Genomic DNA, 546129 nt, shown 5'->3' with positions numbered 1-546129 from the left:
TGGGGTGATGGAGATCACTATTTAAATTGGTGGGGGCGCCTGGGTGGCTCAGTCGGTTAAGCCTAAGACGCCGGCTCAGGTCATGATGTCAGGGTTCCAGGCGTTCGAGCCCCGCGTCAGGCTCCGTGGTGTGAGCACTGAGGCTGCTTCCGATCCCCTGTCTCCTTCTTTCTCGGCCCCTCCCCTGCTCGCATGCGCTCTCTCTCTCGAAAATCAATAAACGTTTAAAAAATACTTTCGAATAGTAAAAGACTTAAAAACAATTTTTTTTTTACATAAGTGGGTGAAGAGTACTAAATGAGAGTGGTGATGAGTAGTGGTCCACACAGATATCGCCCACCGAGCACTTTCTCGTAAGTCTCTAGGGAGTTCAGAAACCCAGTATTGCCTCTCCTGTGGTTTGAAGGAGTTTCAGGCTTTCTTGGCAATAAACGAAGAAACTTTTAGTAGGCAGTCCATATTACACACTGCATGATGTCTGAATTCTCCTATGACATTTATTTAAAGAGCAGACACAGTTTATTTGTAGGAGTGCCAGTTTGGACTGACGGCTTCTTTCTCCACCGAGGAAGAGCAGCCTGGCAAAAGTCACACCCAACTGGTGAGGCTGCTTGTGTAGTGGGGTGCCTGGTATCACACACTTCACTTTGGGGATCTTATTTTATATTGGGTAGAATGTTCTACATCCCGCAGCCTGGCTTCCAGCCGTTTCCGGAAGCAGCCAGGAAGCGGGAGTCTGGAGAGGCAAGGTCTGATACATAGTTGCACAGCAGGGCCTGACTCTCCATAAAAGGCTAAGGCCTTTTCTGCCTCTATCGCAAGAGAAAGGGGAAGAAGGGATTTATTTAGTACCTACTTTGTGCCAGATGCTGTTCGAGGTGTTCTTACATACCTGACAGCATTTAATATGGTCTAGTCTTTAAATGGATTTAGAATATGTTTTAAACATGTATTTCTTTACATACAAAGCTAGATTCTGATCCGCTGTTACTAGAACAGATGCGTGTGTCCTTTTTTGTCACGCTGCTGGAGTTGTCTGGAATCATTTACATCCTCTCCGAGCAAGGACATTTATTGACCAAATATTGACCAAACACACACACGTGGGTACGCACACACACACACACACACACACACACACCAAGAAACAGCACAGGTCAGAGATGTGGTTTATGACCCTGGGACAGTTCTGCCTGTGTACATTAACTGCCCTGAATGAGACTAAATCCAACACTGCAAAAGTATAAAAAGTCCCATTGGACTTATAACATCATATAGACTAAACAAATTAAAACAGGCAACCGAAATCCCACATCAAGCAGTGAGGTTCACGTACAAGCAAGTGGATGGTTTTGGTTACATGCACTCACTGCCTTAATAAATAAATATCTAAAAGCAAGTGGATGGTTTTGGTTACGTGCACTCACTGCCTTAATAAATAAATATCTAACTATAATACAGAGAAGAAAGGCCAGGGGTTTGGACACTGTCAATGCAATGTTATTGTGGCTTCAAAATCCCCAGCCTCTTTGTTTTTACCGCCTAAGTCCCTTCGGATGATCTTACTACAGAATAAATAATTATGATCATGATCAAAGAAGTTAATGGAGCTATAAAGACTTGATTCGCAGTGCCATCTACTGGAAACAAATATTGACTCACTTTCAGATTTTTTATATAGTTTTTTTTGGTTGGTTTTTAATAGAAAGAGTGTTGGGAATAACAGATAGCAGGTAAGAGAAGGATTGGGTCCTTACTTTATTTGATTACCGGTAATGAGCCGGAAGCTCTAGTTTTAAATACACTGAAATATATTCATTTCAAGTCATGTATTCTTTGAACAGCATGTGAAGTACTTAGGTGTTTTCTCTGAAAACTAAAATCTGTCCCATCTTTTAAAAATGAGTCATTACAAGTAGATTTTTTAATAGAGCACATAATTTTTTCTTATCCCTCTGAGATTGATTTTTATACTTATAAACGCCTCTAAAATAGAAACAGTTGGGCGCCTGGGTGGCTCAGTGGGTTGAGCGTCTCACTTCAGCTCAGGTCATGATCTCACAGCTTGTGAGTTCAAGCCCCACGTCGGGCTCTGTGCTGACAGCTTGGAGCCTGGAGCCTGCTTCAGATTCTGTGTCTCCCTCTCTCTCTGCCCCTCCCCCTCTCACGTTCTGTCTCTGTCTCTGTCTTTCAAAGATAAATAAATGTCAAAAAATAAAAATAAAATAAATAAAATAGAAACAGTTGATGAATTCTTGGAGGTTATCATTTTAATTTCATATTTTGTGGGGGGGAGGGGGGACGCGAAGATTTTTCACCATCTCCCGAACCAATTTCTCGAAGAGGGAATTGTTTGAAATGTTAGTGTAGAAGAAAATTAACTAATGATACATAAAAACAAAACTCTGCTTACATTGATTGATTCAACAAATATTTACCGAGTACTTCCTATGTGCCAGGCTCTGTTCTAGCATCTGAAATACCATGAACCCAACAGACATTCCAGGCTCCATGGGGACTTAGTTTTCATCAAAGAGAGCTCAACAGTAAACAAAGAAATACAGAACATGTCGTGTGGGGGTTAGTACAATCAAAAAGAAAAAAGCAGGGGAAGCTATAGAAAGTGACACCAAGGTCAAGTAGGGAGGACACTTTGCATGGGAGGGGTCGAAGGAGCCCTTCTACAATAAGGTGACATTGGAACTTGGGCTTGCACGAGGGGAGTTGAGCACCTCTAGGAAGAGAGAACTGTGAGTACAAAGGCCCCGCTGAGGCTGTCTAGGCTCTATTGCAAAGGAAGAGTAAATTCTGTATCAGTTTGATGATATTCCAGGACACAAGCATAAACCGTTAACTTGTAACGTCTACGTGAAGCAAAGAGCACGAATACTCCCAGAGGAGAAACCACAAGGAAACCACCAGTTCAAATGCTTCCAAATCCCAGTGCTCCCCAAAGGATCAAACCCAACTTCCCTGAGTTCCTTAGATTCTTAGGTTAAATGGAACCGTGCAGGTCCTCTGGTTTGATCCCCCCCACCCTTGCCTGACACCTGCTTACATGGTCCCTAACTAACAGGGATCCCGTCTGTGTTAGGACACCTCACCCTCTGCTCCTTCCAGAGAGGGCCGACTCCGGCCCTTTGCAAGTCTATACTCACACAGAATAAAACTCGTTTCTCTGTTTCCTGTGTCGGGCTGAGCTTGCCCGGCAGCAGAAGAAGCCAGAAGGCTTCCCTCTTCTTCTTTTCTCACTGTGCAAGCGGCCTCTTGAAGCAGGTATTTTGCGTATGTTCTAGGACCTGTGGGCTACACTGACCGCCTTAATGGATATACAGCGAGTGCCGTATCTAGAAAGGAATTCGTTCGTGGTCACGAAAGTGACCTCACTTTCATAAAAACTCCTCAGGCACAGGGTGGTTTCTAAGCCTCGTCCTCACACCAAGGGAACCGCGTATCCCTCTCAAAGTCTTTCAACCAATGGAAATGGAGTGGTGCAGCCAACCGAAAGCCCTCAGTGTCTTAGGGCTCCTTCGACCTCTCATTCCTTACTTGGTTGGCAGTTATGCTGAATCAAAATCGATTGCTCAGGGACAACATAAAGGAAAACAAATCTGGGCCACATAATCAGTTACAAGCTGATCTGAGTAAACAATACAGTGCACTTGCCGAGGGCAAATCCCATCTGGCTGGAGAATGAATACCAACAGCTAACCTTTTCTGAGTACGTGCCCTGTGCCTAACACTGTTCCGGGTGCTGTGCATCTAGTAACTCCTTTAACCCCAAAGAGAATCCATGGGGTGGGCAGGGCTACCCCCACTGTGTGGATGAAGAAACTGAGAACTGGGAACAAGGAGGCAACCAGGTCACAGATAAGCAGCTAGGCAGTGGGGGAGACAGAGTTTGAACTCGGGCAATCTGGCCCCAGAGTCAGCGTTTTCATCTCCAAACTATGCTCCCGCTACTTGTAAGAATAGACGTCCTAGGGGGGCGCCCGGGGGGCTCAGTGGGTGGAGCATCCAACTTCAGCTCAGGTCATGATCTCACAGTCGGTGTGTTCGAGCCCCGCCTCAGGCTGGCTGCTGTCAGCACAGAGCCCGCTTCGGATCCTCTGTCCTCCTCTCTCTCTTTGTCCCTCCCCCAGTTGCACTCTCTCTCAAAAATAAATAATTTTAAAAATTAAAAAAACAATGGCACCAATAGCATGTTCTTAGACACACTGTACTATTTATTTTTTAATTATACTTTTTAAGAGAGAGAGAGAGAGAGAATCTTAAGCAGGCTCCGTCCTCAGTGCAGACCCCGACGCGGGGCTCGTTCTCATGATTGTGAGATAGTGACCTGAGCTGAAATCTACAGTGAGACGCTCAACCAACGAGCCACCCAAGCACGCCTAGACTGTTTTAAATTCACATGAGATGGGCAATCGCAGAATAATACTTTAGCCCCCCGCCAAAAAAAAGTTACAAGGAATGAATACACTTGGATTCAAATCTCAATGCTGCCCCTCAGTAGATTCTTTTTTTTTTTTAATGTTTATTTTTGAGAAAGTGTGGGCGGGGCAGGGGCAGAGAGAGGGGGGACAGAGGATAGAAAATGGGCTCTGCACTGACAGCCAAGAGCCCTATTCGAAGCTGGAAGTCAGGAACCCTGAGATCGCCACCTGAGCCGCTGAATGGATTGTGCCACCCAGGCGCCCCCCTCAGGAGATTCTTGATAAGTCATTGAATTTCTCTGAGCCTCAGATTTACCATCTGTGAAATGGATGTAATAATGTCTTCATTGGATTGAGAGAATTTAGGGAAAAACAATACACCCAGTGGCTGGTACAGAGCTTTCACTTGGGTGTTAACCAAAACAAAACAACACATTTCCTTTAGTCCTCCTTTGTTTAACAATAAACTAAGTGTCCAATTGGGGCGCCTGGGTGGCTCAGTCGGTTGAGCATTAAGCATCCCACTTCAACTCAGGTCATGATCTCACGGTTCGTGAGTTCGAGCTCTGCATCGGACTCTGTGCTGACAGCTCAGAGCCTGGAGCCTGCTTCGGATTCTGTGTCTCCCTCTCTCTCTGCCCCTCCCCTGCTCATGCTCTCTCTCTCTCTCTCTCTTTGTCTCTCTCTCTGTCAAAAATAGATAAAACATTTAAAAATTTTTTTTAATAATAATAAACTAAGTGCCCAATTCTAGCCAAAACTGCGAGTCAAAGAAAATCATAGACACAGGCATGTTACAAGACAGCACTAGAATCCAAATCACTATAAATTGTTGTCTGTTTATTCTAGGTGTGGAGCAAGGCACTATTTGCTTTCACGTTTGTGTTTGTGTCTCACACTGCTTTGGGCTCTTAGGAAGAACAGAGCTACAGAAATTCAATGTATAGCTGGTATTTCCTGAAAGTCTGTTTTTAGTGTCCCTTACACTCATAAAAAGAAAGAAAGAGGGGCACCTGGGTGGCTCAGTCGGTTGAGCATCCAACTTTGGTCATGATCTTGTGGTCATGAGTTCGAGCCCCACGTCAGGCTCTGTGCTGACAGCTCAGAGCCTGGAGCCTGCTTTGGATTCTGTCTCTCTCTCTCTCTCTCTCTCTCTCTCTCTCTCTCTCCCCCCTCCCCCACTCATGCTCTGTCTCTCTCTCTCAAAAATAAAAAGAAACATTGAAAAAAATTTTAATTAAAAAAAGAAAATCTGTAAAGCCAGGAAATTCTTCAAGACCAATTTCTTTTGACCCTGATTCGCATAAATCACGTTGAATGAGCCAATATTTTCTTGTTCAAAAAAAAAAAAAAAACCACCATATTTTTTCCCTTCATTCTACTTGTCAGCTAAAGGAAAGCTTTTGACAAATTTTCAGTCGTGAAAAAAACAGTATCTAAAGATCAGAACCTGAAGCTGACACTTGCCAGCGTAATTTGTACACGGAAGGAGTTCATGGGTGTTTGACGAATTCGGTCTCAGCTTTAGCATTGACCAGGGTGTAAACTATGAAGCGATGGGCCTCCCTTTTCCCTTCTGTAAAATGAGTATGATATTATCATGCGGCCTCTTTTGGAAAGATTGTATGAAAGTCATGACAATTTTGTCATCTATTTAGCTTCTTCAAGAAAAGGTAACAATCAGGATTTTGGTTTTGTTTTTTTTTTAACGTTTATTTTTATTTTTGAGACAGAGAGAGACAGAGCATGAACGGGGGAGGGTCAGAGAGAGAGAGGGAGACACAGAATCTGAAACAGGCTCCAGGCTCTGAGCTGTCAGCACAGAGCCCGACGCAGGGCTCGAACTCACAAACCGCGAGATCATGACCTGAGCCGAAGTCAGACGCTTAACCAACTGAGCCACCCGGGCGCCCCATGGGATTTTGGTTTTTGAAGGCAAAGGTGGTTTATGTAATTTCCGAGTGACCAATGTGTCCCACAAACCCCCTGTTTGCACTCTTGGTGTTTATTTATTTTCTGTTTGTCATTCTGGAGCAGGAGAAGAGATCCTTCTGGGTGGAGATCCCAGCAACAGGCTACCGATACTTTTAATAAGAAAGCTATTTTTATAAACTGAATTTTAGCTGCCCATCTCATTTTTTATAACCATGGGTGGGGGGATGCCGAGGGCTGCAAGGCAGTTTGTCCTTGAATAAAAAACTCTTGAATAAAAAACTCTTTTATAAAACTCTTGAATAAAAAAATTAGTAAAGAAAAATTTTTTAAATATATAAAAAATACATAAAAGGCTATCAGTGATGCGACAGTCAAACAACGGAAGCCTACAAGTGGGACAAGGACCTCAGAATCTTTCTGATCGCCAAGGCTGGGCCAGTGCATGGCCAGCTTCCAAAAACGATACCAATGTGAACCGTTATTTGTAGCATCGTTCTTCTATCTGGAACCTCAGTCCTGGGCTCCTGAGAGACTTCTCGCTCCTGCACTGGCAATTTTGCCTCCAAAGCCATCCTGATGGTGCTGCCTTCAAAAGTATGGTGTTGACCTTCATCGGCACTTTGGACAAGAGCAAATCATCCAGCAGCGTGGGCCTTTTCTTCACCAAAAGTATAAAAAGTAATTTTGTGTTTTCTCTAGAGGAGGGGATGAGAGGTAAACTTCTCGTCTTCATGTTTGTGTTTTTATAGATTCTTTCCCTTTCGCCTGGCATTCGGTGTCATGGCCTCGGGCCAGGAATTTTAATGGTAAAATATGCAATCGTGGTGGGGAGTAGGGAAGGTGAACTTTACCGGCTGTCATGGGAGAAGTACACACATTCATCTATTCTCTTATGAAGAAAAAAAGGTATAGCGTCAGACCACCAGTTTGGGGGTACCCTTAGGGTGCAAATAAATGGCACCAGCACTATTATTCCTAAGCCCCTCTTCCTCCTTCCCTTTTTTTTTTTTTTTTTTTTTTGCAAAAGTAGGAGCGTGTGGAGTTCAGGCATGGGCGAGGTGTGATGGTTAATTTTTTACGTGTCAACTTGGCTGGCCCATGGTGCCCAGATATTTAGTCAGACATCATTCTGGATGTTTCTGTGAAGGTAGTTTTGGCATCAGATTAACATTTACATCGTAAAGTAGATTTTCCTCTGTAATGTGAATTGACTCATCTAATCAGTCAATAGCCTTAGTAGACAAGGGGCTGACCTCTCCCAAGCAAGGAGAATTTTGCAGTGGACAGCCTTTGGATTTAAACTCCAGCTTGGCCCAGGGGGTTCCCTCCTGCCAGTCTACTCTGTAGACTTTGGACTGGCTAGGCGTCCACAATCATGTGAGCCAATTTCTTAAAACACACACACACACACACACACACACACACACACACACACACACACAAAATTGACTCTATTTCCCTGGAGAACCCTATCCATGATTCCGTTTCTCTGGGGAACCCCGACTAATAACAGTTTGTTATCAGGGATACTTTGTAAATGTCACCTGCCTCCGGTTCTTTTGCGGCTATGAACACAGTCCACTGTTCCCGTTTGTACGCACCTATTCTGGGTTCACGCTGCTCTATGCATTGGCCTCCCTCACCACAGAAGGGATATGGGCATCAGACAGAGGTCAGGAGAAGTTGAAACAACGCAATCTCGATGATTTGAGCTTGGTGCTGTTGCCACGGCCACAGTCAGACATCCCACGGCCACGTAATGACCTAGAGTCTTTCAGGGCCAGTTGCCACTCAAGGCGATGACCCCCTGGGGATGGCTTACAGCCTGTGGCCCTGCTGATCCCGCTTTCCTGCTCTGGTGTTTCTTGATCTCATTTTACCACACCACGTTATTTCATTAGTAATCACTAGAGACAGATGGCTATCAAAAACTCACTCTGTATAGTTATAAACTGACACGCTGGTGGCAGCTATAACTTAGCAACAATTTCTGACCCTTCATATTGTACCGAGTATCTTTCAGTTTTGTTTCTGTAAACATAGAGCAGTGCCCTACTCAATTGATAGCCCCACCTTCAAGATGGGTTCTGTGTGTGACCTTCTCCTCCCTCCCTCCCTGGTCCAAGCCACCAGGCTCATCTGCCTCCAGGTGGGCTCACTGCCGTATCCCACACCCCACCCCGCGCTGGGCTCCCCAATTCTCTTCTTACACTCTGCTGTCCGGCCTCTCCACAGAAGCACAAGTGTGAGCTCTTGGTTTTTTAATGTTTATTTATTTTCAAGAGAGAGAGAGAGAGAAAGAGAGACACCATGAGTTAGGGAGGGGCAGAGAGAGCAGGGGACACAGAATCCCAAGCAGGGTCCAGGCTCCGAGCTGTCAGCACAGAGCCCGACGTGGGGCTCGAACTCATGAACCGTGAGATCGTGACCTGAGCCAAAGTCCGATGCTTAACCGACTGAGCCACCCAGATGCCCCACAAGTGTGAGCTCTTAAGGAGTCAATCAAATCACACCATTCCCTGCTTCAAATCCTCCAGTGGATTCCATTCTGACCAGTGAGAATCTGAAGTCCTCACACAGCCCATTTGCTTCCTGTTAGAAATAAGCCCATCAGCCCAATCAAAGGAGGGACTCGGAGACTTGGAGCACAGTGAAACGAGGCTTTAATCAACGTTCTTGCAAGAGCGCGTGTCTGATGGACAGGCACACTCGGGGCAGTTACGGCAGACCATTTATCTCCTAGCACACAAGTCCCTCCCCTGGCTCCTCATTGGCTGATACTACAGAGGTTACAGCCTTACCCAGATGTCGCCTGTGCCCATGCAAGGCAAACAGTAGTCTGATTGGAACAAATGTACCTTCCCTGAGGTGACACAGAGACTTTCAGTCTCTCCTCCCTTTGTTCTTTGGAGCCTGCTCATTGCAAAGCCCACAAAACAGAGAGGGAAGAACCAGGAAGTGAAGTGTCTAAGGGTTTGAGACTCCATTGTCGGGGAGGGGGGATGGGGGTTCATATATTTTCCAATAGGTCGTAAACCTACTGGTGCAGCTTTTATTGGGTATTTCTGAAAATGAATCATCTCCCTACTTCTCACACTTCCTGCGCCCCCTTCCTGGGGGTTTTGAGCTCCCCTTTCCTCCCTTTGCTTTGCTAAGTGTTCGGTCAACTGTTGCTTGAAAAGGCTGCCGAACTCCTTTCTTAGCGTTGGCTTTTTTCTCTGCCTGGAAGACGCTTGCTCAAGTACTGGCTAAGTTGTTCCTTTATTTCTCATGTTTCTGTCTCCTTCCCTGACCACTCTACTATTTACAAACACTCCATCCCCCTGCAGCTCTCTATGCTGCTTTTTTTCTTCATGTTACTCACCATCACCAATATCATATTATTATTTTTTTTTAAAGACAGACAGAGAGCAAATGAACAGAGGAGGGGCAGAGAGAGAGAGAGAGAGAGAGAGAATCTTAAGTAGGCTCCATGGTCAGCATGGATCGTGGCGTGGGGCTCGATCCCAAGACCTTGGGATCGTGACATGAGCCAAAATCAAAAGTCGGACACTCAACTGACTGAGCCACCTGGGTGCCCCCAATACCATATTATTATTTTTAGGAAACTATATTATCCCTGTCGCCCACTATCATAGCATGATGAGAGTAGGGACTTTCTCTTACCCACAGCTGTATCCCCCACTCCTAGAACAGAGCCAGGCACACAGTAGGTGCTTTATAAATATTTGTTGAAGAAAAGATGAAAGAAATGACACAAACACCAAGTCTGTCTCTGAAAAAGGCTGAAATGAATACGTCTTACATAAATTCTAGATTTCACATAATCTGCACTTACAGATCAAGTGAGAATATATTCACGTGGGGCACGTTTTCTGACCACCTGAGTGAGAACGGCAAGGTGCTTGCTGCAGTGCAGGAAGGTTCTTGCACGAGAGACACGGAGAGATTCCTTGCCATTGGGCACTTTGCCTTATGAAAAAGACACCTCCATTATTTTGATCCTTGCCATGGTTCCAAAATAGGATTGGAGGCTGGAGCTGCAAATTATCTTCCTTTCCTCTGTGAAGCTCCCACACCTCCAAGAAAAGAAAAGAAAAGAAAAGAAAAGAAAAGAAAAGGAAAGAAAAAAGAAAAAAAATAAAAGACAGAAAGAAGGATGTTTAAAACATGTTTTGCTAGTAAACTTTTTTTTCTCTCCAATTTAAAGTAGATTGCAGGCATTCCTTAAGCCTAATTTCATTAGTTGCCTTGGTAGTCTGACTACAATGCCAGGTTCCCCATTGCAGAGGGTCCGTTAAAAATAACCCATTAGGATGACTCAAGTACCCAGCACATGGCAGAAACAAGGGTTGCTGTTGGGTATTAGCTCCTGCCCCGTTAACTCTGTCCTCCTAGAAGCTGACCACTGGGCAGCAGGGAATATGTGACCCCCAATTGTTGCACCATTCAGCAAGGCAAGACCCGAGATGAAAGGTTTGCAAACTGCGATCTAGTCTTTAATGGCCCTACATTATCATGATTAGGCTCAAGTGTATAATGCAAATGACTTTGACCCACAATTTAGGTGTAACTTCCACTTCCGGTCAACCGTTCACCTGCTCCTTGATGTGGAATGAGGGAATTAACCTCCTTCAGCCTGAGTGCCCTTGGGTTAAAAGAGAGAGAGAGAGATCTAAAGTTCCCGTTGGGCCTTCTAAATCTACTGTTTTCCATTTCTCTCCTCTACTTAGGTGCGAGTTTTTGCCGTCTGAAGAGTGATTCTTTTATTTATTTATTTTTTTAACATTTTTATTTATTTTTGACAGAGAGAGAGAGAGAGACAGAGCATGAGCAGGGGAGGGGCAGAGAGAGAGGGAGACACAGAATCTGAAGCAGGATCCAGGCTCCGAGCTGTCAGCACAGAGCCCCATGTGGGGCTCAAACTCACAGACCCAGGAGATCGTGACCTGAGCTGAAGTCAGACGCTCAACCGAGTGAGCCCCCCAGGCGCCCCTGAAGAGTGATTCTTGATTCCCTTCAAATTCTATCCCCGTCCCCATGAAGGAAATTATTAACCACAACATTAACATTAACTGCTTGTAAGTCCATTAGCAGAAATAAATCTACTGCTCTTTCAAAGATGAAGCGAGGAATTTCCCTTGAGAAACAGAGACAAAAACAAAATTCTGCCTCTGTTTTTTCAATCTCAACTTTACACACAGATCTTTTGCCCCACAACTGAGCTTCTAAAGGTATATTTTGAGAAAACAAGTACACAAATATGTATATACAAAGACGTTCATCACAGAACTGTTGAAAATACTCATCTGTAGGTGGTCAATTAAACCATGTAAAGTATCAGAAAACAACAGACATTAAAACATATGTTGTAAATTTCTATTTGTTGGCCTGGAAAACGTTTCAAAAACATCATATGTACTATGATCTCATTTTTGTTAAAAAAAAAAAAATACATGTATGTATGCCCAAAGAAGGAATCAAATAATGATACCAAAATGTTTAGTTCACGGGTAGCATCATGCATACTTCTTTTTCCACTTTGTAACTTTCTATATCACGTGATGTATATTACAACATGCATTTAATTCAGAAAAATATTTATTTTTTAAAAGATAACACTAGGGGCGCCAGGGTGGCTTAGTCGGTTAAGCGTCCGACTTCGGCTCAGGTCATGATCTCGTGGTCTGTGAGTTTGAGCCCCGCATCGGGCTCTGTGCTGATGGCTCAGAGCCTGGAGCCTGTTTCAGATTCTGTGTCTCCCTCTCTCTCTGACCCTCCCCCATTCATGCTCTGTCTCTCTCTGTCTCAAAAATAAATAAAAACATTAAAAAAAAATTTTTTTTAAGATAACACTAGCGTATGGTACAAAATTGAAAGGCTACAAAAGAGTCAGCAATAAAAATTAAGGCTCCCTCCCTCCCATGTGCCCTTCCAGAAGGCAATTATTCCTGCCTCTGTCTTCCTCAACCTTCCTGAGATGTCCTATGCTTTTCCGTGTATTATTTTATCATCAGAAAAACAACAGCACTAATTCCATTTTGGAAAAATAATTTTCTTGAGAGTGAAATGAAGTCTTTGGGGGTTAAATAAAATGCAGAAACTAAAGCAGGGATGCAATTACTTGGGTTTTCTTTTTCGTTTCGCAATATAGCCATGGACCGGAAATACTGAACGCTTACCGACTCTGAGTGGGTAACAGGACTTCTTTGTTATATTAGACTTACTTAAGTACTTGTCTTTCTCCCCCATAATCTGTACATTCTCGGAGCACAGAACTGGTGTCATGCAATTTTTGTGTCCTGCACTGTCACCTACATACAATAAAATAAAATAATCTTGGAATCATAATATTTACAAATTACCAGGATTTTAGAAGTTGTAAGGTTTTATTAACACTCGGGATTATCATGCCTGCTAAGTGATAGTTTGTATACAGCAAACAGGAAATATATATCTCCTTAAGAGATAAATAAATGCATATGGTCTGAAACAAGATTTAGCATCATCGATGGTGAGCGGTGATGTCAACAAATACTTATATTGTATTTACTGTGTGCCAAGGACAGTTCTAAATATGTGACAGGCATTAACTCACGTAATCGTCTTAACGATGCTGTGAAGAAGTTCCCCTGTTTTACAGATAAGGAAAAGAAGGCACGCTAACTCACCCAAGATCGTCAGATGGGCTTTGGGGGCAGCGGGGGTGGGTCACTTATGTTAAGAAGCCAGTATTTTTCCACCTAGGCATCTTCACATTTCTTATAGTAGATAGATAGAAATACACCCCGTGCCTTAATAAGACACTTAGCATTGCCGTTTGTTGTTATGTCTAGGATAAATATCTCACCGTCACCGATGGATGGAACTAAGGACTCCGAATCTGGACCCCTTGCTCTAGCATCTAGACCTGTCTCCCTCACCTGGAAACTCTGAGAGATCCCTCATTTGTGGTGGTGGCAGACCACAGTCCAAGGAACTGAAAGGAAATACAGTGAGTATTTGTCATTTAACGGGGTGTTAATTGAGGATTCAAAGAACATTAGAAGTTATCCAAGGTAAGGTGGCTGGAGAGTGAGGTCATTGTATCAATGCCAGGGTCTGTGCTCTTAAATTTGGGGGAATCGAATGTACTCATTTCCTGGCTTTGGTTTTTATTAAACTGACTACATCCAGCCTCTGATAGAGACTCCAAAGAAACAGTTAAAGTGAAAACGAAGCTGTACCTTTCCCAGGGTGCAGAGAGAAGGCAGGATACCAAGTTACTTTCAAGCGCTATGACACCAGAAACAGGAATCTTCGCTCATCGAAAGAAATATCTCAGAGAGAAGAAAAGAAGTGTGTGAATTGTCATCATTATCCAAAACACCGTGCCCAGACCAGTGCCATGGGCATCATTTTGGAGCTGGCAGACTCTCAGGGGCCACCCCAGAAACCTCCCCAAATTCAGATCTCTCGAATTTAACAAGACCCCCAGATGGTTCAAGTGCACATCAGTGTTTGAGAAACACTGACCTAATTCAATCTCATTATTTTACGTATAAAAACGCAGAGTGTTATGAAGGAGCCCAACTCAAATGGCTCAATCTTGATGGAGACGAGGGTCAAACTGGAAAATATGGGGGAGTAACACAAAATTGTTCTACACGTTGAGTTATAAAATGACCACTATGTGTATAAATAATTTCTGTGGTTATGAGTGGGAGTGACAGGTGATGCTGAAATAGGAAGTCATCCAGCTTCTATGTAACCAGTTGAACTCTATAATCAATACACCCCTAGCCACCCTGAGCCCTGAGAAGTCTTACCGTTTATTGGGCAAAATGTATTTCCTTATTGAGGGGAAGTTTCCTAACATCAGTTTTTCCACCCAGTCCACAGGTGCAACTGCAAAAAAAAAAAAAAAAAAAAAAAAAAAAAGAAATCTTTTTAGGCTGACTTGTCTATGATATGGTAATTAGTGCCACATTTAAAATGTAATCCTCTTCTAAAAATACAAACGTCAAATGCAGCATCTTAGCTGTGCACTGTGATTATCCCCATCATCGCAATTTCTCAATTGATTTTCCAAACAGTACCAAATCAGCTCGGGATTTATTAGAAGAATTTTTCTCTCTCTTTTTTTTTTTTTTTTTTTTTGGAGGAGAGAAGCATTTGTATGTTCATTCATGGGAAAGATAAAGCAAGTGTGGATTATTTATTTATTTATTTTTTTTTTAAATTTTTTTTTTCAACGTTTTTTATTTATTTTTGGGACAGAGAGAGACAGAGCATGAACAGGGGAGGGGCAGAGAGAGAGGGAGACACAGAATCGGAAACAGGCTCCAGGCTCCGAGCCATCAGCCCAGAGCCTGACGCGGGGCTCGAACTCACAGACCGCGAGATCGTGACCTGGCTGAAGTCCGACGCTTAACCGACTGCGCCACCCAGGCGCCCCAAGTGTGGATTATTTAAACACGGTTGGTCTCAATTTTAATTTCTTGGGAGGGGTTCATGATTGATTAGTATTTAGAAGCAGATGGAAAATTGAATTAGCTCCCTGATTACTTTAAAATAGTAATAGTGCATGATACATGGCCTTTAAAATGTGACACTTACTAGGTTTTTTTTATGTTTATTTATTTGTTTTAGGTTTTTTAAAATTTATTTTTAATTTTTTTTAATGTTTTACTTTTGAGACAGAGAGAGACAGAGCATGAGTGGGGGAGGGGCAGAGAGAGAGGGAGACACAGAATCCGAAGCAAGCTCCAAGCTCTGAGCTGTCGGCACAGAGCCCGATGCGGGGCTCGAACTCACAGACTGGGAGATCATGACCTGAGCTGAAGTCGGACGCTTAACTGACTGAGCCACCCAGGCGCTCTGACACTTACTAGTTTTTATCAAAGCTGAATTAAATAATCGTAGTTGACATCCATCTGAGTCCGTTCGAGCTGCTATAACAAAATATCACAGTGTGGGTGGCTTAATCATTTGTTTCTCACTGTTCTGGAGGCTGAAGTCCAAGGTCAAGGTGCCCGCAGACCCAGTAGTATCTGATGAGGGCCCTCTTTCTGGTTTGCAGGCCCAGAGAGGGCAGGGAGAGGAGAGCAAGCTAATCCCATTCAAGCAGGTCCACCTTCATGACTTACCACCTCCCAAGAGCCCCCCCGCTTCCGGCACCATCACAGTAGGCTTCCAGTATGACTCCGGGGACACAATCGGTCCACAGAAGCATCCAGTTCATCCAGTTCATGTGCCCCAAATTCATATCCATGCTACATGCAATCATCCTGTTGGATTTGCCCATATCACCTTCAGTAGGTACCAGTTCCTTTCTCAACACATTCCCTTCTGTGCAAAAGATTCAACTGGGGTATTTTAAGCTCTTACTGTGTACCTGGCACTCACATTATCACACTGGCTGATCAGCGTGGGTCTATCTCTTAAATTGGCCATGAGTTTCAAGTTTCTAAAAACGATGATGCTCTTCTGGGATTTATTCCAAAGAAACTTCTTTTTTCTCGTTCCAGTGACTTATTATTTGAGAATTCCTGATTGCCTATGGCAAAAGAGTGATTAGCACTGCTGGGGAAAACGCAAGACAGGAGGCAATCCTTAGGAACTAGGAGGCTCCCTTGCCGATGGATGGGTGTGTGTGTCTCTGCGGGGAGGGTCGTGGGCACCGGCTAGGAAATGACCCTCAAAGCTGCCGTTCGTGTCCCGGAGCCAAACTCTCAAGGTCCTCCTCAGAAAGAGTCTTTGGGCTTCGGTTCCTTGTCCTTGACAAAAAGAAACATGATAGTTCTTAATATTTTGCCAAAGTTTCACACTTTCTGCGCAGAACGGACTTTTTATTTACAAGAATGCCAAGCCACGTTTTGAGCGAGAGCTCACACGCACAAAGCGACGTGAAGGCACGGAGTTCTCCCTAAACCTGAATTCCTTGGACCATGTGTGGAACGTTCCTCTCTCACCGTCCGGCCCAAAGGCAGAGAGGCAAAGCGGGAAGGAAGGAGGGAGAGCTGGACAGAGACACTCAACTTCTTTCTATCCCTCAATCATCTGGCTCTTCAGGTCTGTGCAGGAGGATGGAGAGGCTTCTCTGAATCAATAATGAAGCATCAATTATAGCATGTGGAACAGGCATGAGAGGCCCTGAGGGGTCAGGAAGGGTTTTTGAGGTGATTGCTAGAAACCCCACAGTTAGATTTCGATGCCACCAGTCTCCTGTCATTCAGGCTTCGGGATCCTATTTGATTTAGAGTTTTTACAATAGGAGTCTCGGTAGTCTCGCCGATGACATGGTGTCTAATTCCCTGAAGGCTTCATCAAACTCCTTTTTAATATATCTTTCATCACTGTATTGTAGTCCGTCTGGTGATGTATGTCTTTCTGAAGATAATTACATCCCTCTGGTATTTTTTTATTCTTCAATAACTGCCACGGTGTTTGAAATCTACGGTCTGTTCTCTTTTATGTCACAGGGGAGAACGTTTCCCCTCATGAAGAGCTCTTTCATAAAGAGATCTTAAAGTCCTTTGCAGATGTTAATTAATTCTCTCGCCAGGAAGTTACCTGTGTTCGCATCCTTGGGAAGTTGAGGCAGGAAGGCAAAGCAACATCTCGAAGCGATGCAAAAACACTTGGCACTGGACCTGGAATGATTCTCTGGCAGATATGTTCTCAGCGTTCTCTTCAAATCAAAATCGTATGCTGAACGGGAGCCAAAGAATGAAGATCGAAAAATCAAGTCATGAAGTCCAGAGACCTGCGTCGTCTCACTTCACCGACACACAGACCCCAAGAGCCCCTCATTCTTAATGAAGATTTAGCCCCTCCGACTCACAGTGGAACTCATGTTACCGAGATTTTATTACCACACACATACACACGCCCAGCAGGACTTTTAGTATCCTACTACGAAGTGTTATTTGAAATCGTTAAGACAAAACTGCACCTGTCCAAATAAATCAACCAATACATTTAGCGACTCAGAATCATTGCCTTTTTATCCCTTCTGTACACTCGTTAATTCTTAATATTCTTTCCCGTCATTAGTGTTGAGTTTCCAAGGACTGCTGTCCTCTAAAAATAGCGAGTTAAAATGAAATTGGGGATTTAAGGCGCGATTCCGTCGCCGGATTCATCTCGGGTTGAGCTCTGTCACACGGCTTGTGCTTACAGTGCTGCGGTATGGGTTTCCCGCCTATAAAATGTTTTTACAGCTTTACGCTGTAAAAGTCAATCCAGCTGACAAATCTTGGCTGTTGCCTTTATGTATGTCTGTTTGATTTAACATGCTTCTGATTAACCGTGGGGCTTCCTGATGCTGTCCAAATACGTAACGTACGAAACGCCCGGCTAGCAATGACTTGTTGTTAAAGGAGAGATTAAGTACACAAGCCATTCCTGCTGGTAAAATAATTGATTATGTGGCTGACTATTTAATACTATGTTTAGCCAGAGCTCCCTAGGGACAGTTTATGACATGAGCAGGAACAAAGAGAGGACTGAAAAGACAGAGGTGCCAGCCCTGTGTGAGGGAAGCATTGGAAGACAGGCTGCAGAGATCTGTGTCTGAAAGGAGCAGGACGCTTTCTTTGCTTGTCCAAGTAATCAACGTAGACCCCCGGCTTGCCCGCTGCAAGTTTAGCCACGCTGTATTAACACAGGGAGCGAAATGTTTTGTAAATAACCCTAGCCGTCCTCCAATGAAAAATGCAGTTAAAAAAAAATGGGTTTGATGAACACAGTTGAAAACTCCTGAATGTAGCACACAGGACGTCCCCTCCCCCCCCCCCCACCACCACCGGTTTTAGGTTTTATTTGGCTTCCTGACCCTCCAGTTTGGTTTCCAACATTCCGGGGACACTCGGGGAAACTCTATTAACCGAACCTCCCTGGACTCCCTCAGGAGGAGCATCAGAAAGAGAAATGGACCCACTTTTCCAGGCACGCTTGCTGAGTTAGGCGTAAAATATGTTATGAGGGGACACTGGGCTGGCCGCGACACCGAGTTTCACTTACATCTGCGTGATCTGTGATGGTGCTATAGCTTTTGGAGCACGTGTTTCCATTTTTCGATGAGGAACCATTCGTTTCTTCCGCTAGGCTGGGTTTCGCAAAGAGGAAAGAAGAAAACAAACGTACCCGGTCCAAATCTGTTATGTCCTCCTTTTCTATGAGCGAAAGCTAGGAGTTTCTACAGACATTCTTGAATTCTTTTCTGAACCGTGCAAGGTGGTGATTCTGTGCCTTCTTTTTTTAAATTTTTTTAAACGTTTATTTATTATTGAGAGACAGAGAGAGATAGACCGTGAGCAGGGGAGGGGCAGAGAGAGAGGAAGACACAGAACCCGAGGCAGGCTCCAGGTTCCGAGCTGCCAGGACAGAGCCCGATGCGGGGCTCGAACTCACGAACCGCAAGATCATGACCTGAGCCGAAGTCGGACGCCCAACCGACTGAGCCACCCAGGCGCCCCTTATCTGCCTTTTTATAGTGGAAGAAGCCAAGACTCACAGCCACACTGCTAGAAAAAGGCAGAGTCTCCTTGGTGGCAACACGCAGAGTATTTCTGAGCACGGAAGGTGCCAGCGTGACGGCAGACCGTTCCTGGGTGGGAGGTGAGAGAGAGAGAGGTCCTCCCTCTCCATCACACTGTTCCCTCCACACTCCATTCAGATTCTTATCTAATATTTACTGACAGCACGAATACTACCAGATTCCTCCCATCTTCGGGGGGCAGAGCGGAATAAAAAAGCATCAAGAGAATCCTCTCTACGTAAGGGCCTCAGTAGATCAACTTGAAAACGGAAATGTCGGTGTAAGCATTGGGGAAACAACACTAGTGGACAGAGGGATGGATACGGACGGTTTCTTGCTTTTGGCTATCCAACGCGTAGCTTTATCATTTAAGGATAAATGAAAGTCAAACATTTCCCCCCTGTTCCTTATTGGCGGTGTATTTTGGTCTGTTGTATATTTGCCAATAGAAGTGTTTTCTCCCCGCAATTGTAACTCACAGGAGTTCCTACCCCGAGTGTGATCTCACACCTTTGTGCCCCTGTCTCAGCACCTGCCGTGGCCCCAAGCACATGTGAAGAGTTGATGATGTGGAGGCCCTGGGCCGGAATTATCACGGGAGATTCAACAAGAACATCTTGTCATCTGTGCTCTGCGGGGCATAGCTTTAAAAGCACGAGTTTTGAAAGACTTGAATTTATGTGTCAGTTAAGTAATTCATGGGTCGGACACGTGAATTCAAGGTTCAGATTCTGGCTCCAAACTAGCTGTATTACCTTGAATTTCACCTTTTTTTTTTTCTAATTCCGCTGAACTTCAGTTTCCTCATCTGTAAAATGGGGAGAGTATTTCTCACTTGCCTGGGTTGTGGCGGTGTTTTCCAGGTTGTGATTCCAAGACTGACAAAGTTCACTAGTGGAACCCATAGAGCGTCTCCTGATTGGGAGAAGAAGATACGTCTGGAAGTGTGGGAGGTGAGGAGGAAGTCAGAAGTAAAATTTCGGATGAGGGATAAATGGAGTGGAAAATCTGTGAAGAGCCAGGCATACAGCTGGGAAGACAACAGCAGAGGTGAGATCCACAAGCACAAGGCATGCTCTGAGAGATGAGCGTAGGTAGACAAACAGAACAGAACCGAGGTATGAAATTGCTAGGACTAGTGCAGTGGCTTAAGGGGTTGTCGGCAGTCCAGGCTGTTGGGAGAATTAACCGACGCAATGTGAAGGAATCTGGCTTGGAGCTTTATAGTAGTCTCCCAATCCTTCCATTTTTTTCCTCCCCCTTTCCTTTCCCTGTCCATTTCCTATGGAATAGAGAGGGCCAACTTCTTATAAAGCTGCTAAAAATCTATCTGACCCAACTGCAGTGCTTTCCAATGGTGAGTCATTAAGTCAGTGATATTGCTAAATAGGGATGCTCTAAATTCACACATTGCCAGATGTCCCTTCTGTTCAGAATGATTTGATGTTCATTTGTGCACATTTTGAATTTTTTTCAACTGATCTCTTCCATAACGATCTGTTTCGGGGATAGAAATCAAAGTTCAGTTAATTTTTTGACTCAGGAAACCTACCTGTTAAGGAGATGGAAGTTAACATGATTTTAAATCCCTACCGCATTTTCTGAAACTCAGTTCATACTATGAAAAAGCAGAACTGAGTTGTGTGATTGAAGTTGACCCAAACGGTATATTTTGCCCTATTTCTAGCTTGCGTGCAATCATTCGTATCTATGTCATGCTATTGACCTTCTGTCATTAATTCATCCCCTGTCTTCCCCTAGGACTGAAAGTTACCCAAGACCTGAGAGTCTTTCTCTTAGAAGGTAGCACCCAGTTTCTTTAATTTAATCACCAATAAAGGTTCTCATTGGGATGAGCCTCTCTCGTTACTCAGGCAACGGGACACCCATGGGACAGCTCTACTCCATCACTGGGAAGGTGCTTGGGAACTCACATGGTGGCCAGTAGGCAGTAGAGGGGGGAAGTGACCAGATATTTATAGCACAGGCTCCAATTCCTTCTAAACCCCACACACACCTCCAAGGCATTGGAGACGGATGGCCCTAGGTCCCAGGGCCAGTTCTGAAACACTAGCAATTTATTTTATCTAGCCAGTGTCCCCACTAGTAATGGGGGGGAGGTAATAATGACAACTATTCAGAATTTTGCGAGGATTAATTAAGATAGCACATAAAAGCGCCCATCACATAATAGTTACCCACTAAGTGGTGAGTGCAGACATAATGGTTAATATTTATGGAGCATTTAATATACTCCAGGCACAGCAATAAGTGTTTTTTATGGGCCTTATTTTTTTTTTTTTTTTTTGTTCTTCTCAACAGCCCTAAGAACTAAATGCTATTGTATTCATTTTACTGGCAAGGAGACAGGACTGTGGTGAACCTCCAGGTCCTACCGAGGGTCGCACCGTTGGTGAAAGCCCATGAGGTGTTTCTTTAAATATATCTGGAGTAGACACACAGAAACCGTGCTATTTGTGAGGGGTTTCGAACTTCACAGAGAAAGTCGCCAGATGATTATTATTAATAAGAGGGCAATTTATATTCTGTATGAGCGAAGCAACCTTAACTTGGATTCTAGAAGACAGTGGTGTTCTTCAGAATCTATTTTTCTAGAGCCTATTAATTCCAATTTTCGTCAGTTGCAGCTAAGTATCAAAGTAACGTCATGATGTGCACGGTAGAATTCAACCCTGAGAAAGGTAGAGGTGCTTGGCGGGGTAAATGCCCGGACACGGTTTGGGACTGAAATCTCTATTTGGGTTATGACAGAATCATTGACTGTCGTCCAAAAACAGTCACTACTTGCATACAGCCGTGGAATTCAATCTCAGACTAAATTTCTAGTGTTTCTTCTCAGCTTGTTTCTCGAGAGATTACACTTAACGATGAGACAAACGCGGTGAGTGTTTTTCTGTGTGTATGTTGTTTTGTGTTTTGTTTTTTGTTTTTAAGGAAAAATCTTTTACCCTAACTGAATGGGGCCTGTATCACAGACCAAGAAGGAGACAGCGTGTCGAATGAAAGAGGGAGAACATCCTATGACAAATGTGAAGTTGAATGAGAGCAAAGTGGAATAAATGTGACGAAAAATAGCCTGAGCTGAGGGATTAGGGGAAGAGAGCATCTTCCTCGTCTGGATGTTTGAGGACGTTAAGTATTATCATTAATTGCGTTCCTATAATGTACTGGCTACCAGGGCCTTAATGTCCACTTTAAGCACCATCTCAAGCTAGAGCAATTGAAAGATAATAAGAGGAAAATGAGTAATGAGTCCTTTTTACTGCGCACCATAAATGGCCTCCATTGAAACAGTCTGTGTTTAGACTGGGAATAAAAATGAGTGATGAAGGCAGACATTTAACATGGGAATTGGTTCAAGCAAGGAACACATTTTCTATTAAAAAAAAAAAAACACCTCGCAAATAATTTAGGTTATGGAGAAATTCCTTGCTTGGAAACTTTCTGCTTTGACCGTGTGGTTTTTATAAGCCTAGGTAAGGTGCTTTCATTGTTTCTTTCTTTTTCTTTTTCTTTTTCTTTTTTTTTTTTCTTCTTTTTGTGGCTTGAAACATTGGCAAGGAGTATAACGGTAGCTGAGGAACACAGGACTTTGTTAATTTGTCAGGTCTATAGACCTCTGGGCAAACACAGGAGCATTAGGAAGAATCACATTTGTAAAACACGCGGCATTTCTTACGTATCAGGGACACCACTAAGGTGCATATCTCTTATTCAGATATGCTAACAGTAGCCTTATCAAGACCCCGAAATCATGAATCCCAAAATGTATCAGCTCTTCCTCCTTGTGTGCATTTTTCTTAAAAGAAAATGAATCTGATTTACTGTTTTCTTACCCATCACAGTGTAAGAGTCTGAACCCTGGGATGGCTATTTTTTTTTTTTTTTATAATTTCTGTGTCTCATACCCCAAACACAATCTGTATAGCAGCCAAGCAAGAGGAGAACTTAATCCTCATTTCAGGGATCAGTAAATTAAGGCTTGGAGAAGCCTAATGACTTGTCCACTAATAAGTGATAGAGCCTGGAATTTAAAGCTGAGTTGGGTGACCAGCCTGGAGGCCATGCCTCCCCCCGTAGGGTTCCTCCCTCCATGTCCCCTTGCTGGGAAGTGATCTGTCAGGGGTGTACCGGTGTGGTGTAGAAAGCTCTCCGGCCATAGACGCAATGCACTTCACGTTGGCCTTTGCCACAGGAAAGCAGATGTGATGGCAGGGGGAAAACAGTGATTCCTTACCACCCCCACGTTGCTCCCGCCTTAAGACCATGTAGGCAACGCCCTTGAATCTCCTGTGCTTCTTGGAATATTTAGCAACCGCTGGGGGACAAGACAGGGTGGTTGTAGGAGATTCTGGCCAAAGGTTGCATTATTTTTGAAACCAAAGAAGCAGGTAGCAGATCCTTTAAACCAGTAGTTAAAAAAAAAAAAAAAAAATGGATTCCCACTTCAAAGCAAAAGTCAAAACAAAACAAAACAAAAAACTCCTTTTTTTGGGCACATAAGCACGTTGGAACCCAGAGGAGCCCGAAGTCACTCAAACATCTACACACTGCGTGTGGCTCCCTCACGTGCTGGAAATGCCCCTCCCTCCGGGGATCCCTGTAACGTGCCAAATAGGACTGTGCCGTAACTGGAAATGACATAGGACTGCTTCTGGGAACAATGAAATCATCCGGGACACGCAAAGGCTAACCCTGAAAGGAGATAAGGAAGGGAGTGTCATCAAAGGAATTTAAGAAAACCAGAACCCTCGATTCGGCGGTGCTGGCTCGTTAACTGTCGGGAGGAGAGCCTCGGGACTGTCTGGGGACCGAGTGTCATGAGTGCCACACGTCCGGGAACCACCCTGTGCGGCAGCTGGTTCGATCAGTACCCCGCTTCATGTGCATCTGGTGATTGTGTCGCTCATCGACTTTTGCTCACCAGTCCCCCTGCCCCGGGGAGTGACACCAGCTCCATTTTCTTATTCAGATTTTGTAAAAGAAACATGTTTGGGTTCGCACACACGGGTTTGGTTTTCTACCGGAGGCTCTGCCCAAGGAAGGGTTCCTTGCACTACTGGGTTAAGGGGCAGCCCGGGCTGTGCCCAGACTGGGGAGGTGATGGGGGGGGGGGGACGCCGTGGGCAATTGAGAAGGTCACAGCTGAGCGCATCTGGTGGTGGGGAGCCCGGCCTGAGATTCAAAGCTTGTTGCAGGAAATTCCACAAGTCCAAACGGTGCTATTGGACCAGAGAGGATTTGGTATCATGACACAAGGTGAAGAAAGATATGGGTCTTTTCCTGTGCTCTCGGAGTGAAGTTGAATCATGCTGTGTAGACAGCCGGCTCTGCTGTGGGGCCATCCACTGGCTCTTTGTGCCCACGATTTCAAAGCCCACCATTTATTTTCCCTACGTAGCCGAGGGAGACTCCGGTATTAAAATACCCTGTTCAACAAACAAGTCAGATGACTTCCAGGTAAGATGAATGGAAGGTCCAGGACCTCAGTGGGCTGGTCAAGGTATGTGCAAGCTTCCCCGTCCCGGGCTCCGTCCTCCACGGGCTTGCGAGACTTCCACGGGTCCTGCTCCATGGCCGGAGGAAGAAGGGGTAGAGAAGCGGGGTCCATAATCCGAGGTCCCCTCCATGCCAGAACACGGATCATTTGCTTTAACATTTTGTAAGTGGTTATACAGTTATGTCGCTGAGAATGTACAATTGCTTTCACTGCCAACCTTACTCTAAGCGTTCATACTCCTAACTCGCTCTGAATCTCTCTTTTCACTCCCTTTGTACCCTTATTGTAGTTCATCACCTCGGAGTGGGTTAGGGAGATACTGGGCTATCACAACAGCCTGTGTTTCCGTGCAATGCGGTCACTTTTTTAAGCAGGGAGGAGGGAGTTGCAGACCCGTGACTTAAACTCCAGATTCTCAAGTAGTGGCCTCCAAAACTGTGCATTGCATCACAACCCTGCCTGTAAAAAGGAAATTAATAAGAAAGAATTGAGTCTACACTCTTTATTAAGTGCACGATGATTGTTAGGCATAATTTATAGAATTGTTTATACACTAACATATTATATTTCTACTACTACTAATATGTTACTATTACTAATAAATTAGATACAGTATAAGACAACAAAAGGGGGGAGAAGAATTTAAAGAATGAGAGAAAAATAAATTTAATTGGAAGCTCGGCACACCTGGCTGGCTCAGTCGGTTAAGGGGCTGACTTTGACTCGGGTCATGATCTCGCAGTCTGGGAGTTCAAACCCCGCGTCGGGCTCTGTGCTCACAGCTCAGAGGCTGGATCCTGCTCCGGATTCTGCGTCTCCCTTTCTCTCTGCTCCTACCCCGCTTGCGCTCTCTCTCTCTCTCTCTCTCTCAAAAATAAATAAACGTTAAGAAAAGAAGCTCTCAATTTTCCTCCCATACACCATTAAAAAAACTTTTTTTTAAATGCTTATTTTTATTTTTGAGAGAGAGACAGAGCATGAGCGGAGGAGGGGCAGAGAGAGAGGGAGACACAGAATCCGAAGCAGGCTCCAGGCCCCGAGCTGTCAGCACACAGCCCAACATGGGCTCAAACTCACGAACTGTGAGATCATGGCCTGAAGTCGGACGCTTAACCGACTGAGCCACCCAGACGTCCCCTCCCATACACCATTTTTTAAGAAGATTTTATTTTTTTAAGTCATCGCTACACCCAATGCGGGGCTTGAACTCACAACCCCAAGGTGAAGAGTCCTGTGCTCCATGGACCGAGCCAGCCAGGGGTCCCTCCCACACACCATTATATTGTGTCCACCACCCCATTTTTTGGAAACCATTGATCTAATGAAAAAGAAAGACGATTTGGTAAAACCGTTCCTGGTGAAAAGAATGGCTTTTTTTTTTAAACTGTATTTATTGCAAATAAATATAGGACCCGAGAAAGCATAACTGCTCTCTAAGAAGCCGGCTGCAGCATTTCTGTCCTAAGGTATATGCAGCCGTGCAACGTTGCTACAAGTTGATTTTCTCCAGGAGCCAGAAGTGTCTTAGATTACACAGGCTTTGTCCTCAATGGCTTCCCTGGGATGGGGTTGGGGGCGCAGGTTTAGCCATGTGTCGACCGCGGTGGCCTCGCACCAGCCGTTTCTAAGGAGACTCCGCCAGTGTTTAAACGCAGACCCCCCTTTTCTCCCCGGATCTGTCTCTGCTTAATTGAACTCCCGTTGGCTCTGTTCCAGCACAGGTCTGTTTGACCTACTGATAGATAGTCTTCGGTTTTCTAGTTTTAGAGCTAAATGAGCCCCTGGAATGAGCCATTGTTCATCTTAACTGTGTCCTCGGTGCAGGGACCTGAGCATCAGGCAATCGAGGTGACTACACAGCAAATTGGCAGAGTTCGGCACGTCGGAAACCCAGCTATGGAATGGCTTTTCCCAGAGTCACTGGGGAACCTTGTTTGAAGGTTTAAGAAAAAAACCTGGGGCTTTACTCTAGCTTCCAGCTGAAGTTTGGAAGTTCCAAAGGATGGTGAGAGTAAACTCAACAGGTAAATATTCCTTCACTGGGGTGAATGAGAAAAAAACTCAGCACTAAATAGGTCTACACATCTATCTATCCATAGATAATCTAGGAAACCAGAAACGTGTTTGATGCACGTCTCTGAGCTTATACAGCCCCCGAAATCAAAGTAACCAAGTTTTGAGAGCCAAGGTGTCCACGGATAATCAAAACCTAGCCCCAGATCGATAAGGAGCAAAGTCCACAGACTGGCTTGGGTCTCCCCAGGAAAGTGAATTAACCTCAGGATAGTTACACAAAAACAGAAATTTTAGAAAATATAAATGTGGGGTGTGCTGCCTATGTTTTTTTGGTTTTGCTTTTGTTTTTTAATTTTAGAGGGATAGACCACCTTAGCCGTGAGCCATTTCACAACATTTCACAAATGGAGCCCAGATAGGAAAAGTAACTCACTTCAGGTTCCGTGCTAGTTGGTACTCGAGCAAAGACGACAGAACCCAGGCTCCTGACTCCCTGACCCGTGTGTCCCTGATTTCCAAAATGCTGTTACAGTTCTTACAAGACGAGAAAAGATCCTTTTTCCTTCTGTCACGACAGCTCAGCCCCACCCAAAAGCAAGAGTTCATTTGTGTTTTTTTTTAAAGCCTTGGTGACAGGTAACCCTGACTTCCGGGCAGCAAAGTAAGTCATGATCTGGACACCCAAAGAGGAGGTGTGCTACTTTTATAGGCATTTTGAAGGTGTCAGTAGCTTCTTCAGATTTGCCTATGCCGCACGCGTTGTCAATAAATTCACGTTTTCCTTTGTGCATTCATTCCCCCGTCTGAGAGGCTCTGGTCTGGACTCTGAGAATATTCGAAAGAGAATGTGACGCAGTCTGTGATAGGTCAGTTCGTCAGACACCTTAGTGTGAAATGCCCTGCTTCATAGCATAGGGATAACTTCCTTTACTTTAGCAAAATGTTTTAAAACTCGATGTCTTAAACTTCAAATAATAATATGGTTCACAATGAAACACAAACCTCCTTCCATCCCAGAGGCCCGGTTTCTGTCCTCAACAATTCCTTGCATACCTTCCAGATACCATCTGGAGACACACATCCATGGAGCTCTTTTTTATTTTTTTAATACAGAGGAGGACATATAGATCATATTAATCTGTATCTTTATTTTTATACTTGGCAGGGAACCTGGGCAATCTTTCTGTATCAGTCCATACGTCTCTACTAATTTCCTCCTAGCTGTGGAGTATTCCACGGAGATGATATACTGTAAATTTTTAACCAGCCCCCTATTATGGACATCGATGTTATTTTCTGGGTTTTTTGTTTTCGTTTGGTTTGTTTAGTTTGGTTTTTGCCTTTGCAAACAACGTAGCAATTACACTTTTGGACATGTCCTTATGTGCATTTTCAGCATCCTTTAGACTACTTTTCTAGAACTGAAATCGCTGGGTCGTAGGGTGTCCAATTTCGTTAGATATTAGCAACACTCTGAGGTAACACGAAACAAACACCCCTAAGGATGTGGTGCTAGTTTCCAGCCCCATCCACAGAGTGTGCGAGGCTGGTTTCCCAAGCCCTTGCTAGCATGGAGTTCTGTTAAGATTTGGGACAGAATTCGGGTCTCAGGTCCCACTCGCACTTCTTAATGCTCAGTGAGTGTGGGCATATGTCCAGGTCGATACTCTACGTACGCTGATTTTTATTGTAACTACCCCCCTTTTCCATTTTCTTCTTAAAATTTATCTATTAAAAAAAAACCCTTCATATGTTTTTTTTTGACGCAATCTTTCTCTCATGTGTTCCAAAGATTTCTGTTTGTCGTCTGTCTTTGGTACATCTTACTATACTGAAGTTGAAAAGATCTATAGATCCATCTATAAATAGAGATGTAGATCTCCATATCTACGTCTGTGTGTATATATACATCTGTATATGTTATGCACATGACAGAGAAAGGTAGAGATTAAATCATTTTCCTTCTGACTTCTGAGATTCTAAGGTTTGGCTCTTGCCTTGAAAGCATTTTCTCCACTCCACACTGTGAAATAAATTCGCCCATATATCCCCCTTGTGCTTTCATGGTTTCACTTTCTCAAATTCAAACGTTTGATTCCGACCTCTACTTCAGCTTAGAACGTAGAAGGACATGAAGAACTTCATTCACGTGGAAATAGCAAGAAAAACCCAGACATATAAAAATCACACTTTCCCATGAGGCTAACAAAGACCAGGCACAAAGAAAGTCTTAATGAACTGAATTGCAGAGAAATGAGCCCCAGGCTGGCCAAGGGAGCCAGGACAGCTGTGTTCCTGGGGAAGACTTTCTGGGCTGGTGTGGCAGGGTCCTGGGGGGACCCTGCAGAGAGGAGAAGACATCGCCTGAGCTTTGGGGGTACTGGAGGCTCCAGAACCTACTGTGGACGTGTCCCAGCTGCAAAAATAAATTGGCCCAGCCACTCTCACATTTCTACCCCTGCCCTCACACCCTGGCAAAAAAAAAAAAAAAACCTGGAAAGAACGGGCTAACACGCAGAGCAAGATGGCAGAGACCTCGAGCTTTCCCACAGGGCTCAGTTCCAGGGCTCCCGTGGGATGAATCCAAAAGTAAATGAAAAATATTACAAATGGAAGCCCATCAGCTCGAACGTCAATAATCTCCAAAAGTCAGCAGGAGTGTGGGGGTTTGAAGGACCTCATCCTCATCTAATTAAAACTTCAGCGGAGACCCAGGTCAATCCGACTCTAGAAGGAATCTGAATGGTGAGCCCCTCTCCTTGGTTCATGGAAGAGGACAGCCTACATTGTCTAAGAAATAAAATCAAGACATTATTGCGTGTCTGGCTTCGTTGTCTTTGCAGGTCTTAGATACAATAAGGAAAATCACGAGGCATGCAAACAGACAGAAGACACTGACCAGTAATCAAGAAAAACCAGCCAATACAAGCAGACCTTCAATTAACTCCAGTTATTGGAATTAGCGTCAAGAATTTTATTTCACCTTATTTTTTTAAGATTTTATTTTTATTTATTTTTATTTTTATTGTATTTTTTTTGAGAGAGAGAGTGTGTGTGCACAAATAGGAGACAGGGGCAGAAAGAGAGAGATTCTCAGGCAGGCTCAATGCTCAGCACAGAGCCCAGCTCAGGGCTTGGTACCATGACCCCGGGATCATGACGCAAACCGAAATCAAGAGTTGGCCGCTCAACTGCCACCCAGGAACCCCCTCTAAGCATCAAGAATTTTAAGACAGGGGCACCTGGCTGGTTCAGTCAGTAAAACATTTGACTCTTGATCTCGGGGTTGTGAGTTCAAGCCCCACATTGGGTGTAGAGATTACTTAAAAATAAAATGTTAAAAAAAAGAGTTTAAAAACAATTATTTATTTTAAACATGTAGAGAGAGGTGAATACAGTGGGTAAGAGATAGGGGTGTTTCAGGAGGGAAAAGGAACTCTTACAAAGGACAAAATGAAAATTCCAGGACTGTGAACCGTAATGCCTGAAACAAAATACTCACTAGATGATACCAACAGCGTTTGAATCTTCAACAGAAAGTATTCGTGAACTTGACACAGGTTTATGCAAATTATCTGGCTAAGTCAGAAATTTAAAAAAAAAAAAGAATTTCAGGGCGCCTGGGTGACTCAGTCAGTTAAGTGTCCGACTTTGGCTCAAGTCATGATCTCACGGTCTGTGGGTTCGAGCCCCACATTGGGCTCTGTGCTGAAGAGCCTGGAGCCTGCTTCTGATTCTGTGTCTCCCTCGCTCTCTGCCCCTCCCCCACTCATGCTCTCTCTCTCTCTCTCTCTCTCTCTCTCAGGAATAAATAAACATTAAAAAATATCAAATTAAAAAGAGAGATTTTCAAAACTGGAAGTGTGGACAGCAGGCATGAAGACTGACTTGAGAAAACAATGTGAGCCAGAAGACCGTAAGGAGTAACTTTAAAATGCTAAAAGAAAAAGTGCTACCAACCGCAAATTCTATACACAGTGAAACTATCACAGGCAACAAAGGGGGGACCAGATGGAAAAGAAACAAAGTCACAAGTGTGGCAATCCAAGTGGGGAGTGACAGGTGTCCAATTCTGAGGGCACGCAAAGATGTCTGGTCCCCAGAGTTCTTGTTGTCATTTATGCTGGGACTGTGTCCTAACTGATAAGAAGCCATTGTTCTTCTTTCTCTGGGGTAGTTGATGTCCAGTCACTGATGTATTTCCCCGATTCTTCTTTCTTTCTCTTTCTTTCTTTCTTTCTTTCTTTCTTTCTTTCTTTCTTTCTTTCTTTCTTTCTTCTTTCTTTCTTTCTTTCTTTCTTTCTTTCTTTCTTTCTTCTTTCCTCTCCTCTCCTCCCCTCCTTCCTTCCTTCTTTCTTTCTCTTTCTTTCTTTCTTTCCTTCCTTTCTTTTCCCTTTTTTTCTTCCTTTCTCTCTTTCCTTCCTTCTTCTTCCTTAGGATTAAAGATGGCAAGTCATCATTTAAAGTAAGAGAAAATTTCTATTCCTTGCAACCTGAAAGAGAAAAATTAGTATAATTTCTTGATGAGATGCTTTCTCATCTAAGTTTCTGGTACATTTCACAAATATTTTATATTAAAGCAAAGGGAAGGAGCCAGCAGAGAAAAAAAGAACACAGGGCTGTTTCCAAGGTCCCAGGGTCCCCCCAGGCAATGGTTTCCTTATTATACATGAGGATTAAACGTCTTTCAATTAAAATTATGTAAATTTTCACAACTGCTCTTCAGAGAGAATGCAATACTACCCATGGGTTTACAAAAAAATAAAAACAGAGAACAGAGAACAGAGAAATAAAAACAGAGAACAGCCAGTGCCTGGCTGGCTCTGTCAGTGGAGCGTGCAACTCTTGATCTCGGGGTTGTGAGTTCAAGCCCCATTTGGGGTGTAAAAGAAAATAGAATTTTACTTAAAAATTACTTAAAATGCTTAAAATTACTTAAAAATAAAATCTTTAGGGGCACCTGGGTACTCAGCGGGTTAAGCATCAGACTCTTGGTTTTCGGCTCAGGTCATGATCTCACGGTTCATGAGATCGAGCCCAGCATCGGGCTCTGGGCTGACAGCCCCAGGCCTACTTGGGATTCTCTGTCTCCCTCTCTTTCTGCCTCTCTCTCTCGCTCTGTCCCCCTCACATAAATAAATACACGTTTAAAATGCAATACAATATGATCAAATACAATAAAGAAAATCTTTAAAGAGAGAGAGAACAGATCATTGGCTTTGATGAGACAGTCCAAATTTTTAATGAAAAATAGAGACAAGTGTCGAGGGGAAAGCCTACATCCATCCATCAGGGGAGGAATAGACAAGAATTTTTCACTGGTTTCTGCATTCTAAGCCAAAATGAATTGATGAGAGTCTTTTCTAATTACCATAATTGTAATAAACTCTCCCCTGGTAGTGATCATTTAGCAGTGTGTTTTATCTACAGCTTATATTCAACAAACAGCAGGTTAGCTATTACTGGGAACACTTATTGTAGGAAACGTTACCCACCAGTGCCTCCACCATGGTGAAATGTCATCAGGTATTTTTAGGACAATGTTTCTTTTTAAAATATTGTTTGGACTCCACCCTCTGCCAAGAGCTGGCTCAAAAATGGATGTCCTGCCACCGGCTGTTAAATCTTCATTTCGCATACACTTGGAAGGGCTTCCTAGTACCAACTTAGTAAAGAAATTAGCAGGATTCATAAAATTTGGTTCTGACAAACTACCACCAGTAGTCTTCAGCATTTATCAACGACTCTAGCTCAGAATTCTTCTGAAAAGCCTAAACTGCTCTTTAAGGGGCTTGTGAACTTCACAACAATTTCCAAAGGGAGCTCTGTCCCTAGTACATGATCACTCTAGGTGTGTCATTGTATCAGGAAGGTTCTGACAACAAATGACACAAATCCAATTCACGTGGCTTAAACCATAAGGGTATTCACTGTTCCATGTAACAGCAAGTCCAGGGTCATGGTGGCCCCACTTCTTTGGGTCTGTCTTGGCTCTTCTGCCCCCCACGCTTATGTCTCTCAAGGTTGCAAAGTAGGTGCAGCCTTTCCAGGCATTACATTTGGACACAGCCATGTCTAGAAAAGCCTTGTGACTTGCCAGTGCATAACCCAATCATCAGCAAGGAGAATTGGACTTCTGTAGACAATCTAGAACCTACCATCTGCAGCTATGGATGGGCCAGCCTTGGCTCTCATGCTTGGCTGTGAAGAGGAGAATATATTCCTCAACAAATTCTGAGCTCTGTCAGGAAGGAGGAGGGATGAATGGATGTTAGGTGACTTAGGAAGTTCTGCCCGAGTTAGAGTTTTCACTTGCTGGTATTGTCAGCTTTTAACCACAAATTACAGTCTCCTTAGTTATGGTATTATGAATTTAATTTGTTGTGTATTGTTTTGCTAAGCCTACAATCTTTTTCAACAGTGTTTTGGACTGCAAACTTCCCATATCTCAATTTAAAGACACCTTGGGGACCAAGGTGAACCTTGGGGACCAAGAATGAATTATCCATGGCCCGTTGCCTAAGCAGATAGATCCACAGTCCTCCCCACCATCATCGGTACCCCCAACTGGCTTCTCCAGTGACCATTGCTGTTATCAGAGGTTTGCTTATAAAAAAAGGAAAAAGAAACGATGAGCTACGTGTGTTTATGTGTTTTGTTATTCTGCCAACATGGACTTTGCTCAGAAAGGTTGGGGAGTCTCTGCTTCAGGTAGGAACCCCACGTTAGCCTCTTTCCATTCTTCTGTTCCACAGTAAATAGAAGAAAGGACTCTGTATCTGAGGATCATACATGTTTATCTCAGTCTTAGGGGGTGGGGACCCAAGGTCTCCTCATTAGTCTTCTATCTGGAAACGGCAGAAACAAGATCACCTTCTCCACTTCTTGGATACAGCTCAGGGACTACAAATACAAACTATTCTTGCTGGAGTAATTCCAAGCTAATTACTACCATTAGGCATTAAACGAAAACATTGGCGCTTCAAACGATACATGCTTCAAAGTTCAGGCCCTCATCACCTCGCACTTCAATTATCACAACTGCTTCCTGCTTGATCTCTCTGGCCCCTCCAATTCATCTTACACGCTATTCCCAAGGAAAATTTCAAAAACACAAATCGGATCATGTCCGTTCTCTGCTTAAGGTCCTGACAGTGACATCTCCAAGTGCTTTAGACCATCTGACTGCTAGAACAGGGTGCTGTTGGGTAGGTGGCTCATAACAGAAATTTACTTCTCACAGTTCTAGAGGCTGGAGGCCCAAGATCTAGGAACCAGTAGATTCGGTGTCTCATGAGACCCATCTTCTTGCTGGGTCCTCACATGGTGGAAAGGGTGAGGGAGCCTCTTGGGGTCTCCTGTATAAGGGCACTAATCTATCCATGAGGGCTCACTTCCCAAAGGCCTCACCTCCCAATAGCACCACACTGGGGGTTAGGATTTCAACATATGGATTTGACGGGGGGTGGGGGTGGTAATTGGAGGTAACTGGTATTTGGTAACATTCAGTCCACAGATAGAGATAAATGGGCACACTGACTATTCATGTTCTGGCCTCTCCCTGTCTTTCCAGCTTCGTTTCTTGCCTTATTTCCAGCAAAATTTCACAGGGAACTGGCAGCTGACAGCGGTGTCTAGAACATACCAGATGCTTCCAAAGTGCACGAGTTGCTCTAGAGACCAGGAATGTTCTTTCTCCCTTATCTTCAGTTACATTCCCATTTATGCTTCAAAATGCAATCTAAGCACCACATTCTCTTTTAAAAGAAAAATCTGCCTTTACTTTCCTAGGAAAAACTAGTTATCTATCCTTGGTGCAGTGCTAGTGATGTTTAAGACTGTGGACCTCAGAACCGAACCATCCAGGCTCAGATTCAAAGTTCACCTCCGCTATACGGGCTATGTGGCCTTGTCAAGCAGTGTGCAGAATTGGAGATTTTATCCTACTTATCGGCCATCAACCTTGCCTGTTAGTGTTTCATAGATGCGGGTAGAAGACACGACCCCTGGGTCAGAGACAAAAGCAGTAGATTGAGCTTCATGGTAGCTTGTGTTGATGCCCCATGACCCCCCAGTCTCACGACGGCCATGCAAAGGGCCCACGATGATGTCTGGGTATGCAGCGAGTTGCACTGCAGGAGAGGATCAGTGAGCTTGGGAGAATCACCACTTTTATAATAAGTGGAAGAAAAAAACTTCTCTTATCCAGGAGGAGATGGTACCTTATCTCTCAAGGATTCTTGCTGCAAACACAGCCCTAGGGAATCGGCCCAGGAAAAGAGGGCCTTGAGTTCTTGACCCCTCCAGCAAGATCATTTAGGAGTGCTCAGGGTCCACAGTGGGCCGTCTCTCCCAAAAGCCTTGTACTTGCTACTTGACCTCTTAGTACCTCACTTTTCTTGTCTCAAGTTGGGGAAAGAGTGGTACCTGCATCATAGGGACATTGTAAGGGTTGAAAGACTTACTGCGTGTCCAGCTCTTAGACCAGCTCCCAGCCCAGAAGAAGTGGTCAGTAAGAACTTGTTATCGGTATTAATAAATCTTCAACCTTCCCCCTTCCCACCACCCACATGATTTATTTATGGCTTCATCTCACCTCGCGGTAGGTATTTGCTGACACATTTTCCTTGTTCACTGGTCTAAGTGCTTTTTTGAGCCAATTCATCTTTGGAACCCAGAGGCCAGTCCAGGGTGGGTAATTACTCCATTTGTTGAACAAAGGACTGAATGAATAGTCCTTCTATATATCAAACGCTGTGATCTCTGTAGCGTCCTCTCCATACGTTTGATCAAATTTGAGGACTCTAAACTCTTCAATCCTTTCTGGGGTCAGGGAAGGGGGAGGACATTTGCTCTTTTATTTAACTCTTCTTTTTTTTTAATATATTTATTTTGAGAGAGAGAGAGAGAGAGAGCACACAAGCACCAGTGGGGTGGTGGGGGCAGAGAGAGAGGGAGAGAGGATCCCAAGCAGCCTCCATGCTGTCAGCACAGAGCCTAATGTGGGGATCAAACTCACGAACTGTGGGATCATGACCTGAGCCGCCATCAAGAGTCGGATGCCTAACCGACTGAGCCACCCTGGTGCCCCTCTGTAGCTCCTTTTGCTAACAGAATGACATAGCATGGCAGTTGTGCCACCCACACAAGAAGATTAAATGGTTCCTCCAATCGCTAAATGATGTCCCCCTTTTACTGTTCCCCGGACCCATCTTCTGTTATCCTTACCGAGTTGTAGGAAATCACAGCCAGAGGTATTTCAGTCACTCCTGATGCCAAAGAGAAAGGACAAATCTAGTTTCCATTGTTACTGTTCCAATTCAGAACACAGAACATCTGGGGACAGGGGGGCAGATGGGCCATTGTTTCATCAACCACCACTCAGAGGCCAACCCATGGAAGCTGTTCTTTCGGCGCCGGCTGGGTCCTGACCCAACACCTACCACAGGGTCCGCCTTATGACTGCCACTCGATAAATAAAAGCGTGTGTGAATAAATTAGTAAAGGGAAAAGTCAACCCAAACTCTCTAACACGGTCATATTTTCACACACCTGACAGAAAATCATCACTTAGTATTTTCTTCTGAAATAAAATGTGTTCTCAATGGATGACTGCCCTACAATAATATCGGGTCCTTTTAGTTGAGTTTCCTGAGATTATGGTCCTTCGTGCACAAATTGTTCAGACTGACGAGACTCGCTGGAAAAAGACTTTCCTGCCATTTGGTGCCAGGCACTGTTTTGTTAGCTAAAAAGTGTAGCTTTTTCATCGCTACATGCATTACTGGTCTCTGGTGTATCATAAACAGCAGAAGCCCCTCTCGCCTAGAAACACAAGAACCGAGAAAGGCACAGGGCCCTGCGGGTGAGACCGATTGACGACAGGTCTGAGCTTTCCTTAGGTTTCACAACAGGACCTGTGTTTCTTCCACCAACGTCCACCCAGAACGGGATTTAACCCGCAGCCGCTGCCAGTATTGGCTCACGCCTGACCACACACACCTGCCTGGCGGGCCGGTGATCTGCAGAATAAACGCACTTCTTCTCAGAGGGGAGGCTAAGACTCTAAAAAGACACGATGAATGGAAAAGGTAGTTCAACAAGCCTACAACATTCAAGAGTGGACGTTCTAGTCCCGGTTCTTACTCCACCTGGCCTCGTTATATATTGTGTTCGTCAGGGTTCTCCAAGTAAACAGAACCAGTAAGAGATGATACAGAGATAGAGGTGGGGATTGGGTTGGAGACGGGATAGAAAAAGAGAGGCACTTATCATAAGGGATTGGGTTACAGGATACGGGAGCTGAGAAGTCTCACAGTCTGCCCTCTATGTGAGTCTAAAGGTCTGAAAACAGGAGCACTGATGGTGTAAATCCAAGTCCAAGGGCAGAAGACGGGAGTCCCAGCTCCGCACACAGGCAGGAAACAAACAGGGCAGATTTCCTTCTCCCACCTTTCTGTTCTATTCAGGCTTTGAACAGACTGGATGATGCCCACTCATGCAAGTCCATTGTCACAAATACTAATCTCGTCCAGAAACACTCTCAGAGATACACCCAGAAATAATGTTTCCTCTGGACACCCTGTGGGTCAGTTGAGCTGATACGTAAAATTAACCATCATAGATATGTATGGTTTTTTCCATGTGTATCATGCATGTTAATATATGCATAATGTGCACATATACATATATCTATACAGATATAAAATATATGCATGCATATGTAAAAATAAACATTCTTAAAAAATAAAGAAGCAGCTACTTAGCTTAAGCAATCACAGAATATTATAACTATAAAAGACTTATTAGCTTTCAGATCAAGACACGTGAGTTACATTCAAAATCACATGCCCAGTCTAAAGCACTTGCCACACACCAGACCATGATTTCCCTCTTTTTGAAAAAAAAATTTTTTCAATGGTTATTTCTTTTTGAGAGAGAAAGGAGAGACAGAGCACTAGCAAGAAAGGGGCAGAGAGAGAGGGAGACACAGAATCCGAAGCAGGTTCTAGGCTCTGAGCTGTCAGCACGGAGCCCGACACGGGGCTCGAACTCATAAGCTGTGAGATCATGACCTGAGTGGAAGTTGGAGGCTTAACTGACTGAGCCACCCAGATGCCCCCCGACCATGGTTTCTCTTCTGTGCTCCTCGGTATTAACTTTTCCATGGAACCATTTGCATCTGAAAGGGCCCATATAAAGAACTCAAGTTCATTTTCCAAAAAATAGTCACGTACAGTATCCAGCAAGCACCAGCCATTTAGGGGGGGTGCCTGGGTGGCTCAGTTGGTTAAGCATCTGACTCCCTTTTGTTTCTTTTTTCTTTTCTTTTCTTTTCTTTTCTTTTTTTTTTTTTTTTTGAGTGTCTGACTCTGGATCTCAGCTCAGGCTGTGACCTCACAGTTTGTGGGATCGCGCCCCGCATCGGGCTCCGTGCTGACAGCGTGGAGTCCGCTTGGGATTCTCTTGCTCTCCGTCTCTCCCCTGCTTGGTGCACATGCTGTCTCCCTGTCTCTGTCTCTCAAAATAAATAAATAAACAAAAACAAAAGTACCAGCTATTTAGAGAGCTCACAAGTTCAGCCTTGGAGATGAGAAGCATGTCAAGAAATTGCTAGCTGCTCACCAACCCTGCTGCCCTCTTCTTGGGCCTGTAGGACACGGCATTTCCACGCCTCCTGTGCAGTTAGGTGCAGATCTCATGGCTAAGTTTTGGGAAAGGGCACCGGCCTAAGTGACATCTTCCACCATCGGCTTGGGCCACCCCGCATCATGCAGCGTCTTCCACAGCCTCCGTCTTCCCCGTCTGTGTGGCCGTGGGGGCAGGGGGCTCGGAGACAGGGACCTGCAGAATGGACAGAGATATACCAGGAAAGCTGCCTGACCTGTAACGAAGTATATCTGAGCAAAAAGGGAAAGGGGATACGCCATCGTGGTGTTAGAGCTGTTTGAGACACAAGTGGATCGGATTCTGTCATGACACCACCAGGTCCCCTGGGTCCATCCCAAAGGTCCCCTGCAGCTTCTTACTCAGGGCTCCGGGTCTCTATCAACCTTAGAGCTTTCATGGGCCACGGGGGATCACTTGCCTTCATATGGAGCGGACAGGAAGTGCTCAACAGGAAGTGCTGTTGAGTGTTAATGCCTCAACAGTAAGGGATGGGGGTTGGTGGGTAGACAGCTCTGCCTCCTTCCCTCTCTGGGGGAGGAGCTGTAAGGTACCTCTGCATATCCGGTCAGAGTTCTCATGCAGACGTGAGCCCCGAACTCATAGGTCCTTTCACTGCTGCGGACGTTGTTAGTTTTCCTTCTTTCCACCTTGGTTCTCCGTCCCCTCACTGCGCTCCTGAGATCCCTTCCCGAGTAAACTAGTTCCACTCAAATCATGCCTCAGAGCCCGACTTTGGGGGAAGGCGAAACTAATACAAGGCAGCTAGCGCCAATTTCCTTCGTAGGAAGAACACAGTTGAATGAGTAGAGAATGTGGCAAAAAAGTTCTTAGGATTTGAAAAAATGTATAATTTATTGGCAAGTTGGCTAACACACAGCGTATACAGTGTGCTCTTGGTTTTGGGGGTAGATTCCCATCAGTCCGTGGATACAAACTGATACACTACTCTATTGGGTTTTAGTCTATCCCAAGTACTTGAAACACTAAAATAAAACTATTCCAAGATCGGGAAGAATTCCAATTTACTTAGCACACTCCATGAGAGATCAGAGAGTTTCTTGTTTTTATTTTGTTATCTCTGGAGTCTAGAATGATGCTTGGCACAAAAAGCTTTCAATAAATGTCTACTGGATTAAAAAACGAATAAACAAAGGATGTGACACCCACACTGGATCAGAGCCAGACTGTAGCTAGTATGAAGCAAAGGTCGGTGTTTAATGACAAGTATCTCATGAACATCAGTTTTCTGCGATAAATGTATATGTATCTGATCTATTTTATTCCTTTATTCCTTGTATCAAGACCCTGCTTTTCCATAACAAATCGAATGTTCCAGAAACAGAAGGGAGGTTTCCCATGGGCAAGATGCAACTCATGCCCGGAGTGAGAACAGTCCCTTTTCCACAATATGCCCTCGTAAATCATTCACATATTTCATTTGTCAAGAAAATGGTTGAGAGCATTTCACGATGCTGTAACCTAGATTTTATCCCTGTGGCCAATGTGTGATCTTTCATGATGGGGTCACATGCCTGCCATTCAACAGAGGCCATGGACCCATTGTCAAAAAGCTTATGGCCAAAATGTCACTGACATTTAATACCCCGAAATCTTCAGAGGCACTGAAATCAGGCTTTTCATTGTCTCCCTCAAGTCCAGACAAGATCTTCATGATTTACGTTCATGGTCCTGCCTCTTGAGGGCTTATAGAGAGTTGAGAGCCATTGAAGTAGCTGTCGAGGCATAACTCCATGGCCACTTAAGTGTAGCTGCCACCCTTCTGGTTATTGGTGATCTCAGATGTCACTTGGTTGAGCAACGTTGGAACTGGTCCTCCGAAAGGCACATCGGTTGCGTTGGCGAACTGGCTTCCCAGGTGCAGGGCTCCACGCCAGTCATGCGTTTCAAACCCTCACCTCTCCTCCTGCCGAGGGCAACGTACACCCAGAGTCTTGCCCGGCCCCCATTCCAGCCTTCTTGTGCCACAATGTATCATCCCGTTTTCAGGTGGTGTCTACCATTCCCTTCCCAGAAAAAATTAGCTTCTTGGCATAAATGTAAAGGTGGCAATCCATAGGAACAAGAGAGGGGAATCAGAGGGCCTTGGTCGGAGCGGACATCCATTCAAAGTGAACTAAATGGAACCAAGGAGAATACGCCATTGATTGTGTGTCTTTACAGCTGGCTTTTTACTGTTTCGGGATAAACGAAACCCACTGCCACGACCCTGAAGAAACAAGAGGAAACAGTAATTGCTGTCTTACCTAATCAGGTCAGAACATGTGATGCGCTGGGGCGCCTGGTGGCTCAGTCGGTGAAGCATCTGACTCCGGCTCAGGTCATGATCTCGCGGTCCGTGAGTTCGAGCCCCGAGTTGGGCTCTGTGCTGACAGCTCAGAGCCTGGAGCCCGGTTCAGATTCTGTGTCTCCCTCTCTCTCTGCCCCTCCCCCCGTGGCGCTCTGTCTCTCAAAAATGAATAAATGTTAAAAAAAAATTTTTTTTAAAGAAAATGAGGTGTGCTTAGTAATTAAGCATGTGGAGCTCACTGATAGAATCAGGCAGAATCTTCCATGAGGACTGCTCACCGGCAAGAATTAGAACATAGCACCCCAGCAGCATGGCGGCAGGAGAAGGTGGGAAGGGGCTGATCGCAGAGAAATGCCGGTGGGCTGAGACCCGGCCCAGCAGCGAGGCCTCCTGTGCTCACGAGGAGTGAGTGACCTCGTCCGCAACGTGAAATGGCTCTATTACATAGTGGTTGGACAACCCCCATGTTCTGAAATGGTTTGAGGAGCCTAAACGCAGGAATATATTCGACACAGACATTTAAAGGTAGAGGACAAGTCAATCTTTAATGTCGTCTTTCATCAAAAATGCCTTACATGGGGCCGCCTGGGTTGGCTCAGTCAGTTAAGGGTCCCGATGTCGGTTTGGGCTCAGATCATGATCTCAACACTTTGTGAGATGGGGCTCCGAGACAGGCTCTACACTAACAGCATGGAACCTGCTTGGAATTCTCTCTCTCCCTTTTCTCTGCCCCTCCCCTGCTCACCTACTCTCTCTAAATAAAGAAATAAATAAACAGAAAAATAATACCATTACGTTTACATCACAACTTGGTGTATGTAGCTGACAGAGGTGAAATGCCAGAAATTAATGGTCTCCAGGACAAGAAAAAAAAGAATAGCATTAAAAAAAATTTTTTTTAATATTTATTTATTCTTGAGAGAGAGGGACAGACAGAGCTCGAGTGGGAGAGGGGCAGAGAGTGAGGGAGACGCAGAATCAGAAGCAGGCTCCAGGCTCCGAGCTGTCAGCACAGAGCCCGATGCGGGGCTCGAACCCACGAACCGCGAGATCGTGACCTGAGCCAGAGTCGGATGCTTAACTGACTGAGCCTAAACCTCTTTGCTTAAAAATTACCCAGCAGAAAGAAAGAACTATCTTAAAAGCCCTCTAAGCCCTGGCATAAAGGCAAGAGCACGGGGCTGGGAGGGCAGGAGGCCTGGACGAATCCTTCAACAAATACTGATTCAGGCACCAGGCACCCTGGGCAGCTCCCTGTCATGCAACTAAGGAAAGGAGTTCACAGTTGAGAGTATAGGGCTCATGGGGACACCACCAAAAAATATCCGGTGCCCTGGTAGCTTATGGGCTTAAAGGTTTTCACAGAAATTTCCAGGAAAAGTGACCACCGGGCTGAGGAGGTCAAGTAGAGAGTGTGGTTACTGTCGGGCATTTCCAAGCATTTCCAGGAAAAAATACTGTAAACATACAAAGAAGCCCAGAAGGCCGACAGGACATTCCTCCCAACGCATGTGCTACTTTGCACAGATTTTACCACATTCCTGGGCCCCAATTTTCTCATCTGTCACCTGAGTCAGATGAACAAGACAATCCCTTTTAGATAGGAGCGTATGAGGAATTCTAACAGTGTATGCCTCCCGTTAAAGAATGCGTTCCTTAGAATGGTTTTGCCAGCTTTCATTCCATATATGATCATGTGCAGCATTTCCTTTAAAAACTAAAATTAGAATTAATGAAAGAGAAGGCTTAGGGTGGGAATCAAACGTCTATGTAAACGAGTAAACGATTCTGAAGTGATGTATCGGGGTACAGAGCAGGTTGTTTACATAAGGAAATTACATTTTGAAACCCCTGTGTAACTAGCTATGACCAGGGCAGCCTGCCAAATAACGAGAGTGTTGGTAAAGGGAAAAAAAAAAAAAAAAAAGCTCTGTACAAATTCCAGAGACATCCTGATACAAATTAGACATGTTATACAGTTGACTATCTGTTGGGGTGGATTGCTTTGGAAACTTGGGAAGATACAGCCTTGCCTTGAAAAAATCTTGACAATGTAGCAAAGGGGAGGCACGGCTGGAGCGGAGCCTGAAAGTTGACCCGTTTCTTTTCACCTTCCTTCTGCCTCCTTTCTGCTTGAGAACACCTCCTCCCATGCCCATCGCCAGCCCCTGAGGAGGTGGAGGGAACCGGAGAGAAAGAGTGGGGAAGTGCGGAGAAGGAGGCTTGAGAGGCTGGCGAGGTGGAGGGCGGAAGGGGGAATTGAGTGAAAAGAACAATGTAGAACGGAGAGGAGAGGGTCAAGACTGCCACGGGGACACCAAAACACCGAAGGCAAGACCACAGCCAACGTGGGTTTCGTGGGGTTTGGTTCGCAGATGTTTTTGCCTAAAAATAGAGCAGAAGTATGCGTAGGAGTGCCGGGATGGGGTCAAGGCAAGAACATGGCCAACAAACCTCTCCCTGCAGCTCATCCTCTGGGTCTGAGGACTCTATAGTCCAGAGCCCCGAGTTGTACCAGGTGGCGGTTTTATTATTTATTATTATTTTTATTTATTTACTTTTTTAGTTTTTAACTATTTATTCCTTTTTGAGAGACAGAGACAGAGACAGAGACAGAGACAGAGAGTGAGCCGGGAGGGGCAGAGAGAGAGAAGGGGACACAGAATCCAAAGCAGGCTCCAGGCTCTGAGCTGTCGGCACACAGCCCGACGTGGGGCTCAAACTCATAAACCGTGAGATCATGACCTGAGCCGAAGTCGGACGCTTCACCGATGGAGCCACCCAGGTACCCCTACTTATTATTATGTTTAGAGAGAGTGTGCACAAGTGAGAGAGAGGGAAAGAGAGGGAGAGTCCCAAGCAGACTCCCCACTCAGCACGGAGCCCGATGTGGAGCTCGATCCCACGACCCTGGGATCATGATCCGAGCTGATATCAAGAGTCAGTCACTGAACCCACTGAACCGCCCAGGCGCCCCCCCCTCCCCCAAGCTGGCATTTTTAATTCCTGGGTCTTGCGGGGCCTTTACAGGAAGGTATAACAATAACTGAAAATCCCAGGGTTTCCCTCAGCAGACCCCGTCTGAAAGGCACCTGTGCTGTACTCTTTATCAAACACAGAAATGCACTTCTGTTCCACGAGAGCTCTCTGCAGGGGAGTGGCCAGGGGGGTGGGGGTTGCTGAGCCTAGAACACCCACTTATGGGCACACTTGCTTTCTCAAACAACATCCTCACATCTTCTCGGAAACCTCCTCCTTTTTAATGGGAGTTAAACATGATTTCTTTTCCTCACTTCACCTTGACCCGCAGCAAACATCGTTCAGCACCAGTGGTAAGTTTCAGTAAGGGCACGAAAACCCTCCCAGAAGCTCTTGAATGTGGCCCACGTGTCCTGTTTGACTTCCCGATCATTACTGGGAGGGTGTTTCCTTGCCTGAAGCTCTTTGTCGACTGCGAAGCGGTGAAATCCTTCTCTCAGGCTCTGTTTGCCTTCCGCTCAAACGAGGAGGACCCTCTCTCAGCCCCAGAGCAATGTCACAAAATGGCTCAGGGTGGCGCTCACAGCTTCCGGAGACAAGACGTGCTCTTCTCTTTCTTTTCCCAGTGAACTTGTTCTGTTATTTCACCTTGGAAGCATTCCAACTTGGGGGCTCCTGGGTGGGGCAGTCGGCCGAGCATCCGACTCTTGGTTTCGGCTCAGCTCATGACCTCACGGTTTGAGAGATCGAGCCCCACGTGGGGCTCTGCACTGACAGTGTGGAGCCTGCTTGGGATTCTCTCTCTCTCTCTCTCTGTCTCTCAAAATAAGACAAGGCATTCATTTTTTTTTAAGATCCTGCCTCTTAGGCCTCTGAAGATCTACTACATAGTCCGTAGTTACTCTTGCTACTGAGCTCTAAATGCTACCTTTGAAATGTAGTTAATGGTAGAGGTGAATATATACATGTGCACACACACACGCACACACGTACGGAAAAGTTGTTCTTGCCACTCACCACGCCTGGGTTAGTCTCTCTGAACTTGGGACTGCTAGAAATATTCCTACCCATGCCTCAGGTTACCTAGGGGAAGCAGGCCATCCCTGTGAAGGGTGGTTTCTCCGGGTAAGCCAGGAGCCGTGTGGTCAGGCTGGACTCGAAACTCTTTTAAATATAGCCTGGAGAATTTTACACCTTCATAAACAGACACGAAACTGGGTTTGAAGAACTACCAAGACCAGCTGGCACAAATGTTCTGGTCGTCTCTACAGAGACCCTGAAAGAGGAACAAAAGAGAGAATCCTTCCCGAGGGAGTCCGTGAGCTGCTGGGGAACGTTGGGGGCTTTCCCTGGGCTCTGCAAACACGTCTCCACCTGCAGCCTCTGTTGCCCCTAAAAAAGCCCATCCTCTGGATCCGGTTGTGCCAGCAGCAGCCCTGCAGCGGCAACAGAGAGCCGGCAACACAATTCTGCCTCCGGACGTTTCTCCAAGGCTGATTCACAGGTGGCCAGCAAGCGGGTGACAAGATGCTCAACGAAAGCGGCCGTTAGTGAAAGACGAATCGAACCCCTGGTGAGATGCCGCTTCCGCCCACGAGACTCTGATCAAAGAAACAGAAAGTAACAAGTGTTGGGGCACCTGGGTGCCGGCTCAGTCGGCTGAACGTCCGACTCTCAGTATCAGCGTGGGTCGTGATCTCGCAGTTGCTGGACCCGGCCCCGCTTCGAGCGTGGAGCCTGCTTGGGATTCTCTCTCTCCCTCTGCTCCTCTCTCCACCTCTCTCTGTCTCTCTCTCTCTCAAAAAAAAAAAAAAAAAAGACAATGACAAGTGTTGGCGAGGGTGTGGAGAAATCGGAGCCTTCCCACGCCGCTGGTGGGAATCTGAGCGACACAGCCACCGTGCAGGAAAGTTGGACAGCTCCTCAGAGTTCAACTGATCTAATAATTCTACTCCTACCCCAGAGAACTGAAAACGTGTTCCTACGAAAGCCTGTCCACGCATGTCGACAGCAGCATGATTCATAGCCGGCAAAAAGCCAGAAGAACCCTTCTGTCCGTCGACAATGGACAGATACGCGTGGTACACCCACCGGGGGGGATGTTATTCACCCACGAGGAGAACGGTGTTATTCACACCCATCTGTGTGGCGACACGATGAGCCTTGAAAACTTCGGGCTCGGCCAAAGCAGGCCGGCACAAGAGGCCGCACGCTGTAGGGTTCTATTTCTGCGGCACATCCGGAACAGGCAGCTCCACGGAGGCACATCAGTGGTCGCACGGGGCCGGGGGAGGGAGGAATGGAGACTGACCCCCTTCCCACGGCAGAATCTCTTTTGGAGGGTGACGGACATGTTCTGGTCCGGTGGCTACCGCCATCCCTTTCTTTTTTCCCTAGAGCTGCAGTCTGTGCTCTCTGTCTCCCCGGCAGGTGCGGGGAGCGTCGATCAACAAAGGCTTGGGGTTCTCCTTCTACGCACCTGGCGGAATAAACAACCTTACTCCTTGGACGTGCGTCAGCCAGGGAAACGTGAGTGGAGGTCACACGGTTCCAGCCGGGTGGCTTGTATAAGGAGCTGGCGTGTGAGTCCCCACGTGGCCCCTGGCTCGGCAGCGAGGGTCCACAGAGACTCAGCATCCCTCGCCGTGGGAGCCTGGGCGTCTCAGGACGGTGACGAGGCCATCCTGCGATGGCCACCGACGTGAGCGAGAAGCAGACCCCGGCTGATTTATGCCACTGACGTGGGGGGTACCTGCCCTGCGTGGCCGAGGGTAGTGAGCCCCAATAACCCCCAGGGCAGTCTCCCGAGATCCCAGAGGGACTGATCACTACTTACGGCTGCCCCTTCTTCCTGTGTTCAGAAAATCGTGCCTCAAATTCTTTCAAATACTCTCAGGGCCGGTGACAGCTGACGGGGCCTGGAGCCGAGGGCGTCTGGCATTTGAATGGCCCCTCTTTCCCCCCTCCCCTAGGCTGGACGGGAAGACGTCCGGCTTGCCCGCTACACCGAATGTGCTGTACAACGTACGCGTGGCAAATGGAAGCGGAGGGGGAGGAGGACCCTTTAAATACCGCAGGCTCGCAGGCAGCAAAATACGAGGACCGAAAATCTCAGTCGCAGCCAGACCGAAGCGACGTGTCCTAGTGATGCGTAGCAGAGAACACAGTCATTAACAGGCTGTTCCCTGGCTCCTCTGGGTCTAATTAGCCAAGGGCTCAGCTGGACGCTGAAGGCACTGCGGGAAAAATAACTGCGGACTCCACCTTCGTGGCAACAGGTCGGGAGTGCTGATTTACGGCCCTTGGCAGGAACAGCTGGCCCCGTGCCAGGGGACGTCACCGTGGTGGCCAGGGAGGCCGTCGGCGATCGCCCCCACCCGGCCCACCCCACCCACTGTCAGGACAGCGCTCGGGGTTCCCAACGGCACTGGATTTGAATAGAGTGAGGCAGCCAGAAACCCCAGATCAACGCTAAAGATGAGAAGCGCCTCCTGGGAGCGGCCAGGGCCAGCCCCGAGTTAAATCAACACTCGGCTGTTTGGCTCGGAACCTTCACTCCCCAGTCTCTCGCCTAGTCTAACTTCCTGCCGAGTTGTCTGGTGCCTTCCTGCTGATCCCAGCTGTTTCTTCCTCGAGACAGCCTGGCAACCATTCAAGGCTCTGATTCTTGTCGTCTGAAGGCCACCAGCGTCCCCCCTTCTCCCGGGGCCGCGGAAGGGGACGGACGGGAGAGCGTATCCTGATAAAGGGAATCGCACTTAAGTGCGGATGGAGAATTGCATTTCCCTCCCAGGGAGGCTTGGGTCTGAGATGCTGGCTTCCGGACGCTGTCTGCACGCAGAGAAGTGAATCTTTGATGGCCGTTGATTTTCTAGGCAGATTGGGGTGGAAGTGAACCCTTTAGGCGCGTCTTCCGAATTCACTTTGAGGTAAGTGCTCTTAGAAAGTAAGGCCATTCTTGCTGGCCAACTGGGAAATGTGTTCTTACAGAGCTGGCCTTCAGGGTGGTGTGGTAACCAGGCACCGGAGCAAACAGACAAGGCGGGGTGGCGGGGGGGGGGGGGGGGGAGTTGAGAAAAGCATGTTTTTAAACAATAAACTTAGTTCCTGCGAGATGGAGTCCTGTCCCAACTACCGGGGCCTTTTAAGATTGTCCTTCTCTTTTAAAACTTCTCTGGTGTTTTGGGGGCACCTGGGTGGCTCAGTCGGTTGAGCGTCCGACTTCGGCTCAGGTCGTGATCTCGCGGTTCGTGAGTTCGAGTCCCGCGTCGGGCTCTGTGCCGACAGCTCGGAGCCTGGAGCCTGCTTCGGCTTCTGTGTCTCTCTCTCTCTCTCTGCCCCTAACCCACTCTCATTCTGTCTCTGTCCCTCTCAAATATAAATAAACATTAAAAAAATTAAAATAAAATTTCTCGGTGTTTTTGGATGACTGACTTCCGTAGGTACAGAAGAGCGTAACCCAACGGGAAGGCAACGTGGCACGGCCACCTTGGAAGATGCCAGAGCAGTTTCTTGCAAAACTAAACATACTCTCACCACATGATACAGCAGCGTTGTGCTCCTTGGCATTTATCCGGAGCAGCTGAAAACATACGCCCACACACGGACCTGCGCGTGGGTGTTTAAAACACCTTGATTCACGTTGGCTACAACTCGGCCACAGCCTCGATGTCCTTCGGCGGGGGAGGGGCAAACGCACCATGGTCCACACACACACGATGGGATGTTACAAGGCCCTTGACAGAAATGAGCTCTCGAGCCATGAAAAGACGTAGACGAACCTTAAATGCATTTCACTAAGCGAAAGAAGCCCATCGGAAAAGGCTCTGTGCTCTATGAGTCCAACCCTACGACATTCTGGAAGAGGCGAAACTGGGGACACGGGAAAGAGATCCGTGGTTGCCAGGGGAGAAGGGAGGTTGCGAACAGTAGGCAGAGCACAGAGTATTTTTAGGACAGCGGAGGGACTCCGGGTGCTAGCCCAATGATGGATACGTGTATTCAAGCCCATCGAGTGCACACCACCAAAAGCACCCCCCGGTGTCAGCTGTGGACTCTGGGTGATGATGACGGGTCAATGGGGGTTCACGGATGGTGACAAGTGTCCCACGCTGGTGAAGGATGCTGACAGTGGGGAGGCTGTGCACGTGTGGGGCAGGGGGGTGTGAGAAATCTCTGTACCTTCCACTCAATTTTGCTGTGAAACTAAAGCTGCTCTCAAAAAAGTGCTCTTTAAAAAACAAACATCAAGATTGATCATTTTCCTGTAGCTTAAATACATGGGTAAATGTTCACTGCCTACATCCATCAAGTAGAAACATACCAAATTTCAGCGCAAAAGAACTCTCCTTGGTTGAGACACTCAGAACATTACCAACCATGACACTATTGTCTGACAGGTTATAAATGGTGTCCCATTAATATAGATAATTATCTTTTCACAGGGGTTAATTTAGGATCCTAAGCTCTTTTTTTTTTTCATTTAAAATTGTATGCCCTTATCCTATTTATTTTTCTTTATTAAAATGTAGAGTTTTTCCTCACTACTTACATCATAACTAGCTCATCACAGAGAATCTGGAAAATAGAAATCCTAAAAAAGGAAGTAAAAGTCCTCCATAACTCTACCACCATAATTTTTTCTATGCATATCTATTTTTAAAACTTGGGATCATGCTATATTTAGTGCAACCTTTTTATATTCCATGGGTAGCCGCTTTCCATGTCTGGCTCCCACATGATGCCGCTGACCGTCCCTTCTCCATTTTCATACGTTTGCTTGTTTTGACCTCTCAATATTTTGCCTCTTGACTTTGATCATTGAGGTGGACCTCCACAGAAGAGATTGAGACAATCTATAATGGCATTTTGAATAGCTGAATAGTTTTCTCTGGTACAGATACCTAATTCCATCAGTTAATTCCCTGTTGGTGATACAGTAAGTCTATTTCTTAGCCATTTGAAAGAACACAATAATAAATATCACTGCAGCGAAATCTCTGCAAATATCTCCTCAGGGTAAACTATTAAATGAAGAACTACGGGTTAAGGAAACTAATATCCTTCATGTATTCCATCCCCGGTAATGGTTCCCGTTTTGTGCACCCTTACCAACATTAAAGTGACAATTGACAAAAGAAACCAATCTGCCACTTAAACTAGCTAAAAATACTGCCTCCCCATATTCATTTATATTGTTTTATCACTGGAATGGTACACAGCCCCACATATGTACCACTCAATCACTTATGCTGTGTTATGAAATACTCACATCTTGTACTCGTTTTCTTCTATTTATCTGTTCACTGACGTGCTCTTAATTCGGGAGTGCACTCTTGTTAAAATTAAGGATATTCAACTTTTAATTGTCACATATTTTAAAGTTCTTCCTCCTCATTAACTATTTCCTTTTAATTTTATACATGAGATATTTTGATGTATATTCAACATGCACTTGCATAGTCATGTGTAGTAATATTTAGTCCTTCAATGTCATAACTAGAAAGTAGTTCACCTCCCTAAGATTATATAATTACATATTTTCATTTTTAAGCGGGCGCATTAGAAAACCAGTGAAATACCATAGCACTGAGAGATCAAGCACTTAAATGACAAAAAATGGAGACATAAAGCAACATATACCAAAATAAAGACAAATCCATTACTAAACCATCTCTAAACTTCGGGCACACTGAAAGTTACCGATTATGAACCACTCTTTCTACAGGAAAACAAAGTAGTTCTAACTCAGAATGAATGTATTGTTAAAAGCTTTCCCTCCTGCCTCACATTTGTCTGCATTATTCAAGCCATTAAACATCACCAGGGGAAGACAATAAGACAAGAAAATATTAAGTAATTCGGGTGGCAAAGACTTCTAACTATTTCTCTCTTTGCTGTGGATAAAATTGTACAGAGGCGAGGATGAGAGGAAATTCACTCTGGACCTCCAGATTCATACGACCCCATTCTTTTGTGTGGGAAGTGAGAACATTTATCTGAATGTGAAGTGCTCTCACGTCGTGGATGGTGGAGTTCATCACCGACGAGGTTCCCACTCAGAAACGTCCCTGGAAAGCCTGGAGTGGTCCGCCGCTGAAGTCTGCAGCCCGTAATTCACGTGATTACACTTATTATCATTTTTTTGGTCTTGTGGCTAGAGAGAGCGGGAAAAGCGTGCATGGGAAGGTACGGGAATTATTCCGTGATGAGGTGCAGCACAGAGCAGAGATGTGGGAGGTGAAGGAAGGGAGTAAAAGGGAGGCCGAAACCAACATTATCAAGGGCATGTCGCCAACTAGCTGCTCCGTATCTCAGGTGGGGATCCTTACTCCATTTAATAGATGAAGAAACAGAAGCTCAGAGAGGTCTAGCAACTTCCTGTGGTCACACAGCCAACAGATGAGGAGATGGGATTCAAAAAACGGGATGCTGGAAATAGCAGGGTGACCAAAGACACCAGGAGGGATAGCTCGCGAGACTCACGTCGGTCCCCCAGGGCAGAGGTCAGGAAGAAAAAAGAACTAAGTGCTGAACTCTTTCTACTCAATCACAAAAATTCATGTCTTCGTAAGGAGTGCCTTCATGTGGTGTATAGAAACTCTCTGACAGTTCGACTTAAGGATTTTTCAACTTTATGATGGTGCAAAATGGTAGGTATTCAAGTAGAAACTGTACTTGGAATTTGGAACCTGGGTCTTGTCCCGGGCCAGCAACGCGCGGTCGGATGCCCTCTGGGATGCTGGACGGTGAGCGGCGGCCCCCAGGCAGCCAGCGATCACGAGGGCAGACAGATCCACGGACAACCATTGTGCCCTTCGCTTTCAGGACAGTCCTCAGTACGTGACACGAGACAGTCAACACCTTGTTATCAGACAGGCTTTGTGCGAGATGGTTTTGCCCACCTGGAGGCTGACGGGAGCGTTTTGAACACATTTAAGGTCGGCCCTTTTCAAGCGCTTTCGCTCAGGTGGGTAACTCGAGGTTTCTGCTGGAGTCAGAAGGGCTTGCTAGTTGGTTTTAGGTAAGAATATCTATAACTAGGTTGCAGTTTTATGCCCTGGTTATCTGATAAGACCCAAGCCTAGTCAGGACATTTCCCTACTGGAAATTGGGAGATATGCCTTCTCAATAACAAACGCCTGGAAGGAGGGCCATGCCCTCCACTGTGCATCATCGCGCTCCGTGCAAATGTTCTCTGCAGCGTTTGCTTACTTATTCCCGTTCAGAGCGTTTGCTCCGCTTCTCCCCCCGAATAACAGCGTTTCCAGGAATGCCGAGTGCATCTCTTGGGTTTGGTTTTTTTTTTTTCCCTGTAGACTTCCTCTTGGCAGGATCAGCGGGGTTGCTTTACAAGTGACACGTAGGTGTGCGGCACAAACGAAGGCTCATCGGATGTGAGCACACTCCCTGCGCCTCCCATGTGACCAGCCGTCGCCCTTAATTCTCAGCTAATCGCTTCTGCAAACATGGGTGGTTCCGGCCACTCGGGCTGCGCTCTGATCAAAGCAGCCTCAGCCGGCCTCCTCCTCCGGGGAGAGGGGAAATCGGGCCCTTGGTGTTGCAAATTCGTGCACTCGAAGCAGGACGTCCCCGGTTTAGTTTTTACTAATCCGTATTTGAAACGGGTAAACGGGTCCCCGAGCCTCCATATTAGGCCATCTTCACCGGTTGAAGCCACTCGCCTCTGTTTCACTAGGAGACACAGAACTCCTTCTGTTTGAGTGAAATCTTTACAGGAAAGAGGAAATGCCTGCGATGACGCCCCTCGCCCGTAGTCGGACGCTGGAATGCGGCCGAGTCGAACGGATTCAGCTTCTCCTAACCGGAGCCGCCCCGGAGCAGAAAGTCTTCGGCGTTGCACACTAATTACCTCGTTAATCACTGGCACTCTCCGCGTGTGCGCGTGTGCGCGCGTCCCAGCACAGCATTTTGGAACGGCTGAAACGTTTGCATCTTTGCGTCCTCCTGACGGCACAACGCGTAAAAACCGCGCTGGAGCTCGGAGATAGCACGTTCTCCTCCCCACCCCACCCCCGCCCCCCGCCCCCCGCCAGCTGCCCTACCGCTGCTGGTGGAGACGAATTTGGGGCCCGTCTGCGAGGGCATCTGGGAAAGAGACCAGCGTCCGAATCGGGAGGCCCAGGGAAGATCCCTTCGGCCTCACGGTGGGAATGTCTGATCAGTTGAAGGCCTGGGTAAAATTTAGAGAAAGCTGGAGGAACGTCACGTGTTTTGTCTCGGTCCACCTGCAACATTTATCCCCTCCTGCCTTTGGACACTGGGCAGAGAGAGGGAGACACAGAATCTGAAGCGGGCTCCGGGCTCTGAGCGGTCAGCACTGAGCCCGATGCGGGGCTCGAACTCATGAGCTGTGAGATCATGGCCTGGAGATACTTTTTGTCGTCACAATTTCGAGAGTGCTGCTGGCTCGTAGTTGAGTAGGGACTCAGTGCACAGGACGGCCCCTGACAACAAAGGATCCTGCCCCAAATGCTGATAGTGCCAAGGTAGAGAAGCCTACCCTTGACCATCTGCCAAGTCCAGACCCTCATGTGTCCCTGGGATGTGGTTTTGGCGGGAGCCTTCCCCGCTCTGTGGGCGTGATCGGGTCGGGTGCACAGTAGGGTAGCGGAAAGGTTAAAATATCTGGGCTGTGGTCCTGGCTCTGCTCTGAACCAGTCCTTGTGCAGGAAGAAGCCACTTCCTGTGTCAGGCCTAAGATGTCACTGGAAAACACCTATGTCCCCACAGCGGTTGCCGTTCCAGAGCCTTGAAATGGTTCACATGCTGCCCCTAGAGATGCGAGGACACTTAGGAGCATGCCCAGCCAGGCTTGGCTGAGGGTGGGTGGAGAGGCGTGCTTCTGCCACCTGCTGTCCTCCACTCCCGTGGAGGGGACGTCTGAGCTGTAGCCCAGCCCCTGCGGGCCGGGAGATGGAGACCTGGCCGTCAGCTTCCCCACCCCCCCGGCCCTCGCTGACAGGCTGGGGTACACCCCGAAGACCCCGGGCATTGACACCCATTTCCACGTCCCACAGCCTCCTGATCCCTGATCGCCTATTTTCTGCCATTTGCTTTGTCCCCAAGCTCTTCCCTCAACCTGCAATCCCTCCTTGAATAATCATCATTGACAATATCTGAGGTTCGTTCCAGACCACACATTCGGTGACGGGACGCCCACAATTCCATCTCTTCCCCTTCTAGCTTCGCACTACATCCTCAAAACCACTACGGAAGCCTTTGTACTTACTCCACCGCTGGGGGAAAAAAAAGAAAAAAGAAAAAAGAAAAGAAAGGCTTTCCTGCCCCATCCCGTCCACCTGCTCTGGCCAGATCGCCGAGGACATCTGAACCGCTCGGCATGTCCCCTGTGCCTTTATTTCCCTGCATACCCTCTGGCTAAAAATCTCCTCCTGGGGGACCCTCAGTGAGGTTCTCTGAGAACTACTGTGGAAAAGAAATTTTCTCTGCCAGAAATTTCTTGAGGCCCCGGAATGAGTGTGCTTGGTGCATCCCACACAAGAAATGCTCAACAAATATTCGCCAACTCGATTTGATAATCAGCAGTCCTGACAAATGTCACTGCACCATATTGCTCTGTGTGATCATTGCTTTGTGTCTCGGGAAAGTCAACCGTGCGGCTTTTTTTTTTTTTTTTTTTTTGAGTTTCCCCTCCGTCCGTACGTCACAGAGAGCACGTCTTACTTCTTCTTATCGCTGTTAGTTTCGTATCTTCTCACCAGAAACTCACAGCAGCGGAGGAAAAAGAAAAATCCCGAATGGTTAAAAGGAGATCGAACCCAACAGAAATGTTAGGGCCACAGCTGACCCCAGATGAACGAATTTTAGAGAACACTGCTCTAATTCAGAGCCTTCAGTTATTTTCCTCTCGCGATCACGTATCCCATGAGAGCACTGAGTTAAAAATTAACAAGATCTGGCTCTCCTTTTATCTGTTCTAAAATACGGGGGCAGGGACACATGCGTCCGGAGTCTCAGCCTTTCAGCCCAAAGGAGAATCAGTTTCAGTAAATGACTGTAAATGTGGCAGTTTGTGAACCAGAAGCTGTTAATGTACAAAGCCATACTTTTCCATCAGGTCTATTCTTTTAACTGATAAATCTCCCCGGAGCAGAAGCCACAGCCACAGAATGTCACAACAGGGAGTATGAACACCGAGGGCACTTGTAACTCACAAGTTATGACTCCCTGGCTCCACAGTGATGGCGGCAGCGCGATTTTCATTAATTGCGTGGGGCCCCAGGATGTGTTCTGGTTTTGCAAAGCTCTTTGGCCGGGCCTGCCTTCCTGTTGATCGGCCTCAGGATGCTCTCTCACGGCACATGCGATGCAAAGACGCGAGTGGGTGTCTTCTACAATTCAGAGCCAGAAGAGACTGGAACATTTTTAATTAGACCGAAAATAAAAAGGTAGCAACTCTGGATGATGTCTCGTCCTGTCTCCTTTACTCTCGAAGGCTGCAGTGAAACAGGTTTTCCGGAGAACGGATCCTTGCAAACCCCAAGGAAAGGGTGAATATGAACCCAATTATTTGGTAGTCAACTCTGCCCCTAAAATAAATGAAAACTGCAAAGCTGTCTTTTACCAGATGCCCAGGCAGTGACAGAAAACTGAACGACAAGAGTGTCAGACCTCTTCCCTTGGGGCATGATTTAAACCAAGAAATCTGTCGTTCGGAGGGAAGTAGGGAGACGCTCCAGGGAGAGCTGAAACATGACGGTGAGAGATTTTTGTCTCCCTCTCCGCCCTGTAAAACTAAGTGAAACCGATCCCTGATTGATTATTAAATACTTTGCATGAAATGGCTGGGGGATATTCTGCTCATTAAATCCGTGATGCTCAGCCGAGCTATCTCTGCCGGATTCTGTCGTGGGGGTCGGGGGAGAAGGGCACAGCTGACGAGAAGACAGTAGTGGTAGCAAGTTGACAAAACTCCTGAGGAAGTTAAACACACAAACAAGCAAAAACACAAAACACAAAACACAAACCCTTATGACAGCAGCACCGCAAACTGGATGCCGTCCTTCTTGAGATGAAGGACTCAGGGGGACGAATGTAAATCGTCACCTGTACCAGGGAAGCACTTACTCGCTACGGGACGTGGGACGATCACGTCTAACAGAATCGCTTTCTTTCGGTTTGGAGGGGCACACACACTAAGCAAAATTTCTCATTCACCTCAAATTCATTCCTTAAAGGAGTAATGCCAGTAAAGGCCAGTGTGTTTCTCTTTATTTCCGTCCTGAATTATAATTATTTCTGGCATCATGTTTTGGTGCCTTTTAAAAGCTTGTGTACCCCAGGGCCTCACACCCTGGTATGTAAGAGAAACGAGATTCCTTGGTCGTAGACAGAACCTTTAACGGGACTCAGTGACAGGAGCGCAGGAAGAATCGTCACGCTTTTATTTACGAGATGGGTTTTTTTTTTCCCCCGTTTTCGTGGTTTTTATTTTATCCCCACTTCCCTTGGAATAACATCGTCTTCTATCTATCTGGGAATAAAAGATGATTACCTTTTTGCTCAGAATCCCCTAAACTAATACAGTTATTCCGTTTGTTGCTAAGCAACGGAGCTCGAGTTTCCAGAAGCTCTCACTTCACTGTGAGACCCTTTTCCCTTTTTGATAATTGACCATGGAGAGAGTTTGCTGATGGGAAGGAAGAAGGAGCGCGTAACCAAGAGACTGGAGGAGTAAAAAAATTTAACTGTCCCACGTTCTGTGATCTCAGATGAACAACTTTTGGTATATTCATACAACAGAATACTATTCCGTAAGAAGAAGAAGAAGAAGAGAAGGAGAAGGAGAAGGAGAAGGAGAAGGAGAAGGAGAAGGAGAAGGAGAAGAGGCTACAGATGGACAGGTGCTGAAATGTGCTGGAAAGGAGCTGTCTTGACACGAGAGAGTCTGTATTGTGTATTCCCTTCATTTACATGGAACTCTAGGGGAGACCAATCTAGTCTCCAGTGACAGGAAGTGGGCACTGATCGTCTGGGGCTTCCGGGGGGGATGGTCTCACATGGGCCACGGGGACTTCAAGGGATGCTGGAAATGCCCCTCCCCCCCCCCCCGCCTCTTGATTATGGTAAAAGTTGCACATCAAAATGAAATTTCAATGGGTGAATTTTCTATATGTATATTACACCTCCATGGAGACACCAAAGTGATTAGAGCTAACAGTGCCATCGTAGGTATTAAACACAGACTTAACTCGTGTTAGCTTTAAGACCAGGAATATCTTTTCCTGCTGAGAATCTTTTTTTGTTTGTTTGTTTGTTTCTTTTTTTTTCCCACAGGGGAAGAAAATTTACATCATGTCTATCAATAGAGTGCAACCTCGTTCTCAAAGAACGAGTTTTACTTGGGAGGTGAAACTCGTAAAAACATTTTTCTCCCTTGGCTGCTTTTTCTCCTTTCATTTCGATTTTTATTAAAGCTATACATGCAAATAGTTGAAAGGAGGAGCTTGTTTCTCTTGGAATTAATGTCACATTCCTAGTAAAATGCTTATTATACTGCTGCTTCTTGATTTTTCAGGTTCTGTTGGATTGGCTTCTCACTGTGGAAATTTAGTATTGAGTAGTCTCTCTCTCTCTCTCACACACACACACACACACACACACACACAAACACTTCCATCCGTCATCTTCCCAATGAGGTTATACCATAATTTTGTTTACCTGTGTTTACCTCCTTGTGATCATGGAAACGCCACTCATTGCTAAAGCAAGTAGCAAACTATGATTCCTTTCCCTCGCCTTGCTCACTTTTTTGTTTTCCCAGGAGTTACTCAGAGTGGGAGGTGTTGAGCTGTGTCTGGTTTGCTCCAGTGAGGTCCCATGTTGCCCAGGTCTGTGACACGATGGTCATCCGGGGTCCTCCTTCCTTACCCTCCGTGCTCCCCTTCCCATCTGGATACGCCTGCCTCTTCATGTGGCTTGTGTTGCTCCATTAAGAAAGAATAAATGGCTTCGCTAGAACCATCTTTTAATCTGCCCTCATATACAAATGATTGCTTTCCTGACTATCGATTTCTAGATTGAAATTCATTCCCTTTCGGAAATCTGAAGCTAGTTCTCCCCTTGAATCTCAGTTTCTAGTGTTGTTTCAAGAAGTCTGACACGATGTGCCTATAGGAAACCATCTTCTTTCTGCACAAGGTTCTCTTAGAATCTTCTTTCTGTTGTCCCAGTGTTCTGAAATGTCACAATGACGAGCCCCAGGGGAGGTCCATTTTCACCCATCGTGCTAAGAACTCAACGGTCTCTTTCAATCTGCCAACTCATTTTCATCTGTTCTGGAAAACTCTCTGAATTGTGTCTCTGGGCCCTTCTTTAGTTCCTACCATATGTATGTTTGGACACCCCGGCCTCCTCTTCCAGTTATCTTTCTGTTCCTATTTTCTTTTGCTTTGTGTGTCCTTTCAACTTTGTCCTCTAATCCTTCTCCTGAGTTGTTTCTTGCTGTCATAATGTCTGAGGGTTGTTCCCCAGGGTGTGATATATTATTTTCTTTCTCCCCATGTACTAATAAATATTTCCTAAGTTGTGCTCTCCCTACGAAGGATCCTCTAGGTTTCTGTTTTCTGTATAACTTGGTCTCTGTCTTAGTCTATTTGAGCTGCTATAACAAAAATACCATAGACTGGGTGGCTTATAAACAATACACACTTATTTCTGGTAGTTTTGAAGGCTAGAAGTCCAAGGGCAAAGGGTTAGCAGATTTCCTGTCTGGCAAGAACCCTCTTCCTGGTTCAGAGCTCGCTGTGTCCTCCCATAGAAGAAGGGGGGAGCGGGGACTCTGTGTGGGGCTTGTTGAGTATGGACCTTACTTTCTAGTCTTCCATCGGGTGGGGAAGGAGTAAGTGGGGGGGGGGGTTAGCGTTCCAACTCCTTCTTACAATTTTTTTTTAATGTTTATTATTTTTGAGAGAGAGACAGAGAGCAAGCAGGGGCAGAGAGAGAGGAGACACAGAATCCAAAGCAGGCTCCAGGCTCTGAGCTGCCAGCACAGAGCCCGACGCGGGGCTCGAACTCATAAACGGCGAGATCATGACCTAAGCCGAAGTCGGACACTCAACTGCCTGAGCCCCCCAGGTGCCCCTGGGACCCAACTGCTTCTCAGACTCTCACCTAATCCTTTTGTTTGCAGCCTCACTTTCAGTGCTCTTCTAGAGATAACAGTGCGGATAAAATCCCCCAGTCTTCTGGGTTCTGCTTCTTGGCTTCCCTTATTGCAAGCTTAGATTTCATCCTTCTAGAATCTGTAGCTCCTTCTGCCAAAGAGACGCCTTCTATTTCCATCTTGCAAATTCCCCCCATTATTTCCTCTCCTCTGTTCTCCTTTTCTATGTGCGTTTACTGTTTGTTATCTGCTAACCTCTTCTGGGTTGCTTTGCGAAGTTTTAGGAGAGTGGTCACCTCTGGTAACCACAGGGCTGATCTCTTTTTCTAGGAGTTTTGTGTTGTCTTATTTTAGATTCTATATATAAGTGAGATCATACGGTATTTGTCTTTCCCTGTCTGATTTATTTCACTTGGCATAATTCCTTCAAGGTCCATCTAAGTTGTTGCAAGTGTTAGGATTTCCTCATTTTTTATCGCTGAATAAGATTTCACTGTATATATTTATCACAACTTCTCTGTTTATTCACCCATCGATGCACATTTGGGCTGCTTCCACACCTTGGCTACTGTAGATAATGCTGCTGTGAACATGGGGGAGAGGTGGGCAGATATCTTTTTAAGTTTGGGTTATTGTTTCCTTTGGATATAGTCCCAGAGGTTGAATCACTCGACCGCACGGTAAGTCCATTTATAATTGTTTGAGGATCATCCATACTGTTTTCCATAGTGACGATACCGATTTAAAATAATTTTTTTAATGTTTTTATTTATTTTGAAAGACACGGAGGCAGCATGAGTGGGGGAGGGGCAGAGAGAGAGAGAGAGAGAGAGAGAGAGAATCCCAAGCAGATTCTGCCATGTCAGCATGGAGTCTGATGCAGGGCTCAAATCCATAAAACCATGAGATCGTGACCTGAGGTGAAACTAAGAGTCGGATCCGTAACTGACTGAGCCACCCACGTGCCCCTAAAATAATTTTTAAAAAGACTTTAATTTGGGAGTGCCTGAGTGGCTCGGTTGGTTAAGTGTCAGGCTTCAGCCCAGGTCATGATCTCACAGTTCATGAGTTCAAGCCCCACACTGGGCTCTCTGCTGTCAGCACAGAACCCGCTTTGGATCATCTATCCCCCTGTCTCTCTGCCCCTTCTCTGCTCATGTGCCTCCTCTCTCTCTCTCTCTCTCTCAAAAATAATAAGTTACAAAAATTAAAAACAATAAAAAGCCTTTAATTGTATATTTTGGATCAGTAGCAGAACAAAAGAAGGAGCCAGAAAAATATACACACATAGACAAAGGAAAAAACACACACAGAGGAAAAGAGAAAATGTTGACCAAGTAAGACAAACCGAAAAGGACTCTGAGGGCACCTGGCTGGCTCAGACAGTAGAGCATGGAACTCTTGACCTTAGGGTCATGAGTTTGAGCCTCATGTTGGGTGTAGAGATGACTTTTTAAAAAAGTTAGAAAGAACATGGACTATGATGAAATAAGAGACGGCGGGGTGATGTTGCTGTTGAAACAGGGTCCTAGTTACGTAACGGAGGACGTCAAGAGCAAAGGTCTTCTCCATGAAACTGACTCTAGCTACTGAAGCAAAGCCTGGCGAGACGGGCCCCTGTTACATAACGACTCTGGGCTTCCGCCTTTACTGCAGCTGGGTTCGGCCTGTAGCACATTCACCGTTTGCTCTCTAACATCCCTGCACGCCGTCCAAACAGCTTGAGTATCCAACAACGGAGGGACAATTTTTAAAATGTCACATTTGTGGACTTCAGACGTATATGATCTCTGAACTTCACAACAACCCCGCAAGACAGATGTTTACGTCCTGATCTTGCAAAGACTGAAACAGAGGCTCAAAGAGGCGACGTGATTTCCCCGAGGTCATCGGGCAAATAAAGTCTTTAAATTTAATTCCAAAGGCAATGCTTATTTGCCCGCACATCACGTTGCAAGAGAGGCCAGACGTGCTTTTCGGACATCGTACTCTAGGATGACGTGTTGTTGTTTCTTGGGTTGGTTTAAACTCGACGGATAGGTCTTACTTATTGCTAATGAGGGAAGCAAGAAACCAGCCAGAGACAAGCCTTTCAAGTAGGCGAAGGGGCAGGTCCTGAGAAAGCCAATGAGGGGCGGTCACCGTCAGAAGTTCCAGGTCCCTGAGTTGAAAAGGCAAACACAGATCTACTGGCAGATTGCCCACGCTTCGGTCTGCCCTCAGAGAGGAGGCGGGGTGCGGACGACGGCTCTCAGAAAGAAAACCAATGCACCAACGTTTTCTGAGGACCGTGACCTTTCCCCCCGTCTCACCCACGGTGGCGAAGAGGAAAGATCATTCTGCAGTAGCCTTTTGGCTTTAAAGTTCTTGCCCTGTGGACGGAAGGCAACCCTTCCCAGCAGCCTAAGTGCTCCTCCTTTTATTCCCAATCATGATTGAAAGTAATCTCACCACCATCAGTGTATCGATCACTTCGCGTGGGACTGTAACATGTGCTCTCTGCGCCCAGTTAAACCGCTCATAGGCGCGCGTTTTCCGTTGGGAAAAGGCTCGATGTCATACACATCTTAACAGAAGCCCTGAGCTGCACCTACAGATGGCCCCACAATGGCCTGTGCCTTGCTTTTCTTTCCCTGCCTCTTTATCCTCCCTTTTCCCTTCTTTTTCCTTACTGGGGTGTGCCCAGGGGCTGTCTGGAGTAGCAACGACCCCCCAAATAATCGTTCTGGTGGAGGATCCCAAAACTTGAAAAGGCGGCCAACCTGGATTATCCATGTGCAGAAAGAGAGCATTTCAGCAAAGTCTCAGCAGCCAGATTTTGTCTGAAGCTTGCGTAGTTGAAGGCAGGGGGGTGTTGTCCCGAGAGGAACCCAGGTAGGATTGGATGTCTGCTTTCTGACAACCTGATGGGCTCCCGGAGACAGGAAAAGCTGGAAGGCCCCCTTAGCGCCCCTCCTGAGACACCTTGTGTCCACCTTATCCGTGCTTCACCGGGGACCAGGCACAAGAATGGAGACAAGGGGCCGGTTCTGCTTAGAAACCTCTCCACGACACAGCGCACCAAGGGGCCAGTCCTCGGAGTGAGCCAGGAAAGCGGGGACAGCAGGTGGAAACCCCGAGGGGACTCTGGTCGCTGTCCAGAGTCCAATGCCTCGGTGAACATACCACGGCCAGGTTGGAAAGTTGAAATGTGTAGAGCCAATCCCAATTTGGATCTGTTCTCCTCTGCTTCTCCGAAGGAGAGAGGATGGGAAGCAGGGAAGGAAACAAGGAGGAGGGCACCTGCAAATATTCCTGACACCCCCACCTTCTTGACTGGGTCGTGTGTGCCAAGGAAAAAGACGACAGCCTTTCCAGAGGAATACAGTAAGTGTAGCCCGCGTCCCTAAGAATGAAGTTCGCCAAGGTACTTAACATAGTGCTTGGCACAGGGTACGTGTTCTAGAAGTTTTGTTTTCTTTTTTAAATCTCCATCTCATCTGAGTGTCTAAGACCTGTTGTGCTCTCTTGTAAGAGTGTGTGACTTCCATGGTGTTTCTGTTCCGGGGACAATCCGGGAGAAAGAGCACTGGGGGTGGGGCAGGGGAGTGAGATCAGATTGGGAAGTCAGGGGGCAGCACAGCCCTGGAGACAGAAGGACAAGGGAGAATAGGTGGCCAGTTACTACCCCACACCCATCCATTTCTCCCTTCTTAAGGACCGACCCTCTATTTTTAGCTGGGCACCAAACATTACGTTTCTTGACAGTTTGAAATGGCCACACGACTAAGTAGCCGTCGACAAGATGTAAGTGAAAATGTTGTGTTTTCCTGAAAGGCATAGACCACTGGGAAGAGACCTTGCTGCATTGCTGCCATACTTCTCTCTGCTTCCTTCCTTGGGGATGTGATAGCTGGAGCTGTGGCAGCTGTTTGGGGCCACGAGGTGCCCGTGGAAATGAAAGCCAGGCGTGCCCTGAGTGACGGCCAGGAGCCACGCGGGATCGCCGAGAACAGGAAGAGCCCTGTGTCTCGGCGCCCCACCCCCACCAGCTCTCCAAGTCCCAAGAAGAGGGTCTTGCCCTAGCGCAGGACGCGGCCCTTTGCCCAGGGATGCTCTCCCACCCTCCTCCCTGCAGCAGAGGAGCGGTGAGAGGCCTTCCCTTCTGACCTGCGTGCACTCAGACCTGCGCCCGCTCCGTTCAGGTCGCTCCCTTACGATTTACTCCAGCTGCCCTCTCCCCCGTCTTCTGGTAATATCTCGCCCCACCCACGTCTGCTCTAACAAGGAGGTCTTGTGCTTTGTATCGTAAGTCGCTTTACAGCAACGTTTCTGAAAGAGCGCTTTGAATACTTGCTTGGGTTTTCATCACAGACCCCTTTTCCTAGAAGCCGAGCCGGATTGCAGGCCCCGAGGGGGACCTCCTAACAAGCTCAACATAGCAGATGTAAGGGGCCAGCACTGAACTGTGGGAACGCCCACATACAGGGCTCCTAATCCCTCACCTCCCATTTTCCCCCCGCCCTATATTTCCACTGCCCCTCTACTGACAGAGGACAACGAGGGGGCCCGATAAAATACTGGCACCGTGACACCCAGCTGGGAATGGGAAGGTGGAGGCCGAGTGCTTGGGCTAGACTCCCTCGCGGGACAAGTTTAGGCAATGGTGTGGGGGTTTTAGTCCCTTAGGACCATACCCTGGGAGAGATGGGCAAGATGGGCACAAGATTCAGCTCCTGAATCTGGATGAGAAAATGGGGGGGTGCTATTTATTAAACTCCTGTTGCAAAGACCCCCTGTGCTGGGCGAAAGAAAAGGGGCGGTGGTGTTTCCCATGACCAAGTTACTGGCAGGTTCTGTCTCAGGGGGGGGCGGGGGGGAGGTGATGGGCTGCTGTGCCACAGAATTCTTGAGAGCGAGGTGGGGACCTCAGCCCGGTGTCAGTGGGGGCTGCCAGAGCAACAGAACTAGGGAAACTGGCTCAGAAAGACTGCCCCCCACCCCCACCGCTGCCCCCTTCTGGAAGCAGCTTCCCCGAATGACAACACACTCCATCTCATTAATCCCAATGGGAAATGAGTCCGTCCGTCCCGCTTCCTTTCTACATGCCCAGCACCTAGAACAATGCCTGGAGGGTATCAGGAGCCCCGTAAATATTTGTGGAGCAGATCAGTGAACCCACTCGCCGTGACAGTGCCGATCTGTGACTTCGCAGCAAATCGCGGGGACATCGCAAGCAGTCAGTACAAGGCAGATCGGCCCCGGGAAGCCCTGATACGCAATGAGCAAGGGCCTCCCCGAGCCCTAAGGATTTGGGGAAGGCGAGCGAGTGACAAATCTGTAGTGGAGCCCTGGCCTTTCTGTCCCTCAGCCATAGGTCAGCAAACGTCCTGCGCAGCCGCGACGATGTTCGGAAACCCTGTCCTCTCTTTCCCTCCAAGTTGGCGCCTTGCTCTAGCGAAGCAGATGGGAAGTTGGGACTCCTGGCTTCAAGTCAGAGGGTCGTCTCCTTCTCCTTCTCCTCCCCCTCCTCCCCCTCCCCTCCTTCCCCTTCCCCCTCCCCTCCCCCCTCCCACCCCTCCCTCCCCTTCTTCTTCTTCTTCTTCTTCTCCTTCTTTTCCTTCTCCTTCTTTTTCTTCTTAAGCTTCAGTATTTATGAATCACTGCGAGCCCCAACACAATCCACCAACACAATTCTGTGCATTCGGAGGGGAAATAGTTCCCAGAGAGGTGGGGGAACTGGGCACATGGCTTCTGGAGGACCTTCATCGTAAGCAACTTTGTAAGCAAGGCGTTTCATTTAGAAGTCTAGACTTCCTGGGGCGTCTGGGTGGCTCCGTCGGTTAAGCATCCGACTTCAGCCCAGGTCATGATCTCACAGTTTGTGGGTTCCAGCCCCGCGTCGGGCTCTGTGGTGACAGCTCAGAGCCTGCAGCCTGCTTCGGATTCTGTGTCTCCCTCTGTCTCTGCCCCTCCCCTGCTTGTGCTCTCTCTCTCTCTCAAAAATTAACATTAAAAAAAAAAAAAAGAAGTCTGGACTTCCTTTACTTTGCTGTCATCCACATTTGCCCAGGAGAGCTTGCAGTGATCATTGGGACCCAGTGCGTTCCAGGGTTCTGGGTTATTCTCTCTATCCCAGCTGACATCTGGAATGAATGATGCCAAGCACCAGACCTACAGCTGTTCCAGGGCCAAGAGGGGCCATGCTCCAGGGTGCCTTGGCCTGACCGAGGATCTCGTGTGACATAGCTGTGGCCAGGGGCCTCGGGTCCAGAAGGAGAAAAGAACAAACCCATAAGGCCTGGATGAGTAGACTCTGCACTGAGGATGCATGGATGTCCAAAGTCACCCACAACCCCAAGTTCAAGTTTGACGGTGTTTTGTGTGCATGTGTGTGTGGCTAGCTTGGTCAGATGATTTTCTCTGCCTGCACCCCAGCGATGGGAATAAGGGAGGTGGTAGTTCCTGCTCAATGTAACTCACAAGTTTGTGTAGACATCAAACTACACAATTTGAATGAGCTTCAAAGGAATGAGCTTGAAAGACACCTTGGAAACTCCAAAGTCCAAAATGCAACGCACGATTTCCATTTTCTGGCTTTTTCAGTTTTTCCCCTTCTTAGTCCTTAGCACACATCCTCCTTTCTCTCCTTCTCTCTCTTTGCTGTGCTTACATGGCTTTTTTCACAGCTCTGACACGAGCAAGCTCCTGATATGTTCTGGGTAAAGTTGTTGGCTTTACGTGCCCATTCCCCCAATTTCCTTTTCAAACATCACTTGATTAACCACAATATGCAGCCTCTGCATGGAACTTCTGTGCAAAGAGCAAAGAAGCTGCACTGTCGAGTCCAAAGTCAGGACCCAAAGGCGTTGGGTCAAAGGAGGAACATGGCTTGAGCTTCCCTCAGGGCACAGAATGCCAGTTCCTTTTTCCTTTTCGTTTTTAATGCAACCTTTTTATTTTAGGGAGAGAGAGAGAGGGTGGGAGAGGGCAGAGGGAGAGGCTTCATTTTGGTTAAAAACAGAACAATAGTGTGAGTGGCGTCAGGACTTTATCCAGCCAATCCTTGCGGCACCGTGATTGACTCACCTCTGCAGGGAGGAGGTCAGTTCTCACGCAGCTTTTCCCCCCAGGGTTCACGCGCTCCAGAACAAGAAGGAACAATTACTCCCCCGGTCATTTTTAGCAAGGCTACGTTTCTTATACCCTTTAACACTGAAAAAAAAAAAAAATCCGGCACTAGTATTCTGTTCACAGGAGAGCAAGACAGAAACCAAAAAGTTGAGAGAAGATTAATTACATGTTAAAGTCACCAACGAGGGGTGGCGGGGCCAGAATTGTAACTAGATTCCTGCTTCATTTTATGGGTTTTTTTAATAGTTAATTTATACATGTTTTAAAATGTTTATTTAATTTTGAGAGAGAGGGAAAGAGTGTGAGGGACAGAGGAGCAGCAGAGAGAGAGGGAGAGAGAGTCCCAAGCGGGTTCCGAGCTGTCAGCGCAGAGCCCGACGCAGGGCTCGAACTCACGAACCGTGAGATCATGACCCGAGCCAGAATCAAGCGTCGGATGCTTAACTGGGCCACCCAGACGCCCCTATAGTTAATTCATAAATTTATTTTGGTTTCAAGTACAACAGGAAGAAGTTATGCTGTTCACGGTACAGAAATATTGTAATTTCAAGAGTGTCAGTGCAAAGATCCCCAAGCCTTTTCCCTCTGGCGTCTGCCTAAAGCCAGCTTGGGTTCTTCACACCATCGTTCAAAACGACATGGGAGACGGTTTGAGTTGCTCCAGAGCTAAGCACGGGGATAGCTTGCCTGGTCAACACCCCAGTCCCTGTGTGTCAATTTGATAAAGAAGGTTCCTCAGTAACAGAAAGTCAGCTTTATAAATCGTAAGCTTTGGTGAAGTTGATGGTGATCATATGATCAGAGCAGACTTAAACATCCTGGTTTTCATTTATAAATGCAATTTATAGAAATTCTAAAAAAAATCTATAAAAATTGTAAAAAAAAAAAAAATTGAGACACTAACAGGCAACAAATCCCTTATAATTGCTACAAACCGCAGGTTATGGAAGAGTGGAAAGTTTTACATTTTCTTCCTGCCTTCCTTTTTAAGTCCGTAATTGGCATCACACTTTGTTTGCCAAAAGAGTGCTATTTTCCTCATATTAGGCTTTTTTCCCCTCATGTCACTAAAAACTACATGAAAACATTTTTATGCCTTTCAATATGGTAGAACATGCCATAATTTATTAAACTATTTTCCCTGTCGTTAGTTGGTTACTTAGATTAATTCCTTTAAAAAAAAAAAAAAAAAGGCACAAATAGCCAAATCTATTTTTGCTTAGTACACATTCCCAGAGTAGGATGAATGGGACGGGGAAGGGACAATTTGAACGTTCGCCATGCAATATGTTGTCAGCAAATTGCTTCGCAGACAGGCTGGCACGGTTTGCACTGGGAAGGTGGATATTCTCCTTGTGGGGTGCCAGGGCGTCCCAACAGCTTGGCATGCACCCCTTTGGCTCTCTATGGTGACATTCCTGCCACCTCCTCCACGATCCGGTCCCTTCACCTCGAACATCTGTTTCCTGTCTGAACGGTGACACAGCTGGAGGAAGACGTCCCAGATTGCTTCCAGAAATCCGTGTCCGCTCTGTAGCACAGGCGTGGGCACCCTTGAACGCCGGGCAGCTCCCCACACACCCCCCAGGACCCCACTGTCCACGTGATGTGTCTGTGCTCTGGGATCTGTCTGGCTCCCCCTCCTGTACACCTGGCTCCTGAGCAGGTGGATGGAACCGGGCACATCTCCCAAGAAAGCCAACCCCAAGGACCCTCCTCCTGGCCTCCCCCATGGGCCTCTCGCTCGGCCTCGCCCTGCGGCTGTGACCACAGGGCGTCTGCCTCACCTTACCTTCTCTCCCCGCGGTGGGACTGCCCCGATGTGTACGTAGACAGCTCTTGATTGCCTTCCTGGGGAGACCCCGTACTTTTAAACCCCAAACACCAGGAAAGTGGTCTGTGAGGCCGTTCTGAGTTCCGCCTAGGTTTGGGCTGTAGGCAACCATGTACCCAAGCGGTGGGGGCCATCGGTGAAATCTGCATCAGGATGAGGGCTGGCGGGTGTGGTGTGGGGTTAGGCAGTGTAGGCGGGTTACTCGGAGGGAGTCCCTTTGATCCCGTGATTGCAGATCGGCTGGCAGCACAGGCTGGGACTTGGGCCTTTCGGGATTCCAGCAAAGGAAAGTGTTGGCTAGGAAGCTGGCTCTTTGTCAAGGGTCTTGAATCTAGCAGCCGGTTTGTGATGTGAATGGAGAAATTGATGCTCTGGAAAGTCTGACCGTTAAGGGACCACAGACTCAGGGTCTCTGGGTCAGTTCTGAATTGAGGGGGATGGCTTCCTCCTTGAGAGCCTTCCAGCAAGATCAGGTTGAATGGATCTGATTACACTTGTGAGCCACCTCTTGTTTTCAGTCCTGTGATTTTCTAGGTCAATCATATTACTTCCCAAGTTGTGGAGAAAAGGCAGCTTTAAAAAAAAAAAAAATGGGACGGAATGCCAATGGCTTAATATACACTGTTCTACTGAATCACGATCCTTACGTCCATCTGAAAGTCTCATCTCCGAATAAAAAGTCAGGAAGTGATTTTCATTCTACAATGAACGAATATGTGGCAAATTATTGATCGGATAGAACTTACATCTTTACCAGGTTAACTGTGTCATAACATCCGAAATGGAAGGAAATGGTACAATGACTAGAAATTAACTCTATCCTGTTGCTCCTTCAGGCAGGACGGAAGACAAAGCTGGGTTCCATGGCACTGAAAGCAGGGCCCGGTGAGGAGGGGAGAATGAGGGGCTATAAATACCCGGCTGACAGAACAGCAGATGGCTGGGTTGGAAGTGGATGTCTGCGAGGGGAATGTGCTAAGTGGTGCTAACATATGCTTCCTCAAGGCTCTGACCTGCCTGTTTCTCAAAGGCTTTATTAAATGCTCGGAAAAGTGGATTGGGAAGTCGGTACAGTGAAGGAAAGTTAGAAAAAGAAGAGACAAAAGGAAAAAGAAAACAGAAGAGAATGGAAAGAAAGGAAGAGAAAGGAAGGGAGGGAGGAATGAAGGGGGGAAGGAAGGAGAGGAGGAAGGGAGGAAGGAAAGGAGGAAGGGAGGAAGGGAGGGAAGGAAGGAGGGAAGGAAGGAAAGGAGGAAGGAAGGAAGGGAGGAAGGGAGGAAGGAAAGGAGGAAGGAAGGGAGGAAGGGAGGGAGGGAGGAAGGAAGGAAGGAAGGGAGGGAGGAAGGAAAGGAGGAAGGAAGGGAGGAAGGGAGGGAGGGAGGGAGGAAGGAAGGAAGGAAGGGAGGGAGGAAGGAAAGGAGGAAGGAAGGGAGGAAGGGAGGGAGGGAGGAAGGAAGGAAGGAAGGGAGGGAGGAAGGAAAGGAGAAAGGGAGGGAAGGAAAGGAGGGAAGGAAGGAAGGAAGGAAGGAAGGGAAGAAGGAAGGGAGGAAGGGGGGAAGGAAAGGAGGAAGGGAGGAAGGGAGGGAAGGAAGGAGGAAAGGAAGGAAGGAAAGGAGGAAGGAAGGGAGGAAGGGAGGGAGGGAGGAAGGAAGGAAGGGAGGGAGGAAGGAAAGGAGAAAGGGAGGGAAGGAAAGGAGGGAAGGAAGGAAGGAAGGAATGAAGGAAGGAAGGAAAGGAAGAAGGAAGGGAGGAAGGGGGAAGGAAGGAAAGGAGGAAGGAAGGAAGGGAGGAAGGGAGGAAGGAAAGGAGGAAGGGAGGGAGGAAGGGAGGGAGGGAGGAAGGAAGGAAGGAAGGAGGGAAGGAAGGAAAGGAGGAAGGAAGGAAGGGAGGAAGGGAGGAAGGAAAGGAGGAAGGAAGGGAGGAAGGGAGGGAGGAAGGAAAGGAGAAAGGGAGGGAAGGAAAGGAGGGAAGGAAGGAAGGAAGGAAGGGAAGAAGGAAGGGAGGAAAGGGGGAAGGAAAGGAGGGAAGGAAGGAAGGGAGAGAGGGAAGGGATTCCCGGGCACCTCTCTCTCTTTCCCCATGTGATTGATTTGTATTACAAGTAAGCATTATTTATACAGAAACATATCAAAGCATCCCCTCAAATTTCCTGTCCCCCCTCGTCCGTGGCCACCATCCCCACTGACAGCAGATGACAAAGCCAGGACAGTGGCTAGGCCATAGGCCTGCGGTTTGACCCCACAGGGACTTCCTGTCGACTCTCATCCTGGGAACCATCCCCCCGGGTACCCATGGTGCAGCCCCGTTGGTAAGAAGAACACCACAATTTGGAGCTGTTCATTCAATACAGAAATACATTTCCAAAGTGAGACGGCAGGTGCACTGATGTCGGACGGAGACTCAGGTTTCTGTTTGGCCTGAATCAATATCGTCTTTGACTGAGAAGTCACCGGTTGACCTTCCTGAAGTTTACCCTTGGTTCCCTGTATGCTCAGCCCTCGAAGGAAGGACGCCTCCCTTCCCTGCACCCAGCCTGGGGCTTCCAGCTCCTTATCCCATCGCATCGTTTCCGAACGTCTCGCTGGATCGTGAGCTCTCTGACGGCACGAGTCACGTTTTCTCTTTTAACCTAAATGCTCGACGGCAGCTGACAGAGCAGACCACAGACACTCGTTGCCTGTGGAACCAGAGCCTGCGGTAGACCGAACGCACCCTCTTCTCTCCCCAGTGGGAGAGAGTCTCCAATGGGCTGCGTGGGGCTGTCTGGCCCTGCCGCATACCCGGGGGGGGGGGGGGGGGAGGGCACGTCGCACTGTGAGGCCAGGGCTCCATCTGTCCGTAGACGCAGCTGGAGGGATTCTAACGCATTCACGACACCCATGCGGCATGGATTGGGATTCTCTCTCTCTCTCTCTCTCTCTCTCTTTCTGTCCCTCCCCCACTTGTGCTCACGCACACTCTCTCTCTGTCTCAAAATAAATAAATAAACATTAAAAACAAAGCCAAAGCACAGTGAGAACCACCTCACACCTGTTAGAATGGCTATTATCCAAAAGATAGGAAAGAGCAAGTGTTGGCAAGGCTACGGAGAAAGGGACCCTTTGGGAACCGTTTGGGGGAATGGAAACTGGTGCAGCCAGCATGCAAAACGATACAGCGCTTCCTCAAAAAGTTCAAAACAGAACGACCCCACGACCCAGCAATTTCACTTCTGGGTATCTATCTGAAGAAAACAAAAACACGAACTCAAAAAGATACAGGCACCCCAGTAGCCAAGATACGGGCAGAACAACCTGTGTCGTCGATGGACGAACGGATAAAGAAGAGGTGTATGCGATGGAATATTAGTCACTTGTGAAAAAGAATGAAATCTTGCAACAACGTGGATGGACCTTGAGGGCATTGTGCCAAGTGAATTAAGTCAGAGACAGAAAGATAAACCCATACGATCTCACTTATAGGTGGAAGCTAAAAAAAAAACAATAAAAACCCCAAACAAAAAAACACCAAGCTCATAAATACGCGGAACGGGTTGATGGCTGCCAGAGTGGGGAGAGGGTGGGGGAAATGGGTGAAGGAAACCAAAAGGTATAAACTTCCGGTTATAACATAAACGTCACGGGATGTCATGTACAATACAACATGGCGACCATAGTTACAAACACTGTATCGTATTTTCGAAAGTCGCTAAGAAAATCTTAAAAGCACCACAAGAAAGAAACTCCTCTCAGTATGCATGGGGATGGGGATGATTTTAACCAGACTTATTGAGGTGAGCATTCCAGGATATGTACGAACAGCAAAATCATCATGCTGCGTGTCTGAAACTCATATAGTGTTGTATGTCCATGGTACCTCAATGTTGAAGCGTATTTTTATATATTCCGAAAGCACATCCAGCAATTTTGAAAACGCACAGGTTACCATCTCTCCGGAGGCTGTTTTCCCTTCCTGCACAGCCACCTTCCCCCCGCCCCATTGTTTGTCTGGTGTTAAGTATATCCCGAGATGCTCGATACAATGTCTTGTTTCTTAGGGCAGATAAATGCACCACCTTTTAACAACATGTTGTTATAACCTTTGAGATTTCCAGCTTGGACAACGAGAGTTGTTTTCTCCCCCATGTAGTCAGGCGCTGGATCAATAGAGTTAAAGCATAATGACTCTCCCTGCTTTATTTTAGTAGGTTATCTGATACCATTTGCTTGTTTAGTCTTAGTCAATATAGGTGTCTCCCGGGAGGCAGAGACGCTATCTTTTTAGGAAACCCATTTCTCCACAATCCCAAAGAAAAGGCCAGGCGGGACAAAGGATCCCGACTGGAGCTGGCAGTTTTTCCAGAGGTTCTCAAACGAATAGCTCAGCCTAATTTGTATCATAATAATCTCCTTTGCCTCTGTGAGCTGTGGCCTTGGAGCCCGTCACCCGGGGCTCCCAGCTGCGTGGGCTCTTAGGACTGTGTTTTGTAATAGGGTAGCACGTTCACAATGCTCAACGGAGGCACTGCGGCACATCGCTGACAGCGTGGGGACAGATTTTAAAGCTCGGGAGCAGAAATGAGCACTGTGTTATCAAACAGGAGGGGAAAGAGACGCTCTCCCACAACCCGGGTTGTCTCAGGTTTGTTACATTGTGGGAACACCCTACCTTTCCCCTCCTCGGTCCTGAAGTCCTTCACTCCTTCCTTCTTTCTCTCCCTCCCGATGTCTTCAAGGGCAAATTTGCAGTGATAAGATACATTTTGGAGCTGCCCCATGTGACTGAGAAAAGGAGATTCCACCAGGAATAATTACCCTTGGATCCCGTCTCCTCGGGATTTCAAGCTTAATCCAGTTCTAGAGAACCAGGATTCATGGGCCATTTCTTCTTCCAAATCGGACTTTCACATCCATCACGGCAGTGGTCACCAGGAAACCTGGTCAAATGACTTCTCATCAACGATTAAAAAAAAAAAAATTTTCCAAGAAGTATCAACAGTATTTTTGTATGCCTTACCCTCATGCGTATATGACCATGGTCATTGTCTGGGCTCTCATTCTGTACGTGGGTGACCGAGGCAAAGGGAAATGGCCTCTCTGAAAGCCATAAATGGAGTATCTAGAACGCACTGTTGCTGGACGAGGTCCAATATGGCTGTGACAACAATGTAGAAAGTGGGGCTGCCCTCCATTCGAATCCCAGCCCCGACGGTAAGTAGCTGTGGGACCTTGCGTCCCTCATTCACTGGAAAGGAAGAGGCTGAGTTAGGTGGACAGGGCTTTGAGGTGCTAACATTTCCTGGTTTCTGGTCGCATTTCGCATAGGACAAAGGGCATGCATTTCAACACTCTTAACAATTTGATGGGGAACCTGGGCGGCCTCAGTCAATGAAGCTTCCCACTTCACCTTGGGTCATGATCTCACAGTTCGTGAGTTCGAGCTCCCCATCAGGCTGTCTGCTGTCAGCCCACTTTGGATCCTACCCCCCCCCCCCCACCTCTCCCTCTGCCCTTTCCCTGCTCACGCGTGCACACTTTCTCATGCTCTCTCTCTCTCTCTCTCAAAAATAAATAAACATTAAAAAAATAAACATACTTACAACTGGCAACTTATCTGTGCCATGGAATAAAATACTTTTCTCGTAATATTATAGTTTGCAAAAGGGGAAAACTTCTATCAGGAAAACTACACTGTGTGTGAGTCGCCAGTGAACCTCTGGAGAATTCTACCTGCCAAATCATCATCTTTGGTGGCTTTTCCATGTGGAAAATGTCACCCTCCTTTGTCTCTTGGTGTAAAATGATGGACGAAGAGGGTCGTTTTCTGATGCGTTCTTAGCATTACCACTTCTGGTCTTTCAAGCTGCTTTTTCCTCAAACATTAAGCATAAAAGTGTTAAAGTTGCAACAGCCTCCTTGTCTCTTCGATGTTTACGAGATAGACGTTCTGCTCATTGGTTCCGCCTCACAAATCGGATTGTTTTATCCACTCGAAGATGAGAATTCAGCACCCAGGCCCTAGAATAAATACATTCGAAGAAATTCATTTCGTTTTAAATAAAATCTTACCGCTCCGTAGTTGTCTTCACCTCCTGGTAAATGTCAAACAACAAAATAAAATATGGGTTCCTTTACCACCTTTTTCCTAGATGCTTCTGGGTTAGTGTTTCTTAACTGGGGGTTTATGCATCGATCATGTCCTGAACAGTATGAAATGGTTTTGAGTCCTCGGAATAAAGTTTAGAACACTTCATGCGCATGTCTCCACCTATAACTTTTTTTTTAACTTAGAAATTTCAGGGTTTTCATCCTATTTTTATTTTCTTATTAATTTTTTTTCATATTTATTTATTTTGAGAGAGAGAGTGAGACAGAGCATGAGTGGGGGAGGGGCTGAGAGAGAGAGGGAAACACAGAATCCGAAGCAGGCTCCAGGCTTCGAGCTGTCAGCACAGAGCCCGACACGGGGCTCGAACCCACGAACCGTGAGATCATGACCTGAGCCAGTCAGACGCTTAACCCACTGAGCCACCCAGGTGCCCCTTCATGCTATTTTTAAAGGAGACCATGACTCCCTCCAGGACAGGATCACTGGTCATTGCTGAGGCAGTAATTTATTGCCCTTGACTTTGTGACACTTTTGTTCTTTTTTTTCCACTTCCCTAGCTGACGGTAGCTGGATTACTTGAACTGCACTAAGGTCTTCATTTGAACTAGCGAGTGCCTAGGCTTAAAAAAATACCCACATTTCGGAACAGTCCACTTTGTAGATCAGAATTGCTTCCAGTCTGTGGAGATGGAGAATTCTGTGTACTTGGTACTAAGGATCTCTTTGCGACCCATTTGGCGCAAAGTTAACATACAGCGTTTACGGGTCTTAAGAAAATCATTTTGTAAAATGAATATATACAAGACTGGATATCCTGGGGCCTGCAATCCTTTTAAAACTGCACGTATTGGGGGCAGATGGTTCTGTTCCCCCTTTTTCTCGTGACGAAGCCAGCAAATAAATATGCCACAAACCTTTTTTGCCCTACAATTGAAATTATCAAATCAGACCATTTTAGGACATTATTGACACCCTTCTTTTTCTTTCTTTTTCTCTCTTCCTATCCTGCAGTTTTGAAAGTCGACTGAAGTTAAGTATATAAAATGTCTCCAAAATTCAGCAGAAATTGAGTAAATATAAAAAAAGATTTAATGAATGGAGGAGCCTGGGTGGCTCAGTCGGTTAAGCATCAGACTTTGGCTCAGGTCATGATCCCACGGTTCACATCGGGCTCTGTGCTGCCACCTCGGAGCCTGGAACCTGCCTCGGATTCTGTGTCTCCCTCTCTCTCCGCCCCTCCCCCACTGTGTTCTCATTCTCTCTCTCAAAAATAAATAAACTGAAAAAAAAGATTTAATGAAATAATCTGACCTATATGAAGTGACACAATTTATAATCTATGCCAGGAAGCTTCCTCTTTCTTTTTCCACTATCTACAAAATCAACTGTGTTCTTCTAGCCTAATTAATAGTCATTTTGGACTGTATTCTTAAAAATAGTTTCCAAGTGCATACTGGGACCCACAAAAAACAATCAAGGTCATCCTGCAGAAACTATATTGTGGAAGCCTCAAGGGTACTTAATTCATGTCTTTTCTGGTCACCTCCTGAGCGGCCTACACAGGCGGAAAGACGGGAAATGGCCTGTCCTGTGACCTGTTCACTTGCATTGGTGGTTGGGAATCTCACCGACAGAATAGCGAGGAAGCAACATGTGGACGATACGGTCCAGCTGTAAAGTACACCCTGATTTAATGTACAGGAAGTCGGAAGAGGGCTGAGTTGGAGGCACTGAAGCCGTTGAAGACAGAATTCTAAAAATATACTTGGCAGAGGCCCAGGCGGTGGAGAAAGACTAGAAGTTAGGGCAGCAACATAGGAAAAGCTCTCTTGGAAAGAGTGAGAACCCACAGGAAGGAAGGGACGTTGGGCAGGGGGATAAATCTGGGACAGAGAGAGACAAGGGTCAAGTCCCGTCCTTACTGATACGACCGCTGTTAGAGGCGGGGTGGGTGATGAGGAGGGGCCCTGGATAGAGTAAAAGTCCCTCCAGGGTCAAGCAGTGTCTGAGGCACCAGGGGCACATGGAAGGTTTGGACTGGTACAGTGGTGGAGAGAATGAGAAAGAGGATTAGGTGGTGAGGAAAGGGAGAGGGAACGAGGGAGGGAACAGAAGGGAGTAGCCATATTCCATTGGAAATGCCACTTGTGAGCAAGGCCCGATAGGGCCCACCTGATTTGGTGGCCTTTGTAGGCTCTGAAATGCTCCCGCGGGTGTGGTAGCTTCACGTCACAAGTACAACCCCTCAGAGATGTGGGGATCCTCCTAAACTAATTTCTTTCCTAGGACCCAGGGCTGCTTGACATGGACGGACATCTTCACTCGCCCCTAATCGGGGCATGACCAATAAACATCAATTAAACAGAACTGAATGTCCTCTAACATAGTTTATAAGGATGACCTTAATTTTTTTTTCCCATGTGGATTCCTTAACTTGGACCCTACTCTAAATCATGGAGTCTGTTTAAAAGGTACCCTTGAGGCACCTGGGTAGCTCAGTCGGTTAAGCAACCGACTCTTGATTTCAGCTCAGGTCATGATTTCATGGTTCATGAGACTGAGCCCCGCATCGGGCTCTGTGCTGGTGCATGGAGAGTCTCCGCTGCTTGGGATTCTCTCTTGCCCTTTCTCTCTGCCCCTCTTGTGCTGTCTCTCTCTCTCTCTAAAAAAACAAATAATAGGTAATAAACTTAAAAAAAAAAAGAGTATGGACCAACCACCTCACACCCATTAGGATGGCTATTATACCAACAAAGCAAAACATGGAAGCCACCCAAATGTCCACCAACAGATAAGTGGATGAGAAAAATGTGATATATACATGCAACAGATTGTTATTCAATCTCAAAAAGGAAGGCCGTATTCTGATGCGTGCTACGCCGTGGGTGAGCCTCTAGGACATCACGCAGGGTGAGAGAAGCGACTCGCAAAAATACAAATACACTATGATTCCACTTGTACGAGGAATCTAAAGTAATCACAGTCAAAGCCACAGAAAGGAGAACGCGGGTTGCCAGGGGCTGTGGATGGAGACAAGGGGGACAGAGCTGCAGTTTGGGGGCAATGAAAACGTTCTGGAGATGGATGGTATTGATGGCTGACAAATGATACGAATGTACTTCATGCCACAGAACTGAACGCATAGGAACGGTTAAGATGGTAAGTTTTATGTTACGTGTATTTTACCAGAATAAAAAAAAAAAAAATGGAAACAAACAAACAGAAAAGGATATGGTCCAACATACCTATGTTGTGTGGGGTCCCACCCAGCGGAAGGGCCCCCTCAGCCCTCTCTCCGAGTCTGACTGATGGACCAAGCATCTCAGCAAATGCCCTGTTAAGCACTTAATTATTTCTCTTTGTTACCGGCTTTTAAAAAGATCTTTTAATGCAACAGTTCCACTGTCTCTGATAATTACTCTGTCTCGATAACTCTGTTAAATCTAATGAGGCGTGGCGAGCTCTGCTTAACAAGGCAACACATCATTAGCTTCCTGCCTTTTTGTCATCTTATCTCAATTACTGTACCACCAGGCGACACTAACCTGTCACTTGCCATTAGCCAAACAGTGCAAAGTGACCCACCTCGGGTCAGTTAGTAGTGGTACTTAACAAACTTCCAGGGGCCACTCACAGACCTGCATTTGATCCCGCCCACAGTGCAGGTTGAAATCGGTCTAAATCAGCTTTCCGCTTACCGTTAGATGCAGTCCTCTTGCTTCCTCACCCTCTGCATCCAGGAGGTTCTAATGCTTTGTCTCAGAGAGAGAAGCAGAGACAAACAGTGCAATGAGCCCTGGGTTAGTCAGAAAGTGTCAGGTCGCTCTTGCTGTTCACCTTCTGGGTGGCTTTGGGCAACCCCGTTTGATCTCTCTGCGCCTAATTCTTATCCCCAAACAGCATGCTGATGAGGGTGCTTTGAAAGGTAAACGAGTTCATTGCCGTCTTGGTTACAAAGCCACATTGGCCTGGGGAAGACAAGTGAGAGCGTCCCCTTAAATCTACTTTTGAAATGAGTGACGGTATCAATCAATATGGAGGCAAGTTGCCGCCGAGCCTCTCTTTCCTCAGATCTTCCTTCTTCCCTCCCCACACTCTGTACAAGGGCCACCAGCCTCCCACTGCATCATTTCCAAACCATCTGGGGGATCCTGGAGGTGTATGTCTTTATTCAGCCTCTACCTACAGCCTAGGCAGTGTTCACGATGGCCGGTGAGGTAGACACAGTCTCTGCCTTGGGACGCTCGTCTCCTCGGTAAGTGCGTGCTCTGTGCCAGGGGAACAGCAGCCGTGGCTTCGTGCAAATGCTACAAAGAGCAGAAACCCCGCTACGTCCTACTTCTATCATCCCCCCGCCCAGAGCAGTGCCTGGTCAAGGTCAAAGTTCTAAATCCGGGACACTGGTGGCCTTTGCAGTGAGCTCAGTACAATGAGGAGGTGGAGGACAGTGACGACACAGAGGTACCATTTGGAAGCTGTGTGTGTGGTGTGATGGAAAAGAACAACAGATTTGGTATCGACACACTCAGTCTTTGTTGGCGTTATGCCCTGGACCATTATGAAAAGGGAGATGATAATGCCTCTCAGAGGATCCATGAAGACACAGACTGACGTATCTGACAATTATAGACTAGAAATGACTATTGGGAATATTTTATCGATTGTGGTAATTTCCTCGAGTTGTGGACCACCAAAAATAATCACTGATGATAGAAAGGGATGTTTTTAAGTGAAATATGCTCTATGAGAATAATGAAGGAAACCGTCATTTCAAGAACTCTCTCCCTCCGCCATCTTTTTATGCCCATATTTGCTTTGCTTCCAAGCCCATTCTAAATCTGATTCTACAAACGGACTTCAGAAGCAAGACCCCAGGGAAGGCTCTCCATCTTATTGGGATTACTGATACAATTTTGAAACGAATTTGAAACATACATCTTTAATAGAGGGCTGGTTTTTGCCTGAGCAAGTAGACTTCTTTCATTTTTGGAAGATACAGTGTCAAGTCACTTGTCATTTGTCACGCAATGCTTCCAGGTTGTCATGTGGCGAGTTTGACCCGTTTACAATAAATATAAACAGGCTACATTTTTAATGCCTGCAAGTATGGAAAAACCACAGGACTGTCACCTTCAAAAGTTCCTTCCCTTGCCCAAAGTAGAAGACCACAGGGAGTGGGTAGGAGTGGGCACATGGTACTTTGAAAAATGTCACAGCAGTGGGTGTTCTCGTTGTCGTGAGACCCGCTGGTTCCCGGGATGCTCAGGCGCCTGGAGAAAACCCGCGTCTCTGTTTTCCCCACTCCTGCTTGCTGTGTCTGAGCATTGCTTCCTTCTGGTCTGTCCCAATGCCCTGGGAATTTCTTTTTCCCACAGAGGGAAAAGGTGAGAAGTGTGAGATTCTGGTCCCCACCCCCCCACCCCAACCATGAGTTAGTATGTCCTGTTCCAAAGCAACAAAGTCCCCCTGCTCGCTGCTCACAACCTCACATGGAAACTACAGCTGCAGCTTGGGTCTTGATTTCCTTATTCTTTTGCTCCTTTGTCCCCAGGACACTCGCCCAAAAGAGAGCTGGGCAGGCCAGGAGCTAACCTGAAGGCTGCTGGGTCAGGATGGACCCTAGAATCCCATCTGCCTTAGACCGTGAGCTCCCTGAGGACAGGGACCACAGCTGCCCTGTCCCCCTCTCGTGCACAGTGCTCAGTGCAGGACCTTGCACCAAGTAACACATGGCAGGCGTTTCTTAAGAGAACGAAGGGCTGAAGAATGAATGCCTGCCTCACAGTCCCTCACCTTGACCTTGAGTACCGTTCCCACCCAGAGGTGTAAACTTGGGCCCACCTCTGTACCCACTAGGTCCTCCATTAGGGACTTCTTGAGAACATTGAGTCATGAGTAACCCTCGTTCCCCCCAGGCCACCATGGCACCTTCCACCTGTCCAGCCATTTGTATTCCTTATAAACTTCATACACTCACTCAGTAATCCATTCTTTCCTTCAACACGATTAGCTTTGCACCTCCCATGTGCCAGGCACTATGTTTTTTTTAGCACATAATACAAAGTTCAACAGGAGATAAAAGGTACAGAGACGGCTCCCCCTACTGGTAGCCCTATTTGCTTGTGTTTTATGCATAAACAAACATAAATATACAAATCTTGCTTTGTGTGTTAGGAAGCGCCCTATCTACACACTCTTTTGAATCTGGATCTCTCCGTGTCTACACACAGATATCTTCTTCAATATTTTTTTATAGCTGGGTAGTATTCCATTACTATACATTCTATAGTTGAACTTGTTTTCTACCGCTGGGAGTGCCTTGACTCTAATTTTTTGTTACTGGAGTGTAAACAAAGTCACAGTGAATCTTTTTGTGAACACACTATGGTACGTGAGCAACTGAGTCTGTAAGAATAAAGGCCCCCAAGTATGATTGCTGAGTCCGAGGACAAGTGTGTTTGCGTTGGAGGGGGCCAGAGTCCCTCCAGTAGGAGTTTATATTCTGCACCCCTCCCCACAATGTATAATAAGGTCCCGGCACTGTCACTGGGAGTGGGTACGCAGTGAGGACCAACACAGACAAGAGTTCAGCTCTTATGGAACATGCGCTCCAGTGTGGACAGCCTGACAACCGTCAAGTACAAATACAAAGATAATTTCCATCGAGATGAAATGCAGTGAAGACAGGAAAACCTGACCCTATGGCAGAGGGCTGTGTAGAGTGGTGGCTGGGGGTGAGCCACGCTCCATGAGGCCCCGGGGAAGGAAGGTCTGTCTCTGGAGATGACGTTGATCCAGGCACGAATGCTGAGAAGGAGGCGGCCACGAGGTCGACCATGAGATCATGAACATTCCAGAACATCTGAGGGGACAGCACGGCCATGAAGATTAGGCTCCTCCTGGGGAACAGTCTCTGCCCGTCTCGCCCAGATTGCCCCCCAGAAACAGGCGGATTAACCAGGCACACGGCTTAGTTCTGAGATTCCTGTGACACATTCATCAAGGGCCACTGGATGTAGTTCTCCATATTTCCAACCCGAAGAACATATCAAGGTGGATGAAGTGGGGAAACGGCAAGTTCACTCTGTGGCTTGAAATTGGACCTTTCTGTGGTTCGTACATAAGCTGTTTTTTTCCATCTTGTTATTTAACGTTCCCAGAATCTAGTGGATGTATAGATTTTTTAGCTGTGCTTGTCAAAAACCACATAACCTAAAGTTGACCATTTCAACCATTTTCAAGTGTCGTGTTAGGTTATATTCAGACTATAGCAGAGTCTTCAAGTTTTGAACTAACGAAATAAGAAGAGGCTGTGACAAAGATGGAAAGTAGGTAAAAATAACTAGAAGGTGCAGGGGATTTATGTGTGCACCTGTGATCTCACAGCTCAAGGGAAATCCAAAGAGGGGGCAGTCGCTTGTCATCGAGGATGAAACTGGGGGTCCCCGGAAAGGTCCTTCCTCCGGAAGGTTTGGGATGAAACAACAGGCTTACACCATTCCCACCATCACCCATCTAGGTTCCCATGGCCCCCCATCTAGGTTCCCACCATCCCCCATCTAGGTTCCCACCGCCCCCCCATCTAGGTTCCCACCACCCCCCCATCTAGGTTCCCACCACCCCCCATCTAGGTTCCCACCACCCCCCCCATCTAGGTTCCCACCACCCCCCCATCTAGGTTCCCATGGCTCCCCATCTAGGCTCCCACTACCTCCCCCACCTAGCTTCCCACCATCCCCCATCTAGGTTCCCATGGCCCCCTCATCTAGGATCCTTCCCCCATCTAGGTTCCCACCGCCCCCCCATCTAGGTTCCCACTGCCCCCCCATCTAGGTTCCCATGGCCCCCTATCTAGGCTCCCACCACCCCCCCATCTAGGTTCCCACCACCCCCGCATCTAGGTTCCCACCACCCCCCCCCATCTAGGTTCCCACCATCACCCATCTAGGTTCCCACCACCCCCCCCATCTAGGTTCCCACCATCCCCCATCTAGGTTCCCACCACCCCCCCCCCATCTAGGTTCCCACCATCACCCATCTAGGTTCCCACTGCCCCTCCATCTAGGTTCCCACTGCCCCTCCATCTAGGTTCCCACTGCCCCCCATCTAGGTTCCCACCCCCCCATCTAGGTTCCCACCACCCCCCATCTAGGTTCCCACCGCCCCCCACCCCCATTTAGGTTCCTCCGCCCACATCTAGGTTATACAATTGCTGCCCTTTGTCAAGTCCTACAGGGCCCTTTCAGGCTTGGGAAAGAATCGCACCTTTTACTCGGCTATGGAAAACAATTAATGCCATTAAGTAAATGACTGAATGAAATGAAATCGACTCCAGGCAGGCGGGTCTGTCTCAGGGGCTCCCCTGTCGCCATGTGCCTCCTTGGATAGGCAGCCAGGCAGTCACAGGTCATAACGGCCCCAGGTTCCCGCCGAATCAGGAGGCTACTGACCCCACGGCCGAAGTGTATGCCCCTGTGTGCTCTCCAGCCTCCCGCATCCCCGGTGGCGATTGGAGAGAAGACGAGAATCGGATACTTTATAATTTCATGACAAACGTATTCGTCCAAAGATCTGCTAGAGAGGCATCCCGTCATCCTCGTAACTGGAAGGGCTGTATCCTGAGTCCTCCTTTATGGAGAAAGGATGCGATAAAAAGCAGCCCTACTACAGAGAACTGAAACGGGAAATCTACTGAGACGATCGCAACCCAAAAGTATCCAGGAGCGCGATCCTCCATCCTCGGCCAGGAGAGAGAGAGGACCCACCATCGTCTTTTCCTCGCGGTTTTTCAGTTTGGTTCAGGTGGCCTCACCACCCAAGTCCACTAGGTGGTGCCAGCCGCCCGTTTATCTGCAAGCTGCGCTGCGCAGGGTTGAACCCAGTTTTGAGACTTGAAAGCTAGAGGGCAAGAGTTCCTTAGGAATAACTTAGTTAAGAAAGATAATGAATTAACTAAAGGTCCCTTTGGGCACAGAATGCCCAGCAAGATCCCAGTCTTCGGCCCGCAAGGCTCGGCTTGCCCCCCCCCCCCCCCCCACCCCCAGGAAGGGAGGCACGCGAGCGATTTTGTAACATCCTGGAGGTGGACGGAAGCCATCAAGGAAACAATAGAAGATTCTCGGGAGCACCCTCCGTAAGTTGCAGCAGGCCGTGCCGTTGCCTGGACAGCGCGCGTCTGCTCTGTGTGCTTCGTTCCCCGGCCACCGGCCACCACGACGGGAGGAATCTGGCGCGTCGGGTGTGTCCCCGGGGTGGGCTCGGCTACCCCTGCGGGCCCGGGAAAGCCCGTCGTCTGGAAGTCAGAGAGCCCCTTTGGGAAACATGTGATGTCCCTTTTTGTGACCGGTGCTCCTGTTTCAAGGCCCTCCCCGGGTCTGAGCCCCCGGGGCCGAGGGGCCACCACGAAGCGTGCATTTCCACGTGTGGGGCGGCTTTCGCCACAAGGAGCGCGCGATCCTTTTCCGTGGGTCCCCTGGCCTCGACCCGCGGCCACCTGCACGCTCTCCTTTCCTTTCTCCTGCCTTTGTCTCCTCCCTCTCATCGGGAGCTTGGTTTTTACCCGTTTTGTGACCTCTGGCCAGAACAGTCTGCCGCTTTCTTTCTTTTGCGATTTTCCTTTTTTTTTTTTTTTTTTTTTCCTTTTCAAGGGGTCATCTAAAATATTTTGGGCGGTGGGGAGGCACGGGGACTGATGGTTTCAGATTCACAAAGAATCACTCTCGCCCGTGGGGAGGGGGGGAGGGCTCTGATTTCCAGACCCTTCGCGCCTGTGACCACCTCCCAGCCTGGAAGCGAGGGGGGTCAGGGGGTCACCGCGGCTGGGGAAGGGGTGCCGCTGGCCCCTCGGCCGATGAGATGCAAGGTGACAGCTGTTCCCCGGACCACCCCGCGCGGCACGTCCGCCCGCATTAATGTCAGCATCGCAACGGCTATGCCTCCGGGCCCCTCCGGGAGGCGCCTCTGACACGTTCGGGAGCCGAATTCGGGCGAACGCGCCACCCGCCCCCACTCCTGCGCGGCCTCCGGTCGCGTGGGCCCCGGCTTTCACCTGCTGAGGCCCTTATGACATCTGTCCCACCGTTTGGCAGACGTGGCCTAAGTTTCCCAAAAGCACTCGTTTCGGTTGCTTTCCAAAACTGATTTTACTTTTGGAGTTGAAGGTGGGGGGGGAGCGAGAATGTTCCATAAGGGCAGGATTTCGCAGCCTGAGGAGGGTCCTCGCAGAGTCAGCTGAGTGTGTTCGTGTCATTGAGCCAAAGAGATGATAGAGGGAGACAGAGACAGAGGCAGAGATAGGAGAGACAAGCACAGACACAGAGAGAGACACACAGAGAAACAGAGACAGAGAGACAGAAGTGGAGAGAGAGACAGCAAGAGAGATGGAGACAGAGATAGAGAGACAGAAATGGAGAGAGAGACAGCGAGAGAGACAGAGACAGAGATAGAGAGACAGAAATGGAGAGACAGCGAGAGAGACAGATAGGAAAGAGAGATGGAGAGAGACAGAGAGAGAGACAGAGATGGAGAGAGAGACAGGGACAGAAAGAGAGACACGTGACTGAGAGATGCTGCAGAGCGGAAGAGGGCCAGCCGGGCTTCACACTCCAGTTTATGGCTCATATCTGTAAAGGGAATCCGAAGGCACAATTTTTCAGCTTACTTCGTAGAGAAATCCTTTGTACAGGTGAGCTGCTTGCATATTTTCGGAGAAACGAGCACTAGCTCCCCGGGCGGCCGCAGTGTCCCGGCACCTGCCTCGGGAAGGACGTGTGGGCTCTGCCCAGACCAAGCGGGCAGTGGGAGTGGCCACGGGGTCCGGCTCTGTGAACCGAGCGAGGCAGCAGAGCGAGAATTCTGAGCAGAAGAGCAAATACACATTTATTCTGCCTTTCAGCGCCAGAGGACTTAGGAGACTGTGTGTACCTCCTTTCGAGGCTCTTCTCGAGGTGGGGTCCCGTGTCATCCCGAGAGCACTCTGCCGGCCCGCCGGCCCCGGGAGAACCCGGGGGACCGGACTGACGGAGTTTTGGCCCTTTCGTGGGGAAATTTAAATAGTCAGCTGGAAGTCACATTAGAAGACGCTCTCAGAAATTTCTCCAGAGGTCTTACTTGCATTCAGTGATTTATGCATCCCCGAGGTTTGGATACTTGTCCTGAATAAGCCACTTTAAAAGCAAGAATGATCTGGGGCCCCTGGCTGGCTCAGTAGCTTCGGCATCCGACTTCCGCTCAGGTCGTGATCTCGTGGTTTGTGGGTTCGAGCCCCGCGTGGGGCTCTGCGCTGACAGCTCGGAGCCTGGAGCCCGCTTCGGATTCCGTGTCCCCCTCTCTCTCTGCCCCCACCCCACCCCCGCTCACTCTCTGTCTCTGTCTCTGTCAAAAATAAATAAACATTAAAACATTTTTTAAAGTAAGAATGATTAATTAAAGACCAGCTCCACCTCGTCCTATTTGCTTTTAAAAAAGGATCCCCCCCCCCAACAACAACAGATTTGTTGTTTTATGCATTGGTTTCGATACAATGGGCTCACTTGATTAGAATGGCACATGCTTCACATAATTGTCCTGAAACCGATCAGGCCCCAGGGAGACCCTCAGTGACCGAGGAGGTTACGCAAGTGTCCCCGGGGGAGAAAATGAAGATCGCTTCAAAGGTTTTGGTCTTGTGAATAATAACAATAAGAAAGAAGCCCCCACAGGGTCGTAGGGGACAGGTTCAGGCCTTCTGTCTTTACATCCTCGTCCACGACTTCTTACCTCGGTGAATCTGAACACATTATCTGAAAACATTGTGGTCGAATTCTGATGTTTCTTTTTCCTTCTCTCCTGGCATGTTTTAAGAAACCAAAGGAAGAGAGGGTCTGGCCAGGTTTGGCCACTTTCAATGTGGAACTGAGGACGAAAAGCGTTCCATCCGTTTCCAGAGGATTTTTTTCTCCTAATAGATTATAATCACCTTGCTTTTTGCTCCCGAACATTCCAAATACGAATGCTTCGGGGGGCATTTTTTTCCCCAAGCTTGTCAAATAAGCTCTAACACAAAAGACGTTGTTCTTATTGCTAACTACACGTGAAAATCAAATGAGATAAACCTCATTTTACTTCCCCAGAAAGCACCAAAGTGCAGAAATATTTACTGACTTTAACATCAGCCTATTTGTAAAACGCTGTTGGTTTCGGTCTATCGACGTTGGCCAGATTTCTGGTTTTTCCTCTGGCTTGCTGATTCATCTGAGGGTGTTTCTTAAGCTCTGCACGATTTCCTCATTTTGTGAAAATAAAATGACGTTATTACTTATGAGCGGAGTTATGGTGAAAGCAAATAAAACAGAAATATCGTCTTTTAATTCCTTCTTTGAAGTCGTTGGGACAAACTTCATCACGTAGATGAAGAACCGTAATATGTATTCTATGTCCATCTCGTTCTTTCCTACAAGTTTGCCCATGTGAATGGCCCAGCTGAATGCATCTGCAAATGTGTGATATAGAACAGGACATTGTGGACTCGAAGGGGACAGCATGACGGCGACATTTAAGGAAACGTATTTCTTGGGGGCGCCTGGGTGGCTCAGTCGGTTAAATGTCTGACTCTCGATTTCAGCTCTGGTCATGATCTCACAGTTCGTGAGATCGAGCCCCCCGTCAGCACAGAGCCTGCTTGAGATTCTATCTTTCTTTCTCCCTCTGTCCCTCCCCTGCTCTCTGTCTCTCAAAATAAATACACATTTTTTTAAAAAAGGAAACGTATTTCTTGGTTCTAGACTGACTCAAAACAAGTGATGGGAGCCCTTTTCCTACACTTTGCTGACATCTCCCCATCAGATCTTACTGAACAGGAAGCCCGTTCTCTGTGCACGTACAGCCTCTGTCGCTAAAACATGCCTCTGTCCTTGTAACCAAACTTAATTGAATTTTGCACGTAAATAATATATGTAATGTATTTAACTGTCACTAATTGCAATGCAGCTGCAAACTGGCTCTCATTAGCAATCATCAATGCTAAGTGCATCTATAATTGATTCCTGGTCTTGCCCCCATGGCACTTTTTTAAGCAGGAAAACCTGATGTCATGGTGATAAGCTTTTCCTCTTCTTCGATTCTTATTTATTTGGCGAATAGCTTTTGATATTAACTGAACGCATTGTTAGGAAAACAGCTCAGCCCGTTTTCACTGGATATGCTGCCTTGCGTGTTGCCTTTAATCTGGGAAAGTGGATTGGTCAGTTCCTTGGAAAGCTGTGGAAGAAACGGTGGTTGTCGCAAATGAGACAAGCGTTCAACTCAACGGACATTGATTGGGACCAGCCACTCCCCGCCAGACATTGTGCCGGGTTTAGAACATACAGAAATTAACTGGTCTCTGCTCTGCTTTTGGATTTGAGAAAAAACACAGACATCTGATTCTCCCACCCTATTCCGTGCCAGACCCGCCCCATCCTTCTCTGTTGATTTCTACGTATAATCAATTATACTAGAAATCTGGCCTACGTCGATATGGGAAAAGACTGGATCGTTTAAATAAAATGGGATCGCCATTGAAGAAATGGCTGCCAGTATAAAGCCTTTGAACTTCTTTGAGCCAGGGAAAGGGAAGCCACACTTCCCATGGCAGAGACTCACCCATGGGACTTTTTAACGGGCAAAGCGTATTGAAGCGTGGGTTAGAGGCTCCTGTTTTCTTCCCTCTTTATTTGGTTACCTGGCGAATTTTGTCTTAGATGCCACTGTGGGAATACAACTCGTATGGCCCGGAGTGGAATTAGGATCACGCCACCCCGGTGGGGTTTGGAGAGGATGGTAAGGGGAGATGAAATGCACTTTGGACAGAGTTGGTCTTTGCACCCCAGAAAGAGATAACGGTGTGGAGTTTCTGTTTACTCAGAGCTTCAGCTACATTTGCCTGGCCCTGTGGGCCTTCATAAAGGTTCTTTGTCAGATCACTGCTACTCCAGTGGTCACTTAACAGTAGGAGTCCCGGAGCTAAAATGACCAATGTGCCACATGGGGCAGGGTTCACTTGCAAAGAGCACCCGTCTACACAGAGAAGGATTTATTACAGGGCGATCACTGACTCCCGGGATCATTGGTAAGACTGGAGAAATTGAAGACACTCTAGGTGGGGTTTCCGGGAACTTCTCCCCAGAGTCGCAAGGCAGAATTGGGCCACCAGTCAGCTGTCTTTCTGTCACTGTTCCGGCCGCAGCTCTGGGAGTTCCCAGTTCCGGCCGTATCACACGCGCCAGCACAGAGCACTGCACACACCCTGCCTCTGTCCCCTCCACACCAGTTCAGAATTCAGATCCCAAGCAGTTGTTTCTGTTTGGCCCAGCGTAGGTCTCATTTGGGGCTCTGTATCGTCAGGGCTCTGGAGAGAAAGAGAACCAACAGGATGTGTTTATGTAGAGTAAGGGATTTCTTTTACGACCTCGGCTCGTGGGATCATGAAGACTGGCCAAGTCCCAAATCCACAGAATGGGTTGGCAGAGCGGGAGCCCCAGAAAGGGCCGATGACGCAGATGGGGTCCAGGGGCCATCTGCCGTCAGAATTCCCTTTGGCTCAGAGAAGGGTCAGTCTTTTTTTGTGTTCAGGTCTTCAGCTAACGGGATGAGGCGACCCACATCGTGGAGGGCAATCCCCTTCCCTCACAGTCCGCGGACTCAAATGTCAATCTCATCCACAAACACCCTCATAGACACATCGAGAATAACGTTTGACCGCATACCTGCACACCACCAGGGTGCACCCAAGTGGACACTTAGAATGGACCATCGCACGCCCATTAACAGATGTCTCCCCTCTCTACTCGCTGCAGTGTGGAAGGCGCCCCGGAAGGAGGCTGGAGCGGACCTGTGTGAGCCAGCGGGCAGAAGCTGCTAGATCATCCCTGTGCGGGTCGAATAACTCTTTCCGGTTTACGCACGGAGTCTGGAAAATCCGAGATGCAAGTGTCACTGTCACTGTCCTTGGTTTTAACGGAAGGCGAACAATTCTATTTTAAGTTCGGTCCTAGATGTGGGGACAAAAGCAGCCCCATTAGAAGCATGGCTGTTAAGCTACCAAAACAAAAGCAAGGCCGTGCACCAGCAAAGACAAACTTCCAGAAAAGATTCTCCTAATGCAGTTCGCGGGTGTTCCCCGGGGTTCCCGAAACCAAGGATTTGAAGTTTCCACATTTCCCGTAAATAATGTGGACGTCTCCTCATTTCTGTCCGTTTCCCCAAATTAACATAAAGTGAGCGACGTCCAAGGGTTGTAGCTTCTGTCAACCTTCCCGCCAAATGCCCTTTCTTTGGGAGATCACCTTGGGTCCTCACGCTAGAATGTAGACAGTGAACGCTCAGAGCTTCTGTCCCGAGCATTGACTAGCGCTTCAGACTGAGTGCTTAATTAAAGTTCATGATGTAATACTCATCCACGTTTCCATTTTGAAATGTTTTCATATCTGTTGTATTCTTTGGTCTTCATGACAACCCCTGAGGGGTGTGTGTATGTGTGTGTGTGTGTGTGTTTCAGATGAAAAAACTAGAAGTTCAGGTCCATCACGAGCTCTTGGGAGCACGGTGGTCAGTCCCGGAGGCGGCAAAGCCCATATTCTCCTCACTGCCCCACCCTTATAGCCTTCATCCCGCATTCCTTAATTCCAGCACTATCCATAAGACACCGACTCAGGTAATCTCAGCCCGGGCTCGTGATCTATTTGAGCCTCTTCAAACTCATTGCAAAATCTGCCAAGCGTTAATCTTTTTTTTTTTTTAATGTTTGTTTATTTTTGAGAGAGAGACAGAGCATGAGCGAGGGAGGGACAGAGAGAGAGGGAGACACGGAATCAGAAGCAGGCTCCAGGCTCCGAGGTGTCAGCACAGAGCCCGACTCGGGGCTCGAACTCACGGACTGCGAGCTCCTGAGCGGAGCTGAAGTCGGACGCTCAACCGACTGAGCCCCCCGGGCGCCCCTCCCAAGCTAATCCTAATTCACTCCCACGGAAATGTCTTCTAGGTGTCTATTCAAGTGCGCTCCGATACACTGCTCCTGTTTTAGTATTTCTCCCACGGTCCCACAAGGGGGCAACCACAGTTCTCTGAGTGGACGAAAATTCCAGCACTGTCTCCCTTGTGACAGTTTGTCAAGCATTCTTTATTCATCGCCAGACCAAAAACTCAAGGAAATTTGCTAGAGCTTGCTTGGTAAACATTCTGTTTTAACTCAGTAGTCTGAACTGTTTTCTTATCAGAAGCATGTCCATGCTGTATGGAAGGCTTATTTCCCTCGCCCGCCTCGTTCTTGTCTCTGTGCCATTTTTGCGTGCACCGGTATTTCTTATAATTCGGTCCCTCTGATGTGTATGAGCTCCTCTCCTGCTCTCAGCGTGCCTCCTCAAAGGCCTCGTGGCCTCCTGGGTGCAGCAACCCTGAGAACTAAGGTCGTAATAATGTTAATTTAATGCTGTAAGCTCCTCAGAGAAAGGGACCCTCTTTGTATTCCCCATAAGCGCTGTAAAATGGTGCCATCTTGTGCCTGTGTGATTGGGTAGTTGTCTTCTGCACCAAGCAGGCCCTTGAGCCCTTGTCGAATGTATAGAAGGAATGAATGAATGAATGACAGCTCTACAGGAAGGATGGAACAAGAGGACCAGGGACTCTCGAGGCCAGTGCCCATTTTCCACGAAACGATTGTTCACCCTTGGAAGCCATGTGCGTCTCCTGAAGCCTTGACGTCTCTGTAGATAATAGTCACACACCTCATTGCCTATCTCAAGACCTCAGTGAAGTCTCTTAAAGATGCTGGAGCAGTGGTTTCCAGCCCGCAGTGTGTGTGAATCATCTCTGAAGCTTTCAAAAAAAAAATTCAGATGCCTGGGCCTCACTCCCGGAGATCCTGACCCAGTGAGTCTCTCCTGGGGTGACGTGTAAGCACGTTAAGGGTGTATCTGTGCACCACACGATAAAAATCACCGTCCTAAAGGAGAAGAACAAGGGGTCCAAGCAATTGAAATCTGTAATACCTTGAAAGTAGTTCAATTTTTGTTCTTCCTTGTGGGAAGCTTTCTGCTGAGAAAGAGGAGTCTATTTTTTATTTTATTCCCTATGCGGAGAGTACGTCCACCACACTTACCCTCGGCCAATATTTCCAGTCCCATTCCCTGACTGAGGCTTGGCTAATTTGTAATTGCTTCCCCTGAAATAAGCTGAAACCATGTCCTCTTTGGATATTAAAGCGGACTTCTAGAAAGTTACGGAAGACTGAAGGACATTCCGGTGGGTCCTCCCTAATTCAGAGCAACGCTCGCTAACACCCATTGAATGCCTCCTGTGTATCAGGGCTTGTGCTTCTCACGTGGCATTTTCTCACTTAAGCCACATAACGGTCCAGTTTGGTAGTTTCTAATCTACACCTTAAAGATGAAAAAAGGGAGCGGTCCCCAAGGCTAAGTGACTAGACCAGAGCTAAGGCATCAGGGCTCGGAACATGTTCGACCTCCAGGTTCTCAACCATTAGGACCATTCTAGTTTGTACTGAAAATTGCATTTCAAAAGCGTGCATTTAAGCTTCCTTTAGCTGTCTTTAGAATTTGTTGCCCCTTTTTGTTGTTGTTAAGTCAAGAAGGTGGAATGGCAAAAGGAAGGAATGAAGGGAGGGAGGGAGGAGAGAATTGGGGAAGGGGAAGGAGATGATCTTTTATCGTGTTCTAGGGAGCAGATAACTAGAAACTCAGTAGACCCAGCAGTGAATTGCAAGCTGAAGACCCTTCCAGATGGAAGGGATTCTATTATTTTAGGTGGGGACTGAATACGAACTAATTTACAGTTTCCCCACACAGACCTTATCAGTTCGGAATGCCTCCTTTATGCTTGCCAAAGACCCCAGTTTTGCCCTGAGATTTTACGACTGCCTTACCTAAACGAAAAAAGATCATGAATGTTTACAACTAGTCATGGCATCGACACATCAGAACGATGCAAAAGGCACCCCGAGACCTGAAATTGGAATCTTTTTTTGTTTTTGTTTTTCGGTAAATATAGGTGTGTCTTCCTCCAAAGCCACGTGTAAGACATGGCAACCAGCTTGCTCGAGAGGTTACAAGAGTCACCTCTTGGAAGCCGGCTGACGTGGATGAACCTAGAGGGCATGATGCTAAGTGAAATAAGCCAGCCAGCCAGATGGGCACAAATATCACATGATCTCATTTATATGTGAAATCTACAAACATGTGGAACTCATTAGAATGGTGGTAACCAGAGGCGGAGGGGTGGGGAGAAAGGAGATATTAATCAAAAGGCACAAACTTTCAGTTACCTGCTGAATAAGATCTGGAGGGCGAAGACACAGCACGGTGACCATAGTTAATTGTGTATGGTGTATGTGAAGTCTGCTAAGAGTTGATTCCGAGGCTTTCTTATCCCACATGCATAATTAGTCACCTACACGAGGAGATACAGATGTTAGCTGGAGGGTGGTGACCATTTGACGAGGTATACATCTATCAGAACATCGCGTTGTACGCCTTAAATACGTTTTTTGTCAAAAGGAAATTAAAAAATTGAATTGCAAAGAAGACTTACGTAGATAAGATTCTAACCCTGCCATTTACCTCTCTGAGCCACAGGGACAGGAAGAAAAGTTTAAATAAAGGGATGTGGACCACTCATGCTAATGCAGCCTCAGTGGGAAACATAGCCTGAAAAACAAGTTGATTGGCATCATCAAAACTGAAAAGACAACGTGTATTCAAGCAAAATGTCACTTTACCCTTATTGCCTTCTCAGATGATTTCCTGCTGGAGTTCTGGTACCAAGTAAAGGGTGGATGTGGGGTCTGTTCTATTTATCGATTACCTGTAACAGACCATCCCAAAAGTTAGAGACTTAGAACAATAATAGTATCTATGTTGTTCCTGGTAGCTTGTCTCTGCTCTGCTCTCTGTCCACTGGGGCAGTTCAAAGACTGGATCTGGAATCTTCTGAAAGTTCATTCACGCACATGTCTGCTGATTCACACTGGCGATGGGCTAGAACCTGGGCTGGGCTTTTCTGCTGGAACATCTACATGTGGCTTCCTCACAACATGGCCGCCAAGTTCCAGTGGTGAGTCACGACATGGCAGCCGGGTTCCAACGAAGTCGCCACGTGGCGGCCAAGTTCCAATTGTGAGTGCCCTGAGAGAACCAGACAGAAGCCACATCACTGCTTATGACCTAGCCTCAGAAGTCACGCAGCATCATGTCCTCTGCCCTCTATTCATTGAGGCAGTGGCAAAGGGAGTCCCACCCAAATTCAAGGGAAGGGGAAGACCGTATATCTTGACGGGGGCAGTGGCAACACTCTGGAATAGCATGTGGGACTAGAGGTATCACTGTGTCCATGTTCGGAACTTAAAATCTGCCTTGGAGTCCATTGTGTGGAAGTGCCCAGAGAGCCCCATGGAGGCAGAACCTCCTCTGAAGGTAGATTGCCTCGTCATCGGGATACGGTGTCCCGCTGCCCTCCTCTGCTAAGCTTCTGACTGTTCCAGGAAGGGCTGTCTTCTCAGAGCAGGTGCTGAGCATTTCTCTCTCCTCTTCACTCACTGTCCTACCATCTTTCAAGGCTCGGCCATACCAACTCCCATGCCCTCCCTGGCTTCTCTAGTTCACAATATCCTCTCCATCCTCTGAACTTTCACTCTATACCACTGACCCAGCGCTACATACAATTCCTTCTATTATATTCTTTCTTTCTCGTGTTCGTGTCCGCCTCTTAACCAATAGTAACCCCTTGGCATCTCTTACACTGCCCTCCACAGAGTGGGCGCTCAATACATGGCCTGTGATTACATTACCCGTTCATGGCATCACTGTAAAGTTAGGTCTCCATGGGTTACATATCCACACGGAAGAAAACTGCAACCCCGTGACCTATTTAAAAATGTGACATCTCACTCGACTGCCGGTTTGCCCTTCAAAGACAAGAAAATAAATGTCACATTTGTCTTCCTGTTTTTCCGATCCTCATGCAGTCATGGCTCTGTACCTCCGGGGATGGGAAGAATTGGATCGTTTCATGACTGCCGAGATTTAAGCATAAAAAGCACCGAGGCATGTCGTGGGGGTGGTAGGCAAGACTCCCAGACCAAATTAATACTGGTCAGTTCGGGAAGTAGATGACGGTGAGCGGTGGCATTGACCTGTTTAGAAGAAATTCGAAAGCCTTTCCAACCAACCACCCCCCCTCCCTCGGCTCTACCTAGCAATGCTTGTGCTTTTTTGGAGGCCACGTCCATTGACTTATTGAGGCTCTGTTTTCCTGATTGAGTGAATGTTGTATCGCTTTCCTAACCTGAAAAGCCCAGTGGGGAGAGAAATTGTGTTTGGTTTCCTCTGATCTCTTTGCCTAACAACCCTGCTCTCAGCTGCCTTCCTAAATGTTCCTGGCAGAGCGGAGGGGCAGACCCTCCCTCCCACGCCGAGGACTTGAAGAATGTGCCCTGATTAGAAGGGAGAAACAGACCCTGAGATGTGCCCCTAGAGGTGGGCACCCTGGGTGAGAGAGAAGGAAGAAGGCTGATTTCCTGAGATGAATTATAGCCGTGAATGGGTTGGGGGGGGGGGGGTCATGTCACGTATGCAAGAGTGGAGAATCCAGAACTTAGTTCTTTTTGATTTAGAATGTAATGTGCTGTTTTCGGGGCCCAGCTTTGCCTTTCAAATAGTGTTCCGTCTGTTTACTATTACAGTTTCTCTGTCACAAGGCAGTGAAAGTCTTCTGGAAGAATGTCGGCTTCAGGAGAGATGCACACTTACACCCGGTATCCAAAAGATAACAGATCTTTTTTTCTTTCTCAGTTGACAAGTAATGGCTATCGTTGAGAAAAGTTTTTTTTTTAGCAAGGTGAGCGTCCTTGTCAATTCCTCCGGATTTTTTAGGCAGAGGTTGAAGTTCAAGGAGAAGCCTCACTTTATTTCATTTTTGTTTGCACTTTTGAGGTGAGGCTCCTGGAGGACGGAGGAGGTCTGTGAGGAGAAGATCCCAGGGCGTGTCAGACAACACCTTGCAACACAGAGGGGGTGGGGATGCCTGGGGGTAAGAACTCAAAAGCATCACGTGCGAAGAAGAACAGGATGAAAGTAGGACGGGGTGTGAATCCTCCTTCCGTAAAAACAAAACTGTAGATTTTATTCAGATGAAGGCTGAACCCCCAAAACCAGAGCTGTCTCTCTTCTCCTTGTTTGGGGTGACTGTGCCTCTAGGTCTGGCCCTTGAGATCCGCAGCCCTTTGCTGTCCTGCTGGCCCCGGAGACCAGGGGGAGGGGGAGGGGGCTGTCACGCTGTTGCCGCGGCGACCCGCAGTGTTTCCACAACACGGCCCTCCCTCCCTCCCTCCAGGCAAGCCGCCTTGGACGTCTGCCTGCCTGATGCTAGTCATGGAAAGGGATCCAGGACCCTTTGGGAGTGGCATTCTGGTTTTTGTGTGCGAAAGTTTAACTCTGGCTAGAACCAGGGATGGGCGTGAGCACCGGCTCGAGGTCTAAGGGGGACGGTCCCTGAGGAAGACGTGAAGTTGCTCGGGGAGGGGGGGAGGGTGGCATGCACTCCTTTCTGGGGGGGGGTGTGTGGAAAGGGTGAGCGGCAGGGGGTCTGTGTCCCCGAGACAGAGGCGGCTGCAGGGGGAGGAAGGAGAGAGAGAGAGAGACAGAGAGAGACGAAGGCGGGGAGGAGGCAGAGACCAGGGCACAAGCTGTGGCTGACTTTTGGGGCTTGGAGCTGTCAGCCTTTCTACACGACCGGGTGTGCCGGCGGCCCTCGTCCCCAAGGCCACCCATCTCATGATCTGACGCCTCCCGCCGTCGCCTCACTCCGTCACCCAGAATGACAGAGTGTCCGAACTTTTTCCCTGAGCCTTCCCAGCTGGTGAAGGATGAAATCATCACATACTTCCTTTTCTTCCCTATGAAACAGCAAGTTCCCTGTGGACAGACACGCTTCTTGCCCATGCTTGTAACCCCTAACTAACATGTCCTGTGTGTACGTAATAAGGGGCATTGCAAACAGTTGCTTAAATAGCATACATCAGACATTGTAACGTTCTCAGGAGACAACATTTACCGGAAAGGTACCGGACACGACGCCACGGTGCAAATTTTGGAACCCCTTAATCTCCCAGGAAATTCCGGTGGCTGTGCAGATGATTACCCCCACCCCCCGCCACCCCTGCAAGGTCCCACTCTTCCCATAGAATGCATAAGACAATAATTTTGTAAATCTGTAAGCAATAGTTGCCTCTTTTCTTTTTTTAGACCCGTCTTTTGACGCGTGTTTGCGTGGGGTCCTCCGTTCGCTACAGTCTGGTGAACACATTTTTACTGAAGAAACGCTGTCTTGATTCTCATATACAACTAGCAGCCTTGAAACGTGTGTGTGTGTGTGTGTGTGTGTGTGTGTGTGTGTGAAAGCATATAACGCGGGGTCCACTCTCAACAGACTGTTTGAAGAGTCGAATGAAGTTCTGTGAACGATAGACGCAACGTTGCCCAGCAGAGCTCTGGAACTTACCTGGCGGCACTGAAACGTTATACCCTTTCAGCAGCGGCACCCCATCTCCCTTCCCCCAGTCCCCGCAACCCCCCCATTCTGCTCTCTGCTTTCCTGAGTGTGACTATTTTAGGTTCCCCGTGTAAGTGGAATCATGCCGAATTGGTCGTTCTAGGACTGGCTGATTTTACTTAGTGTAAAATGTGTGAAGTTTCATCCGTGTTGTTGGACGTTACAGGATTCTTTTTCTTTTTTTTTTTTTATTTCTTTTTTTATTCTTTCTTATTTTTGAGAGGGAGACACAGAATCCGAGGCGGGATCCAGGCTCTGAGCTGTCCGTACAGAGCCCGATGCGGGGCTCGAACCCACGGACCGTGAGATGGTGACCCGAGCCGAAGTCATGAGTCAGACGCTTAACCGACGGCCTCCCAGGAGCCCCGGTAGTTCTGTTTTTAATTTGCCGAGGAACCTCAGTACCGTTTTCCACGGAGCCCGCCCCATTTTGTGTTCTCACTCCCAGTGACTGTATTTGCTTTTCGTGTTAGTGGATTGGGTTAGTGGTTTGGTTCTGGCCGTTTACTCGCTCTGATGAAATGCCCTGTATCGAGTGCCCAACATCCGGCAGGCGTTCAGTAAGGCTGGCGCCTGCCTTTCCCGTCGCTGCTGCTAGGGACCTGGCAGCACCCACGGGCAGAGCTTAGAGCCTGGAGCCTCGTGCTGGCTCGGACCCACCACCTTGCGTGGGTGGCCATCGGGGAATCGTGTTAGCGTCCAACATCTGCGAAGAGGCAGCGACGGCTGTTCCGGCATCGGAATAAGACGCTATATTTAAAGCCCTTGCTGATTTCAGAAGAGAAGATGGCTCAAGACCCCAGGTCATTTCTCCACTGTTTTCAACACAAGTCAGGTGTGTCTGCCACAGAGACACTCACAGCAAATCACCAGGGAAACACTTGAGGCAATGAAGACACGAAGGCCGAACCATCGGTGTCGCGATGTGTCAGTGTTTGGCCGTCTGCTCCCTCGGGCACACGCCCAGCTTTTGACCCTGAGTCGTGCGTCCCTTGTGGCAGCCTTCAGAGGGCTTTGTTTCGCGGCCAACTTTCAAGAAGTTGAACCAGAAAGCTTTGCACCCCGCCCTCATTCTTCACTGTCCCTGGGCACGCAGCAGCTAGGCTGGGGGAGACACCTTCCTAGCAGCGGATTTCAACTTGGGTCTTTCTCGGTCTGAGAAAGTTCAAATTCTGCCCTCCTGGTCTCCAGGGGGAGAGAGAAGTATGAGGCAGAGTGGGTGGGGAAGGGACAGGTCAGGACATCCACGACTCGATGTGTGGTCTGAGGACAGCCGCCGGGGCCTCCCCCGGGAGCTTGTTGGGCACGGAGACTCCCAGGTCCAACCTCTTCCCACTCAAAATCAGAACCCACCGTTTCGCAAGGTCTCCGGGCGATCCAAGAGCAACTTTCATGCTTGGGGAGACTGGCTTGGAGAAAAGCCCGAGCAGTGGTGTTCAGAGCTGCGAACGGGAATGCGTCCTTGACCGAGACAGAAAGAGTTACTCACTGTCAGCACCGAGGAAGACAGAAAGTTCCAGAAGGATACAGAAAGCAGGGGGGTAGCTCTAAAGCAGACAGTCTATTGTAGCTGCAGATTTCAGGCAGATTAACGGTCTGAGTAGGCGTGGGGAGGGGAGGCGGGGTGGGCCAGGAAGGCAGGGGTGGGCGGGAGAAAGAGGAGAGAGAGCAAGTTATTTTCTTACGACTTTTAAAGTGATACACACCCAGGATAAAAAGTGTGGACACCACGTAAGAGCACAAAGTAAAAACGGACATTGGAAATGCCTCCCTGGTCACAGACTCTGGAACCAAACTGCTGGGGCTTGAATCCTGACCCTAGCGCTGGCCTGCCGTGCGATCTCGGGCAAATTACTAGCTTCTCTGTGCCTCAGTTTCCCCTGCTGTAAACTGGGGACAAGGGCAGAGATGTTGATGTGTGTGTAAAAATGCCTTCAAACCACATCTGCACACACGTTTTATGCATTGGCTGTTAGGATTCTCACACTTCGATGATATTTCACATTTAAAACTTTGATCCCTTCGGTATTTCAGCATAAGGAGTAAGGAACTAAGGAATTCATTTTTCTTCCAAGCGGTTAGCTAGTTATCCAAACATCGTTTATGGAGCAATGTCTTTTTGCACATGTCTTGTGGGCTGAACTGTGTCTCCACAACAGAGAAGTTGATGTCCTAACCCCAGTCTCTAGGAATGGGAGCTTATTTTGGAGAGAGGGTCACTGGGGGTGCAATTAGTCAAAGTTTTTTATTTATTTGTTGGGGGGGAGAGGCAGAGAGAGAGAGAGAGAGAGAGAGAGAGAGAGAATCCCAAGCAGGCTCCATGCTGTCAGCACAAAGCCCGATATGGGGCTCGAACTCACAAACCGTGAGGTCATGACCTGAGCTGAGACCAAGAGGCAGATGCTTAACTGACTGAGCCCCCCAGGCGCCCCGAAGTTGTAATTAGTTGAGATGAAGTCATGCTGGGGCAGGGTGAACCCCTTAATTCATATGACTGGTGTCCTTATGAGGATGGGAAAGACGGGGACACGGGGGTAATGGGCGGTAGTGGACAGAAGCAGAGACCGGAGTGATGGGGCCACACGCCCAGCAACACTCGGGGCGGCCAGAACCTGGACGGTTCAAGAAAGGACCCTCCCTCGGGGGTTTCAGAAGGAGCAGAGCTCCGCCAGCCTTGTTCGTAGGCGAGCGCCCCTGGGTTAGTGATACGTTTTAATGACCTGTAGATCCAGTTCAGAAGAAAGACATCATCAACCCTCCCATTTTGTTTTCCAAGTTAGAATTTTGGAGACAAAATTTGATATCTTGATACCGGAAGGGCCAAATCAATAACTAGTATGGACCGTGGCAGAAAGTCTCCTAGTTTTCTGAGAGGCTGAGCCACCCCCCGTCAGCCCGGCCGCCCACTCCAGGGCTCCTGACACGGATTCTCTCCACCGTGACCTCGCAAATAGGGAGCTGAGCACCCCCACTGCCGTGCCCCCTCCTATGCTTTGAGGGAGGTTTCTAAAACCTAGTGGGATGCTATTGAGGATTAATAAGCCCTACCGACGGATGGCACTGAAAACTATTCTTGCAAAATACGTCCTCGTTCCTCGGCTTAGGACAATGTTAATTGTGTTACGGACTCTGGGTGAAGCTGGCGAAAGGAAACGCCAATGCCAGGTTCTATTTCACTTGAGGAAAGAAAATCAGATTAAAATAATGAATGACACTCCGAGAACTCCGAGCTTTCCTGGGGGAGCTAATGAGTGTCCGCGGTCTTAGCATGAGACCCCCTCGGTGGCATAAATAGGGATGCGTTTCACAGCAGCCCAGCGTCAGGAAATATGCTTTTAATTATCACTTAAGATGTAACCTGTCAGAGGGATTAGGATCACTTGTATTTAATGAGAATTGATTTTCGGATTGCATTACCCAGAAAGCTGAGGATAATGGAACCCCCCGGTGCCTTCCTGAGACCTTAGTCGCCACATGTTTCTGTGCCCGTGCTGTCCCGCCTCGGCAGGCACCAGATACAGGATCTGCCCGCGTGCGGCCCCAGGCGGAGGCCGACTCATTAGCCCTGGACTGATTTCTGATGAAGGAGACTCCGCAGAGCTGAACCCGGCTCACGAGTTTCTCTGCAAAGTGGGGGAGCCCAGGGAAGATTAATTACTGGGTGAACTGTTCCCTGCGGCCACAGACTGGCCCCATCCCCGCAGGGCTATTGTGAAGAAACCAGGACTGATGGGACAAGCGTCTAGGCAAGCAGTGCCCACCTCTGACTCCACTTGTCCCCCGTTTCCTTTCTGAACGGGCCAAGCCAGGTCCTGGGGAGGCAGGCCAGGCGCGCACAGGCAGAAACGCAGCGAGGAGGGAACGATGTCTCGTTATTCAAATGTTTCCCCCCCGTTGAACTCATTCCCCTATCACAACCCCCTTCCCGTTTTTCTTGCCATACACTTGTGGTCCCGCCACGATGACTGACCTAATAGCTTCTCTTAAGCTGACTCGGTAAACATCTGTTTACCTTGCAAGGAAAACCTGGAACATCTGTGAACAGATTCGGCTCCCTGCTTTGGCAAGAAAACTTCTTTGGTTGTATTTTTTTTTTTAATCGAACTATATTTGACATATAACACTGGGTAAATTGAAGGTGTGCAGCCTGTTGGTTTGAGACATTTCTACGTGGCAATATGATTGCCGGCATAGCGTCAGTGATCACATAATTGCCGTCTCTTTTTTCGCGGTGGGAGTAATTAAAGTTTACAGTTGTCGGTGGATATTGTTGCCTGTTGATGGTCTGGCCTGTGAGTCCTTTGTTCAAATGGATACCCGAGAGGTGTTAAAGGCGTAGTAACATTATCCAGGACCTTTGCTTTTTCCTTGACGGAATCAGAAGGGTTGAAAGAGAATTGGACGGGGAGGAACTTTTTTTCAGTGTGAGATCCCATGTTGATTTTTATGTCTGCAAAAAGCCTAAAAGAATGGTGATGTGTGCCCCTATATTTCGGGAAGTGATATGATCCAGGCATAATTGTGTGGGGACCGTGCTGGCAGATTACGTAGAGGGAGGTCAGGAGAAGGTGGCGGAAAGAGCCAGGAGGCCCCGACGATCAAAGTGCTGCTTCTCTCGTTGCAGAAGAAACGGAGCTCTGAAAAGGAGAATGGTCAGACCTGAAATCAGCCTCACCTCCGTCTCTTGGTCCCTTCATGTCCCTTTTCCCACTCGGTGTGTATTAATTTTCTCCCATGTATCAACACCGTGAGACATGCTGGAGCCATGGAGATAAAGGGATCGCTGTCCTCGAGGGATTGTCTAGCTGGATGGAGACAGAGGGGTATGTGGAGAGCTGGGTGGGGGCGGGGTGTCTTCTGGAAGTCACGCGACTCAGACTCTGGGAGACAGAGAGCAGCAAAGGCAGAAAGTGTTTACTGGGGTACCACCCTGATGGGGTATTCTTTTTTTTTTTAATTTTTTTGTTTTTTAAGATGAAATTTATTGTCAGATTGGTTTCCGTACGACACCCAGTGCTCATCCCAACAGGTGCCTTCCTCGGTGCCCGTCACCCACTTTCCCCTCCCTCCCACCCCCTCTGATGGGAAGTGGAAAGTAATCGCAACCAAATCGACACATGTTGGAAAATAGTACACAGCATCCTAGCCGCTTAGGGCCCCTGACTTTCTGGGCCAAGGGCACTTGTTCCCTAGTTCCTGGTTTTGTCGACGTAGAAGGGGAATACCGGCGCTCAACACCAGGTGGCGCCAGTGATCAAAGTTCCAGAGCCCGGAAGTGGCGATGTCTCCATGAAAAGTTGAGCGCCCAACTCCAGGAACGGTTTTGCTGAATGGCCTGGTGTGATCCCCTTGGGCGTCCCCAGGGTGGGTGTTAGTGGCTCCCACTGGGCTCATTCTGTCCCCCAAGGTGACCTTTCCAAGCCAAGGAGTGGACTGGGCCGTGTCTCCTGAACTTGCCGACCATGGTGTGTGCGAAGGTGGCCACCAGGCTTGTTCTGCTCATGCTAGGCTGGACCACAGTGAGAATTTGGGTGACGTCTCTGGCCGTCCCGTGGGCTGACGGTCAAGAGAGTGGTCAGGTTTGCAACCAGACGGAGGATCGGATCTGGCCAATTCTTGGCTCCCCAGGCACTGATTATAGGGATTCGACCAGTCATTCACACCTGAACCATTTCCTAATCCTCCAGGGGAACAGAAACCAGCCCGTTTTACTCATCTTGAAGCAGTTTCGGCGAAACGCGTCAGGGCGGACAGTGACGATGCAACCTCGGTAGAGTTTCAAGGCTGGGGAATTTCACGGATTTCGAGACCTCTCTGTGCTTCCGTAACCATAATTGAGAATTGCCTGCACTTGATTTCAGTGCACTGGCCCCAAACATCCCTGCCTCATTTGCTGTAAAATTGTGAGCTATCTGCTTACTGTGCGGTTTCCATCACGTTGTCTGATGACAGGAAGCAGTGCGGGGGCGGGGGGGGGGGGGGGGGTGGTTAGCTCCCCAGTCAGAGGCTGTCGCGGTGTCAGTGACGATGACCTCAAGATGGACTCTACTGCCTTGTCCTATGGTGATGTCACCCTCCCCGCTAGCTCCAGAAGGTTCCATCGCACTACATCCCAGCCCCTCAGTGGAAGCTGGTCTTCATGATGCTCACTGTGCCTTTCTTCGTCATCGTAAGTGGGTCCGTCATCGTGAGTGGGTCCCCGTGTTTCTGAGAACAAAATGGAGGAGCACAGCCAGGCACGCGGTCAGTACAGGAAGCTGGCGTCTGAGCCCCTCCGTTCGGGATGGGGTAGAGGCCGACAGAGCCCTGTGTCTCCTTGGCAGAGGAATTTCTCTCGAGGATTGGCGTTTCCCTCAAGGAACCCGTAAGGCAATAAAGCCATCTGACCCTTAAGTGGAGGAAAGAACCCCTGAATGTGTTCAGAGAGTGCAGCACGAGGTCCACACCAGAGGTTTGCTTTGTTTGTTTTCAAAGGATTCTCCCGGGGGCACGGATCTCTCCTGGCTTCCTGGGAACAGCCGGAACCTTTGGCCACTTGAATGCTGTCCCGGCGTTTCCTGTCCTTGAGATCCAGCCTCCAAAGGAAGCAGGCATGATGGCAAGTGGACACTAACATGATTGGCGGCTGTCACTGCCACGGTTCCGTCAAAGGCCAGGAAACGGAAAATAGTCTGTCTTTATTTCAACCCCAAGGGCGTCAGCTATAGCAAGTAGAACGACCCTTCAGCTACTTGGAGCCTTCAGACGTTTTTGGCGTCCTCCGGTCGCTGTGGTTCTCCACCATGCACAACATCCTCGCCTTTCTCCCTGAGCAACTTTAGTCCTAACGATTGAGCCCACATTCTCTCCTCACATTTCCTTAGCCGCTAGAAACTTCTTTCACCGGAGTCACATCGGATGACCAGGAACAAGTGGATGGAACAGTTGAAAGCGAGCTGGGTAGAGGGGAGCGAACTGGAGACACACGGACGAGAAATCATAAACGGGCTCTGCCCTCATTTTCCCCTTCCTTCTCAGACCTTACGATAGACACATGCTTTACCCTCTTTCACAATCCACCGTCAGGATTTTACTCAATAGATCCTGTGTGTGTGTGTGTGTGTGTGTGTGCGCGTGTGTGTGTGTCTGCCCCTCCCCTGCTCACGGTCTGTCTCTCTCTGTCAAAAATAAATAAACATTAAAACTAAATAAAAAATAATTTCAAGAAAGGAAACAATAATCACATAAAACCTTGCCACCCGAAGCTAATCACTATTATTACTGGGGCACATGTCTTTCAGTTCTCTTTTCAATGACTTGTCAATGGCTCTCTTTTCCATGAACGTAGATGAACATTTTCCCGTGTCATTTGGGCTTTGCATAACGAGACGCCCTTGTATGACTGTATCACGATCAACGTCACCAACCCTCTCTGGTTAACACCTGAATCGTTTCTAGTTGGGTTCCATCATCGTCCGTGGATCTCCCGCCTACATCGTGAGGATGTTTACAGACCACCCCCCTTTGACGCAGGTCCCGAGTCGAGGAGTACCGCGGGTTTAAGGTCACGCTTACGGCCAGGTTGCCTTAGCCTGTTGACACCAATATTCCCTCCCACCATCAGTGGACGAGGGCACTGGATTTCCTGGGATGACTCCCAGGAAATTCTCTGTCTCACGGACACGAGTGCAAGGCTTCGCATGGAACGCAGAGTGAGTGAAGACTCACGGGGAGGCAGGAACGCTTGCCCGTAAGAGAAGGACTAGATTCTCCAAAGTTACACGAAGTTTGGGGGTCCTGAGTCCCAGTCCTGCCCCAACCAGCTGCACGACAGGCTTGCACAACTTTCCTTCCCCGGGCCTCGGTTTCCTCTCTCGGCAAGTGGAGCGGTGACTGACGCAGCGGGCGAGCGGCATTGAACATCTCTGACATTCCGCTTCCTGCTCCGGGCCCCCAGCGTGGGGCAGCCGCCGGGGCCGCACTTGGGACTCCGTGTGAGAAGCGGGTCACGAGAAGAGAGCCCCGTTCTCGGCCGAGGCCCGTGTAGAGCGTTCCTCCCCTCGTAACGCACGGGGCCGGAGCTCAACCGCGATAACCAGCTTGGAGGGCTCTGAACACATTTACCGCCACCCCGGCAGTCTCCTTCCAGAGCCCGGGGGACCAAGTGGCCCCCGCGCTTGGGACCTGCCTAAGGTTTTCTGCCTTTGGTGGACGAGACGGGGACCCACGCCTCCTCCTTCCTCCCTGAGTGCTTTCTCCCTGTGGTTGCCGTCGAGTTACACGGATTTAGGAGTGTACAGACTGAGCCATAACCACACAGTCTGGACTGAATTGTGTCCTTCCCAGAATCCATGTGTGGACTCCCTCCTCTCCAGTGTCATGGTATTTGGAGTAAAGAGGGAATTAAGGGTAAATCAGGTGATGAGGCTAGAGCCCTGATCCAAGAGGGTTAGAGGCCTTGTAAGAAAGCTCTCTCTCTCTCTCTCTCTCTCTCTCTCTCTCTCTCTCTCTTTCCTCCATAAGAAGACACAGCGAGAAGGCGGCTGTCCGCCAGCCAGGACATTCTCACCAGGTGGGCAGTTCCAGGGTCAGACTGCCTGCTGGCGGGCAGACCAGGGGCGGCTCGGTCCCGTCGCTGAACCCGGTGTTCTCCTGCCGGAGGCCCGGGCTTTAGGAACAGCGTGTGGGGGCAGAGTGTCTCCCACAGGACTCAGTCCAGGAGCAGAGCATCCAACCCCGTCACCAGCCCTCTCCCTCTCTGGCGGGTGGTCCAGGGAGTCACATGCTTTGCTTGCAGCGGAGGAGGAAGATGGGAACAGGATGAGGCAGCCTCCACACCCACGCCTGGCGCCTTCTCCCAAGTCCCGAGGACCCGACGGCGCCCGGGAGGCCCGGCAGGCCCGGCACCCAGCTGACCGCGCCTTGGATGCACACGGGTGTCTGTTACGTTCTTCAGGAAGGCTGCTTGGGAACAGGTGTCCTCGGTGCCCAGAGGTACTCGTGGTGATTCCAGCCTGACCCTGGAGCCCCCGAGGGTCTGTTCTTCAGGCTGGAAGGTAAAAGAGAGGATTTTTTTTCTTTTTAAATCATGGTAAAAGATACATAACACAATTTTCACCATTTAAACCATATTTTGTCATGCTTTTGATGCGGACTCTTAGCCGATCTTTAATTTAAAATTGTCTGCATCCGGGGCGCCTGAGTGGCTCAGTTGGTTAAGCGACCAGCTGTTGGTTTCGGCTCAGGTCATGAGCTCGTGGTTCGTGGGTTTGAGCCTCACGTCGGGTTTCCCACTGACGGTGCGGAGTTGGCTTGGGATCCTCTCGCTCTCCCTCTCTCTCTGCCCCTCCCTGCTCCCTCTCTCTCAAAATCAATAAATAGAAAAGAGAAACCTCGGAAAAAATTCAAAATTTTTGCATCCATGGTAGTAAATAAGTTTCATCTCTCGTTTTCTCTCACCGTGCAATATGTCGGGTTTTTCTATCAATGTTGTGCTCACATTTTTTGTCCGTTGTGGTAAAAGCACGTAACAGTGTGGGCGAGGATGTGTCCATTCAGGCTCCGTTGTGACAACTGTCCCACTCTGTCGGGGGGCGTTGCCAGTGGGGGGGGGGGGGTTGTGGTGTCAGGACCAGGGCACAGATGGGAGCTCTCTGTGCCTTACTCACAATGTTGTTGTGAACCTAAAATTGCCCCATAAAATAAACTCTAGTTTTTTAAAATAACATGGAATTTACCATCTTAACCACTTCTAAGTGCACAAGTCAGTGGCGTTAAGTTGTGAATTAGGTTTCCTGAAATTTTTCACCTTGCAGATAGGAAACCCTGTCCCCTTCAAACGGCTCCTCCTTGTCCCCTCTCCCCCAGCCTCTGTTAACCCTCACCCTACTTTCTCTATGAGTTTGACGATTTTCAATACCTCGTGTAAGTGGAATCACACGGTCTTTGTCTTTTTTGTGGCTGGTTTGTTTCACTTAGCACGGTGTCCTCGAGGTACATCCTCGTTGGAACATAGGACAGGATTTCCTTCCGTTTTAAGGCTGAATTTTATTCCACTGTATGGACAGGCCACATGTTACCTATCCATTTACCCATCAACGGACACTTTGGTTGCTCTCACCTCTTGGTGTTTGTAAAGATGCTTCTATAAACGTCAGTGTGCAAATGTCTCTTCAAAACCCTGTTGTTGTTTTTTTTAACGTGTACTTATTTATTTTGGGGGAGAAAGTGAGTACAAGGGGGGGAGGGACAGAGAGAGAGGGAGAAAGAGAATCCCGAGCAGGCTCCTCTCTGTCAGTGCAGAGCCCGATGCGGGGCTCGATCCCATGAACCGCAAGATCGTGACCTGAGCTGAAATCGAGAGTCAGAGGCTTAGGGGCGCCTGGGTGGCTCAGTCGGTTAGGTGGCCGAGTTCGGCTCGGGTCATGATCTCACGGTCTGTGAGTTCGAGCCCTGCGTCGGGTTCTGTGCTGACAGCTCGGAGCCTGGAGCCTGCTTCAGATTCTGTGTCTCCCTCTCTCTCTGCCCCTCCCCTGTTCATGCTCTGTCTCTCTCTGTCTCAAAAATAAACGTTAAAAAAAATTTTTTTTAAAAAAGAGTCAGAGGCTTAACCGACTGAGCCACCTAGGCGCCCCTCAAAACCCTGTTTTGACCATTTTTTTTTTTCATACTTGAGTGTTACTGTCTTAGCAAATTTCAATCCCACAATACAGTGTTGCCAATGTACTTACCATGTTACACAGCAGATCCTCAGTCCTGGTTCATCTTATAACCGGAAGCTTGTGCCCTTTGGGTAACGTGTTCCCCTCTCTCCCCCTACGCCCACCTGGCAGCCTCTGGCAGCCACTTTTCTACTCTCTCGTGAGTTCGACTTGTTTGTTTGGTTTTGGTTTGTCTAGACTCCGCATATAAGCGGCACTGTACCGTGTTTTGTCTTGTTCTGTCTGGCTTATTTCACTTAGTAGCAACGCCCTCCAGACTCATCCATGTTGTTGCAAATTGTTTTTCAAAGCTGAGTAATATTCCATTTTCTGTAGCCACTTTTCCACTGAAAGACCCTTCGGTTCGTTCTGTGCCTTGGCTATCGTGAGTACCACGAATGCAGAGAGCAGGTGACTCTTTGAGATCACAGGTTCATTTCCTTCGGACCTAGACCCAGAAGCGGGATTGCTGGACCTCATGGTAGATCTGTCGTTGACCATCTTTTTAAGGCAAGATTCAGTGGCGTCAGGTGCATTCACGTTGCTGTGCGTGGATGCTGAGGACCTTGAGCTTAAGCACACGAATTCAGACTCACCCCAGCCTCCAGGACTAGAAGGGGAAACATGGGGTGCTGTGACTCTCCCTGGGGGAAGAGCTTCTCACCAGCTTGTCTGGGAGGGTTGGGCAAGGGACGCGTTGCCAGGGTGTGTGTGGGGGGGTCCCATCCCCAGCCTCCGGTCACCACTGGAGCTTCTGGTCCAAGTGCTGGTGCACGGGGGCGGGGGGGGGGGTGCTTCCTGCCACCCGCTCCTTCCCTCCTCCTCCCACCCCTGCCCAGGCCTCAGGGCAGGCCCCCCCCCCCCCCCCGGCTGTGTACCTGCCCCTGCAGACCCATTAAGGCACCAGACCTGTACTTGAATGGCCTGACCTGAGCAAAGTTGGCTTCCTGCCTGCCCCTCTGGAAATGCAGAGCGCCCCCACCCTTCACAGCCCCGTCTCCCCGCACCCCTCCCAGCCGCCCTGCACTCTCCGCGGGGTGCTAGAGTTTCCAGGCGGGTGTGGGGAAAGTGCCTCCGGTTTATCAGAGTTCATCTGCCGGTCTAACAGCAGGCGCCAAGCTGCCAGCATCAGTGCGACTCGAATTTCAACCATTTTCTCTGCTCAACACCTCGCTGCCCCCTCCCCACCCACATAATAACTCCATTCTTTTCCAGCCAGCCCGGCCGCAGGGCAGCCCGGGACCTCCCGCGTGGGGACACAGGCTTCACGGAGCCTTCCAGACGGTTCTCCCCTTTTGGCCCGCACATTCTGTAATCCTAGCAGGCCCAGGTAGAGGGGCGCCAGGGCCCAGCGCCCACGGCCCGGGCCTGGCCGTGCTGGCTGTCCGCTCACGGGCGGGTGGCCGGCTCTCAGCTGCCACCGTGACCCTGTGAGCGGGAGAGAAGAGGCCTGCCTCTCCCCGACCCCCCAGGGAGGTCTGGGAGCTGCTCTCCTCTCCCCCTGGAGGAAAGCAATTGAAGAGAGGGAGAGACACCGAAAGCTGGGCCAGGCATTGTACCTGGGCTTAGGCTCCGCTCCCTGGGAGGGGAGTGGGGTCATTTGAGGACCCGCACCAGACGAGTTCGGCTTCAATCACAGCACGGGGCCCTTCGCTCGGCCCGTGGTGTGGCGGCCACCGAGATATGGTAGCCAACGGTCCACGTCAAACAGCTTTTAGGAAGAGAGTCACCTGCGGTTAGCTCTTTTTTTTGAGAGAGAGAGAGAGAGAGACAGATTCTGTATTTTAGCTTTTTTTTAATGTTTTGTTTTGTTTTGTATTTTGAGAGACAGAGTGTGAGCAGGGGGAGGGGCAGAGAGAGAGGGAGACACGGCATCCGAAGCAGGCTCCGGGCTCTGAGCTGTCATCCCAGAGCCCGACGCGGGGCTCGAACCCATGAGCCAGGAGATCACGAGCTGAGCCGAAGTCGGACGCTTCACCGCCTGAGCCCCCCAGGCTCCCACACCTCATTTCACTAGCCGTAAGCCCTGGTGCTCGTGTTCCCACCAGGAAAGTACGCTGCCACCTTGGGACGGCCATTTAGGCTATTTCTTGGTGTCTGTGTGTTTGCGTTTCACGCTAAAAACTTTTTTACCTTTAAAAAGCAGCAAGGAACATCCTGCACACGCGACTTTGCAACCCCACGGGGGCTTCTGAGAGAAGGTCGTGAAAGGAAACCGACATAAAAACCGATGCTGTGATCTGGGGGGGACCCCTAGGCTCCCGACGGTGGTGGCCAAGGTTCGCATCCTTCTTCGTGTCCTTCCCCCTTTGCGTCCAGCAGCTGGGCGGGCGGCCCCCACAGAGGCAGTGGGGGCTAAAGCTCCTTGCAGGTCTCAGGTGTGGGTGAGGCGCCCCAGACGGCGGGAGGGTGGGGAAGCAGGAGCAGGGGACACGGGGCGGGGGGCTGGGGGGGCGGGTTCTTCATGGGGAAAGGAAGGCAGGCGCAACTGTGGAAATTCATGCCGCTCTGGCCCCGGCAGGCTGTCGCTCTGGGTTGTGTCACTGCCCCCACGCCATGACGGAGCACGGGCCCACGAGGTGGGTGTCTCGGGAGACCTTCTCCGGCTACGTTGCCTTTGGGCTGTGGGTTCTTCACGGCCCCTCCCCACCCCCGCGCGGTCCTCCCCGCGGCCCCAGAGCCAAGTGTGTGGCTCCTTCCGGGCGCCCTGACCACGCACAGCTCTGCTCCGGCTCCCTTGCCCCCTTCCCCCCCGCCCCCCGCAGAAACTAGGACGAGACGTGTCACCTGCGCATCGCCGTGGCCGTCTGGCCGTGGAAAAGGGAAGTTCCACGAGCCCCCGCCTCCCCAGCCCCAGTCCCGGCAGGTGCACCCGTGGCTCATTAATCATGGCCACAGCCGCGGTGTCTGGGCCTCTCCAAGCAGGAGTGACGTCGAAAAGCCACCGAGGGTGCGAGAGAGTTCTGTCGCGCTCCATTTCCGCACATTTAATGGCTGTGGGTTGGGACCCCCTTCCCCAGCCGATCCCTACACCCGAGCTCCCCAGACGTGTTTCCTCATCTGAGCTGTTTCTAGGGAGAAGGGAGAAGGAGGGGCTCCGAGCAGTCCCGTGGCCTCCGGCTCAGCACGTCCCAGCTTGGTGCCCGGACCAGGGTCAGAAAGCAGCCCAACATTCACACCGCGGACGTCCGCCTTCAGAGGGAAAAGGCGATGCTGAAGTCACAGCCCCGGGGACACCCCACACCATCCTGTCTTCGCCTTGCCCGGTGACACTCGGCTGAGCCCCACGGGCGGGTGCTGGACGCAGGGTCCATCGATCCCACCAGAGTCGCGGTGGAAGCCACCTTCGTGTTGTCCACAGCATCCCGGCGACACCAGACAAGCAAAGGCACTGTGGCCGGATGAGCCTATGCCCAAAACGCAGCTCTGTAATGAAGGTGAGACACTCCAAGTCCCTGGATTTTAGTTCTTCTGCACAGCTTATTTTCCTTTTCTTCAGTGTTTTTGTTGTTGTTGTTGTTGTTTTATTTATTTTTGAGACAGAGAGAGTGTGGGTGGGAGAGGGGGCAGAGAGAGAGAGGGGGAGACACAGAATCCGAACAGGCCTGAGCTATCAGCACTGAGCCGGATGCAGAGCTCGAACGGAAGAATGGTGAGGTCATGACCTAGGCCAGAGTCAGACACTCAAACAACTGAGCCACCCAGGCGCCCCTCCGCAGTGTTTTTATTAAGAATAAATAAGTTTTGGGCACCCGGGGGGTTCAGTCAGTTGGGCGTCCGACTTCAGCAGGTCATGATCTCATGGTTTGTGGGTTCGAGCCCCGTGTCAGGCTTCCTACTGACAGCTCAGGGCCTGGAGCCTGCTTCGGATTCTGTCTCCCTCTCTCTCTGCCCCTCCCCTGCTTGCGTGCTCTCACTCTCTCTCTCTCAAAAAGAAATGAAAACATTAAAAGATACATATATTGGTTGAGTGAATAAGTGAACGTGTTCGTTTTGAAGCATTTCGTCTTCTGGGAAAGTTGCAGGAACATTTAAGACGTTACGGTCCGTCAGTTATACACCCAGGTTTCTATAATGTTTTTATCACAAGTCCTCAAAGTACCCGATTTCAAGTTTTCCAGGCAGGCAGAGGATGAGGTTAAAAATAAAGAGTCGCCTCCAGATTGCATGGGGGAACTTTCAGTTTCTAGAATATTCCTGGGCTCCAGCCTTCTTCAAAGGCAAATACACTTCACCTCTGAGCCGAGCCTTCAGACTCTGCACTGACTCCCCTGGAAAGGTTTGCTTTTCCTGTAGCGTCCGTGTGAACTCTCGGGTAGGAGCTGGCTTTCGGCAGCTTTCTCTCCCTCCCATTTGTGGGGCTGGACGAGCCCAGCCGTGTGAGGCCGACAGCAGTGGCAGACACACGGCTCATACATCCATTCCTGCTCAGGTGCTGGGACTGGTGTCTTTCCTCCATTCCAAATAGAACTTATCTTTTAAAAGCACACTAGAACGTATTCATAATGTATTTTGTGCTGATGGTGCAATTTCATGGACGTATCCGTGAACTCAGTTGTGTGTGAGATATTCATCTTATATAACCAGAAATTCCCAGTGAGCAAGTCAGGACACTGGGCCCCCCTCCTGCACAAACACAGCTGTTGTTTTGAGAAAATAATACGATTAACAGAGAATTTTCAGGAAGAATGCTGTGTCCGTAAAAATGAATTTTGCCCGGGTGGCTCGGTCGGTTTGGTGTCCAACTTTGGCTCAGGTCACGATCTCGCGGTTTGTGGGTTCGAGCCCCGTGTCGGGCTCTGTGCTGACAGCTCGGAGCCTGGAGCCTGCTTCGGATTCTGTGTCTCCCTCTCTCTCTGCCCCTCTCCTGCTTGTGCTCTATCTCTCTCCCTCTCTCTGCAACCCCCCACTCATGTGCTCTCTCAAAAGTATTTTTAAAACATTTTTTAATTAATTTTAAACTGGCCTCCTATGAGATGCATACACACACACACACACACACACACACACCTTTATTTGCAAAAGTCAAAACAGAAAGGACTGTTGCTAGAACTTCTTCCTTTCTTCCCAGATCCTGAATTCCAAATACTTCTATTCAAGAGACAGACGCTTTGAGGATAGCAAGTTTGCTTTTATTCCTGAGTTTGAGGTGACGCCAGAAAAATGAAAGGAAGCGTCCCCAGACGAGCAGTCAGGACCTTACATTCATTCTCAGGATCTCCCACGCGGAGCCAGAGGCTGATTTGGACGGGGTTCCCGAGGAAGAGCCCACAGGGGATCTAGGGGGAACCTGAAGGCAAGTCCGCACACAGGTTGGTAGGAGGAAAGACATTCAGCTAAAGAAACTAAGAAAAGAAACCAATCGCACAAAAGAAGTGAAGGCTCCAGGATTTCGTGAGAGGGAGAGACTGACACAGCCACACTCAAGAGGCGGGAGTGGGCGGTGGCAATGGTCGCCAGATCTGCCCCCGTAGACGTGCCGAGGACAGAAGCGGACCGTGATGAGTTCAGCACCTAAGAGGAAAAGGAAAAGAAAAGCGAGGTTTCAAACACCGACCACCCCGCAGACACAGCACACGGAAGAGGGGAGGCCAAGAGCCGGGTGGGGACGACAGGGTCAGAGCAGAGGGGACCTCCCGGAGTGGTTTGTGGAATCAAGAGGGCAGAGCTGGGGGGAGCGAGAGTCTGGAGCCTCTAGGAAGAAAGAGACTAACGGAAGCACCTGCCCAGGGGAGTGACAAAGGAGGCAGCCAGCTGCACCGGGAAGGACGGGGCGCGGAGACGAGGGGCTCGGAGACAAGGGGCGCGGAGACGAGGGCCGCGGGGACGGCAGTGCCGCTGTGATGGGGCACGGAGCAAACGGGAGCTCCTGGCAGTTTTCTCAGCACGACAGGGGACAAAAAACTGGGAAGCTGTGGGCGAGGTGGTCTAGGAGGCTGGAGCAGAACGGAGTGAATGCTGGGGCTGGGGGGCGCCAGGGAAAAGAGGTGACCCCAGTTGGCCAAATGCCAGCGGGAGCCCTGGTGGCGGGAGGGGCCCCCGTGCCGCTGTGACTCTGCTGGGCGTCCTCTGCAGCCAGGGCCAGAGATGCCCCAGGACAGCATCGAGGTGGTGAGGGGCCTGGGACCGTATGGAGTGGCACCCACTGGGGCCTCAGTGACCGCTGGATTCGTGGGACAGTGGGCGGGGGGAGAAAGGTGCTTCTGTTTGCAAGATGCTCGCAGCCGCTGGACATTCTAGAAAACTCCGTTGGGTGGCGGCCTCTGTATACTCCCTTCCTCCCGCGGCTTGGCGTTCTCGGCCGTCTCTGGGATGGTTTCCCGGCCTCCTTCCCGCCTCCTCCAGGCGCAGACGCCAGCCTGCGTGGCCCAGCTCTCACAGTACTGCAGGGCTGTTTCCACCCTGGCGCTCCTTCCCTCTCCCGCCCTCAGCCGTCCCCTCCACGGAGGCCTGAACTTGGTCTTCCCCCGAATCCCCGGGTCTGGAACGTTGGATCCCCAAACACAGCGGCGTCATCGAATGAATCGTGCTGCGTTTATTGCTTGGAGGTTCAGGAGGTACCTTCATCTGCCGCAGAAAGATAAAGATCAGAGGGTCTGAGTGCACCCCTTCGTTGTGCGGACGAAGAAGCCGAAGCCCAGAGAGGCCGCCTTTGTTTCCTCTTTCTCACGGCTTCCCAGCGCCGGGTGTCACGTTCTGCTGCTTCCAACCAGGGACTGTTCCCTTCGGCACGTGGCGGAGCGCGGTGGGAATCTGAACAGGTTTGGGCAGGACCACCGGCGCTGGGGGGGGGGGGCCGGGGGGGGGGGGGACAGTGCCAGAACCACAAGCCAGAAAGGCCGCTCGAAGCGCAAAACCGCCCCAGAGGCAAATGGAAGAAGTACCAGCTAGACGCGGCCGTGTGCACACGAGGGACCCGATGGGAAGGTGGCAGACGCCCTGGGATGTCAGAGTCCCAGAGGGATAAGCCGCTTGTCTGTGCGTGTGACGGTTAAATAAACGGTCGGGAATGGTTGCTGCGTGTCTGCCGTTCTGTACAGTAGCTTGTGTCGGTTTAACGTGTCGCTCGCTGCTCCGTTTACGGGTATTTCACGTAATTCAGAGATTTCTACAAGCAAGGGGTGCGGTTGGATTCATCAAGGCTTTTTGTCTACAGCCCTAACTCCACGATCCCTCAAAACATAAACGTAACCACATGCTGTGTCTTTACGTTTCATTCTCCTAGTTTAAACATTTTTTAATGTTTATTTATTTTTGAGAGAGAGCGTGCGCGTGCACACGAGCAGGGGAGGGGCAGAGAGGGAGACGCAGAATCCGACGCAGTCTCCAGGCTCTGAGCCATCAGCACAGAGCCCCACGCGGGGCTCGAACCCACGAACTGTGAGATCACTTAACCGACTGAGCCATCCAGGCGCCCTGGTCTTAATTTTTTATTTTTTTTAAAGTCTCTTGAACGTGAACTATCTCGTGCCCTACTTATTAAACCAACTAAATATTTAAAGTTACGTTTCTAAGTCTTTGCCTAGCCGTGTGACTTTATTTGCTGCTTTTTGTAGCTGGATCACGTTCTAATGGTTCCAAGTTAGTAACTGCACTGTACATATTGTGGGTGGCTGGACGAAGGAGACAGAATTCGCATTTTGGATTCACTGTCTCAGTCGGCTCAGGGTGCTATTCCAAGAATGCCATAGACCGGGGGGGCTTAGACTGGGGGCGCTTAACCAACAGACATTCCTCTCCCACGGCTCTGGAGGCTGGGGGTCCAGGGTCCATGGGCCCGTGGGCGCGGCGTCTGGCGAGAGCCCTGCCCCTCGTTCACAGACAGACGCTGACTTGGGTCTGTCCTCGCGTGGGGGAGAGCAGGAAGACCACCTCGGCGGTGTCTCTTCCTACAGGGGCACTAATCCCATCCGGGGGGCCCCAGCCTCGTGACCTCATCACCCTCCAAAGGCCACCACACTGGGAATTTAGGCTGCGGCATGTGAATTGTGGGGGGAACACAAACATTCACTGCATGCCGTTCACTTCGGCCGAGAGATAAATTTCAAGAAATAAATCCTGTCCCTTAATCCACCTATGAGGACACAAGACACAATCAAAGACTCGGCGTGATGCCTGAAAGAAGCAGGGAGGTGGCCTGTCCCGCGCCCAGCGAGCCACCGCCCGGCTGTGATGGAGTGTCACCGAGGTTTATGCGACCGGCCCCACCCCCTCTAGCCGGAAGTAGTAAATCACCCAAAAGTCCCACGGAAGAAGATAAGGCACCCAGCACGGGTGGGTAGAGAACATTCCGTCCCTTTAATTGGGGAAATGGGACGCTTTTAATCGGGAAACCCTTAGGGAGGGACCCGCTCAGAGGTTTCTCTTCCTCAGATGACGAGGGGATACGGATCCGGGGGCAGGGGGGCCCTGCTAAGACCCCAGTTCGTCAGCCGCTTGGACGTGCTAACACGGCTGTGGTCAGGACACAACTCCTCTGGCTGGAACGTGGTGGCTGATGTCATGTAACTGCTCACTCAGCACCACTCCCCCCATTTATACGGGAAAGAAATGACGGCCCGGACGGTGAGGTCACGGTGAGGTCATGGCAAAGCTAGCAAGTTCAGCCTGGCCCTGTTTTAGGTCTTCCACACGACGTGGGAAAAACCGCGCAGCTGTGCTCTGCCTCAGTTTCCCCACCTGAGAAGCGAATTCCTTTCCTCTGCATTTACTTTTTTTTAAAGGCTTGCGATGCACAGCACACGTGACCCACGGAAAACACTACGTTTTCCAATCAGATTATGAGGTCCTTAGCACAACATGAATGTGGAGATATCTGGAGATATCGCGGTCTCCAGCTAAGAACACTTAATGGTAAATAACTTCCGCAATAAAAAGACGCAGACAACAAAGAGGAGGAAGAAGAAAAGTGGGATTTGTCTGAAGTAAGTAAAAACGTTAAAATAAAACCTCAACCTTGATACTCGAGTATAGGAGAGTGAGAGGTACCTCGCAGGAATACTCGTCTCTGCTCTTAGAAACCAGTAGTAACTGGGGGTCCCCGGGGGGGATTAGTCGGTTGAGCGTCCAACTTCAGCTCAGGTCATGGGCTCCTGCTTCCTGGGTTTGAGGCCCGCATTCGGCTCTGTGCTGACCACTGAGAGCCTGCTTCGGATTCCGTGTCTCCCCCTCTCTCTGACCTTCCGCAACTAGTGCTCTCTCTCTGTCTTTCAAAAATAAATAAATAAATAAATAAATAAATGTTAAAAAAATGTTAAAAAAAAAAAAAAGAAAGAAACCAGTAACCGGGAGTTAACTGGTAACGTGTAATAACAGCCCCTTCTGTAATCTGTTTGGTTATTTTGGTGTTTTGTTTTGTTTTGTTTTGTTTTGTTTTGTTTGAGAAGACTCCATGCCCAGCACGGGGCTCGAACTCACAACCCTGAAATCAAGCATCACGCGCTGCACAACTGAGCCGGCCAGGCGCCACCCCCCCCCCCTCCCGCCCCTCCCCCCACCGCAGCCTGGAGGCCCAAACCCGGTCGGCACCCGGAGGGCTCCCGGGACGTCTGCCCGGCTGGGCGGGGATTACATACCGGGAGGCCCCCGGGGAGCCCGCCCTGCTTTACACCCCTCCTCTTCCTCTGAGCCCCGAAGTACAGACCCGTCTGTCCGCGGCTGGGCTGGTGTCCTCGCACCGCCGGCATGAACTCCGGCAGCGGGTCTGGGAAAACCCGAGAGCTGGGTGGGTTCGCCCTCAGCCCGGATTCCCCCCGATGACGCGACGGGCTTCTCGGACGGGCCCACTCGCTGACCTCTGAGGCCCCCGCCACCGATGCAACCTTTCCCTCGTGGGGTCGGACCGTCTGTCCGGAACAGCCGCAGCGCCCCCCGCGCGCCCACTTCCTGGCTCGGCCTACCCGACACGTGGGCCGGCTGCCCAGACTGCGAGCGCGGCGGCACCTTCGCTGGGAACGTGGGCAGGCCCGTGAGGCCCCGTGCCGGCCCCGCCTCCCATCCCAGTGCCGCGGGGGCCTGGTGGGTCACCTCCCCCCGGACCGCGAGCAAATGAGGCCGGAGTCACGACACAGGTACAGGAGGGCCAAGTGGAACACCGGCCGAGTCTCCAGCTCCGGGACGGGCCAGGAAAACCCAGCCGCGCGGGGCTGTCCTGTTTATTAGCTTTACGGGAACAGCCAGAAACACATCAGCACAGTCGAGCGGCCTACAAAGCCCGCGACAGAAAGATGGTCTCTGGGGTGCAAGTTTCCGATGGTCAACCAAATTTTTTTTTAATGAAAACTCCTTTTCAAGGGCAAGATATCACAGCAGAAGAAACTCCCCTCCCAAGGAAAGCCTGAATTGCTTACAATGATCACACCTACGAGCTATTTGCATGACCCGGGCCCGGGCCCACGGCAGGTCCCCTGAGGCGGAGGGTGGCCACGCACGCGGAGGCCACAGGAGCCCTGCGAGGGGAGATGCCGAAGCGCAAAGCGCAGGCGAAAAGCAGAGTGCCCGAACGTGGCCCTCTCCACCGAGGAAGCGGCTTTGCGGCAACGTTCCTTCACCGGTTCCCTCACGACAGGCCGTGAGAGGGACAAGCCGGCCGGCCTGATGCGCGCGCAGCGGGCCGACGAGGCGGCGTGACCCTTCTCCTCGGTGCCGCCCTCTCTCTCTATCACGGCGGTGGGGGGTGGCGGAGGGGAGGACGCAGAAGGAAAGACCCCTGTCGCCCCAGCGCCCCGACCCTACGCTTCTCTCAGGCCGACCTCGGGCCTACGCGCCAGCAGGGGTGCGTCACGGGTCGCGGTCAACCGTCGGGAGGCCGGGCGCGCGCCGGCCGCAGGAGCCGCGCTGCGGCGTCCCCGCGCGTCCCCGCCATGCACGCCTTCGTTCGGGCCCGGCGTCAGAGCCCCCCGGACGGTCCCAGGCCGAACGCGGTCTCTGAGTCAAACGGGTGCGCGGCCAGGTAGTCCCGGTACTCGCCGTCCAGCAGCCCGGCCGCGTTGCTCCTGGCGAACCAGCAGTCCACCTGCTCCTCCCCGTTGTAGATCCTCCTCTGCTTCCGGACCACCGGGACCTGGTGCCCTCTCACCTTCAGGACCGTCTCCGGCCCGTCGCCCGCCCTCGGGAGCGGAGGCCGGCCCGGGCCCTCGCTGAGCCCGGCGGGCTCCCGCGTGAGCGTGGCGTCCCGGCTCAGGAACTGACCTAGGAGGACACAAGAAAGCGCCGGGTGTGAGTCGAGTGCAGGCTGCCCTGGGCCGAGGAGCGTCAGTCCCGAGGAGCCCACCGGTGGTGGCCGGCCAGCGCTCGGGGGTTACCCGAGGTGGGGGGCGGGGGCGGAGGAGCTCGGAGGCGGGGGGTTTGGCTGACCGCGGTCCGAGGTCGGACCCTCCCGGAAGACTCGCACCTTCTGGTGTCAGCGACGGGGCGCGTGTTGGGAGGGTACGGACGGGGGGGGTGGGGGGGGAGCAGGTGGCATTCAGAGCGGTCACCCCCCCGCCCCCCGTTAACACTGGGAGGCTGCCGGACCACTAGTACAGACGGGGAACCAGAGCTGGAAGGACAGGAGGGGGGGAAGGGCGGGGCGTGGCCTCTCCTCCGGCCACAGGCCCCTCCGGACCACGCGTTCGGTGGGCAGGGGCCGAGGGTGCCGACGGCAGTGTGTTCGGCCTCCTCCGGAAACACTCGGCAGAGTACCGCAGGTCACGTGAGGGCACGGCCGAGGCCAAAGGAATCCCGGCCTGCGCCCCTGGCCGTCAGGCCGCACCCCACCCGTCCAGCTCCAGTGCCAGGAAATCCTGCTTTCTAACCAGGCCCTGGCGGCCGCCGCCCTGCACTTGTGGGCAGAGGGCCCACGTGGGACCGCGCGCGGAAACCAGAGGACGCGGCCTGCCGCCCGGGGCGGGACGGGGGCCTCACGCCCGTGCTGGGCGCGGACTGCCCTCCGCTTGCAACTTCCCGAGTCAGGAGCCAGACCCCGGGAGGATTATCCCCCCAAGTCTCGGCCCGTCCTCCCAGGAGGCCAGTGACAATTAGTTTATGAACCCCTCCCCGTTCTGGAAAGTCGCCAGGAGGCAAGACGTGTGATTTCAGGACTGCGCTTCCAACTCGAGCTAAAGGCACGGGCAACAGGAGCCTCGCTCTGGGAACCTGACGTCTACGCTCGACCCGGCGTGAGGGCGGCCGCCCACCTAACAGTCCGTGGCAGCTGCTGGACAGGCCTCTGCTGCTGGAGATGTAGAAGCCCAGGTGGTCCCGCTGGTAGGGGGCCGGCTTTTTGTAGAGGTGAATGAGGACGACGAAGGCAATGGTGCCCTGGATGGTGACGGTGACGTTGGCGTTGGCGGACACCGACACCTCCAGCCCGCGGCGCCCCACCACCGCGCTCCGGTTGCACGGGAGGACCAGCCTGTCCCCACCGTCCAGGATGACTCTGCTCGGAGTGATCTCCAGATACGACCGCTCGGGCTTGTTGGCGAGGATGGTGATGGTGCGGAAGTAAGTGCGCTGCTTCTTGTGGCCGCCTGGGGGAGCCGGCGCCCCGATCAGCTCCCCGTTCACCGTCACGCCTCGGAGGCAGAGGGGAGAGGACAAGGGTCAGCGGACCAGCCCACCTTCCAGCCACCTGCACGCGAACATCTGATAGAATCTCCTCCCTCCTCTGGCCTTGACTCTGAACCTCCGGCCCCATGAAGTCTGACTCCCGGGTAGGTAGGGGCCGCTCAGTCCTACCGAGCGAATGAGCGAACGCGTGAATGCGTGAAGGCAGGAAGGTATGAACCTACCTCCCCCATCTTTCCCGTATCTTGGGGTGGGGGCAGCAAAGAGGGGGCGTGGGTCAAGATACCACAGAAGGAGGTGTGCATGTCTGTTTGCCTTTGTCACTGGGTCTGGTTGTAGTGACGAAAGTCCTGCATGGCCCTGACGCCCATTTCCTATCCGCTAGTTTCCGCCGATCCTGATGTGGCGATCCCGTGATGTCACGGGCAGTGTGGGAGAATGTGAAGATTAACCTCTTTTCTAGTCCAAAAACTCAGGTTCTGCACCTCCTAGGTGGGTATGCCTGGATAAGTCACTTTAAAAAACAGCCTCGATTATCACATCTATAAAATGGGCACGTAACACAGATCAGAACTGTGGTGAGGATCCCAGGAGGTCGCACACGCATAAGATGTCGACTGCCATCAAGCTGAACTCCATTCTTTTTTTCCTTCATCGTCACTAACACCACGGCGGCTTTCCTAGACTCATGTAGGCCCTAAGGTTCTGCGCTGTCCCAGTGGACAGCTGACAGGAGAAGATTCCACGTGGAGCAGCCAGGCCTGCATGAGATGCTGCCTGGTGAGGGTGTAATTGGCAAGACTCAAAGACTTCTATCTAATGAACTCTTGTCTTGCTCTGCTTTGGGGATAACCTTCCTCTAAATCTTGGCTAGCGGCTCCTTAGACATTCCAGGAGAAAAGTGCCTTCCCTGGGACAAGGGGGAAGGGGGACAGGAGAAATCCCAGCCAGGTACCTCAGCCTCAAGGCTCCAGGCATCACCTTCTGGCGGTTTCCCATCTCAGACACCACGCTGAACACAGGAACGCCAGGAACGTGGGTGGGTACCTCCTAGGAAGGCGGGTACCTCCGGGGAGGACACAGGCAGGCCCCTATCTCACTGCTGAGCCCGAGTGAGGACAAGCTGACATTTAGCTCGAAGGCTAGGAAACCTCGTGAGAGTACAGGGCGGGGAAGGGGCCCCGGGACCGCACGTTATGTAATCACATCGCACGGTCACCCGGCCACGGGACGCTCTGTAACCTAGCCTTCCAGAAACGCATCCTCTCAGAACTGAGAAATGCCACGTAGCCAGCCCTCGGGCACTGTTACCTGCGTGTGACTCGAGAGCCTTTCACACACTGACCTCCTTCACCCAGCCGCTCTACAGACTGAAGGAGATCAGAGCCCTCGTTAGCTCGGTGTTCAGTGCTCACAGAGCTGTGGGCTTCGCATCCGCGTCGCCGAGGAACCGGGAGAGAGGACCGCGGGACTCCAGCCCTCCTGCCGTTCGAGTCCTCGACTGGAAAGTCACGAACTCCACAGGACCCGTTCATTTACAAAACGACTTCAGATCCATTACTGACGACAGCCTGGTGGGGCTGCCCGAGGAAGTACCACTGTCTCCGTGCTACGAGGAGGACGTGTGCCCAAGGCCACGAAAGGAGTCACGTGAGAGCAGCGCTTCCAACCCACGTCGTCGTGACACTGAGCCCCGCACCCAGCCCACTGCCGTCAGCGTGTGGTATGTCCCCTTACACACACACACACACCCTTCGCAAGGACAGAGGGGGCTGTGATACCTACCTTAACCTTGCCCAGAGGTCACAAGGGAGGGAAGAACTTACCAGAATCCGCGTGATCAGAGACGAGCCTCAGGATGTCCCCCGGCTGCCCGTCGATGTTGAAGCAGACGGTGAGATTGCTCAGGGGGAAATCCACGACAAAATGGGGGTCTCCATCCACTGCCAGGCCGGCAAGAAACAGGACAGAGAAAGAAATTTACCGGGTGCTTTCCGCGTGCGAGCAGTCCCCTCTGTTTTCTCCGAAGTCAGTTAGTTAGCCTGTCCCTCATCCTCCGTGTCTGTGTGAGGAAGGGGCCAGGCGGCTGAGGCACCAGGGTTACCACACATGGAGTCTGTGAACCCAGGTCCCCGAAATCCAGACACGAGGCTTTCGCCACACCGCAAAGATCATTTCCTTTCTCTTTGACCGCCTGCCCCGGGAAGAGACGTGGTGACAGCCCTCCCACTCCTGTGACCACAACGCCACGGCACTGGAGACAGCGACGTACACGGTCCCCGAAGGACAGCGGCAACGGCCAAGCCCGGCGCACGGCGGTGACCAGGAAGGGTGCAGGGTCACTGGGGGTGACAGCGGAAACCCCCACTCTGGGGCACGCCGACTTAAACGCTCTCAAATTTTTGCCCACAGATGAGACCACAGAGCGTGGCCGGCCCCTGTTCCTTCCCACTGTCCTCACGGTCACCTCTGCTGAACACGAACAGCCTCGCCTCGTATTGTCCAGACGAAATAGTTCCCGACAGTCCACAGCAATTCTCCTCCCTCATGAGACGGGACAATTAGTTTCCTTCTAACTTTCATGCCGAACACAACGTGTCTGTGAACTCCTCTCCGTTTTACGTGCACGTACCCGCGTGAGCATATGGTCAGTCTTCTCAAGTCACAAGCAAATTCATGTCCTTGGTATAACTGCTGAAAACCCCTTTGTGTCCCCAGGATGACTCACAAAGGCCCATGGAAGAATCTGGCTGATCTCACCGTGCAGTGACCAAAGCATCCTATGACTATATAAACAGATACAAGGTACTGGTCTTTTACAGATGGGGGGACCCGGGACGCCCACAGCAGGTTAACAGTGCTGTGCATACTTGTGGCACTCCCTAGGTCTGAACACAACGATGTGACAGTTCTTAGAGGGTTTCTTGTGCTCAGGCCACATCACTTCTACTCAAATCATCCGGATCGTTCTACAGGGAAAGACGCTCCTTATTCCAAAAAGGAGAGGAGACGTCTGAACGTCATCACTCCACACGGCATCCAAGAGGGAAGTTCCCTCGCACTCCACAGAGCACATGTGTGTTTGGAAGCGTGCGCTCTTATCCGTCGGAGACGGCGCGCACCCCCTCCGCACGGCTAACCTCGGGGACGCTCTCAGCTTTGTGAACCTGCGCGTCCAGCACGATGGCAGCGAGGCGATGACAAAGACTCACCGAGGAAGACGTGTGCCCTTTAAGAATACAGCCCTGTCTTTGTGTTGTCATCCCGTCTGGATTTTTATTATAATCCCAGAGAGCCGGCCAAAGGGCATTTCATGGTATTTTTATTTGTCTTTCCCTTCTAAAGCCAAAGATTAAAATAATAATTAGTAGTAACAAACCCTGTTCGGAACACCAGGAGCTGGAGCCTGAAGACCTTGGAGGTCTGAAACGAGTACCTTTTAACTCAGTAATGACGAACACGCGCCCCACTGTCCGTCCCTCCTGCCCTCAGAGCCGCGGGGCTCCCGGGGCCGTGCTGGCCACGGTGTTCCCGCAATGGTTTAAGGACCACCCTGTTCCTGGAGCTGCCTCACGCTGCTGCCTTTTGCTAACCATCTGCGGGTTGAATAAAGGCCGTGTTCTAGGTGCCGGTACCGTAACTGGCTTTGGGGACGCCCGGTGCCCTGCATGGTACACCCCTCAGCCCCCCAGGGACACACGGCCACGTTCTGTTCTTTACCTGATGTTTTGGAGACTTTAATTCTTGGGTTGTATGGTTTCTTGAGAGCAGGTCCTAGAAATCAGAAGAAAGAGAACCACCTGTGTTATTAAGGAGGACACGGATGAGGGGAGAGAAAGACAAGAAGTTTGGGGTGAGTGAAATATAGCTTTCAAAGGTGTTCGTGGCGATTTAAAGACATCATCTTTTTTTAAAGAGGGAGCTTGGCCTCACGACACGAGTGAGGGCGTAACATGTGGAGGCTTATTTTAATTTTTTTTTCACACTTACTTAGTTTTGAGAGACAAAGAGAGAACATGAGCAGGGGAGCGGCAGAGAGAGAGGGAGACACAGAATCGGAAGCAGCCTCCAGACTCCGAGCTGTCAGCACAGAGCCCGACGCGGGGCTCGGACTCCTGAACCGTGAGATCATGACCTGAGCCGAAGTCGGACGCTTAAACCGACTGAGCCACCCAGATGCCCCTAGGCTTATTTTATTCTTTTGTAAATAGATAATGTTCTATTAAGTTCTACCTAATTCTTATATTAGCTATTCTTCCTAAGACTTCTGCCCATGTAATAGGGGAAAACATTCTATTGTATGTGAGATGCATTTATGGGGTGGAGGGGAGCAGAGTTGTCTAAGGGTACGGAGTCTCAGATCTGCAAGATGAAAAAAAGTTCTGGGGCTACATGAATCTACTTAACATGACTGAACTGTACACTTAAAAATGGTTAAGAGGGTAAATTTCATGTTATTTTTTTGCCACAATTTTAAAAAGCATTTAAATACAAAAGTGTAAAAAAAAAAAAAGACAGTTAAGATCCACATATAATTATAATCTGAACTTTTCCATAAATTTCCAGGTCTACAGACCTCACAGCAGAGGGTGTCTAACATTTGTAGAACGCTTACTATGGACGAAACACTTGTACGTCTTTCCTTGGAAGCCCTTCAGGGAAATCATTAGTGTCTATGTTTTATAGGCCAGGGAACAGAAGCCCAGAGAGGGTCAGAAATCTGCCCGGAGCCACACAGCCAGGTAGGAAGGTCGCTGAGCCGAAACGGCAGTGTCTGGGTCCTGCCCTCACGCTCGCTCTCAACCAGGCCCGGGTGCTTCTCAGAGTTGAGCGCACGAGGGACAGGTGAGGCAGCACTTGTAGGCCCTGGGTTCCTGTCCCCTCCCTCTCTAGGAGATGTGAACTTGGCAGGAATGTAATAATCATGTCGCACATAAACACCATGCTGTTTGCCGCCGAGTGGGATCACTGAGGACGTTCGCGCTCTGTGTGGGCTGAACTACTTTTCCTTTCCTTTTCTTGTGCTTGTCGCTACGAATTTCCCCCAACAAAACGGCACGAGACTAAACTCTGCGCTTTCTGTTTGGGCTGTGAGAGACCAGTCGAGGATGAATTGTCTCGAGAACTGACAACACAGCTCCTCACGTACGCTCTCAGGACAGCAGAAATCACGCATCTGAGAGGAGAGTTCTCTCGCCTTCCACAAAGCCCAGTGCGTGTTCAAAGGAGTTACGTTCTTCCGCTCGGGGCCCGTGTGCTTCCCGTCCGCACGGCTAACCTCTGGGCGCCCACGGCTTGTGAACGTGCACGCCAACACATAAAATGGCATGGTCCCAAAGTACCTAAAAATGTAGCAGGGCAGGGGCACCGGGGTGGGTGGAGTGACCGAGCTGGGGTCACGATCCCAGGGTCGGGGCATCGAGTCCCGCGTCAGGCTCTGCGCTGTGCACGGAGTCTGCTTAAGATTTTTTCTCTCTCCCTCTCTCTGCAACACCTCCCCACTGGCTCTCTGAAAGTAAACTTTTAAAAAACGTAGAGGGGCACTCAAACCGAGTACCGTATCCATTTATCTGTGTGTTCACCACGCTGCCCCGTGCTGCCTCATCCATGGCGGGCCCCCGGTGCGCGAGTTACCAACAGACCGACTTCACCTGGCGGCATTTCTGGGACAAACGCCACCTCTGCTCTGCAGAGACGCACAGGGTGCATCGATACAAACATGAGGGTTTACCACGGCCTGTGCAGACTGGCGGGCAGGCGGGCGTCCGATTCATACAGACTGTGACACGGGAGGGCGAGGCGGACGGCCCAGGTGTGTACGGAGTGTGACACGGGAGGCCCGGGCGGCTGGCCCAGCTGACGCGGCCCACGGAGGGCTGAGCGCGCACGTCGGCTCCCCACGGCCGCCCCTCCAGGCGGGTTACCTGGCTGCGGGCTGGCGCCTCGCAGACTCTGCATCACGGGTTCGGGGCCTGTGGCCGCGGACATGCTCTGTGCGTCCTCCGGCTTGTCCGTCTGCAGCCCCGACCTCTTCAAGTGCATGGACGTGACCGGGGTGAGGAAGCGGGAGGCCACGGCCAGGGCCTGCGCCTTCTGCCTCAGCCGCTCCTTGTCCCGCTCGTCGCTGCTGTGCAGCCAGGCGCTCAGCAGCTCCTTCGTGCTCAGGTAGCTCCAGAGCCGCTGCACGTGGTTGGGGTCCCCGGCGCCACCGCCCTCGGGCCTGGCGCTTCCCGCCACGTCGTTCCCCGCCTCCGGGGGCTCCACCGGGACGTCCGCCTTCAGGACGACAAACTTCTTGCTGTTGCTGGCCGTGACTTCCACGTGCAACCGCTCCACCGTCCTGTGGGCCAGCTTCCCGGCGATGACGATCTCCGAGCCGTTGAAGTAGTTGGGGAACAGGGTCCTGGTGACGCGCTCCACCGCGGCGGGGGGGTAATCGATGCGGATGTCGGACAGCAGAGGGGTCCGGATCTCGTCATAGAACCTGCAGCGGAAGGACAGAGAGAGTCAGGGCCGCCGTGGCAGCACAGGCCCTGCTTGCCAATGGCGGGGGGAGGGATCTGCTTCTCGGGGCCCTCAGTGCAGCCCTCCCCACAGAGCACTTCCGGCAGGAGGCCAGGCAGAAGCTGCTTGAACACCCCTGGTGACGGAGAACTCACTCTCGAAGTGGCTTCCCACCCACTCTCAACTGCCGTGACGAGGCAGAGGAGACCTGGGAGTAGACTGCCGCCTTCCTTCCCGCAGCTTCCACCCGCCGATGCCCGTCCCGCCTTCCTTCCAGTAGCTTCCACCCGCCAATGCCCGTCCCGCCTTCCTTCCCGCAGCTTCCACCCGCGATGCCCATACCACTGCTACAGCAACACCGTGCGTACGATCTGATCTAACTCCCCTTCCGCACTCAGATGCTTGACAAACGGCCGTGAAGTGTGTGACTGCCGTGTGCTCCTGTTCCTGTGCACCTCACCCCTCCCCCGGTTTCAGGACTATCGTCAAGGGGATAGGATTTCAAGAATCCCCAGCTGAGGGACCTTGGGGTAACTTCCCTCTGTACACACCCACGCTTCTCAAAGGGCCTCTTAAAACCCGGTTCCTTAGAACCCGGCACATTTTCTGGATGCACTCTAACCGGCCCGCTCTCCTGGAGAAATCACCTTGACGCTGACACGAGGCTGGCGTGTAACGGATGCCACATTTGCTTGCCTTAGCTTTTCTCCCGGTTGTTACGCGGCTGCTTTTTGCTGAGTAAAGGGACAGTCGAAAACCTCCTCCCAAAGATCTAGAGAGCAGAGGCGGTGGAGGCCATCTTAGCCACTTCCCGGCTGTGTGTCTTGGGACATGTGACTTACCCTCTCTGAACCGCAGTTTCTTCCTCTCCACGGTTGCAACGTTGAAGTAACTGCTTTGGTAGACTACTGCCCCCTCAAGCCCATTCTCCTTTTTTCATAACTGAGTTCTAACCATCCAGCTCTAAAGTACATCTCTCAGCCTCTGCTGTGGCCAAACACGGCCATGTTCTCACCAACGGAACAGGAGGAGGAGCGATCTATACAACTTTTGCAATGCTTGCTTAAAATACAATGGCTTTCTCTCGCTTTCTTTTCTCTCTCCCTCTTTGGGGCTGGAATACAGAAGTGACAGTGACCTCATCTCAGGGTTGCAGCTAAAGACGAACCGAAGGGAAGGACCTGGGGTCTCCGAATGACTTCAGGGAGCAGAGTCCAGTGTCCCAGATATCATAGGAGAGAGCCACCTGCGTGGCTGCTTAGCTTAGACCCTAATACACCTACTCCTTGGCTTTCTGGGAGGATCGCAGGACGTAACGGATGCAGGAAAGCCTGGCACACCGTAAGTCCTCGAGAAATGCTGGGCACTGATACTGTCTTGGTGACAGGGCAGTGCAGCTGATTTGTTGCCACGTGATTGCTTTTGCTTATGAACACGCTATTAAATCTTAGCCCTGGTATACAATGCCCTAGATTCCCCCTCTCTGAATGTAGTTGTGAATAATTTTGAAAATATGGGAAGCAAATCTGTGTTTGTATTTAAATCTTTTGATGGAAACGCCGGTGGGGGGGGGGGAATGGTGACTAGCCCCTTACCAAGAACCCACCTTCACTGCCCACCTTACAGACCTCCAGTTAGACTGATCACTGGTGAACGTTCCTTGAATGTGGCTATCGAACAGCTGTAAATCTACCGAAACCTCACTTTCCTTTGAGCTCCCTGCTATACGTGAAGGCGATCCAAGGATACGATGTGGAACTGAGAGTCAGTACTCTCTCAAATCAACAGCAAAGTCATACCCCGGGTGTGGCCATGTGGCATCTGAGGGAAGGCTCCGGGCGTAATTAGAAGACCTAAGATCTAGTTTTTCCTCCACCTCAAGAAAATAAGCGCATCAGTGGCCAGTCTTCACCAGCTCACAAAAAAGGAGACAGCAGGACCTCTCCTGCTTACGCCACCTGTGAACTCACAGCAAATACACTAGTAAGCGTGCTGGTCCCCTGGCGAGGACACGAGAAAAGGCAAGAACGGAGTCACAACCACGAGAGCGGACTGAACACCTAACGTGCAACAGCCATCCCGCCAACAGTCCGCACGGTTTTCTCACTAAACTCTGTCAGCCGGCCGTACCCCTCATGTCACAGACGAGGAAACGGGGCGCAGACTGGCTCGAATCGTGCCTAGAGTCACAAAGCAGGGCCAGGACCCGAACCCGCATCGACCTGGTTTAAAAACCCCTTCCGACGTCACCCAGTGTGATGGGCTCCAGCCACACGGCCCCGCACCCCCTTCTGAGAGCCTGAGTCTCACTCTCCAGCGCGGACGGACCCGACGAGCTGTGAGCCCGCGTCGTCCTCCTCGAGAACGTGCCGGGTGAGGCCGCAGTTCTCCAGCGACAGTTTCTCCAGCAGCTTGAAGTCCACGTCGTTCCCGATGCCGATGGTAAAGATGCAGATCTGGCCCCGGGCGGCCTCCCTGGTGTTGTTGAGGATCCTGAGGGTGTGGGTCTCCCCGACGGTGGGTTTCCCGTCGGTCAGGAAGATGACGAGGGACACGCTGCGGTCTCCGACGTCGTCCTGAGCCACGTAGTCAGTGAGCAGCCTGATGGCCCTCTGCAGCGCCCCGTTGATGTCCGTGCCTGGGGAACAGCAAAACAGGCCGGCTCAAGCCCTCATGCTGCACACGTGCACGGTCAGGCACGGACACCCCGCCACGTTCAGGCGTTAGCAGGAGTACGTGCGTGGGAGGGGGTCACCCGCACAGGCGGGTGATGTCAGCTTACACAGCCTGTCTGGACACTCGCCAGCGTTTGCCGAATGGATGGAAGCGGCACGGGACTATCCCCCCGTACAGAACTCCCGAACGGATGCTGGAGAAGGCGCCTTGGCTCAAGCCCCTCACTACCTTAGCATCAATGGCTCCCACTCCTTTCCTGGGAAGAGCTCTGTAAAGGGCAACCCCAAAGGGGTCGGGTACAGGAGTTTGGAGGGAGGGCGAGTCCCAGAGGGAAAGAAAGGGCAGCTGGGGAAGGCCTCTGCTGCCTCTCCTTTCTCTGCTTCCCGCCCCTTCGGGTTACCTCTGCCTATCAGAACCCCCACGAGGCAGAGGCTTTAAAGTTTATGCCTCCTGTCCCCACCTCTGCCCCTGCCATTTCCCCTTCACACAGCTTGTCGCCAGCAGCTCCGTCAAAAGCCAGGGACAGTGTCTGCGGCAGGTGCCGGAAAGGTATGCGCTTGGTGGATGGAGAGACGGGTGGTTGGTTGGTGGAGGTGGGCATGGCCCCGAGATGAGCTTTCTGGATTAGCTAAGAATTTCATTCGGTGGCTATTCTACAACCACCCAGAAAGACTGAGTGCGAACACGTATTTCTGCCCCCGACTCCAATGGGGTTGTTTTTCTTTTTTCTTTTTTAAATGTTTATTTATTTTTGAGAGACGGAGACAGAACACAAGCAGGGGAGGGGCCGAGAGGGGGAGACGTAGAATCTAAAGCAGGCTCCAGGAGGGGGCTCGACGGGGGGCTTGAACTCATGAACCATGAGATCACGACCTGAGCCAAAGTCAGATGCTTAACCAACTGAGCCACCGAGGTGCCCCTCAGTGGGTTTTTTTTTCTTAATGACTTCGCTGAGATGAAATTTATGTACCAAAAACCTTACCCGCTTTCGGTACACCATGAATTACTTTCACTAAATGTACAAAGCGGTGTACCCATCATCACCGCAATCAATCACCCTCACCGGAGGGATTTTTAACTACCTGCAAAATGTACCATGTTTCAGTGAACCAGATAATTTCCCCCCATTGCTTCACATTCTCCAGAATTTCTGGCTAAAACAAAAACAAAAACAAAACAAGCAAACAAACAAAAACAATACCCGTCTATGTCCGTGCAAACACACTGATAATTCTAAGATGCACACAGAGTCTGGAGATAAGGGAAAGTTACAGCTGAAATAGTATTTAGCATTTCTTTGGGCTCATTAACGTGCCTTTCTGGAAGCCCAGCCTACTTTCACCTGGCCTCTGGATATATGGCCCTGGAAGAAAAGGCAGGTGTTTATTTTCTCTTTAATCTAGAACCTGGCAATGGTGCCCAACCTTTTATTCCACCTTAAGGCCAAGGAGCCCAGGCAAAGGGATGCACTTAGCTTTTTTAATACCAGCACCAAGCACAGCAGGGCCTGAACCAAACCCATGCTAAGAATGGTGGGGGGGGGGGGCATCTCCTGCACTCTTAAGAACAGGGAGGCTCCCTCCACCGGTAGGGGGGGCCCCACAGAGCTGCCCCAGACCTCCCCCCCTGACAGCCCACCCAGGTCATCAGAGGACACACGTGCACCAGCAAGAGGGACTGACTACTTGGGTGAAATCGGCCACATCTGACACGAAAGAGACCCTCCCGTGTGCCAGCCACTGTTCTCAGCACTTCAAATATTTTAACTGATCTCATCCTGATCACAATCCCATTACTGTCCCCATTTTAGAGGAGGAAACTCAGGTACAGACACATTAAATGGCTCGGACACGGTGGGGCTGGCTTCAGAACCTATGTTCCTGATCCTGACGTCCCCACTTCTTTGAGAGGAACAGATAAATCTTCCGTTCACCTATAGAGGTTGGGGTGATGGCCACATGGAGAAAAAATACAGGAGACCAATAAAGTTTCTGAGGTGTGGACTCCAGAAGGACATAATACGCATCAGCTGTCTCCTAAAGTTTTATCCCCACACCCCCTGCCAACACACACATGCACACACACACACACACACACACCCCATTCTGATAGTGAGTAGTGCCACTGAAATACATTCAATTGAGCAAATACTTGTTGAGCACGAGCTGTATGTCAGGAGCTACGCTGGGAACCAGGGGCCATGCAAAGATGAAGAGTTTCTTCCCTCAAGGATTTGACTTGAGTCTCGTCAACTTCCTGCCGTGTTATTAAATCCGATCTTTTCTCTCTCCCATCAACCCGTCAAGCAGTCCCCATATCACACGGCTGTGGAGGCAGTAGGAAGTCCCACTGCAAAGTCAAAGTCCCATCCAAGCAAGATCAAGTTCCAAACAAAGTTTGTTTGGGGAATCAGAGCTCTGCCTTGGATAGAAAATATCCAAAAGATGAAGATAGAAGATCCGAAAGATGAAGATAGAAAATAATATACATACGAAAGATGAAAAACGTCAGGAGAAAACTGAACTAAGTAGGTTCCCCAATAACCAAAACAGAATTAACCAGGACAATCACCCCAGAAGAAGGTGTCTCTGCAAAGGCCCTTTTCAGAAAGCGGGGGAGGGAGTCGGGATGAGTTTTCATAAACACCCCAACACTGCGCGCCGGTCATGTGCCCCCTGTGTTAGGGACAGACACGCCAGCGAGAGTGAGCCCCAGTCCTGAGCCGAAGGAACGGGCATCGAGCACAGCTGGGTAACGTACTGTCCCGATCCTCCTATCTCCTTAAATCCTGTATGACCGTCTCCGTCCTCCGCACTCTTGCCTGCGCGCCGTGCCCGAGCCCAGTGTGCAAGACTCAGAGCTCGTCACGCTCCGCGTGCACAGCATCTCCCAGGCCGCCTGGGCCCTGTGCTCTTCTCGCTGGCACAGACTGGCCAACGGGGCTGTCCCGCTGACGCTGCTAACGTTCAGGCACACAAAACACGGAACCATTTCTTTGACTCGGATTCCCCACCCGAGAGCAATGCACAAAAACGGCTTCGTTGTTCGGCTCCATGAGATAAACCAGGAAAGGCTCCAAAACCTATCGAGTATTTCCCCCCTAACCTACTTGACCATCTTACTCCGGGCCTGGAAGATGAGAACTTACAGACTTGGTGTTCAGAGAAACGTAAGCTTCTGGGAAAGCGCTCACCTTTATCTCCTTTCCTGTGATCGGCTTTGGCTTTCAAATCCTTGTCTCTTGGCAGAAAATTAGCTACTCACTTATTATCACGTCGAAGCCAGCGTGGAAACAAGGACTCGCATTTACCTCCGCTGGGCGACATGTGGTGGATATACACTTTGCCGTCGCGGACGTTGTCGGGGGTAACTGACACCAGATGGTCTTTCCACACTTTGATGCGGTTGGAAAAGCCGATGATATTGAAATGATCCTGGGGTCGGAGGTCGTGGAGAATCGTGAACAGGGCATCCTTGGTCTGAACAAACACAGAAGCAAAACCAGTCACATCTGATCGCCCGGGTCCTCGCGTCTCCCGGCTCGGAAACCGCACGCCAGGAACAATCCCGGGGTTAAAATTAGGTGCCTAAGATGTGGAGGGACTTGGATAAATGTCAAGCAGCTTGGTCACCTAACTGGGAGAAACTGGCATCAACGTGTCACAATGTTCTACGAGACACAGATGTGTGTTTAACATGTGAAATGTCACACACTGCTGCGAGTCATGGTATGTCAGGCCTCCGTATTTTCACCGCGGCCGTTCTCTTGACCCGGAAGGTTCTTTTCCTCTGTCTTACGCCCATTTGTTACCTGACAGGCTCCTAGTCATTCTTCAAAGCCCAGCTAATGTGCTCTATCCTCCATCTGAAACATTTCCTCCTTCTTCCAAAGAGAACCGATCCTCTCTCTTCTAGGCTAGCGCTGCACTCAAAATACTCGTGGGGTGCGTAATTACCCAGTCGTGATTGTTTGCTTCGTATCTGTGTCCCTTACTGTCTTGTAAGCTCTTGGTAGGGAGGTCCCATTCATCTCCATATCACCCCGTGGGCGGGAGAGTTCCCAACACATGGCGGGGGGGGGGCATAGGTGGAAGTTCAGCAGAGACATGCATGCAGAAACATTTTATGAACCGTAAGACTAAAGGTATATATAGTTAATACCCTAAGAACTTAAAAGAGAATGCAAACATAGGGCCGCAGCGAGGTGAGAGGGCTTCATGGAGGAGGGGCAAGATGAGGGCAAAGGAAGTGGGTGGGCTGGAAGACTAGGAAGGGCATTCTGGAAAGCAGCGAGGACAAGTGAGCTGAATGAGTAAGTGGCAGAGAGAGGGAGAGGTGTGGAATACAAAATACTGTTGCCGATACAAACGAAGTCGGACAGACACCCCCCTTCATCTCTGGGACCCACAGAAAGAGAACACCGAGAAGGATGGGGTGTAGGACACACAGAGCTGACAGTGTTCGAGTAAAAATAAATCAGATAGTTACAATAACCAGATGTGGGTGGAGGGCCCTAAGTGTTGACACGGACGGTGTGAGGCAGGAAGCTGGCAGAGCTCAGACTCCTCACCCTTCCTTCCACGTAGAGCCAACGCCACCCCCAGCGTGCGCATCGGATGGCCCGGCAGTCTAGACCTCCGGGACGTCTGGAGGCCCACAGCTGCGCTGTGACGGGACAGCGGGCACTGTTGTCCCTGAGACAGCCCCGCCGGCCACCCGGCTGGAAGGCAGGCACCTGGACAAACTCGCACGCTCCCCAGAGCACGGAGCCGGCCGGGCGCCACAGGGCGCGGGTGTGGACAAGGGGCAGCTCCTGGGAACACCACGGCTTGTTCAGCAGCCAGCATCCTTAGGGATCCTTAAATAGTGCGCTGGAGACCTTGGCAGGGGCCCGCCCGGCTCCTCTGTGCCAATTCCCCTCCCCCGGCCCCTGATGGATACTCTGCTTTAGGAATAGTCGCTCCAGCCTCTTCCCCAGGTTTCTTGTGACCTTGTAAGGCCACAGCTGCAGCTCGCTTATCCTCACATGCACCCAGGGGAGGCGGGCCGGCGGGCTCGCACGGCCGGACGCCTTTCCAGTTGCCCGGGGACCGGCCGGACGGCCTCCCGCCCCTCGTCCCGGGAGGCCCGGATGGAAGCCGCCACCGTCCTCTGCAGCCAGCTCCTTCCGTTAACTCTTTGCGGCCGCGGCCCCCCTCCCCGTGTGGCCAATGACCCCGGGAGCTCTGCATTCTTGGAGGGCTTGAAAGGCAGGAGGAAGGGGAGCGTCCAGAAAGAAGAGTGAGCGAGAGTGGACTTCAGCTGACATTTCTGCACGCTCTGTTTACGAGCCGAACGTGAACACAAACCTTGTCAGACCTTCCAAGAGTACAGTCCAGAGAACTAAGCACATTCCAGGAAGATCAGAGGAGGCCCAGACCGGCACAGAATGCGCAGTCCAAGCTTGCTTGAAGGCCTGAACTCCCCCGAAGGCAAAGCTGTGTCACGTGAGGGGCTGGCCTAAAACCCTTAAGAGACTGGAAGGTGACAAGGAAGACGAACTGTAGACGCTTCCAGTGCAGGTGGGCAGATGACGACGGTTCCCACCGGCGCCCCGGCGCCCTTGCCAACTAGTGTGACCGACGGGAGAAGACACTGATATCCCAGCCTGCCGTGTTCCTTGGCCTTCTTCCCTGTCCCCAAAGCTCCACTCGGTGCCCTTGTGCCCTAGAGAGAAGCCTGTCTGCTCGAGACCAGTCACTCCAAACACAGCGCTGGGAGTGACGATGCCCTCACTGAACAGGTGACCACGGGACACCATGCAAATGTCTTCCCCGGAGACATTTAAAATAAGCACATACGACGTGTGCACAGAGTTTCTGTGGAGGTTAACACAATCGGTGGCTGGGTCTGGTTAGCGAGGGAGGCTAACTGTCCGACACTGGACAGTTACACTGAGGCTCTGGGGTCCCGAGAACACTTCCGGGAAGCCACCATCGTCCACGTTTACTTTCTGGGACAAGGACAGGGCTTCTCTGCGAAGACGGGTTCAGGTCACTGTATCCAGCCACCAGGTGGTGAGCCTGCTGGGGAGGAATCAGGAAGTCTTGGGGAGAGGGGGCGGTTGGGAAGAGGCAGGAAAACCATACCCCTTGCGGAGGGAAAGAAACATAAGGAACAGCGGGGGATCTGGCTGCGGAAGAAAGCAGAGTTCTTAAAGAGGCCAGCCTGCAGCAGAGACAGCGGGCCAGCTCTGGGGCCGCGAATCAGTTCCTAGAGGCCCCAGCCCACGGACGACAGGCACCCGCACAGTCCCTGCAGACGCCGCTCTGCAAACGTCACCAGAACATTCCAGAGGGCTTTCGGACTGAAGAGAGATGAAAGGTGCACAGATACAACTAATAAAATAAAAGGATGTCTCTCTTACTGTCCAGGCAGTGAAGAAGTACCTTGGCCGGCAAGGTTATTAACGATGGCTTTGTATAATCCTAGCTATCTGGAACCACGATGGATGGGGACTGCTCTCCGCTTGAGCCTGTTTTATGGGGATGAATTCCTCTTCTTACACACTCTCCTTGGGTTAAAAGAAGGAAGACATATTTCCCTTGGAAACAATGCCTTAGAAGTTAATTCCAGCTCTGCCGTAGGGTTACCATTAAGTCTTTTAGTCCCTGTCCTTAAAGTTAAGTACCTTCGGGAACAAGGTGGATATAAATAACTACAAATAAAACTCTCTGCTTCAGATTCTCCATTCATTCAGTGTGGTTGGCTACGGTCCCCCTGTTCTAGTGGATCTTCAGGAAGGAAGCGATGACGGTACCCTCTGATGGCGTCTGTCGAACGGGCAGGACTGGGTCCCTGGAGTTCGAGCACGCCGCCCCTCGGGAGGGGAGTGTCCAGGAGGCAGCTCTGCCCTGTGCACGTCAGGCCCTGTATTAAGCCAGGGCCAGCGATGGGAACGTCCTCTCCCCCTTCCCTACGAAACGGAACCCTAGCAGCTGCAGGTGCTCGGCAGAACCCTCGAGGGGGTGAGCGTCCGCCGGGCTAACTAACTACCGTGCCAAGAATGACCGTTCAGCATTTCACAAGCAGGGAAGCATCGTATGGTGAGACCCTCAGAGTGAAATGTCAGTGAGGCCGTGACAAACACAGCTGCCTGCCCCCTCCCAGCTACCACTGCCATCAGGGTTCCCGACGATGCCGCTTCTCTCAAATATTTCTGGGTCTGTGCCAGACCACACTCGACAGGAACTAGCGGACACAAACGGCTTTTGTACCACAAAGTCTGGGTTGTTGGGCGTAAGACGAGGGGAGCCATGACATCATGGGCGAAATCCAAGTTCAAGGGTGTTAGATATTAGCCCTTGTATGTTTCCAGCAGAATGGTCACACTGTTCTCCTCAGCAGTGCCCTCACTTCCTCATACTGAGAAGTTTACCAAGACGTCAGCGTTCTTTCATTTTTCCACGTGGTCCTTTTCAATGAACCCAAGAGAAAAATCGCCTCCGATGAACAGCTTAAAATAATCCCGCAAAGAAGCGTAAGCCCGCCTCACGTCTGAGTTGGGCCCCGAACAAAAATCAAGAACAGACACGCACCAGGGCAACAGCCCTGTTTCTGAAAGAGAGTCCCCGGAAGTGGACGACGTCCACTATAAACTGAGGCCGTGTGTCCGTCCGCCTTCTCCCTTCCCCAGGGGGGTCCATACAGGTAACGGGGGAGAAGGAGCAAAGCCAATTTATACTGTGCTCCTGTTAGCCTGCAGTCCTTCTTGACGCCAGCAGGGGGACGGCCTCATTGCCCACGGCGTCCCCTGGCAGTCCGTCCCCACAGTCATTCTACCATTCTACGCAAAAAAGTCTGTGACTCCAGCAACGTCTGCAACACCAGATCCCCACCGCAGCATTAAAGCGCGTGTCCGGGCCCGAAACGGGGGGAATGGATACGTCCGCCCTCCCAGAATCTCTGTGCTCACGCCACAGGCTTCCACGCAGGACGCTGTCCCAAGTCTCCCTGGAGTCACGGTCACGGTTCAAGACCGCAGCAGCCCCAACGTGCCAACAGATGCTGCAGTCCATGGGGATCAGCTATGCTTCAGCGGGACCATTTCAAGACCGTGGTATTTCAAGATGACGAGAACTTAATCCACAAGAGGCAACAGAACCTTATATTTTTACACACTGCAAGTCTTCCAATAATTTAAAGGAAAGTTTTGAAATCTTATTGTGACTGACCCACCAAATTATCAGATTTTTTTAAAATCCCAACTTCAGGAGCAAGGCAATAAATGGGGTGAGAGAGACTGTTTCTTCACAACATAATTCATGCTTATATCACTGTTACATTTAAAACCAAAAATCTAGCCACAGACTGGTTTCAGAGAAGAAACCAAAACATTAAAAAACAACATTACCCCACTGACTACGGTTAAGGCGCCTCAAGAGGTTCTGTATGCTCATAAAGGAAATCCGTGATAACACGATGCCTCTTGCCGCCTCTCTGCCACAGGATTTCCTAAAACGAACCTCATTAGATAATTTACATTTTAAAATTATAAACTGTAATACAAGAACCAGAGGGTCGAAAAAAAGTGTCTCTCAGATTTGAGGAATCTTGTTGAAAGAAACTAAAACTATTTTTCTATTGGCTGAAATATTCTTTATGGAAAGAGCAGAAACTAAGAAGTCTGCTTTATATAAATGGAAAACTTGGAATAGAAGTCATCACGCCTTCTAGTGCTTGAAACAACAGATGTTGGTGAGGATGCAGAGAAAGGGGAACCCTTTGGTGCTGTTGGTGGGAACGCAAACTGGCACAGCGGCCCTGGAGAAGAGTATGGAAGTTCCGCAAAAAATTAAAAATAGAGCTACTCTAGGATCCAGCAATTGTACTAGTAGGTATTTACCCAAAGGACACAAAAATGCTGATTCGAAGGGGCACAGGCACCCCCGTGTTTACAGCAGTGCCATCAACAATAGCCAAATTATGGAAAGAGCCCAAATGTCCATCATCTAACGAATGGATAAAGAAGATGGGGTTTATACACAATGGAATTTTACTCGGCAACCAAAAAGAATGAATACCTGCCATTTGCAACAACGTGGACGGAACTAGAGGTATTATGCTAAGCGAAATTAGTTAGTCAGAGAAAGATAAGTATCATATGATTTCACTCATATGTGGAATTTAAGAAACGACACAGATGAACATAGGGGAAGGGAAGGAAAAATAAGATAAAAACAGAGAGGGAGACAAACCATAAGAGACTCTTAAATACAGAGAACAAATGAAGGGTTGCTGGAGGGGGCGCTGGGTTGGGGGATGGCTAAACGGGTGATGGGCATTAAGGAGGGCACTTGTTGGCATGAACACTGGATGTTATATGTAAGTGATGAATCATTAAATTCTATTCCTGAAACCATTACTATACTATATGTTAACTAGCTTGGATTAAAAAAAAATTTTTTTTTTAATGTTTTATTTATTTTTGAAAGAGAGAGAGAGACAGAGTGCAAGCGGGGAAAGGGCAGAGAGAGAGGGAGACACAGAATCCGAAGCAGGCTCCAGGCTCCGAGCTGACAGCACAGAGCCCGAGGCGGGGCTCGAACTCACGAACCGTGAGATCATGACCTGAGCTGAAGTCGACGCTTAACCGACTGAGCCACCCAGGCGCCCCTAACTAGCTTGGATTTAAATAAAAAAAAATTTTTTAAGTTCAGTAAATGCTAAATACGAACTTGAAATTTCACCTAGAAGCAAATGTGGAAAACATTATTTCTTTGGTCTCTACGATGTAATGCTCATGCTAGAACGAAGAGAATATTTGAATTAAGCAAAAGCATAAGGTTCCTATATTTAAAAATGTATTGTGTTATGCTATATAATCTCCTTTACTGCTTGACTTCTCACTTCAAATGCTCTTTCAATGCAGTATTGCACTAGACTCCGTTAGATTACCTAATTACTTCTGTGTTTACCCAAGCTGTATAAAACTATAAGATTGTGGTTATTTCATAGGTAGAGAAAGGCCCCTTTTTGGCCTAAATATCATTATTACTTCAGGCCTGGATCTAAGAGAAAATGATTGCTAAACACCAAATTCTGTCTAAATTCAGCCTTAACCAAAAAAAAAAAAAAAAAAAAAAAATCTGAATAGGTTTAGATATTAGAACATCTTTGTGATGTAAACATAACTACACTTCCCAAGTCTTTCGTGTTTGAATAACATTAATCTAACTTGAGAAGCAAATGGTCTCTCATGTTAATGCTCTGGCTAATGTTAAGATTCATCACCTAATGTTTTGACTCTTTTTGACAAATCTAGGAAACATTTGCCTAATAATGTCATTGTACATTCTTCTAAAAAGGCTCCCTGCCAACAGCATTAACATCTTTGATTCTGTAGACATTAATCACATCCATTTTTCACGCTCGATGTGTAAACAACTAACTCAAGACTCAAAACAGATTATGTGTTCGCTCCTCTTTGCGTGGTGGATACTCGTCGGGATTTGTTCTCGTTGTCGATCCCTCACTCTGGCCAAGGATGGAGCTGAACCACTTCTATCTGTAGGCTCCTGCTCTAACAGGAAGTAAGAGCTACTGACCATGAGATGTCCACCTCCATTTACACGTCTCCTTTGTAACTGGTGTCCTTCCATCCATGTTCTGACACACCTACCGACTGCCCTGAGTGAGTTCTTCGTCCCCAGGGCCTGGTCTAACTTCTTAAGTTTGCACTCCCCAACTGCGTATCTGGATTCTGGAGCCCTGTTTCGTTCTACAGAATCTCGTGGTGTCTGACTCACTGAGTGCCCTTTGACCCAGTCAGCTCTCTCCTGACGTGTCGGTTCTCATGCCCGTCGCCGGGGCATAGGCCCACCCTGTGCCACCTGCTATAAACCTCCAGGGATGTGCCTTGACGAGCATTTAAGAACCGAAAGGTTGGAGAGGCTGCGAAAAAGCCATGCTAAATATGGAATAGTGGAACGGCTAGCAAGTAACCACAACACAGCAGCACGTGTAGACGGTACGTACAAGAAGATATTCGGAGGAAGTGGAGTCACCCCCCCCCCTCCGCAGGCAGGGGCAGTGATGACGTCCCTGTGTCTCTTTCATCTTCCCACACCCTTGAAGACAGCGTGAGACTGCAAAGCGAGATTCTGGTCGCAGGAAGGAATAGGTGAACTTCGCTGTCGGGGGTTGGGGAGGATCTTCGCTTTTCTTCTGAGTTTTGGTAACACTTATTCTTATTTGCAGAAGGAGACTGATTCTGGAGAGTTAGAGGGTCCAGAGCAGAGAAGGCAGGAGCTTCCTTCTGCCCCCTGCCCACTGCCGTCCTTCAAAGGAGCCAGCTTCACGCAACGGTCTCGGGCTCAAATCCCCACCTGCCTCCAAACGGCACGTTCGCTCTTGTCTCATGACTTTCTTCATGTTTTTCCTCAACCAGGAACTCACTCCCTCCCTTCCTGTCAAGAAAACTGCGTCCCACCTTCAAGGACTACACTTCCTAGGTCACCTCTGTCACTTATCTTTTGTTGACTACTTCAAGCCCTTGCCCTTCCCTAAAATTCTTTCCACTAAGCACTTGACGCGTTGGTTTGATTAACGTGGGATTGCTCCACATTTCTTTTCCCCAGCAGAATTCCCAGGTCCTTAATTAGAGGGACTTGAATGTGCTTCTCCAGCACACACGTTTGCTCTTGCCATTCATCACCCTCTGCTGGGCTCCTCTGGACCTTCCCACCCCACCGACTTGACTAACTTCTAGAAGACCTTAAGGCTCACTCGACTACCCCTGCTCCGAGAAGTCCATTACCCCCTTCTCCACTCCTAAAAAGACTTGACCGGCACCCGCTCTGTGCCATGACTGGACCACCGTATACCTCTGTCACAGGGAGCACTGTGCATACAACGCTCACGCGACTTTTCTTCTCCTCCGGACCTCCTGACAGAAAAGGTTCTGCCGTACTTATCTTTGTATCCCCTGTGCCTCGCACCTCTGCCACAGCACGTGATCAATGTCTGTTTCATTCTCTGAGGATCTGGAGTCTGCAGTGGAAGCCACGGTGGGACCCGGGGGCAGAGTCAGGCGTCCCGCAGGGGAGGGGGGAGCCCATGCTCTCTCGGGCAGGGGTGGCACTCCGGGACCTCACCCTGGCGCAGTTCCCCAGCCCGGGCGGGAAATCCCTGATAAGCATTTGTTATCTCATTTAGCTTGCATCTACAGGATTTATCTTGTTCCTTGTAGCAAAAGTTGCCTTTCGGGCCCCGTCTAGCCCTTTACGGACAGCCGGCTGATCCGACTGGAGAGACTTGAGTACACAAGTAGGACGCCAGCAAGGAGAGGCCAGGCTTTTTGGTGATACGAGGACCATGCTGTCAGATGCTGACCAGGAGGCCCACAACCTGAACAGATCATGCGGGAGAACTCACAGCTCTATACTGTTCATGTTTCCTTTGTAGGACAGCCACGTGGTGCCTTTATTCAGAGAGCCTCAAAACTCTTTAAATGTGACCTCATTTGGGTAAATCTTAAGTGCCTCCACAAAAAGGGTTTTAAATGGGTGCCTCTGATTTATTTAAAATTATCTATATTATCGTTGTTGAGGAGCAAAAAAAAAAAAAAAAAAAAGAAACAATCCCAAGTTTTCCTTGGTGCTAGGGGGAAAAATACTTTGCCCTCTGTCCATCATTTATTTCCTCATATTCTGAGTCAGAGTCACAAACACGTTTTCCCCACTGCCTTCTGTTCCCCGCCCGAAGTCCCAGATCTCTGTTTTGCAATGTGCTTCTGAAACACGCGTCTGCTGGTGGCCATGTCTGGGCGAGAGCAGCTCAGCAGATGAGAATAAATCCTACCAACCGGAATGATCTCTAGCCATGCCAGTCAGTCACCCCTGTAGACCAGGGGTCAGCAAAGGATGGCCTGGGGGCCAAACCCAGACTGGTGCCTGTTTTCTGATAAGCAAGGCTTCTCTGCGGATTGCCAATGGCCGCCTTTGTGCCACAAGAGCACAGCTGAGTAGTAAGATGGGGACCGCCGAGCCTGCAAAGCTTACGTACGATATTTACTATCCGTCGTCATAAAAAGTCTGTCGACCTTGGTTCCAGGAAACCAGAAAAGGGGAAGCTGGACATTTTTGTTATTAGCTGGACCCATGTTTTCAGATGCTTACAACAAGGTCTGCAAGAGTACCCAAACCTTCCATCATCCATTTGTATTCTGATGACAGCCATATAGTGCCTATCTCTGAGACCCTCCAAATTTGCTAGACATGATCTCATTTGGCCCGCTGGCATCTTTCCTCTCCAGAGCTCCTTCATTTGTTCAGGGAGCTCCAACCAGGTCACTGCTCCCTGAGGCCCTTCTGGGTTCTGCTAGCCTTGCCCACACTCTTCCCAGCCGCTCAGTGAACCTCAGGCCGCCCTTCCTTTGATCCCCATCACATAAAAGCTACTTTCGGGGTGCCTGGGTGGCTCCGTCAGTTGAGCATCTGACTCTTGGTTTCAGCTCAGGTCACGATCTCATGAATCGTGAGTTCGAGCCCTACATCACTGACAGCTTCAGAGCCTGCTTGGGATTCTGTATCTCCCTGTCTCTTTGCCTGTCCCCCGCTCGCTCGCTCTCTCTCAAAAATAAACATTTTTTTTAAAAAAAGCTAATTTCTCAGTATCTTTTTTTCCAGCATCTTCTCTTTCAAACTGTGACAGATTGACATGTTCTTGAAGAGGACGGCTGGAAGGAAGGTCACGACATCACTGGACCTCCCAGTCACAAACCTTCTCCTCTCTACACCCCCGCTGTCTCCATGCCCGCACTCGGCCTGTCCAGCCCCAATCCGAAACGGAAAGAAGTCTGCATCCCTGTACGTGCCCATGGTGTGCTTCGAGTTGAATAATAAATCACTCGTAGTTAATTCTGTGCAGCAGGGCAGAGCAGCTCCATTCGTGTTTCGTGGCGCCAGCTGCCGGCCGAAGCCTCCCAGGGCAGCTGGCATCCGTGTGCACTCACCCGCGACGGGCAGCGTTCCGCATCACGTCGCTTGGCGGTAAGAACAGGTAGAGCCTGGAAGCTGGAAAGGCGGTCCAGTGTTATGGTCCATGTCTAACGGCACAGTGAAGAATGATACGGGGCAGAGCTTCCGAGTGGGAGAGGCTGGGCTTGACGCTGAACTTCTCGACTTCTAACTTTCTGTATTTCAGCACAGTGAAGTCACCTCCCCGCCCCTCACCTTCTCATTTGCAAAAAGGGAATAACAACGTCTCTCTCATTGGATTGCTGAAAGAGTCGATGAAAAAAAATGTACGCAGACCACTTAAGAGTGCTTGGTATATACTAGTCACTCAGTGGTACCTACTGTGACTTAAAAGAGCACGCTGCATTTAATGTGCACGTGCTGGTATGCTTTTCAGCAAAAATCATTACCTACTATGTGGGAATATGTACTCTAATGGCCAAAAGTAGGATGGGTCCCGAATCCATGCAGACAGGCTATATGCACATAAAATGTCCACACAGCTCCTGGAAGCAAAATTCCAGACGTGACGACGAAACTGCTTTCCTGGAGCATGAAGGGAGCCAATGAATAAGGCACAAGCAACATTCACATTTCCCCTCATTTTAATTTGGCAGTTACAGAGAGGGAACATTATGCTTGTTCTTTACCCTCCAAAATCGTTTACTAAATGAACTGGTCAAAGAGGGGCGCCTGGGTGGCTCAGTCGGTTAAGCATCCGACTCTTGATCTCAGCTCAGGTCATGAGCTCCTGGTTCCTGGGATCGAGCTCCACGTCGAACTCTGTGCTGACAGCATGGAGCCTGCTTGGAATTCTCTCTCTCTTTCTCTCTCTCTCCCCCTCCCTCCCTGCCCTTCCCCTGCTCATTTATTCATTCTCTCTCTCTCTCTAAATAAATAGACTTTTTAAAAAATGGAGAAAGGAAGACAAACTTCCAAAAGCTACATGGAAATCCAGGGTTGGCACAGAATGGCACAGATTATGGGAAAGAGTCTGTAGAAAGTTATAGCAAGAAAGACATCTGGTAAATGATGCATCAGCCAACTGCTCGGTTGCCAGATAGAGTCCGTTAGCCAAGTTCCTAATTATGAAGGCGAAAGTAGATCCAGTTATATAGATTAGGGAAAGGAAAGACAGGAACATGTAAATCTTGGTCAAGGAAAAATGAATTTCATGGAAATACATTCCCCTTAATGTTCCCGAGGACCTGTATGTTTGCTAGTTCCAGTGCTTTATGCATGAAATTCGTAACGAGAAAGAGGTCTATGCTGATCACATTTTCTGAGGCTCTTGTGAGCTCTTCTTCCCACGAAGAGGTTTTATAAGTTGAAACGGAGAGGCGGAACTCTCGCCTACCCTAACACCAGACCTGTCTCTCGACAGATTCACCAGTCAAAGCACACGGGATAGAAAACAGAGCCAAGTCCGGTGCCAGCAGCCTGGGGGAGGCTCCGTAGCTGTTCCCCAGCCAGTTAGGTCCTGGCCTCCAGACTCGCATCCCCACTGGGATGACGACCAGAACCAGAAAGTGCCAGGTGCGCACGGCTACGTGCACTTCCCAGGCACTGACGAGCCCGTTAGCGAGAATACATTTCAAGGTCAGATGATCCTACGATTTCTATACATCAACTGTTCAAATGACAATGATTAAATACCAACTCTGTGTCTTTATTGTGATGAGTCACGTGAAATACTTCAGGCCCATCAAAGATGAGGGGAGCCAAGAACCTCCAGCCTTACAGTGACTGATTCTTCACAGGATCCAAGTGGACCTGTGACAAATGTCTGACGTTGCCAAGCCTGTTGACACATCACAAAAGCCCCGTGCTTGGAATAATTTTCCTCTTCACCAGTGGACATGATATTGTGTTCGAGACTCTGCAAACAGGCATCTAAGCTTTCACTCACTGCTGTGGCCTTTGAGAGCTGCTAAAATAGCCAGCAGTTTTCGAAACACTCCGAGGCGGCAATGGGCTTTAGGAATTGTCTAGAAGCTTCTGACATGTGTTTGGCTGGTCTAGGGTGGTTCTCCTGGAAAGAGGCCACGCTGGAGCTCAGAAGCCAGCAGAGCACATGCCAGATTTTCAGTGCCCAGAAGTGATGGAATTTTAATATCCAGGAATGAGGGAGGAGGGGAGGCTGGCTCCCCGTGTGACGTCCACACTGCTCTTGCAACAGTGTGCGGACATCCCTCCTGCTGCGACACGGGTCCTGAAATGTCAACCTGCGCTCACCTTGCAGCCACGTGCCCTTCCACTGTTGCACGTGAGAGCGATGCCCAAGCACACGGCTAACCTGCACCAGGACACCGCACCATCGTGGTGGGGTTCACGGGCTGAGAGTCAGACCTGGCTTTGGAGCCCGGCCCCGCCACGTACTAGCTGAGTTATCTCCCATTGCAAAGCCTCGGTTTCTCCATCATTAAAATGGGGATGACAGCCAAATTCTTATAAAGATTAAACATCCTCTTATCCAATAATTCACGTAATACCTTTAGCATAATGCTCTGCATGTCGAAAATGCTCCGTGCTCTATTTTAGAAGTGCCCAAATTATTTTATCGCTCATGGTAAGTCTAGGAGACCCTGACTTAGTTCATTAGTTTTCTCTGAACGATTTGGGGCAGGATTTGTCTTTCTGGGGGTTATTTAGTTAGGAGGTTCTTGATCGTTCTCCCATCAGAAGTGGAAGAAGACACTGCGCCCAGGAACGGACTGGGTTTGAGGTTAAACCCTGATGTGACTCAAGCAGCTAAAGACAGGAGTCCTTCAAGCTACCGGGGCTTTGGGGTAACCGATGACCTTTGTCAATACTGGCCACGCATTTTACCATTTTGGCGTTCCTTAATATTTACTGGGACATAACTTAAATATTATAATTGTGCTGAATTCTACCAATGCATACTACGGATGCTGTCACTGTAAGTAATTTACGTTATTTTGAAAACATGAAGATAAAAACAGCATTTTGTAATTTGCATTTTCTTAGTTACTAGCACACTGGGCTCTTTTTTCATACTCTTACTGAATCTTATTTCTTTTCTGAAAACCGTTTCATCTTCTCTGCCCATGTCTCATGTAGGATGAATATTAACCGATCTGGAATAGCTCTGCTATATTAAAGGCAAACTTCTCTTTGCCGCATATGTTTTCCCAGCCTTCTGCTCGCTTTCATTCTATTTCCACGGAAAACAAAAGTTTAACATTTTTATATAGCTAAAGTGATTGGCTTTTTCCTTTTGTAATTATTCCCATTGCTTTTAGGCTTAGAAGGTCTTTCCCAATTTCAGAACTCGTTCAATATGCGCCCATATTTCCTTACTTATTTTTGGGTGTGGTTCATTGGTTGGTCTTCGCTGCTTAATCCGTTTGGAATTCTTACTTGGGCAACAGTCATAAATATTAATAAACTGGTAGGGCCTTTCTAGAAAATGTGTTTTTAATATCTGTACAAGCCACAAATTAGTTAGTATTCCTTACCCCATTAATTCCACTTCTAAGAATCTAGATTACTTAAGAAAACGATTGGCACGTGGTCAAGGATTTCTACAAGAAGACAGTCAGTCATCCCAGGGCTGTTTACAATGGCTTAAAAGTGGAAATAACTCAAAAATCTCTCACGGGTGGTGTGAGTGAGTAAATGTCTTCAGCTGCACCCTCCAACACGGTGACCACTAGTCACACGTGCCTACTTATATTTCAATGTATTAAAATTCAATAAGATAAAAAAATGCAGCTGCTCAAGTTGCATTAGTCACATTTCAAGTGGCAATAGCCACGTGTGGCTAGTGGCTACCACACTGGAGACAGCACAGGTACAGAACATTCCCATTCTCATAGAAGTTTCTATTGAGCAGTGCTGCCATTAAAGTCAGCTTTTTATGGAATAGCTAATAGTATCAGATGTATCCCTAATATGAGGGTAAGTAAAAATACCAAAATACAAAAAATTTGGTGGGAACACAGATTTGGAGGGGTTGCAGTAATTTTTTTATTTAAGATTTTTAAGTTTATTTGCGAGAGAGCACAGCGGGGCAGGGGCAGAGAGGGGGAGAGAGGGAGAATCCCAAACTCTCAAGCGCAGAGCCCGATGTGGGGATCGAATTCATGACCCGTGAGATCGTGACCTGAGCCAGAATCAAGAGTGGAACGCTAAACTGACTAAGCCACCCAGGAATTTTAATTACCAACATCTTCGTCAAGTTATATATTTTTCCCCCAGAGGAAACCCAAACCCCGGCCTCATGAAGGTCATTGTGTTAAAGAAGAAATAATTAAGAAAAATGAAGATTTATGGGTGCATAGGAAGTTGACGACATACACAGGGAAACCTAGTTCATGGCACCTACTCAGTAACTTAACTGTTAATTTTTCCCAGATCGAAATGGGACTTCCCAGACTGGGTCAAATACAAGATGTAATTAACACTATATTCTGTGGCCAACAGCGGTCCCCAAAGAAGCCATGATTATCCATCTGTCAGCACCTGTATTCCAGCCAAAAAGTCACAAAAACAACAATGGCACTTAAGAACCTGGAGTACATAAAGAATATTCAGTAAATATGGAAAGGCTGTGAGGCCTATCAAACACCTCTCAAAAATCAGCCAGTACCGAAGAACATTTCACGTACGTGTGATTAATCACTTTGGGAAATACTGCCTGTAGAGAAAACCTACAGCAAATCTGTACCCAACTCTCCCACTGAAAACAACTAAAAAAAGCAAACTACAAAATGAAAAAAATTTTAAACCAAAACGGTATCGAAACAGTGAGAAAAAATGATCTGCGAAAAGATGAAAATTTCAAGAGGTGGGCTCAGCATTTGGGATCACTTTTATCTAAGGGATGTCTGTCAAGGCCAAAGAAGTATCTGAGAGGCTGAGCATCATGTTAGCTGCTTAGAGGGTCAGAAGTCAAAGTCCAGAGCCCACCAGGGATAGGTGCTCAGGGAAAACCTCCATATTTTGTACCAAACAGAAATAAATCAGTCTTGAGAGGACTGTGAGCCATCTGGGCCACCCAGGAAAACCCCAGGCCCTGAAAACGGACTAAAACAATCCCAGATTTAATCCCCCAGCTACCTTACAGAAACGCCCCAAACTTTCTCTAGCAGAAAAGATCATCATCCGAGGCTTTAAACTATTTCTACAAACAAATGTTTAAAATGATGTTCGTCATGCAATCAAAAATGACCAGTCACACAAGAAGAGAAGAGAAACAGTAAGAACAGCTCCTCCAGGCCTCAAGTTTGGGATTATCAGACACGGACTTTAAAATAAGTATGTTTATGGTACTTGAAAAAATCAAAAATGTTATTACAAACTTTGCAAAATAACTGAACATTCTAAAAAGTGGCAGATTGGAAAAAGAACCAAATGGAAATTCTAGAACTAAAAAACGCAATAACTGAAATAACAGGACAGACGAGTTTAACAGCATACTGGACATAACTGAAAAGAGAATTTGTAAACTTGAATAGCTTTGGAATGAAGTATGGAAAGGCAAAAGTTGGAATAAATAGAAGAGATCATGGGAAGCAGAATATGGAGTGATTTTCTAACACTGGAATCCTAGAAGGAAAAGGAAAAGTGACCCAAAGCAATTCCAGAAATAATGGCTGAGGATTGTTCCACGAATCCACAAATTCATGAAGTCCTAGGAACCTCAGGCAGGAAAAATAAGAAGTCTACATCTGAAATCATTATACTCAAACTACAGAAAACTTAAAGAGGAAAATCTTAAAAGCAGTTGGCAATAGAAGATCACCTTTAGGGGAATAACAGTTAGTAAGACTCCTGACTTTTCAACAACAACAATGAAAGCCAGGAGACAATGGGATCGATCTCCCAGGGACTGAAAGAAAATCACTACCAACCTACAATTCCATTCCTTTCAAAATATCCTTAAATACTGAGAGTGCAAAAGATAATTTTCAGACAAACAAAAACTAAGAGAATTCTTTACTGGCAGACCCACATTTAAGAAGATACCACGGAGTGTTCTTCAAGCAAAAGGAAAGTTAATCCCAGATGGAAGGTCAAAGATGCAAAAGGAAGGAAAAGCAATCACGTGGAAGAGGCAGCAGGTTGAATTCTGGACAAGAATGGGGCGTTGAAGAACTATCCAGAACCGATTTACAGGGTGAAGTTATCTTGCCCCTATACTAGTTGAAATTATATCTGGCAATCTTCTGAAAGAAAAAGAGTTCAACCCTATTTTTGCATGGAATCTCTTTTTTACTATTTTGGAGTGGAGAAAAATCAGATGCCATGAAGAAAAAAAAATCAACAGATTTTACTACATGACTTTTTAAACGCAGATGGCCAAAGAAACAACTTACAAAGTCGTAACTGAGAGAAAATATTTACAACAGCTGATCAGCTAAGATCAGGTTCCACTGCATGTGGAGTGGGATCTAGAGGTGGCAAGAGGTGAAGCAGAGGATTCTTTTGAGGTCTGAGGTACTATTTCACTCATTAAACCACATATTTTTAATTGCTAAAAACAGATCATGAATTAAGAAAGAAAAGCTAAGCGAACTAAGTGCTTGATGAATGTCGAGTTATTATTGGCTCTGGCAGCCAGTAGCTTTTTGTTTTCTGTTATGGGAGTTGACACTAGATTATAAATGCAAGTTTCTGATATTTATGACACCAGAGCAACATGAGGAATAGCCTTTTCCAGTGGGTGAAAAAGAACAATTGAATACTTGTATTTTTAGTATAATTTATAAATTTATAAAATTTATAATATTTAATATTTCATGTACCTTAATGTCCCTCCTATCCCTAGAACTTTAACATTCATCCTCAACACTATAAGAATATCGCTCCTGGGGCACCTGGGTGGCTCAGTCAGTTAAGCATCCAACGCTTGATTTCAGCTCAGGTCATGATCTCGCCGTTTCACGGGTTTGAGCCCCACATCGGGCTCTGTGCTGAGAGTGCGAAGCCTGCTTGGGATTCTCCCCCTCTCTCTGCCCTTCCCCACTTGCATGGTCTCTGTCTCTCTCGAAATAAATAAATAAACTTAAGAAAAACATAGTATCACTCCCGAATCACTGAGACAGAAGTCCTTTGTTCTGAGGATAGGTCAAGGGGGCCGCCAAGGACTCTATTCTATTGCTCTTCAAAGGACATCACTACCGGACAGAACGACTCCGTCGACGATGGTGCTGTGAATTCCTGTCCTGCTCACATTATATACTCTGCCAGTTCCCTTTATTTCAAAGTATTTCTATAGCATATGTCTGCTCTCTTAAAATTGCCATCCTGAAAGGATAACGTCAACGGCTTAACTGAAGCAGTTCGGGAATGTTCTCTGTAGGCAAGAAGAGCTGGATGGCAGAGCGGATATTTGGCATCCCCTGCGCTTTATTCACAGAGAACGTCATGGCTCCAGGCACAGGTGAGAAAGCCCAAAACTGGCGGCTGGCGGCCACTCACCTGCCGGAGTTTGGTTCCCACCATGGAGGCACTGCTGTCCAGCACAAATACCACGTTCTTGGGTAAAGGAGGCAGGTCTTTGGGGGCAAAGTAGTGCACAAAATAGCCATTTAAAACCTGGTGGAGGGAAGAGAAGGTCGAGATGGTAGTACCCAGAACGGGCAGGCAGACGAGCTAAAACGGCCAGGCTCCATAACTTCTAAAAGTCAGAGCATGAAACAGCTTCCACACCCCCAGCAAAAGTATCTACTGACCCCTCCGGGAGACCCAACTGCCGATTTAATCTGCATACGGTTAATATCAGCCCTTAGAAACTTCCCGACTATGCTGACTAGCTCAATTTCTATTACCCACCCCCTTATGACCCCTGGCCCCTTGGAATTCCTGCTTCCTTCAGTATCTGGTTTTTACAAGTTGAGACGTCAAAGTTGTCTGCATTCTGGATGCGTGCAAATACATTTTAATATTCCCGCCCTGTCTCTGGAGCAATAAAACCTAAAGGGAAATGAGCCATTGCACCAGGCTCTCAATTAAAATTGAAGACGAACTAAAATTCTAACTTCATCTAAAACACGGCAGGGAAAATTATATTACAGATTTCATTTGCTCTCCAGATTACTGAAGCAGGAAATAGATAGCCTCAGCCTCCAGGAAGGGAACACCCTAGTCCCCTTGGAGACCTATTCTAGGGTAAAACAAATTTCTAAGAACCAGAGAGTTCTCCCTCCCTTAGGTAAGAACTGGAATCCCTCGTCCTGAGTCTAACGACAAGTATCAAGCAACTGACAGGAAATGGTAACGATGAACCCATTACCTGGATGTCCCCAATGCTCTGCTCCCTGTTGACATCATACCTAACGATGAAATCTCCCAAAATGCCATTCTGGGCAATCTTGGCTTGTTGTACCACGCTAGGCTTAAAAATGATTTTGGCAAAAGTGTCATTTTGGTTGATAACAGTGGAAGGAGGCAGCTCAGAATCACCTGCAAATAAGACACAAACATAATGAATAACTGAACCTACCAGTATCTTTCTGAAGAGAAGCTGGGCTGTTTTCAATAGACACAGAGGGTTAGAGTTTATTTTATTGCGAGGTTTACTTTCTATATGAACTTCACAGACTTCATACTGATAATATGTCACCGTGCAAGAGAGGTTAGATATGTCACCTCTATGCCTTCTTTTTCAACTTTTATGTGAACTGTGTAACATACGAAAGCAGGGAGAACAGTAAAATAAACCTCCGTGTACCCTTTATCCAACTTTAACAATTATCCACCTCGTACCAATTTTTTTTACCCGTTTTCACGAATCCCCTCACCATCTTTTGCTAGCATATTTTAAAACAAATCCCAGACATCATATTTCATCTGTAGCTACTTCGGTATGCATCTCTCATCACAAGTAACCAAACCAATGTTCAGTGCCGTATCATCCTGAAATACTCTGTCTGTATTGAAGTTTTTGTGATTCTCTAGAACGTGTCTTGGTAGGGCTGAGTTGTTTGAATCCAGATCAAAAACAGACCACACATCACACTGGGTTTATGTTTCTTAAGTCTTTTTTAATCTACAAATATCCCCTCCCCCTGCCTTTCTTCGAATGCTACGTAACTGCGTTGTGAAACACTCGTCATCTGTCTTATGGAATTTCTCACATTCTGCATTTCGTGATTATTTGCTTGTCTTGTCTTTTAACTTGCTCCTCGATTCCCCTAGTTTCCAGCCTTAGCTCGCATTCTAACATCTGGGGGAGCTAGAAAAAATACCAATATCCAGGCCAAGAGCTCATTTAATTGGTCTGGGACACAGCCTAGGCATCAAGACTTTAAAATTCCCCATGTGAGTCTGACGCGCAGTCAAGGTTGAGAACCCCAGCTCCATCCTCCGTATTGTCCTGTGTTCCGGTAGGAAAGTTAGAGGCTTGGTTAGGCTCAGGTCAGGACTGCTGACAAGAACACTTCACAGGTGATGCTGAGTACTTACCGCTTTTTCAAATCAGAAGTATACAGTATCTACTTGTCTACCTTCAGTCGTAGTTAAGAAAGATGGTGGGCGCCCATATGGTCAATCGGACCCCCCATTATCAAGCTCCTCATCCATCTTTCACTTCATAGTTTTACCAGTCACTGACGAGGTTCGTCTGGGTCCGCTATTTAATCCGAGTTGCAAAAGGGCGGGGTCTAGTCCTGCCATGCCTTCCATATGGGAATCTTCCACAAAAAACACCTTTCTCACACCAATCTTTTAGCTGCCCTAACATACTGTGTGTCCAGAAAGTTTATGGCTCTTTTCAAAGAGCCAATGTTTTCCCCAGCATAAATCTTTACATATAAATTAGAATTACAGCAAGATACATAAATGGATTTTAAATGATTTATGAAAAATAACTGGGATGACAGATTAAGTACAGCCCATGTTTTACCCCTGACCTTCATTTTCTCTTAAAACAGAGAATTATTTTGCAGACTACTCACCTTTATAAATCCAAACACCACCATGTCTATGTGCTTAGCAATGGAAATTCAAATTTTTTAGCTCTGCGTGCACCGAGGGGAACATAAAAATAAAATGGAGAATATAGGAACATCAGTGTACGTGGAGACTTCATCCGGATACTGAATCAAAGCCAGGCTCACAACCGCTGCAAAGCATCTGATTGTTTTTTTTAAATCTATTCAAGTTGATACCCTAGAGTGAGCTGACCAGCCATCTCCCATCGCTAATTAACAAACTAAAAAAGGAAACAAGGCATAATTTGCCCATGGTAATTTGTATTTAAAAATAAACTTCCTTCTGCTAAGCGTTTATTAGACATTTAAGTCAAAGGAAGTTTAAACATTTCCTGCAACAGAACAGAACGTTATTTTTCAGGAACAGTTTAGGTGTAACTTGAACAGGAACCACTGGGAAGAACTGATTCTTGTATTATTTGCACCCATCAAGGGCAGGAGTTTCGGGTGTGACCAGAAAGGCAGCAAATAGGAGATTTCATTCTTACAGGAGGCAGTTGTAGGAAAGACACGCTTCCAACAGTCCTGCTCATCTGCAGAAGGAGCTGGAAACGTCAACCGCGCATTTCCAGTTCACCAACACGGTCCAAGGCACCTGAGCACCACTAAAGACGAGGAAGGAAACAAAGGCTGCAAATGGAAAAGGTCCTTGACACGGAAGGAAAACGCACGCTCTTCAGAGTGGATCTCACATTGGTGATCACTGGTAAAGCACCAAGAGTGAGAGGCCTGGTAACACAGCTGAGCACTTGGAATCCTGAACGGGTCAGAAGGACCTGCTTCTGATACTGGCTCTACCTCTTATGACCCATGAGACTTTGGGCAAGTCACTGAGCCTTGGTGATCGCGTCCGCAAAATGGATTCATGGTCTACCAAACACACACTATTGAAAAGATTAAGTGATGTAATAGAGAGCAGTCCTTCCTTAGCCCCACCCTTATCCACATTCCAAGATCCCAGGGGATGCCTGAAACCTTGGATAGTACTGAACCCTGTATACACTATGCTTTTTTTCCTGTACATACATACCTACGATCAAGTTTAATTTATAAATCAGGCACAGTAAGTGACTGACAACAATAGCAAATAATAGAACAGTTACAGCAATAGCCTGTAATAAAAGCTACGTGAATGTGGGTCTCTCTCTCTCTCTCTCTCAAAGCATCTTCTGGGGCTGCACTCTTCTTCTTGGGATGATGTGGGATGATTAAGCGCCTCCATGATGAGATGAAGCGAGGTGAACGACACAGGCACGTGACCTAGCGCGAGGCCAGTCCTGACCTTCTGACCACATGTCGGAAGGAGAAGCATCTGCTTTCAGGACCGTGGGTGACTGTGGATAACCGTGACTGAGGGAAACGAAATCGTGGAGAAGGGAGGGGGGCTACTGTACTTAGACCCTTCTGACTCATGGTAAGCAGTCATGCTCGCTAATGTTATTATAAGCCTTAAAAATACACAAAACAGAATAAGGGAACTAAATGCAAGACAATACAACAGATTGAACTTGGGATACTGCGTGCAACAAAAAGGAGAGAGCCGCTGTGATTTACAACATCTCACAGTCATTCTGAGTGGAAACAGAAGACACAGAAAGAGGATACTCTCCACGCTTCCATCTACGTAAAGCTCAAGACCAGCACAGTGTGTCCGCGGCAACTGACGCGGGACAGTGGTTAAGAATGGTCGATACCCCTGGGGGACAAGCACCTACGGGGAAAGAGTGCGGGAAATCCTTTGCGGTGGTGAAAATACTCTATGTCTTGGCCCGGAAGTAGTTGTAGTACGGGTGTACACACATGTGAAGATTCACCCCTGAGATTTATACGCTTTGCTCTACGTGTAACCCCAATTTAAAAAAACCCAAACCCGCTGGGAGTTGGGTAGCAGAATAGACTGAACAAGCATTCCCTAGCATGGAGCGGAACGGCATCACTGGCCAAACGGACCCTATCTGTTCTTCTCCTTAGGATAAGTCTGTTAGTGTAGGCATTTATATGGGGATTAGGTGTATTCAGAGTAATTCCAGCTGGCAGAATTAGGACCGGGGCAGGGTTGCTGGGAAGCAGGCTCTGCGCAGTATGAGGAAGCTCTAGGAAAGATGCCCCGCGGGCAGAGGAGGCAGCTTTCACAGCCCATCTCACTGGAAGGGTTCCCGCAAACCCTGCATGCATCAACCACCCGCAGGGACCGGGCAGCGCAGTGCTCATGACACGGCCTGGGGCAGCAGCATCACCGGTGAACTTGCCAGAAACACAAACTCTCGGGCCCATCTGGAGACTCTCAATCAGAAACTCTGGAGGTGGGACCCAGAAAGCTGTATTTTCAGAAGCCTGGCAGGTGACTCTGTTCCCGCACAGAGACAATGGTCACGTGCCTTTTGGTGTATGTAATTGGGCGGCGTTAGATTATCTCCAACTTTCAAATTCTACATTAGAATTGACCCTCGTTATCCTACCAGCATGTACCTACTTTTCCTCGCTTCAAATCTCTCTCACTCCGATGCTCCTTACAATGCTCTGAATTAATACCATTCATGGTTGAACGAAAGCACTGAGGATTCAAAAGTATAATTTCTCCCTTCATAATTCATTTGACTAGGCTCTTTGATAGAAGCCATGAGAAAGATAGTGTATTATTATTTTGGTTTCTTAATGACCTCCGATGTTTGTTAGTTCGTGATGAAAATTCATGAGATTCCTCTAAATGGGCTTATTTTTTATGCCCCAAGAGTGGGTTGATTCCCACTTTGGTCACTCACCACGAAACCTAACTCCCGAGGCTGATTTCCACCCATTGAGTATCAGACAGTCCATGTGACCCAATGAATTTTCCACTAACTATCAAAATTTAAAAAAAAAAAGGAAAGTTTGCTGGGAAAAATTCCAGAGCAACAACTCTAGGAAATAAAGTCGTCTTTTTTATTAGAGAAGCGAAAAGCCTTTTAATCAATGAGGTTAATATAGGCTGCCCCACAGTGACTGACCAACATCCCAAACCAGAGCACCGCTGAGATTTTCCTTATGTGCATTGTGGCCCGTACTGCTGACGGCCACAAAACAGCTCCCGAGCACAATGAGCTTTATGAGCAGGGCCCTGGGCGGTCACGGCATGTGCTCTAAAGATAATGAAGAATACAAGGGAAGAGGCTGGGAGCAGACCAAAAGAGTGAGACTCTGACCTACTTTTCTAATGAGAACCCACATGTCTTTTCCTCCTCTTGGTTTTCTCTCCTTCGTGCCCACTTGGTTGGGGGGAGAGAATGTAGCGCGATGACCGCTCTGATTTGGACGAAGCCGGGTCTCCTAATGGCATCTTCCCGTTTCAATACAAGCATCAGAGCTCGTGAGCGAGGCGGCCTTCTGTGGCCCACCGGGGCCTCCAGTACCTCCCCGGGAAGGTTCACTGACCACTCCTTCTCCACCCACTCTTCCGCCACCCGCAGGTCACCAGTGTCCCCGGGACGTGCTCTTTTTTCCAGACCCCGGTATTTTCGAACAAGATGCATGTTCTTTTAGAAGCCACATACTACTGAGGAAAGTGGACTCTAGGGTCTGACAGACTCCTGGCGACTGACTTGAAGCTCTGAGCCTCAGCTCTACCTCCGTTTGACGTGAGTAAATCCACATCATAGCATCGTTGTCGGAACTAAGTGAGATCACATATATAAGGCACCAAGCACGGTGCCTGGCACATAGTAGGTACTCAATACGTATCAGCCTCCAGCCTCTGCCCCTTTCTGAAGTAGCTTCTTATACTCTCTGTCTGGGATGAAAGGCAACTCATGAGGAAAAAAAAAATACTCTTTTTAACACACAGTTTACGTTTTTGCGGTGACAGGCTTCTCCACACAACTGAGAGCTTAGTAAAAACGAAATAATCATTATTTGGAGCAGAAAAGAGAAATCATAATGAACGTTCATAATAGGGAGCTCAAGAATGTCTGGAGACAGAACAATCTTTATAAAGCATAAGGGAGCCGGTAGTTTCCCAAGAGCCCCCTGAAATTATACACAGAATTTGGCATGAAAGTATACATGGATGGATTTTTTCTGGACACAGGGCCCAAAGCCTTCTTTCGCGAGACTCTCCAAGGAGTCTACGTAAGGTTAAGAATCATACACGCAAGGGCCATTAAGTAGTCCTCCTGCTGATTCTAGCTTGTAAGGACAAAGCACTTCATACATTTTAGAGAATGAAACGGATGTTCTCCGTTTTGTCCCGGAGCATGGATGTTATTCACAAATAAACATTCTCCTCCCAGACAACCACACGGGGAAAAACGGAAGTCAGTTGCTATGTAAAATGTCTAAAGGTGCAAAGATTTAGGAGCAAAGAACCACAGTCAAGGACATCAGCTGAAAGCCATGCCCGTTTGGGTCAGCGGGCAGAGGGGTTTCCTGCCTCTTTCCTGTGGCCCGCGGGCTTGCTACTGAGAAACACGGCAGACACCTGGTGCTTTAGGAAAGGATTTCCAAACAAACACCGCCTGCTCATTTCCCCCCGGGGAAAGGGCTAAACTATCTACACTTGTTATTGTAACCTGCTCACCTGGACCCCAGTGGGGAGATTTCTTCAACAGAGGGCAGTCCAAAATATTGTGACTAATTGGGCAACCACCCTTTGATGGTAGCAATACAGACAAAATTCAAGAAAGCTGGCGGAGCATTCGGAGAGAAGGTGATGAGGTTGTAAGGCCCAGCACGCTGGCCAGAGTTCATAATGCTGCACCACGTGGCTGAGGACAGTCAATCTTAAAAGAGTTCTCACCACAAGAAAAAAAAACTCCTTAAGTGGGTGGTGATGGACGCCAACTAGAGTTATTGCCGTGATCACTTTGCAACATGTACAGATATAGAATCATCACGCTGTACGCCTGAAACTAATATAATGTTGTGTGTGAATTACACCTCAATTAAAAATACATATTGGCGAGGTCTCGGGGAGAAAAGCGGTAAAGTTGCGTTGATCAAGATGCGTAGGAATTTGGTTCAATGCCTTCATAAGTCCCCTATTATCATTTTCTTATGGGAAGGGAGTTTTGTCCCCTATCCTGATAATAGGTATTTTATACCCTTTTGGAAAACAGCATCATATAGACATGACGGCAACATGCAACATAAAATACTAATGCAAATTTATAGTTGGAAGAGTTCAAATTCAACTCCATTGCTTGACATTTGAGTGGCACTTGCCCAAATTTCTTAGAAAATTTGCCTTCTTCACTACTTCCCCGACGCTCTTTCTTCCTAAAATAGTACATTCCTGAGCCTCAGTTTTCCCCGTGTGACTGACTTCCTCAGAGAAACGACATGGGAAACAAGTCAACTACCTCACACATTCTACACGCAGTTAGCCCGCAAAGCATGTGTTATCTCTTCCTGGTATCGTTTTGTGTCCATGGAAGGCCTCAAACACCAGCCACGCTAAGTATAGATGGAAAGCCTACCAAAAGCGGTGCCATAGCAACAAAGATCCAGAGATTTCTGTTAAATCCCTCTACACTGTTCTCTTGCACACAGGAGGAACACGGCCCAATCACTGGGAAAGCCTTCATGGCATCTCCTAGATTCAACCTGACAAAAGGGTTGTTATTATTCAAAATTGACAACTCTATATACCATTAGGGTGACTCCTACCCAAAACAAACAAACAAACAAACAAACAAACAAACAAACAAACAAACAGAAAATAACAAGTGCTGGTGAGGATGTGGAAAAATCGGAACACTTGTGCACCATGACTGGGACTGCAAAATGGCATAGCCCTATGGAAGACAGCATGGAGGTGCCTCAAAAAATTAAAACTAGAAATACAATACAGTCCAGTAATTCCACTTTGGGGTATCTACCCAATAAAAATGAAAGCAGGATCTCGAAGATCCTGTACGCTATGTTTATAGCAGCACTATTCACATTAACGAAGAGTGGAATCAACCCAGGGACCTCCAACAAAACGTGGTCTGTATACACAATGGAATATTTTTCAGACATGGAAAGGAAGGAAATCCTATTTTTGTCACAATACGGATGAACCTGGAGGACATCACATAAGTAAAATAAGCCAGGCACAAAAAGACAAATACGGACTGTGTGATGCCACTACATGAGGTATCTAAGATTGGCCAAACTCCCAGAGACGGAAAGGAGAATGGTAGTTTCCAGGGATTTGGGGCACGGCGGGGCAGGAGGTGGGCAATGGGGAGATGCTGTTGAATGGATATAGAGTTTCAGTTTGGGAAGCTAAAAACGTTCTGGAGATTGGCTGCACAGCAATGTCAGTAAATTCAACACCGCTCAACTGTTCGCCTGGAAATGGTGAAGATGGTGAATTTAACGTGCGCTTGTTACCACAATTGAAACTTTCTTAAGTTTTAAAAATTACCAGCTGTAAGTTCGGCAAGGGCCGTGACAACGTCTTAGACATTTCTAGGTTCCGGGCATCTGGCACAGCTGCCAGGAACACGGTGAGAACTCAGGACAGGCTTGTGGAACATTTAACACGGAGACGGCTCAACATATCGGCACGTGGTTGCGCAGACGAAAAGGGGAGATGTTCAAGAAATCCATCGTGGGAGCGTTCTGGTGGGTGGGGCAGGTGCTCTCAGTAACCCAGGTCCCACGCCACAGGCACATCTCTGGCTTCAGCCACAGCTAGAGCGGACAGTGCCTACGCCTGGACCACATTCCACCTCACACACCGGAGAAGAAGGAAGAAGGAAGAAGGAAGAAGGAAGAAGGAAGAAGGAAGAAGGAAGAAGAAGGAAGGAGGAAGAAGAAGGAAGGAGGAAGAAGGAAGGAGGAAGAAGAAGGAAGAAGGAAGAGAGAGAGTGAGGCATCCCTGAGAAGAGCAGACTGGTCACCAATGTCAAGTGAAAGAGAGAAGGCCACCTCCTAGGTCTCTCTGAGCCATCCTGCTCACAGCTGGCCAGTGTCAGAACAAACAAGAGAACACGGTTCTCATATCAGCATTAAATACAAAACAAAAGAAAAGAAAACAAACCAAAACAAAACCAACTAAGGAGCCAAATGATTCATACCTGAATCATTGCTGCGCTGAACAATGCTGGAAACCCTCACATAACAACCAGATTATTATTTCCTGGCAAGTGTACACAGCCCAAACAGGGCCATTCCCTTCCAGCTGTAGAACAGAGACTAGATCCCGGAGAAGAACACGGAGAGCAGGGCAGCTGGAACCAGGGGTGAACCATCAGTCACGACGCAGTGACTGGGTTCGCAAATAAAAACACGGGATTCCCAGTTAAATCTGAATCGCAGGTAAACAAAAGGTATTTTAGTGTAAGTATGTTCCAGAGATGGCACGGGACATACTTGTCTACCTGAAACTCAAATTTAACTGAGCATCCTAGCTTTTCTCTGGGAACTCAGGAAGAGGAGAACAGCCGTGTATTTGCAACCAGTCTTCTGGAACCAAATTCTTTCCCCTAATCCCCACCCATGCACAGAAAATAAGAGGTGCGCCTAAGTTCTGGCAAAATTACCCAACTTAAACCAAGAAGGTGTTGAAAACCTAGCGGCACCTTCACTGCCAACAGTTATTTGTTCCTGAGTTCACTGAGCAGATACTTCCTGAGCACCCGCTCCACGGCAGGCACCACACTGGGTGCCTAGAATACAATCCTAAGAGAGCCTGCACAGCAGAAGACAGAGTCCTGAGGCTAACAGACCAAACAGAGAAAAAGATAAATGGGATTTTTTGACAGATTCAATCAACCCCTTATTGGGTGTTTACTGATCTACAAGACGCTGTGAGAGTCTCCGGTCGGAGGTCACTCGATCTTGCAGGACGTAACCTCAAAGCCTGCTGCGGGCCAACCTCCCGTCCACACCCACACACACAGAAAAGGCGATGAGGCTCGTTTCAAGTGGTTCTCTTCTTTCTAACTAAGTTTCCCCGGTTCTTAGGCTTATTTGAGGGTCAAAATTTTATCGGATGCTTCTCACGTGGGAGGACGGGATTAAGAAGCAGGCTGTCCGGAAGCGGAGTTCCACTGAGCCCTACCATCTGTCTTCCGGGACACAGAAAGGGTGCACAGCCAAACGCTGGAGGGCACAGCAGACCCTGATGCCCAGGACACTGGAGCGAGGTAGGATTCTAACAGGTAAAGTCAACCAAACATAGAATGAACCTTTCTGAAGTGCACGATTCACTGGCGTTTGGCACATTTACAATGTACTACCCAGTTCCAAAACGCTTTCATCATCCCCAAAGAAGCTCTGTAACCACTAAAGCAGTCACTCTCCCTCCGTCCCTTCCTCCCCAGACCCTGGCAATCATCAACACGCTTTCTGTCTCTCTGGATTTATCTATTCTGGATGTTTCATATAAGTGGAATCATATGGCACATGACCTTTTGAGTCTGGCTTCTTTCACTTGGCATAATGTTGTCAAGGTTCATCCATGTTGTATTTTATCCCTTACATGGCTGAACAATATCCCATCGTATGGCCATAACCAGATGCCGACCATCCATTCACCTATTGATGGACATTTAGATTGTTCGCACATTTTTGCTACTGTGAATAGCGGTGCTATTCACATACAAGTATTTGAATACTAGTTCTCAATTCTTTCGTATATACATCTCGAGAAACTGCTAGATCTTAAGGTAATCCTCTGTTTAACTTTCTGACGAACAATCGAATAGCTTTCCACAATGGTTACACCATTTACATTCCCACCTGCAATGCACAAGGGTCTCCACATCTCTGCCAAAAGTTGTTGTTTTCCATTTTTGTTTCTTTGTATTATTACAGCCATCCTAATGGGCGTGAAGTGCTATTTCATTGTGGTTTTGATTTGCATTTCACTACCGACTAATGGTCGGGAATGTCTTTTCATGTGCTTCTTGGCCATCTACGTGTCTGCTTTGGAGAAATGTCTATTCAAAACATTTGCCCATATCTGAATTGGGTTGTTTATCTCCTTTTGATTGAGTGGTAAGAATTCTTTACATATTCTGGACACTGGATGCTTAGACATATGATTTGCAAATATTTTCCCCCATTCCGTAGGTTGTCTTTTCAGAACGTACTTTCACAGCACAACCCTGGTACTGTAACTTTCTTCTGTGCTCTTGAGTATGGAGCACCAACGATGATGAACCAGATACTGGAAGAAAATGAAGATAGTTATGTTGGTCTCTTAGCTTCTGAAACTAAAATTTCCTTTTAATGTCAGATCAGGGTGACATCACATGAGTCCGCCAGTTTTGGCAAAGATGAGGAGTTGGGATTACTTAGGAACTCCAGCTGGGAGGCTTGGAAACAGAGTCAGCAGCCCACGATCCCAGTTTTAGGGAACAAAGAGGTAGGAATTAAGCCAAATAACACTTGAAAACAAGCTTTCACCCCTGGTGACTCTAATTTAACTGGCCTGGCTAATCTACAAAAGCTCCCGGTTGATCCTAATGTGCAGCACAACCTGATGTTCGGGACCCACTGGGCCAGGAAAGGAGCTGTGGGAGACAGGAAGGCTGAAGGTGGACATGCTTCGAAAGGTAGGAGCCTCTGCTCTCACTGTGGTGTGGGGAAGAATGGGGAAGAGCAGAAGAGATCTAGGAAGCCACAGTAGGAACCAAGGAAAGGAGAGAAGCTCTTTTGACTCCCCCCCCACCCCTGCCCACCAATGCACTGAATGATCACGTTTGTCTTTTCCAAGAGAAGATAGGCTACCCAGTTTAATAAGCTCAAGACTATACTAGAAAGACTGCACCAACCCAATGGCTTGTTGGTACTTTTCCATTTCCAACTATGTTGATGAGCAGAAGAAACTGCTTATGGAAAGAGGTTATTTTCCACCAACTGTGTGAGTAATCCTATGTTGGCCTGTATCCAACAGTAAAAACATGTTAGTGGAAAAGAGGGACGATGCACATTTTAATAAGGGTCAAAAGTCAGAGTGTGCTGAGGGTCCCGTGAAAGTACAAGAACAATCTTACTTATTTTCAAAGGTGTTTCTGTAGGTCAAGATCTTGACCAAGCGAATGTCCCTAAAGTCTGCTAGTAAGTTCAAAGTAAGGGTTCCTAACATTTGCAGAGCATCAAAATCACCTGGGCTGCTTCTGAAAGTACAGCTGTCTGAAGACACACAGCACGTAGATTAGCGGCTGCCTGGGGCTGGGGTGGAAACAGGGAGTGACTGCAGATACGTGGATCTTTCTGGGTGAAAGAAGTGTTCTAAAATTGGATGGTGGTGATGGTTGCACAACTCTGCAAAAACTAAAAATCTACGAGTCGTACATTTACAATGACCAAATTTTATGCTATATAAACTAAAACCTCAATGAGACTGCTTGTTAAAAAAGTAAACAAGATAAAGGGGAAACCATGGAAGTCATAGAACCAGACCCGTTCCGTGGTAGAAACATACACAGCCTCATTCTTAAGCTTTACAACTAAACGAACACGTTAAAAGCACTCATATGCTGTTTGGCTTCTCGTATAAATTTGTAAAGCTACCACACCCAGAAATCCAGCCACCTAGGGCTTTCCCTGGTAAATTCTGATTCAGGTGCTTGAGGCAGGGCTCAGTCATCTCTATGTTTTTTGGGTTTTTTTTAACCTCTCCAGGTGATTAAAGGGTAGAGCCAGGTTTGAGGGTCATTGACGTAAAGCAAAAGGGAATAAAACAGGCAAGCTACCCTATTTCTCACTTTGTTTATCTCATTCTGTTTTACTCCCCACTATCAGGGATCTTATCATAAATAAAAATTTTCTGCAAAAAAAAAAAAATTGGAATCATGGAAAGGGCAGTAATTTAGGTGCCATGGGACAATAGGAAGTTTGGGTTTTAACACAGAAAGTGAAATGACCAGCCTCGAACAAGCCACATACACAGAATATCCATCTTGGCGTGTGCCTTTGGAACATCACACATCCCATCATGCTCTAGGAGAAGTTTCAGTTTCAAAGACTCTGTCCCACTGAGCTCATAAACCATCAAAATATTTTAGGGGAGGAGAAACTGCGGGTGGGAGGCATAAGAGAGGAAGTCTTGTCTTTCACTGTAAACCAATTTATAATCTTTTAGACTTTGAACCACATACAGGAGTTCACTCTACTTTAATAATCCAGTAAGTATGATGCCTTGCCTTCCAAATTACATCTCACAAGATTCGTTTTTACACTGAGAAGGAACACTAGCTATGGGCCCAATCCTGACATACCTGATATATGAGACAATGAAACCGAGGCCAAGATAGGTTGTACTGCTTTGAGCCTTTCTTTTTCTTCTTACATAACTAGGGAGACATCTGGAATTTGAGCTCAGACCCTCAGTATTTTGCCATTTCTATTTACTAAGGAGGCAGTGCAGTTCAGAGGGCAAGGGCATGAAGTTGGGAGTCAGCTCTATGCCTAGAGATTCTGTTTCTAACAGTAATTAAATGAGTCCTTGTTCGTATTATAAACTCTGTAAGCCTTTTTCAGAAATAAAATGGGATAAAAAATACAACACAAGAGGGTTGTTGTGAAGGTTGAATGAGATAGCGCACGCAAGTGCTGAGTCGAGGATCAAGCACGCAGTCATCCCAATCCAGAAGTGCATCCCCAAGGATGCAAACGGGTCCAGTGGTCACAGATTTGCTTTGAGAAATTCCAGAAGTCTGATCTCTTCACGGCAGCCAGATCTATCAGAGGAATGTACTGGCTCGGGTCCACATTCACACAGCTACAGCTCATGTTCTGGGGCAAGCCCAATTCTAGTTTGATCTCTACCCTGGATTTCTTTGGGTAACACGCAATAAGGTCCAGACAAACATCACAACATCCTGTGCATTTCCATGTCGGGGCCGCCATTTTGCAGGGACAGTAACAGCTGAGCTCGGAAGGATGGGAACGAGGAGCCAAAAGGGAACTGGTCCACTGCACCTGGCTTGGATACGTGCTTGTGAAATCTCCATGCTTTGGAAGGCAAAATATCCGCTTCGGTACAAAAAGCTAGGAAAACAACTTTCTTAAAAATAAACAGGTCCCAAGAGATCACTGGTCTGGAAAAACTCCTCTGAGGTTCTCACAGGCCCAGAATATAAACAGTAAGCAACTTTCTTGACTAACAATCCTAATCCATATGGCCTCCACAGATAACACACGCATGCCACAAATCACACACTAAAGAGTCACAGCGGTTCTGGAAATTCGGCAAAGTGCACACATTTCATTACCGCAGCAGGACTACCCCAGCATCTCCAACGAGCCCCTCCACAGGGTGGCTCCGCCCTCTCTGAGATCCCAGCAACTCCTAAAGAATTTTCCTTCTCCTGAAAACATACCTCCTTCACACAGCAGTACATAGGAGAATTTCCCTGTAAGTTATGATTAGGAAAAAATGAAATTTTAAAACATTCTTTACTAGCTTCGGTATATATTCGTTCTTCTTTCCTCACTGGCAAGCACTTAATTAGCTATCTACAGTTTAAAAGGCATTGAGTTAAGTACCATAAGGAGACAAAGTAATCAGACACAGGACTGCCTTCCAAAACACTTATGAGCTAACAGGGGATGTGAGATCTGCACAGAAAAAAGCAAATATAAGGTGATGATGATGATAATAATAATAAAACTTCATTATTAAGCCCTTACTAGGGGCCACGCGCATCACACGCACAAACCCTTCCCAATGACCCTATGAAATAGTTACTGTCCCCGCTCTGCAGATGTGCAAGCTGAGTCTCACAGGGCCTAGGCAATTTTGTTCAAGGTTGTAGTTAATAGCCGAAGTGAAATCAACTGTTACGAACGCACACGGCGGCCGGTATGACCTAAGAATGGCGAATTATATATCGTACCATTTCTGCAGGTCAGAAACCTCGACGGTTATTGTTTCCAATGAGATCTAGATCGAGAGTGTCAAAATCCGGGCTGGGAACGAACACGTAACAAAAGACCCCCGGGGAACCGGGACATACTCCAGTCTTCGAGACGCAACTACTTGTCTGTGGACCGTCGTGAACCGAACTGCAGGCCGGGAGAGGAAAGCAATGTCCCGTACGGCGAACTCTTGAGCACACCAGCTCCGGGTCCTGACTGTCTTCACGTTATGTTACGTGACAACCTTCTTCTCTTCCCCTTGTCAAGTCGCGTCTCTACTTTCCTTCCAAGCTCATTCCTACATATTCTTGCCACAGTTGCCTTCTTGGGATCCTCTGGACTCTCCCTGCAGCTACACGGGCACAGTTCAGATTCTGCATATTCACTGACCGGTCAGCATTTTCCGGGCCTCAACGTCACAAATACTGAAATCTAGAGATTCCCAGCCCCGTGCAGCTTTCTGGCACATCTGCCTCGTTATCTGACTTGACACGAAGGCTTACTGGTCTGCTTACGGCACAGCCCAACACAGGTGAACATTTAGGGGCTCCTGGGTGGTTCCGTCGGTTAAGCATTCACCTCTTGGTTTCGGCTCAGGTCACGATCTCAACGGTTTGTGGGATTGAGCCCCACATCAGGCGCTGCGCTCACAGCATGGAGCCTGCTGGGGATTCTCTCTCTCTCCCCCTCTCTCGCCCCCTCCCTGGCTCACGTGTGCACAGATGCACATGCGTTCTCTGTCTCTCTCTCTCTCTCTCAAAAACAAACATTTAAGACAAAAAGAGGTATAATGGGGTGCCTGGGTGGCTCAGCCGGTTAAGCGTCCGACTTCGGCTCAGGTCATGATCTCACGGTTCATGGGTTCGAGTCCCACGTCAGGCTCTGTGCTGACAGCTCAGAGCCCGGAGCTTGCTTCAGATTCTGTGTCCCCCTCTCTCTCTGCCCCTCCCCTACTCTCTCTCTCTCTCTCTCTCAGAAGTAAATAAACATTCAAAAAATTTAAATAAAAATAAATACATAAGTAAAAATAAAACAAAAAGTGGTATAAGAAAAACAAGTGAACATTTACATATAAACTATCAGCTGAAACTGCTGTAATTTATATTATACTGAATTTATCATTATCATTTCAACAAACAGAGTGCTATTTTAAAAATCAGATTTTGAGAAAAACCTAAACTAAGAAGTCCAGGTTATGAACCAAAATGCCCATGCCCTCAATCAAATGTATAGTACAGAGTTTCCACTACTTAATTTTAGAAAGAATCTCACACGTTGTTGAAACGTTTATGTTAGTGTTATAGGTTTAATGTTTCAAAAATGGATTTTTAGAAAAATAACCATGGAATCCCTCATCCTCTAGTATAAAATGATTACTTTATATAACTTTCTAGCCTTTTGTCCACGTCACATTTAACATAATTTTTAAATTAGAATTAGTTAAAAATTAATTTTAATTAATGTTTATTTTTGAGAGACAGAAAGCATGAGCTGGGGAGGAGCAGAGAGAGGGAGACACAGAATCTGAAGCAGGCTCCAGGCTCTGAGCTGTCAGCACAGGGCCTGATGTAGGGCTCGAACCCACAAACTGTGAGACCATGACCTGAGCCAAAGTTGGACACTCAGCTGACTGAACTACCCAGGCGTCCCTCATTTAACATTATAGAATGTGTACAAATGCGTCTTTTTCCCCCCAATCACATGCTGAATTGTTTTCATAACCATATTTTACTAATCACGTTTGTATGGTTGAATATTTAGGATGATAGAACATTTTTGTTCTACTACAAATGTTATCAAATAGGGTTATGCAAAGGGACACCCGGGTGGCTCATCAGTTAAGCGACTGACTTCAGCTCAGGTCATGATCTCACGGTTCGTGGGTTCAAACCCCACGTCGGGCTCTGTGCTGACAGCTCAGAGCCTGGAGCCTGCTTCGGATTCTGTGTCTCCCTCTCTGTCTGCCCCTCCCCCACTCACTCTGTCTCTCTCTCAAAAATAAATAAATGTTAAAAAAATAAGGAAAATAAACAGGGTTATGCATGTAACATCCCCAATATTTTAGATGCTTCACTTGGGTTAGATGTCCAGAAGTGAGGATTACTGTATCAAATGATTTAAACTTCTTTAAGTCTCCTGATAGAACCCTGGTTTAGGAAAAAAAAAAAATACTCTACAAGGGGGCGCCTGGGTGGCTCAACTGATTAAGTGTCCGACTCCTGATTTGGACTCAGGTCACGATTTTGTGATCGGGCTCTGCACTGACAGCACAGAGTCTACTTGGGATTTTTTTCTCTCCCTCTCTCTCTGACCCTCCCCTGCTTGCACACACGCTCTCTCTTTCTCCCAAAACAAATAAATTAAAAAACCCGTACAGGGCATTGCCTTTGCTTCGCTGTCGTCTTTCAGATTCCCACAAACTCTCAGAGCCTTTGTTGAAGGGGAGCTGTTTTATAGGCTTCTGCAAAGCCAACACCCGCCCCAAGCCAGCACCGAAGATCCGGCAACCGCACTCACCTTCCCCCCTCACGCTGCCCTTCTGCCTACTGTGCTGTAACCGCAGCACCTCCAGCGATGTGATGCCGGACCTCTCCAGAACATTCACTTCCACCGTCAGCCTCCCCACCAGCTGCTGGGGCCGCACGCTAATAACATGCTCATACTTCCCTAGCCGCCTCTGCAAGAGTTCTTCGTAACTGAGGAGGAAGGCAGCTTTGTCCTTGCTGGGGATCACGACAGAGGCTCTGAACGTTTCAGTCCCCTTTTCCCTGTTAGAAAGAGAAAAAGGAAAACCTGTTTCCCTCAAGTCCCTTCAGGGCACTGGCCGCTGTCCCAAGAGAGTCCTTGGGAAGAAAAACGACACGTTAGTTTTGGGAGGGGAAGCCAAAGGCCTGAACTAGATCAAGGAATACTAAAGAGACAGAATTCCAGACTGCTGAATGTCCTTACCTCTCCCCAAGTCACGCCCAAGGGGCAGACAGGAAAGGGCATTTTGAAATAGGTGGCCTGCTGGAAAACACAGCTTTGGGGTCAAGATGTGAACTGCATCCTTCTCTTTACAGGAATGGCCAAACAAGCCTGACATCTGATGTGACTTTAAAATGCCTAATAGATTAGGTTTTTACACTTGGTAAAGTTTGGTGGATGTGGCCAGGGGTAAGGGTAAGGAGTAAGGGATTACAAAGCATATACAAATACAAACCGTTCCAAATGTTTTCAGTGCTTGCAGTGAAGGTTCTCTGATTCAAGATGGCAGACTGACCATAAAAGGGATCGGATTAAACCAAAGGAATAAGAGTGGCAGGGGCAACCATTAGAGGGTACAACACTTCAAACATTTCTGGAAGGTGGGAAATTGAGCAGAACGAGAACTCTACAGCTCAGTCTACGTAGGAAGAGGCTGCAGCAAAGGACCAAGATGCAAACCATCCACAGAATGTCAGAGAGATGGCAGGCTCTGGCTCAGCACAAGCTGGGAGTGAGAAGGGGGCCAAATACGGGAAGGAGACCTCCAAATCCATGTGTGAATGAGTGACTAAGGTGACAGGCTTCCTACACTTCTCTTTCCCAGAACTAAAAATGGACATACATACTAAGATGGAAAAGCTTCACTGACAGTTGGGAAGAATGGCTGAAGAAAGACTGACACCTAAGCCCATTACCGTAAAATCTCCAAACATCCAGTAGAGAAGACACAGAAAAGGAATCAGGTATTAGAGCACGTTAGATGCATCACCAGCAATGCTGATTGTTATTAGATGCTGGCATGATGAAGTATTCTGAATCTTCAATTCCATATACAGTCAAAATGTTAATCAAGGTCTCAGAAAGTTTGTCTCTCACACACCCATCCTGAGGAAGTTATTTCAGAATATACTCCAGCAAAGTAAAAGTGAAAAAGAAAGAGGAAGACATGGAAGACCAGGAGAAATAAGACCAACCCAGAAGAAAATGAAAAGAAATCCCAGGGCAAACATTGCCCACAAGGCTGCAAAGCAATGACAGTATTCCTTGGACCTGGAAACACCATTCCTCCACGACTGACAGCTCTGAAATCAAGATGTGCCTCCCAATCCGCGATGCCTTCCAAATGCTGTTGGCAATAACGTGGATGTCATCGCTTGTCACGGCTGTTCATTTAGTCACCATTTCAAATGACTTATGTGTCTTGCTAGATGTTAATAGTGACAAAATTGAGTTGTACCTCATAAGAAAAATAAAGACAATTAAAAACTCCAGGAAAAACAAAAATGCATATGTTGTGATCCAACTAAACTGTGGCATGATTATGAACAATTTATGAATGGTAACAGAAGATATTCCCCATAAAATTCTTCTGATAAAGACCACGTGGGACCCACCTACAGTCCAACAAAACTAGGTTTTAATAAACTGCTGCAGTAAGGGAGACTATATATCAAAGGCATCATGGAGAATTTTGCCAAAGGAGGACACAGGGCAATACTGTAAGATTGGGGGGGAAAGGGGAGTGTAGATAGTGTTTGGAGCATTTGGAGGCTTAAAGAATAGCAGGCTGTGTGTAAAGTGGTTAATATCAGACTGGACTAAGAAGCAAACTTGAGGTTCTCTGTCTTTAGGAACTATAAAGCTAAGATAAACGTGGACTTTTGTGTCTAACAATGCCTTATCTGAAGCTTATACCTCAGCTGCTTTTTGTATCAAAGTAAACCCATGATTCACATCTTCCAGGCAAGAGTGAGATGTTCCGTTCTCGCTAATAGGACTTCCAGCACCAAAGTTTCTGACAGTCTATGATTTTAGAGATCAAGCTTTCTCAAAACTACGTCTTTTTATTAACGAACAAAAACAGGTTCACGTGTTTACACCAACTTATCTAGATACCGAGATCAGTTTTCTTCAAAGGGAACAGATCACTTTTCGTCAAACAGGCTGGTAGAGAGGGAACCAGAATCTGAGTATACCCAGAGGCTCTGCAGTTAATGCCATTTACGTAATCATTAAAAATCAAATGCTAGTTATTGGCTTTTAGTGGTTAGATTCAAGTTATAGACCAAACAAAGAAAACAAATTTCATTAAAGATCAGAATTTACATGTTGGTAACACTAACAGTGCAAAAGTAAATGATCAGGTAGAAAAAGGTGGACACTGGAAATGGGAAAGAAAAGGTATGGTTTCACTGAAGGACAGGGACTATTATCACTGAAGATAGTGTAAGGCTAGTCTAGGATGGTGTAACACTGCTTACACTGATGGAAGAAGAGGGAAGAAAAGAATCTAAATATGTGGCCCACAGAGGGAGGATGGCCGTGTTGTACATACGCCACACTCCTTCAGAGCAGAAAATCAACAGATGAGGTCTCATTTTTAACATCGCTCATCATCAGGGAAATACCGGTCAAAACCACAATGAGATACCACCTCACACCTGTCAGAATGGTCAACATGAACAACTCAGGCAACAACAGATGTTGGCGAGGATGCGGAGAAAGGGGAACCCTGTTGTACTGTTGGGGGGAATGCAAACTGGTGCAGCCACTTTGGAAAACGGTATGGAGGTTCCGCAAAAAATTAAAAATCGAACTACCCTATGACCCAGCAACTGCACTCGTAGCTATTTATCCAAAGGATACAAAAATGCTGATTCAAAGGGACACGTATACACCAATGTTTATAGCAGTGCTATCAACAACAGCCAAATTATGGAAAGAGCCCAAATGTCCACTGATTGACAAACGGACAAAGAAGATGTGGTATATATATATTATACACACACACACACACACACACACACACACACACACACAGTGGAATACTACTCAGCGATGAAAAACAATGAAATCTTGCCATTTGCAACAATGTGGATGGAATTAGAGGGTATTATGCTAAGTGAAATAAGTCAGTCAGAGAAAGACAGATTATCATACGACTTCACTCATATGTAGGATTTGAGAAATAAAACAGGTGAACATATGGGAAGGGGAGGAAAAATAAGATAAAAACAGAGAGGGAGACAAACCAGAAGAGACTCTCCAACACAGAGAACTGAGGATTGATGGAGGGGTGGTGGGTGGGGGGGATGGGCATTAAGGAGGACACTTGTTGGGATGAGCACTGGGTGTCCTATGTAAGAGATGAGTCGCTGGGTTTTACTCCTGAAGCCAAGACTACGCTGGATGTTAACTAACTTGAATTTTTTTAAAAAACAGAAATCTTTAAAAAACAAGACTACCGTAAGTTTTAGAGTTAGGGAGGTCACTACAAAGAAACTACAGAAGTATTAGACGTGGATGTTTCTAGAAAGTGAGACCTGGAGAGCAGTGGTGGTAAAATGTTCCTTTTTATTATAAACCCCTTTTCTGCTATGTTGTTAGCTATATATATTTAACTATTTATGATAAAAATAAAAAGCAGGTAAGTACTGAAGGAAGGGAAGGGACAAGATGGGCAGGCAAAGGAGGAGAAGATGTGGCCCCTTGCTGAAATGGATTTTTTAAGCGGCACTTACCCGTCGTCTTCTGAGGTTTTATTCCTTCTCTCTTTGACTTTATCACCAGTTTTCTTTTCTCTCTCTCTGATTTCTCCCTGATACACCTTGTCTCCGATGAGCCTGAAACACAAGAGACAGCCCTGCTACCGGCCTCCAGTTCCAAGGCAAATTCAAACATGGATCTCATAACCATGACATCCCCAGAAAATATTTTTATGTGACTCTCAGATATGCAGAAAGAACGCATTCCAGGCCAGGGCACTACCTTGAATCATTCATTTCATTCTGGGGCAATTTCCAAGGTCCAAATAGGCAGGTCTGACCCATGGTGCCTCTGGGATTCTCCAGGAGGACATCAGACCAAGTTCCACGAAGATTCACCAGCCTGAATCTTACCCAGGCCCCAAATTAAACCCCCAAACCTACTCTACTTTGTATGTCTTTACCCCTTAGCTCAGAAGAAAAGAAGAAATACGGTTTACGTCACATATCATAGGGTTCACACTGCCTCACTGTTCAGATCTCAACTTAAACATCGCCTCTTGTAGGCCACCTCCCTGACTTCTCCCTGCCTAGACAAGCCCCTCTCGGTCCTTCCTGCCATCCCTAAGCACTCGCTACGGTCTAAAATTGTCTCATCCACTGATTGGTTTCCTTACTTATTATCTCTCCCAAGGCAATTTCTGCAGCCGAAGAACACTGCCTTTTTCTCAGAAATATACTGATCACTTTGAAGAGTTCCTGGCCCAGAGTGGGCACCCGTTTGTTGGAGGGAAGGAGAGAAAGACAGAGGAATGGGGAATGGAAGCAGGGAAGATGACAGGAACAGAATGAAAAAAGGGATCATGGGAAGGAGGGAAAGGGGAAGAAAGGGTGGCAGAGAGAGAGAAAGGGGAGAACGAAGGTAGGGAAGGAGAGAGAGGAGGGAGTCAACCTTCTGAGCCATATACATCTGCTGGGATAAATTCTCACGCCAGAAGGCTGTGGACCCCACATCCTGGCAGACTCACCCTGCCACCGCCACCAACACACACACACACACACACACACACACACACACACACACACCCCTCCATCTCAGGGTCTCCGATCAGAGTATCGCTTACATAGTGAAGTTGGTGATGAACGCCGCAGCCGGAACCTGCATCTGAAACTCAATCTCCTGGTCCTCAGAAGCTCTATTCAGCATTCTACAGGAGACCGTAGTGAAGGCATAACGGGAAATGATGGTGGACTTCACCGAGAATTCTGTCATTAAGGGCTTGGTTTTCTGTTGGAAGGGAAACACGCAGTGCTTTCAGTGCCGTGTGAAAGTGCGAGAAATACTCTCCAATTGGGGAGGCTGTGGCGTGTGAGTCCCTTCTCCTTTCCTTGTCTTGTCCTGACTTTCCCACTCACAAAGTAACCGTGGTTGAACAACCAGTTGGTGACACGGAAGCACGCTTTTAACCTAACTTTAAGAAGTGAACACGGGGCGCCTGGGTGGTTCAGTCGGTTAAGCGTCCGACTTCGGCTCAGGTCACGATCTCGCGGTCCCTGAGTTCGAGCCCCGCGTCGGGCTCTGGGCTGACAGCTCGGAGCCTGGAGCCTGCTTCGGATTCTGTGTCTCCCTCTCCTTCTGCCCCTCCCCTGCTCACGCTCTGACTCTCTCTGTCTTTCAATAATAAATAAATGTTAAAAAAAAAAAACAACAGAAGTGAACACAGGATTTCCAATTTAACAGAGAATATACATGGCTTAACTAGTCCAAAAAGTAGTGGAATTTCAGAAATGAAGTAGATACTGTTATCCACTTTTAGATCACATTGACAGGATCATGAAAACATCAGAGGCTACCTAAAAAAATTCTCAAATTTTCAAGTTAAATTCAATATCCTGCTTTCCCCCTGAGACGACAATCACACGACTGCAAAGTGGGAATCGATACCGAGCTCAAGAGAGTATTGGGGGAATGAGAACCCAGAAAAAGGAAAGTGTAGGCTAATTAAATTTGTCCCCAAAGTCTCTGACGAGAGTGCTCGCTACACGGAGATGGAAAAGCTGGTTAAACTTGTCGGTGTGTTTCTAGCCTTCCCAGCAGCGCTCCATCAGACCACAGCTGGAGCTGAAGAGGTAAGGACACATGAACGGGGAAAGTCGCCGGTGGCAGAGTGGTTCTCTAACTCCAAGAACTGGCTGAGCAACTCCCAGGCATGTTATGGACTCCGTGTTTGAGTCCCCCCAACCACCCCCCACCCTGCAGATTCATGTGGTGAAGCCCTACCCCCCAGTATGATGGTACTTGGGGATGTGGCCTTTGGGTGTGATTTGGTTAGATGAGGTCACGAGGACCTTCACGATGGCATTAGCCACGGGAGGGCCCGCTCTCACTCTCCACGCATACACCGAGAAAAGACTGTGTGAATGAGAACGTGGCCGCCTACGAGCGAGGAAGAGAGTCCTCCCCAGGAAATGAACCCTGACAGATACCGATCTTAGACTTTGCAGCCTCCAGAACAGCGAGAAAATAAATTTCTGTTGTTTAACACCAGTCGATGGTATTTTGTAATGGCAGCCCAAGTGGACCAAGACAAGACATCGTCTCATGATAGGCTTGGACACACATGCGAAGTAGGCGTTTTTTATTCCCATTTCATACGTGAGAGGAAGTCAAGCCTGTGAGTCGACCCTCTGGCTCACCGGGCATTAATGGAAATGAGACTTGAACTCCACCCCGCCTGCTTCAGGCACCACCATGATGCGAGGCTGCCTCTCTGGATGGGTCTTTCTATCTCTGTGTGCTCAAACCCCAGCACGGCCCTCAGTATGCAGCGGGCTGTCAATAAATGCTGAATGGAGCCAGGTTACTCTGCTAGGATCCTACTTTCCCCTACCGGCATCGTCCTGCCCAGTCGATGTGTACTTCAACCTTCCTCTGCTCTCTCAATTGCTTTCCAGCGCTGAGCTAGTTTTCAAAATAAATACAAGATGATGGCCTGCTGATATCAAAGCATATTGCCCCGGGAGAGACAAAGATAATCTTTAACCCCATTTCAAAAGAGTTTCAGAGTGTTGTTCTGTTTAAACGTATTTAAAGGGCGTGCCCTTCACAGCAAACCATCCAAAGCTGGAGAGATGCTCCATATGATATGTTAGAGAGGTAAGACTTTGCACTCTGAAACAAAGCACATTTGAGAACACCCACGAACACCCACGAGATGGGGTGCTGCATGGAACAGAGCCACACAGGGGCCCGGCCAGAATGGGTGACTACTGGGTGCAGAGGTCAAGGGTTTATTCGTCCTTGTGGCTGAACTTCGGGTCCGGTGACATAAAAGGGTCAAAACAAACGGCACGAGGTGCAGGAAAGATGTTACGAGAGCGGGTAGCTGTCTTAGAAAAGCAGAAAAAGATAAACGTATAGGTTCAGTGAAGTGATCATCGGGTCGAGAAAGAACTCTAAACATACTTGAAACATTCTTCCCCTGCAAGAGGAAGAGAAGTTCTCCGACCTGGTCTGAGAAGGAATGACATCACGGCAGTGGTTCTCAAAGTGTGGTCCCAGAACCACCACCATTAGCATCGCCTGGACACTGATTAAAAATGCAGAATCTCAAACCCCGTCCCGAACGTGCAGAATCAGAAACACAGGGGACGGAGCCAGAAACCTGTATTTTGACAAGCCTTCCACGTGGTCTGATGGTCGAGTCCGAAACCACTGTTTTAAAGTAATAGGAAGAAGTGGACCTCTTCATGTATCTCCTCGTCTATAAGAGGGCCTGAATAAGTCACTAAAATTACACTCACCTCTGAGATCCAAGAATCTGAGGCAAAGCTAACTTGAGGAACAGGGACACGTGGGTGGCTCACTGGGTTAAGCGTCTGCCTGTGGCTCAGATCATGATGTCAGGGTTCGTAGGTTCCAGCCCCGCACTGGGCTCTCAGCTGTCGGCACACAGCCCGCTTCAGATCCTCTGTCCCCTCTCTCTCTGCTTCTCCCCCACTGCGCTCTCTTTCAAAAATAAATAAACATTTTAAAAAAAAATCTTGAAAAATAATGGTGATACTCAAAAAAAAAAAAAATAAAGTAAGGAATAAAACACTGGGTTTTAGGAAACCATTCCTGAACTTAAAAATACTTGATTGTAAATAGTCTTCATGAAAATTTAGTCTCTTGGGGCACCTGGGTGGCTCAGGCGGTTGAGCGTCCCACTCCTGGTTTCAGCTCAGGTCATGATCTCACGGTTCATGAGTTCAAGCCCCACACTGGGCTCTGCACTGATGACATAGAGGCTGCTTGAGATTCTCTCTCTCTCTCTCTCTCTCTGCCCCTGCCCCACTCTATCTCTCTCTCCCTCAAATAAATACTTTTTTAAAAAGTTGACAAAAAATTTCAACATTAAAAAACATGTAAACTAGTTTTTAAAAAAGTATCAAGTAACATCTGTACATGGTAAAAACTTCAAATTACACAGAAAATAAAAGGAAACACAATGGTCTCCCTCCCACCCTGGATCTACAGTTCTGTTCCCCAGAAGCAATACGTAGATTAACAGTTTCTTGGTGTATCCTTCCATAAACACATGCTGCATTGATTTGCTTTAATTTCACTTAATGATACGGTGTATTCACCTTTCTGTGTCTGTGCATGTTCCAATTACCTAACGCTGCATATCCGACCACTCTAAAACTTAGTGGTTTAACAGCAACCGTGGCATTTTCTCCTGTGGTTTCCGTGGTCAGGAATTCTAGAAAGGCTTGGCCAGTGGGGGCGGGGGCAGTCAGAAGGTGGCTGGGGCCGAAACAACGGGCCCCTGAAGCAGCTCGGGGCCGAAAGGCATCTGTCTCGTGTCGTCCCAGGGCCCCTCTATGCGATCCTTCCACGTGATCAGGTTCAGACCACCTCACACGTCAGTCAGGCTGATGGCGTGGTAGCTAGAGGCTTCACGAGTGCGCATTTCCCAACATCAAGGTGGAAGCGACATCCCCTCCTTTGCCCTCACCCTGAAAGTCACGTGGCATCGTTTCCACCATACTCTACTGGGCAAAGGAGTCACCAAGGTATGTTCCATTTGAAAGGGAGAGAGCCCAGACCCAATCTCAATGGGAGGAGTGGAGTCTCAAAGTGCCACTATCTGAAAAATGCAATCTGCCACCGTCCAGAACGATCACCCTCATTCTTTTAATAGTTGCACGGTATTTTCTTTTTTACAGATGCACTATATTTTATTTTATTCTTCAATTTATTTGAGAGAGAGACAGTACACACATGAGTGAGGGAGGGACAGAGAGAGAGAATCCCAAGCAGGCTCCACACTGTCAGCACAGAGCCTGATGTGGGGCTCAATCTCACGAATCATGAGATCACAACCTGAGCCAAAATCAAGGGTTGAACGCTTAACTGACTGAGCCACTCAGGCACCCCGAGATGCACTATATTTTAATTAGCCAGCCCCTATTTTATCCATCAACCCTTTATAATCATTTTTTATGATTGTTTGAAATGCTCATGCCTTCAGATGGCCCTGCCCTCTGATTCATCAATACCGGGGGTCAGCAAACTATGGCAGGCAGGCAGGCCACAGGGGTTTTGTACATAAAGTCTTATTTGAACATAAATTCTTTTACATCCATTCATCTGCATACCGTCTGGAGCTATTTTCATGCTACAGTGTAGAGTAGTTACGTAGTCACGGATCTGTGACACAGTACAGCCTTACTTACAAAGCCTGAAGTCCCTCCTACCTACTCCTTTAAGTGAAAGTTTGCTGATGCCTGGTCTGCACTATTTAAAAAAAATTGTTTAACATTTATTTATTTTTGAGAAGAGAGAGACAGAGCATGAGCGGGGGAGGAGAGAGAAACAGGGAGACACAGAATCTGAAACAGGCTCCAGGCTCTGAGCCGTCAGCACGGAGCCTGACGTGGGGCTCGAGCTCACAGACCGCGAGATCATGACCTGAGCCGAAGCCGGATGCTTAACCGAATGAGCCACCCAGGCGCCCCTGGTCTGCACTATTTAAAACAGGTAAAGCCCTGATACCAGTCATTTACATACCTCTACTGATTGGTGTGTTTTGGGAAGAAATCTTAAATTATACAGACCACACTTTTATTTGACTTGCACAATCTTTTAAAATTTTTCACGTAGGTGACAACATTTAAAAATTAGGGGCGCCTGGGTGGCTCCCTGGGGTGAGCGTCTGACTTTGGCTCAGGTCATGATCTTGCTGTTCCTGAGTTCAAGCCCCCTGTCGGACTCTGTGCTGACAGCTCAGAGCCTGGAGCCCACTTCAGGTTCTGTGTCTCCTTCTCTCTCTCTCTGCCCCTCCCCTGCTCACGCTCTGTCTCTCTCTCTCAAAAATGAGTAAACTTAAAAAAAAAATTTAAAAACTGGAAAGTTCACATAAAAATCCAGAACTCTCACATCTCTTGGAACAGACGCTGGGGCAACTCTGGATGTACATTCCCCCATGACCGTGACTAACAGTGGCTGTGGCTTTAGATCAGACCCAAATCCCATAGTCCCGGCTCCCCACGCCTACTGACTCACGGACACTGGCCCTGAGTAGCCACGTTCGCTGTGTTTTTACTAAAAGTGTCCTTATTCCGAGCCTGTTTTGCTCGCTAGTCTCCTCTGTTCTGCGAGATTAAAAATGGCCACAACTTGTACACCTATGTTCAGAGCGCCATTTTTCACAACAGCCAACGTGTGGAAGTAACCCAAGTGTGCACTGGCCGATGGCGAGAGAAACAAAATGTGCTTTATGCACACGATGGCGTATTACTCAAAAAAAAAAAGGAAGGAAATCCTGCCGTACGCTACAACACGGATTAATTCTGACAGCACTATGCTCAGTGAAATAAATCAGCCGCAGAAGGACGAACCTTGTGTGGTTCGCTTGTATGAATTACGTGCGGCCACCAAAGTCACCGAGACAGAAAGGAGGAAGGCAGTTTCCAGGGGCTGGGAGGAGGGGGAACGGGGAGTTTTACGCGAAGGGCACAGAGTTTCGGTTCTGCAAAATGAAAAGAGTTCTGGAAAAGGACGGTGGAGCCGTATGATGCGTGAATATACTTCATACCACCGCACCGTCCACTTTTTAACGGTTTAGAAGTTAAATTTTACGTGATGTGTATTTTAATACAGTAACAACAAAATGTTAAAGATTTCCCGACGGCCCAAATTCTTGGCTTTTCTTGCCATTGAGAGGTGCGTTTTAATTCATTGATCTTTTGATTCTGGGTCTTAGTGGCTTGTTTCACTTACAGAACACACACCAGAAGCGATGTTCTGGGACTCTGAGGCCAGGCCACAGAGCAGCCTCGCCGCTTGGACGCAGGTGTTCCAGAACTCTCCTCGAGGCCCTGAGTCACCGGGTCGGACGGAGCCCGTCACGCCGGAAAGGCCGGGCGTGACCACTCAGGCGACAGGAGCAGCCAAGGCCAACTGCTGCCCAGGGGCCCAGAGGCCGAGGACACAAACCCTCCCGCTCGGCCCACCTGCCAGCTGAGCGGCCACCATTGACATTGCACGGCCAACAGAATCATCAGGCTGAGCTCTGCCTCAGTGCCTGCCCCACGAACAGTACGACAGAGTGACTGCTGCTTTAAGCCACTGGGTTTGGGGAAGATCTTTACGCAGCAATAGAAGCTGAGCACCCGATCGCTACGCATTTTATTTGTTTTCTTTTGTGAACTTGTGCCTATTAGCAACACCCCTGAAACCCTACTGGAGAAAGTCACCGTATAAATTATAAACACAAAATATAAAGAGTAGGAGTCCAGCCCCCTCGCCTGACCAACGTAGGCCAAAGAGGTTTCCTTGCCTCGAGTCACATGGGGAGGAGGCCATCAATCCAGCGCGAGAGCCGGGAGCCCCTGGCTTCCGATCCCGCCTCTTTCGCGAAAGGACCTAGAGGCAGCCCGGCCATTCGGGGCTTTCCACAGCCACCACCCTCAGATGGCCACTGCAACCCAGCACTCCAGACACGTACTAAATATCAGTTTTTGCGGCTGATTCAAAAGTGACCTGGGAACCTCCCTCACCGTCCGTTACGTGGTAAACACTTAAGACGGAACATGGAGTCGAATCCGTTCTGCACTGCTTTCACATTCCGGCATTTTCCAAACGTTAGCACCCCGCCGCTTAACTCTTGCACATCAAAGCAGAGTCGTAGTTGGGAAAAGAACTTAGGAAGTGCGCAGCTTGGGGAAACAAAGGTTACAGATGAGCTGCGGGCCTTTCCGCGTGAAATCCGGCTCCTTCGCGGACAATCCTTGCCCAGCACTGTTCCGAAAATAATTTAAAATTTTCTTCACTTGGTACACCGGAGACTATTTGTCATGCTGATTTGTCCTTATTCGTAGTGTCAATTATCATTTCATGAAACTGAAAATGTGACATTGGAAGACACCTCACAAAACACAAAGTCTAACCATTATGGTATTTCTGTTTTGCCTCAAATTAAGATTATGGATGTGGTAGAAATTTTCCACGATATTACATCAGAAGTAGGAGGCATAGTTTACGGGCCCAAGAGACAGATTGAGAAAAGTTTCAAGAAGCTATTTTAGTTTTATTGCTTCTGCCCAGTTACTATTTTCCCACAGAGGCCCCCACTGTTACGCCTTGTGGCCCTTGCCCCACCGGACAGCACCCTCCGTCTACAACGTACGGGAACCTGTTTTGTGCAGGCCGACCCCCGCCCCCAGGCTGCTCACCCCTTCCCCTGTCCCAACTAGACAGGACACACGTGCAGAACAGGAACCGTGACTTAGTCCTCGTGCTTGAATTTTCTTCCCCACAGCTCTCAGCATAAAGTAAAACTCAAAAACATTTGTGAAACTGAATTTTTGAATCTTGACAATTAAAGAAAAATATATATCCCCCCCCCAAAAAAAAGAAACGGTAACTAACTAGAATTTGTTAATCACTACCATAGATTAAATTCCATGAAGGACCGAGAAGGTCTATTACACACGGTTCCTTCTCTCAAGGCACTTATGATCCCATTGGGAAGAAAGTGCAAAAAACATAAAGAAACATAGGGAGATACGTAGAGACATACATTTTACTCATTGGCTGGAAGACCTGCCAGAGTTCAGAAGAAAGAACAATCAGTGAGATCTGTAAAAGTAAGAAAAGGTTTTAAAACGGACGTAGAGTTGGTATGTGGTGAAAGAGAACAAAAGGAACATTCTGAAAACACAAAAGACACGGAAGCAGGAATGAACCTTAGCTCGTTCCTGGAACAAAGAACAGAGCAGTTTAATTAGAAAGGGGGGCACAGTGTGAGGAGAATCCTGGACGGTCAGGAAACGAAAGCCCAAAGCCAAGCACGGAACTCGGAATGGCAGAGCTTCATGAAGATGTGTCATGAAAGGAAGGATGTGAAACAGTGGCTTCAGTTTTTCCCAGTGCACGGTTCCTAAAAATCCAACGTGTTTTCCATATTTATATTTAACTCATTATTTTATTTGGGGATGTCAACTGGAAAATAGGAGGCAAAATCAAGTCTTCCTGTGACAAAACAGCTTCACTATTTTTCTTACAAAGGCTAAACTACTGGAAAAGCAGTTGGAGGCAGGGAGTGTCTTCATGAGCTGCTCGAGGGACCAAAGTCTTGTGTGTGACTCATGTGAGCCACTTAAAATCAAGCCACCCAGAGGATGTCCTGAATTACCCAAGATGCCATCTGGAAATGTAACGGTGCAATGTTGGTGATGGCATCTTCCAGAACCACGACTCTTCCCAGATTAACCTTTTGTTGTTTTATTCTGGTCTAACAGTTCTCCAGTGACCGTTAGAAGAAACGATTCTGGAGATGGCAGAGAACCTTAGAAGTCATGCAACTCGGCCCCTCCTCACTTTGTAGAGGAGAAGGCCGGTGCTGGGCAGCTGGTGGATTCTGGGTCCACAGATCTGTACCGAACCTTCACGTCTCTCCTTTCTGAGAAAAGCAACCCAGCCCATGTTGTCACTGCATGAAGCAGAAGACTTCCACACAAGGCGCCTCCCTGAGGGCCGTATTTGCACCCGGGTGAGACAATTTTATCCCTCTGTAAACATAGAGCGGCATCAGCTCCCAGTTGCCTGTTTGTGGTAACAGGTTCTACTTAGCAACATTTCATTATGCTTAGAGGAAAGGAAACATAAAAACGCAACTGTCGTCTTCATGTAAAAAAAAAAAAAAAAAAGTGCACCTCCTAACAAAAGATAAACCGTGACGGCTGGAGTCGGGACAAAGGAGACAGACACACACACAACTAACCCTGAGTGACGTTAACAACCCCCAGGACCATGCTCCCTGTGCACAGACTGTATTTTCTATCTTCCTGATGCTCTGGCATTTGGGGCCTTGCTCCTGGAGAGAAAGTCCCTCCCAGGGCAAGCTAATTCCTAGAGACAGCAAACTCCCCTTGTGTGAGCCTACCTTCGATACACAAGCAGCCAGTCCAGAGCCCGCACCCAGCCACCTCCTTCATCAGGCTTTCCCACGCCAAGCCGATACTGCCCTTTCCCCAAGTCACCCCAGGGCCAGGTACCAGATAGCTAGAGACCATCCCCGTTCCTAGGGATCTGGGAGCATAAACTCCTTCCTTCATGGTGACCAGTTCCAGGTCTCCGCGTCTCACCACATCTGCTTAAAACAAACCCCAACTACAAATCTGAAGAAGATGCCAAGCCACGGTCCTGCCCCTGGGAGGTTAAATGATGGCAGTGAAAAGCAGGCCAGTGTCTGTTAGGGGCCACGGATCTGCGGGCACAAAGATACCCCTGCTTCTTAAAATATAATTTTTCTCTGTGTATGTGTTGCCAGAGGGAGTCATAAAAAGGGTATCTAATTAATTCAGAAGAAAATCAAGCAAATCCTTGTGATTCAGGAGCTGGCAGTGATGGGAGAACAGCAGCTGTTGCCACCCACACTCTATTCATTGGTCAGGGAACGTTCACAGACCTTCAGATTAGTGTGGTATGGCTAGAGCATAAAATAGAAGACGCATGGGGTAAACTGAGGCTAAAGAGGCAGGCCACAGCCAGATCACACGGGGCCTTACATGTCTCTGGAGTTTATCCTATAGACAATGTGGAGTCAGCAAACACATCTGCAGAAGAGAGTGAGGGACCAAGTCGGCCGCTGGAAAGATCATTCTGGGACCAGCTGGAGGTACAAACAAAGTTCATTTTAAACAGGCATGATGCATGTGAAATTAAGACTTTTAAAATTCTTAAGAGATTTTTAAGAAAATCCAAGGGATTACATAAATATTCTAAGTCTAAGGGTCAAGAAAATCTTGGAAACCAAGGATGAAAACTCAGCTATTTTAAAAAAAGATAAACTTAGTTTTTACTAACAGACTGAAAACTTTTATATGGAAAACACAGCATAAACAAAGTTGATCGACAAACGACGCATTTAGGGGGGAATTCTTCCAATTCAGAAGACAGAGTAGCTCTGGCATAGAAAGATCTCCATCATACCAACGACTAGGGGATAAAAAACACAACAGAAAGATGGTTACAAGATACACACACCCCCACTTCACAAAAGAACCACTCTAAATGGCCAATAAATGTACAGAAAAAAGTCTACATTCACAAGTAGTCACGCAAATGCTAAAGGAACAATGAGACAAACAGCGTATATCTAAGAGACTGACAAGTCAAAAAGTAACACACATCTGCTGGCAGAAATGTGTGTGCTGATCGATGCAGATAGAAAGGGAATTCATACAGACAGTACTAAGGGCACGAGGATTCGAAAGCAGTCCAGCGACATCCACCGACATGTAAAATGCCCATGCACTTTGATCCAACAATCCTCCTATTGAAAATCTAGCCATAGAATAAAAAGCACCCACATAACAGAATAAAGAAAAAGTTTTTTACAGCATTTTTTCCAAGGACAAAAAACTGGAGAGAAATCTAAAGCTCATCCAGAGCAGAATGCTTCGTAAGTTACGGTGTGCCCACGACATGGAATATTTTTCACCATCGAAAAGAATGGATACGGTTAGGCCACGCGAAATACTGTGGATTGAGAAGAGTAAGAAAGGGAAAAAAAGAGACGTAGTTGAGAAGGCGGGGTGCTGTGTTAGGTAAGAGCACACACAGATGCCAGACATGGGCCTCAAATCCCGGCTCTGCCCCACCTCCCCAAATGCGTGGGTCTTGGGTGAGTTACTCAGTCCCTCTGAGTCTCTGCTTCGTCATCTGTAATGTCTCAAAGAACGGGACAAGAGCGACTGAGTTATGACACGTGGAGGCACACAGTTAGCCCTCGGTCACCATTAGCCATCATCACATGATCCCACTGTTTGAAAGCAATGATCAGAAATCTCCTATCTGCAAATGTCTATGTTTCCCCTGTCTTCTCTGGCGCGTTCTTTTTCTCAGTGGCACCTGTCATCTTCTCCATTACTCATACACTTGTCATTTATTTATTCACTTTGTCTTTTTTTCGTCTATCTCTACCCCACCTTAGAATTCAAGCTCTGTGAAAGACAGGGGCCTTTGTCTGTCTTGTTCATTGCTGTATTCCCAGTGTCTACAGCGGTGCAGGGTAGATAGTAAGCATTCAAAAAAACGCTTACCCTCTTAGTTGGAATGAACGTGTGCACGGATGTGTGCATGAATGAATGAATATGTGTACAGGTCTCGCTAGGAGGCTATTTTCCATGAGTCTCTGCTATTTCTGCACATTTTTCAAGCAGGGGCACTAGCTACGTTTGTTTTGAACCGTCTTTTCAAGGATGTTTGGACAGTGGACAGATTTGGAAGAGGGAGTTGGTATCTCCCCCCAGAGCAAAGGGGAAGCTGGATTAAGATCTAGAACAATAAAGAGAACGTGCCCCTCGAGGGACAAAGATCAGGCAGGTTTAGTCCTCATAAAAGAGTCCGGGTCCCAAGCGCAGAGTTCCTCCCGTGTGTAGGTGTCGTCAGGCCCTCTCCGTGTGACCATATGGGAACTGCGCCCGGGAACGGTACAGACTCTGACTGTCACAACACCGCTACTCTGTGAGCAACGATCGCCCTCTGTCTCTGACCCGGGAGTCTCCTGTACTCTGCCAGCATCCATGCAATGGCACCAAACTAACTCCTTGGCTTGTAAACCGGGGAAAATCCAGACTCCTCACAATTCTGGATAAACAATGTTTATGTTCATCGTCTATCTGTCTATAATCACGCGAACATGGAGACAAACATGAAAGAATGACTACGAGATTAATAAACTTGGGAGGATCAGGAGAAGGAAGGGGGAGGAAGCCAAGCAAAGAATAACAAGAACACAACGCCCCAGTCCGGCAAAGATGGGGATGATTGTGACGGCGGTCGTGCTAAAGCTAGAACTGACTCACACAGCACCAAAGTGTAGACAGGCGCTGGATAGATGCCTACCCACTGAGGACCTGTTGCAGAATCCACATCCCAGAGCCGGTAGGTGTGTCCCCACATCCCAATATGGCCCTGCACCCGCAGTGGTAAGGAAGAACCGAGTCTGGGTCAAGTAAGCTCTTAGGGTTCCTGATCACGTGCCCAAATTCCAACTTGAGAGCCCCAACATGCGCCGAGAGCCGTGCTCAGCTCCATCACAGGAAGCTGCCACCTACAAATGTGACTTCTTGGCTTTAGTTGTTTACTTCACAACAAAGCCTTTATTTCTTGTGTAAGAAAGCCATTAAATGTATAGGTTAATTTAAGTTTTGTTTCTTTTTTTTAAAGGCTCTGAAACCCCAAACTTTGTCCTCAGAGCCCTACTGAAATAATCAGGTCTCTTTCCGGAAAGAAAAGTTCACTTAAAGAAAGGCTTGTAAAAGCTACGCTGTTTCATGTCAGGATTCTTTTTTTTTTTTTTTTTAATTTTTTTTTTTTTAACGTTTATTTATTTTTGAGACAGAGAGAGACAGAGCATGAACGGGGGAGGGGCAGAGAGAGAGGGAGACACAGAATCGGAAGCAGGCTCCAGGCTCTGAGCCGTCAGCCCAGAGCCCGATACGGGGCTCGAACTCACAGACTGCGAGATCGTGACCTGAGTTGAAGTCGGACGCTTAACCGACTGAGCCACCCAGGCGCCCCCATGTCAGGATTCTTCTACATGCAACTTTACAAGCTTTGGAAAAGCTGCCAGCAGAGCCAGGGACTGGTTCAAAACACGCACAACAGGAGGGGACGGACATCGAAGATGCACCATGAGTATACGTACCAGCCTCTGCAACAGTCTGACCTGCCTCGGTCCCCTGAATCCAACCTGTAAGAAGAAAAAAGCCATGAAATAGGCTTGTGAGGCCATTCTTAAATGAATTACCTGAGGGGGGTTAAAACCGATCCAAACCTACAGAAGGGATTGTCCATCCTGAAAAGCAGATTGAAAATTAATTAATTACTCACCCTGAAATTAAGATTGGACCCTTAATTAAGTCACTGCCAGGCCAGAACTAGAATTCAGCCCCCAGAGTCCTGGTTGACTGCTTGACCCATGATGTCACTACCTCCTCACCTGAGAGTTCTTCTATCTGTTACAACAATTAACTATGAAATGATAAAAAGAAAGAATTCATCAGAATGTCTGTGCTCTGTTTCAATGTATTCCTGGCTTGAAAATAAAGCTCTTTTTGTCTATTACAATGAGTAAATGTATTCAGTTCTACTCTGATGGGCTCAATTATTCAACTCAAAACTTGAGGAAACTCTGCAAGCAAAACCGAATTTACCTTGAATTTTCTTACTGTATTTTTTCTGGTTTAACCATACTTTCTCACATGTGGAAGACGGGCATGAGAAGGTGATAAAATCCTCATTAAAAATTGTATTAATTAATCAGCCACTCTGGACTGATTTAAAAGTCTTATTAGCTGCTTGTTGAACATCATTCATAGCAAATCACTGCTTAAATAAAGTGTTAACGACAACTGTTGTGAGTAATAAATCATCCTTTCTAGAGGACAATTTGATAATGCAGATCAAAAGCTTGAAAAATATGCCTAGACTTTATGAGTATCTTTTTTTTTTAACAGCTCTACAATGTGTAATTTACAAATATAACTCATTCACTTAAAGTGTACGGGTTAGTTTTTTTTTTTAGCATATTCTGAGTTGTACATCCATCACACCATCAATTTAGAGCATTTTTATTATGTCAAAAAGAAACCCTGCACCCCTTAGGTGTCACCTCCCAACCACTAATCTACTTGGTCCCTGTGGGCTTGCCCATTCTGGACGTTTCACAGGAATGGACTCATACGATACACAGTCTTTTATGACTGGCTTTTTTCACTTAGCGTCATCTTTTCAAGGTCATCCCTGTTTTCTTTTAATTTTTTTAATGTTTTATTTATTTTTGAAAGAGAGAAAGGGAGAGACACACAGAGTACAAGTTGGGGAGGGGCAGACAGGGAGACACAGAATCCAAAGCAGGCTCCAGGCTCTGAGCTGTCAACACAGAGCCCGACGCGGGCTCGAACTCACAAGAGATCATGACCTGAGTTGAAGTTGGACGCCCAATCTACTGGGCCACCCAGGTGCCCTGAGGCCATCCCTGTTGTAGCATTTATCAGTACTTCATTCCTTTTTTGTGTCCAGATAATATTCCTTTCTATAGATAGACCACATTTTGTGTATCTGTTCGCCAGGTGATAGACATTCAGGTTATTTCCACTTTTTGGCTATTGTGAATAATGCTAAATTTACATAAACATTCACATGCAAGTCTTTTTGTTGGACATAGATATCCAGGAGGGGAGTGCCTGAGCCATATGGTAAATTTAAGTTTGACTTTTCGAGAAATTGCCAAACTGTTTTCCAAAGTGTCTGCAACATTTTTACATTCACACCAGTAGGCATGTTTTTTGATTTAGAAACCCTACTTAACAGAAAAGTCCCATGACAGAAAACAAATAACAGAAAAAAAATAAGAAAATTCTTTGCAACTTTTAAAACAATTGCTAATAATTAGAAATAGCCTAAAATAGTCTTAAAAAGAGGTCTGGTTAAGTATATTATGGTACACAGATCAATTAGAATACAGCTACAGAAAATAATGATGTGTATCCATACAACAATAAATGTTCATTTTACTGAATCTTTATCTGCAGAAGTACTGCGTTTCCTTGGTCCCTGTGGGAAGACAGGGCCATATGACGAGCTATTGACAAGAAGTTACGAATGTAAGTAACATTTGTCACTTCTGGGTTAAGTGATTTAATTACAGTGGACCATCCTACAGAACTGCTTTTTCTTTCTGGCACAGTAATCAGCAGTGTTGGAAATGGTAGTGGCCCCATCGAGCCCAAGTTCCCAGTGGCCCCCACCAACCCAGGACAGACGAGCTGTACAAGCAAGGAATAAATGTTTGGTATCTAAGACACTGAGATTTTTAAGACATCGTCACCACACAGTGACCTAGCCTATCCTGATTAATAAATCCATGACACGTTTTAAGTGATTAAATCTGGTAACAAAACATCACATCTAACATGATCTCGTTGTGTGTAAGTCACGTGTTTGTATGTGTAGAATGTATACCGAAATGTAATGGCTGTTACCTGTGGGTGGCTGAACTCTTTTTCTTTACACTTCCCCGTATTATCTCCCATTTTGACAAATTCACGTTTTACTTCCGAAACAGGAAAAAGAAAAAAAAAGCAATAAAGATATTTCCATTTAGGAAACTAAAGTCATAACAGTAACTGTTTTAATCCCTATCCTCTCCTGATCTCCCCTGAAAAAAACAAATATATATATGTGTATATGCTATTATAAATTATCATTATAAGCCATTATAGAGCCTCCTACTCTACAGAGCATGGAACAGAAGAAATACCACAGGATTTAGGTTGACACCCACCACCCTGACTCCAAATGAGAACCAAAGAATTAGTAGGGTGATACTGATTTCTCTTTCTACAATGAGGGGTGATGTCTGAGCCACTCTCCAAGGGAAGCTTTCTGGGCAAGGTCTCCACCAGCTCTGCAGGTTCATCTCAGGTCTTTCCCTTCCTCAAACTGTGGAATAGGCTGGGGACCGCTTAACATAGCGCCGGTCAGAGGGAAAGCCCAGCCCCTCCCAGGTATTATGATCTGTGATTGATCTAAAGTATTTTCTTTGAAGTTCCCTCCTCTGTAAAATAAGTTCTCCAAGAAAATAAACAAGCTTTAAGGAGAACAAGAGAAGTTGGTTTTTCATTTTTGAGATGACTATCTTATGTCTCAGGGGATCGCTATGGCAACACTTCAGTCCAAGTTTAAACGAGATTGAACCAGAATCAAAACTTCTCGGTACAGACAGACTCCTGGTGCCAGCTAGGATCGGCTCTGGAAATCACACCAATGTCATCAGCATTGTTTTTAGTTAGGGATTCCTGATCCCTCTTATTGTTCAAGTGCTTCCCTGGGAGTGGGGTTCAAGAACAGATATGTAACTGACTCCAGCTCACTGTCAAGGGCTGCCACGAACAGTAATCTCAAGAGCTTGGGGCTCCAAACCATAGACTTGCCAGAGAGCTCCAAAAAGATTCTTTGCTCCTATGGAGCTGAGCTTCCTTCTCAAGCATCAGAACAGAAGATTTCCAGGCCACAATATTTACTGAGAAACCTAAGCCAGGATCCTTGCCATCGAGGACCATACCATATAACTTGAAAGAAAGAACTGTGCTCATGACAACTTAACAGACAGGGTCGTTTTTGTAAGTTACAAAGGAAATGGAAAAAAGTAGAGTTTGCTAGGCTGCAAATAACGATGAGAAGCTTTACGATGGAGGTACGGTTGAACCAGCCAGGTAGGGGTTTGGGGAGTGGACGAAAGGACAGGAGAAATGGACGGAGAATCAGGTTCAACAGGAACTATGCTGAGAAACAGCTTCAGAGATCCACCACGGCCTCTCCCATATGTATGGACCAAGCAGCACTCACTGCCAGGAGGTGGGGGTAGGTGAAGATTTCCTTTGTGCAAAGAATATAGTACTAACAGTCACGGCTCTGGAGTCTAGAATCCCCCATCTACGTCATCAGTTAGCCTAGCTCTAGGTAAGATGACAGGCACAACTTAAATGTTCATAATTTGACTAAGGACTGTACTTGTTCCCCAAGATATATCACAGTGTTGGATCACGATTAGAAGAGAAGAGAAACACCCTTAGAGCATTCCAAGAAGTCCATAAATGGGAAGAGCATGGGAGGAGAGGAAAACGCAAAACCCAATTCTAACCAGGGTGAAAGACACTCAATATGTAGGACACAGACATTCCCTTTTGGCATGGATGTTTTAATGACCCAGGATGACTGAAGAGAGACGTGAAGACAGAGTTCATTCCCTCTACTCTTCCATTGGAGCTCTATCCCTGGGTCTGTGACCCCAGGTCCCGTAACAGATCCAAAGGACACTGCATTTGGGCTAACCTCAGCCACACCGCCATCAAGGGACTGAAGTCGTGAGTTCCTACAGGGCTCTGTGCTAGGAACTGACCTACCAGGTGGCCCGCGTCCCCTGAGGATGTCTGCAATCCTGAAACCAAGATCCAGGAACTCAGAAGTCAGTGCCTCAGAGATCTGTTACAGGGCCTGAAACAAAACGTAGTTGGAAAGGCACTGGAGTCACCATCTATCACCTGGGCTGAGAACAATTCGTGTAGGTAACTCTGAATGACTCACACAGAAGTTTTACTCCTTCGGAGTAATGTTGCTACAGGCTGCTCAGCTATTTCAATTCAGGATGCCTATAACCTCAGCCGTGGAAGAAGAAACTTTAGTTTGGGGTTACAACTCCAAACCATTTCCAGGTAGGTTTAAAAAAAAAAAAAAAAAACAAAAAAAAAAAACGGCCACTGGCCTTAGGCAAGTCACTGTTTCTTTTCTTCACCTGTGAAAAACAAGGGAAATGGACTTTGCCTCTAGGAAAATAAGGAGGGGATTCAGGAGCCCCCCCACCACAAAAAGCTCAGGTCTCCATCCACGGCCCCACCTTCTTAAATGGAGCCAGTCCCTCGTTAGCAACAGAGAACTTGCTGGGGTCTCCGAACCAAACCCTGGAAACACGGGAGGCCAGATCGCTTTCTGTGGAGCATCCAAGGTTTGGGAAGAGTGCTGGTTAGGAAAACGAGCCTGTTCTCTATACTTCCCTATCCTCCCTCCCCCTCCCACTCAAGGAAACGAGAGCTGGCTGGTTCGGGAGCAAGTACATCTCTGGACTCTCTCCCACAATAACCTCCTTCCGGTTCAGCCTGACGACTCCAATTCTCCAATCACACCTGTGCACATAAAGGAGACGGTACCGAGTGGCCTGGAGCTCACAAAATCTTTTACGGACTTTACTTGTTAAAGAGTTAAGTACAAAAACAAGAACAAAAAAATTTGTCGTCTCGATTCTTGATTTGTGTTTCTGAATGCAAAGGTTTGGTTGCTAGCGACAGATTATAAAAAATTAACACTCCCAGAAATTCTCAGTTCGGGGGATCAGAGCATCCCCACACTCGATGTGGTCACCACAAGCCTATACTCAGCACCATCCCTATTCCAGGAGCCACAAATAAAAATCACATTGAAACAAATTCCATTAGGTTATAAATATGAAACTGGCTTTGCCTTTGGAGGAGTCCTTGAAAGCCTGGCTTTGGCACTCAGCACACCTGGGTTCTACCCCGGGCTCTGCACGTATCCCTTGGGTATGTCACTTCCTCTGGGCGGATTCCCATGGTTCTCCTGGAAAGTACGCACACGGAGACTTCCCTTGCGGTGGTAAGTCAGAGATTCAACCAGGCCGTCCAAAGACAATAAAAGTAGCTCATTTTACTGTAGCGCTTACTGAATGCATGCACTTTGCCTGGATTAACCCACTTAATCCTCACAATAATCGTAAGAGCAGAAGTGGGTTTATTATTTTACAATTACTTAGAGGCTAGTAAAACGTAAGCTTCAGAACCTCTCGCTTGTACAGTCTCTTAACTATGGGAGACACCCGCGGCGTTTGCCAGCCTATAAAAGTGAGGCATTTGTTGTGATTTATCATCCTAAATAAATGTTCACTTTAGCACCTAATTTGGTGGTCATAATTTGACATACTTTTTCTTTAAGAGAGCCCTGCCAGTTATGTAAACTTTATTTACCTCTAAAAATGTAAAACTTTAATTGCAGATGAGAGTAATGATCCTTTTTGGCAGATGATGAAACTGAGATCCAGAAAGGTTAAGTCACTTGCCCAAGTACACACAGCCACTTAGTGCTGGGAATGCACATTTGAACCCAGGCGGTCTGGCTCGCAGTGCTCTTACCCATATCCTTTACTGCTTCTTATTTTTACACAGAGCCACTAGCAAACTCTCTGGGACATTTTGAACATGCAACAATTAGTCGCTTTCTTTATTTTGTACATGAAAAACTGCTTTTGTAATAAGAGGAATACAGCCCTATCCTGATTTAAAGAAGCCATATCAGTTTGAAACTTGGGAAACAGATACATCTGTAACAGGCTGACTTTATACAAGAGACTTCCTTTTTAACATTAATTTCCTGGAAGGTTCTTTTAAAGCAGTATTATTGTAAGTGTGGTCCGAGGATCATCTGTATCAGGATCCCCTGAGCCCCACCCCAAACCTAATGGATCTAAATGGATGGGAGTGGGGGCTCAGGAGTCTGCGCAGTTAATGAGCTCCTTTTTAAAATTTTTTTTTCAACGTTTTTTTTTTTTATTTATTTATTTTTGGGACAGAGAGAGACAGAGCATGAACGGGGGAGGGGCAGAGAGAGAGGGAGACACAGAATCAGAAACAGGCTCGAGGCTCCGAGCCATCAGCCCAGAGCCTGACGCGGGGCTCGAACTCACGGACCGCAAGATCGTGACCTGGCTGAAGTCGGACGCTTAACCGACTGCGCCACCCAGGCGCCCCTCGGTTAATGAGCTTCTGAGCGTCTATTTGCACACCAGCGTTTGAAGACCACTGCTGATAGCCCTCCCCTGCTATGGGTAACAAATGGGGCAGAGGGCCCGAGGGGAGAAAGGAGCTTGAATTTAAGGTGTCATTAGTGATATTGACAAATGAAGGTAAATAACAAATAGCAGTTGCAATGCAAGCCAAGGGGTCATGTTCATGTAAGTTGAAATTTACATAAAATTCACATATTCATTTACATTTAACAATTAAGTTTGTATGTAACTTTGAAGACCATAATTATGGAGAATAAGCACCAACTACACGCCTACGTGCTGTTGTTTTAAGTATATTAATTCTTTCAATCTTCAAACTCCTTTTAATTAAGTAATTTCATCATTCTCACTCTCGAGATGGGTAAATAGAGACTCCCAGACAGACAGTAAGTAACTCTCCAGTACCTGCAGAGCCAGGATTTGGACCCAGGAAATCTGGTTCTGGAGCCTGTGTTCTTAAATCCCACATCACTCACTCACACACACACACACACACACACACACACACACACACACACACACCTTTTAATAGAGATAAAAAGGTAAAATTGCAAACTTTCATAGAACTTCGCATCTTGCAGTTTCTGTCTGAGTTAGTCATTTTCAAGATAAATAAATAGTGCTGTGGTTTGAGGCAGCAAGAATCCCTAAAAGGGGCCAAAGCCATGTCACTCTGTGCAGGAAAAGTCTAGACTGCTAAGCCCACTTGCTCTGGCAGATGCAGGCACTTTCATCACTCCTCCTAACTCATAAATATAATCCTTGTTTCAGTTTCTCCCACACTTTCCTCCCTCCACCCCCCCCACAAAAGTTTCAAGCTCTTTACCCCAAATTCCTTCCCTCTGAGCTTCAGCCGTCCAAGCCCAGCAGCAGGAGCTAATGTAAATGCGGACACCAGGCCAGTCACTTGAGGCGTATTAACTGTGCAATCTTTTACACCCTAGTAGTGCCCACATTTTAAAGAATTGGAAGTTGAAGCCCCCATTGACTTGCCCAGGATCACAGAGCTGGCAAGTGACAGGACCAGGAATCAAACCCAGGCAGCCTGACACCAAGCCCGTGCCCTTAACCACTTTGCTAACACGTCTACCATTTATTGAGTGCCCACTGCATACCAGCTCCTTTGCACAAACTAGCCGCTGAATCCTTACAAGCATACTCGAGGTGTATTCTCTGCTGCGACCAAGCAGAAAGCAAGACCCAGAAAGATTACACAGCCTGTCCAGGCCACACAACTGTAAACGGCTAAGTGAAGGCCAGATTTTCTTTTCTGGATCCAAAGCCTGCACTTTCCCCACTCTACCTCTTCCCCTCCTGGAATTTTTACTGGTTCCTCCTCCTGACAAGCCTACAAGAGAAGGATCGCCTAGTTTATTTTGCAGAAATCACATCCACGTGCAGACTCAACCAGAGAGTAACCACCTTCCAGATCTGCTCTTCAAACCACAGTGCTGGAAAAGGAAGAGGACAAGTAAGCCTACTTATCTCCTGTTCCCATCGTGTGAAACACGCTTTAAGCTACACAATTTTAAAATAATTTAAATGAGGCGTGTGTGAACAGCACCCAGAGATGCAGGTAAGCACTGCCTGCTTTAACTGGGGCACAGCCACTTCCCCCATGAGGTCTTCTGGCTGACATCTGTCTCAGCTCGTCGTATGTTTTTCAATAGGCTTTGCTGTTCCTCAGACATGGCATTGAGCGTTCATACATGTAGGACTTAACCACCTGTGAGGTTAGGCCTTTTAAAACATGAACTCCTGGCAGACGCACAGAATATTAACTAGGGGAAGTGAGCCTTGGGTTCTGGTCCTCCCCGTCAGGCCACCTTTAAACGGCTAACCCACTGATAGGAACCTGATGGGAAACGTGTTACCCTGGCTTTCAGATGGGGAAAGTGGAGGGTTCTGGGAGTTTGGAATTTCTCCTAGATTGTGCTTTTTCCCTCAACAATTCGGAACGGCGGTAGTTAACACACTACCCCCTACATGCATCTTGAGGAAGAAACTTTGCAATTAACTGGGGGCTCTCTCCCAACAATGAACGTCACGCAACAAACTAGGAGAAATCCGCGCAGATAACGGGAGCCGAGATCTGGTTGTGCAGGACTTTCAAGTCCCAGACACAATTCTGCAGGAAGTTCACCCTCCGGGCGATCGCCAAGAGTGACCAATAGAGGGGGAAGCGCAGGAGAAGACTGGGGAACGGAGAGCAGAAGGGGGTACGATGTGACAGGAGGTGGAGGTGACCCCTCCTTCCTCGCGTCCAGGACCCATCCGAGGGCGTCTGTCCAACAGCCACGCGCCGCGAGAAGCCGGTGGGAAGGGACGGCAGCCCGCGCCCGGAGCCATCCCTAGGTCCTCCCACCTCTACTTACTTGCTCCGAAGTGTCATCCCGGGGCCAGGCCTCTCCCAGCGACCCCGCGCAGAGCGGCAGCCCCAAGCACAGCCCCAGCAGCAGGAGCATGGCGGGGGCTAAGGCGCGGCGGCAGGGACCAGGCGGGACGCGCTCAAGGGACCGCTCCCGGGCTCGGCGGCTGCAGAGGCGCTCGGCCCCGCCTCCGCGCCCCCTCCGGGCCCCGCCCCCCACGCGCCCCGCCCCCGGCCCGCCCCGCGCGGATCCCGGTCCCGGTCGGGTCTCCACCGCCCCAGGGAGGAGGCCCCCGCAGGCCAGCCTCACCGCGAGCCAGCTCGCCCCCCGGTCCCCTCCGGGCCCGCCCTTCAGCTCCGCCCTCCTCGCCCCGTCTCCCTCGGTCGCCTTCTGCCGCCACCTTCAGGGCTTATGACACCTGCCACCCCATCCCCAAATCTTTCTCTCCAGCAAGGTGTGAAATGCTTCTTCCTGGACTAGCTAAAATTCCTGTCGCAGGAGGATACGGGAGTAGCCAGCCTGGCCCTCAGTATACTGCCCACCGCCCCCCCACCCCCTGCTCTATATACCAAAACCCCCTATCTGTTAAATATACTCCCTCCCCTGCTCTATATACTACCACAACCACTCCCTACCTGCTAGCATGAAGCCAACATGAGACCTTCTGACTTCTGCCCAGAGAATGGCATATGCCCCTTGGCATCCTGCACTGATGCATAAAAGCCAAATTAAGGGACTGCTAATTAGTCGTCTGATGCAGAGAGTACTAGCAATGTTGTCCTCTTTTATGCAGTTCTGGCATAAGGGGGCAGAAAAGGAGAGGCCAGAACTGGCCCTGTGTAGTAGTCTCTCTAAATTTTTGGTTATTAATCATGAAAATAAATATCATTGTGTATGTCAGTGACAAACTATTGGTGATAATTCCGCTCCGCCCTAGGAAGAATTACCTGTCAACCACCCACACGCAGGCTTGACAGCCTGGGCACCAAGTTTTTATCTGGCAAACACACACTGTAGCTAGAGCTGCTCGTTTATTTCAACTTTCAAAAGACAATCACTTCCAAGACGTTTTCTCTGTCTCTGTTAAGAACTGCATCCAAGTCCATGAGCTGAATGATACTGAGAGGCTGGCAACAACCTCAGTGGCTAAGAACTGGGAAATGGCTAACTCAAATAATGGAACACCCATCCTGTGGAATCTTATACAGCCAGTAAATAGTAATCACAAAGTCTGTGGAAACAGGAAAAAAGCAAACAAACAAACAAACAAACAAAAAGGTTTACAGTATAATGTAAAGGAAAAACTCAACAGTATGGTTATAATTAGGTAAAAATACGGATTCATACACATAAGAACTAGGAAAAAAAACATGAAAAACGAAAAGAATGGGTGGTTAGTTTATGGTGATACCTCTTCTTAAAATACTTTACCTACTCTTTTTTTTAATTTTTTTTATGTTTATTTATTTTTGAGACAGAGAATGAACGGGGGAGGGTCAGAGAGAGAGGGAGACACAGAATCTGAAACAGGCTCCAGGCTCTGAGCTGTCAGCACAGAGCCCGATGCAGGGCTCGAACTCACAGACTGTGAGATCATGACCTGAGCCGAAATCGGATGCCCAAACGACTGAGCCACCCAGGCACCCCTACTTTATCTACTCTTATTGAAATGCTCTTTGCTCAACAAAGACATTAGGAGAAGGGAAAAAAACGTGTTGCCATTGTAAAACAAAGGAAAATCATTGGCATTAGCAGCTAATCATTTCTAAGCCTAACCACTGGCGCAGTAAAATACACACAACCAACAAGAAGCAACAGCAGCCAGCCCAGCAAGGTTTTACAACAAAACCACTAGTAAACAAGAACTCTGAAGAAGGGTCAAAGCATTTTTATTTTTAGTTCTTTAACACAATCTACCAGTGAGGTTGCCAATGTACCCTGTACCCAGGCTGACTCGGAAACCTCGCAGCATACAAATTATGTGCACGCCCTCCCTTCGTTTCTAACTAAGGAGGATAGTCCCGGATCTTCTGGAATCAAAGCTTGCCTATTCCCCACTCCCCTCCCAGAAGAAAAATACCTACTATATAAACTGAAGTTGAATTGGGACAGAGCCGCGTTTCTTTTTAATTTTTTTTAATATGAAATTTATTGTCGAATTGGTTTCCATACGACACCCAGTGCTCATCCCAAAAGGTGCCCTCCTCAATACCCATCACCCACCCTCCTCGCCCTCCCACCCCCCATCAACCCTCAGTGTGTTCTCAGTTTTTCAGAGTCTCTTATGGTTTGGCTCTCTCCCTTTTTTTTTTCCCTTCCCCTCCCCCATGGTTTTCTGTTAAGTTTCTCAGGATCCACATAAGAGTGAAAACATATGGTATCTGTCCTTCTCTGTAGGACTTATTTCACTTAGCATCACACTCTCCAGTTCCATCCACGTTGCTACGAAAGACCAGATTTCATTCTTTCTCATTGCCACGTAGTATTCCATTGTGTATATAAACCACAGTTTCTTTATCCATTCATCAGTGGATGGACATTTAGGCTCTTTCCATAATTTAAGAACCACATTTTTTGAAAGGGGACAATAGCTACTATTATTTCGATCCTCCAACAGAACTGGGACCACATCTTTGTCTTCCCCTTCCTTTATCCCCTCTCCATCTTTTCCACATTTGTCCCAACTGGTCTCTGCAAAGGTCCAACGTCAAGAAAAATGACTTTCACTTTCTTCATCTTGTGGGACTCTCCAATTGTCCTGCAGGCCCTGGTTCTGCTGCATGGTCATGTTTAGTTCAAGGACAGCTCTACCAGCTGGATCAGAAATTCCTGGGGGAAAAGCATCTTCCACAACTTCTAGCACCGGGCTAAATACATGGTTAGCACTTGGTGAACATTCGATGAGGGACATTAGGAGATGGGAGGCTGCGGGGTGGGAGCCCCAGCTGGCTGTGCAGGAAAGAAGGCTGGGCTAGCATCCCAACGTAGCCACTATCCAGCTACATGACTTGGGAGACTTTCAGAAATTCCTAGTATCTGCAATACCATAATAGCCCAGGCTTCTTCGTGACTTCTGAGCATCTGCATGACTGAATAGGGTCGCTCTTTACATTTTTTTAAATGTTTATTTTGAGAGGGAGAAAGACAGCATGTGAGTGGGAGAGGGGCAAAGAGAGACAGGGAGACACAGAATCTGAAGCAGTCTCCAGGCTCCAAGCTGTCAGCACAGAGCCCGACGCGGGGCTCGAACTCACAAACTGTGAGATCGTGACCTGAGCCCAAGTCGTATGCTCAACTGATTGAGCCACCCAGGCCCACCAGGTTGCTCTTTGAAAACTATGTCGGTGTAATAAAAATAAGACCCAGTGAAAGTTTTCCAAAACTGTTCACAAACATCGGTCATGATTTATATTGGCCTTATAAAGAAGGATGCAAAAATTAACTGCCCCCCCAAAAAGGGGCTGAAGTGCGACCCCCCACATTTGTCTTTTGAGGTCGTGTTTCTCATTTCACCTCCAGGGGAGCTGGTCTTCCAGTTTGAGACTCCTGAGCTCTTAGAACCTCAGAGCTCACAGCTAAACCTCAGAAGACCCTAAAGGACATCTTACCCACTGCTCATTTTTCTTTCAAGACACCTCACAGGGCTTGCCCGGGACCTCACTCCAGTTAGAGAGAAATCTCTGGCAAGGTCCCAGACATTCATTGACAGAATCTAGCGTGGGGTTCAGCAGCAAGGGCTTCGGAGAGAAGGACCCGCTGGGTCAGAGAGTTCCCGTGTGCCAGCTCTTGCTAGGAAATGGCTCCCCGAATAACTGAAGGATGGGCCAAGGCTTCCACAATTTTAGCGCCAGACTCATCAGAGTTAGGGGCTTTATCCTGGTCTCCCACGAGACTGCCAACCGATGGGCCTGCAGCCGTGGCTAAGCCTGCCACAGCAGCGCCTGAAGAGGAAATGGCGGGCTGTTGTTTCTTCCTCTCCCTTGAATCTGTGCCCTAAAGCCCCAGGTTCCTCTACCCAGCTTCTGTGAGAATCGGGCCCTCCCCAAGTCCTCTGGACTCCCCCTCAGTCCCTCCCATGCCCCACGCTCCCTTCTGAGTATCTGTGAGGCCACTGTTCTAATCTGGGCCAGCCATTTCTCCTCTCCTTGGTCTCACCTTTTTATCTATTTGTATGGCCTTGTGTTTCTCTTGGATCCCTGACAAGTTTGCATAATTGCTACAGTTTCTTACAACCTTGGCCTTTTTTTCCCCTTAATTAAAAGGACTGGGGAGGAAATGGAGTCCCTTCAACCCTGGCTCCATACTTTCAGGAGCACAGGATATTCTGGGAGTCTAGTTGCACCCACTTTTTACCTATTTCACCAACCACTGGGTGCGATCCAGGGAGAAGACTTCCGGAAGTGGAAACAGAGAATGCACATTTTCTAATTTCTTCTGACAACTTGCTGAAATTACCAACTATTCACAAAGTGTATCACATCAGATTCTAAGTACCCGCACACAGATCTGACTCTGTGTTGGCCAAGGATTGGCTCGTGCTCATTTTTATACCCTGGCACATGCTCTGGAATACGGCAGACACGCAGTTCGTCCGACGGATGCGTGAAAGAAGGCATATCTGTCATCGTGCTCCCCGTGCTAGCTGTGTGCGATACAACAGAAGTTGCAGACATGGTCCATCACCTGGAAGAACTGACCATTTGGATACGAAGGTGGCACTAACAAACGACATCATCTGAGCTCAAATTGTGAGATGGTAATGTAGACGAGGGTGAGACACAGCTGTGGAACAGGGGGATTAGAGAAAGCTTCATGAAGGACGTGGAAGTTATTGGCGTGAATCAGATTTTGGAAGTCAGCTGCAGAAGAGGGAGATTAAGGAGACAGAGAAAGGAGAGGATACAAGAGTGGGAAAGGCTTTGATGTCAGGAAAATGACAATACAAGCAAGATACAGGACAGAAAGGTTCAAGTTTGGGGAATGACTTGTAGAGTTTTCTTGAGCTGAATGGTGGAAAAGGAGTGGTCAGTGATCCCCAAGTACAAATCCGCTGATCAGTGGCTCATGACAATGTTTTCTCCAGCTCCTTGCAAAAGGGGAAAAAAGAAGGCATTGCAGTCCACCTTTTTCATAAAGCTAATTTTTTTTTTTTTAAAGAACTGTCCTGTGCTCTAAAGGTCTTTGTTATTCCCATCAATGACAGCGTCTCACTATGGGCCCTGGGGGTGGGAGAGTGAAATGAGTATGTCCCCCGGGGAGGTATGTATCCTGTCTGGTGAGAAGAATGGTAAACCAGAACCTTAGGAAGGTGCTTGGGGTGCTGGGGGGTGGGGTGGGGTGGGGACATGGCATTGCAAAACCTGTCCATACACCCCAAAAACATTGTACCGTATCCCTAGAAGTTATAAAGATATTCCTATTTCAGTTACCCATGCGTGCTCCCACTATTGGTACTATAAATTGAGTAGGTGAATGAATACAAGTACTTTTTAGAGACGTCAGTGTTAGTGACTCCCCACCTAGGATTCGGCTGGCCAAGTGACAACGAGCCCAGTCTGTATGTGCAGAAAGCTCTACAGATGTGTGTGATATGCCCCAGAGTTGAAAGCCAAAGAAAAATCTAATCTCTCACAAATCTGCATATCCATCTACGCTTTGACCCATCGAACCCATTTTGAGGAGTTTATCATAAAAATAAACCTGCTCACATACAAAAGGATGTAGATACACAGTTATTCATTACAGAATTGTTTTCAATGCCCAGAGTCTGGAAATAATCCAGAAGTTCATTAACAGGAGGAGTCTGGTTAAATATAACTTGGTACTATGAACCTACAGGAAAGAATGAAGAAGCTTTCTACGTGCTGATATAGATACTGAACATATTATATAATTAAGAAAAAAAGCAAGTGTAGTACGTACTGAATGTGTAGTACAGGATATACTGTCTTTAGTGCAAGAAAGGAAGAAGGTAAGATACATAACTGCTGAAAGGAATTTGCACGAAGGAATCCCAGGAAGGACAAACAATGAAGAGAAGTGCTTGAGGAAGGCAGAGTGGTGAGGAAACAAGAACAGGACAGAATCTAGCACAAGGAAGGGAGAGATTCTGTTTTCACGTTTAATTCTTTTTTTTTTTTTTTTTTTTTTTTTTTGCTTTTGAGCACTGTAAATGTACTACCTCTTCAGGATTAATCAATGAACTTAAAAGTGTAGCTACAACAACAGCAGCAGCAACAAGAATGGAAAAGCTGACTCCTGAGGTTTCTCTCCCATCATTCAGTTCTATGGCGATTGTTGGGTAAATACTGACCGCAATAGCATATGGTGGGAGGGGACTGTACCCCCTACCTCCAGCTTCCCCCAAACACACACACACACACACACACACACACACACACACACACACACCCATACTCGACAACTTCTGGTTTCCTAAACACTCTTGGTCATTCCTGCCCTCTTGCTTAGCACGGACTCTTCTCTTTTCTGGAATGCCTTCCATGGACTCCCCACCCAATCCTGCAAACGTCACCTCGTCCTCCATGGTCCTGGTCAAGTTGGTAAGTGCTATCGTGCACACCTCTGATGGAGCCCTCATCTCTTTGTTTACCTGCCTGTCTTTCTCACTAAACCACGACCCACTGAAGGGTAGGCTCTGAGTTTTGTTCGTCTTTACACGTGCACTGTCAGCGTCCAGCGTGTCATCCAAGCTTGAGAAATATTTATCGAATGAGTGAGGAAGGCTCCGTTAGAATGGTATGCTTTCCATATTGTACGTTTCACTGAGAATTTCTAGAACACCAGCACGCAGGGCACGCAAGACCTTAGATGAGCACAGACGTCCCTGGAGGTGCACATTTTCAAAGAGAAACATAATACTGTGTCCTCAATTGCCAAAAACATTTAGCCCACAACAATCTCTCTTCATTATGTATTTTTGTAAGAGTTATAATTACAAGAACCGGGGCAACGCAAGGGGATTTTAGACCCTCAGTATAATATTCTATGCGATCCTCAATCTTCTCTTAGATTATTAGATTCCTGATAGACCTGAATTCTACATGGTGACAGAAATCAAGTACGAATCCAACAATTCCCCACTTCTACGTCTAGTTTTCTATCCCAGACACCCTTGCCCCCCTCAAAAAATCTTTCGGAACCCTGTACAATCTGTCTCCAAGCACACACATCAGAAGCATCTCTCTCCCTTGAAAAATGTTAAGGTTTATATGTAGTAATGTATTTTTAATATTCTTGAGGTCATCAAAAGGCACAGTCACTGCTAATGTTGCCTTATTTCCTCAAGTTGCACACACACACACACAAATCAAAGCCAATCCTTCACCCTTTGGCATTAGCCAGAGATGGCTGCCTTTGTCTTCTGCATCTGCATTAATACGGAATTAAAGCCAGCAAGTAGTTCTGAAGAAATATTTGACGGCTGAACAATGCTTTGTCTCCACAGAAGTGCTCATTAAACAGCGGACCATCTCAGTGCAAAGCTAAGGATCATTTTCATTTTCTTTTGGAGGGATGCCCAGGGCAACAAGCTGTGTCCTAGTTTTCCAGGCTTTAACCTGCGACCACGGGACACTTGAAATAGCACAGAGGAGCCACCGATGCTACGATGGAGATGGACATCCAGTTCAACCTGCCTCAGTGCCCGAGGTTAATGCCCCTTCCTGCTACTGTCTGACTCCAGGGCACAAAGACAGAGGAGCCAGCAAAGCCTGCGCTTGATCCACAGGGTGCGTTTTCTCCCCAAAGACCTGCCAGATCCCTTCCAGACAGATGCTGGGAGATGTCCGGAGAACTTTCACTGAAAGCCACAGGTGTGTCTTTGGAAGGCTTCTGAATAAAACAAAACAGCGTTGGCTTTGTGGTTGATGCCGAGAGATATCTCGTACCCCGTGAATCAGACCTAACAACCAAGCTGTCATCAGGGTCTTTCGGTGGCACTCGTGGGCTTGCTGCCTGCTGGCAGGAGAGAAAGCCTCCCGTCTGCGTAACACGCGCAGCAGGTTTGGACCTCACGGGTTTAGCAGACTTGCTAAACAAAACAGGTAATCCTTTTTTCCCTACATCTCAGGGGTTCCCATACTGAGTTCCCATTCTCCCACACAGAACAAACTTTACTCTTGCCAAATTCGTGATAAAACATCAATATGGAGGTTTTAAAAAAATATTGTTTTCTTAGTCAACTTGGGGTTCTTTGCCTTCTTAACTATCCACTGGATTGGTTCTAAACTCCATTAAGTCATGAGGTAGTGGAGCGGGGGTACAAAGGAGGGGCCACTGGTCCTTGGTGACCACCTGTGTTATGCCCTGAATGTTTGGATCCCTCCAAATTAATATGCTAAAGCCATGACCCCCAATGTGATGGTATTTAGAGGTAGAGCCTTGAAGAGGTAATTACGGTTAGATGAGGTCACAAGGGTGGGGTTCCCACGATGGGATTCGGGACCTTATGAGAAGAGCTGCATAAGGACGCAGTGAGAAAACGACCATCAACAAGCCAAGAAGAGAATCCTCACCAGGAACTGAATTGGCCAATACTTTGCTCTTGGGCTTCCAGCCTTCAGAACTGTAAGAAATAAATGTCCTTATTTAAGCCACTCAGTCTACAGTATTTTGTTACAGCAGCCTGCCGCTGACTAAAACAACCCGTCCGCATTGCTATGTGCGCCATCCCATCTGACTTGGGGACATATGTCTGTCTGCCTCTGTGCTGGACTCCACTCAGTGACTCAAGAGCCCATCTGGCCTCCAGTTATAAAATTTATCTCCATTCATCCCAAATTCCCTCCTTCCATTTGCAAAGCCCTTCCAGGTCTGCTGACCCTCAGGCTCGCATGCCAATCCTCCTCAGTCATCTAGCGACACCCAGACTCTTCCGGTCTCCGTTAGGACCTCCATCGGGCTTACTGAAGACTTCTTAGACATGACCCCCAAAGAACAATCCATACAAGCAAAAAATCATTAAATTGGACTTCACCAAACATGAAAACTTTTGCTTACAAAAATATGTCACTAAGAGGATAAAAAGAGAAGCTACAAACTGGAAGAAAATATTTGCAAATCACTAATCTAACAAACCACTTGTCTAACTTATCTCATATCTAGAATATGTAAAGAATTCTCCAAACTGTAAACAAACAATCCTATTAGAAAATGGGCAAAAGACATGAACAGACATTCACGAAGAGGATATATGCACTGCAGATAAAGACATGAAAAGTTCAACATCTTCAGCTACCAGGGAAATGCAAATTAAAACCACAATGAAATATCACTACACACCTATTAGAAGCACTACAATAGTTAAAAAAAAAAAAAAAAACAGTGACAATACCAAATGCTCGCAAAGATGCAAAAAACTGGATCTCTCAGAATTGAGGGTGGAAATGTAAAATGACATGGCCACTTTGGAAAACAGTGTGGAAATGTCTTTAAAAGAAAAAAGACAAAACTTACCATTTAATCCAGGAGTCCCACCCTTACACATTTATCCCAGAGAAATAAAAACACAAAACCTGGCCATAAATATCCGTAGCAGCTTTATTTGTAAAGACCCAGGAACAATCCAAATGTTTTTTAAAGGTGAATGATGAAACACACTATGGTACATTCACCCCCAGGGAATACTACTAAGCAATAAAAAGGAACAAAGTACTGATACATCCGACAACCTGAACGGATCTCAAGGGTATTATGCTGAGTGAAAAAAGCCAGCCCACAAAGGCTACATACTGTATGGTTCCATTTATGTGATGCTCTTGAAATGGAGAAGAAGAGATTAGTGTTTGCCAGGGTTTAGGGATGTGAGAAGGGGCTGGGGGGAAGCACTGGGTGTATCTACACAGTGGTAATACTTTCGGGAACATCTTTGCGGTGACAGCACAGTTGTGCCTCTTGGCTGTGGTGGGGGGTTACACGAATAAATCTACATGTGGGATATTTACTGACTTAGGGAGAGAACACACACATGTGCAAGCAGGGGAGGGGCAGAGGGAGAGAGAGAGTCCTAAGCAGGCTCCATGCCCAGCACTGAGGGCAACATGGGGCTCAATCTGATGACCGTGAGATCATGACCTGAGCCGAAATCAAGAGTCAGACGCTTAACGGACTGAGCCACCCAGGCGTCCCTATGTGCGTGATGAGCTGCAGAGAATTAAACACACACGTGCGTGTACAACTAGGGAAATCTGAGTACGTCTGTGGAGTGCCAGTGGCAACCTCCCCGATTGTGATGTTGTGCTCCGGTTATATAAGATGTTACTAGTGAGGACACTGAATGAAGGGTACACAGATATACCGTATTATTCTTACCACTTCCTATGTATCTATAACCATCTCAAAATAAAACAAAAGTTAGTAAACAAAATTTACTACACTCTATGTCCTTACGTAAAATGGGACTCTAGGTGGAGAAGGGGGCAGGCAGAGGAGGGAGGGTCTTTTCCTGCTATTATTCCAGTACCGTGTGTGTGTGTGTGTGTGTGTGTGTGTGCGCACGCACACGTGCACGCGTGGTCATCTTCTACCTTCTCTTTATCATAGCTACCACCTTTATTTTTGATCTGTTTGATCAAAAATTGAAAAGAAGGTCATCATATTTTGGTTTACTCTATCAATCAGACATGACATATGAAGTAAATAAAACTGCTGACCAATGAACTTCTGCTATACGTGTTCATTTGTCAGCCCTGCCACTGGCTATATATATCTTTTCGAAAGATATCGCCATGGTTTTACCATTTAAGTGAAAACGCCAGTACACGTTCCCCTTCTATCAGGAGTCTGGCTAACATAACTTTATAGACACAAGAGCGAAAGCCAACCCGCCAACGTTATGCTGAGCGTTGTATACGACGTATCTTATTCTCTCCTCAGGACAACCTCTACTGTCCTGACTTGATGAGGGTGAAGTAACTTCTCCAGGGGGTTAAAACGGTGGGGCTGGGATCCGATAAATCCATGACTATCTGAACTTCACAACAGCTACATGGCTGCCCAAAGAAAATGAAAACGCGAATTGAAAAAGATGTAAGCTCTCCTGTGTTTTCTGCAGCATTATTTCCAATAACCAAGAAACGGAAGCAGCCCAAATGTCCATCGACAGATGAATGGATAAAGAAGATGTAACACACACACACACACACACACACACACACACACACTATTACTCAGCCATAAAAAGGGACAAGATCTTGTCACTGGCAACAACATGGACGGACCTCTTAGAAGGTATTATGCTAAGTGAAATAAGTCAGCCAGAAAAAGACAAATACCATATGATTTCACTCGCATGTGGACTCTAAAAAATAAATCAATAAACAAACAAAAAGCGGAATCCAACCTATCCATACTGAGAACTAATGGTTGCCAGAGGGGAGGGGAGTGGAGGGAGGGACAAAACGGGTGAAAGGGAGTGTAGATGATGTAAGCCTCCAGTTATGGAATGGATAAGTCACTGGGATAAATGTCGACAAGTAGGGAATATAGTCAATGGTGCTGTCACAGTGTTGCGTGCGACAGAGGGAAGCTACGTTTGTGGCGAGCAGAACAGAACATACAGACTTGCTGAGTCACAATGTCGTCCACCTAAAACTAATGTAACTAATATGCCAATTATACTTAAATAAAATAAATTCAAAACCCCAGCTACATAGCTTCTATTTCCTCATAAGGCTGCTGTATTTTCATTATATCTCTGTCATATTCTGGTCTAAATTTTTAAAGTCACTAACTATATCATAGAAAATGCCACTGACCATGTAATTGAACCTGATAATGGAGTATCTTTTCATTTTTATACGGCCATGGTTTTACCACCTTTTCAGAAGGAAGGCCAACCCTGCTCCCCTTATATTAAGAGCCTCGCTAATTTTGTAATCACAACAGTGAAAGATCATTCTCTGTATTTTTACTATGCATAAATGATACATTCATTGGTACCAGACGCCATAAGAGACCACCTGTGCTAATCTCAAATAGTTGCTGTAACAAATTTAGTGGCTTAAAACAACTCAATTGTATTCCCCTAGAGTTCTGAAGGGCTGAATTCTAAAACCGCATTGGCAGGGTGTCCCTTCTGGACGCCGTAGGGGAGAATAGTTCCCTCGCCTTTTCCAGCTTCTAGAAGCCGCCCGCTTTGGCTCGCGGTCCCACATCGCCGCATCCCCCGCTTCTAACATCACATCTCTCTGACCCTGCCCCTCCAGCTCCCTTCTTTCGCTTACAGGGGCTCTCATGATTACACTGGACCCACCCAGATAATCCAGGATAATTTCTTCATCTCAAGATCCTTAATCACATCTGCAAAATCCCTTTTTGCCACATGAGGCAACCTAGTCACGTGACCTGGAGATTAGGAGGTGGAGATCTTTGGAAGGCTGTCATTCAACCTACCACGTCTTCTGCATATTCACTTCGTACCCTGCCCTCAAGTCTGCGGAGAGGAGACTTCTGAGGAGAGAAGAAAGAGAAACGTCTTCTACGAGAATTCCTTCTGTGAATTCCCAAAGATCAAGGACAAAATGATAGGTCCTACTACGTTCCAAAATGAGTACCACACTCGCTCCCCATGCAGGTCTTGTCCCCAGACCAGTTTTGTGCCTCTTCGCCCATCACCCTCCTCAAGGGTCGATGCTGGAAAGACGGAGGTAAGGGATTCCTTTGGAGAAGGTTGTTTGGTGGCCCTGGTGTCTCCCCTCCCCGAGCGGCTGGCTGAAGCCATCGTGAGGGGAGAAAGCAACCCACAAAGTGAACAGCACTTTCGGGATACATGTGTGCACATTGGGCAGCTGGCACGGGCTCCCTTCGTTTTCATACAAAAGGACTGCATAAAGAGGCCACACGTGACCCCCACCGGGGTGGGGTAAGCAGAAAACACCAGAGGCTGAGGGAGGCACTCTCAGCAACTGAAGGCCAGACTTGGTAGCTGCTAAGAAATCTGCGGCTGGAGATTCCCCTGGAGAAAGTGTCCTGAGAGGTGACATTAGTCAGGGTTCTCCAGAAAAACGGAACAGGCTGGGTGCATATAAGACAGAGATTTATTGTAGGGAATTGGCTCACGTGATCGTGGAGGCCTGGCGAGTCCAAAGTCTGCAGGGTGAGACTCAGAGACGAGTGCAGTTGGAGTCCAAAGCCAGTCTGTTGGAGAATTCCCTCTTACTGGGGGGAGGTCAGTCTTCGTTCTCCTAAGACCTCCCACTGATTGGATGAGGACCACCCACAGTGGGACGAGCCATCGGCTTTATCCAATGTCCACCTATTCGAATGTTCATCTTGTCCAAAACACATCCTCACAGAAACATCCAGAATAATGTTTGGCCATATATCCGGGCACCGTGGCCCAGCCAAGTTGACACATCAAGTTAACCATCACAGCACCTATACTGGGTTACAGCCGTGTCTGTCCTGGCCCTCACCTCTCATCTCTCTCCCTGTGTATCCCAGAGGACACGCCCGATGAGAGGACAAGGACCCAGAGTGACGTAGGGAGACAGAGGAGAGCCGCTCGCCCCCGTGGAGGGCTTCGGGCCTAACACAAGACCCAGCGTGAACCCAGGGACTGTGGGAGCTCCCAACGCTTACTTACCAATTTTGCGTCCAACTTTTCCATCCCCACTAGAAGTGATGGTTGTACCACACTGTGAATGTACAAAACACCACTGAATCATTCACTTTCAAACGCTTACTTTGTGTGAATTTCACTTGAATTAAAAAAAAAAATTACTTTTACAAAAACAAAAACCAAACTCAACCTTCTTATACTCCAATAGCATTAATACAGTGAACTGACATTTAGGGAAACTTGGAACCACAAATGTACAAGTAAAGGTATGTGAGGCGAAAATGTAGAGAAAATAAGGAAATAGCGGAAATGGGGGTTTTCCGTGAAAAGCAGTCAGTCATCATGGGCACTCCTGCTAGTCTTTCTTTTGCTTAAAGTTTGCAATTTTCCATAATACGAATTTTTTGTATCCGTCATGGTGTATTTTCATTTAATTTTTTATATTTATTAACTTTTTCATTTTAATTCCAGTCTAGTTAACATGCAGTGTTATGTTTCAACGGCTCAACAATTCTATACATTGCTCAGTGCTCATCGTGATTAAGTGTGCTCTTAATCCCCATCACCTATTTCACCCCTCTCCTCACCCACCTCCTCTCTGGTAACCATCAGGTCGTTCTCTCTAGTTAAGGGTCTGTTAACTGGTTTGTCTCGCTCTTTTTTTTAATTTAAAAACAAATTTTTTTGTCAATGTTTATTTATTTTTGAGAGACACAGAGAGACAGAGCATGAGTGGGGAAGGGAAGAGAGAGAGGGAGACCCAGAATCCGAAGCAGGCTCCAGGCTCCGAGCTGTCAGCACAGAGCCCGACGCGGAGCTTGAACTCACAGACTGTGAGATCATGACCTGAGCCGAAATCGGACGCCCGACCGACTGAGCCACCCAGGCGCCCCCATCTCTCTCTTTTTTTTTCTCCTTTGTTCTTTTGTTTCTTCAATTACACATACGAGTGAAATCATATGATATTTGTCTTTCTCTGAGTAACTTATTTCACTTGGCATTATCTTCTCTAGCTCCATCCATATTGTTTGTTGCAAATGGCAAGATTTCATTCTTTCTAGGGCTGATAATATTCCATTCTGTGTGTGTGTGTGTGTGTGTGTGTGTGTGCGTGTGTGTATATATATATATATATATATATTGTGCGTGTGTGTATATATATATATATATATATATATATATATATATATACACATACACCATGTTCTTTATCCATTCATCAGCTGATGGGCACTTGGGCTATTTCCATATCTTAGCTACTGTAAATAATGCTGCCTTAAACATAAGTATGCATGTGTCCTTTTGAATCAGTGTTTTTGTATTCTTTGCGTAAATACCCAGCAGTGCAATTACTGGATCATAGGGTAATTCTATTTTTAACTTTTTGAGGAACCTCCATACTGTTTTCCACAGTGGCTGCACCAGTTTGCATTCCCACCAGCCGTGCATGAGGGTTCCCTTTTCTCCACATCCTCACCAATACCTGTTATATCTTGTGTTTTTGATTTTAGGTGTGAGGTGATACCTCATGGGAGTTTTGATTTGCATTTCCTCATAATGAGTGATGTTAAGCATCTTCGCCTGTGTCTGTTGGCCATCTGGATGTCTTCTTTGGAGAAATGTCTGTTCGTGTCTCTGCCCATTTTTTAATTAGATAATTTGGTTTTTATGGTGTCGAGTTGTATAAATTCTTTATATATTTTGGATACTAACCCTTTATCAGATATGCCATTTGCAAATATCTTTTCCCTTTAGTAGGTCGTCTTTTAATTGTGTTGTTTCTTTTGCTGTGCAGAAGCTTTTTTTTTATTTTGATGTAATCCCAATAGTTTATTTTTGCTTTTGTTTCCTTTGCCTCAGGGAGACATATCTAGAAAGCTGCTGCTATGGCCAATGTCAGAGAAATTACTGCCTGGGCTCTCTTCTAGGATGTTTATGATTTCAGGTCTCACATTTAGGTCTTTAATCCATTTTTAGTTTATTCTGGGGTATGCTGTAAGAACGGGGTCCAGTTTCATTCTTTTGCATGTAGCTGTCCAGTCTTCCATAATAAGAATTTTTTTTTAAAGAAAACCTTGATTCCACCAGACAGGATGTGTCCGGCTCCATGTAACAGAATACCTAATGAACGCTGGCCAACTTCATAATGATACTTATTTTTCTCTTAACAATAATTCCAAACAGAATGTTGATATCATTGATTCAACTCTCCCATCCAGTACCTACACTCTTTTTATCTCCCTGCTTTGTGTTGGCTTTTCATCCTCTCCCTTGTCACCTCAGGGTCTCCAGAAGATGTAACTTCTGTAACTGAAGATGCTATAACATGATTAAGACAGGAAACACAAAGAGACAATCTCCAACCGTATCAGTCATTTTTGTCAGGAAAGCAAACACTTTCTCGGAAGCCACCCAAGCAACTTTCCCTTATGTCTTATCTGCCAGAACTGGACCACAAGGCCACTTCCAGCTGCAAATGGGACGGGAAGCCCAATAGATGGCAAGGCAGCATCGAATTGTCATGATATGTATTCACCAGTCACGGTTCATCACCTTCTCAGCCAGGTCTTGTTAGCCAGGAGGAAGGAGAAACGACTGTTGAGTTAGAAACCAAGCATGCCTACCTCACTGCCTGTTGCCTGTTGAGCGAGCTAGCAGCGGTCTCCACGGGCCTGCAAGATCATCTAGGTGCATACTCCCTTCCCAGGCACGCTTTACTGCAGCGTCCGGGCTTCGTTCACTCTGGCCCTCTCTAGATTCTACAGACGTGTCCATGCGGCCCCTGTTTTTGAGTGTTTATTCAGGCTGATACTTGGCCGAGAGTGCTTCCACCCACTGAGTCCCTTCCCATTTGGGAAAGGTCTACTTTAGAGCGACTTCGTCTTTCCAGATTATTGTGGTCACCAGCACCACTCTGTGCTTCTTCAAGGTTTAGTTATTTGGGTGATTTCACCTCTTTTATGAAATTCCTAGATTCTGCCAGGCAGAAACCGTGTCTTCCACATTCTCGTAGCCTTCTGATTCACCCATGGTGACCAGTATCCTGTCTCATACATAATAAGTACTCGATAGATTTTTTGTTCCATCGAACCCTACAGTCAGCTCCTTTGTAAAGTGGAGAATCGGATTATAATAATGATAATGAACACCAGCACTTGTATAATACCATATTCCAGGCAATATTTGAGATGCTTTACAAAGATTGACCCTTCACAATAACTCTGTGAGGAACATATTATTATTCCCATTTTACAGCTAAGGAAACCAAGGCAAAGAGAGGCTAAGTAACCTTCCCGAGGTTATAGCTAATCAGTGATAGAAACTAAGGGCACAAATTCAAGCCGTCTAAAGTCTATGCTCTTAACCACCAATCTGCTACATGCACCATAAAAAGTCTAACAACATGCGTCCATATAGAAAATATTCAGTAAGTATTGGTTGGTTGACTGGCTGGTTAGTTTACTGTAAATAATTATCCACATCTTTTGTTTTGTAAGTAAAGTTTCTGAATAACCCTTGTAAGTGAATCACTCTTGTATATATTCATTACGTACATGTATTGTATATCAGAATCGATCAATAGTTTTACTACATGACTACTTACACATGTTTTTAGAGGGAAACTACACAACTGGCTCTATGATATTAGATGTGTCTTTTTAACGACACTACAATAAAGCTCCTGATTATATTCTTTTGGAATGATGTAGTGGTTCATATCCACCAACTGCCTGCTCAATATTTGATGTTCAAGTTCTTCCCCTACTTTTGTGCAAGGTCCTCCGGATCAGCTCAAAATAGGCGAGCACCTTACGCCATCTAGTGGGGACACATTATGAAAAACATTTCCAGTGAGTTGCTTACTTCTCAGAATTGCATACTGGTGTCATCCAAAAGCCAGAGAATCACGATGAAAACAGAAACTTCGAATAAAACTGGATCTTTGCTCCAATACGCAACAGTTCTAAAATCATCAAATCTAAAATCCAGACTCTTCTGGATTTTCCTGGTTCTGCACAGCAGCTCCCTACTAAAAACACTCCAGTGTTGCCCTTGTACAACGGACCATTCTCCCTATCAGCTATTTCCTTCAAGATATGATGAAACAGCTCCTGGGAAAGCCACGTTGTTGTCTGGTGCATAAAGGAGAGGCGTGTATGGTCTGGTGGAAAGAGAAGATTTGTGATTACAGTAACCCTTCGTCAGCTGGTCGGTCACCTTTGCTATTTAGGTGAATGTCATTTGAATGTGCTATTCCTGCTAGATGGAGAGTCCAAGCCCTTCCCCCTCCGCTCCAAGATTTACACAAACATCTCCTTTGGCTCCTAACCTCCAGTAGAAGATATTATTCTACATGAAAATCTAGTTTCCATTTCCAAGCATACATAAAGATCGCAACGCCCTGGCCCCTGAAATTCTTTTTAATATAATTTATTGCCAAATTGGCTTCCATACAACACCCAGTGCTCATCCCAACAACTTCCCTCCTCGATGCCCATCACCCACTTTTCCCTCTCCCCCACCCCCATCCACCCTCAGTTTGTTCTCTGTATTTAAGAGTCTCTTATGAAATTAAGCATGGCCATATATGTGCCATGCTCTGGCCAATGAACTATGAATGGAAGGGACATGTGTCACCTCTAGGTAGAAACATTTAAACAATGCTCTCCTCCCCATTTTTCCATACTCCCTACCATGGCGTTCTCAGCCTGGGCCTCTGAGTGAGGGCACCAGAGTGCAGACCCCTCTGCCCACCTGCAATGGACAGGTAGTAAATACGCCCGAAGTCTGTTGTTTTAAGCCCCTGGGATTTGGGAATTATTTGTTACCTAACCATAGTCTAGCCTATACTGACTAATACACTTCCCAAACTAATATTCATTCTCTCTCTCTCTCTCTCTCTCTCTCCCCCCACCTCCTTCGCTGTCTTATTCACTGATTTATCCATAGAATTTGTCTTTTTTTTTAATTCTCCAAAATATCATTTTCAAAAACTTCTGGGAGTATAGGAAGCATTTTTAAATTAAGCAAGATACATTCTGGTACTTAAAGATTCTTTGCCCACATCCTCACCACACTCTTTTCTTTCTTCTCCCCCCAACTCCTGGTACACACAGAGCATATTAGCAATTCCTTTGCCTTGTCTCCTTCTAAACCCCTTGTTCTCAATTCTATCAGATTCAACATCTTGTCTTTTATAGTAAACGTTTTAACACTCCCTTTACTACCTTGGAATAAAATTCACAGATCATTAGCATACCTACACACATAATTATTTTAATTCAATATAAACTCTTAACTGCAATATAAAGAAAACAATCTATAATAAAATCTGATGTTCAGTAGGCACCTGCTCAGGTATAGCCACATGAGATGTTATGAAGAAGTCAGACGCTTGCACATGAACAGATCGTCGTGACTTTGATACCAAAAATTCACACCAATAAAGATATGTGGCGCTGGTGATACAGACTCCATAAGCAGCACTGTCATCGGTGATGTTATTTTCCAAAATGGTGAAAAGTTCTTGGTTCAAAGTACAGTTACACTTTAATCTACACAGTAGCCCTACTTCCACAAAGTCGATGTGTATTAACACATTTCAAAAATCTTATGTGGTATCAAATTCTGTTGTGGGACCAAATAATTTTCAACATAAATTTTCACTGACACAAATGTGGGGCAGAGCATGCAAGTGTCCTGTGGTCCTCAAGACAATTCTCCCTTATGAGGCACCGTCCTGTGCATAACGGGACCCCTAGCATTCCTGACCTCATGGAGGAAATACTATCAGCAGCACCCTCCAATTATAGGACAATCCAAAAAATGCCCCCATAAATTCCCAAAATGACCCCTGGTGGAGGTCCACTTCATGGTTCTGAAGCATTACAAAGGGGGCTTCATTTTTACCATAAAGCAAGATACTGTGCACATGTGAGTTTGTTTTTATTTCCATATTTACACACACACATGGGTAGTTCTCACATCCTCATGATCACAGAGGCTGCCAGAGTGCAAACCAACCTTAAGAATCAATAGGGACAAACACGATTTGTATTCCTTGACCTTTAAATGTTTTTGCCCAGACATTAAGAATTCTGCACGGGAATTACACTCTGCAGTTATACATGCGTAAGACATGCATAAATCCCAGAACTTGTAATTACTTAATACACCGTAAGTGCAAACGCAGGAAATGACTGAGAATGAGTGTTCCGTTTTTTTGGTAAAAACTTACCAACAGTGCTTTGAACGCTGGCCTCCTTCCCGCTGTACAGGTCAGGACGCGAAGGGAGCCTCTTCTAACCTTGAGAACTGCCCACTCCTCCTAACTTTGGACCCTCCTCCAAATTCGTTTCGTCTGTGCTTTCCAGGTGGCGCAGTATCTCCAAGCACGCCCTCACCCGTGTCTCCTGGGGGCGTCGCTTTCTCTGACACGTTCTCGTCACGACAACCACTTCCCTGAAGGGTGCCACCCAATTCGTCCCCACGGATTTTTCTGGCCGCACCTCCAGGGTCTCGAGGAGCAGTGGCGGCCACCCCGCCCGGGGGCCTCCCTTCCCTGAGTCCATCCATGCTCAAGTTCAAATTCCTTTCCGGGGCCCACGCACTCTTTCCGTCAGCCATTTTGTAAGGCGTCACGTGGGTTGATCACGTGGGGACACAAGCACGTGCTCTCCTGCCTGTGTGAAGCCAATAACAACAGAGGCCAATCGGGAAAGAGAAGAGGCGGTGACGTCATTGGCCGTCCATCATGGCGCATCTGCTGTTTACACACTGATTGGCGGACTGAGGGGCTGGCGGCGAAGGCCTTGACACAATTACTCCCAGGGATATACTGTGGTTGTAACTGAAATGTGGTTGGGGACCCGTGTTACTTAACCAAACCACGGCAGCTGAAATCCAGGCATATCAGAACGGTGCAAAGCAAGGGCTTCCTGTAAGATAATATTACGGTGTGTGTAATTGCATTTTCTGGAAAGTATACCACTCTCTTAGGGACAAAAGCTACAATCATCTGTGACTTTAAGTTTCCTCGCTTCCCCTCTTTAGGTACCAACACGGGAATATTCAAGAGCTGGCTGTGTAGATGATTAAATCGACAAACTTATCTCCACCTAAAAGAAACAAAACTATAGTAAATTGCTTTATATAGATCAGATCCTATATAAAAGATAAGGCCATACATGTAAATGCATGTTTTACAAGGGATTTTGTTTGTTTCTTTGCTGTAACTTGAAGAGTGCCATAGAACCACATTGACCCCAAATACTTATTCTTTTGGTATGCATTTATATACCGCCTTATTTTCAAAACGGGTCTCCAATAGACTGTCCTCTAGAAAAGGCAAGAAAAGAAGCTGGATGGGAGGAGGGTGGGTGCTCTGAGACAAGCAGAAATTGGAGGAAGTCTTTTATTTTTAGCTTTCTGTTGAATGATGGAAGCTTCATTGTCCCTTGGTGTTCATCTGTCCACAGTTTACCCTCCCAATGCGGGCATACCTTCTACTCTCTTCCTAAAATCTGACCAAGCAGCCTCTGTTTAGAGTTTAGACACTTTCATGACAGACATAGCATTAATAATAGTAATAATAATAATTTTATAATTATTATTATTATAGCAGTTACTTCAAGACCTTGCTATGTGCCAATTATTAGATGGAATTCTCCTCTGCGAACCCAGCTGCTATGCAGGGAGAAGCCCAAGTCATATGGGGAGGCCACATAGAGGGAAACAGATGCTCTGGTCGAAGGCCTAGGCTGAGCTCCCCGCCAGTAGCACCAACACGAGCTACGTCATGAACTGTGTTGGACGTCATAATCCAGTTGACCCCAGGCACAGCCAACACCACACGGAGTAGAAGAACCGCCTGTCTGAACTCAGTCAACCCACAGACTCAGGAAAAATATTAAACTGCTGTTTTAAAACAATGGAACATTCCAGATGCAGTCTTCTGGAAATATGGTGATTTAGACCATCTCCACAGGACAGTTTGGCCCAGTTTACCACCAGTGGACCCTTGTCTTGGCCCAACGAATCCTGCCATATTGTGCCTCAGAGGAAAGTGCTGGCAGGTTCTTGGTGCTCATGGTGGTAGTTCTAGAACGGCCTGGTTTTACCCACTGGAATCTCCTCTACTCACAGCCTCCCCAGCCGGCGCTAATCTTGCTCATTCTTCTGCCTCAGAGACAGGCTATCTGCTCAGTTCTGAAGTAATCCAATCTCAGAACGATCACCTCAGAACGAACCTCCTGTTTAGCCAAGAGGTCTCCTATTTGGAGAGTTGTGATATCCTCCCCATCTTCTCATTTTTGAATAGCCTTTTTCTTGAGCCGTGTATTAACATTATATCCTCATATGATATTTTTCAAATCCCTAACTGTCCTGACTACCCACCATGGTTTACCCCTAATTCATTAAAATCCTTCATGATATTTCATTCAGAATTGGATGCAGTATTCCAGGCGTAGTCTATCTTGGAGAATGCACTCAGACCTTACAAGACTGCTTGTAGAATTTATTTTTGCCTATAAAGATGCCTTTGAATTCTCAGTCTGTCTTCCAAGATATTAAGCATCCTTCCCAACTACGTGTCATCTGAAATTTTGTTCATCATTTAATTCAACTTTATTTCAAGTATCTTTTATTTGAACAGGTTCCGTGAATTTTAGGACCCTATTTCTCACCACTAAATTCTTTCCTGCAAGTTAACATTAATCTAGTCATCAAAGCTTTTCTGCTTGGATTTGTTCAAACAACTGGTTCTATAATTAACCAGTTGAAAAATTATTCTATTTTCATTTTCCACTTCATCCATGATAAGCACATTAAAATCCATCTGTGCTTATGACAAATCTGGGTCTCCAGTTTAGAAACACCATGGTAAAAAAGAAGTCAAATTAGTTCAACTTGACATTAATCAAGCACTGTATAATCACTGATCCTTTAGGCAGTAAATAGCTCTTTGCCGTTCACAAGCTCAAAAATCAAGGGGAAGAACTTGGCTATGACATAGCAGCCGTGTTCGTGGGTTATGTGTGTTACCAGCCCCCAGCTCTGCTGACGAATTAGTTTGCGTCTCAATGCCTGACCTGGATCGGGCCTGTGTCTCTGGCCGTCAACATCAGCATACACCCGAAGATGCTTTCCTTTCTCCTGCTTCCTGACCCTTAAACATATCTGTACAGTGTTCTCTCAGCTTACCTTGGTTTTCAAACTTCTCTCCTGCTTCCCATGCAGCCACCCCTAGGATTTCAGTGCCCAGGCTGTGCCCTGCCCTCTGTGGTCTGTTGACCCTCCAAATCCACTGTATTCCTGTCCCACATCTAATGAGCCTTAGTTGTCAAAGCCCTTCCACATAGATGAAAAATCTGTTTTTGGTAAAATAGAGTCAACTTCAAGTTCCCCAACCTAGGGCACCTGGCTGGTTCATTCGGTTGAGCTCCTGGGCTCCATACTGGGCATGGGGCTTGCTTGGGATTCTCTGTCTCTCCCTTTCTGCCAGTCCCTACTCTCTCTCAAAAAAAAACAAATTAAGCTCCCCACCCTATAATTTATAGAATCTAAATTTCTTCTTTTTTGGAAGAAAACTGAAGTAATCTAATAGTACTAATTTATAAGTTCCTTTATTTATTTTTTTTGAGCAGGCTCCATGCCCAGTGTGGGACCCAACATGGGGCTTGAACTCATGACCCAGAGACTGAGATCTCAGCCGAGAGCCAAAGGTCGGATGCTTAGCCGACTGAGCCCCAGGTGCCCCATACAAGCTCTTTTAACCTAGAACTTCTTTCAGTTGCCTGGAATATCATTAGAAATGATTCATTTGGGTTACTCCAGTGCAGTCTTATTCTTCATGTTTCTCTTGGGTTTATTGTCCTCTCATCCATCGCTTCTACTACTCTTTTCAGATTCGTGGTCATATTCCAAGGAAAAACCCATCCGAATAAACTACTACAGAACATTACCGCCTCTTTTCCTGGCTGGAGACCTACAGCTTTTCTTAATTTTTTCCCACGTGTTCCAAATATAGTTTTAAAACTGAGTTTACGAGGCGCCTGGGTGGCTGAGTCAGTTAAGCATCCGACTTCGGCTCAGGTCATGATCTCGCGGTCCGTGAGTTCGAGCCCCGCGTCGGGCTCTGTGCTGACGGCTCAGAGCCTGGAGCCTGTTTCAGATTCTGTGTCTCCCTCTCTCTCTGACCCTCCCCCGTTCATGCTCTGTCTCTCTCTGTCTCAAAAAAATAAAGGTTAAAAAAATTTTTTTTTTAAAAAGTGAGTTTATGTGTTAGTATCTCTCACAAGCCCCAACTGATTCCCTCTTTTAGACATTCCAGCACTGTTCTTACAAGGGAGTTCCCCCCCCCCCCCCCTTGGTTATGATTTCTTCATTCCACTTCTTAGCCCATGTTCCTTCCAACTTCTGTCTCTGTAGGAGAGAGAGAAGGAGGGGTGAGGGAGAATAAAGACGGACAGCTCTTGGTAAAAAGCTAATAAGGAAAGCCTTTCTCCTTGGCTATGTTCATTCTAGCGGTGCCCCAGGACACTCTGAGAAGGCCGGAGAAGGAGCACGAAGTGAAAAAAGCACGTAGGACTTATCTGAAGAGCAGAATTCCGTGGATGGAAGTTGCTTTATTAATACTACTGAGAGTAGCTAACACTTAACTGAGCACTTAATGTGTTCCAGGCACTGTTTTAAGTCCTTTACATGTGCTCGTAGAGGAGCACAATTTATTATCCCCACTTTTCAGATGAGGACATTGAGGCTTGCAGAGATTTGCCCAGAGTCATGAAACCAGCCAGTGAGCAAGTGAGGCACGTTAGGGCTGTGGTCGGTAATGAGGCTCTGGAACCAGACTGCCCAGCCCTGATCCTCTTGCCCCCCACCCTCCACCCCAGACTGCCCCCTAATCCCTGCCCAACACTGCTTCTCCATCCACTACCAGGTTGGACAACTCTCAGCCTCTCTTCCGTCATCCTTTATGTTTTTTAAGTTTATTATTTATTTTGAGGAAGAGAGCATGAGCAGGGGAGGGGCAGAGAGAGAGGGGAGAGAGAATCCCAAGCAGGCTCCTTGCCATCAGCACACAGCCCGACGTCGGACTGGAACTCATGAACCATGAGATCATGACCTGAGCTGAAACCAAGAGTCGGACACCTAATCGACCGAGTCACTCCAGTGCCCCTCCACCATCCTTTAAATTAGGAAATCAGGCTAGATGACATCGAATGTCCCTGTGGCTCAGATATCCGTCATTTCTTGCCTTATCTTATACCTCAGAGGCAGCCACAACTCATACGAAGGTGATTCCCAGCCAGGGACGTTGATATCAGATTGCAGTGTTACGGTGAAAGTTCCTTCCACGCGAGGTCCTTTCCCACCAGAAACACCCAGATGCCCTGGGAAAATTCTGGAAGCCGCTGCACTGGAGTTGACTTATAATGGCTGGCCACTGGGCACCCCTGGGCCCAACTATCTCTACTCCGGCAGTGGGTTTGAATGCGAACTTCTGAAGGAACACAAAACAGAAAATATTTGAAACTCCTCAACGGCACAGCCAAGTTTCTACGGCCCAAGAACAATGATGACATCAGCCTCGTAGTGTCTAATTTCATATTTTCGACTTGTGATACCTCTATCCAATTTCTAACCTTTTCTCTTCTGACACTTCTTTATGTTCTGGCCCCAAATGACACTAACCCACACCTGTATGGTGTGGAAAAAAAAAAAAAAAGATGTGACAGAATAATGGAATATCATCTTGAGAAATTAAAATAAATACTCCTTGGGGTGCCTGGGTGGCTCAGTCGGTTGACTGTCCTACTTCAGCTCAGGTCATGATCTCACGGTTCATGGGTTCAAGTCCTGCATTGAGCTCTGTGCTGACAGCTCAGAGCCTGGAGCCTGCTTCGGATTCTGTGTCTCCCTCTCTCTCTGCCCCTCCCCCACTCATGATCTTTGTCTCTCTCTCTCTCTCTCTCTCTCAAAAATAAACATTTTTTAAATTTTAATAAAATAAAATAAATTCTGCTTGAAAAACCTAAAACAAATTGACTTCATTATGAGAAGGAAGCCATCAGAGTTCAAATATGTGTAAAAAACCAGACTTTCTCCATATTACGCCTCATCTGAACCAATGAACAAGTAGGTCAGGGTCAGATAGAGCTATTTGTAAGTTAGTTCACTTTTGACTTTGGACTTTTAAAAATATACTCTTTCACAATGAAGAAACTAGAACCAAATTTTATAAATGAGTGCTAGCTTTTGCCATACTGTTAGCTAAGCTACAATGACTTACATTCAGAGTATGAATTTCAAGTTTATTGATGTTCCTTAGAATTTTCATTGAGCACTACATGAGTTATTATGTGGTGTAAGCATTATAGTATAGGGAAATTTTCTTCTCTACACTTCCTATTGATTTACACCAATCTGAAAGTGAATATCCTTGTGGCATTTGCAGGAGTGATTTCCATCCTATAAAAGGAGTTTTAAGTAACAGCAGATACTTTCAATCACCAACTACAGCTGCCAGGCCCAAAGCTGGCTGGGAAAGCCCCAGGTTCAGGACCCAGTGACCTGAATACACATTACCCTGATAGGGAGCCATGGTGCTTCTAAAGATCAAGAGAGATCAAACATGGTGTTTTTGCAAGACCTTGGGATATGGAGATAGGCTATCAGCATAAAGAGAGAGGAGTGACCCAGGCCGCCCTTAGTGTGGTTTCCTCTGAGGTCATCCGAATATTAGATTACAATCAGGAGGTGAAATGGTCAATGGAAGGGGCCATAATGTTGGAAATCATAATTACTTCTGAAAAACATGCCACAGGGTCTCAACTGCTCAGAGGCACGATCTCCGCAGAGAATGCAAAGCTGTGACAGCATTTTTCCGTGAGGGTCTGGCTGAGAGCTCACCCAGCCGACATGAGGAGGGGGAACGTTTGTGTTCTCCCTTCCATCATTCCAGGAAGTACATTTTCCCAGAAGATACACCGCTGTGCAATTTCAATGGCTGAAGGAAAACCTGGGCAGAAAAGTAGAGACAGCTCTTAGTTCTAGGCTCTTAGTTTACATTCCGAGCTGGTTTTCTTTTGCCGTCTAGAACAATGACAGTAATGCTACAGGAAGAGCCGCAGCCACTGGCTTTGTGCCAGGCACCATTTGCCGAACCCCCCTCTTCGGTTACCCCCTCTTGGGCTGCCCTGTGACATAGATGCTATATCCTCATTCTACCGATGAGGAAACTGATTTACAGAGAGAGAAAGTAAGCAGCTAAAGCCACACATCTCGTAAGCGATAGACTCTTGGGAACCAAATAGCATAATGGTAAAATGTGAAAGTATTTGGAAAAGTACAGGGATGAGAGGAAAAATTATTACTTTTATCACCTCCCAACAGAGATTCAAGCCCGTGCCGGTGCGTAAGCGCCGGTGGTGTTCAAAAACACGGTGGGGACCACTGTATGCAGTGCAGGCAAACAGATGTTCAGTGAGGGTGAGGTGTGGGCCCTTGGGAAAATTTTGCAGGGCACACGGTGCATCTCACTGGAGGAGCCCCCAGAAGACACGAGTGATGAGTGTCAGCTACAGGAATCTGGAAAACATCGGTGACCAAAGTCGCAACTAAACGGGCTTTGGAAGATGGACAGGACTTTAACAGGTGGACACTGGAGAAAGCGGGGGCTCTCCAGGTGAAGGGAACCGTGTGAGGGAAAGCACGTGGTGGGAACGTCTGGGGACGAGCAAAGCGTCTGGCGTTGGGGAGCACAGAGCGTTTGCAAGACTTCAGAAGATGGGGCTGAAAGGCAGGAGGGCCAAGAGCCTCAAATACCATGAAAAGCCATCAGCTGGATCCTCCATAGAAAGAGAGGAAGGTTTATTGAGCAGGGCGAACAGCGTCAGAGATGGGCTTGGAGACCGCGATGGCAACAGGGTGAGGTGATAGATTCAGAAAAGGCAGGTGGGTCCTCTAGAAATACTGCCGACGTTCCAGAAACGGTGACAGTAAAGACAACGGGAATGGAGAGAAGAGGCAGTTGAGATCAGCTGGTAGGTTCCCGGAAATGCTCACCACGGCACTCGCAGCTGAGCCCAAGCATTTGGGAAGGAAAATTCACCCCCCAGATCACGCAGTGTGTGCTAACCAAAACGAAACCAATGCAGACAATCCGACCCAAGTCACCTTCATTCACAGCAAAGGCCACTCCACCTTTAATAGATACACCTGTTGAGCTTAGATCTCTATTTTGTTTAAACAAAATTAGCTGGCATATTAAACAAGTGATTTTATGTATTCTGCCAAGTTTGCTCTTAACAGTTGCCTAAAATATTGCTAACTCATTTGAACCTGATATTTTGCTTTTTAAAAAATTACTTTTTTTAATAAATTTTTTTATTAACGTTTATTCATTTTCGAGAATGAGAGAGACAGAGCACGAGCAGGGGAGGTGCAGAGAGAGAGGGAGGCCTAGAATCCGAAGCAGGTTCCAGGCTCTGAGCCGTGAGCACAGGGCCCAATGTGGGGCTCGAACTCACAGACTGTGAGATCATGACCTGAGCCGAAGTCGGACGCTTAACCGACGGAGCCACCCAGGTGCACCTAAAAAATTACTTTTTAAATGCTTATTTATAGGGGCGCCTGGGTGGCTCGGTCGGTTAAGCACCCGACTTCGGCTCAGGCCATGATCTCACAGTTGTGAGTTCGAGCCCCACGTCAGGCTCTGGGCTGACAGTGTGGAGTGGGCTTGGGATCCTCTCTCTCCCTCTCTCTCTCTGCCCCTTCCATGAACATGCACACTCACTCTCTGTCAAAAATAAATAAACATTTTAAAAAATGGTTGAGAGAGTAAATTTATGCTACATGCTTTTACTATAATTAAAAAATATGCATATATAAGTACATATGTATATAAAACAATTAGCATTTCCATTTCTCATATTTACTTCAAGTTCTTTTCTCTAAGAAATAATAACAGATACCACTGATGTCTCCTCCTTTCCCTTTCTCTGTCCCTCCCCTGGGAAACCATTATTGAAAATTAGTAGGCATTATTCCAATGCATGTTTTCATAGTTTCCCTACAAGCGTATACATCCACATACAATACAGTACTATTGTTTTGTGTGTTGAAAAATTATACTTTTCTTAATGTTTACTTGTTTTTAGAGAGGGGGGAGGGGCAGAGAGAGTGGGGGAGGGGCAGAGAAAGAGGGAGAGAGAATCCCAAGCAGGCTCCACGCTGTCAGCACAGAGCCCGACGTGGGGCCCCAACTCATGAACCGTGAGATCACGACCTGAGCCAAAATGAAGAGGTGGACGCTAAGCCGACTGAGCCAGCCAAGCACCAGTGACAGTGAGTCTTATCCTTTTAATTTCTGCGGTAGCTTTCCTCCCAAGACCCTTCAAAAAGTCAGTGAGGGGACGCTGTGAGGAACAGCTGAGAAATTCTCCTTTATAGGGTTGACCCTCTGATAGGCATGTGGCAGCCACAAAGCGTGGCTTGGTGACTCCCCTGTGGTTTTACTTGAGGGGCTCCCCAGCCCCCACTTAAACCACATGCCTGCACGTCACCTGCATCTATACATCCTGAGCATTTGGATGAATGTCACCCAAATGCCCATTATCAAGCCGGGAGAGTCTGGTGCCCCACTTTTAACTCAGTGGGTTCCCAGCTGTGAATCTCATTGGCTCCCGCGTTCTCGGATCCTGTGTCCACGTAGGCGACCACTCAATCTTCCTGAGAAAGGTGGCCATGGAAAACAAGACGGATCACAGGAGCCTGTAGCCATCGGTCCCCCATGCTGGACTCACTTCTCCTCTCTCTTAACTCTGCTGGAAATACAAGAGGTGCCTAAATAAATACTGACTTCTTTGCTTTCCCTCTAAACCCCTGCCATCAAAATTTCCAATGGATATAGAGCCCTAGAGGCCCCCCAGTCAGGTCCCCTCTTCCAGTCCGCTACCTTACCAGAGTGGGGACGACGTGAAATGTAGCGAGAAGCTCCAGGCCACCAGAAGCTGGGCCCAGGATAAGACACATTTGCTTTGTCACACGGTTCTTCCCCGGGCTGGGGCTGCCTAGTTCAGTCCTTCGCCGAAGAGGCCACATTTCTTGTTTGTTGCAAGGAAAATAAAATTCTGCCAGGACTGGCTAATATATAAAATTTCCTCACTGTGTTGGTCTGAAATGTGGGTTTTATGTGCTATTCATACAGGGAAAGTTTGGTGATAAAGCCTAAAATCTAAGGTACATCATGACTGCCTTAAAGACAGCAGCAGCTCTAAATAGCATACGAAGGAAAACTTCATAAGGCGTTTAGCAAGTGTGTAGGGAAGTGTGCTGGCAGGTGCTGAATTAAGATTCACTGTCACAAATCTGAAAAATAGGAGAGGTAACTTCATGGATAAAAATGGTTCAATAAGTATTAAACTCTGGTTTTGTGTGCCCTAAATCTCATTGCATAGAAATCAATCTTTAATGATGAAAGTAATTCCTGGGGCACCTGGCTGGCTCAGTCGGTTAAGCGTCCAACTCTGGATTCCGGCTCAGGTCATGATCTCACAGTTCATGAGTTTGAGCCCCAAGAGGGGCTCTGCATGGACAGTGTGGAGCCTTCTTGGGATTCTCTCTCTCCCTCTCTCTCTCTCTCTCTCTCTCCCCTTCCCCCACACTCAGACACACACGTGTTCTCTCGCTCTCTCTCAAAATAAATAAATAAACTTTAAAAAAAAAAGGAATTCATAACTATAGCTAACGTTTATTGAGCCCTGAGTACATGATGAGGATTTTATACGTGTTACTGTCCTTAATGCCGACGAGAACCGTGTGAGAATGAGTGAGGGACCTGGCCTGCCAGGGTGGCTGTGACAGAATACCACTCTGGGTGGCTTACACATCAGATATTTTGATTTCTCACGGTTCTGCAGGCTGGGAAGTTTAAGACCAAGACTTAATCAGCCAACTGGGCTTCTGGTGAGTGGTCTCCCCCAGGCTCGCAGACAGGCTCCTTCTCACTGTGTCCTGTGCGCTCACCTGGCAGGGAGTGGGGGGTAGAAAGGGAGGGAGAGAACTCTCTGGTGTCTCTCCTTATAAAGACACTAATTCTGTAGGATCGGGATTTTATGGGTTTTATGACCCTCTTTAAGCTTAATTATCTCCTCATAGACCCCATGTCCAAACACAGTCACCTTGGGGGTTAGGGCTTTAACATACGAATTTGGAGAGCACATAATCCAATCCATAGTAGTGGGGAGCTTTCTCATTTTACTGATAAGACTCAAAGAGATTAGAAGATCACCTGAGGTCTCACAACTCATAAGTGAAAGAACCAGAATTATAAACACGGGAAGCCAGACCCCAAAGCCCAATGTTCTTAACCATTATCCTACAGAAGAAAGGATAAATTGTTCATAAACCCTCCACCTAGGGACACCTAGGTCGCTGAGTCTGTTAATCGTCCAACTTTGGTTCAGGTCACGATCTTGCGGTTCATGAGTTCGAGCCCCGAGTCGGGCTCTGTGCTGACAGCTCGGAGCCTGGAGCCTGCTTCGGATGCTGTGTCTCCCTCTCTCTGCCCCTCCCCTGCTCATGCTCTGTCTCTCAAAAATAAATAAACATGAGAGGGAGGAGCCAAGATGGCGGCACAGCATGGAAGTTTTTCGTGTGTCTGGCATCCATGAAATGCAGCCAGACCAACACGGGACCATCCTGCACACCTAGAAAACTGACCTGAGGATTAACACGACAATCTGCACAACCCAAACCACAGATCTCCGCAGGTAGGCGGCGCGGAGAGGCGAACTGGGGGAGAAAGCGGGGGGCGGGGAGCCTCCGGAGAGAGGACGGAGACGGTGGGGGAGGGGCGAATACCAGAAAAGCATCCCCCTCAAAAGCAGCTGGAGAGAAGGTGGAAAAAAGGAAACAGCCGCAGGGACTGAACCTAAAAAGGAGAAAGGAGAGGGTTTAAGTGCCATTAAGACCATAAGCAGGGGGCGCGCAGAGGCTGCAGCCCCGCAGCTCCATACCTGGCCGGTGCTCTGGTGGGAGGGGTGAATCCCCAGGAGCGGAGTGGGGTCTGGGGGTCTTGGGGCCACACGGGAGCGGCGGTTCCCCTGCTGGGAGGACACCTGGTAGAAGCTGTGTGGCTCCCCGCCACCAAAGGCAAGGCCCCAGGGGACCCGGAAGAACCACCACATTGGCTGGGGCTGGAAACAAGGTCGCTGGGGGTGGAGCCTGGCGCCAGGGGTGTGTTTCGATTTGCCATCATCCCCGAGGCGCTGCTGCTACACTGTCTGGAGAACTTTTTCTGGGGAGGGCTGGCATCCGGCTGCAGTCTCAGGGCAGCAGCGGCAGCAGCCCGACCAGCGAACATTCCTGGGTGCGGCTGGCACCGGCCATCGCTCGGTGAGAGCCTCCCACAGAGGGGCGGGACAGGTCAAAGCCGCCGTCCATCACAAGTAAGCGGTTGGGAGAAACAGCCGCATTCGGGACAAAACTCGGGAGAGAGGTACTACTCGGGGCTCGGTCGCGGACTGGGTGAAAGCGGGGAGTGGATGGAAGCCGGAGACAAAGGTCGGGAGCGCCACTGCTGATCGGGGAGGACTGATTACTGGGTGACACCGGTTTCACCCTATCACACATGCGCATACACACACCTACACGCTCCGCAACGATCCACCCCAGGAGGCGAGCAGTGCCACCTAGTGGAGAGTGGAGCTGTTACACCAAGCCCCGCCCACCTGGGCCAACCTCGCTCTTCAGGAACACGTCTCTCCACCTGCTTAGTTCATGAACTATAAAGCGCTTCATAGTCTGATTTCTAGGGGAAAATGAAGTAATTTCAGTTGTATTTCAGTCTGTTCACCAGTCCATCTATTCAATTTTCCTTCTTTCTCTTTTTTTTTTTTTTGCTTTTTTCTCTTTTTCGTTTCTTTTTCTTGAAAACAGAAAGAGAAAAAATTCATTTTTATTATCAATTTTTATTAAAAATGTTTTTCTTTCATTTTTTTCTACTATAGTTTTTACTTTTGTGCAAATATTTTCAAATTCCATGTTACTGCCATCATTTCATTTTAGTCTACTTCAGTGTATTCATTTTTTTCAAATTTTCAAACGATTTCCTTTTTTTCTTCTTTCTCATTTTTTCTCTAATCTATCAAGCCCCTTTCAACATCCAGACCAAAACACACCTAGGATCTAGCATCATTTATTTGATTTTTTGTGTGTGTGTTTTATTTTAATTTTTTAATTTTATTTTTTTTTAATTTTAATTTTTTTACCTCATTAATTCCTTTTCTCCCATCAAAATGACAAAATGAAGGAATTCACCCCAAAAGAAAGAGCATGAAGAAACGACAGCCAGGGACTTAACCAACACAGATACAAGCAAGATGTCTGAACCAGAATTTAGAATCACGATAATAAGAATCCTAGCTGGAGTCGAAAACAGATCAGAATCCCCTTCTGTGGAGATAAAAGATGTAAAAGCTAGTCAGGATGAAATAAAAAATGCTATAACTAAGCTGAAATCTCGAATGGATGTTGTGGCGGCAAAGATGGATGAGGCAGAACAGAGAATCAGCGACATAGAGGACAAACTTATAGAGAATAATGAAGCAGAAAAAAAGAGGTAGATTAAGGCAAAAAAGCACGATTTAAGAATTAGAGAAATCAGTGACTCATTTAAAAGGAACAACGTCAGAATCATAGGGGTCCCAGAAGAGGAAGAGAGAGAAATAGGGGTGGAAGGGTTATGTGAGCAAATCATAGCGGAAAACTTTCCTAACCTGGGGAAAGACACAGACAGCAAAATCCAGGAAGCACAGAGGACCCCCATTAGATTCAACAAAAACCGACCATCAACAAGGCATATCGTAGTCAAATTCACAAAATACTCAAGGCAAAGAGAGAATCATGAAAGCAGCAAGGGGGAAAAAGTCCTTAACCTACAAGGGAAGATAGATCAGGTCTATCTAGGATCAGACCTATCTACAGAAACTTGGCAGGCCATAAAGGAGTGGCAGGATATATTCAAAGTGCTGAATCAGAAAACTATTCAGCCAAGAATTCTTTATCCAGCAAGGCTGTCATTCAAAATAGAAGGAGAGATAAAAAGTTTCCCAGACAAACAAAAATTAGAGTTTGTGACCACTAACCCAGCCCTGCAAGAAATTTTAAGGGGGACTCTCTGAGAGGAGAAAAGATGAAAAAAACAAACAAATAAATAAATAAAGACCAAAAGTAACAAAGACTAGAAAGGACCAGAAAACACCACCAGAAACTCCAACTCTACAAGCATCATAATGGCAATAAATTCATATCTTTCAGTACCCACTCAAAACATCAGTGGACTCAATGCTCCAATCAAAAGACATAGGGTAACAGAACGGATAAGAAAACAAGATCCATCTATATTCTGTGTACAAGAGACCCACTTTAGACCTAAAGACACCTTCAGGTTGAAAATAAGGGGATGGAGAACCATCTATCATGCTAATGGTCGCCAAAAGAAAGCCGAAGTAGCCATACTTATATCAGACAACCAAGACTTTAAAATAAAGACTGTATCAAGAGATGAGAAGGGCATTATATCATAATTAAGGGGTCTATCCACCAAGAAGACCTAACAATTATGAACATTTATGTTCCAAATGTAGAGCACCCAAATATATAAATTAATTAATCACAAACATAAAGAAACTCATTGATAGTAATACCATAATAGTAGGGGACTTCAACACCCCACTCACAGCAATGGACAGATCATCTAATCAAAAAATCAACAAGGAAACAATGGCTTTGAATGACACACTGGACCAGATGGACTTAACAGATGTATATAGGACATTTCATCCTAACGCAGTGGAATATATATTGTTCTCCAGTGCACATGGAACATTCCCCAGAATAGACCACATACTGGGACACAAATCAGCCCTCAACAAGTACAAAAAGATCAAGATCATACCATGCATATTTTCAGACCACAGTGCTATGAAACTCGAAATCAACCACAAGAAAAAATTTGGAAAGGTAACAAATACTTGGAGACTAAAGAAATCCTACTAAAGAATGACTGGGCTAACCAAGAAGTTAAAGAGGAAATTAAAAAGTTCATGGAAGCCAATGAAAATGATAGCACCACAACCCAAAACCTCTGGGATGAAGCAAAGGCAGTCATAAGAGGAAAGTATATAGCAATCCAGGCCTTCCTAAAGAAGGAAGAAAGATCTCAGATACACAACCTAACCTTATGCCTTAAAGAGCTGGAAAAAGAACAGCAAAGAACACCCAAAACTAGCAGAAGACAGGAAATAATGAAGATTAGAGCAGAAATGAATGCTATCAAAATAAAAAAAACAACAACAAAAAAAAAAAAACAGTAGAAAAGATCAATGAAACCAGAAGCTGGTTCTCTGAAAGAATTAACACAATTGATAAACTACTGGCCAGTTGGATCAAAAAGTAAAAGGAAAGGACCCAAATAAATAAAATCAAGAATGAAAGAGGAGAGATCACAACCAACACAGCAGAAATAAAAACAAAAATAAGAGAATATTATGAGCAATTATATGCCAATAAAATGGGCAATCTGGAAGAAATGGACAAATTCCTAGAAACATATACACTGCCAAAATGGAAACAGGAAGAAGTAGAAAATTTGAACAGACCCATAACCAGTAAAGAAATAGAATTAGTAATCAAAAATCTCCAAAAAAATAAGAGTCCAGGGCCAGATGGCTTTCCAGGGGAATTCTACCAAACATTTAAGGAAGAGTTAACACCTATTCTCTCGAAGCTGTTCCAAAAAATAGAAATGGAAGGAAAACTTTCAAACTCTTTCTAAGAAACCAGCATTACCTTGATTCCAAAACCAGAGACCCCACTAAAAAGGAGAACTATAAACCAATTTCCCTGATGAACATGGATGCAAAAATCCTCAACAAGATATTAGCCACCGAGATCCAACAATACATTAAAAAAGTTATTCACCACGACCAAGTGGGATTTATACCTGGGATGCAGGGCTGGTTCAATATCTGCAAAACAATCAATGTGATTCATCACATCAATAAAAGAAAGGACAAAAACCATATGATCCTCTCAATAGATGCAGAGAAAGCATTTGACAAAATACAGTATCCTTTCTTGATAAAAACCTTCAAGAAAGTAGGGATAGAAGGATCATACCTCAAGATCATAAAATCCATATAAGAAAGACCCAATGCTAATATCATCCTCAATGGGGAAAAACTGAGAGCTTCCTCCCTAAGGTCAGGAACAAGACAGGGATGTCCACTCTCACCACTGTTATTCAATATGGTATTAGAAGTCTTAGCCTCTGCAATCAGAAAACACAAAGAAGTAAAAGGCATCCAAATCAGCCAGGAGGAGGTCAAACTGTCACTCTTTGCAGATGACATGATACTCTATATAGAAAACCCAAAAGACTCCACCAAAAAACTGCCAGAACTGATTCATGAATTCAGCAAAGTTGCAGGATATAAAATCAATATGCAGAAATCAGTTGCATTCCTATACAACAACATTGAAGCAACAGAAAGAGAAATCAATCCCATTTACAATTGCACCAAAAACCATAAGATATGTAGGAATAAATCTGACCAAAGAGGTGAGAATCTATACACTGAAAACTATAGAAAGCTTATGAGAGAAATTGAAGAAGGCACAAAAAAATGGAAAAAGATTCCATGCTCCTGGATAGGAAGAACAAATATTGTTAAAATGTCAATACTACCTAAAGCAATCTACATATTCAATGCAATCCCTATCAAAAGAACACCAGCATTCTTCACAGAGCTAGAACAAACAATCCTAACATTTGTATGGAACCAGAAAAGACCCTGAATAGCCAAAGCGATCTTGAAAAAGAAAACCAAAGCAGGAGGCATCACAATCCCGGACTTCAAGCTCTACTACAAAGCTGTAATCATCAAGACAGTATGGTACTGGCACAAGAACAGACACTCAGATCAATGGAACAGAACAGAGAACCCAGAAATGGACCCACAAACGTATGGCCAACTAATCTTTGACAAAGCAGGAAAGAATATCCATTGGAATAAAGACAGTCTCTTCAGCAAATGGTGCTGGGAAAACTGGACAGCGACATGCAGAAGAATGAACCTGGACCACTTTCTTACACCATACACAAAAATAAACTCAAAGTGGATGAAAGACCTCAATGTAAGACAGGAAGCCATCAAAATCCTCAGGAGAAAGCAGGCAAAAACCTCTTTGATCTTGGCCGCGGCAACTTCTTACTCAACATGTCTCCGGAGGCAAGGGAGACAAAAGCAAAAATGAACTACTGGGACCTCATCAAAATGAAAAGCTTCTGCACAGCGAAGGAAACAGTCAGCAAAACTAAAAGGCAACCGACAGACTGGGAGAAGATATTTGCAAACGACATGTCAGATAAAGGGTTATACAAAATGTATAAAGAAGTTATCAAACTCAACACCCAAAAAACAAATAATCCAGTGAAGAAATGGGCAAAAGACATGAATAGAAACTTCTCCAAAGAAGACATCCAGATGGCCAACCGACACATGAGAAAATGTTCCACATCACTCATCATCAGGGAAATACAAATCAAAACCACAATGAGATACCACCTCACACCTGTCAGAATGGCTAACATAAACAACTCAGGCAACAACAGATATTGGCGAGGATGTGGAGAAAGGGGATCTCTTTGGCACTGCTGGTGGGACTGCAAGCTGGTGCAGCCACTCTAGAAAACAGCATGGAGGTTCTGCAAAAAGCTAAAAATAGAACTACTCTACGACCCAGCAATTGCACTACTAGGTATTTATCCAAGGGATACACATATGCTGTTTTGAAGGGATGCATGCACCCTAATCTTTATAGCAGCACTATCAACAATATGGTAAGAGCCCAAGTGTCCATCGATGGATGAATGGATAAAGAAGATGTGGTACATATGAACAATGGGGTATTACTCGGCCATCAAAAAGAATGAAATCTTGCCATTTGCAACAACATGGATGGAACTAGAGGGTATTATGCTAAGTGAAATTAGTCCGTCAGAGAAGGACCAATATCATATGACTTCACTCCCATGAGGACTTTAAGAGACAAAACAGATGAACATAAGGGAAGGGAAACAAAAATAAAGACAGAGAGGAGGACAAGACAGAAGAGAACAAACTGATGGTTACGGGAGGGGTTGTGGGGGGGGGATGGGCTAAATGGGTCAGGGGCACTAAGGAATCTTCTCCTGAAATCATTGTTGCACTATATACTAACTAATTTGGATGTAAATTAAAAAATAAACTTAAATAAAAAATAAATAAGTAAATAAACATTAAAATATATGTCTATATAAAAATAAATAAACATTAAATTTTTTTTTAAAGAACCTTTTTTTTTTAAGAACCTAGACACTACACTTTAGTCACCAAGACTTCATGGCTATTTGCCAACTGCCCAGTTTTTATAGCTGTAAATGCAAGTCTTCACCCATCTGCAAGCTGTTCGTTGTTACTCAGCAATAATCAGCACATACACTTCTATACTTCAAAAGCACCCGCTTGCTAAGTGACATAAATACAGAGCATTTCACATGAGCATCTTACCATCGGTCCTCAATGCGGCTGCCTTGGCTTAGAGCTCCATGCCTCCCCAGCGCGTGAGCATCTCCGCTGCCTCAGAAACTTCCATTTCCGTCATCCTCGCTTCACCTGAAATGATCTTTATAAAATGTGTTTTGTCTTGCTTCTGTCCTTCTAAAAATCCTCGTTGGACTCCCAGCGCCCAGAGCACAGGGTTAAGAGTCCCTTGGTGCGGCGTATCCGGCTCTCCTGCACCTGGGCCCCTGGCCATCTCCTGCCAGACCGAGGGACGCCCATCGCCCCAAATGCCCCGGCCGCCTCTGCACCCCCTATGCTCCCTTCCTGGGTGGCATTCTCCCATGGTCAGCCTGGACAAATCCTGCCCGTCCTCCTAGACCCACGGAAGTGACGTCTTCTCTGTGAAATGGGCGTCTTTCCTGAAGGGAGTTGGCCATACCTTCCAGAACCACGTCCTCTTCTCCAGTTTATCACAGGTTGCTGAGTGCTGTCTGCCCTTCCCACGTCCTTGTGCACTGCCACGCTGAGCCACTTGACAGTCGGTCTCCATCAGGGTGTTTATGGTACATGAACTAGTTCGTTAACCCAACGCGCGGCTCTCTTAGCCCCTGATCGTTTCTCCCTTTGCTGTTTGTCCATATTTCACCGGTATAAACTTTTTATAAAATTTTCCCCCTTTGTATCACTTCCCGGGAATTTGTTTCTGGGGTAGAGATAGTGTGGCAAGATTTTAGAGCTCGTGGCTTATATTTGTACCACGTCGGTCACCAGACAGATGGAGCCAGTCTCTGTGCCACCAAGCAATACGTGATCATCCGTTTCTCTACAGCTCCCGGCACCGTTTGTAAGTGTCTGAGTTGTGTTTTGGTGGAATACAGCAGTCCCCCCCCCCACCCCTTATCCAGAGTTCCAGTTTCCCGGTTTTGGTTTCCGGCCATCTCAACCACGATCTAGAAGAGGATCTTCAGAAGGTCAGAAGGTCAACAGCAGCCTCACGCTACATGTGACCCCTGCGTCACCTCGCTTCATCTCATCACGTAGGCATTTTGTCATTTCACGCCATGGCAGGAAGGGTGAGTGCAGGACCGTAAGGCATTTTGAGAGAGAGAAGAGAGAGACCACACGTACAGAACTTCACTATCTCGTTAAATTGCTCTATGTTATTGTTAGTTATTGTTGCTCCTCTCTTACTCTGCCGAACTTGTAAGTTAAACTTGATCGTGGGTATGTATGTAGAGGAACCAACAGCGTACATAAGGCTCAGTACTATCCACGGTTTCAAGCATCCACTGAGGATCTTGGAACTTGTCCCCACGGATATCAGAGGACTAAGGTATGTGTTTGATAGCAAATTAAAGCCGCTTTTGTTTTCCATCTGAGTATTGTTTAACCCGTGTAATGTAACATCTACATTTCCTTCTATGTTATGTCTCTGCTCATCCAGGAGCCACATCTTCTGTGAGGCTTGCCAGCCTCAGCCCGTGTTCCCATCCTGCCTCCGCCACCTTGAGCAAGTCACTTAACCTCTCTGAACCTCCGTGCCCTCTTCTATAAAGGACAGGTAAAGACAGATTGCAGCTTTCGTCGGTCCTAGTAAACCTTAACCAGTTTTGCTAATCATGTGTATTTTACTCGTTCTACTGTTTCCTTTATCAGGTGCCTCAAAAAAGACCCAGCACGTAGTAGGTAGCCAGTTTTCATTACTCTTTTTAACATGAAATTCTTTGAATCATTTACATTTTTGTTGTATATCACATGAGATACGGATTACAGTTGATTCTTTTTCATACCTCTATCAAATTGTTCCAGGAGCATTTATGAAGGACTGAATTCATTCCCTAGTGTTTTGTTGCTACGGGTCTGTAATACATTCTATATGACATGTATTTCTGGAGTCACTATTTTATTCCATTGATCAGCATCTATACTTTTAAGCATCACACCATAGGTGTTTTTTAACTTGTGCTTTGTAATGAATTTTAAAACCTAAAACATGGGGCATAATTCTTAGTGGTGTCAAACCATGTTTCTTTGACTTTTGTCTTTTCATCCTGTAGAGTTTTCCAGTTCTATAAACTCCTTTATTTTACCAAAGTTTAAGATGGTTCTTGTTATAAATCTCTGTCCTGACTTAAATGTCTATGTGCTTTTGATACACTTAGTAAAAAGGTACTTCTTTTGTGCCATTTCTAGGGCAATCACTAGTAAAGAAAAATGTAACTGATTTTGTGGGTTCACTTGTGTACCTTGCTGTTTGGCAAACAGATTTGCTACTTCTAGTAAATTTTTTAATGAGAGTCTCTAAATTTTCTACATTAGGAATCACACCCTCAACAAAAACTAATCTTGTGGTTTCTCTTTTTAAGAGAAGTGACTTTTCTGCATAGTGTTTCTTGATTTTTTCCAGTTTGAGTATTGGTTTTATACATGTGTACACGCACACACACACACACTCACACACTCACACACACATGCACTCTTCCTGTATATTAAAAAAAAAAGCTTCCTGAGATTAATGTTTTAAGCACTTCCACCTGAAATAGATTTTGTAATTTATTGAGTGACTTCTCAATAGCTATTGAGAGTGAGAAATTTTTAGTATTTTTGTTGCTGAAGTTTTAGTTTGATAAATTTTCTTATGTAATAACAGCCTCAATCACCTAGGCAAATCCCCTTTTCACTCTTATGGATTATTCTTTCCTGGTATGAAAATGTGGTCCAGGATAATATTTATTATTTTTAGTAAGGTAAATTGGTTGTAAAATTTTTTTAGTGTGTAATTCAGATTTGTGGGTGAAAACAACATCTACTTCATTGAATTAATTAAAAACCACGATGTCACTTTCAGTACGTTGTCCAGATATCGTATATCCTGTGAAGTTCCAAAAAGTGGTCAGGCTCAATAATTTTTTTATGTGATTTTTCTATTTCTCTCTCCGTTTTTTTGTTCTGTTTACCTCTATATTACGGGCTATTTTTAATAAATATTTTACATTTAATGTAAATGAATTTGACATACTGGTCAATTCATGTTGATACTCTACATCTTGGGGCACCTGGGTGGCTCAGTCCGTTAAGCGTCCGACTTCAGCCCATGTCATGATCTCCTGGTTCGTGAGTTCAAGCCCCACATCAGGCTCTGTGCTGACAGCTCAGAACCTGGAGCCTGCTTCGGATTCTATGTCTCCCTCTCTCTCTCTGCCTCTCCCCTGCTCATGCTCTGTCTCTCAAAAATAAACATTAAAAAAAAATTCACAAAAAATACTGTATGCCTCATCTTCACTTTTAAATTGTTTTCACATATTCTGCATTTACTAATCACATTGATGGATCACTGTCTTCCAATTTAAAAACGTATTTTATTATCATGTCTTCTCCAAACTGTTGATTTCTTTTTTTTTTTAAATTTTTTAGTGTTTATTTATTTTGAGAGATAGCAAGAGACAGAGTGCGAGAGGGGGAGGGACAGAGAGAGAGAGAGACAGACCCAGGATCCAAAGCAGTCTGCAGGCTCTGAGCTGTCAGCACAGAGCCCGACGTGGGGATCGAACTCATGAACCACGAGATCATGACCTGAGCCGAAGTGGGACACTTAACCGACTGAGCCACCCAGGTGCCCCTCCAAATTGTTAATTTCTAATCTTAAACTTAATTCTCTCTTCTGACTTTCTTTTTGTTCTGATTTGCTACATCTATTTTAACCTGACACCCCCTTTGTAACACCCTCTTTGTTTTTAAGTCTTTGAAATGAACAGAATTTTAATGCAATATCAACTTTTAGTCTGTTTTTGTCTCATTGAGATGAAGTGTCTCATGGAGACGGCGTATGGTTGACTTTTTTTTTAATTGTCAAATTTTTTTAATTTAATTTGCATTGTATATTCTACTTGAAACTACACTTCGAATGATTTTTGGCATGTGCGTGGATATTATAAATAAAATTGTAGTTTTTTTATGTACCATCCTGCATATTTCAATATAAATTTCTCTTCAGGGCATTGTTTTTGACTTTCTTTCTTCCTTTGCATTGTTTCTGAAATAAACTTTTAAACCTTTTCCCTTTAAACAAAATCCACGGCTGTCTCAGACAATGGCCGTGTGTTCGATGTAACTCTCACAGTGAGTCTCTGGGTTCGAGGGAAGCTGCTGGGTGTGCTCAGAATAGGATCCCCTGGAAAGAGCTCTCCAGCATCACGTGTCTGAGGCCAAAGCAGACTTCCTAGTTCCTTGCAGGTGCAGGTTCCCCCGTGGGAGTGGACTTTAGAGAGTGGTCATTTCCAGCTACAAGCCCAAGGCCAGGTGTTAGATCCCAGAACATTAGGCAGGAAGCCATGGGTTCTACTCTGAGAAGGAAAACCAGAAAAGGCATGGGGGCTCAGGTCCCCTGCTGACCGAACTGGGGTCCACGGCATGACCCTTGTTCAAGCAAACGTCTGGAATAGAAACTCAAGAGAAAGACTCATCAAGTAGACTTACCATGTAGGTTGGGGACTTCAGGTGAATTCTCGTCTAGATTCACACCTGGAACACTGGATCCCAGTGATGGACGGCAGGTTACCTCTCCTAAGCCTGCGTGGCCATGGAGAGCAAAGTGCTTGGGGTCAGGCCAACCTTGCTGGATCTGTGTCTCCACTTACCGTGAGATGTGGAATAAATTACTTAGCCTTATTTTCCTCCATTATAAAGGAGGATAAATATAGCACGTACCTCGCACGGTTCTTGTATAGATTCAAAAAAAAGAGAGAGAGAGTTAAAGATAATAAGTAAAAATGCCTGACACCAGAAAGCCTCGGTACCTCTTAGCTGACAGTATTTTATTATCTCCAGACCACAAATGGGAAGCGATCATCCACAGTGTGTCCAGACTGGGTTTTCTCTGATTCTGGAACTGAGGAGAATTAATTTTTCCACGGACCTGAGCGAGGCTGATCAGGGACAGCCACAAGAACAGACACTGTCCTCTGAGTCAAAGACACTCGTGAAACATCCCCAGTGAAGAGCGTGCCTTTGTACCTGGCACGGCCGTGTGCCCGGTGCTTTACTGCAGTGGATCCTCAGTTATCAGAGACAGAGGGGAACAGGCTAGCAGTGAATGCTTTGCTCAGAAAACCAGTGTGTCTCTTTCTCCACTTGTGCTAAACTTCTCCTGCTTTCATTTGAATAAAAGGGCTTCGTTTCCAGAAACTTTACACTGACGCTATTTCTCTGACTCTCTCTCTCTCCATATAGTTCCCCACCTGGTCCGTGAAAGAGGATGATGCTGATCTTCAGGTCCCTCTGATTCTGAGATGGACAGAAATCAGCAAAAGGCAAAGAAAGCACATCCATCTGACCCTGACTTGTCCTCACAGCCCACTGACTACCTCTGGCTTTGCTGTTTGAATAACCTCTGGGTGTCCGATCCACCCCCACGGCGCAAGTTTGAACTCCAGAACAAATATTTGTCCCGTTTTTGAACAAAGTTTGAGAGCTTTCTTCTTCTTTTTTCTTCTTTTAAAAAACGCACTCTTCTGCTGTTCCTTTGAACTGGGTTCAGCGAGGAGTGGAATTCTCCCGAGACCCTGCACGGAGAGCTTGGCAAAGCCACCCAGCAAAATGAGTCGACTCACGTGCCTTCTCGTCTGCTTCTTCGTTTCTGTAACACGAGGCTTCGAAATCCCCACCAGTGGACTTCCAGAAGTAAGTACTTCCAGAAAACCCCTTGTCGTTGCCCTGTGCATTTGCCCAGTAGTCTGTGGCCATTGCTATTTAAGGACTGTGGTCTGTGCGGAAAGGAAATTTGTGGTAAAATTCATCTGGGTAGGAGTGTTCGCTTTTCTAATTACTGGAATGTGTACTTACCTTTGAAAGCATTAATGGGATTTGCATGAGTATTAAGTCAAATTCAATGGACCGGCCCCACGGGGCGCCATCTATGGAACCCAGCTGCCTATTCCTTATCTGAAAAATGGGGATCCTTGACCCACCCCAAAGGTACTAGGGGAATTCAATGACATATGTAAACTACCTAGCACAATGCAAGCACTAGGAAGCACTTAATAATTATTAGCTGGATGAGGATGACACATTGCTATCAGTATAAGAAAAGTCATTAACACTATTGGTTTTCATACCCATGTGAACCATGAGTCCTGTAGTGAGGGCACTTTAAATATTCCTGTTGGGAGGAGATGGCCTGCAGGCTGGCAGATGGCAGGAATTATTTCCAGGGAGTTCAAGGCTTCTACTTCAGATCCTTGGCCATCGCCAACAGAAGGAAAGTTTTGGACTGAGTCATTTTGAATGTCACGCAAGAGTTATTCTGACGCCAGAAAAGCAATGTGTGTTATGGGAATATCGTAGGAGATGCAGAGGCTTTGTAATACTTGCAGAGTGGATTACCCACAAAAATGCCAAAGAACGGGATGGCAGGGGTGCGGGGGGAATCACTCTGTCTGCTTAGAAACGATCTTATTTTCCAACACCTTAAGAACCCCCGGAGGGTGTTGGAAATCTCACTGACAGAGCCAGGGATCCAAGCCAAGATACCCAAATGTGTTTGTGCATTCCTTTCCTATCAACATTTTAAATTGGAGGAGACGTATGGACATATTTATCCACTCACACATTTGCTGATGCCAAGATCTACCCCATGCCTCCCCCAGGCACCTCCCTGATCACTGGGTTGCAGTGACCCCCACCTGAATGCCCCCATCGTCTTCTGGCAGACTAAAAAATGCGTTCCTTCGTCCAACAAATTGGAGGATAACAGCTTCCATTTGGTCACCTCTGAGACATAACTAGCAAACATAAAAACATTAAAGAAGTCATTGTATTAAAAAATGGGATTTCCCAGAGTTTTAGGAAACAAGATAGCAAAGCATAATGAATGAATCCCTTATGCCTGTCCCTCGCTGCCTCCTTTGCTCTGAATCTTTTTTATTAATAGAAATAAATATCCTAAATTCTTTTCTAAGTTTGCAGAATATGGAGATCTCGTGGAGCTGGCCCCGGGGAAATTTCAGTTTGCACCAGAGAAACAGAGATTTCAGGTACAGTAAGCCTCAGTCTCGAAAGGGACGAGTGAAAGAGATCACGACCGAAGGAGGGAAAAGATTAAGATGCTTCTTGCTAAATGGTCTCAGAGCTTTATTTTTTATCATAATGGTCACCTTAGTTCCTTAAAGGATGAAGAGCTATGTGTTTCCTTCTAATTTTAAGACTATGGGATGATGTTACTGCCTCATAAGGAAGGATTTCTTCTTAGGGAGGGCATTTCTTCTCCCGGGAGTGGCAGATACCTCCCCCTGGGCACACATCCTCCTGGGGCAGTCACTGCCGCGGTGGGGAGTAGCTCAGAGTCTGGGGACCGGCCATGTCCAAGGCTGCATCCTGGAGGCCGCAGCAACAGCACAGATGCGTCCTCTAACTCTTGGGGGTGAGTTCTCCAGGGAAGCCAGCCAGGGTGTGGCTTCTCCTGCATGGAGGCCACGTGCTGGGAATGGGGGTGTTTCATGGACACCACACGAAGCTGACCAACGGCTTATTTTGTACGGATGTGACTTTTTGAGTCTCTGAAAGTCCAGGTTTCTTGTAGACCAGTAGTATTGAAACCCAATAGGCAAGTTCTCATGCCATCCGGCCACAAGAGGGAAAACTTCTTCTCGTCACTGAAAATTACATTCAAAAAGTTCAGAAGAGGGTAACCGTTGACCTCACGATGTCACAGAACACTGCCCCAAAACCTCAGTTCATCCCAAATTAGCATAACTAGCCTTATATCCAGCACCTGACTTATTCCGTTAAAGTTCAACAGACATTAGGTGTTCACCCTTTGCTTTAAACCCATTCGGCTTTCCGTGTCCAGAGGACAATCCTTCATGTGGATAATTCCCTCGCATGGCAGTTGAAGTACAGGATTTTTCACATGACAGTCCCTGTTCTTGGCCCCAGAGAGGAAATACCTCGAAATCCCTACCCTCACGTAGCTGAGCCCAATGGAAGAGACAGACACACGTCCGCGCTGTCTCGCTTGGAAGGAAGAATTTAGCTGCCATGAAAACTTAAAGGAAGCGTACCTGGATTTGGGGGTGGGGGCCATGAGAGAGCTTGACTGACAAAATTCCCCCAGGCTGAGGTCTGAAGGATGGGGGTGGGGTGGGGTGGGTGGGGGGACAAGGGACCCTGTAAGGCAAAGCACTTATAGACCTTGTGAACGGCATGCCCAGAGCCCCAGCATCCAGATCACCACTCAACTAAATAAAAAATAAATAAATAAAACAGGATAAAGGTGATACAGGCCACTCAGTGTGTGTTTGGTTGAATGTTTTCATTTAAAAATATTTGTTCTAAAACTGAGGGTTGATGGGGGGTGGGAGGGAGAGGAGGGTGGGTGATGGGTATTGAGGAGGGCACCTTTTGGGATGAGCACTGGGTGTTGTATGGAAACCAATTTGACAATAAATTTCATATTAAAAAAGAATAAATTAAATAAAATAAAAATATTTGTTCTAGCATTATATCAAAGAATGATGTGCTTGCCAAGTGGCTGGGAAATGTGTTCAGAGAAACATACCATTGGGAAAATAGTATTCGAGACTATTTGACATTTATGTCTCGGCTCCAGTGAATCAATTACAGATCAGTATTGAAGGGAAACAAATTTTTTTTTGACTGAGAGAAAGCAGCTTTTGTCCTCTAGGTAATAAGTAACACACTTTTGAAGAATGATTATCTAACTTCCTTTCACAGAGAAGCATTTCCGGAGAATCTGGAGAAACGATGGTGAGTTTACTTTGATTTTGTTAAAAATTAACGCCGGAATGATTTTCCTGTTACCTATTATCTGGAGATCAATATGGTTGCCTCCTTCGTCTCTATCCCTGAGAGCATTTACCTGACTTGCGAAATATCCTCTTGCCCAATTCTGTTTGGAAGTGTGTCTGAAATTCAGCATGAGAGTAGCCAGGAGAGATGTCACCAGGAGCTGAAAATGTCGTTTCTCTCAACCGTCTCAAGTTTTGCCAACAACACTGGCTTCATCCAAGCACATGTATTCATTCCAGCTTAGCCGTTTTCACTTAAAATATGACACCTAACAGCTTTGGAGGGGGGAACGGGACTGTGAGAAGGAGCTCCCCAACACAACATGGCCCGATTCCCTGAGATGTTCGAAGAAGTCCTTCCTGTGGTGAGAAAACATCAAAAGGAAGTGGTTTACGTTGGCTTCCTGCTCTGCACGGACAGAAACTTTGAGAAACATACATTTAAGGGGTAGTAAGGACAAGTAACGTAGCCCGGATTTTGTCGTAGCTTGAAGTTGGCTGGCTGTTACCGAGTCCAGAGGCTTAATCTTGGCTGACGGACTTGGGCACGTGACACCTACTATCGAAATAAGCAAATCCTTTTGGAGAAACAAGCGAAATCTTGTGATGGGTCACATCATTGCCATGGTCCTGAAGAAGCTCGCAGTTCTCAGGCATCTCCTGAAAGATGTGGGCTTTTAGTACCTTGCCTTTGAGCACACTGAGATACCGTAATTTTTCACACTAGAGCTGCCTTAAGTCTGTAGAGCAGCGTGGGGAAAGGGGATCCAGAGCACGGGACCAATCATCGCGTCCACATGATACTTTCTCTCCACGTTCCATTGGTTGCTCACACCCGTCAGCGTGTTACCGTTTGTGTGTTGTTCGAACTGGGGGAAGGAGAAGAAAAGTGGGAGAAGATGGCCCCGTAACAGATACGGTGGAAGAAGGCAGGTAGCAGTATGGGGACCACACGTGTATTTCCACCCCACTGTCCCCTTGCTGCGCCCCACTCTGAAGACACAGCCAGGGTCCCCTAAACCCGCGATCCCGTACCCTTTCCTTTGCTAGGGCCCTGCATTTGACATTATTGCCTGAACTTTCTCACTCCAACCTTGCTTCCCACAACCATTTTCTACTCGCATCCTCACTTTAGACGTCATTATTAATAGACCCATGGAGCTGAAAGGCATCTCCAGAGATCTTAAAACAAAGGCAGGCTTCTGCCTGGGAAATATTCTAAGCGAGGAGAAAGCCTAGTAATACCTGAGTCGTATGCTTCGCAATGCCTGAGGATCGTTCATGATAGAATGTAGTGCTGTTAACATCAAATATGTGGCGAAGTTCTGTGCCATTTTGCCATGAGTACGCCTGTGCTTTCTTACCAATTACAGGACGATGTTGATCAAGTAACTCTTTATAGCTATAAAGTCCAGTCCACTATTACTTCTCGTATGGCCAACACCTTCATCCAGACCAAAGTGGTGAACAACTCCCCACGGCCTCAGAATGTTGTGTTTGATGTTCAGATTCCCAAAGGAGCCTTCATCTCCAACTTTTCCATGTGAGTAACTCCTATCCAGGCTACAAATTGGCTTTGCTCTGCTCATAGAATCAACCCCCCTCATAGTTAGAGTGGACCTTAATGGCCAACTGCTCTGGTGGTTCTCACTCTCAGAGCTGTGGACCCACTGGATGTCAAGAGTCATGGTGGGCTGGGTCCCCATGATTTGTTTCTGTTCAAAGTATCAGAATTTGTGAAGGATTTGCTTTTCACGCCTCATAAATGAAAGCTAACTAAGCTATCTCTCTGGTAACAACTCTCAGTTGCACTTGAACGTGCTTTCTCGGGGGAGATATATGGAGTAGCCGTGGCTTGTAGGAAACCAAGTATGTGTGCAGAGCAGTTCTGTGTCTCCTGTCATTTGTTTCTCTATGGGGAAAAAATATGAGAACTACTGATTAAGTCCAATCACGTGTCCAGTGATCGGATTCCTCAGTTACGCTGAGGACAGATGGCTCATTCAGGTTTGACTTGCATATCTCCTTACGATAAACTCACTACCTTCCAGAGCAATCCACTCAATGGTTGACAGGTCTGTTAGAATGATTTCTCATACTTCACTGAAATCTGTTCTGCTTCTACCCACCGGCTCTGGTTCCACTCACAAAACATTTTCTTTTCCTAATTCTCTGCAAAATACATACTGAAGTGTTCGAGGATGAAATGATATGCTGTCTGAGATTGGCTTCAAAATAGTCGAGTAGGGGTACAGGTGAATTGAGACCAGCTGAGTACTGACTGATAACGGTGTGGCTCAGGGATGGTTTCATGGAGGTTTCTTATATTGTCCTATTTTTGTATATTTAAAGATTTCCATAACAAAAAATATTTTTCAACCGCTCCAGTGCTTTCTAAAGTGAAGTCCAATTATCTTGTCCCGCCTGGTGGCTTCACTTATCAAGGCTAAACATCGCTTATTCTTCCAAGTGATTGGATGGCTTTCTACCCCCGATCACTTAGGTGGCCATCCCCACAGTGTGCCCCACCCGGCCATGTCCTTCCCATGTCCTGTGCCCAGCACAGAGCACACGGCTCTGCATACAGTCTGCCTATTTTTTTTTTTTACTAAGATATTAGATTGAGATACTTCTCATCAGCTTTGGTCTTTCATATACCAAGGTCACCAACAATAACTGTGAATGAATGAAGCGTTCAAATACCATGCACCTTGGCCTCTAAAAACGGCAGAGCATGATAATCATATTTTCTAAACCAAGCAAAGTAGGTGGGGAAAAGGTGTCAGGTGACTTTGGCTTGATATCCTTTGAATTGGCTTAGAAATTTATTTTTTTATTTTTTATTTCTGTAAAAAAATTTTTAGTGTTTATTTTTGAGACAGAGAGAGAGAGAGTGTGAGTGAGTGGAGGAGGGGCAGAAAGAGAGTGGGAGACACAGAATCCGAAGCAGGCTCCAGGCTCTGAGCTGTCAGCACAGAGCCTAACGCAGGGCTCGAACTCACAAACCATGAGATCATGACCTGAGCCAAAGTCGGATGCTTAACACACTGAGCCATGCAGGTGCCCCAAGAAATTTATTTATTTTTTTTAATTTTAGGCAGCCTGTTCTAAAAACAAAAATGTAGAAGGAAGAGCTTTTATGTAGCAGTATAACATGATACTGTGTCTGAAAAATCGTCTTTAAACTCTTCTACTAAATTTTTGTTTCTCAACCACATAACCAGCATTTATTCTAGACATCGCTTCTTTCTGTTTTCTTTCATTCTTTTCTTTCTTTTCCATCTCATTGCATAGAAGATTTGAGGTGACAAAGGATGATAGAACTGTGACATACATTTACTTTGGTCTCTCTCTAGTCAGGGATGACTTTGTGAGACCAGAGAATTCTACATGAGTTGCCAAGCCCTCGTCTCTGGTCAAAACATTTCTTCTGCTCCTTTTATCAAGGTTGCAAATATTCTCCTGCTAGAGATAACTTCGTTTTGTCTTAAAGATTTTTCGGTCTTTGAAACTGAGATTGGGTTGTTGGGGAGTAGGGCAGATCTGGACACATGGGTCGAGTTCTAGCTCTGTTTTTGACCGACTGTGTGACCTTGAGCAAGGAAGTCACTGTCCCCTGGCTCTGATTTCTCTCATCTGAAGAAGCGGCCTTCACGCGTGCCTCACCAAGCATGCCAGTGGCTCCTGGGATGGGACACTGGCCGTCACACCTGCAGAAGGTCTAGCATTCTGGGTCCCCTCCCATAATGCCAACAGTACTTTTGGTCATCGGCACAACAAAAGACTTCTCCACGCGTTTCTAAATACCTCCTTGGTGAGAGGCACTATCCCTTTGAGTGCCATGGGCGCCATTTTGTTTCTGAGATCCTGTAATTTGATGGCTCTGACCCATCATTAACTTGGTACGCAGTAGACGACAAGCACTTAAAGTGGGGCAGGTAAAGATGGAGAAGGAGAAGGAAGCCAGAGGTCCCCGAGGGAGATGTTAGAGGGATAAACACCCATGTGCTAAGGGATTCCCCAGCACTGTCCTCCTTCCTTCCTCTTCCCCACCCTTGCAGGGCAGTGTGACGCCTCCAGGCTCTTAGAAGAAGAATTTTCTGAACAAATGTAAGCCAGACAACCAGTGATTTCTCAGTCACCTCCCCTGGGCACATTTCTAATTCAAAAGGGATACCCAAAGGGAACACAGCTTAATCTGAAGGGTAAAACTTGAAGATGCGGAGTGATTGTAAACACACGCAGCAACTCCAGAGGGGAAGCTCTCAGGATGGGCGCCTACCTCTTAAATCACACTCCCAGATAAAGGGACTCCTGACCGTGACATAGGCAGATGCCTCTCTTCTTGTTACTTCTAGGTGCAACATGAGAATTGCCCCCATTCACTAAATCCTCCAAGGTGGGTTGTTTGTCTTTAGTTTGCTTTGCTAAGACTGCTACTCGGGACAACTCAGTGGCCCCCTGTCATTTTTTAGGACCGTAGACGGCACGACATTCACGAGTTCAATTAAGGAGAAGACAGTGGGTCGAGCGCTGTACTCTCAGGCGAGAGCAAAAGGCAAGACCGCCGGGCTGGTGAGGTAAGGGCGGGGCCAGCTCGGCTCATCCGTGGCTCCTCCCACTCAATCCCATTTAATTTTTAAAAATCACTCATGGTTGCTCCTAACGCCCACATCATCCTCACTTGCTAACCGTGCTGTTTCCTCTTTAAAACTAAACACCTCAATCAACAATCGCGGTAACCTTGACGTGTATGTGTTTACATCAGGGCTTACGCTGGAAATGCATATCCCACTTGATGCAATAATAGATTTCTTCTTTCTGCAAACTTTCACAAACGGAAAGAGCCTCTGGAATGAGGCTCAAATGCCTCAGAGGAAATGCGTGCGGTCTCTGGAACCATCTGAGTTTGGGTTTGAGTCCTGGCCCCACAATTGAGTGGTCCTGAGCAGGTTGCTAATAATCTGTTAGCTTCATCTGTTATCATCTGGGAAATGAGGGTACTGATAACCGTCCTGCAGAGCCGCTGTGTTAGAAATGACGCCTGTCAAGTTCCTGGCGTGGAATGGGGATCGATAACTAGCAGAGGGCACTTAAATCTGTAAGAAGCTCTGGAAGAAAACGATCAGGCGGGAGAGGAGACTAAGCTGTTGGTGGAATTAAAGTTACCTGGAAGTTTCAGTGATGTCTGTTGTACCTCCTGTTCACTTTCACGAACACTGGAGCAGGCTTGATTGCCCAGAAAAGCCTAGATGCCCTCTGCATAGACATGGGGTCTTGCTCTCCCTCGTGCATGTGGGGACTTACGTCGGGGGTGTTAAACTTTCAGGAGCAGGGCTCTTGACATGGAAAACTTCAAAACCGAAGTAAACGTCCTCCCCGGAGCGAAGGTGCAGTTCGAACTTCATTACCAGGAAGTCAAGTGGAGGAAGCTGGGATCCTATGAGCACAGACTCCATCTGCAGCCCGGACGACTGGCCAAACACTTGGAGGTGAGCCAAGATTTGCAGGGCGTGCGGTGACGCCTTCCCCTGAAGGCTCCTACCCCCCGGCCTGTGCTTTTCTCCCGGTCATCACCCTTTGGGGATGCTGGATGCATTTGACTCAGCAAGACAGTGAGGGGCACTGATCAGCATATGGGTTTGGAGTCCACCCATAAGGAGGGCACTTCCTTATGGATTTCAATGCCAGCTCAGCTCCTTATTAGTTGTGTTCATTTCCTGGGGTGGCCCTAACAAATGACCACAGCTGGGCGGCTTGAAACAACAGGAATTTATTTTCAGGACACAAATCTGAACTCAAGGTGTTAGCAGGGCCTTCCTACTAACGGCTTGGGGGGAGAATCCTGGCTTCTCTCGGCGTGCGGCAGCCACTGGCACTCCTTGACTTGCGGCCTCCTAGCCACACCGCTCCGATCTCTGCCTTGGTGGCCACACCATGTGCTCCCCTACGTGTCTCACATTGTCCTCTGCCTTCTTCTTATAAGAAAACTTGTCCTTGGATTTAGAGTCCACTGAGTAGTACAGGAGGATCTCGTCTCGAGATCCTTACCTTAACTTCATCTGTGAAGATGCTCTTTCCAAAGGAGGTAGCGTTCACAGTTTCCAGACGTGTAGACATGGCTTCGGGGGTCTTTGTGGGGGGAGTGCCATTCAGTCATTACGCTGGCCTGCTAACGCGGGACTCGTTATCTTGAGCGTCCGTTTTTTCATCTGCAGGAAGGGTACGATAACATATTTTCCGTGTAATTTATGGCAATGGGTGGCAAATGATAAGGACTCAGTGAAGCTAGTTCTCTTCCTCTGCCCGCCCCCCACTTCCTTACCAATATGAGCTCACCATTGCTGACTTGACTTCACCTGTTGCCCTCCGAACCGAGACAACCCTTTAGGGAGTTTGAAGCTTTGTGACATCACACGAACATTTTGTGTAGGAGGCAGAGCAGAGCCAGAAGCAGCCCAGGAGAGCATCCAATCCAATCTGCCTCTGCATTTGACAGATAGGCTGTGAATGGCCCTCAGACCGAGAAGACTCCAGGGGATGATCTGATCCTGGTGAAATTTGTATCCTGATTTGGAAAGTTGCGTAACTGACCAACAGAACACACTTTCTTCTCGTGACCGGTGTGTGGCATCAGCCTGCTCTCGATGCCACTCAGTTCTTTTAAGTGTCCCTTCTGGCACATACCGTGCCTTTGTGAAAGATAGGATAAGATGCCCTTCCTCCTGGCAAAGGCCGCCTCGTGTCAGGACACGTGACTTGGCAAGTGGGTTATGGGCCACCTCCCAGCATCCTTGATGGTCCTGGCTGGCGGCTCTGCACAACTCAACAATGTGACCCTGGTTATTTTCCTAGGAGTGATGAAGAATGTAGGCCTGTCCCCCCCATTCTCTTGCTCAATGCTTGAATCCCATGGTAAATAGATACGATCAGCATCTTGCCTATAGCGATGCAAATACCGAGGTGGTTAATAATATTAATTAGTAACTGAGTTAATGGTAGGAGAAGGCATATTCTACGTGATTGACTCCTCCCCACAAATCATATGTGTGAAGCACCTGCCACTCATAACGAACAGGGACTTTTTTTTTTAAGTTTATTTATTCTGAGGTGGTGAGGGGCAGAGAGAGAGAGGGGAACAGGATCCTAAGCAGGCTCTGTGCTCCGCACAGTTGTGGGGCTTGAACTCACAAACTGTGAGATCATGACCTGGGCGGAAATCGAGAGCCGGACACTTAACCGACTGAGCTACCCAGGCACCCCTCCTCCCCACAAATTACAAAGTAGGTCTCATTAGCCCTGACTTGCAGATTTATATAAATAACTTGCCTAAGGAACCAGACCTAAGAAACCATTAAGATCTGGAACTACGTCTGACTGCATCCCAGACTACATTCTATGCTACCAATGCAAGAATTTGAGTTTGAGTCCATGAAGATAATGATTCTTAACACACATACCGAGTAGCACATAAATCTTTCTTGTATTTCTGAAATGTTTATTCATCCTTAAACTTCCCACGCTGTCAGGAATTCCTTGGTTTTAAAACAAGACAGGTGGAGTCTTAGAATATTAGCAAGGGCGTTAGACACGGTGGCAAGTTTTCCGGGTTCTGGTCCAGAGTTGGCACTCTGGCCAAACCTGCTTCCCGGCCTTCAGTTTCTCATCTGGGAAATAAGAGGTTGGACTAGATGGTTTTTAAGGTACTTTCCAGCCCAAATAGTCTATGAAATATTTCAGTTTCTAAAGAGACTTGATTTCATCCAAAGATAAATGAAGGAGAAATCATAAAGTTAGACCTTCTCCCTGTGCTTATTCCAGAAAAGGTTTCTAATCACCATCAGAAGGACTGGAAATACAGGAATTGCGGGGAACACATCTCTTTTTAACCCCCACCCCAACCCCCCAGCTGTATGTATCAAATCTTGGGAAAATGTTTTATTCCAACTCCTGTGTTCCTTGCCGAAAAGTCAACAAATATGGCAAGTGACTCACTCTACACTTGTTCACAGGTAGAATCTTATGGGAGGATGAAAGCAGTAGCCCCAGTTCTCTGTCAATTTCTGACTTTTCTCCCTGACCTTCAAGAGCTGCTTAATCAACTGCCAGCAATGAGTGGGTCAGACTGTCCTGGGGTGACTGACTTACCCGATTCCGTGTAGATTTAATCCTTACCAACATGGAGAATCTGGAGCTAATGGGAATTGTGGAGGCAAATTAAGTTCCCATCTTGTAACTACCAAGAAAGAAAATGTTGGCTCTGCTTAGACAAGTGTCCATGACTTTATGAAAGCAGATTTGAAAAAATCAGCGGGAATTTTGACGTGATTCCAAAGGCAGGTACTTCCAAAGGGGAGATAGCTCATCACTGTTGCAAAGGATCCTAAATGAGGAAGAGGCAGTAAGGAAACCAATGTGCACATGACTGTATCTGACGACCTCACGCGAAAGCAGGCGTGTGCAAAAGAAGGGACATCTCGTGGAAAACATTGTGGCATTGTGGCATGGGGCTGATGGATAGTTTGGCGATATCTACCGGAAAGACAGAGCAGGAGCTATTGGAGGATAGGAAGCGGTGTACAAAGTATTAGGGGCTTGGGCCCTGGGTTTGAAGCCTGCCTCAGCCACTTATGAACTGGGTCACTCTGAATGAGCAATAACAAATAAAACGATAATAGACAGTAACATTATCGATAAGAGTTAAATGAGTTCATACATGTGAAGTGCTTAGCGGACCATGTAGGGTCTATAGAGAGGAAGCCAGGATTATGGTTTTTCCAAAGATCACCCAAGGGGATGTCCTATTTAGCTCTGCCCAAAGCAGGTAGATAGAAAAGACATGAAAAAGCCCAGGAGAGAGCCACAGAGTAACTGCAGAATCCTTTAGAAATGGCTTTCCTTTTTTTCCCCCCTTTAACAGCATGAAGACTCTTAGAAACAACAACAGCCCCCCAAAACTGGAATAGGATAGAAACGGGGCATTAAGCCCGGAGGAATGAAGTACTAGAAAGGAAGAACTGAGTTGCCCATCACATGAGATGAGTCATATCCCACAGAAGTTAAGGACCATGAGGAAGTGATCATGGAACCAGGCTGGGTTGTCTCTGGGAAAACTTACAGCAGAGGATGTAGTAATTGTAGTTTTTGCTCAAAAAGCCTTGAGGCTTAGAATAATTTGCTTTCCCTTCTCCAGGTAGACGTGTGGATTATCGAACCCCAGGGAATAAAATTTCTTCATGTTCCTGACACATTTGATGGTCATTTTGATGGTGTTCCAGTGCTATCTAAAGGACAGCAGAAGGTATCACAAGTATTGCCCATTGCAAAGGGTCTAAGTGGCTACTAGCTCATGAGTTCTCTTCCTTCCCTGTGCTCTGGGGAACAGAAAAGAGTTCAGGTGTTGAGCTCTGTGAAGGAACAGGCACCTCTGAGCAAAATCGAGGGTCTTCCCCAGGGTCTGCAGAACACAACTCCCAACTGTCTCATTGCGTTTTGACCACTGACTTTCCCTTTGGGGGCCCCATTTCCCTCAAGTCATCTGCTTGACCAGTAGCCAAAAGACAGCTTCCACATAAATGGTCTCAGTCATAGCAAGATATCCTCCACTTAATTCTCTTTACTTCAAGACCAATAATAACCAACAGTGGAGGAGGCCAGTTCCTCTAAGAACCTTTCACAAACTCATTCTCGAAGCTGGTAGCCATCTCTCTGGTGGGGGAAGGGAGGCATTCTTTGGCTATCTTGAAAAGTCCTGAACCGGAAACCGATGTGACAATAAATTTCATATTAAAAAAAAAAAAAAAAAGAAAGAAAAGTCCTAAACCTTGGGCAACAGTGCCACAGGCTGGCAGATACTCCCTCACGTGCCTGGCACTGTCCCTTGCATTGGAAATGGGACAATCAGTGGTTCCTGGGGTAGAGGATGGCCATCAGGCCTTGGGCAGTGCCTCTTTACCTGTGTGCGGTTGTCAGCCCCTCCTCTGGGGAGGGACAGGCGCAGAGGCGGGGCTCTGACATCACTGTTCTTTCCAGGCACATGTTTCCTTCAAGCCCACTGTGGCGCAGCAAAGAAAATGCTTCAATTGCTCTGAGACCGCGGTAGATGGAGAGCTGGTGGTGATGTATGACGTGAACAGAGAAGAGAAAGCTGGTGAACTTGAGGTGGGTAAAAACAGTCTAGGAGAAGCACCAAGCTGAGGCCAAACAACTGTTCCTTGTTGAACAGACGCCCTGGCTTCCGGGTGGCCCCTAGCGGTCAAGGCAAGTGTCGAGTTGCAGAGAATGGACCACAGTCATGTGTCTCTAAGTGTTACTAAGCATTATCTTTTCATAGGAAGACAACTAAACAGAGGGTCATTGGGTTTCATGTCCTTGTCCCAGAAAGGTTCTTCTAGGCCTTCTATGAAGTACAGTAGAAAACCACAGAATGGGAGTTTTGGATAACCTTCGAAGGCCCTTTGTAATTAAACTGTCAAAGAAAGCAGGGAGGTTGTGGGGCTGGGTGGATGGAACAACCAAGAGAAAGATCTGGGCTAATGGTGAGTTCCAGGGCCAATGTTCCTTGTGAGATTTCTAAAGTTTCCTTTCCCCTTTTGCCATGTCCTAGGTGTATGTCTGTATTTCCCTTGTGCTCAGGTAAGAGCCCCGTAGAGGGTATCCAAGAGCCTGTGCTCTCCAGGACAGGGAGGTCGAGAAGCATCCACAGTTAGCCATTGTACTGTCTTGGTAGAAGCAACCAAAGGGCAGTGGAAAGAGAACTTGGGGAGGCAGGCGTCAGAGCCTGCAGTAGAAGACAAAGACGATGATCAGGAAGGTAGCTGGAGAGGCCTTCTGATACCTTCAAGAACAATCCGAATCTAGCACCCTTGAGTGCTTGTAAAGGTCCTTCGTGATCTGTCCTGCTGATTCTCCACCCCAATTCCTTGAATTCTTAAATTCTATAGCCCTCGTGGTCCTGGACCGCTCACAGACCCCCTAGGGTGTTATGTTTTCCTCACCCTTGTCTAGAACTTCCTCCCTACTCCTACCTGTACCCCCAAACCCTGCCCAACTCCCACACTGGCGGACCAACTCCAAACTCATCCTCAAGACCAGTGTAGATGTCAGCTTGGGAAAGACTCCCCCATCTGAGTCAGATCACATCCGCTGGGCATTCTCGGAGCCCTTTGTTTTCCTCATCCTAGCACGTAGCACTCTATGTTACTGCCTCTTTACTTGTCTGCATCCTCGGCTGGCCTGTGGGCCCTGTGAGGGCAGAGCCTGTCTGCCTGCTTTACTGCTGGCTAGCAGAATGCCTGGAACACAGGCTCTCCATGAAGACTGGGTGTGCGGAGGGAGTGGAGGGAAATGCCCTGGGAGTTAAAGTACCCAGAAGGCTTGGGCCCGCATGGGAAAGGAGTGAGGGAGAGAAGGAAGGAGAAGGGAGAGACCTGGGTAGACACCAAGCCTCTGTTCTCTCCTTTACGACCAGCCTGCTTCCACACCTCTCCTCTCTTAGCCCCTGGGCCCCGTCTTCCTACACCCTAACCACCGTGTTCTGTTTTCCAGGTGTTCAATGGATATTTTGTCCACTTTTTCGCTCCTAACAACCTGGACCCAATTCCCAAAAACATCCTCTTTGTCATTGATGTTAGCGGCTCGATGTGGGGCATAAAAATGAAACAAGTGAGTATCCCCTTGTTGGCAGTGGTACATGGGGCTCCCCGCCTTCCTTGGTCCCCTCCGAACACGGCAGCCATTCAATGCACCTGTCCCATCGGACCTTGTCTTGGTCCCCTCGGGCCACTGTGACAAAACACCACAGACGCCGGTGGCTTGTAAACAACACATGTATCTCACAACTCACCGTTGGGAACATTTTCATCTCGGTTCCTTCTCGCACTGAGCACTCCTGTGCTTCCGTCTTGCTCTTCTGCATAACGTTTTACTTCAGCACCTGCCCATTATTCATGGGTCGTTATAGGCACATCTTTTCTAATCACACTGCAGTTCCTTGAGGGGGGCCATCCTGCCTTATGTCTCCCAGGCTGCAGTTCAATATGAGCTAGTCCAGCGTTAAATGGTATACATGAGGTTCTATAGAACAAAAGAGGAAATTTGTTTAATGTTTATTTTTGAGACAGAGAGAGAGAGAGAGAGCAAGCAGGGAGGGGCAGAAAGAGAGGGGGACACAGAATCCGAAGCAGGCTCCAGGCTCTGAGCTGTCAGCACAGAGCCCGACACGGGGCTCGAACCCACGGACTGTGAGATCATGACCTGAGAAGTCAGACACTTAACCAACTGAACCACCCAGGCGCCCCTTCTTTTTGTTATTTTTAAAAATTTTTTTAATGTTCATTTATTTTTGAGACAGAGAGAGACAGAGAATGAACAGGGGAGAGTAGTAGAGACAGGGAGACACAAAATCCAAAGCAGGCTCCAGGCTCTGAGCTGTCAGAGCAGAGCCCGACACGGGGTTCGAACCCATGAACCGTGAGATCTTGACCTGAGCCAAAGTCGGAGGCTCAACTGACTGAACCACCCAGGCACCCCACTTTTTGTTATTTTAAAGAGGAGTGTAGGGGCGCCTGGGTGGCTCAGTCCTTTGAGCCTCTGACTTTGGCTCAGGTCAAGATCTCACGGTTTGTGAATTCAAACCCCGTGTCGGGGGTTTGCCTGCTCACACTCTGTCTCTCTCTCTTCTCTCTCTGTCTTTCTCAAAAATAAACATTAAAAAAAAATTAAAGAGAAGCGTATTAGGAATCAAGACTGCCACTTGCAGGGGATTAAAATTTTAAATAGGTTTGTCACTGAAACAGCTGCCTGCATTGAGAAGAGCTTGCGGAAACCCTTCAAAGGTGTGGGGAGAGGCACGCAGCTCTCGGGGGGCAGACGGCTGTAGGTGGTGAGGCCAGCCAGGGCAACAGCTCTGAGTCAGAAGTGTCCCAAGTGTCCAAAGAACAGAGAGCAGCCCAGCAGAGAGGAGCAGGGAGAGGGCAAGGGAGACGAGCTTCAAGAAGGGAGGGGCAGGACAGGTCGCTTGAAGCCCGTTAGGTCACCCTGAGAACCTTGGCTCTATCTTTGAGAGAAATGGAGAGTTACTGGGGGTTAAGATGAAGGAAAGGCCCCATCTGACATGTTTACAGCATATCCCTGGCCACTATGTTGACAACAGACTGGTGTGGAGGTGGGGGTGGAAACAGGGAGGCCAGAAAAGCAGCCATTGCTATAACCCAGGCAAGAGATGATGGCAAGAGGCCACTGGAATCTGGAATCTGTCTGGAAGGTGGAATACACAGAATTTTCTAAGCTGGGAGGTGTGAGAAGAAAAGAGGACTCCAAGATGCTCCGAGCTCTTAGCCTGAGCAGTCGGAAGGAAGGATGCAGTTCGCCATTGGTGAGTGGGAGAAGACAGGCAGAGCGAGACATCGTGGGGGGACGCCGGGGGTTCAGTTTTGGACGTGTGAAGTTTGAGACGCCTGTTAAGCATCCGAGCAGACGTGTCCATGATGCTATTGGCTATGCAGGTCTGGGTTTCAAACATGAGAAATTGACTGGGGCGCCTGGGTGGCTCAGTTGGTTAAGCATCTGACTTCAGCTTAGGTCATGATCTCACAGTTTGTGAGTTCAAGCCCCGCATTGGGCTCTGTGCTGACAGCTCAGAGCCTGGAGCCTGCTTTGGATTCTGTGTCTCCCTTTCTCTCTGTTCCCCACCCCCCTCTCTCTCTCTCAAAAATAGAATAAACATTAAAAAAATTTATTTTGAAAAACATGAAAGATCGAGATGTACAATCAGGACTTACTAGTATGTGCAAGGTATTTGCAGCAATGGGACTGGCTGAGAAGTAAGTGTAGATGGAGAAGAAACCCGAGAGCGAACCCTAGGATATTCCCATAGCTAGAATTTGGGGAGAGGAGGAGGAACCGGCAAAGAAGATTAAGGAAAGGCAACCAATGAGAGGAAGAGAAAACCAAGAGAGTCTGAGGTTCTGGAAGATAATGAGGAAGTCAGAGGAAGGAAGATGGGTGTGATCATTTGGTTCAAATGACGCTCGTAGATTGAATCTCATGAAAAGGGCAAATAGTCCATTGGATTTGGCAACCTGAAAGTCACTGTGATCTTGATGAGGGCAATTTTGTTGTTGTTGTTTATTTATTTGTTTTGAGAGAAGTAGAGAGGGCAAGCGGGGGAGGGGCGGAGAGAGAGGGAGAGAGAGAACTGTAAGTAGGCTCCGTGCTGTCGGTTCAGAGCGCGGCGCAGGGCTCAGACTCATGAACTGTGAGATCAGGACCTGAGCGGAAACCGAGAGTCAGACGCTCAACTGATGGACCCACCCAGGCGCCCCTTGATGGGGGCACTATTAATGGAGTGGTAAAGGTGAGAATCTGAATGGAGTGGGTTTGCAAGAGGATAGGAAGAGAAGATTTGGAAGTGGTAACTGAAGAGAGAGGGTGAGTGGCTGGGCTTGGAAGATACATTTGATTTCCAGGCACTCCTAAGAGGGCACCTGAACTTTGCGATTCTTAACTAAAAGGGGAGCCTAGTCAACATGGTTGTGCATAACAAAAGAATCCAGTAAAAGTTTAAGCGTCATAAATGCAGACAGTACACGTTGGGGATGAGTGAGAGACAAGTCGGTGTTGACTGGGGTGGATTCAAGAGGTTTTCTGGAAGGATTACAGCTTGAGTTGGTACTTGAAATATGACTAGGATGAATTCTTGGTCTTCCTCCTTTCTTCTTGGGCTTCAAGCTTCTGTGACGAGACCCTTCTCGGTTCTTTTCTGAAACAGACAGTGGAAGCCATGAAGACCATATTGGATGACCTGAGAGCTGAAGATAAGTTCTCCGTAGTTGACTTCAACCACAATGTTCGGACCTGGAGACACGATTTGGTCTCAGCTACTAAATCACAGACTGCAGATGCCAAGAAGTACATTGAAAAAATCCAACCCAGTGGAGGCGAGTGACTTTAACCTAGAGCCCGCTAAGAAGCTTTCATAGGGTTCGAAACTTCATTCACTTGGGACGCATCCTTTCCTATCACAGCGGCCTTTGCCCCACCCACCACGGCCTGCCTTAAATGTTACACGTATTATTACAGGATGAATACTAAGTCCGTGTGAAGGTACAGGGCATACCCATCCCACACAACTTTGTAACCTTTCCAGTCCTTCTCAGCAGCCTTGCTACGGTCATAGCCTCAAAGGCAACTGTCCACAGACCAGTGTCCCAGCATGTCAGCAAGGGACATGTAGGTACCTTCAATTTGGTGCATAACAAAGTGACGGAGGGGTGCTTTGAAAGGACTAATTCATCTTTCCGGGAATAGTTTGCTACAAAGTGAATATTTTACTCCACTGGGGAATCTTGACCAGCCCAGGGAAACTTTGTGTCCCTTGGAAAGTAAGTGAAGGATTTGGGTGCTGACTAAATTACGTAGGAGTAGTCGCAAGACAGACGAGCCTGAACCCGGGATGTGATTGTTTTCGTGCAAGGAAAGAGTACCTAACATAACTGCACCTAATGTTACTCTAACAGGAACAAATATCAATGAAGCCTTGCTGCGGGCCATCTTTATTTTGAATGAAGCCAATAACTTGGGATTGCTGGACCCTGAATCCGTCTCTCTGATCATTTTGGTTTCTGATGGCGACCCCACAGTAGGCAAGTAGCTCGTCAATTTCCTAGTGACAGATATTTCGCTCTTGTTTCTCGGGAACGTGATTGGCTTAAAATGGGAAATCTCATGGCACTTGCCCGAGTTTCTAAACCATTCTAACGCCATGCTTTCTAAAAGGAGGCTTCTTTTGACCCTGAAGCGTTCACCCTGCTGAAACCCAGTCCCAGGTATTTTCTGGTGATGCTCTTAAAGCTCAGGCTTCACCTGCACAACGTGGGGGCGCTTGAATGTGAATTGGCATAGCATGCTGTCGCATACTTAAGGTGTGTGCGATGAGTCTCTGTCCCCCGAGTCTGCAGCGCGCCTCTGGAGTCTGCAGTAACGTATGTTCTTGTTCTCCACAGTCCGCCAGTTACTCATGGCAACTGGAGAAATTGCTTCTTTCTGATACATCCTGCACATCGACATCTTTTCCACAAAATGGCCCATCATCTCCTGGCTTCTATCATGCGCTGTTGTTATCTCGATCTGCTTTAGTTGTGTCCCTGTGCTGACAAATACAACTAAGGGTGCATGCTAGATTGTGTTGCAGCCTGCCGTGTAGACAAGGCTCGTGCCTGACGCAGCTCCATGGAAGGAAGTTGAGTGGCCAATCAGGACAATGGCAGCCAGAGTCCTAGAAAGACGGAAAGCAACCATTTTACCAATACTGAGACGAGAACGGGAGTCATTACGTAGCATTTGTCGTAGGTTCAGTATTTCCTCCTCCTCAGATCAAATTACTTTTAAAATTCAATCTGAGGGACGCCTGGCAGGCTCGGTCCGTGGAGCATGCAACTCTTGATCTCAGGGTAGTGAGTTCAAGCCCCACGTTGGGTGCAGAGGTTACTTAAAAAACTAAAATCTTCAAAAAAAAAAAAGAAAGAAAGAAAATTCAATTTGAGAATAAAATCATCTGGAAGAAAAGGAAACAGTAAAAAATTAAGTCTGTTCCTCATTTCTGTACCTTAACCATCCAGTTCCTGTCCCTGGAGAAAGCCTTTGGTTACCAGTTTCTTGCATATCTTTCCAGAGATATTTCGTGCATATCTGTATACTACATATACACATATACACACGTATATGTCAATATACATACACACGTACATGCACGCGCATATGCAAATACATCCTACATACACCAATGTTTACATTGTTTTTTCCCCTTTAAAAATGTGTCTTTGAGGTCATTCAATATAAACACATAAAAAGTTGCCTTGCTCTTTCTAATAAACTGCTTAGTATCTCACAGTTTGAATGTATCATCATCTGACTGTATCATCTTCTGACGGACCTCCTTTACTCGTGTACCTTTGTTTTTGCTTTCAATACGTTGCTATTCTATGGTTGCCCACACTTCATTTCCATTTGTGTGAGTGCAGCCGTAAGAAAACTTCCTAGAACTGAGTCGCTGGGTCAAAAGGTTAAGTGCATTTTTAATTTGACAAAAACTTGGGTCTCCCGAGTGGCTTAGTCGGTTAAGCATCTGACTTCAGCTCAGGTCATGATCTCACAGTTTGTAAGTTTGAGCCCTGGGTTGGGCTCTGTGCTGAGAGCTCAGAGCCTGGAGCCTACTTTGAATTCAGTGTCTCCCTCTTCTCCCACTCATGCTCTCTGTCTCTCAAAAAAGGATAAACTTTAAAAAAATACTTAATTTGACAGAAATTTTCTGTCTCCATGATTTTCTTTCAAAACCATTATAACGTGGCCCCCTCATTCTTTCCTTTCTGTCATCATCAACTTTAGGTGAACTGAAATTGTCAAAAATCCAGAAAAACGTGAAGCAGAACATACGAGACAATATCTCCTTGTTCAGTTTGGGGATAGGATTTGATGTTGACTATGATTTTTTGAAGAGACTGTCCAATGAAAACCGTGGGATTGCTCAAAGGATCTATGGAAATCAGGACACTTCTGCCCAACTCAAAGTAACATTTTTTCTCTTTCTTTTGTCCTCCTTCACCCAAAGTCATTCAACTAGCAAGATCTGATGTCTAAAAGAAAACAGCCACATTTAAGCCCAAACTGTCCTTACTTCAGCTTCGTTCAGCCGCAAGAATCGGGAAGTGTTCGATTGCTTCCTCACGCGGCCCACGCTGCACGTATATCTACACGGATAGTGAGGCGGGAGGCAGGAAGGGGCCGGGCACACGCTTCCCGACTTCCTGAGCAGTTCTCCCAGGGCATTATCAATGCTTCTGGGCTCTCCAGTCCTGTTAAACAACTGTCCTTGTCTTCATGGCCATTGTTTCCCCTTTAAAGTACGTTGGCATCTCGGTGTCGACTTTTTGTGATGCAACACAGATCAAACTATAGCCTGGAGGTTTCCTTAGATGTAAAGGAGATAAGTTACTTGTTTATCTCGCCTAAATGGACAAGAAAAGAGATGTCTTTACCCCACCCTCTGTCAGTACCAGGTACCATGTGGCAATGGCAGGCACCATATTTAAAGTTGGGGACAGGAGGGGCGCCTGGGTGGCTCAGTCTGTTAAGCGTCTGACTTTGGCTCAGGTTCTGATCTTATGGTTCACGAGTTCGAGCCCCACATCAGGCTCTGCGCTGTCAGCTCAGAGCCTGGAGCCCATGTCCGATTCTGTGTCTCCCTCTCTCTCTGCCCCTTCCCTGCTTGTACTCTGTCTCTCAAAAATAAATAGATGTTAAAAAAAATTTTTGTTTTAATTGAAAGTTGGGGACAGGAAAGGCATAAGGGGCAATTTGGGAATATCAACCCAGCTGACTTTTCTTATTATAAGTATTTATGAGCTTTTTATCCTGGTTATAAAAGGGGGAAAAATGCTGGGCTGTTAAGTCAAGGGTAATGGTCTTAACAATTTTTTACTTTCTCCATATCAATTCATCTGATAATTGTGAGTTTTCCTTGTCCTGTGGCTTTCCACAGGAATCCTGTGAGAGTAAATTAAGAGACACCAACTAAGTATTTTGGGGAATCGCAGAGAAAAGTGCTTTAGACCTATGAAGTGGTATGAAAATAACGATTTCTTTGTTCTGCGTGAATTGTAGAAATTCTACAACCAGGTCTCCACCCCATTGCTCCGGAACGTCCAGTTCAACTACCCCCACACGTCAGTTTCGGATGTCACTCAGAACAGTTTCCACAACTATTTCGGAGGCTCAGAGATTGTGGTGGCAGGAAAATTTGACCCTGAAAAAGCCGAGCAGTTACAAAGCATCATAACGGCAACCGCGGTACTTCTGTTTATCTGCTTATTTCTAAAAATACTAATCGGTGCCCTCGATACAGTCCATCTTGTACATTAACAGGCTGGTATTTTGCATTCCAAGAATCTGGAATAAAAGCAATGATAATAACTGCAAGGGAAGGCGTGTGAATATCTATGCCATTGTCCCCAAACCGTTCTGCAAGTCCTTACCTTTTCATCCCAAAGCCAATCCCAAACCTTGGATGTATGCACGTACTTCCCGCTTTTGCATTCTTCCGAATTATTCTGCATTTCCCTTGAAGTTACGTCGTGCCCTGATTCATGCACAGTAGGTACGAAAAATGCGGACTGATTAACTATAGCCCCGTCCCCCGGATGTTTTTCAACTGTGTCTTCCATCATCCAGGCTAACACGGAGTTAGTCTTGGAAACTCTGGCCGAAATGGACGACCTGGAGGAATTTCTATCAAAAGACAAACACGCAGATCCCGATTTCACCAAGAAGCTGTGGGCCTATCTGACGATCAACCAACTTCTGGCTGAGCGGTAAGAAGAAAAGTGTGTACGTAACAGGGGTTCGCAGAAGTGAGACGTTTGCCTTGAATGTTTGGAGTGTCATACAAAAAGGATTTGGGACCCGGAAAGGCAGCGAGTTAATTCAGGATTTGCATTGTCAATTTTCACTGCTCTCCGAGCACTTTAGGTAAAGCTGAGTTCACTCTTTTAGTCTTTTGTATTGAGGTATAACATACATAAAGCGTGTGAGGTGCATGAATTTTAAGACTACAGTTTGATAAATTCTTGTGTGTATCACGCACATAATCACCACCCAGATCATTAGAGAACGCTTCTATCCTCAGTGAAGGGTCCCCGTTCTCCTTCCCACCGAACACCCACCCCACCTGCAGTGGATATCACTGTCACCATCAATTAGTTTCCTGTGATGAAATTTCATATTATGGCACAATCTGTATTCGTCCATTTCTGGCTTCTTTTGTCCAACATGATATCTGTGAGATCCATCCGGGTTGCTGGGAGTATCGGTAGCTCATTTGCATTCGCTTTTGAAAACCGTTTGTTGCCCAAAGAGAAATTTACGGGGCTCCTGGCTGGCTCGGTCAGAAGAGCATGCGACTCTCGATCTCAGGGTTGTGAGTTCGAGCCCCACGTTGGGTATAGAGATTACAGAAGTAAATGAAGCTTAAAAAAATTATAAAAAGAAACAAAGAGAAATTTATGAGTATCGTATCACATAAGGATGGGGGATGTAATGTTTATGCATTTCATCTCTGCTTCTTAGCTGACCTGCACTTAAACTCTGCAATATAAAAACTACACTTCTTTTATTTTTAATTTTTTTAATGCTTATTTATTTTTGAGAGAGAGAGAGGTGGGGAGAGACACAGAGTCCGAGCAGGGGAGGAGCAGAGAGAGAGGAGACACAGAATCCGAAGCAGGCTCCAGGCTCTGAGCTGTCAGCACAGAGCCTGACATGGGGCTCGAACTCATGAACTGTGAGATCATGACCTGAGCCGAAGTCATATGCTTACCCGACTGAGCCACCCAGGTGCCCATAAAAATGACACTTTTCAGTAATGTTTAGTTCTTTGACCACATGCATCAGAAAGACATGCAGGTGCTGAGTAGGAGAATTATGATTCCTGACACCAATTCCACATATTAGATCAGATTCCCAGGAAGCTGGAACACAGTCATCTGAATTAGGTTGGGAAGAAATGAAACACAGTTGTATGACTGTATTCGCAGAGAAAATCTGTGATGTCCATAGGATTACAAAACAGACATGGGGTTTGAAGTGAGCAAGAAACATCCCTGCCCCTTCCCAGAAGCATCCTGGGTGCATTCACAGCAAAACTACAGATACGCAGCAAATTGCTGAAGTGAAATATTGATTTAAAAAACAAAAAACAATAAAAAACAATCCCTGTTAGACAGATCAGCAGTTTGCCAGGGATTGGGGGGGCAGGAAGGATGACCAGACAGAACGCAGGAGATTCTTAGGGCAGTGAAAGTGTTCTGTACGATACTGCATTGGTGAATACATGTCGTTATACGTGCGTCCAAGCCAATAGAATGTCCACCACCAAGAATGCACCGTAATGTAAACCGTGGACTTTGGGCGATGACGATGTGACCATGTCGGTTCATCAGTTGTAACAAATACGCCGCTCTGGTGGGGGATGTTGATAGTGGGGGACGCTGTGGTCTGCGGGCACAGGGAGAGTATGGGAAGTCTCTTTACTTCGCCTTGATTTTGTTGTGAACCCCAAACTGCTCTGAAAAATAAAGTCTACTAAGAAAAAAGCAAGTCCTTAGGACGGCATGGCTAAATACGATACTAGCTTCATGGAGCCAGTTAGTCCTATTTGACCTCGTGGTCCGAGGGTCCTGGTCGAGCCCAGAAGTGGGGGAGGGTCAGGGCGGGCAGGGGGTGGGGGGGGTGGAATCTTAACTCAGCCTTCATGTTCTCAAATGGGGCTATTTCCTAAATACAGAAGCCTGGCTCCCACAGCCGCTGCCAAAAGGAAAATCACAAAAACAATCCTGCAGATGTCTCTGGAACATCACATGGTGACCCCGCTCACCGCCATGGTGATTGAGAACGAGGCAGGGGATGAGCGTATGCTGGCGGACTCCCCCCCGCAAGATCATTCCTGCTGCTCAGGTCGGTGTTGCCCTCGGTGGGGGTGGACAAACGGGACGGGCCGGCTTCCTCACCCCAAATCGGGCTTCTCCGGCCTCTGCCCATCTCCCCCTGCGGCCCACCTCTGGCTCCCAGGCCTGTGTCGCCGTGTGTCCGAGCTCTTCTGTCCGTTTCCTTGGGGATAGCTTATCGCTTTGGCCCTCGAATATTTTTGTTCCCTTAGCTCCCAGAGGAACGTTGAAGACCCCCGTGCCCCTGCACGCACGGTTTAAATGAACACGGCGCCGTTTTCCGCCGTGCTTAAATGGTTGCAGTGAGTTTAATTTGGGGCACACTGTAAATATCGGACTTGTCAAATAAAACTGTTGCATCACAGTTGTAGGTATTTCCAGTGAATTGCAGTAACTAACTTGGTGCTCTCCATCATCCATTAAAAACATACATGAACGGGGCGCCTGGGTGGCTCAGTCGGTTAAGCATCCGACTCGTGATTTCGGCCCAGGTCATGATCTCATGGTTCAGGAGTTCGAGCCCTGCGTCGGTCTCCGTGCTGACAGCAAGGAGCCTGCTTGGGCCTCTCTCTCTCTCTCTCTCTCTCTCTCTCTCTCACACACACACACACACACACACACACACACACACAAATCAATCAATAAATAATACATGAACAAATTCTATTTTAATTATTGGGAAGTCCACATTGTTCTTTTTTTCTAGTTGAACTTGTATTTCCATTCTACGTTCCTGGTAGAATTACGTCTCAGTGTAACATATTGTTATGCCAGAAAGTTTTTACTGATCCTTCTGCTCTGCTGCGAGAAAAAGTGTTTACAGATTTACATTTTTTTCAATTGCTTGTGAAACTATAAGATTCTGAGTGTTCACAGTTTTCTTCTAGATTGAGCTTTATGACAGCTACTACAAGTAGAAAACTGGTCAAAACAATATGTCTATATTATGAAGTTTGATATCCATTAGTCAAATTTTATTAGAAATCATCTCCTCATGAGGAAAAAAAAATGTGGCTGTTTTTTCAAGTATCTATGGATAAACACTATAAATAGATTGAAAGAGATCAGATTCAGAGTCAGTTCAACTTTAAAAAAATTTTTTAGGAGTGCCTGGCTAGCTGAGTCGGTGGAGCATGGGATTCTTGGTTTTTGGGGTTGTGAGGTTGAGCCCCATGTGGAGTGTAGAGATTACTTAAAAATGAAATCTTTAAAAAGCATTTGTATAGGCCTAAGTCCTGATAAGTCTTATGGACATAGGTAAGTAGATAGGAATGGAATGAACTTGGTCACAGCGATTGTCACACCAGCTTTATCACAGTGGTCCAGAGTTCAAGGAACGCTTACTTCTTTTTTTTTTTTAAGTTTATGTATTTAATTTGAAAGAGAGAGAGAGCAAGAGTTGGGGAGGGGCAGAGAGAGAGAATCCCAAGTGGCCTCCGTGCTATCCGCGCAGAGCCCGACGTGGGGCTAGAACTCACGAACTGTGAGATCGTGACCTGAGCCGAAATCGGGAGTCAGACGCTTAACTGACTGAGCCACCCAGCCGTCCTGGAACTCTTACTTCTGACAACCCCGTTACAAGAGCCTGGGGCCCCACAGCTAAATTTATCTAGGGGGAAGCTCGCCCTAGACACATGGGCATTTGTAAGTGATTCTGTATCACCTAGATAAAATGCTTAGGCGGACTGCCATTTGTCTCTCAAAGACAGGAGGACTGCCTGTATATCAGAGAGCAAAATGAATTTTTGGTAACCAGTAGGGGAAACTAGTTGGTGGAGAAACCGAATTGTTTAGACTGCTGTTTGGTGAGGAGACAGATCCAGGCCGAGGTCGACTGTCACCCTGAACTTCGCCAGGGGCTGGCCCGGACGTCATCCCCCTGACCTATGCTGAAGACGCGGGGCCCTTCTCCAGACTCTATGGGACAGTTCCCACAGCCCCAGGTTCTGCAGAGAACCCTATAGCAGGCCCACACGGCATAAAGACAGGAGGAGCTGGAAACGAGAAAATTCTGGGATCAAATTAACGGGAGAAAAGCTTAGCCGAGAATCTCTGGGGTCTACATAAAACAGATTCTTGAAGCCGTAAGGAATCTCTATGGAAAAGTAAGCCCGAGAAACTAATGCATCCGGGTTGTTCTACGCAGGTGCCTTGTATTACGGCAGCAAAGTCGCTCCGAGTTCAGTCCCATCTTGGGTCAACCCTTCCCCAACGCCAGTGATCCCGATGCCTGTGCTGGGGGCTCAGGTCCTCGAGGCAACTCCTCCTCCACATGTGATGAGAGGTAAGAGACGGTCAACCCCGCTTCCACGTCCTGGCTCCCGGTGGGATCCCAGTCCCGTGGAGCTTCCTTAACACAGCCAGGCTGTCGGCTACATGTGAAACCGTCGTCAAGGGCTAGCCAGAAAACAAATGTTATTATTAAATATTAGAAGCTATACATTTTACGATAAAAAATACTTTAATGGGGGCACCTGGATGGCTCAGTCGGTTAAGCGTCCAACTTTGGCTCAGGTCACGATCTCGCGGTTCACGAGTTCGAGCCCTGCGTGGGGCTCGGAGCCTGGAGCCTGCCTCGGATTCTGGGTCTCCCTCTCTCTCTCTGCTCCTAACCCTCACCCTAACCTAGCTTGCACTCTGTCTCTCTCTCTCTCTCTCAAAAATAAGTGAGCATTTTTTTTTAAAACTTAAAAAAAAAAAAAACCACTTTAATGTTGTTTCCTGCACAGCCACATGCTATTTTGTGGGGTTATCTGTTTGTTTGTTTTCAATAGTGCATTTGAAAAATCCTCGTTTAGCTCAGTCCTAAAAACCCTTTCCACAAATGATTTCCCTGGGAGGTACGGGTGACAGGTGGGATCATCCAAGGGAAGACTGCTTCCTTGTGCGACAGTTCTGGCAGCTGCTTCCTTGTACAGATTGCTGTCTCTCCTCATCGTCAACCTGCCCAGTATCCTTTCCCAACCAGTGAGAGAGAGGCAGGAGCTTCTGGGGGCCAGGGGAGGAGAGTGTCTCCTCTCCCCTTCCTGGTCCGGTATGGCCACCTTTCCTGGAGCGAGATGACAGCCGTCTAGCGATTAGCGGGCCCCGCGTCGAAAGCCTGTGTGAGCTCTTTCCTTTCTTTCTTATTAGAAAGGAGCACATTTCACCATTCAGGGGGAGTGAGCGCATCCCTCTCCCTGTTGGAAGTATGAGCTTGATTCGGGTTGTTTGAAATTTCAGCAACTCCTGATGTTTCCAGAAGCGTGCAGCTTTTCGGGACTGCCGGGCACGCAGACTTTTCCAGCAAGAACATTTCTGACCATCAGAACCGATTTCTCCAGACTGTATACCCGCCATCCACCAAGCACTGCATTATATAACAGAGAAAACGTAGTGAGGACTTCAAATCGACTTAAAATTTTTTTTAAATGTTTATTCATTTAAAAAAAAATTTTTTTTAACGTTTATTTATTTTTGACAGGGAGAGAGACAGAGCTTGAGCAGGGATGGGGCAGGGAGAGAGGGAGACACAGAATCGGAAGCAGGGTCCAGGCTCTGAGCTGTTAGCACAGAGCCCCACGCAGGGCTCGAACCCACGAGCCGGGAGATCATGACCTGAGCCGAAGTCGGACGCTTAACCGACTGAGCCACCCAGGCGCCTCTCAAATCAATTTTTAAAGCGAGCACAGCTCTCCCCTCTGGCTTGTCTCTAAAATTGTTACTTGTGGGCCAGGAGGGATTTGCTTCTTCAGCGTTCCATGGGTGGCAATGCTTCGTAGAGCGGCCCCTCCGCTCTCCCACCTGAGCGCGTCCAGCGACGGAGCTTAATGAAGGACCCCGCATTGGACTTCCAGCCAGTGGTGGCACGCCGTACTCGCGGGCAGGGCATCCACGTGGGGACGGGGCTGGGTGGCTCTCAGAGCGAGGGACAAGGGCACTGACAGGGGCGTGAGCCTCTTCCACTGCTGCTTCGCAAAACAAAGCTTCTGTCGAAACGTGTAGAGGTAAAGCTAACTTAGTTTTCAACGTCCGTTCCAGTTAGCATGCAGGGCTCCCTCTGAGTTCACGGCCTGCCGGATGAGGCAGGAAAGGGGACCGGGTCTGCGGTCAAACTCTGCCCACGGGACCGTGCGCCAGACTCTGAAACCTCTCTGGGTCTCCGTGAGCCCGCCTGTAAAATGGGGATGAGGAAAAAACTACACGGTGGTTACTGTGGACTCGGTCCCTGGTTCCCAGCAGAAGTTCGTAAACCCTAGGTCGTCAGGACTCTGTGAACTCAGTCGTGGGAGTCCTGGGACCAGCCTAAATATGACGCCTCGTGTCTGCCGTCTAGATTCTATCAACTCAGGATGGCGGCTCTGATGCGCGGTCATTACCAGAAGGTCTGATTAGCGGGATTCGTGGGCTTTGGCAAAACCAATCGTTATCTTCAACCAAAGCGATTCCCTTCAGAAGACGTTTCAAAACACCGGATTTGTGTAAAGGAAGAGGCTGTCGTGATAAAATGGTTTTTGCTTAATTGAAGAAAGGGAGTCGAGAGCCTTTGTTCTGTGTTTTAATGATGCCCTCGAGTGCCCCGCTCAGCACCAAATCGATTAACCAAGTATTTATTGATCACGGAGCAGGAGCCTGGTGGGGGGTGCAAAGCCATACAAGACTGTATTCGTGTCCTGGATTGGTTTCTCTTCCATTTCATGTCCCAAGTCACACACTTGAGAACGAACGAGCGTATCCGAGCGCGTGGGAGAACGGGCTTGCCCTTTGGTCCTCGCTCTGCCACTTACTGACTCTGTAATGTGACCTCGGGGCAGCTCGCCTGTCCCCTGCAAGGCCACAGGGAAAATCAGTTGAGTTAATGTTTTGCAAAGGACTTTGCGATCACGTCCAGAAAACAGCAACCCCTCGGTGGATGGGAGGCCGCCGTTCCAGTTTTATTCTGGAAAACACAACCAGTGCAGTTCCTACAGCTCACCCCGTTACCAGATACTGTGGACGCTACCACGCACCCCCGGACTCCCCCTCCCGTGCGGGTCCCATTTCCCATCGGAGTTCGCGAATTTACCATCCCTCGCCCGGCCCGCTGCCACATTAGCTGCCAACTGACTTTCCTTTGTCTGCTTCTCAATACTTAATTTATATACTGTGACGTGTTATATCCCTAAACTCAAATCTTTGCCACATTGACTCTCAAAAGCTTCGAATGGCTCCCCAACTTACAGGTCCATTCTTCCGTGTGGTGCTCCGCCGTCTCTATGACCCCCATTTCTAGTCTTATCTTCTTCTACATTTTCAAGAACCCATCCTTATAGTCACTTGTACACAAATCAACTGTTATACCTCCCGGCTGGGCCTCATTCTGTGCCCTCAGAACAAAATCTGTCTCCTGTGTCTTTTTTCCTTCCCCTCCTCTCCCATCTTCAAGGCTTGGTGCGAACTCCTTCGCAAGGCCCTTGGGGTCCGTCTAGCCAGGTGGGGTTCAACTAGCCAGGCGGGGTTCGTCACCCTTTCATCTTTACCCCCAGACCATTGGCCTTGTGACACTTTCGTGCCTTTTATTTTATTCTCTCTTACCTCAGTGGTTGTGTCTGTCTCCGTGAAAGAAAACCCGTTAAAGAAAAAAATTATTCGTGACCTTTGTTAGAGTGCGCATGGTCAGGAAGACTTTATTCAGGGGCGGGGGGCTGTCGTGATGGGTGCGAGGAGCCCCGCAATGGGGTCTAGTTAGGCGGGAAAGATTGGGCTCAGCTCCAAGTACAGCATGGGAAAGTGGGAGTTTGTAGACAAAAACAGGGTGGGGGCGGCAGGTGGAAAATCACCAAGAGGAAACATCAGGAGTAAAGGGGATTCCGACCAAACCAGCCAAATAGGAATCTTGTGGAAGGCGGCCAGGTGATCAGACATCACCTGGAGGATGGTGGGGGATGAGAAACCTGGTTAGATATCAAGGGTGATCATTATGGAGGACGGGGATTCTAGCTAAACTAAGGTAGTAAGATTCCTGCTAAAAAACGACAATGCAGAGACAGACACGTATGTGAGTCCAAAAGTTGAGGCGTCGTTGAAAGAGTCGGGGGGAGCCTAAGTGGAGTTTGGTCAATGAGAGAATCCTGGCGACTCCTGCATGAAGTTGTGCCTTTCTTGAAGGTATTATAGACAAGACCATGACTTATTTATAGCTACACCAAACACTGCCTAATTCAGTGCTTTGGTCATAGTTTGCTTTTTTTTTTTTCTCACCAAATATTTGTTGAATGATTAAACAAACAAACAAATAAGAAAGATCGGCCAGAATAAGTTGTCCAGTAACAAGGGACTTCTTTCTTGAGGGTAGCATCATGCTTCATTGCTCTTAGAATTGATTAATATCAATCTGTATGCCGACAAATAATACTGTCTCCTTTCTTTTTATGTACTGCATATGGTTACTTAAAACAACACTCACTGTGTATATGTACACATACAGAGTATATATATGTATGGTGTATATGTATGTTACATATATATATACGTATACATGTATATATAGTGTGTATGTGTGTGTGTCTCATGCTTTGTGTGTTTCTTGTTCATTTTTTTTTTTTTAATCTCTGGCCTGATAGCTTCAGAACAAGTATACACCATATTTGTACAATCACTTAAAACTCTGACAGAGGCTCCATGGGGAAGGGACAACGGGTTTGGACCACTGGGCCCCCAGTGCCTAGAACAGAACCCAGCAAATAGTAGAAGCGCCGTAAATAGTTGTTCCTGTTAAATGAAAGCTGGTCAGGAATCAAGTCCTGCTCAAAGTCATCTTCCTTTCTATGATTTTGTTTGATCTCATTTTCTCTGTTTATTTTCCAGTTGAAAACGACCCACACTTCATCATTTACCTACCGAAAAATGAAAAGAATGTTTGTTTCAATATTGACTCAGAACCAGGAAAAATCCTCAACCTTGTTTCTGATCCAGAATTAGGTAAAATAAAAAGATACTACATCCGAACGAAACAATGGGATCATTACCATGCTTCACTGTCGCTACCTGGGATTTCTTTCTTTCTTAACTGGATCAAAGTCCCGTATTTTGTAAACCCTGATAATTAGAAATAAATTATAAATATATGCCTAAGTGAACTACGATTGCCAAAAACCTGAGTGTAAACTGGCAGATCTTACTGTAATATAATTAATTTAAACTACCATAATACATGGTAATAAGGTGAGCATTGCATAGGAAGAAATGTCAAATCCTGAAGCGAAATGGCTCACGGAGGGGGAAAAAAAACCAAACATGTGTTTTTCCATAGGGATTTTGGTCAATGGGCAGCTCACTGGTGCCAAGAAGCCCAAGAATGAAAAACTCAGAACCTATTTTGGAAAACTGGGGTTTTACTTCCAAAGCGAAGACATGAAAATAGAAATCAGCACCGAGACCATCACCCTGAGCCGGGGCTCCCGTACGTCCATCCTGTCCTGGTCTGACACTGCTCGCGTCATTAATCAGAGGCAAGTGTTATCACGTCCGGATTCAGGCCCGCCCTCCACACGACTACGTACATAAATCCAGAGATCCGTGATATAAACTAGAACTTAACATTGTCATTTTAAATATGAAGACGCGCGTTTCAGAAAGGCTTTTGTTACCTACTCCCCCGTTCCTGGCAACAGGGTCCACATCTTTTGGTCACTGTGTGTCTCAGTGCCAGCCTACGGCCAGGCATGTCATAGGTATGCAGTAAATACGTGTTAGAAAAGTGAATGAATCCATCAAAACTCCACGGCCGACTCCGTGTCAGACTGTGCCCAGAAACACAATGATTGTATCTTAGGAGTAATATTTTCCCATTATTATCTGTTAATTGTTTTAATTTTAATTTTAGAGACAGCATGAGCAGGAGGACAGCAGAGAGAGAGAGAGAGAGAGAGAGAGAGAGAGAGAATCTTAAGCAGGCTCCACGCTCAGTGGGGAGTCCAACGCAGGGCTTGATCTCACCCCACTGGGATCATGACCTGAGCCAAAATCAAGAGTCGGATGCTCAACCAACTGAGCCTCCCAGGCACCCCCCTGCTAATTGTTTTTATACAAACATATAAATTGACAGAATTCCAGAGCCGGGAGTGAAAACAACATTCTGTGGCAAAAATGTTGTGAAGGACTTAGACCACTGGTGAGATTGTCCAGGGAGGGGTGGCCAGCTCGTGTCCGGGGTGGGAGGAATGGCGTCCTGAACAGTTGTTCTAGAAATGTTGACTCCATTTTGGCTTTCACACCAGGGTGCTTGTCTCTGTGAAGAAAGAGCAAACTGTGACCATCACCCTGAATAAAGACATGTCCTTCTCTGTTTTACTCCATCGGGTTTGGAAGAAGCATCCGATCAACGTAGACTTTCTGGGGATCTACATTCCCCCCACAAACAAGTTTTCACCTAAAGCACACGGACTAATAGGTATGGTGTCCATCGACCATCAGGCAAAGTGGGGGGCCCCCTCTTGGTCTCGAGCAACTTTGGAGGTTAGAACTCGGACAGTGACAGGTGTGGACTCAAAAGACGGGTTGAAGCCATACTCTGTGCCCAGGGCTTGATTTGTAGAGGTGACTGAGCGAGGACGCAAAGGGGCCAATGCCATCGATGGAAACGTTTACCATCGCTCACGGTCTCCCCCTGGAAACGAGAGGCAGGGCTCGCCTCGCAGGGCCGCAGAGGAAGGCCAAGTTTTCATCAGGGAGCTAACGCGCAGGGCAAGGCCAGAGCCTCTATGGTGTTTCTGTGCAAAGATAAGACAGAGGAGGGGAGTTCTGGGTTGGCTAGCTTGAGTAATGTAGGTGGGCTTTGGGGTCCAGGGTGGTCTCTACTTACCTGGCACCTGGGCCTGGAATGATTCCATCTGGGCTGTGCAGGCCAGCTAGCGGAGGTCTAGCTCTGGGTGGTTAGCTTGCACACGGCAGGCATGCTCCTGTCTGAGTCCTTTGCGGTCTTTCAGAATTGGGTAGGGAGGGGGCGATCTCTCCCAGCCAGTCAGGGTTTTAAGATGTCAAATCATAATATACAGAAAGTAACAAACACGATTAATACAACCCTACGTTGCAGGGTAGGGTGACTGGGTTGTGCTACAGCCAAGACCATTTGCTGGTGCGGGTAATCCCAGACGCGGGATTTCATCATCACTAACTGGGAAAGTTAGAGAAATGTTTTCAATTTTTAAATTCTACATTGAAGATTTTTTTTTTTTGTAACTGAAGAGAGGTGAACTTTTTTTTTTTAATGTCTTTTTATTTTGAGAGAGAGAGAGAGCACGTGTGTGAGTTGGGGAGGGACAGAGACAGAGGGAGAGAGAGAATCGCAAGCAGGCCCGTGTTATCAGCGCAAAGCCTGATGCAGGGCTTGATCTTACAAACCATGAGATCATGACACGAGCTGAAATCAGTTGGCTTAACCGAACTGAGCCACCCAGGCACCCCAACCTTCTAAGGAACAGTTCGGTTGAAGCATGTGACTATGACATCACAAACCTTGTTTCTACGATCTGAGCCGTGCTCACAGGTGTTCACCCGCACCCCTAGCCACAGGGCGTTCCACTCCACTTCTCGTCCAGTGGGTCAGCCTCGTGTGTGGGGTGAGCAGCCTGCTTTGCTCTTGGGAAGGACCCATCCCTCCCATCGCTCTGCCTTTTCCCTCTCGGTATGTCTTTCGGCCCCAGAAATTCTAGAGAGAGACCAAAGTGCAGTTTGGATCCAATGATGATGAGGCTGTTGTTTTTGTTTACCGTGGGTTCCACGTAAATCAGTCTGGACTTTGTGTCACTAGGCCAGTTCATGCATGAGCCAAAGATCCGGATCTTCAATGAGCGACCAGGGAAGGACCCCGAGAAGCCAGAGGCGAGCATGGAAGTGAAGGGACACAGGTTGATTGTCACCAGGTAGGCCTCGGATGCATATAGCAGCGACCCATAGCGCTCCTACCGGGGTTAGAACAGAAATGAGCGAAGCAAGAAAAGCTATTTCAAGCGTTACTTATGTCCAACGAAACAGTTCATCAGGGAGAAACACACATGACATCTGTATAAGGCCACTGCAGGGACGCCAGCCTAACTGCAAATAGACCCAGGTAGATAAGGAGGTGCCATAAAATGCCAAGAGAAATGAAGCCATTGGTCTCATCCTCTGCATTACAAGCCCTATGGTCACCAGTTGGCTTATTGAAAAAGCTGATCAAAGAAGGAAATCATAAAAATGCCTGTGAACCACAGTGCTAGAGAATATATACATTTTTTATTTTTTATTTTTCTTTTCTTTTTTTTTTTTTTTTTTGAGATACAGAGAGAACCTGAGTAGGGGAGAGGGACGGAGGGAGAGAGAAAATCTTAAGCAGACTCCATGCTCCGTGCAGAGCTCAATGCAGGGCTCGATCCCACGACCCTGGGATCATGACCTGAGCCAAAACCAAGAGTCGGACGCTCAACCAACTGAGCCTCCCAGGAGTCCCTGAATGTATAATTTTATGTAAAACTGCAGCCTTCTTCTTGAGTATGAATCTACCAAATGCATTTTTGTGTAGCTTTTCTGACACAAACCATCTCCGCATGCTTTGTTCAAAGTGAGGATTCTATACTTGGAAAGCATCGTGAGTGTTTACATTCTTCTCAATCTTTTAAATTTCTCCCAGTCCTTTACAGCAGTCTCCCCTGTGCCTGTCTGATATCATTTTAAAGCAGGTTTTTTTGTGGATTTTTTTTGGCCTTTTTTTTTATTATTTTTTTTACAAAGCAATCAACGTTGCTTTATAAGAAATGACTTTCTTTGTCCGCAAATGTCCTTGGCTTCCACATCAGTAAGTGATGACACTGCAGTAATAATTAAGCCATACATACCACCACAAAAATAGATTTTTGAAGTAAAACGACGAGCTCTTGGTGAAGTTTGGCTCACTGGAGACCAGTGAGTGACCCGTGGGCGTCGGTGAGCATGTTTGATAAGGAAATGGCGAGCACAGTAATAAGAGTAAAATAAGTTATCTAGGTTGGTAAACACACACCTGCTATACTCTAATGACAAAGGTAACTGTCGGGCCTCCAGTTCATCTGTTGGAAGCACCTCGAAACACATAACTGAGACTGAGTTGACGGGGGCTTCGGGGTGGACGGGGTCGTGCGCTTTCATCCGTATTTTAAAGCTCACCAGTGACAATAGGCCACACAGCTTTTTAAATCATCGGCTTCTTTGTCCTGTAAGTGGGAGCATGGATTTCTCAGAAACAGCTGGCATCGCCCTTAGATAGAACACTCACCCTCACGGTGAAGATTCATTCAGCAGGGGACGTGTGAGGTGAGCCCACAGCGGCTCAGCATTTGGTTCCCACTTTCTTTCCACTGGGACGTTAACTTGCACTCTTTCCCGTGCTGGAAAAGTCTACATATTGGTCAGTCTCCAAAGGGTTATTTGAATTATCTAAGGATGCAGTGCTTATTCTCTGTCCTTCCAACACCAAGCTCGAGAGAATGTTCTGTACAGCTTGGGGAGTGGGGGTATGTGGGCGTGAGCAGATACGGCACCAGGAGGGGCATGATGAACAGCAAAGATTTGCAGATACGCAAGCTGGCCAAGTCTAACCATACTCACCATTTTCCCCGCAGAGGCCTGCAGAAGGACTATCGAACAGATCGAGTGTTTGGAACAGAGGTTTCCTGTTGGTTCGTGCATAACAGCGGGAAAGGTTTCATCGACGGACATTACAAGGATTACTTTGTGCCTCAGCTTTATAGCTTTCTCCAAAGGCCTTAAAGATGTGTGGCTTTGGAAATGATACGTATATACGGCTCTTCCCTGCCCCCTTTCCAGTAACCAGATGTCATGGTGGTTTAGAAAACCTGTTAATACAGCCGAGGAAAATAAATACTTTGCAAAGAAGATTCAGGATTTTGTCGAGTTTTCAGATGTTAAGACGCGTTAATCAGGGTCATGCAAAGGAAAAGCTGCTTTGGCCACTCCCGCTGGCATCCAGACGGAGCCCTCAACTTGGCATTTTCTGTGATGATTTCATTATTCTCGAGGGTCTGGTCTTCAGCCCTGTAGGCTGAGTATATTTTGATGCTATCAGGTACGTGGGATGTTCAATTATGAGAAGGTTATTTGGCGAACGTCGAGTAAGAACAGGGGAAGTTGCCTGATCTTGATTGTTTTGCGGCGGCAAAAGCCCTGTCGCCAGTTGCTGGGATAGGCTTGCCTCGGTCCCTGCGATGGCCCAGTGTGGTTGGCCAACATTTCCTCCACAGTGTTGGCCTCAGAGATCCTTTTTAGTCCGTGCAGACTGTGTAAGTCAGGGTGCTCTAGAGAAACAGAACTATGCATATATATATGGGGGGGGTGATTTATACAATAATTTGTTCACATCATTATAAAGGATGGTACTTTCAAACCTGCAGGATGGGCTGACTGATGGGGCAGGAGATCTGGGGGAAGCCGGTTTTTGTTTGAAGGCCATGAGGCAGGAAAAATCCATGCTGCCGATGAAATCCAAAGGCAGGCAGCTAGAGAATTCCCTCTTACTGGGGGGGGGGCTCATCCTGTTTGTTGTACTCAGGCCTTCAACTGGTTGGATGAGGCCCACTTAGGGAAGCCCACCTGTTTTACTCAGGCTATGACTTAAATGTAAATTTCATCCAAAACCAGCTTCATAGAAACACCCCAAATCGTGTTTGACTAACTCTTTGGGTACCCCATGGCCCGGCCAAGTTGACACCTATAGTAAACCATGACAAGGCCTTAGTTCACTAACCTGTTTCTTTTCTCAAAGCTATCCTCCAGATAAGATATGATACAAATGGGTAGGTGTCTGCTTATTAAATTACGACCTCTCGTAACAGTCCTGCTTCCCTGATGGCATTCTAAGGTCGCCTTGGAGATTTTGTTATTCCCAAATTCTTTGCATATTTAAAATCGCTCAGGATGTTACCTCACACGGCTAACTTCACTTAGTGTTAATGTTACTATGAATTCTGAGACAATCATAGGTCCAGATTCTCTGGAAGTCACCCCTATGTGGCAACACGTTTCACACAGATTCAATGATCTTGAACACAGAGGCTTCCTGAGTATTCCTTATATACCTTTTGTTTGTATTTAAGCAATTCCTGAGAGTAATTTTAAATCTTATATGATTAGACTGCATTTTGAAACAAATTAACTAGCAAGTTATGTCCTCACAAAAGGCTGATGACATTTATAAGGCAGAATCAATACACAACAAATCGGACTTCATAATGTCTGCAGTAATATAGTGGATTTGGGTGATTTGGTGCAAATCCGGTTTGTTGTAAGTCTGTACTTTCCTTTGTTTATAACTTCCCTTTAAAAATCAATTTCTAGAATTAGGATATATTTTCAAATGTCAAAGTGGTAAAATTGCACTTAAAACCTGTTTAAACGTCCATTAAAAAAAATTTTTTTAATGTTTCATTTTTGAGAGAGAGAGAGAGAGAGACAGAGACAGAGAACAAGCAGGGGATAGGCAGAGAGAGAGAGGGAGACACAGAATCTGGAGCAGGCTTCAGGTTCCCAGCTGTCAGCACAGAGCCCGACACGGGGCTCGAACCCACGAACCGCAAGATCATGACCTGAGCTGAAGTCGGACGCTTAACCGACAGAGCCACCCAGGCACCCCTACAGGTCCATTTTTATGAAGCTTTCTCTCCATAATTTGGTAAAAGTTATTTTTACTTTAGAAAGTACACAAAACTGCCTCTTTTTACACACTCAACCTGTATTTACAAAATCAAGTTTTTGTCTTTTGGTCTAATTGTAAAATAGTAAGGAAATGTGATATTTCTAGAATCCATAGGTAACCTCAGTGCTGAAGAGGTAAATGGCACTGCCTTTTAGTTTTATCTGTGGCACCTATGGTACATTAAAAGTCTACTCCATGTTTTCCGTTTTCTACTTCAAAAATACTGATCTTAAAATGCTAATATGTAACACAAACTTCAAAAGTAGGTTCTTACACTTAACTCTGCTACTTGGCAAGAATTTAGACTTTAAAACTACTATCTTTAGATATATTTTTAGTTTGATTCCTAGTATTTTACATGTGCTCTGTAGCTCTAAAAATAACAATGAAGATCTTAGGCTGTATATTTACATGCAGGATGCTGAACAACACAGTTCTGTAAAACTAGATTTAAAGTCAAATCCATGTTATTCAATTATCAAAACTTTTATTAATAGCTGGCGTTTTGAATAAGGCAACTAAAATTGTATTAATGCTGTCCATGCGTCCCCATTGAGACCAGAAATATGCCTTCTCTATAAAATTAATTTTGAGTTACAAATGGATACTCCATTTTGAATTTCAAATGAAGGAACCAAATTACTAGGGATCAGTGGAAAGGAAGAGATTCTTCCACTGTTTACCTCTTGATTAGTTTCTGAAAGTATTGTGCTCTCAGCAATAAAGGAAAACAACCTGACAATTACCTGTATTACGCTTGCTTATTCTTTGGAGCATTCTGCAACCCACTAGGGATTGATCAGAACGTAATTCTGTAGAGAGGAGTAGGCCGTCACCGTAAATCTCAGCTGGGGTGTCGCAGGGCCCCTATCTTCCAATCATCTTCAGGACTCCTGTAGCCTATCTTCAAAGCTTTTCATAAATATCAATCCGAATGGTTTCCCTTAAACCAAGCAAATATATATCTTACTGTCAGGGAAATGGGAGCCCATGCTTCAAGAAAAAAGAAAAGAGTTACCTATTCCAAAGAAATAATAATAATTTAAAAAAGGAAATTAAAGATTGTCTCGATGTGTAGTAAAAATGAAGCACGAATCAGGAGTTATTTTAGTACCTACTGGTGTGAGACCTTATGCAAACCATTCAACATGCTTCAAAGGATCGCTTAATACCATAAAAAGTGGCATTTTTCTCTTCAGCCTTATCCCGATTGAAAGAGAGAAAAGTCGCTCCAAAGACCCAATAAGATCAGAGTAAAAGTTACCTGGCTGCCCGAATACATAAAAATGCTTAAATAATGCTTTTGCGTGCTGAATACATAAAAATGCCGTAAGAATTTAGTGTTACTGTTCTTAACACTTCTTCACACCGGCCAAGTCTACGCTGGTGACTTTCTCTGGAATATCTATGTAAAAGAAAGAAAAATCAAGGATGCTTCCTTTTAATTGTATTAGCGGCTTAATATTTGAGAGCATTTCAGTCAAGCCAATAACCAACTTATCAATCAAGGCTGATTCATATTCTAATCCTGTGGTTCTCCTTTGGCAAAGGAGGCACCGAGGTATATCCTGGTATCAGTTCATGGTCTCTTACCGAGGCCCAGCAAAGTTAAGGTGGATTGTTAAGTAGCTGTCCCAGATGGTCAAGTGTCTCTTTATCGGCCAATCATTTCGTTTGAGTATCAGTTCTCTGACCATTGTCAATTCCTACACAACACACATCTTGGGTCTATACTTGCTTCTCACATTTAAATCTACAGCACATACTGTGACGGCTTACCTACCGGGGAACTCGGTAAATGTTTGTTCAGTGAATTTACTCAAGTATGACAGGAAAAACGGACAGGCAGAAGTAGGCAAGGAAAGGCAGAAAGGAAGGCAGTAGGAGTCAGTGGCATTCCCAATGAAAACTCAGGGAATTTGACTTCCCAAGACACGATTACCAATAATTTGATAGGACCTCAAGCAAAATGATGAAAAACAGTTATCTAAAAAACGAGAAGACGGGCTCAGTCGGTTAAGTATCTGACTTCGGCACAGGTCACGATCATGCGATCCATGAGTTCAAGTCCCATGTCGGGCTCTGTGCTGACAGCTTGGAGCCTGGAACCTGCTTCAGATCCTGGGTCTCCTTCTCTCTGCCCGCCCCCCCCAACTCTCTCTCTCAAAAGTAAATAAGCATTAAAACAAAATTTTAAGTGAAAATAAAAAATAAAAATAAAAGATGAGAAGACAAGCCATGCTCCAGGAGACAATACTGGCAAAAGACGTACCTGATGAAGGACTATTATCCAAAATACACAAGGAACTCTTGAAACTCAACAATAAGAGAATGAACAACCCCATTAAAAAATGAACGAAAGACTTGAACGGACACCTCACCACAGATACACAGATGGCAAATAGACACACGAAGAGATGCTTGACATCAGGTCGCCAGGGAAATGCCGATTAAAATAACGAGATGCCACTACACACCTATCAGAAGGGCCAAGATTCAAAACACCGACCACCAAATGCCAGTGAGGACGCGAGCGACAGGAACACTCAGTCCTTGCTGGCGGGAATGCAAAATGGCGCAGCCACTTGGCAGATCGTTTGGCAGTCTCTTACAAAACCAAACACACCCTCCCCTTACCATCCAGCAACTGCACTCGTTGGCATCTACTCTGAGCTGAAAACATGTCCACATAAAAAATACGCACGGATGTTGGTAACGGCTTGATTCGTAATTGACCAAATCCAGAAGCAACCAAGATGTCCTTCAGTAGGGGAGTGGATGGATTGTGGCACATCCAGACAGAGACGTATTGCTTGGCGCTGAAAAGAAATGAGCTATCGAGCCATGAGAAGGCATGGAGAGGCCTTAAGAGCATGTGACTAAGTGAAGGAAGCCAATCTGGAAAGCTTACATACCATACGATTCCAACTGTATGACATTATGGAGAAGGCAAAGATACGGAGCCAGAAAAAGAAAAAAAAAAAGTCAGCGGTTGCCAAGGGGTTGAGCTGTGGGGGGGAGAGGGACGAACAGGGAGAACACAGAGGATTTTTAGCCTGGTGAAGCTGTTCTGTATGATACTGTACTGGTGAATTCATTTCATTTCGTTACCAACTTGCCCAAACCCATAGAACGGGACACCGCCAAGAGTGACCCTACCCTAAACTATGGACTTTGGATGACGACGATGTGTTCATCATTATCATAGGTTCATTGTAACAAACGTACCACTTTGCTTGGGGATGTGGGTGGTGAGGGAGGCGGTGTGTGTGGGGACAGGGGATCTATGGGCAATCTCTGTACCCTCTGCTCCATTTCACCGTGAGCTTCAAACTGTTAAAAAAAAAAAAGTCTATGTAAACAAAAGTAGCTTGTGATGCTTTAAGAAAGGAAAAAAAAAAGCCCATAGAAAACTTGACGTTAGGTATCTGCAGTCACCGTGGATAACATAAAACACTACTGGCCTCTAAGAACTTCCAGGGGTTGGGGGGGGGGGGGGGATAAAGGCCCTGTCGTCTAGAGTCGTATTTTTGTGCTTTGGATCTTTAAATGCTAAATTTAACATCCGTTACGCTACTTTGTTTCATTCTGGGATAACTTCAGGAAGATGTTGGGGAAAAGAATCAGAATGTGGGAGGTAGGGATGGAACATTTTTTCCTACGGAGGTTGACTCCGAATTGACAGGTTGGCGGTGGGGGGTGGGGGGTGGGGGAGGAATCTCGGCAAGGTTGACTTACCTGTTCTGACCAGGGAGCCCCGTTCTCCCTAACGAAATTCTTCAGGCCAGATTAACACCAGGCCAGGCGGGGCCACAGATGCGTGGCTCCCCGTCTGACACCTCCCGTGTATTTTCTGTAGTTCTCACAACAACCCTGCAGGGACACTTTTTTTTTTTTTTTTTTTTTTTGATAATTTGTACATTAAAAACATTCTAAGATTACACAGCTGGTGAACAGAACAGCCGACATTCAATTTGAAGCCTGCTCAACTCCAACACCCGGTTCCTTTCCACGTTCCTGTGCTGTCCAGTTAGTCCAGAAACACTTGAACTTATCCCGAAGAACAGAGCTGGCAAAACTACTGACATCGCCCCGTTACTGCATCTCGTGCTGCCGTCATCTTCCGGTTCTGTTCGCGGGCGGGTCCTCCCGCCTTCTGACGACAGAATTGATCAGCAATCCCTGATGCTAAGTCCGAGAGAGACGGCCTAGGGGCTGGCGAACCACCCAGGTCTGGCCCATCTCACTATTCCAACCCTTGCCCGTGGAGTGATTTGTCCCAGCCTCAGTTCCAGTCTTCTGTCTGAACCGGGGGAGAAGGGGGAGACAGGAGGCCGGGGACGCTGGCGGTCATCTTGCTGTCGAGAGGGGCTGAGAGCATGGCCGACACAGGCCAAGCCGGGGCCGCGGGAGCCAGGCCCGACCAGGCTGTTTGCACCCTGGACCCCACTGCAAGCCCGGATCTGCTCCTTCTGTCGCATGAGCCATCAATTTATTAAAAAAAAATCCATATATATATACATATATACATACACATATACATATATATACATATATATGTATATTTTTTACATAACCCAAGTATTCGCTGAGTTTCCAGTCTTCTGCATCCCTAAATAATACACTGATCTATTATTTAAAAATGTACAGTTCAACACTGTCGATGGGATTGTAAAATGGTACAGTCACTTTGGAACAGGCTGGAAGTTCCTCAGAATGTTAAACATGGTAGGGGTGCCCCGGGGGGGGGGGGGGTGCTCAGTTGGTTGAGCGTCCGACTTCGGCTCAGGTCATGACTTCACAGCTTGTGAGTTCGAGCCCAGCATCGGGCTCTGTGCTGACAGCTTACAGTGTGGAGCCTGCTTCGGATTCTGTGTCTCCCTCTCTCTCTGCCCCTCCCCTGCTCACACCCTGTCTCTCTCTCTCTCTCTCTCTCTCTTAAATATAAAGAAACATCATCCCATGACGTACAGCCAGGCTCTGCAGCTCTGTTCCCAGGCACTGAAAACGTATGAACACGTGTCCACAGAACATCGTGCGCACAAACGTTCACAGCAGCATTACTCCTAAGAGCCCCAAAGCAGACACGACCAGAATGTCCGTCAACTGACAAACGGATTTTGACGCTGTGGTGGACCCATACGGTGCTCAGCAATAAAAAGGAGGGAAGCACTGGTACACGCTACAACGTGGGTGCACGTTGCAAACACAATGCTCCACGGAAGAAGCGACTCGTAAAAAGACCACCTGTTGTTACGATTCCACTGATATGAAATGTCCAGGACGGGCAAGTCCCCGAGACCGAAAGTAGACTAGTGGTTGCCAGGGGCTGGGGAAAGTGGGAGGACAGGGAGAGACCACGGGCACAAGGTTTCCTTCTGCGGCGATGACAACGCTCTAAGAGTAAATAGTGATGATGGGTGCACATCTCTGTACGTATACTAAAAGCCACCGAACTGTACGTGATATTGTGCGTGAACTCTATCTCAATAAAGCTGAGACTCTATAGTCTGACTTTTTAAAGTGTAATTAGATTTATAGTTCAACGTTACCACTGCAACTATAGAGTATATGAAGGATTTCCTCTACACGATTCTAAATTGTCTTATACAAAACACTTTACGATAACATTCTTTTAATGAAGATAAAAAATCTTTAAGGCAATATTACAAAGGAAACCAAACCAGTAAAAACAAAATTACATTGTTTTGATACTTCATGAGACATAATTCGATTTTTCTATAAGCTTAGCTGAACAACTATACAGTAATATTTAAATAAATCCATTTGCTTTATACAAAAGAAACACCCTAACACAGTAGAGTCTTATAATGCCTTGGTGAACACCAATTTGATGCTTTAGGATTTTAATGTGTTAACAAATTTTCAAACTCAGGCAAGTTTAGAAATGTCTTCATACTGAATTCCTTCGACTCTGCGTCCTTTTAAAGGGCCCTACAAATTAAAATGATTGAAGAAAAGATTAAAAACACATATACTTACAAGACAAGAAAATGACACCACACTTAAAGATCCAAATTTGTCTCTCCCATACCCCTACAATACCACTACGGCAGCTAACATTTCCGTACGACTGTGACTTTTAAAATATTCTACGGCCTTCTCATTAGGAAGCGCCATGGTTTCTTCGATGACGTGTGAAATGTGCTATCCCTACACGTTGTGGCAGGCACCTGCTGGCTGTTCCGTATCTCCTCTGCTCCCTGGACACTTTCCCTGGCTCCCTATGGGGTGAGGTACGGTCATGAGATGGAGCTCCAGCCGCAGAGGTGAACAGAAGTGACGCGGGCCACCTCCAGGCCAGGCTACGCTGCCCGCACGTGCAGCCCAGCACGCTCGGCCTTGGCCTGTCTGAAGCACAAGAGCGCGGTAAGTATAAAAGTCACTCGGTGAAGGTGACGGAGACACGAGCTGGAAGAATCCCGGGCTCCTCACAAATGGCCCCTTGGAAAAGAGCTGTTCCTGGGGCGCCTGGGCGGCTCAGTCAGTTGAGTGACTTTGGCTCGGGTCATGATCTTGCGGTCTGTGAGTTCGAGCCCCGCGTCGGGCTCTGGGCTGACAGCTCGGAGCCTAGAACTTGCTTGGGATTCTGTGTCTCCCTCTCTCTCTGACCCTCCCCGGTTCATGCTCTGCCTCTCTCTGTCTCAAAAATAAATAAACATTAAAAAAAAATTTTTTTTAAATGATGATGATAATGACTCTAACCTTGAAGTGAGATTTTCATGTTGTTTGTGAAGAATCACACCTTCCCTTAACAATGCTTTTAAAAATGCTATTCTTTTTAACATATAATAATGACTGTATTCGATGGAAACAAGTTCCCCAGATAAAGCATGACTCAGGTTGCCTCTTTCATTATCAAGTGTGAAGGCCCACGGTCAGGTAGGCTTTTATGAGAAGAACACAAAATCGGGGAGTAAGAAGGGAGCCGCTCATTTGGTCAACTAGGCAAACAGCTGGGCTAAAAGGCTGAGACTTTCTGAATAACTCGTCAGCTATTTAAAAATCTGCTGAGGGGCGCCTGGGTGGCTCAGTCGGTTAAGCGTCCGACTTCGGCTCAGGTCACGATCTCGCGGTCCGTGAGTTCGAGCCCCGCGTCAGGCTCTGGGCTGATGGCTCAGAGCCTGGAGCCTGTTTCCGATTCTGTGTCTCCCTCTCTCTTTGCCCCTCCCCCGTTCATGCTCTGTCTCTCTCTGTCTCAAAAATAAATAAACGTTTAAAAAAAAAAATTTAAAAAAAAAATAAAAATCTGCCTAATAAACAAGTAAATTTCAAAGACTTTGATACTGATGCTATAATTGAAGACGTCGGAAGGGATAAAAACAGCAGGAGAAATCACTCGGGAAGTTTGTGTGTTTCACGGCAACGACTTGAAGCAATTGTGGGGACGTACACAAGTGCACACACGCACACACAAACACATTTCTTTTAAATGGGGCGGGGGAGGCTGCCAAAGGAAAAACAATACGCAGGTTTCTTTGAAAAGTACCTGCCGCTTCACAGTCAGCCAGCCTCTTGTGGGCACGCCTCCTAGTCCTACCCCAGCCCAGCTCTTTAAGCCACGCAAGCTCAGAAGGAAGGCCCAAGTGGGGTCACGGCAAGGGAGGAAAGAAACGGGTCCGTGAAAACCAGACTAACCCGAAGGTATCTGGATGGAACCCAGAAAGCCCTCAGTGCTAATTAGTTGTTTTGCGTCTCCCTGAGATGAAAACACGAGTTGAGGCGGGATCTAAATTGGATGCTACTATGAATTTAAAAAGTGCAGGAGAATCGTTTCCAAGGAAATGCTAGATGTTCCATGACCTTATGCTGCCTGAGTCAGAGAGAAAAACGGGAGTTAAAAACAAAACAAAACAAAACTCAGTCTATTAATTTAGTCAGATGGAGAACTTTCTCAGTAACAGAGAGATTCCTTTTCCTTTTCCCTTCTAGTTTGTGTCAGTCACAGTTGCTGAATTCGTGTAGACAGAGACCGGGAAAAAATGCTCCATTTACTTAAATGTGGTTTCTCTCAAATAAGGACCCACCTGATCTTCTGGAACACAGTCCAGAGATGGGTCTAGATGCCTCCGACCCTCTTCAGGCAACACACGAAAGTGGGCAGTTACGAGCCCAAGTCCTGGAGAGCGCTCAGGACGGTCACCAGACTCTCCGCGGGGTCTCTTATCCCACCCCCCACATGCTGACGCTTCCTACACTGGGTGTGAAAATGGATTTCACTTGGAGAGTCCCTGCCCCATCATTCAGAGTTCCAAAACGCATTAGGCGGTGACGGAAGAGCCTGTTTCAGGCCCTTCCTTCCCTCAGGAGACGTCTCAGGCCTCACTGGGGCGCCCACAGACTGTCAGTGAGCCATCCAGTCTACTTCAGTCAACAACTTGACCTGTACATCCGATTTCCAGAAATTACTTCACTGATCTCTGCTACCTTTTAATCCTTTATGAAAGAAAGGAAGGACTATTTAAAATAGTGATCTCTGGGGGTGCCTGGGTGGCTCAGTCGGTTAAGCGTCCGACTTCGGATCAGGTCATGATCTCACGGCTTGTGAGTTTGAGCCCCGCATTGCGCTCTGTACTGACAGCTCAGAGCCTAGAGCCTCTTCAGATTCTGTGTCTTTCTCTCTCTGCCCCTCTCCCGCTCATAGTCTGTTTCTCTCTGTCTCTCAAAAATAAATACACATTAAAAAAAAATTTATGGGAATGCAAGCTGGTGCAGCCACTCTGGAAAACAGTATGGAGGTTCCTTAAAAAACTAAAAATAGAACTACCCTACGACCCAGCAATTGCACTACTAGGCAATTGGGATACGGGTGTGCTGTTTTGAGGGGACACATGCACCCCCATGTTTATAGCAGCACTATCAACAATAGCCAAAGTATGGAAAGAGCCCAAATGTCCATCGATGGATGAATGGAAAAGAAGATGTGGTATATATATACAATGGAGTATTACTCGGCAATCAAAATGAATGAAACCTTGCCCAAAATGAATGAAACCTTGCCATTTGCAACTACGTGGATGGAACTGGAGGGTATTATGCTAAGTGAAATCAGTCAGAGAAAGACAAAAGCCATATGACTTCACTCCTATGAGGACTTTAAGAGACAAAACAAATGAACATAAGGGAAGGGAAACAAAAATAATATAAAAACAGGGAGGGGGACAAAACAGAAGAGACTCATAAATATGGAGAACAAACTGAGGGTTATGGAAGGGGTTGTGGGAGGGGGGATGGGCTAAATGGGTAAGGGGCATTAGGGAATCTACTCCTGAAATCATTGTTGCACTATATGCTAACTAATTTGGATGTAAATTTTAAAAAATAAAAAATTAAATTAAAAAAAAAAAAACTTAAAATAGTGATCTCTGGGCTTTTCCCGTCATTAATTTTGATTCTATATTCCCCGCTAATTGTATGTCAAATTGAGTTTTATACTGGACATGAAAGAAAAAAGTCAGAATGTGAAACTGTACATATTGTATACAATTTTGTAAAATACAAAGACTGAAAAGGAACAAGTCAAAATATTAAAGGGAGTTATCTGGCTGGAGAATTATTGGTAATTTTTAAAGTTATTTATATTAAATTGTCTTTTTCAGGTCTTAAAACAATAAGCATTGCTATACTGGATGCGTCCCACCCAGAATTCACAGCTGCAACCTAACGCCCAGTGTGACAGTATCTGGCGGGCGGCCTTTGGGGAGTGATTAGGTCATGGGGGTGTGCGCTCATGAATGGATTAGTGCCCTTGTAAAGAAGACCCCAGAGAGCTTTGTCCCTTCCACCATATGAGAACACATGAACCAGGAAGTGGGCCCTCACCAGACACTAAGTCAGCCAGTGTCTTATTCTTAGACTTCCAGCCTTCGGAACCGTGGAAATTATTTACTTATCAGCCATCCAGTATATGGTATATTCTGTTACACCGGCTCAAGTGGACTAAGCCACATATGCATTTCTTTTAAAATCAGAAAATACAATCCTTCAGCAATGGCAGAGTTACAAAGAGTAAGCTTACAGATTTCCAAACAGGAGAGAAGACAGACGACAAACCCCAGCTCTAAAACAAAGACCAACCCAATGAAAAAGAACTATGGCACATTTTTAAAGCCCTTTAGGAATTTCTCTGTGGAAACGTACTTACAGTTTCAATGACTATGGTAGCTGAAAAAGTCTTCTCATTGATGGATTCTAAGGTACCTTCATTTCCTCTGTTTTCCTACGATAGAATAGATCACTGAACGCAAAGAAATGTTTGCTTCTTTCTTCTACTTTGTTACAGCAAAATGCAATTACAGTGAATGAACAGAACAAAAAACAAAACCCCTCTGAGTTCTTAATCATTTCAGAACTCTGCAATACTCTAAAGTATAGTCTGGAGATACTCTGATCGCTATAGCATTCTAAGACTCCTCACGTTTTTTTCCACTTGTCAGAGGAAACTTAATCTGCAAGGAGTGGAAGGGAAAATGTTCAGAGCCCAGAAATCATTAGAAAGAAATTCAGACTGGGGTGCCTGAGTGGCTCAGTCGGTTAAGTGTCCAACCTCAGCTCAGGTCATGATCTCACGGCTTGTGAGTTCGAGCCCCACGTCGGGCTCTGGGCTGACAGCTCAGAGCCTGGAGCCTGCTTCAGGTTCTGTGTCTCCCTCTGTCTGCCCCTCCCTTGCTTGCACTCTGTCTCTTGCGTTGTCTCAAAAATAAATAAACACTAAAAAAAAAAAAAAAAAAAAAAAAGGAAAAGAAATTTAGATTGCTTTGGCTCTTACTATGAGGGAGCCATTCTATTTCTAAGTATCTTCTTAATAGGGGAGAAACCATATGTCCATATAAGGACTTGCGTATGAATATTCTTGGAAATTTTATTTGCAACAGCCCCAAACTGTAAACAAGACAAATGTCCATCAACAGGTGACTGAATGAACAAGAAGTAGCATATCCACACCGGGAAACACTACTTGGCAACAGAGAGAAGTGAGCTACAGACACATACATGTGACAACATGCACAAATCCAAAATAAGTACACGTACTGAAAGATCCAGACCAAAAAACAAGACACATGGTATGATTTTATTCATACAAAATTCTAGATAGAAACAAACTGATCTATAGTGACAGACAGCAGAAAGGTGGTTGTCTTGGGGACATGGGAGGCAGCAGTGGAGGGGTGGCAGGGAAGGATAAAGGGGAGTGAGGAAATTGGGGGGGGGGGGGTGATGGATACATTCATTATCCTGATTGTAGGGATGGTTTCAGAGAGTATTCGTGTCTTAAAACTGATCAAATTGTATATTTTACACAAGTGCAATTTATCGTATGTCAATTACATCTCATTAAAGCTAAAAAATTTCTTTTTTTTCAACCATAAAATGAGTTTTATTTTCCAGGGAAAGAATAAAGGACCTGATAAGCAGTTTTGGAGACTAACACGATCACTGTGCTGTCACTATGAAGGGTCGGGTCAGAGGCAGGCAACCCAACCGAAGCAGCATTCGAACGAGATATCAGAACTACTCAAATGATAAAGACCATTAAGCAAAAGAAAAAGCCAAACAGCAGAGACTTTTACTTTACTACCTCAGGCAGCTAAAGAGATATATTAACAATAACCTGCATCTGAGTGACTTTTTTTTCCCTATGAGTTTGTATTTTGCTTTCAGAGAAAAAGGATCTTAGGAAGGGAAAACTTATTCATGCCACAAAAGCGCTTTCGCAGAGGACTGGTAAACCCACCGCGTCACCTGAAATCAAGAGCATCAGTTAACACTGGCAGCTATAGATTTCTAAAAAGGAAACCCATCTACAACTACCCAATAATGTCAAAAAACTATGGTTTTAAGGATGGAATCACTCATTTCGATAGCATACAGGTTAAATGGTCTGCAGAAAGATTTACCTGGTGCTGGAATTACTGTTTCTAAATGAGTCTGGTCAAGTTTCAGCTTGTCTCCGGAGTCGATCATCTTGACGACAGCTGTGTATTTGTCAATTACTTCCTGTCATGTGAAATCAACACTTTTATAGTAGCAGAAATACGCGAACACAAACGTCAAAGGACAGAAATAGGTAAGATGAAAACAAACGGCATTCCAGTCAAATGGGAAGAGTAACTCCTATCAATGACACTATTTTACAGATTCCATATACGACTTCTATGCTTCTTAAAATTTGTTTAAATTTCATTACGTTTTCCATTTTAGTTCCAGTCTATTTAAGACACAGTTTTACATATTGGTTTCAGGTATACAGGATAGTGGTTCTATGCTTCCTAATAAAGAATTCAGTTCAAGGCCGAGTGAGGCTTTTCATCTGCAAAGAATAAAAGACTGGTCGGTGTTCTTAGAACAAGACTTTGATACACACAGTGAGAGGGACAATGCTCAGCTTCGAGTACAATACAAGGGCACTTACGCACGCACAGTGCTGGGTGCCAGAATAAAACTCTTAGGGGACGGCAAAGAGGGAAAAGGACTGGAGCGCTGATTTTCAAATTTTCAAATCTTAGAGCAGCTGAAAGTCTCCCAGGCAAAACACAACAAGGAAGCCCTCCTTGGAACTCCAGGCACATAATCATATTTATTGCCCATTGTTAACAAAGAGGATGCATCTCACTGATTAGCAAGGCCTGCACAGTGAGTGAGGGAGTTTACGTGGCACCCGTGGGACTTCATACATATTGTTTACTCCAGGAGGAAAGCACACGGTATGTATAAATATAAATTACGGTTGCAAAGGAATCACTTTTCCGCCAATTATGAAGTCAGCTCTCCTTCTACAGAACCATCAAGAACCTCAGACACAATGCTTCTGCCCTGAGGACTTGACCTTTCAGGAATACCAAAAAGGCTTTATTCGGTCAATTTCACAGAGTCCACTCGCAGCCTCACAGCCTTACCTTAACAACACCCTTTCTCTTATGATATTTCTCTCCGAGTTTTTTGGTTATAATTTTCACAATGATTTCCTAGAAAATAACGACAAAAAAATAAAGATGAAAGACAGAAGTTATCTTCTCTGTTTCACTCCTTCATTTAAACCATGCTCGCCAAAAATCATAGCAAAGTGTAACTGCTCTGCTAAGGAAAAAATCCGGGTGTTCTAAGCCTTTCCAATCATGGCAAAACGTTCCCTGAGTGACCTTTTATTTCTTCTTTCTCCCTTTATTCGATATGGTTACCGAGAAGGAGAAAACACCTGTCTCGAGGCTGATTTCCACACTGAAGGTCCCCTGAAATCTAGGACTTTTCACCTGTCAGTCTCAACCCTGTTAATCCAGGTCTTTCAGAGAGAGCTGCTTTCTTCCCATTCAAGGAAGTGAAAGGTGCCAAAGATATTACACCGCTGGTGTTCAGTGCTGGTAAAAACTCGGATGGCAAGTCTCACTGGGAATTGCAGGGAAATGTCTTTGAGCTTACGCATGACATTTTTCCAGAATGTTCTCTTCTCGTGATGTTACTCTGAATTTTTGATACACACAGGATTCTTCCAGATTAGCTCCAGCTAAAAGTATCGTTCTTCTGAACATCTAATTCTCAAGTGGGAGAGAAATCTAGGCTTATTTCATATTTGTGCATTCTGGGTCTGCTTCTTTATCATCATGTTGCTGATTTAGATTAGCTGTCTAATGGCGGATTGGGAAAAATAAATCGCCTGACTTCATGCTACAGTCACTATAGCGATTCTGAATTTGCTACTTCAAATGAATATAACAGAGGTACTAGATGGTCACGAGTACTTCACTAAGCCAGGCCAAAAATTATATTAATCAAAATTCAGTGAGGACTTTGGGGGGAGGGTGTGGAACTGTAGAAAGACATGCTTAAGAGAAAACGTGAACGGTCTAAGACTTTCTAAGTGAAGCCAAATGATGCCAAAACAGCTTCCCTGACTTAATCAGAGTATTTCTGGCCTCAATTTCTCAAAGGCCCTCATGGGTACACACTCATAATCTGAAGCTAACTTATTACATCACTGGGCTTACTGACACTTGCTCACACAATAGATCAGTTCAAAATATTTCTTTACTCAGTTTAAACACTAAAGCTCTCCGATCTAGCTTGAGGGACTGCTGGTTATTTTAACAAACATACTGCCCATTTCAACATAAGAGACACATGGAATCATCATGGCACTGTTGGCCGACCCTCCCTTTGAATGTAACACTCCGTAAGAGGAAGTAGGAAGAGAATTTGAATAATCTGTTATAAGAGAATTATCAAACAGGAAATATAATTGAATTGGAAGTATTATCAATAGGAAGAGAATTTTTGGACTAGCTAAAACGTAGAAAGCGTTGTCTTTTTTTTTTTTTTTTCTTTTGCTTTTGGTTTCCTTTCTTTTTCCTTTAAACCAATGGTTCGTAAGGAAGGGCGTACATCAGAATCACCTAGGAGACTGATGAGAATATGCATTTCACCCCACGAGATGGGAAGGCGATAGTAGGAAAACATGTAATTTGGAAAAAACACTTCTCTAAAGATTTGCGAATTACTCTCTGGGTAAGAACAATTGCTTTCAGGAAAAAAAATTGTTTTTCTTCCTTTTCTTTTTTGAGAGTGAGAGAGAGAGAGCACGTGAGTGAGCAGAGGAAGGAGAGAGACCCTTAAGCGGCCTCCATGCCCTGTGTGGAGCCCGACTAGGGGCTCTATCCCACGACCATGAGATCATGACCTGAGCTGAAGTCAAGAGCGGGAGGCTTAGCCAACCGAGCCACCCAGGCGCCTCTCGACTAAATTCTTGATTACATTTTCATAAACAGTAATCAAACTATTAATATTCAAATGCTAGCTACTGTGATGGAGAAAACACACAAAACTTCCCTTCGGCCCATCCCTTACTAATCGTGACCGACCCGTGCTACAGCCGGGGAGTCCGGGCGCCTGAGACATCACAGGAAGCAGCACGTTCACTCGCTCAGAGCACAGCCTGCCGAATGAGACTGCCAGAGAGAGCTGGCTAAGTGCTTATTCTGCGACCCTGGGGAAATCCCCCAAATGCTTTCTGCCTCAGTTTTCTCACCTGTAAAATGGGAATCATAACAATAACTACCTTACAGGGCTCATATAAGAATTAGTTGAAGTGATTCATACAAAGGATTCATTCACTATGTAACACAGTAAGTATTTCCATGTTAGCTGAATTACTGCACGATGCTTCCTGTGGTCACCGGGTGGAAATGCCTCCCAGGTAGAAGACCACAGACTAAGACATGAAATCACTGATCTGAGTTTTCAAGCTAGAGGGAGAAGGACCACGAAGACCTGAATGAGAGCTCACGACTTCCTGACTATCAAGGTTATTATTAACCTTATGTTTCTAATCAAAATTATCTAAATGACACACTCTCACTACCTTTCAGACTCCTGTCACTGATCAAACCAGCTTCTCAAAGAATAATGAAGGCACCCTGAACGTCTTCCGAAAATTTCACATCTAAGCTCAAAACAGAGCATCAGCAAACTATAATAATTTCTGGCAATTATTTAAATATTTCAAAATTATTATCTTAAAACAATAGAACAATAAATACACAATAAAACACAAAGCTCTACTTGAGTTTGTAAAATTAAAACCACCTTTGTTCAACAAAGTACCTAAAGGGATAATCTAAGTTCAATAAGCTGCAAACTGAAAACAAATACTTCTGCTTTCACAATTCTACATTTCAGCCCCATTTCTGAAAACACGACCCTTGTCTTCTAGCAAACACTGGAAACGATTCCAGGCTTCAATTCAAGATGTCCACAAACAAATCTGGCATTAAACTCAAGGAGTCTCACCAGCCTATAAACAGGAAGTTACTCTCTAGTACAGGTGTAACTGATAATTTAAGATCGGATGAAAAGAAAAGGCAGGAAGGTCTATCCATAGGATTTAAGTATGTTTGAGAAACTTAAGTCATTTATACCAAATGCTCTTTGAATCATTCGCTCTTTTTAAAAAGCGTTTAGAACTTGAGAACTCCAGCTGAATACGTACAGGCTGTAGCCAATAGTCTGTTCGGGTACTTCTTTTCCTTTCCTCCTCGATCTGTAGAACACATAAGACATTCACAGAATTCTCTCATTAAAATCCTTAATTTATTTCAAATACCATTCTATTTAACAAAAGAACACCATAAAACATATGCCTGAAAGGAGCTCCGTGTAACTTACAAGCTCTGACAAATACAAATAAACTTTTTTTGCAATTAATTTTTGATTTCAAAAAAACACTTGGGGGACACCTGGCAGGTTTAGTCTGCGAAGCGGGCTACTCTTGATCTTGTAGTTATGGGTTCAAGCCCCATGTTGGGTGCAGAGATTACTTAAAAATAAAATGTTTAGAAAAAACAAACGAACTTGATTTGATAACAACATGTGATAAAGCAAGTCAACTGACCAAGAAAACAAATACCAGCGGCCTCTACTTGGTCAACACTTCAAGGCCATCTGCCAGCGCTATACTGCCCCCTCCCTTTTTCCCCCCACGTGACTGTCATGAGCTGGAAAACAAGCAATGTTTTTGTGGTAAAAACATAACACGGGGTGCCTGGGTGGCTCAGTGGATTAAGCGTCCGACCCATGACTTCAGTTCAGGTCCTGATCTCATGGTTCATGGAATCGAGCCCTGTGTCCGGCTCTGTGCTGACAGGGCAGAGCCTGCTTGGGATTCTCTCTCTCCTCTCTCTCTGCCCCTCCCCTGCTCCTGCTGTCTCTCAAAATAAAGAAACATTAAAACAAGCACCTTAATACACACTTAATACCAGTTTTGCACAGCATGGTTAGTTCTATCTACACTCTGATGGCAAAAAGGGGCTTCTCTGTCTGATAAGGACAATAAATCCTGTGAATATAGGGGAAGAAAAATATAACCTGGAGAGACATAAGCAAAAGGGCGTCCAAAAGAAGAGTGCCGTCTGGTCGCTGTGGGGCTGTATCATGCCTCCTTCTTCCTCAGCTGTCTTAAGTGAACCCTAAGTACCAACTTTCGAGGGGCCAGAACACTGCAATTCTTTGGTTGGTAATAAGTCTCATTTTAATTTCTCCAATTTTCCAATATGAACAAAGAGCATTCTAAATTTAGCATGTCTCACCAAGCGGGTAGATGTAGCTTTCCATTTGACTTTGAATTAGATTCAGAAACTCTGCCATGGCCTATTAAGACATCTAAGAGGTCACTCCCCCTCCTCTCTCGAACCTCAAATGCTACCACTCTTGTACTCATCACGCTCCAGCCACGTGGATCTTTCCTTCATATGCTTTGAGGTTGAGATCTTCCCTGCCGTAGCACCTTTTCCCAAGCTCTCCCCCACGGCCCGCCCTCTGACCTCCTTAGCACTTAACATTTTGTCATAACTCACTCACTGGTTCACTTGTTCGTGGGACGTCCCTCTTACTAGCATGACATACAAGGACTGTATTTTGCTCCCTACTATATAGACACAGGACCTTGCACAATGCCCAGCACATAACACAACTCAGTATTTGCTCAGTGGCGGAGTGACCGTATCTCAACTTTTTAGACTGGCCTGCAGTGTAGGAGCGCCCAGTAACGGGCAAGACCAAATAGCTCCCTCTCAACCCTTCACAACTAAAGAGGAGGGTTTGGGGAGACTAGAGGAAATGATAATACAGAAAAAAAAAAAAGTTAGCTTCTTATATCCATTTATTCTTTCTCTTCACCTGTCCTTCTCCTTTTCTATTTGGTTCACAAATTGATTGATCAGGTAAGGCTATGTGTGGAGAGGGAGCGAGGAAGATGTAGGAATATATTGGGGCACTGGGGTGGCTCAGTCGGTTAAGCGTCCGACTTCGGCTCGGTCAGGATCTCGTGGTTCGAGAGTTCGAGCCCTACGTCGGGCTCTGTGCCGACAGCTCGGAGCCTGGAGCCTGCTTCGGGTTCTGTGTCTCCCTCTCTCTCTACCCCTCCCCTGCTTGTGCTCTGTCTCTCTCTTTCTCTCAAATATTAAGAAAAATAAATAAAATAAAAAAAAAAATAAATAATTTAAAAAATTAAAGGAAAAAAAAGGGAATATATTAACAACCTCCTGCAGCACTGCTCTAGAGCTGCAGGTAGATTTAGGGCCAAAGTCTGGCCCCGGATCCCAAATCACAGGTTTCCAGTGATTCATCACATAGGCCTGGCATCAGGTTCAGTCAAATAAAAAGTACGTCGTGGCTTTCTCTTGCTGGCCGGGGGGTGGCAAATGGAAGTCAGAGGCGACAGGAGAGCGCAGGGTGGTGGGCGGGAATCCGTGGAGGACGCCAGTCTCACTGAGCCACGGAAGGTAAACAGAGCTGCTCCTTCCTGCTCTCGACCCCGCCGCAGCCCTTCTGCCTGAATTCCACTGACCGTGAGCACACGGAGAGTTCTGAAGGCAGCACTTGAAGCGAGAAACTAAACTTTGATGGGGGGCTTCCAACTCCTTTAGTTCCATCTGATCTACACCCCTCCCCTAGCCCAGTGTCTACACAGCTTTTGACTTTCAGTAATCTAAGAACTGGCAAAACTACCTAACCTTCCTCAGTTTGAACTACGTCATTCCTCTAACAGCTGAAAAGTCGACACGCGGCTGGTAAACTATACCTCCATGATTTCATCGAGCGCGGATTTCTTTTTTTTCTTTTCTTTTGATCGAGCTGTGCTCTGGGAAGATTCTTTTCGCTTAACTGATGCCGCATTCCCGACTGTCTTCAACGCGCTCGGTCCCAAGGAGCTGGCGAAAAGAAGAGCCATACCTGTTAACAGACACTATGCACAGAAGGCTTTCCAACGTGCAGAAGAACAACACAGGAAAGATTTGTTACACGATTCATTTACAACGGGTCAGTCGAAACAATAAAGGACCTGTCTCTATGCCTTACAGGACTGTGAGCGCGAGAACACGCGACCTGTCCCGCCGTAGCGCCCTCCTCCCCCTCATCCCTTCTCTTGGCGCCAACGGTGATCAGCACGGCCGAGTGGTGGCAGCGTGGCTTTGGGGTTGGGCACCCCAGGGTTTAAGGAGACTTCTGCTTCTGACTGAGCGATTAACCTTTCTACACCTGAGTTCCTCATCTACAAATCAGGATAAAAATGGGACCCGACTCATAGCTCACTGCAAGGACTAAGTAAGATGCGTGTAAAGAAGTCTCGCATATTACTGCCAATTCTATTTTCTGAAGGCAAAAATCTCAACAGGTCACTTAATTTTTGATTGCTCCCGCCTGCCTAGAATTGACGGTGTAAATTCTAAAATTTGCACCGCAATATAAAATTGTCCCCACTGGCCCAAGAATGCTATCTCTAACTTATTATATACACTGGCCATTCTGAACAACTCATTATTGATTGAGCCACGCCGTGTTTCATGCCTTTGCAGATTTACACGTGCCTCTTTCATACGTAGAACAATCTCTCCATTTATCTCCATTTGTCCCAATTCTGTTAAGATCCTTTCTTCACGAGGCGTCTTGGATCTTGCTGTCTCTGTGGCGTGTATCACACTCCACTTTGCATTGTAATCATTTGCATATATGATTTGTACATGTAATCAGGTGTGTATGTTTGTATTTACTTATTTTTTGTTGTAAAGGAGCAGTAACCGTCTAGTGACTCACATAAAACACATGCTCAGTTAATATTTGCTAACTGAATCTTGTCAGTCTAATCATTTAGTTTGTCATATCTGCAAACGACGAATAGACGAAAATATGTGCATGAAGCCCCTATGGGGATAACCAAGAGAAAAGTGTGATTAACAGAAAAACAACCTTGAATTATTCTTTGGACTTTTTTTTAAGGCATTTAAAGACAGCACTGGACTTACTGGCAGCCAGGTCACTCTAACGAGTCCTGTTCAGCTTGGAGTCAACTATGATCCCTACTTCTCTTCTGCAGTTCAGGACCCCCTGACTCGGTCTTCGTGGAAGTTCATGTTCTCTCTTTACCTAACTGGAAGGTTTTCAATTTATCCTTTCGAAATGTCACTTGCTGGGTTTTGTCCCATAAGTCAATCCTCTGAATATATTTCTAAGTTCTCATTCTGTCAGTGGACACATTTCCCAGGTTTGTGACAATTGTACATAACATACATTTGGTTCTGAACAGATTAAGCCCGTATAAAGATAAACGCTTCAACTTGCTGCTTAAAGAAAGGTTCTTTAGGGGCACCTGGGTGGCTCAGTCGGTTAAGCGTCTGACTCTTGATTTCGGCTCAGGTCATGATCCCACGGTTTGTGAGCTCGAGCCCCGTGTCAGGCTCTGCACTGACAGCGTCCCTCTCTCTGCCCCTCCCCTGCTCGTGCGCTTGCTCTCTCTCAAAGTGAATATTTTAAAAATGAAGCAAAAAAGTTTCTTGAGATTTAAAAGTACCTTTAGCTAGAAATCCACGAAACTTAGCACTAATTCCAGATCACAATCAACCACACTGTGTCCACGTAAGAGGCGCTAATAACCCTAGCAAAAGGGGAATGAGGTTTAAGTGGGTAATTGGGGGGGTCTAGTGATTACGTTTACAAACCACCTATTTCCTCCTATAGTCAGTGCTTATGTTTCTGCTTTCTGACCCTTTTCACATTCTCCATAATTCCCCAAATTTGATCAATACTGAGTCCTCGGATACATTGATAAATTATTTCGGTATTTCGGTATTCATCTCAACCTGGAATCTTGAGACATTCTTCTTGAAACTAAGCGGCATAAAAAACAAACAACCCCATTAATAAGTGAGCAAAAGGCATTTCTCCAAAGAAGACACATAAATGGTCAAAAAGTCCATGAAAAGATGCTTCACAACACTAACCATCAGGGAAACGTAACTCCAGAGCACGTGAGACAACACTTCCCGTCTCTTAGGATGGCTTGTGTAAGAAAAATACAGAAAAGAGAAGCGTTGGTGAGGACGGGGCGCCCTGGAACCTTGTGCACTGTTGGTGCAAATGCACGACTGGAGCAAGTGCTATGGGAAGCAGCCAGGCAGTTCTTAAACAAAGGAAGCGCAGGGCCATCCTCCAGTCCGGCGACTCCACTCCTGGGTGTATACCCAAAGGACTGAAAGAAGGGACTCGAACACGTATCTGTGCACCAGTGTTCAGAACAGCATTATCTGTGATCACCAAAAGGTGGCAATGACTCCAAATGTCCAATGGCCGATGAAGAGACGAACAAAATGTGGTCTACACGACAACAGGAGAGTATTCAGCCTTAAAAGGGAAGGAAATTCTGACACATGACCACAAGGTGGATGTACCTTGAGGACATTAGAGTGAGTGAAAGAAGCCAGTCACGGAAGGGCAACCTCTGTATGATTCCACTCGTAGGAGGAGATTAGAACAGTCACGTTCACAGAGACAGAAAGCAGGACAGAGGTCACTGGGGTCTGGTGGGGTAGAGGGAAACGGGGAGTTAGGGTTTAACGAGTACAGTTTCAGTTCGGGGTGACGAGAAAGTCTGGCAGATGGATGCTGGTCACAGACACAATGTGAATCTATTTGCTGCCACTGACCCGTGCACTTAAAAACGGTCAAAATGGTAAACGTCGTGTTATATATATTTCGCCGCACAAAAACACCTAAACTGAATAGAAAAAAGAGTCTTCTGTCAAGACAATTTATTTGGCATTGTTAGATGTCTACAAGGTGACAAGCAGCGGGGATAAAAAGATGAACAGAATAGCCCATCAGGATCTCACCACAGGTGGGAGAACAGACATGGAAGGGTGTCCCGGGAAGGGGGAACGGCAGACACCGAGAAAAGTCAGGGTGAGCCAGCACGGCTCGTCTAGGACGGCACAAATAATTTAGCAGAGCTGGAGTACAAGTGGTGGGGGATGCACCGGATCACAATGGTCACATAAGAGCATGGAAAAAAATGACAATTTATCTCACAGGTGATGACCAAAGATACTGAGTCTTTAACAAGAGAAAGAGGGGCACCTGGGCGGCTCCGTCGGTTGAGTGTCCAACTTTTTTTTTAATTTTTAAAAAAAATCTTTATTTTTGAGAGAGAGAGCGAGCGAGGAAGGGGCAGAGACAGAGAGAGACACAGAATCCGAAACAGGCTCCAGGCTCTGAGCTGTCAGCACAAAGCCCGACACGGGGCTCGAATTCACGACCTGCAAGCTCATGACCTGAGCCAAAGTCGGACGCTCAACCGACCGAGCCACCCAGGCGCGCCCCGACCATCCAACTCTTGATTTTGGCTCAGGTTATGATCCCAGGGTCATGGGATCGAGCCCCATGTTGGGCTCTGCACTGGGCACGGAGCCTGTTGAAGATTCTCTGGGGCATCGGGGTGGCCTAGTGGGTTAAGCATCTGACTCTTGATTTTGGCTCAGGTCATGATCTCTCTGTTTGTGGGTTCAAGCCCCACGTTGGGCTCTGCGCTGACAGTGACACAGAATTCTCTCTCTCCCTCTCTCACTGCCCCTCCCCTGCCCACTCTCTCTCAAAATAAATAAACTTAAAAGAAAAAAAAGTTTCTCTCTCTCCCTCTCCCCTTCTCTTCCGTTCATGTTTTCTCTTTCTTAAAAATAAATAAATAAATAAAATAAAATTTTAATTGCTTATTAAAAAAAAAAGAGAGAGAAAGACATGGTAGGGCTTGACATCTAGACCCTTCTGCTTGCAATATCAAGATTCCGTTAGAGCTAAAATGAATGATGAAGAATTTAAGAAATGCTGACAGAAGACATTATGAAGGACAGAAATCACTAACACAGAAACCAGAGAAATTATATTATCAAGAAATTAAAAAGTTGGGCTTTTTTATGTTTATTTATTTTGAAAGAGAGAGAGCGAGAGAGGGCACGTCCGAGCAGGGGAAGGTCAGAAAGAGAGGGACACAGAGAATCCCAAGCCCAAGCCAACGCACAGGGGATTGATCTCACGAGCTGAGATCATGACCTGAGCAGAAATCAGGAGTTGGACACTTAACCGACTGAGCCACTCAGGCACCCCAAAAAGTTGGTATTTTGAAAGAGTAATAAAACAGATACTAAATTTGAGAGGCTAGATAAAAAGGAGAGTCTAGAAAAATAAAAATGATGCAAATTATTGAAATTCATATGATCAAGATTATATTGCAAAGTTGAATAAACTAATGACTGTCACAAAAGTGTTAAATAGTACATAAATAGTTAATAGTAATAACTAAATAGTAATAACTAATAGTTATACTAACAGTAATAGTATTACTATAACTAATAGTAATTAGTTATACTAATAGTAATAGTAATAACTAAACAGTAATACTCTTATTAACAGTAATAACTAAATAGTACATAAATAGTTAATAGTACATAAATAGTTAATAGTAAAAGGTATTCCCTTGCCAGCTGACACTAACACAGTATTTTACCAAGCTTTCAAGAAAGTGATAATCCCTATCCTGAAAATACTGCTTAGAATCAAGAGAGAAAACCTATACAAATCATTTTAAGAACTTAACATCGCCAGAAGCATAGGAAATTAAATATCACTCTCAATGACGGTGAAGTAAAAGGCAAGAGTCCATTTTTTTTCAGCTGTGGACTACATTCAATCTTCCCACTAGCTGCTCTCACCATAACAGCCCTCCTCCCCCAAAAAGGTTCTAGTAGAAGGTGACAAACCGAGACAGTGAAGATGGGGCTAAAATCAAGGCAAGAAATGAACAGTAACAGATTGCGGATGGAATGTTCGCTCCTAGAAGGGCCCTAGAATTCTGCCATCAGTTAGTAATAACTAACACAGTTAAAGAAGAGGAGCCCCAAAACAGAAATGGGAACCGAGTAACCTGTGTTCAAAGCCGGGAGGAGCAGGGCTCACCTCCGTGCCTCAGTATAGCCTAAGACACCCATTTTTGCTATCTAGATCACTTCATTCATTCTGAGCTTTAGCTATACAAGAGACATAAATCGATAGGAAAATAAATCCCAACCTCTATAAAAATGGGCCATAATGTCAGAAAAAGGAAATTTAGATGAGTCTTAACATTGTATTATCTGTGACGCCATTTACGCGTCCGTATACACACTTGAGACTGAACACACGGAACTTGGTCAAATAAAACTACTTTTATAATGACATCAAAGCCTGGCGTCGGGGTGCAGGAGGCTAAACAGCAGACCCCAAAGATAACCGGTCCTCATCCCTGGAGTTGATACATGCGACCTTACTGGGAAAAGGGTCTTTGCGAACGAGATTAGGTTATAGATTCTGAGGTGAGACTATCCCGGGGTGCCCGAATGGGTTCTATACACATGCATCCTTTCAAGAGGGAAACAGGCAGACTTGACGCACAGAGAAGGTGGGGCAAAGAGAGATGTGAAGACACTGCTCTTGAAAACTGAAGGGTGCAGCCACAAGCCGAGGGATGGCAGCAGCCAGCGGAAGCCGGAAGAGGCAAAGGATGGATTCCCGCCGGGGCCCGCGGAGGAAGCACCGCCTGGCACGTGGCCTGATCTCGGCCGGCGATTCTGACTTCACGCTTCTGGCTTCCGGAAACAGAATAAATTCCTGTTTTTTCAGGACACTTGGTTTCTGGTCATTTACAGCAGCCACAGAAAACTAATACGAGAGAGACCAGTTTGGGGGCCGCTGGGACCAAGTTTAACATTTATCTACACTTGGGAATAACAAATAATAAGGGAGACTGGAGGGAAACACGTACAGGTCTAAAACCATAAGGCAACGTGTGATCTGACATATTTAAATCTGTCTTCCGGGTCCTATCAGACCACTACTTTGAAAAAGAATTTTCAAGGGTACCACGTGTAGAACCCAGCTGACCGCTTCCTTCACGATCTCTAATGTAGGTGTCAATTCTGAAATATTTCGACCAAAGTGAAGACCTCCGGCCAGCCACTCTGAAGCAGTATTACGTGCTCCCTCAGTCTGTCTAGTTCCTTCAACTCTCCTCGCCACTTACTTCGTCGTGTAAATAAATACTCGCCTAATAAATTAACCAGAAAACCTGAGTTAGGTCTTCAATAAACAATATGTAAAATACTAAGTAAAATAACAAAGATTGGCCAACTCAAAACTAATTTCTGGTAGATAATGGGAAGGTGTCAGGAGGAGGTGCCTTCCTGAATATCTTGTCTTTTTTTTTTTTTTTTATCTTCATAAACAACTGGACACACTGCGCATCACAGATAGTGAGCAGAGATGTGGTGAAAGAATGTCTAAGAACTGCAAGAGAAGAGAATGTGAAAAGTGAGAAGTACCTGACTACATGCTGTTCCAGGACTTGGCAAACTACAACCTAAGGGGCAGATGCAGCCTGCTGCCTGTGTTTATAAATAAGATTTTACTGGAATACAGCCACGATCGCTTGTTTACATATTGTCTCTGGCTGCTTTCTCGCTCCGATAGCAGCTAAGTGGTTGTGACAAAGACATATGGCCAATGATGTCTAAACTATTTACTGTAGGGCCTTTCCCAGAAAAAGCTGGCAAGCCCCATTCTGTTACTACATCGCGTAGCCCGGAAGGCAGTCGTCACTGAGTGCTGACCAGGGCATTTACACTGTACTAGGTGCTGAGAAGTTAGGCGAATGACTTTGTCTCTATTCTCACAAGATCTTAATACGGTAGACAGAACAAAAACTGTACACTCCAGCTAATATTTAAACTTGAGACGTGGGCTCTGATAGAAAAACAAATAGCAAAACAAAAGAAAAAAAGGAAAAAGAAAACCAAATAGCACCGCAGTAGCACAGAAGGAATTATTAAGTGGAGAAGGACTCCCAGAGAGACAAAGATGTGTCATGGGAAGCACGTGATCAGAGTAGGCCTTTCCTCAAAAGGGGGAATCATATCATCATAGGCAAATCAGGGAAAAAAACAGTTGCTGAAAAACACAACCACCACCAAACAAAAACAAAACGAAGAAGAAAATTACAACCAGAAAAAAAAAAAAACACCCACAATACTGCAGCTTTTAAAATGTAGTCATCAACATTTCACAGAAATCCTCGAGTTCTAAGATACCTATTCACGTAGCTCACCTTGATTTGGATGATGTTGCTGCTGAACTACATGCTCCTTTATTCAAATTGAATGTAACTGGAAGAAAAAACAGTGCTATAGTTTGTTACGCATTTTACACGTTTCATTTCCTACCCATGCACACACACTTCATTTATACATATATACGTATATATTTCAGGGAAATTATAACACTTCTCAGATAAGATACCACACCACATCCACACAGAAGTTCCCGGACGGTCGGCATGAACGAGAGCTGGAATGCTCCTATCCAGAGATGATACACTCCTGCAGAGAAGCGCACTGTGCAGATGCTCGGAGCTGGGAAAGGCTGCCTTGGCTGTTCTCCACCTCCACTGTCCCCTTCTGCCCTTGCTAAGGGGACAGAACTCCAATTTTGTTTAGGTGTTCACACTTCTCACACTGTGTCTGTATCCTCTGTAAATTTGCATGTTGAAAACCTAATGCTCAAAGTGATGGGATTAGGAGGTGGGGGCAGGGGTGGGGGGGGGAGGCTTTGTAAGGTTCTTTTGCTCTAAAGCAATCAAAATAATCCCGCTTCCTTTCCCAGCGACTGCCTTTGAGGTGGAGGCTGATAGGGTCTGGCCAGTGACATTCAGAAGGAAGTCTGCTGGCCGGAGGAGTGTCTTCTAGGTAAAGTTTCCTGGCTCACAGGGGACTCTAGAAGAGATGCCCTCTGTCATCCTCTGGACAATGCTGGGTCTACATACAGTGGCCGAAAGTGCCCACAGCTACCTCGTGTCCCGCTGCTGACCGATGGCCTGCCCCTGGGACTCTTGTTAGAGCAAGCCATTTCCTTACTACTGAGGCTCCCTTTGGTCAGTTTTCTTACTTGTAGCTGAAGGCATCCTACCCGGTTCATCGTTACAACTTTTTCACATATGGGCGAGAACAGTGCGATCCAGACATAGTACAGGTCTTGCTCCCAAACCTGTTGCTAGTTTTTGGCAGGGCCGATAGGAAAGCATCCATATTAGAAGAAGAAAAAAAAAAGTAAAACTACCTTTTTCTTCATCATTTTCTCTGCTTAATTCCGTAAAAACAGGAGCCTCCTAAAAGGAAAAAAAAAAAAAAAAAAAAAAGAGTGTGAAGCTTTGGTTTATAGTGTATTTGCCATCAGTACTCAGTAGGCCCAGGTGCTGACTTCCTACCCATTGTTGCAAGGCAGCTCCAAATACAAGTGCAAAGTGATTAAGATCCTAGCCAAGAAATGACACGTACCGCAAACATCCTTCCACTGAGCACTATTCCAAAGCGGGGAGAAAGTGACTTCTCTGGACCAAACTGCAGAAGTTTACCTACATCTGTCTTCCTGCTACAATTTAAAATGGAAACAACATAAAACAATAAACTTTAAAAGTTTTAGCTAGAGGATTACCTTAAAAAAACAAAACCTTTCTATATTGTGGGATGGTTTACTGTTAAGATCGAGAGTCTAAGACGAACTCAGGAAGAAGTGCAGGTAAAACCCACCTCTGCACGGTATTGGCTCTGTCGCCTGCCAATCTCACAATCTCCCTTATGCCTCAACTATTCTGTCTTTAAAACAGGGATAACGTGCATATTCAGAGGTATCATAAGGGTTAAATACGATATAAAGGAAACACTTAGCATCACGCCTGCAAGAGTGTTTGATAAATGTTAACTGTGGTTTCTACTAACAGAAAAGATGTTCTTATAAATAAAACGTTAAAAAAAAATGTTCTTGAGATCTAACTGAGATAGTCTTTCCTTAGGCAATGTCCATTAACATCTTACAAAAGACACAATGTTACTTTTAAAAAAACTGACATGTTTAAGTGTGGAATGAGGAAGCACTGATCAGTAGGACTTCTTTTACTGGAAGATGCTATTTATACCTGGAAAGTATGAATTAACTTGAAGGTCTTAATGGAATTAAGCAAAAATGTTACAGAACAACGCTATTCCAAAAGGTAAACCATGTTCCTCTGTACAAGATGTGATCCTTCTTAATTTCCACAATAGGAAATTATAATTTTCCCTCCACTGAAAACAGAACTTTAAATTTTATTTTCATTTTATTTTAAAGTTTATTTGTTTTTTAGAGAAAGAGAGTGCAGGGAAGGAGCAGAGAGAGAGAATCCCAAGGAGACTCCACACTGTCAGCGCGGAGCCCAATGTGAGGCTCAAACTCGCAAACCATGAGATCGTGCCCTGAGCCGAAACGAAGAGTCGCGTGCTTAACTGACTAAGCCACCCAGATGCCCCCAGAGGTTTAAAGGTTTTTTTTTTTTAATTTTTTTAATGTTTATTCATTTTTCAGAGACAGAGAGAGACAGAGCATGAGTGGGGGATGGAGAGAGAGGGAGGCATAGAATCTGAAGCAGGCTCTGAGCTGTCGGCACAGAGCCCGACAGGGGGCTCAAGCTCACGGACCGCAGGATCATGATCTGGGCCCAAGTCAGATGCTTAACCGACTGAGCCTCCCAGGTGCCCTCAGAGGTCTAAATTTTAAAAAGGTAAAAGAATTTCAAGAATAAAAATCTTTTTTCAATCTTAGGCAGGGGTTAAATTTTACAACTACAGTGCTTTAAACATTGTTTCTATTTTAATATAGAAACCTCCTAAAAGATGGCATAAATACATGCTTATGAAAGCAGCACCATATTACACACGCACAGCCACCCACTTATCAAGGTCAATTAACACGGTATAAAAGTTGACTCATAAATGGATCTTTACTTTCTTATTGCCTTTTCCTTCCTGCGTCACTCTGTAATAAACAGCTTCTATAAGACACGCACATTAATGATCGGAGCAGCTGTATTCATAATAGCCAAATCCTGAAAACAAGCTACATGTTTCTCAGCAGGACAATGGATCAGTTGTGTGATATTCATAAAATGGAATAGACATCAATTTTAAAAAGGGTGAAACACTGGTAGGAAAGGACACAGGTGCAGTAAACATAAAGAACATTCTGTCTGAGTTAAAGAAGCCAGACACAGAGAGAGTGTACCGTATGGCGAAGTTCATACAAACTTTGACGAAGTTCATGAACCAACCGGCAAGTAATTAAGGGTGGCACATCAGAACACCAGTTCCTTCCTGGGGAACAGGGAATATTAACTGGGAATGAGTATGACACTGAAAATGTTCTGTATCTTGATCTGGGTGGTCATTTCATCAGCTATCCATCCATCTACTATCCATCCATCCATCCATATGTAAAATTTCACTAAGCTGTAACCTTAAGATTAACGCACATCATACACTTTAGCACATGTATCTTATACCACAATAAAGTTTTTTCTTTTTTTAATGTTTATTTTTGACAGAGAGAGAGAGACAGAGCATGAGCAGGGGAGGGGCAGAGAGAGAGGGGGAGACGCAGAATCCGAAGCAGGCTCCGGCACAGAGCCCGACGCGGGGCTCAAACCCACAGACCGCGAGATCATGACCTGAGCCGAAGTCGGACGCTCAACTGACTGAGCCACCCAGGCGCCCCACACAATAAAGTTTTTAAAATACTAAATGGCTAGGAGCGCCACCTATGTACAGGCTATGCTTTCCTACACACACACAACTGTTGGTATGAAGCACCATGAGGCAGGGAGTTTTTATCTTTTGTTCACTGCTCTCTCCCCAGTGCCTAGAAGAAGGCTTGGCACACAGAGGGTACCCAATAAATATCTGTTAAAGTAAATGCCCTCCTCTAGTTATTCTAACACCCGAACCACCTTCCCCATGCCCTGTCTCCCCGTTTACCTGGGTTCGGCCTGTTGATTCTTCAGGCCCACAGGTTGTATGTGCCTGATTCAAACAGTCTACATCCCGTCCAGGCTGGGGCAGGCGCTGGCACCTAGGTTCCCACACTGTGTTTCACTCCGGCATCGCGCTAATTACGGCCGGGTGATGTCATCTGCTGTGTCTCCCCCATTAGTTATCACCTGCACCTTAACCATAAGGAAGCTGAGGTTTAGAGCTATAGAATTCTATAAGATCGAGAGTCAGTAAGTCAGAGATGGGACCCAGGCTGGCCTCGACTCCAGAAGCTGGCCTTTTAGACTCCGCCATGCTCATTCTCCTCTTCGGTAAGGAACAGCATCTGCCAAACTCAACTCGATGCTTAAAAATTTTGCTTCTTGAGACCTTTTCCCATTGCCTCCCTGAATGACACTGCTGCCCACCTGTTCTTTCCCTTCCAGACCTCTTCTCACTTGTTCTTCAATAAACTTGGCTGTCTTCTCTTCATCATCAAGGTCCTGCTTCTTCTTCTTCTCCAGTTCCAGTTGCCGGCGGATAGTTTCTGGGTCCCTGTCGATATACTGAATATACCAGCCCTTCGGCGTCTCATCCACCTTGCACAAGCCTTAAAAAGAAAAAAAAAAATAACAAGTAAACTCGTACACAACCAAAACTAAAGGGAAATATAAATGCGTTCCATCTCTGCGTCATGTACTTATTCATTCAAATACGCTCATTCAAACACATTCAAATACACAAATTAATGCGGCCCATGGATTTTCCATACTCACAGTTGATAAAATTTAGATATTTTAAGTGGGATACTTTATCTCCTTGAACAGAAAAAATTATCATTCTGATTTTTAACTACCTGGGCTAAGTCAACTATGTACGCCAGGGAAATACAGGAAAGAAGTATCATCTTGCTTAGTAATTATTTAACTGTGTCTAAGTATTTAACATCCGACGAGTACATGATATTCTACTAACTTAATAGAAATTTGCCCCGTAAAATGGAATCAAGTAACACACTGAGTACGTGATACATGTCACGGCTCCTTGCCCTCTCCTTCCAAGTTCATCCTATGAAGATTAGAAATGGAAAAAGCTGCAGCAAAGTTTTAAAAAGCTCCTTGCGCGGGGGTAATAAAAGCCTCAGAAAGTAAAATGAGTACGGGGGCGTAAGAGGGGGAGGACTGGTAATAACCCTTAACCCGAATGAGAGGATGCGGGTGGCGATAAATCCGGGCCCTGTCAAAAGAACCGTCCCAGATGCTCGCGTTCGGGTGGAACACACAAAATGAGTCCCGGAAGATTATGCTCCCCTCCGCCAGTTTTTAACTGCCCTGCTCGCCCTCTTTTCCGTAAACGTACACAGAAACCGTGACAATTGTGTCTCTGCCCCCGAGCCACGCAACAGCTGCTCAGACCCTGTCTTCTTCTCACCTTCTCTGCCCAGCCACTTGGTAAAATCAGTCAGAGTCTCCCACTGGGTGGCATTCATGTGGATGTGCTCCCGGTGGCTGATATACTCATTGTACACGATGTTGTTGTGGACTCTCTTAGTGCCTGAGAACAAAACAGCACACCGTCAACCCGGAGCAGGTTTACGGATTAGGAAGTTGTTGTGCGCACAGTACCCAGATGCTTACCAAAGCGTCTCCTGAGAAGTTCTAGAAAGTCATTTCGGAATTCCCTAATAAGGAAAGGAAGGAAAGCATTAAGGTAATTCTACAAATACAAAGCCACCATACAGTGTGAATGCCCAAATGACACATGACACATCTATGTGACTACCTGTTAGGAACCCTCAAGAACTGAAAAGGGAAGGAATCCCGAAAGTTTACAGCTTTCGAGGATTTCAGTTACAGGTCAGTTTGGAGTTGAGGCTTCCAGGCTTGGCGGAGCAACCACAGCACAAGTGACTCCACGGGTCTAGAAAGGTTCCTCCGTGAAGTCTCTTAGCGTGACTGAGCGTGGCATAATAAAACCATTCTTCCGACGATAACAAAACTTCCCTGATTCCACGTGAAACTGGTACTCAATGTGTCCCTCTGCACGGAATACACTGTGTTACGTGCTGGGTAAACACAGGTGAATAAAACCTAAATCTTGACCCAGGTTCCAATCTAGCAGAACCAATCATAACACGAGGCGAACTGCAAAAGAGATGTAGCACAATGTCACGGAGTTGAGGGATGCCCGCTGGCGAACTTTAACGAGGGCAGGGAAGTAGACATCAGAGCTTATAGGTGGAGAGGAAGAGAAGGCCACTCCCAGCTGGCAGAGAAACACGGAAGCATCACGTCTGGGAAATGATGACCTCACTGAGCTAATGTTGTGAGTAGACAGAAAGGAGGGACATGGTGGGACATAACAGAAGAACGGTGGGGGCCGGGGGGGGGGGAGGACAGAGCTGGAAAATAATGGCGGGGCTGATCTTTGAAGTACCTCGAATGTCATGCTCAAGAGGGTGGGTTTTATGCAGGCAGTGGCAAAGCACCAAATAATTTACTTAGGAGTTAGTCTGTGAAAATCTGTGATCTAGAAAGAACAAGAATTCTCAAAGTGTGGTCCCTACAACAGTAGCATCAACATTACCTGGGAACTTGATAGAAACAGCACGTCTCCAGCCCCAGCCCAGATCTATGGAATTAGAATCTGCCACTGTTGTCACAAGCCCTCACGGTGATTCTGACGCACGTGGTGGTTTGTGAACCATGGGCATAAAACACGGACAGGAGGGACAGAAGCTGCGGCTGGGAGATCAGTGAGGAAGTCACGGAATTAATTTAGGTGACACATGATGAGAATGATGACTAGGGCTGGGAGAATGGCGAGGAGGTGAGTTTAAAGGACACTGCAGAGGAGAATCAACAACAGGGAAGTCCCAGCTTAGCATTCCGAGTAGGTATTGTCAGCCAGCACACGATAGGTGTGTGGACAGAGTACCGTGCGTGGCTTTAAAATGTTGGCTTTGGGAGAGCCTTCAGAAATATAGATTACAACTTCCCAGAAAAAAAAAAAAAAATCTACAACTTAGGACAGATAATCAGGAATGAACAGTAAGACTGAGGAGTCACCCAACACAAAGGGAACAGCTGGAAGAATGACAGAACTCTTGGAGCCTGGGTAATGTGGACTGAAGGAAGCCGAGCGGACACCCTGAGGAACATTCCTGCACTGGAGGAGCTGGGAGGAAAGAAAGAGGAGCTAAGGAAGCAAGCAGGCAGCAGGAGGAGGAGGAGGAGGAGAGCCAGGAAAGAATGGAAAACAGAGAGATGTTTGTGGGTAGTTAAGAGCGTTATCCACCAAAGAAAGATAAAGAGCAAGATGGAAACTGGGCAGCTACGTGGATGCAGTAAAAGGGGGCAGAGAGGAAAAGCCCAGGGTAGATGGCTCTTGCCAGGATGATATGTCCCCAAATGTGGCTCGTGCAGCCCCGTGGAAATCAAGGTGGTTTCGTGTGGTTCACAGATAAACAATTTTGGCCTTTTCACTGTGTTACCTGCTTTGATGGCACAAAAGCCACACAGGGGACACCTGCTGGCGTCTCAGCCAAGTCAGGGCAGTGGGCGGCGAGGCCAGCCTGCACAGGCAGCCAGAGGATTCTTCACGGACATGCGCTCGCGGTGAGAATCAATGCTGGTTTCGCCAAGAACGTCCTTGACGGGGCGGTGGGACAGTACTAAATCTCAGCCTGCGGGGCTCCGTCTCATACCCTGTGCGCTGGGACGGGCTCGGGAACGTAGCACTTCCACCGCCGCCTGGGGCTTGTCTTGAGCGCAGCACTCGTGCGATGGTCTGAGCCACGCACAGAACTACCTCTGTCACCGCGCACCACCTCTACTTGAAAGGATGACGGACCGATCAACTACGGTTATTCAAAATCGGGTATTTAGCAGACATTTGGTCAAAAATAAGCAAAGCGAGCCTTGTCACGTCAAGGAAAACGGCTGACATTTGTTTATCATTTGTTGCTGGCGATAAAATGTGAGCTTTCCAGCAAAAAATTGAATCTGGTAAAGTAGCATCGGCCACCGTGAGCCTGACGTCCCTCCCAGTACTAAAGGACCTGTCCGATGACACTGATAACATTAAAAAGTATGATTTTACGCTACTATGTAACAAAACGTGTCACCATTCGGAACACTCGGTGAACCAATATTTTCCAAATGACCAGTGCATGATGACATAAAACCATGCGTGGGGACAAGCAAGCTCCATCTAAAGTGAAAGATCGAGGGATCATAATGTAATAGTGCACAAAAGTTCCCTGACACGGTTCCAGAATCCACACTCCTGCTAATCTTGAAGAAACTACCACGTTGTTGTGTTTTGATGTCGCATCCAAGAGCATCCAAAATTATCCGAAAAAGGCTATTAAAGTATTCCCCCGTTCCAACCAGACATCTATGAACAGGGTGGCCTTTATGTGCTTTACCCAAAACATGTTGAAACAGACAATTGAATATAGAAGCGATTGTAGAATCCAGCTGTCTCCTAGTAGTCAGACCCTGAAGAGATTTGTAAAAATCTGAAGCAAAACTATTCCGATTGTTTTTGTTTGTTTTGGAATAGTTAATTTTTATTAAAAAATTATTTATTTTAACACTTAATATTAAGATTTATTATTATTTTAAGTGAAATAATAAATACGCTTCATTTTTTTTTTTCATTTTTAATCCCTAACTCACAAGGATCAATATATCGATATCAATCACAAACAAAAGCTCTTCGAGGCTCTTCAATAATTTTTAAGGGTGAAAAGGGGTCCTAAGACCAAAAGGTCCAGAACTTGGGAAAGAAAGAGACAGACAGACTTAAGACTAAATATTAATAGCAATAATAATTAATAGCTAATATTAATCAAGCACTGGATACTTTTCTAAACCCTTTAAAACCATTAACTCATTAATCTTTCTATGAAATAAAGAAAATGCTTGGAAGAGGGTGCTGTTTTTAGTTCCATTTTACAGATGAGGAAACAGAAGCACAGACAAACGTAAGTGCTTCGGCGAGAGTCACGCAGCCCATGAAGGGAGAAGCCTGGGTTTGCAGGGCTTAAAGGCAGGCAGTCGGATTCCACAGCCGTGCTCTGAGCCACGACCGAGTTAGAATGAAAGAGAGTTTTTTTGTGTTTGGAGAGCAAGACTGAATTGTGAGAAACACTTCCGTAACAATTTCATACTGTGACAAATTGTCAAAGGAAAACAAAACCTGAGCACAAGATCGTAGAGCTATCCTGTTAATGTGTAAGGAACAGACAGAGCTCCCAATATACAAATTTTTAAGCATATGTGCTACATGTCCAACTCAACAAAGCTTATGAGATAAGGATGTCTTCAAGTTACTTACTCGGAGAAGTAATCCATAAACTGCTGAGGATTTTCTGAAGCCAACAGTAGTTGTCTCTGGTGAGATTCGGACATACAATGACACTTAAAGCCATTCTACAAAACATGTAAGGAGTGGTTAAGTTCTGATTTAGGTCATCATAATGGGCCCTAAACAGAAGTATTTAGTTAACCATAAAAAGCCCCTCTTTGATAATAAATTGTAACAAAAAAAAAAAAAAAAAAAGAGAGAGAGAGAGAGAGAGAAAATCACTAGCTTTAAGCACGCTATCATTTTTTTAAAAAAGTTTTTTATGAGGTTGAGTTATGTAACACTGCCCCTCAAGGGATAATCCCAGGAGATTAAAGAGACAGAAAGCTCGTGGCAAGCCGACGTTACTAACAGACAGGACAGGGCACGGGAACAGAAGAGTGATTTTGTTTTTTAAATCCATTTACCCAATTTTACTGAACATCTACTACATGTAGGGCGATGTAAGTGGTTGGGGAAACGTAACCAAGTAAAATGGGCCGTTAGTGAATTTCACTCACTTTTCTCTACTTCGGCTCATTATCCAAAATACGTTATGGCATATTACAGAAATGTCATGTTAAATCTCATGGGATAACTGCACCCTACAGAAACCTCGTGTTAACTATACTAAATCTGCACCTTCTTCAGGTGACTATAAAAAAAATGACAAGTTTTGACTTTGTATCTACGCGACTTGGCATTGACAGCTGATTCTCTACAAGCACCGGCAATGAAAACTGGGCCTCTCCCGCGGTGTTCTCCGTGTCAGTGAACAGTTCTGTCCCGCGCCCCGGTCACCCAGGCCAGGGGCCAGGCATCCTGGAGTCCTCCTCCACCTCTGCCTCCACTTACCACTAAGTCCGCTCGGCCTCCCTAACACCGCCTCTCCCGTCTCCCCGTCTGGTCTCACGCCACTGGCCCGATGTCAACACCCCATCTCGCTTAGCTGCCTCACCCTCAGTCACCCACAGACGACCGACACAATGCTCGCCTCAACTGTATTCCGCCCGTGCACTACTCTCACTGGCAAGTACCTAAAAGGAACCTTGGTGTTGGTCCCATGAATGAAAAACCAGTGCAAATTCCCATAGGTTAAAAATCAATCACTGAAATGAAAACGAAATGAGGCCAGTAAATTCTAGAAACCCGTGAGAGTGGATGGGCAGGAGGGGAATACTCTGGATCCGACCTCCTTCCCCTCAATCTTCCAGTACTGAGAGAGAGGGAGACGAAAGGGAACTTGGAGGGGTCAACCTCTCCTCCTGCAGGCCACCCTCCCAGGCAGGGGAGTCGATGCGCAGATCGAGAGCAAACGGGACAGAATGGCCACAAGTGTCTTACTCTGAAATCGGTAACTGAAGGAAAGAGTTAAGCATTTATCCTCCTTTTGCCATACAACCTGTGTTTGAGGATAACCAAACAGCTCCAGTTAATGAGAAAGAGCTCAGCCCTACATAAGAATAGTAGCCAATAACAAATTCTGAGAAATACAGAAAAATAACCGCTTTGCAACTCTTAAGGAAATAACAGACTCAAGCAAGGATGCTAAAACACCGAAGGAAAAGGCTGATGGTAAACTAGACGTATTCCTTGCTATCTGCTCGCTCTTGCGAGAGGGAAAATATTCCTTTCTAACATTACCGTCCTCTTCACTCAGTCATCTTAGCACTAGCAGCCATTACGGGCCTCCTTGTGCGATGCGATATGAAACCCGCCGGACCACCTATCAAGTCGTCTTCCCCAAAATATTTAACCTGATCCGCATCAAGCCTTCAGCTCCAAGTGCCAGTTTATAGAACTGTAAGTTAGAGAAGGAGGGTCAAAGACAACCACAAGAAAACTTCACTGTTTCACATCAGAAAGTGGGAACGCTCCAGGGCAGTTACTGGCCAGTAGAGAGTCAACATCAGAAAAACTGAATTAGCAAAGATACCAACTCAAGTGTCCATTGACAGATGAACGGATAAAGAAGACACACACAACGGAATATTACCAGCCTACAGGAAAGGACCGAGATCTTGCCATTTGTCACAATATGGATGGGCCTCAAGGGTGTTTTGCTAAGTGAAATAACTCAGATAAAGACAAATTTCCTATGACTTCACCTATATGTGGAACCTTCAAAACAAAAGAGTAACGGGCTCCTGGGTGGCTCAGTGGGTTGAGTGTCGGATTCTGGATTTGGGCTCAGGTTGTGATCTCGCCATCCTGAGGCGGAGCCCTGCACTGGGCTCTGCGTTGGGTGAGGAGGCTGCTTGAAATTCTCTCTCTCCGGGTGGGGAGGCGATCACGTGGCTGAGTCAGTTAAGCGTCCGACTTCAGCTCAGGTGAGAATCTTAATGGTTCATGAGTTCGAGCCCCGTGTCGGGCTCTGTGCTGACAGCTCGGAGCCTGGAGCCTGCTTCGGATTCTGGGTCTCCCTCTCTCTCTGCCCCTCCCCTGCTCACCCTCTGTCTCTCTCTCATAAATAAATAAAACATCAGAAATTCTCTCTCTCCCTCTGCCCCCTCCCCCGGCTCATGAGGCATGCGCACGCACGTTCTCTCTCAAAAAAATACAAAGCAAAAACAAAAACACAATCAGACCTATAAACACAGAGGCTAAGCTGATGGCTGTAAGCGGTAAGGAGAGGCACTGGGCAAGCACGTGAAGGGAAGGGAGAGAGAGAGGCCTCCGGTGACGGAATAGAGAGAACTGCGCCGGAAGTACGGTCGACGGCACGTATGGTGACAGTGTTGTGGGGTGACAGGTGGGAGCCACACTTGTGACGCGCAAAGCGAACGGCATAAATTACGTTGTGCAGAGGAAACCACTGTAACTGACATGTGGGTAACACGTGACAGCTATACTAGTAAAAAACTAATTAGGAAAAAAGAAAAACAACGGAGTCGCAAGGGGGCGGGAGCAAGGGCGAGGGAAGTGGATTCTATATTCCGTTTAGGAATGAGAGAGGATCAAAAGCCCTAATTACTCACATTTTTAGGGCAATGAAACTTCTCTGTGAGATGATAATGGATATATGCCATTACACACATTTGTTCAAAACCAGAGAAATGTCCAACATCAGGAGGGAACCCCACTGCCAGCTGTAGGCTTTGGTGGTGAAGATGTGAAGCACTAGTCTGTTGCCAAATGCTGATAACGGGGAACTGTACAAATGTGGGGACCCGGTGTGTACAGATCTCTGGACCTTCCGCTCATCATTGCTGTAAAGCTAAAACTGCTCTAAAAAAAATAGTTCATTTTTTTTTAAGCCCTAATAACAAATCTGATTCATGGCTTTTGATTGGGTCTTGGTTTTAACAAAAACTTTAAAAAAAAAATTTTTTTTTAATGTTTATTTTTGAGAGAGACAGAGTGAAAGAGTACAAGCAGGGGAGGGGCAGAGAGAGAGAGGGAGACGCAGAATCCGAAGCAGGCTCCAGGCTCTGAGCTGTCAGCAGAGCCAGATGAGGGGCTCGAACTCACGGACCGTGAGATCATGACCTGAGCTGAAGTCGGACGCTCAACTGACTGAGCCACCCAGGCGCCCCTATGCTCCATGATTTTATTTATTGTTTTTCAAATTTTTTTTAACGTTTATTCAGTTTTGAGAGACAGAGACAGAGAGTGAGCAGGGGAGGGTCAGAGAGAGAGACAGACACAGAATCTGAAACAGGCTCCAGGCTCTGAGCTGTCAGCACAGAGCCCGATGCAGGGCTCGAACTCACAGACCGCGAGATCATGACCTGAGCCGAAGTCGGACGCTCAACCTACTGAGCCACCCAGGTGCCCCGAAATAAAAAAAAAACTTTTAAAAAGCGTTTGTGGGAACAAGTGATGAAAATGTGAATATGGACTGTGTGTCAGACGACATAAAGGAATTTTTATTACTTTTTTTTATGTGTGATGACATATATTGCGGCTACGTAGAAAAATACCCAAATATCTTAGAGAAGCATACTTAAGTATTTAGAGATGAAATGTCCTAGATGCTTGCAACTGACTTTAAAATATTTCCGAAACAAGTAAGGCTAGGTGAGTTTCTTAAAATGTTCGATACGGGTAACGGAGATACAAATGTTCGTGGTATTTGTCTCTAGTTTTCTGTGTGAGAATTTCACCTTGACTATTAGAAAGAAAGAACAGGAGGGGCGCCTGGGTGGCTCAGTCAGTTAAGCATCTGACTCCGGATTTTGGCTCAGGTCATGATCTTATGGTTTATGAGTTAGAGCCCTGCATCGGGATGCACGCTGATGGTGCAGAGCCTGCTTGGGATTCCCTCTCTCTCTGCCCTTCCCCTGGTTGTGTGCTCTCTCTCTCTCTCTCAAAATAAATAAATAAAACTTAAAAAAAAAAAAAAAGAAACTGACGGGGCACCTGGGTGGCTCAGTTGGTTAGGAATTCAGGTTTGGCTCAGGTTATGATCTCGCCGTTCACGAGTTCAAGCCCCACGTCGGGCTCTGTGCTGACAGCTCAGAGCCAGAAGCCTGCTTTGGATTCCGTGTGTGTGTGTGTGTGTGTGTGTGTGTGTGTGTGTGTGTGTCTGCCCCTCCCCTGCTTGTGTGCTCACTTTCTCTCTCTCTCTCTCTCTCTCTCTCTCTCTCTCTCATAAACATTAAAAAAAGGGAGGGGAAGAACTGGAGACAAATGAAAAAAGAGTTAACTGCTTCAATGTCAGTCAACGTGAGTCCTACTTAAGCATCTCATCCCTCGCCTGCAGAAAACACTGGAGTGGATCATTCCAATCACCCAATGTTCCGCTGCACCGACCCAATCCAATTCAATCCCCGGAGAAAAAATACGACCCTGTCGCTAGCCTGCTCTCAATTCTTCAAGGGGCTTCGTCATCCACCTCACTAATGTGAAAACGTACAAACGCCGCTGGACGGCATACAAACCTTTTCAACATCTGCCCCGAGACCCCTTGAGCCACTGTACACATAATTCACAGACTTAAAGCTCACAATCTTCCCGGTAGGTACAATTCTTATTCCCACTTTACAGATAAGCAAACGGGCAGGGGGAATGTAAGTAACTTGCCCAAGCCTACACAGCTAGCAAGTGGCGCCGCTAGGATTCAGAATTCTGACAGTCTGGCCTCCAGTCCACGATCGTCACCACAGGGAGTAATATCCTGGGCCTGGCACACTGTAGGCGCTCAATAAATGCTTGTTAGATGAGTAGTGTGCCAGAGCTTGGCTGTCCTTTTTCATCTGATCCCGAAAAGAGGGGTGAATCCCGATCACCTTGTTTCTCGAGTCACGTCGAGTCAGAGATGACTGTCACGGTCATTCCCCGAGCATCGGGCACTGCACTATTCAACGCCCCCGTTTTATGACAGCTCGAGTAGCATCCCGTCTACGAGAGCTGCAAAGCCTCCTATTTCATTTCTTTTTGGCGGAAGACCGTGGAGGAATGAGGCGTCAAAGATCACTGGTTCCCCTAGACAAACGCTGCAGGTCAGGATGGCGGTACCGAGCTGAGTAGCTGACTCGCCCAGCGCAGAACCCACACGACCAGGACCCGAAGTTCCACTCCCTCACCCCAGCGTCAGGGACTTGAACCTGGATTTCCAGCAGGGCCCCGCTTGGGGCCCCATCCAGGCCCGCTTACCTCGTCCCGGCACTGCTTCTGGCACATCTGGCAATACCAGCGCAGCTTCTGAAGCCCCTTGGATTTGATCCTGTTGGCGATGGCCTTAGGGGTAAGGAAATCTGACTTGCCCATCGCGACCACGGTAGCGACAACTTTGCTGAAGCGCCCGGCCAACCGGAAGCGGAATGAAGCTGACTGGGCGGGGGCGGGGCAAATACCAGCCGCGAGCCGGAAGGAGGTGGGGCCTCGGAAGGCTGGCCTCCCCCCAGCGCTCGCGAGGCTTCCCTCCGTCTGGCGGGAGTAAGCGAGACTGAAGGAGAAAGCGGGGTGGGAGGGCGCGTCGAGAAGGTCCCGCGCCTGCGCGGTGAGGCCTGTCTGACCGACCTTCAGCGGGGCCGGTATCACCATGTTCTCTCGGGCGGGCGTCGCGGGGCTCTCGGCCTGGGCCGTGCAGCCGCAATGGTATGGCAGCTTGCGGAAGGACCGGGAGGGTTGCGAGGAATGGAAGAGCTCGGTCAGGGGGAAGCGGAAGCGAGTGGAGGCGAGTGGGGCTGGACGAGGGTCTCAGGGCCTGCCAGGCCTCCTGTCCCGCGGAGGCCCCGGGAAGCCCGGGCTGCAGGAAGCGCCTCCGATCCGGGGAGGGCGCGCGAAGGGACTGCGGTGACAGCAGGGTCTCGCCACGTCTCCTGAGGCGGGGTGGGGCGGGGTGAGGGCCACGAGGAGCGGTCATCCGGGACCTCGGGGTTGAGACTTTAGTCCCATCTGATTACAGGGTTGGTCTTGGATTCACTCAGCTAATACCCACTTAGGGAGCCCCTACTGCGTGCCAGGTGGCGAGTATCGTGGAGGCTTTACCCGGGCGCACAAAGTGAGGGGGAGGGGGGACCTAGGGCAAGGTCTAGAGGAAGGTTAAGTTGTGCTGTGCGTCCTTGACGCCTTTTGAAACCTTCTGGTGCTGGGCAGGGTTTGCTTGAGCCAGTAAGGGCTGTTGGATTCAGCCAGAACGCGTTTAAGCACTTAACATGTAGCAGGCTCTTTGCTGGGCACTGCGGAATAAATAAGTGTCCTCGTGGGTTTACGGGAGTTGGGGTGCAGACGGGACCTTAAGAATCCGCCTGATGGCGATCGGAAGGGAAAGACAACCTAGCACTATCTTGAAACCATTATGCTGAAGCAGTAACCCTGCAAGGTCATAAAATTGTCCCAGGGTCCCCAGGAGGACGAGATAGATGGCTTTTGAGCACCATCTGTAACTGCCGTGCAAGTTTAAGGATTTTAAACATTGGTTTTTTTGGGGGGGGGGGGGGGAATTGTATATTAGAGGGCCAAGCAGTAGGCAGGTAAACGTTGGTTTGTGGGTGGTACCGTATAACAGGATGAAATGTCTTAAAGCTAGACAGAGTCTGGAAGAATTACAGACACGGTGCTAAGGGGATTATTGGCTAAAAGCAAGCTGAGTGTAGCAATTCCCCGGTTTTACGTAAAGGAAGAATTCTAACGAGCTGCAGTGCTAAACTAGGTTTTTGTGTCCTAATTTATGTGAAGGGACTGTAAAGCATTAATTGAAATAGGTACGTTTTTCATTACGCAAAGAATCACCACCATATTCAAAATTTTTAGGGTAATGGGGGAATGAAATCTGATGTGAATACCTGCACAGAACTGTTGGTGGATTTGCCTGCCAAGTCAGATTTGTTTCTAAAATTGAAAAAGAGCATTCGTGGGAACTAAGTCAACTTAGTTGGATTCTCGGTCATGTAGGTTGTCCCATTTGTTAGGCACTCAGCACACAGTTGTTGGGTGCCTGCCCTGCGCCAAGTTAGTAGCGTGGAAAGTACTAAAGAGTGGTGGCCTTAAGCTCTGTGGGTCAGCCGTTAAGAAATGGAAAGAGTTCTGAAACAAGGACAAAATACTTTGCATAAAATTGTAGCAATGACTTTTTTAGAAACCGTGTAAGACAATTTGGAGATCTTATAGTAAACGATTGTCCTAAATAAATAAGAGTTGTTTGACACTTTGACACAACCACCACTGGGCTCCTAAATTGGACCCTACATTGGCAGATACAGGTTGTAGTCCGACCTTGATCTCTTTAGAATGCTGGTTTTAAATTGGTAGGTTATGAATATTCATCAAACGTTGACAGAAAGCATTTTCATGTATCCCATTACTCTGGGTGCCCTTTTGGTTCCCCCTCATAATTGCCTTTTAAATTCAGAAATGAAAACCATCTTAATGTTTCACACCCCCACAGAATTAATTTGGAAGGGGAGAAAAATAGCTTGGCCTCTACAAAACCATGAAGGGGCATTTCCTCTGTTGTGTTTTGGTTATTAGAAACTTTAAAGGGGCTTCTGGGTGGCTCAGTCGGTTAGGCGTCTGACTTCAGCTCAGGTCATGATCTCGCAGTCTGTGAGTTCGAGCCCCGCGTCGGGCTCTGTGCTGACAGCTCAGAGCCTGGAGCCTGCTTCAGATTCTGTGTCTCCCTCTCTCTCTGCCCCTCCCCTGCTCATGCTCTGTCTCTCCCTGTCTCAAAAATAAATAAAAAACATTAAAAACAACAAAAAAAGAAACTTTAAAAATGCAATTTGTTGGGGTGCCTGGGTGGCTCAGTCGGTTGAATGTCCGACTTGGGCTCACGTCATGATCTCACAGTCTGTGGGTTCGAGCCCCGCGTCAGGCTCTGTGCTGACAGCTCAGAGCCTGGAGCCTGCTTTGGATTCTGTGTCTCCCCTCTCTCTGACCCTCCCCTGCTCATGCTGTCTCTCTCTGTCTCAAAAATAAATAAAAACATTAAAAAAATTTTTTTAATGCAATTCATTATTATAGTTTTTATTTCAGGGAGGTTAGCTTACTAACGTTGACTCAATATTAGGCTTAATTAAAGTCTTAGTGAAATTATGTTAATTGTTTAGGATATCAGTAAAATACCCTAAACTTCAGGAAATTAAACTTGTTTTTAAGTAGCATATAAGAAAATGGAAATAAGAAATTTGGGGAACGGTCTTCAAATTAGGGGAAATGCATTTCTGTTTCCTCGTCTTCCACATTCTCTGAAATGGAACTGTTTTACAATAGCATGCCAACAGCCATAAATTGAATTATACACACTGATAAGGAAGGGAGATGCATTTCAGGAGAGGAAAGGCAGATTGCATTCTGAGATTGAGGTAGCAGGTATTTGCTTGTAAATGTAAGAAAATGTGAGGCATCAGAGTGTAGGATAGGAGACCCACTCTGGAGCCAACTACCAGGATTTGAATCTTGACGGCCGCTCACCTAACTGTCACGCTGCACAAGTTACTCACTGTCTCTGCCACCGTTTCTTCCTTTGTTAAACGGAGGTAATAATCGTGCACAGTTCATTGGGTCAGACTGGAGATTAAGCGAGTCCGTATTTGTAAAGAACAAGCGCGGTGGGGGAATGCTGGTGTGGTTTCAGATAATAGAAACTCAAAGATGAAGGCAGCTTGATGCAGTTCGTACTTGCCAACAAGACTGGATCCTCCTGGGTGGTCGTTGGTGAAGAAGGGCCAGGGAGTCGTTGTTTGGTGGAAAGGCAGGTGATGGACTTTTCATACAATCATTGACTATTAGAATTAGACGTACTTCCTAATTTTCCTTAAGAATTTGTTGCTGCTGCTTCCTTAATGTTTATGTTACATGACAGTATACACCTTAACATTCTTTCGAACTATACTTCAAATGAAGAATCATTCACCTAGCAACCTCACTCACTCCCTCCTCCACTACTTTCAGCTTTGCTAATGCTGTATGATCACGGCCCTTGATGGTAATCCACAACCTGTGATGTTTCTATCCACTGTATTTGATAGGTTTCAAGTTTTTCCGGTAATCTCCTGAGATTTCTCAGGACGTGATGTGGTTTTCCAGAACATACAGCTGATTCAGAACTTTGTCTTCATTTGCAAAAATTATATATACGGCCAGCTGCGCCAAAAGAAAGTTGGCATCATCTTATGGTTATTCTGTATGTACTCCAATTATACTTAAAAGTAACATACGGGCGCCTGGTGGCTCAGTCAGTTAAGCGTCTGACTTCCGCTCAGGTTCCGATCTCGCGGTTGGAGGGTTTGAGCCCTGCATCAGGCTCTGTGCTTACATCTCAGAGCCTGGAGCCTGCTTCAGATTCTGTCTCCCTCTCTCTCCGCCCCTCCCTTGCTGGTGCTCTCTCTCTCTCTCTCAAAAATAGTAAAAAAAAAAAAAAAAAAAAAAAAGGATAATAACACACACGTCTTTAGAACTGAATGAAAGCTAAACATGATGAGAGCACTTCAAAATGGGAACATAGGGCACGTACACAGCATAAAGAATCACAAGAGATCTTACCTCTTCATACCTCTCACCCAGGATACTTAAGGAAACCGGAACATTTTGTGTTCATCCAAATATGGCATGCAATTCAGATTTATTCCCTGTGCTATTCTCTGACAAGAAACTTGTGTCTGTTAAATTGGAATATTTGCCTAAAACCGTAATGTCCAATGTTTCCTTACGGTCTGTAAATTTAGAATGTTTGGGGTGAAAATTTTGATATACCCCCCCCAAAATCATCAAAAATGATGTTGCTTTTCAAATGCCATTATGAAAAAATGTTAAGGGAATGGTCAGTATGTCAGGTAAGTCTGTAATGGAATAGCAGAGCTTGTCAGTATTTGACAGCTCTTCTCTCTTCCACCACCGGATCCATTCTTATAACCTAATCTAACACTTCATGCAGTCTCCTTCCTCTTTATATTTCTTTCTCTGTGGCTGCGTAATACTGGTAAAATACGTAAGTCAAGAGATTTTTAAAAAGAACAGTTTTGGTTATAATCTTCCAGGTTTTTTTTTATGCACATAAACACAATAAAAAAATTAGATGATATAACAATTTCATAATCTACGTGTTTGAAGTATTGTTAACAGACTTTATTTTTTAGTACAGTTTTAGACTTTCAGAAATATTGAGCCTGTAGTACAGAGAGTTCCATACACCCACGTCCCACTCTGGACAGGTTCTCCACTTATTAACATCTTGCATTAATTAGCATGTTACATGTACTACAATTAATGAGACAATATTGATACAGTATTAAGGTGCATAGTTTCATTAAGGTCACTCTTTGTTGTATGTTCTGTGGTTTTTGACAAATGGATAATGACACGTATCTACCATTATAGTATCATACAGAATGGTTTCAGTGCCCTAAAAATCTCTCCCCGAAATCCCGGCAACTACTGATCTTTTTACTCTTGCTATAGTTTTGTCTTTTCTGGAATGTCAGGTAGTTGGAATCATACAGGATATAGCCATTCAGATGGGCTTCTTTGCTTAGCAATAGACAAAGTTCCTCCTCCGTGTCTTTTGTGGCTTGATAGCTCGTTCATTTTTACTGCTGAATAACTCCACTGTATGGATGTACCAGTTTGTTTTTCGATTGGTTCGCGTATTGAAAGACATTGGTTGCCTCCGGGTTTTGGCGATGGTGAATAAAACTGCTTATAAACATTTGTGTGCAGGTTTTTGTGTAGACCTGTTTTCAGCTCAGTTGGGTAAATACCTAGGAGTATGATTGCTGTATCCTGTGCTAAGACTGTTTAGATTTGTAAGAAACTGAAGCCATCTTCCAAAGCAGCCGTACCATTTTGCATTCCCATCAGCAGGCAGTGGGAGTTCCTGTTGCTACATGCACATCCTTGTCATCATTTGGAATTGCCTTTTTTTTTTTTTTTTTTTTTTAATATAGCCATTCTTGGGGTGCCTGGGTGGCTCGGTTGGTTAAGCATCCGTGACTCTTGATCTCGGCTCAAGTCATGATCTCATGATTAGTGCAATTGAGCCCCACGTTGGGCCCTGCACTGACAACGGGGAGCCTGCTTGGGATTCTCTCTCTGCTCTCCCCTGCTTGCGTGTGCACACATGTTCTCTTTCTCTAACTAAATAAAAACAAAATAAAAACGTAGCCATTCTTCTAGGTGGTAGTGGTGTTTCACTGTTTTAATTTGTAATTCCCTAATGACTGCATAGCTGAGTATCTTTTGTATATGCTTATCTGCCATCTGCCTGTCTGCCTCTGCGAGGTTTGTGTTCAGATCTTTTGTTCATTTTTTATTTGGGTGCTTTTCTTATTGAGTTTTAAGAGTTCTTTGTATATTTTAGATAACAGGCCTTTATCAGATATGTGTTTTGCAAACATTTTCTCCTGGTGTGTGGCTTCTGTTGACGGTGTCTTTTGTAGACCAGAAATTTTTAAAATTAAAAGTCCAGCTTTTTTTTCTTCCATGGATCATGCTTTTCATGTTTTATGTTAAAACTTACATATTATCCAAGGCACCTCGATTTTCTCCTGTGATACCATGTAGAAGTTTTATAGTTTTGTGTCTTACATTTAGACCTATGATTTATTTCAAGTTAATTTTTGTGAAAGGTATAGGATTAATTATCTAATTGTTAATATTGATAATTATTAATTATCAATTACAATTTTTGCATATGGATGTCCAGTGTTCAGTACCACTGTAGAAAAAAGTATCCTTTCTCCATTTAATTTCCTTTGCTGCTTTATCAAACATGAATCAGTTGACTGTATTTGTATGGTTCTATTTCTGGGCTCTTTTTTCCCCCCTATGCTGTGTCGTTTGTTCCCCGGACGTATTCCATAACTGGAAGCCTGTGTCTCCCACTGCCCTTCACCCATTTTGCCCAACCCCCACTCCTCTACCCTTCAGTTTTGTTCTCTGTATTATAGGTCTCTGTCTACTTTTTGTTTGTGTATTCGTTGGTTTTTGTTTTCTATTTCACTAATTAGTGAAATTTTTGAGCTCTCTCCTGTCTTCCACTGATCATTTGTCCACATTGTCTTAGGATTACTGTAACTTTATAGAAAGTCTTGAAATCAGGTAGTGTCCGTTCTCCGGCTTTGTTCTTCAATATTGTGTCGGCTCTTCTGGGTGTTTCGCTTTGCCAAATTAAATGTTAAAATCAGTTTGTTGATATATAGAAAATAACTTGTTGAGGTGTTTGTCTAAAATTGTATTGATCAAGTTGGGAAGAAGTGACACTTTAGCAACATTGAATCTTCCTATTTATGAATGTGGAATCTCTCACCATTTATTTAGTTCTTTTTTTTCATCAGTTTTGTAGTTTTCTTGGCACATATTTTGTTATGTTTATATGTAGTTTTTTTCCTGTGTTTTTTTGTTGTAAAATATACATAACATTAAATTTACCATCATAATCATTTATAAGTCTACAGTTCTATGATACTGTTTCTCTAATTTGAAATTCCAATTGTTCATAGCTGCTATAAAAAAATGAAATTGACTTTTGTATATATTGACCTTGTTCCCTACAACCTTACTGTAATTGGTTCCAGGAGTGTTTTTGCCAATTCTTTGGGATTTTCTACAGACAGTTGTGCCATTTTTAAACAAAGGCAGCTTTATTTTTTCCTTCCCAATCTATATACCTTTTATTTCCTATTTTGTCTTAATGCATTAGCCAGGAATTCCAGTACAATGTTGAATAGGAGTGCTGAGAGGTTATCCTTGCCTCAGTCCCAATCTTAGGGGGAAGCTCCTAGTTTCTCAGCATTAAATGAAGGGTTTTTTTCTTTGTTTGTTTGTTTTGGTAGATGTTCTTTATCGGTTCCAGGAAGTTCTTTAATTTGCTGAGAGTTTTTCTTTTTTCTTTTTTCTTTCTTTTTTTTTTTTTTTTACCATGAATAGGCATTAGATTTTGTCAAAAATTTTTTCTGCATCTATTGACTGTATGATTTTTCTTAAATGGTGAACCAGCCTTGCATACCTGGAATGAATCCCACTTGATCGTGGTGTATAATTCTTTTTAATACGTTGTTGGACCCAATTTGCTATTCTTTATTGAGGAATTATGCATCTGTGTTGATGAGAGGTAATGTCCTCTAATTTTCATTTCTTACAATGATTTTATCTTGTTGATACTAGGGTAATGTTGACCTTAGAGGATTAGGAAATGGTCCCTCTTCTTCTCCTTTGGCACCAACTTCCATGCTCCATCAGTTACAGATCTGTCTGTACCTGAAAGTCTCAAAAATCTCACGTGTTTTCCAAACCCATTGGACCTCAAACCCATTTCCACCTCATCCTAGGGTCTTTATAAATGTCATTTTCATTAAAATTCGTTACCTCCAGTGAGATCATCCCCACCCAGTTTTTCGGTCTTGGTTAATGACAACACTGTCTACTCAGGTCATGAAATTAGAAATCATTCTTATTGTTTTCCTTTTCACTCTTAAGAACTTGCCATAAACCTAGGCTCCTGCTGCTTTGCCAACATGTTTACTTCAGGTTCTTGCTGCAGCAGCCCTGTGAGTCTCCGTGTCGTCAATATTCCAACGTCATTGTATGCTTGTCACTGACTTTATATTTGGTGACACATTGTCTTATTTAGGAGGGCAGCACTCCTCTTGTATTTATCTCTCGTGTGTGTGTACGCATTTAAGTCAAATCTGTATTTATTTATTTATTTTGGGGGGGATGGGGGCAGAAGAGAGAGAATCTCAAGCAGGCCCCAGGCTCAAGTGTGCACCTGAGCTGAAATCAAGAGTTGGACACTCAACTGACTGAGCCACCCAGGTGCCCCTAAATCAAATCATTTTTACTTTTATGCATTAGCACTTTAATCATGAAAACTAGAAAAATATTTAATGCAAATCTTTAGTTCTATGAATCTTGTTTATGAGATAATAGCATGCTTCTCGTGGTCACAGACCATGTCCTGGAGCATAGTAGCTGCTTAGTACATGGCACCTGGCTGGCTCACTCGGTTAAGCGTTCAGCTTTGGATTTCGGCTCAGGTCATGATCTCACAGTTTGAGAGGTCAAGCCCCCAATCAGGCTCTGCACTGACAAGGTGGAGCCTGCTCGGGATTCTTTCTCTCCCCCTCTCTCTAATCCACCCTGGCTCAAGCTTGCGTTCTCTCTCAAAATAAATAAATAAACCTAAAAAAACTTAAAAGTATATATATTTAAAAAATAAACTGTACTTTCACACATGTGATCATGTTAGAATGTATAATTGATCCTAAGTGTTGCTATGAAAAGGTTTCAGTGAACTAAGGAAGTCAAGGTAGCATTTTCAAGGTGGCTGGATAGCCTAACAAGGGGCAGGACTTTCCTATTGTGGAAACAGTCTAGGCAAAGGTGGGACTAGACGTGTGTGAACACCATTTGACTGCACTGGAAGCTTTGTGTTGTTGGCTCAAACAAAATGAGGCCTTTGGTAATAGGGTTTGGTGTCCATATTAAGGACTAAATATATATAAGTATGTGTTTATAAATATATGTTTATATGTATGTAAATATATGTATACGTCCTGCACGTGATGGATTGTTTCTTTATGGGGCAGTGTTTAAATTTATTAACTTTGAAGGTTTTTCTTGTATAGTAGGGTGATTTTTCAATAAACTAAAATATTTTTAAAACCTTTATTTTCAGGATCCAAGTTCGAAATATGGCAACATTAAAAGATAGTAAGTATTTCATCTCAATATGTAATTAAGAAAAACCAAATTTTGACAAATAATCAAAAATAGGCCGCTTTAGCCCATTGTATGTTTGGTCAGTTTGATAAAATGAATCTAGGTCTTATGTGTATGACATTGACCTTGTTTTAGAAAAGACCAGCATGAGGTGACACGTGGTTGTTCTGATGCTGTCGTCCGTAGAATGACAACAATGTGACTAGAGAAAACTGTATGTAAATGTTGTAAGAGTATAATGTCCTGCTGTCTGCGGCCATCCCGCCTGTCCTGTCCTCCGTGGCAGCCAGGCTTCGCCTTTGCGCAGTACGCATTCTGACTTGAAGCCTCATTTAGCATTATGCTGTTGCCTGATGGCCTAAGTGCTGATTATGCTACCTGGCAGTTTAGAAAGATATTTCGATAAATTTCACAAGTGAAATGATAACTCTATTATCGTAACACAGCACTTCTGTTTTTCAGTTACCAGACGGCTAAAGTCGATCAAAAACATCCAGAAAATTACCAAGTCTATGAAAATGGTGGCAGCAGCAAAATACGCCCGAGCCGAGAGGGAGCTGAAACCAGCACGAGTGTATGGAGTAGGATCTTTGGGTAAGAGAAGAGGACATCACAGATTAGGAGGAACCCTGAACATGAAGGTCACCACTGATGACTTTTATCTGGTGCTTACCGTGATGACAGGCCTGTTCTGAGTATTTGACATCACTGGTTTTTCACAGCAGCCTACGAGGGTCAGAGCCCCCGCTTCACAGATGAGAAACCCTGAAGTCGGGTCGCTTACCCAGGGTCACCTCCCAACATGGTTTGGCATCAAAGCCTGTCTCTTTGTTAACCACTGTATGCGGCTCTGTGAATGCTGAAAGTACTCCGAAAATCTTCCTAGATTATTAAATATATAATCAGGAAATGGGAAATGCGGTGCATTCAGATCAGGTGCTTGACTTTGTCCTGTTGGACTGTGATGTGCGGGGTGGGGAGGTGGTCCCTGCAGTGGAAATGACTGAGCAGGCACGGATGGGACTCGTGATGGCATGAGCGGAATGTTTGAACATCAACCGCAAAGAAGGCAAAATTTGCTTGTTTCCAAATTGGAGAAAATTCACGTCTCCTCTGTGTGTTAATGTATCTACCTATTAGATGTAAATCGCCTTGTGCAGTTTTCCTGTGTTCTTCCATGTTTTTTAAACATCCGTTCCTACTGGCAAAATTATTGCGTGAGAAAAGGATAGAGCACTAGGCCCGGGTGGAAACGGCGACTCACTTTAATAACTGCACGGTTAGTTTCACGCAGCTGGTACGGAAGAGAGTTAATAGGTTGGTTTCCGCGATCCTGATCACCTCCAGCCGTTTGCTCTCATCAGTCCTATTCGCTGCACAAGAAATACATAGCACGTAGTTGGTGGCTTAGTAAAGATTGGTTGGTAAATCACTGTAGCCTGTTTGTATGAAAAGAGAAAGTCATTTCACGATTCACCTCTCTCGCTGATATGAGTGAGTATAATAAATTTGTTTCCCTCCAAAGTCTATAACTACAAAATTATCTAATAAAGCAGAAACTGCCTTAGATGTCAGATTAGACTATTTTTGATAAAATAGTAAAAATTCAAGCCAAGGCTGCCGATCTGTTCTGAAGTCCTTTATACGAAATATTAACTGCTAGATATTAAGTGGCTGATCGTTGTAAATATTTAAAGTCTTCCAGCAGGCATCTTACGCTGCACAAATATAAAACGTAAAAAGAGACTCAAAAAAGAAATAATCTCGCTGCTCTCCTGCACTTTGGAGTATTCGCTTTCTGCTTTTTCGTGGAGGGTCCTCGGGTGCTGGCATGTGAGAATCACTGCTCTGTAATGAAACAGGGAGCAGCAGGACTTTGGTTGAAACAGGTGAATGTGGCGGCCAGGAAAATGCACCGTGCGGCGGCGAGGGCACTGGCCACGCGAGCTCACCCTGCACTTGCACCCCGGCCGCGCTCCCGTGGCCTGGGCCGAGCCGGTACCACAGCCGGCGGGAGACTCAGGCAGGCACATTCCAGGGAGACTTGCGGCTCCTCGGCAGGCAGACTCGCTGAACTTCTCCTAAACGGCACAGCGGTCTGGGAAGCTGCCACCCAACCTCTCTTCCCTCCTTCCTGAGAGTCAAACCTGCGTCATAATGTGATGGCGCGTTTGTCTCCTTCCTGCCTTCCCCCGCAGCCACTTCCTCTCCTTCCCCCATAAATCCGTGCATATTTCATCCTGTTTGATCCACTCTTGGCCTGTGCTGCTTAGAAAACTAGACCAGCCAAGCAAGGTCGTTAAAGCAGTCCCCAAAATAACGTGGCATGTGGGGCACCTGGGTGGCTCAGTCGGTTGAGCGTCTGACTTCGGCTCAGGTCATGATCCTCACGGTTTGTGAGTTCGAGCCCCGCGTTGGGCTCTGTGCTGGCAGCTCAGAGCCTGGAGCCTGGAGCCTGCTTCCGATTCTGTGTCTCCCTCTCTCTCTCTGCCTCTCCCCTGCTTTACACTGTCTCTGTCTCTCTCTCAAAAATAAATAAACATTAAAAAAAATTTTTTTAAATAAAAAAAAATAAAGTGTCATCTGCTATTTTAATGCCAACAGTTTATAAGAGGCTTGATATGCAGATTATATGAGCACGTCAGTAAATATTTGCTTCCTCCTTTTTTGGTTATATACTGAATATTTATTTGCATTCTTCAGAAGTCTGCCATCTAGATAAGCTGGTACTCTAATTCAGGCCCCTTTACAAGTTCTTTAATTATACTAGAGATTTCTTTTAGTCAGTACTTGAGGTAAATTGGCCATTAAGTGGCCCTTATCATATAGAGCCTTTATCATACAGAGATTTAAACCTCTATGGTTTTCAACCGGATTGTAAATGGAGTAAGTACAGTTTTGATTACATTAGTTAGTTGCCTCCTAAATGTAACTTCATGATTTTGAAAACAGCCAACTTGTAAATAGGGATTATTGCTGTATTTGGCGTGCCTTACGTATTTTAAAATTCTTGCTTTTGTTTGTTTGTATTTAAGCTCTGTATGAGAAAGCTGATATTAAGGCGCCTGAAGACAAGAAGAAACACCTCCTAATTGGCGTGTCCTCTGATCGAGGGCTCTGTGGTGCTATTCATTCCTCGGTTGCCAAACAGATGAAAAATGAGGTGGCCACACTCACGGCAGCCGGGAAAGAAGTCATGCTTGTTGGAATTGGTGATAAAATCAGGGGTATACTTCATAGGTAATTTAGATACCGTTTATGTTTAGATGGGCGCAAGCATGAGTAAATGGGAGTGTCTTTGATGGTTAACGTCAGCAAGGTGTCTTTTTTTTCGTTACCTGTTTTTATACCCCCAGAGAGGTCTTGGTTTTGTTTTTATTATTTCAGGAGTTTCAGAATATACAGATTTCTTCCATTATTTACTTGTGTTTCTCCTTCATCCAACCCGTAAGTGGAATGCAACAGGAAAAGCAAAAGCTGTTGGCCTTTTAAAACACATGAGGACTCTGAGGAGCCAGCACAGCCTGGAAATGTCAGAAATGAACAGTAGTTAGTTGAGATCAGAAGAGAGATAAAGGCACAGAGACAGGTAACACGAGAGAGGCCTGATTATTAGTCGTTAGTTCCCGCAGCCACTGCAATGACGATAGCGGATGGAGCAGCTCAATTCAGGGAACGCTCTCCTCTTTCCCCCCACCGCCCCAAAAAAGCCTGACCCACGGTAATAATACTTTTCCTTGTTCCCTGTGTTATTTCAGCAGAAATACTCCTTTAAACTATTCTGTGTGATCTCCTGGTTCTCTTGCAGGACTCACTCTGACCAGTTTCTGGTGTCCTTCAAAGAAGTGGGAAGAAAACCTCCTACTTTTGGAGATGCGTCTGTCATTGCCCTCGAACTACTAAATTCCGGATATGAATTTGATGAAGGGTCTATCATCTTTAATCGGTTCAGGCAAGAAAAATTTAGTATTCAGAGCTTTTTACTGCTTGTGTTCCTATTTTAAAATAAGGAAATGCTTAGTGGACAGTTGAAAATAATGTTTTGAGGGACGCCTGGGGTAGCTCGGTTTGTTGAGCGTCTGACTCTTGATTTTAGCTCAGGTCACGATCCCAGGGTCATGGGATCGAGCCCCACGTCGGGCTCTGTGCTGAGTGTGGAACCTGCTTAAGATTCTCTCTCTCTCTCTCTCTCTCTCTCTCTCTCTCACTCTGCCCCACTCGTGGTCTCTCTCTCTCTAAAAATAAATGAAATAGGATTTTGAGGTTTACCTCTGCTTTATGATTTCTAGGTCTGTCATCTCCTACAAGACAGAAGAAAAGCCCATCTTTTCCCTGGATACCGTTGCAAGTGCCGGTAAGTGGTTTTTGTGTGAAAAGTGTTTTCTGTGTAGAAAGGAGAGATTGGCACGTTCAGGAAAACAGTGTTTGCTAGGATGGCCTGTCTCCGCGGGAGCACGTGATGTTTGGCTCTTTCTGTCACCGTCCGTCAGTGGTTTCCGTGATCATTAGTGACTCTCACTCCATTCCTTCATTAACTGAACGTAAATAAACAAGTCATTAGACTTGCTTTCTGTTCTCAGGGATCGGAGAGCCTGGCAGCATTGGCTCTGCAGGCTCTGGGGCCCCGCTGGGTGAAGCACAGCACAGTCAGGGGCCCCGGGGCAGCCCTGTGAACGGTGCTCACAGTAATGTACACTGACCCACACGGTTCTCTCGTCTCAGCATTTGAGTGGCGTCATCATTGCTCAGTGAAGCATCCTAGACACAGTAGTCTAGAACCGATTTTACTTTCCTGAGGCATTCTCCCTTTCTACGTATTTCATCTGTTGAGGCGTACGCTTTGTAACATTTCGATGTGCCTGAAGTTGGGGGACGCTTCTGCTGGCCAGTGGCGGGTCATTTTTAATTGACGATGGTATTTCTTTCTTAATGGTGTACGGTAGGGGTTATCAGCCATAGTGTTTTAAGTCTGATGAACTACAGTACTGTTAAGATGAGTATCGGCTTCTAATTCCGCCCCCCTTCGATGTTCCACTTCCCTCGCATTCTCCCGATGGACACGTGCAGGCTTCCCCAATAATCACATGGCTCATTTGGGATTTTTGTATTCCACTATACGAGTGTCAGTTTTGTCATTAATTCTTTTGTGAAAACCTACACCCACAGATTTGTTGAGTATTTGCTGACGTTGTGCCGGGCACTCTGATGCCCGAGGACTTCAGAACCGTGAAATGCAGTGACGTTACTTTAATTGTTGGCTTCTTCGTTTTTATTAGGCGTTTGCAGTGAAATATCAAATGCTTTGTTTACACATTATGTTGCGCTGAAAATCTGCTATAATCGGTAGTGTGGAAATGGATGAAACTTTTAGAGCTGAGTGTTTTCACCTGTCTTACCTTGTTGACTTCTGCTCTGTAATTAGTGAGGTGTTTACTGGTAGGCTGCCTTGATGAAATCACTGTGCGCTGCATAACTTCAAGGAAATGTCTGACTCGTCTTAACAGAGAGCATGAGTGTCTATGATGATATCGATGCTGACGTGCTGCGCAATTACCAAGAATACGCCTTGGCCAACATCATCTACTATTCCCTAAAGGAGTCCACCACGAGTGAGCAGAGTGCGAGGATGACGGCCATGGACAACGCCAGCAAGAATGCCTGTAAGTGCACGGCGATCTCTTCCGAGAGGCTTCTCTTGCTGGGAGTAGCATGAACACCTTGCCTCAAATCATCACCGTCAACTAGACCAGGAAACAAAAGAGCAAGGATCTCGCCCCGGTTCTGCCGCTGGTTCTATGACATTTTTGACCAGTGACCCTCTCTCTCCTTGAATTTTTTTATCTGAAAAGATAAAAAAAAACTAACGTTCTCTGCCTTAAAAGAAGTGCGTCTTACTTGGCAGGCAGTAAAGTTGCAAGTATTTTGAAAAGGTATCCGTGGAAGTGGTAAAAATATCTTCCTGAAAGTCTTTTGAGAGGCCAGTTCGGGTACCCCAAGCCATGAAGCAACATACCCCTGTGAACGTATTAATGAACAAGTTATGGTCTCGTGGTGTTAGGCTTTGCCGACTAATCCTTCTGTTCTGTTCGCAGCGGAGATGATTGACAAACTGACTTTGACATTCAACCGCACCCGCCAGGCGGTCATCACGAAGGAGCTGATCGAAATCATCTCCGGCGCCGCGGCTCTGTAAGTAGCGGCGGGCTGCCTTCGCACGCCCTGCCTCGCCTCCCTGGGTCTGCCGGCTCCCCGCCTGCATGTTTGAAAGCGTCAGTTTTGTTTTGCTAAAGGTAGAATAATCCGTTGCTTAACCTTGGAACCTACTCTTAGGATATAAAGATTTGGTGAGAAGGCCTGTCTGGTTTGTTCTGCTTGTTTCTGCTCTACCTTTTGGGCTTACTTTCTTCTTTTTAGAAATCAGTATATTGCTAGCTTTCATTTTCCTAAAGCATTAGGAATAAGGATGTGGATAATTCTGTATCATTTATAAAATCTGTCTTCGGAACTTAAAACATCATAAACCAAGCTTTCGAAGTACAGGATTGCTTTGGGATTTGGTTTCACATAAATCTTGGGTTTTTTGGTAAATCTTGTAGAAACTGGTTCTTTAGTTACTGAGTTTTCTATGTCAGTATAAGATAACGTACCTTTTCCTTAACGTTTCTTGGTTGTCTAGATATGGTATTTGTTGTGAAATCACAGTTAAGAAAATGAGGATTCTGTTTTAAAAAATGACTAAATTAGGGGCGCCTGGGTGGCGCAGTCGGTTAAGCGTCCGACTTCGGCCAGGTCACGATCTCGCGGTCCGTGAGTTCGAGCCCCGCGTCAGGCTCTGGGCTGATGGCTCGGAGCCTGGAGCCTGTTTCCGACTCTGTGTCTCCCTCTCTCTCTGCCCCTCCCCCGTTCATGCTCTGTCTCTCTCTGTCCGAAAAATAAATAAAAAAAAAAAAAATGACTAAATTGAACACCCACTATGTGCTAGGTTCAGTGCTAGGGAGTGTCAAAGGGTGTGATACTTTCTGTCAAGGGATGCACATTCTAATAGCATAACAAACATGCGCAGGTACTCGTGATGCGCGATAGAATGTGTAGTAAGTTATCTTCGACTCGTTCTCACGCCCTACTAATTAGTCACTAAGCTCTATAAATTTTACCTTCAAATATGCCTTGAAGTTTTCCCCTTTATGCCCACTTAATGCAGATCCTTGTCATTTCTCTCCTGAATTAAAAAAAGATACCGAGTGCATAGTCATCCTGCAAAAATACCTTAGCTTGAGATATGTGATCCTGTTTTTCCTGGCCACCAGTACTCTCCAGTCTAGTCTTACCACTACCGTTTCTCACTTCCCTTGAACTTCAACCACATGAATGTACTTCCCAGTCTACAAATATGTCATGTGCTTTTGCCTGAAATGCCATTCTTATTTTCCCCTTGCATCCTGGATTCTTCGGCTGACAGACTCCAATTTGTCTTGCCTGCTCTGAGAAAATCCTTTCTCCCAGGAAAATGTCCTCCACAGTTTGGGTGGGGTGCCCTTCGTCAACATCCTGTGCTTCCCTTTATCAACAATTACACTATTTTATTAGGAATTGCCTGTGTACTCCTGTGGCTTGGGAGCGACCGTGTCTTCTGTAGCCCTATCACCGGGCACATACTTCCTCAGTCAGTATTTGTTGAGCAAATGGGGGATGTTCCATAAGAAGTGGAAGTTCAGGGCACCTGGGGGGCTCAGTCGGTTCAGCATCCACCTTCGGCTCAGATCACGATCTCACGGTTTGGGAGTTCGAGCCCCGCATTGGGCTGTCTGCTGTCTGCACGGAGCCTGCTTCGGATCTTCTGTGCCCCTCTCTCTCTGCCGGTGTCCTGCTCGCATGCGCTTGTTCTCACTCTCTCTCAAAAAGAAATAAACATTTTTTTTTAAAAAGTGGAAGTTCAGAGGAGGGAGAAATAATATTTCACTGGGTATGGGAGAACGTGGATCCATGTGTGAAATTCGGATAGATCGATTCATCGCTAGAGTGACATTTAAGCTGGTCCTTAAGTATTGTCTCTCTCTCCAGGGTAGAAACTGGGCAGAATGTCTCAGAGACACAAATAATGCTGTTGGAGACCGTTCCATACGTTGTCAGTCGGGTCCATGAGCTTTGCCAGCCCAGGAGTCCTTGGTCTTACTGTTTTTCAAGCCTCACGTTAAGGCCGACCCATCTCTCAGTCTAGTCACTGACGTTGTGTTAGCGTCGCAGCGTGCAGGCAGTGGATCGTTCGTTGTCCTCCTTGCTGCCCGTCCTGGGCCAGTGCTGAGCTGTGCTCCTCTTGGTGTCAAGCGTGAGGAGGCCTGGGGGGAAGGGCTGCATTCCGAAAGTTCCAGGGACTGTGGGACCCAGAGCCAGGATCTTATTTTCTCTTGAAAAAGGAGCACCGGGAATAAAATGTGAGGACACGACGTCTGCGGAATTGAGGGCCGCACGCTTTCTTGACCAGAAATGTGAGAAACCTGGCCAAAGAGGAGCGAAATCAAGGGGAATGAGGACGGGGAGATTGGGACGTAAAACTCAGAGTTGGAACAGAAGATCAGAAAGTCAGAAATTGGGGTGCCTGGGTGGCTCAGTTGGTTGAGTGGCCGACTTCGGGTCAGGTCATGATCTCACAGCTTATGAATTTGAGCCCCACGTCGGGCTCCGTGCTGACAGCTCAGAGCCCGGAGCCTGCTTTGGATTCTGTGTCTCCCTCTCTCTCTCTCTGCCCCTCCCCTGCCCATGCTCTGTCTCTCTCTCTCTCTTTCTCTCTCAGAAAGAAATAAACATTAAAAAAAAAAATCATAAATTGACCACTAAATTTTTGCTTTCTAGAAAGGTAGTCTGAATCCTTTATTAAGGGTTGGCTGTGCAGTCCAAGACTGGATTGTCCACCCAGGGCACTGGCCTGCTCTGTAACCCATGTTATTCCGGCTAAAAACTTTACTACTTAATACAGACACTAGACTACTGAGTAGTATGTTATACTGTGTGCTATTGACAGAAAAAGCAGTGGCTTAAATTATACTTGCAGAGACTTGCCTTCTTGCATGAACATGGTTTTATTGTTCTAACCAGACTGAAATTGGTTAACTTTTCGTAACAGTCATTGAATCTGTTTTAAAGGACTATTTTGGGAACTAATTTACATGATCTACTCCAGACACTGAGTGAGGAAATGGATGTTTTTAGTTGGAAATTATACCTGATTAACTAGCATGGATTGCTTCTTGACTGGTTTGTTTTGTCTTTTTCTTCTAACGTAATAACCAGGGATTAATGAAAACCAAGTTTCATCCTCAGACGAGAGGTAAAGTGGTATTATTTCATACGTTCTCCCCAAACCCCTCCGGAAGAGAAATCCGGCAGATACAACTGAAGCTGATTTAGCAACAGCGAAACGGATTCTCTGAGATTTAGGTTTTGGCCCATTTAGAGTAGTTGCCAGCTTGTGGTAGCATATGGGTAATGCCAGGGGGCTTCTTTTTTTTTTAAGATTTATTAAATAAACTTTAAGGATAGAGAATTGGGATTATTTTGAGATACTAAACAGAGATTGGTGAAGAGTGGTGGTTCTCAAACTTGGTGGTGTCAGGACCCCTTCACGTCTGATACAGTAGAAGAGGGCTAGATTCTCATCTGTCTGTACTCGTTCTGTTCTGATATTACAGGCCATGTAGCCTCTGGAACATGCTACCATACAGGCTTGAGAATGAGTAAAACAGGCAAATAAGAAAAGAGGTTTGCCCTCACGGACCCCACGGAAAGGTCCCCAGACCAAAATTCGAGAACAACTAGTATATAGTAACATTGTATTATGTAAAGTCAGTTCTTTAAATCCCACTTGAATATATATTATCTCTTGAAACGTCATTATTTTTCCCTCCAAAACTGATTTTTATTTGCTCTGTACTTTGTTTTTCAGGTAAAGAAGGAAAATTCAGCCGACTGATTTCGTTTTTAAGGTTACTGCTGTCCTCCCTGTCAGAAGAAATTGTTGAAACTACTAAAGACAGCAAGATGTTTGTAAATTATCTTACAATAAAGAACTTACCATAAGAAAATCACTCTTTTCTTACTATGTATTAACAATAGTTAATAGTTTTCAAAATGAGATTTTAAAAATAATTAACATACGGTACCTGGGTGGCTCAGTCAGCTAAGCATCCTATTCAGCTCAGGTCATGATCTCACGGTTCGTGAGTTCAAGCCCCGTGTCAGGCTCTGTGCTGACAGCTCGGAGCCTGGAGCCTGCTTCGGATTCTGTGTCTCCCCTCTCTCTGCCCTTCCCCTGCTCACGCTGTCTCTCAAATTTGAATAAACAGTAAAAAAGAATTTTTTAAAGAGTTCTTCAGATACTTTATTATTTTACCAACAACTATTTTCATAAAAATGAACTGAACAGGGAGTAATAACAAAAACTGGTTAGCTACCGCAAACCTGTAGAGAACAGTACTGACACCGGGAGAAGGCTGCTGAGGGAAGATAAACTGAACAGAATCCAGAGTCATTTCCCAGCTTCCCTGAGATTTTACTAGAGTCACCTGATGGGTCCGTGAATGAGGCAGTGAGGCATTGGACAGACACAGAAGTGTGTTCAAAGTACCGGGTAACTTTCAGGAACGTTAGCAAGGAATGGGTGCTACGCGGGGGGGCGGGGCGGGGAGTATTTTGCTTCCAAACACGTTGGCCTGTCTCCAGTTTCGAGGACAGCAGAACACTTCTGTGAGGGTGAACTGAGGGTTCTAGACAACACGGCAGGAAGAAACGCGGGAATTTGAGCACACTCAACAGAAACAATCTGTTAAGCTGAACGTGATGTACTGTCAGGGTTCGGAGGAGAAGACCATAGTTGTGGGGCGTCGTATCAGCCCTCTCGGTTTGTCTCTGGGGTGTGGATGTTCTGGTCTGTTCGTGGTCCCAGGTCAGGCACATCGTTGTCCTGGGTTTGCCGGCCTTTCTGAGGACTCCCTCTGCCTTTCCCCTGGGTTGGATCTCATTTTCTGTGTCCCACGTTTCCCTCTCTGATACGCTAGTGGGACACAGCCTCCAGGTAAACAGGTAAACCTTTGAAGACCTTGCAGATCTTAAAATGCATTTTCTATGACGTTTTAGTGGAGCAGAGTGGGTTGGAATGCCAGCTCAACCCTTGCCAGCTGTGTGATCTTGGGCACGTTAATCTTTGTCTTGTCACCTGCAAGATGGAGGTTAAAGCAGAACTTGCCCCATAGGGGCTGTGATGAAGATGGAATGAGCGAATCTTTACAAAATACTCAACCCGATGCAGGGCGAGTGCTGAGTAGAAAGTGATGCCACCAGTGTGTACGGGGGCTCCTGGGCCTCTGCTTTAAGCCCACCCCTGGCACGGACTCTTTTGTCCCAGTGCCCCCCGGTACCCGGTTCTTCCGCGTTCCGCCAGGACCAGGGCCCCCAGAGTGAGTCAGAGCCCTGCTTTCAGGATGAAAGTTCAGTCCTCGGCTCCTGGGTCCTCGTGGGTCAGCAGACCGGCACACACCCTGTTCTTAGAGACGGCAGCCACCCCTGGTTCCCTCTGCTGCAGCTCTCGCAGGAAGTGCTGTTTCCTTAGCACCGCTGGGTCTCCCCTCAAATCCACTCTCGAGATAATGACTTCATCTAGAGAAAACTCGAAGGCGGTCAAATTTCACTGTCTTCAAGTGTATATAATGCAGGGATTTTTAGTATAAACACAGAGTTATGCTCTAATTCTATATCCACTGTCGCACGATGAATTGTTCAGAAGGCATTTATTCACCCAGCACTGACTACCTGCTAGATACTATGCCATCTGTGGGGCATTTATCAGTGAATGGGATGAGGGTAGAAGCCGCCCTTCTGAAGTGCACGGCCAAGGACAGAGGGAAGGAGGAGTTGAGCTGGGGGCATCTATCAAACGTTAATTAAATTTGAGTTGTATGTGGGAGATCCAAATGGAGATTAGATGCAGTGAGTTACACTAGTCTGAAACTCGGGAAAGATTGGGGATAAACTTATATCGGGGAGTCACCCTTTTATATAACCATGAAAATCAATGGGGTGAATCATATAAAAAGAGGACAAATACTTAAAAAGTAGGCAAAGGCATTAGAGGAGAAAGCAAACATTTGATACAATTGTAACCACTGTCTCACTTGGGGAGGAGGGAGACACATGAGCTGGGAAGGAGGTAAGGAATATGTAGTTAGGGATTTGAATCAGAGGCATCAGCAAGGACTTAAGACTTTGGAAATACTCGTATTTTCTGGTTTTCTCCACTAAAGGGCCCCTGAAGCAATGACATTCCCTGTAGTAATGAAGGTCAGGTAGAACCCATATCTTGGTTTCTAAATACTGTTCATCACTAAGAAGAACCAGAGCCCCTTAGAGAGATGACTGATTCCAAGTCTAGGGCTGGGAAAAGCGTCAGGTGAGCCTGGAAACTCGTGCCACGAAGTAAGGAAACCCCCGATGAATGACAGGGGCGTGCTAAAAGGACACAGCAAGTGGCCTGAACCCGGCCTCTGCTGGCCAAACATGGGACAATTTAAGCAGCAGAGAATAATAATGGTTAAGAGATTCTAACTCAGTGAATACAAATCAGTCTCTCAGCACATCCTAATACTGTACTAGAAAAAATGAGGGAAACTTACAGAGAAATCACCGCTTTGTATAACAAAGCAGTGAAAGGTGGAGAAGTAGGCTATTCAAACAGTCTCAAAGTATCACCTTATAGATTACTTATTAATCTCAAAGTTTAAAAAAAAAAAAAAAGATGTCTTACAATGGAGAGACTGGTAGATACTACCTTTACAAATGACCAGACTTTGTCACTCGTGATGGCACAAAATGACCCTTGCTGTTACCAGGGCAGAAAGTACAGATCACCCGCGGAGGAATATTGTTGCCAAAAAGGTTTACCTTGAATGTAATCGGGTGAGAAAACAACCAAACACTGCAAGACATTCTATAAAATAACCGTCCAAAAAAAAAGTCCTAGACTTTGCAAAAATGTTGTCAAAAAGACCAAAAAAATAATAATAAATAAATAAATGAAAGTCGTACAGACAAGTGGGGGACTGCTCTTATTGAAAAAGACTTTAGAGATGACAACAAAATGCAATGAGTGATTCTTAATTAGTTTCTGGACTAAAAAAAAGCTAGGAAAGGCATTTGGGGACCATGGGAAGGTCTCGATATGCACTCGATACTGACTAATACTAGGAGTTTCTTTGCGTGTGACAATGGGAACGTGATGTAATGCAAGGTGCGATGCCCCTCCCCCCCAGACCCCCCAGCAGGACTAAGGGATGTGTTCCCCCAGCTTCTGGAACACCATCCTCAACGACTTAACCCTCTTTGGAATTGCCTCAGCCAGAGACTGCCCTGCCCAAGGTCACAGCCCCCTCCCTCCTGGGCGGCCCACACCCAGTGCCCGCTCAGTGTGGGAGTACAAAGCCAGTCCGCCTTGCCTGAACTCAGACAATGTCTCTCTTCCCCCAACCCTACCTTCTTCCCCTCCCAGGTCCCGATCCCAAGAGCACTCCTACAGAGCAATCTGCACCTCGGTGGCTGCTTCCTGGAAAGTCCCACTTGGGGCAGTTTGTACTGGAAGGGGTTGGGGGAGGGGATACCAAGACAGGAGTTAGGAGCTGGATCGGCCACCCGGCTGGCCATGAAGACCTCCGCACTGATAGCAGCTGGAGCACGAAAAGCCCCTGGCACAAAGTAGGTAGTTTGGGAACGTGCAGGTTGTAAAACTCTTACCAGCAGCGAACTGGGGGGGGGCATAAAGTAGAAACAAGCTGGTATGATGTATCGGTGTTCAGATATTCAAGCAATGTGGACACAACAGGGCTGTGCTTATGCATATTGTGAACGAGTCGAGGGGTCGGGGAGGAAGGTTCACCTGGTGAGCCTTAGAGATGGTTCACAGAACACCGGTGGGTGAAACAGATGGGCAGCCCCGGTGGGTTAGTCCTCAATCTGTACCATCAAAGGAATTCACGGATAGATAATCAGGTGGCTGAGGACAGTCGCCCTGAAGAGCAGCCATGATTCCTTGGCCAACGTCTGGAACGGAGGCCGTTTTCAGCTTGAGACTGTGGAGTCTGCGGGAGGCAAAACCCTGCCAACACCAAATGGAGAGGATGAGGATTCCCCGACCCCTCCCGCAAAGGAACCGACAGCCATTTACGCAAGGAACTGTCTGCTGGAGAAAGGGAATGCTCAAACCTTTTGAGGACTGCTGAACGTGGGGACTGAGCCGAGGCCGAAACCAGGAGATGCAGAGTCACTGTGGGCCTCTGTCAGAGTGGGGGCAGACGAGGCCCAATAATAAATGAAGTATCGGGTCCCGGGGTTGATGGACCCCATCAACGGTCAATTCCCTGATTCTTCAATGTGTAGTTAGATTAGACGTCAAGGGAGGTGGGCACAACCTCCACATCGGTTCCTTGGCCTGTGGCGTCACAACTGTGGTAGCGGGAAGGCTGAAGCAAGCTTTTGAGATTGGCCCTGCGGCTCCGGGGGAAGGGGATGGCAGAAATCAGTGGCATCCTTAAGGCCCTGAAAGAATGCAGGGCCAGTGACCTCCATTGTTAACTCCATGCATCATTTTGACAGTTTGGCCCCTACAAATAAAACTCTTTCAGTGACCCACCTGGGAAACTGTTCTTGTCCCTGCAACTCTGGCTGCTCCAGGTTGATAGTTCTAATTTGTAAAAGGGGGCATGCCCTCACCATGGGACACAGCAGGAGTCCCACCGAAATATTAGCTACAGTTGCCAGCCGGGCACTTGAGCGACGGAGGGGCCGGCACGCAGAGAGAGAAGTCGTGCAGGTAAGAGTGACTGACCCTGGTCATCAGGAGGCCACGCTGCAGGCACACGGTGGGCAGCAAGGAGGAATGTTTGGCACCCAAGTGGTCTGGTTGGGCGCCTCTTGGTACTCCCTCTTGCCCAGTGTCGATGGGCGACGGACAGGTTAAGCAGGCACTGTCTGAAAAGAGCGTGGAAACAAGGGGCTCAGACCTCTTGCAGATGACGGTCTGGGTCATGCCGCGAGGAAAGCCAAGTCCAGGAGTGGCGTCAGCTGAAGGCATGAGAATGGAAAACAGACGGTAGAGGAGGACATCGGTAAGTACCACGGGGCACTGCTGTGGCAGTAGGTGCTGTGACTTGCCTTCCGTCCTTCCTCTTTTACGTTCTTCCTAGGAAAAGAGGCCTTCTGGTACCCCGGGGGACTTCCTCACGCTTACACCAAGAAGTGGATCTCCCAGCACAAAGTGGCTACGGGCTGAATGTTTGTGCTGCCCCCAGGCTCACACACTGGGTATCGTTACGCTCATTATGGTGTCAGAAGGTGGGGCGTTTAGGAGGTGATGAGGTCACGACGGTGAAGCCCTCCGGAATGGGATTAGTGCAATCATAAACGAGATCCACAGAGCTCCCCTGCCCCGGCCACCTTGGAAGGATCCCACAAGTCCGCCACCCAGAAGAGAACCGTGCCTGCACCCTGAGCTCAGACTTGCAGCCTCTAGAACTGTGAGAAATCAATTTCCGTTGTTTGTAAGTTACCCACCTTGTAGTATTTTGTTATGGTAGCCCGAACATACTAGGACAAGACAGGACTGAATCTTATGTGCTGCTCGGATCCCCGCAGGAATGAAGGACTTGATATTTCCCTGAATTGCCTCAGGAGAGAACACGTTTGCCCAAAATCACACACCCTTTTCGGGGCAGCCCTCATACAATAACTTATCAACATGGTAACGTGAAGACCCAGCCCCCTTGTGCCAACTCATGACAGATCTGAAACACCAACCCAGCGTTAGAATTCCCCTGGGATTGGCCCAGGTCTCCCTGAACGTGATTGCAATCCCCTCCCCTTGCACAGGGGGTGATCCCAGGAGCACTCCTTAATAAACCTGCCAGCTGACCTCCACTCAGAAATGACTTCCTGAAGCACTGAACCTGTGACATATGGGTATGTAGGGGAATGTCCTTGCCTTGCAGAGATAAAAGCTGAAGTGTTTCTGGATTGAGTGTGATGATGTTTGCAACTTATTTTCAAACTGTTCTGAAAAAAGAAAAGCATGTGTGTACCTGTATATAGTGAATGTAACAAAACATTAACAACTGATGACTCTAGGTGAAGTATATACCTGTGCTTAGACTTTTCTATAGTTTGAAATTTTCTGAAATAAAAGATTAAGGAGTTGAACACAAACACACACACACACACACACACACACAGGCAAATGAAGAGGGGTCTTAACACAGAGATGTAGAGGAGTATCCAGAATTTCAATACTTCTGGAGGGTCAGCAAGAGAGCAAGGTGTTGTGAAATCCAAGGTAGAAGAGAGTTTCAAAATTAAAGTAGTGTCCAACACTATCAAATGGCTACAAAATGGTCAAGTAAGGCCGTCAAGCCAAGTATGGGACTTCAAAGTGTCCCATAGAGTTAGTATCCAAAAGGTCCCTGATAATCTTGAAGACGCAAGTGTCGGTGAAAAGGTATTATAGGCACCCTGCCACCGAGCAGTTCTCTGCAGAACTGTCATTTGGCTGAAGCACCACATTTTTGGCTCGACTGTGTTTTCAAGACTTTTAAAAATCGAGTATCCATTATGTTCAAAGTTCTGGAATATTCCCCGTAGGGAGAATGTAGAACCACTCAGAAACACAATTTACTGGGAAAGGTGCATAAACTCAAATACTAAATCCACTGTGCCAGGTATAAGAATAAAGAAACTCACAGAGAAATACAGAGGAGATGAGGGGAAGGGAGGAAGGAACACTCCAGAAGCTTGAAGTGGGTGGGGAGCACAAAAGGGCATATTTAAGAGGCCATTGGATCAGCCATTACAATTGGCTACCCACAGGCTGAATATGGCTTCACTGTGGGATTCGTTTGGCTTGCAAATTAAAACTTCAGACACGTATACCTAACATTTACAACTCGAGATATTTATCACAAAGTCCCGATTTGTGGCAATTTGAAGAGATAGGGCAAACACTTGGCTGGGGCTGAGAGAAGGGTCTGGGGTAGGCAACAATTCCCCCAATGTCTCCCCCAATCTCTGCTTCATCGATTTAAGGTACTTGTTCAGACTGTGTAGGCAACTGAGTTGTACTGGACCCAGGGGTGGGATGAGAATGAGGCGAGTGATGCAGGAATTCGGGGGGGGGGGGGGGCAGTCGTTTGGCTTTTAAAAAAATACTATATTAAAATAATGACTGATCTTCAGTTTTCTGGTGCTCTCCTAAATTTTGCACCGACGCTAGAGTCTCGCTCGCCTGACTCTAATCTCCGAGCAGCAGGGACTTCATTTCGCCTGTACAGTGGTAAGCATCAGCACAGGCAAGATCAGATCGGATCAGATCTGCATTTGGGGGAGCACTTCAGTTCCCACGCTCCAAATCCCGCCCCTGCTGCACTCACAACCTCTCGGGTTCCCACTTCTCTCTAACACTCGGATTTCAATTTCCTATCCTGAGTACCTCTTTCGCCCCTAAACCACTGACTGTCCCCTCTCCCTTCCCCTCCAAGCGAGCCCACCCGGGAAGGCCCCAAGCACCTGCCTCCTCGGGCGCCTCCTCCACCTGCGCTCAGCACGAGCCGTTTCCTGCATCCTCCCAGGCCCGACAGTCGCTCCCGACACCATCGCTCTGCTCCAACAGGGCGGAGCTTCCTCATTGGCGCGCTCAGCATTCGACTAGTGCTGCCTCGCCCCGGCGACCGTCCAGCGGGAGGCGGAGCGAGTCCAAAATGGCGGCTCTCAGGCTGGCGCGCTCCGTGCTGCTGGCGCTTTGAGGTGGTCGCCAGGGGTCGGGGGGACGATTTCCCCGCCGCGGGGGCCCTAGAGGATGAATCGAGGGCTCTGCTAAGGTTAGGCGGTGGGGGTGGAGAGAGTGGCAGCAAGGGCTGCGGTGGAGTCCACGGAGCGGGATGTGCGAGAGTTACTCCAGGTCGTTGTTGAGGGTCTCGGTGGCGCAGATCTGCCAGGCGCTGGGCTGGGACTCGGTGCAACTCAGCGCCTGCCACCTCCTCACGGACGTGCTGCAGCGCTATCTGCAGCAGTTGGGACGGGGCTGCCATCGGTACTCTGAGCTGTGTGAGTACCGGGCTGGGTGCGGGAGGGCTGCCTCTGGCCAGTCACGAGTGACACCTCCGGTCTTCCCTTCTCTATCTCAGCGTCTCCGAGATGTTCGTGCTTGTCCCCCTACCCCGAGATCGGGTGTTTTCTCGGCCTCTGACGCCCCTCGGGTTCCGCTGCCCCCTGGAAACTCCAGTCATCGCTGTGGTGCCTCTCCCTCTTCCACTAACTTCCCGCCTCCAGCCGGGACCCCTGTCCCCGCTCTCAGCTCCACGCCCTCCCTCACCTCCTCTCTGGTCGGAAACCAGCAGCGGTCTTTTCCTCACCGTCTCGTTTTTGCTGCGTGTAGAACCACCTCCAGAATGCCTCGCAGCCTCCTTTACTTTGGTCCTTCTCCTCCCTTGCCCGCAAACTACTACAACTAGTTGTCACAGGCGCTCCGTCTACCGGCCGTTTCTTACAAGGCTAGCCATTCTTCAGCTCGTAACAACACATACTCGTTGACAGCTCTGCTCCGTTGGGGACACTGCCTCTCCTTTCGGTATCTGCCCGTTTCGTAGAGAGCATCTCTGCGCTCGCTTTCCCAAGGCCACCTTTGTCAGTTTCACTTCGATTAACTTTCACTCACTTCTCCGTTACTCATCGATTTCCTCCTTTATGTTTTTAGGTCAGTGGTTATCCAAGTGGGGTAGAGGGAACGCAGGCGATTGACAAGGGTCCCCAGATAGTCTGGGCTGCAGTGTTTATTTTATTTTATTTTTTTAAGTGAGTGGCAGGATTTATAGCTGATGGCGTTTAATAATTCGGAGTATTTAACAGAAACCACATCTCACTGATGTGAAATGAAGTGTGTGTGTAGGGGGAAGTACCAGCCACTTCATTTTCAGGTCATTGCCCGAAGTGGTAAGCTGGAGAACTGAGTCACGCGTTCCCTGGGATGTTGTGCTTTCTCAAGGTGGTTCCTTCTGAGACTGGAGGATTGAGACCCGCAGACACGCTTTGCTTCTTAGGCCCCAGATTCCATTCCAGCTTCCACGGTACGACCGCAACAAGCCGTCCCCAACACACATCTGCACGTGTCATTTTTTTTTTTTAATTTGTTTTAACGTTTTATTTATTTTTGAGACAGGGAGAGACAGAGCATGAACGGGGGAGGGTCAGAGAGAGGGAGACGCAGAATCGGAAACAGGCTCCAGGCTCCGAGCCATCAGCACAGAGCCCGACGCGGGGCTCGAACTCACGGACCGCGAGATCATGACTTGAGCGGAAGTCGGCCGCTTAACCGTCGGAGCCACCCAGGCGCTCCTACGCGTGTCATTCTTAAAAATATTTTAATTGGTGGGGCGCCTGGGTGGCTCCGTCGGTTGGGCGTCCGACTTCGGCTCAGGTCACGATCTCACGGTATGTGAGTTCGAGCCCCGCGTCGGGCTCTGTGCCGACCGCTCAGAGCCTGGAGCCTGTTTCAGATTCTGTGTCTCCCTCTCTCTCTGCCCCTCCCCTGCTCATGCTCTGTCTCTCTCTGTCTCAAAAATAAACATTACGGGGCGCCTGGGTGGCTCAGTCGGTTGAGCATCCGACTTTGGCTCAGGTCATGATCTCACGGTCCGTGAGTTCAAGCCCCGCGTCGGGCTCTGTGCTGACGGCTCGGAGCCTGGAGCCTGTTTCCGATTCTGTGTCTCCCTCTCTACTCTGACCCTCCCCCGTTCATGCTCTGTCTCTCCCAGTCTCAAAAATAAATAAACGTTAAAAAATATATATATATTTTAATTGGTACTCCATCGGTTACAGGCTGAAAATCTAATACAGCTCTTCAGCAGCATGTGGTTTTCTCTGTGAGCCAGCTTTTTCTTATCTGCTGCTATCCTAATCTCAACCGTGCTGAGCCACCGGCCTCATCCAAAACCGTTTTAAGCTATCCGTTCCTATATAGACGCGTGCGGCTTCCTAGAGTGTCCTTCACCCCCCCCCCTCTGGCCCCCCTCAAAACTACTTGTGTTTTGAGACTCACTCACGATTTAAGAAACTCATGTCATCTGCTCCCATAATTCTGTGCATACTCCGGTGTGTTAACATCTTGCTTTGTAATCATCTATGTCTCTCTCTGTCTCTCTCTGTCTCTCTCTCTCTCTCTCACCCTTTCCTTTCCTCTCCCCAGGCGACAAATTTATTGCATCTGTGTTCTCTAACCTAGTATGGTGCCATAATTTACTAGGCACCCAGGAAATAAGTGAATGAACTGATAACCTACTACCATAATAGCTATTTAGTCACCTGACTTTTTGAGTTCCAAAGTAATGTATTTTGGGAATGCCTGATTTCACTGATCCCTCTCATCTAAATTTGGAACCGCGAAGTAATAACGCTCTTTCGCCCATGTCTTGACAATACACCGCCAGCACAATACCCTCCTGGCTTTCGCTTCTTTTCCCTCCCTCCCTTCTCCATGGTCCGCGAGACTACTGTTGCGGTCACGCGGAGTCCAGCTTAAGTTTTTGCTACCAAGTTCCCTAAATAAGGGCAGATGTTCTGTATTTTTGGGTAATGAAAATATCCCCTGAATACATAGCTGCCTTTCCTGCCTTCTACACAGAACCAGAACATGCGCTGGCGTTGTAAGTAACCAGGTATTCCACGGTCACCAAGTAATCGTTGTCCTGTGTTAATGTCAACCCCTTTTCTAATTACCCGCTTTGTGTAGTCAGTTTCCTTGCTTCTGGTGAGAATGTGACTATCAGGTTCATTATCCTCCATCATGGTTTTGTGGCTTATTAGCAATGCTGATCCCTGGTATATTTATTAGTTACAGACTTTTTGTTAGGTTCTTTTTCCTATACTGAGTTTTAAACTCAGATTTTGTCCTCCAGTTACCACTATGGAGTCTTGTATTCTTTAAATCCTTTAACTCCTCTTTGTCTTTTTGACAACACTGACTGAGGACCACTAAGAACTGAGCGCTGTGTTACAGACCTGGATGTCCTAAGGCACAGCCCCTGCCCACAAGGTGGAGACAGGGGTGCAGACTGTGGACAAAACAAACTGGTGGCGTTCGCTCCTTTTTAAAAAATGACTCTCAAGTTACAGCAAGGATCGGAAGTTGCCTTTAATTCAACGAATGATGCATTTTAAGATTTCCCTAAGGTAATGATTTCTGAAAGCACGCAGGGCAGATGTTTCTCCGTGCATCGTAGTATGGATTAAGTATGTGCGTGTGCACTGAAAGTAGGTGCTGAATATTTCAGAATGACCCTTCGGGACTAGCACTCGTCACTCACCAATTGCCTGGTATGGGCAGTGAATGCAAAGGGACTGAGGTGAAGGAGAGGTGGGCGTGGGCCGTGGGCTGGGGCAGGATTACTTCCGGGAAGGCTGAGATTTGGAGTGGAGCGGACCCCAGGCCAGAGAAGAGCATAACCTGGGACATCCAGGTCAGATGGAGTGTGATGGGGGGGCCAGGGAGGTGGCCAGCCTGACACGTGTCGCCGGTTCACTAGGAAGGTGTTACAGGAAAATGGACAGCGGAGTGAAATCCGCTTTGGGAGGGACGGTGAGGGAATGAAGACATTGGTGGGAAGCACCGCATGCTTCCGAGGACGGAAACAGTGTGGTAAGAGCGGTCTTTTAAGAAGATGGCGCTCTCCCTGAGTGCAAGGTGCAAGAGAGACTCCATGACGAGAACTGGAAGCTGAATGAGAGAGCGATGGTAGGAATAGAGATACAGAAAAAGTTCTGAAATCCGTGGCCCAAAATGGGGGGGTTGGGGGGGAACCGAAAGGCCCTGGGTTGAAATTGCGAAGCATATGGACAAATTCAAGATGTCCATTTTTCTCTGGACTGAGGAGAAGAAAGCTTTTCATAGGAATAGAAGGACTATTCTGTTAGCTCATCTTAACCATGTCGTCAAGAGGAAGAATGAATGTTGATTTTATTTATCCCTTCTGTTTTCTGCATCATGGGAGTAACTAACCCCTACCTGTAGCGGAATTCAGAGACTACAGAAGTGTTTGAGGTCAGAAGGGAAAGTCTCCCGCTTCCCCCTGTGCCCCGGCGCTCAGCCCCTTCCACTGTTAATGGTTGGACGCATATCCTTCCAGAACTTTTCTCGTAGGCGCGAGCAAGCATGTGTCTAAGTTTTTATGAACTTTGGGTTACTTTCATTTTACAGCATGATTTAAGTTCAGACATACTGAGTTTGAAGTGATCATAGATTTCCGTAAAAATAAATAAATAAATAAACCACTTTTGTAAAGTGAACCTCACCTGAACTTTATATCTTGTCTTTTAATGACATTTAAATTGTATATATAAATTATCTTTATGATATAAGTGTTTTCTGTGAATTCTCTTGCATTTAAAAACCTGACTCAGTGGCAAACAGTGGTTTCCCCTCCTCCACGGGGGATATATCCCAAGACCCCCTAAAACCACGAATGCCTAAAACCATGAATGGTACGGAACCCTATGCTTATACTATGTTGGGGTTTTTTTTTTCCTGTACCTACATATCTGTGATGAAGTTTAATTTATGAATTAGACACATTAAAAGAATAACAACAATAACCAATAATAATTAGAACAGTTATAACAGTATATTGCACCAAACGTTATATGAGTGATCTTTTTCTGTCTCTCAAAGTATCTGAATGTACTGTGCTCACCCTTCTTGTGATGTGAGCTGATAAAATCCGTCCGTGACGCGGCGCAGTGAGGCGAACGACATAGGTATTGTAGTAGGGGTGGGCCTATTCCTGACCTTCTGATGATAAGTCAGGAGGACCAGCATCTGCTTCCGGACCGCTCGGACTGCGGGTCGCTGAAACCGGAGACAGTGACGCCCGGGATGGGAGGGGAGGAACCAGGGTAGTTCATCCCACAAATACTTACTGTGCGCCAACTATATGCCGGCCACTGTGCTGGGTTCCAGAGAGGCATCAGTGAACAGTGGTGAAAGCGTAATGGACATCTCCTTGGCCCGGGGTGCTAGTTGTTCGATGGAAAAATAGTAATAGTAACATTTACTGAGCATTTGCATTTTGTCAGCCACTGTTCCCCCGTCAAGTGCTTCCGATGATGTATTCTGTGCTAGCTGACTGTTAGAATGAATTATCTGGCGGTCAGATCAGATTTCAAGCTGACTTTAGGAATCACCTTTCCAATCTGTAAACAGTATGAGGTTTTCTTTAAAATCTATTAAATTCTTTCCAAAAACTCTTAAATATATGTACTGTGTTTGACTCTGAGATACATATTAACGTAATACTTTTTCTTGATATTTAAAAAACAATACTCGTGGAATTTTCTTGAAATAATTTGCATGGCTTTTGACTTTGTTCCAGATGGCCGGACAGACCCAATTTTGGATGATGTCAGCGAAGCTTTCCAGCTTATGGGGGTTAGTCTTCATGAACTAGAAGACTATATTCACAATATTGAACCTGTCACTTTCCCACATCAAATTCCTTCATTTCCTGTCAGTAAGAACAATGTACTTCAATTTCCTCAACCCGGAAGTAAAGATGCAGAGGAAAGAAAAGAATACATTCCTGATTACATGCCACCCATTGTGTCTTCACAAGAAGGTTTGTGATTTCTTGTTTGTTTCTTACTCCTACATTTGTTAACTATCTTGATGGGTTTTTAGTCTTCTTAGTTTTCCTGACTGAATTCCATAAAATGCTATGCCAGCATATAAATTCTAGAAATGTAATCAAAATATTTTAAGGTTATTTACAAATTGGTCTGACATTTAAGCCAACAGACACTTGCACTGGCGGTATGAGGGAGAGCCATGGCACGGGCAAGGTTATGTCTAATGAGGCGTTTATTTCCTCCGTAAATTTTAAGTAGGGAAGAACAGAATGTGATCACAGAGAGAAGCTTCTCGGTAGATGCAGTGTATGGGAACAGGGTATTAAATAAGTCAGAAAATCTCTGCAACGTAAAGGAAAATTGGGGCGGTTCTTTTCCTCGCCTCATTTTCGTAAATGTGAGTCGGATGATACTGGGAACAGTGAGTGAGTGAATATTCACTAGTGTCGCGCAGCGTTAGCTCCATTTTTAAACGATGAGTAGAGGTGTGTGTTGTTTGGCCGTATGAAATTTTTGACTAAAAAGTGTAACAGCTAATGAGGCAGACTAGTTCATCATCGCAGAACCCCTTTTACCCTGCGTGGTTTTACATGTTGATCGTGTAGGCTCACTGAGGTTCTGAAGAGATACCTAAGTAGTTCGTGGTCTTGTGCAGGTCGATCGATGCGCAATACTTTTTCTTATAAAAATGGAAAAGTTGCAGTTCGTTCCCTTTTTACCTTTACACTTGTACCGTTTTACCTGCCACCAGCAATGCCCTTAGGTTCCACTTTCTTACAGTTCACTTCTCATAATCTCCTGTTCCACGTCAATGGCATTCTGGAGTGTTCCCCGTTTGTTTCAGGGCTAGCTTTAAACTGTTTGACAATCTGTGTGTCAGCGTTGCCTCATTTGAAGAACTGGGCAAAAACTGGCCCTCCACCGTAGAGATTTATCGTGGGCTGGTACGTCGTCATCACATACTCTGGATCTTGGGTGCGGCGGCCCTACCGACGAGCACGGGCACCGTAATTAAATGTGTCGAGAATGAAGCACCGTAGCTGTGCTTGCTGCTAGCTGCGGCCGTGTGAAAATTTGGATAGGGAGGTATCATACTTTTCTTTCTTTCTCCTTTTCTTTCTGTCTCTCTTTCTCTCTTTCTGTCTCTTTCTTTCAGAGTTTTTGTTTATTTCCAGAGGGAGAGAAAGAGCACGAGCAGGGGAGGGGCAGAGAGAGAAGGGAAGAGAGAGAGTCCCAGGCAGGCTCCTCGCTGTCCTCAGACAGCGGACAGCTCTGTCCACAGAGCCCCTCCCTGGGCTCGAACCCACAAACCGTGAGGTCGTGACCTGAGCCAAAATCAAGAATTGGACGCTTAACCGACTGAGCCAGCCAGGCGCCCTGGGAGGTGTCATAGTTTTCTGATAAGAGTTGCTTGGGAAGTTGACTTTGCTTGTCAGCTTAGCACGTCTCCACCACATGGTCTTGGGGATTTAATACCCACTGAAAGCAGGAATCCGTTTCACCGCAATCAGTATCACACAAAGCGTGCCTTCCATAAATGTTCTCGAACTGAGTTAAATCTTGAACTTGGCAATCTACACATGCATCTCAGTCATCCCAACTTCCCTCAGTAACTGTTTAAGATTCTGTCTCCTCCTCACCTTTGAATTTATTTGTATTTGAATCTTACTCTTTATAACCCCCGTGGAAAGTCTGTCCTTGTAAACCCCTCATTCCCTATGGCAGCGTCTTTGATCTTAGAAGCCTGTATTTGTTACAACTTCTCTAAGCATATATTTGTTTACTTTAAAAATACAACAAATGCATTTCAGTATCAACATTATCAAAAGAGGGTTTCTTGGGCAGAGGCCCGGTTAGTAGCTGGATTGCAGAGGGTTCCATTTTCACTCCCAGATGTGAATATCAAGGAGGCCTGGAATTTCCTTCTTTGCTGTTGTCACTCAGCGTGATTGATTAAGCATCCTAGACATCTTCGTGACAGCGGCGCTGTTAATCCACGATGTGCCCTCTTGTGCTTTAAGAGTCATCTTTGAGTGGCTCCGAAATTTCTAGCTGAAAGGCCACTTAGAAGTACACGAAGTACAAACTTTGGAATTGTGCTCAGAAAACACGAACAGTAATCCAGCGCTGGGAGAGAAGTTAAGGTGTCACACAGGAGGAGACTGACGGAGCGGCGCTGGCCTAAGTAACTGGTACTTAGCGGTTGTCTGGACGATGGGTGATCGTGGATTTCATACCAGGGGATCCGTGGTAAGGTTGGCCAGCCAGGACTTCCGTGCACTCTCAGCTGGCCTGTTTCTGAACAGGAGCTACTATCTTCTCCGTTTAAAACCTTCTCGTCCATTTTCTCTGTGCCTTTTGGAGCTTTCTAAATCCATTTTGTGGTTTACGTATCTTTCTGTCTCCTCTTATACCTCCTATTTAATAAATCGCTTAATGTTTCTTCTGGCCTTTTACAGAATGTGGACTCAGATGGACGTTTGATTTATCTTAATCCGTGATTCAGGCTCTTCGTCGGTCCGTGCATAACCTGCGTTTATTCACTTAGACAGTTACTGAGTCATTTTTAATAATGTAATAAGTCCTATCAAGCTCACTACTGAAACTTCAGCTCAGAACTTTGATAACAGTCAACTCTTAAGTACTTAGTCCCGCTTGTTTTATTTTCATAGCATGCAAATGATACACAAGGAGATTCGTGGTTAGGGATGTTAGATACTGACTTCGATCTGAAATTACTGCAGTAAATTTTTGAGTTTCTCTTCTGGATCATTTGAAGCAAGAAGAGAATCTTACTTCGTTTGAAGTTTTAGGCAAGAGAAATTATAAACATTTTAAAAAGGAATAGCATAAGCCGTGAACACTCCCTTTTCAGCTAACAACAATTACACGTTCTCCAAGGAGCAGAAATACTGCTGATTCATGAGGTATGCATATGGTTCGTAAGGTTGCAATAAGTGACAGGCAGGACAATAAGATGCTTATCAAACCTTTTCCTCCTGTTCAGGGAAGGGATATAAAATGCAGTCCTAGAGTTCCCATTTTTTAATATAGCCTCCCAAGTCAATTTAATAAATCATTTACCATCTGAAATCTTTCTTTTCCCCACGGGTACAGCCTGTTAGAAAGCCCCTAGTATTCTGGTTCGCGGTGCAGAGGGTGGGATCGTTATTATCACACCTGGGATGATAATGCTTGTTCACCAGCTTGTTTGTTTTCCTTGAGAGCCACAGACAGGGCCAGACTTTGGTCGTAAAATATCATTAGCAAAGTACTGTCAGGAGACGACCCACTTACTGACCCTTCGACTTGGCTCGTGGCGGAGAAGCATTGGAGCGTCTTGTCTGCCTGCCGCGGCGGGGGGTGCCCTGGTGAGGGGTAGGGACAGGTGCTGGTACAGACATCGTGGGCCCCGGGGAGCCACCCAGCTGCTCATTGAGTTTATCGTCTTACCAGGTCGCCGTGCCTTTCGGAACTTTCCGTTCATCATCTGTAAAATAGGCTTAGGAATATCTACCTCGTGGACGCTCGCGAGGATTAAGTGACAGGTTCTGTGAGTCATTTGTATAGAATCGGACATGAGACACAGACGCAGCAGTGACGCAGCTCTCTTCCCATTTCACCTTCCTGACTCTTAAGCAGTTTGCAGGTGAAATGCGACCCACATTTGTGAAGTAAGTCTGCAATCAGGATAAATCTAGAATAGCGTTCACCATGGGCTTAGGGGCCGAGGGAATGCACACCTGAGAGCTGGGCCGGGGTGGATGCCTGGCTGAGGAGCGAGTGGACCGTGGCACGGAGACGATGCAGGAGGAGATGATACGGAGGGAGTTTTTGCCTGCTGTATCCAGTTCGATGTTTAGAAATGAGACCGCTTTCGGGGCGCCTGGCTGGCTCAGTCGGTTAAGCGTCCGACTTCGGCTCAGGTCATGATCTCACAGCTTGTGGGTTCGAGCCCCACGTCGGGCTCTGTGCTAACTGCTCAGAACCTGGAGCCTGTTTCAGATTCTGTGTCTCCCTCTCTCTCTGACCCTCCCCCGTTCATGCTTTGTCTCTCTCTGTCTCAAAAATAAAATAAACGTTAAAAAAAAAAAATTAAAAAAAAAAAAAGAAATGAGACCGCTTTGAAAATGTTTTTTAAATGCACACTGCGCTTGGACTGTTACAGTTCTGATGGCCGGTACCTGTGTTTTATCCAAGAACATTCTCTCCCCCGCTTGCCATACACATTTGCAGATTCACATGAGTAACGAACTTTTTGCTCCCTGTTCTGTTGTGCTGAGCAGCGTCTGAAAATAGCATCTTCTGCCGGAGTCGTTGTTGGGTTCTGAGTGCGGTGACCAGATCAGCTGGTCTGTGAGAGTCTTCTAGGTGGTCTGTTGATGGATTCAGCATACCTGTGTGACGACAGGAGAAATGGAAACCATTTACTGGGCTTTGGTTATGGCAAGAAACATATCCATCTGAACTTAATCTTGGTAAAGATACTATACTGTTGCCGCTTCTAGGGTTTCTATTTTTAAAAATTTCTAAGTTGACTTTATTCTTTTTTTTTTTTTAATTTTTTTTAATGTTTTTTACTTATTTTTGAGACAGAGACAGAGCATGAACAGGGGAGGGTCAGAGAGACAGGGAGACACAGAATCCGAAGCAGGCTCCAGGCTCTGAGCTGTCAGCACAGAGCCCGACGCGGGGCTCGAACTCACAGACCGTGAGATCATGACCTGAGCCGAAGTCGGACGCTTAACCGACTGAGCCACCCAGGTGCCCCGACTTTATTCTTTAGAATAGTCTTACATTTACCTAAAAATTGAGAAGATACGGACAGAGTTCCCTTATATCCTGTACCCAGTTTCCCCTGTTATTTTTTAATGTTTATTTATTTATTTATCTTGACTGGGGGGTGTGTGTGCATGTGTGTGCACACGCAAGTCGGGGAGAGAGAGGGAGAGAGAGTCCCAAGCAGGCTCCACGCTGTCAGCACAGAGCCCAGTGCAGGGCTTGATCCCGTGAACTGTGAGATCATGACCTGAGCCAAAATCGAGAGTCAGACACTTAAGCGACCACCCAGGCGCCTCTGTTATTATTCTTACGTTAGTGTGCTACGTTTGTTATAATCAATGAGCCGGTATTGATACATTATTCTTAACTAAAATCCATTATCTTTAGTTTTTACCTAACGTCCTTTTTATGTGCCAGGGCCCCCATCCGGGATGCCCATTATTTTATTGTCATGTCTTGTTGGCTCTTGTTGGCTGTGACTTTCTTAGACTTTCCCTGTTTTCGATGACCCTGACCGTTTCGAGGAGTACCAGTCAGATATATTATAGGATGCCCCTTTATTGGAATTCGAGGTGTTTCTCATGATCAGAGTGGGTTACTAGTTTTGGAGAGGAAGACTCCATTGTCATTACACTGTATCACTGTGGACATGATTTATCAGTGTCAGTGTTGACCTTGATCACCTGGCCGAGGTAGTGTCTGTGCAGTTTCTCCCCTTGAAGTTACTCTCTTCCCCCTTTCCATGCTGTCGTCTTTGGCAAGAAGTTGCCTTGTGTGCAGCCCACACGTAAGGAGTTGGGAGTTATACGCCCCTCCCTGAAGGTGGAGTATCTCCATCCATGAAACTCTTCCTCAGAAATTATTTGGAGCCCTTTTGATGTGTCTCTTCTTCCCCAGAGGTGCCTGGTTTTAGTATGAAGTCCTTTCAAAAAATAACGTTTACAAGTTTAAAGTAATTAACAAAAGTAACAAATGTGTTGAAAAATTAACTATTGCCCAAGTATATTAAAGGGTTTTTTAAAAAATGTTTGTTTATTTATTTATTTATTTTGAGAGAGAGAGAGAGTGCATGCTTGCAGGGGTGGAACAGAGGTGGGGGGTGGGGGGGGGGAGAGAAAGAATCCCAAGCAGGCTCTGCTCCTCCAGCGCAGAGCCCGACTCGGGGCCCAAACCCATAAACCGTGAGATCGTGACCTGAGCCAAAATCGAGAGTCAGGCGCTCAACCAACCGAGGCACCCAGGCACTCCAACCAAGTGTATTAAGTTTAAAATAAAAGGTCCTGCTCACTTTCCTTATACTCCCGTTTCCCAAGAGTAATCTTGTTTAACAAACACGAATCCTTCTAGATCTTTTCACGCGAGACGTTGTGACTCCTTAAGTCAAAATTCTGTTTCTGACACCTACCATTTATTTCTCAAGCTGCTGCAGTCTGACTTCTGCTCCCATCCCTTTCTTGAAACAGCCCTCACTGAGATCACCAATTACTACCTAAATCCCTGACCTAAATTAAATTTTTTGTCCTGCCTGCTCTTTTTTTGGGGGAGAGGTAGCTTCATGAATTATTGTAAGGCAAATACCTTTTAAATCATGTCCCAGTTCGGGGCGCCTGGGTGGCTTGGTCGGTTAAGCGTCTGACTTCGGCTCAGGTCATGATCTCACGGTCCGTGAGTTCGAGCCCCACGTCAGGCTCTGTGCTGACAGCTCAGAGCCTGGAGCCTGTTTCAGATTCTGTGTCTCCCTCTCTCTCTGCCCCTCCCCTGTTCACGCTCTGTCTCTCTCTGTCTCAAAAATAAATAAACATTAAAAAAAAAAAATTAAAAAAAAAAAAAATAAATAAATCATGTCCCAGTTCAAGACATGAAACACTGCCAACTACCCCAGAAGCTCCTCCCAACCCTGTGTGCCCAACTGCAGTCACAGTCCCTCGTCCGTCCCCCAGAAGTGACCACTGGGCTACCCTTGTAGGCATTACTTCCTGCTTGTCTTTAGTTTTATCCGTGAAATGTGTGTCCCTAGGTCCTTTAGGTTAATTGCTTCACCCTCCTCCTAAAATGTTATGTGCCTTTTCAGTCTCTTTTCATCTTTCAGGTCCCCCAACCCTTGCCCCTGCCAAATCCCTTTCTTTTTCTTACCATTTCATTTATTTGTTGAGGAATCTGGGTCATTTGACCAGAGCGATTTCCCACAGTGGATTTTGCTGATCGTGTGCTCATAGCGCAGTTCAGCGTGTTTTTGCACACTGGCAGCGAGAATCTGAGGATTAATCAGACCCCGGTTCAGTACTTTGGGCAAGATACATGGACCGTTGTGCTCCTTCGCCAGGAGGCTGATAACGCCTCGTTTTCACTTGCTTGATGTTAGCAGCGTTGGTTGATGCCTGATGCCCGGTGCGAGCATTAATCCCTTAGGAGTTGCAAGGTAGCAATATTCTATCACTTCGTTTTATTTCATTCTCTCGGTAGAATAATGTCATGAGGGAAGCCTTTCCCTCATTCACTGTTTAGTTACTTGGTGGTACAGCTCATCCAGGGAAAGAAGGTGTAAATGCTTGAAGGTGAAATGCTCTTTCATTTTGTATACCCAGTTTTCAAGACAATGAATTGGTCCCTTTATCATCCATAGAGGACTGATGAGTTATTCTTTTTTAAATATCAGTATGAACTCATAGTTTTAAACATATCTGGTAGGTTTCTTCCTTTCCAAGACTTACCCGTATTGCAGCTCGATTGTCCCATCTTTGGCCAGCGGCGGCTTCTGCAGTCTGGCTTCTGAATCCTTCTCACGTGACACAGTAGCCTTCAGTAGCGTCCTTGCAGCCTCGCGTATCACAGTGTTTTCGGCTTATCTTGTATGCTCTTGTCCCACAGTTGCGATCATTTTCCAGGGGGCCCTGGCTTCCTGAGAAATGGCATTTCAAGTCCATAATCCGGGTACTAGGAGTACTTGTTACTACTGGTCATTGTTTCTAGGCAGTAGGTAAATACGTATACTCAAAAATAAATGTGTTGGTGTATATGGATAGACAGATAACAGGGAGGGAGCCTCATGAGTTCGTGCAGATATTTGCAACTCCAAGTCAGGCCAATGGGGTGTTTTACTGTCAGGTCAGTAGATGCTCTTGTCCATGACTAGTACTCTGGTTCCCAGGGAGAAACAAGAGGATATAATCAGAACATTCCAAAGTATTCCTCTCCCGTATCCTAGATGACACGTATGGAGGTGACACTAATACTTTCTTTCATGATGACCCAAACAGGTTCCAGTTTGGGTTTGTCTGTTTGTTTTGCTCATGCAGTCCTACGATTGCACCATATACACATTGTCAGACCACACAGCTACTTTCTTGAATTCTGTCACCTCATTTCTTAGTTTTTCTAGTTTCGATTTATGTTCTTTCATGTCTTTTAGACCATTTAAAAATAGTACGATAAGTGTTTTCGTCTGGTTTTTGAGGATGTTTCTCGTGAACTTTCGTCGTCTGTAGGGATGTTGTTTTGGTGATTTAATCTCCTTTTTCTTATAGAAATGGGGCGTGTGAATGTAGTTTTTCTGAATGTTGGGAAGGAAGTCCCCAGTGCTCCCTCTTCCGGTGTTGGGTGTAAGTGCTCAGAAAAGGCAGCTTGCTTTCTGAGACTTGTGATTTTCTTAACTGCTTTGATTTGGATCTTCTCTTTTCCGTGATGCCAGTCTTCCTTTTCTGCTCAGTCGTGGTGTGGTCCTAGCAGGTTTCTTCTCGCAGGCTCTGTCCTGGACGGAGCAGTGAAGGGGTGGATTTGAAACCTCTGGACCCAGCCTCCGGCAGCCTCTGCAGATCTTGCCTGGGCTCCTGTCCCCCGCCCTCCGCCTGTCCCCATCCTGGAAGCAGTCACACCCATCGCAGCTCCTGGGCCACTCGTCTCACGTGAGGCGGCCGGCCTGCAGGGAGCACCACCCCTTTGGGCCAGTCTCCCCTTTGCTTCTCACCGTTTGCCCACCTGCACGGAGAGCTACTCCTTGGCCTTTGTGGCTCTTGGGGGTTGGTGTTGATGGGTATACTTTGTTACCTCGTTATGTTTCTGCATTTTTATACAGTTCGGGGAGATCCAAGAACTACGTTGCCACACCTGCCACTTTCTTCCTGGGATTCCTTTCGCTGAACCTATTTTGCTGAAATTTATCACCTGTTGGGCACTTCTTGAAACTACTTTTCTTCAGAGACAAGATATCTTTAATGCTCCATTATTAATTCAGTCTCTGTGCCTTTGGTGGGCTCATCTAACGTTGCTCCCCTACCTCTAAGATGTTGGTGCTCCTAAAATTTTATTCTTGACCTATTGCTCTTCCAACTTTATATAGTTTCAATGTGTGATCTAATCTACTTTCATGGTTTTGACAACCAGCTGTGTATGATGACTCCCCAAACTCGTACCCTACTACACCTTTCAGACTCTACACCTTTCAGACTCTATATCCAGCTGTCAGGTGGCCGTTTCCACGTTTCCCACGGGCACTTCAAATCACTATGCCAAAGGCTGCACACGTTATGTCACTCTTACTACACGTGTACTCTCTATTTTTTAAAAATGTTTATTTTTGAGAGTGCGAGTGGGGAAAGGGCAGGGAGGGCTGGGGGGCCAGAGGACCCGAAGCGGGCTCTGCGCTGACAGCAGCGAGCCCGACGTGGGGCTCAAACTCGCAAACCGTGAGATCACCATCTGAGCCTGTGGGACGCTCAACCGACCGAGCCAGCCAGGTGCCTCCACGCTTGTATGCTCTCTGTTGGTGGCACGTCTAACACCTACTCACTCAAGCTCGAAATGTGTCTTTGACCCCTTCCCTCATTCTGTTTCTTCATTTCCCATAACCAGTCCTGCTAATTTTATTCCTTTGTTTAAACCTTTATCTTTTGTCTGAACTGGCCTTATCTTCCACAACAAACTGTTCAACAAGAAGTATGTCTATTTCACAGCATAAAACACTTTGTCAGCTTCCTGCCTCTTACGGTCACAGAGAACAACCCTTTTTCTCAAGGAGAACCAGTCATGTCGATGGGGGAGCCATGGCTTATTGCATCCAAAGTGAAAATAGCTTTAATCGTGTAGAGGGGGCGCCTGGGTGGCTCAGTCAGTTATGCGTCTGACTTCGGCTCAGGTCATGATCTCACGGTTCGTGGGTTCGAGCCCCGCATCGGGCTCTGTGCTGACAGCTCGGAGCCTCGAGCCTGTTTCAGATTCTGTGTCTCCCTCTCTCTGACCCTCCCCCACTCGTGCTCTGTCTCCCTGTGTCTCAAAAAAAAAAATAAATAAACATTAAAAAAATATTTTAATCGTGTAGAGAAAGATGTTTATTCTCACAGTTTGGACCACTTAATGAATAGAAGAAAGTTAATGAGGACATTTGTACTGTTTTTCAGATGCCAAAATATTTGTGTTTATTTGAAAATAGAAAAATAAAGGCAGCCTTCAGATGATTTATCTTAGATATCCCGTGATGTATTCGTAAGCATTATCTCATTTCTTCTTGAAACGGCCCCTAACGCAGATGCTAGTTTCATTCCCACTTTACAGAGGAGAAATTAAAGCCCAAAAAAGGGGTGCGTTAAGTTACATCGCCTCAAGTTATGCCGTGGATGGGGAGCAGAGCTGGATTAGGATTTAGCTGACTTTGTTCAGTGCTGTCCTCATGGGCACCGCCCGTGGGTCGAGTCCTACACGAGAACTGGGATTGAAGGTGGATGGATAAGATGTCCCTTCTTGCCCGCTCCTGGCCTTTCTTTCTGTGGTTCCTGGAAATCTCTGCTTGGGTCGGACACTCCTAAATGGAGAGGCACCATCGTCAAGCCGGTTTTCTTAGAGGACGGGCTTGCGGAGTTTCTTCTGGCCCCGAAGTCCAGCCTCACGTCTGAGTCCTCCTCGAGTAGGCCACGGCCCTTCCCTTAACACTCAGCTGTTTTCCCCTGCCACCTTGCAGGGCTGGAGGGCAGGGGTCTGGGCCAGGTTTATCTGTGTATCCAGGGCCATTAACTGGGTGCACTGTGTTGCTCGTTCTCCTTGGTTCTACAGCAGCTGAGCCAGCGGGTTGTGTCTGAAGTGTTGTCAAGGGCTGACACTTGGTGACTTCCCCATGACGTTCAAATCACAGGTCTCTTGGTGAAAACCTAGGTAAGGCCTCTGAAATCAGACTTCTGTCCGCTTTGCATGGTGGTTTCCTGCCCCCGATAGCTTCAGGCTTTCGTCTCCAGGATCACAAACTTGCTTTTATTTCCCAAAAGGAGCTGTGGGCCTGCGTATCTTTACTCAGGCTGGTTCCGAGCTCCCCTCCCTCGCCACGCTCCTGTGGTGCCCGTGTAACGTGTACCTCTACCTCACGCTTCATGTGTTATTGGTTTTACTGGTCTCGAGAACTTAACACCGGTCTTGCTTCCTCTTTAAACCCTACACTCATTCTGCATTCCGCCTTTTATCGCGTGAACCTCAAGTCCTATGACGAGGCCTGAGAGGTAAATTCAGGACGCGGACAAAGTTACTGCCGTCTTAAGGGAAGTTTCTTCAGGATGATGGGGAAGCTGTGTCAAGACGTAGGTTGTCCAAAGTAACCCAGCTGTTAAGTGGCAGAGATGACAGTCACATCCCAGATTTCTTAGTCTCAGCGTAATCTATTACCGTGGTATTGTTCTCAGAACATAGGTATAAAAACAGAAACGTTTGTCTTGTGACTCTTCAACTTTTTCTCTTTTCCTTTCAAATTGATCTCTTGAGCCTGGTTACTTGAGAAAAAATCATGTTTTGATGACATCTTATTTGATTTTTTTATTCACGGTACTTTTCCTGCTTATTATTGTTACCCTTAGGAATGGTTTTTATCTGCAGCATAAAGATTAAAATAGGTTTTTAAAAAATTTTTTTAATGTTTATTTTTGAGAGAGAGAGACAGAGACAGAGTATGAGCGGGGAGGGTCAGAGAAAGAGGGAGACGCAGAATCTGAAGCAGGCTCCAGGCTCTGAGCTGTCAGCATAGAGCCCGACGCGGGGCTTGAACTCAGGAGCCATGAGATCATGACCTGAGCTGAAGTCAGAGGCTTAACTGACTGAGCCACCAAGGTGCCCCGGGTTAAAGTAGGTTTTTAAAGGTAATGGGTATTTCTGGCTATGGATTCATACCGATAAAATTATCCCTCAGATAGACATGTTTACATTTCAAGAAAGAATAAAAGTACCATCATACCCAGATATGATAGACTATAATTTATAGTGGACATGGTCAAATTTTTCTTCCCTTGTTCAGTTATTTTTTTTTCTGTAAACTGTCTGGATTTGTAAAAATAAGAACACATTTCCAATATTACAATAAAATAGTTTTTATGTTTCTAAATCAACAAAATAATCATATAAGATGTCTTTGAAACATTAAGTATTTTAACATTTGCTTCCTATTTTCCCCTTGCAGGCAACCAGAACAACAACAAAAAAAAGATTTTGTGGGTTTTTTTTTTTTTTTCCCTAGATTTTAAAATTTCCGGAAGTTTAACATCTCTCTTATCCATAGTTACATTTTTTGGAAAATTTCCCCCATTAACGTATGTGTGTATGTGTGTGTGTTAAGGAAGGGAGGTTGTCTGGCATAGGGTTATAGATGTTCCGTGGCTGACTTGGTGTGAGACCCCAAAGTTAATGCTTTAGTTACAAGTTAGGATTTATTCTGTCTTGCTTTCCTGACTTTGAATCTTCTCAGGACAGTGCAGTAATTGCATTTTATTTAACTAATTACCTGCTCTAAGTACATAAACCTTTCCTATTTCTTTTTTTTTTTTTAATTTTTTTAAGTTTATTTATTTTGAGAGAGACAGAGACAGCACAAGTCGGGGAGGGGCAGAGAGCGAGGGAGAGAGAGAGAATCCCAAGCAGGCTCTGCACTGTCAGCCCAGAGTCCAATGCAGGGCTCGAACTCACAAAGCCCCAAGATCATGACCTGAGCTGAAACCAAGAGTCTGATGCTTAACTGACTGAGCCACCCAGGCACCCCAGAGCTTTCCTATTTCTGTTAAAGTGAAATAAAGCTATTTCCTTCATTTACAGGCTTATATACTGATCTTGTGTCACTGGTGCTAAAGGGGAATCAAAATCACTTTTTCATTCATTCATGCAGTTGTGGACAGTCTCCTGTATGTCAGGCGTGTTGCTTATTTCTGGAGATACAGAGGTGAATGAAAAAGAAAGATTCTTTTCCTTCTTTTCCTTCCTAGAGCTTCCAATCTATGTGGAGGAGGAAAGATTGGGCTAATATTTATGTAGGATTTTATTTTTTATTTTATTTTTAATTTTTTTAATGTTTATTTTTGAGAGAGACAGAGTGTGAGCGGAGGAAGGGCAGAGAGAGAGAGAGAGAGAGAGAGAGAGAGAGAGAGAGAGAGAGAATCTGAAGCAGGCTCCAGACTCCAAGCTGTCAGCACAGAGCCCAACGCGGGGCTCAAACTCACGAACCATGAGATCATGATCGGAGCCCAAGTGAGACGCCCAACTGACTGAGCCACCCAGCCGCCCCTACGTAGGATTTTAAATTATAATATGGGATATCTATCCAGTATTCTATAAGGAATGAGGGGGAATCGATGGGTATTTTTCAGTAGCTGGGACAAGCTGGGACAATTTCGATCAGTAAATTCCGGTGAGAAGGGTAGACTCGAGAAAGAGGAGGCTGTGGGAAAAGAGTGTTGTTGATGAGCTCGTTGTAACCATCCAAGGGAAATATGATGGGGCCTGAATTCTGGCTGGTGAACATGAGGTGCAGAGGCAGGGGCAGATTCCAGAGCTATTGGATGGATGGGATTTGGTGATAGACTGTGGAGAATATGATAGAGAGAGGAGCCAAGGCTTCAACTTGGGAGCCTGGGTAGGAAATCCCGATATCCGGGTCTTAAACAGAAGGGCCTGATCAGGAGTTAAAATTTAGAATGGATCTCATATCCCTCCGGCAATGGCCAAACATAACCATGTATTTTTGAAAAAGAGGGATAGGGTAGAGTTCAAGACTGCATAATCTGTCATGAACCTGAGACACGGCATACTTTGTTGGTTGTTAAGGGCTGTGCATACACCTCCTTTAAAAAAGGCTAGATTTACTTTCTTACTGTTATTATTTCTAGTTTACTTATGGAGTTCCCACCATAAGTAAGGCACCGTACTAGGGGTACAAAGGCTCCCCCTTCATTGACGTCAGATGCAGGGAGTATTTTTAACCATGACCCTGTCTGTGTTTGTAGGATACTGAATTAATGTTCTTTGCGTTCTTAGAACAGAAGTTGCTGGAAAACACTTAACATTAGTTTTTTTGATTAAAAGATTAAACATTAAGTTTTTGTTTATTGTTCGGGACTTGAAGTTAGATACATTTGTACAGTGATGCCTGATGTTCACTTTAGTCACGGGATATTTGACTTCCAAAAATTCATAACTTGGAATTTCATTGAAGTATGACAATTTGAAGCCATTCTTTTTTTTTTTTTTTTTTTTTTTTACTTCCAAATGTAGCTTGCCTACTCACTTTTTCCTCTCTCCTGGTGGCCACATTTATAAAATGGGAATAGTAGCCAACTTTGGATTGTTACAAATGAATGAGAAAAAGGTTACCTCCTATGGTAGGTCTTCAATAAGATCTTCGAACCCGCTTTCCTGAAGATCTCAGCGCCAAGCAAAATGGGGGTCACGCCATTATATCCAGAAAAAGAGAACACTTGTAGTGCAGTCACATTTGTGACGGCGTCCACCCTCGTTCTGTGTAGCGTGGGAATCCCGGCCGGGCGTGTGGAGTGCTGTGGCAGAGAGCAGGCGCGGCTCTCCTCTGCCTGGGGGGCTTCCCTACGTTCTGCTGCAGGGAGAGCTTGTTCCGGCTGACGTGGAGTCACTGACCCTGAAGGCCGTAGCATAACTGGACATTTCATCCGATCATTAGCTTTGAGGGGAAGAGAATGACACCCGCGGATATGCAGTGTGTATGGGCCAGATCTCTGCCGTGATCTTTCACACTTCTGTGTGTCTCTTGCATTGGTTTTTAGCGATAACGCTTTTAGTTTTACGGATCTACGTTTAGTAACTTTGAATCAACGTTTTCTAACCCTTAGACGTATCCGAGAATCTCATTTTAGATAATATTTGACTGTAGTTATTTGCGTCTAATCTTACCACAGCAGTAATTTCCCTCTTTTTTTTTTTTTTTTTTTTGTCATGAGCACTGTGATGTTATGTGATAGTGTTGTTTAATTGTTGCTGTTTGTGCTAATACACTGCCATGTGCACAGTCAGCACTCATTAATTATTTCTCATTCGGGCAATCAGACGAATTTAAACTTATGATTCATTTTTTATCAAGTATTAGTAGTAAAAAGTAATGTTTAAATATACTGGGCAATATTTAATTATCATCCATTTTATTCTTGCTGCAGACCGCAAGTTCCACAGCCTGAAGAATACTGATTTCTTTTTTTTAATGCGAAAGTTCAGTAGGTGGCACTATTTCCTTTTCTGTTAGTGTTAATGAATATCCAATTAAATGCCAAAAAACATTTTCAAAGTCTTAAGAAAAACCATACAACTTAAAACCACTGCTGGCTTGTTTTAGAAAGAAAAATAACAATTGTGTTAATAATTTCGCTTCCGTGCAACTTTGTTGGAGCAGTCACCTGTGAACATATTTAATATTTATTTTCCTTAAGGAAACTTGTGTATCCAGAGAAGAATTCCTTTTATCATTTAGCAGAAACCTTATGTTATTTTTTCTGAAACTAGATTTCCTTTTTTAAAATGTGAAATTATTATCCCTTAGTATCTACTTTCCTTCCATGTTTTCGTTTTTAAACCTGATCTTCACAGCCCCATTAGAGGATACTCACTTTCAAAATGAAAGCACTTTCCGTGATTTAACATAACAGTTTTCCTTACTTTTCAGAGCGCGCATCCCTTTTGTAGTGGCGGAGAGAATATTTGGTTAGTTAAAATAATTAATGCAATTTTCTTTTACTCTGTTTATTCAACATTATTTGTGTTCTGCTTTTTTAGCTTAACATTTCCTTTTTTCTATGTTGTGTGTTTTCCTTTTTTCTATGCATTTTATATCTACTATTTTTTAAGAACGTAACCTTAATTTTCTTAGTCATTCTTTTACTTTCAGACAACCTTTAAGTTTTTAAATACTACAGTCTTTTTGCTTTTTTTCGTTTGTATTAGTTCCTTACGATAAATTCCCAGGGTAGGAGTTTTTAGGTAAAAGGTATAAACAAATTTACGGATTTTGACGTGTATCACATGTTGCTGTTCACAAGAATTGGGTCATTTTACGATGCCATAATGAATGTATATGATCATACCGGTTTCCTGGCATCTCACTGGAATTGAATTTCAAAGTATAGTTGTGTGTTTTGTTTTTTTTTTTTTTTACAAACTTAGAACTAAGAAAAATAATCTCCCACTGGCACATAACCACTATTATCACGAGACAGCCTCCAAGTCTGTGTATACGTATGCATGTGTGTGCACACATACTCATTTTAGCGTAGTTTATTATAGTATGTAATTTTACATAGTGTATTTTTTCCTTAAATGAATTCCCCCACGATGCTAGCCATTAACTTAAACAGGCTTCTGTTTGCTAGACAGTAGGAGTGAACAGGAAGTGTAGAGTAGACTTGAGTGATTTGGTTTGGGTGATTCTGTCAGTCACAGTGGGGTGTGCACAAACAGTATGTTTAGAATAGGATGGTAGTATGGCGATAACGCAACGTCGTTAGGTATTTTGATTTGCTATACTTAGTGAATATCTACAAGTATGTGCCTCGTAGCAGTTAGCTCTTCAGGGAGAGAGTGATCGTGGGAGAGGTTTCTTCTGAAATAAAGCTGAGGATCATTCCGCATTGCTAGTCTTTAGAAGCATTATTTTAAAAGCTTCTTTGACGGGCTACCCCCTTGTGCCGAAGATTTAGGCCTCTTCTAAGTTTTAACTTATATCAATGTCACTGCAATAAAAACTTTCATTCGTACAGTTTTCTCAATATTTCAGATCATTTCTTACGATGAAGCTTTAAAAAGTTTGATTACTGAGTTAAAGAGAATGAAGTTTAAACACATTTGTAAAATAAAATTCCTCTTTATTGTATTAATTCATAGTACCTCTAGTCCTAGAGAATCCCCATTTTACTACATCTTTCACTTAAAATAACATTTCTAATTTCATAGATGATTTTATGCACATTAACATTTTTTAATGTTTCTTTGTTTTTGAGAGAGAGACAGAGTGTGAGTGGGGGAGGGTCAGAGAGAGAGGGAGACACAGAATCGGAAGCAGGCTCCAGGCTCTGAGCCGTCAGCACAGAACCCGACATGGGACTCGCACCCGTGAACCGGGAGATCGTGACCTGAGCCGAAGTCGGACGCTTAACTGACTGAGCCACCCAGGCGCCCCGCACATTTAAAATGTTTAATTCGTGTGGTATTAACATTTAACATAATTTGAGAAAAAGTGTTCTTAACCTTTGGTGTATTATTAGAGTTGATTGGCTCCAAGGTTTTGAGTTTTATTTTTGAGCAGTTCTTACTCTTTGAAAGCATTGGCATTCCATGATATTTATTCTTTCTTAGAGGCTTTCAAAAGAACAAAGAAAGAATTTACTTTTTAAATAAGTTGAATAAAACACATTCTGTCTTGTCATTGCCATGTGGGTCTATTGAACTCTTATAAATGTAAGTTACATTGTGCATTCTTATAGATTATATTTTCCTGTATCTTGAAACATTTGACTGTTTTATCACCATAAGAATTATTTCGTTATGACTCATCATTGCTCATCACTTATTCCCAACTATGCTAAAAAGAATGATGGACTCGCCTAGATGAGGATGATGCAGTAATGAAATATATTGTTGTACTTCATTTTTCTAATTGTGGGACCAGAGTATTATATTCTACCTCAAGAATATATTAGAGAGGACTGGAAACTACTTTTAGTTTTTATTATTATTTCTACTTTAGTTAGTTAATATACAGTGCCATATTGGTTTCAAAAGTAGAATTCGGTGATTCATCATTTACATACAACACCCAGCGCTCGTGGCAACAAGGGCCCTCCTTAATGCCCAGCCCCCATCTAGTACATCACCTACCCACCACCTGCCTTCAACCTTTCGTTTATTCTCTGTCGTTAAGAGTCTCTTGTGGTTTCTTTCCTTTCGTCTCTCTTTCCTCCCCCTTCCCATATGTTCATCTGTTTTGTTTCTTAGATTCCAGATATGAGTGAAATCATGATATTTGTCTTCCTCTGATTGACTTATTTTGCTTAGCATAATACATTCTAGCTCCATCCACGTCGTTGCAAACAGCAAGATTTCATCTTGTTGATGGCTGAGTAATATTCCATTGTATGTGTACCGCGGCGTCTTTGTCCGCGCTGGGCATTTGGGCTGTCTCCATAGTTTGACTAGTGTTGACATTTTGTTCTACTTTTCGATTGCATTGAATGTAGTTGGGGAAGAGAAAAACTGACATGGTTTACACTTACTAGAGAAATCAAAAATAAATGCAAAGAGTTAGCAACATCTCTGTCCTCTGATGATGATGATGATGATGAAGACAAAGAAGAAGGAGGAAGAGAAGGAGAAGAAGTAGTTTCACTGTATAAAAGAAATCTCAGATTCTGGGCCTTCAGATAATAATGTGCTCAATGAGGTGTGCCTGGGTGGCTCAGTCATTTGGGTGTCTGACTCTTGATTTTGGCTCAGGTCTTGATCCCAGGATTGTGGGATTGAGCCCCACATCGGGCTCACTGCTGACCATGAGCCTGCTTGGGAGTCTCTCTCTCTCTCTTTCTCTCTCTCTCTCTCTCTCTAAATTTAAAAAAAAAAAAAATGTGCCCAATGAATTTTCAACTCAGAATTGACAACTGAACAATATTTTTCAGGACAAGCAAAACGGTTTTCTTATCCAGTTCGTCGTTCATCGGGGAGGGCTTCAGGATGCAATGCTTTTGTGACAAGAACCAAGGCCAGTCTGTTTCGCTAAAAGGGTGTGCGACAATATTTTTTCACTTTCATGCTCTTATGCACTAAAATTTACCTGCTACCGAGGGTTTGCTGTGTTTAAATCCTTACTACAACTTCTAACAGACTAGTTTTCACTATCCTTTTATTCTTGCTTCTGTAAAGTATGTGTGAAATGACTTGAAAATATACAGATTCCATCGGACCCGGATGCCAAATGCTAATAGCTGTTTTTCCTGATGTGCTGAGGGTTAAAGTAAAAAATAGTTGTCAGATTTCACGGCACTGTTACATTTTAACACTTCTTTTTAGCGTGCAACCCTAATTACGTCCGACAGACACAAGTGGGAATAGTTCGAAGGAAATGGTAGTGCTGGACCAATCGGCAGTGGCCTGAAAACCTCAGGAAGTCCCAGTGCCACGGTAAAGGAGCAAAACTCACTTTTCATTTCCTCTCCCGTGCGGGGCGTTCAGATTAACTTTAAAGGGGGCCGGGATGTAGGTCGGAGACGCTGTCTAGAGCTGAGTGTTACCTGCGCGTGGAGCCCATCTCAGCGGGCGCCTCGTCATCGGCTCGCAGACCTTTCCCAGTCCCTCGGCGGCCGCCGGGTATCGTGTTGCAAGTTAAATATGAAACAGGGACACGCTCGGGTTTGCACTGAAAGCATTGCTTGGAGTTCAGCTTCCAGCGAACTGGTTCGTGCGCTCGCTGGCCTTCCAGCCGGCTCTGTCGGGCAGGAGACGAGAGCTAGAACTGTCCCCGCGTGGGGACGGGAGACGCTGCGGGGGGGTGGGGGGAAGCCGCACCTTCACGGGTGTGTGGGCCCCGCGCCGCGCGCCCTCGCCCGGGTCCTGGGCGGCGGTGGGCAGGCGGGGCCGGCGGGAGAGCCCTGTAGTTCAACGGATGTCAAATGTTTCAACACGTGCTTCACAGGAGGGTGTTTCGGGGTCCTTATTTTTTTCAATTTTGTCTTTCCCACCTTTAGTAACAAAAAGAAATGACGCGGTGAGTTTATAACAGCTTGAGGGAGGAGCGGTCAGACTCTGGAGTTGGGGCAAGGTAGTCGACCGTGGGGACACTTAGGGGGCCTGACTCGGGCCGCGCATCCTCCCCACGCTGACTCACTTACTCCCGGGGGACTGTTACTGTCCTCATTCCGCAGGTGAGCAGACTGGGCTGCAGGGATGACAAATTAACTTGTAAGATCGCACACTAGTAACTGGGGGAACCAGGATTTGAATCCAGGCAGTTTGACTTCAAAGTGCTAGTTGCTTGGGGTTTTTTTACTGAATGATTTTTGTACTTAAATTCTACGTCTACAAGTGCTATTCCCATTTGTAAGGGCGAAAGATTCGTTAGGAAGGTTTTAGATACATTATGCCACTGATTTTATCCTGTAGATCTTGGACTTCCGGGAAGACTTGGGGTTATTGCAAAGGATGTGTGAATTTATATCACATAAAGCATCGTATGTAAGCTACACCAAAATACATACAAATGTATATACACATACATATATAAATAGTTGTAGTTTAAAATTTTTTTCAATGTTTATTTTTGAGAGAGAGACAGACAGAGTGTGAGTGGGTGAGCAGCAGAGAGAGAATCTGAAGCAGGCTCTCTCAGGCTCTGAGCTGTGAGCACACAACCCAACACGGGGCTCGAACTCACAAACTGTGAGATCGTGACCTGAGCCAAAGTCAGACGCTTAACCGATTGAGCCACCCAGGCGCCCCAAATTACAGTTGTTATGGCTCATAACGTGCAAATTCATCTAGTATAGTTTAGTTCATAGCTTTCTGTTATCATGTATTTCCCTGATTAACATATACTAAAATTACAACCATATGGTTGGAGTTTGTGAAATCTTGGAGGGTTTTTTTTTGGGGGGGGGGTGGTTTGTGAAATCCTTTGATGTTAAAAAAGAGGGTAATATTTATTAGAAATGGTTGGGAACCATGGAATGACAGATTACAGGATTTGCCTAACATACGGATTCCCATCTCCTGATGAATCCTCTGTTTGGGCCACGGTGAACTGCTCAGCCAACAACGGCCATGAAACTCGGTGTTATTTTCTCTTCTTCGTGATGGACCCATAGATTAAATCTTTGCTGTGTTTTAATTAAGAAGCATACTTGACAGTTACTACTCTGCTCATTGATTTGCTGTCATGAATTTGCTGTCATTTTATTTTGGAACTGATGGGATAACTCCTGCTATCCGTTTGGGGAAGTCATAGGTGGGAGGCAAAACTCATACCATAAATTTAAAGTTAAAAATTGACACTATTTAAATACTGGCTTTGCAGTACCTATTCATTCATTAAATTTATTCAGCACATACTTAATTGATCTCTGGTTGTGTGAGCGAAGCACCATTACGAACACAGAAAATATACGAGTGAGGAAAACAGCCTAAATTCCCTGGCCTTATGGAGTTTAGACTCTACTGAGTGCAGTAGATGGGAATAAACTTAGCAAAATAAGTAAACCGTATGGTATTTTAGGGAAGGTACTATGAGAAGAAATGGAGCGTCGTAAGGGGAAATGAAGATGTGAGGGTTGGGGAAGACGGTTTGCAGTTAGAAATGTGGTAGGTAGATGTTGAGAAAGGAACGCCTGAGCACAGATTTAAAGGGCATGAGGGACACATCTGGGGAGAGGGTGCTCAGCAGAGAAAAAGATCCAGTGTAAAACCCAAAAAAGGGCACATGGCTGGTGCGTTTGACACAGGGTCAGTATGACTGGTGCAGAATGGTGAAAGAGGGCAGAATGTGGAAATGCTGTCAGGAGGCGGCAGAAGGTATCACCCGGAGAGGCCTTGTGGTCGGTGCGAGACATATTTTCGGTGAAATAAATAGCTGTGGAAGCAGTTCAGTATTTTTAATAAGTTTTTTTTTTGCAATGTTTGTTTATTTTTGAGAGAGAGAGAGCATAAGCAGGGGAGGGGCAGAGAGAGAGGGAGACAGAGAATCTGAAGCAGGCTCCAGGCTCCCAGCTGTCAGCACAGAGCCCACTGTGGGGCTCAAATCCGTGAACCGTGAGATCATGAACTGAGCTGAAGTCAGACGCTCAACTGACTGAGCCCCCCCAGGCACCCTTAATGTCTTTGTTTTACATGGTCTTCTGTATATCCTGTAAATATAATTGTATCTAGAAGTTTGATTCGGGTTTGATTGTTTGGGCAGTGACATTCCATAGTGGGGACGTGTCCTTCCATTTAGGGACACAGAATGTCATCTGTGTCCCTGTGTGTATGTGTATGATTTTAGCAAACACTGACCCAGTCAGCGGAAGTTGCAAAATGGTGATGATCTAGTTCTGTCATCCTTCTTTCTCCTTTTATCGGCTGGATTTTGCTTCTGTAAAGAAAAATTTCCCTTCACGGACATTTGGTTACGAGTGGTACCGTTTATAAGTGAAAAGCGAGATAAGCGTTTGATCTCTTTTCTTCATTCATCAACTTTCCAAATAACGGGCTGGTTCCCGGCTTTTCCTAACAGTCACCAGCTAGTTGTACATGTGGGTTTTTTCCCTAAGTATCATTGTGAACTCATGGATTTAAAGAAATCTGGTGGGTGTTAATCCGTTGCAGTTGCTTCTTACTGATGTGCAGGTTGTCCAGTCTTTGGTGTTGGGGACCAGTGACATGCCGGAGCTGGTGACAATTGGCTCTGAGAACCAATTGTTTAAATATCGTGGAAGTTTGTGGGTTGGTTGTTACCACAGCCTTTATTAAAAATTAAATCACATCAACCTACAACTACATAACTCATATTAAATGTAAAGGTACCCAGAACTCATCACGTCCTAGTTATCTTGCCCTTGAGGTTAAGTTTACTTTGTATGGCGGAGTGTGCTGGGCATGTCCTCCCAACTCCACATTCAGCGACATGACTTTGGCAGTTTGAAACCAGCCAAATGCTGATTTGTTGATTGTCTAGAAAGTAATGGTGAAGAGTTTTGAAAATATAAATTAACTTCAAAATGTACAGCGCCTGTAACTGTTCCATTCTAAATCGTACCCAAAAATGAGGGAGCATTCTTCCAGTATTCTAAAACTGTTAGGAGGTAGCCAAGGCATTGCTCACGTAGTTGACAACCAAGTAAAGTTCTGACATAATAAGCTTTTCTTGTTTTACTTTAATGTTTATTTTTGAGAGAGAGAGACACAGAGCGTGAGCAGGGGAGGGGCAGAGAGACACAGAATCCAAAGCCGGTTCCAGGCTCTGAGCTGTCAGCACAGAGCCCGATGTGGGGCTTGAACCCACAAGCCGTGAGATCATGACCTGAGCAGAAGTTGGACGCTTAACCTACCGAGCCACCCAGGTACCCCTCTTTTACTTTAGGTTAGACCGGAGGTTAGCAAACGATTTCTGGCCAGCAGCCTAACTTAATAAATAAACCTTTGTTGGAAAACGGCTATGTCCATTTGTCCAGTCCAAGGCGAAATACCTAAAGATACTGACATCAAACATTTTCCAACTAAGTCGCCCTGTCAAATCTCTCTAAAGGGAAGTCCTGCGTTTACAAGCCCCAAGCCCCACTGACTTACTCAGAGTTCCCAGCTGGCTTTTTAATTCCACTCTGAAGCACGAGTGGGTAACAGAGGATTCCCGGACAACTGAGAACGCTTCTAATGGGAAAGAAAACAAAACAAACAAAAATGCAACCTGGAGGAAACAATTGTGCAAGGGGAAAAAACTTGATAATAGTTCTTTAGTAATATCCTCAGAGTGCAAAGGAAGTTTCGTAACAGTGAAGCAAGGACAGGGCACTGTTTTTAAAAAGGAGACGGGGGAGGAGACTCAGAAGCAGCAAAAGAAGCATTCGGTCTAAGACCAAAAGAGCCCTCAGAAATGAAAAATCATCGTAGCAGAAATAAAACAAAAAGCTCAGTAGAGAATTAGAAGGTAAAGGTATTGAAAGCAGAACAAAGAAAGATTTTCAAAGAGAAAAAAAGATTCTTTACACAGCGTAGGACCTGTCCAGGAGGTCCACCATCTGAGTAACCAAAGTTTCAGGGAAGAAGCCTGCAGACAGTGACCAGCCCGGTGGCATTGAGCACTGTCAGGGGCAGGTTGCTGCCCTGAATTTATTTCTCTCTCAAAGGATCCAGGGCTCCCTGGAAAAACGGCTGTTTCCAAGTCTGGGTAGGATATCTACAAAGTGTTCTGGAACATCTTGTCATTCCAGATAGCAAGAAAGCCATCAAAGACTCAGGAGCCAGTTTAAAGAGGGTCCCATTCACTGGTGTCGTGTTTCACAACTGCTCACCCCACCCAGAAAGAAAGAGAGAAAGAAGGGAAGAGAAAGAAAGAAAGAAAGAAAGAAAGAAAGAAAGAAAGAAAGAAAGAAAGAAAGAAAGAAAGAAAAAGAAAGAAAGAAAGAAAGAAAGAGAAAGAAGGAAGGAAGATAATGCATTCACAAGTTTATTATAAATTTTACTAACGTAAGAATGTGTGGTACTCAGATTACAAATAGTAATAAAATAAACACTACTCCCTATTTTAAAATCCATGTAGCCAGCTGATTTTCACAGCTTGCTCTTGCTGATTTTTGCTAAACTCGTATATTTGTGACCTGCCGGTAGTTGCAACTGACAAATGAGTGTGGCTCCAACAGGAGTGGCGGTTGGTATTTTCTCTTAGGTTAACGAGGAAGACAGAACAACAAATGTGTACGTTGGAACTTCACTCATTCATTGGTAACAGAGGGATTTCTTTGCTGAGTTGGATACTGGGTTTTGAATTCTGGAAGACTGTTTTTTCGTGTTTTGATGGTGTTTACAGTGGAATGGCGCTCGGCGTAACAAACTTTCAAATTTAATCTGCATCTCACCATGTTCTCTGTCACTTTCTTGGGTCTAGGCAGTCAACAGAACAGCACATCAGTCTGTTTTGTAGCATATACCCATTTCCATGATGTAGGATCCTCTCATCCAAGTTGGCCAACTTGGTCGACTTCAAACACCCCGTGAGGTCCCCGAATGCCGTGTTGGAAGAGAGCTCGTGGCTTACGTTATTGTGCAGTGTTTTTATCAGACGGATGCGGTAGATGCCAGTAACCAAAAGAATATCATAATCAGGAGCGCTGAATTCTAAGCACTTATTACCTTTTTCGTATAATTTAATTAATCGTAAGCCTATAAGATTTAACTCTAGATCTTACACTTACTCCAGCATACGCTGGTCAGGTCTCCCTTTTTTGCAGTCGGCATATATCTGGAAAAGTGGATGTGACTCAAGTTTCTAAAAATAGAATTTAAAGTAAAGACAGAATGCTCGCTACTTAAAAGATGCTTGCCCCAAATCCTTTGTAAAGCGACGGATCCTTCTGTAAAACAGGTAGTGATCTCAGTTTGAGTCGTTTTTTGAGGAACACCTATCTCCACACACAAATAAATCGTCAAACCAGGAGAACTCGCTTGAACCTCCCCCCCCACTAGCGGGAAGATAGATGGTGCTTTGCATTTAGAATATTATGATAATGATACTCCATTCCATCAAAAAAGAGTCCCTTCAAGACTATGAATTTTCTGGTCAACGTTCTAAAATTTCTTTTGAATTTCCTTCTTGATGGAGTCACGTCTCCTCTCTCTATGTGAATAGCGATCAGTGCAAGTAAGCATTTAGTTTCTGCAGTGCTGTTATTTGGATGGTCATGCCGACGCCTAAAATAAATAAAGGTGCAAGTAAGGAAGAAGAAGAACAAAAGAAAGACTCATTGGATGAAAACGCAGGATCTTCCGCAAGCCACACAAGCCTTTTTCTGACACCGTGTCTTTCCTATTGCGGGTACATCGTTTTATCCCATCAGCAAGTTAGAACTGTTTCTCGCCACCGCTCTCTCAGACTGTGTGTCTAGGAGAAAGTTCTTTGGAATCGGAGGAGAAATTGGCTGGGTGCCTGCGGAATAGCAACAGCTACTCCCAGAGAGTCAGGGCTGGTGCCGGAAAGTCTTGGGGACATTAAAGTAGACACTGGATAGTGTATTATTTGCTGGACTGTCACAGGACTCTACTCAGACCTGTTCTAAGGTTTTAAAAGGCATTTCGATTTTATGTTGCTTGAATTCTTCATCCTCTTTGCGAGTTATTTCATGAAAGGGTAATTGTATTTTGATTTGAGGGAAATAATGACTTTTTTCTTTCACACGGGTATAAATATCATCCAAGAACAGCTCTTAGCTTTCTCTTAGCTTTTTTACATGATTATTTACCTCAGCATCTTAAGTGATGTTTTGTTAAGCTTAAGAAAGAAAAAGGTAGGAGAAAATCAGAGAAGTTATGAAACTATTAGCTTTCCAAATTCACGAGGGGAGAGTTCTGCTTTTCTGCCCTGCCGCACTCCAGGGTTCTCTTCAGGATTTCTGAACATTTTTTTTTTTTTCTACCAACCTTGGGGATTTCTCCGAAACCTTATCTATTCGTCAGTTGAATTATTTGGGGGAGGCAAGAGTAGGGAAGAGTGGAATTTGAGGATATTTATAGGGTTAACAGCTTACAGATAGGATCGAGTGTCTTCAGGAGCGTATTAACTTTTGAGTTCTGTTTTATTATAAATGGGGACATGGAATCCTCCTACTCTCTCTTATATCCCATAGTGGAAAAATGCTCTCAAAATAGCGACTGATCTGGTTGTTAAAAAGGGGTCTTTCCCAACAAATTTTTATGGGAGAATAAAATCTACCTTTTTATTCTAAAATCTTCCTTTTTATTCTAAAGCCACTGGTTTACAAGGCATCCAAGAAATGAGTGATATTACGAGCGGTTTCCAACAATGGTGTGTAATTTGCACTTGGAATCTCGTTCTGTCACTGAGTTTCATATTTAGGTTTTCTTCTTGGCACTTGGTGCTTTAAAACCTCCCGCATGACGTCACAGTTCACGTCAGCCACGTGACAGTTGCTGTCCCCGACGGAGTTGATGTATTCTTGGAGAGTAAAAAACCACGTAACGAGTTTCTCACGGGCTCTGGTCATTACAGATTAGTCGGGGAGACTCTGACTTTCCTATTCAAACGTGGCTGCAAACCGGAGCACTGAGCCAGGAGTCAGAACCCCAACACCCATCTCCAGATTCCCAGCTCTGTCATAGTGAACAGTGTCTTAGCTTAGAACTTAGTGCTGTCTTTTCGCTTGTTTGGACCTTTAGAGATACATCTGTTGTTAACTAGAGCTTACTTGGGGGTTGTCGTGGGGTTGGTACGCAGAACACGCTTAGAACGGCGCCCGGGACATAGGCGCCCAGTACAAGCTCAAACTCTGTTGTTTTCATGTGAACACCATCGTCGCTGGGTCCTTGGTCGTATGGCCTTCTCCTGTTTTTGTTTGTTCGCGTCTTTAGCTCCTCTAAGGCACCGGCCTGCCTGCAGAACAGAAAACCGAGAAAATGGCTTGCAGAGTTACGCCCACGGCTCTGCCGTGTATCCAAAACCAGTTCTCTTCCGAGGACAGTGAGGCAGAGGACCGGGCACCCCCAGCTAGGAAAGGAGTGAGAACTAAACAGTTGATTCTTCCAGCGCCCCAGATAACGAGAGCTGGTTGTCACCACTGATGTTGCAGAGAAACCGTTCTCTCCTTTCCCTTCGAGGTGCCTCCCGTCAGCCGTGCTGTCTGACCCCACGTGACCGAGCCCTACAGCCCACTTGGTTCAAGAAAAACGGTGCCACCAGCTGCCAGTATAAGCACCAAATTTAGATACTCTCTTATGGTTTGTTGTAATAAAACCCGGGCTTGGTGTACCTTCAGATGGCGCTTGATTTTAAAGGCTCACTGCCCTCAAGTGTCGGACCCCCAGCGGTTGACTGTTGCCGCAGCACTCGGGGTGTGTGTTTGGAGCTTCAAGTGGAGCTTCCCGTGAGCGTTGAGGAACGAACCGGCTTATTTTGAGCATCTGCCGCGCGTAACAGTCTGCCTATTGCTTCGAATCCGTCCTCCGTTTAATCCTCACGGCCTCGCTGTGAGGTGGGTATTGCCACCCTCATTTTTGGTGAAAAACCGAGGTCTGGACAAGTTAGTTACATCATTGTCCACGGTCCTGCGTTTCTTACATGGCGGAGCCAGGTTCGTAGGATGGCCCGTGTGTGGGTTTCTCTCGTTTCTTGATTAATCTTGTGTCACGTAAGTGTGAATGACGGTTGGGATGTATAACGAGTCTAAAAATTAATGCTCTTCCTGTCCTGTTTTAGGGACTTGTTGGGGCACCTGGGTGGCTCTGTCGGTTAAGGGTCCGACTTCAGCTCAGTCACGATCTCACAGTCCGTGAGTTCGAGCCCCGTGTCGGGCTCTCTGCTGTCAGCACGGAGCCCGCTCTGGATCCTCTGTCCCCCTCTTCCTATGCCTCCCCCACTCCCTCCCTCCCTCCCTCTCTCTCTCTTTCGCACTCTCTCTCAAAAATAAGTAAATGTTAAAAAAACTTATTAAAAAATTTAGGAACTTGGTGGTGGGGATGACATCAGAGCCTTTGCTGTCCAGTAGGTATGTTTATGGGAGCGTGTGGGGTAGAGAGTGTGTGTCCTGCCAGCTGCTTGCTTCCTCACTTTCCATGGTCTCTATTCACGTCCCTTCTCACTGAGACCTTTTGGAACTTTGGGAGAATTGTAACCCCTCTTCCACACACACGGTCAATCTCCAGGTCCCGGTGGGTGGATTCCGGGTTCCAGGAGGGCGGCAATGGTTTCCGAAGCTGCCTGACATGGGATTGGGCTAGGGAAATGATGGGGACCCACAGTCCAACGTCCCTAGTCCCTGAAGCCGTGTCCAGAATACAGTTGTTTTCTGTTCACTGGCCTGGTCTTAGCCCCCTTCATCCCTGCCCTCACATCTTTACCCTTGAGAAAGAAAAGAACTTCAGACTCTCCTTTATTTAAGAATGAAGTAAGGAAACGGAAAGAGATTTACCTGCCAACCGTGTTATCTTCCATTCCCCCCCCCACCCGTGGTGCATTATTGGCTGCACTTTACTGCAATTTACTGATTTCGTTTATCTGTCTTCCTCTACTAGGAGAGAATCCAGGAGAGGCCCATTTTGTTAACTCTTTCATTCCTAGCACTTACGCAGCGCACAGCCCCTAGTAGGCACTCACGAAACGTTTGTTGAACAAATGACTGTTTCCTGGAGAACTTATTTCGCGATGATTATTATGTATACTGCCCTAGCTTCCTCGTTTTGTGTCTCCCGATTCATTTTACACTAAATATGCTCAATAATCGCTGTTATTTAAGTTGAAATTCATCCTTTGAAATTTCGTTCGAGAAACGAATTCTTAGGTGTTTGAGGTGTGTTGTTTGAAAAATTGATTTTTAAAAACGGTTGGTGTGACAGGAAGATCCATAATGCAATACAACAGCGCTTTTTAATAAATGAGTTTGTCTTATTACCTTCAAAAATATATCGTAACGAGTATAACTAATTAACTCGTAAGATCAAGTACGCAGTGGACATTGTTACCTTAAAAAATGTATGGGAATTTGTAAAGCTAATCACTAACCAGTAGGAGCAAGTGCACAGTCCCCTCACCATGCTGAGGCTTTCTGGGGGACACAGTGAGCTGACACGGGGGCCAGAGGGTATTTGAAATTTCCGGCAGAAAACGCCAGGACTCCACGTCTTCCAGACACTTGCAAATACTCACTCAAGGCATTTTATACTTTTAACATTACATCACACTAAATACGTTTTGAGGACGTCACCCTGTATTTCCAAAGCTAGATTTTTAGTGGTGGCTGTGACTAAAAAGCAGGCACTGTGTGAAAGCCGCTCTGCAACAGAAGACGAGCAGACCTGTGTCCAGCCCGGCCGCAAGGTCGGGGACGCTGTGCAGCGCCCACAGGTGCGCACATCCTGTTAGCGAGTGACCGGGTTGTCTGAGCCAGGAAACAAACAGAGTTAGAAAAAAAAGTGTAGCTCTGTCATTTAATTTAAACAGTTCTCAGGTTGTTAGGGCAGGGTGCTAAGTTGTCTGGATCTAATTACCGAAGGAACGGAACCGCGAGGCATTTCTCTTGGCCCTGGTGGACCATGACAAAAATTGCTGAGACTTGCTAAGCACACCGTGGAACTGAGATCGTTTGGGTACCTCTGGAATGGGCGGGTAAGAGGTAATGTGCCATCAACAGCACATTTTTTTATGGGAGGGGAATGGTATAGGAAGCAGTCAAGAGATATGTGACAAACTCAAGTTATTTAAATAATGGGTTAGATTTGATCAGCAATCCCTATCAACTTCAGTTTCTGTAATCCTGGGAACATTATAAATATATGTATATAATTCACGTATATGAATTCGTTAAGTTTTAGTTTAAATCTTAACGTTGCTTAGCGAACTGTCTTCGACAGATTTTGCGGTAGAACCATTTTGGAATCATCCACAGTTAGCAAACATATGGAAGCCACGTAGATCGTTAGGCCACTGAGGGACTCCTCCAGCCAGGTGTGTGTTTTTGTCTCTGGAAAGGTTTTGTTCTGATTGAGAGCTCAAGTTTCCACATTCCATATAAGGCATTGCCAGTGCTGATGTTTTTAAATTGGAAAGGCTCTACGTACCTGTTTTGAGAGCAGTCTTAGAGAAATTGAAATGACCTATTAGGTTATTTCGGCCCTTCCCAATCAGAGCCTAGTCCTCCCTCCAAAAGTAACTTGTACATTGACTTTTGATTGCACGTTCAAATGATTTTATAAGAAGACATTTCCCCTCAGGAACTGTTTGGTTACCCAGTAGGATAGCTCATATAAGACAAAAGGCAGGATAAATGCTTGACCTATTTTATATAATATATTCAGTTTTCAAGTGACTCATTGACTTAAGCACATATAATGGATTTTAATCCATTTCAGTTCTTATCCTTATTGAGCCCAATTGTCCAGTCTTTTGCTAGCAGAAGCCTCTTAATATTTGCTCCTTATTCCTTTTGACTTGGTCTTCCTGGCTTTTAACAGATTCCTTGCTGTCTGATATGTCAAGTTGTTGCAGGTTCTTAGGGTTGATCTCAGTTGATTGATTGCCTTTTCATTGGGTATGCGTCAGATTTTCCTGTTTCTTCATACGTCTAATAATTTTTTTAATTACAGTCTTGATATTGTGAATGTCAGTTTATAGAGACTGTGGGTTCTGTTGTATTCCTCTGAAGAGTGTTGATTTTTTTGTTTCAGCAGGAAGCTAATTGAGCAGAATTTCAGCTCAATTCAGGCTCCAAACTGTGCCTTTCGTATGTAGGGCAGCTGCTGTAATCTGTATGGCGTTTGATTGTTTATTCCTGTGCTGTTGGCTTAAATTTCTTTTCCAGCTTAATTGAGGTATAATTGACATACAATAAGCTCCACATGTTTAAAGTACACGATTTGATAAGTTTTGACGTATGTATATACTTTCGAAATCGTTGTCAGGGTTAAAATAATGAACATGTCCATCACCCTTAAAAGTTTGCTCAAGCCCTTTGTAATCCGTCCCTTCTTCCCTCCCACCTAAGTCCCTTTCCAGCCACCCACTGACCTGCTTTCTGTTGCTATAGATTATCTTGCATTTTCTGGAATTTTATAAATGAAATCACCGTGTACACTATTTTTCTGTCTCACTTGTTTTATGTAGCATAATCACTTTGAGGTTCATTCATGTTGTCACAAATATCCATAATTATTTTTATTGCTGAGTAGAATTCCGCTATCACAATTTGTTTACCCATTTACTTATTCATGGACGGTTGGCTTCTTTCCTCTCTTGGACTATTTCAAATAAAACTGCTATTGAACATTATATTTTCATTTTTCTTGGACAGATACCTAGGAGTGGAATGGCTGTGAGTCGGAAGCCATTCTTTATGAGTCAGGAGTCATATCTTCTACCAGAATCCTTGAAACTGTGGCCACTGACTTCTTAGCTTGCAAGTAGGAGAGCATCTCCCATGCTTTATGTACCTTCTTGTCAATAGGTCGTTTGCATTGCTATATAAAATTTAGAATTGACCTATCAATTTCTATAAGGAAGGCTGTCGGAATTTGTATGGAGACTGCACTGAATTTATAGACCAGTTTGGAGAGACTGACATCGTAATACTGTTGACCCTTCCAGTCAGTGAACCTGGAATATCTACATTTATCTAGGTCTTTCATTGTTATCAGCAATGTTTTGTAGTTTTCCATGTGCAGTTCATATATATTTTGTGACCTTCCCCGTAAGTATCTCACATTTCTGATGCCGTTTTACGTGGCTTAAAAAAAAAACAAAACCAGACTGTATTTTTTGGAACAATTTTATGTTCATGTCAGAATTCATCAGAAAATACAGAGTTCCCATATAGCCCCCCCACCACATTCATAGCCCCCCACTATCAACAACCCAAGCCAGAGTGGTACATTTGTTACGATTAATGAACCTGTACCGATGCATCATTATCACCCCAAATCTGTAGTTTACATTAGGGTTGATTCTTAGAGTTGTATATCCTTAGGGTTTTGATAAATGTATAATGATACACACCATACGGAATACCATTACGGTGTCATATAGAGTAGATTCACTACCTAAAAACCCTCCGTGTCCCACCTGTTCATCCCTCCCTTTCTGCTAACTCTTTTTGGTGTCTTCATAGTTTTGCCTTCTTCAGAATGTCACAGAGCTGGAATCATACGGTATTTGGGCTTTCAGATTGGCTTCTCATACTTAGTAATATCCACTTAGGATTCTCCCGTGTCTTTTCAGAGCTTGACCGTTTATTCCTTTTTAGGACCGAATAGTAGTCCATTGCCTGGATGGACCACAGTTTACTGATCCGTCACCCACTGAAGGACGTCTTGGTGGCTTCCAAATTTTGGCACTTATAAACGAAGCTGCCATAAATATCCGTGTGCAGGTTTTTGTGCGGGCATAAATTTTCAACTCACTCAGGGAACTGTTTCATTTTGTCTTGTTGTCGTTGTCATTATCTGCTTGGCGTCAGCCCTGCACACGCAGAGTTCAGAGGTCCGAGATTTGGGCAGAGTTTAAAAGCAACGGAGGCTCCCCCTCTGTGACTCTTTCCTTTGTAGGATTCTTCCCTCACTTTCCAGTTGTAACTCCAAACCCTGCCCTCTGGCGCCTCAAGCCAGTTAAACCACAAACTTCTGAGTTCAGCCGTCTCGCGAGGCTTGGACTGGGCCTTCCCTCAGCAGAGAGCTGTAGGGTTAGGAGGCGACTCAGCACCTCTCCCTTTTTCTAAGTGGTGACGCGCTTTTGCATTCTGCTTTTGGTTGCTGTCCAGTGCCTTCCGATAATTGCTCTTAATATTTCGTCCAGAGTTCCTGTTATCTGGGGAAGGCTTGGTCCGACCTGTGTGATTCTGCCTTTACTGGACACTGAGCTCCAATCGCTCATTTTTCTTTTGGGAGATGGTATTTCGGAACCACAGTCTGGTTGCCGGCGTGTTCACTGCCGTCGGCCGAAGCTGTCATTTCTGGGCCTCTTCTCTCTTTTATGAATCTCTTGTTCTTTTTGCTTAGGTGCCTGAAGGATTTTTTTTTTTCTTTCTTTTTCTAAAGCATCTATCGATTTTAACAGAATATCTTGGCATTTGTTGTTCCGGATTGATATCCTCAGGTACATCGTGTCCCCTTTCAACTATGAAGTTGAAAGTCTTCTTGAGGAAAATTTTCTTAAGGTAATACGCCTTGGTGTTCATTCTTTTCCTTGACTTTGGTTTTCTTTTTCAGGACTTCTGTTAGCCATATATTGGGGCTTTTATTTTGTCTTTTATCAATATTCTTCTTAATTCTTTCTAATATTTTACTTTTGATTTTCACAATTTCCTTTTTTTTTTAAATTGCCCCCTTCTTTCTCTTTTTTCTTTAATTTTTTAAATGTTTATTTATTTAAAAAAAATTTTTTTTTAACATTTTTTTTTTTTTTGAGACAGAGAGAGACAGAGCATGAACGGGGGAGGGGCACAGAGAGGGAAACACAGAATCTGAAACAGGCTCCAAGCTCTCAGCTGTCAGCACAGAGCCCGACGCGGGGCTCGAACTCACAGACCGCGAGATCATGACCTGAGCCGAAGTCGGCCGCTTAACCGACTGAGCCACCCAGGCGCCCCTGTTTATTTATTTTTGAGAGAGAGAGAGACTGTGAGCAGGGGAGGGGCAGAGAGAGCGGCAGACACAGAATCCAAAGCGGGCGCCAGGCTCTGAGCCGTCGGCACAGAGCCCGACGCGGGGCTCAAACCCACCAACCGTGAGATCATGACCTGAGCCAAAGTCGGACGCTTCACCGATGGAGCCACCTAGGCGCCCCCACAATTTCCTTTTCACCTACCTTTTCCCTTCAGGCATTATTGTGTTATTGGACTTTTGTTTTTTCCTACTTTAGTCTTCATTTCTGAAGTGCTCTTTTAAAAAATTTCTAATTGGTTTGCTTTTATTATCTCATTTCAGAGTTTTTCTAGTTCTGATGTTATTTTTTATAACGTATATAATTTTTAAAACGTTCCTTAGCTTGTTTTGAAGTAGTATGTTTCAGTGTTGAACTGTTTCTGTTTTTTTCAGGATGTTTTTTCAGTGTTGAAATTTTGCTTCCATTTTTGAAGGATTGTTAATCTGCTTCTTGTTTCATACAATAACTTTGGGTTTCGACCTCGATCCAACTTTTCCGATGTTCATTTCTCGTTGAGATTCATTTTCTTGAACTCTTAGAAGGCTGGGTTCAGACAGCGGAACTCCCTCTCTCGCCGTTCGCGTGTAGTGTTAACAAAAATCCGGCGGTTTGGCCCCTGAGATTAGCTGGCACTGTGCCCCTTGCTCACTTTGTATGACCCCGTCCCTCTTTCCTGTCTGGTGTCCATGCTGTGCTCCAGTGGGATCCCCGTGCCAGGAGCTTCTCCTTACCTCGGGGCCCTGTTGTGAGAGGGTGCCCCAGCAGGTCCATCCCGAGAGTCCACGGAGGCCAGACTTGGCCAGCGCCTTCAGACTGTCCCGCAGGGCTAGGACCCTCTGGTCCGGAACGGCCACAACCCCTACGGTATTAGCTCCGGTTCTCAAAGTGGCCCCTGCACTTTCCAGCGAATGCCTGTTGGTTACTGTGGGGGGTCCTTCTGTTCTCAGGTTCCGTCACAGCATCTGTCGCTCTCCTCCACTTTTTCCGTAACGTGCCAAAAGGAGATGTCTCTCGGTTGGTTGTCCACATCTGCTTGTATTTTGAACTTATTGAGGATACCTTACCCCTTAGTTTGCTGTAAAGATTCTCGGTGAATTTCCGATGTTGCCGTCTCGTTGTTCTGCGGTTTTCATGTGGAGCTTTAGAAAGCCCCAGAGCTCATGCTGCTACTGCTGTCATTATTTTCCCAGAATTTTCAAGATACTTTTTAAAAGCGTGAATCATCCCAGTAACTTTCCTGTGCTCCTTTTTATTCGATTTCCTCCTCTCCTTAACCTAACTTCCTCCCCAGCACCTACTGATCTATTCTATCCCTGTCATTTTGCCTTTTCTAGAACATCGTAAAGGCGGGTACTTCATTATGTAACCCTTTGAGTCTGTCTCTCCTTAGCGTAACGCTAAGATTCATGTAGATAGTATGTACCAGTAACGACTAATTTTCATTGCTGAGTTGTATTCCCATATTATGAATATACCACAATTTGTTTATCCATTCAAAAAAAGTGATGGACACTTTTTAAAGAGTCTGGGAAACTCTGAGTCCTCTATCATATAAGTGTTCTGCAAGTATTTTCTCTCAGCCTGTGTTTTGTCTTTTCATTTTATTAACGGTGTCTTTCAAGGAGCAGACGTTTTACATTTTGATGAAGTTATTTTATCTGTTATTATTATTATTATCATTATTATTATTATTTGTACTTTTCGTGTCCCATGAAACCCTGACCTAACCCAAGATCATCTAGATTTCTTTATAGGACTCCTTCTAGAAGTTTCGTAGTTGTAGGGCTCACATTTCAGGGCCGTGCTCCGCTCTGAGTTCATCCTTGTGTGTGGTGTAAGTGTAGGTTGAGCTTCGTGTGGGGTTTTTTGGTCGCGCGTGGTGTCCAACTGTTCCCGCACCATTCGCTGAAAAGCACCGCGGTCTCTGTGGACTTGCCTTGACTCCTTGGTTGAAAATCAGTTGAGCAAACGTGTGTGGAAAGACGTCTGGCCGTTGCCAGGGTGGATTTGGCGAGGTGCGGGGGCCTCTGAGACAGGGCGCTGGGTGCAGAGCGGTCAGCGGGCCGGGAGTGTGGGGGAAGGGGGGTTGGGGGGAAAGAAGGAGAGGCAGGCCCGCTGGCAGCATGCAGAGTGGTTGTGGAGTTGCGGCGAGGGCCTCGCCTGGGGTCGACCGCCGCGACGGGGCCGCTCCTGTTCCGCGTTCGCCACGTCTGGCAGGTTGGATGCGGCCGCGGGGAGGGTGGCCTCGGGTTGGTCTAGGTTCAGGCAAGAGGGAAAGAGAGATCGGAAGGTTAAGTTTTATGTCTTAGCTGGGCGGTACTCTCACTTAGCTGGAGAATCCAAACACAAAAAGTACAGATTGAGACGTTCTCCCCCCCCCCCCCAAACCGCTTCTTTCCCTGTTTCCTCCTCCCGCTTCCCGTAGCACGCACTTCTGTTCCTCCTTGAGGTTGTTCATGCAGGTAAAAGCATGAGACCCGGACTGCGCTTTATTCCAGCCCCCGTTTGCTACACAAATTGGAGCTTCGTCGTTTCGCACCTTGCTTTTTTTTTTTTTTTTTTTTTTACCTGACCTAAAATCCTGTTGATCTTCCCTCTTCGTAGTTAAGAACTTTTGAGTCCTCTTGGGGATCGATGTGTCACATTATTAACAGCGGTTTTATTGGAATGTGAAATAATTTTCAAAATGTTCTTCCGTATTTGCTGAGTTCCTTCAGTGCGCATATGTTCCTTTGTGATTAGGGAATTTGAAACGTGAGATTTAGTTCTGTTGACAGGTGTACATGTCGTCCCCACACTGTTTTCTCAACCCCGGGGGGGGGGGGGGTAGCAGTAGATAAAACAGGCGGCGTTCTGCTTCCGGGCACCCGCACCCTAGTTGGGCCGATGGGCACCGAATACGAGAAGAGAACCAGCATGTGTGTGTGGAGAGAATTCGAATCGACGGGGGGTGGTTGTGACTGTGGGATCTCGGGGAAAGGCTCCTCCAAGAGGGGAGCATTTAGGCGGATGTGTCAGTGACGACAGGGCAGGTCGCGACGAGGGAAGACGAGTGCGGTGGGGGCCAGAAAGTGAGCTGTAAGGTGAACGTGGTATCTTCAAGATGCAGAAGGAAGGCCAGTCCGTCTAGAAGCTCCTGAGGGAGAAGGTGTGAGACGAAGCACAGGTCAGCCCTTATCTGGTGATCAGGGAGAAGAATGAGGATTTTCTTTGAACTGCAACGGGAAACCATCGAAGAGTTTACGTTATTAGAAAGAGAACGGAGCTGTCGGAAAGGCTGAAGTTGACGGCCGAGTCGAAAGAGAATCGAGAAAGCCCAGTTAGAGGCGAGTTTCGAGAAAACCTTTGCGGCGTTACGTGCATCAGGTGAAGGCTTAGATTGAGGACCCAAAAGAGGTTTATTCATTTGTTTTTATGGTGCACTCTAAAATCTAATCTACCTGAAATGGTATCTCCAAATGGAAAGATAAATTAGATTTTAGATCAACATACAGTGTAAATTCCCAACGGAAGAAAGCGGTTTTTAAAGATGTGATTTCAGGTATACATTTAAAGGGTATTTTATATTTTAAAGAGTTAGTACTTCGTCACTCCCTTCTTCTAGAATTATTGACCTTCTGGAGGGCAATTTGGAATTGACCTCAATTGACCTTGAGGCTTCAGGGAATCCAGTGTGTTTAGGTTGGAGCTCGAAAACAAATAGTTCTGTACTCATTTAAAAATCATACCCTGGCTCTGCATTAGTCCCGATGACAATTTGTGTTTTACTGTTCCTAGATTTATGGCCTCCTGGAGTATGTGAAGAATCTGAGGAAGGTCCATACTCATTCTGTGTGGTTTTGAACATGGAGACAGGATGGCTACTAGAAGTTTAAGGGTGAGGGATATAGTCTTGCACACCTTTTAATACGAAGCAAGATTGATGTATTCATTCGTTAGCCACAACAAAGAGTTAGATTTTTATTATCCTGACAAGCGGAATGTTCTGAAATAAGAATAATAGAAAATCATCACCCGGCAGGGGCGATAAGAACAACAGTGGCACAACCGTGGTGACCGTTCAGGGGTGGGGGCAGTAGGACATCGTGGTTGAACCCTTGAGCTTTATAGGCACGCCACGGTCTTGGGTTCAAGTCCTGAAGCACCTCTTTAGTAGCCGTGTTTTATTGGATGAGTAACTTAAGCATTCCACGTCTCATTTTCCTTGTATATGAAGCCCAAATAATGAAGAGTTTACCGTCACAGGGTAATGGGAAAGATGAAGTGATAATCTGGGCAAAGTCTCAGCACCCTGTCTTCTGGCACCTAGAAAGTTCTGGGTAAACAGCAGTCATAAAAGTAATATAATAATTGTTATAATTTTGTTATCTGTTTTACTTATAACCCCTAAGGCAAGTATTAATACCCCCATTTTTCAGAGGAAAAACACACTCAGAGAACTTCAAAAAAATTTCCAAAGGCCACACAGCTGGCAAATGCAGAGGTAGGATTTAAACTCAGGAAGGTCTGACTCCAGAATTCATGCTTTTAACCATAACAGCATAGCATCTTCCAGAAAGGTCCTTCCAGGATTGGAACTCAGGTCATCAGGGTTCAGAATTCAGAGTCCAGAGAGAACAATTGTTCAGATGCAACAATCCCCCTACTCTGTCTGAAGGTTTGACACTATATTCTCATGTCCGGCTCCTACTATTTTAAAGACAAAACCTCTTATCACATAAGACAGCCATTAATTTTAGAAAAAATTTAAAAATATATATACGATCAAAGAAAGACATCCCTCAATAACCTCACTACGAAACGCGGCATATCCTTCGCGATTCCTTTCTCCGGCATACGTGTCACGTATGTAGTTCTTGTTGTTTTCTTTTTTCTAAAGTGAGATCACACCGTATGTATACGTTCAGATATGATTTCCCTCCCCTCTCCTATTTTGTTATGAATGTCTTTCCATGTTTATTACTTCAGCCTAATGGCAGCTAAGTTTTGCATTATATAGGAGTGCCGTACCTCCTTTACCTGCTTCTTCGTTGTAACATTTAGGTTGTTTAAAATTTTCACCATTTTAAGAGTGCATTCGTGAACATCCTTGGTCACATGTCTGTTTGTACTTTGTAATGATTTCCTTAAAAGGAATTCTTAGTTGTAGAATTGCTAGACGGATTAAAGGGTGGTTGCCACATTTTTAAGGAACTTTTGCTGATACGTTTTCCAAATTGCCCTCCAGAAAGGTCCTTACTAGTGTGCTGTCCCGTAGCAACATGAGATCACCTCTTTCCCAACATGTGTCTCTGTAGTGGGTATTATTTTTTGCCTTTGCCAGACTGACGAAGAATCGTTATATCTTCCGTGCCTTTGATGACCGTTAGTTTATGAACTATTTGTCGTTTTTCCATTGTAAATTGCTCTTTTTATCCTTGGCCCTTTTTGTCAGGCCTGACGCCTGAGTTTTGATTGGCCCAGGAAAGAAGCAATTTACAGGCACTGGACCGCATTTGATCTTATTTTATGAATGTTTACATTTAGGGATTTCAGGTGAGCATCTTTTTTTCTTTTAAGATCAATGAGGAGAAATGAAAGATGGTCTCTAATATTTTACAAATAGTAAGATAGGTATCAGAAAAAAATAAACAGCTTGCTCGAAGGATTTGTCTTCTTTCCTACTACATGTTAGATTAATTATTAGGAAATCATAAAACTAATAAAATTAGGAAATAAAATTCTGATCCCAAGAGTGATCGATAATCGGATCCTTTCCCTCTTGTAATCCGTAGCTCCTTCTTTAATTCTGAAATTCTTATCAGTCATTGTTATGCTTTGGAACTATTTATATATCAGAAGTCAATTCTGACTTTTTTAGGAAGGGTGGCCTTTGAAAAAACCCAAGCTTCAGATCCATCAGGATTTATCCTCTCCATTTTTACTTCTAACATAATTCTCTGCTGGTTTCCTATTTATTTTTGTTTCTTGTCTTCTAGTGGTCAGTTTGAATGCAGTTTCTTTCCTAACTGAAGATATTTTCTGGTGGTCTGTTATAGAATTGAGAATTAGCAGCTAAGTGAGAGATGGGGGTCTTTGTTGAAGAAGACTCAGGACGGTAACTGGTTCAACTAACCGTCAACAGAACTCTTCTCATTTGAGAGCTTTAGACCTTAACTGGACACATTTCTGCTTCCTTTTCTTCTTCTCTAAATCTGTCCCGTGGACCTCTCACCGGCCCACCCAAGACTTTACACTCCAGCCTGACAGTTTCCTGCTTATGGCTGCTTTGTTCTTGATCCCTTCTGTGGAAGAAGCGATCTTGTTCCTCGATCCCATTCCTCCTTCCTTCTCCCTCCCCCCATATTTAAGTTGCTGAGAGACCATATTCTGGACATCCTCTCTCTTGAAGCTCATGTTATGTACAACAGATTGGTTTCCGGGGCAGCTGGGTGGCTCAGTAGGTTGAGCATCTGACTCTTGATTTGGGCTCGGGTCATGATCCCGGGGTGGTAGGGTCAGGCCCTGCATCGGGGTCCCTGCTGGGCGTGGAGCCTGCTTGAGATTCTCTCTTTCTCTCTCTCTCTCTCTCTCTCTCTCTCTCTCTCTCTCTCTGTCTCTCACACACACACTCCTTCTGCCCCTCTCCCCCACTTGCTTGCTTGCTCTCCATCTCTCTGTCTCTCTCAAAATAAAATTAAAACAAACAAACAAAAATTGGTTTCCTATATAGTCATGAAATTGTATGTATGACTTTTAAAATAAATTTCCGGGGCATCTGGGTGGCTCAGTCGGTTGAGCATCCGACTTGGGCTCGGGTCATGATCTCGCAGTCTGTGGGTTCGAGCCCCGCGTCGGGCTCTGTGCTGACAGCTCAGAGCCTGGAGCCTGCCTCCATCTGTGTCTCCCTCCCTCTTTGCCCCTCCTCTGCTTTCAGTCTGTCTGTCTGTCTGTCTCTCTCTCTAAAAAACAAAATAATAAACATTTAAAAAAATTAAAAAGAAATAAATTTCCAAAACTTAGATTATATGTATCTACAATACAAATAATCTATATATAAGGACAGACAACAATCTATGTATAATTTTCTTCAGTTCTAAGGATAAGGAATAGTTTCATTTTGCTAGAAATTAAAAAATTATAATATGTTGAGGTCATTTGCATGTACTTGTTTTTAAACTTTATTTGTTCACTTTTTAATTTTCCTATCTTACAATGTAAGATTTTAAAGTATAGTAACTTTAAGTCTTATATTGTGATTTCTTGTAAGTCAGACTTTTATATGTAGTAGAGTTTTTACTTGAAACACAGGAACTACAGGGGCGCTTGGGTGGCTCAGTCGGTTAAGCATCCAACTTCAGCTCAGTTGGTTAAGATCCAACTTGATCTCGCACTCGTGGGCTTGAGCCCCGCATCGGGCTCTGTGCTGACAGCACGGAGCCTGGGGCCTGCTTCAGATTCTGTGTCTCCCTCTCTCTCTCTGCCCCTCCCCTGCTCATGCTCTGTCTCTGTCTCTCTCTGTGTCTCTGTCTCTCTCTCTGTCTCAAAAATAACCATTAAAGGGACGCCTGGGTGGCTCAGTTGGTTAAGCGTCCGACTTCAGCTCGGGTCATGATCTCACAGTCTGTGGGTTCGAGCCCCGCGACGGGCTCTGTGCTGACAGTTCAGAGCCTGGAGCTTGCTTTGGATTCTGTGTCTCCCTCTCTCTCTGCCTCTCCCCTGCTCATGCTGTGTCTCTTTCTGTCTCAAAAGTAAATAAAAACATTAAAAAAAATTTTTTTTAAATAACCATTAAAAAATTTAAAAAAAAACCCAAAGGAACTATAATAGTAATGATGGTTATTTTGTTATTGATATCCGTGTGCTAAGCATAGATTATTAATTATTGCTGAGACCAGGGGTATTTTTACAGAAATACTTACTGGTTTAAAGAAATGCTTGCTGCCTAAGAGAAATAAATGAGAGAAATAATTTTTTTTCTGAATCTAAGGTGGTTTGAAATATCTATTGTTATTTTGACAGTATGGTATTATGTGCATGATGGGCTGAAAAGTAGATAAAAATCCATTTAAGGAATGAAATTCATTTAATGAATGGAATTCTAGTTTATTTTACTAAATATGCAAATTTTAGATTAAGAAATATTATTGATGAATTATCCAAACATTTCTAATATTTATTCATCATTTAAAAAGACATAGTTTGTCTTTTAGCCAGATGGTGTATATAGTTGGAAGCCATAGTTCTTGAATTTAATTCTTTCAAAACTATAAATTTCATCAAGAAGCTTTTCAAATATAAAGTTAAATATTGATTTAGGTTTAAAGTGACACAAGTTGGATTTCATTATTTATATTAAAGGAAAGCAGCAAGATTTTCATAATTAAAGTTTGTTCTTCCTGGTTTCTAAGTCAAATGTCATTTTTTTCGCTGCACAGTTCCACACTTACCAGTAGAGGGCACTGTTGTAACGTGATAGAAGTGTTTTATTGATTCACTAACTCCCCCATCTGCCTTTGCAGTTTGGAAAGTGTTTTTAAAAGCAATGTTCTCTGTGTAATTAAAATCAGTTCCCTGTATAATTAGCAATGGAGCCTTATTCTTTGTGGCGGAGTTTGTGGATGGTGTTATTTTTTTTTAGTCTGTTCTCTTCTATAGCCAATGCCAAAAACTGTCGCCTACGAAAATACAGAAAGTTGTATTGTGGTTTATCAGCAGTAAGCAATATTGTAGATGGAAATATATAAAATTACAGTATGTTTCATTTAGGTTCTCTGAGCAAATTATTTGATAGGAAACGTTTAAAATTCCTGGTTCTATCTTGAGAAATAGCAGAGTTAATGTGCCATAGTAATATCTTGTGTTCAGGTGCCCTGAATAATAATAGAGGACAAGGAATTCTTGCAGGGCTTTTAAAAATCAGCATTAGTGTACTGCTTTAAAAAACCACTGATCCACTTAGCAAATTCTCTATATAATTTCTTTGTCGTGCTTCCTTAAAATCATACAATGTTGATATAGATATGTACTAAAATAGTGAACATTAAAGCACAATTAAAGTTATATCTCTCTTTCTGAAAGGGACATAAATGTCATATAAAATGACAGTAAATGTGCATTTTTTTCCTGTCTACCTTAGGACATGTTTGGGGGCAGTGAGGTTAGAGGAAAAACCCAAGCCTGAATTTTAAGTTGTCAGAGGTGTGATTCATAAAGTTGTAATTTATCCATAAATCCCAGGGTTGCCATTAGTAGTGTAAAGCCAAACAGAAATCTTATTTCAAATCAAATTATAGATTGTGAGGTCTGTAATTTTCAGGAACTTGAAAAATTTTAAGTCATAATTTAATATGTTTGAGACTAATTTGCTTCTCTATTTTAGTATTTGTAAAAGAAAAGTATCTGAGAAGAATCTTAACTGTTTATTTTTTAATCTTTAGTTGGTAGCCACATGAAACTAGGGAATTAACTAGCATTTGCTGCAAGAAGTTTTTTTTTTTTTTTTAACTTTATGAAATGCTCTAGTTAAGGGTCTAATCGACTGTTGAAATTGTGTTTATCTCAAAACAGGCCTTTATTTTCAGAGGAGAAGAAGGGCTTGCTTTGACTTACTGTGTATATCACAGACCTTGAAAAGCAGAAATTATCTAATTTCATGTTGACTTCTTACTCTGGCAATAAAAACTAAGGGTAAAAAATTTGAGAGAGGAGTAAGATTGTTGAAAGAAGCTACCATGTAACTTAAAAAAAAACATTTAGAAATATCTTTTATGCATGAGTCACTGTAGGTGTAATTTTAGAATATTTTAGTTGAGTTGGAGTAAAGCGTGAGTTGAAAATTTCAGTGCACCTTAAGAAAGCTCTCCATCACTTTTTTTCCTCAGTTCCTCTGGTGTTACAGTGTCCCCAAAGGAAGATACTCTGTTTTCCTCCCTTCCTCGTATTGGTAGTCTCACGCTCCTGTGCCTTAGGTACCTTGTGAAATAGATGGGGCCAGGTGCTTTGAAGTAGCAGCCAAATATCAGAAGAATACTCTAGAAACTGTACCAGTTTCTCATTAGGAAACTAAAATATATTAGGTCAATGAGAGAAAAACTTAATGCTGTTTATCCATAGGTATAAAACTATTGTTTTCCCATTTCCTATTACCCAAGTGGGAGTAAAACAAGTTTTCATTTTGTTGAAACATTTGTATTGAGTACTTACAGTTCCCTCTATCATCTTGGTAATGATTATCGCAGTGTTCTCCCCAGAGAGGCCGTCACAGGTTTTAGTCTAGGCCATTTGTATTCAGCAAGGTCAAGATAAGTTTTATCTCTACAGATAAGTCAAGTGCATTAGAATCAATAGGTAATAGTAAAATGCACTGAAAATATTATTGCCAAGCTCTTAATGAATTTTTAAAGCTGGGAGCTTGTCATAAAATATGCCTCTTATATTGTGTTTATTTATTCGTGTGGAGCTCAGGAGTGCAATTAATTTCACAGACATTTTAAAGAAAAGAAACTTCGGAACAGATTAAAGTCACATTTTTAGAAAGCTTAATTGCTCTAGATTTAAACTTGTACTGATGAAGTTTCAGAGGCTAATTTTTTAAGGAAAAGAAATACAAAAAGACAAGTATTTTAAGGCACTCATAAATCACAAGCATAACTGGAATTTGCTTGTAAAGATAATCATTTTTATGAAGGTTTATATATCTTACACATGGGCTTTCCTGAATAAATCAGATTTCTGCTTCCTTGGTCGGAGGAACCATAGTGGCAAAAAAGACCTCTTACGCTTATCAAGGGATGACGGTGAATAGTTCGTCATTTTAGAATTTCTCATCTAAGTATACAAATAAGCTCTGTGTAAAGACAAAAAGCATTTTCCATTTTCTCACCCTTACTCAGAGGAATACTTCAGTGGCTTATATATTCATGAATGTGTTCGAAAATACAGATGCTAAAAGGATATGTTTTGTCTTAATTTTTTTCCGGTTAGTTTTCTGTGGGAAACATGACCACAATATTAGAAATACTGATTGAGTTAATTTTCTGTATAGGTGCAGATTACATAGAAAAGTTGCCTACAGTTTACTTACCTACAAGTATCACGTAACTATTCAGAACGCATAGACTAAAGGAATTATGTATTGAACTTCCCTTATTTTCCCTCTTCAGTAGTGCAATTAAAAAGAAAGCCTTTCTAAACCTGATGGGTTTAGGGTTTAGCATTATGCTGTTCCTGTTTATGTTTATGCTTGTTAATTTCCCAAAATGCGCTGTTTTTCCTTTGGTGCTCACTGAAACATACCAGTTTGTAGGTTTTCCTTGTTTTAAATGAAGCTTGCTCATCTTGGCTGTTAATTGAAATAAGGAGACCGAAACCAGTCTTCATGTTGCTTTTAGGTATTATTTATCAGTCATTATTTATATGGTAGTAAATACAATACTCCATGGTGTCATAATTGACCCTTCCTATTTTTTTACCCTTTCTCTCCGTACTACATACATTGTTTATTTACTTAACCATTTAAATTGAAGGTAATATAAACATCTGACACTGTTTCTGGAAATTGCAACTGTTTTCTTTGAAAGTTCTTATAAATGACAGCCTTTGAGCCTTACATTTATTAATCTTCATCATATGGATCCACGTTTTCACCTACTTAGCTATTTCTCTTTCTGGCTCAAGAGCGACGATTTTGCTTAACATGAGGTCGGTTTATTTTTTGCTGGAATAGATAGCTCGTGCCATAACAAAGAGAAACTCTGGAGGTGTGGACGAGTGCGGAAAACCACTCTGGAGACAGGCACAGTTCTGGAGCGAGCGGGCGCGCAGGAGTTTGAAATACAAGTTGACTGTCTCTTCAAAAGTTATCTTTGTGTGGTGGTCCTCATGCAATTTTAAGAAAATTAGAGCTTTAAAGATAGAACAATGGTCCTTTTAAATCTATCTAGTTTCGTGAATTTACCCCCCAAATGTCTGGTGTCTAATTACTCAAAACAAAAGAGGAAAAGGAGAAATCCTTATCTACTAACAGAAAAGCACATTCCAAAAAGTGGCAAGTTTTTACTTTCCTTCGTGGAGAACATTTTCATTTCATTCTCCTTTCATCAAGAGAGCAACTAGCTATACAAACTTGGTTTCAAAAGCAAACAAATTAAAAAGAAAATTTCTTTTTCCCCACATAGGACTGATTTTACTGACTGCAAAAAAATCAAACTCCAAGTGATTAGCAATCTCATGTTACTATTAAACTTTAAAATTTATTTTGCAAAAAAGGAAAGTTTGTTTTCCCTTCTTGCTTCTGGTTTGTCTCTTCTGTATAATAAAGGGAGACACCTGATGACCAAAAGGAAAATGTTATGTGTGTACAAATTAGTTTGTGCAGGTATTTTTATGTTTTTCCTTTGTTCCTGAACAGTCATAAAATAGAAGAGTTTAGTAAGAGAAAGTAGAGATTTTGTTTAGGGTTAATTTTCCAAAATAATGTACAGTGGGTGTTTCTTGGTTTTGTTTTTAATTTAAAAAAATGGTCACCCGAAGCCTCATGTGCAGGACCTCCATTTCTGACTGTGGAGCTCGTGGCCTCTGAAGACAATTATGAACCGTCGTAGAGAGGTATTTTTACTTGGAATGAAATGGGCCATGTGCAGGTATTTTGAAGTGTGAACTGTTTTCTCAAACTTTTCCTGTCGGTTTTGTAACAGTTAAATTGGAAAGGACAACTTATTTATTGTCTCAGTGGCTGTTGAAATGCTGTTATTAGAAATGATTTTATTGTCCACATCGAGAGGGGTGTGAATGGCAGTCTTGTGTATTTGAATGTGTCAGAACTGGGTGCAAAATCTTGAGGATTAATTGTTTTATCACATTCTGTGTATTTGCTTTTAAGTAGTTTCTTTGAAAATATCAATGTACTGCCCTAAAAGGCATAAAACTTACTTGGTTTTTTTCTTTATTTGGGGGTCATAATCTGTTGTTCTCCTGAAATCTTCATCTAGGCTTTTCACTTCCCCCAACCGATTGCTTAAACCTTGGGAAATGCAGGATTCTTCCTCTGGACCTTTTCCTTGCACTGGAAATAGCACAGTGCCAAACCCATCACTTTTACTTTGAGTTGCTTCCTTTATCTTTAGCAAATCTAAATAAAACTGTCATCCTGATTTTCAAATCTGTCTTTGAACTTCCTTTACCCAAATTGCTCACTTTCCTATCTGCTCACTACCTTTTTTTTTTTTTTTTAAATGGAGATTCTATTTCTGATGTTTATTTTTTCCTGTTACTCTACTTTTTGGATTTTAAAAAATACTTTTACTTTCTAACTTTCGACTTTTTACTCCCTCTCTACAACCACGAATTTAGTTGAGAATCTTACAGAATAAGTGAGAAAACTGACCATCTTGCAAGGGTCTTTAGGAGTAATTGTGATTTTTACACATTTGTGAAAAGATACTTGAATTTGTAACTTTGGGAATCATCAGCAGGGACTGAGGTAGTGGTGGTGACACGATGGGTACCTAGGAGTGTTTTTTTTTCATTGACATTTGAATGTATTTCACGTAATTAATTTCTCATTATTATAAAAGCATTGAGTAAAATAAGCAGGCATCTTCTTAGCCCAGAATTGTCAACAAAAGTTAAAAAAAAAAAAAGTTGGAATTTCTTGCTCATTTCTTTATGGCACATAGAAACAAAGTACTATAAAAACTACCTGTTTATGGGGCGCCTGGGTGGCTCAGTCGGTTGAGCGGCCGACTTCGGCTCAGGTCACCATCTCGCGGTCCGTGAGTTCGAGCCCCGCTTCGGGCTCTGTGCTGACAGCTCAGAGCCTGGAGCCTGTTTCAGATTCTGTGTCTCCCTCTCTCTATGACCCTCCCCCGTTCATGCTCTGTCTCTCTCTGTCTCAAAAATAAATAAATGTTAAAAAAAAAAAATTAAAAAAAAACAAAAAAACTACCTGTTTATTTAATTCCTGAATATTTAGAATACGAATGAGAATATGGCATGATGGGCTACTAGAATTTTCAAATACCCTTTCAACAACAACAAAAAAATAGAAATGCTCTCCTTTTATCATTATTATCTTGTGGGAAGAGAATCTAAGAACTGCAGAGCTAAAGAGACATGGAACCCTTCTGTCTAAAAGATAAGGTAACTAGGCCGTAGTGATGAAGTGACTTGACCAAGGTTGAAAGGCTACTTAGTGACAGGGATACAGATAGTGTAAGAGTTCTTGGGTTTGTACTCCACTTTTTAAAAACCATGTGGGGCGCCTGGGTGGCTCAGTCGGTTGAGCGTCTGACTTCAGCTCGGGTCGTGATCTCACAGTTCGTGGGTTCGAGCCCCGTGTCCGGCTCTGTGCTGACAGCTCCGAGCCTGGATGGAGCCTGCTTTGGATTCTGTGTCTCCCTCTCTCTCTGTTCCTCCCCCACTCACGTTCTGTCTCTCAAAAATAAATAAACATTTTTTAAAAATCTTTTGAAAACCATGTGATATATTCAGTGCCCCTGCCCCCACTTTGAGTGCCCTTATACACTCTGTATGTTGTTTTGACAAAGGTCTAGCTGGAGAGGTAGTTTCTATAGCATAATAGCAATTCAAATCTAAAATATATTTGAGCAAATGTTTCTGTTACCTTACCTGTCATGCTTTCCTTTGAATGACTTTTATTGTACTTTCCAAGTTGGCATTTATTCGCTAGACGTTTGTAAGAACATGCTGTGGACCACTGACATCAAAATGATAGGGCACAGATAATATGCATCCTGACCTTCCCATGCTTCCAGTTATTCTAAAACATGATTTACAAGAAGAATACAAGGTATTTCATCATATGGATGTATGTATCCAGGAGCAGATCCCAGTCTGGTGAGGCTGAAAGCTCACACAATTTTGGGAGCCTTTGTGAAGAACGTAATATAAGATATGACAAATAGAAAAGCAGATTCAAAGGCCTGGCCACTATGGAAGGGAAAAATAGCTTGTGGAATATTATATAGCGATGAAAAATTATGTCCCGCTGTGCACAGTGCAGAAAGATCTCCTAAACGCAAATCGAGTAAGGAAGTCAGGCCCACACAGTACTGCTTATGCTCTTGGAGGACCGTATACGGGTGACCGAAGAGGCTGGAAGTGAATGGGGGTGGGGGGGGGCAATGGGGTACTGCTCAGGTTCTTGCCTTGATCTGAGTGTGCTTAGTGATGGGAATTCATCAAGCTGCATGCTTATAATATTTGTGCTCTGTGTACGCTTATTATATCTTAATAAAACATAGTTTAAAATCAGATACGAAGGAGTGCCTGGGGGGCTTAGTGGTTTAAGCGTCTGACTCTTGATTTCGGCTCATGTCGTGATCTCACAGTTCGTGAGATCGAGCTCCAGATAGGGCTCTTTGCTGACACCAAGGAGCCTGCTTGGGATCTTCTCTCTCTCTCTCCCTCTCTCTCTGTCTCTCTCTCTCTCTTTCTCCAAATAAATAAATAAACTAAAAAAAAAAAAAAAAAGTCAAATATACAGCCTTAAGAGGGACTTGTACAAGGAATCCAAAGGCTATTATTAGCTTCATAGTAAATTCCCCTCCATAATAAATTCAGTTTACTATTTTTTAGACCCAGGCTGGTTTTACTATAGATATCCCTCTGAAGCTGAAAATTTACAAATTTATAATTTTATGAAATGTTTAATATGCCCCTGTTTGAGGTTTTTGTTTTTGTTTTTGTTTTAGGTTTATTTATTTTGAGAGAGAGAAAGCGTGCATCCACACGAGTGGGCAAAGGGCAGAGAGAGAGGGTGAGCGAATTCTAAGCAGGCTCCACACCATTCGTGTGGAGCTCGACAAAGGGCTTGATCCTACAAACCGTGAGATCATGATTCCAATCAGGAGTTGGTCGCTCAACTAAGCCACCTAAGTGCCCCGTGGTTTTTTTTGTTTTGTTTTGTTTTTAAGTACTGTTTTCAAAGAGAATAGCAGGGAACTCTTATTTTCTCTTTTCACACCTCTTACTTTAAGAGGTTGTACCTGTGGCATAAAATTTTCCTCACGAATTTTAAATATTAAGCTATGGTAGGTAGCTAATTTGCAAATTTGTCTGTGAGACATTTTTGGAATTACATACTATTCACGAAAGGCAGTTTTGCATCACCGTTGGTAACATGCTAATACACCCTTGATTGTATATTTTATTTCATATGGTTTCGAGTCAGAATCGCTTTCAGTATATATTAAACAAAACAGTGATGTTCCCCCTCGTTCTTTATTACATGATTAAAACGAACATGATTAAAAGTTTCCAAATGACTGTTTTATCAGATTGAGCAACAAGGAACTGTTTTGTTTGGAAAATGGCACAGTATTATTTCAGATGACGTTTAGAAACTTTGTATTAATAAGCCCCAAAATGGACTCCTAAAAAGAATACAAAATGTTCAACAGGTTCTCTTAGTAAGATAACTCACAGCACTGGCTCGAAATAATGGGGATTGTTTTTAGGATATTTACTTTTTTCCCCCCACCTGTTGGGCAAGTCACTTTGTCCTTCTAGTGAACAGTAATTATTTAACTTTCTAGCTTTTTAAACATTGTTTTGATTTTTGGTGTGGTGTTGTTTCTTAGTCTTAGCCTTATCAGCCTGTAGCATGAAAGATACTAATGCATGTAAAGAAAAATACACATTTGGAATATTAAAATTCATTCCCTAGATTTTTGGGGAAAACAAAGCCTTCACTTAGGAGAGTACATTCATTGGTAACATTTTGTGCATTTGAAAATAAAAAATATTTTCTAATTAATGTGATCGTGTGTCATGAAATGTAATATATTAGGTTATAACTGAGGAAATCAGCAGATGTGAAAGGTCAGAAATCCAGTGATCCTGACTAGTACCCCCGCACTGCACAGCAGAGCTCAGGAGTATTCATTGCAGCCACTCTGGAAAACAGTGTGGAGGTGCCTCAAAAAATTAAAAATAGATCTCCCCTATGACCCAGCAATAGCACTGCTAGGAATTTACCCAAGGGATACAGGAGTGCTGATGCACAGGGGCACTTGTACCCCAATGTTTATAGCAGCACTCTCAACAATAGCCAAATTACGGAAAGAGCCTAAATGTCCAACCACTGATGAATGGATAAAGAAATTGTGGTTTATATACACAATGGAATACTATGTGGCAATGAGAAAGAATGAAATATGGCCATTTGCAGCAACGTGGATGGAACTGGAGGGTATTATGCTAAGTGAAATAAGTCAGGCAGAGAAAGACAGATATCATATGTTTTCACTCTTATGTGGGATCCTGAGAAACAACAGAAGACCGGGGGGAGGGGAAAGGGGAGAAAAAAGTTACAGAGAGGGAGGAAGGCAAACCATAAGAGACTCTTAAAAACTGAGAATAAACTGAGGGTTGATGGGGGGTGGGAGGGAGGGGAAAGTGGGGTGATGGGCATTGAGGAGGGCACCTGTTGGGATGAACACTGGGTGTTGTATGGAAACTGCTTTGACAATAAATTTCATATTAAAAAAAAAAAAGAAAAGAAAAAAAAAAAAAAGAAGATGGTGAACAGTGGAGTAAGAGAAGCCGTATTGGAATGTTCTTAGATTGCTCCCACACACCGATTATATGATAGGTCATCTCACTGCCCTTCTTTCTTTGAGGGCAGTTTCTTATAAATGCATTCATATTCCTAGAATGAGCTAGAATCTCTAGAACAAGTTACTTCTTTTCATGCTTTATGTGTCTCATCTGTGTGCCTTTTCTGAATGGTTTCTATTCCGACCACCAGGGTTACCAGAATCAACTCCTTATTACTCATCACTTAGCTGTGTTTACTAAGCTATTTGTAATTTTGCAAACATCATTTTTGATGACGAGTACTATAGAATGTATTCTATTTAAACTTTGTAACCTATTGATATTAGTGTCTCTAATCTTCTGCAAATCCAACACATTAGTGTTCAGAGAGACAAAGACAGAAATTAGGGAGAAATTCACATCACAAAAGGATTCCCTTAAAAAGTTAGTTCTTTTAATGTACTATTTTCCCACCATGCATTGCAGTACTTTGGTGTATCTGAAGAGTCTTCAGTTATCCTTTAATATCCTGGGCCCTGATCTTCAAGAGCTTCCTTTAATTAATACCTCCATGTCAGTAGTCTATCGCAATTCCAGAATTCCCTTTAAAGGGGCCATATGTTAGAAAACAGGGTGATCTAATTAAATTAGGAAGGCGATAAAAGACTTTCGTCTCTCAATCACAAAATGGGCAACAAGTTTTATAATTTTTTTGTAACTTTTTACAGTGACTCATGAACTTTATGAATGATTTGTTTTTATATCGAATATTTATCTCAGTATGTTTTACAAATAAAGACAGCAAGATGCACTCAATTTCTAGGGAGTCCCTCCAAATGTGATGGAGTGAGGTAGGTTTAAGTGTAACGACACAGTTACCCTAGAGCAGCACTTTCCCGGCAGGCCGGCAGGATGGCGCTGTGGAAAGAGCTCTGCCGGGGAAGTTCTGGTTCCAACTTGAAACCTAATTCACTGTATGACTTTGGATAAGTTACTTACCGTCTCTGCCCTAGTTGTCTCTTTAAAAAAAAAATCATGGAACTGCATTTTGTGATTCTTAAACAGAGATTATACCACTAAAGATTGCTTATACTAGATGTGGATTGGCTTTCTTAAAGGCTGTTCCTGTAAATTCACGGGTATATCATGGAATGAGTAGTGTAAAGAATTAGCAAGTTCAGTTGAGCAGATACCGATTGGGTACCTACAGTGGGTTCAAAACTGTAAATCAAGCCGTTTTGATTTATCCACAAGTTTTTATGAACATAGCTGTTTCTTAAGGTGATGCATTTTACCAAATTACAGGGAAGCAATTGGAAATGTAAAGGTGCTTTCTTTTTTAGATTTTGGAAGTTTGTATGTAATCTGTGGCATAGTGCAGAGATCTGCTCATTGGAGAATATCCAAGAGTCGTTGATCTCATTTATGTAGCATGTTAGATTTGGAAGTTTGATGAGTCCAATCCATGCACTCCTCATTTATCATGTTAGTGTTGGCCGTGCAAATACCCCATAGTCCTTACCTCTAAGAGACTCAGTCTGGTGGTTAGGACCTCAGAGGCCATAAGTCCATCTACTTTGTTTTATAGCAGAGGAGATAATATTGTTAAGGGGGTGAGGAAAGGAACCTTCAGAAGGAGGAGATGAGAGTGAGAAGTTTGGTCTTTGAAAAAAGGAGCTATGCTACCATTAAACCTAAGCTTGGCAGAAAGCCTTTGAAAAGATTTAGGGGAGTAACATTCCAGCCACGTGGATTTTGTGGATGAAAAATGCAGATTTGTACTCAGTATAAGGAAGAATTCTTTAACAGCCACGATTGTCTGGAGATGCAGGTGTTCATGTCAGGAGGTGGTCGAAGCAGGGAGGTGGGCATCGGTGGTCCTCGAGCGTCAGCCAGGTAATCACTTGATCAGGCTCTTGCAAAAATACTAAGCAATAGCTGGGTGAATACACCGGATGATTTTGTGTTACTTTTTACTTTAAAATAATTTCGCACTTGGAGAAAAGGCTGCAAGAATAGCACAAAGAATTCGCTTATATTCATCCTCTGGATTCCCCAAACATTAATATCTTATCTCATTTGCTTATCATTCTTTTCCGGTGTGTGTGTTTTGTTTTTCTGAATTGTTTGAAGGTAGATTAGGACAAGATGCCCCTTTACCCTTAAGTATCTGTGTGTGTTTCTAAAAATAAGAAGCGTATTTTATGTAACCATACTGCAGTTATCAAAATCAAGAAATTAACATTGAAATCATGCAAGTGAGTAATCTGTAGACCATATTCAGATTATGCCAGTCGTCCCAATAACATCCTGTAGAGCAGAAGGAAACAAACGTGTCTGGTCCAGGATCTGATCAGGAATCTCGCGTTGTGTTTAGTTGCCGTGGCTCTTGAGTTCCTTTAATCTAGAATGGCTCTTCGGGCTCTTGCTGCCTTTCATGACCTTGAAGGTTTTGAAGAGAACTAGTTAGTTCATAGGGTGTCCCTCAATTTGAGTTTGAGTGATGCATACTCATGAGATTCAGTTCATGTGTGACAGCAGTGGTCTTGTGTTCCTCCGGTGTGTCATGTGACGGGCCCCATGATGTCGATTTCTTGGTTAAGAAATTGTTGTACTTGGTCAAGGCAGTGTCTGCCAGGTTTCTCTGCTGTCCAGTTATTAGTCTCCTCTTTGACATTGATCGCTATCTGGTGGGTAGATGGTCAGAGATGATGTAAATATTCTGTTTCTCATCAAATTTTACCAACTGTTAACATCCATTGATGGTTTTTACTTGGATGAGTCATGACTGTCCCTGGTTGCTGGATGGTAAATTTCTAATTCCAGCCATCCTTCCACATATATTAGTTCACATTCTACTTTAAGGAAGATTTTCCATTCTTTCCCACTTACTTGTTTGTATTTTTATGTCAGAGTTCACTTGTGGATTTTGTCTTAGTCAATGTATCATATACTTCACTAATATCATCATTTATTTTGGTGCTTAAATTGCCCCTGATTTGTTTGGCCCGTGGGAGCCCTTCAAGCTGTCTCCTGTGCTCTTTGACTTGTCTGTATCATTTGAGTACTTCATCACTTTCTGGCCCAACAAGATGATCTCTTTTTGTACTTCTCGGTCCTCATCCTAGAATCAGCCCTTTCTCCAGAGCCCAGGCTTTTGAAGTTTGAAGAATGGAGTTTAGAATCCAAGATCAGGGCACTAGAAGGTCATTGCTGCTACGCTGCCCTTGCTTTCAGATGCTCTTGGCAGGCAGCACTAGGAAACACATTTGTGTGTACACACACATCTGTCTGTATTTCCGTGATTATTCCTCCATATGTAGTAGAAGCATGAGTTCCTGCTGGTAGCTCCAGATCTAATTCAAAGCACACAGTTCATTCTCTTAGTTGCTTAATTCTAGAATACACAGAAGGCAGCTGCAGAACTGCTAACCCATTGTGTTGTGAAAAACAAACCTACTGACTAGACTGTGGTTTTTGTTCACAGTTTTTTTGTTTTGTTTTGTTTAAGTCTTTAGCTTGAAGGAATGTAGTCAAAATTTTGCATTCAAAGTTACTTGGTAGGGCTAGCGGAAGGAGGAGTTGCCTCTTATTGGCCACAGAGTTCCCACTTGCGATGAAGAAAGCAGTGTGGAGATAGTGGCGATACCCCCACAACATGCTGAGTGCAATTTATGCCTCCGAATGACACATTTAAAAATGATTTGATTGGCAAATTTTGTGTTACATGTTTTACCACCCGCACCGAACAGTGAACTTGGGTTAGTTTCCTTCCCCTCACCGCCAGTACAGTTATGATGTGCATTTGAAACATAGGTGCTTCTATTTCTATTCCTATTTCTGTTTCTATTGTGTTTCTGTTTATATTCCTTTATAGGCTTGGCCCCCTCCATTGTTGAGGGGTTTTTTTTCCTTACATAAAATATTAACAAGGTTCTGAAAATGAGACGTTTACTCAGGCAGGTGTCACTGCGTTGCCGCTCTCCCTCATCCTTTCCGCTTGTCCCCACCCTTCTCTGTAGGTAATGGTCTCATCAGGTTCCGGTTTATCGCCCGTGTCTCTTTTAGATCCGTTTCCTCTGGTGCGCCTATATTTGATTATGAGCGTTTCTAATTGAAGTATTTCTTTGCGTGCCTTTGATCTCGGTTCTTCCCACATGGTAATCCACTCTCCCCCGAATAATCAACCTTTCCTCCCCACAAGGACAAACACGCATGTGTTCTGTCTTCTTAGCAGATGCCCTGTCTTCATTACTATCGTTCTTCTGAGCAGGGGCTCTGAGCTGAACCTTCTCATGGACGCTTGCCTCCAGAGCATTATTTGTGGTTACCTGTTACCCGGGTTTTAAGTCTGAAGAACCCTGTTTCGGCCAAATCTTACTGTGTCGATGCTTTACTCGAGTCAGCGCATGTGCGTGTCCCCGTCTGACCTGCTGGCCTCACCTGGGTCCCCTCCTGTCCCTCTGCTGTTTCCTAAGTATGTTCTTGTTTTCTTTCTCCTGCTTCTTTCCTTTTTACTACCATCCTTCCATATTCTCTTCAATTTTTTTTTATTCTTAATACGAAACTACTATTGTTTCTTTCTTTACTCACAATATGTAATAACCAAAGAAAAGTATGGGCTTGGCAGTCATAGATCTGGCTTGAAATTGGCTTTTCCACTTAATAGCTATAGGACTTAACCCCTGTGAACTGAAGTTCCCTTATCAGCAAAATGAGGCTAATAGTATCTCATGGAGTTGTTCTAAAAATTAGATGAGATAACATATATACATCATAGCACATAGCAGATATCCAATAAATGTTAATCCCCTTCCTATTTCCCCATCTTAATACTAATACCCATTGTACTTTCACACTTACAACCTGATCTCTGCTTTCAAGTAACTTCTGTGAGTCTTGTTTAGGAAGTGAAACTTACAGTCATGACATTAATAAAAAATAATATAGACGGGGGTAATCTTAGATTGCACCTACTTTAAATATCTTCTTTAAGATTATCCTCCAATTTTGTTTGAATATTCTCTTTTGTATAAGGGCTACAAACTGGCTAAGGAAACGGAATCGAAAGCAGTTTGTGGACTGATACCATCGTTAAAGGGGTTGCTAAGGAAAATGAAGTTACTCGAGGACTTGCCACTTTATGTAAAATAGGGTAGCTATGAACCCGGCCTGGAATTTTGCTTACGAAAGTGTTGTAAGTGTGGAGAGAACTTTCTGTGATCACAGAGAATCAAGAAAGGCTTTATCCTTACAATGAAAAGACTCCCTGTGTAGCTCTTCCCTCTTTTTCTCTTTTTCCCTTCTTTTTCTTTCCCCACTTCTGCTGCTTAGAGGGAGAGGAAGCAGGAGATCAGAGAGCAGAGTAGATGAAAATGCAACATAAGACCTTCCCGGTGATAACTGTGAACTGTTTAGGCAAGATGAATTGACTGCCTGTGACCGAAACAGATAAGAACCCCAGGAGTGTTTTGATGCTGAATCATCTGAAGTCTGAGAACAAACCTCAAGAAAGGCTTTCAGTCCAACCTAAATTGGGGGTGATAAAGGAAAAGTTAAGGATTAGAGAGGAAGATACCTGATTGTACCTTTAGGTTATTGCAAGTCTTTCTAATTTTAATTGGCCATTTACAACAGAAGGCCAGTGTAAATTGGAGAGTTGGAACAACGAAGCATTTTAGACCTGAGCTCTAGCTCAGCCGTCCAGCTCCATCCACTCTCTGGGCAGCCATGTCAGAATGACTCGGGGGGCTTTTTTTCTTTCAAGGAGATTTCTGGGCTCCCGAAATGCCCCTGCGGCCATGGTGACGAGACCCACCTTCTAGCTTAGGGTCCCTGCCCGGGTGCGGTCACTTCACCCCACACCCTGTCTGCCTTGGCTTCTTCCTGCAGCCCGCAGGTGTGCTCACATCACTGCCGTCTTTAGAACAACGTTTAAAGCCCCTCTTTGACTTTGTCTTCCTCCACACCAACATCATCACCCCTTCCTTCACTGACCGCCAAGCTCCCCCAAAGGGATCAAGTGCCTCTCCTTACCTCCTCCCTCTTTAACCTTTGCAGCAGTGGTTCCAGATGGGACACGGGGGGACCTGTTTAACTTCCACTTAACTTTTACCTACATTTATTTTTTTTTAACTTTATGAATATTTGATACATTAACTGCATGTCATGTGTTTACATTTCATGCATTTAGACACTGATACGCCCATTCAGTTCTTCAGTCTGGAGGGGTGGTCATTCGCTCATCTGTTTGCGTTGGGTCTGTAGCCACGTGCGACAGCTTAGGTACGCCCAGTTAAGTGCATTTATGGATCAGTGGGTGGAACCGGTGGAAACTGGTCACTTCATAGGGTTCAAGCAAATACTATCTAATTGTAGCTGAGCCTACTCTCACCGGATGGAAAAGTGTCTTAAGAAGACACTTGCCTGAAAGGCTGCGACGACATACACTCTACTAATTTCACACAAACACGGTGACCAGTGAGCAGGTGGCGGTGCCTGGTGCATCCTTGTGGTTAGCGACATAGCACTTTAACAGTCGAAGGGCACCTGGGCGGCTCTGTCAGTTAAGCATTGGTCCATCTGACTCTTGATTGCAGCTCAGGTCATGATCTCAGGGTTGAGGGATCGAGCCCCACGTTGGGCTCTTCAGCAAGCATGGAGCCTACTTAAGATTCTCTCTCTCTCTCTCTCTCTCTCTCTCTCTCTCTCTCTCTTTCTCTCTCTGCCCTTCCCCCCCTCATGCTCCCTTGACCCCCCCCCCCTCAAAAAAAATTTTTTTTTAGTTAAAAATATATATAAATTTTAAAAAGTCACCATTTAATCTGATGTAGCAAGAAATTATCCCCCCAAGTTGGAAGTTCTTGATAGAACTATTTGAATTGGGTTTTCTCTCTTGCATCGTTGGTGTTTGAAAATATCACCAAGCGTATATCACGCCTTGAGAGATTAGTCAGTTAGCATGTCATGTATAACGACAGATAGGATAATTGACGTACGGATCTATTTTTTATACGTGGAGTATATAATCACGAAAGTTGGGGGGCCAAACAGTTGCTACTGCGTTTATTCAAACTTCCAGTAACTGCTTAATGCCTGAATCCAGTGGGCAATTCAGAAATGACTTTACTTCCTATCCCTGTGACCTCAATGTTGCAGACTTTACCCTTCTCTCAAACTGTAGATTGTTTTTTTCTTCTTCTTTTTTTTTTTTTAAACTTCTCTGACAATATGCTGCCGTCTTCTCCCTCATCAAGGGTTGTCTTTCTGGCTTTCCTCCTTGATCTCCTCTGGCTCTCCTCATTTGCAGGTTGATCTTAGCCAGAGCCATAGCTCTGGTTGTAATAGCAGCAGCGATGAAAACTAATCCACGGTGGCACTTCCTACATGCCAGGCACTCTTGTAAACGCTTCATATACACTCATTCCATCTCTACAACAACCCCGGGAAAGAAGTACTGTTATTAACCCTTTTTTACAGATGAGGAAGCAGAGGAAAGAGGTCAAGTAACTTGCCCACAGTGCGGAGCTAGGAAGCGGCAGGGCCTGGCTCCCGAGACCATGCTTGTCCCCACTCTTGGATATTGCCAACGTATAGGTCTTCCCCAGGCCTTCGCCTCTCCTGTGAAGTCCACGTCTGTACGTTCGGTGGCCTACGGGACAAGCCTCACCTCTCGTTCAGTATTTCTAACCCAGGGTTGTTTCTTCCACTGGTCAGAGTCTCCCCGCGTGCACCTGTCGTGAATGGCCTCCATCACCTCTCCCGTCGCCGGTGCTCGGAGCCTGCAGGCCTTCTCAGATGCTTCTCGTTCACACCCTTCTCGTCAACTCCCTCCCTAGTTCTTATCAACGCTGCCTTCCTGTACATTGAAACGATAGTCTTTTCCAGTCCCCCGGGCCCCTGTTGTGATTTGGATTTCTGATTTTACGTTAACTTCCAGTTTAGAGTCTCCTCCCTCCCCTGTCTCTCCTATTGCGCCAGAGCCGTGTTTCTGAAATAGAGATCTAGCTATCGGCCTGCTTAATCCTTGACGTTATTTTGCCTTCCCAATAAAAATCAAACTCTTGGCCATGGAAGGTAAGACCAGCCTCCCTTCCGGCCATTTCCCCTCGCCCCTTACTCACAGGTCCTCACTGCTGCCGTCTGAATGCACCGTGGCCTCTCCCCTGTCCCCCTTTGTTTCCTCTCCTCAGAGATCGCCTCTTCTTATCTGCCTGATGAGCTTCTGTTTTGCTTTTCACATTGGACTCATGTCAGGTCCTCTTGAACTTCTCCTGCCTGCCCAAGCCACTCTGGATGCTCTGAGCATCCTACTCCTGTCTGTGTTGTGGCGTTTTATCGTGCCGAATCGTCTGTCCACCAGTTAGGGAGGCACTGTCTTTGTGTTCCAGGTTCCAACACAGTAGAAGACTCTTAATCCTATCACAGTTGGTCAGTTAAACACAGAAGTTAAAGCAGGAAATTATGTTTTAGAAATTGTATAGGAAAACCTTAAACATTGTATATACCCAGTTATTAAGACATAGAAATGTACATCTACCTGCCCTTTTTTTATTTTCATTTTTTAAATTTTTTTAGCGTTTACTTATTTTGAGAGAGAGAGCATGAACAGGGGAGGGGCAGAGAGAGAGAATCCCAAGCATGCTCCCTGCTGTCAGCTCAGAGACCTTTGTGAGGCTCGATCCCACGAACCATGAGATCACGACCTGACTCAAAATCAAGAGTTGGATGCTTCAATGACTGAGTGACCCAGGCTCCCTCACCTGCCTTTTTATGTGGAGTCCGGGCTCTTTTGCCTGGTGCTTCTCTGATTGGAATTTAACATTGCTTTTCTTATGTAAACCACACTCCAGTGTATCCCCTGGGATCCCCAGTTTCAGTGGAGTTAGAACTCTAGAAACTTGCAAAGTAATCAGTGCAGAATCCTTCTGGATTTTAACTTCTAATCCTTCTAGTTTATATTGTAAATCCTTGCCCATACTTAAATCAGCAGACATTCTCCCCCGCCCCGCCCCCCAGTGATTAGTCTATGTTGAGTCTTCCTGAAGCATTCAATTTAGTTTTCATTAGAAATAAGTCTCTTTTTGCACTCCTATTTCCTCGGTTAATATGTAATTAAATAATCCCAGTAACAGTAACAAGTACACCTGACGAAAATGGGCTTGAGAACAGCACGACCGATTTATAATAAGCACACAGCTCACCTAGTGGATCTTTACTAGCTGTGTGCCTTCCACAGACTGGGAGTGTTGGTGGACACAGTTCAGAGAAGGGCGGGAGCACATTTCATTCATCTGGGGAGTCAGTCCAATCAAGGTTGCAGGTTTTTGATAGAGATTCGGTTATCCCCGTTTGTTTGGTTGCTGGTTTTAATTCTTTTTAGCTGCTATTATAGTTTTTTACCCATTTTGATATATAGGAGCAATTTGTGAGTCAGTTTTAAGCTTTCATCTCTTATGGATTTATTATTTGCGTCACTAGTTACTTTCAGAGAAGACTTGAAGATGCTTATAGTAAAAGATGCACATACAAGTTAAATGTTGTACATGCAACCATTAAAAGAACCTCTGCAAATTATATCAGTTTCAAAAACCTTCATGTAAGAATTCATTTATTTTAAGTGATTATTGGGGCACCTGGGTGGCTCCATCGGTGAAGCGTCCGACTTCGGCTCAGGTCATGATCTCACGGTTCGTGGGTTTGAGCCCCGTGTCGGGCTCTGTGCTGACGGCTCAGAGCCTGGAGCCTGCTTCACATTCTGTGTCTCCCTCTCTCTGCCCCGGCCCTGCTCACGCTCTGTCTGTCTCTCTCTGTCTCTCTCTGTCTCTCAAAAATAAACATTAAAGAGAAAAAAAATTAAGCGATTATGTGATTATTTGTGTGCTCTGGCCCTATGGTATGAGCCAACCAGTAAATGTACTGAAAGGCATGCTTGGTTCCTATGGTACAATACTTCCAGAAGAAGTTAGAAAAACATTTTTTTCTAAAAATATCGCAAGCCTTTAAAAAGTATTTTATTTCCCCTCTTTTTTCTCTTTACCCTCTTCTCTATATTTTTGTTAGAAACTTTTTGCGTAAGATATTTGATTATGGCATAAGGCAGCTAATTTAAGCATCTGTTTATCACTGCCTGGCTAGACTGAATGTAAAATTTCAATTGAATTACCTCTCCAGAGAGCCTTGAGCTCTTAGGGTAAAACACATCATTTTCTCTTCTCTCCCCTGGGATTGTCAGCAGAAAGAATTCATCTAAATAGTTTACATGCATTTTGAAAATGTTGTATCTACTGGACTTAGCTTTGTTGTTTATGGAACATTGCCAATATAAATGGAATATCTACTTTGCTTGTTCACGCAAGCACAATAGTGTTATATGCTATTACAGTATGCGTATAAATTGTAACACTGAATAATTTCTGCTGATAGTTAACTTATAACCACTTTTCGTATTAATAAATGAGAGATTTTCTGAAAAACTTAATTTCAAAACCCAGATGTTCATTCACTGATTTAGTTCATTCATAAATTACTGTGTATACAACTTTATATATTACAGAATTCAGGTATACACTGTAAATGCTTATTTTGCCCCTTTTCTCTGCAAGTGTTTTGGGTTTTCTGTGTACCGTATCCGTTTCAGAAGGGCTCGGTTAAGAATAGTGGAACCGGACTAAACACAGCAATAAGCAAATTCATTGTATACTGTCTGTCAGGGACTAGCATGGGCTCGCCGTGGGGGATTCCTGAGCTCTTGGGGGGCTCTTCATTCCTTTGTCAAATACAGATTTCATGAGAAAGCACCAGAATTTTCTTGTCTTTGTTCTACTCGATGGCAAAATTTTTGCAGACATCAAGATGAAAAAAACATATGAAAACTTGATTGCTGTAGTTTTTCTTCTGTCACAAGAAAAACTGATTTTTTTTTAAAGCAGCACATGGTATTTTATAATGTCTTTAAATATTTTTAAATATTAAATCTTAGCCAGGTAGAATAGACTGTATCATCAGATCATTAAAATGAAAATATTTGGTATCTCTGATTATCACTCCTGCTGTCAAATTTACGTTGGTTTTTGGAACACGTCGTTTCTTACAAAATCCCAACAGTAATTGTGTCTGTCAGTCCATCAGTTGGTCAGTTGTTTGTTCATCTTTACTTTGAAATCTCAAAGAGTCTGATTTAGAAATAATTTTTCATTATTTTCATATGTTTCGTCGAAAGTTATAAATAAACTTTAAAATGCAATCTGATTCCAGTTATAACATAAGTAAGTCAGGGGCACCTTGGCGGCTCAGTTGGTTGAGCGTCTGACTTCAGCTCAGGTCACGATCTCCCCGTGTCGGGCTGTGTGCTGACAGCGTGGAGCCTCTCTCTCTCTGCCTCTCTCTCCTTCTCAAAAATAAATAAACATTAAAAATTAAAAAAAAATAAAATAAGTCACAGATAAAAAAATAACAATAAAATAAATAAGTGAGTCACGGAGATGAAAAGTACAGCACAGGGAAAATACTCCGGAATATTGTGATAACATTGTAAGGTGATGGATGATAACTACACTTACTGTCGTGAGTAAGCATTGTGTAATGTGAATGGATAGTTGTCGAATCACTGCGCTGTCCACCTGAAGCTAATGTAACATTATATGTCAACTATTATTCAATAATAAAATAATAATAATAAAATACAGTCTTTGGATATTTGAGATATGTATAGGGAAAATTGCTAATTGTTTCTTGAACTTGCTATCTTCTAAGAGAATGATGTAAAGGCCTACTTTCTGAAAGAAGGCTTTATTTAATAACGAATTAGTATAGGCCTAACAGGGAGATGTGTTTATGATTTTAGATTTGGTACGATTAATGTTGCTGGGGCGCGTGGGTGGCTCAGTCAGTTGAGCATCTGACTTCCGCTCACGTCATGATCTTGCAGTCCGTGAGTTCGAGCCCCGCGTCGGGCTCTGTGCTGACAGCTGGGAGCCTGGATCCTGCTTCGGATTCCGTGTCTCCCTCTCTCTCTGCCCCTCCCCTGCTCACACTCTGTCTCTGTCTCTCTCTCTCTGTCTCGAAAATAAACATAAAAAATTTTTTTTAGGATATGTTGCTGTTCCAGATCAAATAAACAGGTAGGCAGTAGGGAGGCCCCGTGCAGTGGTAAGTTTCGCCAAGTCTGTCCGGATGGGGACCTTCGGGAACCCTGCTGAGCCGGTGACGGCTCTACTTGACCCGACCTCCCTGGTCCCTGAGCAGTTTCCTCTGTGCTTCCGTCTCAGGTGGCGCCGGGTCGTGGCTGCATGCTCTCCCTCCTATTGTTGGTTATATTTGTCACTTCTTTTTCATTCCTGGAGCCGGATCTGTCCTGGTCCTCTTCTGCTTTGCTGCCCCTTGCTTCCCACGGATCCCCGCGCTCCTGGCACCGCCCTCGCCTGTCTGACGCGTGTGCACCGAGCTCGTCTTTCCGTCCAGCCCCTCCAGCTTGCGCGTCTTACCTCTGTGTTGCCCATATCCACCTTTTTATCAGATGTGCCCGATCCTCCTTAGGAGCTTTCTTGTATAAATTCGCCTCATCATTAAAGTACCGTCTCCTTTTGTATTTCAATAGACCCCCGTCTACTTAATCATCCTTCTCAAAGGAACTCTTAGGAAAAACAGAAAAAGACGGGGTCAGTCTCTATTACTGTCTCGTCCCCTATCTTTAACCTAATGCTTTCCTCCGGCAGAGTGGGCATAAAACTCAAAGTACGTTTCTTCTGTCCAACTGAAATCTTCTGCTCTGTAGCACCAAAGGTATTGCACCTTTTTTTTTTTTTAATTAGCCTTAAAATTATCCTTTCTCTTTTCTATTTGTATGTTGTCTTAAACTCTCAGTTGACAACTAGCTATTCTAATGAAAGCCACAAAGCATAATCTAGAGCTATAGTTACTCTCCGTATTTGACTTCGGAGTGTCACATGTGTTAAAAACTTTACCTCCCCACCCAATACGCATTCTGCAGTCAGTACTGATGTCAGTACTCAAGAAACCCGTTTGGCCGTAAAGCGATAGGGAAATGACCACATAGAGTAGAAAATGATAACGGAGGAAAACAGAAACAAGCAAGCAGTCGTTGCCTGTATCGTTATCTCACTGCTGTCTGGTTTCGAAAGTAGGTCTCTCAAGTAGAGAGATCTCTGTTCCTCCTGCAAGTGCCGTGTGCTACAGAAGTGAGCGAATCCATCCCCGGATAACGACTGAACATCAAACTACTACTGGAAGTGGAATACTGATTTGCTGTTGGTCAGTCTTCTGAATTGGAGCTTATTTCCTGAAAACCTATTTTCTATTCATTTATTCGGTCAGTTAATATTTAGTTACCACTCACTTAAAAATCAGTGAAAATCAGTCAAAATCATCTATGAAGATTTCATATTCATTTGTTGAATATATAAAACCACATACGCTTGTCCCTTGAACAACACAGGCTTGAACTGCACGGGTCCACTTATATGCTGATTTTTTTTTGGATAAAGACAGTGTAGTACTGTAAACGTATTTTGCCTTCCTTATGATTTTCTTAATGTCATTTTCTTATCTCTAAGTTACTTTTTTGTAAAAATACAGCATGTAATACATGTACAAAATATGTGTTAATCGATCGTTTTCGTTATCGCTGAGGCTTCTGATCAACAGTAGGCAATTAGTAGTTAAGTTTGTGAGGAACCCAAAATTAGACACAGATGTTGGGTGGGGGTTCGGTGCCCCTAACCTTCATGTTGTTCGAGAGTCATCTGTATTTAATATGGAACTATTTTAATACGTATTTCTCTTAGGGAGTTTTCTTGACAGGCTAGGGGTCTGGGCTAAGACTTTATTTAAATAGGAGTCCAAAGATGTTTTGACCAAACCTTTTTCATTTGCTCTGTAGCGAGCCTTCATTGCTCCCGTAGCCTTCAAACTGTATTCAAATTGGGGTCTTTGGGTCTTGAAACATTTACTTTTTTCTTTGATGTGCTTGTTTTAAGCCTCCAGCTTTCTTCAAATGGTAAATTCCAAATGAGGGGAAGTTTCTCTGGTGATTGTTTAAGTGAGGCTTGGCTGTCGCTGTTGCTGTCGCTGTTGCTGTTGTAGTGACCCATTAGACATCTGCCTGGAATATTTGTGCCTTCCTTTGCAGTGATGTCAACTTTTCTGGAAAATTCTCTGGTGGATCTGTAATGACTTCAGTTTCCTACTAAACTTAGATCTCGTGACCATTATTTCTGTCCTGAAGCTGGCAGACAGTTCCTACTTGTTCCTCAGAGGTCGCGTGGTCCTGTCTTGAGCATTTTGAAGAGAGACAAGACTTGTCCAAAAATCGGTGCGTCACATTTCTTATTGCTGTCATTGGCCTGGCGCCAGATAACTTGTCCACCCACGTCGAATCTGCTAGGGAGCTTTAGTCACTACTACAGGAGTGTCATTTATAGTAGAAGGGAGAAGAAGATAAAAGCAGAGGGTTGCTGGTTGAGTCTTGGTAGATTGGGGCATGATTCTAATTGGAAAGAAAGAAAAGGTGTGGACTTCGGAGTAAGACTTGCCATTGCACACATCTTTTCACTGATCGTGTGGCCTGCAGGACTCGGAGAAACTGCTTCCTCCCCCGTGACACGGGGGTAACGATGCCTGCCCCGTAGGGTTGACACGGAGGTAAAAGGAGATCCTTTATGCAGTTTCTGTGTTGCTTGGCTCCCCTTCTGCTCCTAGTTATGACATGATAGGAATCCACAGTGTCTTTCGTGAATGCCAGGCTGAACACGGGAGGGGGTGGGAGGTGGGTATTAAATGGAGTGGGGGAACCGTACGAGTAACAGAGTAGAGATTTTACTTGGGCCTCAGGGGTGGGGTGGGGGCAGGAAGTGGAACAGGAACCCTGGGGCAAGAAGAGAAGAGCCATGAGGTTGCTGATGACAGGTGAAAGAAAGGAAGTTACGTCTGTCGCTGCTAATTGGCGTGTGTTCGGTTACCCAACCCAGGAATGGAATATTGGAACTTTGTTCTCCTCTGTTATAATACAAAGCTAGGTAAGAAGCAAGTCTGCTTCAACCTTCCAATTTTCTAAGAGAGTAATAATGCTTCTCTATATTATTTTTCTCATAGCTATTTTTTTTAAGTTTATTTATTTATTTTGAGAGGGGGTGGTGGTGAGGAGCAGAGAAAGAGGGAGAGGAAGAGAAAATCCCAAGCAGGCTCTGCACTACCAGCACAGAGCCCGACGCGGGGCTCGAACTCACGAACTGTGAGGTCGTGACCTGAGCTGAAGTCGGACGTTTAACTGACGGAGCCACCCGGGTGCCCCTCCGGTCTTTTAATACTGTATTTTGGCAGACGGGGGGGAGGGGGACGAAGGGCAAGGCCAATTCCCGCAGAACCTTCCTCGTTCTGGGTGTGCTTCCCCGGGGCTCTCCTGTGGGAGTGCTCCTGGGGAGGAGAGCCTGACACCTGGCGCAGGCAAAGAGGGGCTCTCCCGACATTGTGTTCTAGACCGTTTCTCTTCACGAGAAGATTCCTCACTGGCAGACTCCAGTTCTTGCGTTGCAGCTGTGGGACTGAGGTCCCTGACCCCTGGCAGCTGGCTGCACAGAGGCCGCCCTCATTTCTGACTGCCTCTTCCTTCCTCAGGCCGGTAGGGCCCATCACCCTCTCCTCATGCTTGGAATCTCTGATTTTTTGTTTCTTCCCTACTACCAGCCAGAGAAAACTCTTTAAAGGACTTGTGTGATTAAATTAGATCCACTGGGCTAATCTCATTTTTGCATAATCAGGGGAGTGCTGTCTCCTCACATTCCCAGGTATCCCCCACACTCGGAGGGGAGAGAGTATACAACAAAAATCATTTTTAGAGTTCTGCCTGCCACAAATCATTTGGCTAAACAAAATATTCAAAATCGATCTTTGTTTTGCTGTAGAAGTTTGAAAGGAATGACTCCGTCATTGTAACATTTAGACATATAGTTGAGACATCCTGTGCCATTCGGGATCCCACTCGGGTTAGTAGTTTTCCTCTAGCAAATGTAGATTCTTCTCTTTATAACCATATTTTAACATTTCTCTGTGATTTGCCTCTGTATGGGTGTCTCTCTCTCTCTCTCTCTTTTTCTTTTGTGCTATGGAGCAGTCGGTGGACCCTTTTAATCCCCTTCTCTGATGAAACACCTCATGTCTTCTGCCAGAGTGAGGAGGGGTTGCCTGGCTGCTTAGGTTGGGCAGGGCATCGAGTGGCAGAGTTATAGTGCCTTCAGGCAGCCCCCCGCCCTTAGTTAGCTCTGCGCTCCCCCTTCCGAGGACCTGGTCCCCTGATTGCTGAGCTCTACCTTGACCTGTCCTGGGAAGCGGCTCACGTACTCATTTGTCTTTCTCTCTGCAGCGTTCTTTACAGAGCAGCTTCTCCTTTCCCTGCAAAGTTACCGACACTCTGTCGTCACCCCTTCTCCGTCTTCCGAAGGCATCGACACCCCGTCCTCTGTCTTCCCCTCTCCTGTTTTCTTTATCATTGTGTTAAGCTCCTTGAACGACTCTTTCTTTGGCAGGGCGATTGGATGGGAGCAAAGATAAATCCTTCTACCACGTTGATCCAGAAATTCTCCTTTCTTTGTTTAATCATGATTAGTTAATCTTGGTTTCACTATAAAATGCGATTTTGTGACATCGAGGACCGGATTAGAGCATGATTCCTTTTTAAGTCCACCAACGTTTAAATGCGTGTTCTGTGCACAGCAGCGTGTTAAACAGTGGGGCATCGGACAAGAAAAGCGTAGTCTGTGTCCTCAGGAAGCTTTCAGTCCTGCCGATGTTGGAGAGCACAGGGAAACATAAAGGAAAAACTGGGAGGGGAGACCTAAATTCTCAACAGTAGTAATGCTGCTGAATAAATGACTGTTGCGTGCTCACTACATAATGTTTTTGAAGAGAATTAGGGATATGCTCTTAATACTGTTAAGTGAAAATAGGATGTAAATTGTTCAGTAGGATTTCAGTGATGTAGGGAAAAAACAAACCATGTGTAGAAAAAATACTAAAAGAAAATGAAAACCCTCATATTAACAGTGATTTTTTTTTTCTGCTGTAGGTTGTAGAATTGTGGTGATTTTTAAAGAAAAATATCTTCAGGACTATTATTAGGATTGCCTTTCTCCTCATTTTCTTCAATTGCCGTATTAACTAACGCCTGCTAACATCTACCTGTGTATCAGCACTTTGTAATTTACTTCCTCATTACTTGTCTATTAGAATATTTTGGAAAGTAGTGGATATTTCTGTAAGATCGTGAAGCTCACGGCAGTGAAATCCACTGACTGGTGTAACTTAGGATGGCTGATTATGTAACATTGCTTTTGCCTTTACCTGAGGCTTTTAATACCATAAATTTAACAACCGCTTACCATTTTTTTCCCATTTATTTCTTATTGCCAAAATAAGTCTTCTATTCTTTAAAAAAAAAAAAGTCAAGAAATGATGATGTGTGCAAATAGTCTTCTATAGCAGTTATTGCTAAAGTATATTTTTAATTGGGCAGTTGTCTCAAAATCATTTTAAGGAAGACATAAATAGAACACTGTATGATTTCTTGGGATTTTCATGGGTTTTGGTAGCCAGAATATTACAGGTAAAATAGGTGACTTCTCTTTTTCAATATAAAGACATTTTTATTTCAGCAGTAACATCCAGGATTTTAATCCACTTCCACCATTTTTTTTTTAATGTTTCCAGTTTTTATTTCAATTCTAGTTAGTTAACATATAGTGTGATGTTCGTTTCAGGAGTAGAATTTAATGATTCATCACTTAGGCAGAACACCCAGTGCTCAGCACAACCAGCGCCCTCCTCAATAACTCATCCCCCCTGCCCTCCAGCAACCCTCAGTTAGTTCTCTGTAGCTGAGAGTCTCTCTTATGGTTTGCCTCCCTCTCTTTTTTCTTTTCTTTCCTCTATGTTTATCTGTTTTTTTCTTAAATTCCCCGTATGAGTGAGATCATATGGTATTTGTTTTTCTCTGACTGACTTATTTTCTTTAGCATAAAACTCTAGCTCCAGCCACATCATTGCAAATGGCAAGATTTCATTCTTTTTGCGGGGTCATATTCTAGTGTGTGTGTGTGTGTGTGTGTGTGTGTGTGTGTGTGTGTGTGTATACACACCACATCTTCTTTATCCATCATCCATCGATGGACATTTGGGCTCTTTCCATACTTTGACTGTTGTTGATCTTGCTGCTATAAACATGGGGGTGCATGTGCCCCTTCGAAACAGCACACCTGTATCTGTGGATAAATCCCTAGTAGTGCAATTGCTGGCTCATAGGGTAGCTCTGTTTTTAACTTTTTGAGGAACCTCCACACTGTTTTCCAGAGCGGCTGCACCAGTTTGCATTCCCACCAGCGGTGCAAGGTTCCCGTTTCTCTGCATCCTCGCCAGCATCTGTTGTTGTGTGAATTAATTTTAGCCACCCTGACCTGTGTGAGATGTCATCTCAGTGTGGCTTTGACTTGTATTTCCCTGATGATGAGTGATGTTGAGCATCTTTTCATTTGTCTGTTAACCATCTGAAAAAAATGTCTATTCGTGTCTTCTGCCCATTTCTAAACCGGATTATTTGTTTTTTGGGTGTTGAGTTTAGTAAATTCTTAACAGATTTATTTTGGATACCAAGCCCTTATCAGATATGTCATTGGCAAATATCTTCTCCCATTCAGTAGGTTGCCTTGTAGTTTTGTTGATCGTTTCCTTCACCGTGGAGAAAGAAGCTTCTTACCTTGATGAGGTCCCAGTAGTGCATTTTTGCTTTTATGTGCAACCGCTGCTGCCAGGTGGGCACCTGAGCTTTGAGCCGGCCGGCCAACTACTATTTTGTGACTCTGGAAAGAACCAAGAAAACAAGTACAAACCTTGTAAGCTGGCATCGTTGAAAACTCACGTGCCCCTGTCATGTGGCCTGCGAAACCTAGACCCAGAAAATAGAAGGTAGAAGGTTAAGAAATGATTTAGATTCTTCGAGTTACTACGACAGAAAAACTAATTTTCTAAAACCTGTCACTCGTAGGATACACTGAAGTTACAGTTTCCTCACCTTTCAAGGACATTACATAAGGAAGGTGCACCTATAAATCATAGGATATTGTTTATTTTCGAGTTACTCTGTTTTATAGAGCTTTTTTCTCTTTAAGATTCATATCAAGAAAATAAAGATTCTGACTGGAAGTGTGTGAATTTTATGCTAAGTCAGCAAGAGAGCATGAACATTTTTTTAATCAACAAATTCATCAGAAAATTCACATTTAGGATGCCCTTTATAAAATGGCCACTTATAAAAATTAAAAATAATGTTTAAATTATTTTTTAAAGCCAGGCTTCATGAGATAATAGTGTATATAAATATTTATAATTTTTGTCAGCATGGTTAAGGCAGCTTCCCAAGTGTTCTTTTTTTTTTTTTTTTTTTTTAAACCCTAGACTCCATCCCAAAACCAGTGCTTAGGTTACACATTTAAAGTTACTAAGATCCATTGCATTTGATTATAGTTTACTTAAGAATGCCTCATATTATAAACCTATTTTCTTTATGGGGCTTTATTTAGGTACATACAATCAATGATATCATAAAAGGTATTCGTAATGGAGTTTAAATACTATAACACCATAATGGATATCCTTAAGATACAAAAATACTAGAAGAAGTAAGATTTTAAAACAAAAACATTCTTGGGATGTTTCCAAACCTAAGCCTAGACCATGCCACAAAAGTAAGAAGTTTTTCTTGAATGAAGTTAATTACCCACGGGGAGCGTGTTGGTCACTCTTTAAATTTCTTATAAAAACAAAGAAATTAATTATCCAGTATAAAAACGAGGCATACTCTTTCTGGCAAACATTCAATTAACTTTTTAGTGCTTGCTGTTTAATGCTGTTTTTGACCAACCAACCATTGAAAACGACTTTCCTTTGAATTTGGGCTTCAGTGGAAAACCGTGTTTATAGCTGTTTAGATGGCCAGTTGCATTTGATTGGCAAATGGTCTTTGAATTCAATGGCTCGTTATATTTTAGACTCACTGTGAGGTTTGCATTGACCACAGTTATTCTGTGTGTTTGTGCCTAATGGAGCTAATCTCGAAAATCTATTGGGAATAAAGAAATAAAGAAAAATTCTTAATTAGTATTTAATTTTTTTTTTTTTGAGAGAGAGAGAGCGTGAGAGACCATGAGCAGGGGAGAGGCAGAGACAGAGGGAGAGAAAGAGAGAGAGAGAGAGAGGGAGAGAATCTCAAGCAGTTTCTACACCCAGCGTGGAGCCTGATGTGGGGCTCAATCTCATGATTTCACAACCATGAGATCATGACCTGAGCAAAAATGAAGAGTCAGACACTTAACTGACTGAGCTACACAGGTGCCCCAGTGTTTAATATTAAAACATTTCAAAAATGTCCTAGTATTGAGAAAATTTTCCACCTATCAGTACAGCCTATGATAGTTAAATTAAAAATAATTTTTTCCCCAGAAAGCAAGTACTGACATTGCTTTTCTTTTTGATATTTTGATTGATAATTTTTGCATTTTGGAAGGTTCAAATGGAAGATCCTATTGATAATTGAATTTGTGTTTTGGAAGGTGTACTATATTCGGAAGGCATTATTGATCATTTTAACAGTTTGCTACATTGGCTCCTTTTCTCTTTGAGTGCCACACACACACACACACACACACACACACACAAACACACCCCACACTTTATTTTCTGAAGCACTCGAGACTGCAGATATGGTGACACTTCGCCCCTGTATGTTTCAGCATGTCTTTCCCAACAAAAAAGGACATTTCTCCCGTATAACCACAAATTAACACACTTGGGAAATTTAACACTGGTGCATATTATTGTCCAATATTTCGTTTTCCCCACCTTCCCCAATAATGTTATTTGTAGCTATCTTTTTTTTTTTTTTTTTTTTTTTTTACCATTCCATTCAGGATCCAATCAAAGATCATACGCTGCATTTCTGTCTTTTTGGTCTCTAACAATCTCTTAGCTTTTTCCCCCTGAATCTTTTATTGCAGTGATATTATTGAAGAGCCTAGCCCAATATGGACGTGTGTGATTATTTTCCTCATGAATAGATTCAGGTGAAAAAGCTTTGGCAGGGACACTGCATAGGTGGTGTTGTTTTCTTTCCAGTGTGTTACATCGGCAGGCATACAATGTCAGCTTATCCAGTTTGGTTTTTTGGCAATAATCATTAAGTTAAGGTAGCTGCATCTGCCAAGTTACTTTCACGATAAAGGTAACTTTCGCCCTTGGTAATTAATGCAGGGGGTCAGTTGAGTCTGTGTGAATGCTGAAGAATTCAGCATGCATTGATGGCTCTTATTAAATCACTTATGATGATGCTGGCCGTAAAATGTTGATTTCCGTTGCCTTCGTTTTATCTCCACGGAAATTCTTCCGTTTCTGTCCCACTCCTGTCCCTTTGCCAGTTGTTAGGCTGCACTCAGGATTCTTTCTGTATTCAGTTTGTAATCCTCTCTTCGTGCCGTTAAATCATCACATATCTTACTACTTTAATTTCCCCAACGTTAGCCAGTGAGCGCCCCTGAGAGCTGTCGTGGGACGTGGCCCGTCAGCTTTGGGGCACTGCCCTCACCTCGTCTCAGCCTTGGAAGCAGCCGTTTCTCATGACGCCTTTGCTCCTTTTAGTGGAGAAATGGTAGGCAGCAAAATTTATGATTTTTAATAAGGTCGGAAGTGTTCAACTGTGTTATAAATGTGTGGTTTAATATGCCTTTATCTAGGGGAGTAATTTCTTATCTATGAAGCAGGGAGGTGTTATGATTAGTTGGTATTTGAAATTGCTTAGATGATCCAGAAGGTAGTACTATATAATATATATGACATTAGAATTAATTGTAAAAGCACAGTTTTAAGAGGACTATTAATATAGTAAAAATGAGAATATTGAGCTTCTCTTTGAATTTAATTATCTTTTTTCAGGAAGACAAAATTATTTTTTTTATTTAGCATGTGTTTGTTTAAGAGGTGTTTATATTGGGGCGCCTGGGTGGCTGACAGCACAGAGCCTGCTTGGGATCCTCTCTCTCCCCTGCTCGAGCTTGCTCCCTCTCTCTCTCTCTCTGTAAATAAATTTAAAAAATAAAATAAAACAAGCATTTTAGAAGAAGGCCTTTATTATTGTACTAGAAAGGTCCGTAAGTACTAAGGTGAGGAGGACACAGATCTTACCCTTGAAGAGCTAACAGCCTGAATATTCAGAGGTCTGTGATAATCAAGAGATCTGTATTCAGAGATCTACTTTGCGAGATCTTTATTCAGAGATCGTAATGTGAAATTACTATGATAAGCATCGCAAAATATTTTAAGTTGTCCTGGGGTCTCCGAAAATAGAGATCAGATCTGATCTAGGGTATCAGGAGAGTTTCATGGCATGTTTGACTTAGAGCAGAATCCAGTCCAACAAGGGCCACAAAGAGGGAATTAGTACAAATGGCCAAAAATGAGATTGAAACCACCCTCGGGAGGCCTTCGATTTCAGGCTAAGTTTGTTCCGAATCCGGTAGACAGTAAGAGACTGTTGGTTTTTGAGCAGTGATGTTTGGCCGTGTTCTTGAGAGCCAGTGGGTGGATCTCAGTGGACGTGTTTGAGTGAAATGACAGGATCCCACAGTGAAGAGTCTTCCCTAAGCAGGGAAGGGGAGGCTGTGTTTTACTTGCGTTGTGTAGCCCTGATACAGATGAAATTAAATCATCTGTGGTATGTTTCTTCTCTAACGTCCGGCCCCCCGTTACAATTCATGTAAATGCCACATGAAAGGACCTGCCCCGCTCATAATTGAGGACTCTCTCCTTAGCACAGTGTCTGACACGCAGGAAGTACGCACCCCATGCTTGCCGCGTGCTTGAACGAATCGGAAACTAAGTCACCGAACGAAGCGAAGGAATAACGAAGGAAGTGGCAGGTGGACGGGTTGTGCACGCGGTAGGGAAGGGGAAAGCCGGAATGAGAAGAGAGACGGCCGGGGCGGAGGTTGACCTGGCGGACTGGCTCTGTTTTAGCGTTCGTTCGGTGTTAGCCTTCGTGCCGTTTTCAGGAAATCTGAAATCGTTGCCAGCATTTAAAACTTGGGACTTGCCTGGGCTTCTGTTGGGAAACTGGAAGCTCTGGTGGTAGCGGGCAGGCTGGAATTGGCTGGAGCTCGGTGGAACCAGGCTTTCCCCACACACACACACACACACACACACACACACACACCCCAGCTGAGCTGTGCTTCCTGCCTCCCCCTCTTCCTGTGACCCCTCCGTGAGCTGCCACTTACCCTTTCCCTCGCACCGTCCCTTTTTTTCTGTTTCCCTCCCTTTTTTTGATGGAGTTGAGAGGAGAAGTGAAATATTTTCTCGTGTCCAGATCTTTTAAAAGTCAAATAAAGCCAAAGATAGAATGAAAGGGCCGTGGATTCCTAGGAAGGTGAGCACATCTTTCTTTGCGGAAGTGAAGATATCTTAGTCTTTACTATGCACGTGAAATGTGTCTGTATTGAAAGAATACAACCCAAGGGGCTATTTATGAAACAAACCCCCGGAGACTTCTTCTGAAGCCTTAGAATTTGAGCCCCCAACCCTCCCCGCCACAGGAGCACCATACCGAGCTGACAAGGCCATGGGGCGCCTGGGTGGCTCAGTTAAGTGGCAGACTTCAGCTCAGGTCATGATCTCTCGGTTCAATAGTTCTCTGTTCAATAGTCCCGCATCGGGCTCTGTGCTGACAGCTCAGAGCCTGGAGCCTGCTTTGGATCCTGTGTCTCCCTCTCTCTCTCTGCCCCTCCCTTGCTCGAACTCTGTCTCTGTCTCTGTCTCTGTCTCTGTCTCTCAAAAATAAATACATATAAAAAAAAGAAGTAGCAGATGACAAGGTCAGAGGGCAGTGGAGGACAGGAGAGAAAACGGTTAGGTTATCCGAGTGGGCACCTGTGCCAGGTGCTGCCTTGAATAGAAACAGGAGAGTCAAGGGAAGTGTCTGCTTTGGGGGGAGCCAATGATTTGGACTTACGAGTTTTTGAACTTTTCCTCATTTTAATTCAAGTAAATAATCGGTTAAGCGTTTTCTGTCTTTTCCACCGAATCAGTTTTTTTGTACACAGCGACAACCTAAGTATTTCCTGCGGCCCAACTTTATTTACATACTGAGTTGGTTGGCAGGAGTTGAGATGGCTAGAGATGCCTGTGTTATAGTCTGTTCTTGAGTATTTTTTATGAAGTTTACAACTCAAGGGGTTGCAGACATTACCACGCAGTAATACTCCTTTGAAACTTAAAATTAGACAAAAAAACTCTGCCTTGTATAGTTTATACTGCTAAAAAGATGTGGTACATGCACCAGTTTTAGGCAGAAAGTTGCACTCCAAAGGCTCTCTGACAACAGCCCATCAGGTAAAAGGAGATTTTGTAGAACGTGACTCAGCGAGTTGCGTTAGGGCTGGTTGCAGGTGCCCTTAGGAGTTGATGCTGTGAAAACACTTTTGTGTGGCTTGATGCTTTAGACTGTGCGGGTGATGTCTCTTCCCTCCCTGGTCCAGTTCCTCCCTCCCCCGACTCTCCTTCAGTGTTTCCTACTCTAAGTGATTGCTCTATAGTGTCCTATCTTGAAGTTCAGCACTGGATGGTAACATTCCTCTTAATCATCGACACATCATCCTAACCAAGAAGTAGAACAAATGAGGCAGGTGATAAAGCCCGTATTTAAAGACAGCAGGACTGCATTTCTGGCAAAGCTCTCAGAAACCAGTGGTAACTGTTGAGTCTAACTCAAAGGAAAAACCTTACATTTGGTCATAGAAGGGGTCAGTTTGCTGGTTACGATTCTACTCTGAAGCTCTCTTCTGCTTCCAGAGTTAAACTTTGAATTTGAAAAAAAAACAAAACTAAACAGGAAAATAGAGAAAGATTTACAAAGGTGGCTGTTACATGAAAGCTTAAAGGTTTCCTGTTCATTTGCTCTACGGAACCAGTGCAGCGTGAACAAAACATCGTACTCCTTGTTGGCCTCCTGTAGCCTCTCGACACCCTGACCTTAGAGCATGTTTCTTACCTGAGACTTCATCTCCGAGCATGAGCCTTTCCACGAGCCTTTTCCCATTTACCTTTTTTTACCTACTTTTTTTACCTACTTTTACCTTTTCCCATGCGTTTTGTGCTGAAACTTAGACCGCCATTGGGTGAACGGTGTTCCTGTAGCCAACTGGCTTCGCTTCCTGTAGATTTGAGTAGCTTGAATAACTTTTAGCAAGTTTTGTAGACTCAAACCCAGGTTTAGCCCGTGCGGAGGACCACCAGTGCGCACACAGTCTCTCAGAGTTCAAAGCCTAGGCGTATCCACGTCTCTGTTTGCCGTGTTACCGTCTTAGACCTTCAGGGCACCAGCGGACCAGCAGCCCTTCAGGAGATGTTTCTTTAGAGCCTAGAATTGTAAAGCTAGAGAGATCACTTAAATCCAGTGGTTTCCAAAATGTGACATACTGGCAAGCCAGGTGATATTGGGTGACAGACAAATGAGTATTTTGGTTATTTATCTTTTTATACTGCTAGGGGCCAAGGGAAAGAGAGGGAGAATCTTAATCAGCCTCCACACTTCAGTGCGTAGCTGGTGTGATGTAGGGGTAGATCCCACGACCCTGGGACTCTGGGATCAGGACCCGAGCCGAAATCAAGAGCTGGATGCTCAACTGACTGAGCCACCCAGATGCCCCGTTTTTGTTTTTTTTGTTTTTTTGTTTTTTTTTTAATGTATATAAGAAAAATATGATTAACACGATGGGAACGTGGGTATGTGAGCTTAAAATTAGCTGAATGTGAAGAGAAATAAAGGCGTAATAATTCAGATGTTATGCCAACATTGCAAAAGAAATTGTAAAGGTAAGACACAAGTGCCAGAAATTTGAGAAATACCTAGTTGAACCTCAAGCAAAAAAAAAAAAGAAAAAAGAAAAGCTAAAGGATTTGCCCAAAGTTGGGTGATTTGTAATAGAGCTTTCTAGTGCCTTACCCATTGTCCTGTCTACTCTATCATTGCCTTTTTTATCCACTGCTTGTATACCTCAGGAAAACAATGTACAGTAAGTCACTCGGTACTGCCTGCTTTTGTAGAGTGCTTCTGGTTCAGACTGCCTATCAGGTCTTCCTCGGTTTCTTTTCATAAAAGGAAAACTAGCTTTCTGTTCCCCACACTTGCTACATGTTGTCATATTTTGCTGTGCTCAACTTTTTAAAAGGAAAACCTGGATTGCTACCAGCCTTACCCCTAGCACTTGGGAAGAAAAGTTCCTGTGAATATCTTCTCTCTACTGATGCCTTCTCTCTTTCCAGAGTATGCAGTTCGTTAATTACTTTGCTAGCTTGGTAACTGTATATAGTGGTTGTTTTCATTTTTTGTTATTTTAAGGAGCATAGAATTTTCTCAGAGTTTAGGACTTGTAGTTTATCATTGGCCTGCTTTCTAAAAGGTTAAAAGTCTACATTAAAGAAAAAATATATTTTCCTTGTTATGTAGAGCTCCTGATCTTGATAAGCTAGCTGGTTGACTTTAGGTTTAAGTAACTTTGATTTTTTTTTTTATTTTATTATTTGCCACACCATCAGCGCTAAGTGATATATGATATGTTTTGGGCGTTTGGTATGTGTTTTGATTTTTGATTCTATGAATTTGAGTAAAAACACAAAGTTTAGCCTCAGTATGTAGATCTTTCTAAGAAAGTGCTTCGAGATGGAAAGTGTATTAATTGTTGGTATGATCAAAATGCATTTCTATAGAAAATAGAAATCTTGGGGCACCTGGGTGGCGCAGTCGGTTAAGCGTCCGACTTCAGCCAGGTCACGATCTCGCGGTCCGTGAGTTCGAGCCCCGCGTCAGGCTCTGGGCTGATGGCTCAGAGCCTGGAGCCTGTTTCCGATTCTGTGTCTCCCTCTCTCTCTGCCCCTCCCCCGTTCATGCTCTGTCTCTCTCTGTCCCAAAAATAAATAAATAAATAAAAAAAAAAAAAAAAAGAAAATAGAAATCTTAAGCAAACATGGGGAGAGGCTTGAATATTCAAATCCATGGTTCATTTTGATTATATTGAGTTGGCAAATGAAATCTGGCCTACTCTGGAATGATAATTTCTGTCATTTAAGAAAATAAATTTAGGGAAGCCTAAGTGGCTCTGTTGGTTAAGCGTCTGACTTCGGCTCAGGTCATGATCTCACGGTTCATGAGTTCAAGCCCCGCGTCGGGCTCTGTGCTGACAGCTGGGAGCCTGGAACCTGCTTCGGATTCTGTGTCTCCCTCTCTCTCTGACCCTCCCCCACGCATGCTCTGTCTCTCTCTGTCTCAAAAATAAATAAACATTAAAAAGTTTTTAAAAAAAAAGAAAGAAAGAAAGAAAATAAATTTAGATTTTTTAAAGAAAATGCTTAAGTTACTGAAAATATTTATAAACAACAATGACGTCTTCTCGAATTTCACAGAAGACATTGATTATTAAGTTCTCTGCCAACTGGCAGAGAAGTAGATGCAAATATAATATGGTATTTTAACAAATGCCTTTGTTGTACAGTGTGATAGTATAGACCTAGCACAATACCATCGTGTGCAACAGCTTTATTTTGTAGATTTCAGTGGCTGGCAACAGCAGGACATTTACCAGAAGTTGCAAATGTGGTAGGACATGGGGTGTAATTTTTATTCATCCTGCAGATATGTTTAGTTTGACTCACACAGTGCATTTAAAACTTTTTCTTTTCATTGCCAACATGTTTAAATTGGATAAATTTTAGGGGCACCTGGGTGGCTTGGTCAGTTAAGCATCTGACTTCGGCTCAGGTCATCATCTCGTGATACATGAGTTTGAACCCCGTGTCGGGCCCCATGCTGACAGCTCTGAGCCTGGAGTCTGCTTCAGGTTCTGTGTCTCCCACTCTCTCTGCCCCTTCGCTGCTCATGCTCTGTGTCTCTCTCGAAAAATAAACAAACATTAAAAAATTTTTCAATTGGATAAATTTTGTATACCAAGCAACTCGTTTTTAGATCTTTCCTTAAAAAAAAACAAAAACAAAAACAAAAGATTTGGGAACATTGAGCCTCTGTTTCAGTAATGAGCACAATTATCTAGAACTGGGATTTGCTCTCTCTAGTTGGCACGGTGGCCAGCACTCCTGTCCGTAACGTATCTGGCTGGCTCTACTACTTGGTCTGTTTCTACCACTTGCTTCTACTTCATTTTTCTGGCCCCTGAAGACATTTGGGTTGGGACCCCTCCTGTCAACAATGCCTGTGCTGTCACATAGAGTCACGTTCACTTTTATAATCTTGTCATCTAGAATTCTGAAATCGTAATCATTAATGACTTATTTATATGCACATTTGTTTGGGGAGAAATTTTTTTTACATTAATAGAAGACATACTGTGTTAATTGTCTCATTGTTCAGGAAGCATGTCTTTGAGGAATTGAAATGGAAAAACAGCCAGCCAGTAGATAACAATAAAATTTGAACTTGACGCTCTCCATGATAGGTAAACCAAGTATAATTAGGAGGAAAATTCTTGAATGGTAATTTTTATGAGTAAGAAATAGCATGGTTTAGTGAAAAGAACAATCGAGGATTCTTTCGTTCTGGGACCAGCTACATGTCTAGTTTTGTAATTTCAGTAACTTCAGTTGATCTTGGTTTTATCTGCAAAATCAAGACTCAACGACCTAACCCTTCCAGGTGTGAAAGCTACCGTTGTCTTATTTCTGGAAATCCATAGTGATTCTAAAGGTAGAAACTTGCAGAAATCTTTGGGAATGGGCAAGCGTGCCAGTCAGAAACATGAGCAGATGATCGTGTTAGTACAAACAGGTCAGTTAGTATTTCCCCCCAAGTCCAAATGCAGTCCGGCAGGTCCTTGCTAGGGGCTCTGCACCTGTCCGCTCAGGTTGTCTGCGGCTGTAGGAGCACTCTGTGGGGAGTCCGCTGCGCCTGGGGGGGCTTCTCTTGTTCTTTCTGAGTTGGGCCTCAGAACGAACGCCCTCTGCTAGTCATTTTCAGCCATCAGGTTTTTTAGATAGAAATGAAGAGTGAATGACGGGTTTCTTTTGAACGCAGGAATAACAGGAGAATGTCACCCAGCACCTCCTTCAATTCTTTGTCCCTACTCGCTCCGGGCAATTCCTGGTATCCTGTTTCTGCTTCTTTATGTAATAAATCATAGAAATAGGGAAGTCAGGAGCATGCTTCCCACTTCTAGAAGGTTGCCGACCCAGCTAGGCCAGAGTCTTTTAATATTAGTATTTAAAATCCTTTTTGTTGAGGAACTTAACACCCGGTGTACAAATTTGTCTGTGTAAACACATCTTCCCCAGCTTCATTGGTGTCCTTTATCTCCCCAATAGTCCCCCTGCTTCAGAAACACTGTTGTCCCGTGTGCTGGGGACTTTCTTCTGCCTTCTCTTCAAATCGTCCCATTGATGACTCATGACAGTACCACAAGTAGGACTAGTGTGGCCTGGCAAGAAGGACACGGCATCACCTATGAAGTGTTCTTGCCAGATACATTGGACCTGAGTGTCATAAGAGTTTAGATCCAGCTACAAGCTTGTAGGAAGCACAGGGGCTGAGATCAAGTGAACCAGGACCACGAGGATGGAAACCACACTGTGGAATGTGATTTTCTGCAGAACAAACGGCCCAGCAAATAAATGGTACGAGAAAGGAGAGGGCAGGCAACTGCTACTGCTCAAGAGACGTGACAGTTCAACTATTTGCAATGTGTGGTCCTATGTTAGATGCTGACTCAAAGAAACCAAGTATAAAGAGACAATTTTTGCAGTTTTGGAGGAAATTTGAAGACGAATTACGTATTAAACTTCTTGCTACTTTTGCTAGGTGTGAAACTGGCCGTGCGGCACATTCTTTAAATGTCTTTTCTTTTAAGGATCCCTCCGGAAGTGTTTACTGGTGAATGTATGATGTCTGTGATCTGTGCCGAGATGCGGGGGAGGGGCAGAACAGAGGGGGCTTGGTTCCTTCGCCCTCAGGTCTCAGTTTACGCTCCCTCCTTGGAGGGGTCTGCGGCCAGAGCGGGAGTTTGCCCCGTCCCATCGATTTCAGTCCTGTTGGCTCCGCAGCGTTTGCTGTAAGCTGTCCGTAAGCATTTGTGTCTGTCTCCTGTGTTCCTTACCGCAGACTCTGGACATGAGAAGACCGGGGACTGCCTCTGGTCCCCACATTATACTCAGCACCGAGTACCCTGGAGGGCAAGTGGTAGGCTTTCGGGAAATACGTATCCAAAAAATGACAGAAAATCTGATTTCATGTCATGCTTGCATGTCAGTGTTTCCAAATCTGGACTTGCACGTAAACTGTTGCCATCTATTGTAAATGTCCGAAGCTTCTTTGCTTCCCTCTGTTTGGCGGGGGTCGGAAGAGACAGCAAGTGCCGCCTAAGCTTTTGCACTTGAGAACTCAAACGTGAGACAAGTACAGGTATTTTAAATGGTAGCTTTTGAAATAGTTGGTACTTTGTCATGAGTATTGAAGGTAGACCAAAAACCTTATTGTTAAATCATTGACCCATTAGGCCTTTCCTCATATGCGATAAACATACACTTACAACATGCACCTGTTATACCTGTATGCTTACACACACTTTCCCTGCTCCTCAGTGCTTTCCTGAAAAACCTGTCGCTCTTACCTTTGCTCTTACTTTCCTACAGGTGTATGAATTCTTGTTAGAGTTTGGGACGAGGACTTTTTAGGCTGCTGAAGAACCGTGTTATCCTGAATTTATTAATGCCACGTAGCTTTTAAAGCCCCAGTCTCCTTAAGAGTCCAAATGGTCTAGGGGGCGCCTGGGAGGCTCAGTTAAGCGTCTGACTTCAGCTCAGGTCATGAGCTCCCAGTCCATGAGTTCGGGCCCCACGTCAGGCTCTGTGCTGACAGCTCGGAGCCTGGAGCCTGCTTCGGATTCTGTGTCTCCCGCTCTCTCTGCCCCTCCCCCACTCACTCTCTGTCTCTCTGTCTCTCTGTCTCTGTCTCTCTCTCTCTCAAAAATAAATAAACATTAAAAAAAAAAGAGTCCAAATGTTCTATCAGGGTATCATATGTGTTATGTCAAAATGAATGAATGGTTTGTAACTTGTTTCAACATAGTTCTTTCACTTAGCCCAGAAGGGTTTACTTTGGATGCTCCACAATGGTAATTGTTAAGGTAACTGTACACGATAGAAACCTTGCTTTCAGCCAGCCAGCTGTTTTCCTTTGTAGCTGCATTATTACATTGTGTCTTTGTCTTAATCTCCTTCAGATAATTAATATAGATATTCCTGTTTTGATCATGTTTTGAAAGTTGCACACACATGTAGAAACAAAGGTGTGTATTTAAATTTCTTTAGAAAGTTTTTTTTTTTTAATTTTTTTTTTTAATCGACTAAGCCATCTAGGTGCCCCTTTTAATTTTTTTTAATGTTTATTTTTGAGAGACAGAGCACAAGCGGGGGAGGGGGAGAGAGAGAGAGAGAGGGAGACACAGAATCGGAAGCGGGCTCCAGGCTCGGAACCGTCAGCGCAGAGCCCGACTCGGGACTTGAACTCACACATCATGAGATCATGACCTGGGCCGAAGTCGAACGCTTAACCGGTTGAGCCACCCAGCCGCCCCTAGAAAGTTTTTTTTTTTTGTGGGAACCTTCAATAAGAAGTTTTATGGGAACTTTCAGTAAGAAAGTAGAGTATTGTAATTAACTTCACGTACCCATCGCTCCTTCCACCTATCCACTTCCTATGTAGATCTTAGCTGTAAGGTGTGACAACTATAAGAGGTGAATTATTTTTAAGAATATAAGAACTGAATTAATTCTAAAAATATGTGAATACATCTATCAATATAGCTACAGTTATCTTAAGTTTAGCAAAGTTTGTCTTACTAACTAACACCACATCTGATACACACTTTTCCGTCTAACCTAGCTTTCCAGATAACTAAATTTGTAAGACTTGTATGGTGTGCCTTTCATAACAGGTAAGATTTTAAAAATGGAAGTTTGTGGGCTTGATTTGTAGGTCAAATCCCAGTGTAATTGCTCTGGTGTAATTTCTTATTTAAAGGGATCTTTTTAAGATTTTGTTTTTCAATAATCTTTACACCCAACGTGGGGCTCAAACTCACAACCCTGAGATCAAGAGTCACATGCTCCGCTGACTGAGCCAGCCAGGCACCCCGTAAGGAGTCTTTTTAAAACTCAGTTATATGTTTTGTGTGTATAAATTTGAGCTGCCCTGTATCTTATTGCCTTAAACCAACCCAGGAGTGTCTGTAGTTTTCTTCTTTTGATACATTTTGTTTACTATTTGAGACGTATTCTCTATCTGAAAACATAATAAAGTTTGAAGTAAATTAATTGGCTGATGAGAAGTAACTTAATTGGGCTTTTACTCATTTATCTAAGTCTCTTGAGTAATACAGGCAGTATGTTGTGTCCCAGAAAGACATTAAGCTTTAGAATGACAGGGACCCGCGAGGCACCTGGGTGGCCCAATAGGTTAAGCGTCAGACTTTGGCTCAGGTCACGATCTCACGGTTCCTGAGTTCGAACCCATGTCGGGCTCTGTGCTGACAGCTCGGAGCCCGGAGCCTGCTTCGGATTCTGTGTCTCCCTCTCTCTCTGCCCCTCCCCTGCTCACACTCTGTCTGTCTCTCAAAAAATACACATTAAAAAAAAAATTAGAATGACAGGGACCTGGGTTTGAAGCCTCACCACCTCTTACTGTAAGTTCATGGGCCAGCAGGTATTTGTCGAGTACCCACCCCGTCAGCTCATCACGTGGGAAATACGTCCACAAACAGAACAGACGGGGTTCTTTCCCTCGTGGTACCACGCTTTACTTGGGGACCCAGACCATATGAAAGCAGCCAAAAAAAACATACTTGATAACATTGCAGATGGCAGTAGGCGCTGTGAGAAAAAGAAAGGCGGGAAGGAAAGAGAGTGAGGGGGAGGAGTCAGGAGGGGATGACCGTTGATGGAGATGGAGTGCTCAGGTCCTGGGAGGACACCTGATGAAGGAATCCGCGTGGATGTCTCTTTTTCCCTCAAGCTCGTGCATCCCGTCGGTGTAACTGCCTGAAGCAGAGGGCGAGGCGGGCACACGTGTTCTCCCACGGAAACGAGCCTTCCGCTTTCGAGGAATGACAAGGCGGTCTGTGGCAGAACAGAGCCCGGAGCCACTGCCAGGAGGCGGATGCGGAGAGGTTGACGGACTTGAGGCTCAGGCCAGAGCCAGTTCACGGAGGGCCGGTGGCCCCGGCGTGGAACAGAGCTTGGATTTGTCCTGATCGAAAAGGAGCTCTGATCAAGCGAGTGCCATGCTCTAATTGACGTTTTTTTTTGTTTTGTTTTTTTTTTTCAACGTTTTTTATTTATTTTTGGGACAGAGAGAGACAGAGCATGAACGGGGGAGGGTCAGAGAAAGAAGGAGACACAGAATCGGAAACAGGCTCCAGGCTCCGAGCCATCAGCCCAGAGCCTGACGCGGGGCTCGAACTCACGGACCGCGAGATCGTGACCTGGCTGAAGTCGGACGCTTAACCGACTGCGCCACCCAGGCGCCCCTCTAATTGACATTTTAACAAGATCGCTCTGGATGCTATTTGGAGACTAGAGGTGGGGGTGAGGCCCGCGGGAAAGTCGGTTCGCACTCAGAGCAGCGCGAGGGGCCGACGAGTGGATTTGCTAATGGATCGGACGCGGGGAATGAGGAGAAGAGCAGCCTTGGAGTGGAAGCCAACGGGGAGAAAGGCAACTAAGGAGGAAATGCTTTTGAGACGTCGCAGGAGACGAAGACTGAGAATGGACTGTTGGATTCGGCGAGATAGACGCTACGGTCGACCTTGACAGGAGCCATTTCGGTGGAGAGTTGGGGATGCGAGTCCGGTTGGAGGAGGCCGGAGCGGGAACGGGAGGTGAGGCAGTGGAGACAAGTAGAAGCAACCTTAGAGCATTTAGACCTCACAGAGCAGGCACGTGAGAAAGTGGCTGGGTCAAGGGGCGTCTTTTGTTCATTTCGCTCTTAGGATCGGAGAGAGTACAGCACCCGCGGAGGACCTGGCTGGGAGGAGTCAGGTGATGGTTAAGACAGAGCGTCAGTGGAGGAGTAAAGTCTTGGAGTCAGTTGGCAGAGATAATTCTCGTTGCTGCTACTGGTGAGATGAGCCAAGTAAGAGGCGGTTAAGGACTGAGCACGAAGAAGGAGACGCGGCTGTTGGACGTTTGAATAGAGAGGAGAGGTATGAAACGGTCTTTAAGAAGGAGGGAAGAGATGGCATCTAGAGAAATGTGGGGTGGCGGGCAGTGTTGGGGCACATTTGGAATGCTTGTTTCTAGGTTCGGGGAGAGTCCAGCCAGAGTCAGCTGAGCGGGTAGAGGCCTAGAGTAAGTGGAGAGTTGGCTTTAACCGGGATTAGGAGTTGGCCACTTACGTGTGATGATGGGAAAAGAGGAGCGAGGCAGTGGAGGGACCGCAAGAATGATTCGGGTTCGGTCCGTGCTGTCTAGCCGGGGGAAGGACGGACCTAAGAACATGAGGGGAGTATTGGATCCTGAGTGTGTGGTTGGGTCAGAGTCCGTGATTTTCCTGCCGTTACAGCTGAGGAAGTGAGAGCACAGGGAGGGAAGGCAGTATGCCCGCCTGGTAAGGGTGAAGTAGGAATTCAAAACCTGGGGTTCGGCCTTTGAAACCACACATTCTATTGCCTGGGTCCACTTGGGCAGAGGTGGAGAGAACAGCGAACCGCACTGAAGAGAAGATGACCGCCACAAGGGATAGTGAGTAGCAGGTGGGGTTACCTGGGACGTGTAGAAGGAACTGGCAGAAGGGCAGAGGAGGGGGGAGTCCACAAAGCAAAATGAGGAGCAAAGAGAGCTTTATCTCGCACTGGGACAAGTTGACACGTGGTATGCGGGAGAGAAAATGCCAGCGGTTGAGGGGCTGTGATGGCAGTGGTATCCTCGGCGATGTAGCAGAGAGGCGGGGGAGCACTTGGAGAAGACCTTGGGTGTCTGCTAATGACAGGGCGTGAGTTTCCGAGGGCACGGAGTCTGGGCAAGATGGGAGGCTGCGTCAGACTAGAGGCTGGAAAACCATTCGAGAATCGGAATCTGGGTGAGGACAGATGGCCCGCCTGGGAGGTTTAGGCTCTGGGATGACAGGTGACTGAGGAAACAGGGGATGTCAAGTGTATGATCTCAGTCTTGATTTTCTCTTAGAGGGCGGTGACGGTCTGCTTTCTGTAGGCCCCTTCTGGTTTGGTCTCTGCCACCGTGTGTGGCAATGAGGTGGACAGTATTGAGCCCGGAGGAACACGTGAGATCACCCTGGCCTCGGTGTTTTCACCTGTAAAATAGAGATAAAGTCCACTCTTGCAGTTATTTAAGATCTAGAGATAATGTGTATATAGATACACCCCCAACAGGGACTGAGCTTGTAGTAGATGCTTAACGACGTTTTTGCCCCATGTGTATATGTACTTAGAAAAATGTTTTATACGTTTCTGGTCCTTGAGCGAGGAATGCATAGTTAGTTCACTTGTTGGTATTTTCTTCAAAAATAGACACAGACCACCCCCCGCCCCCCCCCCCCGACATGCACGCGCACATGCTTGGTTTATTTGTTGGGTTTTCTCCTCCGCTGGATGAATGCTGTGTGTGAGTTGTGCGATCCCAATCTTTGTTTATAACGTCGAGCTTTACATGCTGTCCATTTTGTTCCGAGATATAAATGATAAAGTGTGTTTCTAGCCATCTTACACCAAATAAAGTCATATTGATTTTTGTGTAGCATATAATGAAATAGAAAATAATCTCCTGGTGTCTCTTCTGTATTATTCACAGAAACGGTTTCTAAAGAACAGGGCTGCATCTGTACAACAGAAATGCCTTATCTTGTTTACTTGATATAAATTGGCATTTTTGAAGGCAGAAAGGAGATAAGCATCACAGTTAATTGTTGTCCTTCTTTAACATAATGTGACCACACCAAAAAAGCTTTTTGATGTACAGGGAAAACATTTGTGAAATAAAGCTTATCTTTTCACCAGGTATTTTAAGGAAATTTGGTGGCATTGAAGTAGAGTGAAGTCGTGTTTGTCAATTTAGAAAGTTAATAATTTTGTTAACAGTGATTTATACTGTAGCTAAAAAGCCGTTGGGAGTCTCCCAAATCTTAAAGCTAACTGACCTTGCATTTGAACCCAGATGTAATGTAAACATTCTCCTGAGCCTGCGAGGGGTTGGGCCGCTCAGTCTGGAGGATATTAGTGGTGTTGGGTTGGAGGGAAATTGGAATCCCTAGAGAATTCTCAGGAGCTCTTTTTTAGGTCAGAAGCTGTCTTACACATTATGTATTTCTTAATTCTTCCTCGGCCTTGTTAACAATGCATACTGTTTCTCTTGGAAATCCAATTAGTACAAGACGTAATTAACTTTACTTTGAAGTAGGAAGTAAGCGTAGTTTTCTTTGGTAGCTTTTCTATTCTTTCCACTTTATTTGGTTGCTAAAAAATATATTGTAGTAGTCAGGGTGCTGATATTACTGTTCTAGTTCCTTTAAAATCCCGTATTTTCAGTCTCCTGTTACTGATCAAAAATATTTTGTTTAAAACTAAAGACTATATCAACTCCCTTTGACACTCTGCTCCCTTTTTTTAAACTTTCTGAGATGTACTGAGCAGTGTTTTTCAAAAATCATGTCATGACCCGTTAATGGTGGTTAAATCAGTTTAGTGGTTGGAAATCAGCATTTAAAAAAAAAAAATTAAATAGAATACATGACCCTTCGTAAGGGATAGGAATTGTTTCGCGTCACTCGTGTTTATTACATGTATGTGTCTATATGTAAGTTCAAAAAAAGTATATCTTCTTTTTACCGTGGGTCACCTTCAAAGCTTGAAAACTATTGCTGCAAAGGGTATTTCAGATAAAGGTGTCATTGTCTTTTTTTGCATAAAGTTTACATTTTAAAATCTTGAACTTTCAACTGTATGACTAATGCTATTGTTGGATATTTTAGAAGGAAAGAGTGAAGTTTTTTTTTTTTTTTAAACTACCATATTTTTAAAAAAGCGATTTTTAGTTTCTAATTCTGACATTGTCATATGATCAAAAGCTGAAATGCCAGAGCTACACAAAAGTCCTGTTTTTCTTAATTCAAGAAACATTTATTAAGGCTGTCGTGCTAGTTAAGTATGTTGAACTCTATAAGGTACCATTTCCCATCTCCAAGAAATCGCAGTCAAATTTGTGTCAGACTCATGTTGAAATACGTATGTTCATATTTGTTTTAACTGTTTTCTTCTTTAAAATGGTGGTCTATTTACTTAATAAATTCAACTCTCAGTATTCAAACTCATAGGAATTTTAAAAAGAAATATTTGTCCCTGGAAACTTGTCAGATTTCTCAAGGCTATAATTGAGTAGTTCTTCTTATTTGAATTTTTTTCTGTGCATTAAATAAACTGTCGTTGAACTGCTGTTAATTGTTAAAAAGTTTTGGACTCGTTTGTATTTGAGTCCTAATTTGGTGGATATCTTGATCCCCCCCCCCCCCCCCCCGCCCCCTGCGCCCAGAACCAAAGGAGGACCGGTTTGTGAGTTTTAAACATGTAGGGTTTTTTCCGTTGGGATATTTGTACTATCTTTTTTTTAATAGACTTTTTTTTTTAGTTTATTTATTTTGAGAGAGAGAGAGAGAGAGAGCAAGTGTGCTTGCGCATGAGCTGGGGAGGGGCAGAGAGAGAGAGAGAGAGAGAGAATCCCAAGCGGGCTGTGCACTGACAGTACAGGGCTCGAACTCATGAACCGAGAGATCATGACCTGAACCAAAATCAAGAGCCAGATGCTTAACTGACTGAGCCGCCCAGGCACCCCAGAACATTTGTACTGTCTTGATCCCATCCCTTAATTTTGCCAAGCCTCTCTTCTTCTCTTCTGTAGAACATAGATGATAATCAAGTCAAACCCCAGACAGATGCCTCAGTATCTAATTTAAAAAAATCCACTACTCAGATCCGAAGACATTACAGATCACGACATTGCTGATTTATACTATGGATCAAAGTGTTTCATGGTCAGTACTTGGGTGGCTAAAAGTACCCCATAACTGAGCTTACTGCCTGGAGGTGGAAACTTGATTGTTGGCTCAAAACAATAGTTGTCCTCTGTCCTCATTTTAAGTCATCAGATTTAAAAGAGATGGCCAGCAGCCCCTCTCTCATAGTTTATTACTTAGTTATTAGTGTTGCAGCGTGTGTTTTGACTACCTAACGTCAGTTTTACATACTAGAACATGCAAAAGGTGTTCCATTTTCAAGCAGTGTTACAGAATAATGATGCTGCTCCTTGGAAACATTTAGAAATCACCTGGAGTTCATATATCACTTTAGAGAAAACAAGGGCAGATTACAGTGCATAATTGGAACAGTGCATCGTTCTGTCATAAATAATAGGTTTATTAGAGAACCTGTATCTCCCAGCTTATACATTTAAACCACTTAGGAACACTAGTTTTTCTGAATGTGTATAAATCTCCTATAATAAGATTTCTGGTCTGCCCACCAAACAGTTAATTTCCTCATATTGTCTTCAGTAGAAGTTTTTTCTTTTCTGTGGAGTACACAGAAGTCGTTGAAATGAGCAACTGTGTTTAAATCATATTATGATTATGACAGAAATCTCCAACAGCAAAAGAGTTCAGTGTGAAGGCTGATATTCTGTATCCTTGATTCATGGCATGTGAACAAAAGTAAAGAGTCATAAGATCAGGGTATCAGATAGAATTGAAAATTGCTTTGTGTCACATCTTAAGTAATGATATATAGTTTGGCTTTTTATTAACCTTTTTGTTGGAGGTGTTGTGTGCACGTGTCATGAAGATGGACCCCTGTGTTGTTTGGAGGGGGTTCTTTTCTGTTCGTTATCTGTATATTACTTGCATGGAAACTCGAGCTCGTTCTTACCAGTCCGGTTTTGCCACACCTTTAAGTTTAAAAGGCTCAAAAGGCTCGTAATTATTTTCTTCTGACTTTATTTCCGAAGTAAGTGTTACTGTGTTTGCTGTATAGCAAACAGGCCTTTGTTTCTTCCAGCCTGGTTTCCCTCCAGTTTCTAGTTGCTTTGGTGTTCGTCCGGAATGAAACACAGTAGTTGATGCGTGATGATCTTTTTTTTTTTTTTTTTTTTTTTACCTTCCTGCTTTCAGTACAAAGAAAATATGGACTCCCTTCCCCATTTTTTTTGGATTCCTATACAAATACCGCTGTAGTTGATAGCCTCCTCTATCTGAATAAACGGGGAAAGAATTGAATTTTTGCACACATGATTGACTTTTTATATAAAAACCAAGGTTAGATATCTTGAATAAGAAATCCGTATAGAACTGCCATTTGATGTGAAGTAAGAATGAAACTGTTTATTTTCATCTTGAAACTAAAGGGACATCCCAAGGTATAAAGTATATTTCATACTTGAATTTTATAGATATTGATAGGAACAGAGAAACGAAGACAGTTGAACTAAGCAGTTGATAATATTTAGACTGTAATTGTATTTACAGGAATTGTGAGCGTCCTCATGCCGACAAAAAGCGTTCTGCATCTTTGCTGTGAACGTGAATAAGTCTGAATATATCGTTCTTATGATTTACTGTTCCATATTCAGTGCCATGGTATTTGAGAGGCGAGGTAGAAACAGAAAGCCGAGGCTGTTTTTTTGGTAGAGCGCACCAAGTTTGTTTTATTTTGTGCCAACCTGATGAGAAAATATATCGGCACAATAACACTGAAGGAAGCAACAGTTCTCTGCCGGCATGTTTCGTGTTTCAATTTTAAGGTACATCTGAGTAGCCTGAGCTTTTTGTCCTGTTAATGTAGCTGGTATGACTCGGTATCTGTGTTTCATGTATCATTTAGGAGTCTGAAATTCCCCGTGAGCCTGGCTTGCTAAGTCTGGTGTCCTATCACACAATAACAAACATAGGAGTCAAGCAGGTAGGGCGTGGCACATCTCTAGGGGGTATGTCTACCATTTTCTCGTGAACCTTTTTCAACACTAAACTCATTTCTCTTGGTACAAGTTGAGAGTTCACTGTGGCGGTGGTGACCATATAAACAAGATCAAGTGTTCTTTAGAAAGCGATTCTTTTTTTTTTTCCTTTTAAAATATGTATAACATTATAGAAAAATTGGAAAGTAGAAAAGGAAAACACCCATGACATCGCCATCCCCAGCGCAACGCTTGCCTTTGGGGGGTGGGTAGGGGAGAACGGAGGTCGATATTAAAATTTAGAGGAAAATCCCTAGTTCTCTAGTTGTCCTATTAGTTTCATTCTATCATAGGACGCAAGTGTGTCTAAATCTCATTTAAAAGATAAGCTATTCAGAAATTAGAGGTCGCTGAAGTTTCTGCTTTTTGGATAATCATGTCAATTTAGTTTTTCCTGATACCTAATCTTATTACTGTTTCATGCTTTTGAGAGTAAGAAATACCCTAGAGTCATGATGTTCAAACTATAATTTTTTTTTCCAAATGTGGTTGTTCAGATGTGTAGGGCACCAAATTTTAACCCTCAGGAGACCACCGAGATATTAACTAATCCTGGCAACCTAGCATGTTTCCTGTGAACCTTGGGATAAAGCTCTTGTTCTTTTCGATTAGTCTTAAACTTCATAAATGTGTAATTGAGTACAATTCTAGTTCCTTATTGACCTTTTGAAGAACTGTGTTCCTTACGTGTTTGCTCTGGTAAAAGTGAACAAGGCGTCTGTTTCTCGTGCGTTTGTGTGATGCCGCGCAGGCCCGGCCAGGCCTTGCCATTCACCTCAGCATGGACTTCCCATGCTGCCCCAGGGCCCGTCTCCGCTCCCCTGTGACACATCAAGTAGGTGCATCTGGGCATATTTTGTCACGATGACTCTGGAGTAGAGTATGGAGGTTTGAGCTTCTTTTGTAAATAGGGAATGCTTCTTCACTTGATTCGTATTATGTCATTGTGAGTAATAATTGTGATAACAGACACAAACAGTTTTCTTTGAAAACCCAAACTTCTTTTTATTTCAATACCTTGATTACTTTAATTGAAGAATATCCTGAGTTTACAAAGTAAGCTGTCAAAACTGTTAAATAATGCCTTCTGTAGTTCTGTATAAAATTTTGCTTTAAAAAGGATTTTATTGTTTATAAGAATTGAAAATCTCTGATATAAAAAAAGCAGAAAGGACAAATATAGATATCCCTTTGATTTCAAAAATTACTTATCCTGGGGCTCCTGGGTGGCTCAGTTGGTTAAGCATCAGACTTCAGCTCGGGTCATGATCTTGCAGTTCGTGAGTTCGAGCCCCACATCGGGCTCTGTGCTGACAGCTCAGAGCCTGGAGCCTGCTTCGGATTCTGGGTCTCCCTCTCTCTCTGCCCCTCTCCCGCTCATGCTCTTTCTCTCTCTCTCAAAAATAAACGTTAAAAAACAAATCTAAAAATACAAAAATAAAAAATTACCCTATGGAAGTAATATTTTAAATAAGCCAACCAAATCAATGATAGATATTGCTGATCTGAATGAGAAAAGGTGATTTAACTTATAGGCATTCCTGCGTGTGATCTAAATAATTTTATGGTATCACCCCTCTTTACTTATGACTACAATGAGTTATTAATTTATCTTATAGTATAGCATGGTTCCTTTCTTTTATTAAAGCAAGGGACAAAGGGGATTGTGGCCACCACAGTATTATGTGTCCTGTCGATGTTCAGTAAGTGCTGTCTTACTTGACTGAGTAAAGTTAAACTTCATTCATTCAGAATCTTGGTGACTGAGCTGGGCTGAAAATTATTCTTCCACCGCCCTAAATAGGAAAAGTGTTTCTGGGTACATTACTTTACAAACAGAATTGCACAGGGCTTGTATTTTGCCAATTAAAAAAAAATTATTTTAAAGACTTTATGTTTTTAATATGTGAGCAATCATTGCCGCTTACTCTCTACGAGTTCTTTCTGTTTATGAAGTAGGCTCCGCCTTATGTCTGCCCAAGATCTTTTCACATCTACACAGTTACTCTGGTCATTTGAAAATTAAAACAAACTATTGGGGCACCTGGGTGGCTCAGTCGGTTGGGCGGCCGACTACAGCTCAGGTCACGATCTCACGGTCTGTGAGTTCAAGCCCCACGTTGGACTCTGGGCTGACAGCTCGGAGCCTGGAGCCTGCTTCCGATTCTGTGTCTCCCTCTCTCTCTGCCCCTTCCCTGCTTGCTCTCAGTCTCTCTCTCTCTCTCTCAAAAATAATAAACATTAAAAAAATTTAAAAAAAAAAAAGAAAATTAAAACAAACTATATACTTAAAATGTATCCTTGGGGCGCCTGGGTGGCGCAGTCGGTTAAGCCTCCGACTTCAGCTCAGGTCACGATCTCGCGGTCTGTGAGTTCGAGCCCCGCGTGGGGCTCTGGGCTGATGGCTCAGAGCCTGGAGCCTGCTTCCGATTCTGTGTCTCCTTCTCTCTCTGCCCCTCCCCCCTTCATGCTCTGTCTCCCTCTGTCTCAAAAATAAATAAACGTTAAAAAAAAATTAAAAAAAAAATGTATCCTCTATGATATGTACTTACCTAATTCTGTACCTTCTTCCTTTTTAGTTTCTGAATTTGAGCTCATTATGAAATTAAAATTTCTATTCTTTGTGAGGTAAAAAAACTGCTAAGTGGTGTTTTAAAAGCTTTACTGCTTTTTAATCATGAGTAAAGTAATTTTATTTTGTCAGCTTCTTGCAGCATTTTAATATTAACGTTCTTAGAGAGTCGCCTGGGTGGCTCAATCTAAGCGTCTGACTTCGGCTGAGCTCATGATCTCACAGTTTGTGAGTTCGAGCCCCGCGTCAGTCTCTGTGCCAACAGCCTGGAGTCTGCTTCAGATTGTGTGTCTCCCTCTCTCTCTGCCCCTCCCCTGCTCATTCTCTCCCTCTCTCTCTCTCTCTCTCAAAACTAAATACATATTTAAAAAGAAAATTCTCAGAGACAGAATTTAGGATAATTTCCTATTCAGTCCAATATTATCAATGGCAGTCAGTTAGATGTTGGGGATCCACAGGTAAAAATGGCCTACCATTGAAAATATTACAGAAGGAGGACAGACACAGAAAAAGACAAGCACATTATAACATGTGTTGAAAGGTAAACTGAGGCCTATTAAAATTTTTAAGCATTTATTTGAGCAAAAATTGATTCGAATCGGGCAGCATCTTATCTGACAAGTAGAAAGGCGCTGTGAGGAGCTGAACAGAATGAAACACTGTTGTAGCCGGGAGGGAGCGGGAACAAGGAAATTCTAGACAAAAGAGCACGTTGGTTATTGCAGGTTACTTTCCGTTAGGAGAGGGCAGGGGTCTGTCAGGCAGATGGCCTAGCTCGTGCTCATCAGGAGATTCCTGACTGACTGGTCGAAGATTCTATTTCTGGGAGAGCCCTACTCTAATTAAATCTCACTTTGGTGACATGGGGCTTGAGCATGAGCAGTGCCATTTTGGACCCGTTGTCTTATTTTTTGACCAATGGTAAGTAACAATGTGGCTTCTCGACTGATAGAGATGCAACGCATAGGTCACTTGTAAGTACTGTGAAGGGGCCCTCGTTCAAACGGGAGATTCAGAGAAGGTTTTACCGAAGTCTAGCATATCAGTTATCTCTGTCATGGATCATCCCTTTGGTGTTGTATCTAAACAGGCATCACTGGGGGCACCCGGGTGGCTCAGTCTGTTGAGCGTCCGACTCTTGATATCGGCTCCGGGTGTGATCTCGCAGTTGTGAAACAGAGCACTGAGCCTGGAGCCTGCTTGGGATTCTCTCTCCCTCCCCCACCCTCTCCTTTCCCCTCACCCCCCCCCCCCCCAATAAATAAACATTAAAAAGAAAAGTCCTCACTGTACCCAAGATTATTTAGGTTTTCTCCCATGTTACCTTCTGGGTGTTTACAGTTTCGTGTTTTACATTTAGGTCTCTGAACCATTTGAGTTAATTTTGGGATGGGCATGAGTCTGTGTCCGATGCATCGTTTTGCCTGTGGATGTTCGGTGGGCCCGGCACCTTTTGTTGAGGACACCATCTCTGCCCCACCGTAGCGCTTTTGCTCTCTTATCAAAGATCGTTTGACTCTTATTTACGGAGGCCTATTGTCAGAGGAGTTTTTCTGAGTTAGTGTCATATACTTAACCTTTCAAATCCACGAGGTTAGCATTACTTTTGAATGGCATTGAAGTTAAGTGTACAAAGGAGAGGGTCATGAACACAAATGACCGTGTCCTTGCTGGTACACGTGGCCCACGAAACTTCTGTTACCCGTCTTCCTTCCGTTCTCCGCTCGCGTGTTCATTCTCCCACATCTTCTGGACGTCTTCCAGCACGTGGGTGATTGAAAGTCATCGGAGAGGTCCTTGCTGGTGGTTTTGCAGTTTTAAAGAATTGTTAGCTCATGTACCTATACGTGGAAATGTGGGGGAAAAGTCTCAACTTTGCCTCTCTTGTGCCTCCTCTGGTTCCCCCCCACCTCCCGCCACTGTTCTTTTGCTGTTCTCCACCAGTACATCAGTGGAATCAGAGTCTCTCGTGACTTGACAGTAACTGATTTACAAAATGACCTCTCTGTATGTTAACAGCAGATAATGAATGGTCAGAATCTGTATTCCGCCTTGTGAAAGTCCATTATGACCCATCCCTTTTTGGCCAAACTGTGGTATGAAATAAATGTCAATGGATGTAGTTGGTAACATAATATGTAACACCTAACCAGCTTTATTAAAAACAAAACTATGAAAGTAATTCTAACGAAATAGCAATGACAACAGTGTTTTGCTAATGAAGAGGCATAGTTCCCCTTTTTTCTTTTTTTTAATATAAATGCTTATGTATCTTGAGAGAGAGCGTGAGTAGGGGTGGGGGAGAGAGAGGCAGAGACAGAATCCCAAGCAGGCTCCACGCTGTTAGCAGAGAGCCCCACACAGGGCTGGAGCCCACAAACTGTGAGATCATGGCCTGAGCCGAAACCAGGAGTCAAACGCCCAAACGACTGAGCCACCCTGGCGCCCCAATCATGAGTAACCAGGAAGTTGTGAAAATGGTGGTGTTTCTATGTTTAAAACGCAGTCTGTCTTGCATTCACAGGGAAGGTATGTCTTCCTCTAAATCTGGACATTGTTTTCATGGCCTTTTTTCTTTGCAGTTCTGAATTGTTGATGAGAATGATTTGTTTTACTACTTCCAGCATTTTATTTCGGAAAGAGAATGATCAAAACTTGATTTTAAAACAAAGGATTAAGAGTTCATTCATTTGTTCTGGTTTTGGATGTAGAAAGCAGGCATAAAAACACTGATTTAATGGGCGCCTGGGTGGCTCAGTCGGTGAAGCATCTGACTTCGGCTCGGGTCATGATCTCGTGGTCCACGAGTTCGAGCACCACGTCGGGCTCTGGGCTGACAGCTCCGAGCCTGGAGCCTGCTTCAGATTCTGTGTCTTGTTCTCTCTCTGCCCCTCCCCTGCTCACGCTCTGTCTCTCTCTGTCTCAAAAATAAATAAAACATTAAAAAAAATTTTTTTTAAACACAACACTGATTTAAATACCTTTGACACCTTCTACAGTAAAAGCACCATAGAAATAAATAGAAACCACTCTTACTGTTTTGTCTGTCTCCACCGGGATGTAAGTTCCACACGGACAGACATTTTGTCTGTTTTATGCACTGTGACCAGCGCTAAAACAGGGCCTCACACACGGGAAGCGCCCAAGCAGTGGTTGCACGCGCTCGTCAGAAGAGTTACAACACAGCAGAAGTACATTTATCCTGTATCTTTGGGTAACTGGGGAAGTTACATAAATGGATTCTCCGCAAAACTTTACCTTTTGTGTCAAAATCGGCACGTTAATGTATTTATGGCTATTTTCAAATCGATCGTCTTATTAATTTCTTAACTAGAGTACTCCAGACATTCTTCATTTGCTAATTCAAGGGTGTCACTGTGAATAATAATTGCCGTTATCTAGGTAATGGCCTACAATTGGCTCCCTTTCTCTTATCCAAGTAATGCAGACGATCTTTTTGGCAGATAGTTACTATTTTAGTAGCTTTTGTTTTCAGATGCATTCTGGACTATCAAGATTTCTTGCTGCCTGACCTGTAGAGAAGTAGGCATATTATAAAATAGGTTACACTGTGTAGTTGAAGGTATGTGCTTAGGGTAAAAATTTCATCTCTAAAGCAGAATTACTTTTTAGTGTTCTGTATCTGTTTGTACTGTTCGAAATGGCCTGTTAAAGAGAATAGTTACTCTTTGTACAAACTTGAATTTAATGTAGAAATTATATTTGTTCTGCAGTGCATAGTTCTGTTTTAAGGGAGGTTTTTTTTGCCTTTCAGATTGTTTTCTTTCTGCTTTTTCTTCCACCCAGAGGATTTAATGTATAAATGTTAGTGTTTTATAGAGAGAAATATAGATATATAACTAGACATAACTAAATATAACTAGAAATACAAGAACCTCTTCATTTGTATTTATTGGGAGAAGTAATTTTCCCTCTATTTTTGATAACAGCTTTCCAAAATCTCTATTCTTGTTATTAATTCAGTCCTTTCCAGATAAGGATAACTGTGTGAATTAAGATGGGAACAAGGCTGTGGTACCTCTGGGGGTAAGGGTTATGTTTGGTTTTTGTTTGTTTTGTTTGTTTGTTGATGTTCCACAATGCTTATCTGTATTTTCTACTTTTTAAAAATATTAAGTCTCTATTATTCAAACAATACATTACCAATAAATAAGAAAACTGGAGAATACCGTTTATGCTTACATAAGAGTTGGGCTTTACTCTAATTTACAGTGGTTCTAAAGTAATAGGATGCACAACTAAAACAACAAAAACCATGTCCAGAAGTGGCAAGAAGAAGGGAAAATAAATCAGAGTGAATAAACCCACATAAGAAGTATGTGTGTAAATATGAAGGCTTCAGCTTAAGAGAGGTCCTAAGAGGGTAACAGTTACGTGGGCAAGATAGATGTTTAGGTGGGAGGTGGGTAGAGAGAAAAGGAGAAGACTTACTTGATTTGTACGTAACGGATTCTTGATCATCCGTGAGTGGGTTATTCAGGTCACGTGTTCCCCTTTGAAAAAGTAATTTTGAATAATTCGTTTTTGCAGAGGCAACAGCGCTATAGACGTACTTAACGCTGGTGTCCAGTTCTTTCTCTTGCCGCTGGAAGATTAACATCGGAAACCTTAGGGGTTCTGTTGTTTTTAGCACACGTAATATGCTAATATCTCTCTGGGAGAAAAAGGATCTTCAGAAATCCCACAGCTCTCCCTTTCCAAAAGCGCACCTACCAAATCTGTGGTATGAACTAGAAATACAGCAAGGGTGTAACGTGAACGTCTGTTACCAACTAAGTCTGTTGCCATCGGATGCCAGTAAGTGTGGCCAATTTAACTGGTAGCACAGCCTGCTTTTTCTGGCTGTTTTTTATTTTCATTTGGGTTTTGCCTTATTTAATATTATGCTTGATTAATCCATCAAATAACCCATGTAACAGTTAAAATATATTGAGTGTTTAATACGTGTCGTGTGGTGTCTCAGTTAAAAGCAACTCTTGGTTACTCTGAGAAGCGAATTATTATCATCCCCGTTTTACTGATGACGAACGAGGGTGTGGAGAAGTCGGGCTACCTCTTCCTGTTCTCTGCTGGTCAGTAGAAAAGTTGGACCTTGAGCCCCAAGAAACTCTGTTTTTAATGACGAAGCTGTGTTCCTATTTCTGTTGTTCCTGAAGCTCATTTAAGACAGAGCTCCCTTACTTTTCCACCCTGGGATAGATCTGCCATGGGTACTTGAACTTGTGGTTAACTGTGGGCTTGGGTCCCGGGGAATTGAAGCCCACAAGTTAAATTCTGGTAGACCACAGGGACAGGCCCTCAGTTATTTTATGTTTCTGATACAATAAGGTTTTATAAGTAAATGAGACACAGATTTTCACGAAGGTCCTAATATATGAGACCTGAAGATTTCAACATGGAAGATAAAAAGCCCATATTTTCAAATCTTCGAGTATGAGAACATCTTATGTATGCAGTTTAACTGTGTTCCTTGATTCTGGGCCTTTGGGCAGTAGGTGCTAATACCGAGTGCGTATTCCCTTTGTTCAGCAGACATTTGTAGGGAGTTGTTACATGCCAGGTATTGGACACACAGAAATGATTATGATAGTTTCTACCTTCTCAAAGTATTACTGTATCGTCTCTAACCTTCTGAATAAGGCAGGTACGTAAGTGGGTTGTTTACCATGCGATGCAGAGGGTGAAATAACACAAATGCATTGGGTATTTGAGGAGGACAGGGAGCTATAGATATGGCACTCAGCCAGAATATATATTTTTTTATGTTATTTTAGTTAAGACTATTACTGTATTACCCTACATGGGGCTGCAGAAGTTAAAAGATCCTGTATGGGTTTGTGTTCTAGTTAGTTACTTTTGGGGAAGAATGAGCATCAGAAATTTAACTAGGGCCAATAAACATTTGAAAAAAAGGGGGGGGCACTTGGATGGCTCTGTCGGTTGAGCGTCCGACTTTGGCTCAGGTCATGATCTCACGATTTATGCGTTCAAGCCATATGGGTTTATGGGTCGGGCTTTGTGCTGACAGCTGGAAGCCTGGAACCTGCTTCAGATTCTGTGTCTCCCTCTCTCTCTGCCCCTCTTCCACTCCCGGTCTGTCTCTTTCTCTCTCTCAAAAATAAATAAACATTAAAAAAAAAAAAAAAAAAGAAATTTAACTAGGGCCACATTCAATATTGAGACTATATAGTCAACCTTTCTGAAAGTAAAGCAGGATGAACACACAATTAACTGCAGTGTTAACCCAGTTCTTGCTTTCCTTATTGATCTCATTTTCTCTTGACTCTACATTTCTTGCCTTCCCCTTCCCACCACTTCTTTACATTCTTAGAAAGGAGAAATGACTTATATCAATCATTGTGACGGTTGGTCCTATTTAAAATAGTGTGAGGGATAGATCTGTGCACTAAAGTGGTATCCGTTTTCACCTGGGCCGATAACTCATGCTCTTTCTCCCCTCTTCTCAGAAAATGCAAAAGCTCAATGAATATGGAGTGTCCTGGCCAAGTTTGCATTCAGCCCGGTAGAGGGAATGGCATCTCAGGTAGTCAGTATTCCATCAGATAGCACAGCCCCTGGAAGTGTTGGTTAAATGTTTTCTGCCGTAAATATCCAAAAGGACAGGGGTGGGAGAAGGGGTGGGAGGGTGGCAGATGACTGCTTGATTGATCGGTTGATTATGTGTGGAACCAGAATTTAAATGTGCAGTCAGAATCACCAGTAAAACCAAAACATCTTTATATTCTTTAACTTATAGTAATCCTAAACGCAGACACCAGTTGGGGTTAGCCCCTTTCCTAGGCCAAAATACAAATATTCAACTGATGTTGGTTTATGTCATACTTCATATTAAATGAGCAATACTGTGAAACCCAATTCTGCCTAAATCTTTACACTCGGAGTTTGACAATCTTGCTGCTAAAAAAAAAAAAAAAAAGTCTTATAAAGTAAACCAAAAAAATAGCTGGTGACTCTAAAAGGAGTAGATATTATATTGTCTTCCAGATTTCTTTCATCTCTGTTGCATCTTTCACGTTACTGAAAGACAGTTACTTAAAGCAGACACAGAAATTTACTCTTAAGAGCACAAGCACTGTGGCATTTTGCTTTTCACAATGTCAGTTCGCTGAAAATACAAGGGGTTCCATGAAATAAATTCCAGATCAGAGATACCCGATGGAAAGAGTTTATCTCGTCATGCTCACATTATAATGTTCTCAGTGCAGCAGCTTTACGGAACCCACCTAAGGAATGGAAATACCCACGCGGAGCCAAGGGCTGCTCTACAGGCTCTGATGCAAAGCGTAGATGAAACCACGCTTGCGCCTTCGGAGAGCAGATCTATTACCGAAAATAACTTTTCCAGTAGTGATAGCATCTCTGAGGGGAATTTCTGTGCCGGCTTCCCTCTCTCCTGCCTCTTGTCCTCTTCCCCCCCTCCTCCCGGACCTCCTCCCCCTCCTTCTTAAATCCAAGTAGAAAGAAAAGTAGGACACTATTCAGAGTGATAAAGTGATAGGAAAACCTCCTCTTCATGCTTAACACAGGTGCGTGTGCGTGCGCGCACACACACATCCGTGCTATCTTTTATAGATCTCTAGAGATGATTCTTTCCGCTATAATCCTCAGTGGGGAAAGGGGGAAAGAAAATGACCGAATGTAAAGTGAACATGCAATACTAACGAGAAATTTACAGAAAACATCTGAAGACTATTTCTTTGCTATCGCGTGTTAGGAAAAAAAACGTTTTCTGGATCCCGAGATGCACATCTTTTCGTATTTTAGCACGTCTGAAATCCCGGTGCATCTTACGGTCCCTGCCCGGCAGCTGTCCTGACATAGTTGTCGTCGCCTGCACGTGCGCACCGACACTGAGAAAACGAGTGTCACGGCTCATGAGAAAATCCCAGGGATGCTCGGTGAACACAGAATGCAGTATGTGTCACACTCGTGGTGGCACAGAGATTGATACTGTGTGGTAAGGTGTGGATTTTGACAACTCCGGGTTGGAAAGTAATTCAGAAGAATTAGACACTGAAAGTAAAGTTTCAGGACGACCTTAAACTTTATTTCACTTGTCTTTTTAATGTCTGTATGAGTGCTATATTAAAATCGACCTAAATACATCTGGAGCAGCTTGTTCAATCATTCTAAAATAATATTTCTAAGTGGTGAAAATGCCTTCTCATAATTTAATTGCCAGGTTTTCTTTTAATGATACGTAAGTGTGTCTTCTAATTGGCATCTTCCATTTTCAAAGAATACGGTAGTGTTCTTTCCTTATAGGAAGATCTTAATCTCCCTCCACTTTTTTAATATTAAAAAGTACTGTGACATCTTTTGAGAGGTGGTAAGTGCTATTAAACACCAAGTGCTAGTTTGTTAAGTGGTCCTCCCATTCATTTCAAAAACAGCCATTGCGCCTTTAGGATAAGGCAGGCACTGTCCTGGAAGCCGGAAGCACAGCAGTGAACCGAACTAAAGCCTGCTATCATGAAGCGTTATGCCCTAGGGAGTACGGTATACAGTAAGCAACAAATGTTAATGTTAAGCGATAAATACTAAGAAGAAAAATAAAGCTAGGCAGAGGGACAGAGAGTGGTGAGGCTTACTACTTTTAGATGGGGAGGTTATTGAGGGGAGGTCTCTCTAAGAAGCGGTGATTCCATAGGACTGGAAAGAAATAAGGGAACAGGCCACGTGGTCACATTGCGGGGGGCCTTCCGGACAGAGGGAACAGCAAATCCAGAGGCCGCGTGCCTGCAAAGCATTTGGCTGATTCAGGGAACAGGAAGACGACAAGTGAAACCGGAACTCAGCAAGTGGGAGAGAGTACTGAGAGGTCTAGGAGGGTGGACTGTGACAAGGGCTTGAGCTGGTCTGTGAGTTGGGAAGCTTGAGGAAGCTCTGGACCAAGGAGGAGAATGATCTGGAATCTCATCTGGCTGCTCACCAGCAAGGGTGCAAGGGTGGAGGCCTGTTCAGAGGCGGTGGGAGCCATCAGGAGAGACAATGACATGTAATACCAGTGAGCTAGTCATATGTTAAGAGGGGTGATGTGATTCTCACCATGGTTTTGAAGTTGTAAATAATGCCAAACAATGGACAGTAGATTAAGATGGATTCTGTAAGCAGAGTATTAGTTATGTGCTCATTTCTTTGGACATATGGGAAATGAAACACTATGAGTAACAGTATTTTCTGAAATAAAACAAGCCCTGCTTAATTTTTTAAAAGTAATTTACTAAGCATTGTAGGGTCGTCTCCGGGAGCTTCTAGTTGAGGAGATAAGACATAGGAGAATTTCAGTAACAATTTATATGTTTAGGGCTCGTATGTCAGAATAAGAGTCAAGAATAGGAAAATTCTGTGAAAAGCTTCACGAAAGAAGTAAGACTTGAACTATATCTTTTTTTAGAAAAATAGACAATGTTTTAGAACACTCGTTTTAGCTTCACAGCAACATTGAGCAAAAAGTACCAAGACTGCCATGCACTGCCCCCCCCCCCCCCCCACAGCCTCCCCTACTGTTAATGTTCCCCACCAGAGTGGCACATTTGTTACAATCGTTGAATCTCCATTGACATGCCATTATCATCCAGGGTCCGTAGTTTGCATTAGTCCATATGTATCCACCATCATAGTATCCTGTAGAGTCGTTTTGCTGTCCTGAAAACCTTTGTGTTCCTTCTAGTCACCCTTCCCTCAGAAGGGGTCAGGAGCTAAAAATGGGAATTATTTGAAGGTCCGTAAAGAGCAGTGACCCTCAGGTGCTCACTCACTACCGGGTGGCTGGCCATTTACCCACCTTTCTGTACAGATGCGAAGTCTGTTTGCTTGTGTTTGTTTATTGGCAGCGGTGAGCGAGTCAGTGAACTCAGCAGAACACAGGGTTGATGCTCAGGGTACTGAAAGTGGAGGTGAGGTGCAAGTCTGCGTTCCTGCCACACAGGAAATCAGAGGAGCCTTCTCCGAAGAGACAAGAGTAGGCCCAGGAAAATGCCTGCTGATGATACTATTATTATCATTAGTGCTAACTCGTCTTAAAATGAAGCCCACCAGTCAGCAGAGTCTCAGCTGTGCCCCCCAGAGCTTCCAGCAAGCTTTCTACTGACTCATTATTTCTGTTGACTCTTGAGCCAATAGAAAGACAGCCAATAGCTAGCAGACATTGGAGGAAAAATAACAAAAGACATTGGAGGAAAAGAGAAAACAAAAACAACCAGAAATAGAGACAGTAAGCAGGAAAAAACTGCACATGCCCACACACCCCTTTGGAGAGATAAGAGTAGAAACTGTCCAAGAGGAATAAACAGTCACAGTACTAGAGCAAGTTGTTGGAAACTAAAAGTAAGTAATCAGAATAAAAAAGTTCTATAGGGGGGGTTTAAGGTAAAAGTCAAGGAAATCTAAACAGTTAAATAAAGAGAAGCATTAGAGGAGAAAAAAGAAAACTACAGACTCAATTTAGAAGGTGCTATAGTGTACTAAAAGGAATTCCAGGAAGAGAAAACAATACGAAAACAAAGGAAATGAAATTATCAAAGAAATAATGCAAGAAAAGTTCTCAGAACTAAAGGATATAAATCCCATATTAAGAGGGCCTAAATGGTACCCATAACAATGAATGAATGAAAAATGCACAACAAGGCACTTTATTAGGATATCAGAGGTTAAGGGACAATCATATATGCCTAAGTCACATATGAAGGATTGCAATTCATAGGAGTGTCTGACTGAAGGAGCACTGTCTTCTGACAGTGATAACATGCCACGGAAATTTAGAATGAAATCATGTTAACCTCAGCTTCTATATGCCTCCCAATGATCAGGGCATAGGGTAGAACAGGAATGTCTTAGACTTCTGTTACTTCTCACGCCACTCTTATCAGGAAACCACCAGATGATTTGGTCTAAACTCAATGAAATCTAATAGGTATTTGAGCACTCACTATGTTTTTTAGCATGACGGCATGCATATAAGTATCCTATGAATATTTATAGATTTACATGGAAAGATTCAAGAAACCGAGATGATTAAGACACAATCCGTATCTTCAACAAGCTTTCAGTTTTCAAATCTTGAGTAACTCAGGTAAATAACTGTATATGAAACATAAAAAAGCACAAGTATTCTCAGAAAGTTAGAAACTGCCAACTGCCATGGGGATTTGAAGAATGAAGAGCTCAAATCTGATTGGAAGCAGGGTTTCATGAAGGAACTTATTATCTGAGACAGTTCTGGTAAAACAGATGAGATTTTGATAAGCAGGTATGGGGAGAAAAGCTTTCAGACAGAAACAATATAACCAGAAGCCCACGAATGGAAAGCTTATAACTTATTGAAGTAAGTAGTTCAGAAGTGCTGCTGAAATGAAGGAATGTTAGGGGAAAAAAGAGTGAAAGTCAAGGTCATGCTATATTATAGAGAGCCACAGAAATCAAGCTTCAAGTTAAAAGGGTCATCTTTAGGTTAGTAGGCAAAATGGGAATGGTTGAAAGATTTCCATCTGGAGAGCTGTCCTTCAGGACAGCAAATCCAGTGGGTTTATCGTGTTTTGCCTTCCAGGTGTCGCTCATTGACAGGTTGAAAGTCTGGGTCCAGTATTTCCCTTACCTCTTGACACTGACTCAATATACAATAAATATTTGTGGACCTAAAGTTTAAATGAATCTAACAAAAGAGAATTTCAAGAAAGAGCGGTCAACAGCCGTCCTTACATAGAGGTCAGGCAGGATGAGGATTATTTGTAATGAGAAATGAGAAAGTTACGAGGGACCATGGGAAGGTGTTTCCGGTGAAGTCAGAGGAAATGAGTGGTGAAGGGAAGTGGTCAAGTAAAAACTTATTCTTCAGAGCAGTTTGATAAAGGACTAAACAATAAAAAACCCTCTTTACTGATTTGATAGTACCCTTGCCTCACTATATTCTGATTTTTTTTTTTTTTTTTGGTATGTCTTTTCCGATGGACTGAATTTCTTGAGACTGGGAAATACCTTTCCCCCTGTTCACGTTACATCTGGAAAGCAGTAACTTCTCAAGGAATCAAAAAAGTAAAGAAAGCATTAACTTGAGTTGGATAGCAATGTTGAGCAAAAGTAAAAAGGTTGTAAGAGCTGAGTTTTTTTTGGTTTTTTTTTTGGTTTTTTTTTGTTTTTTTTTTATTTTTATTTTTGGGACAGAGAGAGACAGAGCATGAACGGGGGAGGGTCAGAGAGAGAGGGAGACACAGAATCGGAAACAGAAGAGCTGAGTTTTTATGATCATGGCTGTTGTAATAGAGAAGCATTGAACCTATTTGTAAGCAGTGAAGGAGAAAGAAAGAAGTATATGTGGGATCTGTCATTCTGTTCCTACTTTCTTCAGTTAAATAAAATTTTACTTTAGAACCTTGTTTGTTCTAGGTAATAGGCCCCATTTCAGTTACTTCTTTTTCATTTCCCCCAAAAGTGTCAGATTGAGTTCAGCTCAAGGAGGGCGGAATATTTGTTCCGACGTCAGCTTCTTCACAAATGGGGTTGTGTCCTGTGGCTCCAGTTTGGTTATATTTCAGAAGGTGACAGGTTAACGTTTTTTACTAAGTTCTGTAATGTTCTGTTATGTTCTTATAACACATCATTCTGATTTGGAAGAAGTCTCTCTGTAAGAGCCGGGGAAAAGGAAAGTCAATGTGGCAGACGTCCGTGGCAATACATAAATTGCCTTTCATAGCTCTCAGTAGGGCTTCCCATATAGAATGAGTATACTGTATAAATATTACTTATCTGAAAAGATACTTAAGGTAAATATTTTATCAAACATATTTCTAGCGTTTCTGTTTTAATTAAATTTCATTGGAATTTTTATAGGACTTGTCTCTGATAGTTCAGGTGGTTTTTTTTTTTTTTCGGTTGAAAATTACAATACTTTTTTCTTCCAGCCAGAAACATTTAAAAATGTGTTTTTATACTTATATGATACTGCTTCATGCAGGTAATAATGCTATAAGACATTCTTGTTGATGGACCTTTAAAACCACAAGTTTTGCCTTTCTTAGTTAAACCAAGTTCCAGAGAAAACTTTAGGGAATCTAAGCAAGTCCTAAGTCATTGCCAACTGAGAAGATCCTGGGGGTAGGTCCATTTCAGGCTTTCCAGTGGGGGTTGTAAACACAGATTCCCAAGAAGAGCTGGGGGTACGGTGACAGGTGGACAGCCTTACTGTGCCCCTGTGGAATGTAGGTATAGAATTCTAGATCTTCTGACATTTTAGTAAAGGCAGGAAATTTAGATTGGGGGGAAAGGGGTTGTTTCTGGATTCCGGAATCTTGGCAGCTAATTAAAAATGCTTAAAAACGTTATGCACCAAGCCCCTCCCCTCAAAAAGATACTTTCAGGCCCTTGGGTTGACTGTTGGGATCTTCTGGTCTCAACAGGAATTTGACCACCAAACACGATCTCCGCTGCCCGGTCTCAAGCCCTGTCACCTCTCTCTGGGCTCCTGCAGTCATCTCCCTGCTTTTCTGTGACCCTGTTTGCACCTCCAGAGTCTGTTCTCAACACAGCAGCTATTGGGATTCTGCCGAAATCAAGTGTCAGGCAGATCCTGTCACTCTGTTCCCGGAGACTCCAGGGGAGCTGCAGGCTGTCAGCACTGCTGGCATAGTCCCCTGTGGGGGGGGGGGGGGGGGAGCGGGCTCACGTCGGGCCTCCCCCTCTCGGAGTCCTTCTTCCTCTGGATCTTGGTCCTGCAGACACAGGTTGGGGGGGGGGCTCTCCAGGGGGGGCTTCAAAGAGATGAAAGAGAAAGGAGAGGGCGAGGGGAGAGCTTGCAGATTTTTCTAGTTGGGCTTCATCTGGAGCTGCCTGGACAGCCAGTGCTGGCAGCAGACTTCTGAGAGGTCCACGTCGTCACCGAAGTCTTCCCGCTGTAGCCTCGTAACTTTCTACAAAGGGGAGGAACTTCTAGAAGAAGATGAGGCTGTAAGAAACGGCAAAATAAAATGTGGACCTCTAGACCGAAGCAAAAGTCAAAGGGATGATAATGAAGGTAAAGAAAAGGTGGTAAGAATGCAAATGTCCTCCCTCAAAAAAAGGAGAGAAAGTCTGAGAGGGGAGAGGCTTGGAAAGCTCACCAGGATGAAAAGCATTCAATGCAAATATTACATTTTCACCTGCCAAGTGCCGCTTAATGTCCATTCTAAAGTGTGCTCGATTTAACTGTAGTGAAGGTATCACTTCCTCAGCAAGTAAGATCTCACCGACTTCTGGGCGACTTCTGGGCGTGTGTTGAATACCTAGAAATACTGAAGGCATTTCATACAAAAGACATTTCCCTTGCCTATGGGCTTGCCGTATAAGACAGTTTGAAAGAGTGGAAGATAACTGATGGGCCAGGTTTCTTTCTCCTCTCTCTCTGGCTGGAGTTTTTATTCTACTGTTTAGCCAGAGCAGGACTGAGAATATAAAGTCCATATGGTAATGATTTTTTAAAAATTTATAATCAAAATGAGCCCTAAAATGACAGGAAGAGAAAGATCTCTTTTTACAACAGCGCTCTTCAGTTCACTGTTAGATCTTAGACCGAAGGATCCAGTATGGAAGGTTTCTGTCCAGGTCGTAGCTCTAGATGCCCATTCTACACTACTGTCTCATTGTTAAAGCACACACACATGTGCACAACTCATGAACGTGGGCAAAAACATCCCGTCACCCTTCCCCATTTACAGCAGCCCACCCCATCGCGCTCTGTTCCTTAATCCTGCCTTTGTTTTTCCCCATAGCATGTATTTTGGGATTTTTTGCTTTCTATCCCAGTGAAGTTAGGAACCCTCTGTGTTTCAATTCCTGCTGTGTTGCCACTGCCGAGAGGAGTGCCAGCCACCCAGTAGACATCTACATCGTCGAGTGAAGGATTGTTGTAATCTAACACCTTTATTGAGATACCACTCACACACCATACACTCCACCCGTCGTAAGTGTGCACAGCTCACTGGTTTTCAGTACATTCATCGACTCATGCAACCGTCGCCACCACCAATTTTAGAACACTCTCACCCTCCCCCACGAATAAACCCCATACCCGTTACCAGCCATTCCCCATTTCCTCCAACTCCTGCCAGTCCTAGGCAGCTGCTAACCTACCTTCTGTCCCTGTAGATTTGCCTGTTCTGGACATCATATGGAAATGGAATACTGTAATAGGTGATCTTTGGTGACTGGCTTCTCTCATTTAGTGTGATGTTTTCAAGGTTCATCCATGTTGTAGGATGTCTCAGAACTCCATGCCTTTCTGTGGCCAATGAATACTCCGTGGTGTGAACACACCACATTCTGTTTATCCAAGAGTGAATGCATTTTCGACAGCAAATAAATACTCCTAAGTTGATCTCTCTTACCTACAGGGCATATTTCTGACCATTGCAACCCCCTCCCCGCCCCCCCCCCCCCACCATCCCCAGTCTGCCTTCTAGGGAATTTTCGCAAAGACCATGTGGTTTTCATATTAATCTACAATACATACGATGAGATGTTGCTCATTCTGGAAAAGTGTGGCTCATTTTAATTCAACAAAGATTTGTTAAACCTAGTGCCTGTCGTGTCTCAGGCACTATAATCTATATTAGGGCTTCGGGATCAGTAGGTCAGGTTTTCTGACTCACAGGCTAAGAAGAGGAACAACAATATAAACAAATATCTTTTATTCATAGAGGAGGGAATCATTGCCAAAAAAAGAGGAAGGAAGCTAATCATTAAGGGCCCTCCATTTGTTAGGTACTATATTAAGGCTTTCACAGCAACTCTGCAAAGTCTGTGTTAGAGAAGAACCCGAAACTCAGAGAGGTTAAGTGCTATGCCTGAAGTTTCAGAGTTGATACGTGTCCAAATCAGACTTCCAACCTGGGTCGATCTGATTCCAGGAGCCTTGTTCACTTTTGTGCTCTACGGGAAGACTAAACGGATCATTCTCCAAGGAGAGGGTTGGGTAAGGGTTTTTCTGAATTCTTAAGATGTAGGTTAAGTGTCTTCTTAAAAAAAAAAAAGTCTTCTATAATAAGGAGGGCATTGAAATTTTTTTCTATCCTAGAGATGTATGAAGAGTTGTGTGGTCAAATGCAGAGTTACAAAAGCCCTTGAAGATTATTTAGCAGAAGAGTAGGTATGATCAATGTCCTTGATTTCAAAAGATAATTCTGATGGCAAAGCTGATGTTGGACTGGACGTAGCAAGATGCTGGAAACCCAAAGACCAACTCGTATTTCATTTTTAATATTCTAGGCAAAGATGGTAAAGATCTGGGCTGTTGGATTAATTATGACAAATTTTATTGGCCACGTTTTGTGTGTAATAGATGCCACACCACGTGCTTTGGTGACATTAACTAGTTATGTCCTCACATCAACCCTATGACGTGGATATTATCCACATCAGCTCCGTTTTACAGATGAGGCGTAGAGAAGAGTCCTCCCCAAGTTCACACAGGTAACAAGTGATGAAGACAGGATGTGACATCAAACCCATCTGACTCCCAAGCCCACATACTTAATGCTGCCTTCTGTTGTATTCGAGCGAGCACACAGAGGAATGGAGCAAAGTTAGCTAATTTGACAAGTACGTACGTGAGTGGGGGATTTAAAATCTACTCTTGCTTGACACTGAATACACTGCTCTCTAGGGGAAGCACAGATTATTGTTCCAGAGTACCAATGTTTTCTTGGGTTTTTTTTTTTTTTTTTACCCCCTTCTTTATAAACTGATTTTTCTGCAGCTATTTCGGATACCGCCTCTCTGGTTTTCTTTTAATTGCACGTAGTCAACCACATATTCAGTCTTTTTCTTTCTGCTTCTCAAGTACCTCTTAATCCATACCTTAAAAATTTCTGGTCTCCAACCCAACTTGCCCTAATGGATTTCTAGACCTGCACATCCAACATGGTGGCCAGTAGCCCCAAGGGTCCATGGAGCTCTCAAAATGTGGTTCACCTGACTGAGGGCTGAGTTTTTAATTCTATCTAGTTTTTATTACATTATATTATATTTAGTTTTACTTAATTTAAATTTAAACACTGATAACTTATTCACTATTAAAAAATGTCTAGGTATGTTTGAGACAACTCAGGTATGTGCATCTACTTTTCAACTGTAAATTTCATGTAATTTACTCTACACACGGATCAAGTATTTCCAATGAAGATTTAGCATCTGAATTGGTAGTTGCTATCAGGATGAAACACATCTCAGATATTGAAAGCTCAGTATGAAAAGAAGCTAAACTATCTCAATAATTATTTCTATATTGATTATATATTGAAACAGTATTTTTGATCTATCAAGTTAAAATATTACTAAAATTGGTTTTACCTGTTCTTTTCAATATTTCAATGTGGCTACCGAACAACTTAAAACAGGTGTTTTTTAATGTTTATTTATTTTTGAGAGGGAGACAGAGATAGAATGTGAGTCGGGGAGGGGCAGAGAGGGAGGGAGACACAGAGTCCGACGTGGGGCTCGAACTCACGAGCCGTAAGGTCATGACCTGAGCCAAAGTCGGACACTTAACCGACTGAGCCACCCAAGTGCTCCACAATTTTTAATTCCATCATGTAGCTTGTATTGTATTTCTACTGGACGGTGCTGTTCTTACTATTTATTTCTGAGATGCCTTAGCGCCGTATTGACTTTTTATTATTGCCAACTACCTCATTTTAAATGTTTGCATCTCAGTCTGCAGATTTCACGTGGATGAACATTTTGAGGGTCTTTTACTTGTCAGAGTTCTCACTTTGTACCTGATACCCAGCACACGGTAGGTGTATTTCAAACGCTTCCTGAATGGAAGCCTCGCTTTGACGGACCTCGTCTTACATGGGCCTTCCGAACCATATACCGCTCTTCACTTTCACCGCCAATTCCATTCTAGCTGCCAGGAGGGTCTCAGGACCACCAAACTTGGACCCTGTCAGGCACACTTACTATGGCCTTGAAGAATACTCTTCGGTTTTCCCTGAGCTGAAGGCTTACAGATGGTCGGTGCCCAGTAAACATTAAATGCATGTGTGGGCCTCTTAGCTCTTTTCCTTCCATGCCAACTGACGTTCTAGGGGGAGCTGAAGGTAAGCAAGAGTTAATAGATGGGGTTTTCAGCTTTCTTTACCATGCATTCCACAGCAGTCACTAATGAATTTGGAATCATCGTTCCTATCGTGTTCCTCTATTAGCAGCAATAGTCAAGAAGTGATGTGTGTGATTTGCTTTATTTTGGAGGACAGGTAATTAAAAACAGCTTTACCCCTTTGTAGACCATGTTGGAGTCAGCTTACTGGTATAGGGTTCTTTGTACTTTGGAAATGGGACGGATGTTCTTTTTCTTTCTGCAGTTGATATTAAGACCGTAAGTACGGTAGACCATAAGTCTTTTCACAAGACATACTTTTGAAATTAGTGGCTCATTTTTAAATGTGTGTGTGTGCATGTGAGAGAGCGGGAGAGAAAGAGAGAAAGTAACTTATTTAGGCATGATCGTCAATTGTCTTTTATTTTCTGTCTACTTACTGCTTTGGATAAACATACTGGACTGCTGCCAAAATTTCAGGTGGCTGAATACTAATTTTGCTGAAATTCGATGGAACAGCCATCCCCTGCCAATTTTCTGTCTAAATTATGCAAAAATTTGACTCTTGCAAGACATAAATCTGGTCAAAAATAGAGTCCTAATTTTCTAGTCAGTAAGACCTTCAACAGACTAATTATTCTTGTTTCAGCTTTTATTTTTTATGTAGGAAAAGAAATCAAAGAAAAACGAAATGCAGTAAAAGTTACGAGTCATTTTTCTCCTGTGTCCCGAATGTAGATTTGCAGTGTTAAAGAACATAACGTTCGTAACTTGTCTGATACAAAGCACGAGTGAGCCTCAGAAAACAATTAGTGCATCTTTCAAACGTACCATAGTTATTGAATAATTACTCAAATAATGGTCAGTAATGGAATACAAAGGGTTATCTCCTAGCTAATCCCCAAGTAATGGAATTGGTGTATCTCTGATTTTTCCCTTAGCCTTCCAGGGTTTAGAAGAACGAGACAGAAGTGATTATGGGAAGAAGAGAGAGCCACTGGAGGCCAGCAAGGAAAAGGAGGCCTTATCTTAAGCAATTAATCAAGAAACGCATATTGTGGGACAATTATTCCGAGCTCATTCTAAAATAGCTTTGGAGCCCCAGGTCCTGAGATCTGTTTTCTAGAATTTTGCCAAGGTCACTTAGAGCCCTGGGATAGACCTTCGTTGGAGTAAAGGTTTGGTTGACAGTATGCATTACTCTGTACCTAGGGGTGCGTGCAACGTAAAGATATGGCATCGCATCACTTCGATGCAGATGTGCCTTCACGCTTTGGCTTCATGTTCATGGTAGTAAACCGTGCAGAATAGAGTGAGGTATTGCCCCAAAGGTAAACAGCCTCTCTCAAATGCACCAGCCTCTGGCATATGTCTGTCTGCCCCACCGTGTAAAAGTCGGATGGCAATGCTGATCCTGCACGCTTTGTGGGGGTTTTTGTATGTAGTAATTTCGTGTGACAAACGGTTTCCTATTGGGTATGGTCGTTCTCAGTCTGATCAGTCATTTTAAGCTTCATATTACTACTTCCTCCTTCTCTCCCCGTTAGTGGAGTATATTATTTTCTGGTTCGTTCGTTTGTGTTGTCTGGTAGTTGGCCGTGTTTATCTCTACCGTGAACCTTTCCAAACCTTCCCTTAGCTTTCTTCGCCTTCCTTTCTCAACCTTGCCGTTTCTTTCGGTCAGCCTTTCCTGCTTAAAACTGGCCAGTGGCTTCCCACTGTGCTCAGACACACCCTGGCTCCCTCAGCACAGAAGAAGACAAGGCATGCTCTGATCCCCGCATCCACAGGCTTCACCTCCGTCTACACCGCCTGTCCTCCGTCCGTCGGACGTGAACGTCTGTTCTCACAGCAGGGCCTTCCCTTGTTCTCTTTTCTCCCCGAAAATGCTTGTGCTAAAGATCATCCCACGGCCGCAGTTTCCCCACGAATCTGGTCTCCACTAAAGTGTCCATAGGGACCACTCTTCCTAGAGTAGCCCTTCCTCCCCCAACACGTGATCCTACTTCATTGTCCTCTTAGCACTTCGTCACTATGAATTTCTCGTGTATTTACTTGTTTCCTGTCCGCGCTGGCAGCGGGTAAAGCCCGTGAGGAGAGAAGCCTTGTGTTTGGTTTCCTTACGCCTATATTGGCTGTTATACAGATTGTAGTGTTTGTTGGGTGAACGAGTGGATGAGACTGCTTCATCGTGTGACATACGACTGACTCTACCCGCCCTCCAGCTTCCGCCCCCACCCCCCGCTAGACTGAAACTTCACTCGGGTCACCAGTGACCTAATTCCTGTTCTTTTCACAACTGCTGGAGTCGCCTTTTTCAAAAGCAGAGCAGACTTTTAAAACCAGCTCTTCAGCGTGACCCCTGAAGCTGCACCTGCTCGCCAGCCCGTCGTGTTGCATCCCATTCTCACATTACGTTGGCCACACTGGTTTCCTTTCAGAGCCTCGAACACGCAACCTCGTTATACGTGTGGCTGTTCTAAGTGCCGAGAATACGTTTCCTCTGGCTTGTCTCCGATTGCTGTTCTAATTAGTTACTCAGATCTGTGTTTAACTGGTATTAAGACAGTTTCTTCATTCTAAGAAGATGGCACTCTCCCTCATCACTGCCTCCTTAGTGGTGCTTTTCTGTTACTTTACCCTGTTTATTTCATGGCAGCGATCGTGGATCATAGTCGCTTTAGGGAGGTATATTTGATGCTTTTGCAATCTTCGGCATGATTGAATACTCCTTTCTTGTTGAAACCTTCTTGTACGCGCTTGTATTTTCTCTTGTGGTTTTCTTCCAACTTACCGGCCATCCCGTCTTATTCTCTTCTCAAGTTCCCCTTCTGCCACTACTTTAAATTTTGGTCTGTTGCATAGTATCTGTCCCTGGTCCTCTGCTGTTCACACACCGTATATTTCCTCAGGTGACCGTTGTTTTTTAAATTTTTATTGTTTTACATTTATTTATTTTTGAGAGACAGAGACAGAGCACAAGTGGGGAAGGGGCAGAGAGAGAGAGGGAGACACAGAACGGAAGCAGGCTCCGAGCTGTCGGCACAGAGCCCGACGCGGGGCTCGAACTCACAAACCGCGAGATCATGACCTGAGCCGAAGTCGGACGCCCAACCGACTGAGCCACCCAGGCGCCCCAAGGTGACCTTCCTTACACCCTTGGCTTCAGCCCCCTTACTAGGAAATAACCGCCTGGCCATCACAAGCTTTTGCTAATTCAGAGGCTCTCTGGGTTAGCTACTGCTTTAGCCGCTGGGAACTCAGTCTAGAGGACGCAGCCCCTGCCCTCAGAAGGCTCATGTTTTAGTGGGTGGGACAGAAATGGCCGAGCAGACAAGTAATACGATGTGAGGTGGGCGCAGTGGCCGGAAAGCGGGCTATGAAAGTGCTAGGGAGGCAGGTGGGTGGCGGAAGGGCTGGCGGTCAGAGTCCGTGAGGCCGGGACACCGGAGACCTGGGTAAGGTGCGAGAAGCAGCCGTGAGACGACCTGCACGAGCAGCACCCGGGGCCATCGGGAGAGCGCTGGGAGGCAGCGCGGCAGGTGTGAGCAGTGCCCAGGACGGCAGGGTGGCCCGAGAAGGGGAGCAGAGGGTCAACGCGGCACAAGGTCGTGATGGGACGCTGGGGGCCGCGGGAGGGATTGGGATTTTAATTGTGCCGAAGCCAGCGGAGGCCGGGCAGGGAGATGCTGCGGGGCGGCACTTGGAGTTGGACAGTCCCTCCAGCCTCACCCACCGCGTGGCCTTAAGGGTGAATGGGTGCGGTCGTAGTTAGCCCTTTGTAGTCTGAACTGTTTATGTGCAGTCACACAAGCCCCGTGGGGAGACATTCATCCCTGAGACCTCGTGACCTTCTGACAAGTCAGACCTTGTCGGACCTTCTGGGACATCTTATCAAAGAAAGGTTACACGATGTTCCAAGTTCAAGAAGTACAGGGCTTTCGATTCTGATTTTGAAGAATTTTTAATCTGCGGTTCAGGTGTATGGTCATTTCTATTGCAGATTGATTAGCCTCTTGGCTCCCCTGCCCTACTTTTCATCCAGGCCAGGAAAGAGTTGATTGTAATTTCATAGCATTTTTCTGGCCACTTTTATACCATTGTGATTTGCTTGTTTTGTGGCTTCTTGGGGCGTCGTTTGTTTGTTTGTTTTGAATCACCAAATTTCAGAGACCAGCAGCAGATCTCATAGGCCATCCCCTAAATATGAGTGTCTTTAGGGTTGATGGGATGGGACAATGAAGCTTAAATACTGCCTTCCTTTCCCCGTCAGAGATGTATCCTTTGGTACTGAATGGATGTTTCTCTTGCCACTTCAGACTGGAGTCATCCCAAATTTGGTCTTCTTTCTAATCTGGCTTCTTAACAGCCGTTGGGTAGTTATCCTGAGCTCTCCTTTTTTCACGATTCTGTTAAAATCTCTCGGATCGCACATGTGTGGTTGGGGGAGGAGGGAGAGGAGCGAGTGTGGGAGCCGCTCCTCCCTGGGGCCGGCTCCTGGTCGGTGCTGGGTGAGTGGAGAGGCGGCAGTGAAGGTCTGTGCTGCTGTCGCCACTCACGGCAGTGGCCACTGGAGCAGTTTTCCACAGATTTCACGCTGACTCTTTACTAACTGCGCGTGGTAATCCTGTGAAGCAGATAGGGTCAACGTTATTTTTGCATGCGTGCTGATGAAGAGTCTGGTGCTCGTCAGCACAAAGATCAGGAAAGGGCTGGTTCTATAAACCAAGGTTGTCTTCTAGTTCATTGCCATTTCCACTAGAATGAAACACTGCCCTAATAATAAAGTGTGGGCTCGAAATAAAGAGCATGCTTCAAAACACGGCCCCAAACCCAGAGGTCATGTGCCAAGTCAGTCTAGTGAAAAGGATCATCTACAGGATCTAACTGGTGAAGGGATGTCCCACGTCAGTGAGTACAGGAAGGGGAGGAGAAGAAGATCGGAGGGCAACAACCAAATCACCTCTCGTCCGCTGTTCTGAGTCACAGTTTGCAAGTCCCCCCTTTTGTGGGCCCTTAGGTTTTAGGTATGTCCAGTTTAATGCTGCTTGAATAGCTAAAACGGTTTCTCTGTGTTCTGTTGAAGGACCATAGTAAGCATTTCGTTGTAATTTGCGACAACTGTCATATTTCACTGATCCTAAGACATCATCAGTTTAAGAAGTGCCATTCTTGTCTGTACCACTAAGAACACACACACACTGCCAATTCGACTGCCAGACTCTTCTTTCTTATCATATAAAATGCATATACAGGGGCGCCTGGGTGGCTCAGTGGGTTGGGCATCCGACTTCGGCTCAGGTCAGGATCTCACGGTTCGTGAGTTCGAGCCCCCACATGGGCTCTCTGCTGTCATCGCGGAGCCCGCTTTGGATCCTCGCTCTCCCCCTCCCCTGCTCGCACTCTCTCTCTCAAAAAATAGAACATTTTTAAATGTGTATAAAGTGTTACTTTTTAACTGCATAGAACAGACACCTCTTTGTCAAATTTTTTAAGTGGTTTGGTGACCGAAACACCAAGGAGCTGCAGTATCCAGTCGTTTCACCAGGAGTCCCAAGTTCACCCGCTGGCGGGTAGTGACTACTGGGCCAGTGTTATCACACCTGTCCCACAGAGACAAGAAGATGCTTTGATTATAAGAAATACATCCCAACTTCAAGAGAGGCACATTTTTTTTCACATTTTAACAACTTAGAGTCGATTAAATACGGTAAGATAGTTTTTCTTGTTTTTCTCATAGTAACAGTGGTGAAGGAAATATGTATCATCAGCCTCAGGTGATCGCTTAGCAACTGAAGAAAAATGTGGTTCCTGTCTTGGCGGAGCTTGGTTGGGGAAACGGATAAAAACTGCGCCGACCATCAAACAGCTACACGTTGTGACTCTTTATTTTGGAGATGGAGAATGACTAAAGAATGCTTCTTGGAGAAAGCAGTACGTCAGCTTAAGATGTAAAGAGTGAGAAAGAGAGACGAGCATGGAAATAATGAAGGGGAGAGTGTTCCTAGTGGAAAGGAACAGAGGATGTGGCTGTAAAGACGCCAAGAAGGGAAAGAGGTTGGTAGGTTCCAGAAATTCAAAGAATAGTCATGCGCTTGAGCAGAAAGTGCGTGCACAGCTAGTACTTTGATATCTGTAAACTAAAATATGTCCCAGCTTGGGGCAGGAAAAATGCCTTGCCAGGTATGGTCACAGTGTTACGGTTCTTCACGCATATTTCATCTTTTCATTAAATGCCTTCCGAGGCCTGGAATTAGTTTCAAGTAAAATCTTTTCTTTTAAATCCGTAGTCCATAAAAGTACTCAGTGCTGATGAGTTTATAGCCATACACTTGTAGTTGATCCTCATTATGCGTGTATTCCATATTTGTGATTTTTTGCCCACTCACTAAGATGTGCGTGTAACCCCGACTTCAGCACGATGCTTTCACAGTCACTCAGGGACCTACCGAGTGTGGCGAAGAATTTGAGTTGCCCGGGGTGTGCACATTTGCAGCTGAGTTCGAACAGGGTGACACTATGCCTTGCCGTTTCAGCTCCCGGTTGTAAGCAAGTGTCATGTTCAGGGTGTAGTTGGTGCCACGTTCTTCACAGTTTTTACTTTTTCTGGGTGCTTGTGCCGTTTGGAGTGGTCCCCAAGCACGATGCTGAAGCGCCGGAGAGTGTTCCTGAGCGTCAGAGGGCTATGGTGTGCCTTGCGGAAAAAACACGTGTTCGATCAGCCTCCTTCAGGCATGAATTACAGTGCTGCTGGCTCTGAGCTCAGTGGTAGGGAATCCACAATGTACATCAAATGAGATGCCTTTAAGTCATTAAACAGAAACATACGTAAAATGAGCTTCTGTATTGATCTACAGCGAGAAGAGACCCACAGGAGCCTCACCTCGTATTTCCCCTGGGAGCGATGGTTCAGTTTTTGCTAAGTTAGTCTTCACAGGACCTTCGTAGAACGTAACCACTGCCAATGACACAAGCCCATCGTCCGTGCGTATGTGAACGCGTGATTAACACGTTGCCGTGTCACGGGCCACCCCGAAATTTAGTGGCTTACCGTAGCCAGTGTCTATGAGCTCCCGATGCCGTGAGTTGGTATTTGGGGTTGGCCCAGCCGTGCACTGCTTTTGCTGGATGTGGCTGGGCTTGGTCGTACGTTTGCGATCAGCCGGTCATCGACGGCCTCGCTCAGATGTCTGATGGTTCCGCGTGGGCCCTCGGCCACGCACTTGCCATCCAGCAGGCTAACCTCGGCTCACGCCCGTGGGGGCGGTTGCAGGTGTCCCGTGAGCAGCAGGAGGGCAAGCCCCAGTACACAGGTGGTTTTCAAGAAACCTCGGCCAATGCCACATTTGGCCAATGCCAACTCTGACCCGCTGGCCAAAAGCACGTTCCGTGACCACCCCCATCAAGTAGGTCCCACCTCTTACTGAGGAGCCCATTAAAAAGGCATCAGTGTAGGGAGGGGCAGAATTTCTCTTCTGTTTTTATGCTCTAACTCATTTATCAGGCCCTTTGCCGGGTTCTTTACGTACTTTGTCTTACTCAGAGGTGCTGGGACTTTCTGTTAATCCTAACCAGCATAACAGGAAATTGAAGTTCAGAAAGATGAAGGGTCTTCATAGCCGGTAATTGGCAACGGCAGATCACACACGTGCGAATGATTGCCAAGTTTTTATTCTTTCTCTGCGAGCCGCCTTCTGATAGATGAATGGCTAATTTGCCTAATTTGTTTGGTTCTGGGGAGAAAAAAGATAGCAGGGAGATCGGTTTTATCGATAAAGGGAAAAAAACCCTGCCATTGTTTGCCTTGGAAAAGAAAGTGTGTTGCTCTCATGTCGTAGTGTGCAGTCTTACTGTTATCCCAAGTTTGAGGAGATCACGGTGGTAGTGATTTGTGAACGTGTGGCCCTGGATTTGCACGAAGGGCTTACACCCTCGTATGGGATCTCAGCTGGAACAGAATTTATTCTGAAAGACTTAAAGGAAGTCGATTAAAATATTAGAGCTATCGACGTTGTCTGGAGAGATCTTGTATTTATTTCTTTTTTAAAAAATCCACAATGTGACCGTGGCTAGGCCCTATTATGCTATTGTGATCGCAGTTGAACCGAGAAGGGTGATTAACGATAGCAATTTATTGTACCTGAGGAGGAGAGAAAATAGGAGATGTTGTCGTTATCATAAATCATATCATAAATAACCAAAAAGAAGCACTCAGAATGCTTGTGTGGCGTCAGCAGCCGGCCCCCTCAGGCCCGTTAGCCCAGGATGTAGCCATAGAAACCCCAAAGTCATATTGTTATCTCCGTCTCGCTGCAGTTATGTGATACAACAGCATTAACATATAGATTAGGCCATTTATAATACTTGGTGTCATTTCAGGTTGGCTTGCTTATATAGCATTTTCGTTTTTTATTGTGCAGAATGTTAGTGAAATAGTGCTTTTTTACAGGTCGGTGTGTGTATAAGTATTTATAACGCATCGTCTTTGCTCTGCTATTAATTTATTGTGTTATTGATTGGTTGTACTATATGAATTGTCACTGCCTAATTGTCTTGTCTTTGCTAGTAATTTCGGTTTTTTTTAAGTCAATAGGTTTATTTAAAAAATACCTACCCACTTACACACATCGAGTTGTGTTTCAAGGGTCTAATTTCCGTTACGTTATAGACAGGACAATGTAAAAAATACTGTATGAGGGGATGTAGACGGGATTTAAAAAAAAATTTTTGTAGCCTCATTTGGAGCTAAAAATAAAATGTTGGTCTGGATAGTTTTTATACCCCCACTCGTCCCATCTGTTCCAGGCATCCGGTGTCTGCCCATCGGTTTTCAACTGCTGGTGGTCAGAACGCCAAGCACTGGTGCGTACGGTCCGTGAAATATCGAGGGACACAAATAGCTCTGTCCTGCCCTTGAGACCATCCCGCCTTGTATAGTCATCTGCGTGTAGAGATGGCCCCAGTAAAAAGATCTTCAGCTCCGAGAAGTAAGAGGTCAGACGTCAAGACTTAGGTGTTGCACGCGAGCATATTTTCTTCTGCGAGAGTCCGTGGGCTGTGCTAGGTGGAATCATGGCTCCGGTAACAGATGCCAGACGGGTTCAGTCCACATCAGTCCAGATCGCCTTCCGTGCTCGTATCCCTGGATGTGGGCTGTGTACGTACCTGGCACCGATCCCTGCCACAGCAGTTGAACCGATGGCCACAAAATGTGGTTGATTCTTAAGGACAGGAAATCATGTCCTATTTGACTCTCTGTTCCTGAGATCTGACACAGTGCTTGCCACAGGGGAATTCAGAAGACACTCAGTAGATGAGCGAGGGAGTGAATGAATGAATGAATGAATGAGGACTGAATGAATGAGTGATAGCGATAGTGAGTCGCTTCAAGGAACGTTACGGTAAATACACCTTGTATCCAGATGGACAGAAAGGTATTTTTCGAAAAAATGTGCATCTTAAGCAAACCCTTTCATATTTGTTAATAAAAAAGGAAACTATTACAAAAGCAGCAGGATGCGTAAGCTAATAAGAAAATAGGAAAGTTTGTGTCGTAATTGCTAGAAATTTCTGCATGTATATTTCTAAAAAGAATCACAAGAAATCTAGTTTTAAATACATTTAATTTTTGGTGAAATATACGCAGACAGAATTTCATTGGCCCCATGTCGAAGGTTGAGAAAGGCAAGTATAGTTTCTGCCCGTTTTGAGATTGTGCCACTAAATGTTAAAGTTGCGTGCATCTGTGTAGTGAATGAGATAAAAAGCTTCTCAATGCCATATGAAAACAATTTCCTTTTTTTCCCCTACTTTCCATGAGCTTTTTAGATTATAGGGTTTCTTTAAAGGCATTTATTATTCTAGTTAAAACGATATTTTGTTCTAAGTCAATATTTATAGTAGTTTAGGATTAACCCATTAAAACCCCTTTGGGTGTGTTCAGGCCTTATTTAAGCCTTGTTTTATGTTTTGTTCGAGAAGTTTGGTAAAGACACATGTTTTTCTCATTATTCCTCTGGGAAATGTAGCGAGTGTGGCTTCTTTGTGTCATTAACGGAGGAAAATTGGGGTGCAGTCTGTAGTATCTCCTTTACTCACATCTACATCTGTGAAATTTTAAAAAGATGGACATTAACAGGGACCCATCTTCTCTCTGATACGTAAGTAGGAGAGAACTTGACAGTTTTTCTGCAGTCAGTCACACACTGAAGGAAAACGTTAATTTGGTGAAACTGGGTGAAGGGGATTCATGAGTTCTTTGTAATGTTCTTAAAACTTTTCTGTAAGTGTGAAATTATTTCAAATTAAAAACTTAAAGGGGTACGTGGGTGGCTCAGTCGGCTGAGCATTTGACTCTCGATTTCGGCTCAGGTCATGATCTCATGGTTCATGAGACAGAGCCCTGCATTGGGCTCTGTGCTAAGCGTGGAGCCTGCTTGAGATTCTCATTCATTCTCTCTCTCTCTCTCTCTCTCTCTCTCTCTCTCTGTCTCTCTCTGTCTCTCTCTGTCTGTCTCTCTTTCTGTGTCTCTCTCTCTCCCTCCCTGCCTTCCTCTCTCCCTTCCTCTGCTCCTCTCCCCTGCTCATGCATTTTCTCTCTCTAAGATAAAATGTTTTAAGAAGTTTAAAAATAATTTTGCAATCAAATGTTGGCTTGGAATCGTTGGCTGTTTAAATGAGAAGACTCTGAGATCCCTGAGAGACCTCCACCTCCCTCTTTTTCTGTTATGAGATAGTCTGCTACCAGTTAAGTATCTCTCTTAAGTTGCGTTTCTGACAGTGGTGATAAATTTGTGCCGAGTCATTCACATTATTTCCCATCATTTCCCCTTTTTTGACACATGCGAAAGCATTCTGCATACGCAAAGCCTCTGACGGAATGAAAAGTTACTTTTTAATGTGGCGGGTTTTTCCTTAGATTGGATTACAGCATTTATGTTTTAGTGAATTTACGTGAAGAATAAGGTTGTTGATGGTGGACATGAACTTTTACCAGAAACTTGACATTTTTTTTAAAATAAATCTTCCCTCCCATACTGGTTTTAAGTATGGTTCTTCATATGTCTTTTTTTCTTATTGTCAGTATCTTTTTTTTCCTCTCCTAGAAGTGTAGAAGTTATCTCATAATTGATGGTATTCTTTGAAGAATGACAGTACTAATGATCAGTTGTCACAGGTATCATCATTTTGAATAAATTTTCACACAAAGGATAATCAAATCAAAAGTCTTAACCGCTGTTAACATTAGCCAGATTTTAACACAAGCAGAATTGAAAATACCAGTTTTGTAAATAATTCCTTATCATACCTTTAGCAGCATGAACATGAATACTTATCCAGAGCTGGCTTCCCTTAGTAAAATATCCGTTATCCTGAAAAAGTGTCCCCAACAGCTCTGGGCTGCTTTCATGGCAGGATAGAGTTATTAGGGCAGATGGCGGAGTGATACCCACTTGACCTGTAGATGCCAACTGTGGACTTGCGCTGTTATATGGTTTTCCAGAGATTAGAGTGAGGCGACTTGGGTTTGTTTTGTTTTTGTTTTGTTTTGTTTTAATCTTCTCGTAAAAGGATTGCAGGGTTAACCTTACAACGTACATCCCTGTTATTGGCCAGCATTATTATTTAGTAGTTTGAAAATTGAACTCTAATTAGTTGTTCCAGCTAAAAAATAAAAAAAGCCAAAAACTTTCATCTGGAGGACCTATAACTATTTTTCTATTAGTCCAGGAGTTCCCGTGCTGGGAACTGCTTTCATTAGAGTACTCCCTCTGCCCTCCCAGTGTGTCCTCCTAAGGCCTTCTCTGGGGGACTCACCCTCCCAGAGCTGATCCAGATCCGGATTCAGCTCCAGAATCAGAAGAACAAGGCCTACTTCAACATATTCCACGGGCCCATTGTGCCGCCCGGGCTCAACCTTCCTCTCTCTGCTTTGGCATCGTTGGGATTTATGAACCTCTCTCAGGTAGGAGGAGGTTCTTTGCAATTTAGAAATAGAACAGTAGTAAGTACTCTGAAATTTTTTATTCCTTCACTTGGAGAATATCCTAAAGCTGTCCTCCTTCTAATTTTTTCATATGTTTGCCTGTTAGCAGTTAGTGGATTTGAAGTCTCTCTTGTCATTTTGATAAAGATAGGGTTGGAAGGGGCTGTTCAAATCTTCTGAATAGTGTAAATCTAGGACAGGAGTCTGAAAACTTTTCTGCAAAGGGCCAGATAGTAAATATTCTAGACTTTCTTTGTTGCTTGTAGAACCAGAATACAATAGAGCCCAAAGTGGGGGACGGGGTGGGGGACGGTCACTTCTAGTTGCTAAGAAAAAGTGTCACGGAAGAGGGAGCATTTGATCGGAGGCTGAGAAGAGATAGTCACCGGGACCCCTGGGTGGATCAATCGGTTAAGCGTCCGACTTCAGTTCAGGTCATGATCTTGCAGTTGGTGAGTTCGAGCCCCGCGTCGGGCTCTGTGCTGACAGCTCGGAGTCTGGAGCCTGCTTCGGATCCTGTGTCTCCCTCTCTCTCTGCTCCTCTCCCGCTTGCGCTCATTCTCTCTCACTCTCAAAAATAAACAGACGTGAAAAAAAGAAGAGGAGATAGTCACCAAATGTCAGGGGGCAGAGCATTTCCGGCGAAGGGAGCTGCATGCACAGAGCTGTGAAAGTGACACACGGCAGTGTGTCCTCAAGCAACAGATCAGTCCACGTGGCTGGGCTGGCAGAGTGCCCAGGACGGGGTCAGATGAGGGAGCGCCATATAGGTTGTGCCGGGGAAATGGGGTTGATTTTACATTTTAGCATACTGGTTTTCACCTTGCTGTAGCCTCACAACAAAAGCTTTTGTGGCAGCTCAGCGTGTAAGATACAGAACCGTACGGGTAACCATTCCATTTCATAGAGAATAGGGGACCCGGCCCATACTGTGTGGTGCTTCAAGAGGGGTTCCGCAGAACCCTCCAGGCTCCAAGGAGCTCCTTTTGCAAAGTAGGGACCGATGAAAGGTCCTTAAGACAGGAAGTCATCCGGGGCGCCTGGCCGGCCCAGTCGGTGGAGCGGGCAACTCTTCGTCTCAGGGTGGTGAGTTCGAACCCCATGTTGGATATGGAGATTGCTTTTTTAAAAAAAGCTTTAAAAAGAAATGCAGGAGGGCACCCGGGTGGCTCAGTCAGTTGAGCATCCTTCAGCTCAAGTCACGATCTCACAGTTTGTGGGTTCGAGCCCTGCGTCGGGCTCTGTGCTGACAGCTCAGAGCCTGGAGCCTGCTCCTGGATTCTGTGTCTCCCTCTCTCTCTGCCCCTCCCCGGCTCATGTGCTGTCTCTCTCTCTGTCTCAAGTATAAATAAACATTAAAAAAAAAAAAATGCAGGAAGTCATATACTCGGATTTGTGGCCTCGGTAAGGCAATGTGAAAGACGGGACTGGAGCCGGAGGCGTAGAGACTAGTGAGGAGTACAGACAAGAGGCGCCGGGGATCTGAACTAACGAACTAACCACAGTAGCCGCGGGGAAAGCACATTAAAGGAAATGCAGTAGGAAATTGTGTCCGCAGTGTGGAAATGGAGACAAAGGAACGAAGTGGTCTGGAATGACGTTTCTGACTCAGGTACCTGGACGGATGATAGTGTCATTCTCAAGGACTGCTAACAGTAGTTATGTCTCAAATTTGTCTTGTGTTAGACATCATTAACTGTCCACCCGACTCTGTGTCTAGGGACTGCGCTAACTAATAATCCTCTTTCTTCTTTCTTTCTTTCTTTCTTTCTTTCTTTCTTTCTTTCTTTCTTTCTTTCTTTCTCTCTCTCTCTCTCTCTCTCTCTCTCTCTTTCTTTCTTTCTTTCTTTCTTTCTTTCTTTCTTTCTTTCTTTCTTTCCGTTAATGACTGCGTTGCTCACTCACTGGGGCTCAGAGCCTTGAAATGGTGTTTGACTCCTTTGTCCACCCTTTGACCCCATCATTTATTAGATTCCGTTCATTCTGTATTCAAAATGTCCTCTACCTCCATTGCTTCCTCTTGTTACCACTCTCCTGTTCGGACCCTGTCGTCGCTTACCTACATCATTTCAGCAACTTCTGACTCATCACGTCTCCATTATAGTGGTCCCTCCCATCCATCGTATATGGTCCTGCTAGAATCATTTGTTCACATACACCCTGAGATTTTTCTTCCTTGTCTAAACATCTTCCCTAGGTCCGAACGGCCAGCAGAGGAAAGATGGTTTAGTTTTTCTGGAATTCAAAGCTGCTTGGATCTGGAGGCAACTTAGCGGGCCCACTTTGCGCCGCTCTCCACTTGCACCGTGCTTGCCCGGCGGATTACCCCCCTGGCGTTTCCACCTCCGCCTCCTTGTCGTCTGTTCCTCCCCCCTGTGCTCACCCTTCCTGGTCCCTGGAAATCCAAAGCACTGCCTGATTCGTGAAGTCTTCCGTAGGTCTTTAGCGTTGCAGTAATCTGTTTGTTTGACCCGTGGTCACTCTTTGTCCGTCTTCTGGTGCTGGTCACTTTCCCTGTGCTATGCACATACGTTGCGTCCCCTGCTGAACCGTGACATGCTCAGCTGGTACGTGTAGAAAGAAATAACGTGATCTTAAAGCAACTCGGTCAAGTAGGCAGGTCAAGTGCCATTAGTCCCTTTTGAAGGGTCAGGAAATAGGCTGAGGGGGTCAAGAGATTGCCCCAGGCCCGTTGCCCCGTAGTGCCGGAATGCTAGCGGAAACGGCGTCTTGCTAATGGCAAAGCCGGGATATATGCCATTTGCACCACACTCTCTCTCAAAGTGCTGACATCAGCAAGCAAAGCAGAAGACATGAACCGTGGGTGAATCATATCCAGGTTGGAGACTTGCATCTTCTAAACTCCAAGAATTAACATTTGTTATAGGAGTCCTAAAAGTAGGTACGCCTTTTTGTCATTTCTGAGGATAGGAGTCTTACAATAATCCATCTCTGGATCTTTAGAGATAATGTATGTGTGTTGGGGTGGGGGGAGGCGGGGGGGGGGTGGGCGCACATGCACGAGCTTACACAAGAGGGAGAAAGATGGTGTTCGGTGAGGCCAGGAAAAGAGTTGCGGAAGCAGGAGACCGACAGTCTGTATATCTGCTGTCACCGGCCGGCACTCTTCAAAGAATGATGGCGTGCAAGTCTGGAAGATCCTTGAGGATCTACCGCTTTGCTCTCTAAACGCCATCCATAAGCTCCTTTCTTTCCTAGAAATCACATTTGAAGCGTTGTTCTCATGTGCTAGGATCTTTAAAATATTCCAGTAACACCTCTTTTCTTTTCCCTTGCCAGAGGAGGAAGAGCAGGTGCCCACGGATGGGGGTACGTCAGCAGAAGCCATGCAGGTTCCCCTGGAAGAAGACGATGAATTGGAGGAGGAGGAAATTATTAATGATGAGAATTTCTTGGGTAAGAGACCGTTGGATAGTCCGGAAGCTGAGGAAATGCCTGCCATCAAGCGACCGCGGCTGTTAAGCACTAAAGGGGACACCCTGGATGTCGTATTACTGGAAGCCCGAGAACCCCTCAGCTCAATCAATACCCAAAAGATCCCACCAATGCTCTCTCCGGTCCACGTGCAGGACAATACAGACCTAGTCCCTCCGTCACCAGAGCCACCGATGTTGGCTCCGGTCGCAAAATCGCAAATGCCAATCACAAAACCATTAGAAGCCAAATCGTTTACACCTAAAGCAAAGACTAAAACCAGTTCTCCGGGACAGAAGACTAAGTCACCTAAAACTGCGCAGTCACCAGCAATGGTCGGAAGTCCTATTCGGTCACCAAAAACCGTATCCAAAGAGAAGAAGTCTCCTGGGCGCTCTAAGAGCCCCAAAAGCCCCAAGAGTCCCAAGGTTATGACTCATATTCCCCAAGCACCTGTCAGACCCGAAACACCAAACAGGACTCCTTCCGCTACGATAAGTGAAAAACTTAGTAAAGAAACCCTTCAGGTAAAACAAATACAGACGCCCCCGGATGCTGGCAAACTCAACATTGAGAATCAGCCGAAGAAGGCGGTCGTGACGGACCGAACGATCGACGACTCGATCAATGCCGTGATTGCACGGGCTTGCGCCGAGCGAGAGCCAGACCCTTTCGAGTTTTCTTCGGGATCCGAATCCGAAGGAGACATTTTTACCAGCCCTAAGAGAATTTCAGGTGCGGAATGTACTACTCCAAAAGCTTCCACCTCCTCCAACAGTGTCCCTAAGGCAGGATCCACCCCTCTGCCCCTCTCGGGTGGGGCCTCCAGTTCCAACAACTCGTGGACCATGGATGCGTCGATCGATGAGGTGGTGCGGAAAGCAAAACTGGGAGCACCTGCAAATCTGCCTCCCGGCTTTCCCTACATCTCCTCTCCTTCGGTCTCCCCTCCCACCCCGGAACCTCTGCACAAGGTGTACGAGGAGAAAGCCAAACTGCCCTCCTCCGTGGAGGTCAAGAGGAAGTTGAAAAAGGAACTGAAGACCAAAATGAAAAAGAAAGAGAAGCAGAGAGATAAGGAGAGGGAAAGAGACAAAAGCAAGGAAAAAAGTAAAGAGAAGGATAAAGTGAAAGAGAAAGAGAAGGAGAAGGAGAGCAGCAAGGAAGCCAGGTACCCGTGGAAGGAATTTCTTAAAGATGAAGAGCCGGACCCCTATAAGTTTAAAATAAAAGAATTTGAGGAAGTCGATGCAAAAGTGAGATTGAAAGATGGGATGGTACGGAAGGAGCGAGAGAAGCATAAAGATAAGAAGAAAGATAGAGACAAAGGCAGGAGGGACAAAGATAAGAGAGACCGGGAAAAGGTTAAAGACAAGGGGCGGGAGGAGAGGCTGAGAACATCTGCGGCCCCCCTCGTGGTGCCCCCGAAGGACGCGGCCCTGCCCGTGTTCAGCCCCGCGGCGGCCGCCAGGGTCCCGGCCGGGCTGCCCGCCTTGTCCTCCATGCTTCCTGAGAAACTGCTGGAGGAAAAAGAGAAGCCTAAGGAGAAAGAGAGGAAAAAGGACAAAAAGGAGAAGAAGAAAAAGAAAGAGAAAGAGAAGGAGAAGGAGAAGAAAGAGAAGGAAAGGGAGAGAGAGAAGCGGGAGAGAGAGAAGAGAGAAAAAGAGAAGGAGAAACACAAGCATGAAAAAGTAAGCACTTTTCCATTTCTGGCACTGTCTGAACACCGTCCTGTGGCAAAACTCAGGTAAAAAAGCCAGCAGTTAGAGCTGCGTCTCAGAGGCAGATGGCCCGTAAGTTAGCCGGGAGGAGATTCGTAACGTGGTTATGGAATTGAATCGAATTTTAATTCTAAGACCCACAAACTTGTAATCAAGCCCCCTCCGTGCTGAAACATGTTAACAAATTCACAGCCTAGGAGGAACCTATAATCGCAGACTATAACCCCTCTGTTCATTAAGCATGGTAACGAATCCCTGCCAGTTAAAAAAAAAAAAAATCTGTAAATAGTATTTCTGTAATCATCAGGTGTACTGCATACTATTTTGTGCCCGAATATTCGCTACCCCGCCCCCCAGAAAAGACAGCCTCCATCTTCCTAAGAGCACGCACCCTGTGGCACTATTTTAAGGGGACAGCCAGGCCCGTGGAGCCCCTCGGTAAGGACTCCTGTTTCCTTTCCGTGGGCCGTGGTTGCGAGTGTTTAAGGTTAGGACCTTTCACTGCTTTCTGCTGCATCTCTTATCCTTCTCTTTTCTGCTTTAATAAGATTAGGACATGTTTCTGAGAACCTGGGCTGATCAGGCAGCCTGGTTGGTGGGCAGAATATAATCCCAGATAGTTTACGATGTGAGTAAATCAGGCTTCTGTAGAGGACAGCCCAAGAGGCCGATACGTATCCCGTGGTTTTGTAGAAACTGGGGCCTCAAGCCTTTGGGCCCAGAATGTGACCTCTGCTCTCTATGGTCTGGTTCCTCAGCTCATGGTTCCTGGATTACAGTGCTTGACTGGATGGTTGGAAAGTGTCTTTTAAACTTTCTTAAAAAGCGTCTCGGGGTTCGTGGTGGCATCCCCACAGATTCCCAGAGATCCTTCCCCTGCCTTCTAGAAACAGTCCTCTCGGAGGCTGGCCAGAAAATTATACCCAGTCATTTTCTTCCACATAATAAGATAAGATGTATTCGACATCCGGCAGATCTATTACCTACCAGTATTTCTGCAATTTTTTAAAATCTCAAACTTACCTAGAAAAATTAGTTCAGCTGACAGGCTGTAATGGCAGCTCTCACATTTTTCTGCCTGCCTTTGTTCTTTTTCTGTACCCCTTGGCTATGCTTAAAATGTAAAGAAGTAGAACGGAAATGCCGATACTCCTAACTGAACATCAGCGAGTCAACCAGACACAGAGCTCCAGCTCCCGTTTCCGTTTTAATAGTCATCTTATCATCATGTGGTTCGTGTGCAGCTCCTGGAACTGCCGCGAGCCGTGTTGTCTCCTCCTGACACACCTGTGGCTGAGGTCCGGCAGGTATATTGCCATCACCCTCTGTGCACGAGAAACTGGGTCTGAGGAGACTGGCTTGTCCCAGATCAAGGTCACACAACCAGCAAAAGCCAGGTCATCTGCACCAAGATCCTCTTCACGGTTTCGAAATGCTTACTGCTGGGGCTCTGTCGCCCGGCGGAAGGCGGTCACTCGGCCACCCGGGGGCAGCTCAGAGCGAGCCCTCAGCGGGGCACAGAGGGTTCCGTTCCTTTCAGTCCCGCCTTAGCTCTGGAAAGTCAGTGGAGTTGTTTCAGCCACCACTGAGAATTTGAGTGGAGCCCGTCGGATTAGATCTGTAGCGGCAGTCCTTGCCTTTCCTCAGCTTCTAGCTGACCTTGGGAAAGAAAAGTCCCTCGGACTCCCTGCTAGATTTCACCTGACAGAAGAATACGAGCCCTTGTAACGCTTCGGATAGGTTACGGCTCAGATAAATGACAGAAGATAAAAATGTATAGCAGTTGGCTGTCTTAGGAAGTCTTTAAAAAGAATAAACAGAGCTGTCTCTGGAGTTAAACCTGAGTTCAAATCCTGGCTTCTTTTAGCTGTAAGACGCTGGGCAAGTTACTTTTCTGGATTAAAGGAGATTACATCTGGGGCGCCTGGGTGGCGCAGTCGGTTGAGCGTCCGACTTCAGCCAGGTCACGATCTCACGGTCCGTGAGTTCGAGCCCCGCGTCAGGCTCTGGGCTGATGGCTCAGAGCCTGGAGCCTGTTTCCGATTCTGTGTCTCCCTCTCTCTCTGTCCCTTCCCCCGTTCATGCTCTGTCTCTCTCTGTCCCAAAAATAAATAAACGTTGAAAAAAAAAAAATTTTTTTAAAAAAAAAAAAAGGAGATTACATCTGAGATGTGTTTAGTACCGTGTCTGGCACATAAGTAAGTGCCCAGGAAAGGGAGAGGACGCTGATGGTGAAGGCAAGCGTTATTATTTCTTCACGAATCCGCCCGTAAAAGGTAGAAACCTGGAGCTTGCTCCTGCTTTGGACCAGACCGGCTAACTCACGTATGACAGGCCGAGTCAGCTCCGCTTACGGTGTTGGAAAATTATTTCTTCTTCCTTGGCACCTTTTAAAGTTCAGCTCTTCGTGCAGATAGGAAGGGATAAAAGCTCGCGCAGCCCAGGCAGACGCCACTGACAGGGTGGGGAAATTGAGACATTAACGTAGACCTTGACTTCTGCTTTTTCAGCCCCACTTAATCCTCCCCGAGCGTCAGGCCATAGGAGTGAATGAAAGTATACCTGAAATTGGGTTACATAGGCTTTCAGAATTCTCTTACATATCCACAGACCAAACTAAGGCACATCTCAGTCTCCCCAAGAAGATGTCTTGTCACAAGGATGAGGACCACAGTGTCCTTCTTTGCCCTCACCCCGACCATCTCCCAGGAGCCACCCTCACAGACCTTGGCCCAGATCCGCCAGCCAGGGCATTCTTTTGATAAAAACATCTCCCCTCCTGTAAACCTTTTTACCAACCACACCCACATTTATCAATACAGGAACCAGTGAAGATACCGTTAATTGAACGGAGATCGGTGTGGTAGGTTGAAGGAGCCTCGGGCTTGGAACCCAGCAAGTCTGAGTTAAGATCCCGAGCATGTTTGTTAGTTTCTTTACTCCTTAGGTACTCCATCTTTATTTAAAGTGGGCTTATGGTAACTCACACTTGTTGAAAAGCAGCAAAACAGTAATAGTTAATATTTACTGAGGAATTACTGGAGGCTAAACACCAGGTAGACACTACACATAAGCTTAATTTCTTGCCACAACTCTGTAAGGCAGAGACCATAATTGTTATCACTTTAAGATGAGAAACTGAGGCCTAGAGAGACTAATCAGGTTGCCCACGATCACACAGCTCGTAAGTATGTAAGCAGGAGCCGCGATTTCATCCCAGGCTGTGAGATGATGCTATAATTGACGTTCTTAGCCACGATACTTTCCTACGTGAAATAAAAAACGGATTAATTGAAATAATGTGTGCAAGGCCCCCGGCTTAGTGGTGCGTCATCAGGAGGAAAGATCATCTTTCCAGAAGGGGCAGTGATCCAAAATATAGTGGCTTAGGCACAGTCTTTGTTCCCCGTTACGTGCAATAGTACACGCCAGTCAGGGTTACGGGTCTGATCTTTCACCTCTTTAAAAGAGAACCAAACTAATTGTTTATGGAAAATGTATTAAGAGCAATTATGCTGCCTAGTCACAAACATCCCCCTGGTAGCTTTAGCAGTGACGAAGGTAACGGTACATTTCGGAGCAGTTACAGTGTCCATTTCCGTCTGTCGGTGAATGCACTACATGACTTCATTTAGTGACTGTGGGTTTTTGAAGTTTAGATGAATGTTCCAGGACTACTTTAATTAAAATTTACTCTTGGCATCTTAAGTGGTTTTTGGAAGGAGGATTGCTGTGAAAAAAAATAAGAAGATGTCTCATTATTTGTTAGTGGAAGTGGACAGTTGTACATGAAACCCGATACAAGACAGGAGCCAAAATCCATCCGTCAGATTTGGCAATACTGTTTTTATGCTCTCGAGTATGATCTGAGAAGGCCTGGGAGAGTTTCCTCCAAAAGATGATGATGTCACAACCCACAGTGCTGGCCCGCTAAGATCGTGGGCTTTGGCAGGCATACGGACGTGGCTCTCAATTCTAGCCCCACAAGTTCCTACTTCTGCACCAGCCTCTTCAAACCCCTCAGGCCCTCTGCTCCCTTCCCTCTGTCTCTCTATTCAGTACCCGGAAGAGACCGCAAGATACAGCATAAGGTATGGGTTACCTCTGCTTACAAACAATAATTTCATACCTTCTCCAAGACACTTTCGGCTTGTAAAGGCCTCCTTTTCTGCCCTCTCATAGAAGACTCTAAGTGAAGACCAGTTGGTGTCATTTAAGATGACTCTCCAGAGTTTCCTTACAACTAACCAATAATGTTGCTGATGGGCCCAACAGATGATCGAGATCTGCTTGCAGCAAAAAGCTCATAAATTCCATAAAGGATTCCCCCAGTTTTTATGCTCCTGATCAATGATGCTGTTTTGGGCGAACATCAGCTACTGGATGAACTAACTCAGATAGTAAATGATAAGAGTAACTGCTGTTTATCGAGCTCATACGAGCGCCAGACCTGGCCAGAATTTGGCTGCCAACAGCCCGGAGGGTTTGGTGGTGTTGCTCCTGCTTTGAGTGGAGGCAACTGCCCAGGAAGGTTGAGTAGCTTGCTGTAGCTGGTGGCTTGAAGAGCTGGGAGTTGGCCCAGCTCTGTGTGAGCAAAGCCCGTGTGCTTGTTACCCAAAATGGCCTTCTCAGCCGGTCACCCCCACGGAGCTGACGAGAGGGACAGACAGGGCTTCACGCTCGGGAGTAGGGTGAACTGTGATCTTGGAAAAGTTTAGTCCCTGAAGAGACCTTAGGGAGCTCCTGTTCGACCACCATATTTTAGAGCACCAGCAGTGGGGGTCCTCTGTGCTTTAATGACTTCAGGAATAGGCACAATTAAAATGTTTCATGTTTCTTTCACTTGTCCCCAAATCCCTTTGCATTTGCCCTCAAAAATCTTTTATTGAATGAAAATAGTTTATTATGTGGAGGATGACAGACAGTCTTACTGGTTTGGCCTTTAACAAAAGGCTCTCAGTGTTTTCCCTTCTGTTGAGGGTGATGGACTCCTTTCCAGTCTTTTCTCATCAGCTCCCATGATTAACTAGTGAAATGAAGGGTTTACAGTAAAAAGAATAATCCAGCGAAAAGGGGGAAATATTCCCTTCCTGTTTCTTGTCTCCATCTGTTCCAAGAGGAAACCAACAGCTTAACGTTTGCACGAGTGTGTTTGAATTTATAGACGCTTACCGGAGGCCACCTATCTCCAAGTCTTTGTGTGAATGAACGTGAGCGCTTAATGAGAGCCTGCGTTCTGTTTCAGTTGTCCTTACTGGATTCCACTTGTCATGCCTAACCACACCATAGAACTTCTTCTGGCTGTCTTTTTCATATCTTAAACAGTTTATCGGTATTTAGAATTTGTTTCTAAGTTGAATTAATGTAAAGACCTCAGTTGGTAAGAAAGACCACAAAGTGCTTACCAGCCACCCTAATTCTGCATCCAGAATATTAGATGATCAACATTGGCTCTTCATCAGTGCTGTTTCTGGATATTTTTCTGACACATTAGCATAGATGGGGATCTGATGTAGCATTTACTGAACTTGCTGCTACCCTATCTAGCACACATACATTTTTTTTTTTTTTAATGAAAGAAGTTTAACGTTGAAAAAATAGAAAATAAAAACTTGGCCAGATTATAGTGACAAAGCTGCCCATTACCTTTGCAGAAAGTCCCTGTCAGAAGATAAACTTTAAAGCTGGAATGCATGGAAGAGTTCCAAGATAGAATTTAAATTTAAACTGATTCTTTATAGATAAGCTTTTTAAAAATCCACCTCTTTGCTTCAAGTCAGGATTTTAAAAATAAATTTCCCCTTTAAATCTCTTGAGCGATTTTCATTTTTTGCAAGGCCGCACTGCTGGTGTCCTGGAAAAATGGAGAGTTAGAGCTTTATCAGTTGGTGCCCCGAGGTATGTGGCAAAGAAGCTAAATCCTTGAAGATTAGCAAAAAAAATGCAGCACATGGCAATAAGGGGCTTATATGACTACTAGTATTAGTTCAGGTGAAAGCAGTATTGCTTATACATAAAACTGGACAAATCCACTGACAATGTATTTTTAGTTAGCTACAAAGGAGTCTTCTATTACTGGACTTTGCTCTTTGGTGGATTGGGAAGCTTAGTAATCCACTGTAAATGCTCTGCGCGCCCCAATTCTCCGCTCACTCTCAAGTGCACTGCTTTTATTTTAACCCTTAGACGCTCACGTCGTCCCCAGGTTTTGGCTTCGCGCCACTGGAAGATGGCATGAGGCGTGTGGTTTAAGGAATCGAGATAATTGTCATTTAGCTTATTGATTTCTGGGAAAGCCCACGCGAGAAATTACTTTGTGAACGCAGGAGGTGTCTTTGTTTTTATTTCGGTGAGCTTCCTGGGTAAAGTTAATGTAAACCAAAGTCTGGCATGACATTTTAATGTAGAAATTGTATTTCCCGTATGAATTGTATTTCCCCATGTATTATTAGCATCCTCATTAATCTTTTTCTGTACTTGCTTGAATGTTGTCTTTAAGTTAAATGTTTAAGTTCAGCTTCTTTAAGAATAAGAATGAAACTAAGGTTTTAAGTATTCGTAGGGTAGGATTACTAGGTGTCCTGGTTTGCCCGAGACAGTAGCAGTTTACACACTTTTTGTGGCGTAAATACCAGCCCTCGCTTTAACTCCCAAAGGTGTCCCTGGATGATGTGCTCACCGCATCATCCATTACAGGTAGAATTTGGAACTGAGGTAACGTGTTCTGAATCATTCATTCATTCCGCAAGTTTACGAACTATCTCTTGTCTTCGGAGCACGTATCTACAGCTTTTAATTGGACTCACAAAATGTACCTGTTTCTGTTTGCTCGTTTTGTTTTTGCATGTTGTGCCATTTAACTTTTTAAAACAGTCGGTCATAAGCAAACCATGTCTTGATTCTCTTACTCTGACGAATTACTTAAGACAGCATCAAAAACCCAGCCAGTTGAGTGGAATGGAGTCGAGGCCAACGGCAACCACAATTTCCATGTAAACTAGTTAGCCTTCTGTAGAGAAAAAATATTTTACAACCAACGCTAGCCATCTCACAAATATATGTCATTCATCATAAAAGACATTTACAGAGAAAGCGAGCAGCTGCTCCATGTAAGACGTCAGCATTCCCAGCAAAAAGGACTCCAAGTGGGAGGCAGAGAGTCAAGGGGCAGCATGGGAGAGCCTACCTGTGTCAGGAGGCCTACCTGTAGATAGTGTATTTACTGACTTTGTAAACTCTGGGCAAACCACTTAATCCTTCTAGTCCCCCGTGCTCGAGGGTGACGATACCTTCCACACCCACCGTGCAGAGTTTGAAGAGCCAGTCGGATCCCGAATATGGAACACACTTCGTGCTATGCAAGTGTGAGCTATAATTATTGTGTAGCGTGGTAACAGGAATCCACCAAATTACAGTGTGAAGAAGCATAATAATAATAAAGATTTTTTTTCAAGGTAGAGCAGCTTTATGTTTAAATGAAGCTTAAGAAAAGATTAAGCACGTGATTAACAGCGTTGTGGGTTGAAGGAATGTGGAATATTGCTCATCACTTATGACCATATGGCCCTGAAGGTTTGAAGAAATTTAGCAACTTCATGCAGTTTTCCATTCTCTGAAACAAAACTGAATCCAATCCCAGTTTTGCTGTTTGTGTGACCTTAGAAGAGAAAAAGGAAAAGGAAAAATGGTTGCTTCCTATATGATCCAGTTTCCCTGTAAAACAGAAACGGTAACGCCTACCCTACGTGTTTGTTAAAAAACCCATATGAGAACATCTGAAAAATATCCATCCACGATGCCTGGCAAATAGTAAGTGGGTTAAAATGTTCGGTTTGGATATATTTGTCTGTTCTTCCACAGATACTACAGAAAGGTAAGGAAAATAGAGAAATCGTAATAGTTTACAAAATAGACCAAACGAGTGGTTTTCAGATTTGGTTACATAAGGAACTCTTTGTTGGGGGGGCGAGGGGGGAGTGGATGCAAACCCTAGCCAGTCACCCGTGGGTCTTGCTTTGACCACACCCCAGTGACCCTTGGTCCCCTAAGGCCTTAAGGAAAACCATTGGACATACCGGCCAAAGCACCGGCAAATGGAGGAGACATTTGCCGAAAGTGAGACCATTTGGAGGCGCAGGTTTGTATAGGGAAGTCGGTAAGTTTAAGTTTCCATGTGGTGAGATGAGATATACAGGATATTTAGTTGAAAATGCTCGGGTAATATTCTGTCTCGGTCATAGGTTCCAGCGGCACTAGTCTAGAGAGGGAGGTTTTGAAGGCATGATGTATGTGAAACCTACGATTGAAACCATGGGCGTGGACGAGCTCAGTGAAGAAAGTGAGGAGTGGCGAGGGGGCCCAGTAAGGTCAGGACATCGTAGAGGAGAAGGAAGAGGTGTGGTAAGACCCGCAGTGCAGAACATACCAGGACATCGGGAAACGATTGGTGTCTGGGGAGCGTGGCTTTAGTGGCCTGGCTGGGACAGAAAGCGGATTGGAGTGGGTCGAGGAAGGAGTAAGTGAAGGCAGACAATGAAGTGAGGCTGGAAAATAGGAGAGCTTGTCAGCGAGATGCTGAAGGGCAGGCAGGACTTTTAAGATCGCGGGGAGCACACTTACAAGCTAGAAGGAAATAACGGAACTGCAGAGTTGAGGATGCCTAGGTGAGAAGGAAGCTTCCTTACAAGACTGGAGGACATAGACGAGTGCAGTTGTGGGTGCAGAGAAGTTTGTAGGTTATGGGCTCAGGAAGTCCTGCCCGGTGGCCTCAGTGGGTTTTCCTATGGAGTTTGAGGGGCAGAGGAGGAAAGGAAATCACGGGATAGGTCTCGGCTCGGAAGAGGTAAGGGTGTGACGTCATCGCTTCAGATAAGTTCTTTAAATGTGTCTCCTATGCACTTATATGCCCGTGCCTGCGACGGGCACTATGAAGTGGCGATAAACACAACAGACACGGTCTCTGCCCTTAACCTAACTTAGCTGGTCGTCCAGACACACAGGGAGCATAAAAGGCACAGATGGAATTGTAGTTTCTGATGGTACAAGTTTACATGATCTTTACGTTTTTCTTTGAAATTACTCTGTGCCCTTGAGGATGATTTTAGATTGATCCCGGGCAAATGGTGAAGTAACCAAGGGGCAGGGAGCTCAGAGTGCTTGCAGTTGTTAACTCAGTCTTTGAGAGCCTCCCACATGCCTCACACTATTCAAGAGAGTGGTCGAGAGGGGCTCAGTCGGTGAAGCATCCAACTCTGGATTTCAGTTCAGGTCACGATCTCACAGTTTGAGACTGAGCCCCACGTCGGGCTCTGCACTGGCAGCACAGAGCCTGCTTGGGATTCTCTCTCTCCTCTCTCTCTCTGCCCCTCCCCTCCACGTGTGACCTCTCTCTCTCTCTCAAAATAAATCATTATTTAAAAAGAGAGAGAGAATGACTGAAATCATGGATCTTGATGTGACAATGGATTTAAAAAAAAAGGGGGATAGGTAAAAACACACGACAACATAGTAACTTTGATCAATGTGCAACAGATTGACGAGATATATCATATATCGAGCATTATGTTATATATTCATTCCCCTTCAGTGGTTTGCAGTGTAATGTTGCATCCTTCCATACCCCACGACCAGGGATGTTAAACATCTGGCAGTTCCTGGACACTTCCGTTCCCCAAAGAACTGTCCCACCAAAAATGCCGACAAAACACTTGTTGAAAAACTCAGAATGTAGATGGTAACTTGAACTACGGGGCTTCTGTTCAGCCTGCTCATTCAAAATACTCTACCATGGCCTCTTGAGACCACCAATCGTGAGGAACCCCTGTATAATCGGGCTTGATCCCCTTTCTCTTAGCTCCAGTATTTGTGAAGATCTTCAACTTAGCCATCGGTCCTTGCCTTCACTACAAATCCTAGTGTATGTTTCTTCTTTTACAGTATTTCGGATCTGTTGGCCACCAGCCAAAAAAAACGGAGCAAGTACACTTGACATTTCCGTTTTCTTATATGATAACGCAGACTTAAGATGAGTTTCTTGTTTTTCAAGTTCCATAAATAGATGCGTTTTATCCTATTGTGGAGATATCGTTGCATTTTTTTTTCTATTTACATGAAGTCTGGCAATGATGTAAGTGTTTGCCAAATGTCTAAAAACTCTAACAATAAAATGCAAGAAATTAAGCATGACCAGGAAGAAAGAAAGAACGAACTCCCACGCTTAGGTAAAGTGAGTCAAGTTTGGGGAATTTCTCATGATGCCAGAGAGCCTTCAGTTGTTGAGAAGCAAAAGCAAAATTCGCCCAGAGTATCCTTGCCTCTGGCATGGTAGCCACATTTGAGGCTTAGACTGGCCTAGGAGGTTTATGGAAATGAGGCAGGAGGAGAAGAGGTGGGAGGTCTCTCGCTGAAAATGCATTTAACTCCCCTGTAATAACTCCAACAGATCAAACTGGAGCCGGTGCTTCCCGCCCCCAGTCCGGTCATCCCCCGGCTGACGCTGAGAGTTGGCGCTGGCCAAGACAAGATGTAAGTATGCACGTTGCCCGTTGTCCGTTAGAGCGAAGGGAATCGAACTTGCCCGTCTCTGCTCTTTCCTGGTGGGCTTAGAACTCTCACCTTTTCCAGGTGTGAACGTGGAGGGTCAAGCTGTATTTTGAGAATTCTTCATTTTTCAAGTTGTATTGGTTTCTTCCTCAGAGTAAATGCTTATTGCTTTCTTCGACATCCAGGATCCCTTCTTGTTCTTTTTCCCTTTTCGGAAGACATGACGTGGGGTCTGCGTAATTCTGAAGGTCCTGGTTATCTGAAAAGGGAGAAAGGATATACTGGATGTGCTCACTGTCGTATCCCTCTTCTCAAGTCATTCTTAATCACCGTGACAAAGAACGGAGAGTCTCATGGTTTTATTCTGTACCTAAAAACAAAGATACTGCCACCCAAAGGCTTGGTGAAGTCTTAACTATCTGCTTGTTTGTTTGTTTGTTTGTTTGTTTAAGAGAGAACTGGAAATGTAAACCCCATGATCACTGTTGGTCTTAATTTTCACCGGATCATCCTATCAGCTCACCCTTCTTTAAAGTAAATTTAGTTGGCTGGGTTTTTTTTAATTCATTTTTAAGATATGAATTAAGGTCTACAACACTCTTACGTGATTTTAATAAGGTGATAAAACATCGGTCTATTTTTGTAAATTATGGTAAAAACTATTCTTTTTCTAAAAATCATTCTGTATGTCGTTTAAATGAATTGCATCAGCTATAAGTACTAGTTTACAACCTTATTTTTTACGCCTGAAAATGGATTCGTTTAAATTGCAAACAATCAAATATTGTGTAGAAAATAGGCTTACAGGGCATTTAATTGTCATTCAGATTTTAGCCATAATAATGAGAGTAGGAGCCATGAACTTATATAGTAGGTAGAGTAGGCAACAGAAAATATGCTTTGTGTTCTCAGTGGTTCATTCTTTCTTAACAGTTTGTGTGTGTTTTATGCTGCTCCTGCTGATTCCAAATGTAATTCACTGAAAAAGTCCAGTATCATTATTATGAACGGAAGTATAGAGGCAAATGTGATCTTCTAGGAAAGTGTATGTTCTTTTGAAGATTGAAGGAAGAAAATAGTTCATCCTTTTCTTACCTAAATTATCCGCATAATTTCCACCCTTTTTGGTTTCATCAGTAGGAACCTAGACAGTGGGTGGTAGTGTTACTGACGAGTTTAGACAGTATCACAAAAATACTGTAGATTCAGTCCTTTTTTTAAACCAGATACTCTTATACCCCATGCTCTCTATTTTAACTACAAAAATTTGAATAATGCCCTCCTCCCTCAACCAGTGGAGGACAGAAGGCTGATTGATGAGCAAGGAGGCCCAACCAAAGTAGCTACTGATACCATCGTTGTGAAAATTCTGTATTTGGGCTCATTCCTCTACGGGCAAGATATTCTTGTTTATCATTCAACAAATACTCTTCTCTTACTAGTTCACATTTATTACTATTTTCTCAGTAACTCACCATGACTTAATCTTGACTTCCACAAGAGTTCGGCTTGCTCAATCCCTTTAAGGTTTGTAGAAAGACTTTGATAATAATATTCATTTCATCCACCCTTGAGCATCTTTCATTCATTCTGTTGACTATTTTTCTCCTCTCAATAAACCACTCATACACTTAAGATATTGTGAAATATGAAAAATAGATCCTGTTACCCTGGAACAGATTGTCCAGTATTAGGGAAATTGTAATACTCAAACATTCCAGACAAATTGCCCATGACAGTATAACATTATTATATAATATGCGAACCTTCGGATATTTAGGTAAATAACCCCCGTGTTATAAGAATAATTAGTCATTTGGCCAGAGTCAGGCACAAGGAAGTGCTTATAATGAACAAAGGAATAAATTCAGTGAAATAGATTACATTTTAAAATAAGAGAGAAAAAGAAGCCCGTGTCACCTAGTAATAGGATTTTATGTAAAATGTATCTTAATCAGTAAAGAGCCTTTTTCTTTCTTTCTTTTTTTTTTTTTTTTTAATCCAAATCAAGGATCAGCCCACTGTGGCCCATGAACCAAACCAGTTTTCGTGTGGCGCGCAAGCCAAGAAAGCTTGGAAAAACTTAAGAGTATTTTATGACACATGAAAATTGTATGAAATTAAAAGTGATCTTTTATTGTTGTAGCATAAGGGTACGTGGCTTATTCCACGGCCATAACGGAAGAGAGGAAGTCGATTCGTACAAATGTGCCTTCACTCAGTTTGTGCGCACCTGGGGCTCTAGCGCACCTTTGAAGTGAAGTTAACGAGCAGAGTAGGATGCGGAAAGGGGGGTCTAAATAGTCCAGGGGAAGGGGCTGTTTATTGCCGAGGAACAGGCAGAGGATAGAACCTTTTGAAATTATGGGCAAAGGGAAAAGCTTTACAGGGCTCAAATTATACCCTCTCAGTGGAAGATCTTGAAGACAACATTTAGTTTCTAAAGTTTCCTAAGTGAGGAAGGTCTTCTGCCCTTGATCTGGGAAAGTACTTTGAGGTTAGAGTATTTCCTTCGTCCTCTGTTGTTGTTCCTCGAGGCAAGACCGCGGTCCCTTGTTTTTTCCTTTCTGTAACGTGCCTGGAGCCTGTATTCTAAAGAACCTACGGGAAGTCCAGGACCTCCGCCAGAGAGCGTGGACGTTCAAGGTGACTTTGCAGGGACTGCACTTGCCTTTAACACGCCCCCCGGTGAGGGGCACGCAGCGTTGCCCTCAGTCAGGAACGGAGGTGGAAGCGGATCACTAACCCTGAAACCCCGGTGTCCGCACGGTGAGGCTGGTGAGCAGAATGGCCGGGAGACGCGGCACCGTGAGGCACATACGAAGACGGCCCAGGCCCGGGCCCGCCTCGCGGTCGAGCAGGTGCGCGCTTCCCCAGGCACGGCCGCCTGGACTGTGTTGATGAGGATCGCGAGGTCACACTTGCACTTGGGGATGGGCCGTGTCATCCGTCCTCCCGGTCTTCCCGCTCGCCGAGTTCGTTTATTCTGAGCAGGTGAGGAAGAGCGAGCAGCTTACGGCGCTCGTTTGTTCCCATCTCTCGGAAGGGAACGGCAGAGCACCGTGCTGGAGCAGGTCGGGGGCAGGGACCGTTGGACGAGACGGTCCGAAGGCCAGGGCCAAACGGGACCTACAGCTCTTCTCAGTTTAAGTGTGGGGCTCAAGGCGCCGTTAAAGGAGCTTCTCATTGAAAGGGTGATCCTAGGGGCGGCTGGGGGCGCTCAGTGGGTTAAGCATCCACCTTCGCCTCAGGTCATGATCTCACCGTTCGGTTCGTGGGCCCAGCCCAACCCGCGGTGTGTGGGTTCGAGCCCCGCATCGGGCTCTGCGCTGCCAGCTCGGAGCCTGGAGCCTGCTTCGGATTCTGTGTCTCCCTTGCTCTCTGCCCCTTCCCTGCTCATGCTCATGCTCTGTCTCTGTCTCTGTCTCTCTCTCTCTCAAAAATAAATACGCATTTTAAAAAAATGTTTTTACTAAAATATTTTCAAAGAAAATAAGCATTTTGGGGCACCTGGGTGGCTCAGTCAGTTAAGTATCTGATTCTTGGTTTCAGCTCAGGCCACAAGGTCACAATTTGTGGGTTCAAGTCCCGTGTTGGGCTCTGCACTGACAGTGCAGAACCTGCTGGATTCTGCCCCCCTCTCTCTCTGCCCCTCCCCTGCTTGTGCTCTCTCTCTCTCAAAACAAATACATGAACTTTTTTTTAAAAAGCCCCTTAAAAAAAAGAAAATAAGCATTTTATATTTCAAAATGTAGCCAGATTTAGCTGAAAGACATTTGACAGGGTGAAACGGGTACAGTGAGCTCTCGTGATGAGTCCTTTAGACAAATCACAGCAGGTGGTTTTTATCCTACTCTCTGCCTTTTCCCTCTTTATGTGAAACGTTATTTGTTTATTCACATATAACTTTTTTCCCAGTCTAAACAAGCTGACACTATCCCTTCGAGAACGTTAAGTCAAAGAGAACAAGAAAATTACTAGACAATAGAAATAGGAAACTAATCCCAAGGAGAGGAAAAAGAAGCAAATGATTGCGTGTCAGATAGAACTATGCTGCCTGGCAATCAGGGCAAAAAGTGAAATAGCGTTTTTAAAAAGGAAGAAGATACCTCTCAGTTTCTCAAGAGAGACAAAGCTCTTCAAGGCACCAAACTTGAAACGTTATTCCCATGCGGGTCCAGGGGAGAAAACAGTGCCTTCCGCGGCAGCCTTTACAGCAGACACAAAGACAGTTCCTGTCCCACTGTTTCTTGCGACAAGCTCTGATCCAAAGGTATAGCCTGGTTGCACACTCCGTGAAGAAGACTCTGGAAAGAATCCTCAGGTCTCTAGTTGAAACGCTTGTATCTTCGTTTTGTGTTGATCAAGACTCTTAATTCCAAGTGACAGAAACCCCAGTGAGCTTAAAGGGACAAAGTAAAAGGGGTTTATTTGGCTTTAGGTGAGGCGGTCTCCAGGGTTCAAAAAGTATCATTAGGACTCTGCTCGCTTTCCTGTACTCCGTCTTGCCACTGGATGGTGACAGACGTGGCCCCAAGTCACCCGAGGCTGGCCTGGTTCTCGGGGCTCAGCAGCCCTGGTGCATCCCACCTCCCCCTCCCGCTGGCTCCCATTACCAGTTCTCATGAGGGCCTCGGGGTGGGGGTCCCAGAAGGAAGGGGGGACGAGCGGCAGGCAGAAATAATTGGCATCTTTTATTTAGGACAAGGCAGCGCTAGTTCACGTGTTGACGAGAGCATGCTGAGGTGGCAGAGAGAAGAAACTTGTCGGTTAAAAAAAAAAAAAAAGATCCTTTAGAAGTCAAGTTCAAGTTCAAGGAACATTTCAGATCATCATCCTGTCAGACTCGGAGGGCCTTTTTGCTTTTCTATTTTTAATTTACTTTCTTTCCAATAAAACTGTCTGCTTTTGATTTAAAAAAAAGAAAGAAAAAGAAAGAGATTGACACAAGATTGCCCTGGTTAGCTTGCCACTGAAACGGCAACATTTCCGAGGTGGTTCGCCTATAAGAGAAGCCAAGGAACGGGAGCACTGACCGCTCCCCCCCCCCAAAAAAAAAATCTTAAGAATAACGGTCTTTTAAAATTTATGGCAAATGACTTATTTTTCATGCTAGTGAAACATGTTGACATTACACATGAAGTTCCCTAAGGAGCTGAACAACTGGAGCACGAGTTGTGGGTCACACGTGATTCTTGCCCCCTGACTGTACTTAGAAACTCAGCAGACCCGGACCCACGTGTCTCAGCTGTAATTCCGAGGCGAAGCAGGCCAGAGGCCAGTTTTTTCCGACTCAGGTCTGCGGCCCTTTTGTGACTTTTCCAGACAAGGAGTCCTCGGCCTCCGTCTCTTCCTCTCTCGTTGTCGCGGACCTAAAATGATGATGAAATCTCCAAGTTTAATTTCCTCCCCTGGCACGTTGTCATTTGTTCATTAACACCAAACATGCAGCGCATGTAAGGAAAAACACAGCACGCTGTCCGAAACACTGACTTCAGGTTTGGGGAAATGCTTTTACTACACAGGAAAACAAGTGGAAAGATTATAATCAAAGCATTTCCATCTTACTTGTAAACAATTACCGCCGTCCGTGCATGGATGCCACATTAGAAGACTCGGGGAAATTTACTGGATTCCATTCTAATGCAATTAGAGCTAATTTTGTTCTTTAAATGAATAAAAGGTCAGCTAGTAAATCTAGCTTATCTTGAGTCCAGACTTCAATAAATTGTTTTATTTAATTTGTTGTAAAAGATCTTATCCTTAATGGGCCTAGGCCTTATTAGTTCACTTAGGTTTTAAAATATTTATGACCACCTTTTTAGATATGATTTGAATGATAGTTGGAAAGTTTCTCTCTGCAGTGTTATCAAGGCCCAGAATCACTAATTGAGTGAATATAGGAAGGTACTTAAGATTTGTTATCTAGAAAGAGCTGATGCGAACTTCCAGAATTTAAATGTTCTTTTAACCTGTGACAGGCAGAGACAATTTAGCTCTATCATGGTAACCTCTCGGATACTATCTGGCTATAATTTTCCCTACAGATCAAACTACTCACACTTCTCGTGTTTGTAACGAATCCGCACCTACTGATGGAGACACTTAGGCGCTCTTACTGTCACCGACAACAACGTGGGACATTTAAATTGTTCGCGTCCTACTCTCTCCTGTCATTTTATGGGGCAGGTATTCACCTAAGGACTTGAGAGGCCTGGCGGAACGCCGCTTCTTCTCTATCCTCCCACCCGCCTCTGACGTTTCTAAGATGGATAATCTTGTCACGGCAGGACTTCTGTGATTTAGAATATTGCGGCTTGAAAAAACTGCGGTTGCCAGAGTCGTGGGTTGAAGGATGCGCCACCGTGTGGGGCCGAGTGGCCGCGCCACCCTGTCCGGAGTGACCGTTTGGGCTCCTCACGGCTTGCGTGCCGGGCCCCATGGGGTGCGGCATCCCTCCTCAGTTCTAGGAGCTCCTCCTCCCGGGCCTGCCTTCGTTCCCACCTCTCCTGCCTCTGCCCCTCCCCACAAGTGCCTTCCCCTCACCGTCCCCCCTGCCCCGCATCTCCCCCTCCTCCCTTCTTCTCCTGTCTCCGGTCTGAGAGGCTCCATCTAAACCTGCTAACCCGTATGGCGGCTCCCCTCTACCTGACTTCCTGTCTTGGTCAGACCCTCCTTGTGTGTACTTCCTCTGGGTTCCTCGGTCCCAAACCCACCGCATCTGGTTTCTGCTCTGGGAACTTTCCTGGAGCTTCTCACCAAGATCCTTAGCCGCAGCCCCCGGAACATCCATCCTTCCTGCTACTGTGGACACTGCTGCTTCCCCCAGGCCCTTTCTGAAACTTGCTCTTCTTTTGTCGTTCTTGATCCCACACATTCTCTGTAGTTCTGTCTTTCTTAGACTTCCTTCTTTCCCCCCGCCCCCGCCCCTGCCCCTGGCCCGCCTTACTCTGTTCTTCTCCCCAGACTGCCCCAGTCACTCCTTAGGTCTCAGGTGCAGTGATGCTTTTCCAGCTGTGATTTCTCCCCCCGATGCCGACTAGGCTTCTCGGTGACCCACTGCCAAGTTCTGACTGAATGCGCAGGGGCACCAGAAACATAGCAGTGCCAGACTTGAACATAACAGTGCCAGACTTGAACACACCGTTATTTCCTCCAGCCTGGTTCTTCTTCTGTTCCTGTATCTATCAAGGGTGAGACCAGAGCCCCCGTTTTCTAGGGTAACTTGGAAGGAGGCAAAGGCTGTGTGACTACTGGAACCAACGGCAGATTCTATTTGTCGTACTACCAGCCCGGGCATCTTGCAAACTAAGCCCTGAGCGTCTCCATAAAGCTCCGGAACGGTTGTTTTGAACAAAACTTAGGGAAAGAGAAAGACTCTGTCCTAAGAAGTCTCCTCGATCCTCACTTGGGCTCTTACACGTTGTGGGCGGCACCCGTAAACCTGGGTCTCCTTGTGGACGCGAGGGGCCAGCCGCCCCAGATGGAGGCAGTGTCTGTGCCCTTATACACGCGCGTCCATAACCGGCTCCGAGCACAGATACCTTTAGCTGGGAAACAAAGCCATAAGGTACGGAGAGAGATTTGCTTCCCAGAAAGAGAAGCTGATTATTTTTGAAGGTTTCGCTCGTCACCTACCCAGCACATACCCTCTTCCACCTGAGTTCCGAGCTCTGTCCTCACAACGCAGGAAGCCCCAGCGTTACCAGCCAGGCACAGAAGCATGAAACCCAGAGAGGAGTGAGTCCCCCTCCCTGCCTCACAGCCCCCCCCCACCAAGCCACCAACCAGCCGATCCCCAGGCCCTGCCAGTTTTGCTCCTAACATTTCCTAGCTGCGTCCCCTCTCCTCTGTCCCTGCTGCCACCCGGGACTGCTGTCCCTGCCCGCTCGCTCCAGAGCCATCTCCCTAGAACCCTCGGGAGCGTTTAGAGGCTGGCTCGTTCCGTCCAGCATTACCAGACTGCTTGCCATTTCCCATACGGAGCCGGATATTTTTCATCTTTCTTTTCTCCGGTGGAACCTTCTGCGTCGTCTGCCTTCTGACCCCTGCCTCTCTGTCAGATGCGTGTTCGTGTTCACCTCTTAGAAATTGTCATTTGTGGGGGCGCCTGGGTGGCTCAGTCAGTCGAGCGTCCAACTCTTGATTTCAGCTCAGGTCACGATCTCATAGTTGTGAGATCAAGCCCCACGTCGGGCTCTGTGCTGACAGCACAGAGTCTGCTTGGGACTCTCTCTCCGTCTCTCCCTGCCCCTCCCCTGTGTACACACTCTCACGCTCTCTCTCGCTCTCGCTCTCTCTCTCTCTTTCTCTCTCTCGCTCTCTCTCTCATTTGTTATTAGAAGACGTGGTCACAGCCCACCTCCCCATTGCTACTCCCAGCTGGCATCCCTCTCCCAAGTGCCCGGAATATGCTGTTTCCCTCTGTGTTGTTCACTCGGTATGCTTTATATATCTGTTTGTGGCTGTCCTCTTCCCTAGACCATGAGTCTCTTGGATATTGGTGTGTGTGCCCCATTCACCTTTTTTTTTTTAAGAGAGAGAGAGAGAGAGAGAGCAGAGGAGAGGGGCGGAGGGAGAGGCAAAGAGAACCTTAAGCAGGCTCTGTGCTCAGCGCACAGGCGGACGCAGGGCCCGATCCCCTGCCCCTGGGATCATGACCTGAGCCAAAATCGGGTATCAGACAGTCCACCACTAGCCACCCAGGTGCCCCCCATCCACCTTTTATCTCCACTCCCAAAGAGTAGGAGGCATAGGTGACTGAAAACGAAGATTTGTTGAGATACGTTCAAGGATTCAGACAGGCTCTTGGCTCTTCAACCATGGAGCTGATTTTTGCTCCGAGCAGAATTTCATAGATGTGGAGCGGTAGCCAAATAGAATTTAATGGAGTTGCTTTTCCAGAATTGCTTTCACATCAGGAGCAACTGTGTTTTGGTTAAGTAAGAAACAAACAAACTTAAGAGGAGCTAAAGGAACAACAGAAAGGTTTGTCTTCTATTTTATTTTACTTTCTTCTTCGAGTATAGTTGCGGGAGCTTACTCTTAGCCCTACAGGAAGAGAAGAAAACAACTGCGTTTGGTATGGAAGTCTTTTGTCAAAGATTGCTTTTCCTTCCTAACCGTCGCTCTTGGTGTTCTATGTGATGTTACAGGTAATTTGAATTATAAGAAGATGCTGGAAATAAGTTGCTGCAAGGAATTGGAAGGTCTCACAGGTGGAGTGACCAAAATTTCCAAATTTGTTTTTAAATAGTATAAAGTCAGTCACTCTGTATAGTCTGTGTGAAAGGGAAATGTGGATCTTTTTAAGACCTGCATTATCTTTATAATGACAGCTGTACAACCCTGTATATCCTCTGAATAGACAAAAAAGGACACCCATCCATTTGAAAATGAAATTATTAGAGTTCTTTTTCTTCCAGGGTACCCCGGTTGTCCATCTGTGACTCTCTATGCCACATATAGTTAGGATTTTAACAAACAAGGAGTAAATAAGGATATCTGGGCAACAAAACGTGTAAAAACCCTGATCAGGATATAATAGGTCTTTAATAAATGTTACTTACATGTTTTTGCTTTTTAATAAGCTGACCGGACATTTGGTTTAGAGAAAAATACTTTTCACATAGGTGTTACATAGTCTTTTAGTGGATATTTCAGCAATTTTTTCAAAACTAAATATGGGGCGCCTGGCTGGCTCAGTCGGTGAAGCGTCGGACTCTTGATTTCTGCTCAGGTCCTGATCTCATGGTCATGAGATCGAGCCCGGTGTCAGACTCTGCTGACGCTGCAGAGCCTGCTTGGGATTCTGTCTGTCCCTCCCTCCCTCTCTCTCTCTCTGCCTCTCCCCTGCTCACCATCTCTCTCTCTCTCTCTCTCTCTCTCCCTCTCTCAAAATTAAATAAATGAACTTTTTTTTAACATTAAAAAAAAAAAAACTAAATAGGACGGGGCACCTGAGTGGCTTATTCAGTTAAGCGTCCAACTCTTGATTTTGGCTCAGGTCATGATCTCATAGTTCATGGGGTCAAGCCCCACATTGGCCTCGACACTGATAGCACAGAGCCTGCTTGTGATTCTCTCTCTCTCTCTCTCTCTCTCTCTCTCTCTCTCTCTCTCTCCCTCTCCCTCTCCCTCTCCCTCTCCCTCTCCCTCTCCCTCTCTGCTTCTCCCCCGTTCACGCTTTCTCTCTCTTGCTCTCTCTCAAAATAAACTTTAAGAACAAAAAAAGTAGGATGGTCTTACACATCCAGTTTTTCAAGTTGGCCCTCCCTCTTTTTTGGCCATTTCAGTTATTCCAGATTTTGCTACAACAAATAAACAGCATCCTCATATCTAGACCTTTGTGTATTCAAATATCGCTTGGTCAGAAAATATGAACGCAAGATTTTTAAGAGATTCTAATGCCAAATTATCAGCCAAAAGCCCCTGCCCCTTGAAGTTCCCACCACCGGTAACAAGAATGAAATGACTATGGCAGAGGAATTGGTCAGATCTGATGGTTCTGAAGTTCTAAGAAACTCTGGGGTAGCGGAAACGTTATTTTATATGTGTATCAGACTGACTTCTGTTCTTTCTTGACGTATCCGTCAGGCCAAGGTTCGTAACTTTTCTCACCCTTCCAGGCTAGTCTTGATGTGACAGGATACTAGAAAGAACTTTGAGGAGACCAGAGGACCAAAATCTGAAGGGGCCTCGCAAACTCACAACTAAATTCTTTATTTAGGCTGGTAAGTAGGTAGGAGCTGCATGACCTTATCTTTTCTTTTTCTTCCTTTTTTTCTTTTTTATTCTTTATCTGTCTTTCTATTAAAATGATCTTAATTTTGAGTGTGACTCTACAGTCAGTGGAATAATTGCAAAAGCCCTTTCAGCCTCAGAGAAAATTTTATAAACATCATCTTATTAGATTTTACTTTATTTACTTACTGCTTTAAACTCCCTTGGACTTTTTTCTTTTTTTATATTTAAAAAAAATTGTTTATGCTTATTTATTTTTGACAGAGAGAGAGAGAGACAGAGCATGAGCAGGGGAGGGGCAGAGAGAGAGGGAGACACAGAATCTGAAACAGGCTCCAGGCTCTGAGCAGTCAGCACAGAGCCCGACGCGGGGCTCGAACTCACAGACTGCGAGATCGTGCCCTGAGCCGAAGTCAGACGCTCAACCCACTGAGCCACCCAGGCGCCCCGGACTTTTTTCTTTTTTAATGAACCTTCTTTTTCATAAAAATCCTTTAAACATTAAAGCAACCAAGTGATTGCTCATTATATATTTTTTAAATGTATTTATTTATTTTGAGAGAGGGGGGAAGGGGCAGAGAGAGAGAGGGAGAGAGAGAGAGAATCCCAAGCAGACTCTGTGCTGTCAGCATGGAGCCCGATGTGGGGCTCAAACCCACGAACTTGAGATCATGACCTGAGCAGAAATCAAGAGCTGGACGCTTAACTGACCGAGCCACCCAGGCGCCCTGCTCATTAAGTATTTTATCAATGTTCATCATCAATAACTAGTCTATTTCTTTGGCATGTGGGAAAACATCTTTTTATCTTATCTCGTATTTCACAGCTTAACAATTGGACATGTTCTTTGCCAAACAAAGTGTTAAAACCCTCTTCACTCTCATTTTGGAAGATCATCTTTATTATCAAAGATCTAAGATCAGACAGTCTAAGAGGAGAATAATACTGCAGCTGTCCAGAGTAGGGTACATATTATACTATGTATACACAAGTGAAAATGATACATGCATATGTAAGTGTCAGGAGTAGGATACATATCATACTATGTAAATGAAAATGCATAGCCTATAACTTTCAGAAAGTTATATTAGCCCACAATATACGTGTATATCTATATTTCACTTACTTTAGCCCATAAAGGTGAAAATACATATACGTATGTATATCTATAAGTATTTTCCAGGCCGTTTACCGAGGAGGGTAAGAATTTATGGGAAGCATGGTGATTTGGAGTGACGACACAGCAGCTATTATCAAATTTTAATATCTTTTAAAGAAGTGGTGTTGGATTTTTCCAAGCATGACTGCAGTAATAACTGAATTTTATAACACTCCAGTGAGATACAAATCTTAATCACAATCTTGTTCATTTTTCAAGTTCACTGAATACCGGCTTATTGCTTTTAATGTTTTCAAATAACTTAGATGTTCTTTAATCCTAAAATGAATGAATGAATGAATGAATGTTTTTATCTTTTATGGTTAAATTGCAACTCCAGCATATTTTCCTGTGAAAGCAACTTTTCTGAGTAACTAAGCACCCTCCCCTGTAGACTTCAGGCTCAGAGAAAGATATTAAAAGTAAAGTCTCCCTGTGTTGGATGACATTTGGCTTTGCTAGTCCTTACTAAAGGCCCCCTCTTATTTGCTGGAGAGAAGCAGAGGGCTTTCTGCAATCATAACATCTTTTAGAAGTTCTGGCTCCAGAAAATTTATTTTTCGAGAGAACACCGTCATAGGTCTACATTTTTAAAAACTCGATCTGCATTCAATAAATATTAATTTTGATTATATACATAGTACAACTGTACTGTCAGAGGAGATAACCCTTGTGCAAGTGGCAAATTGGACCCGGATTTCGGTTCTCCTCTCAGGAGCGTCGACGGAAATAATCATAATTGAAAGTAGAACGTGGAACAGGCCATAGGAGGTACATCTAAAATTACACAGAAGTTCAGGGTGATTACTTCCAGCTAGGAAGAGTTAGAAAAGCCTCGGGCGAGAGTAGAATTTGAATAGAGCCCCAAAGGGCAAGTAAAATTTGGAAATGGAGAAATGTGAAAGGAAAAATAAAAGCAAAGATGCATTAAGGCAAATAATCAAAGCTCATTTTACCCTAAGAAATTTTAATGATTCTGTTGATATAGGAGTGCATTCGTGCCCTAGCTTTATTGTGTTTTATGAACCTAAATCATTCTGGATAAAATGTGTATTGCCAACATTTGTTTAAAAGTTTTTATCGTGAGGGCCACCTGGTTGGCTCAGTCGGTTGAGCATCTGACTTCGGCTCAGGTCATGATCTCGCGGTCTGTGAGTTCGAGCCCCGCGTCGGGCTCTGTGCTGACAGCTCAGAGCCTGGAGCCTGCTTCTGATTCTATGTCTCCCTCTCTCTGCCCCTCCCCCTCTCACACTCTGTCTCACTCTCTCTCTCTCAAAAATAAATAAAGATTAAAAAAAATTTTTTTTAATAATAAAAATTAAAAAAAAGTTTTTATTGTGAACATTTTCTTCTATTTCTTCTGTTTTTTTTTTTAAATAAAGTTTTACTTATTTTGAAAGAGAGAGAGAGAGAGAGCAGGGGAGGGGCAGAGAGAGAGAATCCCAAGCAGGCTCCACACAGTCAGTGCAGAGCCCGGCCATGCAAGACTTGAACTCACGAACTGTGATATCATGACCTGAGCTGAAATCAAGAGTCAGTCACTTAACCAACTGAGCCATCCTGGTGCCCCTATTATGAACATTTTCAAACAGAAAAGAAGAAAATGATAAGCTTTCATATCCCCATCACCTGATAGGTTTAACAGTTACCAAAATTGTGCCCCACTTGCTTGATCTAATAATCCTTTTCTTCTTTCTTTCTGCCTAAGGCATTTCCGAGCAGATCCAGGCGCAATGTCACTTTACCGCCACGTGCTTTAACATGCTGCTCTAGAAATAGGGTTGGGGCACCTGGGTGGCTCAGTCGGCTGAGACGCCCACTCTTGATTCCGGCTTAGGTCACGGTCCCAGGGTGGTGGGATTGGGCCCCGGGGCTCCGTGCTGGGCCTTGAGCCACTTGAAAGTCTCTCTCTCTCCCCTCTGCCCTCCTCCCAGCTTGTGTGCACGCGCTCTCTCTCTCTCAAATAAAATTTAAAAATAAGAAATAAAAATCGGGTTATTTTCTTGTATAATCACAGTGCCATTATCATAGGTCAAGTATGTGAAGCTTTTCTTGTTCTTTAATGCCCGGTCCATAGTCAGTTGTCTCCCTTTGTCTCAAAGATATATTATGACAGTTGCTTTGTTTGAATCAGGATCCACACCGTACTAAGTACCTTTTATCTAGAGGTCCCACCCTCGCTCCGTTTTGCCACACAGTTCAGCTGTTGAAGCAAGCAGATAATTCATTCAGTAAGAATGTCTCACTTTCTAGATTTCTCTGTTTACTCCCTTGGAGCCCTGTAACAGGCATTTAACGCAAAGACTTCGAGGGCAGAAGATTTGATTAGATTCAAGTTCAACCTTTGTGGGACAGGACACTTCACTGCTCTGTAGTTCTGACGGCCGCCAGCAGGCACGTGTCTGGCTGTCGTGACGCCATTGATGCTGATCAGTCACGTCATTAGGAGTTGTGACATGGTAGAGTTGTTTTTTAACTCAGTCATTCCTTTCACATTTATGAGCTGAGATCCTTCAATAAAGATGAATTTTGCTTTATCAGCTAGGGCATTTTGGTTACTCTGAAGTATCGCTCATATAGAAAGGCAGGATAAATGCTTAATCCTTTCTTTTGACTCGCCAAGCTTTAGTGTGCAAGGACTTGGTTGAGTCCACGCCATAGTGAACCTCGCGTGGTGACCGTTCATTGGTTTTGGAAAGTGCTCCATTTCTCTGCCTCTCCCTCTCTCCCTCTCTCTCTCTCCTCCCGCCCCTCATTCTTTTTATTGGCATCGCTGATGGGAGCTTCTTCGTGGCGTCTTCCAGAATTTAATACAATCCCATTGATCTGTGAGAGTTTCCTCACTTTCTGACACAGAATGTTCCCTGTCCGTCTCATGTATTTCCTGCCGCAGACCTGAAGCCAGGTATTTCTTCAAGGAACACGCTGGTTCCTTTTTGCGGAAAATGGTTGTTAGGAACCACGGTCTGGTACTAGAGGCACTCGTTGCTGCTGGGACGTCCGTGCTTCTCTTGGACGCCCCTCACGGCGGAGACACATTGGAAGTTGACAAGGTCATTTCCGGTGGGAGACTTAACATTACTGTTATTTCTTGGAATTTTTTCCTGCGTCTTTTCCTTTACATTAGAAATCTTCCTTGTAACAATACCACTGTTACCACTATCGATAGGACTGCTGACCCAAGTGAAAGATTACGGGTTTTTTTTTTTCACTCTGTGCCTTCTGAAAATAAAATTCCCTATGGACGTGTGACCAAAATGCTGTCCTCCTAAAGTCACCTGAAATTATCGTCCTTCTGTGGGGGTTGTATCACCAACAGGATACACAGTAAGGTTCCTTTATTTCCATTTGTTTCCAACTCGGCTCTCCAATTTTACAAACTCAGTCTCCTCGACATGTGAAAAAGTTACCTGACTCCAAAGGTGAAGCTATAATAAAATCTATTAGGAGAGGTCTTCCTTTCATGCCTCTCTCTGCCTCTACGCTTCCTATTCCTTTCCCTGGAAATCGTGACCATTTTTGGTCTCACTTTTTAAAAACTATCCTTCTACTGTATCTTTTTTGTAAATATGCGAAAATATGCATTATTGTTTATCCAAATATTAATGCCCGTTTAGGGTACTTTACAGATTTTCAACATTTGACAGCGAAAGAATAATCATTTGGGTATCTCCTTTGGAAATGAAGATTCGACAATGGCTATATTTTCCTCTAATTACTTCATGCGATTTGTTTCATTTTTCAAATAGGTCCATGGCTGAATTAAAAGATAAAATGTTTCCTACTTGATACGTTCTTGGGCTATGACAAGATAAAATAGCCGGTTTATGAGATGATGTAAATATTCAAGAGGCAAGCCATGAGCTTGAGGAATTAAATCCATTTACAGTTGTGTTAATTATATGAATGCTAAAAAGTTGAGCTGTGAGGATCAAGAAGAATAAGGAGTAATGATTGATTTGAAGAATCCACATAAAACTGCTTCTCATAATTGTCTTTGGGTATTTGTTCCTTTTGATCAAATGTAAAATGTGGAAGTGGCTGTTTCACAATTTGGCATTTTAGGCACTGATACTCTAAAGTATGATTTCTCCTGAAGTCTGAGTATTTGTTTACATGCCTAAATGAGATGAAGTAAATACGCGGCATGCCTCGTATTTACACATGCCCAGTGACCCCTAAAACTTAGACCCGGGTCTGTGGTCCCGGGAAGGCCCGGCGGGGGCTGGAGCACGTGCTGGGGGAGTGGCACCGGGCGGGAGGGAAGCTTCCGTCGCTGGTCACGTGGGCCTCATCCGGAGGCCCTCCTGACCTAGCGGCCGACTCCCCCGGAGCAAGGGATCCAAGAGACAGCAGACCAGAAGCTTTCAGGGGCTCTGGCGACGTAGCAGGATGCTGCGCACCATTGTTCCCACGGGACCGTAATTAGCCCTACACGGGCAGCCTGCCCGGCCCGGGAGGGGACGCACAGGGGCTGGAGGCCCAGGGGGCGGGGGCCTGGGAGGCCGACCGCTGCATTGCGTAGCGGGCGTAGCATTTCTAGGACTTCCAAAATGAGAAAAAGAAAGGAAAACCGTGATGTCTTGTGAAACCACTGCGACCCGCCTCTGCAGTTTTGCAGTCATGTTATAATGTTACATAATCAGCGGTCTTTTTGTGTGTGGTGTAAGGACTTCGTGTAAAATACAACATGGGAATTTGTTTTGTGTGCTGTTTCCAGAGGTGCGTGGTATTTCTGAGATTGATTAGAATTTTAAATCCAAAGAAGAAAAAAGCAAGCTGTGGCTTAAGGAACCTTTTATTTATTTTCTTTTTTTGTCCAAGTGGCTTTTCTTCTAGACACTGAAGAATTGCCCTGTTCGGAAGTTTCTGTTAAATTCCTGAAGGTGATTACAGTAGCTTTTGCGTATGGCTTTATTTTGTGACACTTAAAAATGGCTGTTCAGGGGCGCCTGGGTGGCTCGTCAGTGAAGCGTGGGACTCCTGATCGCAGGGTCGTAAGTTCAAGCCCCGCACTGGGCTCTGCGCTGGCCTCTGCACTGGGCCTGGAGCTTGCCTAAAAAAGTAAATAAATAAAAATAAAAAATGGCTGTTGGCTTTGAAAGGTAAATAAGGAAGCCATTGCGAGGGAACCTGGGAGCGTTGTCAGCAGCGGAGGAGCCAGTGCCGAGACTCTGATCTGATCGCTTAGATTACGCGCCGCGGAGTGTTTGCCCACAATAGCTGAATAATGAGGATCATTAAGCTCCCCGGGCGGACATACCCAAGCCGTGTTTGCCTCTAACCTTGGAGGCTCCTCGAGGCGGAGAGGTGAGGGCTGGCTCTTTATTGACTTGTCAGGCCGGGAGTTTGCAATACAGGCCAAGCGGCTCATGACCCATTCTATTTATTTCGCCGTCTTGTGGTGGGGAAACAGGTAAAGAAATCCCCCTGAAAATCCCTCCTTCTGCACGTTTTTATGAATAACGCCAGTGTTTATAGCAGTTCGGGCGCTCTGATCAAATCCTCCGCAAGCTGTCACGTGAGCGGCCTGGACCCATTGTGGGACACAGCTGTGGGCGGTGTCGGTTTCCCCGCGCGGCGCCCCTCGTCCCCGCACCGCCCTGGAGGGGGACCGGCCGTCGATTAGGTGGGGGAAGTCCGGAGAAGCAGGCCACTGTGTCAGCGGCCCGAGCCGGGCAGCGAAGGCCGGCGGGAGTCCAAAATTCGCTTCACAGTCGGCGCATTGGGTTAAGTGCCCGTAATGTGTCTGGTCCGAAAGTGATGAGGAATTACATCATGCTGTGCTGCTCATTTTTTCTGGGATGTGCAAAACCCAAGAGACGATAAAGGGATTGTTCTTAAAGCTGTGTCTCCGTTTACCACGAAGTCACTTAGCCGCTAAAATCAAAAATAATTTTTCAAGCCCTTGTGTATTTTCTCACGAAATGCAAAAAGAATCAAGAAAAACAAGTCACTTTAGTGACTTTCGGTGACCAGTCTCATCTCTCAGAAACAAAATTCGGACATGTTTTGTCTCATCACCACTGAGTATCCACGTTAAAGTTTTTGCTTTTGCTACTCAGAAACTTTGAATGCGAAGTGCAGATACACACACACACACACACACACACACACACACACACACACACACACACAGCTTTAAGGGAAGTAATTCCACTGAACTGGAGGGGAGTATCAGGCGTTGTGGAAGGATTATTGTTATTGTGAGTGATTTTCATCAAAATGCCTTCTCTCTAAATTGAAAAATAAGAAGACGTGTACAAGCAGATGTCTCTGAGATTTCGGACACTTGTCCCATGAAGTGACTGCCAGTCTCTTTACACCTGTTGGCCACACTGCTAATGCTAAGCCATTCTCGGGGGCACCATGCACAGGCCTTATAGGTAAGAGAGAAATCTAGGAGAAGTGAGATAAAATGAAAGGGGATTGGAAAAAGTCAGGTAAGGCAAATAATATTCATTATGTGTTTGGTACATAATGAGCTCAAAGCAATTAAAAGCACTTCCAGACAATAGCTAGACTGAAACCTAGACGTGCTTGTACCTCACGCTGATGTGATCATCATTCGTGGTCTTAGGGTGGGTACGTAGGTAAGGAATCCGAATCCATGCAGGCAAATAGAAACCTCAGAGGTCTTGGAACTCTTTAAGTAGTGTGGAAGAGGAAATTGGCCTAGTGTAAAAATTTTTAAACAGACAAAAATATTCAAAAGTAAAATGTTTATTTTACAAGAGAGGCCTCAATGCAATATTAGGCATGACGCTTATTAGAGTTGATGAATATGTATTAAGACACTGCTTTATACCGCAAATAATTCTAAGATAAATAAAATACCCACCTTACTCCTACGAAATGTACTGCCTAATGAGGATGATAAAGACAGATATGCATGTACTTGGGATACAGAGTATCCCAACTGTGGACATTATATTTCTTTGAAAAGACCCAAGACCGTGACCCTACCTTAATATCTCAAAGCTGGTCAAATTTATGATTTTAATTATGTACCAGAATAGCATAGCTTCATGGAGTTCTCCTCCCTTGACCCTTTTCTTGTTGATCTCTGTTAATGATAATATACTCAGTTTAGATACACTAAATTGAGCAGCTTTTGAATTTAGCTTGGGACTTCCACGGTAGACCGTGGTCAACATTTGGCTGGAAGGCTTTAGCAAAACCATCATGTTTTCCCAGTCATTTATTAAATAAACTATAACCTATGTACAGAAAAGTGAATAGACTATAAATATGCAATTGAAGCCATCATTTACAAAGTCCCAGCAACATTTTAGGGGCGCCTGGGTGGCCCAGTCGGTTGAGCATCCGACTTCGGTTCAAGTCATGACCTCACAGTTCGTGAGTTCGAGCCCCATGTCGGGCTCTGTGCTGACAGTTCAGAGCCTGGAGCTTGCTTTGGATTCTGCGTCTCCCTCTCCCTCTGCCCCTCTCTCACTCACGCTCTGTCTCTATCAAAAATGAATAAACGTTAAAAAAAAAAAAAAATTCAAAGTCCCAGCAACATTTTAGATGTGTGTATTATGGCAAGTGCTTTTAACTTAAATTTATTATACAAGTTACATATGATGATTATACGTAAACCAAAACAATAAAAAACACCTACCACTGTAATGTACACCCGAAACTAATATAACACTGTATGTTAACTATACTGGAATTAAAATTTTAGAGACACAAAAAAGAGAAAAGAACCACATATAATCCCACCATTCAGAGCCAATTTCAGGACATTTTGGGGTGTAGTTTTTTAACTTTTTTCTAAGTGCACACTCATACATTCTTATTTGCCTTTTCTTACAAAAATTAGATTCTATTAATTTTTCCAAAATTCCATAATGGGGGGGAGATAAACATATCATTTATGTGAGTGTGTATTATTATCTCTTCAGGTAACAGCATGATATTTTTGTTTGTCTTCATTTATTTAACTGATCCCTATGTTGGGGTATTTTAAATTACAGTCATTGTAGTTTTCAGGATTTTTTGCAATCACAAACAATGCTAGATTTTTGCATAGTTGTCTATCTTCTCAGCATAGATTTCTAGACCTGGGATTGCTGGCCAAGACTAGTACATTGTTAGAAAATGGACCCCTTGTAATGTGTACAGAGTAACCAGAGAAAGCTTAGCAAATAACACGTATTTTCCTTGGTGGTATATATCAGTCTTCAGTCTCACACCACAGATGTCTATGCCCAACAATCTGGGATTGTCTCTTCATAAACCCTCTCAAGGGGCACCTGGGTGGCTCAGTCTGTTGAGCATCCAACTTCGGCTCAGGTCATAGTCTCACTGTTCGTGAGTTTGAGCCCCACATCAGCCTCGCGGCTGTCAGCCTGTCGGCACAGGGCCCGCTTCTGGAACCTGTCCTCTGTCCCCCTCTCTCTCTGCCCCTCTCCTGCTTGCACTCTCCCCAAAATAAATAAATAATTAAAAAAAAATTGTATTGGTAGCTACAATAGTAGCCAGTGACTTCAAATTTGATAGACAGATACAGATTCCCAAAACGTGCTAAGTTTTACCGAACTTTATTTATGCCCATTTTAGACCTATGGCAACAAGAGATTTGCTAAAAGGCAGGAAACCCTTGCATGCCCTTGTTTAACTGGTAGAAGGTTTAACTGGAAAAACAAGGGCAGCCACTTTTTCTCAATTCCTAATCAGTTAAATCACATTAAGTTTTAAATATTTTGAAATCAAACAATCTCAAGAACACACTCTGGGGCAGATTTGTCATCACTGGGTACACAGATGGATAAAATTAGCAGTATATTTCAAAATATAAGCAAATTTCACATGGAAGTAAAACAGTGGAACCTCGACATAAAGCAGTTGGAGAAATCATTAAAAATAGCAGAATACTAAAAGAAAAAACAAACAACATGAAAGATGTTTCTCTAATTTTACACTGACGGGTGTTCCAGTTAAGATGGATTGATACCAGGAATATTCTCAGAACAGCGATAATCTTTGGGGCAGTCGTGATGTCTGAGATACCAGCCAGCCAGCCAGAAGTGAAGTCGATACCACGCATCCTAAAGACTGTGAGTCCCTGGATCAGTGTGAAGTCAGAGTATGACATTGGCTTTTACCACACTTTCGTGGTTCCCCAATATCCAAAGAGAGTGGAGCAAGCCTACAGGCCACAGAAGGCCCCCTTAGGGTGGAAGGAAAACATGTTGCTAAGGGTCTGTTGGTGGAATGGAATGAAAATACTTTGTAACCCTTAGACCTATGGCTGTACCTATGGTGCAGGTACCTGTACAGGTACTCGGACCAGGACAGTATGCTGTGAGCCAAGCCTCAGCCTAACCTATTGGAGTCAAAAGAGGAAAAAAGGGTACAACTTGATGGGATGTGTACAACTGGGACAGGTCATGGATGTGACGATGGAAGGAAATAATATTATTTGAGGTCAGAGAAGATAAAGAAACTACTAAAATAACCAGAGACATGTTTCACAGTGAACTTCTAAAAATTAATCTAATAAGTACAAGTCATACATTAAAAAAGTGAAGACAATAAAGGAACATTTGGAAATTGAGAGTAGCAAGATAAATTTGCAGGAATTGAAAAGAGAGCAAAAACTTGCCTTCTCAAAAATGACAGCCTTGATTTGGACATTGTGGCAAGCCAACCTGTGTCTGATTGTGTTATGCAAGCTAGGACTTCTGGGCGCCTTCTCCAAATGATCTTTACTTGGAAACATAATTTTCAAGGAGGTTAAACCAACCTGCTTAAGAAGTTTACCTGTTGCTCATTTGGCAATTGGATGTGATGGCCCTGTTAAAGATTTCTTTGTTAGGTTTATGTTGATCGTAATACAGGGATATAGTTGCTCAAACTTGTCATGAAAGAATGGTGTGTAATGGGGCGCCTGGGTGGCTCAGTCGGTTGACCGGCCGGCTTTGGCTCAGGTCATGATCTCACGGTCCGTGGGTTCGAGCCCCGCGTCGGGCTCTGTGCTGACAGCTCAGAGCCTGGAGCCTGTTTCAGATTCTGTGTCTCCTTCTCTCTGTGACCCTCCCCCGTTCATGCTCTGTCTCTCTCTGTCTCAAAAATAAATAAACGTTAAAAAAAAAAAAAAAAAAAAAAAAAAGAATGGTGTGGAAGAATGTGCCTCAAAGGAACGATACAAAATACGGTTGAGTATAACTAAGAATTGCAGAGTGCACTCATTTCTGTGGACTTGAATTTGTACAGTGCATTACACCCTAATATCGATTAGTGTGAGTGATTTGAAATCACAGGGTGGATTGCCGTGTGTCAGTTTCCTATGATTTCAGACCTACTCGTTCGTGCCAAAGACAAGATGTTTTTAGTAGTAAAGTTGCTTTGATATTAAAAAAAAAAAAAAAATAGGTGGGCCTGGGTGGCTCAGTCGGTTAAGCATGCAACTTCGGCTCAGGACATGACCTCTCGGTTCGTGAGTTCGAGCCCCATGTCGGGCTCTTTGCTGACAGCCTGGATGGAGCCTGCTTCCGATTCTGTGTCTCCCTCTCTCTCTCTGCCTCTCCCCCACTTGTGCTGTCTCTCTCTCTCTCTCTCTCTCTCTCTCTGTCTCTCTCTCAAAAATAAATAAACATTAAAAAAAATAAAGACAAGTACGTTTTTCAGGTTTTGGTAATCATTCAGAAGTGCTATACCAACCATCCTTCCCATTGGCCCATCCTAACATCTTTGTAACCTGTACTAAGAAAGGTATTTTATTGTCGTTTTCATGCCCATGTCTTTGATTACCATGAATATAGAACTTTTTTTTTTCTTCCCCCTGTTGGCGGCTTTTGTTTCTTTCACTCTGTATCTGCTGCTTGTGTCCTTTGCTCACGTTTTAGTACGAATTTAGTCTTTTTGGTTTTGATTTGACAGAACTCTTTATTTAACAGGGACTGAACGCTTTATCGCGTATGTGGCAAATAACTGTCCGTCATCTCGTCTTTTGCCTTTGCTTATGATATTTTACAGTGTTGGCACAATCAAATCAGCGTTTCCTTTCATGGTTTCTGCTTCTAAGGAGATGCCGAGAAAATCATCCTCTCCTCCCAGATTAAAAACACGTGTTTTCTTATTTGTCGGAGTATGTTAACGGTTTTACATTTTCTTTTACCAAATATTTAATCCCTTTAGAATTTACGGTTTGCGATATACCCTATAATTTGAGTTTTCTTTTTTCCAAATTAACTGCACTGTCTTACAACTCAAGCACAGTTGCTTCTCAATTCTGTTTGATCATTGTTGGAGCACGTGAGCATCTAAAAATCATTTTAGGTAATAGGTTCGGTTGTCATCTCCAGCAAACATTTTCCACTAGAACAGCTAATAGTCAAGTTGACACAAAGCGATAAAAGGAACAGATCCTTTGCAGATCATTTTCTAAATCCCCCCACGTCATTCCCACGAATAGGTAGGAGATAGGAAAAGTCTTTCCCTCCAATAGCCTCTTCTTGTTGATAGCTTAGGTTTCGGTCGTATTTCTGCATCTGGTCATCACAGATCTCAAAGCTGTTTCTTCTTACTTTTTCTCCCCCCGCCCCCGTCCACCAACTCTGGGAACCCACAACCTCAGGTACCTGGGTTCTCCCCCCACGCTCCTGACCTGTCATACCTTCGCTTGCTCTCCTCTCTTCACGACACCCCATGTTTTCCTTCCCTGTCCTACATCCCTTTTTCCTCCCACATCATAGTGCATATGACTATGCAATCTTTCCCTATAATTTTATTGGGTAGAAAACTTTCCTATTTCCTAAATGTATCATTTCTTCTAGAAAATCACTACTTGCAGGACCAGCTTGTATTTATTAGGTGTTAACATGTTAGGTGCTGAGGATACAGAAGTAAAAAGGCTTTTCATGCCTTTGAGGAATTACCGTAGCCAAGGTAACAGATATGGGTACAGACCATTCAAATTATTCTTTGGCCTTATGGGAATTGTTTGGTCAGGTTTTTTTAGTGTGTTCTTGAAAGGAATGAGTTGTCTGTATTGGTCGAACATGGAGGTTTTTTTTAATGTCCATTGGGTCAGTTTTGTTATTTTTGTTATTTGCTTCAAAACTTACAATAACTGTACCTTTCCTGGCTTTTTGACTGCCTACTCTGTCAGTTCCAGAGAGACAGATACGCGAAATCCCCAGTTATACTTGTGGCTGTGTCTGTTTCTTACAGGTCTGTCAGTTTTGCTTTATATATTTTGAGGATGTGTTTTGGGGTGCATTCAAATTTTAGATTATTATCTCGTCCTGGCACGTCGGACTCTTTTATCGTTATGAAGAAACCTTCGTTACCGCTGGTAGTTCTCGCCTCACAGTCTGTTTTGTTTGCGGTCACATTTCCTTGTGTCCATATGCTTCTTTTGCTGGCCGCTTCCCTCAGCCTTTCCACTGCTCCGTTGTTAGATGTGTTTCTGACAAATAATATAGTGTTAGGTTTCGCTGTCTTACTCCATCTGGCAAGTAAATTGTTTAGACCATTTATATGATATAATTATTGATCTTTTGAGTTATAACCCACCTTATTTTGGGTTTTCTATTTGTCTTTCTGTTCTCTGTTTCTCCCTTTCTTATTTATTTTAACATTCCATTTTTCAGGGCACCCGGGTGGCTCAGTCGATTAAGCGTCCAATTCTTGATTTCTGCCCAGGTCACGATCTTACAGTTCATGAGTTCAAGCCCCACATCAGGCACTGTGCTGACAGTGCAGAGCCTGCTTGGGATTCTCTGTCTCCCTCTCTCTGCCCCTTCCTCCCCTTCCCTTCCTCTCTCGCAATAAATAAATAAACTTAAAAAAAAAAAAAAAAGAACAACATGCCATTTTTCTTCATACTAGTTTAGAAATTAAACATTTACTTTATTTCTAATCTTTCCATGATTACCCTAGAAATTACTACATTTTAAATGTAATACCTTTGCACCTCCTTCCAGATAATAGAAGTACCTTAGAATACTTTAGCTCAGGCACCTGGGTGGCTCAGTCAGTTGGGCATCTGATCTCAGCTCAGGTCATCTCATGGTCCGTGAGTTCGAGCCCCACGTCGGGCTCTGAGCCGACAGCTCAGAGCCTGGAGCCTGCTTCGGATTCTGTGTCTCCCTCGCTCTCTGCCCCTCCCCCACTCGTGCTCTGTCTCTCTCTGTCTCAAAAACAAACGCTAAAAAAATTTTTTTTAATTAAAAAAGAAAAAGAACAGAGATGCTCAGAGTGGTGCATAGGCCTTGGAACATAGTAGTTTATGTGTTGAAATAGATAGTGATGAAATAGGAAGCACTCATAAAATACTTCCTGTCCTTACTAAAACATGACAGGTGTCTTGAGGAAAAGTATTTGTGTGATTATTTAAGTTGCAAGCTGAACTAGCAGCTTTCCTCACAAAATACTCTTTCTACCTGAAAGAGCCACCTACAAACTGTGCTTATTCACATTTGGATATTTGGGCAACATTTCGTCAAAAATGAATAAAGGAAGCCTGTCACCACAAGGAAAATTCTCAGGGGAGAATATTCGTTGTAAATGACAAAGTAGAAGCTTTTAAGTAAAAATTCGCATCTTGGAAAACATATTACAAGTTGACGGCTCGTCAGTACTCTAAAGAAGTTTGTGATGAGATGACGGTAACGCCACCAGATGTGATATTTTAATATTGTACAATGAAATGTGTAAATATTCGGAAGAGCTGCATAATTCAGTGAACCGATATTACAAACCAGTGCATGATGTTCTATAATCATGGGTGGGTAAAATAGCTATTCAGAGCGTTAGCACATCGATGAGTGTAAAAAGCTGTGATATGGTTTAGATCACACATTGTGACTGACTTAAGCAGCTGTCACTTGTTGCATTTTGGGTGCAGTATCGAAGAATGTACACGGTCATCTGAAAAGGCCATGAAAACACTCCTCCCCCCTGCAGTTACATGCGCACACACGAAGGTGATCTGCAGAAAATACAAAGGTAGTGTTAGTCTTCTCACAAAAATTTTAAAAAGAAGAAAGAAAATGTTACCTGATAACATGTAATGGGTTTATTATTCTTCCTTTTCAGTGAATTACTAAAATAATTATTTTTTAATTTCTCAGTTTCGATTTTTAACGTGGCAAATATCGACAGGTACAATGCACGCCAACAAAAGTTCTCTGAGTTTTTCAGCGGTTTTTAAGAACGTAGAGTGGTCTCCAAGACCAAAAACTTTGGGAATTGCTACTTTAAAATTTCTTTTCGCAAAGGTCCGCTGTGGGCAAGTCCTTAGATCTTGCTTTCTGGAAAATGTCTTTATTTCATCCTTATTCTTGAAAGGTGTTTCCAAAGACAAAATGCATTGTTCTTCAACACCTCCAAGATGTTCTTCCACTGTTTTCCAGCCTCATCATTGCTGTGGAGAAGTCAGCTGCCATCTGTCTCTTTGAAAGTCACTGGTTCCCCCCGCCCTCCCCCCCCCCCCCCCCCCGCCACCCCTCGCCGCTTTTCGGACTTTTCTCTTTATCTACGATGTTTCATTGTTTCACTCTGATGTGTCTAGGTGCAGATTTCTTTATCTCGCCTGGGATTTGTTGGGTTTCTTAAGTCTGTGGATTCGTATCTGCCATCACGTCTGTGAATGTCCTCAGATAGTCTTATTAACATTTTGTCTCTGCCCCATTCTTTCTCTAGAATTATGATTAAGTGTGTAGTAATTATTAGATATGTAGTAATTTATTCTATTCTCTCTTTGCCCCTCTAAGCTACATTCTAGATTATTTCTTCTGTCTTATTATTCAGCTTACAGTTCTCTCATTCTGCTGAGAATAAATTTGAGTCCGTTTGTTGTATTTTTCATTTCTAGGTCAGTTTGTTTCTTTTCAAATCTGCTAGATGACTCTTTATAACCTTCTATTACCTGCAGATAATGTCATGCTTTGCCTTTTCTTTTTTTAATGTTTATTTATTTTTGAGAGAGAGAGAGTATGTGAGTGGGGGAGACGCAGAGAGGGGGAGAGAATCCCAAGCAGGCGCCACACTCATCATGGATCCCAGCGTGGGGCTCGGTCCCACGAACGTGAGATCACGACCTGAGCCGAAAACAAGAGTTGGACGATTCACGGACTGAGCCACCCAGGTGCCCCTAGTTTTATTTTTTCAAGATTTTATTTTTGCGTAATGTCTACATCCGACATGGAACTCCGACTCACAACCCCAAGATCAAGAGTCACACACTCCACTGACTGAGCCAGCCAGGCATCCCTGCCTTTCATTTTTTAAAACAGTGTAAGCAGAGTTGTTTTATAATTAATAATTCTAGTCTCTGTAATCTTCTGGTTCTCCCTGATGCTACCTTGGCTCCTCGTACGTTTGGTTTTCTTTAAGATTATGTGCTGCTTTGTCTCCTAATACTTCTCTGCATTAATAATGTAAGGCCTACGTTTTAAGTTACCTCATCTCAAGATGATTAGTGCTGGGTACCTGGGCACATTGCAAGCCCAAAGTACCTTAAATGTAGCGTCCTGGACCACAGACCTAAAAATTCACGAGGCTTTGATTAATTCTTAATCAGTCTAGTGGCCTCTTGGGAGTTTGTAATGTGGGGAGGGAGTTCTGTCAGACTTTCCACGTTGGCAGGCCCCAGGCTTTGAAACCTGTCCTCCTTATCAAAACCAAAGATCAGATTTCCCTCATGCATACGTGCCCTCAGGCTGACACATCTATGTTCTGCTTAACCTCTCTGGTTCCTGCTTTTCCTTTAGTTTTGGTCCCAGCACCTAGATTTCAAACCATTATGGGAAACTACCTCCAAAAACAGCGTGTAAAACTTTAGTCTAGCCATAAGAATACGAAGTGCTTGCACATACGGATATAAATGCCTTAGCAGTAACTTTGAACTCCCACCTTACGTATTAGGCAGCACGCGCCCAGCAAGCGGTGAGAGAGACAGTGTTGTGTAGTTGTTAAGTTCACAGGCTCTGAAATCAGACCGCCCGCGTTTAAATTCTGGCTCCGTCTCGGGGCGCCTGGGGGACTCGGTCGGCTGGGCGTCCGACTTCAGCTCGGGTCATGATCTCACAGCTTGTGCGTTCGAGCCCCACGTCGGGCTCTGTGCCGACAGCTTTGGATTCTGTGTCTCCCTCTCTCTCTGCCCCCCTCCTCCCTGCCCCTGCTCTGTCTCTCAAAACTGAATAAACATTTAAAACAAAAATTTAAATTCTGGCTCCGTCTCCTAGCAGTCTGTGAATCTGTACAGGATACTTCATCTCTCTGTGCCCTGCTTTGCGAAAGGACAGTCGTAGGTGTGTTTACCTCATGGGGCTGACGTGAGGATCGAGGGAGTAAGGCACGTGAGTATTTAGCACAGGGCCCACCGTGCCGTTGGCTTTCAAGTGCTTAGAACATGCAGTACTTAGTAGGAGTCTGGTCAGTATGCACCGTGAATTGTGTTAAGCATTACCGAGTGTCTTCTCCACCAACAGCCTATGTTACACTTCTTGGTTTTTGGCTACGTTCGAGTCAGCAAGACAGTCATACTCGTAACTCAAATGGAAAACAGTTAGCATTAATTATTCGTTTACATGGCGAAATTTTTAAGATAGTTTAACGTTTTACAAGCTTCTAATCAGAATAGCAAAGAATCGATGCTTTGTAGTGGAGTGCTTTGTCAACCAAGACTCTAAGAAGGTAGAAAAGCATACAGGCCTGGTAATGGCGATGTGGGGTTGTCATGAGCAACAGCCGTGCATATAATGCTGGCGTTCACACTCTACATTTGATGGTGTTTGACACGTTTCTCTGAATTCAGGTTCTCACTATGACCCTCAGAGGCAGCCGTCTGTATTTCCACAGTGTTGATCAGCAAAGCAGGGCTTGGAAAGGTTAGTGTCGGATAGTAGAAAGAGGAGACGGGTCGGTGCCATCATTTTAAGGAACAGCTTGGGATTCCTGGTGAAGGTGAGAATGTGCATGCCCTGTGACCCAGCAACTTCATTCCTGGGAAGATAGCCTGGGGAAGTTCTGGGACGCGTCCCAAGTTAACATGTAACATTTACGGGATAGTATGTTTTAGCCTCAGTAAGGGAATGGGCACAAACCCTTTGGCTTTATTCATAACCATGGTACAGCGTACTCCAAGTAAAATGAAAAATACAGACCTATGTGTATCAGTGTGGATGAATCAGGGGACATAAAACTAAGTGGGACACTGGCAGGTAAGTTCTGGAGACCTAATGCAAAGAGATTATAGTCAACAGTGCCGTATTAGAAGCTTCCAAGTGGCTAAGAGAGTAGATCCGAAATGTTCTAAACACAAAGACAGATAATTATGTGACATGACAAAGGTATTAGGTGATCATGAGCTACAGTAATCAGTGTAACATATAAATGTACCAAATCAACACTCCGTATACCTCAAACTAACACAAGGTTATATGTCCGTTATATCTCAATTAAAAAAAAAAAAGGGGGGGGGGGGGGCGCCTGGGTGGCTCAGTCGGTTAAGCATCTGACTTCAGCTTAGGTCGTGATCTCACGGTCCGTGAGTTCGAGCCCCGCATCGGGCTCTGTGCTGACAGCTCAGAGCCTGGCCTGTTTTGGATTCTGTGTCTCCCTCTCTCTCTGACCCTCCCCTGTTCATGCTCTCTCTCTGTCTCAAAAATAAATAAACGTTAAAAAAAAAAAAAAAATTAAAAAAAAAAAAAGGAAAACTAGTTGCAAAGGATAAATATGGTGTCATATTGTGTATATAGTCAAAGAGCATAAAACAGGAGCACAGTATATATTGTTTGTGGGCATCTACAAAAAGCAGAGATACAAAAAGGTACCTGCCAGCTTGAGGACAGCGGTTACTTCCGGAGGAGGGAGATGTAAGCAAATGTGGCCAAGGACTGATGTCCAATTAGCTCTGTTTCCTAAGCTGTGATACTGGTTTTCTCTCTGCTTGAAATTATATATAACTTTTTTTTTTTTCAAATAAGGAAACGTTTTTTAAAAAATGAAAGAGTTTTGGAATCCAATAGACCTTGGTTCAAAGCCTGCCACCCATTTGCCCCATTCCTTCCTCTCTCCAATCCCGTGTCCTCATCTGTGAAATGGGATCACGGTAACTTGGTTTGAGGACCGGTGGAGGTGACACGCGTACGGTGTCCAGGATCCTACCTACCTTCGTACAGGTGCTCGGGCACCGCATCCTCGAGTGCCTTCCCCCGCTCACGCGGCCAGCCTGGGGCCGACCGAGGCTCCGAGCTCGGATGTCCGGGCTGGAGTCCCTGCCGGTGAGTCCTGGGGACGCACGTGTTCCGGGAGGGGCCGCACCTCCCCGCCCGGCTCCGCCAGCTGCAAGGACGCAGGAAGGGAGCCCGGCCGGCCTTGCCCGCCCCCGGGAGCACCCCTCACTCCCGCCGCGGACCCTTCTCCCCCCGGCCTGACTCTGACCAAGTCCGGTGGGGCCCCGGATGCTCGCTCGTTAGAGAGTTTTGCTCCTAGAAGGAGAAAGTTACTCTGTGATAACGTTTTAAATGCCTGGTGTGAGCGCGCTAGCCTGTCGTGACCTCTCCCTTTCTGTCTCTCGTTGACAGTGTCATCAGCAAAGTGGTCCCGGCGCCCGAAGCCAAGCCGACCCCTTCTCTGAGCAGACCCAAGACCCCGCCGCCCGCAGCCGCCCCGGCCCCCGCGCCCGTGCACGTGGCCCCCGCCCCGGTGCCTTCGCCGCTCCTCCCGCCGTCGGCCGCGGCCCCCGCCCTGATGCCCGCCCCGGCCCCCGCCGTCTCTGGCGCCGGATCGTCCAAGGCCCCGGTCCGGAGCGTGGTGACGGAGACCGTGAGCACTTACGTGGTGCGCTGCCCTTTGCGTGTGCACGCTTGCGGGGGGGGGGGGGGGGGCAGGGGCGCACTCTGCCCCCGCGACGGGGCTTCCCGCCTCCCCGCGGCGTCGTGTGTGTCGCTCCCGGATGTCGGACGCGGCCCTTGAGGCCCGGAAAGGCATTTCCATTGCACATGCAAGCCTTGGGCTGAAGGGCGTGAAGGCATTGACGTACTTAGTCTCCCCAGATGTCAGGGCATCGCTTGCCGTTCCTTTGTGCCGTTTCATACCGCCCAGCGTCCGCGTCTAAGTATCGAGATGAACAGTGATCCGGTCCCACGTTGGAGTTCTCCGTCCGGCGGTGAAATTGCTCACGGACGCGTATGATTTTCATAACGTACACGGCTCCTCAGGGCCCGCCGCCGGCCCCAGGCAGCCGCACTGCTGACAGTGCTTGGCGGGCCGAGGCCCAGAGTATGCCAGGCTTGCGTGTTAAATGGAAATGAACTTCCGGACTCCGCTTCCTGGGTGTCCAGGCGTGTCCTCGAATGAGTTCCCGTCGCTGTCCTGGGACTGTTTCCAGCTGTTTCCCCCGTACCTAACAGCGTCAGGTCCCACTCTAAAGCCTGAAGTCAAGCTCGTAGTGAAGGAGTGTCTTTATAAACACGTCCTTTGGGCACCGTGGAGTGACATACACACGACCGAGGGATTTGAGGCACTTACAGGCGCGTGGGGTCCCGGTACGGATCTGACCACCAAATAGGCAGACTGGGGTCTGTCCGCTTACTGATGGCCCAGATCTGTCTGAATAGATGTGATTGGCCAGTAGGACTCGTGGTGTTTGCTACACATCGGGTAAATACTATCTTTCTTGAAGGTATTTTAGGAGGAAATTTCAATAAATAAATATTTTAGGCACTATAATGATAGGATGAGAAGGAAATCCCAAAAGGTATTGAGAGAGGACATAAAGATGTGAAAAATTAACAGAAAAATACTAAGTTGGCAATTCAAGACAAAAATAGAAGATGTGATAAAAATCTGTGGTCATCAAATTGGCCCATTCTAGCGGCACCCGGGTGGCTCAGCCAGTTAAGCATCCGATACAGATTGATTTCGGCTCAGGTCCTGACCTCACAGTTTGTGAGTTCGAGCCCCGCGTGGGGATCCATGCTGACAACCCAGAGCCTGCCAGGGATTCTGTCTCTCTCCCTCTTTCTCTCCTCCTCCCCCTGCTTGCTCTGTCTCTCCATCAAAATTAATTAATTAATTTAAAAAAATGTTTGACCTGGGGCACCTGGGTGGCCCAGTCAGTTGAGCCTCTGACTTCAGCTCAGGTCATGATTTCACCACATATGAGTTCGATCCCCACCTCAGGCTCTCTGCTGTCAGCGCAGAGCCCTCTTCACATCCTCTGTCCCCCTCTCCCTCGGCCCCTCCCCTGCTCATGCTTTTTCTCTCAAAAATAAACATTTAAAAGAAGTTGGGCCATTCAAGGACCAAGTTCTAGGTGTTTAACTGAGGGCACATCACCCCAAGATGGGCTGATGAGGAAAGTTTACTTAACCTCTTCGGTCTCCGTTGCTTCATCTGTAATTCGGGGGTTCGGGTGAGACTGGATGATCGGTACAGGATGTTATAGCCTAGTTTCCGGTTCTCAGTGGATTTTCGGGCTTACTCCCCGGAGATGAATCTGATCGGCATGGATAACATGGAAGCAAAGCCTCGTTATCTCCTCGGCGACATTTTGTAGACAGAAGACAAAACGTGTGACCTGGAGGAAAAACATAGGCCGTAGAGCAAAAAGGCTGATTTTGTGACTGCCTAACAGTGGGACTTTGGAACTGTCACTTCGGTTCCCCTAGCTCCAGCCCCCCATTCTTAACCTACCGAGGGCTTGTTTCAGGATGGTTGAACAAAGTCAGATGTTTGAAAGAACTCAGTACCCTGGTTGCTGTTAGTTATTAAGGATGCTCTGGCAAATTTCTCAGCAGCAACAGAGTCACGGCCTTCTAATTTCAAGAGAGGTCAACCAGCCAGCCGGGCTGGCCATGCATGGCAGCTTCAGGGCATAGGGTGCTGGACCAGGGTTAACCCCAGAATGCTGGCACACGGTTACAGGTGGTTCTCTCCCCTCAGAGTTAGAGAGGGTAAATCAGATGCAGCTGCCCACAGGTTTCTTTAGGAAGCTTCCATATCACGTAGCTTGCCTTCAGTAGACTTCCAAAAATGGTGCCTTCAAATAGCCCATCAGTGGAATGAAACATGTTCCCCCACGACCCCCGTCGCACACCACGAAAGCCACTCTTTCTGCATTCTAGTCAGGGTTCTATCCACAAGTATAGGGACAGACCACACCTGCAGCACAAACTCTTAGAGACTATTGGCCGCGTTATTATAAACACTTTTGAAAAGTAGCTAGTAGTCGTGGCTGGTTTTTGAAGGCTCATCCTAGATTTCTTTCTTCTAAACTGGTTTTGTAACTGTGGAATTTGAGGCAGTGATATCATTAGGGATGCTTCCCATTGGGAACAGCTCAGTTAAGTAAAGCAAACTCCAGGGCACCGCACATTTATGGCAGAATAATGTTAACATGTGTAGCTCGTTGGCCTCTCGCATCCCTCCTTTTATTTGCCCTTTAGTTGTTGTGCTTTACTGAAAATGTCATAAAGGGAATGGAAAGTTACTTAGTAACAGCTCTTTTATATCCTTGATCTTATCAGCTAGTTCAGGACAAGTGCCTGGCTAATAAGTAATAAGGTGATCCACGCACATTTGGCTGGATTCAGTAATTCCACGTCTGTGAACGTGACTGAGGAAATTGCATATACTTGAGCTCTGTAGCTTTCAAAAATATCAACTGTTACGGCCATAATGACCCTAATCGTTCCCAACTTAACATGTTGACACTAGTTTTTTTAGATAAAAGTGGCTATGGGTCATACTGCTCATAGAACTGGTTATACAAACACCTTGTTTTTGTGACTTACAAGAGAGTTTAAAACACTCATTAGAAGGGTGCCTGGGTGGCTCAGTGGGTAAAGCGTCCGACTTCTGCTCAGGTTATGATCTCGCGGTTTCTGAGTTCGAGCCCCTGGTCGGGCTCTGCACTGACAGCTCCGAGCCCGGAGCCTGCTTCCGATTCTGTGTCTCCCTCTCGATCTCTGCCCCTCCTCCACTTGCACTCTGTCTCTCTCAGTCTCTCAAAAATAAATAAATGTTAAAAAAAAATTAAAATACTCATTAGAAAGCCTTCTCCTTGAGTACTTAGCAGCTCCTTTCTGTCTCCTGTGGATCCCAGGGTACTCATGATGGCGATCATGGCCTTCGCAAATTGTCAAGCCACTTTTTCTCTTTTCAGTTTAACTTGTTTATTAGGTTCCTAGTGTGAAAGTAATCATTCTTATGTTGCCCTCTCTTTGGTTTTTTCCCCCCATTCCGCCTGGTTTCCCCCTCTTCCCTCCCCCCCACCCCCTACTTAAAAACCTCAGATCCGAGATGAGTGGGGGAATCAGATCTGGATCTGTCCCGGGTGCAACAAGCCGGACGACGGCAGTCCCATGATCGGCTGTGACGACTGTGACGACTGGTACCACTGGTGAGCGCTGCGGGCGGGACTCGGGCAGGCGCACGGGTGATGGGTCCCTTCCGGACCCCCTCCCGGCGCCACTGCTGTCCTGGGAGCCGCCTGAGAAGCAACAGCACAATAAGATCACGACGTCATTAGTGTTAAGTGCAGAAATCAGGAATCTTTGGACGGTTGTTCTGCAGCCTAAATTCCACATGTTTTGTTTAGCTTATATGTCCTTCTTGTTTAAAAAAAAAGGGGGGGGGGGGGTGGTAAAGGTTTCCCTTTCCTTCCTTTCCAGTAACTATCAGCTGCAGCACTTGACAGGAACATCGAGGTAACCCCCTGGCATACACGTCACAAAGCGCAGGCATGAACGGAGGCGTGTCCGCTCTTCACAGCTCCCCGCCAGCTCCCCCACACTGGAGAAGCATCCAGAATGCGTGCAAATCACCCTCTCACCGTACAGTGTGAAGATCAGATGTAGACAGACAGAAATCCATTAGGACACAGGACACCCATGTGATAAACACGGGCCGCTGCTCGGAAAAACCAGGCCGCTGGTGGCTGCAGGGAGCCCGCCTTCATTCCTGCAGCGGGGCCTCGGGGAGGGCCCCGGCCCGAGAGGGGAGGCCACAGCCTGACGGGGGAGGCCCCGCGGCAGCCCTGCTCCGGGAGCTAGAGCTGTTGTGGCCTGGGCTCGGCTGAACATACTAGAGGCGTAAAAATCATTCAATTGTTTAAACTTACTTAAAAAAATTTTTTTTTCAATTAAAACTTCAGAACATAGGGAGGCAATCTACACATAAGTGAAGTTTGGTTTTCCAAACAAATGCCTTTCTCTTTTTCCTTTCCAACCACGTAGGCCCTGCGTGGGAATAATGGCCGCACCCCCGGAAGAAATGCAGTGGTTCTGCCCCAAGTGCGCCAACAAGAAGAAGGATAAGAAGCACAAGAAGCGGAAGCACCGGGCACACTGACCGGGCACGTTGACGCCGCGCGGCGCCCGCGAGCCTCGCGGGGAGGGGCCGCCGGCGTCGGGAGGCCCAGGACGCATGCGCCGGCGCCGGCTCCGCCCCGGCCAAGCGGCGTGGGACGGAGGGCCACGTGACGGGCGAGGACGGCCACGCCCCCGCTTTCTATTACCAGTGACAAGTATTATTAATAAAAAGACCGTAATCCTCCCTTTTGATTTTCTTTATTCTCTCTCCAGGGCCTTTTCATTAAGGTTATTAGACGAGAAGATAAAGTGTAAGCTGCCTCGACTGTAATTTAAGGACATCGTCCGTCTGTATACAGTTTGCGACCTCTCTCCCGCTCTAGCGAGATAATCCTAATACCAGAAAAGGAGCTCCGGACGGAGTGTTGCTCAATATTTTTGTGACGAGAATATATGAAGCTTCCCCATCCCCCCTCCCCCCGTTTTTAGTACTAACATGTAAAATGTTCAGGCTTTTGTGAAATACCTTCTATTTTTTAAGAAAAAGGTTTCTATCATGTCCCGTTTGCTTTGGCGCAGATTATTTTTGTTGACTCGCACGCATTTTCTACGTTGGTCGCATCCTAGCCGTGCCCTTCTCGAAACTGCTGGCATTCTCCTCACTGCTCCTACACTTCATCAACTTGTACAAAACCTCCCAGACTATAGAAGATCTCCCCTGCTGTAAATAATAAATATTTATGAAGTAGTTATTTTTTAAATTTTTATCGTGTTTAATTCTGGCTTTCTCTGGAATCCACCGTGATTTCAGCCATGTCTGTAATTCCTGCTGTACATAAGCGAAGAAGGCTAGAAAACAGAGCCATAGTTCCGAGTGATCTACCTTGAGCTGGCCCCGCACCGGCCCCCGCGCGCCGGGGGCCCCGGGGCCCTAGCAGTTGAAAGGAAAGCAAGGCAATTTAAATTTGTAGTCTATGATTCGAAATTGTTTTGTTATCTGTACGTCTCTTTGACTGACTTTTATTAAACGGACGTGTAGATTCCCCCGAGAGAAAACAAAAACAAAAACAAAACAAAAAACATATACTGTAGCATTTTGTGTTTATATTGTTTTATTTCTGCACATCTGTTCATGGAGATTGTGGTTTAAGGCTGAAATGAAGTATATTATGAATTTTTTTTCTTAAAGAAAACTCATCAAATTTCAGGGTATCACAAAACTTTATTATATTACTATACTGCCCACTATTTATTATATGTTATAGATGTCTGAGAGATAAACCAAATATTTTATTTTTAATGTAAAACATCAAATTTAACTTTATTAGCATATTTTAGCAACTTTGGAATAAATATGGACTTTTACTTGATTTTGGAATAATCCCGATTTGGGCCAGTGTAATGGATATCTTGAATGCTAGAATATGGGCTTTGAACCTAATACAAATATATTAATAGAAATTGTGATTTTTTTTTAATGCCAAGTAAATTGCTATTAGTGTATGAATTAGTCATATTTTAAAACTTATTATGTGGTTAGAGAAATGAGGTTTTCTGCCATGAATGTTAAATTGCAAATCAGTGGAAATGGAACCGACCTTTTAAGGGCACAGTATTTCACTGCCCTCCTTGTTCTAGAAGCCAAAATGTTTCTCTCCCTGCAAGGAAACGAAGCATCCATGTTGAGATCTGTGTTTTTTGTTTTATTGATTTGAGATCATCGTAAATACTTTATACAGTATTTTCACATGCACAAATATACCCATTAGTGCTTTTTGGAGAGGGACGGGGGGTGGGGAAGTGCAAAATAAAGATTATTGGCTATTTCATAGTTTGCTTTTCCATTTTCTTTATTTAGGATTTAGTTCTTGAGGCATGGTCAGTGGATCTAAAGTTGCCACGTTTAAGTGAGCCGGTCATGCTACTGAAATAAGAATGGAGGTGCCTATATATAACTTTCTCCCCAATCCTACTGTCGAGAGACTTCAGCCCATAATACATTGAAGGAATTTCAATCAGTCGTTGTCCCTTGCTATTTCATGGTTGCTTTCCTAAATCCAGTTCGTGATTTTATAAATGGCCTTTGCAATAATAAAACCAAAGAATCATTTTCAGGGGGCCGGAGAGCTCGAGGGATTAGTAATGGAATACAGAGCCTTTCACCTCTAGGTCAGTGAGTCGAATCCAGTCCAGGTCACCAGAGACTCAGGGTCGTTACCATCTTCTGGCTGCTCGGTGGCCTGTGCGAAACGGGCCGGTGGCCTCAGTCTCTAGCGGACGGCCGCCCCGGGCACCCACCAAAGGAAGTGCAAGAAACTGCACAGGGAAACGTGGGCGCGAAAATAAAACACCCGTGTCACAAGGCAGGGTGGGAAGGCTGGGCATAGCCCTGCTCCGTTGAGTCGCATGCAGAAAAACAGACCGTACAGAGTGGACGGGATTCACGTTGCTTAACGGAGCCCAAAGAAATCGGCGAAGATACTGGCCCATGCTGGGCAGGAGGGGAGAGGGACACGGGGAAGACCGTATAGTCCGGAGCGAAGCCTCAGGGGGCTCCAGGCATGAGAGGACAGTGCGTCTCGACTCCCACCGGCGAAGACCAGCAGAGCAGCGGCAGTGTTAGGAACGGGACGCCAGGGGCCGGAAAGGCTCTGCCTCTGCAGCGGTGGCACGCTTCCCGGTGTCCTCACTGCACCGCCATCTGCCCTGGGCGGTCCACACTCTAGCCGAGGGGGGCGGGAGGGGGTGGGGGGGGACAGATCCGGGTAGTGATTTTATTGAAGGAGGTGGTATTTAAGAAGCAGAGACACCCTCACTCTTGGAAACAAACTCCGGGGATGAGAGCGTCTGCCCGCGGAGCCCCACGTGGCCGGCAGAGCACGACCTCTGGGACCCACACGGGGTTTCTCCTCCGAAGGCGTCTGCGGCCAAGTACAGTGAAGATCTTTATCCTCCGGCTGATTTCCTGGTTGCAAACGTCCCGAAGAAAATCGGAGGGTATCAGAGCGTTCTGGCTTCGTCGGGCTTCTTTTCAGAGATAAAATACAGTGCCTTCCTTCACTGTATCACCTAAACCGCCTTTGTTCCCTTTTCAATAGGACGGTCCAACCAAGACCTACCAACCAAAGTAAAGCAGAAAATGAACACCGAGATGTGGAAACGTCGCCAGTGGGAATGCTAATGAGTGAGGTTCACCAAAGGCACGCGGGCTGGGTTTTCAAGACAAATGCTCTTACGGCCCATCTCTTTAGATCACAGCACTTTTCTCTGGAAGGTTTGAGTCTGAGAGTAGAGGAGCTCCCCCGACGGAGGAAGGAGACAGATAATGTTCCGAAGAAGGGCTCTTCCCACAGCAGGGTCAGCCGCTCCTGTCTCGCATCAGTGGTAGCTCAGACGTACGAAGTGACTGTTTCGTCCACGCGTGCAGCCCCACAGAGGACACTGGAAATTCGATATTTAGACGGACAGCTGGACAGTTCCTGTGCAACATCACGTCAACATGACGTGCGGCTTCCGAATGCTCGGCGGCTCCTTACCCTCTGCATCCGGGACAACCCCGCCCTTAGTTTCTTTTGTAGGACAGTGGTCAACACTTCCATCTGCTGGGTCGGCAATTTCCTGGGCGCCCTTCGTGGAAATCGCAAAAATGGGTTAGACCCAAGTTCGGTTTCCCCCGGGGTCTGGCCTGTGAGGTCTGCCGGCCGCTCCTCTTTCTCCAGGCCGCTGCCGCAATATACTTGGAGTTAAAATGTCATCTCGTCGAATCCTGAGAACCTTCCGTGCTGTTCCTCTGCCTTTTTTCTACACGTAGCCTTTCACCCCAACCTAGACTGCAAGTGGTTTTGATGTTCGTACAGAACTTTACGCTTCGGAACGTTCGTATTTGCAACAAAACATTTAAAAGCTTAGCAAGTGGTCCCATTATGGCAGGAGCTGGCAGAGTTGACATTAGATACGTCTACAGCCTCCAGATCTAAATGCGTGAGGCTCTCAGAAGCAACATATTTGAGGTCCTTTGCCCTAAACAACAGCGTCCTGCTACGTCCTTGCAAACTCATCCATATCATGGTAACCTTTTGAAGCTGTGTCGGTGTTTGGGGTCTGGTCCTATTTTCGACTAACTGAATGTTTACAATGAGACGGTCTTGGGCAAAATGGTACAAACCTGAAGAACGTCACTGTCCTGTTCTTAATGAGTCACCTATCGCCGAGTTAAATGCTCTGAAGGAAATGTTTGTGGGGCGCCTGGGTGGCTCCGTGGGTTAAGCATCAGACTTCGGCTCAGGTCATAATCTCAATGGTCCGTGGGTTCGAGCCCCACGTCGGGCTCTGTGCTGACAGCTCAGAGCTTGGAGCCTGCTTCGGATTCTGTCTCTCTCTCTCTCTCTCTCTCTCAAAATAAATAAACATTTTTAAAAGTTTAGAAATGTTTGTGCTCCTTCTAGTTATCTCACTGAGACCCATAGAACTACTTATGAGACAGAGTCCAAAACTATTATTATAAAACTATATCTTTTAAAAATTTTTTTTTTTTTTTTTGTAGGAGAGAGTGTGCGTGAGCAAGGGAGAGGCGCAGAGGGAGAGAGAGACTATCAAGCAGGCTCCACACTCAAGTGCGGGGCCCGAGGCCGGGCTCGATCCACAACCCAGGGGCCCTGACCTGAGCCAAAATCAAGAGTTGGTGACTCAACTAACTGAGCCACCCAGGCGCCCTTCTGATCATTTCTTATATACTGTTTGGAACGTTCGCTAAACTTCTTTTGCTAGCTTTTAGAAAGCGAATTCTCTGTAAACGAATGTCTAAGTAACCAATCCCTCACCTTTCCTCTCTTCTGTTCCTCTTGAGGTTGTGTTAATACCACTTTCACAAAGACAAACAACAGGCCAGAATGTCTTACACTTAGCCGTATCCTCGCCCTTCTCCAAGAAATCCTCACCCGTCTGCCACAGCCTCTGCCTCTGGGCAGGCACATCACACACCACGGGGGTGCAAAGGCCAAAGGAGACACGTCCCCAGGGCTGTAGAGAGCTGTCACCGGCAAGCACACTGGAAACGTGTCCCGCACGTCGAAATGGATCCCGGCCGGAAGTTGACGGGAAGGGGACCAGGCCCGCCCGCTGTTTGACCAGCTCTGTCCCCATCCCGGTGCTCACGGTGTTTTTGATGGGCTTTGCACACGAAACTGAGGCTGCTTTTCACATCTTCTCTTTGACACGCGTCTGGACTTTTTTTTACTGAATTGTAAGGAATCTCGCACGATAGTAGCCAAGAGCACACTTTCTTTTTTTGTGTTTTAAGTCAGGACCTGGATTTGAATCGTGGCTCCGATGCCCAATTGCTGAATGAAATTGAATAAATCGTTTCTCTAAATTCAGTTTCCCTCTCTGTAAAAAGAGTAAGGACACCTGCTTTAGATTGTTGTGAAATTTAACGAAATCGAATACCATCTTGTTCATGGTAAGAGCTTAGTATCTATTGTGGCTTTTTCTTTTTGAGCTTAATCCTTGAATATGTATTATCTTGCTCCTTCCATGAATTTTTAGTGTTCTACAAATTCTGGAATGTCTACGAGCCTCAGATTATGGGTTTCAACACCCCATCAAGAGAATGGGTTTTTTAATTTTGTTGTAATGTTTATTTATTTTTGAGAGAGAGAGAGAGAGAGTGGGAGAGGGGCAGAGAGAGGGAGACACCAACTCCGAAGCAGGCTCCGGGCCCTGAGCTGTCCCCCTAGAGCCCGCCGCGAGACTCGAACCTGCGAACCACGAGGTCATGACCTTAGCCGAAGTTGGAGGCTCAACCAACTGAGCCACCCAGGCACCCCAAGAATGATCTTGATATTACAGTCAAGACTTGAAAAGTTGGACAAGACAGTAACTAGGCCATTTTATTCTCTAATGATTTGATGATTAGACACAGAAGATCACCAGGAGAGCGGCTTCCTCCCAGTGCCCTCTTTCTCCAGAGTGGCCGGTGCGGCTCAGTTTTGATCACGTGTGCGTGGTGAACAGAGGCGGAGAGCGGAGGGAGACATATGTCACTGTCCCACACCCACGCGCATCGCATCCGTTAGCGGGGCCGTATGACCAATGTCAACATGCCGCAAGTCAAAATGCAATTGATTTGGCATTGGCATTTTCTAGTTACGCCAAGCAGTCTCGGGGAACTAAACAGAACAGCCAATCGCGGAGAACACGGCACCGTCGCTTTGCTGACGAACGTCAGTCCGTGGATGCAGCCTCTCCTGAACAACCTCAGGTTTTAGTGCAGTAAATGTATCCGATAAGGAGACCTAACTTGCACTTCAGATGAGGAGAGAGTTTTCTGAGCCTCAGAAATGTGATACAGCTGTAGGGACGCATTCATGTACAGCACACCCTCTGGTAGAGGAGACACCGTTGCAGCCCTTCTCTGGGGGTTGAGTATTTGGTTCAGGACACAAATATTTGTGCTCCTTAGCCGTTGCCCTCAACCTCGGGGCTCAGGCTGCCGAGGAACATCTTCTGGGAAATGTTCTATCATTTTTGCACTGTCCAATATGGCAGCCACGGCCACATGGCCTGTTGACCCTTGCGATGTGCTTCCTGGGAAACTGAACTTTTACCTTTACTACATTTTAACGAATTGAAATTTAAATACCCACAGGCGCCTAGCAGCTGCCGCACGGTGTAGCGCCGTTCTAGAACATCTTTACGATTTCCAGGGTTCGTATGCGTACGGACACTGTGTGAGAAGCACTAACGTCACAGCCACACGTTGTAACCATACGCTGTGTTCTGCGCTTTCCGTTTGAGGCAAAGGTGTCCTATGAGATCTATATACTCTTGGAGCTCGAACATTCCATGCTTGAGGTTTGAAAGGTTCTAGGTTTGCTCTGTTGGAGACGCGGTGACACGGGCGTGAAGTCTGTCCAATGCCTGTTACCCCGTCAAACCCGTAGGTGAAGGGACGTGTGTGTTGGGTCACGGAACCCGCTGGAAACTCCTTCTCCTCAACACTTTTAAAGTGTGGGTGTGGTTTCAGGTGACAAATAGGCCTTACGTAAAAAAAAAGAAAGCAAATTAGCATACAAAAAGTAGGCACAGAAGCTGTCCTTTTCAGGTTGTTTACCTCTTGCAAGAGCGAATTTTATTTTGTTTTTATTTTTACTCAATGTTTGTGTCTTTTTGAGCGAGAAAGAGGCCGAGCATGAGCAGGGGAAGGGCAGGGAGAGAGGGAGCCGCAGAAGCCGAAGCAGACTCCAGGCTCTGAGAGCTGTCAGCACAGAGCCCGACGCGAGCCTCGAACTCACGAACTGGGAGAGCACGACCTGAGCTGAAGTCGGACACCCAACCGACCCAGGGTCCCGCAAGAGCAAATTTGATAAGGAAGAGCAGAAGGACGTTTCTCCAGCAGGCTGTGGCCTGGGTGGAGGGGGAGTGAGTATATTGACTCACATTTCCTGCACAGGCAGTATCTTTAATTACAAAGGGTCGGATAAAACAACATAGAAGCATTTAGATGGCTTATTGTCACTCAAATGGAAAAAGGCAAGTGGGAGAAAGAGTTTGTTTTCAGCTTACTGACAATTTTTCATTAAGTACATACTTGGTGTCCCCAGGACTCTGAACCTATGTGCAGAATATCACTTGTCAGTAGTTTGTATTAGACTTTAGCGAAAATTTTGTACCGCATTGATTTACCCATTAAGATGAACACGAGACGTACTGGGTCCGTAGATATGCGCTCAATCTGTCGACATCTGAACTGCTCTCCTGACGTCTGCGGCATCCGGGAGGCAACACAGGCCGTTTCAACATCTACCTCATTTCTTGGATGGCTAGTTCTTTTTTCAAACATTTTTACCATCCAAATGATTGCCCCTGAACTTTGTTTCGGATCCCGAAAAACAATAGAGAAGGTCCGCTTATTGATTACAAAATACCAGGCCGATTCGAGGGCTTCGGATTACCAGACCAGCAAAACAAAGCTGGCCCACGTTTCAGTTGGTAGTCACAGACAATACAGCAATTTAAGGCCGCAGAAATCCTGACCGGATTCAAAAGATGGGTGGTATTTCTGCCATACGAGGTTACTCACCTCTTTTCCCCAGCAACTGGTTAATGTTGATATTGGGCAGGTGCCCACTTTCTCCCTGGAAAGTGTATGAAACTTTGTGTATATGGATTCCTCTGAAGGACGTCTAGCTAAAAGCACATCGTGTCATTCTTACGTACACCTCACAACCCTTCGTACGTATATACCCGGGTACAATTTTTGCAACTGTGCAATTGTACAATTTTTGCAGGCACAAAAGTCACGCTACCTGGCTGCTATGTTTAATACCCCCCAGGCCCTTGGAAACAAGATGAGACTTTGCAAGCTCCCACGTGGTAAGCATGTGGCTTTAGTGCCCGGAGATCAGAAGAAAAAGAAAAGGTTTGGAGGAATAGTAAGGAAAGGTCCAGGAGAGCTCCCCACCTCTCCCAGCTCACATGTGACGACAGCCCACATCACTGGAACAAGCCAACTTCAACACAGCCCTTCGCTGGTCTTCGCTGGCGTGGTCAGATTTTTTTTTTTCCCCTTTTTCTCCAGCCAGAGAAGCCAGCCTTTCGTACTGAGTCGTGTCAGAAATCGGGCGAACCGTGTGTGCAGAAGACGAGTGGGAACGGCACGCCTTATGTCAAGGAGCAATTGAGGTTTAAAAAGTGTGCTAGAATTTCAGGAGCTTGATTGTTTAGACTCAGGTGAGGACACGAGCTCTTTGGGCCAAAAAAAAAAAAAGAAAAAGAAAAGAAAAGAAAAAAAGAAAAGAAAAGAAAAGCAAAAAAAGAAAAGAAAAAAGAAAGAAAAGAAAAGAAAAGAAAAAAAGAAAGAAAAGAAAAGAAAAGAAAAGAAAAGAAAAGAAAAGAAAAGAAAAGAAACATTAATCATGTTGTACCTAAGCCAACCCGCGGATCGGGAATTCAACTATGGAGCTGAGATATTAAGGCGATGTGGAAATGTGGCCGCGGAGTGAACATGAAAGGGAACATTCCAGATTCCCTGCCCCTCTCACACCCAATCTGATGGAGTCACCCGATGGGTCTGCGCAGGGGTAAACAGAAGCGGCTGCTCAGCCGTCTATCCAGTCTGCTGCAGGCTTTTCAATGGACTTCTATTAAAAAGCCAGCTGAAGGATCCCCTGGGATCAGCGTCCGCCCCGATGGGCTCAGCCACCCTGCAGTAACCACCCCCCGCCCCACGGGAAATGCAAAGCACCACGTGATCGCCCAGGTCCACCCGGGCTCTGGTTTCAAGGTCTTTCCTGAAAGTTGGCCACGGAGATAACCTGGTTTCCATGCTATTTATTGCCTAGGAAGGAGGAAGGGTTGGGCCCAACCCCTCTGGGATGTGAGTCTGTGGTTCCAGGGAGTCTGGGGAACCCAATCTCTTGCTTTCAGGACTGAGCTGCACCATGGAGAGAATCCGGCCAGAGTTCTCTCTTAGAACCAAAATGGGAACTGAGTGACAATAGCTCTTTCTTAGTGGTGACACATTAAAAAAGAAGAAGAAGAAGAAGAAGAAGAAGAAGAAGAAGAAAACTCCCTAGTACGTTAGGACGTATTCCACCTGTGGCTCTTGCAAATTGTAATTGTTCTACGTTAAGAATGAGTTCCTTTTAATATTCGTTTTATTAACTGAAACATCATTTCAGCCAGGACCTCCATTCACCGGTGGCAAATCTGCGTAACTTCCGAAGCCCAGGATCACTTCTGCCATCACAACTGAGGAGACGGCAGGTTGGGGACGATGATATGGGCAGCTCCAACTCCACCCCTCGTCCCCAGCATTTTAGCAAAGATGAAATTCAAATGATGTTTTTAGTAAAAATGATCGCCTTCTTTTAAAAGATGGCATTAAAGACAACAGCATAATGGTAATTCTCGTCAACAGCACAAAAGTTTGGTCTCTTTCGAACCAGATTAGGGAACGGCTGCCTTCGATGTACTCTGAGGCTTTCACTTTGGGTGCGTTCTGGGCACAGCATTACTTGCGGCTTCATCGAAATAATGCAGTGACAAACCTCAGTAGGCAAGACTTATTTAAAGTTGGTGACAAAATTTATTTCCTCGGCTTTTAAAAATATGGGGTGCCTGGGTGGCTCAGTCGGTTAAGCGTCCGACTTTGGCTCGGGCCGTGATCTCCCAGTTCGTGAGTTCGAGCCCCGCGTCGGGCTCCGTGCTGACAGCTGGGAGCCTGCTTCCGGTTCTGTGTCTCCCTCACTCTGCCCCTCCCCCGTTCACAGTCTGTCTCTCTCCTCTCTCTCTCTTTCAAAAATAAATAAACATTAAATAAAAACTTTTAGGGGCGCCTGGGTGGCTCAGTCGGTTGAGCGTCCGACTTCGGCTCAGGTCATGATCTCACGGTCCGTGAGTTCGAGCCCCGCGTCGGGCTCTGTGCTGACAGCTCAGAGCCTGGAGCCTGCTTCGGGATCTGTGTCTCCCTCTCTCTGCCCCTAACCCACTCGCATTCTGTCTCTGTCTCTCTCAAAAATAAACATTAAAAAAATAATAAGACATACAATAAAATAAAATTTTTAATAAAAACAAATAAATAAGTAAATAAATAATTTCGAGCGAGTCAAGTGCTGATACCCGATGACGTAATGTGTCCTCACGCGCAGAGAATGCTTCCTGCTCATTCAAAAGAGCTAAAAATTTGGGCCCCGTTCCTGGCACTTTAAATAAAGTTCCCTGTTCCGGGATTATTTATCATGGTGACTGCTTGCCATCAGTCATGAAAACTTAACAAAGACCTATTGGGTTTATCTATAGGCAGCTAAGCAAACATATCTTGCTTTTCCGTTATCTTCTTGTTAACAAAGCCCTATCAGGATGTTCTAAACATCAGCATTTACTGCACTGGGGCCCTTTATCTAGGATGATATATAGAGAGCCCATCAATTAGCGTGAGGGTTTGTAGATACCTGCCATATGTTGCTGAGCCCCAGCTGCAGGGCACTTTCCCTGCCCACCTTCTGGCCTTCGGCTCGTCTCCCCGATCAACCCGTCCGAGCGCCCCTGGTCCAGGCCAAGCTGGGCCAGCACAGCACAGCCAGCGACCGGGGCGGCTGTGCTCGGGAAACGTACACAACCCCGTAGGACGAAGGTCCCGCGCAGCAAAATGGGAGAACAACAACAGCAACAACAACACAGAGAAACACGAGCCCCACGGCGTGTTGGTTTTGCCCAAGCGTCCGGAAAGACGAACCCAAGAGCACAGGGTTGTTATCGCCCACTTACCTGATAGGGTTGGAAATGTGGAGGCAAAGTTTGCATTCCAGGGGGGGTGTCTGAGGGAAGCTACCGACCAGACCAGAGCGGCGTCTAGAATCTATAGCTTTACTCCCGATCGCGCTGCTCCCTGGCCAGACGCTCAGCACCGGTTCCCCAGGGCCCACAAGATAAAGCCGCTTGGCCTGGCCTTCAAGGCCCTTCACGGACGTGCGTTCCTGCCCCTGCCACTTCTGCCCTGCTCGGGGCAGACATTTCTCACAGTTCATTGGCCTCTCTGGGCCCCTTCCTCAACCTCGTGCCGCGGAACTTCCCTGTGCCTTTCTGGAACGCCCTCTGCCCCCGCTCTGCTCCTCGAGCTCCTAAGCATCCCCTGAGACCCAGATCAAGTGCTACCAATTTGGTCGGCCTGTGGGGACACTCCCGGGCGCTCCCTCCTCTGGGCTCACACACCAACATGTCCTGCCTTTACTGGAGGGTTTGGTGCCTCTATAATTATCTATTTGCTTTTCTTTCTTTCTTTTTTTTTAAGTGCTATCTATTTTAGAGAGAGACAGACAGAATCCGAAGCAGGCTCCAGGCTCTAAGCGGTCAGCTTGAACCCGCGGACCGTGAGGTCGTGACCCGAGCCGAAGTCGGACGCTCAACCGCCTGAGATGCCCAGGCGCCCCGACTAGAGGCTGTTCTAAGTATTTGAGGAGCATCATCTAGTAACCTGTGTGCTTTATGACGGATGTGGTTACTAATACCATATAATAATATTGTGATGGGTTTTGGTGCAAGTGCCCAAGCTTTAGTAATCCGGATGGACTTTTTCCTAGGGCAGGACTTTGGCAGTTTGGTTTTCCCCAGGATGACACAGTTGGGTGGTGAGGGGTGACATTCGGTGCCTTAAGATGCAAGAGGGGACCCTGGAGGAAGACTCCCGTGGCCACTGCTGGATTTTCACCCCCACTGATTGTATGTCCCCCGACATCCCAGATATCTGTGGCCTTTCCCCTCGTGCCCCGCAGATGCCTGGCTCCAACACTCACGCAGACCCAGGTCTGAGACCACACCCTCCCATCCAACCCCGGCCCCGCGGGGAAGGGGACCGTGACGTGGCCTCTTTCGGCCTTCTCCTGCCCTCCACCCTCTCCGGGCAGCTGGAATCTTCTTTTAAAAAGCCGGGCCAGACACTGACACCCATCCATACTCGGGATCTCTGCTGGGGCCACCGCAGCCCGCCCTACACCCCACGTCCCCTCCCAGCCCTGTCAGGGCGTTCTAGATCCTGTTGGGAAGGCGAGCTGGCCCGAGGGTTCATTTCTCTGGATTATGTTGCTGGAGGAGGTCTGTAGGTGTGGGAAAGGTCTCCTCCCTTTCTGCCCGGCATCTCGCCTGCACTAGGGGCCCCACGGCCCCGCGGGTGGGGGTGCCGTGAAGGGGCTGTGGGGACCCACGTGGGATCTTTGACCTTGAGACAGGCGCGTTCCTCACTGGGCAGGCGATGTCCCCTTTGCGGTCGAGAGCAGAGTGCCGCCGCACTCTAGGAATAGGACAGGAGTGGGGGAGACTCTGGCCCTACTCACCGCCTGCTCTTGGAGACAGACCTTCGGGCCATCACAGGCTTGGGGACAGAGGTTGACCCTCGGAGCCCCATGAGGCACCTTCCTCCTGCTGATCTAGGAGCCCGGCCCCTAACCTTCTACCCTGCCACGCGTCTGTCCCTGCGCAGCTCAGGGTCCCCACGGGTGTCCGCTGAGCTGCTGACCCGCCGGGTGCCCCCGACAGGTAGCTATGGTGGTGCCTGGAGGGCGCTCCTTTGGGACGTGCCCCTGGCTGTGGGCTGAGCGGGAACGGGGCGAGGTAGGCGCTGTGGGGGCTGCAGGAGCCCAGGAAAGTGGTCAGTGACGGGGCTGAGAAGCGGGTGGAGGCCGGGCCTTCTGGGTTAAGTTCACAGAGGCCTTTGAAGCCCAAGACTCATACCTTAGCGTCCACCACCCCTGTTCAAAAAACAAAACAAAACACAAAAAAGACAAAGACTTGGAGGCTGAAAGTGGCAAAAAAAAAAAAAAGGAAGGAAGGAAAGAGAGGAATTGGGAGACGTTGAGGGAAACAGAGGCAGCCGTCATTCGCGGCTTTCCTAACTGGGGAAGAGAATGCTTGCCATGCTGGAGAACACGGGCCGGTCTGCCGCTCTGTCTGCCCACCGGCCCCTGCCCCAGGCCCATGCGGACAAGACCGGGAACCGGAGCCGTCCTTTCCCCAGCGCCCCCTCCCTGACGTGCTGGACACTGAAGCGGCCACCAGCGGGCCCTGGAGAGGGCCCGAGACCCCTGCGCTCCGGAGCCGGCTCGTCCCAGCGGATCCCGCAGGCACCTCCAGGGACAGGCAGAGCCCAGGCTGGAGAGGAGAAAGGGATGTTGCCCAGGGGGGACCCTGAGGGCCTGGGGAGTGGGGGGGGGGGGGGGGGGGGGAGGGCAGGTGACTGGACATCAAAGTACGCAGAGAAGGAGCCTCCGATAACCAAGCGGAGGTCCGCGGCCTGGGAAGCCCCCTCCCAGGTCTACACTTGAGATGTTGCCCCTGCCTCTTATCTTCAAGGTCCCAGAGGTGGCGTCGGAGGAGACCCCGAGGGCTGGCGGGGAAGTGAACGCACCTCTGGCCCCAGCGCCGCCGCCGGGGTGCGGTGTGGGCGCGCGCACTTGACGGTCCCTGTGGGGCCCGCGCCCTTTCAGCGCAGTCACCGCCGACACAGAGCGGGACAATGACACCCCCGGGTACAAGTGCAAACTAGTTTCTGTGTTGGGGGAAAAAAAGAGAATAAAAGTTTAATAAACGTGTGCTGTGTTGTGAATGACTTTGCGACGACCTCTGCTGCAAATGGCCTATGCATGCGGAATAATGGTCTCCTTGCAGAGAGGGAAATAGCTTAGTGCTATCGTCGTTGCCTCGGTAACCATCAGAGTCCCCATCTAGCAAGAGAGAAATGAGTTATGAAAAGGCTTGAGTGAAGAAGGGATTAACACATGATCCCAGGGACAGTATGTCAATCAAAATCAACTGAGAAATTACACTGCTCTATTTGAGAATTTCTCCGGAACCCGAACGGTAGTGGAGTCGGGTGCGTATTTTTTTTTTTTTTCTCTTTCTCTCTCTCTCTCTCTCCCTCTCTCTCTGTCTTTTTAATTTGAGAAGGAAGGGGGAAAGTAGCATCGTGATTAGTCTTCATGACTATCATTGAGAATTACACCGAGGGAAGGGAGAGACTCACCAAAAGAGGGTTGTTTAAGAAGACAGCCCCCCTCCAGACCTCCCCCCCCCCCCCGCCCCCCGCACAGTCCGGGCACCTCGCTCTGGTGTCCCGCCCCCACCCCCCAACCCGCCCCCGCTGTCCCTCCTGCCTGGAGCACAGACTCACTCGACGAGAGGCCTGGGGCCTGGGCGGCCTGGGACGCACCCCCAGCCATGCACGAGGAGGGGGGAGCTGGGGCTGGGGGGTGCTGCAGGCTGAGGGTGAGGGCGTAGACGGTGCGGACCTGGGTCCCAGCTCTGGGCCCTGGACAGCAGCCTTCGAAGCAACCTCTGGCCTCCCCTCGATTTTCGGCTCCCCGCTGGGGGACCTAAGCGGCTGAGTCTGGCGCACCCCCCGGCCCACCCGCGGGACCCCCGCGCAGAGCAGGGCTGCGCCCCCCGCGCACGCAGACCCGGCGCACCTGTGAGCGCGCCCCCCGCGCCGCACCCTGAGCGCTGACAGCCGGGTCAGAAATCGGGGCCAAAAGAGACACCCTTAAATCCCACGCAGCACGCTCCGGTTTAATCCATTTCTGACACCGCGCGCGGGTCCCCGCTCTCCGCCCCAAGGCTGCTTCTGCTGGGACTTCCGCTCTGGCGCTCGGAGTCAGGCATTTTGAGAGCAACCTCCATCCGCTCCCCTCCCGCCCCCCCCCCCCCAAAAAAAAGATGTTCTCCTTTGGAAACACTTAAGAGGCACAAGACAGCGAGGAGACAGCGCCGCAGGACCTCGGGTGGGCTCGGTAGGGAAAGCTGGACTTCCCCGGGGCGGTGACCCCAGGATCGTCGCTACAGCTCCTGGCCACCGAACTCTGGGCTTCGGTGGAACCCCTCAGTGCTCGCGTGAGGAGGTGTTCGGGCTCAGGCTTCTGGAAGTCTGTCTGGCCAGCGCCTGTGGGCCAAGCTGGGGGCCGTCCCGGGGTCCCCAGGGTGCATTGGAGCTGGAGAGCCCGTCACCTCAGGCGCCCTCCACTCCCGATTAACCGCCCTGGGCCCAGTGCCTGCCCTTTTTCCCAGCAGGAGGGGACCTTGGCCATCATCTTGTCCAACCCCCTCAATTAGCAACTGAGGCCTTGAGCTGATAAGAATTACTAAAGGTACACATCGACAGGGCCGAGAGGAGACACCAACTTCAACCTCGATTTGGAAAACTGGCCTCATTAAAAAAAAGAAGAAAAGAAAAAGTTTGAAGGAACTTTTCTCAAACTGAGAGCCTTACTTTGCCTCGGGAGGGCGAGGAGGTGCGAGGAGGTGCGCTCAGCGGACCTCTCCACCCTCCCTCCCACCCGCGCGCCCGCCCACCCATCCGTCCATCCGCCCTTCCACCCTTCCAGCCGCCCACCCTCCCTCCGCCGGCCTGACTCCCCTGTGGGTCCCACACAAGTTTCGAGTCCCGAGCGCCCTGCACGGTTAACTAAACCGCCTTGACCCCGGCGCTATTTGATATTTGCCTCCTTGACACTCATTTAGGAGCGCGCAGCGGTAACGCAGACATTGGACAAGTCCGGCCTGAAACCGAAGCCCTGTGCAAGGGGGGAGATGGGGAGAACCTGATAGCTGGAAACTCGTTTTCTCCAAAGGCTTTCGGGACATTTTAGCCCGGCTTCAGGCCCTCGGAGCGCCAGGGCGCCGCCAGTGCGGGTGTAAACGTTAAATGTTAGCTATTTGTTCCAATGATTGGCATGAAAATCGACTCTGTCTTGACTTCTTTTTTTCCTCCTTCTCCCTCTTTCCTTTCCTTTCTCTCTCTACCCCTCCGGATTCCCACAAATACTAATTCAACCAGTGGCTCCTCTAATCTGCCTTCCCATCCACCCTGCCGCCACCCAGGTCAGAAAACTTAATCGGAGAAAACTAACAGGACAATAACAACCAGGAGGAGGCTGGGAGGGGTACTTTTCTGGTTTTGTTCCACTTCTGGAGGTGATACCGTTCCCTAGGACGGACTCCCCTGTCTCCTTTTTTCCGTAGACTCTCCTATCTCTTTGCTTTTGCTCCCCCCCCCTTCTCTCATTATCATTTTCTTTTCCTTCTTTTCTTGGGGGGGGGTGGGCTTTTATTTCTTATAAACAGCAATGCAGAGAATGAAAATGCCTGGAACATATTAGAAATTCAGCAGTGCTGTGCTCTCTATTAAGGAGAGACAACCAGATGAACAGATAAGAGAGCCACCTGGTTTCAGAAGTTCCAGTTTCTGCTTGAGGGGTGTTACCCCATTAAGCTCCTTCCTAGGAGCCCCGGCGGACAAGGACCCTCTTCCCAGAGGGGAGGAAGGGCCACACAGTTTGAGGCTGGCAACCAACAAATGTCCCCCACCGCAGCCATGTCCCAGATCTCAGCCCAACCTCCCCAACCCCACTCCTGAATTCTGTCCATAATAACTCATTTGTTCCAGACTCTCCCCTTCCAAGAGGCTGGTCCCAGCTCTCCCCACCCCCATCCACCATAATTCTCCATCTCTCTCTTATTCGTTCTGTCTCTACCTATACCTTCTTCCGACGTAACCTTTTCAAACTCTGATTAGTGAAGCTTCATTCTCCGCACTCACGCTTTTCCCCAAACCCCCTCTCTCCCTTTCTCCCTCCTTCTTAAAAGATTTTGGAGCCAAGAAGATAAGATATGCAATCCTCTATCGGGAATCCTGTAATATTAAAGATCAAATGTGGCATCAGTGGAAGACCAAATGCAGAGAGAGACAAAAGGCGGAGGCTGAGAGATGCTCATCAGCTAATTACAGCTGCAAATATTATGCAAATTTATCTTGGCACAGAAATGGAGAACGCGAGTTTAAGTGTGGAGATAATGCCGGAAAATTGAATGTTCATCTGGGCATGGGAAATGGCCCAGTAGGCTCCGTTGGTCTGTTTCATCTAGGGAAGCACCGTTTTTATGCCCCTATCAGATCATCCTCACTTCCCTGGTTGGGACTGAGAAATTAATATTACTTATAATTGATACTTGAAATTCTTGGAGTGATGTGTCCTAAAGAGACAGAAGAGAGAAAGAGAGGAAACGGGAGAGGGGGCAGGGGTGAAGAGGAGAAGGAGAGGGAGAGGAAGAGAGAGGTTGGAGAGGGAAGTCATGCGATATTTAATACAAAATTGGAACCAGACACCTGAAATCCCCTGTAGTAAGGCCAAAGAGAGCCGAAAGATAAAGGGAGAGTATCCCAGAAAATCAGGTCTCTCCCTCTCCACTCCCGCCTAAAACCTGACGTATCTTCATCATCAAGAAGCAAGCTTTTAAATTCTGGCATTGTTTGGTTGCCAACTTTGCCTAAGAGTGTGGGACCGGATCAGGAACTGACCCTTGAACCCCAGATCGCTGGGAACCTAGGGTAATCCCAGGAGAGGAAGGCTGTCTGGTGGGAAGGGGTGACTGAGCATAACTCTTGTGGGTGGAAGCAGAGGACAAGTGGATTTGGCCCTACAGAACCTTACCCTTGCCTCTGCCCCAAGTGCACCCCCACTCCCTTTACCTCTACCACCTGTGTTCAGCATTCTTCAGCCCACTCTAGAACTGTCTGGGAAATTACATTCCCAGGAAACAGACCACCGAGTCACTTCAGAAGTCAATGTTCTGAAGTGTGGGGAAGAAAGGGAGACAATAGGACTATGGTGAAATGAATTCTTAAAAAAAAAAAAAATCAAACCCTGCCCCCCTACCCCCCCCCCCCACCCTGCCCATCTCCCAGTACAAAATCTACCTTGACCTAGAGAAAGGTAGAGAAATTCAGATAAGCGTTATTCGGGTACAAGCCATCCAATTACCAAGAAATTAAGATCTGACGTCAGGAGGAACAATTGGAGAGCCAATATGTATCTCCTCTCACTGGTTTGCATATTTGCAACGATTGTTTAATCCAAGCAACCAGAAAGTAGTCAACAGGCACAAAAACCTTAAAGAACAAATTACCAGTGACTCCTGCCCCTTCTACTTCCTGAAGCCGGGAGGTTGCTCTTGTTAGCTGTTGGGAGGGGACTCCCGGTGTAGCCTTGGATTCTGAAATCCATCCTGAAACAGGCAGAGAGTAAAGCCTGTTGCGTTTCGATGGCTTTTGTTCCTTTGGCGTTAGGGCAAAATACAAAAGAAACAAAAATGGCAATTATCGTAACTAATTAACCATTAAATGAGATGTGTGTCCTCTTCTTTCCAACTCCAAAATGGAGGGAAGATGATGAGGGTAGGTACAGGGGGGGATCTGGGAGAACAGGTACCCACCACTGTGCTCCTGGGGGTGTGGGGGGGAGGACCCTGTGCACATCCTGCATGTGTTAACAGACAAAGCCAGAAGAGCTGAATATATAAATAAATATATACGTACTTTAAAAAAGAGAGCAGCGAATAAGAGAAACCTGAAATTGATTTTTTTCCCCCTTGTTTACTTGGAATGAGGCTGGAGTGGGGAGCAGGTCAGTGTGGGAGCTGTGTGGGGGCAGGAGATGGTGAGGAGAGAGGAAATCTCAGGAAAATTAACATTATTTGGTATCTTTCTATATAAAGATTCAAATAGCATTTTACCTTAACTTGGCTCTGTGCTTTAGTCAGTGTTTATGATTAATTATCTCCTTTTTCATAAAAATAAATCATGTTAAAAATTAGGATCTAGGTGCTGGAGAGAAAGTAAGGGCTGGTTTCAGGTCGATCTTGTTAATTTCAGCCTGAAATTGACACAGTAATTAAAGAGCCGCGTGGTAAGGCACGAGCAGGCAAGATTATACCCAGCTCTTTTTTTTTTTTTTTTTTTTTTTATCAGATCTACCTTATATTTTCCCAATTAAAAACTGCAAAAAGCAGTTTCATTGCCCCGGGATAAAAAATAAGGGCCCCCTTTTCACAACGCTGGCCATCACTTTCTACCATCAGATTCATTGTGATGTATTAGATGCAATAAATTATCCCATGTAACAAAACATTGGGAGCTGAAAGGCAGATAATCTGGAAAGCAGAGATAAGGATTCATTATTCCAAATCATTATGAATCCAACGTTGCCTCTGACTTCTTTCTTAATCAGCTCCTCTGATCCTGGATATGTGAGCAGTACAGATAAGGAAAGAGTCGTTTATAATTCTCCACCTCGTCTAATATTTTAAAATAAAGTCAGAGGCAAGAAAACGCCATAAAACACTGGTGAGCAGGCAAGCGCCGGATGAAAAATCACTTCCATGTTATTATATCCACAGTAAGATTTAATTAAAATTCTCCACGTCCACGTGCTTTATTTTCAGATAGGATTTTTTCCCATCACGTAATAATTGATAGGAATTTGCAAACGGGGCTATTTATTTAGGGCGCCTGGGTGGAATAGGTCTGATTTTTTTTTTTTTTTAATTTCCAGTCACTGCTTCGTGAAACTTTCATTTGAGATGT

The 546129-nt window shown here is 45.7% G+C and overlaps 5 protein-coding genes and 2 long non-coding RNA genes across 11 annotated transcripts; 4 read left to right on the top strand and 3 right to left on the bottom strand.

Moving 5' to 3' along the window:
* Window positions 1–117069: 117069 nt before the first annotated feature.
* On the bottom strand, window positions 117070–195261 carry ITIH5 (inter-alpha-trypsin inhibitor heavy chain 5). The gene is made up of 14 exons (XM_019460532.2): window positions 195083–195261; window positions 185997–186041; window positions 172917–173080; window positions 171829–171930; window positions 167858–168108; window positions 150808–150977; window positions 149994–150110; window positions 131861–132029; window positions 128203–128512; window positions 125295–125854; window positions 123091–123144; window positions 121197–121313; window positions 119001–119378; window positions 117070–118014 (listed from the first exon to the last, which is right to left on the bottom strand). Exons 1-14 carry the CDS (start codon window positions 195170–195172, stop codon window positions 117713–117715), a joined length of 2829 nt encoding a protein of 942 aa, XP_019316077.2. The 5' UTR covers window positions 195173–195261; the 3' UTR covers window positions 117070–117712.
* LOC109273754 (uncharacterized) lies at window positions 119378–122996 on the top strand. Its single transcript, XR_008419410.1, has 2 exons — window positions 119378–121093; window positions 122089–122996. It is a non-coding gene; the product is annotated as an uncharacterized LOC109273754 (long non-coding RNA).
* Window positions 195262–238748: 43487 nt separating the features above from the next.
* ITIH2 (inter-alpha-trypsin inhibitor heavy chain 2) lies at window positions 238749–275443 on the top strand. Its single transcript, XM_019460848.2, has 21 exons — window positions 238749–238951; window positions 240229–240303; window positions 242003–242035; window positions 243450–243619; window positions 246552–246656; window positions 247406–247568; window positions 251270–251377; window positions 252109–252237; window positions 253624–253740; window positions 256847–257015; window positions 257595–257720; window positions 259462–259643; window positions 260737–260922; window positions 261304–261443; window positions 263414–263583; window positions 265720–265857; window positions 270399–270512; window positions 270844–271042; window positions 271811–271983; window positions 273343–273454; window positions 275168–275443. Exons 1-21 carry the CDS (start codon window positions 238868–238870, stop codon window positions 275313–275315), a joined length of 2841 nt encoding a protein of 946 aa, XP_019316393.1. The 5' UTR covers window positions 238749–238867; the 3' UTR covers window positions 275316–275443.
* A 7432-nt stretch (window positions 275444–282875) lies between these two features.
* Window positions 282876–318083, bottom strand: KIN (Kin17 DNA and RNA binding protein). 2 transcript variants are annotated; one of them, XM_053894892.1, is made up of 14 exons: window positions 317907–318083; window positions 312300–312394; window positions 308594–308637; window positions 308388–308510; window positions 307385–307566; window positions 304237–304285; window positions 303230–303287; window positions 295847–295976; window positions 293258–293308; window positions 290175–290243; window positions 289164–289275; window positions 288221–288234; window positions 287423–287497; window positions 282876–283212 (listed from the first exon to the last, which is right to left on the bottom strand). In XM_053894892.1, exons 1-14 carry the CDS (start codon window positions 318018–318020, stop codon window positions 283150–283152), a joined length of 1179 nt encoding a protein of 392 aa, XP_053750867.1. In that variant the 5' UTR covers window positions 318021–318083; the 3' UTR covers window positions 282876–283149. The 2 variants fall into 2 exon arrangements, with proteins under 2 accessions (XP_053750867.1, XP_053750866.1); XM_053894891.1 differs by lacking the exons at window positions 282876–283212; window positions 287423–287497; window positions 293258–293308 and having other exon boundaries at window positions 287505–289275.
* Window positions 318084–318213: 130 nt separating this feature from the next.
* Window positions 318214–337495, top strand: ATP5F1C (ATP synthase F1 subunit gamma). Of its 3 annotated transcripts, XM_019460843.2 has the most exons (10): window positions 318215–318350; window positions 327370–327404; window positions 327876–328007; window positions 330449–330653; window positions 331222–331365; window positions 331703–331767; window positions 332918–333073; window positions 333506–333602; window positions 336702–336738; window positions 337354–337495. In XM_019460843.2, exons 1-9 carry the CDS (start codon window positions 318295–318297, stop codon window positions 336706–336708), a joined length of 897 nt encoding a protein of 298 aa, XP_019316388.1. In that variant the 5' UTR covers window positions 318215–318294; the 3' UTR covers window positions 336709–336738; window positions 337354–337495. The 3 variants fall into 3 exon arrangements, with proteins under 3 accessions (XP_019316389.1, XP_019316390.1, XP_019316388.1); XM_019460844.2 differs by lacking the exon at window positions 336702–336738 and having other exon boundaries at window positions 318214–318350; XM_019460845.2 differs by lacking the exons at window positions 336702–336738; window positions 337354–337495 and having other exon boundaries at window positions 318214–318350; window positions 333506–333606.
* A 2993-nt stretch (window positions 337496–340488) lies between these two features.
* Window positions 340489–345064, bottom strand: LOC128774934 (uncharacterized). The gene is made up of 2 exons (XR_008419472.1): window positions 345006–345064; window positions 340489–342515 (listed from the first exon to the last, which is right to left on the bottom strand). It is a non-coding gene; the product is annotated as an uncharacterized LOC128774934 (long non-coding RNA).
* A 115-nt stretch (window positions 345065–345179) lies between these two features.
* TAF3 (TATA-box binding protein associated factor 3) lies at window positions 345180–526975 on the top strand. 2 transcript variants are annotated; one of them, XM_019460838.2, is made up of 7 exons: window positions 345180–345542; window positions 350858–351100; window positions 478648–480473; window positions 490945–491027; window positions 521493–521748; window positions 525207–525313; window positions 526149–526975. In XM_019460838.2, exons 1-7 carry the CDS (start codon window positions 345377–345379, stop codon window positions 526261–526263), a joined length of 2796 nt encoding a protein of 931 aa, XP_019316383.2. In that variant the 5' UTR covers window positions 345180–345376; the 3' UTR covers window positions 526264–526975. The 2 variants fall into 2 exon arrangements, with proteins under 2 accessions (XP_019316383.2, XP_019316384.2); XM_019460839.2 differs by having other exon boundaries at window positions 345186–345316.
* The last annotated feature ends 19154 nt before the right edge of the window (window positions 526976–546129 follow it).

Source organism: Panthera pardus, unplaced genomic scaffold (genome assembly GCF_024362965.1).
Source record: "Panthera pardus isolate Hobbes unplaced genomic scaffold, ASM2436296v1 HiC_scaffold_6, whole genome shotgun sequence".
Lineage (NCBI taxonomy): Eukaryota > Metazoa > Chordata > Mammalia > Carnivora > Felidae > Panthera > Panthera pardus.
This window is presented reverse-complemented; position numbering and strand designations above follow the sequence as displayed.

What these genes read in the sequence shown, in the direction of transcription:
- ITIH5 (XM_019460532.2), bottom strand. Translation starts at nt 195,172, where the DNA reads ATGCTCCTGCTGCTGGGGCTGTGCTTGGGGCTGCCGCTCTGCGCGGGG. An exon ending in TGGGAACCAAACTCCGGCAG is followed by an intron (nt 132,030 to 149,993) that starts GTGAGTGGCCGC and finishes GTGTTTGTTCAG; the next exon opens with ACCAAGGATGCCCTGTTCAC. An exon ending in TAAAGTCTCCAAAACATCAG is followed by an intron (nt 121,314 to 123,090) that starts GTAAAGAACAGA and finishes CCGGCCTGGCAG; the next exon opens with TGGATGGAGACCCCCATTTT.
- ITIH2 (XM_019460848.2), top strand. Translation starts at nt 238,868, where the DNA reads ATGAGTCGACTCACGTGCCTTCTCGTCTGCTTCTTCGTTTCTGTAACA. An exon ending in CCACCAGTGGACTTCCAGAA is followed by an intron (nt 238,952 to 240,228) that starts GTAAGTACTTCC and finishes TTCTTTTCTAAG; the next exon opens with TTTGCAGAATATGGAGATCT. An exon ending in GACTGGCCAAACACTTGGAG is followed by an intron (nt 247,569 to 251,269) that starts GTGAGCCAAGAT and finishes TCCCTTCTCCAG; the next exon opens with GTAGACGTGTGGATTATCGA.
- KIN (XM_053894892.1), bottom strand. Translation starts at nt 318,020, where the DNA reads ATGGGCAAGTCAGATTTCCTTACCCCTAAGGCCATCGCCAACAGGATC. An exon ending in CAAGTGGCTGGGCAGAGAAG is followed by an intron (nt 307,567 to 308,387) that starts GTGAGAAGAAGA and finishes TTTCTTTTTAAG; the next exon opens with GCTTGTGCAAGGTGGATGAG. An exon ending in CAGACTATTGGCTACAGCCT is followed by an intron (nt 290,244 to 293,257) that starts GTACGTATTCAG and finishes GTTATTTTCTAG; the next exon opens with GAAATCATTGTGAAAATTAT.
- ATP5F1C (XM_019460843.2), top strand. Translation starts at nt 318,295, where the DNA reads ATGTTCTCTCGGGCGGGCGTCGCGGGGCTCTCGGCCTGGGCCGTGCAG. An exon ending in TATGGCAACATTAAAAGATA is followed by an intron (nt 327,405 to 327,875) that starts GTAAGTATTTCA and finishes TCTGTTTTTCAG; the next exon opens with TTACCAGACGGCTAAAGTCG. An exon ending in GTATGGAGTAGGATCTTTGG is followed by an intron (nt 328,008 to 330,448) that starts GTAAGAGAAGAG and finishes TTTGTATTTAAG; the next exon opens with CTCTGTATGAGAAAGCTGAT.
- TAF3 (XM_019460838.2), top strand. Translation starts at nt 345,377, where the DNA reads ATGTGCGAGAGTTACTCCAGGTCGTTGTTGAGGGTCTCGGTGGCGCAG. An exon ending in CCATCGGTACTCTGAGCTGT is followed by an intron (nt 345,543 to 350,857) that starts GTGAGTACCGGG and finishes ACTTTGTTCCAG; the next exon opens with ATGGCCGGACAGACCCAATT. An exon ending in TGTGACGACTGGTACCACTG is followed by an intron (nt 525,314 to 526,148) that starts GTGAGCGCTGCG and finishes CCAACCACGTAG; the next exon opens with GCCCTGCGTGGGAATAATGG.